Here is a 576716-nt window from a genome sequence, read left to right on the forward strand (position 1 = left end):
TTAGGGGACTTTAAGAAACCAGTCAAGAATGAAAATAGCTATTTTGGGATCAGGAAGATTGGATTAGGGACCTGGAAAGGGACTGTTGAGTGGCAGTCGGGGCTCATCTGAAGACAAACATAATACTGTAGCAGCACAGCTCTAGGGTGTGAATCCCCCCCGCCCCCGGCAGCCCAGATGTGATTGAAGAGGGCAGATGCGTGTAATGTTTCAAGATTTGGGGATTACAGAGTGGCCACTAAAAGTGGTGGCCTCAGAAGGTGAAGGAAAATGGAGTCGAGAGGGCTGGGAAGACAGTGGTTGAAGAGAGGACCTCGAGATCGAATCTGGTGAGGAAATTCAGTGAGAGACATGGCAAATTAACCGAGGCTTAGAAGACCGGGGTGCCATGTGGGAGGGACTGAGCTGCAGAGTTAGGAGGTTCATGTTTCTGAGGCACAGTGAGGCGGGGGGGCGATGAAAAGCCACAGAAATCAAGGTTGGAGTGTTTGCTGGAGTTCGTTGGAGTGTTCTTTCCGTAGATGCTAAAGTTCCCCAGGTGGCGGCACAAAAGGGAGGCAGAGAGGAAGTCTGTGATGTGGATGCTAAGTACTTGGTGAATGCTGGTGAGGACTCAAGGAAACCCAGGTTGGTAGATGCGACGGGTACACAATTTTCTGACACACCTCTTCCTGAGGCATAGAGTCTAGCTCCCTCGATTCCAGTCTGACCTGGCCTGTGACTGCTTTGACCCCTAGAGTGTGGTGAGTGTGCCCCTACTCCAGGAGTGAGGACAGAGGAAAAAGTCATGACCAACTCTTACCTTTATCATGACAGTGATTCTTAACTGGCTTGCCTGCTTCTACTGTTGTGCTTCTACCATTATTCTCATTCACATGCTCAGAATTACTCTTGACATCTCAGTCGGAACACGCCTCCTCTGCTCCCGCCTTTAGGATGCTCCATCTCACTCAGAGTTAGAAGCAAGAGTCTTTCGACTGACCTCCGAGATCCTGTGAAATCTGCTTCCCCGTTAGCGCTCCGCCTCACTGCTAACCTCTTCCCTTTGCTCATCCACAGCATCCCTAAGATGCCTCGAACTCGCCAGGCAGCCCCCCCTTTCAGGGGCTTTTGTACTTGTGGCTCCTTTAGTCTGAAAAGCTCTTCCTTCAGGTATCTGCATGGCTCACTCAAAAGGCACCTCTGTGAGGTCTTCTCTGAGCACCCCAGCATTTCAAGTCCTGTGTCTTTGCTTCATTTTTTTTAATTGCCCATGTCACTCACATAGCAGATGTGGCATTTGTCTTGCTCACTGTCTGTTTCCCTTATCCGAGTGTGAATTTCTCTTAAGGACAGGCATTTCTGATCTGTCATTCGCTGCTGTACCCTGGGTGCCTAAAACAGTATCCGGCGTATGGGAGGTGGGCGATAATCATGAAATAAGTAAATTTGCCAGACCTGTTCTAGGGCTCAAAAGATTATCTCCAGTCCAGTCCCAGGGATGTGGCATCAGTCTAGCCGATACTTGCCCTTGAAGGATTCTAAGGAGAGCTACAGGACTGTGGTTTGTAGAGTTCTGGCCTCTCTGTGAAGGGGGAGGAGAGGAAGCAGCTGTGAATCCAGGAAGCCCTAATCTATAGCTCTGCCCTCAGCCAGGTGCTTCTAGCTGCTTCTCGGTGCTGTGCAGACCCGCCTCCCGGCCACCAGGCACATCAACAAAAGCCCACAGGTAGAGAATCTGGGTCCTCGCCTTCTAAGCTCACGCTGTGCCTATCCGTCAATCCCTTTGTCTGGCTCCCTAAGCTTTCCTTTTAAAGAATTAGACTGTCTAGAATATGTTCAACAAAAGGCACGGGGCCCTAAACATTATGTAAAGAATCATCTTAAAGCTGAAAATTCTGTGAGATGCTTTGCACTCACCACATCAACTGCTGCTCTTCTCAGGTGAAAAGTGTGGCTCTAGCAGAGGCGCCTTCTTCCACTCACAGCAGCCCTTCCCCAGAGGTATCCGAAATGAGGCAGCTTCAACACTCCCCAGGAGTCTCACTCTGTTAACAGATTCGAGAACTAAAATAGCTCTATGTGTAGGCCCCCAAGACCAAGCCTCAGGCAGAGACCAGCCCAAAACTGGTAGGCTGCTATCGAATCTCTGGGGACAGGAAAGTGGGTCCTGCTGTGACAAAGACATACTGCAGGTTCCCAGTCCACATACCTCGGAGGGAGATGAGGATGCTGTTGGCAAGTGAGCCTTCTCATTGCCTGTGGTTCCCTTTGTGCCATTTCCACGTAGCTGTCCCCCCTCGTCCAGAATCAGACCGGAAGTAATGCTGGACGGATCGAGGCTAGATCTATGGTTTCTCTGGCACACCCGCTTCCCTAGCATCCAGGCTCCGAATGGTTTCTTCCTTTCCCCCGCCAGTAGCTTTCTCTTTTGAGTCTTCATAGGTAAAAGCTCCACTAAGGCCAAGGTCCAGTGCCCTGTAGCTAAGGGCTCACTGGGATGCCAGTTGAAATCTATGAGGGTATACACAAGAGCCACCATCTGGAGGGTGTAATGATTATTAGCTCGGGAATCTAGTCATCCCAGAGCCAGATCCAAAGGGACCACTCAGAGATAGTCAATCACAATCAACTGAAAAAGAATAGTCCGTGGAGATACTAAAAAGACCCAACACAACCATTAAAAACAAGCCAGAAACTTTAATCTTGTTTCAGAAAATGCTCTTTGAAATGCACTGCCTGCCTTCTGGAGGCTGAGGAGGACGAGGTGACAGGTCCATTTGTCTCATGGGCTAAGCTGTAAATAACCAACTCAAAGGCTCGGGGCTCCTCCGCATGTAGCCTAGAGAAGCAGACGGACTAAACATGGCCATTAGGTAATACGTTCCTGCTGTGATGCACCATGATGTGTCTGCACCGATGAGGGCAGTTATTACAGCCCGGCATGGAGAGAGACATCTGCTTTCAGAGGGACACACTATTCAAAGTCCCTTTCTCAGTAACCATGGAAAATTCTGACTCCTCTTGTTTACCCGGAGCAAGACATTTAAACCCATGCTTATTCCCCTCCCAAATCCATCTTTGATTTTGGCAAGGTAGAGGTGAGCAAAGAGTATTGGATTTTTATTGTTCTTTCTTTCTTTTTTTTTTTTTAAGATTTTATTTGAGAGAGTGAGAGTGAGAGAGTGAGCACGAGCAGGGGGAAGAGTAGAGAGAGAGGGAGAAGCAGACGCCCCGCCGAGCAAGGAGCCCGACACTGGGCTCAATCCCAGGACTCCAGGATCATGACCCCAACCGAAGGCAGATGCCCAACCAACTGATGCACCCAGGCGCCCCTAAAGGTAGAAACACATGATGGAATAATGTGTAACTGTCTTAAAGGTAAATAAATTAAATGACTAGTTACTCAACTAGATACAAACTAAATGGTATTACAGTGTACTGATGAGGATGAAACAGAGGGATTTTCATCCTTTAATCTCTTATGCAGGGTAAGTTAAATAATTAGATAACTGGGGCTCCTGGGTGGCTCAGTCGGTTGTGTCTGCCTTCGGCTCAGGTCATGATCCCAGGATCCTGGGATCGAGCCCCACATCGGGCTCCCTGCTCGGCGGGGAGCCTGCTTCTCCCTCTCCCACTCCCCCTGCTTGTGTTCCCTCTCTCGCTGTGTCTCTGTCAAATAAATAAATAAAATCTTACAAAAAATAATAATTAGATAACTGATAAGCATTCTCTTATTTTAAACACACCCATTCGCACGCACATCACTACATATTGTATTCATCTCAAAACATTTGCCTGTAAGCGCTGGTTTACTTAGTCAAATGGTTGTCCAAATAGAATCTCCCCTAAAGTTGTCAAAAGAGTCACGTTATTGCCTTAGTTCTAGGAACTCAAGCACTGAGATAAAAGCCACATCTGGATATTTGATGTATTTTATTTTTCACATTTGTCCTACTTGAGGTTAACACTACTTCATTGGACAGTTTAAAAATCATTCTGTAAACAAAATAAAAAACAGCAGCAAGAGTTAACATAAAAACACAATGCATCATAAAGGAACGTGTTGAAACGAACACTCTGAATAAGCAAAGAAAATGTGACCATGATGATGATTCAACAGGAGAGAAAACCTTCAACATCTGTAAAAGGCAAAACTGGAATAGTAATAAAATTTTAAAAAAAGCAAGAATCCAAAGTGCAGGTGCGCTAATCTTCTTTTCCACATCCATTCAGGAAATAGATAGAGCATACTATTCTTTTAATAAAGTGACAAGTTCTGCTTTAAAACATTCAGGTACGTTATCTTGCAGATTGTTTTTTTAAGTTTACATGATCTCTACTTTACATCGATTTAACTGGAAAGATGATCATAGGCAATACATGGCATAATTTCTTGATTCTATGTAGAGTATAGAAATGGTAAAGTTTGTTTTAGTTTTTGCTTTATTTGCAATGAGTAACAAGAAGCTGAAGATCCAGTATCAGAAGCATCAGTACTTTCACTCTTTCCAGAGGGGGGCGAAAAAGAAAATCCAGAGCCCTCTGTCTTCTTTGTTGCCATTTTCAGATTCTCTGTAACAAAAGACTGTTCATTTTCCCTGAATTCTGGTCAGCTGACTTAAATAATCAGAACAGTTTTCTAATGCAAAATCAGTCTGGTATTGGTCTGGATTGATCAAATAGAAGTGTTATTCTGGCCTATGTAAAAATCATTTACACGTTCATAATTGTTTAGAACCTCAGACGTTTCCTCCTTGAAAGGAAACATCTATTGAATAGGATTTTTGAATAGAGGACTTTTATGAAATGTATTTCAAATCTTAAAAAATATTTTGAATGCCCCCTAAGATGGTATAGGATTTGCCTCAGCTGACAGTTTCTTTTCCTTTTGGGAACATTCTTGTGTTCATGGCATTTCATTTTCCTTATGGGTCTAGTATCATTTAGAAAGCCCAAATACGAATGGCTGCTGCCTTATTTAGCGTTAAACAGCACTGTTTTTAAACCATGTATACAGCTCAACAGCAAGATTAAGAAGTTAAAATACACACATATCACGGACAGATTCATCTTTTTTTTTGGGGGGGGGAATTCACTGAATAAACTGTGTTCTGGGAAATCCCCCTCCCCCTAAGACAACGTACTGTACCTACATCGAGGTGTTTAAATATTTCTCCAACAGTTTTCATTGTATTATATTATGAAAACACTAGGCTTCAAGCCGGGTCCTAATAAATATTTAATTTAAAAGGGAGAAAGGAACCCCAACACAGAACATTTAAAAAACAAAAACAAAAACAAAACCCTTCCCCTCCCTCCCCAACCCATCCCCAGTGAAGGCGCAGGTGTCAGCCTGACATGGCGGAGATCTCATAGTCACTGACCGAGGTGAGGGGCTTGCCCATCATCCGGATGTTTTTTGCACTGGTGATCCTGGCCATCATGCACACGGGCTTGTCAAAGTACTTCACCAGGGCCGGCTCAGTCAGGAGGGAGGCCAAGAACTGCTCGAAGGTGATGGCCCAGTCCCGGTCCAGGCTGGTGCTCCGGGGCAGTGTTGCCGTGCCTTGACCGTTGCGCACCAAGACCGTGTCCTCCCCAATGTCCTCGCAGTGCAGCTTGTCCTCCTCGTGGGAGCCGGCGCTCAGCACCGAGTACGAGGACATGGAGCTGTCGTCCTTGGTGTCGTCATCGGAAATCAGCATGGAGGAGCAGGCCCCGTTGTCCCGGGGAGAGGAGTCCTCCAGCTTAATGTCTTCCATCTGCCCTCCCAGTGAGTGCTCCTCACCCTCTCCCGTCAAGCTGGCCGGCAGGGCCTCAACAGACTCCACCACGTAAGGCTGGCTGGGCCCTTTCTTGGGGAAGAGCATGCCTGGGATGCTGCCCCCGCTCCCACCCTCCTTTGCAGGCTGGGTGACAAAGAGCTTGCCGACTTCCCCAATCTCCAGCAGGAGGCTGGTCACCGCGGCCGTGGCGTGGTACAGCTCCTGCTCATTGGGGTCTTCGCTGAACATGTTGTACATTGTCTTACACAGCTCAATAAACTGCCCCTGAAAAGCGATTCGGAAAAACACAAAGGATGTGACCATTTCATGGGAAGCACAGAGGCAGGACTGAAGCGGGCTGGAAAGCTTTTTGATATTAGGGGGCACCTGGGTGGCTCAGTTGGTTAAGCGTCTGCCTTCGGCTCAGGTCGTGATCCCAGCGTCCTGGGATCGAGCCCCGAGTCGGGCTCCCTGCTCAGCGGGGAGCCTGCTTCTCCCTCTGCCTCTGCTGCTCCCCCTGCTCATGCTCTCTCTCTGTCTCTCCCTCTCTGTCAAATAAAATAAATAAAATCTTAAAAAAAAAATAAGGTTCCTGAAAGACCCTTGAAAAGTCCTAGATGTCGGATGGATTGACGTGTTGTTTAAAGTCTCTTTACTCATGTTTCCATTCTTTTTAACTTGAAATTTTTCCAACGTCCATAAACATAGAAAGAATGAAATAATAAACCTTCATGTACCGGTCACCAGGTCAAGAACGACTGTCAGACAGTTGCTCCACTAACTCTTTTATCCTCTGTTAAGCATCGTAAGGAAACCCCAGACCTCATCTCATTTCATGTCTCCACACTTCGGTATGCAGCCCGCGGTAAGGCTCCAATGCCCCCTCCCATGACACGTCTGCTGGTGTCCCTGGACTCCCCACCCACAGGATTTATCTGCTCTCCTGATAGGCAACTCAGCATTGGCATCCTGTGTTACAATTATTTATATTGTTTCATCTGCCTCGCGACATTTCAGCGTTTTAAGGAGAAAGTGTATTAGGTATCTTTATAGCCGAGCACAGAAATTTGCAGACAGCATGAGCTTGTCTTTTGAGTATCTGAGGGTATTTCTAATAACTGAAATGAGAATGCCTGTACCCTCAAAACTGATTATTTTGTGATTCACATTTTCTCTGCGGGGGTCACCTTCTCATGACTGAGCCTATTTTTGATGCACAGAAACATGCACAAAATAGATCCACACAGATCCCAATTAAAATACCGAGTTACCATTCTCTTTGAGGGGGACTTAACGCTACATCTTTCTGTGACTGGAAAACAGAGCTTCAAGGTTCGAAATGAATGAACTGAAATGTTAAACACTTACCTGATTCAATTTGGGTAAATCCTTTGCGTTCTTTGATTTAGATTTATTTTCTGGAGTCCAGAGTCTCAGATAATTACGATTTTCTTGAGAATTTGCCCTCTTCCCTAAAACCCAAGTGTCAAGCAATAAGTATTCAAAGGTCAAGAAACAAGGGTCCACCCCGCAGTAAGGTAAACATGCGGAGGAGAGCATCCTTACCTCTGTCGGGTTGGAGACTCACTGTGACAAAGCCATCATCTGCACCATGCTTCCTTCTGCTATCCAGCCCAACCACTGCCAAGAAAGAGAAGAAAAAGATTACAAGGTTATCCAACAAACCCACAGATTCAGCATTTGTGGTAGAAAACAGAAAAGCCTCTAGGTCAGGTTGCCTTATTCAGCAAAATAAAACAAAACCAAAACCAAAACCCAGTACATGGAGTTAATTTGAATTTGAAATAAATAACCAAGAACACTTTAGTAGAAGTGAGCCTTACAGAGCACATGGAATACACTCGTGCTAAAGAAATGATTTTTTTATTTATCTCAAACTCAGCTTTTACTAGGTGTTCCCTATTTTATCCGACAGCCCTATTTCTCGGTAATGGTTTCCCCCAGAATTATTTTTCACAAGTGGCGTTCAGTGTGGAATTAGGAATTAAAGGAATGATGTGATGTAGTCTTCCGTACTTAAAAAAATGGTGGTGATGGCCCAGTGAATGTCGATTTCCCTACCCTCTCTGTTACATCATCTTAACTTTGTATACACGAGCCTGGTTTTCTGTCAGGCCCTGCAAAAGATCAAGAACTTTTTAAAAAAGAAATTAAAATCGATGTTGATAAAAGGGAAACCAAAAAATCCTACAAAATTCCTCACATTCCTAATCTGGCATTTCAAAGATAGGACTTTCAAGGAAACCACTTATAACTGTTTTTCTTTTTCTTCTTAAAACGGGACATCACAGGGCACATAAGGACTTCAAAAAGGAGAGGTATATAACCCCCATTCCCATTCCATTTGTCAGCTGTCAGAATGCATTCTAGCACTTCTTCAATCAACCAAAAGATGGCTGGTTTGGGATATGGGACCTTCACTGAATTGAGCATCAGGTTAATCTCAGCAGGTTTTAAGACAGAGCGAGAACAATGTACTATATTGTCACCAAGAAGTTCTTCACCTCTTAATGTTGAAAGTGATTTAGGAAACCAGTAGATATTAAAAAATATTTAATATATGGTAAGTTTGTGCAATAGATATAATACAGCCATTTAAAAACCATGTTTCCAGAGACTGTTTCATGACATAGTAATATGCTCACTGGACTTTAAATGAAAAAAGTAGTCTACAAAACTATATAGGCAGTTTGATCCCAGGTTTATAATAGACATACATGTTATATGAATAAAAATGACAGAAAATATTTCAAGATACTGTTATCTTTGTATTATAAAATTTTAAGATTATCTTTAGCTTATTTTATATATTATATTTTTAGAATTTTAACACAAAGCAATAATAATTTTGGAGTTAGAAAAACATTTTTTAAAAAGTGACTTTGATCATTATTAAATGCTATTGGCATGTGAGCACTGCTGAAGCTTTCTGAAACAAGTGGATCCTTTTCTGAAATGAGTGTTTACTAAGAAAGATAGGGCTCACATTTTGCAGCCAAAATACTATTGCTAACAAAGCCAAGAATATCGTAGGACATGTGAAGACACTATGCTAAAAGCCTTCCTATATTATCTCATTAAATCCAATCTACACCCAAGAGGACAGCTACCATCTCCATTTTCCACAGAAGGAAACTGAGACTCAGAAATACCAGGACCTACCTGAGGTCACCTGGGTAACAATATACAGAACAGCAGAGTAGCATTCTGTCCACAGATCCTACCCTCAACTCGTATTGCCAATAATAAGACTGGATCCGATTCACCCCTTTCTACTCAATCATAATAACACAGTTTGATAATAAATGGTGACTACACTTATCGTGATGAGCACTGAGTAATGTACAGAATAAATCACGTTGTACAGCTGAAACTAAGATAACACTGTATGTTAATTATACTCCAATAATAATAATAAAAAGCTGGTCTAAACTCTGCTTATTTTGGAATGGCAAATTTAAGAGGCAAAAGGACCCAGGAGCAACCACATTTACTTTTGGACTTGGGTGAAATCATGAAGCTTCACTGATGATGGATGAGAAGGTAAATAACTCACTGCAGCAGCAAGCTGAGAGACGCTGCTTAAATTCATACGAGACAAAGAGGACATGACAATATATAAATTTGGAGATATATACAATGAGTTGAATCGCGTCTATGTAGATCTGACAACTACATAAAGCAGAAGTGAGCACATTTTTTTTTTTTTGTAAAGGGCCAGAGAGTAAATATTTTAGGCTTTGCAGGGCCATACTGTCTCTGTCTCAACTACTCAATTCTACCCCTGTAGGATGAAAGCAGCCAGAGGCAATATATAAATGAACAGCTTTAAAACTTTATTTCTAGGCACTGAAGTTTAAATTTCATATAATTTTCCCCTATCATGAATTATTATTCTACTTCTGATTTCTGGAAACCATTTAAAAATGTAAAAACCATTCCTAGTTCACAGGTTGTGCAAACAGACCGTGGGCCACATTTGGCCCACGGGCTGAAGTTTGCTGATGGCCGTTAACAGAGCAAAGACAGAAATAAGAGAACTCTTTCTGGCAGAAATGCCCTGATTTTGGATAGCAGCATAATAACAGGATGATGTCCTTAATGAGCCAGACTATAGCAGGGAGAGTGGAGTAAAATAAATAGCTCTTTGGGCCATGTTTTCCCTAAGCCAGGGGGACATGGTGTATATGGTCCCTTCAGTACCCTTCAAGTACCCACTCCCCAGTAGTTGGTTGCCCGACTTCAGAAATGTGAAAAGAAAGTAACATATTAGGCAACTGGGTTGGTATACTTCTCTGATTGACTGGCTTTGGAGGCAACTTTTTCCAATGACAGAGGGCTCTGTGGAAAAGAAATATAGTACCCCTGGCGAGGAAAGTCACTTACCATGTGTACATTCTGGGGTGATATCTTCAAAGAAGTATTGAGTTGCTTCAAAAGCAGAATCTGGCTCATCTTGATCAGAGGATGGCTCTAGAGAGAGGAGGAGAGGTAATTCTCAAATTGGCAGAGCGGTGACTCAGTGAAAGTGTGCTTTAATTGTTAAAGAAGTGACAAGGGGCAGGGTGAGAAGCTGAAGTTACAAAGGTGGAGTGGGGCACATCACCGGGGGCCCTGAACGCCTTATGGGGGGCGGGGAGCTCACTCCATTTTTCACTTCATCTTCCTTTTTAACAACCTCACACCACAGTGTCCCTTTACATCTTCCTTTTTTTAAGATTCTCCTAAATTCTGTGAAATGCTGCTTCACAAACCAAATTTTAGGAAACTGTATGCAATTAAAGATAATTCTCAAATCTATAGTTCTACCCTGTCTCTATCCTTAATGCTAATCCCTCATTTTTTTTTTTAAGTATTTGCTAGCTACATCCAAGCTACAGGCCAACCTTTTAAAATCTGAGCTCAAAACGTCTCCAACTTTCCCACTCGTTTCTGTGTTAAAACGACTCCTTCTAAACTCAAAATCTCAGGTTCCTACCCTCTCTTCTCTTTCACAACCCTTGTATCCCATGAGTTACCAAATACTATTCTCTCTCTTGCAGAAGTCTGCTCTTTTCTATTACAACTCCTACCTCAGACAGGAAAATGACCACAGAATCAAGCACATGATTCAGGAACCTACGTAGGTTAATTACTATTCCGTTCATCCTCAGTGACCGGTGAGTGATTCTAAATATCAAAAAAAGAGATTTCAAACCGGGTCCTGGTATAGATCCATGAGCTCCTCTGTGTAGCTCACTTACCGGGCAAGACGTGCATTTTGTACAGGAGCTTGAGTTTCTCTGTGAGGTCCCCGTGGCACGCAGCACCTAGAATCACATAAGTCCCAATGTGAATGTATTGTGTGTACTACTGACCCCTCTGGGCTTAGCATTCCCTTGAAAAGTCTACCTTTTGCAAATTGAAATCAAGACACTGGGTAACAGGTCTGGCCAGCACATATTTGGGCTAAGAGCTCTGGAACCAGGATGCCTGGTTTCAAATCCTTTGTACTTACTATATGCCCTTCAGAGAGTTAACCTCTCTGTACCTCAGTTTCCCCTATATAAGGACGGACGATAAATAGAAGATTCTACCAGTGGTCTTGACATCAGGATCAAAGGAATGTGTGAATTAAACATGCTAACATGTATAAAACGCTTAGAATAGTGCCTGGCACATAATAAAGGTGTTATTATTAAGAAAAATCATATGACTGGGTCTCAACACTCTAATGGAATTCAGAAATAATCTCATATGTTTGAGATTGCTTCCAATTACTCACTGTAAAAATCCCTTTTAGTTGTTTTTGGGGTCTCCTAAATGTTTCTTCAGTTTAATTCCTCCTAATCTACTGCCACTATATCACCATCACTTCAATCAAAAGAACTGTTACTTCTTTCTTTAAAGTCCATGTGTATTTCAGGAATCAGAAAATCCTCTGTAAATATCTTGCCTCAGAGCACCTAGTTGAAGATTAATCAGCTTTGGGAAAAGAGGAATCACAGAATCTGGGTTAGGAGGAACATCAGGGGTTGTCTTGTCCGATGTCCCCCTAAATGTAGGCATCTCCCCTCCTCCACAAAAGACAGGCAAAAGACAGGAGAGTCTAGCACCTGCTGGGACACTCAGGGACAGGGAGCTCGTCACCACCAGGGGCATTCTATTCCACCAATGTATTCTTTAAATTAATTGAAAGTTCTTCTGCAATTTTTTAGTCTTAGGATCCTTAACCTGCAATCTCAACTTCAGAAAGTCCAGGAAGCCCCTAAAATGTAAAATTTTGTCTCTATGTGGGTATGTCATTTTGTGGGGGAGAAAATGTCCATAGTCCTTATTAGATCTCCAAGAGTCCATGACTCAAAAAAAGGTTTAGAACTGCTTTTTTCCCCCCTTGTTCTACTCTTTAAAGCCAAACAGAATAGGTCTGTTGCCTCAATACAACGACCCTTCAGATTCTGAGGATAACACACCGGTCTCCCTCAAGCTTATCTTTTCAAGGCAAGTTTATCTATTTTCCACTTTCTCATGTGACATAGTTTGTATACCTTTCCCTACTTTTATGCACATCCACCTTACGTGTCACCTTGTCAATCAATATCTCTCTGGAGAGAGTTCCAGAAGCCTCTTGTCCACTTCAGAGAATAGTGGATATACTCTTGACTCCACTACTAATATACCCTGAGTCTGCATTCAATTTTTTATACTCTTTCACTGTGGAGTTTCATATTGACCACGTGGTTAACTAAACCTCAAGATGTTTGCACACCAACTAATACTTATCATGAAAATAATGACAGACATTTATTAATCATTTGCTTTGTGTTCAGTCCCATGCTATCTACTTAACATGCGTAGTTCATTTTTCTCTCACAATAATTCTATGAGATGGACATAAATATTAGCCGAATTTTACAGATGAGGAAAGTTGAGCTTATTGATGGTAAGTACTGTGTTCAAGGTCATAGGCTAGTAAGTGGCAAGCCCAGGATTTGGATTTAGATTTGTCTGACTCTAGATCCCATGCCTGAACCCACTATACCATATGTAAAAACCCTAACTAGGTTTTTTTTTTAAGATTTTTTATTTTTAAGTAATCTCTACACCCAACATGCAGTTCAAACTCACAACCCCGAGACCAAGAGTTACACACTCCACTGACTGAGCCAGCCAGGTGCCCCCCCCCCTTTTTTCCTTCTCATAATCATTTCTTAAAATTTAGGATTTCTGGTTTATCCTTACCAATTTGTTTTGCCAATCATTTCTTCATGGGGAATTTTTTTTTCAAATCTCATTTTTGTCATCCAACATTTTGGCTGTCTTTCTCAGCTTCATGTAGCCCACACATCTGGTGAGTAGGCCTCTTTTCTCTCTCCCTTTTTTTTTCCAGTTATAAAACTGCTAGGGTTGGCCTTTACTGAGTCAACTTCACATAGGAAGTCATTCTTTCAGATCCCTAATACTCAAAATACCAGACGTTAGACTTTAGTTGGAAAATTTGGTGAGCAATAGTGGGTTTTGTTTTGTTTTTTTCTTTCCCAGTTTTAATTTGGCCTCCTCTTTTTCCATGACTTCAGTTGCTGACTGAGTCCAGTAGAGGGGGATGAAGAGTAATTATAGTAACAATAATAACTAACCCTTTTTAAGTCAGGCATCCTTCCAGGAACTCTACTAGAAGTATTTCATTTAATCCTGACAGTAATTCATTTGCAAATGAAGAAATGATCAGAGATTAAATATCAAGCCCAAGGTACTAGAGAACTCTGTTGAAACTGATTCATTAACCATCCCACCTGGGGGGCAGTGTTCAGCCAGTCACCCAATCACCAACTTCTATATACTCCTACCTTTTCCATTTATAATGAGTTTTAGCTGTCAAATGACCAGCCGCATCATGACATCTATAACATATTTAGAGACTGCCTTTCAGCAACACGACTGGAAAAGGAGATACAGCTCATTCGTGGCTTCTGATAGTAATCTATTTCTAATTCCATATAGACCACCTGTTTATGAATTTCTAGAGGGAACTTTCGGGGGACTGACATTAAAATTACTGATCCGCCCCCCAAAAATTACTGATCCGTCTTTTCCAGAATTCTTTTTTTAGTGTTTAAAGCATGAACAGAATCTCTCTTTTCTGTCTGTCTCCATGACTATAATTCACCCACATAACTAACAGCTCTGAGCATCCTCCCAAGTATCTAGGGCAAGGCTTACTTTGCTCAAGAACTCGATTGCATTTTGAGAAGGCTAAATACTCTTTTCCAGTGTTTTCGCTATCCCAGACTGCAAGCTTCTTTCCTTTCTTGAAGATTTTAAAAGTATTTTCTTACTGGAGTCACTGAACTTAAGTAAATTAAATATTTATATTTATTTCTATCACTTTCTACATGCAGAACTGGTCTCTTTTTCCTCCTCCTTATCCATGTCAAAAGATAAGTTTTAAAAAAATCTCCTTTTGATAGCCACCAATCTGGTAATAAGTAGTTACCCTGGGGCAGAAAAGATTAGAAGAGGGTCAAAGGGGTCTTTAGCCCTGTTTGGACGGCTTCACTTTTTTTAAAAAGTGCAAGGTACTTATGTGTTACTTCTGTATTAAAAAGTTGATGGCTCCTCCTTCCCTAAAAACTATCCTGCTTGCCATCAGCATAGACTAGTGAGAAAAGGGTGAGCGATCAGGACAGACAGCCCTTGTTTGAATCCTGGGCCCAACAGGTACTGACTGCGCAGTTCAGTTCAGTAAGAGATTAAGTATTGACTCGCTAAAAACTAACGTCCCAGCAAGTTATTTAACTTTCAAAGCTTTCATCTCTTTAACTGAAAATGGGGATGATAATAGTAAGCAGGTGGGTAATAAAGCATAATAGTAACAGCACTAATTGTGCCCCTGGAATGCCTGGGTTCAAACTCTTTGTAGTTGTGCGCCTTAGGCAGATTAAATGTACATAAAGCATTAGGGCAGTGCCTGGAACAGAGTAAATGCTGTATAAATGGTAGTTATCATTATTATCCCCTCAAAAGGCTACTGTTTGGATTTAGCGATCAAGTACGAATTCTAAAGCATCTGAACAGCGTCTGCACTTAAAAAAGGCTAGTTCTGGGCGCCTGGGTGGCTCAGTTGGTTAAGCGACTGCCTTCAGCTCAGGTCATGATCCTGGAGTCCCGGGATCGAGTCCCATATCGGGCTCCCTGCTCAGCGGGGAGTCTGCTTCTCCCTCTGACCCTCTTCCCTCTCATGCTCTCTATCTCTCATTGTCTCTCTCTCAGAAAGATAAATAAAATCTTTAAAAAAAAAAAAAAAAGGCTAGTTCTGGGGATGCCTGCGTGGCTCAGTCAATTAAGTGGCTGCCTTCAGCTCAGGTCATGATCTCAGGGTCCAGGGATCGAGCCCCCGGGTGGGCTCCCTGCTCAGTGGGGAGCCTGATTCTCCCTCTCCCCCCTTGCTCGTGCTCTCTCTCTCGCTCTCAAATAAATAAAATCTTAAAAAAAAAAAAGGCTAGTTCTTCCATGTCCCCTACCCCCTTTAAACACATACATGAGTGCTTTATACAAATAATTTCTTCCTTCCTAAGAGCATCTCATTTATACCCCTTTGCCTTTTTAAAAACCATCAGCTTCCTGGGGCCTTTATACCTTCTAGTCATTTTTTTTTTATTATTTTGGTTTTTCACAAAGCTTTACTAGTCATTTTTCTTAAAGATTTAGAGCACTTTTTGGAATCATCGTTGGCTCTATACCTGACCTCTTCATCTTTCCTAGGGCATGTTGTTTTAAAGTACATGGCCATGGCCAAGGTCACAGAGTGGCACAATTAGAATCAACTTTTTTTTTTCCTTCTTCTCTCATTCTGGCAGCCTGACATAATGCCTGCTATGACCACAACCTCGTATCTGGCGGGCCAAGCTCTACACCCCTATAGCTTTTCTACTCAATTATAAACGGAACAAGAGTTCAAAAGAACATAGGGCAGTCCTGCTAACACAGAATCATGGTCAGTGAGGCTGACAGGCAGAAACCGCGTGCTCCTTGTTATATGGGGGCGCTCTTGCTCACGACGGACGGGCCTTCCTCCAAGCAAAATGGAGAGAAAAGACCTTCATTTAGACTGCAGAACTGTTGTGTGGTTTCTTCAGCCCTTTATTAAAAACATTATGAAATGTTTTTATATTCCTTTATACAATTTTATGAAATACAGTTTTTGTCAAAGAAAAACAATCCACCCAAATACTTCTTTTTCTCTTGTAAGCTTTCATAGTCTGTGGTTTCAGTGTTTATGTTGGCATTTTACTGTCTTGCAAATTCTCTGATAAGGTATTTTAACTAGGGCTGAGAACTAACCAATGTAGAAGGAAATGCTTTAATCATATAGTGTATCCATTCACTAAAAACAAATGTCACCAGCAGTTTGCAAACTTTAAAATGTGCTCCTCTGCCTTCTAAACCCAATCTTTGCGGGCAGTGCAGGGCTGGGGCCCTGACGGCAGCGCTGAGGACCACCAGGAGTGGGGCAGGTGTTACTGCCCCATCAGCCCCTCCAAGGCCATGCCATAACTGCACATGCTTACTTAGCCCAGAGACAAACTCTCGGAAGTTTATCAGAGAGTCTCCATTTTCATCTAATAACTGGAACAAGCGGGAGGCCAGCACTTCTGAGTGAGTTCCACAGGCCCAGGGAAAGAGGAGAGCAAACATCCCCTTGAACTGCTCAAAGTCAATGCGATACTGTTCAAGGTAAGGCAGGCTGGGGTCGTGCCGGTCCAGCGCATTGCTGCTCCCGCCCCAGTAGCAGCTGGTGAGATGCTCTGCCTGAAAAAGGAAAGCACGGGAGGATTATCGGGGATGCGACCAGGAAGAAAAGGGCCCTGCCTGACGTTAGGAAAAAGGCTTTCGGTCAACCCGTGTGCGTCTCCCAGGGTGCTGGTCTGCTCTCAGGGCTCCTTGTCTTCCTGTTGTTCTACACAGATCTCCACCCGACCACCCCACTAACTCCACGTGGACCACCTCTGCAGCTTACATCTGGTGTGAAAGGTCCAGTTCGATTCCTGGAGGCAGGTGAAGAAAGGGACCCTCCCCCCAACATCCCTGCCCGTACGCCTATGTTCTTCCCTCTCACACACACACTCACGAGAATTTAAAAAAATAAATCCCATGAAAATAAACAAAAATTTTTATTTAAAAAAATTAAATAGAACGTTAACCTGAAAAGGCTCTGTAATTTAAGCAATCTGACCATCTTGTTTTCTAGGTGAGGGTGAGAAAGCCCAGAGGCTGAGTGGCTCTCACAAGGTCGTCCAACCAGTTACTCAGAGCAGAAGCGTGATGACATTGGGAGTTTCTGAATTCCTAGTGTGGTGTCCCACTCACCCCCTGCCTCTCAGTGACTGAAATTACTTAAATATCATAGTCACAGTATTCAAGCTACAAACGTGTGGTCTTATTGCGCACATCTGAAAATAGCTTTAGAAAAATTATGAGTAGGAATCGCTATGGTAAGGAGACTAGAGATCTGGACGCAACAAAAAGCTTCCTGTTTGTCCTTGGAAACAAGGCAGCCTCTTATTCATGAAGTCATATTGATTCTGGTAGATATATGCATCCACTCTAGGAAGACCACAAAGATAAAACCCGTAATAGAAAAGCCCTGAAGGACACCCCTCCCCCGACATGTACAGTTAGCTCTGGATGCGTAGATGGGAGCAATGGGAGAGGTATGAAAAGCAGGACTTTATTTTCACTTTATTCCCTATTGTACCGTCTGAGTATTTCACGACAGTAACGTATAAATACTGCAACAGAAAAAAAGCACTTTCGAAACAGATCTTTCCCCCTTGCCTGGGAGTTGTGTGAAGGGGGAATTCGTCGTGTGTGTGGTACTTCAGTTTTGCTCTCACTTAGAAAGGAGCAAAGCCCAAATGTCTCTACCACAGTTGTTTACTGGGAATTACAGCTAATAAACTAAAAGAGAGAGGAGCGGGAGTAGGCAAGAGAGGAAGGAGAGGTGGGGAGCAGAGCCAAAGCCAGGTTTCTGCACTGCAGCCTCGGGAAAATGAAGGAAGCGGGTCAGAGTTCATCAGGGCTTTGGGACTGCATTCCTGGCTGCAGGGGTGAGGTTGGAGTGCAGGCTGTCAGAGGGAGGCAGGCGAGGCTGAGATCAGAAAGGCCGCAAGGATCTAGCGGGAAGGGATGCCCAGCAGCCCTCTGTGGGTGGGACGGTGTTGGTGATCCGCCCCTGGGAGGGGTCCTCTTTACCTGAGCTATGGATGAAGGTTGCCCAGAGCATTTTCTCCTAGCTAAAGCATTCAAGTTATTCTGGAACCAGGCTTGAATGTGGGTCCAGGTACTTTCATGGTGCTCCCAACCATCAGGAAAATACGAGCCTGTTCCTTGATAAGCTCCCATACTCCATCATGTGGGGACCAGGGACCCCGACAACCAAAAAGGATCAAAGGACTCATTTAGAGAGTTCAAGAGAAACTAGGGCAAAGGGGCCTTGAACTACATTTTCCATCAAACGTGCCTCAAGGTGGCAGCCTTTCCACATTTTTCCTCCAAGTTTAACTTTTTTATTATTATTATTTTTTTTAACTTGAGTATAGTTGACACACAATGTTACATTAATGTCCCATGTAGGCTTAGTGGTTTGACAAGTTTATGAGCTCCTTGGGAGAGGACTGCATCTTTCCTTTTATCTGCAGAAAACCCCCTGGAAATTGGCTTTTTAAAGGACTAAAGAGTCTGGCAGAGTGTCTGACACATACTGATGTCTCAACAAATGTTTGTTCAAGTGATTTAAAACCACTTAAAAGTGTTCAGAAGACTCAAAAGAGAGTCCATAAGGAAGTGTATTTTTTTTTTAATTTTTATTTATTTGACAGAGAGAGAGACAGCGAGAGAGGGAACACAAGCAGGGGGAGAGGGAGAGGCAGGCTTCCCGCGGAGCAGGGAGCCCAATGTGGGGCTCGATCCCAGGATCCTGGGATCATGACCTGAGCCAAAGGCAGACACTTAATGACTGAGCCACCCAGGCGCCCCCATAACTGAAGTTTTTATCTTGGGTTCCAGTTACCTTTTTATTTTTTTGAAGATTTTATTTATTTCTTTGACAGAGAGAGACACAGAGAGAGAGGGAACCCAAGCAGGGGGAGTGGCAGAGGGAGAAGCAGGCTTCCCGCGGAGCAGGGAGTCCGGTGCGGGGCTCGAACCCAGGACCCTGGGATCATGACCTGAGCCAAAGGCAGACGCTTAACGACTGAGCCACCCAGGCGCCCCCCACAGTTATCTCTTGAGTCTCCTTCCCAACCCTGACACCGAGTCTCAGATTCTTTCTTGGGGTGCTCCGTAGATTTGGGGAACTCCTGTTTGTCAACACAGTCTTAGGCAGGGCTTTGGAGTCTAAGAACAGCGTGCTTTCTTCAGGCATATTCTCAGGGTCCACAGGACACACCTGGTACCTGAAGGTGCGCTGACCAGAGAGCGCAGGGGTGCCCAGCTAAGAAGTCATGGCTTCAGCAATCTCTGCATCTGGGACTTCCGCACAACCAGCCTGGCCCTCCTTTCCCGGGTGTCCCTCAAAGGCGGCCTCCTCTTTCTAATATCAATGCCCTTCCTGTTAACTGTTCATGGTCTTGCTGCCTCCGGCTGCTATTCCCACTTCTGTTCACTTACCCAAAGCCCAGCTCTAACCCCCACATCACCCCGTGAAGCACATTTCTTCTGGTCCTCAGCATCCTTTTAAAATCTGATCTTAATTGGATCGTTGTATTTTTTTGTTTTGATCCAAGTTGGATCATTGTATTTTTCCTTTATGGAACCAAGAGGGACCCTTTCTTATGGATAACCAGCTTACATTGAGCAGTTAGTTACGGTATATGGATAAAATATGAATGGGCTGGCACACTATAAAGACTTCACCATCAAGTGCCAAATGGAGGCTGGTGGGGGAGGGGGTGGTGTCCACTCTGCTGGTCACGCTGCTGGGCTGCATGAAGGGCATCACTAACTAGCCGTGAAACCTCAACCTCTCTGCACCCGCATCAGAAACATGCAGAAATTATACTAGATGAATAACTGATCACTAATTTACCTATGTATTCAACACACACGTTCAGAGCACCTGCCAGGCAGAGACACTAGAGTAGGCCCCAGTGAAACAAGAAGAAATAAAATAGTGGTGGGGCGCCTGGGTGGTTCAGTCAGTTAAGCGTCTGCCTTTGGCTCGGGTCATGATCCCAGGGTCCTGGGATCGAGTCCCACATCGGGCTCCTTGCTCAGCAGGGGGCCTGCTTCTCCCTCTGTCCCTCCCCCTGCCTGTGCTCTCTCTCTCTCTTTCTCTGACAAATAAATACATAAAATCTTAAAAAAATAATAATAAAATAAAATAAAATAGTGGTGCTCTTCAGTAAGCAGCTAACACGCAAGTAGGAATATTAGCAAAAACATTCCCAGCTATCACATGCTCTGACTCTAAGATCTATTAGTATTCAACACAGATCTTTTTCTTGTATGCTTCCTGCTACCTCTGCAGTCCTCCAAATAGTCATGTTTAGCTCTGGCAGTAAAAGGCACTACAAACAAGAAGCTACCCAATTAGAAATCAGGATAAAATGGGTTATCAGCATAAAAGACATCTTTTAAAGGTTTTCTCCTGCTCATTACCACATCTTTGCCTATGAGGTTGATAATGACAGTTACGAGTATTTTTTTTTCTAGAAGAAAAAAATTCTACTTTGCTTTATTTACTAATAAAATGTTTTGTCATTCAGGACTAAGATTGGTATGGGCTGAATGATGGAATGAAAACCACAGAACTTTAACCAATCAGGCTTTTCCTTAGACAGCTGAACAGCTTTATGCTTACTCTAGCTACATATTTTTTTCAGTGTGCTCTAACATAGCTTAATATAGGAAAGCTCGAAGGGTGCTTTAATACAGCTTAATATAAAAATCACAATTTACAATAATTTCAGGCAGCACTTAAACTCAATTGCCATCATTCCAATGAGTATTATAAAGTAATACCCTTCTTTGTCAAGTCCAAGGAAACAGCTAAAATATTATACGGAGTGGAACAAAGCTAAAACATCGGCTTAAATGAGTAATAAAAATATGCTTATTTTTCATATTAAGCATTCCATTTTCATACTCTCAGCTCTACATATTTATGCATGTTGATCCTCATGCTGTCCCTTAACAGTTTAACAGAAAAACCTAGAACTGACTGAATCATTAAAGTGAACTCTTTTATTCCCCTGAATGTACATGGATTTACTTTGAAACTCACCTTGAAAAGAGCATAAAGTTCTTCTAGCTCATCAATGGTAAAGGAAGTTTCTGTCACAATTGTTCGGACCTATAAGAAGGTAGACAGAATGAATTTCACAATCTCAAAGACATTATATTGGGAAAGTTTCTGATTTTCTTCTTTTAAATCATCTCAGTCTGTCCAGCAGGAATTTATGGAGAAAGAAGGCCACTTGCTATTTTTCACAGGACTTACCACGTTCCGTTTTGTAGTATCCTCCAGTGTCTGGATCACCTTCAGTCTCTGTTTGAATCTCATCTGCTCAATCAAATCTGCCCGGATGGTTCCAAATTTCTAGAAAGGAGCAATAACAGTATTTCTGAGAAATCTGTTAAAGTACATAGTATCATGTATGCAAGATTTATGGAGACACAAGCCGGATACATAGAAGAAATTTCTTATGAAATGACAGACATCCTAGACTATGCCTTCATTTATTTTAAAAACAATTTAGCAACCATAAGTAAGTAACAGGGAATTCTCATGCTTCTTAACCACTGAACTAAATGTCAAAGTCAAATGAGTGTTGCTCAAATCAACAACAGTTTATAGGGAAGAAAAGGTTAAATAAGGCTATAAGGGCCATTTGTGTAAGAAAAAATGCTTCAAAGGAAGAATTTTCTTGACAAGAAGAAAGGAAGTATCTGAAGCTTACTATTAGCCTGGGAGGTCAGAAGAAACGTCTGTGTGAGGCTCCCTGTTCCTGTTCTCCAGCTCTATAGCATTTGTCCCGGTTCAGAAACCTACACTGTCTTTGGATGGCAGACACTGTGGGTTAGCTACCTTTCCAAACTCCAAAATGCCTCCTATTACCTGAATGTTTGTTGAATGAAACTTCAAAAGCCAAAGAAAGAATATATGAAGTTTTAGATCTCCTAGTGGTGCAAAAGAAAAACAAAGAAGTTCTGCTTAAAGCATGAAGCTTGAACCATGGAAGCAATGGCTGTCATGGATCAACACATTGAAAGGATAAAGAAAAAAAATGACAGATAATATCAAGTGTTGGCAAGGTTATGGTACAACCAAAACCCTCATATGTTGCTGCTCAGAGTATATCAATTGGTACAACCATTTGGGAAATCTGTCTGCAGTATCTACTAAATCTGAATAGATACATACACCTATGACACATAAATTCCTAAGTACCTTCCCCAAAAAGTATGTATGTTTTTACCCAAAGTCATACGCTAGAATATTCATAGTGCCACTATTAGCCAAAAGCAAGTAACCACTCAGATGCTAGTTAACAGTAGAGTGGATAAATAATTTGTGATATTATCACACAATAGATTACTACACAGCAATGAAAATGAACAATCTGGATAAATCTCACACTCATAATGCTAAGCAAAATAAACCAGAACCGAAAGAGCTCATTCCGTATGAATGGAATTATACATTTATGAATGGAGTTCAAAAGCAAACATAACCTATGGTTTTAAAAGTCAGGAGAGGGGCGCCTGGGTAGCTCAGATGGTTAAGCATCTGCCTTTGGCTCAGGTCGTGATCCCAGGGTCCTAGGACCGAGCCCCGCATCAGGCTCCCTGGTTGGTGGGCAGCCTGCTTCTCCCTCTCCCTCTGTTGTTCCCCCTGCTGTGCTCTCTCGCTGTCAAATAAATAAAATCTTAAAAAAAAAAAAAAGGAGAATTACTAACTTTGGATGGATGGACAGTGACAGGAAGGGGACACAAAGGGAATTTCTAGGGTGCTCATATTGATCTGGGTAACAGTTATAGGAGTATGTTAAACAGGGGGCCTAAACATTGTCTTTGTACGTCTGTACCACAGAATCCTACTCAAGAAATAGGGTAAAAAACAAAAACAAAAACCACCAAAACTGTTTTATACAAAATGACTAGGATTTATTTTTCACAGAAATTGTGATGAAGGAAAAAAGGCAAATCTCAAAAGAATGCATACTGCATATTTTGTTTATGTATTAATCATGATAACATTATTATAGAGAGGAAGAATAGATTAATGTTTGCCAGGGTTAGCAATAGGGTGAGGGAAGGGTGGGTGTGGCTATAAAGGGTAGTTTGAGAGTCTTGTGATGGTACACTTGAGGATCTTTACTGTGGTGGTAGTTATGCAAGGCTATGCATGTGACAAAACTTCATAGACACACACACACACACACACACACACACACACACACACAGAATGCATACGGAACTGGTGGAATCTGAATAAGCTTGTTTGGGATGTCAGCATTGGGTGGTGGTGGGGAACTGAACGAAAAGTGCACGTGACTTCTTTGTACCATTCTTTGTTACCTCCCTTTGAATCTATAATTATTTCTAAGTAAAAGAGTGGCTTTGAAGTTATGGTGTAACATTTTAGGACAGAACGTGATGGATCAATCTGAAAAGCGAGTGATAATCAGGGAGTTGAGAAATTACTGGTGAGTTTAAGACTTTATTGGTATAGAGAGAGAACACTGAGTTTTGGAAATTTTGAAATGAGGACTAGCATTATCTAGCCAAGTCAACTGTGAGACGTACCTAATGGCTGTCACACAGACTGGCAGTTGTCTTCCCAATCTGTTCTCCCTTCATGTATATAATTCAAAATTTCAGCGAGTACCCAGATGCTCAGCAAAAGATATTTCCAAGCTTCCCCTGTGGCTTGTTGTGGCCAGGTGACTAGATTCTGGCTAATAGGATGTGAGTAGAGATTTCACGAACAAGGGCTTATTAAAGGAGCAGAGCACACCCACCCTATCTCCTTCCTGTGGGGATATGACATTTCTTAAGAGTAGATAAGAAAAAGCCTGGGTCCTTAATGCCACTGGGCTCCACACCAGCCCTGAGCCACCTACGCGGACTGAAAGTGAAAGACACACAAATTTCTATCTTGTTTAACTCTGTTTTGGAGTCTCTTGTTACAACCGCCTGGTCTGCGTTCCAAGCAATACAAGATCTAACACTTATAAACTGCTCATTATGGTGCTTGGCGTAAGTTTATCTCTTTTGTTTTAGCTCCATTTAATCCCATCCTCTGGGTTCTCCTCATTCCTTGCTGGCTACTTCTTTTCTGTCTCCTCTGCACATCGTCCCCATCTCTAAACCCTGGGGAGCTCCAGGGTTTCGTCTTTAGACCTCTTCCCTCTATCAAAACCTACTCCCTAGGGATTCCCGGTCACTGCTCAGCCCCTCTCCTGTCCCCACCCTAGTAGAAACCACTACTATCTCTTACAATAGCCTCTAAACTGATCCTGCTTCCTCGAAGCATTGCACCTTTATTTTTCTCCCACAAGCAAGAATGCTCTGTCTTAAACCTATGGCCGATGACGCTACTTTGCTGAAAACTCCAGGCGCTTTACAGCGGGCCAAATTCTGAGTCTTCACTAAGGCCTAGCCTCCTACACGTGCTCCCTGCTCCAGCAGCTACCTCTCTGCTCACCTGCCACCACCCCTCTGTTCACTCCCCTCCAGTCACGGTGGCCTTTTGCTGCTCCTCAAACGTGTCATGCAGGCCCCCTCGCCAGCCAGGGCCTGGGCGCTGCCTGCCCCCTCGGCCTGGCATGTGCTTCTTGCTAAAACACATGGGCTGGGAGCGCCTGGGTGGCTCAGTCGTTAAGCGTCTGCCTTCCACTCGGGTCATGGTCCCAGGGTCCTGGGATCAAGCCCCGCATCGGGCTCCTTGCTCCACAGGAAGCCCGCTTCTCCCTCTCCCACTCCCCCTGCTTGTGTTCCCTCCCTCGCTGTGTCTCTGTCAAATAAATAAATAAAATCTTTAAAAAACAAAACAAAACAAAACAAAAAAACCACATGGGCTTGCTTCCCCATGTCATTTGTGTCCTGGCTAAATGTCACTTCACCAGAAAAACAGACCTGCAGAGAAAAGGCACATCCACTTTTACCTGCTGTGCTTCTTCTTGAATTTATCATTTTACCTTATACTTGGTTTTTACTTCTTATACCTATCTGCCCCCCCCCCCCCCCCCCGGCTGCCAGCCCAGCCCCGCTTACTAAATGAGCACAGAGGCTGTGTCCACTGGAGTGGAGGACAGTGCTGATTTAATAAGTGTACAACAAATACTTGCTGAATACGTTGAATCCCAATGATAATGCCAGGAAGAAAGCGCTTTCCTTCTCCCCATTTCAGAGACAAGCAATCAGAAGTTTAACAAAAACTATTGACTTGTCCAAGTCCACAGAGCTGGTAAAGTATTCATTGCAAAGTACATGCTAACAACAGAGAACTGGGTTTACTTCAAACTGGGCCACAGTATGCCTTTGATTAACGAGAAAACATTGGTTGTGACACAGAAGGAAACTAAATTTTTATCGCACCAATAACTGGCAGAGCCATTACAGGCCATGTCGTGGGCTCCTTACAGTAACCTTGTGAGTTGGTACTGTTACTTCTACTTTACAAATGGGAAAACCAAGGTTCACAGAAGTTAAATAAGTGACCCAGAGTTCCACAGGGGCTGAGCTGCTAGTCTGAGGCCCAGATACCAGCTCCGTAACTCCACGACCTACCATTCTATCCGACAATAAGTTCTTCCCTGTCTCTATGTAGATCAGAACATAGATTTTTGGAACTACACAAAATCTGATTCAAATTCACATACTTTGACTAATTAGCTGTTGTGACTCTACACAATTTAGTCGTGTCCTTTGAACCTCAGTTTATTTCTCTGTAAAATGAGACCCCCAAAACTGTCCTTGTACAACTGCTGTTAGAGATAGATATATTAATATAAAGCACCAATAATAGGGGCGCCTGGGTGGCTCAGTCGGTTAAGCGTTGGCTCAGGTCGTGATCCCAGGGTCCTGAGATCGAGTCCTACATTGGGCTCCCGGCTCCGCGGGAAGCCTGCTTTCCCTCTCCCTCTGTTGCTCCCCCTGCTTATGCTCTCACTCTCTCACAAATAAATAAATAAATAAATAAAATCTTTAAAAATAAAAAATAAATTAAAAAAATAAACTACCAATAATAGTAATCAATATTAAACATTGGCTTGATAATCTCTGCAGACTGCTAAAGAGAGAATTATTTCCCCCCCAAGTCTGACCTTCAAAGAGCCCTGTATATTGATATTTAATTAACTAGATCTAGTTGTTCCTCAACTAGAAATGGTTCCTCCTGTTTGCTAGGCAGGACCCTCTCTCTGGGACTGGCCACAGACAGAACACAATGGAAATACAATGACTCTTCCATCTGACGCAAACAGTCTCAACCTAAAACGAAACCATGGACTCCAAGTTCCTGACTAGCTATTTCCGGAGAATGTCTAAAGGAAAATGAGCAATGAGAATGACTGGGTCCCTCTCTCTCTCTCTCTCCCCTTCTCCCCCTTTCTCTCCCACCTTTTGCAGGGGCTCTGAAAGAAAAGAATGAAATGCTAAAAATAGGGCAAACAAAAGGTGCCTCAGTACATCCTGGAGCCAACATTTCTCATTACCTGAAACAAGGGCCTAGGTGTCATACTCTCTCCCAGGCACTACACATTTCAGCTCCATGAAAAGAAATAATTCACTAAGGTAACAATTCTTTTCCTAACAAATAGAATTTAGTGATGGGGTGAAGGAGCCTAAAATTATCTTATTTTTCTAAAATCTACCCTTCCTTAAATAATAAACAAAATAATCCACCTCATTTACATCTCTTCTCCCACTCAATTTTTATCTGAATGTTTCTATAGCCTCTTTCTAATTTTCCAATCTACCTTCTAATGTCTTTTACGAGCTGCGAGGCATTTTCAATGTCGGCAGAGCCTCCTTGTCTTGCTGCTCCGCCCCACTCCCCTGGGGTTGCCTACACCAGCTAACAACTAGGCATTCAGCCCTTCATTTTGTACCACTTCACCCCTCCTGTGGTCCAAATGTTCCCATTCTCGCCGTACGGACTTGGGACAAGGAGCAGGCGGCTCAGATAAAGGAATGATGTGCGGACCAGTTCGTCTCAAGTCCCCAGTTCACATTCCCTGGCCTCTCCCGCCCCCACCATCGTTCCCGGGTGGACAAAAGCTTTGTCCATGCTGGGCAGCCTCCCTGTGATTTCCTGCATCCCTCCAAGCTTTCCCTTCCGTGGCTGGGGAGACAGGGATGACGAAGAACAGACACAGATTTGAGAAAGAGGTCACAAGGCCAGTCTCCACCAAGTTCAATAGGCTCCTCCTTTCTAAATCCTCCAGAGAGGACTAGAAATATTCAAATGCTGCAGCTTAAAAAACAAAACAAAACAAACAAACAAACAAACAAACAAACAAACAGAAAACTTAGTTTAGGCCATAAGTCCCTGGAATGATCTGAACAAACCTGCCTACCACAGGGACATTTATTGAAATAAAAAGGCGGCATCACTTCTAAAATCCAAACTCTATAGCTTCTGTTTTTATAGAAGAGTATTTCATTGAAACTATGCTCGAAAGTGCCTCTTAAGTGTTTCTTAATTTGTGGGGTACTTATTTTCCTGGGATACAGAATGGGGTTCACTGTTGGCCAGAGGACTGAACACCATTCACACACAAGGGTCCTTTCTTTGGTCCAAAATCTCCAAGTGTCTAGGTGAGTGAGGCTCTCTGCTCTGGAAGCGTGGGGCAGGGTGAGAGGAGGAACAGATGGGTTGTGAGCCTCTGGACCTAGGAAAAAAACAGCATGAAGTTGTGGGAGGCTGGGACCAAGGGATGGGTGATAGATTCTCAAACAGCTGAAGGAGTACTTCCCGCAAACTCCCCCTGCCTTCGTCTGCGGTGGCGGCATCTGTCTGTCTCCTTCACTTATGTGTTGGGTGGGGTGGTGGTATTCAGGTGGAGGAGAGAAGAATGAGGAGGAAGATAAGAAGGGATCGGGATATGAAGTCAGTGTGAAGACTCTGCTTGTTGGAGTCGCATGTTTGCTGACTGGGTTGCCTCTCCAGGGTCCTCTGATTTTTAAAGAACTCTCAACTCGTGACAGTACTCATATCCATGCAACACCTTCATAACTCCTTGTCAGAAAGCAGGCCCTTATTTTATAACCAAATTTGTGCTCCTCAAGGTACTAACTCTTTCGAGATTTTTGCCTAGCAGAAAGGGCTAGAAAAGCCTCTGTCACACGAGAAGGTTGACAAAAAAACACTTCCGTCAGCTTCAATGTAAAATAGCCCATATGAACTGATTAATCATTAGCGAGCTTGAACATGTTAGTTAAAACGTAAGAAATAACGAGTAGCAGTAGAGACCAACAGACCTGGGATCTGAATCTCAGCTCCAACATACCGGGAAACCTTGGACAAGCTACTTAACCTCTCTTGAGTTCTACCATTTGTAACAGGGGCATAAAAACACAACCTGACCCTCAGTCTTTTGACATTGATTCTGATAGGACACAGAAAAGTCAAAGCACAATGCCCTATATCAATATATATTTACCTTGATTTTATTTTAAAAGTTGTGGAAATTACAAAGCAGCAGCCAGTAGGCTACAAAGACCATGGCATGTATCGTTTGGCATAGAGTGTATTTTGAAAACTAGGACAATTCAAATAAAATTAAGATCTCCAAGTTCTCTTGAAAAATCAGAGGTTCTGGCAACAGTGGCTCCTTATTTCCAGTGGGCAAAGAGACTGCCCCACCACCACACAGGCCGTTACCACCTAGGACCCCGAGGCCACCTTTCCCCACGCCTTCACCCCCTGCCCACTTGGTGTCTGCCTTGCATGCACAGTCACGTGAACTTGCCACCTGCTCTAGAGCATCTTCTTTAAAAAATACACCATTGGGGCACCTGGGTGGCTCAGTCAAGTGTCTGACTCTTGGTTTCGGCTCAGGTCATGATCTCAGGGTTGTGAGATCGAGCCCCGTATTGGGCTCTGCGCTGGCCATGGAGTCTGCTTAAGATTCTTGCTCTTCCTCTCCCTCTACCCCACAACCCTTCTCCCTCTCTAAAAACAAAACAAAACAAAACAAAACAAAACAAAACCCCAAAAAACCCACAACATAAAGTTTGGCCTCTATAAAGGAGACTTGCTTTTGACAGCTGGGCATTATGGAGAGGGTACAGTTTCATAGTCAGATATGGATGCAAGTCTCACATTCCACAGAAATTTCATGAAAACTGATGACCCTCAGCTTCCTTACCAGCAAAACAGGGGAAATTATTCCTACCTCTTTGGGCTGGGTAAGAAGTTTATGTGCTACACAGGGAAAGCAACTATTATACGGTAGCTGTTATTACTCCTAGTAATGTTGGCAAAAGGGGGAGGAAAAAAGCACATATCTAAAGATCAGGCAAAATGTACTAATGTTATAACTAAGGTCCCACAAACAACTGGTGATAACTAATTTAGGGGTCTACATTTCTTTTTTGAGGGATGGACAGTCTTTTAAGAATTAAACTTGGAAATCAAAGCTATGCTTTAGCAAAAAATGTCAAGCCCCAAATGTCTTCCTGTTAGAGGTAAAAAATGAAGGGTTTACAAGTAAAATAATACGCTGTCTAGAATTTGCTTGAAAATACTCCAGAAAAAAAAAAAAAAGTGACTTAGATGAAAGAGGTCAGAAAAATGTTGGTAACTGTTGGACTGTGTGATAGGTCATGGAAATGCATCAGGTTACCCTTTGGATTTCTACTGTGCTGGAAAACCTCAATACATGAAAGAACGAGAAAGAAAAATATTCACACCGAGGTGTTGGTAACATATCCCCAGGGCCGGGCATGATGCCTGGCATAAGACAGGCACTTATAACATCTTAAATAAAGATTTTTTTCAATAAATGGATAGACAAAGAGTGTTTCTTGTATCTCCCGGGTCTTTCCCCACTGATACAACTGTAGTATCTTCTTTGCTAGTCTATTCCTTCGGCTCTCCCCACTCCCAATTTATTGCACGGGGAGCAGAAATAATGTCCTTGAAGAAAAACTCCCCTCCGCTTCCAAAGGGCTGTTGAGTACCTTGCAAATCAATCAGTGGTTTCAAGACTCCCAACTAGCCAGCTTCTCCTGGACCAACCGACCTCACGTCCATATGTACACTTACAATTCCATCTCCGTTCTACCCAGACAAATCCCACTGGCTCTAGCTTTAATGCTAGAGAGCTACTTTTTAGCTGTGTGGCCTGGAAATAGCCACACCCTTCCCCTGCTTTTCTCAGATTCAACCCACTGGGTTGGGTTGTCTTGAACACGCAGAGATTCCGCGGTGGTCATGTGCCTGCTGTAAGGTTATTCATGTGCCCCTGTGCCTTTAAGGGTCATCTTGGTCTATGGACCAAACCCGAAGGCTGGGGCTTTGTCTTGTACCTCTTGTATAACTCTGCAAAACTGCAGAGCCTCACACACAGGGCGCACAGAGAACAACACTGTCTTTCAAACTGTCTGTATGATTCCTTCCAGTAGGGTCTTGGGAGAACTTAAAATGAGCAAGAATTTCTCCATGAGGCTTTTATGAATAAAGTTATCATCTCAGCAGGAGAAATTTGATCAATATCTAACCAACCTCCAGCCACCGGGGGAGTCCTGGATGAGACCTCAAAGCTGAATGTACTTTCAGTGTTTCTCCTACTTTTCTGTCTTCCTAGCTAAGCATCCTGAAGCACAGAAATAACTCTGTTGCACGCCTCAGAAGACTGGTGTCATGCCTTAGTTCAAACCAGGTTATAACCAACTTCTGCGACTACTGGCCCCATTCTGCATCTAGGGCAGGGATTCTCAACCCTCACCAGGCACTGGGACCAGCTGGGGAACCTTTAAAAAATACTTATTTCTTAGGCCTCATGCCAAAGACACAGATTTAATCGGTCTGGAATGGAACCTGGGAATTCACATTTTTTAAAAGGTTGACTTCGAAAAAAATTGTAAGTGATTTTAATGCACAGGTGAGACCGAGAAGCACCAATCTAATGGTCAGGACAGAAAAAAGGATTTGTGGTGGTCTCTTTAGGCTGAACTGTAAGGCACTGGGGAGCCACGGGAACGTTATGAGCAGCATGGTGACACGAAGTAGAGAAAACAAAAAAACCAGTCATTGTGCATCGAAAGACCAGGTGATACAGGCATTGGTATAAATAAAAGGGGTTGTCTATCCGGGCAGAGGAAGGAAACTGCGGCTGTATCCTGCGACAAGATGTCTGACAGCCAAAGGGCCACCATCAGGGATCAGCCAGACAGGATGTAAGTGGAAACCAGCCCTCGGTCTTGCCTCCATTCTATTCTCTTTCCCATTACAGATGGCTCACGTGCTGACCTCAGCATGTTGTTAGCTTATCTGCTGTCAAGAATAAAGCTGAGTTTCCACACACTAAGCTTTATGACTTTGGTCCAGAATTCTCTTAACAATAAAGGTTTCAGGGGATGCCTTCAGAAAAACAACCCACCACTATAATAATAACTATTGCATTTAATCACATGGGCTCTTTCTCTGGAAAAATAATCACCCAAAATTTCCAACAGAGTGTTATCCAAAAGTCCTGAGGCAATGATGTTTCTTTATTGCGTTGTGATAATAACCAGTTTTGGAGAGACTGAAGTGAAATAGCCATCCTTAATTTCCACTGGTGGAAATATAAATTGGGACAATCTTCATGGAAATTGGACACTGTGTGCTAGGAGCTTGGAAATAATGCATACTTTCTATCTAGTGCTATAGATCTATTCCTTAGAATGGACTCTAAGAACATAATCAGAGATGTGGTAATTGTGTACAAGTTTGTCACAGGATATAGAATATATATCATATATATAACATATATATAATCATACCACATAAGTTTGACATAAAATACTGAAAATTTAGAAGTAATCAAAATAAATTTGCAACAAAAGTGACCAGTTAAATAAATTTTGGTACTTCATTAAAGCAGAATATTAAGAATCTATTAAAATTATGACTTTCAAACTATGGAAAAAGCCCAGATGTCCATCAATAGATGAATGGATAACGAAGATGTGGTGTGTGTGTGTATACATTCACAGACACACACACACACACACGTACATACATATAATGGACTACTACTCAGCCATAAAGAAAGAAATCTTGCCATTTACAATGACGCGGATGGAACTAGAGGGTATTATCCTAAGCGAAGTAAGTCAATCAGAGAAAAACAATTATCATATGATCTCCCTCATATGTGGAATTTAAAAAACAAAACAGAGGATCAGAGGGGAAGAGAGGGAAAAATAAACAAGACAAAACCAGAGAGGGAGACAAGCCCTAAGAGACTCTTAATCACAGGACACAAACTAAGGGTTGCTGGGGGGTGGGGGTAACAGGCTCATGGACATTAAGGAGGGCACGTGATGTAATGAACACTGGGTGTTATATACAACTAATGAATCACTGAACTCTACCTCTGAAACTAAAAATACACTATATTTAATTGAATTTAAATTTTTAAAAAAGAAAAAATAATGGCTTTAAACAATATTTAATATATTAGAGAGTGCTCATGGTATATTTTAAGTTAAAAATAGGATGTTACAAAGCACTTTTTACTAGGGACTTAATTTTTTAAGTGTATTTTGCAAATACAAAAACATACTTGAGGGTAAATGCAGTTTACAGAATATAGTTTATTTTTCCCTCATATTTTTCCACTTTCTACATTTTTAAAAATAAACATTATTCATGATTCTAAAAGATACAAAAAATGTTTTGTTTTCAATACACATCGTCAATGAAAAGTTTTAAAAATAATAAATGATCAGTCTTGCCCCCTTTATGAGTGAAAGGACACACGTTTCTGAAAAGGTTTCTGGATCTATACCAATATTTTTTAAAGCACCAATTTTTTTATTCTCTTAAAGAGGCTTTTTCTGACCTCAGCTTGTCCCTCACTATTTCTCCCTTAATCCAGGCTGTTCCTAGTTGGAATGCTGACAACCACAGTCCTACAACTCCAAAACATCCGTGAGGGTGTAGTGTGCTCAGCAGAATATTCATGCTCTTTCTTACTGATCATTTCTATAAAAGGTGTCAGAGCCAAGGATCAGGAAATGAAGAAACCATTAAGGTATTATGGACACTTGAGTCCCCAGGGCTCCACAGACCATCAAATGCCACTGAGCACATAACACAGGCTCCTTCGCCCCTAGAAACTCCCTTAGTTCTACTCTGAGATTCAGCACTAGATCCAAGGTCATCGTGAACCAGAAGGCATCCTCCCCCACCTAGGCCAAGCAATTTTAGAGAAATACGAGGACTCTGGTTCTTCTCTAGAATGTCATGGACTGAAGAGACTTGGCTTGTTTTCTTCAGAGAAGACCTAAGTACTTGGCACGAGAACTGGAAGTGAATTGATGTGTACAGGTCAACCACCCCATGCCTGCTCGTGACAGCCCCTCCTCCTCAAGACGTCCAGAGTGGAATCCGAGCTGCTCCTTGATCCGGCTTCAGGGTGGGCATGGCAAAGGACGAGAAGGTCAGAGCTTGTCATGCATGCCATTTGCTCCATGGCCTGAGACCCAGTGGGAGTCCTAGGCCCCCGGCAGTTCCCATCTCCAGAGCTCAAGGCTGTCAGCTGGAAGGCAGCTGTTTGCTTTGGCAATTAGTTCTCCGAAGGTGCAAGGAAGCGGGTATACCCATAGTGAGCAATGGAAGTGGGTGCCACACATCCGGCAGAGTCCCCCCCAGCACACTCAGAGCACTGTAACACTCAGGCAGGAAACGAGACCCACCTCGTAAGACGTTCTGATGAGTCTGAAGATGTCTACCTCAGGGTAGGGCTCCACGTCATCACTGAGCAGGGAGTGGAGGTGAGGGATGGGAGGCAGTGTGCTGTCTTTATTGGTCACACTGTCTAAATACCTGGACCAAGAAATGAAACAGAAGTCACCGGAGGCTAATTTGGAATTCTCCCATTACAGTCCTCTACCCATGTTCTATAAACCCTGCATATGAAGATAAATCCTCAGCCACAGACAAAAGTGGGCATTATGATTACCATCAAGCCAATTAAGACTCATGAATCCAAGGAGAAAGATAGAAGGCAAGTTCAGAGAAGAAACCAGAGGTGGTTTACAGGAGGCTTAGGGGGCACCTCGGTGGCTCAGTCAGTTAAGCATCTGACTCGTGATTTTTGCTCAGGTCATGACCTCAGGGTCATGAGATCGAGCCCAGAGTCTCCACGTGGAGTCGGCTTGTCCCTCTCCCTCTGCTCCTCCCCCTGTTTGTGCACGCTCTCTCTCTCTCTCAAATAAATAAAAAAAATCTTTAAAAACAGTAACAACAACAACAAAGTGAGGCTTTGTCCATTACCTTCCCAAAACAGTCATGGCCTCCCCATCATCCTTGCAGCTCAACAGTTTGTCCACGTTTGCATCCAGCACAGCCAGGGCCAACTGGAATATCACCTTGATTCCTTCATAGAAGAAACAGTCCACGACCACAACTGCACTCTCAAAGGGCATCACGCTGAGAAACAGCGTGAGGAACCAAGACAGGGAGATGGTAGAAATCACGCCCAGGTCCTGCATGCAGTCGTACAGCTGGGGGACATAGTCTCGCGCTAGTTCCTCGAAGACACCCTGGTCCACCAGTGCACCTGCAGCAGGGGCGGGCACAAAAGGCCACAGGTGAACCCACTGCACCTTCTTACTGAGGAACCCCACCAATCGGCTTGGCTAAGATAACCCAGCTCATAATTGCTGCTGAGACAACTCGGCTCCTTTCTCATAACTGTTCTGCTGCTACCGTGTTACTAGTTACTATGTTACTAGACCAAGGTGTCAATATCCTGCGGTCAGCAGATTAGTTCTGGGTGCTTCTCTTTCTGGAGCTTTCCTGTCCTGCTTCCCTACCACAAAAGAGCAATAACACACAACCATAAGGGTTGTTGGAAAAGTCAGTTTAGAAAGTTTTCATGAGGGATGCCTGGGTGGCTCAGTAGTTAAGCATCTGCCTTCAGCTCAGGTCATGATCCCTGGGTCCTGGGATGAAGCCCCGCATCGGGCTCCCTGCTCAGCGGGAAGCCTGCTTCTCCCTCTCCCACTCCCCCTGCTTGTGTTCCCTCTCTCGATGTCTCTCTGTCAAAAAATAAATAAAATCTTAAAAAACAAAAAAGAAGAAGAAGAAAGTTTTCATGATATATCATACAACTCCATTTCTTGGCAAACATTACTTTTCTGGATGCATGTCCCCACATATGAGGGTTTTTTTTTGTTTTGTTTTTTTTTGTTGTTGTTGTTGTTTTGTTTTGTTTAATGTTTTTTAAACTTGAAACTATGCCAGAGGCCCCCGGCTAGCTTAGTCGGTAAAGCGTGAGACTGTTGATCTTGGGGTTGTAAGTTCGAGGCCCATGTTGAATGCAGAGATTACTTAAAAAAGAAAAAAAAAATCTAAAAAAAAAAAAAGCATTTCAGTTGTACATACACACTCATGATCAACTTACTGACATTTCTGGAGAATTTTTCCAGTGAATCAAATTAGTGTGAAAAGGTTTAGAAATGAAGAGCACAAGAGGGAAGCATAAAGCATACATTTTACTACTAGCAACAAAAAGCTTGTTCTGCTAAAATGAAATGTCTAACACTTGAGAGGATTATAAGGAGTAACACCAATAATTTGTTTAAATGCTTATAGCCATTTTGCAATGAAATCGGTTCTGAAAAATACTGCAGAAACTTAGTCTTGGACAAATTTTTGTTTTTTGGGGTGTTTTTTTTTTTTGCATACTTCTGCTGTCCATAGATTCCATGGGCTTCACGAAAACATTTTTTGTCAAATCTGACCAATGGTCGACATGTTTGGTGCCGTTCCCACATGCCGCAGAGTGACACCTACATTGAGTGTTTCCTACAATAATTTCTCTAACAGTGATACATGTATATTCCTTCAAGCTCCATGGGGCTCCTTTGTGTACAGCCCATGTTAACTCAAGCCCTCTCATTCCCATTTTGGGAAAGTGGAGTAGTCTGAAACTCTTTTGGTTAATGGTGACTGGAAATGCTGTTCTAGCCACTATCCTGGCTCTAGAAACATCTTTGTGACCAGACATGGGTTAAAATGTTAAGTACCCCCCACATACCAACAACTCTGGTGTTGTAGTAATCAGGAAGCATGCGCTCACACAGAGCTACTAGCAGCCAGAAAGCTTCCTCCTCTTTGGCATAAAGCAGCAGTACGGACGTGACAATATTCATGGCCTAAAGCAACGAAAAAGGGTGTCATCAAATATATTTTAAATACATCAGACACATGTTAACATAAGAAATTTTGTGAACCTGAAAAATTACTGCGTTAGTCTCACAGGGTCAGCAAACGTCTTAGCAGAAGGCCAGATAATAAATATCTAAAGGCTCTGAAAGCTACACACACATATTCTTCTAAGTTGTTTCTTTTTTTTTTTTTTTTTAAGAACCCTTTAAAAATGTCCAAACCTTGAGTCCTTGAGCCTGGAACTGTTAAGGGTCTTCAGGAACACCAATACTCACCAAGGACTGAGTCCCTGCACACAGGCAAGCCCTCATTCAAAAACTTTGCCCAAAGGCTATCTGACAAAGCTTTTAACCTGCTCAAGTCTCAGTGTTTCTAATCCTTAATTCACAAGACAAATATTTCCTTTTTAATCTTCCATAATGGTTTCTATAACCAAGTACACATGGCCTGAGGCTCTCCTCTGAGAAAAATAAAACCTTTCAAATTTGGAGTCCTCACACTATTTCCATCTGGATAAGGAAGGCAGAGATAAGTAACAGTAATTTAAATTCTAAAGTAACCCACTTTATTAAAAGATATGATCACTTAACTCATAACCACTCAAGGCTCCACTACTTTTAATAGTACTCTTAATTAAAAAGAGAAAGATCAAAAGATAAATATGAACTCTATAATTGTAGAGGCCAACTAATTCTTGTACTTCCTTTGACCTTCTACAAACCAGTAACTGTTCATCAGACTTCTACAATATAAATACTAAAAAAAAAAAAAAAAAAAAAAGGAATTTTGGCCTAATAGGCTTTTTCTTGTAAGTCACAATATTTGCCCAAGTAAAATTATTATTAAAATTCCACTTGAGAATTAACCTGCCAATTCTAGTACATGATCATGGTCACAGTTAGCTCCTCAGTCATTCAGTCAAGGTAAGTCTGTAATAGGCTCTGGACTAAGTATTGGGGAATGGGGTGGGAAAATACAGTGGTGACAAGTCCCACAGGACTTAAATGTTGATGTCAGAGAGACAGAATAAAGATGTAAAGGTTAATTAATCAATTTTGGGGGTGTATTTAAATGCTATCAAAAAGATAAAATAATGTGGTATAGGAAGACTTGTACTGTGTGTATGTGTAGAGGAATTAAGCCTGCTTTAGCATTTATCTATCTACCTACCTATCTTTCCATTTATCTACTTTTGTGTTAAGCAGTCATTTAGTAAAAATTATGCCATCTTTCTGGATCTGGGGGATGTTTGAGGTATTTGTCAACATATTAAAAGTTGTATTCCGTTGTGATTTCACTTTTTTTTTTTTTTTTGAGTATAGTTGACACAAGTTTATACATTATGCTACGTTTATCTCAAGTGTCCTGATAGATACATGGCTATTACAGTATCACTGACTACATTCCTTATGCTGTGTCTTTTATTCCCATCACTTACTGATTCCATTACTGGAAGCCTGTATTCCCCACAAAAATACGGAATGCTTCACATATTTGCATGTCATCCTTGTGCAGAGGTCATGCTAATCTTCTCTGTATTGTTCTAACTTTAGTATATGTGCTGCCGAAGCGAGCACAAGCCTGCTTTAACTTTTAGCTAGATGGTCGGGGAAGGCCTCTCTGAATATGTGGCCTTTAAGTCTAAAGTCACACCATCTTAGAGTTTTCCCAATTATGGTCAATGTACTAGTACAAGAGATAATTTTAGTTGGTATGGGGGCAACATTTTTTGAATATTGGATTAAGCATTTATTTTAATGGGTATTAAAATATAATCCTAGCATATAAAAGTTATAGTCTCAAGTATGTTCTTACTTAGGATGCAAAGTAGGAGCACTGTGGAACTTAGAAGCCAGAATTACAGGCCTGGTGCTCAGGCACGCTCTCTTTTACCTCGGGGAGGGATGAGGGGTCGCTCAGAGAGTAATCAGAAGTGACTTGAAGGTCACCAAGGTATGAGGTGGTGGATTCAGAAAGGGCATTCTTGTCTCCCAGCTCCTCTGCTCAGCGCTGTGGTCTCAACCCAGGGAGATTTTGCTCCCCAGGGGCTATTTGGCAATGTCTAAAGACAGTTTGGCTGTCACAACTAGGGAGTTCCACTAGCATTTCGTGGAGAGATGTTATTAAATGTGGCATTAAACAGGCATGTTATTAAACATCTACAAAGCACAGGACAACCCCAAACAAATAATTATCCAGCCCACAATGTCTATAGTGCCAAGGTCAAGAAACTTAGGTGCAGGGATGGTTCTGATAACCATTCTTCTGACTTACTGGTTAATAAACAAAAATAATAAAAAAAATCTAAACCAGCTGGGTCATTTACCTGGCAATATCCTATGTTAGGATTTCGAAAAGCATAAGCTGTTAAGACTCTCCTTAGAGCAGCAATGCCCATTTCATTCTGGAAAGCTGGGTGTTCTGGAAGGGAGCGGTGTAAATCCCTCTCAATCTCCTCTGTGGCCAGATTATACTTCCCCATGGACTTCTCCACTAGATCTTCGTAGTACCCAGGATGCGTGGCCTTCTCATTGATGGCACCTAGGAAACACCCAACAGATACAACATCCAAAGCGGCAGGCCCTGCTCTCGGTCTGCAAACACAGCTTACCAAGTGAGCCACCTGCGAAATAATGACAGCCCACACGTGAGGTGGGCTGTGGCAACTGTGGCCAGACTTGGTAAATTTACTTGCGGCCTGCTTCCCTCTTTCAACTCCACTGTAAGCCAAATTAGAGGTTTGCAAGCTAAAAATCTGTGTTTCCACAGAACTTCCACAGACGATCCTGGAGGGCCTACTTAGAGGAAGAGAAGGAAGGAACAAGAGTAAGCCAAAGCTTCCCCGTCTCAGCCCTCTCTCAACCAGAGCAGTTCTGCTGGTGTTTTATTGGGGTTCTCCTTAAGATTTCACTTGAAAAAGGGAGTTCTGCCTCCCAAAAGAAATTTGAAAACTGCTTGTGAAAGCATAAGCTTTGAAGAGTTCAAAGAGCCACACTGCAGAGTAGGAGGAGGTGTTAGAATGTATGCAAGGATTTTTAGAATTGCAGTGGGTGGTGTGGGCATTCTTCACAGAGAGCACCACTATGGCTGGGAGTTCCTCAGGTGCTGGGGATAAGGATGGAGAAATGGGTTGAGAATCACTGGTTTGAGATATTTGCATTTATGATTCCTGAAGACAGAAAACCCTGTATGTATGAAAGCATCTAAATCTAAATCTAATTAAAATAACTTATGTAATTATATATATACATACACACATCTATAAAACACGCATATATGTATACATATTACGCGCGCGCGCACACGCACACACACACACACACACACACACACACACACACACACACACTAAATGACAGGATAATATTTCACTGATTAGAAATTAGAACCCCTGGGCTGGCCTGGACCGTGTCAATGACAGTCACCCAGAAGAGACAGCCTCACCACTCAACATTTACCCAGGAAAAGGCAGTCTGGTTGACAGCAACCGAACACTGGCTTTTGCTTTGTTTCCAAGGGGGATCTGCAAAGTTATCTTTTACCATCTGGCCTGCACTTCACTGTGTACACCAAGCCAGGTCCTGGTAAAGTGGCCCTAAGAGTCACGGGGAGCAGGGCGGGAGCCAGGTGGGGCTCCCCTACCAGGAGCTGGGCTCTCCCCAGGGGTGAGCTGGCTTGCAACCTACCACACGCACCCTACCCCCAGTGAGCTGGGTGGAAATAGGAGCTGTGGGCCGCGCCACCCCCTGGCCTCACATTGTCCATCACCATTAAAGAAAATACGGAGTCCAGCTCTCTATGGGTCTCTGCAACAGTGCTATGTACTATCGTGCACTATTTCTTGGCTCTCACTTTGAGTTCCATTTTCATCCAAAATGGGGCTGTAAGTAACTTCTAATTTGAATGAGGATGAAAATGGAATTTTTCATTTACTACATCAGTGACCTGAATCAGTTTGTCCAGGTGCCTAGTTCAACAAACACAAGGAAGACAGAAGATGGACAGTAAGGCTCTTCTTGGGCTGAATTTGTAATCAGAGATCATTGGATTCAAATTTGGATTGCTAAATTAGGAGCTAAGGCTGGTCTACTTAAGGAAAATAAGCCACGTAAATGAGGATAGAACAAGCTAGTTTTACATGAAACAGACAAAGCCAAGTAATTTTCAGGATTCTGTCCCCCAACTGCTGAGATGTTAATATATCTTATTATGGGCAATTACCCTTTATATCTACTTTTAGAAAGAGCTTTGAGATTGTTTGTTTGTTTAAAATGCTTTCCTATAGGTATGGCAACTATTTTAATTTTAATGTCACTTTAATTTTAATGTCACTTTTAAAATAAAAGGTTTTGATAACAGCACTTGTGTTGGATCATTTTGGGTTCAAATAAAAATATTCAAGTAAGTTTATCTAAAATGATTACATTTCAGGCTTCTAACGAAGTAAAACAACTGATTTATAAAGACTGGTGACACCAAAAAAATGCCCTGGATGTTCCCGACAGAACAGACCCCTGGGATACACTGGGCACTTTAGGTGAGCAGGAAGGTGTGATTGGGCCTAGCCTGAAGAACCTCTGGTCTCCAGCAGGACTCAAAAGTGTGACCCCGCCGGGCTCTGTTGGGGCATGAGCCTGGCTGTGGACCAGCGAAGGTGGGCACATCTTTCCCACAGGTCCTTGACACAACCCCTTCTGCCCTTCCTGGCGTCTCCAGCTTGGAGTGGGTGATCTAGGCCTTCAGTTCTAGGGCACATGCTGGCCTCTCCTTCACATCTCCAAGCGATAACCAGGAAATTCAGGAGGTGGCAAAAACCAAGGATGAGGCTTTCTCATTCCTGTCTCTCCCTGCCTCAGTGACAGCTCTGAGCATGTGCCACACTTTAGCATTCTCAATGAGATGTATTCTCATCATGTGTTCTCATCAATGGACACAGGCAGGAAAAGGGGAAAAAAAAACACAAAACTTCCCAAATCACAAAGAATTATACTCTTTCCCTTAGGTTCTCTTTTCTCCAAAGTAGCGTTAGTGAGGGGATGGAAGAGGTTATGCGGATTTGGGGGGTGATGGCTTCAATATTTGGACAGTTGTATGTGTTCTGTGTTTTCACTGAGAGACTTCAACACTCTGGGGAGGAAAGGCAATTTAGTGCCAAACTGGAGGGCTGTATATTTTGAAAGAGCCCAGACACGCGATGGAAGGCGGAAGGGGAGTGCTGAGGTCCTGCATACTCCGGGGCCAGGGCCCCCAGCCCCAAGCCCGGCCATACCTGACAGCAGCAGCCAGAGCTCCCCCCGCATGCTCTCCGGTATGCCCTTCAACACCAGCTCTCGTGTTTTTTCTGTGCGGTACATGCAGATCCCTTGCCCATACTCAGCAAAGTGAATCTTCCAAGCTTGCTCCTTCAAAAACTCTTTGGCCTGAAAGGGATAATGAAACATTACTACATCCCAAAGTACTTCGAGGATGGAAAGGAGAAGTTGGATGGAAAGTGAGACTATCTCCCCTAGTGAACAGAGTGGTTATGTTCTGGACAAAACTCTTCAGAACAAAGAAGTCAGATTTTCTGGAGTGCTTCCCTCATTTGACACCTGAACCTAATTTAAAGGCTGTGGTTCTGCTTTGAAGCTTTCTGGACCAGAATGAGAATTCCACTTACCCGAAATGGGTCAGCAGAATGCAAATTATATTTATGGCTTTATGTCCACACCTCCAAGTGAAAGTGAGTTGATGTTTTTTAATTGTGGGCTGAGGAATTTTGTACTTACTTGTTGGCTGACTTAAACTTAACAGTTAAAAACAAGACAAAAAAAGTCACCCATACTCTGTATAACTCATCTCCCGTGAAGAAGCCATTCTAAAATCTTTTTTTTTCTAAGATTTTATTTATTTATTTGACAGAGAGAGACACAGCCAGAGAGGGAACACAAGCAGGGGAAGTGAGAGAGGGAGAAGCAGGCCTCCCGCCGAGCAAGGAGCCTGATGTGGGACTCGATCCCAGGACCCTGGGATCATGACCTGAGCCCAGGGCAGATGCTTAATGACTGAGCCACCCAGGCGTCCCCATTCTAAAATCTAATGAGAGATTTAGATAAAAATCTGCTTTGTTTATAGGAAAATATTTATTTACATAGATATTTATGAGTTTACTTTGATTAAAAACTATTTTTAAATGTTACTGTTCTAACACAGAAAATTTCAGGCAAGAGCAGGAGACACCCACCAATTTCGGGTTGAATTCCTCCGGAGACCGCCGCCGATACATGGTCATCAGGGTCTGTGTGGCTGTGGGAACGCTGTTGCCATTCAGGTTAAATTGGCGCTCTCCATCAGCATCGGAGCTCGTGCTTCTCTGGGGGCTGGAGGAGACGAGGCTGCTGGGCCGAGAATATACCTGCCGACGCACAGAGGAACTTGTTGAAAGAGTGTGAGCCGTAGAATCTACTTCTTCAGTGTCCTCTGTATAGACACCAACAACTACATCATGGTTCCCAACACGTTTCTTGCAATGTGAAAACACAGGAGGAAGGCAGCAAGCCAGCGCTTCGGCGGAGATTAGACAGGTGCGTGGGTCATAGACCATGAAGCTTCAATGCTCAAAACAGGTTTCCTTTTATTTTTGATGCATTTTTGCAACAAACTGGTTGGTGGTTAGTTTCTGGTTAGCATGCATGCAAAGCATGACATGGCTGAATCAACTGCTTATGGGACCGCCTCCTCATGCCCGCTCTAGTTTCTGATGCCCACATGAGCTTGGACCGGGTGGACAGGGGCAGGCATGTTCCTTGTGAGGTCACCATCCTTATATTTCAGCTGTCAGTAATTACTCTGTCACTTGAGCTGGTCACTTATTTTCCCAGGCTCTAATTTTCCTGGATGTTGGCCCAGGGCCTAATTCAAAAGGGACACAGTATGTATTTTATCATAATAAGGTCATCATCATGATGTTGCATCTCAGATTCGAGACTTTATTTAGTGACCTCGGTACATTGCCAACAATGTCGCTATATGGACCAGAGTTCCTTGTTGCGTAAACAGGACCAATTACTTAATAATTTCTTCAACTATGAAATAGGGTTAGGCCAGCTGATCTACAGGGCTCTGTCCAGCTCTGCAACCCCAAAGCCAACTCCATGAGATTTAAATGAGATGAGATATTGCTCTGGGCATCAGGGTAGGTGCCTTATCTTAGCAGAGCTTGAGGATCAAACAAAATGGACAAGGAGGGGACCACTCTCAGGCAGAGTACTAGGACGAATGCAAACACCCGCAGGGGATCCCACAGACCTCATCATCTGAACTGTTACAGCTGCCTGCAAACTCCTTGTCCGAGTATATCTTGGAGGTTGTCTGTTGCAGGAAATCTGAGATCCTCTGCACCAGAAAGTCTCTATCTTTCAAATTGGCAAATAGGAAGGTCATCCTGTTCCTGGTGCTGATGGATAAAGGACTGGGGAGTACGCTGGAGCTGTCTGCCTTTTCCACAATTGTCACCTGAAAAACACACGAAACAAAGAACATGACTTTCCAAGGATCACCCAACAGCAGCCTCCGAGCAGCACCAAACAAGGAGCGCAACACTTTTACATTGTGTAGGAACACCCATATCTTACTGAGGCAAGAATGAGATTCTCTGACTCTGTTCCGATATAAGAGCTAACAACTCAAACTGGAGCTCGTATCAGAAGCTGGAATGACGGTGCTGGTCTTTCTAAATCAGCAGTTCTACACTGGGAGTAATTTTGCTCCCCCGGAGACATCTAGCAACAATTAGAGGCGTTTCCGGTTGTCACGAGTGGAGGGTACCAGTGGCATCTAGCAGGTAGAAGCCAGGGATGCCGCTCACCAGCGTGCAATGCACAAGACAGCTGATTCCCGACAAAGTCTGGCCCACGATAACAACAGGGCCAAGGTTTAGAAAACTCCTTGTGAAGAAACTCCCTGGTTTTCATTAAAATTCCACAAGTCCTAAAGGAAAGGACTCCTCGTTGCTGCGTCATCCCTAAGAGACGGAAACAACCTGTGACACATGTGCCTTTTTACCAAGCGTAAGGTTGGGATGGTTTTCAAAACCTCACCCATCTTTCAAACAGCTCCTTCGAATTCCAGGGCTTTGCAACCCTCTCCTCTTACCACCTGAACGTTTTAAAGGCTCAATTCCAAACAGACATGACGGAAACAGCTTAAGGGCCACCCCATCTGCACTGGCGGACCGTGCACGTGGGTGTGCGCATGCGTGTGGTGACATAAATCTACCACATCAGGTAGGTAGACGAGCAGGAAAGAAGGACATTTGTTTTAGCTCTGAACTGAAGACACATTTGGGGCTTTATAATAGGATTTCCATCAACTGGAAACTAGGATAAATGCATAAAAATATTTTTCTTTAGCACAGTAGGAAAAAAAAACTCTCAAGGCAAGCCCTAGATAAATGGTTTACTTGCAGCAGCTCTGACTATATCCTTAAAGTTCAGTTTCTCTTCTCTTCATTTCCACCCACCTGTAAGCAGTCTGGACACATTCAACTTTAACCTCTTCATCAACATTTTCATATGAAATACAATGTCTCCAAAGCAGAATTTTAAAACCTTTTTCCCCTTCGAGGCTATGGAACCTGAAGGAGATGCCTGAAAAGCTGAATGGCCCCAAATCCAAAATGCGGACAATGGGATCCAAAGAGGGAAAACTGCAGGACCTGACTTCTGCTCTCATATTTTATCAGCACATATAGTTAGATATATGTTTCTATATATTTTTTAAAATTTTTTAAAAAAGATTTTATTTATTTGAGAGAGAGAGAGTGAGTGAGTGGGAGGCAGAGGGAGAGTCTTAGGGAGACTTCGCGCTGAGCTCAGAGCCTGACATGGGGCCTGAGCCCACGACCCCACGACCATGACCTGGGCCGAAACCAAGAGTTGGATGCTTAACCACCTGAGCCACCCATGTGCCCCTCTATATATACTTTTAAAGGAATCCCCTGAGGTACTTGGAGTTGTACATAAAAGTGTTTTTAAAAAAAAAAAAAAAGTTTTTTTCCTAATGCAAAAAAAGCTGAAGAAATGGGAAAAAAATTTCTTTATCATAAAAAGGATTTTCCCATGGCATTTAAAACATGCTAAACGATACCTATGTTTAAAAGACCTATAAAAACTCCTTTTCTCAAAACCATTTTTTTCTGATTCTTTTGGTCACCAAATGTCTCAGACCAAATGCCAAATGCCAAGGGAACTAAAGGTTCAAGCTCCACACCTAAAACCCATATAGCCATGTGGATCTTGAGGTCAAAGTGGAAAGTCCTTTAGCTAGATCATGAATACAGAAACAACCAGAAAGCTCCCATATAAAACATATGAATGCTCACATGCACCACAAAATATTTTTTGCTGACAAATTATTTCTGGTAGAATCCGATCCCATAAGCTTTGTGATACCAGCAAAGGGTAACAGCAACATTTGAGTATTCTAGTTTAATAAGACACATTTCACTACCAACTTGGGTTATAAAAATAGACTGGAATTTAATCAAAACTTGATGTTTAATATGTAATATTTGCTAGGTAATTTATGCTTTAAAAAAAGAGAGACTTCATCTATAATCTCTATCTAATGAGGAACCTGATGGGTTCACCTTATCTCCCTGCTTTGCTGCCTCAGGAATTTTTTCAAAATCTGTAGTAACATGATTCTGTGTCTATTTGATCTACCTTAAGTCTATCTGTGGTATATATGTTAACAATCTCCCGTCAGTATTTTAGCTGATTTATAAAAAATTAAATGAAACAATTCTAGTTGATATAATCCTAAAGTGGCCATTTCAATTAGGATGTAATGTTCCCATGGAGACTGCTGCTCATCAATCAGCTTAAGTCAGTTCTAAAAGGTACGCAGTTCATGGACGCACCCCTCTCTACTCAGAAAGACCCCATGTAAGAGGGGAGGGTGGTGGCCCATCGCTTTTCTGTCGTTAAGGTAACGTAAAGGTTGTAAAAATTACAGAGTCCTTTGCTTCTTCCATTCGTTGGGATTAGGGATCTATCATTCATATAGCTTGGAGATTCATCAGGTTAAAGGAAGGGCACTGCTGCCTTCTTTATAAAGTTGCAACCACCGGGGCGCCTGGGTGGCTCAGGCGTTAAGCGTCTGCCTTCGGCTCAGGTCATGTTCCCAGCGTCCTGGGATCGAGTCCTGCATCGGGCTCTCTGCTCCGCGGGAAGCCTGCTTCTCCCTCTCCCACTCCCCCTGCTTGTGTTCCCTCTCTGGCTGTGTCTCTCTCTGTTAAATAAATAAATAAAATCTTAAATAAAAAAAAGTTGCATCCACCAACCATAACATGCTTTATTTCTCGATTATACTACCTCAACTATTGTTCCTCCTCTCACTTACCCTGGAATATGACTGAATGATCGCTGCTCTACCAGCCGTTAGGGAAAGCCAGCAAGCCAAAGACGGGCTGAGAACATCAATCCCCGTTCTCTCAGTTGCCCTGAACTCCCACTATTGTACCGTACACTGCACTGAAAGGTGAGGAGAGGCAGCGGGACGTGGTAAACAGGGGAGCAGACATCTTGACCCCTCCCCACTCCTTATCTCCATTTGGATAAACAGAGTGATGATTCGCTCCGATTCACCAATGCACATCCTTAATCCTGGAATGGGTTGCCCTAGCTGTTGCAGGTAACTTGCTTTTGGGTCGTACTTGATGAAGAAATTTAGAAATGAAGAAAATTAAGTTTAGTAATAGTCTATGGCAAAGAAGGTACATTTGCTGGAAAAAGTTATGAAATCCATTCCAGAGCCAAATGTAAGTGATTGTCGAATTATCCCCCTCAGAACTCAACCCCACCACATATCACCTCAAACAGTGTTGTAACACCAGTTTGCTCATATTAAAATAGGACTAGATTTGTCAATTGCCTAACATTTTGCATTCTTTTTGATCCACCCACTCAGCTTCTAGGAATTTATAATTCATACTTTAAGGAAAATCATGCATATAATTGGAAGAAAACTAAAAACAATGCAAGGGTCCAACCACAGGTAACTGAATAAATTTTATAGATCCAGTTAATGGAATAATATGCAGTCATTAAAAATGATACTATCAAAGAGCATTTAATGATATGGGGGAAAGTTTAATATACACTCAGTGTTGAAGGAAGTAAACAAAAAATAAAAATTCCCTATGTTTTATATCTAAGTAACATAAATGACATAAACACAGTGAAGTATAGAAAAACCCTAGAAAGTTGTACAGCAGAATAACGGGGCTATCTTTGAGTGGCGGGACTAGGGATGAATTTTTTTTTTTTTTAAGATTTTATTTATTTAGGGCGCCTGGGTGGCTCAGTCGTTAAGCGTCTGCCTTCGGCTCAGGTCATGATCCCAGCATCTTGGGATCGAGCCCTGCTCGGGCTCCCTGCTCAGCGGGGAGTCTGCTTCTCCCTCTCCCTCTCCCCCTGCTTGTGTTCCCTCTCTCGCTGTGTCTCTCTGTCAAATAAATAAATAAAATCTTAAAAAAAAATCTGCTCATATAAATGATCTCTTTAAAAAAGAAAAGAAGGCAGAGGGCTACATGAATCCTCTACTCTAGGGAATAACAAAGGGTCAATCTTAATTACATAACCAAAGTTTCTAACCACCTTAACTTCTAGAAAAGGACAAGGGCAGGTTGAAAGTGGTTGCCGGGACTAGAAACCGTAAGACTTCTAGCCCCCAAGAGGTTAACCTGGAGCTCCTCCTCAACTCCGAACCTCAAGGCAAGGTCTCCACACAAGTACCAGAACCACCTAGCACCTTGGAGACAGGATAGAAGTCACCTCCTCCCCAAAAACAGTAAGAATGTGTAGAGAGTAAGAATGCACAATGTCTTCATTTTGCATGAGAAATCGGCCTGGGACTCTATTAAAATACAGATTCCAAAACTTGCAGAGATTCAAAAAATGTGGGGCAGGCTCAAGAATCTGCTGCTGTGGCCAGCAGCGTGGTGGTTCTATTGCTGGTAACTGGCAGACCAGGTCTAACACTTGGCCTTCCAATTCACAATCCAGACTGTTGCCTTGGGACCAAGCTGCTCCCAGGCTGTGAGCAAGTGTAATAACTACGTTTTCTAGTTTCTGTATTTGAGGCTCGGACATCCCGGGCCTTGCTGACCCTGGCAGGGCCACCCTCCCAGATTAGCCAACTCCAAGAGATAATAAAGGACTCACCTGGGAGCAGGCCATTCCTATGCAAACCAAGCATGCAGAACCCACCACATGGCCCTCACACTCAGGGTCAACTATCCTTGCTCTAGTCACCCCGGGGGTGGGGGGCAGATACCAGATAGCTAGGGACAGCCCCTATGCCCCAGAGCCTGCTGAAATTATTCCAACTAGCCCATCCAAAACCTGCTTCCCCTGCCTTGCCTGTTTCTTCACATAGAAATCACAATAAAGGCTCCTGCCCCAATTCCCGACTCCCTGTGCCTATGGACCAATCGTGGTGCTTCCCCAATGTGCCCCCATGGCCTCTCCCAGAAGCATGAGGAGTACAACAAGCTCTCCTTCCAGTGGCAGCCACTTCCTGATGTGTTGGCCTCACCACACCTGAATAATAGTAAAATCTCCATTTTAAAATTCTAAGCTGGAGGCGCCTGGGTGGCTCAGTCGGTTAAGCGTCTGCCTTCAGCTCAGCTCATGATCCCGGGGTCCTGTGATCGAGCCCCGCATCGGGCTCCCTGCTCAGCAGAGAGTCTGCTTCTCCCTCTCCTCCTGCCCCTCCCCACTGCTCATGCTCCCTCTCACACTCTCTCAAATAAATAAATAAAATCTTTAAAAGAAACCCCAAAACTCTAGGCTGCCTTTTCTAGGAAGAAAAGCTCTTTCAGGTCACCGAGAGCAATAAGAACACACAAAAGGGGGTGGCCGGGGACACCAAAGAATTATGAACATTCACCGATGGTTAAACACCAACTAAATGCTGGTAAAAACATCTGTGGTTCACACAGAAAAGTATTACAAAGGAAACTCTTAGAATATCCATTTTCACCTGACACCTACCTCACGGAGTGGGATGATGAGGCTACACAGGTTCTCCCCCTTGCTGGTAAAGCAGATGTAATTCGTGGACACAAACATCTGCCCCAAAATGTGCATTTTGTTGAATGGAGTCCAGAGGGTGCAATCTGTGTGGCCGTCTAGTTTTTCATCTTTGGGCAGCCGGAAAAGTGCACGGTATCTCTCACTCTTTGCCCTGGCGTCGAGATCGCTGGAAGGTAATAACAGCATCACCTCATGCAAGGGCAACGTTTCAATAGCGTCTAAAGGATGCAGCAGGGGAGGTCCCCCGGCCCATCTCTCTGTGCCTCCATCCTGTCAGACTCATCCCCACCTTCTTGGCTTTCTGTTGGAGCTAACTCCAACCTAGGACCCAGAAGCACAGTGTAATTATTTTAATATATTTAGGTCCCTTGGGCAGTCATTTTACAATCAGTATCTGTAAATGTTAAAGAATCTTAGGAAAACTAGGCCTGGCTGGGAAACCCACCCTTTTTCTAAAGGAATACAATAATTTCTAAAGAGATTATTACATTCACACTTCTCCAGAGCCACTTTGGAGGCCTTACCTCTTAAGAAAAATCTAATGAAAATGCAAACCAGACTCATGAATCTGGCTATCACTGTCTGCCCTAAAAAGACAATAAAATTGCCTGAAACCCAGGAACAACCCACCTCTTGGACAATGAGAGTTTCCAACCTCAGCTCGTTTTTTTGTTTTTTTTTTTTTCCTTTTTCCTGTTTATCAAGTCAGTTGCTCAAACCTCTCCTCTCAAGCTTCTATGCCACCTCAGCCCCTGGGTGGTCGAGTTTCTAGGAGCTCCCCCGCCACACCCATACCCTCCCTTTTACCTCCAACTTGCTTCCATTCTCACCCACTCTTACTTCCTTTCCATTTCAGAGGGAGAGGTATCGGCACACGCAAGCAACTTTTTCCATGCCCTATTAGATGTCATTTCTAAAATGACTGGTTTCCTGATAGCTTTAGCTCTGTGCTCCCTCCTTCTCTGCATCTACCTTCACCACAAACCCTTCCCCTATGCTATATTCAAATCTTCTACATTCTAAGAGCAATCCTTCCTTCTTTACTACTGAATTTCTTGAAAGAGCAGTCTACACTTGCCTATATCCCGTTCCTTGCCTTTCATTTGTGATTCAATGCACGGCACCAACACCATTCACCTTCAACTGCTCTACTGAAACACGCCTCAAATCACCAGACATCTTAATTGCAGTGATCTCTTGTCAGGTTCCAAATACCAGGGACTTCCAATTCCATATATGTTACCGCACCGATCTTCAATGCGATGCTCTGCAGACAACTCAACTCAACATGATCAAAACTGAGCTAGCACATCCCTTGGACATGCTCTCCCTCTCTCACTCCCCACCTCAGTTCCAGACAATTCCATGCATACACTCACACTTGAGAGCCTCACCTTTTTCCTCGCCCTCTCTCTAGCTCCAGTCCCACATGCAGAATTCCAGGCTTTCCTGCAGCCTCTCCTCATCACATGCCTTACCACTTTCTGGACATTGATGGACTGAATCCCCTCTGTGCTTTTCCCTTGTGATTCCCGCATCGTGTTATTCCCTCTGCCTGAACTCTCCATCCTACTGAATCTGTATGGGTAACTTCCACTACCTCTTGAGAATCCACTCCAAGCAGCGTCCCCTGAGGACCTTTCCCACCACCCTGCCCCATCTCCCCATAGCACCTGCCCATAGGCACCCCGCCCCTAGGACCAGAAGACTTCCCATCACTTTGTGTCACTCACTGACCTTTGAGTGCTTCAGACAGTCTTTTTCAGTTCTGCATCTATACCCAGAAAAGCGTTCAGAACCCTTGAAGTGGTTTAGAAAAAGTTACACTTCATAAAAGAATGTAAGGGTTTCTTGTTTCTAAAGTGTGTAAGACTCTGTCTCTGTCACCTACCGTTTCAGAGCTGACACTTTTTTAGGAGACTTCTTTTTCAGTTTGGGCAGGGATCTGTCCTGTTCAAATCCCTCATTGTCTAAGAGTTGCCTCATGGCTATGTTAGCGAGCTGCTCCATTAACTTGAAGGTCTCATTGATGTTGAGAAATACAGAGAAGAAATGTTCACTGGACCTCGTGCTCACTTTGATCACATCAGGCAGAAGCAGCGTGGCGTTCTTCTCAAGCTGTGTGATGTCCACCCACCGGATCACCAGCTTGGCTGAGCACAGGGAACAAGCTGGTGAGCACCTGGCTCCTTAAAATCCCCAAAGGATCCTTCAGTCTAACAACCCAGCCCCCAATCTTGCTGAACTCCTTGGAGTTTGCATGCCCCATATTTATTACTGTTTTGTTTGTTTCAGAGACAAATTCAGACCCCGTAAATTCTGAAGTCATCATTATTATGGATTAAAGTCCCATGTCAATGACACTTATGATAGCTTTGGAGAATCTTTATTACTTAATAACTTTTTTTTTTTTAAATAATGAAAATAATTGCCTTCACTTGTTAGGTAGTTAAAACAGTGTAGACCAAGTCATCACTACAGATCTATTTTTGGCATTTTGATGTGGTTTATGAGTTTGGGGCAAACCTCAGCAGACTTTCCCAAGCTTCCCTCTGAAATTCTAGACAACTCACCTTCCCTTCCCATAAGGAAAGAATAAAAGCAAAGGTGGTTAATACTGAGGTACATCCAACCCTGACGGGGGACCTTCCCCTTCCAGTAGCTGCAAGAGTAATAGTTGACGAGCTTCTCTTCCTCGGGCATCCCAAACAGCCTGTGGAATTTCACAATGGCTTCCTTAAACTTCTCCGTGTCATCATCTTCCTTCACATCATTGATCTTGTTATACTCTGCAATAATGCCCTAGAGCAAGGAGAAAACGAGGCACACGATGAATATTAATAAGACTAGGGCTGTTTGGGGGCACCTGGGTGGCTCAGTTGTTAAGCATATGCCTTCGGCTCAGGTCACGATCCCAAGGTCCTGGGATCGAGCCCCGCATTGGGCTCCCTGCTCGGCGGGAAGACTGCTTCTCCCTCCCCCACTCCCCCTGCTTGTGTTCCCTCTCTCGCTGTGTCTCTTTCAAATAAATAAATAAAATCTTTAAAAAAAAAAAAAACGGCTAGGGCTGCTTTTTTCTGCATGCTATAAATGCTGGAAAGGAAAAAAACGATTTCTAATGCTAAAATTTCTTTTTAATTGATACATTATTTTTCAAGGGCAGCCCCCCAATTCTAAGCCCATTACTGAGGAGCACATGTGTACTAAAAGATCTTCAAATAACAATATTGATATGATTATCTGTTTATTGCTGCTAATCATTTTAAGAAGTTCACTTAGAATGAAGCCCATGGTTTTTATTCCACAAATGAGGAGATGTAAAGATTTTGCAAATTCTACTGCTTTTCTTAGCTCATCATGATAAAGTCACCCCAAAGGTCAGTTTCTGCTTTTCTCAAGATTACTACTTCATTAAGAGAACAGAGATGGCTGGCTTTCATGGAGACCAGGAGAGATCCATTTGGAACCGAGGCTAATCCGGGGGTGAGCAGGCTTTGGCAGCGTGCTGCATTAGGGAAATTCAGACAACCACGAGGTGGCATGAGGGCAATGGACCTCTGGGTAGGGAGAAGCAGCCAGTTCAGAGGAAGGATGGAAAAACCTTTCCCAGTTGGCAAATACACCTACAGCCTATGTGACATTTCAAAATTATCAATGCCTTTAGAGTGGGATCAAATATATATATATATATATATATATGTAATGAATGAATAAATAAAACTGACCGAGTGGGAAACCACTAATAAGTAGTAGCAGTCGGGTTTCTAGGCAACCCCAATGGCCAATCAACTTAGAGTAAGCCTGGAGACCCTCAAGTGGGCTAATACCTGTTCCCCTGGACCACTAAGCAGGGCTCTGACCTAGTCAGAGTGAGGAGAATATTAGAAGGGAGTGATGTATAACAAAGCAAATGATACCCATGTTTTGAGTGAAAAAACATTCAAACTGCATTATCCCAGATCTACTAAATACCATGTTTCTAGAATGCTCATCCAAATTTAAAAAAACAAGATATTTCTTTTCTTTTTCTTTTTCTTTTTTTTATTTATTTGACAGAGAGACAGCGAGAGGGAGAACACAAGCAGGGGGAGTGGGAGAGGGAGAAGCAGGCTTCCCGCGGAGCAGGGAGCCCGATGTGGGGCTCCATCCCAGGACCCTGGGATCATGACCTGAGCCGAAGGCAGAAGCTTAACGACTGAGCCACCCAGGCACCCAAAAACAAGATATTTCTAATATGAGAGAATTTATGAGGATATGGAACTAAGAAACAACACTCTGGAACACGCCAGGGCCTAGTACATAATAACAGACCAGGCCTTGCCAACTAATTTCAACAGTAAAGTCCCCATAAGGTTCAACTCCCAACTTCCCCACCTTTAAGAAGGGAGAGGATCCAGAAATGCAGAACCTCTCCTTAGTTTGCTTGTAATTTCTTAGCCAGGTGGATAATGGAACAAAGGGATGGCACGTCTCCTTCCTTTATGTTCTACAGGTTCTACATAACATAAAATGGGTTATCCTGGTTCCAGACAACAGCTTTACCTAACTGAAAAATTACTACAATCCAAATATTTGGGATGCCCAATATAAATTTAAATACATAAACAACATTGACACAATTCACAAAAAGGAAAACTAACTTAGCTAACATGAAAAAATGTTATAATCAAAAGATAGAAAATTAAAACAGTAAGATCCCAACTTTTACCTATTAAATTTGGAAAATGATTTAAACAACCAGAATACTGAAAAGTGAGCAATGGTGTAATTGCACAGTGATTCTAATATACTGACAATCTCTACTAAGTTCCATGAAAAATGTGTAAACTAATTCAGTAATCAACGTTTTGTAATTTGTAATCTATCCCAAAGGAATGAAACAAAAACTATAGGAGAACTTATATGAACAAGTGTTCACTGTATTATATTACTGTTTGTGCCTGTCCGCACTGGTCTAGAAGCTAAGGGACTTCTAGAAAGAGAGGAATGGTAAGGTCAATAGTGGGATGTTTATTCCATTATTAAAATAACTAAAAATTATATAACAATACCAGTCAAGGAAACAAAGACATGATATAAAATTATATGCACAGTAAGACTACTATTATGATAAAATGCACTCCAGAAATCTAGAAAGAAACACACAAAATGTGATCTATGGGTTTGGATTATGGTTGCCTCTGTAGTTAATGATTACATTCATAATTTATAAAAGTTAATTAAATCTCAAAACAAATAAATTTGTTGGTTCCCTTCATTATTGGACAACTGGGAATGCTTAAAGCATTCATTTGCACATGAATGACATTCTTTCACACATAATTGCATTAATAGCAATTCCTTCCTCATAATTGGTTTCAGGGGAATTAAATGTGACATTTTTGGTATAATGAAAACAGTGAGAAGAATGGCTATTTGACATAATTGGTCCTTGTTTTATTTTCTGGGTTTTTTTTGTATGTTTGTTTTTGTTTTCCTCCTGGCTATTGTCACTTCTAAGCAATTTGTATCTATTGCCCAAAGACGGTACCATCTGAGGGAGGACTAGCAAAACCTAACTGGGGACCTCAGTAATGGCTCCTGCATGGGCACGAGGCCTCACGCCCATCCCCGCACGAGTCAGCTGCCCCCTGCAATACGGTCAAATGACGGTCAAATGAGGAACCTCACACTCTCTCCGTTTCCATCACTTCCCAGAAATTCAGCCATTACTTCCCAGAAATTCAGACACGTGACTCAGAAATGAAATGAAGAAGTTATAAAATCAGATGGGTTTTATCAATAAAACAACTCTCAGTTATTCCAGAACACTTTTTTTGTTTGGAAGCTCCTCCCAACTTCAAACTGACCCTGCCCAACATCTTCCCTGCTCCCATTTTTACCCTCTTCACTACCTGTCTAGTTTCTTTAATTCTGACCACGGAGTAAAAACTGAAATCAGCCATCCTGAAGCAGTGAAAAATATCCACCCTGAGGGGCAAAGGGTGGGAGAATGGGAGAGGCTGATATATGTGCTTTTGTGCTGCTCAGCCCTCCCTAATTTTATGTGGTCCAGTTAAAATCCAGTTCTCTCCCTCAAAAATATCAGACCCTAAAAACCAATGATATTCCACTTCTTTTTCTGATTATAAAACTACTACTTGTTCCTGTACAAGTTTAGTGAAAGAGAAGAAACTGACCATCCTGTGTAATTTTAATGAGAAGCGAACTATCAGATCACTTCCTAGAATTCTTCCTTAACCTGGGTGTAAAGAAAGGCTTTCTAATGATGACTAAAAATTTGGAAAGAATTTGTAATTTTGACTAAATAAAACATTTAAATGTTCCATGGCAAAAACTATCATGGGCAAAAGACAAAAAAAACTATCATGAGCAAAAGACAAAAGACATTTATCAAAAGACAAATGACAAACTTAAGGAAAATATCTATGATATATATCACCAGTAAAAGGCTAATGGCCTTTATATAAAAGAACTTTTAAGAATTAAAGAAAAATAAGACCAAAAGTCCCATAGAAAAATAAGTGAAAGACATGAGCAGAGAATCTAGAGAGATATAAAAATGGCCATTAAACATTTAAAAAGATGTTCAACTTCACTCATAAGTGAGATAAATGCAAATTAAAACACTAAAATATTTTCCCATCAGATTGGCAAAAACTCAAAAGCTTGATAATCTGCTTTCTTGGTGAAGTTGTGGGAAAACAGGCATTTCCATACACACCAGTGGGAATGTAAACTGGTACAACTCCTGTGCGTGTGTTGGCGGGGGGGGGGATTTGACAATATGAAGCAAAATGACACATGCATTTACCCCTTGATTTGGCAGTACCACTTCTACCAGTTTATCTTAAAGATAGATCCCCACAATACAAACACACACACACACACACACACACACACACAGCCATGTATATTATTATACGTATGAATTATAATTGTATGTACAATTATAATTGTATATTATGTTTGTGTGCGTGTGTGTGTGTGTGTGTGTATTTTTAATTGCAAAATATTGGAAACTACTTAAATGTCCAAGGGTAGAAGAGTGCTGAATTCTCTACAGTACATACCCACATAATATGCACCTATTAAAAAGAATCAGGCACTAAATGCAATGTGGGATCCTGGTTTGGATCATGGAATAAAAAAGGACATGAAGTGGAAAAACTGGTAAAATCCAAATAAAGTCTGTAGTTAACAATATATTTTTTTCTAAATATTTATTTATTGGGGCACCTGGGTGGCTCAGTTGGTTAAGTGTCTGTCTTCAGCTCAGGTCATGATCCCAGGGTCCTGGGATTGACCCCACATGAGGCTCCCTGCTCAGCAGGGAGCCTGCTTCTCCCTCTACCTGCTGCTCCTCCTGCTTGTGCTCTCTCTCTCTCTCTCTGACAAATAAATAAAATCTTAAAAAAAAACAAGATTATTTATTTGAGAGAGTGAGTGCATGTGCAAGAAAGGGTGAGCAGGGGGAGGGTCAGAGGGAGAGGGGGAGAATCTCAAGCAGACTCCACACTGAGTGTGGAGCTTGATGCGAGGCTCGATCTCATGACCCATGAGATCATGACCTGAGCCCAAACCAAGCATCAGATGCTTAATTGACTGAGCCACCCAGGTGCCCCTGTAGTTAACAATATTGCATTAATGTTCATTTCTTAGTTTTGATAAATATACTATGGATACAGAAGATGTTAGTATTAATGGGAGCTGAGTGATAGGGTCTATGGGAATTCTCTGACCTATCTTTTATAGTTCTTCTGTAAGTCTAAAAATTAATATTTCAAAAAAAACCAAACTACGAAAATGTTTTTTAAAAAACAAACACAACATGTGGATACTCTCTATGAACTGATATGAAGTATTACCCAAGAATTATTGAGTGAAAGGAGCAAATGCAGAGGAGCATAAGCACATGAAGACTTAGGTGTAAGAATCAGAGAAATATAAGAAAAATACACATATCTGCCACTTTTTACAAAAAGAAACACAGGAAGGATAGACCAGATAACAAGGAAGTTGGTTAACTACAAAAAGTTGGGGAGAACAGGGTAGCAAGGATGCAGAAGGGAGTAACACTTTGGGAAATTTAAGCTTTTGGAAGCATGCTATTATTTTCTGCATGTAAAAAATAAAATTAAACGAACAATGCAGCAAAGAAGAAAGGGCCTGAAACTGAAAGCAAACAGAAACAAAGGGCTGATTCCAGGACTGGGACAGAGAAATTACAAGATGAGTCTGGGACATGGGGACACCTGGGTGGCTCAATGGGTTAAGCGTCTGCCTTCGGCTCAGGTCATGATCCCAGGGTCCTGCGATGGAGCCCTGCATCCGGCTCTCCGCTCAGTGGAGAACCTGCTTCTCCCTCTCCCACTGCCTGCCATTCTGCCAACTTGTGCTCTCTCTATCTTTCTGTCAAATAAATAAATAAATAAAATCTTTAAAAAAAAAAAGAAAAAATTTCAAATTGTTTATTATTGGAAAAGGCAAAATTAGTCACTCTACAGTGGAGAACCCGGGTAGGTAACACCTTTCTGGGTTTCTATCACCCACGAGGGGAGATATCACGTGCCTCCAGAAATGATACTCTTAAAAGGATGTAAGATTACTTATGAAGTGCTCCACCTGGGCATGAATAATCAGAATCAAATCCTAGGAAACATCTGACAAAACCCAAGACGAAAAAATGTCCCATTAAAAAAAAATGTCATAGGGGCACGTGGGTGGCTCAGTCATTGGGCGTCTGCCTTCGGCTCGGGTCATGATCCCAGGCTCCTGGGATCGAGCCCCGCATTGGGCTCCCTGCTCCGCGGGAAGCCTGCTTCTCCCTCTCCTACTCCCCCTGCCTGTGTTCCCTCTCTCGCTCTCTTTCTCTCTCTCTCTCTGCCAAAAAATAAATAAAATCTTAAAAAAAAAACAACAAACATGAATGTCATAAAAGACAAAGAAAGGCTATAGAAACGTTCTAGATTGAAGGAGACAAGAGATGAAAACCAATTCAACTCCTTCCCAGACTGGATCCTGAGCTGGACTGAAAGGGAAAAAACACTAGACATTGGGTCAATTAACAAGATTGGAATATGTGCCAAATATTAAAGTATAATGTTAATGTTAAATTTATCGAAGGTGATAACCGCAGTGTTATTATTTAACAGAATATTCTTAGAAATACACACTGAAGTATATGGGGGAAATTCCACTCAAATAGAAAGTAAATGTGCACTCAAATGATAATGTAAATGGGGTAAAATGTTAACAATAGGAGAATATGCAAAAGGTCTACTACAGGCTCTTATTTTTTCAACTTTTCTGTAAGTTTGAAATTGTTTACAATTAAAAGTTAAAGCAAAACAAAACAAACGACCCACTACCTGTATTTTTCCTCTCACAAATGTGGTGATATCATTCTCATTTTCAAAGATGGAGAGTGTCTGCAGTAGATTCTGCTCAAGCCATTCCCAGTGTTCAGTGATTTCTTTTCTGGAACCGCCTGCATGAACAGTAAGATGATAAAAAAAATAATAAAATTTTGGGAATTTAAAAGATACTTCATCAGTATCACTAAAGGAGACCACTGTCCCAATAGCTCTGCCTTTAAATGTTTTCTCCCCTTCAGACAAGACACAGAAGACACCTAAAGATATGGAAACCCGAGAGTAATCACTGCATTACAGTCTCGTCTGATCAGGTGGGTTCAGAAATTTTCCTAGCTGTCTCCAGTTAGAAATGTTAGCAACATTTCTCCTACTCACGACTCTGGATTGGGACTTGAGCACAACCCTCCACTTGTGTCCCTCCTAGAACCTGCACTTCACAGGGTAACCTAGATCTTGTTAGGATACTAGGTTACAGTTGTTAAGTTGCAATGATTTGAGAGCTTTCTTATGCCCCTGGAGGTCTGATGTAACCACCTCCTATAATGGGCAAAAATGATCCTCACTCACTTCAATTATGAATGAGATGTGAAAAGGGATGATCGCTGGAGAAGAGCTGCCTGGCTCTTGCAAGCACAGCTGCCTTGAAATGTAATGGGATGAGGTCATCCTCACAGCCTCCGAGCAAGTCACTGCACTTCAGTCAGTGGTGAGAAGCATTAAGTCACCTCGCCTGGCAAGCTCCACACTGAAACCACCCCAGCCTTGTAGCATATGTAACGGGCACTACTCTCCGCTCACAACTGCAGGTGTCACACGGAGGCGTGCTGTCAGGATGTGGTTGTAAAGATATTGGGGTAAATTCCTTCCCCTTCCCCTTTTATTCTTGCTCTGGGATTGTTAAAGATCTTGCAGAAAACCATGTTTTATAAATCGTTTATATACATATAGACAAATCATATGCACTACTCATTCCAGAATTAAGGAAAGATTCTCTGATTCCACTGGTTCAACCTCCAGGCATCTCCTCAGATTTCCAAGCTTTGTTTTCCTTGATTTCTTAACAGTGTCTTTTCTTCTCTTTGTCCTCTGTCATCAGCAATTCAAGGTAAGTCAGAACCTCTCTCTGACTCCTGACAAAGAAGGGCGGGAGACACGAGTGTGTCTACAATGATACTCAGAACTGTAAGAGCGGGGCGCCTGGGTGGCTTAGGCGTTAAGCATCTGCCTTCGGCTCGGGTCATGGTCCCAGGGTCCTGGGATCGAGCCCCGCATCAGGCTCCCTGCTCGGCAGGAAGCCTGCTTCTCCCTCTCCCACTCCCCCTGCTTGTGTTCCCTCTCTCGCTGTGTCTGTCAAATAAAGAAATAAAATCTTAAAAAAAAAAAAGAACTGTGAGAGCAGAACTAAAATCTCCTTGAGGTGAGGTAGGCTTGAGGGGTTTCAGAAACACTGTTTAAGGAAAGGAAAAACAAAACCAAACCCAAGTTCATTTTCTTTTATTTTAAGACTAAACACCAAAACTGCCTACACGGAATACTGATGGAGAGGCTGAAAAGCAGATTTGTTAGTGGGGAGGCAGGCCTTCGAAAACACGAAAGAACAGATTGCAGCTCTTTTTGGGCATTACCCATGGTCCGCTTATTTGGGTAAAGGCAACTACGATGTCACGGAGAGAGCTAGAACTCAGGACACCTGGGTCCCCCTCCCTCTGCCACTAGCCAGTTGGGTGACTTTAGACAGTTTGTTTAATCTGTAAAATGGAGATGAATGAAACACACACACACAAACACACACAACAAACCCTTATCCATCTCAGAGCAATGCTATAAAAATCCCAAGGAATAATGTCCTCAGAGATAATTTGGAAAAGAGGAAATATTTTTCAGATGCAAAGAACAATGCCCATCTGAAATATTTAGGAGAATGAGTCATTTTGGAGTTTACCAGAGGGCTTTAAAATATTATACACTTTAAATTTTTAAATAGTTACTGGAAAATTTTTTTTTAAAAAGATTTGAGAGTGAGCAAGCAAGCGTGAACGGGGGTAGGGTAGAGGGAGAGGAAGAAGCAGACTCCTTGCCGAGCAGGGAGCCCGACTCCGGGCTCGATCCCAGGACCCCAAGATCATGACCTGAGCCAAAGGCAGACACTTAACCGACTGAGCCACCCATGTGCCCTGGTTGCTGGAAAAATTTCTGAAGTATACAATGCCCTTCCTTGTCTGTAAACAGGTCCCTACTATCACCAGCTGTGACTGGCTGTGATAGAGCCCTGTTAATGCCTACCATGAGCCCTTCACCATGGCCACCCGTGCTTGCTGGCCTCTCAGATGTGTGCACCTCAGGACAGAGGCACTCCTGGAGACCCACGGGACTGCTGAGCTTCTGCAGACCTGTCGGGCACAATTCTCAGCGTCTTCTGATCTTGTCTCCTGCCCCTGCCTATGCTGATTGCAGACGTGCCTTCCAGAGGCTGGTTTTCACATGGTCAGGCTACTGACTGCTATCTCACCATGCTCTGCCCTTGACCAGGTAGTCACTCGAGGTACTGGACTTTACAGTTCCTGTTACATTGGCTCTGGAATCCAACCTCAGCTCAACCTCACTAATCCTCAATTATCCTGGATAGAAAAGTCCATCAGCTACGAGACCTAACAGGTGTGCTTTCAGCTTTGCACATGTTGCCTTCAAAGTGTTCTTTCTGTACCTCTGAAACAAATAATACATTATATGTTAAAAAAAAAAAAGAAGAAGAAGATAGCAGGAGGGAAAGAATGAAGGGGGGGGAATTGGAGGGGGAGACGAACCATGAGAGACGATGGAAAACAAACTGAGGGTTCTAGAGGGGAGCAGGGTAGGGGATGGGTTAGCCTGGTGATGGGTATTAAAGAGGGCACGTTGTGCATGGAGCACTGGGTGTTATACGCAAACAATGAATCATGGAACACAACATCAAAAACTAATGATGTAATGTATGGTGATTAACATAACATAATAATAAAAAAAACAAAGTGTTCTTTCTGTCCATAGTCACGTAAGCACACCCACCCACCCACACACGCAGGGTAAAAATGGTGTATATGCACGCATATACTGATTCAACAAACATTTACTCATACTTCCAACTGTCGTGGATAGAATACAAAGACATTATGCCTAATTCCCAACTTTTTCTTTTAAATATATATTTTCGAAGATTTTATTTATTCATTTTCAAAGAGAGCAAGCACAGGGGGCAGAAGAGAGGAAGAGGAGAGCGTGGAGCCCGACACACAGGACCCCAAGATCATGGCCTAAGACAAAATCAATTGCACGTAACCAACTCTGCCACCAGGTGCCCCCCCATCTTCAAGTAGGCCAGCCGAGCACTCTTGTGCTAAATTTCAGATTTACTATAAACATTGTTTCCCCACCTCCTGCCTTCTCTGCTGTCCCAGGACCTGCTGTGTCCCACCCCAGTGCACTGTCCATCATTTCCATGATCTCTACCTCCTACCACCTAACACCATTTGCACCATTGGCTCTTCTCTCTACTTCTTGCTGCCCAGAATGTAAATCCCCACATTTCTATCTTCTGTTGCTACCACTGCCCCCTACTGATGCTGCTAATGCGGTTTCCATTCAGCTCTCCATCTCCTGTTGCTTCTCCCCATACTTCTGAGGGTCACATAAAAAGACTAGGCTTCTAGAGCTATCCTGAGCCACTCACTGCTCCCACATATAGGAAAGGAGCCGACACTGCATATCTCAACATCTTTAGGTCTTGCAACCCTTTCAGCGTACTCGGTGCCTTGGGCCTGCTTCTGTACTACCAAACCGGTTTTGGAGGTTTCTTCTGGCTCTATCTACATCTAAGATATCAAAGTTCCAGAAGACTGAACTCTAGATAAGGAAGGACTTTCTGTACCATTATATAAAACCATTATCACCATATTTGAGAAGAGAAAAAGACACAAATGCCATCAGCCAATGGTAGTTTCAGGAATTAACTATGGATACTTATCTATATCCAACAATACTTTCTAGGGCAAGTAATGAAATGTACCTTTTACGTTTATAGCTTACTATACAAAAACACCACATTCTCTGAACACTTTCCTAAATGTTCCAGGTTCTGGGGATTAGAAGTATGATCAATACCGACAAAGCAGAGCTGGATTCCCTGACCCAGCAGACAAGACAAATTCTGAAGATGCCAGTCTTGTAAAAATTATTTGTGAAATCAGGTGTCCATTTCTGTACACTTCTCACTCCAGACCAAAGAGTCCACATTACCTCTCAGAGATCACAGAGCAAAGGTCCTGCTGTTTGAGACCCACTGTTACTTTGCTGGACCACTCTTCAGGAATGAGCTAAACTCCAAAGGAAAAATGTTGGAATCCTAAATGTTCCTTATAAATAGCTCTTTCCTTTCTTAAGACACTAAATACAAGTGCTGCAATATTTAAGATCTTGGAAGTTTTCTTTGGTTATTTTTTAAGGTAAGGTAACATGGAGCTCTTGTGCTGTGAATAGGGACTGGTCTATTTACTCAGCAGTTTTTTGTTTTTTGGTTTTTTTTAAAGATTTTATTTATTTATTTGACAGAGAGAGATATAGCGAGAGAGGGAACACAAGCAGGGGAAGTAGGAGAGGGAGAAGCAGGTTTCCCGCTGAGCGAGGAGCCCAGTGTAGGGCTTGATCCCAGGACCCTGGAATCATGACCTGAGCCAAAGGCAGATACTTAACGACTGAGCCACCCAGGCGCCCCTACTCAGCAGTTTGAACAGAAGGTGTTAGATGCTCAAAACCAGAAAGGAAGGGCTTGGCTGTCCATTTTCTGGAAAGGCTTCATTTACAGAGATACAGCAGGAAAAAAAAACTGACCTGACTGTGCAATCAGCTGGCACAACAAAGAAAGCCAGTCTTGGGAAAGAGAATCCTCAAGAAAATCCAAGTTAATCCAGGTTAAAGCATTCTGCTGTGGTAAAAACTAGATCAACACTTGATGGGCTGGCTTAAGGTTACTTAGAAATTAATTTTAAAGAAAAATGGGAATCTTTTATCTTTCAGAGTGGTGGTTTTTGTTTTGTTTGTTTTGTTTTGAAGAATACTAGCCATGGGCCCTGTGCATATATCCAGGCAAAATCTGGACATTCTTTAAGATGATGAAAAATATAAAATCATCCTAGTCTAATTTCTCATCTAGCTTTAAATGTATCTTAAAGTACATAAAGCCTATTTGAAATGAAAAGGAAGAGGCATTAAGATGGAACCATGATTTGATTCTGTCATATCTGGCCTCTGAGGATTAAGAACAAAGGCTTACAGCCCTACTGATAGATAATCAGCAGATATTTCTTTGTGATGCATGATTACCTAGCTCCAAAACCTATACTTAAGGATGAATACCTACCATTTACATCGGCATGGATGGAACTGGAGGGGATTATGCTAAGGGAAATAAGTCAATCAGAGAAATACTGGTTTCACTCACATGTGGAATATAAGAAACAGTGCAGAGGATCATAGGGGAAGGGAGGGAAAACTGAATGGGAAGAAATCAGGGAGGGAGCCAAACCATGAGAAACTCTTGATTCTGAAAAACAAGCTGAGCGTTGCGGAAGAGGAGGTGGGTGTGGGGATGGGGCAACTGGGTGATGGGCATTAAGGAGGGTACATGATGTGATGAGCACTGGGTATCATATGCAACTGATGAGTTATTGAACATTACATCTGAAACTAATGATGTACTGTATGTTGGCTAATTTAATTTTTTTTTTAAAAAGATGTTATTTAGAAAAACAAAACAAAACAAAAACCCAAAAAACAAAACCTACTTAAGCACAGTAAGTATGACTAGCGGTTAGATTATCTGGAATAAGAAGAAGCCTGGTTATCAGGGAGACAATATCACATCACAGATCAGAACTCAGGCTTTGATGTCAAAAAAAGTACAGCTGGTTTCAAAAGTACACATACTGACTTTGTAATCATAGGTAAATTCATTTCTTTGTGCTTCAAATGCCTCATCTCTAATATGTAGGTAACAACACCTGCCACATTGGTTTGTGCTGGGGATTAAAGAAGATTATACACACATATGAAGTCCTGAGCACAGGTCTAGAATATACAAAGCACTAAATAAACAGTTACTTTTGCTATTACCATCGCAAGCAATAGACAAAGATCTCATCTTGACTTGCGATGCTGGAGGTATTTCTAACTTCTGATGTCAGGGCGCTAAAACATTGGCTGTTTAACCCTTGCCTGACTAACGTGCATTCAGCAGAAATCTCTCTGGCCATGGCATCATTATGTCTGGACTGCTAGGTGTACACATTACTGGAGTAAGGCGTGCATAGAACAACTCCTTGTGTAACTACTGTTAAGCTTCTTACATAACTGCTTAAATCTCTTATGGGCCATAACAATATGCTCATAGCTTTATAACCACTTTTGTTTTTAAGATTTTATTTATTTATTTGTCAGAGAGAGGGAACACAAGCAGGGGGAGCAGAGGCAGAGGGAGAAGCAGGTTCCCCGCTGAGTGGGGAGCCCAATGCAGGGCTTGATCCCAGAACCCTGGGATCATGACCTGAGCTGAAGGCACCCAGGTGTCCCGCTTTATAACCACTTTGAGAAAAGGGAAGCCCAGGTAACTCATCCAGCCTTGACTGTAAGATTCCTACAGTCCTGGATGTGGTTGATGTCCTTATTTTAATTTCACTTAAGTGCCAAGGTCTTTTCCCACTCTGATGGGGAGAAAGTAAATGGCTATCTTTCTGGAAGGCAATCAAGCTAGGGACACTAAAAGCCTTACAGATATGTATATTTTTGACTCAGCATATTTATTTCTATAAATTTGTCCTCAAGTGATAATTAAAGGAATGTGAAAAGATTTTTTTTTTCCAGAGGGTATTGATTAAGGTTGTTCAAAATGCAATTAACATTAGGGGAAAAAAGACTCATGTTTCCGATAATAGTGTATCAGATAAATTATGTTACACACACAATAAAATATCTACTCATTAAAACATGTCAGAAATATGTTTTACTGACATGGAAAGTCTATACATATATGTACATACACACATATATACGTGTGTGTGTGTGTGTGTGTGTGTGTGTGTGTGTGTGTGTATACAAAGTCTAAAAGGTGATTTGGAGGGGCCCCTGGGTTGCTCAGGTTTTGAGCAACTGACTGCTCTTGGTTTTGGTTCAGGTTGTAATCTCAGGGTCTTAAGATCAAGCCCCATGTAGGGCTTCGAACTCAGCGAGGAGTCTGCTAAAGTTTCTTTCTCCCTCTCCCTCTGCCACCCTCCATACTCGTATGTTCCTTCTCTCTTTCTCTAAAATAAATAAATAAATTTTTTAAAAAAATATAAAAATAAATAAAAGGTGATCTGGAGTGTGGTATTGTTTTTAAATTTTATTCTTTTTGCTTATCTTTATTTTCTAATTTTCTGCAATGAACATGTATTACTTAAAGAAAAAAACAAGTTTTTTTTTTAAGATTTATTTATTTATTCGAGAGAGAGAGAGAGCACAAGCAGGAGAGGCAGAGGGAGAGGAAAAGAGAATCCCAAGCAGACTCCCTGCTGAGCACAGAGCCTGACACAGGGCTAGACCCCACAACCCTGAGACCATGACCCAAGCCCAAATCAAGAGTTGGATGCCTGACCGCGCCACCCAGGCGCCCCACAAGTTGTTTTAAAAAGCTGCTGTGTTCCCAAAGATGCAAGAATAGTTTTTGAGATACCCAGACCAAGAAAGGATTATAAAATGCCAACTTGCACATTACATGTATTTCATGTGGATGGCAACTAAATTACCCCACATATTCTCTCTCTATTGTACAGAAATGGCAGAAGCAGAACCAACTAGCAATCTTTAATTAAACTCTGGGTCTTACCAGCTGCTGACTAAAAGAATGCTTAATCATAAAGGCCAGTATGGTGCTACTCAAAAAGTACTGGGCTAGGAAGAGGGAGACCTAAGAATTAGGTCTCAGCTCTGCACTAACTAGCTACAACTAGGATTGTGAACTTGGGCAACTCACCTTGCCTCCGCATCCTAGTAAAACAAAACCGTTAGGCAAGATGGTGGCTAAAATAGCTTTCAGTTCTGAAAACGAATGAGCATCTAGGCCCAGGTGAAATTCTGGGATGGTAAAGAAAAGAGAAACTAAATCAACAGGCAGCCAGATCAAGGCACCATGCAGGGCTGTGTCATCAGTGAAGTGCCCATCAAACACACATTTCCTTTATCAGTCCTGCTGAAAAGTGAGATCCAGAGGGAATTGTCATCATCTCCTTCTTTCTGCTTATTGCTCTTCTCAGTGGTCCCAGAGCTCCTCTTTAGACAACGTCCTTGGAGTTATCATCATTTTTATGTGTCTATATTCTCACTGAGGCTGTATAACCCTTCTTACTGTTAGAACCTTCTAGCTCTTCTAATGGGGAGAGCCAAACGGGTTGCCTTCTGCTGAAATCCACTGAAGGCCAAGGAGGGCAGAGGACTGGGCTCTCTCCTGCCTCTGGAGCACCAAGTACAAAACATCAGCTGCTGAGGGAAGACCTGTAGCTGTTTAGCTTCCTAATGAGAGCCTCAGATGAAAAATAGTCAACTGACTGCTGGGGAGAGGAGGAGACTGTCAGAATATAATGAGGTCAGCAAAGCTGGCTAGACAAATTCCTAGGGTACTGCTTCCTTTATGCTCTTAAGAGATGGCAAAAGGTGCAATTTACTGCATAAACCACTGAGCAAAATGCAATTCAGCAGGCTAGAATTGATGGCACAATGGAATATCAACCGAAGAGAAAGGTGGTCGGGATGCCTGGGTGGCTCAGGTGGTTAAGCGTCTGCCTTCGGCTCAGGTCATGATCCCAGGTTTCTGGTCTTCCTGCTTCTCCCTCTGCCTGCCACTCCCCTTGCTTGTGCTTACATGTGTTCTCTCTCTCTCAAAAAATTAAAAAAAAAACAAGAAAACAAAGAGAATGGTGGCTTCAATTTGGGTAGTAGTGAAAAGAAAGTCATTACTTAGGAATGTTTTTGGTTCCCTTTCCCAATTAAAGGTCTCAATGCCAAGGAAAAGTAAAAAAATCAAACCAATCTGGATACAACTGTTAGAAGATTAGAAGCAGGGGCCCCCGGGTGGCTCAGTCGGTTAAGCGTCTGCCTTCAGCTCAGGTCATGATCCCAGGGTCCTGGGATCGAGCCCCACATCAGGATCCCTGCTCAGCGGGGAGCTTGCTTCTCCCTCTCCCTCTGCCCCTCCCCTCTGCTCATGCCCCCTTCTCTCTCAAATAAATATTAAAAAAAAAAAAAAGATTAGAAGCAGCTTATGAAAATAATGTTTCACCAAATAACTCTTACTTTTTTTCCACTCTTCTTTCTGTATGGTTCATATTATTGCCAAGCGCCAGGTGACTGACGGCTACGTTGGGAGTAAGACTCAATGCAAAAGTCTCGTTGTGACTCAAGTCTAAGGCGAGTCACTGATGGTAGATGCTCCCTTGAATCCAACTTACATGTTGCAGATTCACGACGTGCATGGCGTACAGCAACGTTTTGCAATCCTATGGATTCTACAGGGCAGTGAGTTAGACTCACCTGGTTTTCTGCTGACACTTCTCTTACAGCAAAGATTCATGAAAAGTCAAGCAAATTAAAAAGCTCTTGACACACTGTCCCACCAAATACCAACTTTGTAGTTTTCAAAAAAAAAAAAAAACCCATTAAAATGACAAACCAAAAGGTCAGCATATCAGAGAAATCTGAAAGCTGGCAGCTTCCACTCTTAAAATCCTCTCCTGAAAGGGAGCCGGCAATTTGGGTTTTAAATGGGTGAATCAATAAGAAGGACTAATGGGTGAATGGGACTTTCACGCTGGATGTCACTTCTGTGGAGTCTTCCACAAGGAAATTCTGGAGGTATCTCTATGGGTAATCAATATATACAAAAGCTAAAACTGTTCTGGGCTTATTATAATGAGATCATGCAGTTGTGACAGGCGTTATTTACTGGGAAAATGAAAGTACATCTCTTTGTGGTATAAAGTATGCCATCAGCATGTCCTGCCTCTTGTTCCTTAATGTTGGTTTGGCAAATAATTCAGGAATAATTCAGCTTTGTAACTCTGGGCTCTTTCCTACACGAGCATTCACAAGAGCATCTGCTTCATAGAATGGCAAAGCCTCAGAAACTGAGAGGAGTAGTGATGTCAGGTCACAGGGAAAGAAAGAAAAGCTCAGGCCTGAGGGGGCAGGGAAAGAAGAGTCACAGAGGCACAAACCAGAAGCTCCCCTCAGTGTAAATGCACACTGCCTGGCAAGACCAGGCGCCTAGAATTGCTGTAAGGACAGAAAGGAGGGCTCTAAGGAGCTCCAGGCTCCAAAGGATCTCAAAAGCCTCCGGACACAAGTGGTAGGCAGGTTGGAAGGTGAGAGAGAATGTGTCAGAGTGTCCTTTCCACACCCTTGTTAAGTGGCTCTGCCAGCTTTCTAATTCCCTTTCTTTTTACTTCGTCACTTGCTGACTACAATGTCTGTTTTAACACATTCTAGAATGTTTGCCAACTAAATGTGACGCTTTCCCACTAACCACCTCAGGACACTTCCCCCTCAACAGCAGCTACTGGGCCCTTCCGCTGTGCATTCAATGATGGCTTAGAGGAGCCTGGATGGCCCGGTAAGCCTGTCTTCTTCGGGGTCCCAGCTTCCCTCTCCCTGTAGCCTTGATCTCCTTCTTCTCACTCCAATCCCCACCCTTCACTCCCAGGTGGTTTTCTCCACGCCCTGCACCCTGATGCCATGCCTTCATTCACCAGAATGCATAAATGACTAATATATTCCATCATTTCTCATGGGGCTGTTTGCATCTAAACCAGAATAACTCAAAAGGGATACAAGACTACAATGCTAGAATGTCAGGTACCATTAAATCCTTGAGGAAGCACTCCTAGGGCACCAGGGCCTTCTGGCAGCTGGAAATCACACCCAGATAACCTCTCCTACTGTGTAAAAGCCCAGCTGAGATTCTTGCATTTAGCTGGGCACCCTGCAATCACCTGGCACTGTGTGGTACTGGTTCACACTGGGTTATAATTGAATACTTACTTATGTTCTCAAGAGCAGAGACCGGATCTAATTATCATTATATCTTTAGAACCTAGCACAGCACTTCCTACTGAGTAGAGATCAATTTAAAGACTGAGCAAAGTCAACTGAAAGAGCTCCCAATGGCCAAAGCTAGAATGATTTGAGCAACAAAATAAAGTAGCACTGGACTCTCCAAAGTATAAAATCAATATGCATGATTCCATACTGATAAAAATAACTGAATAAATGAAAACTCCCCACTCCTTAAGGGTGGGCTGTGTATAGTGACTTCCAGAGAGTGAACAGCATGGAAAGGGGCAGAAAATAATAAGAGTGGAGAAACCCAAAAAATACTACTTCAGCTGGATGATTGAGGAAAACCTCATCAGTCATAAATTAACAATATGTACCCTTGCTTGACATAATCTGATAAAAATAGCACTTTATCTCTGTGATCTCCCTCAACAAAAATCCATCACCTTAGCCTAAACATGAGAAAAACACCAAATTGCAATAGAGGGAAATTCTACAATATACTTGACTAGTATCCTTCAAAACCAGAAGGGTCATCCAAAACAAGGAAAGCCTGAGAAACTTCCACAGCCAAGAGCCTAAGGACACATGACAACTAAATATAATATAGTATCCTGCATAGGGTCTTGGAACAGAAAAAGGACATTAGGTGAAATCTAAATAAACTATGGCTTTGGGCGCCGGGGTGGCTCAGTCGTTAAGCATCTGCCTTCGGCTCAGGTCATGATCCCAGGACCCTGGGATGGAGCCCCGCATCGGGCTCCCTGCTCAGCAGGAAGCCTGCTTCTCCCTCTCCCACACTCCCTGCTTGTGTTCCCTCTCTTGCTGTGTCTTTCTCCGTCAAATACATAAATAAGATCTTTTTAAAAAAATAAGATAAAGTAAACAAACTATGGCTTTTGTTTAGTAATAGTGTATCAAGCGGCACCTGGGTGGCTCAGATGGTTAAGCATCTGCCTTTGGCTCAGGTCATGATCCCAGGGTCCTGGGATTGAGCCCCAAGTCAGGCTCCCTACTTGGTGGGGAAACCGTTTCTCCCTCTCCCTCTGCTTGCTGCTCCCCCTGCTTGTGCTCTCTCTGTCAAATAAATAAATAAAATCTTAAAAAAAAACGTAACAGTGTATCAATATGGGTTCATTAACTAAAACAAATGTACCATACTAAGATGTTAATAATAAGGGAAACTATGTATGTGGAGGGCAGATGGGAGCTCTCTGAACTCTCTGATCTAAGACTGTTCTAAAAAATAAAGTCTATTAATAATTATAAAAAAAATCAAATGGAGGTAAAAAAATGAAAAAAAAATTAAGTGCTCAGTGCCCTTGCTTTTCCTATGGTTATTTGCAAAGCCACATGCAAACAAATAACTAAAAAAATCTTGGCCAGGGCGCCTGGGCGGCTCAGTCGTTAAGCATCTGCCTTCAGCTCAGGTCATGATCCCAGGGTCCTGGGATCGAGCCCCGCATCGGGCTCCCTGCTCCGCGGGAAGCCTGCTTCTCCCTCTCCTACTCCGCCTGCTTCTGTTCCCTCTCTCGCCGTCTCTCTCTGTCAAATAAATAAATAAAATCTTAAAAAAAAAAATCTTGGCCACTTTGGATTAAATTTTTTTTTTTTTTTTAAGATTTTACTTATTTATCTGACAGAGAGAGAGAGAGAGAGCACACAAGTAGGCAGAGCGGCAGGCAGACCTTCAGCTCAGGTCAGGACCCATGACCTGAGCCGAAGGCAGCCACTTAACTGACTACCACCCAGGAGCCCCTAGATTAAAAATTCTTGTGAGAGACCCCATAATGGCAGGGCTGCTGACCACCACTTTAAACACAGGATATTATTATAGATTATGATCAGGGAAAAAAAAAAATCCCTCCTCAAGTAGGAAGTACTGTGCTCAGATATGTAAGTATTGCTGAGTACACCTAAGTAGTCCCCATGTTCCTCTTCATTTCCCAGCTGCACATGGAGTTAAACTGGAGTCCCATGTGACTGGTTCTAGCCAACACAGTGTGAGTGGAAGTGGGGCGTGACACGTCTGGGCCCAGGGAGTTAAATGTGGGTGTGCCTCTATCTCCCATTTTTCCCTTCTAAGTCACCCTCCCATGGAGGCTTCGTGTCACTACAGCCGGAGAAGGCCACAGGATCCAAAGGAGACTTTGCCAGAGCGAGAGTGGGGTAGACAAAGGAGCCATTAAGATTTGGAGTTTACCTGCTGAAGTGGCTATGCTTAACTACCCTAAAATACCAAGTGATTGTATTCCCAAATAAAGGGTCCTTCCCTTCTGGCAGAAAGTTGTTACTCACCAGATTTCTCCGTATTTCTGAATATCGCTACTTACCACAGGCGATGGTCCAATAGACCAAAGAGTCTGGAGTCTGGTAAAGGATTCGGTAAGGAGCCACCCGGGCACTGGAGTCCAGCACAACATCAAGGGTACCCACGAGAAGGCCTGAGGGTGGAGAAGAGAGAAGAATGCTTAAGAGTTTCCCCAGTGCTTCCCCCAAATTCCCAGAGGCAGAGTCAACGCACCCTTTCTGTTGGACCTCCCAGCACTCTTCCCTTACAACCCTTCTCGACAGCCCCTCCCGTTGCACCCCACCTTGGCAAAGCTTCATCTTAAACAGTCTGATGCTGGCTCTACATTACTTGTTCCAACAACCTCCAAGAGAAACTGCCTAAGTTGGAAGGCAGTCTGCTGGTGTTAAAACTAATGGGAGGCTGACAAAGCTGGGAGCTGGGTCCCTGGCAGATGCCCGTACTTACAAATGCCTACTTAAAAGAAAAATAAGTAGGGTATTAAGCACTTATGTGTTGGTGTCTCTGTTTTATCTACATTATGCCCAATGTGCATTATTTCTTCCCCCCTTTCACCTGAGAAACAAATCCTTAATTTGAGTAACTTGTCCAGGCCGGGAAGCAGTCATGTCTATCTGAGTCAGTGTGCCAGGCTGGCCTACATATTATTTTAATCTGTCCCACTTTTCTTTGTATTGGAAAAGTTTAGGTCAGCTCAGCAAACATCAAGTAAGTACCTACTGTGGGCAAGGCAAACCCCGTGGGCACAAAACACAGTAAGACAGAGTCCTTAAGGTATGTATAATCTAGTAGGGGAGAAGGCAAAGCAGTGATTTTCACACTTGTCTAGGAGTGAACAAGGGCTGTGAAACAAGCATTTCCCCACCTCAGTGGCAGAGTCCTTTGGCATTTGTCACATCAGTCATTAAAACCAGAGATGGCTGCAGATGACTGCCCTCTACAATGATGCAATAACTAGGCTGAGGGTCAGGAAAGGCATTGGGGTAGCATACGGTGGCATTCTGTGGGACAGGAACCTCACTGATCTGTCCAGACCCCAGGGGGAAACTCGCCCATGTCATCCAAGTCCAGGAGGCCCGAACAGTCAGCAAATGAATTTACCCATTTATTCGTGAGAAATGCAAATACTCAGTGCACCGATGCTCACTTAAGAAGAGGCAGTGTCTTCTCTTTCCAGGAGTGCAACTCTATCTTATAACCACCATTCCTCCAACATCCCCCTCTCCTGGAAAGTGTGCCTTCTTTATCTATCCCAACCTGGGATTAAGCACCGGACATCTTCTTCATTGTTCTAAAATAACAGGGACACACAGACACACAAATTCCACGAAGTCAAATAAACTAGATCCCTTACTTGACAGGATGAATCCAAAAGATCCCCATAAAGTAAATGCCCATAATTATTCCAAAAGTCGGGTGGAAATTAGCACAGAGTGGGATTTGGACTCAGAAGAACCAATTAGGAACTCTGGATAGTTTTCATCTTAGGGCAAGACATCTTATTTTCAATGCCTCGGTTTTCTCAAGGATAAAATGGAAGACAATATCACAGTTACGAGATTGTTCTTGTAATAAGACTGAATGTAATGGGATTTAAGGGCAACGGGCTGCGTAGAGTAAGGGGTTAAGAAACCTGTCTGGAACTTGCCAAGACACTCCTTTATTTAATTTGACTTCTACTTAGATGGCATGTCTGTCAAAAATGGCTTTGGGATACTACTGATAAATGCTTGAGGCTGAGCGGGGGAGGCGAAAGGTCCCCAGGCTCCCTTGCTCTGCTCCTGCTAAAAACAAGCAGCATACTGGGAACCATGAAGCTCAGTGCCTGGCTCATAGGAGGATTTTCATGAAGTTCTGCTGAATCTGAACCACAAGTTCTTCTGAAACTGTCACCACTAGTGACAGTTTCCTGACGTGTTGTCTTATAACAATGTCTTAAGGTTTGGTTCCCACCGTATCACCATATGGAATACCTTGATGTGCATGCTACCAATGAAATTCACTTCCTTCTGCTCTGGCAACCTGGGGTCATAGAAAGAGCTGTATCGTTGAGTCACCTAGTGTTCAGACGAGCTCAGTTCTGGCTCTGACTCTGTTATAACCAGTTCTGTGGTGTGGACATGCCACTTCTCGTTGCTTTGACTGGCTCAGTTGTAAAGTGATCATAATAGCACTTGCCTTCCTGAACCAGGGTTATTAATCAAAAAGCCTACGGGAGGTTAACCATGGGCAAGTCCTACAGTTGTCCTTGGTCTTTGTCCAAGGACAGGAATTCATTTAGGTTCACTCCAAACCCACAGTGACCATAGCCGACCTGAACACACCAGGAAAAACAAACGTTCACTAAAGTGGAAATTAATTCATTTGTTTGATCTGGCCTGTATGAAATACATTAAAATCCCTGCGGCCTGTAGTTTTCCAAGGGGTAAATTTCCACGTAATGTCACACATGTATGCATTTTTGTTTTCTCTACTGTGGCGTGGATTTACTGCAAAGACCTCTCTAATTAATTTTCAATTATCTGCTGATGGAAGAGTATATTAACAGGAAGAGCAGAAAAGAGTGCGCCAGCTAAGCTGGAGTCCCTTCACTGTTAACTAGAAATACAAGTACATCATTCGTAACTGAGTGTTTGTAATACTTCACTCTTCTTGAATCAAAAGAAGAAACAAAATCCCCACAATACTGGAAATGGCGCATACATTGGTTCTAAGGAACACACACTACAGTCTGGGCTTAGGGAATTCAGTCAAGGATTAGCTTACATGGTTTAATGAGCCTCTAAAGGAGTGTCATCACAGATAAAGGTTCTTCAAGGGCAAGCACAGCTCACCGGGCAGAGCAGCCAACAGAAGTGGTCCCAGTTCTGGAATTCTTCAGTCCTGGCCCTGCCACTACCCCACTCTCACACCCAGCCTCCCTGAGCCTCAGTTTCCCCACCCTTAATGTCTCACTAGACTTGTATATTCTGTAACACACAGCAGGGAAGGCCCCTGAAAAGGTTCAACCTGATCCACTCATCTTGACCACCACAAAGGTCCCCAAGTGAAATCCACCTCCAACACCCATTATCTGATTTAACAAAATCTCCGGTGTCACTCAGGGACAAAGAAAACTGAGTTGTTTAAGGAAGACACCCCCCCCCACCCCCACCCGCCGCCACCTCTGCAGAGTGAGGGCTTCTGATGAGATACCAGCTCATCAACACTGAGTGTGCATTCACAACTTGGCACCACCACCTTCCACTAAGATTTAGATGAAAACGAACAGGTACATACATACCTACTCTAGGGTCCATGCTGAAATATTTTAAACTACAGACAGTATAGCATTGTAATACTCACATGAGGTGCACGTACAGTTAGAAAACTGTTGTGAAAATTCTTTGAAAACTTAAGGTACGAGATATTCAGACAGAAAGTAATACTGTCAATCGAGGTACGCAGGTGGCCAGCCAAATCAATAACTACACTCTTCCACATTAACCCAGACTCACCCTTTCCCTTTGTAACACTGAGCAGAATCCTCCCTCGGTTTGCAATGTTGTGCTTATCCCCCTTCCCACCGCCTTAAATGACAAACTCCTAATTGTTTAATACCTCTCTTTCTATCCCTCCTCCCCTCCAAGTTCTGCTTCTGTAGTACCTATTGAATTTATTTAAAATTACTTGTACATTTTGCCTCATTCCACATCTCCTCCTCTTTCCAGAAGGCCTCTTATGGCGGAGGCTGACTCTTTCCGACTCCTAGGTCCTGCCCTTTGCTTGGAGCACAGTAAGCCCTGACCACACGTTTGATCAATGGATGAGTTCCCTAGTTTTTGAAAACCTACATAAGTTATCACTGTGCTGCCTAAACGCTATGGATACAAAGAATCAAGACTCTGGGAGAGGGAAAATATTCCTCCTTTAGGCTCTATCCACACAGAATCCTGCAAGATGGGAAATCTGAGCCGGAGAATCCAATCCCCCCACCAACACACCCCCCCAAAGAAAAAAACCAACCCAGCCGTCAAGATCTTCTTAGAAGTTTTATTACTCATAACTCTGAAATGGCTGTCAAAATACTGAACCTCTTATTTCCCACACGAAGCGCTGTTTTAGCAGCTGCTCTGGTCAGCTATTTCTGGTGTTAAACAATCTTTGATTGCCTGAGATAACGGAGTCAAATTATGGCCCTCAAAATAACTCTTCCCCACATCTACCTATGGTATTAGTTCGGAGGCATCATGTAACGTAAACATGCTGTTTTCAAGGAGATTCAGAAAACACTACAAAATTGGTATGTTTAGGCTTCCCATCTGCCTGTGGGCACTGGAGGGTGTGACACACAGAGTCATCACTTGCTCGGCTCCCGTGTCAGGAGAGTGTGGACATGTAGGAATGTGCCCGTGACAATGATCAATCACCTACTGACGATCTTGGAATTACTTAATGTCAAAGCGGACAAGGTCCTGAAGCTCATTTGGCCTTTCTCTGCCCCCTTGGCCATGCAGCCAGTCAGAGGTCTACAATGACCATGGAAGCGAAAGGTCAAGGGCATGGGCAATAAAAGTCCCTCCTCAGAGAATGCCACGGATGCCCTAAGCACTACTGTTCAAGGACATATTGCAAAACCACAGAAGAGTATAGGAAATTACAAATACATGCACCACTACTCTGACTTTCAACATCTGGCCTCATCTGCCTTTTTTTTTTCTTTAAACAAAGCAAATGTAACACACATAGCAAAGGTCCCTTTAATGTCTCCTCAATTCTATTTCCCTCTCTCCATTGACCACTGTCAGCTTGCTTTGTATTCTCCCCAACCAGGTCCTTAAACTTTTATCGCCCCACGTGTATGTACATGAATGCACACTTTACACTGCTGTGCACTTTAAAATTTGCATTAATGATAATGAGTAGATACTGTTTGGCAACCTGTTTTCACCCAATAAAATGATTATAAAATTTACCCAGGTTAGACTTGTAAATTTGATTCACTCATTTTAAATGCTATATAATATCCACTGTATAAATATAAGTTACTCTTTTTCCTAATAAAGGACATTTGGGTTTATCTCCAATTTTTTTCTTGTAATAGGCACTGCAATCATTTTCTTTGTATATGATGTTTTAAGCGTGTGAAAACATTTTAGAATGGAACTGTCATAGGGTAAGTGCATCTTTAAACCTCATCAGACATTACAAAATTGCTTTCCAAAGTGATTGTGCCAACTTACTCTTACCAGGAAAGCCAGACAATATGTTTCTCTACAATGGTCCAAACACTTAGTATTATCAGTGTTTGGTTTTTTATTTTCACCAATCTCAAGGGTGAGAGATAATATCCATTTGTTATTTTTGTTTTTTAAGTAAGCTCTACACCCAACACTGGCGCTTGAACTCACAACTCTGAGATCAAGAATTACATGCTCTACCAAGTGAGCAAGCCAGGTGCCCCTCCATTTGTTGTTTAAATTTGCATTTTTCTAATTATTAATGAGTTTGAGTATCTTTTCCTGTTTATTATTTACTCAGGTTTTCCATTCTGTGAGCTATTTGCCTTTCCCACTGAACTGACTTGTGCTGGAGATCCAGTTCAGAGATTCGGAGTTTACCATTTAGAGGCTTCCACGAATATATACCCCGATCAATTCATTTCACCAAATACCCACTGATCTCCCTAAAGCCAGACAGGCAGTGTACTTGGACTTACTTCTTTATATATATTCTATATAAATGGAGGAATTTGGGACCAGTATCTGCAAACCCCTCTGCATTGCTCCCATGGGAAGTTTCTGTAGGTCACGGGCTCTCACCTTCTCCTACCTGCTGCTCCCAAGTTGTTACTGGTACATCCCTTGCAAGTCTTAGCACTGACTAAGATCACATGGTCTTAGGCAGAAAGTAATTAAACAGTAACACCCAGAAGCAACTGCTGACAGCATTATAACCTCCAGCCACACCATAGTTTTTATACTGCTCTTAATGACTCTTGTTTGTAGTTTCTTCCCACCAGTCTGTGAGCTCCTGGAGGGCAGGCACAGCCTTGTTTTACCTTGGAATTCCCAAAGCCTATGGTAAGTCCCGCAAGTTACGCTGAATATTTATCAATTGGGCCACAAAGTTTCCACTTTGATGGACATTAGGGGGAAACCAATAATTATTTTCAAACCTTATTCAGCTACCATAGTACCTAATAAGTTCTAGCAAGTTGACCTTAAATAATTAAAATTGTCTAAGAATCATTCAATGAATGGAGACCAATACTTGAGAAAAGGTTGGAAAAATCCCACTTCAGAGAGTGCAAGATAATACAGATCAAACTCACATCTAAACTTTGTACCCTGGGAGATCAACTTCTCTAATTTCGGAAGTAATTTGTCACTTTTTAATGAATATCGAGATTTATCTGGAATTAAGATGGATCAAAAAAAGAGATATTTAGGGAAAACACGAGCCTTTCTATTCTACTTTTGGGAACTAGTCCAGAGATGGGCAGCTGTTGCCAAAAAAGCACAAAATTACCCCAAAGTTTAACCAGTTGAAACTCTTGCACCCACACACAGATTGGTAAACAATTCATTTGCATACCATACTGGCCAAGGGACCAGGTGAGAGATTAGGAAAACCATCCTGTGTGCCCAGCAGTGAAGGGGAATGCTGGAATTGCCAGGTGAGGGGTCAGCTCCAGAGCTATAAACGCACCCGAGTTCACAGTGTCCCCATGATTGATGTGAAGGTACACACAGGCTACTGTAGCCCAGCTACAGTATCTCTGAGAGAGGCCATGTCTGTTCTCTGGGGAAGAAGCTGAGGAACGTAGGTGTATTGGGGGAAATGCCTGGGGCTGGAGATGGGGGCAATGAGCTTTCTCAGTTTCACAACCCCAAAGAGTCTAACAACCTTTCTCAAGTAGGGGTCGTACTGGCTAAAAGGGAGAGACCAATCCCAATACTGGGATTCTTCCCTGCTCCGCGGGGAGCCTGCTTCTCCCGCTCCCACTCCCCCTATTTGTGTTCCATCTCTTGCTGTGTCTCTCTCTGTCAAATAAATAAATAAAATCTTAAAAAGAAAGGAGAAGTAGATGACCCTCTTTCTGATTTGGGGTTAGGTCAACAGTAGCCTCACGCTACCGCACAACGCCTACGTCATCCATTTCACTTCATCTCACCGTGTAGACAACTTCTCATCTCACATTATCACAGGGAGAAGGTGAGTGAGTACAAGAGAGGGAGATATTTCAAGTGAGAGAGACCACATTTGCATAACTTTCTTACAGTATATTGTTATAATTGTTCTATTTTATTAGTAGTAATAGTTGCTACTCTCTTGCTGTGCCTAATTTATAAATTAAACTTTATCACCGGTATGTATGTACAGGAAAAACACAGTATACATGGGGTCCAGTGCTACCCACAGTACCAGGCATCCACGGGGGGTTAGAACGTATCCCCACAGACAAGGGAAAACTACGGCACACAGAAAGTGAGGGCTCAAAAGGAGAGAAAGAAGCCATGACTTTCATATTTTCCACCACAGAAGATAAAGCACACAGGCGGGTTTATACCTAAAGTAATTGCAGAAAACTGAAATCTGAAGAGCATCTCCTCAGCAGAGCCTTTGTCATACAGCCAATTAGTATGTGCTGCTCTAATCAACCAAGCACCCTTGAAGGCCCAGTCTTCCAGGAGCTGCTCCATTTCACCCTGTAAGCCAGTCTCTTAAAGTCACACGCACCTCCTCCTACAAAAACGGAGGGCAGTTGCAATTGATTTTTCCTTCTCTTTGGGGCCGTGTCTGAGAAGGAATCATTAAAATAGTTTACCACCTTACCTAACACCCTGGTTAGGACCAGCTACAATTTGCAGGGCCCAGGGCAAAAAGAAAATGCAAGGCCCCTTGCTCAAAAATTCTTAAGTTCAAGACAACTAGTAGAACATTCAACCAAGCCAGGACCCCTTTCAAATGCGGGTTCCTGTGCTACAGCACAAGGCCACATCCCCAAGAGGCTGTCACTGACCCCAGCGCTGCAGTGGTGATTTCATCCCCACAGACAAGCTTGTTGTTCTCAGACTTTTATCAGGGATTCAAGTTTGCTCTGATAGAGACCAGTGAGGACAATGAACTGAATTCATTCAAAAAACACTCTAGGCTCCTGTGTGTGCTCAATCTGCAAACAAGCCCTGAACCCAGAAAGAGGAAGGTAGACGCACTTTTGTTACATGGACTGATGCTTCCATATATGCAGCAGGAAGGTGTACTCGTTCTAATCTTGACTATAGAGGCAGGTTTGAAAACCTGAAATGATGGCTCAGGGCTGGCCAAGGTCAGCCTGCAGAATGAAGATGAAGGAACCTTTCTGGTGCTGGTGGGAGTAGCTCCTCACTGTAAAGCCCACCGTTTCTAAGAGATAAGCCACATCCACCACCTCAGGGAAACCTGGGCATGATGGCCCTCGTATACCTTCTACCAGGTGGGCCCACATTTGTAGGAGCCACTCACTCAGTCCTAAGAACATTGCCAACCCTCCTAATTCATGTAACCCCTTCTCCACAATGAATCAGTATCATGAAATAGAAGCAATCATGAATTTTAAATTACATTTAGGTAATGACCTAGTACGTCTAAGTAAGTTACAATACATTTATGCAATGATAGACATTTAAATCATGCCCGTGGGGCGCCTGGGTGGTTCAGTGAGTTAAGCGTTGGACTTCAGTCCAGGTCATGATCTCAGGGTCCTGGGACCCAGGCCTGCACCCCGCTCCCTGCTCAGCGGGGAGTCTGCTTCTCCCTTTCCCTCTGCCCCTCTCACCCCTACTCGTGCACACGCGCACTCTCTCTCAAATAAATAAATAAAATCTTTAAAAAATAAAAAATAAAAAATAAAATCATGCCCTCAAATGATTATTTAATGTCACGATGAAGCATATCTAGCATGTTACGTGAAGAAAAGAGCACAAAACTTAAAATTTTTGTTCCCTATGATTCCAATCAAAATATAATATTACTATATTATAAACTAAAATACATGATTTTTAAAGACTATAAAATTAACATATTGGTGGGTAAAATAATTTTACTTTTATCTGTATTGTTCTGTATTTCTAAAAGTTTTCCAAATGTACATTCAATATTTTTCTGATGCAAAAAAATTGCTTTGTTATCTCAATTACTTCCGACCTTCTACTTTGGGCTTTTTTTAGTTAAAGAGAGGTAATAGCCTTAAGCAAGTAAATGGTCACTGTGTTTATAATAAAGCTGCTACTTCATTCAAGATAGTCACAGGTTAGGGATGCCTGGGTGGCTCAGTCGTTAAGCGTCTGCCTTCAGCTCAGGTCATGATCCCAGGGTCCTGGGATCCAGCCCCGCATCGGGCTCCCTGCTCTGCGGGAAGCCTGCTTCTCCCTCTCCCACTCCCCCTGCTTGTGTTCCCTCTCTTGCTGTGTCTCTCTCTGTCAAATAAATAAATAAAACCTTAAAAAAAAAAAAGATAGTCACAGGTTAGTCATCTTGTTGCTAGAATGCAATCCCACAGGTCAATATCTCAAAGAGTGGCATCCTCAAAAACACACTCTGATGGAGAGGGGCCTGCCTTTTATCTTTTCGAAATTTGTTTAAAGTTCATTTTTTCCCTCTAGTATACGAAGTGCATCAATACCATAAACTGATACATATTCAATCACACAGCACCAAATTACTTAACTCAATTGTAGGGACTACATATTTAAACAACTAGCTTAAGTCAGGAAGTTTATATTCCCCAAATAAAAACTACAAACATTGGGGCGCCTGGGTGGCTCAGTCAGTTAGGCGTCTGCCTTCGGCTCAGGTCATGATCCCAGGGTCCTGAAACTGAGCCCCGAGTCGGGCTCCCTGCTTGGCAGGGAGTCTGCTTCTCCCTCTGCTACTCCCCCTGCTTGTGCTCTCTCCTACTTCCAGATAAATAAAATCTTTAAAAACAAATAAATAAATAATAAAAACTACAAACTACAAACATTAAATGGATGAAATTCGTTTTGCTACTTTTATTACTGAGTCTTCATTATAATGGTAAATACCCACGGCGCTGCCTTTGCCTACATGTAAGTGAGGCAAAGAAAGATGCTATGTGCTTGTATCTACATAGGAAATGTCCAGGAAGGATGTACATTAAACTGTTAATAACGGTTACTTCTGGGAAATGACATTGATCTGGGGAGACACACCACTGGGAAGAAGTCAGACTCTTTTGACTATCAGAACCGTATTTTTATTTTTATTTTTTTTTTAAGATTTTATTTATTTGAGAGAGAGAGAATGAGAGATAGAGAGCACAAGAGGGAAGAGGGTCAGAGGGAGAAGCAGACTCCCCGCTGAGCTGGGAGCCCAATGTGGGACTCGATCCCGGGACTCCAGGATCATGACCTGAGCCAAAGGCAGTCGCTTAACCAACTGAGCTACCCAGGCGCCCAGAACCGTATTTTTAAAAGTAATTTTTATGCTGTTGGAACTATGTAAAACCAGACGCGTGTGGCAAGTATTATAATAAAATAATAACCCAAGAACTAGTAAAGGAAAAAATATCATAATGAATATATCCTGCTCTAAGACTTTATAAAAGATGAAACTCTGTAACCAATCAGCTCTGGTATTCTCTGTGCCAGGATGTGGCTACCAGAAACATGTCACCCACCTTCGGCTCGCCATGACTGGGGACGGAGAGCAGGACTGCCACGCTGGACCAGACAAGGCTGCCCTTCACCAGGGACTATGGTTGAGGCTAACACACAGGGCTCAGAGGTGACCTGGGGTGAAAGATGAGGCAGGCCAGTCACACCCTCTTCCGGGGAATTTGAGCTGAGAAATGGTAAGTGAAAAGTCAAATAGCTACAGAAGCAGATGAAAGGATTTCAAGGCAAGGGAATGTAGCACACAAGCCAGATGACCGGGAAGCAGAAACACTGAGGTAAAGGAAAGCTAGAAAGCAGAGATCAAGAAAGCCAGCCGTGGGCAAAAAGAGAAGGGGACAGAAATGGAGAGGGCAGACAAGCACACGCACACGATCCCCAGGAGCCGGCAGGGGAGGAGGGAGCAGAGGGGCCACTTCCCCACTGCTGCCTGGCTCTCTGTCAGCTTTCCAAGCCCGGTTCCAGTCCCTGTGCATCCTGGCTACAAGCACCAGGCACTAGAGCCCTGAGTTCCTTGCAACCCAAAGCGCCCAACCGAAAACCCTAACTAACCCCGTTGGCTCATCTAAGATGAACTGAGTAAACATTCCCTTCTGTACGGCAGGAAGGCTAGTGTTATATAACCAAGTATCAGGGCATTAATAGCAGTTTAATAATACGCTTTCCAGCCTTGCATCCCAATATTCCAGAACAGACAAAAATAGCAGCTACAGAACTGTAATTAAAACAGCCATGCTATTTACAGGGGAGATACAGCAGCCCAGCTTGAGCACTGGGAATTCTGACTCTATCACCTGCAAGGCATGCACCTCCACTTGCACTGCCCCTTCAGAAGAATTCCAGCTTGGGGCGCCTGGGTGGCTCAGTCGGTTGGGCCGCCAACTCTTGGTCTCAGCTCCTGTCATGATCTTGGGGTTCCTGGGACGAAGCCCTACGTCTTTATCTTCCGGCTTTCTGCTCAGCGGGGCATTGGCTTGAGGATTCTCTCTGCCCCTCTCCCCTGCTAGCATGTGCACACTCCCTCTCTCAAATAAATAAGATAGATTGATATCTAAATAGATAGAAGAACTCCAGTTCTAGCTCAGCCTTACTGCACCTGGATAAGGTTAAGGGGACACATTCAGTTTGTGATACATCAAGTGAGAGCAACCTTCACCTAAGGTCCAGAGAAAACTTCAAAGAGAAAAGTGAGCAGGGAAGACCTGAAAATAAAGAGGCTATCATGGTACCAATGACTGCAAGGAAGCTTCCCAAATATGGTTTCACTTTGCAAAGCCAGGTCTAGAGCAGCAAGTAACGCCTTTATTTTGTCAAGTTGTTCATCATAATATTATGCGTTTTGCAATCTATGTAAATGACCTGCATATGCAGACGAGTCCCTTATGGAATACAGGAGATCCAATTGAGATTTCCTAAGAAATAGTTCAGGTATGGCCTAGAAATAGCCTATTTGGAAAAATATTGATAATGGATGGAAAAGGGGATCACTGACAATTACAAAAGCAGTATACTGAGGTGGGGAGGATTCCGTTGCAGTGATTTTAAGCTGTTTCCAAGAAACTGTTCTTTTCTCATGTGATAAACGGTATCATGACACAAGAGACACAGAGCAGTATGATACCCAGCAACATCACCACCTCATACATCCTCAAATAAGAGACTGAAGAACAAAGATGAAAGGTGAGGGAATTTTCTTTGTTTTTTTTTAAGATTTTATTTATTTGACAGAGAGAGAGAGAGAGCACAAGCAGGGGGAGCTGAAGGCAGAAGGAGAGGGAGAAGCAGATTCCTCACTGAGCAGCAAGCCAGACGTGGGACTGGTCCCAGGACCCCGAGGTCATGACCTGAGCTGAAGGCAGGCACTTAACCAACTGAGCCACCCAGGCGCCCTGGAAATTATTTTTCATATTATTGTTTCACTAATGAATAGGGAAATTAAAGTAATAAAGGTATTATTATGTTTCTTTCACACTGGATTGTATCTTTTACACCCAATTCCTTAATTTGTAAGCAAAAGTGACATATGTACACATACATGTATGTACATATATAGTATACACACATATTCTAATACATTACGCTCATTGAAAGCATGCTCATTTAAACTGAGTTTAGAGTAGGGTGGGCTCTGAAAGACCCCTCAAAGTTTGGTTTCGATCTTTGGATTTAATGAAACCCAATGATAAGTACCGTCAAGCTTTTTAAAAAGATAATCACATGAAAGAATTCGTTTTATGACAGTGTTTCTCAACCAATATGCTCTCTGAATAAACATAAAAATTTCATTCTCTCCCTCAGATTGTTATGCCACCCTAAACATCATTCTGCAGAGAATCACCTTAGGACAGAAGAGTTTTGCCCCAACTTTCCTTTCTGTCATTTGTTTGAGAGAGAGAGAGAAATAGAAATAGAGAGGGATGGGGCGCCTGGGTGGCTCAGTCGTTAAGCGTCTGCCTTCGGCTCAGGTCATGATCCCAGAGTCCGGGGATTGAGCCCCGCATTGGGCTCCCTGCTCAGCGGGAAGCCTGCCTCTCCCTCTCCCGCTCCCCCTGCTTGTGTTACTGCTCTCGCTATCTCTCTCTGTCAAATAAGTAAAATCTTTTAAGAAAAAAGAAAGAAATAGAGAAGGATAGAGAAAAGGCCTGTTTTTTTAAAAAAAATTATCAGTTATAAAATAATGTTTTTTAAAAAATTTTATTTTAGAGAGAGAAAGAGAACACAAGTGGGGGGAGGGGCAGAAGGAGAGGGAGAGGCAGAGAATCTCAAGCAGACTCCCTGCTGAGCATGGAGCCAGACACGGGGCTCAATCTCATGACCCTGAGATCATGACCTGAGCCGAAATCAAGTCAGACGCTTAACCGACTGAGCCACCCAGGCGCCCCTAATCTAACAATATTGAAGAACTGCACCAGCCTTCCTGTTCATAGTTACTACATAAAGGATTCAAGAATGCCAGTGACTGGGGCGCCTGGGTGGCTCAGTCAGTTAAGCATGACCTTCGGCTCGGGTCATGATCCCAGGGTCCTGGGATCGAGTCCCACGTCGGGCTTCCTGCTCAGCGGGAGGCCTGCTTCTCCCTCTCCCTCTGCTTGTGCTCTCTGTCAAATAAATAAGTAAAATCTTAAAAAAAAAAAAAAAGAATGCCAGTGATTGTTCCTTGATGTCGAATTCACTATCCCTTATCTTTTTAGACATGACTCCCCCTTTGTGCCCATTATGACAGTTGATGGCTACCAAATTCACTTCCCAACAGCATGTCCGCTGGACCCGCTGATGGCAGGGACAGGGACGATTCTGGGCACAGAAAGCTGAGGTAAATGCTCTGCTGAGGAGGCTCGGGCACAGTGAGGCACCACATCCCAGCACTCCCTGGCTTCAAAACTTGTCCTTCATGGCTGGAGGGCCAGGGCCTCTGAAATCTAGAACACTGATTAGGAAAACAGATTATTCCCACAGCTCAGTCACATCGTGAAGATCATGCACTCGGGAGAGGCAAATGTTCCCTGCACTCACAGTTTCCCCTGGGAGCTCTACAGTGCAATCTATGAGCGACAGGAAAGCAGGACCCTGGGCTCCCAGCTGCCCACCCCTTAATTCTGTCTGCTAGGCCACGAGATGGTGACAAGTGTTTGTTGTTGCTGTTGTTTGTCTGTTGCATTTTCAGTTTTATTGAATAGAGAGAAAGGCCATTCTCGAGGGTTTTTGTGGAAGACAAACCATGCCACTCAAGTTTGGTTTTGAAAGCACTGGAGAGGCACATGGATTCCTCAGCCCTTGGTGGAGCTGAGCGGGGTCTTCCCCTGTGTGCTCACACTACCATTTGCAAAGTGTGCTGTGATGTGAAAATCGGTGGAAAGCTCTGTTAGACAAAACAAAGCACAACAAGCCTTCAGGTCGCAGTACATTACACTACAGAATTTCTACACATTTAATCTCAGTGCACACGCACATCATTCAATTGAGTTAACAGTATGTAGTTGTCCCATACTTTGCCTATAAAGTGGTACTAAACATGCTTTAGTTTACTTAAATGCAATATATGTATTGTTCTTCTTTTATAACAAACAAAAATAGGGGTGCCTGGGTGGCTCAGTTGGTTAAGTGTCCAACTCTTGATCTCGGCTCAGGTCACGATCTCAGGGTCATGAGATGGAGCCCAGCATCGGGCTCTGTGCTCAGGGGGGAGTCTGCTTGAGATTCTCTCCCTTTCCCCCACACTCCCCCTGGCTCATGCTCTCTCTCTCAAACAAATAAATAAATAAAATTTTTTAAAAAGAAAAAAATACACCTAAATTTGTATAGTGGGAGGTGACTCATGTGACATTTTGCCTGATCTTTGTTTCTCTTTATGCTAGTTCCTTGGAAATTCTTATTAGGATCAAAAAAGTCTCCCCCTAAGTGCTGGGATCTCTGATTCCTTTCTTCAGTCTTCTGAAGGGACCCTGAGGAAGTGAGCCAGGGCCACCCCATACAACGGGTGCCCAAGTCTCAGGCCTCCTGCCCCCTAGCCAGAGAGTCTAATGGACAGACAACCACTGACTGAACACCTTCCCAAGGGCGAGCCAAATGATTAAGAAATTACTAACATGCCTACTTCAAATTATTTTCAAAAACATCACCAGGAAAACCCCTTAGAAAAACTCAGCTCTGGGGCGCCTGGGTGGCTCAGTCGTTAAGCGTCTGCCTTCGGTTCAGGACATGATCCCAGAGTCCTGGGATCAAGCCCCGCATTAGGCTCCCTGCTCCGCGGGAAGCCTGCTTCTCCCTCTCCCACTCCCCCTGCTTGTGTTCCCTCTCTTGCTGTGCCTCTCTCTGTCAAATAAATAAATAAAATCTTTAAAAAAAAATTAAAAAAACAACAACAACAAAAAGAAAAACTCAGCTCCTTTAACTTAAACCTGGGAGAGTACCCAGGAATCCAAGGGAAACATTTAGATGTTTGCACTGGCCTACTTCCTTGATGTAATAGGAACGTTTCTAACATGGCAAGACCCACGCCATGTCATGCAAAGTAATCACAGACAGTGGATTTAGGTTCCCACTTCCCCACTTAGGAGCCATGTGGCTTCAGACAAATCACTTAGCCTCTCTGAGCCATAGTTTCCTGCCACTAAGTAGGGGATAATTTATCTTCTCTGTCTGTCTCCCAGGGCTGTTGGGAAAATCAGATGACATGTAGAATATCTTCCCTGTGTAATGTATCTAGATTTTTTTTAATAATATTTAATTTTAGAGCAAGAGAGAAGCTTTAGGTTGTACATTTCCATCTTCTTGTATTACAGAGAAGGAGACTGAGCATTAGATGAAAAAGTGCTTGCCAAGGTTATGTTTTGAATCTTACTAAGTAGTCACCATGGTTATTACTGTCTAGAAAAGGTGGAGGAATAAATATGGTCTCAGTCCTGGAGATGTGTGTTTTCATCCTCATCCAAATGAAACAGAAACTGAGCACCTGTGAAGAGGACACTTTGTTGGGCATATAATCTATCTCTGCTCCCTTGGAGGAAAACAGGATCTGGCTGGGAAGACAGAGGTAGCTCGTGCAGACAAGAACTATTAAAATGACAATTCGCTCAGTTAGTTCAAGGACACATATAAGAGATGCCATGGGGCAGACTGCCCAGGGCTGGGGTTCTCATGCAACAGACAGTTTTGAACAGTGTCCTGGAGCTGGGCTTTGATAGAAGGTAATACTTAAAAGTACGGAGATAAAACCTGCTAAGAAAGTAGATCTTAAAAGTTTACACCACAAGAAAAAAAAATGTTCTTGTAACTATGTATGGTGAAGATGTTAACTTGACTTATTGCGGTGATCACTTTGTAATATATACAAATATTGGGTCATTATGTTGTACAGCTGAAACTAATATAACGTTATATGTCAATTAAACCTCAAATATATAAATAAACACATACATTCTTAAATACATAAATAGCTAGCATGGAGAATCTAAGTGGAATCCCAGTTTGACTACATCCTAGGGTCAGGATGGAGCAAGGCATACAATTTATAAAAACCACAATTTCTTCACCCAGACAGGGCTGCAGTAAGGATTAAAGGGTGTGATGTGTAAGAAACATTTACACAGCGCTGGGCACTTTCTAAGTGTTCAATAATAGGACCTACTGCGGTTGCTGAAGTGTGGCAAAGGTAGCCCAGCCAAGAGGGAAGGTATGGGGCATGCTTGGGGAGTGACCACGAGGTTTGGAAGAGAGACCAGATTGTGACTGGGCAGCCCTGTGATACACTGTTTGGACTTTATTCTACCCATGACAGTTTCTGGGCTGGAGCTACATAGGTAGTTCAGAAATCCCTCTGATGGCACTGTGTAGTAGTTGGGAAAGGGGGAACGGAAGCCAGAAGACAAATTAGGAAACTTTTTATGAGGAGGAGATTTATTGAGCCCCTCCTTTTATACCAAGAACTTTCCTTATACAGAAGCACCTCTTTGATCCTTGTGAACCCCCAGCAAGTCCTTATCCCCATTTCACAGATGAGGCAATAGAGGCTCAGAGAGATTAAGAGATGAAGCCAAGATCTGTTAACTGACCACGTTGAGTCCACAGTTGTGGTTGATAAGGGCCACGGACTGCAGGTGCAGCCAGGGAAACTGAATACCGCCGCTTCATTACTTGGACGGTAATATTGGCCACCGCAGGGAAGGGAAGGTGGTAAATTCTCTGCTATTTTTATTTCCATTGGGGCAAGGCTTCTTAATCCACTCTTTCTCAGTGGCTGCGGTGGCGGGGGGGGGGGGGAGGGGGGACGGGACACAAACAGACTGGCCTTTGAAGAGCTGGTTTCCAAGGTGACCCAAAAGCTTCTACCACTAGGAGCAGGTCCAACCCTCACAAGTTCAGTGTTTTGTGCTTATTTTCCAGAAGGGAAGATGGACCCTTGTAGCTGGGCCCACAGACCAGATCCTCGTGTGTGCACCCAGAGGGGAGCCACTGTGGTCCCAGCAGCAAACACAGCTCCTTTCCTGGTTCCTAGAAGGTGCTTTTCTGTCTGGGATAAATATCCTCACTGTAACTCAGCCAGTCTTCAAAGGAAGTTTCCATAATTACCCTGGCACCTAACAACAGGTAACTAGACCCAAAGGGAGATCCTTAGGGTCTGGGGAACAGAATCCACATTTCCATTAGAAGCCTGTTTATACTCTGGTTGGAGAAATGAAATGAAAATTGTTATAGATGCCAAGCAGACGTATATTATTATTCCAATGGACCCCTGAAACCACCACCAGATATCACCAATAACAGCTAACGGTGGTGACCATATCCTAGCTGCTGTCCTTATCACTTTATATGTACTTTCTAATTTAATCCTCACAATATCCTATGTCATATGTATATATGTATATATTTTTTGAAAGATTTTATTTATTTATTTGTCAGAGAGAGAGAGAGTACAAGCAGAAGGAGCGGCAGGCAGAGGGAGAAGCAGACTCCCTGCTGAGCAGGGAGACCGATGTGGGACTTGATCCCACGACCCTGGGTCATGACCTGAGCCGAAGGCAGACTCTGAACTGACTAAGCCACCCAAGCACCCCAATATATATATAGTCATCCCTATTTGATGAATGAGAACACGAGGGCTCAGAGAAGTGGAGCAACTTGCCCAGTGGCATGTAGCTTAGGAGGCAGGTCCCGTCACCGGGCCCAGGGCAGAAGGATTCCAAAGCCTGTGATGGTTCACTGTATCAGCTTCTAGAATCATTTCTTTAAGGGAGTGGAGGATGCTCATAAGGAAGTAATAAAAATAAAAAGAGTAATAATAAGAACTTTCTAGTTTCCAGAAAATTCAACCTTATTTCAGTCCTCATGTACTTCAGATCCTATAGCGTCCTTACCATTTTGATGATTTTCTTAACTGACAATCTATAGAAACTGTGGTATTCTCCTCAACCTCCACTTGTGGAACTGTCAGAAATTCTCATATATAAAGATGATTCACAGTCAAGACGAAATACTCAGAACAGGATTGTCTTGGAAACTGTGAGTCAGCTTAGAGTACTGGTTAGCCTGTTACTGATCCTGATTTAGCCTCCTGCCTGTGAGCCTGCAGTGGTCCTTCATCTCTCTCTCCATCTTCCTAAATCCCAGAATGGCCGAAGGCGGAACACTGGTACTTGCCTATCAGCAATGTTTTGTGACAAGGAGTACTTGAGGAACCCCCATCTTCCTGCTGGTCCTGTTACTAACAAAGTCATTTTGACCCTGTTACTAACAAAGTCATTTTGACCCACTGTCTAGAATTATTCTCCAGTGGCTGAATGGCTGTCTTGGTGTCTTGCCCAGCATCCCCATTCCCCAGCACACAGTCTTCCTACTTGCTAACACCTGCTCATCTCTGCCTATGTCTTAACCAACTGCCTTTTGCTGAGACTTTTTCAGAAACGTGCCTAGCCTCAGTGTGTCTAAGTGTCTAGCTCCATTCTCCCAGGGCCGGCTTGTCCCATCACCAACCCAGGATTTAACCCTCCCCTGCCTGGATTCCCACAGGCCTGGAACCTGTTTTTTAATCAATGGAAGTAATAACTGGTGCTGAATCCACAGAAGTAGGGACCTTTGGTGGATGAGAAAAAGTTTACTCAAGCCAAGCTTCAATAATCAGAATAGCTCCAAATGACACGAAATCAAAGAAATGTTACATTACCTGGGCATATGAACCAATTATTGTCTGCCAAAGTGATCACCACATATGCCATGAAGAACAGGTATTTGGTCATTTGAGAAGTTCCACTGATCATTTTTCACCTCCACTCATTTCCCATAAAAAACATAAGCCCTCAGAAATCAAGGAACGGTTGCCACGTATACTGCACCAAGTGTGTTTACTGAAATCCTTTCCATTAACCTTTCCACCTGGTTCTTCAAAGACATAGATTACTGTCATAATAAAGCCAAGGCCATACATATTTTTACTCAGTCTGAATTTAGGTCAGAGATCTAAACATGCCCCGAAAAGATCATTCATTTATCAATTCAATCATTCATTCATCCACCAAACATTTACACAGTGACTTATCAGATGTCTGGCATGAGGCCAAGTCATGGCAATGCTATGTTGATCTTAACTAAACCCGAGGTTAGTGGCGATTAACTAATTTGGTAAATAACATAAGCTAGATCACCCTATGATTCTGGCCTAACATTAATTCCCAAAAGTAATACCATTCTGGGGCGCCTGGGTGGCTCAGTCGGTTAAGCGCCTGCCTTCGGCTCACGTCATGATCCCAGGATTCTGGGATCGAGTCCCGCATCAGGCTCCTTGCTCAAAGGAGAGCCTGCGTCTCCCTCTCCCTCTGCCCCACCCCCTGCTTGTGCCCTCTTGCTGTCAAATAAATAAAATCTTTTTTTAAAAAAATTACAAAAAAAAAGTAATACCATTCTCAACCTTTCACTCTTCAGCTATTATTAAAACAATTAAACCACTATTTTCTGTTCCATGTTACCGTTGCTTATTTGGTGTTTTTTTCCCCCCATATTACTTTGAAAAGACTCTCATCACCATTTTGTCTGAAATGTCATTCTCATCCCCTCCAAGGTGTGCCTCGGATTTTCCCTCTTCTTTCCTTCTCAGAGCATTGCATTTTGCCAGTAATTCTCCTCCCTGTCCATTGAATTATGGCTAATTACTCTTCGGGCTTTCTCTTACCGTCTTTCATGCCTCCCCTCATCCTGCTTTTCTGCCCCTTCTTTATTTCTTTCAACTTCCTTTGGGAGTGGGTGAGCTTTTCATTTTTTCTTCGACCATCAAATTATATTGCATGATGGAAAGCACAGTATCTACTCATTAGAGTCCTTTCAAATGAGAAAGGCCTTATTGTGTCTGAGTGATTATGGCGTCTGGAATTACAAACTCTTAATAACTCCTAGTAATTACCCCTTATATGCTGTGCATTCACTCTCAGCTTCTCAAGACCCTGGGTGGCTGACATAAATAAAAGGGTATCCATCTACCACAACTTAATCATTATGGCCTTCCTTCAAGGACTTACTATGAAGAAGGTATCACCAACAAACCCGGCAACAAACTAACCGATTTATATCATTACTTCCCAGTCTTTGACAGCTTCCTTCCAACTTGGATAGGCGTTTAGAATTACTGAAATGAGAACATTTTAACATATAGGCTCTATTAAATGTCAAATTTAATGATCAAAAATGCTGCTTTTCGGGGGCGCCTGGGTGGCTCAGGTCGGTTAAACATCCGACTCTTGATTTTGGCTCAGATCAGGATCTCAGAGTTGTGAGATCCAGCCCTGTGTTAGGCTACGCGCTGGGCGGGGAGCCTGCTTAGGATTCTCTCTCCCTCTGTCCCTCCCCACCCCCCTAAAAAAACCAACAACGACACTGCTTTTCAACCGCATTGGCAGCATTACTTTATGAATAAATTTAAGATAACAAAAGTCACAAAAATAGCAAGCGATGGTATATTTGTGAAATGAGACCAAACGGGCCTGATTAATGCAAGGTCACTGTGCAGTTTCCAGGGTCAGCTGGCCATTTCTGCTCTACCTTTCTCTCTTATCACTCCCTCAAAAAGTGCTAAGGAAAAAAAAACAGGACACAGGCTAAGGCCAGAGTTGGTCTATTTCTGGTTTGAGAGGCGACTAAAACATCCTCATCCAGCTTCAGCTCCCTGAAGCTCTGCAATAGATTAAGGAATGAGGTAGGAAGTACCACAGGAGCTCCAATGTCACATGGCTATGATGTAGCCCAGAAGGGCAACCTCATCAGCACTGCTGAGTACACGTTTTTGAAGGATTTTTTTCAAAATTCCCTTTGAATTTGGAGTAGGAAGGTTTTCTATGATTCACAATCCAGAAACTGCTTTTTTTAAACCCCCAAATTTCTACATGCCAAAAATACCCTAAGTTAAGTCAAAAGACAGACAGGGAAAAAAGATGCAACTCAGATCAGACAAAAGGCTCACATCCTTAATATATAAATAGCTCCTAAATATTGCTAAAAAAAAGAGCAGCCACCCAATAGAAAGGGAGCAAAGAACAAGAACAAGACAATTTACAGAAGGGGAAAGAGAAACAGCTTATAAATATATGGAAAATGTTCAATATCACTTATAGGAGAAATGCAAATTAAAAACATACTGAAATACTATTTTCACTTATCAGAATGGGAAGAATCCAAAGTTTGATAACACATTCTCTTTATAGCCAGTCTGGGAAAAAGGGCACTCCTCACATATTGCTTGGGAGAGTGGAACTCAGTAAAATCTCACGGAGGGTGATTTGGCAACATGTATCAAAATTCCAAATGCAAGTACCCAATGGCCCAGCAATTTCATTTCTTGGTATTTATCCTACAGATATGTTTCACTTGGCTAAGTAACATTTACACGGTTATTTATTGCAGCATTAATTTTACAGTAAATGTTTGAAAACATAGGGGAGAAGTTAAATAAATGATGGATTTGCCATATAGTGGAATAATAGGCAGCCATAAAAAAAGAAAAAAGAATGGTGGCATTCTCTGTCCTGAAAGAGGAAGATATACTATTCACTGAAAGAGTAAGTTGCAGAAAAGCCTTTCTGTACAAGAAGTTCAGGGAAGGGTGGGCTAAAGCTATATACTGGTGTTTGCTTGTATGTGTAAAAAAGGATCTGGGGAAGGGGCATCTGGGTGGCTCAGCTGGTTAAGCGTCTGCCTTTGGCCCAGGTCATGATCCCAGGGTCCTGGGATCGAGCCCCGCATCAGGCTCCCTACTTGGTGGGGAGCCTGCTTCTCCCTCTCCCTCTGCTTGTGCTCTCTGCCAAACAAATAAATAAAATCTTAAAAAAAAAAAAAGGATCTGGGGAAGATACACAAAAAATGAATATAGTGGTCACCAAGAGGGAGGAACGGGGCTGAGAGAGAGTGCAGTGTATACCTTTTAATATCTTTGGGTCTTTGAATCATGGAAAGGTTATTATTATTCAAAACTTATTTAAATTTTTTTTTAAGATTTTATTTATTTATTCATGAGAGACAGAGAGAGAGAGAGAGAGAGAGAAGCAGAGGGAGAAGCAGAGGGAGAAGCAGACTCCCCACTGAGCAGGGAGCCCGATGCGGGACTCGATCCCAGGACTCCAGGATCATGACCTGAGCCGAAGGCAGTCGCTTAACCAACTGAGCCACCCAGGCGCCCCCAAAACTTATTTAAATTTTAAGAAGTGTCTTCCTGACTGTTGAAGATGTTCTTCCCTGAGAACATTAATAAATCATTAACCTCAAGAATTAGAGGATACCTGAGGGAAAGATCCTAAGGGTCATCACTTGCAGTCTCTTGTCTTGTATAGAGCTTCCCAAACATGAATTATGGACCTTAAAGGTGAAAACGTTCTCACAACCCCCACCCACAGTAGTACCTTTCCTTGAAATGGCATTACTTACATACACACAAGCACAGAACCAAGTATAAACTTTTTATGCTCAAAGCTCATTTGCAATTCTAAAACCAAAATGTATGGGGCGCCTGAGTGGCTCTGTCAGTTAAGCGTCTGTCTTCGACTCAGGTCATGATCCCAGGGTCCTGGGATCGAGCCCCGCATCGGGCTCCTTGCTCGGCGGGAAGCCTGCTTCTCCCTCTCCCACTGCCCCTGCTTGTGTTCCCTCTCTCGCTGTGTCTCTCTCTGTCAAATAAATAAATAAAATCTTAAAAAAAAAAAAAAGTCTCTCTAAACTAAACTTTAATAAATAAATAAAACCAAAATGCATTTTCAAATTAAATACAGAATTATAGAACCAAGAAAAATCTCAAATAACCGCATTATAATTGAAAGATGAGGTTTATCTGTTTGAACTACACTGTCCCTTGGAGCAGGAATCCTGTAGAGGTTCTCTGGGATTCAGTATATTGCATTACCTTTGGTTATGCAGTACAGTGATTCTACCACCATCTTCCTCTATTCACATTCAGGAAACGTTTGTGTAGTGTGTTGTGAAATCATCAGACCTTCCTCTGGCCAAATGCATCTTTGATGTATTCACCTCCTCTGTCACTTTCTCAATGGCTGAAAACAGCTGATATGGAAGTATCAGACATAAAGCCAAGCGCTACCTGAACACTGAAATTGGTATCATTCATAGAATGGTCACTCCAATAACCCAGGATAAACTTGTATTAAGATTATTTTATTCATATTACTAATTTTTAACATCAGTATATCAGGACATAGAATGTCGCCATTCTTTTCTTTTTTATGTCTGCCTATCATTTCATTATATGGCAAATCTATCATGTATTTATTTTTTTTAAAGATTTTATTTATTTATTTGACAGAGATAGAGACAGGGAGAGAACACAAGCATGGGGAGTGGGGGAGGGAGAAGCAGGCCTCCCGGGGAGCAGGGAGCCCAATGTGGGGCTCGATCCCAGGACCCGGAGATCATGACTGAGCCGAAGGCAGACGCTCAATGACTGAGCCACCCAGCCGCCCCTCTATCATGTATTTAACCACTCCCCTAAGAACAGACAATTACGGTGTTTTCAAACACTTACTATAAAACTAATGCTTCATAAAAATTATGACAAGAACTCAGGCTGAGAGTGAACCCAGACCCTAGGATGCAGAACACAACTGTAATCAGTTACTATGTTTGAGAGATGGTGCTTCTACTCATTGCCCCAGTTGAAGACTCTGCCCTGGTTTTCAAGCTTCTGAGGGGTCAAGTCTGGCCCCTGAGTCTGCCATCACCTTCAATGCCCTCTTTGGGTCACTGCCCACAGCTGTGGAATAGCCTGGTCCCATTCCTGTGCCTACTTCCAGGTTTTCAAACCCTAGCCCGGGGCAGAGTCTCAAACCACCTGTGGGCTAGGATAAGGGTGTGGATGATCCCCATGACATAATACCCATTTCGTACAAATAACAAATCTCCATAGAGGGCACATGCATTTCAATCTGCATTTCAAAGTCTCTCTCATTAAGTCTTTTTTTTTTTAAAGGTTTTATTTATTTATTTGGCAGAGAGATACAGAGAGAGAACAAGTAGGCAGCGAGGCAGGCAGAGGGAGAGGGAGAAGCAGGCTCCCCGTGGAGCAGGGAGCCCGACGCAGGGCTAGATCCCAGGACCCTGGGATTATGACCTGAGCCCAAGGCAGCCGCTTAACCGACTGAGCCACCCAGGTGCCCCTCTCTCATTAAGTCTTAATCAAAACCAAGAAACTAATTTCAGCATGAAACATCTGTGCAGATTCTTGCTGAATCCAGTCTCTCAAGCGTAGGGATGATGTCATATATTTTTGCATCCTCAGTGCCCAACAGGTGGTAAACACCTAATATCTGTTTGATGGATGAGTGAGTCAATGGATGAATAAATGAATGAATGAATGATGAATCAGCAGAGAGTAAAAAAAGGGAAAAGGCACAAAAGAGCTCATCCAACCATACTATGTGCTGGCAGACTCTACTTGAGACATTAGCTGGCCTCTCCTTTATATCTCTAACATCTCTTTGATTACACAGAAGCAGTATTACCCTTTCCTAATTAAAATCTTTCTCCAATTATAGTATTCTTTATTATATTTTTCTGATAGACTATGGTTTTTAGAGTTTTCACGTCCATTTATTTGTAAAGCATTTGCAGATATATTACAGAGAGTCAGTCTGACATTTGGCCCTCACCAAGACTAAAACTAAAAGGAGTAGATTCTACTGGACCTAAGTTAATAAAGAATGTAATGTGGTAAACACTTTTCCATCAAATGGTACAGTGATTATAAAGGTCACTGGCTACATACTTCAGGCGCATTCTTTTGATACCACGTTCAATATCAGTCAGGAATGTTGGTCACAATCCAATCTAAGAAGGAAAGGAAACAATTTTCTCTCAAGCTTAAGCAGCTTCTGAGCTATGTGAAGGTCTTCATTTACTTATTTATTTTACTTCAAATGGTAGAGAAGTTAACTGTTCTGCCAAAGCTTTCGATTAAGTTAGCCACTTTAGAAAAGGTGGAAATCTACTTCCTTTGATGAAAATGTAGGCAAATGTAATACAAATAAATGGAAGTATGTATTGCCATCCTGGGGTCCATACCAGATTCTTCTGGCACTGCTTTGTTCCCCTTTGTATCTTTCTCCTTTTTGGGTTTTCTCTGTGTCACAGTCCTCATTCACCATAGCTATGGAAGTGCTGTTAACCGGTTGCCCCATCTCTCTGTTGACATTTCAGGTTTCACATGATAACACAGTGAAGCCATCTCAGTGGATTTCAGAGTGTGAAGCCCTCATAAAAGTAATGGGGGTAAAGGTGTACATCAGCTAATCTGCTTTCCCTAAGACGTTAGGGATGCACATGGTTTGAACAAATCCCTAGTTTTAATGAGATTTAACTACCGCTAGAAGACTCCGATGATGTGGATAGGAGATTGCATTCAACCATATTCCCCAAGTTCAACTTGTCCACCGCAACAGCCAAGAACCCACTGAAGGCACCAGGGGAGGTGGTAACTTCTGTTCTATTGAAGAAGCCCTACTTTCCTTCCTCTTGGTTTTCCCAAAGTAGAATAAAAAACAATGATGCAACAGGATTTTCTCCCTTACCATGTTCCTTTGTAAAAATCTCCCTTTTGAGCAATTATTTCATTTGGGATTTGAGCAAGCACTCTATTTTGGAGGGATATCATCACTGACTTGTCCAGACATTTTTGTTGTGACCTCTACAGGGGCAGAGATTATGTCTTTCCCCGCATAGACTCCTGGCTACTTTAGACAGAAAAAACCTTCACCTGCTTGGTCTCTTCCCATAACTTCATAGAGCTTCACCCTTTAGTCCCACTCTTCCTGGAGGCACTAAAAGGCTTTGTTTGAGTGCTCAGTCCTTGACATAAATAACAAGGCTGCTTGGGTCTATCATGAGCAGCTCTCCCTCATCAGACCACTCTGACAATCAACACCTCTCCAACAGCCTGGTGTGTGCCAGCTGGCCACTCTGAGGACCAGGGCACCTGGTCAGGAAGAAGGCCTCCACCCTAAGCTGTTGGAATCAGGGGAAATCAAACATCAGATACCCTGACAAATGACGGATCTGATGGCACTGTCTACCTGAGACATCCACAAGAAACAGAACATGTATCTGCTTGCACACCAAAGCCACCAACACACAATGGTAAGGAGCTGAGCACCACAGGTAGCAAATGTGAATGATGGGTCCTTTCCACCCCATAATGGAGAACACTGCAGATAGGCCTTCTTACTGCCAGAACAATCACTGTCCCCCTCAACAGGCTTTGAACTGCTATTCTAAACAATCAGTCAGGGGCACCTGGGTGGCTCAGATGGTTGGGCGTCTGCCTTTGACTCAGGTCATGATCTCCAGGTCCTGGGATCAAGCCCCATGTCAGGCTCCTGGCTCAGTCCGGAGTCTGCTTCCCCCTCTCCCTCTTCCCACTGCTTGTGCTCTCTCTCTCAGATGAATAAATAGAATCTTTTAAAAAATAATCAGTAAAACACTACTTACCTGTCTTCAACTAATTCAAGTCAAATGAGTTAAATGATACCTATCCATTATCCAAAGATGGTCAGCCACATTGTTACCCACACCGTGGGGCCATTTAAACTTGCTCTTGAGGTTCCAGAAACGCAAGGGGGGAAGGAGGTAAGCTGCCAAGTGTTTCAGCAGGTGGGCTCAAGGCAGCCTGCCTGGGTTCATACACCACTAGCTCAAGCACTTACTGGCTGAGTGACCTTAGGCTCAGTCTCCTCCACCCAAAGGCGGGGATAATGGTGTTACTTTTGAGGGTTCTGTTAGTCAAAGGAGAGCGCCAGACTCTTAGTAAGTATTCAACTGGTATTACATATCATTATTATTAGGATCACTAATTATTTTTTTTATTTTTTATTTATTTATTTGAGAGCGAGAGAGAATGAGAGATAGAAAGCACGAGAGGGAAGAGGGTCAGAGGGAGAAGCAGACTCCCCGCTGAGCAGGGAGCCCGATGTGGGACTCGATCCCGGGACTCCAGGATCATGACCTGAGCCGAAGGCAGTCGCTTAACCAACTGAGCCACCCAGGCGCCCAGGATCACTAATTATTATGAGGAGTCTCACTGCCCAAATCCAGACACTGTCTTCTGACTAACCCATTTAAAAAACAAACAAAAAACAACAACAAAAAAAAACACAAGACTTTGAAATCACCAGAAGATTGATTCACAAAAGGGTAAATGGTTTGCAAGCTGGTGCCTGTCTCATGGAAGAATACCCAGTCTAAAACCCGTGCAACCTCACAGTAAAACGAAACTAAGCTAAACATCTGCAAAGCACCTCATCGCATCCAGACTCATAATTCATCTGATCTTAGTGAAAATCCTGAGGAGCGGTTATCTTTCTCACTTTATACCTGTATGAAAAAACTGAAACTGGTAACACTGGGACTCAAAGCCCAATTTCTTTCTTTTTTTATTTTTTTAAAGATTTTATTTATTTGACAGAGAGAGCACAAACAGAAGGAGAGAGAGTGAGAAGCAGGCTCCCTGCTGAGAAAGGAGCCACATGTGGGACTCAATCCCAGGACCCTGGGATCATGACCCGGGCCAAAGGCAGCTGCTTAACCAACTGAGCCACCCACGCGTCCCAGCCCAATTTATTTCTTATTCCAAATCCTCTTCTCTTTCCGCTACACCACGAAGTGGAAATGTTTCTTAACTGGTGCTTTGGACCTCAAGGCTGAAGCCAGTAAGAAGCATGGCTACTTGGAGCCTCCACTTCTTTCCAGTAATGGAAACCACCTAACAGAAGGAGTGGAGTGCCATGGGTAAACGTCCCCACTCTCACGGCCCATTCTGTAACTCCTCTTCATCAGAGCCATGACTTACTGAGCTCTTGCTAGGTTCCGAGTGTTGTCCTCAACACTTGCCATTTGCCCGATATCACACCAGTCTGGAAGTGAGAAGTAGATTTCAAACTCAAGTACTGGGCTGTTTTAGGTCTCGGAGCAATGTATGCACTGCAAAAAGTACCTGAGTCAGAGGGATGGGTGGTGGGTGGTGCTGAAATGTAGCTCCAGCTCCATGGGGGTGGGGACTGTGCCTTCCCAACGACACAGCCCAGAAGGGACAACTTGTTCTAAGTGCACAAGGCCCTGTGCAGGACCTGCTCAGTAAGCAGCTCAAAGCCATGCTCTTAAACACAAGTCTATACCCTTAAACACTACACCACTGTCCCTATGGGGAGAACCCGTTGAAAATGTAAACTCAAAAGAGCACTGATGAATGAATGAATAATGCATAATAAGTAATGGATTCTAAGTTATTAAAGGGGAGTGGCATTTAGAGGCATGGGGTAGATTATACCTTAATCTTCGCTGTCCTAGACAGCAAGTCTCCATGGACAGTTGCTTATCCTTGTCAGACACCTGCCATAGGCCTTGTTTGGAAAGAAAACCAAACACTAACAGGTATCGTTGTACAGCTACAAATATATTCAATTTTGCAAATGTGTTCTGCCTTAATAGGTAGATACTAACGTAAGATGTCTCAAGTACAAGAAGACCTTTGGGAAATCAGAACACCTTTCCCAATTAGGACACTGTTATTGTTTATTCATCCAAGTTCTAAACAAAACATTGCTCAGTTCCCATCTCATCTCATTAAGTGTTTATGGCATTAATTGAAATAAAATCTGGTCTTGGTCAGCTTGCATCAGCCACACACCACCACCAGTTAGAAGCGGTTTCAATATAGAACTCAAGTCTTTCCAGAGCTGTTTATACCACAGGATGTAACACTCCACCGAGCCCCAGAATTCCCTCACTGTTACCAGGAAACCAGGTTTTCTATGTATGGAAAGTGTGATTATTAGAAGCAGTTAACACTGTGGGGCTAATTTCAAAGCTGTTGAATAAACAGCAAGGAATGAACATTCCTACTGATACATTCCAACCAACAGCATCTATTTGTAAATTGTAGTAATAGGCATCATGGTGAAACTGTCCAATACAATTGCCAGTGTTAAGTAACAGCTAGCTCAGGAAGGCAGGGACTCGCCAACTCTGCCCTGGTACCATCACTCCTGATGGTCTCCCCGACACTGGGATGAAGGCCAGTTTCCACTTACCACCTTGCACTCAAAAAAACTACAATCATTGTTCATAGTATAGTATAGTATAGTATTTCTATAACCATAAACTACATCTCTAGTAAAGCTGGAAAAACAAACAAACCAAAACAGGCTGAGAGGACTATATGTGTCAAAATATTTGGGAAAAGGTATTTCTTTGTGCAATAAAGAATATTCCTGGGGCGCCTGGGTGGCTCAGTTGGTTAAGCGTCTGCCTTCGGCTCAGGTCATGACCCCGGAGTCCCGGGATCGAGTCCCGCATTGGGTTCCAGCCCTGCATTGGGCTCCCTGCTCCGTGGGAAGCCTGCTTCTCCCTCCCCCACTCCCCCTGCTTGTGTTCCCTCTCTCGCTGTCTCTCTCTCTCTGTCAAATAAATAAATAAAATCTTAAAAAAAAGAATATTCCTAAGTGTTTAACATTTTAAAAAACTGACCTTTACTATAGAGACAATATCCCTCTTCCTTCCAATCTCTCCTTCCTCGCTCCCCTTCCAAAATCATTATTTGAGTTTAAAATGCCAGGAGTTATTAAACATCCAGGTACTAATCCCTCCTTTATTTAGCTGGTGTCAAGATCAGACTTGCCCTGAGGAAAACAAGAAAAAGTCTTCCCAGAGAAATTTTGCTTTCTGAGAGATGTTTTCTAGATCCTTCAGGGTTTTGGGGGAGGGAGGGACTGTGAGTCTTTCTTAATGCCCAGATCTTCATTTTCCCTGTTAAATTTCAGCAAACAACCCAACAACTTTAAACTAAACAACATTAAGTTCTTACTATGTGTGTTTACACACTCATTTCTTCCTGACTGTACCTGGGAGCCTGGTAAGCTGGACAAAGGGCCGCCCAAGAACAGGTAGGCAGGCTTCCTCCCCACTTCCTCCTTTGATTGTCCCAGAATGAAATCATAACAAGGTACACGAAACTGTTTGACTGTGTGTGATGTAAAAATAATGCATGATCTACTCCCAAAGAAAGAAGCAAGTCAGTCAGTTTCACTTGGATTTATACAGAACCTGACAATTTGCCATCCCAGATAGTTACTGAAACCAAACACTTTTCTTTTCCTTTCTCTTCTCTTCTTTCCTCCCCTTCCTTTCTTTCCTTCCTTTTTTCTAATGAATGTCTGTCCGCTCCTGTGGGCAAGTTTGTCTTATTTACGCACTGTTTTCACTTGGTGCTTGCTGCCACCGAGCTGACTGGCCGCCCAGTGGGTTCCGGATCCAGTCACTGCGGCTGTTCCTGATTTGGCTGAGTGGATGGAGGATTCTTTGGAAATACAAAATCCTGGTATCATTCCAGCCTCCAAAGCACTTTCAGTATCTCATTTGATCCTCCCAGTGAACGTGTCAGGTGGTTAGGGGGACCATCCCCCTTTTCAGATGGAAAAGAAGTTAAGAATGGTGGTCACACATTTAAGAGACAGCATTGCTGGGTCTCCTTCCATTCTAGAAACCCCTTTAAGAGAGCAACCCCCAAAAATGTTTAAACTCTTTCACAACAAACATAATTTACAATGAAAAATAAATACAGAATTTCTTTTTGTCAAACTCTTTCTCTCTGCCATAAACAATCTCAAATAGCAACAAATATTCTCTTTGACATTTACATTCTATTTGAAGGGCATCTCCAAGGCCCTTTCAGAGATGACTATCCCCATTTACCAGTGAGCTTTTTGTTTTTTTGTGTGTGTGTTTTTTTAAGATTTTATTTATTTATTTGACAGAGACAGCGAGAGAGAGAACACAAGCAGGGGGAGCGGGAGAGGGAGAAGCAGCCTTCCCGCTGAGCAGGGAGCCCGATGCAGGGCTCGATCCCAGGACCCTGGGATCATGACCTGAGCCGAAGGCAGAGGCTTAACGACTGAGCCACCCAGGCGCCCCCCAGTGAGCTTTTTGAAAATACTCTCTCTCCCATTCTGTATAAGAATTCTGGATCCTTTAAGACAAAGATCTACCTGGTAAATAAGAACAAGAAAAAGAAAGTATTCAGCTAAGGACTGTAAAAATCTGTGTGCTCTTCTAAACTTTAAAAATGTGGGTTACAGGGCGCCTGGGTGGCTCAGTCGTTGGGCATCTGCCTTCGGCTCGGGTCGTGATCCCAGGGTGCTGGGATCCAAGCCCCATGTCGGGCTCCCTGCTCAGCAGGAGGCCTGCTTCTTCCTCTCCCACTCCCCCTGCTTGTGTTTCCTCTCTCGCTGTCTCTCTCTCTGTCAAATAATAAATAAATAAAATCTTTAAAAAAAAAAAGTTATAAGCACAATAGAAACAGAAACCCGCAGGTGGCTTTTTTTTTTTTTTAAAGATTTTATTTATTTGAGAGAGAGAGAGCTTGAGAGGAGGTAGGGTCAGAGGGAGAAGCTGACTCCCCACTGAGCAGGGAGCCCGATGCGGGACTCGATCCTGGGACTCCAGGATCATGACCTGAGCCGAAGGCAGTCACTTAACCACCTGAGCCACCCAGGCTCCCCCGCAAGTGGCTTTTAAAAGCACACGTGCTGAAGTTTAGTACAGCTGTTCATCCAAAGGTATATACAGTCCCAGTAACAAACTGAAAGGTCCACAAAAGGCAAAAGATCAAGGAGGTATCCTCTGCTGCCCGGAAGTTTCTATTGGCACTAAGAAAGGGGAGACAGATCACAACACATCTAATATTTCTACCCGGGGTGCAACCTACATTACTAAAGTTGTGAAAAAGTCCTAGGGTGTTTGCGTGGTCAAACACATCCTGAAATTGGCATCATATGGACAAAACTAGCAGGACTCCAAAAAAGAACAGCCCACACATCTACGAATCTTTTCAAAAACAAAATGACAGGAGGCCTTTATGAAGACTCCATGGAATCTGCCATGAAGATGGGGTTGTCAGATGAGAGGGAAACTGGCTCTTACCAGGGAGAGAGCGAGGAAGAAGGGGACAGTGGGCTCTCAGACAGACGGGTAAGAACAGATAAATAGTTAAAGTCACAGGGCAGGTGGCACCCTCTTCCTAAAGATCACAGGTCACACTCGGGCAGTCATCTCGGGCCAGCACCGAGCAACAAGAGGTGGTCCAGCTGCAAAACAGAGAATAGGAAGAAAGAGAAGCCTGCAGTTCTTATCCTGAGGATTAGCCTTCCGGCAGCTAAGTGGAGTGCAGTGCGTGCTCTGTAATGATTAGCCATGCCATCTGCTTGGATCGGCACAATGACAGCCCGATAGCTGACCTGAAGAGAGCAAAAGGGAAACGTCAACTCACTGGTCTGTTACTGTAGACTCCATTCCTCCGTCCACTTGCCCATAGAAAAGGAGAATTAGCATGGGAGAAACGGGGGAGTTACCTGTTAGAGTTGTGTGCTCTACATTACAGAGCATCCCAAGGAGGGCTGCCTGCGAAGGGCATCTGTAGGGAAGAGCCAGCTCCCTCCCCTCTCCCCCTACACACACACACACACACACACACACACACACACACACACACACACACACACACACACACACACACACGCAGGCACGTGCGCGCAGGGCTTTCCCCACCCTAAGAAACCAAGAACTGTAGTTGAACAGTCTCACATCTGGCTATCAAGCTAAGAGTAAAAGAAGCACCAGCATTTTTATCACTGTATTCAAAGACAGTGATGTTATTACTATTGTTTCAACAATACAGAGCAACAGAATTACCCGGAAATGGATAAGCCTTCTTACAATCCATAGTAATCCTGGTAGAAGCAACAGCAATAAATTCCTGAGAATTGCTTCGGTGGAAAATTCAGCATTGAGAAAGGGAAGACTCCAGGGTATTAGCTCTTCATTTATTTGATTCACAGTCCCCTTTCAGTAGCTCATGAAAGTGGCGGAGCCTCAGTTCTAGAAAAATACACGCTCATAGTGAATTCCCTAAGTCTTGTGCATGATTTCAAGCCATTCAAGGACCTCCTGAAATCCCCACCAGCTTAAGTATTTCTAAAAGAAAAAAAGGTCTGAGGAGTACGATCCCATAAAAAAATCATTATTTTTATATCCACGGAAAAAAGTAGAGAAAATCTTTATGACATCTGACATACATTACACTACTAAAAAATCAATACTGTATGTCAAGTTTACATTTTTCCTCCTTGGTGGCCATAAATTCTTTGAGATTGACCTCATTCACAATGAGCATGGATACTGGTCTTCTTTGTGGAATATTCATACAAACAGGCCTTTCCCTTGTCTGTCCTCCACCCAGAGAGTCAATGCTTCTTGACTGGAATGGCTCCATACTATGGTCCCAAAGACAGCTTGCTAGAAAACTGGAAATGGGAAAAGTTTAGAAACCCTTTTAGGAAAATCCAGAGATGGTGTTCGGATTTCCACCCTGGTGGTCAGAGTCACGTAAGGGTCGCCCATGACAGCCACTGGTCAATGACATCACAACCCAGGAAAAGGAGCAGCCTTGCTCTGCCTGTTCTTCATTTCCTACGACTGGGGCTCACTTTGCCCCAGTTTCTTTCCAAGTGCTTCTTCCTCTCTCCTTTTTCATCTCCCTTTTCCCTTTCCAAATTCAATCAAACTCAAGTACAAATCCAAGCTCTGTCTGTTAGTAGCAGGGCCTCCTCAAGTACCTTACTTCTCGAAGCATTCAGTTTCCTCATCTATAATAGAGGGAACATTTAACCTACAGGGTTGCTCTGAAAATCAAATTTGTGACATATCATAAGTTGAACCATAGAGGCTTTCTGCAAATGTTAGCTCCTCTGCCTTTATACTTTATGACATTTATAAAATTAATAAAAAATATACACTATCAAGTGTTAAACAAAAAATAGGACCACAATAACAATGCTTTGAAATTTAGCTTTCGATCACATAGATTGAAATCTTATTACAAAGATGCTTTTAGAAACAGTGTATTTTCTATTATTTACTATAGCAATTGATATGTAAATGTTATAAAATGCCATAATTTCTTCCTTTTATGCTTTAATGAAAGAGTCCAAATATAGGTCTGTTAAGTCTTGCTTATTTTTATTAAAGACTACCTTGATTCCTAGGTTAACACAGATTTAAAAGACCGGTACTACTGAGGGGCGCCTGGGTGGCCCAGTTGATTAAGCATCTGCCTTCGGCTCAGGTCTTAATCCCAGGGTCCTGGGATCGAGCCCTGCATGGGGCTCCCTGCTCAGCGGGGAGCCTGCTTCTCTCTCTCTCTCTCTGCAATAAATAAATGAAATCTTAAAAAAAAAAAAGATTGGTACTACTGAAATGTAAATAGTTTGCCTTATTAAGAAGTATTACATGCAGGTAATCTAGGGGATCAACAGAGTTCACTTCTTTGTTGTTCAGAGTGTAAACAGAGATAGAGTCCTTAATGTTGTGCTTGACCTTCCCTCTGGCAAGGACTTGCCCAGCAAGCCTTAGAATAATGCAGCTGAGAGGGGGAATGTTTCACAGACCTCACCTCTCAGACTAGACAAAGTTACCTGCTCAGCTTTGTGCTCCTAGGATCCACAGAGAAAGTAAGAGTTGATTCATCTAAATGCCAGTTTCTAATCCAGGTCTCCAGAGGAGTTAGAAGAACCTTAATGGAACTCTAGAATGGATCGCAGCTCTCCTGAAAGGACGTGTAAATAACCTAAGAGCAAAAGCGTGAAAGGAGACTGGAAGAAAGCTAGAAGCCAGTGGCAACTTTAGAACACCTTTAAAAATGACTGCCCTATCCTCGGAGCTCTCTAGAACATACATCTGAAGGGAAAGGAAAACAAAGAAATGGGGAAAGTGGGTTAACGACTTCATCATTCTCTGGTTTAACTACTAGAATCCCTGTTTCTAAATTACAAACTCCTGATGGACTAATTAACCATTTATACATATAGAGAGAAAAGGTAGCCCCTCTCTGCCTCCTACCCCAGTCTTCTTCTTAGAAGTCCCACTTGCCATGGTCAGAGAGAATCATTTGTACAAGGAGAGGAGGGAAGAAAGACAGAGGAGAGAAGCAGGAGAGTGAGAGAGAGTAATAGGTTTCCTGGCAGTTTTCAAAAAGTACCTGTCCTGGAAGGGAAGGGGGAGAGGGAGGGAGGAAGGGAAAAAAGGGAGGTATGTAGAAACAATTTTAAAGTTGCTGATCAAAAATCACCTTTAAAAAAAATTACCATCTTCCAAAAACCCTGAAAATGACAGCTTTTTTAAGTTGCCTATCAGGCAGTTTTCCATTTGCTTTAACAGCACTCTCTGAAAAACGCAAGGTTTCTGTAAACTGGAGACTTCCACGGCTCACACACTGGTGTGAATTAATTAGAAGTCAGCTGCCTCCAAACACCTTCCCTGGATCATCTGCAAGGGTAGAACAATGATGGGCCATTATCTGTGAATGGCTCTTTATGTTTCCTGTACTTTACATAACTTAACTCATAAAATCTTCACAACAGTCGCTAAAGGATTATTAAGCCATTTCACTTAAGGAAATCAAGCTCAGCAAGGAAGAGAAACTTCCCAAATGCTATCTCTTGGTAATAGATGGGGCTGGGATTTGATTCCGAAGGTCTCCTTACTAAGGGAAGGACTGGAAAAGACCAGAGCCCTGTGATGCAACTACTGAACACAAAGTTGTGCAAAGAGCAATCCTGGTGGTTTTCCAACTTGCCTGTGGCATTCCTTACACTCCGCTGTGCCCTGAAGCGCACACGGGCTTTAGCCTCCAACACCCAGAACTCAAGGTGGTACCTACCAGAGCTGTTGGCATAAGCTGCCCAGTTCCAAATGACAAAGTCCTGATTTGTACACAACTACAAAACGGGTTTTGTGTAGGCTTTTGTGCAGCTGTGGGAACCATCCCACAACTGAGAACCTTATCTCTTCATAAAGTGGGAACCCTATGCATGACAGCAAAGCAGAAAGTATACGCAGTGTCCCTGAACAGGAGGTCAGCCCCAACCCCTCAAATTTATGAAAGGAATCTTGGAGTAAATATTCCCCTCCCTCCTTTTTAGAAGTTCATGTATTTATTTATTTAAGTAATCTCTACCCCCAATGTGGGACTTGAACTCACCACCCCGAGATCAAGAGTCACACACTCCCCGGACTGAGCCAGCCAGGCACCCCTACCCCCCTACTTTTTGAGACCAGTTTACAAAAACCCGGAAGACATCAAAAGCCATCTCAAATCCTACACAAATTATAAGCAGTCACTCTTCAGCTTCTTTGTAGAATAAGGTAAAGTCTCAAGACAAATTAGAATGGGTGATTAAATCATTCCGTGGACGAAATTCTCTTAAAGTTCATAACAACAACAACAAAGTTCATAATAACAAGCAGAGGGGGAAGAATTCATGGAACAAGCAAGCAACACCTGCTTTTATCTAATCATGCTCCTTGCTAGTAGAACTTGCTTATTATGTATTATGAGCCAACTGCATACACAGCTGTAGAGGGCTGCCCATCCCAACACAGAATCACCCATAATGACATTAAGGAACTAACACAAATTTTACTTGCTTTTATATATAATCCACAAAGAAAAACTTTTACTGCTATGTGCAACTAGAAGCAACTTTGCTGATACAGTACTTACAGATTAGCAAGATGAAAGCATTTACCCTAAAAGCAGGCACCTGTTAACTGGTGAGAGCTTTAAGAGCATTGCTGTGTTATTTCTCTCACCACTGGGAGTTCTTCACGAAGGGGAGGAAACATTTTCCTTGACTCTCTTAGGATCCCTAGCTGGGTCTGAAAATTAAACTGACGAAGATAACAGGAGAAAAACATACAAATTTTACTGAATTTGTACATGTACAAGGGAGCCTTCACAAGAGAATAAAGAAACAAAGACGTGGCCAGAGCAGGAAGCTTTTATACCTTTTAGTCAAAGAACTATACTTCGTGAAAGATTGACAGGACACAAGGGTTTGGGCTAGGAGTAATCCAACTAGAGCTAGATGGTCGTCATCTTCCTTAACTAGGAAGATAAGGGTTAGTTTAACCAGGTTTGTTTACAGATTCCTCTGGTGCCTCTCTGGGCTAATAAGAATCTGTCTCCAGGAGAAGGGGAATTTATGTCCTGCCTTGAGGCAGAAAAGTGAGAGCTTTTTCATGTTTACTGCTTCTTAATTGCTTACAGATCAACGTAATTCCTACGTGAAAGGGACATGTTTTTAGGTGACAGCTTGGTTTTCTTTATCAGTAAGCAAATGGGGCATTTCCCTAGTTGTGAAGGTCTCCATGTGATTCAAAAAGTCCAATTCCTGGACAGTCCAGTGCTGAATCTCCGATGGAAACAATCTGAGAGACTTAGTCTTCGCTAGTGTCATCATCTCCATGCCTATGTTCTCAGTTCTCCCAAATTTATTAATACAGGTTTGATCGCTATGTTAGTAATGAATGGCTCAGCAAGAGAATCTTGCCTTTTCCTTCTTGTATATCTTTATAAAGTTCAGCATTCATTAATAGCTGGTACTCAAACACATTTTTTTTAAAAGATTTTATTTATTTATTTGACAGAGAAAGACACAGCGAGAGAGGGAACACAAGCAGGGGGAGTGTGAGAGGGAGAAGCAGGCTCCCCGCCAAGCAGGGAGCCTGATGCGGGGCTCGATCCCAGGACCCTGGGATCATGACCTGAGCCGAAGGCAGACGCTTAACGACTGAGCCACCCAGGCGCCCCCTCAAACGCATTTCTGACAGAACTGGTAACAGCAAATATTATACTTTTGATTTGCGTAATGAGAAATTGTTTTGATCTCTTGGTGACATCCTCTAACTTGAAGCACCTATGTTCTAATTCACGTGGCATCCATGGAGCTCCTGAAATTGCATGTAGATTCTGGGGGTGTTTTCATTTTTCTGGAGATAGAGTCAATAGTTTTTATTAGATTCTCAAGGAGGATAGTAAAGAAAATGTTAGTCCACACCATTATAATTAGTCTTGTAAAGAAAAGTAAATACAAAATCTAATAGGCCTTTAACTTATTAGCTGTGACCCAGGGCAAGTCACACAACCTAACACTTTACTTTCTTTTTCTATAAAATGGGGTAATAGTAACATCCACCCTACACAAGATAATTTGCTACTAAGGACAACTATACAAAAGGGATAAAATATACTTTAAAATATCAAAGAACTAAAAAAAGAGAAATTACTTCACTTAGGAAAGAGAGCAGCTCAAAGAGAAGAGCCCTACATATGGGACAGCTATTATTTTGGGAGGCATTTGCCTCTTCTAGAAGGGGCTGCTGAGTGGCGGAAAGTCTGGATGTGCTTTTAACAGAATCAGAGATGGGGAAGACAAGGATGGGACTCAGTGCCACCAAGGAGGTAGAGAAAACAATGATGCTTCCCTCTCTTTGCTTTGCGACCTGTTAAGACCTACAACCTAATCATAAGTGTGAATCTTAAGTAGACAAAATCACCTTGGTTAGAGCTCAGTTTTGAAATATATCAATACCTAAAACTAAAGTGATTTTGTTTTGCTTTGTTTTAAAGATTTTATTTATTTGACAGAGAGAGACACAGCGAGAGAGAGAAGGAACACAACAAGCAGGGGGCAGTGGGAGAGGGAGAAGCAGGCTTCCCACGGAGCAGGGAGCCCGATGCGGGGCTCGATCCCAGGACCCTGGGATCATGACCTGAGCCGAAGGCAGACGCTTAACTGACCGAGCTACCCAGGCGCCCCTAAAACTAAAGTGATTTTGATTTGCAAGTGGCAGGAAAAAAAATTCTCTCTTGTATCAATCATCTTCTACTTCAGATTACTTCTGCAAAGTAGAAGTACAATGTCCAGCACACAATCCAAAGTAGCCAGGCATACAGGAAGACATAACAGCATGAATGAAAACTGGGAGAAACAAGAGACAACAGAACAAACCTACATGGGCTTTGGGATATGGAAGAGAACAGAGACTGTAAAATAACCATGCAAGCCATGCTCAAGATAGATTTTTCTTTTTAAGACTTATTTATTTTAGAGAGAGAGAAAGAACTAGGAGACGAGCAGAAGGAAAGGGAGAGACTCTCAAGGGCTCAATCTCACGACCCTGAGATCATGACCTGAGCTGAACCAAGTCAGAGGCTCAACTGACTGAGCCACCCAGGCGCCCCCAAGATAGAGTTTTTTTTAAATACTGAGAGTTTTGATAGGTAACTGGAATTTATAAAAATAAGCCAAATGGGAATTTTAGAATTTAAAAAGTAATTCAGAATGGGTACGCTTAACAGACTAAATACAGTTAAAGAGATGGTAAATTAAAACATATTATCAAAAGAAAATAACCGAGATAAAGCAAGTAAAAATCAGAAGGTAACAGACATAGAAGACACAATGAAAAGATCTAGTATACACGTAATGGGTGCGCCAGAAAGAAAGATGAAAAGAATGAGGGAAAAGCAGGATTTGAAGAGACAGTGGATGAGTTTACAAAACCAATGAAAGAAGTCCTACTACACCAAGCAGGATTTTTAAAAATCCACAAATAGCTGGGTCATAATAAAACTGCAGAAAACCCTGAGGGTTGCTGGGGGGTGGGGGGAACTAGGTGATGGGCATTATTAAGGAAGGCACATGATGTGATGAGCACTGGGTGTTACATGCCAACTGATGAATCACCGAACTCTACCTCTGAAACTAATAATACACTATATGTTAATTCATTGAATTTAAGTAAAAAAAAAAAAAAAAAAAAAAAAAAACTACAGAAAACCGGGGTGCCTGGGTGGCTCAGTCATTAAGTGTCTGCCTTCGGCTCAGGTCATGGTCCCAGGGTCCTGGGATCGAGCCCCGTGGGCTCCCCGCTCCGCGGGAAGCCTGCTTCTCCCTCTCCCACTCCCCATGTTTGTGTTCCCTCTCTCACTGTGTCTTTCTCTGTCAAATAAATAAAATCTTAAAAAAAAAAAAAAGAAAAACTGCAGAAAGCCAAAATCAAAGAGAAAACCTTAAAGGCAGCTGGAGAAAAAGGCATATTACCTACAAAGGAATAATAATTCAGAGTGACAGTTTAGTCCTCAAAAAAAAACAAAAGTAAATCATTAGACAACAGAACAATATCTTAACCCTACTTACAAAAAAATTAACTGCCAACCATTCAAAACAGCAATATCCTTCAAGAACAAAAGCAGAATGAATACATTTTCAGACATAAAAAACAAAATTTCTCAGCAGCAGGCTCTAAGGGAAACAGAAAAGGCCTTTTTTTTCAGACAATAGAAAAACGGTTCCAAAAAAAGCACAGAAATGGAAAAAAATACAACAAAAACTATAAACATGTGGAAATGTAACTGAATACAGACTGAAAAATAGTAGTAATTATATGTTTTCATGTTGAAACATATAAGAATTAAAATATACTAAAACAATGGTATACAAGTTGGGGGTGGGGGGGTGGTTAATGGAGTTAAAGTATTCCAAGGTCCTTATCTGAGAAAAAATTAAAGTACCAATTTTAAAAAATTAAATAAAATGAAAATACCAATGAACAATATACTTTGATAAATTAAGAATGCATTATAATCTCCAGAGTAACCACTAAAAGAATAGTGAAATGAATATAAAATTTCTAGCTAATAGAGGCTTGAAAATGTAATCATTAAAAAAAAAAAAAATCCCACAGCCTACCAAAAGGCAAGAAAAATAAAAAATAGAGCAGATAGGAAAAAAAAAAAGAGAAAGCACTTAATAAGTAGAGTTAAACCCAAGTCACATGTACATTGACTAAATAATCCAATTAGGAGGCAAAAATTTTCAAGCTGGATTAGGAAAAAAAAATCAACTCTGTTAAATATAAAAGACACATCTAAAATATCACTGTACAGGGGCGCCTGGGTGGCTCAGTCGTTAAGCATCTGCCTTCGGCTCAGGTCGTGATCCCAGGGTCCTGGTATCGAGCCCCACATCGGGCTCCCTGCTCCGCGGGAAGCCTGCTTCTCCCTCTCCCACTCCCACTGCTTGTGTTCCTTCTCTCGCTGTGTCTCTGTCAAATAAATAAATAAAATCTTTAAAAAATAAATAAAAATAAAAAATATCACTGTACATCCTACCGATATTAAAAATGAGATTATTAACAAATTTATGCCAATATTTGAAAATCTAGATGAAAAAGATAAATCCTAGAAATAGCTTATAAAACTGACAATAAAAGAAAATTTTAAATTATTTGAAGAGTTGTCATACCATTCAACAAACCCATGAATAAAAGTTCAAGGCTAGACTTCCTCACCAGTGAATTTTGCCGAACATGTCAGGATGAAATAATACTGCTATCACACCAACTCTTCTAGAAAACTAAACAGAGTGAGCTCTCTCCAACTTACTTTTTTTTTAAGATTTATTTATTTATTTGAGAGAGAGAGAGAGGAGAGCATGGGGAAAGGGGGGGAGGGAGAGGGAGAGAGTCTCAAGCTAACTCTGCTGGGTGCCAAGCCCCAGGAGGGGCTGGATCTCACTACCAGACATCATGACCTGAGCTGAAACGAAGAGTCGGATGCTTAACCAACTGCGCCACCTAGGGCGCCCCTCTCCTACTTAATTTTTAAGGCCAGTATAATCTTGATACCAAATTTCACAATGTTATGAAAAAGAAAAAGTACAATTCAATCCTACTAATTTATAAGGATGCAAAATTCCTAAATAAAAGATTAGCAAGGGGGGAGCCTAGATATAAGGTCAATATAAAAAAAACAACAACTATACGTCTAGAAGTCAGCAAAAAAATGATTAGAAAATGCAATTTTAGAGAGAATTTCTTTTTTTAAGTAGGCTCCACACCCAGCGTGGAGCCCAACATGGGGCTTGAACTCACACCCCTGAGATCAAGACCTGAGCTAAGATCAAGAATCAGAAGCCCAATCAACTGAGCCACCCAGGCATCCTAGGTATTTATTTCCTTTTTCTAAGGATTTTATGTATTTATTCGAGAGAGAGTAGGGGAAGGAGCAAAGGGAAATGGACAAGCAGACTGGGCGCTGAGCACAGAGCCTGACTCGGGGCTGGATCCCATGGCCCTGAGATCATGACCTGGGGTGAAACCAAAAGTCAACGCTCAACTGACTGAGCAACCCCCACCTCCAGGTACCCTAGAAAATGAAATTTTAGTAGAGTGAAAAAACATGAAATATCTAGGAACAAATCTAATAAAAATATGTAAGCCCTCTACACAGAGAACTATGAAACATCACTGAGAGAAATTTTAACAGAACTAAATAGAGGAACATACTATGTTCATGGACCAGAAGACTTGATATTATAAAGGTATCAATTTTGCCCAAATTTATTTATAGACTCGATGCAATTGCAATCAAAATCCCAACAGTTTAAGTCTTTGTTGCTGCTGTGGTTTTGCTTTGTTTTGTTTTGGTGGAACTTTAATAAGTTGACTCTAAAATGCCATGTAAATGTAAAAGACAAAGCTAAGAAATTCTTAAAGAACAAAAAACAAGATAAGAATACTTGATCAAAGGGGCGCCTGGGTGGCTCAGTTAAGCGTCTGCCTTCAGCTCAGATCATGATCCCAGGGTTCTGGGATCGAGCCCCACATCGGGCTCCCTGCTCCGCGGGGTCCTGCTTCTCCCTCCTTCACTCCCCCTGCTTGTGTTCCCTCTCTCGCTGTGTCTTTCTCTGTGAAATAAAATCTTTTAATTAAAAAAAAAAAAAAAAGGAATAGGCTAGAGTGCCCTAACAAGTCAACTGTCATATATCTGGGCACTTGACATATGACCAAGGTAGCCTTGGTCATACAGAGCAGTGACAACAGATTTACCAATAAATCATGGTGGGGCAACTGGATGTCCACACAAATTTTTTAAAAATAAAACTTGACCCTTATCTCACACAATATGCAAAAATTAATTCCCAGTGATTTGTAAATTTAAGTTTAGGTGTTAAACTGAAAAGTTTCTAGAAGATAACAGGTTTATAACCTCAATCTAGAAAAAGACTTATTGAACAGGACACAATAAAACACTACCCGTAAAGGAAATGGAAGCCATAAAGAATTCAGACATGAAAATTAAACGAAAAATCACTCTCTCCTTAAGAGACTAAACACGCAGGCAAGCAACAGAATGAAGATTATGCCATACATATAACCAACTATGAACTCACCTCCAGAATATATTGAAAAAAAAAAAACCAATAATCAGTAAGAAAAAGACAAATGATCCAATTGAAAAGTGGGCAAAAGACTCGAACAAGCATGTCAGAATATCTCAAATGGCCAATTAACATGAAAAAGGTGCTCAACCTCATTAGTCAGGAAAAAGCAAATAAACTCCACAATGTGGTATTACTATAAAACCACCAGAATGGTTAAAATTACAAAGACTGATGATGTTGGCAAGGGTATGGAGCAAGGGAAATTCCCATACATTGCTGGTGGGAGTATACTGGTACAACTACTCTGGAAAACAGTTTGGTATTACCTGCTAAAGCTGATGATACACATAACCTATGAGCTAGTAATTCCTCTCTGCACCAGTGCACTCATTAAACGGACGACGACGACGATGATGATGATGATGATGATGATGATATGAAAGAAAGGGTAACCAACATCACGTTTCTCTCCTTTTGATTAGGACTGATCATTCTGTTTGTTCCCACCTCCCAGATCCATCCCTAGGAGGCTGATCCCTAGGGACTAGAGCACCAGGACATCCTGTCCAGCTGGCTTCTCTTGGGTCCCACAGATGAAAGACAGTGGCAGAAGCCGACAGGGTAGGAGGAGAGAAGCCGGGCATGTCCTCTCCACTTCCTTTTTGCTGTACTCTGAGTTTCTAGGGGACCCTGCTTCTCCGGAGGCCCAAGCTCCTCCTGCCTGGCTCCAGCTCACAAGGCTTCCAGAAGCATCATTCCTGTCTCCTAGGGTGGTAACAGCCTCCGCCGCTGGGCCTTTCACTGGTTCGGGTAACCCTGCCTCCATCTTTCTAAGTTGTCTTTTCACCAACTCTCTTCATTTGAACTAGGTTTGGTTCTGTTTTCTGCTGGGACCCCGTGGAGTGGCAATTTTATATTAATTTATATGATTATTTTATCAACACTTGTCTTCTCCACAAGGCTGTGAGTTTCATGACACTGGCACTTCAGACACTGCCAACAAATATTTGTTAAATGATTCAGTAAGTTAATGAAAGCACATTAAGTTAAGGAACTCACATCAGGATCAAAATATACTATACATAGTTCAAGGATTTCTAAAACGTTCCTGCTGTATTTAATGTGGCACCAATCTATCAGAGCAGACATTTTTCCTCTTTTAGTTGAAAAAAGGCCTTTGTTGGCAGGAATATTTTTACTTGTGATAATAATTTCAAGATACAACTTTACCTTTCTGAAGTAAGTTATCAATAATGAGATTCCAGGTGGACTGTGGTTAGTTACAGCTCTGAGTCAGTAGGAACATAATAAAAATATTAACTAGGAAAACAAGGCTCTGCAACTCTGAATTTTTCATAACCTATTGCATATGACTCTAGAAAAGAAATACTACTTAGTAGTTACACAGCGTAGGATGGTTAACTCCAGGCAGGAAATGTTCTTTGTTAATACAATAAACTACCTATTTACCTTGTTGTTTTAGGCTTAAAGAAGGACAACCTGGGCTGATCCCAGTATTAGATATGCAAGCTACGGATTAGTGTATATCGTTAGACAACTTCTACAAAATGAACTGGAAAATTCTGATTCTAGGCCACTAATCAGAATTGCAGAACAGGGTCTGGAGCGCTGCATATTGCCTTCTCTTTTATGGCAGAAAAAGTGTAGAATAATCAGGTTGGCTATAAGTGATATGATATACTAGCCAAGATCCTTTAAACCCATATATGCCATAAAACATATTTTTATTTATTTGAATTTTAATCTTGAGAAAATTAGTCTGTAAACTATAATCATGACTACATATGCACCTTATCAAAAATTTTTAGTTCATAGCACAGCATTTTGAAAGCTAGCATGTAAGCTCCCAGAGGGTGATACAGTTTGGACTCTACAGAGGTCAAAGTTCATCTCTTTTCTGCAGTCTCTTTCCTGGTTAAACCTCTCCTATTTCTTCTGCTAACTTCTGGACTGTAAAAAGTATCCCAGTTCTCTTCATTCTAACCACCATGGAGAGGGGAAGGTCCAATTTCTCTAGTATGGTATGAGTTCAAGATTATTTTGTAATCTCCCAGCAAGCAAACAAGTTAGTTAAGAACGAAGACCTTTCTAATATGGCACTACTTGGGCTATGGGTCTGATTTTACAATCCTTAAATGATAGGGCATGGTTTTACTAGTAGTTACATTATTAATAATACCTTGTGAGGGGGTTCGGCTAAGTGATTGAGTTAAAATAGTTAAAATGCAGTTACACTGCTAATTCTTTTTACAACCAGATAACTTGCTTTCTTATGTCTAATTAGGTTGCAACAACAACAATAAAAATCCTTTTTCATTCTCTTCAATCATAACTAATATAGGAAATGACCACACCAGCCTCTTACTGATCGCTTCCCTGGAAACAAAAGAGCATTTTATACCTGATCCTGCCATGATCAGCAAACAGAATGAAGTAAAAATTAACCGTCCTCTACTTCTCTCGCCCATATACAAAGCGATATTTTTTAAGAGGGATGGGGAAGGGAGGGGGGTTAGGGAGAAGTACTGCATTCAATTCATAAGGGCTGCTTCCCCCCCATCTCCATTTTCATCAACATCACCCACTTAGGGGGTGCCCGGTACTCGAAGGGCCCCCTAGCCTGACAGGGTAAGAGAAGAATCATCTCTTTCAAAGACTGAAAAATCACGACTCCCGATACCTTCCACGCACCCCAGTGGGGGCGGGCCGCCCAGCCCCGGGGGACCGGGCGGCGTCCCGGGTGCCCGCAGCCGAGGGCCGCGGGCGGCGCCGCAGCGCTCCCGGACCCTCCCGCACCGACTGGCCGCAGGTCCTTACCCGCTAGTCCGCCGCCGCCGCCTCCATCGCCCGCGTGCCCCTTCCTACGCTGCAGGATGAAGTAGGGGTTGGCCCTCTCGGTGATCCACAGCGCGTTAGCCAGCAGCACCTCTTCGGGGTTCACCCACATGTTCCCGGGCGCCGCGAGCGGACACACAATGGGGCCGCGGGTCGGGTCCTGCACACACCGGCGCGCACAGGCGCGCACTCCCGGGCACACGCGCGCCCTCCCGCCTGCTAGGTGCGGCGGCGGAGAGCGACTTCACCAGCCGGCCGCCCGCGGCGCCCGGGCCACAACAAAGCCCCCGCGGGAGGCCGGGGAGGACGGCGAGGACACGGGCGCGGCGAGCAGCATCCTCCCGGCGGCGGCGCCGCCCCCCGCGAGCCCAGGCCCGCCGCCCCGCAGCTCGGCTCCGGCCCACGGCGGCGCGAGGAGCGGGCGGAGGGGGAAGTGGTGGCGCTCAGTCCCGCGATCCGGGGCCGCGGCGAGCAGGGCTGCGGGCGACAGGAGCGCACGCTGCCCCGCGGCGAGGGCCGAGCTGGGCTGGGGCGCGGCTGCTCCCGCAGCACCTAGCCGAGCTCCGGGCCGCCTCCGTCTCTAGCCGCTCCGCGCGCTCGAGGTCACCGCGCGGTAACACTCCCCGCCGGGGCCACTGGCACACGCAGCGAAGCCCAGCTCGCTGCTGGAAGGGCGCTCCGGACGCTGCGAATGAATGACGCGAGCGCGGCTCACTGGGAACGGGCCCGGGTGACACCAGTTTCCGCGGACGCGGGTCCTCCGCGGGTTCCCAGCGCCGAGCCCAGCTGCTGCGGCCGTCTTTGGGGCAACCTTCTGGGCACCGTGGGCCAAGCACTCGGCCCCACGCCCATTTCAGCAGAGAAGACGCTGCCAGCCTCCGTGCGTGCGTGTGTGTGTGTGTGTGTGTGTGTGTGTGTGTGTGTGCGCGCGCGCGCGCTGTGTGTTTATGGTTGACGCTCTGTAAGCTAGCGCCACCCCTCTTCCCAGGAAATAAGTGTTTCAAGGTTCCAGACAAGCAGCTAGATACCCGGTCGGAAGTGGACGCAGCCAATGGTTGTCCATGTTTTTGTTTCCTGCACCCCTAGGGCAAGTCATGCGCTAAACTTGTCACCGCCTATAAGCCCTCCCCCTCTCCATTGCATTGTAATTAAAGTGGCCCAGCTAAGTGCATTACATCACTTCTTTCCTTGACCTGTGGGGCATGAGCAATAGCGAAGTTGGAAGCAGCCCAAGAGCTTAGGCCAACTAATTCACACTACCACTGTTCCTATTTCAGGCATTTGGAGCTGCGAGGACTGGGCACAGCAGAATTCAGGGATTTATTCACACTTAATAAATGGATTTAAAAAAAATTTTTTTTTAATCATTGAGATTAGAGACACAAAGGCCAGCTTTATCCCTAAACGGTTTTGCATTCCCCCAGTACTTCAAGCCTCTTGGGATCACAGCCGATCTACCTATATATCTGATGACCTTTTTTCACCTGGGAGATCTGCAGACAGCCAGATCAGCAAAAAGAGGCTCTACTTCCCAGATGATGGGAATTTATCTAGCTCTGCTTTGTTGTGGAAGTTGGACATCCTAGAGACTTCCTTTCCAAACAAGAAAAGCAAACCATTCCCAAAGCAAATGAGACTTTCTTGTGTGCACTTAAGCATTTTTGCTTCTGTAGCTCTCATCTGTACTGTTGAATCCCTTCAAATGGCAAAGTGAATGCATCCCAGCCATTTTAATGAGACTGCTGCCTCTGTGCCTGTTGGTTTCTGCTCAGTGAGCTCTCAAGGAAAATGGAAGTTTCTCCCTTATCACATTGACTGAGCTTCTGCCTCTTTAGGAAACAGTTTAGACCTCTAGGCATTTGTGGAAACTTCACATATTTAACACAGACTCAAAAATGTCATTTGGCATCTTTGGCCATAGCACAGTGCCTTTAGTCATAGACTCTATTGCAAGTCAAGCACAATAAACATTAAGACTGCAAATCATACATATGTAAAAATTTAATAATATATTTATATAGCTGAATATTTCTTAAGGCTTCCATGAATACTCCTTCATTTTTTTTTGTAATTAACATTTTTTAAAACTCCATTAAGTATCTTCATATTGTCTTTTTTTTTAAGATTTTATTATTGAGGACACCTGGGTGGCTCAGTTGGTTAGGTGACTGCCTTCAGCTCAGATCACGATCCTGGGGTCCTGGGATCGAGTCCCACATCAGGGTCTCCCTGCTCAGCGGGAAGCCTGCTTCTCCCTCTCCCTCTGCCTGCTGCTCCCCCTGCTTGTGCTCTCTGTCAAATAAATAAAAATCTTTAAAAAGAAAAGATTTTATTATTTGTTGGGGGGGGCACAGAGGGAGAATGAGAGGGAGAAGCGGACTCCCAGCTGAGCAGAGAGCCAGACGTGGGCCTCCATCCCAGGAACCTGAGATCATGACCCCAGCAATAGGGTGTCGCTTAACTGCCTGGGCCACCCAGGCTCCCCCCACCTTCATAATGTCTTTTAGAGTGTCCTTATCATACTGCTCAAAGTCGTGATGTGATTTTAGCTTAGCATTTTTTATCTATTGGTACCAAAATGCTATTTATGTCTAATTCATGTGTTCATTCACTCACCCTTACATTCAAGGCGTATTTTTTTTTTAAGATTTTATTTATTTGACAGAGAGAAACCCAGCGAGAGAGGGAACACAAGCAGGTGGAGTGGGAGAGGGTGAAGGAGGCTTCCCGCTGAGTGGGGAGCCCGATGCGGGGCTCGATCCCAGGATCCTGGGACCATGACCTGAGCCGAAGGCAGACGCTTAACCACTGAGCCACGCAGGCACCCCAACAATGCGTAGTTACTGAATACCTAATATGCTCTAGGCCCTGGGGATAACAAGTGAACAAACCATATAAAAATCTTTGCCTTGGTCGCCGCCGCCTCCCGCCCGGGTTCCCTCAGCCCAGCCCCGTCCAGCCCAGTTCCTGGGAGGATGAAGTTCATGTATAAAGAGGAGCATCCGTTCGAGAAACGCCGCTCTGAAGGCGAGAAGATCTGAAAGAAATACCTGGACCGGGTTCGGGTGATAATAGAAAAGGCTCCCGAAGCTCGGATAGGCGACCTGGACAAAAAGAAATATCTGGTGCCTTCTGATCTCACAGTTGGTCTGTTCTACTTCTTGATCCGGAAGTGAAATCATCTCCGAGCTGAGGATGCCTTGTTTTTCTTTGTCAACAATGTCATTCCACCCACCAGTGCCACAATGGGTCAGCTATACCAGGAACACCATGAAGAAGACTCCTTTCTATACATCGCCTACAGTGATGGAAGTGTCTACGGTCTGTGAAGCTGCTCCCCCTGAGATGGGGGGTCCCGTTCTACAAAGAGAGAGGTGCCCCCCACTTCCTTGACCTACTCCTCCTTGGGGCTCAACCACCACCTCCCTTCTTCAGGACCTACACTTCCTAATGTTTGAGGCTCTCTTCCAGCCCCTCTTAGCAGGAGGGCTTATGGGGAAGGTGACCTCTTGGACTTCTCCTTTCTCCCCTTTCTCCCCTTTCTCTTACCACCTTTCCCACTCTGCTTTAGACTTCCGGATTGTCAATCTGTCACATCCAGCGATTGTTTGGTTTCTGCTCCCTTTCTAACTGCCCAAGGGACTCAGAACCCCAACATTCCCTTCCTTTCAAAACCTTCTTTTTTGGGGGTAGATGGAAGGGACTGAAATTGTGGGGAGAAGGTAGGAGGCACATCAATAAAGAGGAAACCACCAAGCTGAACTGGAAAAAAAAATCTTTGCCTTAATGAAGATTAAATGTAAAATTAATAATAAAAACCAAAACAAATTTACAAAAATTTGCTTTGAGAACAAGATTGGATGCCAAGAGGAAAGAAAAAATTTGAAGTCCTTAGCTTTTTTCTAGATTTTTGTAAGAGTTAGAGCATAATCTTTCCAGGAAATCAGGGTTTCCATTATTACAATGAATTGTGTTAACCTGTAGGAGAAGGCACTGCAAAGAATCAGAGAAGCTACAAGGAACTTAGGGCAGCTTGCGGGTCTCATACTGCCAACCACTCACTTACTAAAGTGCAGCTTTGTTAAAAAAAAAAAAAAAAGACAATCAAATATACCTGAACTAGAAATAAGGCAAAGAGAACCTAATTAATCCAACCAGTTCCACAGTGAGATAGGTATTTTTTTTTTTTTTGAGACAGGTATTTTTAGCTTTCAATTCAATTCATGGTTTTAAACCCAAGGATTGTCTCAAGCCACTTAAAGAAGAAAAGCATGTAACAGATGCCTAGATAAAGTAGGGGTAAATGACCTCAGTCTCTGTGTCTCACTCTGTGTCTCCCCTCTCCCACTAGAAAGCATCAACTCAGATAGGGTTTTGGTGCCCCCACCTCCACCCCTTGGAGCAACCAATGGGTTTACTGCTTAGTGGGCAGCTCTAACTGAAACAAAATTGTGTGTCTTTGGCAATTCTGATTCCCCCCCCATTCCTACAGTGTTTCTACTTTTTCTGCTTTTCACCTTCACAGGGGTGTATTTTCTTCCCTTTCCTCACCCCTCTCCAAATAAGTCTTTATTTTGCCTTTTAGGGATTTGCCCCACCCTTGGAAATGCTGCGGAGTCTTGGGCACTTTATTTCTGCCCACACCCTCTCGCCTCTCTGCATCGGCAGCCTCAAGAGTGGGCAAGTCAGTAGAAAATTCAGGTCTAGTCTAAGCAGAGAAAATTCACCCAGCAGAATAAGGTACTAATGCTCCCCTGGGAGAAACCAACTCCTCCCCTAGACTTCTAGCTGAAGGTAACATGTTAATAGGAACCATTTTTTTTAAGTGTCCACATTTTCCTTGTCCAACCTGGAAGGGCAGGAGCTATGGTAGAACATTTGGAATGTCTAGTGTCCAGTGAGGTAGAAGGAGAAAGGTTTACCAGTTGGAGTAAAGAAGTGTGGTATTGCTTCAAAGATCCAAGACTTTATAGTAGCTTTGATATCTGAAGAGACCTTCACAGTGGGTGTGAGTTGCTAATCCAGCTGGAAAAACTAGATCAACCAGTCACCACAAAGTCTACTCTGCAAGTAATAGAGCTAATTGATGATACAGAAGCAACAGTTTGGTTCTTTCAGCTTTAAGCGGCTGAACAGATCCGTAGCCAAGACCATCCTTACATGTAGTACGTATTGAGGGGAAAGATCCTTCAAAATAGATCTGTAATCGTACTGCCCTGCCTCTGTTCAGTGAATCAGTCCACCTTTTGAATTCTAAGATGCTCTGGAAATAAAAAATGAATAAAACATTATTTTCTTCCATGTTGGAGAACTGTGCCCAGGATGACCTCTGTCAAATGCTGTGTTTCTGGAATCAAGAAAGAAGACAGCAAGTCTTTAGGGGGAAAAAATGAAGCAAGGTATTTCACCGATTTGTTTTTTGATTAACTGTCATTAAAGAGGGCAAGTTTTTTTTTTAAAGATTTTATTTATTTATTTGACACAGAGAGAGAGAGCGACAGCTAAAGAGGGAACACAAGCAGGGGAAGTGGGAGAGGAAGAAGGAGGGTTCCCGCGGAGCAGGGAGCTCGATCATGCGGGGCTTGATCCCTGGACCCTGGGATCATGACCTGAGCCCATGATTCCATGAGCCCATGAGCTGAAGGCAGACACTTAACGACGGAGCCATCCAGGCGCCCCTAAAAAGGGTAAGTTTTAATGGTTGGGAAAGATAAGGTCAAGAGCTTATACCATAGGGAAGGGAGGCACTTTGCCTACTTCAAAATTCTCCATTGCAAATTCCCTGAGGGCCGAGACTGTGAAAAGATCATTGTTATAACCCTGGGCATAGCACCTTCACCTCCGAAAATGCCCAACAAGGAGGTGCATACTTTGGCTGATGAATTTCAAATTTAAGAAAGGTTTTGAGATTTAAGAAGGAAAAGAAACCCTGATTACAGTTACATTCAGCTCCCCAGATTATGTACAAGGAAACTAAAGCTTAGAAAAAGGAAGGGGCTTGACTCAGGTCACTTAGGTAATTAGTAGCAGAATAAGAAGTTGGTTTTTTTACTTAGGAGACTCTTATCGCCCCAAATCATTTTTTGTTGTTGCTTTTAAGATTTTATTTGACAGAGAGAGACACAGCGAGAGAGGGAACACGAGCAGGGGGAGTGGGAGAGGGAGAAGCAGGCTTTCCGCCGAGCAGGGAGCCCGATGCGGGGCTCGATCCCAGGGCCCTGGGACCATGACCCCAGCCGAAGGCAGACGCCCAACGACTGAGCCACCCAGGTGCCCCTCTCCCAACTATCTTAATGTTAATGCCTTGCTAGAGGAGAAAAACAACCTTGACAATGGCAAGGCCTCTAGTATCTTTGTACGTCCTCTTTAGCATATGAAAGTTCTTTTGAAAGCTCCCTTTTTCCTTACCTCCCCCAAGCCCATAGTGTATCATCAGCCACCCCTCACAACCCCGGGGCAGCAGCTCTTTCTACCCACGGGTCCTGTCCCCGTGCTTGAATAAAATCACCTTTTTGCACCAAAGACGGCTCAGGAATCCCTTCTTGCTCATCGGCTTCGAACCCCAATAACGTCTTTCCTACATCAGGCAAGCCTGAACAACAGAGGTCTACTAGATAACCTACTGACAATTTGCTTTTTAATGACTAAATCCTCTTGACTGTAATTTTCTATTGCATAAATATAACATACTTTGTTTTGTTTTCTGCTAAAACCTAGTGGTGTGACCCTTTTGATAATTAGGGTCAAAGATCTTTTAATTTACCAGAGGGAGGAAGGAAAGAAGGAGGGAAGGAGAGAAGGGAGGGAGGGAGGGAAGAAGGAAGGAAGGAAGAATTTTTTGAGGACTCATATGGACTGTACTAGTACCAGAAACCTTCAGGAAGCTCTGGGAGCAGCCTCTCAGCCTCTAGCACGCGCCTGCTCTCTCCCTCTCTCCCTCCTTCTGAATCTCTGCTTTTCACACACTTGCTTTAGTATCTTTCCTCCACTGACCAGCCTCCTTTCCTTACCCATAGTTTCTGTTCCTCATAATTTGAGCATGTGCGTGACTCATGAAAGCTTCGGTTCCATTTTTTGTCATTGCTTTCAAGCTATAGCTCTCACCATGAACTAAAAATTTTAGGTATTTTATAGCTATAATTCATGAAAGGGGAATTGATTGGCTCACCTTATCTTTTTGTCCAAGGACCAGGTTGTTGCCCAGCCTATGAGTGGCTGTCATTTGGTCAGATTACCAAGACATGGCAGCCATGTATGTATGCTTATTGTGTGCAACTGATACTTCACAAAGTCTCACTATAAGTTCATTTTTTATTAAAAAATTCGTCATTTTGAGAATTGACCAATTACTTGGCCTTCAAATACTCCACTAGCTGGGAAATGCCTGACATCTCTCCTGTTTTGCATAAGCCAATCAGCCATATCAACAAAGGCAGACTCTCTTTCTGGTCTATAGCTGTGGGCTCCAATTATCCATGATCGTAAAATAACCTCCTCATTTCTTTTAAGGATGAAGTTTTTGTGTTTGTTTGTTTGTTTGTTTGTTTGTTTCCCCCACAGTCATGCTGTTCTTTTGCTGGTAACTAATTTGTCTATTTTCTTGCTAGTTAAAAACATGCAAAAACCCCACCATCAACAGGATTTTTTTGACATGTGCATTTTTTAAACACTTGAAGGTAGGTAAGTAGATCGGGACATTGATATTAAGGTAATAATAGTGTTTCTTCTGAATTGCACGGTGCCTATAAACCTAATAAGTAGGTTTTTCTTTTTTTAAATAGAAGAATACAACTTTTTTCCTCTGAGGATAAGAACTAATGTTTTTATTGATCTTTTTGAAATAAAGTACTTTGATTTAATATGACAACTCAGCTGTCTTTTTATTAAACTGACGTTCTTAGTAGAGAAATACTATATTCTATCTCGAATCTCAAATCTTTAAAACATTTTTACGTTTGATTAAATGATTTAAATGAGCAATATCTAGGCATCCATTCTAACACAAAATAACGTATCACTCAAACTCCCTTCATTATTAACTATATTTAAACCCTTTATCTCTTAATTTCCAGCCTCTCAGAGCTTTAGATTACAGATTATAAAACAATATAATCTGAAGTTTGCAAATCTTTGAAAAACTGTAAGTATGCGATATTATGGGAGGAAAAAAAAAACCCCAAAATGTATTCTCTGCACCAAGGGAGAAATAGTTCAGATCACATAATTCCTAAAGGATAAGCATGAGAGTTGACTGTTGAGCTACCTTTATCAGAATTGGGGAAAAGGCAAAAAATAACTCACCCTTTATTTATTCCCAGGGCTCTTAACACTCTCATTAGGCATTTATCACTGAGATTTTTTTTTTTTTTCAGAATGTATTGCCCTTCAGTGATGTCTTTGATTTCTTCTATAAAATACAGACCTAAATAGGCATTTTCATCATAAAATTGTACTGGTGAGAAATTTGCTTTTTTTCTTTTTTGTCACTTGTGATCCTCTTATAGGCTGTGAAATGCAATCTTCCATAAAAAGGGATGTGTTAAATCACACTGATTTCTATTCCAATGAAAATTACAGTTTGCTTTTAATGGGAGTGACTCAGTCAATCAAATTGGAAGCTTAGACATTCTGTCCCCAAATGAAACTTTAAAACATAATTCCTTCTCTCTTCCTTTATACAGAGCCAACCCTCACTCACCTAAAAAGCACTAAGTGGGAGGCACATATTTAAAGTACAAAATATATACCTTTTGAATGCATCCTTGTCTACAAACTATGGCCCTTGGATTTTTAAGATTTTTTTTTTTTATTTGAGAGAGAGAGAATGAGAGATAGAGAGCACGAGAGAGGGAAGAGGGTCAGAGGGAGAAGCAGACTCCCTGCCGAGCAGGGAGCCCGATGCGGGACTTGATGCGGGACTCCATCCAGGGACTCCAGGATCATGACCTGAGCCGAAGGCAGTTGCTTAACCAGCTGAGCCACCTAGGCGCCCCTGGCCGGCCCTTGGATTTTAACATGAAGTCTCAACTAAAAAGCCTTTTGAAAGAAATGAGAAAATCTATCTCAGATGTGCCAATAGAAAATCACAGAATTATAGATAAAGACAGCTAGTTGGTGGTTGGGAATGAAACAGTGTGATATTAGAGATTACATTTGATTAAGTCCATGCTATAAAAATATTTTTATGGCTACAGTGGGATCCCACGGTAGGTGCAATTTTGAGATAACATGGCTTTGCATCTGTACTTGAAAGATTTCTTTGATGCTTGCCTGCTCCATATGCAGAATTAAAGGGAGGATGGAACAGCGATTATGGCCTCTTTCCCTCAGAGTGGGCAAGGACAGGGTGGAGGAAAAGCGGTCTCTTTATGCTCCACTTCTATCTATATGGGTAGAGTAGACCCTGAAAAGATTGTGATAATATAGGCAAAGTTCAGTTGAATACCCCAGCATCTTGCTCAAACTTAAAAGGGAAACACAGCCAATGTGAGTGATTCTAAATGTTCCCCTTTAGAAGAGACGCAGGATTCCTATGTAAAATGTGTGGTGAACTCTCCTCTGCTGTTTCCTGAACAGAAGGGTCATCTACTAGCACAGCTGGTTCACAGTGTTTTGATGAATCTGTCATATTTTGAAAAGGGATGGCTTCTAGAACCTCACTGGACAGCTAAAAATATCGGCGTTTAATGCCATTTTCATCGTTTTTTTCCCCTAGCCTATTTGTTATGATAGGTTCTTCTCGTTAAATGTGGTTTTGCCAACATCGTACTTTTATGGGAATCGATGTCTCTCCTTGCTGAGGGGTTACTAGCCAAAGAGACTCAAGGTGAACATTTGTCTTTCTGGTTACTCGTTACCTGAGCATTCTTCCTCCTCTCAGGGAAGTCCCCCAAATGGCCACTGGGCTTTCTCAGCCGGGACCAACTTGGGTCCCACTTGGCTCCTTGGCATTGGTGACCACCCAGGTGTAGTTGGATCCACACCCAGCCCTGGAGTCAGCCACACCACGTCCTTCTAATAAGACTTCCTTTCTCCCAGTCACGGGAACCCCTCCCAGGCCTGCTGATAATGTTTATTTCTTACTAGTGTCCAAGTGGCGGGGGAAGAATGGGAAGACAGAAATTTTTGGACCCCTGTCTGCCTCTGGGAGGTCTGCCTTCTCACCACAGACACAACACAAGTCCACTTCCTATTACACCTGCTTCAGCATGATGGGGGGTATGTTAGTGAGGGGGTAGAGAGAGCAGAGTGGGGGTGTCTTCTTACTGAGGCATGTAGTCTCACTGGAAGAGGCCCCAGTTCTTTCTGTTGTGTCTTAAACTTGCAGCAGGAGCTCTGCTGTTACACTACCTGGGATTCAACTGGGGAGACCATGGGGCCAAGACAATGTGTGTATTGGGGGGGATAGTTAGACACACATCCTGCATATTACAATATTACATGGTTAATATTTATTGCGCATGAACTATGTGCCAAGGCCATATATATTAGTGCATTTAATCCTCATAGCAACTCTCTGAGGGAGGAACTGAGTAAACTATTATCGAACTCCCTGTTATGAATGAGGAAACCAAATTACAAAAAGTAAAGTAACTTGTGGTGCCTGGTTGGCTCAGTCGGTTAAGCGTGTGCCTTTGGTTCAGGTCATGATCCCAGGGTCCTGGGATCGAGCTCCTGGCTCAGCAGGGAGCTTGCTTCTCCCTCTCCCTCTGCCTCTCCCCCTGCTTGTGCTCGCTCTCTCTCTCTCAAGTAAATTAAAAAAAAAAAAAAAAATCTTAAAAAAAAAAAAGTAAAGTAACTTGACCAAAGTCATGCAACTAGGAAGTGGTAGAGTCAAAATTCAAAACCAAACTGCCTAAATCCAGCCTGTGCTCTTACTCATATTCCTTTTCTCTATAAATATTGTCTATTATTACTATTATTTTATATTTATATTATTTGTCTCAATATGATTATCTCAATAAACTTTTTTAGGTCATGAAATTATTCTCAGGTCGTCTTCGCTGTAAGAGGGAGTTTTAAGTGCTTTGAATGCAGATAGGCAAACGAGACTGTACAAAAACGGACATGTCGGCGAGGATGTGATGGGCTACTCTCTTCAAGGCTTTTGGCGGGGAACTGTTGAATACAGCTAAAAATCCTGTGTAGACTTTGGTTTTCAGTTCTTTCCTTCATTTTTTCATTTACATTTCCAGTAAGAAACTTGGGCTCCATGTTTTCATTTGTCTGCCTTTTCTACCATTTGAAAGTGATAAGATTTGTGTATCTTCAGTGGTTCTCAAATCTTAGTGTGTCAGAACCACCAGAACGCTTGTTAAAAGAGACTGGTGGACCCCTGCTCCAGAATTTCCGATTCGGTAGGTCTGACCGAGACCTGAGAATGTGCATTCCCAACGAATTTCCTGGTGATGTTGATGGTGTTGATCCAGGGGCCACCCTTCTGGGAAACACTGGTATAGATCAAAAACAGGTACTTCAGTGGGCAGCGATTTCTTTCAGACAAGCCATGGATTTACTTAAATAGATCTGTAAGATCTAGGTATCAGGGCTTCAGCTCTGGATTAATATTTTCCTTGACCCCAGACTCTAACTTGTAAAATGATCTGAACTCATCTCTCAGTTTTATATTGGGCCCCAGATTACCCTTGTGATCCTGTATTTACTGTTGGACGTGACTTAAACCAACACGTGACCGCACTAACTGTTGGCGGGTACCTCCCGGACGCCTAGCACTCTGCTGGATGCTGGGGGTGCATGTTGAAGAAAAGCAAACATTATTACACCCACAAGAAGCTTATAGCAGGTAAGATTCAAATATTAATCAACAAGTAAAATTCAGTTCTACTGTGATAAGTATTAAGAGGAAGAAGGCCATGTGTTCTGTGATCTTAAAGTCGAGGATTTCACTAAATCATGGTCGTCAGCATCCCCTGGGGGATAAAACTGAAGGATCAGAAAAACCCAGTAACCCCACTTAAAGATATTTCAAATGATGTCTATTTCAAACGGTAAGTAACATTAAATACAAAGTAATTTTAGCAAGAGGAGAAATGTTCCCAAAACCCAAGAGGGCCCCTATGGTTTTTTTTTTTTTTTTTAAGATTTTATTTATTTGAGAGAGAGAGAAAGCACAGAGGGAGAGTGAGAAGCAGACTCCCCGCTGAGCAGGGACCCCAGTGCTGGACTGGATCCGAGGACCCTGGGATCATGACCTGAGCCGAAGGCAGACATTTAACCAACTGAGCCACCCAAGTGCCCAGCCCCCGTGGATTGTTGAATGGACTAGAATGTGTGGTATTTTGGTAAACTACACATCCCCTGACACTTCTGTACCTCAGAGTGCCAAATCAAGTTTTAAAACATCACATGAATCTAGTAAGAATTGATCAGAGTTTATTTCTCACTTATCCGGGGGATCCACTTGTGCTATGGAGAATATCTAGAGTTGGGAAAATGCTCATACTCTCAGGTTTTTTAGAAGAGTTTATTAGTGCAAATTGTTCTTAGTACTTTCTTCCTGCTCTGAGGGAAAATGGAAAATAAAAAGCTAACAGACCTTTGACTCATGTGAGCAAAACTGGTGTGATCCTCTGGAGCAGTCCAATTCTGTTCGAGGTGCCAATGAAGACACTGAACATTTTCTCAAGAAAATAATCTTCCCAGGGTGCCTGGGTGGCTCAGTCATTAGCGTCTGCCTTTGGTTCAGGCCCTGATCCCAGGATCCTGGGATTGAGCCCCACATCGGGCTCCCTGCTTGGTAGGAAGCCTGCTTCTTCCTCTCCCACTCCCCCTGCTTGTGTTCCCTCTCTCGCTGTGTCTTTCTCTGTCAAAGAAGTAAATAAAATCCTAAGAAAAAAGAAAAGAAAAGAAAAAAGCAAAGAAAAGAAAAGAAAAGAAATCTTCCCTCCCCAAGGCTTATTCAAGAAAATGAAGCACATTTCCTAGGGTGTGGGAGCGAAATACAGCCCTTAATTTTTATTTCTTTTCTCTTCTCTTCCTAGAAACCGAGAAGAATCTGAAAAGTTGAGTCACAACACTTCCCATGGCAGTGGGTTGGAAGAGGAAGAGTCCCAGGGGCATGAGTAGTAGCAGAGGGAAGGCCTGTTTGCTCAGCAGATCATGCGACTTCTTTGGAGACCCAGCATTCCAAGATCATTCCCTAGGTCAAGTTCAGGAGGAAGTTAGTCATATGGCATTTAGGCATATGGAGGTTGTTTAGGAAAGAACTTTGGTAATGACATCACAGCGAAGTAGAGCCTGGCAGCCAACCTAAATGCCTCTAGCTGTCTCTGAAAGTTGACAGAATGTCTGCACTTGGCAATTTCTATAAAATAAATATAAAATATCTAAAAATACAAATATTTTTGAAGCATAATCTAATTTCTAAGAATTTATTTTACACATACATATGTGCCAAAGATGAACATACATCTATTTTATTGTGATATTATTTGTATCAAAGCACAAAGATTGAAAAACCCTAAATGTCCTTTCAACAGAAGACAGGTTATATAAATTGTGCTATATTCTTATAAATGGCATAAATCACAACTGTTGAAATATGAAATCTGTCTACCTGTAGGTATACTCTGAAATGAGTTTATATGAAATACTGATAAGTAAAAAAAGCAAGATTCAGGACAGTATATGTCAAATGTTCTAGTTTATATAAAAAGAGGGGTTATCTCTATTTATTTGTCTACATTCTAGTCTATTAATAGTGATATTTTCCAGTCGTTTCCTCTGGAAAAGGAGGACTCTAGCAGTGAGGGTCTAGAATGAGAAGAAGAATTTAAATGTCCCCAAATCCCATGTGTATTATATGAACATTTGTTTCTTACACAATTTTTTAAAAAAGCTTTTTGTTTGTGTTTGTTTGTTTCAGAAAGAAGGACCTGACTGTATGGATACCCAGTCTACTCCAGCATGGGTCAAGCTCTTTGAATTCTGCAAGGCAGAGGTTACATCAAATGTATTGATAACCCTATTGTATTAGTCTGCTCAGGCGGCCATACCAAATATCACAGACTTGGTGGCTTCAACAACAGAAATTTATTTTATCATGGTTCTGGAAGCCCAAAGTCCAAATCAGGGTAGCAGCAGGTTTGGTTTCTGGTGAGATCTCTCTCCTTGGTTTGTGGGCAGCTGTCTTCTCGCTATGTACTCACATGGTCTCTGTGCATGAGTAGAGAGAGCGGTATCTCTCATGTCTCTTCCTCTTCTTATGAGGACACCACTCCTACGGATCCGGGTCCTAACTTTTATGTCTTCCCTTAATTATCTCCTTAAAGGCCCTATCTCCAAATACAGTCACATTGGAGGTAAGGGCTTCAACATATGAATCTTGGAGGGACACAGTTCAGCCCGTTAACACCTGGTAAGTGTTTTAGAATATCTACATATTTTCAAATCAGCCTGGCCTTTCACACTTCCAAGGGCCCTCATTTGTGCTCCTTGTAGCACTAATAGAAGCAGGTGAGGAGGTAAGAACTAGAGCAAGAGATTGCTGGGGAAAAAGTAGGTCATTAACTCTGAAGCTGATATTGTTTGTGGCCTCCATGTTCTATTAGCACCACACCCCCTTCTCCTGTCATCTTGGGTCCAAAAATAATCAAATGGGACATATGATCAGAAACCACCTCTGATTTCACTGTTTCTAGAACCGTAAGATTATCTACAACAAAGCAATTGATAAAATAAAGCAGTGTCCTGAAAGAGTCCATTGTCTCAATTTTTTTTTGAGTGAAATGTCTTTTCTCCTCTTTGAATCTTAATGGGCTTAGGTGAATTGTTAAGCATACAATTTGAATGTAATGACTGAGGCCTTTGGCATTTTCCATGTGAATGTCCTTGGTTTTATCAGAGTGGTCAAGCCTGTGAACCATATTGCATTGGAAGTGATCTTGTTCCATATGATAATATACAAAGGCTCTGGGGGAGAAAATGTGATTGTCGAAGCTGACCATGTGTCTGCTGATAGAGCTTTCTGAAGCCTGGTAAGGACACTCAGCATGTATAAGACATCCACGGAGGTGAAAGCTGAGGAAATAGAGAGGTCACAGGGAGAGTCAGAGGCCCCATGGTAACTCAGATGAGCACTTGTTGGCCCTTAGAAGCCTTTAGTGGTTCGCCACAGCTTTCCAAAGGAAGTCTCAGCCTAGTCTGTCTGGGAAGGCACTCATCTCCCAGTCAGCCTCATTCCCCACATTCCCACCTCACACTTCATGCTGTGGCAATAAGGAGCTGGTTGCTGACATCTTACTTGCGTCATGCTGACTCCAGATTTTTTGCCTCTACTCAAGCTGTTTGTCCAGCCTGAAGTTCCCTTTCTTCATGACTTTGCTTTGATAATTCTACCTCATCTTATTTTTTTTTTTAAGATTTTATTTATTTATTTGACAGAGAGAGACACAGCGAGAGAGGGAACACAAGCAGGGGGAGTGGGAGAGGGAGAAGCGGGCTTCCCGCCGAGCAGGGAGCCCGATGCGGGGCTCGATCCCAGGGCCCTGGGACCATGACCTGAGCCGAAGGCAGACGCTTAACCACTGAGCCACCCAGGCGCCCCTCTACCTCATCTTTCAACATTCAGCAGAACAGTCATTACCTCCAGGAAACCTCTTTTAGATCCATGGGCTAAGAATCCCTCTTCTGTGTTTCCTCAGCTCTGACCCCCTACTATCACTCTTTCTCTCTGTCTTTTTCTCTCGATTTCTCCTCTGTCTCTCATAATTGACTTTTGTACCCTAACCAGTTGGCACAGTACTTGGCACACAGGTATTTTTAAAAAATGCATTTTGATGTTATATGCAAACAATGACTCATGGAACACTACATCAAAAACTAATGATGTATGGTGATTAACATAACATAATTAAAAAATGCCTTTTGAACTGTTCAGTTCAAATTTAATAATTCGCCTGCCATGTCTGATATCTGTTCACAGCGCCCAGAACTTTGGTAGTTGGAGAAGACTGGACTTGGGACTAGAGGTGGACTCTCTACATACGATATTATTACCCTCTCGGGGTTTAGGGACAAAGGTGCCTGCCTGCTTGCCTGTCTGTTTGCTTTCTGGAAGTACAACCGGAGGACCGCTGTACGTAGGAGCAAGAAGAATACAGCCTGGAAGCAAGAGCTCTTGGCCCCAGGAGCTGGGTTAATGCTCACTCCTTCATCCATTTATTGCAGCCTTACCTTCAGGCAGGCCTGGTACTACATGCAGGAAACAAGACACAGACCGGGCTCTCCTGGAATTCACAATCTCGTTTGGTTGATAGCTGTATCAACAAACACTGCCAATTCTTCTCTTCAGGCATTTAAGATTTACTGTTTTTATCTGAAGGCACATAATAAGCAGTGATTTGTCTTTCTGCTGAAGCCAAGTGTCAGAGAAAATGAACTCTTAGCTACCGACTGAGCATAACCAACAACCCAACATCTAAGCCTACGTTGCCTATAATCGTCAGTGTTCTTCTCTCAAAACTGAGATTGCAATATGTCCCCGAGGGTAGTAAATTTAAAATTTTATTATACTGAATTTTATGAAGAAAATACATTTTATCATAATTTCTGAGAATTTGGACACTTGCAGAAGAGATTTGGAACTTGTCCCTGTAATTACTGTGCATTGTGGTAAGTACATATTTAATATCTTTTTTTAAGATTTTATTTATTTATTTGACAGAGAAAGACACAGTGAGAGAAGGAACACAAGCAGAGGGAGTGGGAAAGGGAGACGCAGGCTTCCCATGGAGCAGGAAGCCCAATGCAGGGCTGGATCCCAGGACCCTGGGACCATGACCTGAGCCGGCAGACGCCTAACAACAGAGCCACGCAGGCGCCCCATATATATTTAATATCTTAAGCCTGTTTCTTTGGGAAGAGGTAGACAGGTAGTAGAGGTTTTATAAGGAAAGTAACAAATAAAGCAAAGATTCCATGTTCAGCATGAGAAGCATTTTCTCAGTTTTGTCCAAAAAGCTCAGACTCCTAACAAGACTTAGTAATGCAAATACTGGCTTCAGAAGAGGAGACTTTTTCTCCCCTGAGTGTGATAAGGGCTAGTTCTGAAATCTGGGGCGCACCTTCTTTCAAGAAATGCAGTCTTAACTCTAGAGAAGAAAAAATGTAACCCAAGCTGACTATTCCAGTGGGCTCTGGTCCCTGGAAAGCTCCATGATGCAGCTGGTGGGGGGAGCAAAAACAGGCCAGTTGGCAGCCAGGGCTAAAGGTGATGAAATCAAGGGAAAGAAACCTGGATCAAGCCTCCAGGTCCTTCCTCTGTTTGAAATGGTTTCCCTGCACAAGGGCAGATTTCAAAGGCATGCCCAACTTTAAGCAAAGCAGGTATATGAGAATATCGTATTTAAAGAAAGCATAGATAAGAGCACTGCTTTGCACCCTACAAAAAATGCTGTTTGACCTGTACCATGTGAGCATAATGAAAATACTTTGTTTTGAATGTTTCAACTAGGCAATTTTTGAGTTTATAGCAAATTGAATGTTGAGTTTGAATTGTGCGAATTTGGAAAATCTTATGTAAATTGTGGAGTTAGATTTCTTTCCCTGACAAATGTAATTTTGTGTATAGCAGGCATTTTTCATCATTTGCAACATTTTTAGTGTTTGAGAACTGGAATACTTGCATATTTTGTTAAAGAATAAGAAAAAGCAGTACCAACTTTGGTAAATTCTACTCTTTATAATTAAATCAGTCAGAATTGTTTTCCCTCTAGAACATCCTGTAAACTTGAATAGCACTGAGTTCAGTCTAATATGGTCTCCTGGCTTAGAAAAAATTTCATTGTGTTCAATGGAATCTAAAGGTTTGACTGATCTAATGAAATATAGTCCTGGTAATCAGATCCCATAAATAATTCAAATAGTAAATCTGCTTTTCTTTTTAAAAATTAATACTTCATAAAATGAGATTTTATTCCTAAAACTGAATAGAATCAATTTGGTGACTTTTAACAAAGCTTCAAGTGTACATGTTAACCAAACCCCATATTTACCCAGAAAATATGTCAACAACTTATGGAAGGAGATTTTTTGTGAATGAGATTATCTTTTTCAAACATTTTTGAGTTTGCGTGTGGATCAGCTATTTTGACGGATAAAGTCATTCTGTTAATCTAACACCAAATTGATTCAAATAAATAACTGGCTTGATTGAGTTGGCTTAAAATATTTGGCCAAACTGACTTCTTGTTTTGGTATTTGGTAGTGACGACTAAAGAAGTTCATTAACTAAACCAGCAATTTTTAAAGGCTCTATGAAATATCAGTCCCTTTCTAGGCTCCATGGAGCACTTCTCATCAACCAGGAAATCGGTCAACCTGACCAGCAGTTTTAGAACATTTCAGATGTTTATTCAGCTAGCAAACCATGACGAGTTTTCCTATTTTCTCGCACTGATACGAAGAAAACAAATAACTCTTTACTGAGATGTTCTCTTCCATCTCTAACACAATGTATTCTATTTCTGAAGAGATGTTAATTCATGTTAAAATGAATTAACAGGGTAAAAGGGTACATTCAGTATTCAAGTGGACAGATACACTGTAGAATGGTACACAGAATCCTGAGGATTAATTATAGTTAAGAATCCAAGAAGTATTTACTGAGCCTTAAGCATAATAGGTGTAAAAGGTAAGACATAATGTCTGTACCTTTAGTTTCAGTTCAATAGAGGGAATTAAAATAAGCATACCAATGGGATGGAGGCCACAGGCCAAAGCACAGCAAAAGGACATTTAGAAATTTAAGGTATGACTTCGGCCGTGTTAACTTAAGCTATGATTTTGTTCTCTTACATCTAAAATTGGCCAATAATACCAAATTTACATTGCTGCAAGATTTCAAAGAAAATGCATACATGAGAGAACTTTTGTAGTTGAGGCCTACACAACCTTCCTATCATATATGTGCCACATACACGTGTCAGTATCATACATATATGCATACTACATGTATGCATATCTATATGTCATATGATGTATAAAAAAGGGAAATAGAATACGATGGGATTTCAAAGGCACTGGTATCTGGAGAATTTATAAGACCTCCGTTCCACCCCCCCTCCTCCTCACTGAATGGATGGTCAAATTCTTTCACTGTTGTAACTGCGGTGGAATACAATTAGGAATGAAAGCGTGTTTCCAGGACCCTAATAGGAATTCTATCATTGTCAACCCAGTTTCCCTGTCCATGGAAGATTCTTCTTGCTAGACCAAAAGCAAAATCCATCCACATAGTAAATTATTGAGGAAGTAGGGAAGATGAAAGAGGAAAATGACAAACGTCCACTTGGAAGGTGGACATTTTCTTCTGAAAAGGGGCTTAAGCACATGTCTGTGCTGCAGCAGACATGGGGGAGAAAAAAGTGAATAAGAGAAGTTGGGAGTTTCAGGAAGTGGTGCTGTGGATAATGTGTTTGGATTTCTTTTACGGTCCTACAAGATATTTCAGCAACGGATGCAATTTATTTTTCATTACCTTTGCTTTTTAGACTGTGTTTCATAAACGTAATACCAATATTGAGCCACATGGGTTTGAATATGTTCAATATTAAAAGTATTTCATAGGTTTTTACCACGTGCTGGGCCAGTATAACATCTGTGTATGCAAAAATCAGCAAGAAAGCCTCCACTTTCAAGAGGTCAAAGGGTGTATAATACAGATGGGTGTATGTGCAATGAGTGAAACCAAGCGTTTGGGTGCTAACGTGTAGCAGATAAAAGGTTTTACATTAGATGTATGTTCTTAAAATATGGCACAAGGGGTGTTCAAGAGTACTGGGGATGGTGCACACCAGGAAGATCATTACAACTCCAGAGATGTTTCCCAGCCAACCTAGGGAGGTGGCAATGGAAGATGAGAGACAAGAGTGGTGAAGAATGAAACCATGTGCTATTTTTCTCCTGGAGACTCTGAGCTGCTAAAAATTTTCTGCGGATCTATTTAAGGTTCGATTCACAATGTAGATAAGCCAAGAAGGCCAGAGTGATTTCCTCATGATTTTAAAGATGACTCCAGCACACAGAGAAAATCAGAGGACAGAGTCAGGTGGTAGTCTTCCTCAATATATGGAGTACAAGATTTCTTAAGGAGGAAAAACTAGAAGTGTGCTATTACATTGCTAAATGCTTATTAGGTCGTTACTAACTTCCTTCATCACTGAAACCTGAATGCTCGTGCTTGCTGTAGATGCTGTCATTTCACAATGAAATGTGCAATGTGTCTAACATAGCTGTGAGCATGTGAGTAATCTAAGCCTTCTGTTTGACACGAGGCAGATGATGCATCATGACTAACGAGGCATACATTCCATCCTGGTAGTTCTAATACAGCGAAGCAAGGAGGAAGGGGGGATGAAGCCAAATACACGATACATTTTTTTTTTTTTAATTGCGCCTTCTATTTCAGGTACTTTCTGGCGTCCCTGTGAGCACGAGAAAGGAAGTATTAGGTGGAACTTGAATCAGGCTTCTCCTTTCAAAGTTGGTCATTAGCTTCAGTAAGAGTGTTTCTGTGCCGTGGTCCATCCCTCAGTGAGCAGGAGGGAGACGGGGGAGAAGAGCACAAAGCACATTTCCGGAGCGCCATTTTGTGCCAGGCGCGGGGGGGGGGGGGGGGGGGGGGGGGGGGGGGGCGGGGGGGCGGGGCGCGCGCTTCCCCGGTGACGTCACTGACTGGGATGGCGGGACAGGCAGTGTGAGGAATGGCCTCCAGGAGCCGGCTCCCTGGCTGCGGTCCTGGCTCAGCCACCTACTCCTGTGACTTTGGGCAAGTTATCTACTGTTCTGGCAACTGATACTCCTTTATGCTATAGTAGGCAGGTGGCAAGGGTTTTGTTTGTTTGTTTGTTTATTGAACCTCTCTTGAGCCCTATACAGCGTGCTTCGAGCTGTGCTTGGCACCTAGGGCAAGTTTCGTTAAGTGTCAGCTGTTAGGGTAATTAGGTGAAATGGCAGCGATCCTGTTTGTGAAGTACATTTGCTGCTGGGCCTTGAGTAACCAAGAGAGGGAACGGTATCTTGTTTTTAGGACACCGATCTGAGGCCAGTCACTGTGCAGCACAGGCAGGTATTTGTATGTGGATATTTAGGGCCACGCAAGCACTCTTTGGTCCTTCTCCCCTCCATCAGGGCATGTGTTCCTCTTTCATTTCCCCTTTGGGCTCAGGTGGGGAGGGGTGGGGAGGGGTGGAAGGGGAGGGGAGGGAGGCCACGGCCGCGTGATGTTTCTGAAGAACAAATCGAGGCTGCAGTAATGGGTGTTACAGAGTTTCTCCTCTTCCAGAGCCAGCCCAGCTCGTCTGCCACTTTGAGGATCCGAAGAGTGAGGTCTTTGGCTTGGCAGCCCCCCAAAGCCAATGAGCTGCTAAAGACCCGTCACTGGGGCTGCGCCTCCCCTTGTCTGTTTTGATGTGGCTGCCTGTTTCTTTCCTCAGCCCACCCCTTCTCCAGGGCTGACCTCCAGCCTGTTGTGCTATAGGCTTGGCCTGGCCACAAGGAACATTCTCCAAATGGAGCATGAATGATCTTGAGAACAAAACGGCAACATCATTTGAATGGTTTCCACGCATCTCCTCTGGGGATGTTTGAGCATGTCCTAAGTGACCTGGATGGTTAAAAATATAGCGTTCCGTGTGCCCTAGCCAACTAGAGTTAGGTGTTCATTGAGATTGCCATGGGAATCTGGTTTGAATTGTGAAGGGGCCTGTTGAAGGCCAACTAGTATACAGAAGGTGTATTCCCAGGTGTAGAGCGTGACTGGTATCAGTTCCTTTCTAAAAACATTTTCTGTTTCCAGTGTGAAAATAGATAAACAAAAATTTTAAATGAGCTGATAAGGATCATCAGAGTGCATGCAAAAGTTAAAGAATAATCACCCAATAAGTTAAACCATAAATAATATTTAAGATTAATAGTATTTTCTGACTTCAAAATTAGCTTAATATCCGATAAATGTAAAAGTAGTAAAATAAAATCATGTAAAATAAGGTGAGATTATTCTCTAAAAATCAGAAAACAAATAGGAAGGATTAAACTAAATGGCTTCTGAACACTGCTGGCAATGGCTAGTTTGTTTCCGGTAGGCTGGTACTCTGGAGGGGTTAGAACTTGAGGCCGGGTCGGGAACTGGCCCTTCCCTCTGTCTCAGTGTTCCTGTTCTGCTTTTCCTACTCACCCTCCTACAGCAGGCAGGAGGCATTTGGGGAGCATTACCTTGACATGGACGCAGGGTGGGACAGGAGAGGGATCCTCTGTTCTATATGAACAGCTGCTGCAGAGGAAGCCCCTGGTGCCCCTTCTCCTTGCACCAGGCTAGTGGAGATGACAGAGAGAGAAAGAGAGGGAAAGGCAGAGAAAGAGAGAGACTGAGGGGGGGAGGGAGGAAGAGGGAGAGAGAGCGAGGTAATAGGCATGATATTTTCCCTGGGCTAAGGCTGTGGCATGTGCTTGCAGCTCAGGTGGATGCTCTGTCCTCCCCCACCCCCCCCACCCCCCCCGCCGCCACTTCTCTGTGCGCTCCAGGGACCTCAACCAGCAAGGTTGGTAGGTCTTAGGAAAAACTTACTTCAGTTGCTTCCTCTGGCATTTGCAGAAGCTCCATTAACAGCTCTCGTACCTTTGGCATTGAGGCAACTGCCAATCATACTTGGAAAAGACAAAATTATCAGTGTGTCAAGGTGAAAAAAGAAATGGACTTGTATTTACAGCACTCCCCCCCCCCACCCTACCCCATCCTACAGAGGATCGTTTGCTTGTTCCTTTGCTCCCAGGCTTTTGCAATACTGAGTGGTGATGTCAAACTGAAGGAGCCCAGGTAGAGGAAAGACCCCTCTAGGGGCGCCTGGGTGGCTCAGTGGGTTATACATCTGCCTTCGGCTTGGGTCATGGTCCCGGGGTCCCGAGATCGAGTTCCGCATTGGGCTTGCCCCGGGAGCCTGCTTCTCCCTCTCCATCCCTGCTCCCCCTGCTCATGAGCTCTCTCTCTCTGTCAAGTAAATAAATAAAATCTTAAAAAAGAAAAAAAGACTCCTCTCTGTAGGAGAAGGCACAGGAAGGAAAATTCAGGAAGAAGGAAGGGGTAGGGGGAAATAAAGAAACAAGTCAAATATGAGAGTTTTAGACCGCCGTGCGTGGTGATGTCCTATCCCTCCCCTGATGGCTGTGTCCCAGTGACTCTTGGTCAACACATCCTGTATCATTTTCCTTTACATTTTTTTTAAATGTTTTTTTTTAAGATTTTATTTATTTATTTGAGAGAGAGAGAATGAGAGATAGAGAGCACGAGAGGGAAGAGGGTCAGAGGGAGAAGCAGACTCCCCACTGAGCAGGGAGCCCGATGTGGGACTCGATCTCGGGACTCCGGTATCATGACCTGAGCCGAAGGCAGTCGCTTAACCGACTGAGCCACCCAGGTGCCCTCCTTTACATTTTGAAAAAAAAAAAAAGTTAAATCTGTTATTTTAAACATTTAAAAATAACTGTTCAACGTGTTTACTATGCACCAAGTATAAAGTGGTTTAAAGATAATTTCATCATAATAACCCTATGAGGTGCGCACAGTTACTTTTCCTACTTTATTATTGAGGGAACAAGGACACAAAGAAGATAAATAGCTCAAGGTCATGTGGGCAGAAAGTGATAAATCTGAGCCTCAAATTCACAGTCTGGCCCCTAAGTTTGTGCTCTTAGCCATTGAATTCCGCTTCTCTTCCTTTTTTACACTGGATTTTTATTAAACATATAAAAATGAATATAGGCTCCACACTAAAGAAATTGAATTATAAATAAGCCAAACCATCCCTGAACCACTCCCTGTCTTCAAATTTTTTATTCTTTTCCTCCTTAGAGGTAATCAGATTCTTCTAGATCTTTTATCTCCTATATATTTGTATGTATGCATGTGTACGTGTGTATATATATACACATATACCCACATACATACACATATGTACACATGCAGTTGTAGAAAATACATAATATTGTTTGTGTATTTTTTTAATTTTGTTTTATTCAGCACTGTATCTTGGAATTCCTAGGTCTACATATATTACTGTTGCATTAAATAAAATTGTTGGGGGATGTCTGGGTGGATCATTTGGTGAAGCATCCCACTCTCTTTTTTTTAAGATTATTTATTTATTTGACAGAGAGAGAGAGACAGGAGAGAAGGAACACAAGCAGGGGGAGCGGGAGAGGGAGAAGCAGGCTTCCCGCTGAGCGGGGAGCCCGATGTGGGGCTCGATCCCAGGACCCTGGGATCATGACCTGAGCCGAAGGCGGACGCTTAACAACTGAACCACCCAGGAGCCCCAAGCATCCTACTCTTGATCTCAGCTCAGATCTTGATATCAGGGTTGTGAGTTCAAGCCCTTCGTTGGGCTCCATGCTGGCCGAGGAGCCTACTTAAAAATACTAAAAAAAAAGAAAAGAAGAAGAAAAGCAATTGCTTCACTAACAAAAACAATAACTTTCTTCAGTCACCCCTGTTCCAGGCCTGACCTTCAGACTATTATGATATAGATTTGGCCTGACTACATAGAAAAATCTTCCTGGACAGCCCAGGAAGGTAAGTCATCAAGGCTAGAGGCTACCTAAAAGAGATATTAAAAATGCACCAAAACACTATCACAATGCACCTGGAAGTGAAGCTCTGAGCCAAGGGAGCTTCCTTTAAGGTAGACACAGGAAGTAGAACTTCTCACAAGCCCAGACCTATGCAAAGATGGGGATATACCTCTCAAGGCAAGAAGGGAGGATGTGGGCACTGATAGCATTTGTTTATTTGATGGGACTGAAAAGACTCTGGCCTGTGTGCAACAGTTTATCTGAGCACTTCTGTCTTTCTTCTAGAAAGTTATTAATGCTATTTCCACTCTTCTAGCTTTTTTTGCCTAGGAAAAACTGTGTATGATCCAACATAGCTCCGTCGTCATACTGACATCATTACCCTAGTTATCAATCACGGAAGAGCTAATGTATGTTATAAAAACGTATGCTGTAGCTGAACAGATTATTGCTCACTTGCTTTCAAAAGCGTTGATGCCAGTGATACACCCCCAAGCAGTTCACCTTGTGCAATTTAGATTTATGTTACTTTTGGACACATCACCCACTGTGACAGGCTCAAGTGGACCTGATATAAGCAGGTAACTATAGCAACAGGATGATTTATTCTTCATGTTCTCTCAAAATGATGAAACTTAATTCCTTTGGGGCATGAGATTGATTTAGAGGTTTTCTCTTAAATTTCTCACCTTTTTTTTTGGTTAAAATTTTCTCTTATTCCTAGGGCACCTGGCTGGCTCAGTTGGTAGAGCATGAGACTCTTGATCTTGGGGTTGTGGGTTCGAGCTCCATGTTGGGTGTAGAGATTACTTAAAAATAAAATCTTAAAAAAAAATTTCTCTTACTCCCTTCCAAACTGAAGATCAGTTTCTTTGACAGAAAAGATGAAACAAAGTAAGAATTGAATATTCCTGCCTTCTCTTGTGACATTGAGTTTATTTTGCTAGTGACGATCTTGATTTATAATAAGATAGTATATACTGCAAAAAATAGAAAAACATTCAAAATGTCTAATTTCTTTTTTCAAGAAAAGATAGAAAGAGCAATGCAAGGAGGAAATAATTATCAGCATATTGCTAGGGATGGAGAATATTAATGTATTACAGAGTATGGCAAAGACCATTAGTTATTCCTCAGTGCTATGGGTTGAAGTGTGTCTACCCCCAAATTCATATGTGGGAGTCTTGATCTCCAGGGCCTCAGAATGTGACCTTATATGGAGATAAGGTCTTTACAGAGATAATCAAGTTAAAATGAGGTCATTAGAGTGGGTCCTAATGTAATAGGACTGATGTGCTTAGGAAAAGGGGGAAATTTGGGCATGGAGACAAGCATAGAGGGAAGATGATATGAAGACACAGAGGGAGGAGACAGCCATCTATAAGTCAAGGAGAGAGACCTGGAACAGAGCCTCCCCTCACAGCCCTAGGAAGGAGCCAAACTGGCTGTCACCGTGATTTTGGACTTCCAGCCTCCAGAGCTGTGAGACAGTAAGTTTTTGTTTTTTAAGTCATGTGGTTTGTGGTACTTTGTTATGGCAGCCCTAGCAAGTGAATGCCCTCAGTCATCAGTTCCAGTGGTGACCTCCAATGAACCATGCCTCCCAGTATCTGTGCCCTTATCATTCTACTCCCCTGGAATCTGTGCTGGGCCTGTGGCTTGTTGTAACCCACGGAAGGCAACTGAAGTGATGCTGGCCCAGCTCTGGGCCAGAGCCCTGGAGAGGCCTAGCACTTAAAATGTTGCACTTTGGGGAGGCCTGAGTGGCCATTTAAGGAGCTGGTTACTCTGCTGGAGAGACCACATGGAAAGGCCTTGTAGAAAGGGAGAGATCTTGAATCTACACGGAGAGGGAAAGTTCCAGCTGTCCATGCTTGTCAGCTGAAGCCAGCCTTCCTGCTACCCCTGCCAGAGTGCCACAGAGGTGAGTAAGCCATCTTGGACATTATAGTTGTGGCCGCTGTCTGACTGCTATTACACGGGAGATCAGCAGAAGAACCACCCGTGCGATTTAGGGTTGTGAGTGATTTAAAAAAAAAAAAAAAGTTATGTCTTAAGCCACTGAGTATTGGAGTAGTTTTGTTACATAGCAATAGGTAATTGAAATAATCCCTTATTTTACAGCAACAGAACCTCCAATAGACCAAGTATTGGCCAATGGGATGTGGGGAGAAATAGCATGTCCTACTTCTAGAACGTGTCCTTAAACCCCTTTCCTCTAACCTGCTCTCTGGAATGTGGACATGCTGTCCATCTCAGAAAATGAGTGAGTGATATCCTAGAGATCGCTGAGCACCAAGATAGCCTGGGCTCCTGTCAGGCCAGCTCTAAACTGTTACATGAGAGAGAAATAAACTCTTTGTTGACTGTTATTCGGGCTTCACTTACAGCAACTAAACCCATATCCTAATTAATACGTAAGGAATAATTTATTGATGAAAACATTTTACAGTCTTGTCCTGAGAAAGTTTCTCAGCTTTTCCAGTCTTTTCCTCAGGAGGCTGTTTCTCCACACTGCAGTGAATTAGGACATTGAATGAAAGAAGGAAATAAAATACAGGATAATAACGTGGGATCATACATGCATCTGTATGGTGACTTTCTTTAGATGTGATCCTTATAATATTAATTCAATGTACTTAGTTCATAGTTCCGTGAAAGGTGAAATGAAATGGGGTCACTTACATCAAGGGGTTTTAAAATGGAGCCAGGAGGCCACTAGGAGATGGGTCATATGCATGTTCTCACTGGTAGAACCATGAACTTTTGAACTGGGCCAAAACACAAATATTCCAAGGACTCAACCTGAACACCAGCAACTTGCTACAGTAAGAGATTTTGCTTAGGGGTGCCTGGGTGGCTCAGTTGGTTAAGCGACTGCCTTCAGCTCAGGTCATGATCCTGGAGTCCCAGGATCGAGTCCCGCATCGGGCTCCCTACTCAGCAGGGAATCTGCTTCTCCCTCTGACCCTCCCCCCTCTCATGTGCTCTCTCTCTCAAATAAATAAATAAAATCTTTAAAAAAAAAGAGAGAGATTTTGCTTAGTGATTTAGCCTTGGCAACCAATTATATTTAGCCAACATTAGCTTTCTGCCACCAATACCAATCAAAAATTCTTCATAAACAATGTATACAAGCATTTCCTTTCTCTTTAAAAACCCCTGACTTTTGTACCTATTGGGACACTATCTAGGTTGCTACCCAAATTTATGTACCCTGAATTGCAATTCTTTGAGCTCAAATAAATGTTCTTGCTTAATTTTTGTTCCCTGACAATTTTAGGTTGACAGTTCCTAGGACACCTCAGAAAGAGTTTGGAAGATGGTAGAACAGGTCCATCTTCTATCTAGAGGTTTGCAATGCACATGAATCTTTTAAAATTCTGCAGTACCTAGATGTGTTCCACTCAACGAGAATCCCATGGAACTCCCTTAGGGAAACAGTGATCCAGAAGGGACTAGATTGGTTTGTGTTGACACTGTGTATATTTTCGTGAGGATAAAAACTGGAATCTGAGTCTCACACACACACACACACACACACACACACACACACACACACACAAATCCATGCAGGACTGAGTTGTGTTATTCGGAAGGTTTACTGGAAAACCTGCTGCTTTTCCTTTCAATAGCTCTTTGATTTTTATCTTCAGACTGGGGTTACTTTAAGAACCCAACAGGCAACTTGAAAGTCTTTCTTCCCAGCCTCTGGTCTCTTCCATAGGTCAGATGCCTCTTCCTCCACCACAATAGCCCCAGGGAGATCTTTTCCCTTTTCTTCCCTAGTGTGTTTCTCCTTCCTTGCTTTCTTTACCCAGAGTTTGTTTTGAATGGAGTTCTTGCTCATGTCTTTCTTACCAAATCTTGGCCTCAGGCTAACTCCAGTCCTGGCTTCCGGTGCCTTAGCCTGGGCAGTACCACCGTTCTTCAGCTTATGAAAGGAATTTGATACTCAGCAAGTCTTTTTAGCTGTGAGAAGGAAGGAGCCACCAAAGGAATTAAAACTGTCTATGAGAAACACTGCCGAACCTCCAGAGTCGTCCACTAGGTCTTTGGATCACTGTTTGGGTTAACTCAGGGACACTGGGGCTGCCCTGTCTGAACTAAGCTCAGTTCACGAAGAGACTCGAACAAACACTGGCATGGTATCTAGCAGCTCAAGGCCGCATCCCTAGGATGGCTGTAGCTCCCCTTAGGATGCCTGCCTGCTTGAGAAAGCTCAGTGCTGCCCGGCGAATTCACCATTTGCTCCAGCCCAAACTGGTAAAAGGCAGACAGGCCACTGATTTCTCTCATACAGCAGTGACTTTAGAAAACTTTAATTATAAATCCTTTCTCTGACCCTTTGAGCCATAAATCTTCTACCACCTAGAACTGTCTTTCAAGGACCCAAGAGCTATCTGAAATGCAAACTTTGAAGGGGATAATGTCACTCTCTGTTGTGGTCTGGTGCTCACCCTCCTCAAACTTAATATCATCGCCTTTTGTCATAGACATAGGAGAAGTGTGTTTCTTCTCTGGATAAGCACCATTCAGCAAACCTGGAGGTTCTAATCACATGCACCAACTTCCTTTACAATGCTCAGTACCTTTCCTTTAGCACCTCCCAGCCTTTAAAAGGTCTCCTGCCTTTCATTTATCAGCCACGTTGAGTTCAGTTCATGCCAGGCTTTTTTTCTATTGCAATAGTTATTGTTGGATTAGATCTACCCTTACTGCTTTAACTAGAGTCTAGCTTTGTTTACCCTCGACAGTCAGAGCGTTGTTTGCCTTCTCCTGACCTCTGCATGCTCTTGACTTGTTCTCATTCCTCCCTCATTTTCATTTCTTTTTTACGAATACTGAAAGTGCAATGGTTGGACCCTCCTGACAAAAGACCAAACCTTGTTCACAATGAAGCACAGTAGAGGATGTGTGTAGCCCTGTGGCTAGGTGATAGTCATTAGCATATTATCTGATTTCTTTATGAAAGATGGACTCAACTGTTGGGTAAGACTTAATAAAAACTCATTTTCTCTGGGCTCTTTTCTTTCTCCTTTCCTCAACCTTTTCTGTTCTTCCTGCTTATCCTTTCTGCATCAGGGCATACCCAGAATATTACATTGGGTTGTTTTTTTTTTTTTTTTAAAGATTTTATTTATTTATTTGTCAGGGAGAGAGAAAGAGAGCTCAAGCAGGGGGAAGGGGGAGTGGCAGGCAGAGGGAGAATCAGGCTCCCCGCTGAGCAAGGAGCCCGATATGGGGCTTGATCCCAGGACCCTGGGATCATGACCTGAGCTGAAGACAGACACTTAACCGACTGTGCCACCCAGGCATCCTTACATTGGCGGTTTTCAATTATATTTGATGTACGAACTAAAATGCCAACCTTTTGAGCTCTAACTGTCACCTTTCCATGGCAGCTCAGGAGAACCAAAGGAAAGGTCAGGGTAGGAACTTCCAGGGACACTGCTCCACTTGTGATTCTGGGTGGAAGCTCATATTGGTTGAGGCCAGAGGTGACTGGGTTCCTTGCTGAGTGCTTCATGAGAACCAGTGTGGGAGTGGGATGACTTGACTGCATGTCTTGCCAGCCCTGGTGTGGCCCTTTGTGGAAGCGACAGCCGGTGTGACCACTAAGAAGCTGGAGGACTTAGGTGAATATCCAGCCACCCATCTGTAATTCAAATTCATGACTGTGGATCTTCTGGACTTCCCTGTCCATGCTAACGTGCCTTATGTGGCTGTGGTTGTTAAGGACAAGCTACCAGAAAGGCATTTTTGGCAGCCGGACCAGTGAAACCGGGACTGAGGAGTAAAACACCAATGACAAAACCCAAACTTCCAGGTGGACATTCTTCATCCCCAAACCATAAGAACCTCCAGGAATTTATGTAAGACATTAAAAAAAAAAAGCGTAAACACCCAGTAAATATTAACTATGCTGCAGGCACTGTGCTAAACACTTTATAAACATTATCTCATTTAATCCTCTCGAGCTCCTCGGTGGGTCGGTTCCATTACTACCTCTATGAAGAAAATGTAACTGAGAGGAGATAAGTGATTCGCTAAAGGTCAAACTCCTAATAAGTGGCTGAGCAAGGACTGGAACTCATGATCTGTCTCTACCTCTGATTTCACATCCTTACCACGTGATCTCTTGGTCACACCACTGGGCTTCTGGCTCTTGCTGCAAAAGCCAAGCACATTCTGCTTTGACACCGAACACATGCTGCTCCCTTGACCCGCCTGGACTCCCCTGCCCTCAGGTAACACACGGGCTTCTCACTCCTTCCACCCAGGTCTCTGTTGAATAGTACCTCTTTAAGTCTCCTTTAACTCTCCTATCTACAATGTTATCTCCCCCCTTGTCAATCTTATCTCCAAATCCTGCCTTATTTTTCCCTCTAGCAATTATTTTTTTCAGCCTGGACCACTGACCTGAAGTATAGGCTGTGATGACCAATTGCCAACTTGACATCTCCACTTGGCTGTCTATCAGTCTCCTCAAACTCACTGGAGCCATATCCAAAAGTGAGCTCCCTCCCACCTTCCCCCCAATCTGCTATCCTCCTCATTTCAATGAATGGCAACTCTATTCTTCTAATCCCCAAGGGCAAAACCTTTTAGTCACTTTTCAGGTCTTTCCTTTCCTCACGCCTCCTACCCAATCTGTCAGCAAATCCTGTTCTCTACCTTCAAGGTAAATCCTGGCTCCAACCACCTCTCATCACCTCTAGGCAGCCTCCTGGCCTAATCCCCATTGCTTCCCACCCAGATTAGTGTAATAATCTCTTTACTGAGCTCGGTGCTTCTGGATTTTTCTTCTCTGGATAAGCACCATTCAACAAACCCGGAGGTTCTAGTCACATGGACCAATTCCCTTTACAACGCTCTAGGTCCTTTCAGTTTGTTTTCCACACAGCAGCCAAAACAATCCTCTTAAAAAATTAGTCAGACTATATCTCTTGCTTTTCTCTCTTAAAAGAGATTTCACAGTTTTATGCTTATCTTCTATGCTAATGGTTATCAAACCTAGTATTTCAAGTTCCACACATGAGTTTTCAAACAGCTGCTGTGAGGAGGCCTGGTCCTTGAGAACGAAGTAAAAAACTCATGCCAGGTGTCAGCACAGAAGGGCACTGCCAGTAAAGGTTGGTTCCTTGTCTCTTCTCAGGACAAAGGAAAGGTACACATCAGTTCAGCTTTCAGCTGGGGTACAGATGGAGGAGGCAGGGAGCGAGGAGTGGGGTGGTTCTGTGACCAGCTGAACAGCGCCATTTTGTTTTATGGCCGCTCTGTAGGCTTCCCCTCGTTTGCATCAACCTTCAAGACACGGAACTAAAAATCTGTCTCCTGCCACCTCACTCCCCGTCAAGTGCTTCTACTTCCTGTTCACTGTAAGAACAGGTGCTCTTCCTCTCTGGAAAGGATTCTCAGCTGAGGGAGCCACACATGCATTTTTTGGACATGTCCTTTTTGAATGTTTCAGTGGAAGGAGACTTCCAGGCACTCCCCTGGCTAGCTCTGTGATGCATGTCACATCCCTTTTTTTCTTTTGGCAAAAATGGGTTTCTCATCTGGTAGAATGGGTACATTATTTGCTCTGTCTAGTAGTGTGTGTTTCAAATGAGATAATAGGATGCAATAGTAGTTTGAAGATATTAGATGTGTATAGTTTTCATTTCTAATACACTGAAAGTATTATATAATAAAATAGAAAAGAAGTTGCTGGAAACTGGGGGTGGGGGAAACAGGGAGAAGGTTGTAAAGGGGGACAAACTTTCAGCTATCCAATGAATAAGGTCTAATGTAAAGCATGGTATCTATAGTTGGATAATACTGTTATTGTATAATTGAAGTTTGCTGAGAGAGTAGAACTTAAAAGTTTTCACCAAGAAAAGAAAAAGGTAAGCATGTGAGGAGATGCACGTGTTAACATGTTAAGTAACTGCATGGGATGAATCCTTTCACGATGTATACATGTATCAAATCACCACTTTACACTTTAAATATCTTATAATTTTATGTCATTATGCTTCAGTAAAGCTGGAATTTTAAAAATAAAATAAGAAAATACAGCCCTTACAATCTTTTTTTTAAAGATTTTATTTATTTATTTGAGAGAGAGCAAGGGTGTGTGAGCACCAGCAGAGGGAGAGGGAGAAGCAGACTCCCTGCTGAGCAGGGAGTCTTAAGTGGGCTTCAATCCCAGGACCCTGGCATCATGGCCTGAGCCGAAGGCAGACACCACCCAGGCACCCTAGCACTTAAAATCTATTAAATCCTTCTACAGTAGTTATCCAGGCCGATCTCAAGAAACAGAAGTGCTCGCCTCCCGGAGTAACAAGTTGCATTGTTCCTCTCCACCTTGACCCCTCCCAAGAGCATTTAATGAAATTTGAGACTTTTCCCCAAGATTTCTAGGACCTTTATAGAGAAAAAGAGTAGATGTTTTTCCAACCTGAGACCTGTTCTGAACTTTTTTTTTTGATAGCTCAATAATGCTTCCATTAACTTTTTAAAGTTTTGTGCTTGTGCGGCGCCTGGATGGCTCAGTCATTAAGCATCTGCCTTCAGCTGGGGTCATGATCCCAGGGTCCTGGGATTGAGCCCCCAGGCTCCTTGCTTGGTGAGCCTGCTTCTCCCTCTCCCTCTGCTGCTCCCCCTGCTTGTACTCTCTCTCTCTCTCTGTCAAATAAATAAATAAATAAAATCTTTAAATAAATAAATAAAGTTTTGTGCTGTTATTGGTAAGATGTAATAAAATATAATACAACCTTTTGAAAATATTTAACTTAACGAAAATACCATGTATTAGTTTTCTTTGGCTGCTCTAACAAACTGCCATAAATTTGGTGGTTTAGAACATCACACATTTATTCTCTTGCAGTTCCGGAGCCCGGAAGTTCAAAATCAGTTTCTCTGGGCTAAAGTGATGATGTTGTAGGCCTGTGCTGTCTCCGGAGCTTCTAGGGGAGAAACTGTTTCCTGGCCTTTTCCAGCATCTGGTGGCTGCTGGCATCTCTTGGCTCATGGCCCCTTCCTCTCTCTGCAAAGCCATCCGTTTAGCATCTTCCAGTCTCCCTCTGTTTCTCTCATCCTCACACCTCTTCCTTTCTCTTCTGTGACCAAGCTCCTCTGCTGCCTCTTAGAAGGACACTTGTGATTGCATTTAGGGCCACCTGGATAATCCACGATACTCTCCCCATCACAAGATCCTTAATTTAATCCCATCTACAAAGACCCCTTTTCCTTGTAAGAGACTATTCGAAGACTCCAGGGATTATGACCCGGGTATCCTTGGGGTCATCATTCAGCCCACCACTGGAAAGACACTATTATTTTTAAAAATAAAAGTTCAAAAGATATTTTGCTAAATAATAATAGTAATAGTAACAATAATAGTACAGTGTATTCTATGTGCCGGACACTGTTTTAAGCATATTGGTGTGTGTGTGTGTGTGTGTGTGTGTGTGTGTGCACGCGTGCACACGTGTGTAATCATTTGTTTCTCATTTTGAGGATTTTTGGCTCAGGTCTGTTTAGGAAATGCAAGAGACCCTTTGACCCACCTACATCACCCACTTCGATTTTGTACTGGTAAAATAATTTAGTTATTTCAGTAATAGGAATGAAAAGTTATTATTAAAGAAATTTGCAGGGAAAAGAGAGGTAGAAGGATTGTCAACTCATTTGTGTTTCCAATAGGAGTACAATCATTTAAACTTGAAATGCACTGTATATCTATCTTAAAGTATGATTACTGGAAAGTTATAAGCCCCCAAAATATTGTCAATGCAACAGCTTAACAATACATGAGTTAAGGGGCTCTGGGTGGCTCAGTCAGTTAAGCGGCTGCCTTTGGCTCAGGTCATGATCCCAGGCTCCTGGGATGGAGTCCTGCGTCGGGCTCCCTGCTCGGCGGGAAGCCTGCTTCTCCCTCTCCCTGTGCCTACCGTTCTGCCTACTTGTGCTCTCTATCTCTCTGTCAAAAAAAAAAAAAAAATCTTTGGTGCGCCTAGGTGGCTCAGTCGTTGGGCGTCTGCCTTTGGCTCAGGTCATGGTCCCAGGGTCCTGGGATCGAGCCCCGCATTGGGCTCCCTGCTCAGCGGGAAGCCTGCTTCTCCCTCTCCCACTCCCCCTGCCTGTGTTCCCTCTCTGGCTGTGTCTCTCTGTGTCAAATAATAAAAAATCTTAAAAAAAAAATACATGAGTTAATTAGACAAGCAATGCTAAACTATGTGGATAGCAAGGAAGCTAAACTAATGGGAATTGATGGCTAAAAGAACAAAAAGAGCCACAGTAGAAAATATAACCATCTCAGACTAACACTGACGACAAGATGTGCGTCCTGAGAACAGCAGGAATCCCATCCCACACCTGTGGGGGTGCACGGGCAGTAGGAACCTCGATAAAGAGCATTGCCTAGCAACCAGTCTACTGAATTACAGTCTTTAGTAAACCACAGAATATGATAATTTTCACTACCAACACTGACTTTTATTAATTCTCAGAGGCTTACTGTAATTAGCAAGTCCTGATAATAATGATGATGAAACTTCCACATTTGAGCCTTTACTCTGCGGAAAGCACTGAGCTAAATACTTTAGTGCTTTAATTTCTTAATCTTGTATGGATAGGAATTATAAATCTGAGGCATGGTGAAATTAGGTAACTTGCTCTGTTACACAGCCAAAAAGCAGTGGAAATAGGGGAGGATCCCAGGCAGCCCTTAAGAATAAAAGTCAAAGGCTATGGAATAGTTTGGACCACTCTTTGAGAATCATTGTTTTAAACATGTAGACCACTGCTTCTTCCAGGGTTGATATATATAACTATAAGCACTTTTATAACTTCTACTCAAGCCACCTTAGGATTAGATTATTGTTCCCATGTACCTATGGAGTTCCTCCGTGAAATTGTCAGCTCCTAGAGATCAGAGAACCCATCTTGTTCTTTTGTTTTCTATGGCCCTAGAGAAATGTCTAGCACATCTTAATGTCTCAAAGTATGTTAACACTCTTCCTTTAACCGTTTTATGTGGTAGAGCTGACCACTATATTTTACTTCTCTGCTGGTCTCCACATATTATTTTAGTAAATATGTATCCAACCCTAGCCTCAGTCATGGGGTAGCATGGTGATAAACTTATGTGTGATGCTCCGCTCCAGGAGTTTGCATCCAGTGGGGGAGAGAGGTGTTGAAGGAGCCATTAAAATGATACAAGAAGAGATCACATCTGACCATGCTGTAAAGGTGCTATTTCTAAAGGAAGGTCAGGGAAGGACTTAAGGGCAAGTATTTAAGGGAGGCCAGTGTTTAAGGTTGAGAGCTGAAAGCTGAGGGGTGGTAAGTCAGGTTAGAAGAGGAAGGGGGTGGTGGGGAGGACAGAGAGAGTGTCCTAGGTAGAGGGATGGTGTGTTGAAAGGTGCAGAGATAAGAAGCATGAAGCACTTGAGGGCCGAAAACAACTTCAAGTTCTTGAGCCTGTAAGACAAGAGGGGAAAAAGGCCACCAAGAGGCTGGGGGATTAGGTGTGGGCCGGCTCTGAGAGGGCCATGTTATGGATTTTTATCCCAAGGCACTGGGAAAACACTGGACAGTTTTAAACAATGTTAGTGTCTTGCTAGGATTTACATCCATAATGATTTCATTTATTGTGGCGCAGAGAATGGCTTGTAAGAAGTAAAACAGAAGGCAGGGAGACCAGTTAGAGGTTATTTTAGGGGTCCAGGTGACAGAGGATGGAGATGGCAGGGATGGAAAGAAGCTTCAGAAACAAATGCCTGGCCAACTGAGCAGATCAACCAAGTTCCTAATTAAAGTTTTAGAAAAAAACCTTCTCCAACTTAATCACTAATCTCATCTTCTGTGATCTTTGGGAGGGTAGAGTATGTGGCTTAGTATTGTTGTGATTCTTTGTTTTTTGTATTTTTTTTAAGATTTGTTTTATTTATTAATTTGAGAGAGAGAGAGATAGGAAGCACAAGCAGGGGGAGGGGCAGAGGGAGAGCGGCTCAAGCAGACATAGCACTGAGTGCGTAACTCAATGTGGGGCTTGACACGGGGCTCAATCTCACGACCCTGAGATCATGACCTGAACCAAATCAAAAGTCAGATGCTTTTTTTTTTTAAAGATTTTATTTTTTTATTTGAGAGAGAGAGAATGAGAGATAGAGAGCACGAGAGGGAAGAGGGTCAGAGGGAGAAGCAGACTCCCTGCCGAGCAGGGAGCCCGATGCGGGACTCGATCCCGTGACTCCAGGATCGTGACCTGAGCCGAAGGCAGTCGCTTAACCAACTGAGCCACCCAGGCGCCCTCAAAAGTCAGATGCTTAACCCACTGAGCCACCCAGGCACCCCAGTTTTGTTGTGATTCTAAACTCCATGCTGAAGGTCAAGAGAGTAGTGTCAGCTCCACAGTGAGGATGAATTGGGCCATGGTGGTTAAGTGGTTCACCATGGTGGGGGAGTGGGGGACAACTGAGGGGCCAGCGGCTAGACGTGGTAGTTTTCAGCCAGAGCTGTGCATCTGAACCACCCGTGGAGCCCAGGGCCCCATTCCAGATCTACTGATTCACACCTTCCAGATGTGCTTTTAATGCCCTTCAGTTAAGAACTTGGTGTCTAGGGCGGGAAGAACTGAGGGCCTGAGTAGGGTTTTTTAGAGAAGAGTGATGTGGGAATTACTAAGGAGGTATAATTTCCAGGACTTGGCAACCAGTTGGATGCGACACAAAAAGCAGAGAAAGAAGGTTTTATAGACAAAGGATTCTGTGATTGTCCTTTAGGGCCTTTATGACCTGGGATTTTGTGAGAAGTGGATAAAATCACCCATGTGGGCACAGGTTGGATTTCAGCCCCCCATCAGCCCCTTTGCTGGGGGTTTTCCCCTCCTCACATCAGTCCCATACGGCAGCACTGGTTTCCCACCTGGAAACTGGAGGCCTAGGCTGCGTGGGAGGTGGGCAGGTGAACAAAGAGGTGGGTAGGTTTGGGGGCGCCTGGGTGGCTCAGTTGGTTAAGCCACTGCCTTCGGCTCAGGTCATGATCCTGGAGTTCCAGGATCGAGTCCCGCATCGGGCTCCCTGCTGAGCAGGGAGTCTGCTTCTCCCTCTGACCCTCCCCCCTCTCGTGCTCTCTCTCTTTCATTCTCTCTCTCAAATAAATAAATAAAATCTTTAAAAAAAAAAGAGGTGGGTAGGTTTGGTTTGGATCAAGGTGTGTTTGATAGGTAGTAGGATATCCACCCATCTGCAGGTATTAGAGCAGGTAAGTGGACATGGGGTCTGCTGCTTTTTTAAGACCAAGGGTGGAGCTGAGAGCTATTAGTAGAGTGGCAAAGGCCAAAGGCAGGACATTGGCTGGTATTGCCAAAGGGATGGTTACATATAAAGCAGAGTTCCCTATTACTTACATGTAAGTGGTGGCAGTAAAATTAAATTCAGTGGGAATGAACAACCACTTAGATACTAACCAATACTAGCACAGAATTCTCTCCCTAAAACTAAAAGGTTGTTTTCCTGAAACTTGTCTTACACAATAGCAAGAAATGCTATGTTTGGGTCATTTAATTAATGCCTTAGGGAGAAAATTGGACAGAGTAGCCAACCTTGTAGGAACTTACAAGTTTACACATGTTGTAAACTCAAACAATGGAGTGCATAATAACTAAATAGACCATCAGTGACATTACCCAGGGCCCAAGTTAAAGGGCACTGGACAATTCCTTGCCATGTACTGACTGCTGCTTGCGAGATGCTTTTCAGGATTTCTCCCCCATTTACCTGAAATGGTTAGAAGTTCACTTTGCATCATTGCAGGTTATGTTTATTTGCATTTTAAGATACGTTTATTTTTTTTCTGTATCTGGTTTCCTGCTCAAGTGTCCAGCCCTTTCCGATTTGGAGTTGTTCTCTCCTCCTTCCTAGAATAACTCAGATGTTTGTGAAGGAACATTTGCATAACTGAGTAGGTTATTTCTCAAAGCAGAGCTTTGCAGCCTGGCTCTGTCAGTTCCTCTTAGAGGTTTCAGTTCTCCAAGCCGAGCACAGCTTGTAATAAAAATCAACACTCACTGGACGTCTCTGCACACTTGGTGTGGGGCTCGGCGTTTTACCCTAACAGTAATGCTGTGAAGGGAGTATTATTATCACCATTCAGAAATGGGGAAACTAACCCATAGCCTAAAAATTTTGGTCAAGGTAATCTCACCAGTCGGTGGTAGACAGAGATTTGAATTCAGGTTCAGCTGACTCTAAAGCCATAAACAGTTTTTTAAAATTATGATTGTGGGCATATAATATCCATATAATATAATATGTTATACATAACATAAATTTACCATATTAAGCATTTTTAAGTATACGGTTTAGTGGTATTGGGGACATACACACTCTTGTGGGACCATCCTCCCCCCATCCACCTCCAGAACCTTTTCATCTTCCCAAACTAAAACTCTGTACCCACCAGACAGTAACTCCCAACCCCCCTCCCCCCACCCCCAGAAACCACCATTCTACTTTCTGTCTCCCTGAATTTGGTGATTCTAGTTACCTAACATAAGTAGAGCCATACATTATTTGTCCTTTTGTACCTGGCTTATTTCACTCAGCATCATGTTTGCAAACTTTACCTAGGTCGTGGCCTGCATCAGGATTTCCTTCCTTTTAATGGTTGAATAATATTCCACCGTGTGTATTATACCGCGTTTGCTGATGGGCATTTGGGTTGTTTGTACCGTCTGGTTATTGTAAATAATGTTGCTGTGAACCCTGTCCCTGCTTTCAACTTAAGGTCCTTAATCTTAAGTGTTGCTCCACGTAGCAGCAAGATCGCGGCTGAGAGACCAGGGTTGAGGAGCATGCAGTTTCCTTTATATAATTCAGAACAACACATCTCCGACATGGCAGAGAGGAAAGGAAAGAGTACAGGAGCTTTGTTACCCTCCCAACAACTTCCCAGCGGAACAGGGACCACTATTGTCCACCTGATGGTACCTGGAATCAGTCATGAAACACAAGTCACAGCTCCTCTTTTCACAGTAAAAAAAACCAAAACAAACCACCCCCACATTCTCACCATGGAATGGAAAAATGCCTTCTTCTTCTTCTTCTTCTTCTTCTTCTTCTTCTTTTTTTTTTTTTAAAGAAAAACCCTGCTCTTTGGTGTAATTTATATGATTGTGCATTTCAACCCCACCCCCACCTGCCTGGTTCTCTCCCTGTCTATCTGTGGGCACTCTGGCTCATGCTGATATTTGCATAGATCTGTTTCACCTGGGAAGACACATTTCTCACTCTCCTTTGGTCATTTTCTATCTTGACAGAGCAGGAATGGCTTATTTCTTGGTAATTATTTAGAAAAATGTGAAAAAGAAACTTTCTCTCCTGATTCTCCTTGGTAATCTCTCAGTGCCAAACCTCTTGAGCATCCCCTGTCTGTTCTCTCTCCCAAGTCCCCCACATCCCCTTCTTGATGCCGCTGGTTCAGGAGGGTCCCCGGAAGAAGCTGAACAGGAATCACCGGTGTGTCAGGGATTGGTGAGCCCCCAGGGTTCCAGGGGAAAGACTCACCTGCACTTTGCTCCTGCCGCAGCTCCCGAAGCTGCCCTTCGGCTCCCTCCGGCACTGCTGCCTGCCCCACCTCACTGCTCTCTGCCCAGCACTCAGCTCCACTCTGATGCTCTGTCATAGGAATGACGAAAGTCCACAGGGATGTGCACCTAAATTCTTATGCTTGGGGGAAAGGGATACAGAGCTAAATCGGAGCCCTAGATGTTTCTAGCTCCTGTCTGCCTGCAAGGAGGTAGCTGTCCCCTATTCAGAAGGACAGGGCCAAGAAAAGCGGTGTCCAAAATCACAAACTGAACTGAGGGAGAACCAGGGAGTGAAGTTGGTAGACTAGCAAAAAAGAACATGAGGCAAATTTTAGATCGGGGGTCAGAGTTCGAAACCAGGAGATGGAAGAATCCTGTAGGGAAGGTTACATGATAAAGGGAACTTGAGCTGTGGTCCTTCCTTTTGAGGCCCAAGCTGTGGCCTAAGGGTCAGGCACAGAGTCCATAATATTCCTCCTAGAGTTCTGAAGGGCAGGTGGGAGGAACTACAGTGATATACCTGAAGGTCTCCCCTGTGGTAGTGGCAATCTGCCCTTTAAGGCTAAACTGGCATGAAGAGAAAAACCATCTCAGAAGGGTGGGTATTTTTTATTCAGTCACTTTTTTTTTTTTTTTAAGAGAGTTCAAGCAGGGTGAGAGGGGCAGAAGGAAGGAGAGAGAGAGAATCTTAAGCAGACTCCATGCTGAGTGCAGATCCTGATGTGGGGCTCGATCTCACAACCCTGAGATCATGACCTGAGCCGAGATCATGACCTGAGCCGAAATCAAGAGTCAGGTGCTTAACTAACTTAGCCACCCAGGCTCCCAGCTTTTTTTTTTTTACGTTTATTTAAGTAATCTTTACACCCAACGTGGGGCTCAAACTCATGACCCTGAGACCAAGAATCACATGCTCTTCGACTGAGCCAGCCAGGCACCCCTGGTCACTTTCTGTTCTTAAGGAGAATTTCTACCATAGTCCAGCTTCATGTATTTATGCAGTAGGAAATCCACTTTTTGGTATTAGGATCAATGTTCCCTCTGAATTTTTTAGGCTGCAGGTGGAATACCTTGTTAGGGGATTCACAGAATAGGAAATTGGAATTCATGGGAATAGATATTAATTTTGAAGTTGAGTACAGTTTAAAGTGGGCTTCCCCAAGGCTTTGGCTCCCTGGCAGTTAGGTACTTAAAAGTTCTTGCCATCAACCCGCCTCCTCCCTCCCCAACCAAGCAAAGTTTCTCTGGTTCTTCTCCACACAGTCAAGCCCAACTCGTTGTTCCAGACACAGCTCGGTGCCAACTCTTCCAAGAAAGCAACCTGGGCTGCTGCAGCCCCAGGGACTTCTCCCCTCCTTCCACCACACTGCCGCATGACCTGTGGTCTCTCCCGCACGAACGCATTTTCGTGACTGAGACCTGGGAGACAGCATGCCTTCAGAGGGATCCTTTTGCTTTCTGTATTCTGGAAGGTTAAGTGTTGTCCCTTGAGAAGAAGGTTCACTTGAGGGAAGCAGGTTCCTTGTATTGTGCTCTCCATAGGTAGGTCCAACCCAGTGCTGGGGCCCACACTGGTTCTCAGAAATGACGTGCTGACTCGAGCATCAGGAAATCAGGGACAAAGGGCCTTTCTTGTCACAGTTCAGCACCATGGTTTTGCAGAACCATTCAAAGGAAGGACAGCATGCTGGCTCAGCAGACCTTGTTTTCCTCGCTTTCAGTTAGTTCCTTCAGTGGTGATTTCCTAAACATCATAACCAGAGAGGGACACTGGGAATGGTGAAGTGTGGGTATATTAGGTTTTTACAGAAAAACAGAGCCAACAGAAAGAACAACAGTGAGAGGCGGGGGGTCAATTTTAAAGAATAGGTTCAGGCGATTGCGGGGGCTTGGGTAGGCTGGCAGAAGCATAGCAGTCTCAGTCCAAAGGCAGTCTGCTAGCAGAATTCCTTCTTACTTGGGGGACGTCAGTCTTTGTCCTATTAAGGCTTTCAACTGATCTGATGAGGCCCACCCACATAATACAGGGTAATCTACTTTACTCAAAGTCTACGAATTTAAATTTTTTTAAAAAGATTTTATTTATTTATTTGACAGAGAGAGAGAGAGAGACAGTGAGAGAGGGAACACAAGGGGGGAAGTGGGAGAGGGAGAAGCAGGCTTCCCGCCGAGCAGGGAGCCCGATGTGGGGCTCAATGTGGGGCTCGATCCCAGGACCCTGGGATCATGACCTGAGCTGAAGGCAGACGCTTAACGACTGAGCCACCCAGGCACCCCTACGAATTTAAATTTTAACCTCATCCAAAAAAACACCCTCACAGAAACATCCAGCATGTTTAACCAAATAGGGGACTTGCCCTGCCTGCTGGATTGACTAGCAACTAGAGGCTTTATTTCCTAGTGAGACTAGAAAACAAACAATTTGCTAAATGGGAAAAGGTCAAAAGGGAGAAGCGCCATGCAGATCCAGGCTGCCGATCTGCACAGGAAAGGGAACAGATGGGAAAACCTCCCGGTGGCAACTTAAGGCACCTCTCTCTGGGAGGCCAGAGGCAGCTGTTGAGGGCTCCTGAGAGACCCCAGTGCGCCCCCAGACCCAGCTGGGGGTATCCTCTGTGGACCTGCTGCTGCCCCCTGGCCCCCTCCCGGGCCCTCCTTCGCTCTGGGCCTCCAGCCTGAGCCGCAGGCCTGAACACAGAGAGTGCCCCGCACTCTGGAGAGCCCCAGCTGTCTTCTGGGCGAGCAGATCTTCTCTCTTTCTCCTCCGGGGAACACTTGTACGCTTCTTCACGGTGCTGCGCCACCGCCACCTCCAGCATGAGGTTTGTGCTGACGCTTCCGCCTCCATGAATTTCTCCTCCTCTGTGACGCTGCTCTGTGCTTGCTCTGAGCAGCAGTGCCTGGCGTCCCCAGGGGCGCTCGATGATCTGTATGACTGTCGTAACCAAATACCACACACTGGGGGGCTTACACAGCACATACAAGCTTTCTCACAATTCTGAGGGCTAGAAGCCCAAGATCAAGGTGTCATCAGGGGTGGTTTCTTCTGCGGCTTCTCTCCTTGGCTTATGATCATCTTCTCCCTGTGTCTTCGCATCGTCTTCCCTCTGTACATGTCTATGTGTAAATTCCCTCTTCTTCTTTTTTTCAATAGTTTTGAAAAATATTTGATTTATTTGAGAGAGAGAGCACAAGTGGGGGTGAGGGCAGAAGGAGAGGGAGAAGCAGGCTTCCCGCTGAGCAGGGAGCCGGGTGCAGGGCTCGATCCCAGGATCCCGGGATCATGGTCTGAGCCAAAGGCAGACGCTAAACCGACTGAGCCACCCAGGTGTCCTAAATTTCCTCTTCTTATAAGGACATTAGTCATATTGGATTAGGGTCCACCCTTAGGGTCTCCTCTTAATTTAATCATCTCTTTGATCACACATCTCCCAAGTCGCCTACCTCCCAAGCAAGGTCTCACATTTGAAGGACCGGAGATTAGGACTTCAACATATGAATTTGAGGGGGCACACGATTCAGCACATAATAGTGTCTTTGGGCGAGCTGCTCAAGAGCTCAGTTTTTTCACTTGCCCAGTGGGGATCATAGGAATGGCTGTCCCACAGTGCTTTCGTAAAGCTGAAATGAGTTGATGTGAGTAAAGGAATTAGCATAGAGCCTGACAAATAATCATTATTCAATACATGACAGTTGCTTTAATAATACTACTTACCAATTATTGCTATTTATTACATGTCTTATTTAATAATTTAAAAATATTTTTTAGGGTGCCTGGCTGGCTCAGTCAGGGGAGCATGCAGCTCTTGATCTCAGGGTTGTGAATTCGAGCCCCACATTGGGTGTAGAGATTACTTAAAAATAAAATCTTTAAACAATGTACATTTTTAAGAGTTTAACACTTAGAATTGTTCTTATTATAATAAGAATTAATAATGACAACACCAAGTTAAAGTTGTGGGCTTTGAAGTTATGCAGACGTGGATTCCCGGCTCTAGCAGCTGCTTGATCAGTGGCAAGTTATGCAATCTGCTTGTCTGTGTCTTGTTTTTTGTTTTGTTTTTTTTTTAAAGTAGGCACCAGACCTAGCATGGAGCCCAACGCGGGGCTCCATCTCACGACCCTGAGATCAAGACCTGAGCTGAAATCAAGAGCTGGACACTTAACCAACTGAGCCAACCAGGCGCCCCCGTGTCTCAGTGTTTTGATCTGTAAAGTGGAGATATGAAACCACTACGTCACAGAACTATGTAAAGACTTACTGAGCTGATGTATAGGAAACACATATTAACCATCCAATAAATGGTAGCTCCATCAGTTAGGTTAAAAACTACCCCAGATGCTGAAAACACAGTGCGGAAAGAAGAGAGAGCCTTACTTCTCCTTCAGGTAACAGTGAGCCAGCCAGACTGAGAAGGAAGGCAGCGCTCTGCAGTGCAAGGTCGGCAGCATGCTACGTCCCTTCCCTGTTGTTCTCTGCTGTCCCAGGGTGTCATCCTCATCTGCACAGTCAAAGTGGGGTTTGCTGCAGGGTCCCTGTTACAGCCAGTGGGTGGGAGAAAGAGAAAATCTAGGATAAATGACCTTCCTTTAAGCAAGTGACACACATAGAACTTTTCTCATCTGTGCTGAGAACTTGATCACATGGCCATCGCTAACTCTCAGGGAAGCTGAGAGATACAGTCTCTAGCTTGGCAGCCTGTGCTGAGCCAGAATTAGTCTGTTATCGTGGAAGGAGGAAAGAATGGGTTTGGTTGGAGGAGGGGGGCGTCGCGATAAAAGGAGTCTGTAGCAGTAGCTTCTGTATTATTCCTGTGTGGCTTAAAAACAACACTAGCGTGCCTTCATTATCTTCCCCCTGTAATTACTCTAGATGGTCCTTGAATGCAGGGATGTCGCCTACCACTTCAGTTCCTGTCATTACATCTCAAGAGCCAAGCCATAGACCCAACTGTGCTAGTCGTTTGCACAAAGACTTGGATTTGGTTATATGCGTCAAGCAACACAGTACTACTGGTTAGACCTCAAAATCAAGTATCCCTTAATTTTTGAAAATGATATCTTCACATTATGTTGTCTAGAAAGTAAATAACATTTTTCTAGTTTATTTCCATTACAAACTCTTAGAGGTATTTCTGAAAGAAGAAACCAGTCTGATTAGCAAAGAAAAAGAAGGGCCCATGCAGTGCTTTGGAAAACAATGTGATGTGAAAACAATGAATTCCTTGATTGAGAACAAGTAAGATTTTAAAAACTGATATTTGATATAAAATGTTTTTAAAATAGTTCAGCAGTCACATGTACCAAGTAGCCTCACCTGTCCCTTGCATGGTGTTGGTATTTCCCCTTACGTTTATGTGTCATTGTTTCCGCCTATGTCTCTGACCACAGTTTGTCAGTTTCTTTCTTTTTTTTTTTTTTAAGATTTTGCTTATTTATTTGACAGAGAGACACACAGTGAGAGAACACAAGCGGGGGGAGTGGGAGAGGGAGAAGCGGGCTTCCCGCTGAGCAGGGAGCCCCATGCGGGGCTCAATCCCAGGACCCTTGGATCATGACCTGAGCCGAAGGCAGATGCCTAACGACTGAGCCACCCAGGCGCCACCAGTTTGTCAGTTTCTTGAGCTGTTATTTTTCTGTACGCCCCCACCAACACGTTTCTGTAGTCACCAAGATTTTGCCATTCATCCTCTCCTTTTCTTTTTCTTTTTTTTTTTAAGATTTCATTTATTTATTTGACAGAGAGAGACACAGCGAGAGAGGGGACACAAGCAGGGGGAGAGGGAGAGGGAGAGGGAGAAGCAGGCTTCCCGCCGAGCAGGACCCTTGAGCCGAAGGCAGACGCTTAATGACTGAGCCACCCAGGCGCCACTCTCTTTTCTTTTCTTTCTTTTTTTTTTTTTTTTTAAGATTTTACTTATTTACTTGAAAGAGAGCAAAAGTGAGAGAGAGAGCACAGAGGGAGAAGAGGAAGCAGACTCCCTGCGGAGCAGGGAGCCCGATGCGGTACTCGATCCCAGGACCCTGAGATCATAACCTGAGCCGAAGGCAGATGCTTAACCGACTGAGCCACCCCGGCGCCCATCCTCTCCTTTTCTTACTCTACTCTTTTCAGGTGGTCCTATTCATTCTAATACATCTTTTATATGCAGACTCATGTTTTGTATTGAATTCCAACTTGAAATTTCCAAGGGCCTGACGCCGGCCCCTGAATGTCCCATAGCTAGCCCCAGCACCACCTGCTGAAGTTGAGCTTGTCATCTGGCCTGTCCGTCTGCTCCTTCTGTGTTATCCACCTGGAAGTAGGAACATTACCAACCCCTCTAGACGCCAAGCTAGAAAGTCTGGACTTACCCTTCCTTACTTCTACCCTTTGCCCTTCTCCTAGTCCCCTCCCTAGAATCTAACCTGACAGTGACCAGTTCTTCTGGAAGGTGGTAGAGTCAGCATTTCCCTGGGCAGCAGATGGCTTCCACAGAGGCTCGCTGCTGGTGATGAGCAGCATGAGGACATGATGATGAAGCACTTGACAAATATCTGGTGAATGACGAAGGCAGCTTCTGTTACACACTGGCAGTATCCTTTGGCTATCTGGATATGATGGCATGACTATAAGGCCAATGAGATGTTTCCCCACATGGGAGCCTGCTTCTCTCTCTCCCTCTGTCCCTCTCCCCTGCTTGTGCTCTCTCTCTCTCAAATAAATAAAATCTTAACTTTTTTTTTCTCACATCATACAAAGCATTATTCTAATGCTAAGGAGATTTGCTTGGCTTGGACACTGTGGCTTTGCAGAACTTAATATTTTTGATTGGGGAAAGGGATGGAACTGGAATTCGTTTTAGCTAAATGCATGTGAAGAACTGTTTTCAGAACATCGGTGGACTGTGACTTTTTTGGAAATGGTTTGGACTTTAGCACCAGGAGAAGAAAATTTGGAAGAAAATCCTACAAATAATGGAAATCTGACACCTATGCTGGGATTGTCCTGGTTTTGCCAGAACCCAGGCTAGCACTTCCTCTACTACTCACCGCAGCCTCGGGTAACCCAGCCTCTGCCATCAGGCTGCTGCCGGAATGGACCAGATTTGGGATGCTGGTGAGGAAGGAGTGACTAAGTATTTACAATTGTCACTCAGTGAAAGCTTTAGTGAAACTCAAAGCTTCATTAGAGTGAGCTGATTATGGAGCAATGGTGGACGCAAGACCCGGAGGTAGCTGGTCAGAAGATGTGAGCAAGAGATCAGGATAGGACTAAGGGGGTGAGAAATTGGAGACAGGACTGGCTCTCCTCGAGAGTTTCTCCTACTAATCTCCTGGACTTGTGCCTCAGTCTCGTGTGGGAGAGAGAATGAGCAGAAATGTAAAGGATGGTTTTCATACACGGGTCACTGCTTTGCACTGGGAACCAAGGGCAAGTCTCGTCTGGAATCATGGTGACAGAGGGTAGCGCAGGAAGGACAGGCCCCACTTCAGTAGAACTGTTCTGAAGCAGATCGGTGCAGGCTCAGTGTGATTTTGATGGCCAACCCCGGGCGGTAGAGGAAATGCATCCTCATTTGGCTTTGCCAGCAAAATTGTGGAAGAGAGCCAGAGCAGAAAAAAAGGAAATAACAAATGTCCCGGAGTGGTAGAAAGTATTTGCCTGGGGGAGGGGTTCTCTCCCTGGCCCAGCATAGCTTGAGTAGGGGAGCAGAAGGCCCCACCCAAGGGGGTGAAAGTGAACCAGATAAATGTGTTATATCAAATCACCCAAAAGCTCCCAAAAGTCTCCCAAATACCCATCAACTCATGCCAAATCCCAAGTCGTGACATCACTAAAGAGACCGCTTGCTGTTTTTTTTTCCAATTTAATTCGGAGGCTTGGAGATTTCATTTGACACAATCCTCTTAGATATCAACAAAGCTTCTGCATGCCACTGTAAATTTGCTCTTCCACAAAAAGTCTGCAAAGATGCATCTTGTTTTTCTAGTGGATTTCTTCCAAAGAAAGGTATTAAAAGACGAACTTCAGATTTTCAGGATTCCACTGTGTGTGTGTGAAGGACGTCTTCACACCTTGAAAGCAGCTAGGTGTATTTTGTGTACGTATCTGCTATCATCTGGGCTTCTCAGGGATCACTTGTCAGGAATTTCTAATTATCCTTTCTTGCTGTTACTAATAATTGCACATTTTTGCAATGCTCTTAAGCTCGCAGAGCACATTGCCCTAACACCTGAATGCATTTTCTTTTCATAAGAAGATATGGACCACATTTTGTGGATGAGGAAACTAAGACTTGAATATCTTCCTCAAGGACTAGCTGCTAACGGGACAGATGCTGTCTGTCTGCAGGTTTCCTGGTGTTAAACCTTTATTCTCTTATCTGTGCAGAGGGACATTGTACTACTAGTAAATGTTATTCACAAATCATTTCTCAAATGTAATTTTATCCAGACCTGATCAACCAAGTTGTTAAGCTGGAAAAAAAATAAGAATTCCCTCCCTCGGATATAACTGAGAAAACAGATCAAAATATACCCAGCAGGAAGAAAGAACATGCTAAGAAAACTGAGGCTGTACTTTTGGTGTCTGTTTCTCAGATGGAAGTGGTACTGTTGTGTGGTACTTACTGCTCTTAGGGCACTGGTGTCCCATAGAGAGGACACGGCACGGGGCTGGCTCTCTCCTTCCATGAACTAGCTGTCTTCTGTTGTGTCTGTCCTCATCTGCAAGCTGGGGATGGCGCAAGGAAGTCCATCCTCCCTGCTGCTAACACAGCACGCCTGCAGCTGTTAAACCTATACGCTGTCACCCTGTAAAACACCACAAGGCCAAGTGTGTGTGGCCCACTCCTCCCCCTGGGTCACCCCCAAAACTCTGCCTTGTCTGATTCCTCTTCCCTTTCAACACCAATTGTGGTGTTTACTTTAATGAGATAGCCCTCCTCTGAAAATGTTAGCGGTAGCCCCATGGGTTCATCTTCCCCATTGAGGCAAGAACATGTTGCATGTTCCTCCTAGAATATATTGTCTTTCAAAAACCCACTTGACTTCCATGTTGTTAAGGTGAGAGCTCCTATGATTGGTGTGGATGAAAGTGTTGGAAACTGTGGCGCCTTGTCACTGATCACTTCTGGACTCTGGCAAGCTAACTTCTCCCTGGCTATTTTTGGGGCCATGACTCACCGTCAGTTCAGTAATAGAGAACTCCTTAAGGGCCAATAGCAAGGCACAGAGTGGAGCAGGACAATCTCCTCCCGGTTGGGTGGTAACCAAAAATAATTCGAGCCATTGCTAAGCAAGGCCAGGTGCACTCTTGCTGTCTAGATTTCAGTATCAACTGTGCTCTTTCCGTGTCTAACATCTAAAAGCAGGGGCAATGTATGAAAAATGCACATTTGTTTACTAGTTAGAGCGCCTTTTGTTTTTCTGACTGTGGTTGGCTCGGTTCCTCTAATTCGGTTCCGGTTTGTGTGCGCATGCCTCACAGTGAGCTGGAGGTTGGACCGTGCAGGGGTCTCCCCGGTGGGTTTGGCCTCATGGGTGGCCTCCCCCCGGGGCTTGGCTTCACACTGGAGCTGCTGCCCACTTATTTAAGAGGGGCTGATCCCTTCCCATGAAGCTGGAGCTATAGAGAGCCACATTCAGATGCAGGAATCAGGGGTCTTCTAATCACTTTCCTTACATTAGTAACGTCTTTACATTCCTATCTGAAATATATGTGACAAAACCCTTTCAAGCTGCAAAATCTTTTGGATCTCCATAAGAATCCTGTTACCAGCAAGGAGGATTATCCAGAGTTCACAAATAGAAGAACTAAGGACCCTAGACGTAAATAATAAGATCAGTAAGAATAAAGGTGATTTCTTGCTACCATTTATTGAGCACCTACTCTGTGCCAGGCATGGGAGTAGCTGTTCTACTCACATTGTCACTCATTTGGTATCAACCCTGCTAGGTACATCCTGAGCCCCGTTTCACAAAGAATCTGGTGCTCTGGTGCTCAGTTAGGTTGTTACTTGCCTCAGGCTACATAGAAAGCACCACAAAGCTGGCTGTAAAGCTAGGATCCTCTGGTCGTAAAGCTAGGATCCTCTGGTCCCAAATCCCAGGGTCTCTCCACCATGTCATACTTAAATGATTTGCTCAAGGAACTGAAGTATTCCCACTGTAAATGTAATTTGCTTTCCATTGCATCGAGATATGCCTATTTTTTTAAAAAAAGATTTTATTTATTCATTTGAGATAGAGACAGAGAGAGAGCACAAGCAGGGGGAGAGGGAGAAGCAGGCTCCCCGCTGAGCCGAGAGCTGGACGCGGGACTCGATCATGACCTGAGCCGAAGGCAGACACTTAACCATCTGAGCCACCTGGGTGCCCCGAGATATGTCCATTTTAAAATTCACCCTTGATCGGTATTCCTTTCCATATTCCCTTTCTCACACTCCTGGATTCCCTTACCTAAGAGTGTCTGATAAAAAAACCCACCAAGTCCTAAGACGGCTCGCTAGCACCTCAGGTTATAGTCCATTCTCTCAAGTCATGACATTCTCAAAATGAAAGTGAGTTTAATTACCTTTTTTAGAAAAAGGAAATACTTATCAGAAACAAGGAAATGACATGATGAAATATTATTATCCCAGGCAGGGGTTTTGGAACAGATGCACTACCATTACTATTAGCGAGGGCTCTTTCGTTGTAATGACAGCAAATCAACTCAAAATGTTTGTAGCAAAACGACACTTACTAGTTCAGGTTCCTGAAAGGTCTTGGGTAGATCCTAAGGAACAACTACATGCAGGGCTCTGTCTTTTTCCACTTCTCACCTCTGTTTTCCTCTGTTATCTTCCTTCTCAGTCAGGCTCTCTCTGAGGGCTCGTGTATTATTTTGCTCGGGCTGCCATAACAAAGTGCCACAGACTCATTTCAAACAGCAGACACTTATTTTCTCACAATTCTGGAGGCTAGAAGTCCAAGATCAGGGTTAGTTCCTTCTGGGGACTAGGAGGGAAGGACCTGTTCCAGACTTCTGCTCTGTGCAAGGGCAGTCCGTTGAGGGAACAGCATGAAGAAAGTCATTGAGTCATGGAAAAGTGTGGTATATTTGAGAAACAACCCACAGTCCAGTGCAGTTGGGGCACAGCGTACGTTGAGAAATTTCTTTCTCCCGATTTTGTCGTAGCCTGAGAGGACAACTCCAGTCTTGTTTCTGCTGGATTTGGATCCATAGTTCGTTGGATTATTATCTACAGTTCTTCTTTTGTTTGTTTTATGTAGTTCTTGGTCCTCATATACCATATGAAAGTGGCTTTCACGGGCCCGAGACTTCTCCAGTTCTAGGGAGAAGCAGAGAGTTTAAAAAGAGGAACAGAGAAAAATGAGGAGCTTGTGTGTGGGTCTAATTCCTTCTGAAAGGAGAAAGCAAGTCTAAGTTTGGATGTCTTAGGGTTACCTTGAAATTTTGCTGTGCAAAATTAATTAATGCAATTGTTTTAGCCAAGTCTAAAGGTGATCAGTATCTTCAACTTCCTCTGAAATAAATCTACATTGTTGACTATTTTAACTTTGATCATTCCCCTCCCAATTTACATGACTTTATTGTCATTTTATAGTCAATTTAGTGAGGTCTGTAGGTAGTAAACTCTCTCAGTATTCATTCATTCATTCATTCACTTATTTAGAAAGCATCTTTATTTAGCCTACAGACTAAGGACCAGGAGAAGATGCTCAAATACAGGTTGTCTCCCAGCTTGCTTAGTCTCTGATATTTTTCATCCGGTCTCTCAATACTTCCTTATTCTCTTTTACTAACTGTTTACCTGAGACTATTCTAAGTGCCTATATTCTCCTGTGCCAAACCTGCTTTTGATGTAACACTTAATTTAAGACTGTCTTGCAAATTTCTCAGAGAATTGTACCTTTCCTTAAGGAATGCACTCAAGAGATTGTGTATACAGGGTTGTAAAAGTTGATTTGTAAATGGTGAGGCCAAGTGAAAAATTAGTTCATATAAGCCATAATCTAGACTTCACTACTGGCCTATCATTTTCAAAAATAAACTTTTTATCTGGGAATAGTTTTAGATTACATACAAATTGCAAAGATGATACGGTAAGTTCTTGTATGCTCCCACCAGATTCAGTTTCCTCTAATGTTAGCATCCTGCATTACCCAGATCCATTTATCAGAACTGAGAAACCTACATTGGTATGTTGCTATGAACTAAACTTCACACTTTATTCAGATTTCCTTAGCTTTTCCACTAATGCCCTTTTTCTGTTCTAGTCTCCCACTGAGGATATCATATTATGTTCAATCATCATGTCTCCTTAGTCTCCTCTGGTTTGTGACAGTTTCTCAAAGACTGATTGTGACCGGGGTACCTGGGTGGCTCAGTTGGTTAAGCGTCTGACTCTGATTTCAGCTGGGTTCATGATCTCAGGGTTGTGGGATTCAGCCCCATGAGCAGCTCTGTGCTCAGGAGGGAGCCTGCTGGAGATTCCTTCTCTCCCTCTCTCTCTGCCCCTCATCCTGCTCTCTCTCAAATATATAAATAAATATATCTTAAAAAACAAAACAAAACAAAAAGGGGCTGATTGTGATCATTCTTGAAGAGTACCAGTCCGGCATTTTGTAGAATGTTCCTCAATTTGTCAGACAAATTTGTAACAAATGATTAGAATGGGTTTATAGGTTTGGGGGAAGACCACCACAGAGGTGAATTACCTTTCTTACTATATCATATCAGGAGGTATGTTGGTTTATCATTTTAGAGAATCTATTTATTCTCTTAAAACCTTTAGCTTTTACTTGTCTTCACCCAATATATCATATGTAAATCTTTCCTTCTGATTTGGCTCTGTACAATCTAACTACAAAAATTCTCTAATTTCCCCCACACTTCTCGACAATTTTTTTCTTTAATCCTGCTCTTCCCTCAAGCTACATATGTCCCTTTTCATCCTTCCCTCTCTTCCCCTCTCTCTCTCTGCCACATCTTTATCCGCCTTCAGAACATCAGTTCACTCCCTAATTTATTTGTCACTTTGGACTGAGCCCCTTCCTGGCTTCTGATTTATTCTCCAATGATCTATAATGACCATCAGATCTCATGAAGGAGTAAGAGAAATCAGGAAATGAGGCTGAGAAAGATTAGAAAAGAGAGTGTGACATCATGGCAAAAGCATAGCATATAGGCCAAGAGAGTTGAGTCGGAAAGGCAGCTTTTTCGTTTGCCACTTTGTTCTTTATATGCACCCCACTCCCTGTCCAGGAGGAATCATCATCATCTTCTTCTTCTTTTTTTTTTTTAAAGACATATTTATTCAGCGTCATGATCAGACTATTACATTTAGCAATCAACAGCATGGGTGGGGAAAAAAAAATCTACATTAAAACCCTTTGTTGGAATGCTTTACACTTTCCACAGAACAGAAACTAAAATAACCTGTTTTGTTTTTTTTTAAGATTTTTATTTATTTAGTGAGAGAGAGAGAGAGAGAGAATGGTAGAGAGCATGAGAGGGAGGAAGGTCAGAGGGAGAAGCAGACTCCCTGCTGAGCAGGGAGCCCGATGCAGGACTCGATCCTGGGATTCCAGGATCATGACCTGAGCCGAAGGCAGTTGCTTAACCAACTGAGCCACCCAGGCACCCTAAAATAACCTCTTTTACAACTAGTCACAAATACAGTCCTCGAGTTTTTTGCCCATACACATGAGTATTGTCTAAAACATGTCTTCTTTGCAGCAGCTAGGCCCTGCCACCACTGTGCTTGGCCGAGTTCACAAATCTGTTGTAACCTGTGGCTTCCCTGTCACTTCTCTGGCTCTCCGCTCCTGCTAAGCTTTGTTTCCTGGCAGTAATTAAAACCTTCTGCCACTGCCATAGCTCCTGCTGCTGCTGGAACCACCATAGCCACCTTGGTTCCGTGGTTTGGCAAAGTATTGGCCTCCACCACCATAGGGGCCAGAGCTTCTGCCTCTAAAATTTCCTCCTCTCATGGGTCCAAAATTTGAGGATTGATTGTTGTAATGGCCAAAATCATTACAGCTTCCGCCACCTCCAAAGCTGCTTCCATCATGACCAAGTCCGTTATAGCGATCCCCACGGCCACCATATCCACCACCACCTCGACTGCCACCAGAGCCACCTCGACCACTGAAGTTCCCTCCACGACCAAAGTTGTCATTCCCACCAAAACCACCTCCACGACCACCACCAAAGTTTCCAGAACCACTTCGACCTCTTTGGCTGGATGAAGCACTAGCCATCTCCTGCTTAGATAGGGCTTTCCTTACCTCACAGTTGTGGCCATTCACAGTATGGTATTTTTGAATGACAATCTTGTCTACAGAGTCATGGTCATCAAATGTTACAAAAGCAAAACCTCTCTTTTTGCCACTGCCTCGGTCAGTCATGATCTCGATCACTTCAATTTTCCCAGACTGTTCAAAATAATCTCTTAGATGATGTTCTTCAGTGTCTTCTTTAATGCCACCCACACAAATCTTTTTCACAGTTAAGTGGGCACCAGGTCTTTGAGAATCTTCTCTTGAGACAGCCCTCTTTGGTTCCACAACTCTTCTGTCCACCTTGTGTGGCCTTGCGTTCATGGCTGCATCCACCTCCTCCACAGTGGCATACGTGACAAACCCAAAGCCTCTGGAGCGCTTGGTGTTTTGATCTCTCATTACCACACATCCGTAAGTGTTCCCATTGCTCAAAATGGCTCCTCAGACTCTCATCAGTTGTTTCCAAGCTCAAACCTCTGATGAAGAGCTTCTGTAGCTGTTCAGGCTCTTTAGGAAACTCTGACTTAGACATGACCGCAGTGGGAGGGGAGACTTTTTTTTTTTAGATTTTATTTATTTATTTGACAGAGAGAGACACAGCGAGAGCAGGAACACAAGCAGGGGGAGTGGGAGAGGGAGAAGCAGGTCTCCTGCTGAGCAAGGAGCCTGATGCGGGACTCGATCCCAGGACCCTGGGATCATCACCTGAGCCGAAGGCAGACGCTCAACAACTGAGCCACCCAGGCGCCCCGGGAGGGGAGACTTTAACGATGCTTACTCAGTGGCGTCCACAGGCAGAAAGCCAGGTGGAACCATCATCTTCTGTAAGAGACTATACAGTTTCAAATTCCATGCCATTGCACGCGGCCCCATCCTCATTTGCCTGAGATGCTCTTCTCTCCCTCCCTGCCCATCCTTTCTGGGATCCAAGAATCTGGTAAACTTCCAACTAATCCTTCCAGAGATCTAATGTCTGGCATGACATTAGATTATAACTATAATTAACAATACTGTACTGCATACTTAAAATTTGCTAAAAGGGGATCTAGCTGAAGCATTCTCACCATACAAACAAGTGGAAACTATGTGAAGTGACAGATATGCTAATTAGCTTGATTATGGTAATCATTTCACAATGTCTACATATATCAAAATATCCCATTGTATACCTTAAAAATATACAATTTTTATTTGCCAAATATACCACAATAAGGCTAGAAAAAAAAAATCAATTTTTGAGTATTTTTTAGGCCCTCTGGAAGAGTTCATCATTCCCATCTTTGAGTTATCGAGTATTCTGTGCATACCTCTTTATGGTCTCTAATATATTGGATCGCAAGGTCTATTGATCTATTTATTGTTTATTTAATGTATTAAACTGTTCTGGGTTCTCTGAGGACACTAACTATGTCTTATATAGGTTTCCTTTGTACTGATCACAGGTGCATATTTGACACTTAAAATTTTTACTGAATGACTAGATCAGTTAATATTTAATGTTGGGTAAGTATCATCCTTAGGCTAATTGTAAAGATCAGATGAGACAGTTGTGGAAGCACCCAGTAAAGTGTAAAGAGCTATGAAAATTGATGTCATTATAATCTGCCATCACCTATTTCTTATTCCTGTGAACCCCCCTAGACCCCAAATATTTTGTTTTTATCACTCATGTGCCACTCACCATATTTTGTTTTGAGGGTAGATCATGTGTATTAGTTATCTACTGCTGCATAACAAATAATCCCCAAACTCAGTGGCTTAAAATAACAAACATTTATCCTATCACAGTTTCTTTCTTTTTTTTTTTTATTTAAGATTTCATTTATTTATTTGACAGAGAGAGAGACAGAGAGAAAGCACAAGCGGGGGAGTGGCAGGCAGTGGGAGAGGGAGAAGCAGGTTCTCCGCTGAGCGAGGAGCCTGATGTGTGGCTTGATCCCAGGATCCTGGGATCATGACCTGAGCTGAGCCAAAGGCAGATGCTTAACTGACTGAGCCACCCAGGCTCTCCCCTATCATAGTTTCTGAAAGTCAAGAAGCCAGGCACAGCTTAGCTGAGTCCTCCATGTCAGGGCTTCTCAGAGACTGCAGTCAAGGTGTTGCTGGGGCCCTGGTCTTCTCAAAGCTCAACTATAAAAAGCATCTGCTTCGAAGCTCACTCACTTGGAGGGGGGCAACCTCAAGTCTTTGCAGGCAATTGTTGGTCAGAGACATCCTTTCCTTGCCACATAGACCTCTCCGTGGGGCCATACACAACATGGCAGGTTGCTTCTCCCAAAGCAAGGGCTAGAGAGAGAGAAAGAGAGAGTGAGAGATGGTGAGCAGACTGAAGTTACAGTCTTTTTGTAATGTAATCTTGCAAGTGATACCCCATCCCTTTTGCCATATTGTATTTGTTTAGCGATGAGGCAGTCACTAGATCCCACCCACACTTAAAGGACAGGCTTACATAGGGCATGACTATCAGAAGGCAGGGATCATTAGGACCATCCTAGAGGCTGCCTACTACCACACACGACCTAACTTCCATCACTCTAGGACCTAGTCCTGGCTAACATAAAATAGGTAGTCCTGGCTAACATAAAATAGGTAGTCCTGGCTAACATAAAATAGGTAGTTCATAAGTTGATTTAAAGAGAACAAAACTGTCAGGGCGCCTGGGTGGCTCAGTCGTTAAGCGTCTGCCTTCGGCTCGGGTCATGATTCCAGGGTCCTGGGATCGAGCCCCGCATCGGGCTCCCTGCTCAGCGGGAAGCCTGCTTCTCCCTCTGCCTCTCACCCTGCCTGTGTTCCCTCTCTCGCTGTGTCTCTGTCAAATAAATAAATAAAATCTTAAAAAAAAAAGAGAGAGAGAACAAAGCTATGGACACCCCCCGAGATAAAACAGCTGCTGTCACCAGGAGAAATGTTCCCAGAACTCCTGCTGAGCACAGCAGGGGGGTGAGGGTCAGTTCAGGAAATCAGCACAACCTATTTGAAGCATTGCTCCAATGTCCTTCAGCACTGTGTCTCGAACTCTGCATAATTTATAAGTAGCAGGTAATCATTTAGTCATTCACTCAATAAAGATTAATCGAGTGATTTCTATGTGCCAGGCTCTAGAAATCCAGTGGTAAAGAAAAGGAAGTCCCTGCTCAAGCCTGCACTGTAGTGATTATTTTCCCTTTGGGCTTGACTTAGTTTTTGGGAAAAGAAGCCAGACTTGATCGCACACCGACTGCTCTGTTGTGAAGGTCCCGGGAGGAATATCTGAAAAGGTATCAACTCCTAGTGGGAGGGCTGCTACTTTCCTAACTCCCTCAGCTTCTTCAAGTCTTTGCTCACCTATTTAATAAGGCTTGTCCTGACCATCCTATTTAATGGCGCGGACAGACCCTTCCACATCCACTCCCAATTCCCCCTGACCCTCTCCTACTTTCTTTTTGTCCACATCACTTAATATCTTCCAACATCATTTACTTATTACCTTTGTTCCCTAGTGTCCCCCGCCCCTGTTTGAATCTAAGTCCCACAAGTGTGGGGATCTTTATTTTCTCTCTGCTATAGCACCAAAGCCTAGAACTGTGCTGGGCACCTAGTTGGTGCTCCATAAACATTTGCTGAAGAAATGAACGGAGTCCCTCCAGGTCAGGCTTCCTTTCTAGGCCCCACTTTGTAGTTTGGGAAATTTTTCATGAAGGAAGAGAGATGCAAAGAGAGCGAGTGATGCTCTTAGAGGCAGCTATTGACTCCACGGAAGGAAATTAAGTTTCATCTGTTCATGGGGCTAAGAGATGGGATGTGATTAGTAAGTGCCAAATTGGTGGCTGATGGATGTGTGGCCATCGCTTTCTCCTGCTCGCTCTTACGTGCTGTCCATCCCCCAGCCGTCTGGCTCAGGGAGAGTGTGCACGCAGGCTGAGCGGGTGGAGGAATGAGAGCCTGGGGCTGCCTGGGTATCTGGAATGACTTGTGTCTAAGTGGAACCGAATTGGCACCCCGACCCTTCATCCCCCAAACGCTGGGGAACTGTACTCACCAATCAGTTCAGAAAGCTTAATGCTGCCATTTTTCCAGGCCTTACAGATAATGGGAAGTGATTATGGGAAGTGAAGCTACTTTGGCTGAGCTCCCCTTTTTAGTTGAACTTCGTTCTCACTTCTGTCCTCCTCGCTGTGCTCTTCAGGCATGACGGCTTTGAATTAAGCAAAATCCTTTAGCTAATCCCTTAACATTTTTCCGATGGGTGGGGAGAAGTTTTACTTCGGTTTTGAACGAAGTTCGCATACACACACCCAGAGGGGGATGAGAAGCAGATCTCTGCTTCTCTCCTGTGGCAGCTTTAATCCACATGGAGTCCACCACAGAAGGAAGGAAGGAGTCATCTGCTCTTGTTGCCCCATCCCCTCCCTTGTCTGCCGACCCTTGAAGTCTCACTTCTGCTTCTTCCTTCTCTGGCCTATGTTGTCATTCATTTATTTCAGTTCATCTGGTTTTCCCTCAGAAGTGGTGTCAAGTCACAAGCAGACAATAAAGGAATGAAGGAAAAGGGATGTGGAGGTCCAGATTTGCTGTCAGTATGATTAACATCCCTTAGCAGGATTCTACGTATTTCTTTCCCTTCTCTAGAAATCCCCGCCCCTTTTTACCTTTTTTCTTATAGAACAGGACGTGGTCCAAAAATGAGGCAGACATGTGTCCACCCACCAGAAGAGGGTGAAAATGGAGAACGTCCCTTCCTGTCGTATAAATTTGAATGGGGAAATAAAATCTGTAACTCTGGTGGGTAGGAGTTCTCTTTAGGGGGCCAGAAGTGCTAGGAGAAGATACTAATGATGATACATAATTGTAAGTTTAAGAGTCTGTAAGATCTAGTGCACTGGAGACTCAATATTAGTTTCAATTTTTTAATTGATATTTGTTTTTATACTTTAAGGTGAAGTATGTTCATTAATATACACTGAATAATTGAATTAACATACATTGAAGAAAAACACAGAAGGAGAGAGAGTACAAAATTAAAATCATATGTATTATCCATCGCTTGAAGATAACGAATATTATTAACATTTCGTCATACTTCCCTGCAGTCTTTTTTTAAATGATTGTAACTATCATGATTACATAATTATAACTATATAGTTCCTATTATTCTGTATCCTCTTGTCTTCTCATAGCATGAAACATTTTTCCTTTTTTATTATTTTTATAAACTCCCCATGAACATTTTTCTCAAGGGCTGCAAAACAGTCCAGGAAGCACATGGGGCGTAGTTTAACCCAATCGCCAAATCTGAACTAGGAATGAGCATACTCTTTCTATAAAGGGCCAGCCAGTAAATGTTTTTGGTTTGTGAGACATGTATCTCTTCACAACTACTCAGCACTGCGAGAATAGTACAAAGGCAGCCACAAGACACTGAGTTCCAACAGAACTTTACGAAAACAAGCCATAGGCCACGTCGGGCCCACGGGCCATCATTTACGGACCCTATTCTAAGCTATTATGTCATGTTCATGCTTGTTATTTTAGGTTCTGTAATGAACGCTGTGCTTCCTCAACCAGGCTCACCTCCTTAGAAAACATCAGAAGTAAAACCGAAGTGAAGATCAAAGTCTTTGAAAAATTTTAAGGCTCTCCACATTGCCAGATTTCTTCCTCTAATGACACAGCCGTCAGCAGTGGGGGATACTGCCAATTTTGTCACATTTTTTTTCAGTATTTATTTTACTCATTTCATTCAAAGGCATGTTTAGAAGATAAATTGCTAAGTGGGGGAAAAGGAGGCTAAAAATAAAGTGTGAGGGAAAATGTAAAACTTACAGTGAATAAAGAAATCTGTCATTTTGATGGGCAAAAATATGAAATGTCATTATTGTTTTAAACTGCACTGCCTGGAGGCTGAGCAATCTTCCATGTTTGCTATTCTGTGGCATTTCCTCTTTTATGACATGTCTGCTTATGTCTTTGCTCACTTCGAATCCAATGCATTAGCTGCTCCATCTATGTTGAAGAAGTTTTAAAGGAGACCTCTAGAACTACCTAAGGACATCTCAAGAGGAATGTTTAAATACATTTTGGAATATAGTTAACAATGGCATTTTTATGTGGCCATTGCCAATGTTTTGTTTGTTTCCTTGTTCTTTTAGAACCGAGTGAACGGAATTTAGTGGCCTATCTGCCTCCGTTCACAGCAATCTGTAATCATACATCCATGTAAAGCCACTTCTTTATCTTTTTACTTTCCCTCTTCATTGCTCGTTTCCTGTGGCAGCTGTAACAAATGAGCACAAACTTAGTGGCTTAAAACAACAGGAATTGATTCTATCCTGGTTCCGGAGGCTGGAAGTCCGAAATCAATATCACTGGGTGGGAATCAAGATGCTGTCGGGCCACAATCTCTCTAGAGGCTTTATGGAGCCTTTTCCAGCCTCTGGTGGTTCTTGGCATTCCTTGGCTGTGGCCACATCACTCCAATCTTCAACATCAGCAGTTTCAAATCTCTTTCTGCTCCATCTTCATATCACCCTCTCTTTGTGTGTGTCAAATCTCCCTCCGCCTCCTTTTCTAAAGACACTTGTAATTGGACTGAGGGCCCACCCAGATCGTCCAGGTTACTCTCCCCAGCCCAAGATCCTTAATTGAATCACATTTGCAAAGCCCCTTCTTTCAACTTTCCTTGCTTAGTTCAGCAGTTCCACATATTTCATGCATTTTCTTCCCCTCTACCTTCCAAACATGTATTTCTATATTTCTATATTTCTAGCCTCAAGAAATGTGCCATGTGCTTGTTTATATCTTTTAATATTTTAATTTTTTAAACATAAATGGTATTGTGCCATAAAAACTTTTCTGTTTCTTATTTTCCTTTCAGCATTATATTATATTTTTGAAATCTCTCTGGGATGTGACTGTAGCTTTCATTCTTGTTTGGCTGCTACGTGTTTTTTTTTTTTTTTACATTTTTTCTTAGCCAAACGCACATCCCTCTACCTGTGGATGCACGGATGCTCTCTGATTCCAGTTCAGCTATACATTTTTTATACCATTACCTTGTTTGGTTTCACAAACATATGCTTGGCTTTTATAATAATATGAGCCAATGGTCACCGAGGGTTTACAACGTGCTGGGCATTGCACAAAGCACATTTTAAACCTTGTCCCATTTATCACGTCTAACAGGACTGTTAGACAGCTTTGTCACTTTCACCTTTAAACTTATCAGGGAACCGAGCCACAGAACGGCCAAGCAACTGGGCCAAGGTCATACAGCCAAGTGAGTGGGAATATAGTGTGAAAAAAGCAATCCCTATGCCCAAGGAATTCCAGGTCAAATGAAGGAGGACTATACGCATCTTGAAAGTTCATGGCAGGGGCGCCTGGGTGGCTCAGTTGGTTAAGCGACTGCCTTCGGCTCAGGTCATGATCCTGGAGTCCCAGGATCGAGTCCCACATCGGGCTCCCTGCTCAGCAGGGAGTCTGCTTCTCCCTCTGACCCTCTTCCCTCTCGTCCTATCTCTCATTCTCTCTCTCTCAAATAAATAAATAAAGTCTTTAAAAAAAAAAAAGAAAGTTCATGGCAGTGTAGGGGTGTGTGAGTGTAGGGGTGTGTGAGAGTGCTTTCCACACACACACACACACACACACACACACACACACTCACACACAGGAGATTTCTTGGATGGGGCTGTGCCCATGAACTTGTTCCCCTCCTGGCAGGCACAATCTGGCTGGAGGTCTGGGATTCCCATTCCTTGCTCTCGTTGTTTCGGCCTCTCTGCCTTGACTCTCTATTCTTTGCTCTGAACACAAAGCATCAAAACAATGGCCCAGATCTATGCATTGTAAGCCCCAAACAGCTCTCAAAATCATTTCTTAATTTTTCCCCAATGTATATTTCTTTTCTTCGTGGTTTTAAAAATGTAATATATTCAGTGCTTATTCTGTCCAGACATTGTTCTAAACCCACAAATATTAACTCAAGGTTTTGTTCAACTCAGTGAGGTAGGTGGTATTATTATTTCCCCTATTTTCAGGACAAAGAAACAAAAGCACAGAGAGGTTAAGTAAGTTGCCTGAGGTCACATAAGTGTACTTCACAGGCGTTGGGGTTTAATCCTGGCAGTCTATAGATATGAAGCTTTCAACTGCTATGGATGCTGCCTTCCTCCCCTCTGTTCTCTCTTAATCTTTCTCCTTATTCCTTCCCTCTTTTCCTTTCTTCCTTTCAATTAGCAAATTTCTGTGTTATACTAAGGATATATCAGTGAATAAAGCAGTTGCCCTTACCAGCAAACAAACAAACAAAACTGACATTTATGATTAATTAAGGAAACTTCAGGGTGCCGTGACTTGTTCTTGCTTGAGCAAACCTTAGTGTTTTTAAAATGAACTCCATTGTAGAACCCACCACATTCTTTTTGGAACTCTTCTGGAAGTATTTGCATACAGATCTTACCTGTCTTCACATGGGCCAAATTCCAAGAAGTGCTGTTTTTTTTTCTTCTATGCTCAGTACTATGGGCACAGTGAGTATGTTACGGAAGCTGGACTGGCTCGCCCCACGGAAGAAACAAGCGGCACCCAGAGATCTTGGAGGATAGGAGGTTTATTTGACGCCTGCGGGCTCAGAGGAGTGGTCGCCAAAGGCCTGAGCCCTGAGCACAAACACAGGGGGCAATTTATACACTTCTACTTCTGCATACCGGGCACTTTAGGCGCATGTGCGAAGCGGGGCAGGGAGAAGGACCTGGATTGGTGTGCGCGGGAAGCAGAGCAGGGAGAAGAACCCAGAAGAGCCCCCGGGCAAGGACTGGGACTCTCTCGCTGGCTCGGTCGGCCATCTTAGGACACAGATTTTCCTTATCAAATATACCAAATAAGTATGAGCTGGATCAACGGATTGATGGAGTAGCTTCAGTCAGTGCAAAACCTGTTTATTGGTGGCTGGCTATCCTCAGGTTCTCAGGTCGGGGATGGGCCTGGCCAACGGCTGAGTCAGCATCTGGCTCATTGATCTGGGGGAGGCAGGGGCCTCCATCCTCCAAGTCCAGCAAGAATCTATAGACACATTTGAGCAAGGCAAGGAATTCACTACCAGATTTACATAAGGAAGAAAGGGCTATCTGAGATACTGTTCACTGCTCTGGATACTCTTACATTTTGGGCTTCTTTTAGGATTTTATGAGTCCTTTGGCACATAAAGCGGGTTAGGCTAAGCTCTGAGAGAATCTGCAATGAGCAGCACACATTGTTTTAAATCCTGCAAAGCTGGCTGGGGCTCAGAAATTATAGTAATTAGCAACATGGCAATAATTTAGTTTCTAGAAGGAAGGAAGCCCTCTTTTTAAAAAAGATTTATTTATTTATTTATTTACTTACTTACTTATTTAAGAGAGAGAGAGCACACAGAAAGGCAGAGGGAGAAGGAGACTCCCCGCTGAGCAGGGAGCCGGATGCAAGACTCGATCTCAGGACCTGAGTTGAAGGCAGATGCTTAACCGACTGAGTCACCCAGGCACCCCAGTAAGCCCTCTTAATGCCAGAAAAATAAAGTCAAAACAAAGTTCTCTGTGTGTGTGTAGTACTGCCTTCTAAAATCGGGGGAAACTGCTCACATGGCATCAGTGTGCAATGGATGAGAGGCAGACTGAGAGATGTCTTTGAATTTAAAAATGCATGTTTGTGCCTTTCAAGTCTGAAGCCAGGCCTGCCTGAGCCTTGTAGCTGCTCTCCTCTGTCCAGCTGCCTTCTCCTGTGTCACTGTGGCGGGGGGTAGCTGCCATTCCCTGAGGCCTTGGAAGTGTGGCCAGTCTTGGTCTGCTTCCATCATAATGAAGATTCTCTGCAGGCAAGTTCTGGAAAGCTTCAATTTCCTTCTTCTAGTAAACAGCTTATGATTCGGTGCTTTGATGTACATAGGAGACAATCTGTGTGTCAGTTGCATAGAGTCTGTGGAAAGGAAAAAAAGCTAGTAGAAAGTGTTTATACTTCCATGTGACATTGACCTAACTGGGTCCAGAAAATAACAAATCTTCCAGGAAGAAGAGAGTGCTTTCTACTTCAAAGGAAGTCATCAGACCTGCCTCCGAGTGCGTCCACCTCAGCCTGGGAAACTGTCACAGTCTCTAAAAGTGCACTTGTCCTGGCCTAAGGCCAGAGACCTGGGATTCAGGGTTCCTGAACACCAGAAAGGATGGCTCATCCTTTCTCTTCTTTTCTCCACTCTCAGCCTCTTACCGAAAAACTTTAGGATAGCAGATTCTGTCCATAAAGACCTCAGCTGGTGAGGGACCTCAGAATTCCATGGGGTTCCAAATGGAGTTTACATTTCATTCACAAAGCATCATTCATTAACATATATGTAAAGCCAGCAAGGTCATGTATCATTACAATTCTTTGTTTTTCCTCCTAGTTTCCAAGAACTTCTTACTCATCTTGTGCTTCATTGTCCAGGAGAGAGCCTGGCAGAAGTCATGCCTTCATTGGCTTTTTGTTTAATGAGTAAATCAATAAGAAATGCTTTGTTTAATAAATGGATATGTCTTTGATATATTTGCTGAATATAAAAAGTCTGAAAGTTCATGGAAAAAAGAAACACAACAAAACAGCAACTCGTCAGTGTATAGAAATCTCTAACACAGTATTTTCTTCCGGAGGTAACTACTAGTAGGTTTGAGGTTTATAACCGCAGAGTATGCCTCACAGAAAGAAACAAGAAAGGAAGGAAGAAAGAAAGAATGTGATATAAGTTTTTTTCTTTAACATCCTTTTCTTATATGATGTATTGGGCATATTTTCAAGTCAGTACATACGGAATTTGTGAAAAGGAAAAAAAGCTTGTAGAAAATGTTTATATTGCCACATGACATTGACCTGTGACCAGAAAATAACAAATCTTCCCGGAAGATTTTCTTAGTACCTTTGTAAAACTTTGTATGTATATTGCATAATGAAATTAACAAAATCACTATTGTTGGACTCTAGATTGTCTCCAGTTCCTATAATGATAAATAATGTTGTAATGAACACCCTTGTTGGTAAACACATTTTTCCACACTTGTCTGGTTATCTTCTTAGAATAAACTCTGGAAGTAGAGTTGTGAGATCAAGGGTATATATTCAAATTTTTGATATTTTCAGATCACCCTCCAGATAATCTGAAAACTAATTCTATTTTTAACACTTCAAAAATTAATACTGGCCATTACTAATAAGTAATAAGTTTACTGAAATAATAATTTTAACTCCATTAAAGATTTCTGTCAAGGTGTTTCCCCATATCCTCATTAATGCTGGACATTTTCAGTCTTAGGACTTTGCCATGATAATAGATCCCATTGTTTTGCTTTACACTCCCATCATTGTTTATGAGACTAAGCATATTTTCATGTTAATCTTTAGCACTGTTTTCTTCCTTGACTTTCTTGTTTTATCTTTCATACATTTCAAATTTCTGGATTGTTCCTTTAAAAAGACCTTGACATCGGGCACCTGGGTGGCTCGGTTGAGCGACTGCCTTCGGCTCAGGTCATGATCCTGGAGTCCCGGGATCGAGTCCCGCATCGGGCTCCCTGCTCAGCAGGGAGTCTGCTTCTCCCTCTGACCCTCCCCCCTCTCATGCTCTCTCTCTCTCTATCTCATTCTCTCTCAAATAAATAAATAAAATCTTTAAAAAAAATAAAAAAAATAAAAAGACCTTGACATCATATTTTTACCTAAGGAGCTCAAGGCTGACTGAATTTTTGTAAGAGGTCTCTGTGAGGGATGCCTGGGTGGCTCAGTCGGTTAAGCATCTCAGGTCACGGTCCCAGGGTCCTGGGATTGAGTCCCACATCAGTCTCCTTGCTCAGCCAGGAATCTGCTTCTCCCTCTGCCACTCTCTCTCTTTCTCTCTGACAAATAAATAAATAAAATCCTTTTTTTTTTTTTCTTTTAAAGAGGTCTCTGTGAGGGAGATTTGATTTCCCAGGATGGGGTTGCTTGTAGCAGCAAAGTAGACTGAGGCATCATGGTGGGGGATGGACGTAAATATTGTTAGCATCTTTCTGAGGGTTGAGATCTAAATCTATGGATGTCACAGTATTCAGCTTTTGATCCAGTAATTCCAAATTCTAGCAAATTTATCTAAGGAAAAAGGAAAGGAGACAAGCATTTATATTTAAGGACGTTCATCCTCAGTCATTTATAAAAAAATGCATGATTTGAAACAGCTCAACCATCTAAAATAGGCAAAGAATTAAGAAAATGTGGTACAGTTATTACCATGACTTTAGTAATGTGACTGGCCGAGGTTAAGAGATATATAGAATCCAATCATATGAGCTAAGTAACAGTAAGAATTGTGGCCTAGACAGACAAGAAGAATGTACACATCATTCAGGGTAAAATCAGGTGATGAATGGAGGGAGAATTGAATCCAGGCGAGTGGTCAAGAGGTAGAGAGATCTAGAAGAGAGGGGTGCATTTCCATCTACTCAAAGCAGGAGGCAGTAATAAGCACAGTATGAGCTCACCGCAGGGCTGTAGACCGTACAGGAGAGAGTCCCGGTTGTGACAGTGACTATGAACGGAGCTGGGCACAGTCATCAGAGACCCTGGTGGGTTTGCCTGCATGTCTCCAGCCCTAGATCTGGCATCCCTGTCCGAACTTTCTGGCTGATAGAGAGCAATCTCTACTTGCAGGTGTTGTCCTCTGCTTCCTCCAGCCATGGTAACTCCAGCAGAGTCTGCCTTGAGGTTTACCAAATTTAAGTCATTCATCGTAGTATCTGTCAGCTTTGGGTCTGTCATAATTCGCATATTCATACCCCAAACACCCATTCTGGATTCCACCTCATACTCCCCTTCTCCACCTCCTATCTCTCTGCTTCCGAAAGGTAATCCTTTAAGTAAGTACAAAATTCCATTTGTTATCAACTGCTGCATAACAAAACTATCCCAAAACTTAGCGGCTTACATTAATAACATTGTTTTGCTCACAAGTCTGCAACTTGGCAAGGTTGGCAAGACCGCTCATCTCTCCCTGCTGGGCAGCTTGAAGACTGAGCTGGATTCCGCTGAAATCTTACTCACTGTGATGTCTGATGCCTGGGCTGGGAAGATAAGAACAGCTGGGAGTTAGGTCATTTGGGGCTCCCTGAGCATTGGCCTCTATCCCTAGATCGTCTCTCCACATGACAGCTTCTAGATAGCCCACTTCTATATAGATCAGCTCAGGCTTCCAAGTCACATGTCCCTAAAGAGAAAGGCCTGCAGAAGCTGTATTGCCTTTTATGATCTAGTCTTGGAAGTCATGTAACATCACTTCCAATGCATCCAATCAGTGGAAGTATGTTCAGAGGTCCCAGAGTCAAATGTCCCATTGTAAATAACACTGTGGGATGGGAGACATGGTGGTGTGGCCATCTTTGGAAAACACACTCTATTACAAAAGATAAGATAGGTTCATGGACTGGCTGGCATCTTAATGTTTTATTTTAAATTATCCCTATGTATGCCAAAGAGTGAAATGCGTTAGAAGGAGTTCCTTTCACTAAAAAATGTAGGAGTACTTTGACCACCGCATTTTGACATGTGGTCTTCTTAGATGGCCACCAAAGAGCAGATGAAGTGGGATTGTTCGCTAAGGGAGATTTTAGGCGGAGGGCTTTATGGGGACTTTTCCTCGACCCTGAATGTTTGAGAAAGATGTTGCTGTGCTATAATTGGTTTCTGTTATTTAGGAAGCTATCATATGTCTTTTCCACTTATTTTCTGATATCTGGCTGTAGTTTGTGAATCTCTTTAAGTGCTCTTAAATCCTTTCTGGAACAACACATACTATACATGATAGACAAAATAACAGACATGTCTCCCCAGTCTGCTGGAACAGAGCTCCTCACAAACTCACGTTGGATACGTGATGAGAAGGAAAAATAAATTTTTGCTGTGTTGAGCTACCGAAATTTTAGGGATGTTTGTTATTCAACACAGACTAGTCTATCCTGACCAAAACGGGGCTATATCCTATATCTTATACATCTCAGATCTTCTGTGGTTTTGTTCTCTTTCTCAGTATAAAATGTTTCATTTTGTTTTTTTAAATAGTTTTCATAATAGTTTCTTTTATGATATTAATAAGTACTAATTTTCTTTTGGTAATTTTTGCCTGATAAATATTTCTTTTACTCTTGTTTTTTCTTTTACTCTTGATTATCAACCTTTATGTATTAAATTTGTATCTCTTGAAAATAACATAGCACTAGATTTGAGGACTTTCAACTTTAATTTGTACTTATTGTAATTACTGATAAATGTGGATTTGTTTTTGCTCTCCTCTCATTATGCTTTCGCTTTGCTTCTAACTTTTATTTTCTGCTTTCTGTTGGATCAAGTTTTCTCCGTTCAGTTTTTCCTTCTGCATCGGTGAAAGTTATATGATTTTCATTCTATGCCCCTAGGGGTTATCCTTGACTTATTAATGCATATATCAACTTTTTCTGCCCTTATAAATTCTGCACTTCCCTTTGGGGCAGATTGTATTTCCCAAGGATCACCACAATGTTATCTCCCATTGCATCAAGAATTGGAGTCTTTTTCTCCACCACCTTGAATCTGGGTAGGAAGGCTCTATGATAACTTTGACCAATAGAATATGGCAGAAGTGACACACATGCCTGTCCCAGGTGTAGCTCTTACTGGTCTAAGAGCTTCTGTTCCTGTCTCCTCGAAGCCAGCCACCATGGAAGTGTAACTAGCCCGAGACCATTAATCCGTGAGAAGACCTGGCTGTGTGGAGAGGCCCTGGAGGAGGGGACATAGTGTGCAGCCAGAGCGCAAGGTGCATCGAGGCACCGAGAAGTAAGGGAAGGAAGCATCTGAAGTGGAGACTCTAGCCCTAGCCACTTCAGGAAATGGCGCATGGATCAGAGACAAAGCCCCCAGCTGAGCTTCTCCTGAGGTCCTATCCCAGAGAATCCTGAGTAAGATAAAAGGACTCTTTTTAAGGGTGCTGAATTTTGAGGAAGTTTATTACACAATAGACACGCGGGGCATTCTCCCACTCCATTGTTGATGCCCTAGGGAATTTTAGTTCCAGGCTTTATTTAAAACTTCTTAAAAATGAGCACTTTTTAAAGACAGTAAGTTTTACCAATTTATTAAATTTAACCTTTTTATTCTGAGATGACTGTAGACTCACGTGGTGATTATATCGATAGATCCTGTGTGTCCTTTGCCCAGTTTTCCTCGATAACTTCTTGCAAAGCTAGAGTACAAAGTATAACCAGGAAATTGTCATTGATACAGTCAAGATACAGAACAATTCCATCACCATTAGGATCACCTGTGCTGCCTTTTTATAGCTGTACCCATCTCCTCATTTAATCCGCGGAAACCACCCACTTCTTATCCATGTTTATTTTTGTCATTTCCAGAATGTTACATAAATGGAATCATTCAATATATAAGCTGACTTTGGGCTTGGCTTTTTTCACTCAACATCGTTCTCTGGAGATTCATCCAAGGTGTTGTATGTCTCAATTGCTCGTTTGTTTTTCTGGCTCAGTGGTCTTCCATGGTGTGCGAATGCCACGGTTGGCTTAGCCATTCATGCACTGAAGGGCAACTAGACGGTTCCCAGTTTTTGGCTATCTGGTAAACAGCTTCTATGAACCTTTATGTATAGGTTTGTGTGTGTGAACATGTCTTTATTTCTCTGGGAGACATGCTCAGGAATGTAATTGCTGGTTCGTAGGACAGCTACATGTTTCCGTTTTTAAGAAACTGTCAAACTGTTTTTCAGAGTGGATGTGTCATTTTACATTCCCACCAACAATGTGTGAATGATTCAGTTTCTCTACATCCTCACCATCATTTGTTGTACTGTTATTTTTTTTTTTAATTTTAGTCATTCTCAAAGGTATGTAGGCATACCCCACTGTGGTTTTAATTTGCATTTCCTCAGTGGTTAATGATGTTGAACATCTTTTCATGTGCTTATCTGCCCTCTGTCTATCTTCTTCAACAAAATGTCTCTGCATGTCTTTGCCTGTGTTTAATTGGAATGTTTACTTTTTTCTTGTTGAGTTTTGAGAGTTATCTATACTAATATTTTGTCAAGGACTTTTGCATTTGTATTGATCAGGGAGATTGATCTGTACTTTTCTTTTTTGGATTCTCTTTGTCTGGTTTTGGTATCAGAGTGATACTGGCTAAAGAAAATGCACTGGCAGATGTTCTGTTCTGATGGGGAAGAGACTGTATACAATTGGTGGTAATTCTTCTTTAAGTGGTTTGTAGAAATTTCTGTGAAATCCTCTTGGTCTAGAAATTTCTTTTATGGGAACGTTTTTTTTATTTACAGATTCAATTTTCTTAATAAATACAGGGTTATTCAAATGACTTATTTTGTGTTGGCTGAGTTGTGGTAGCTTGTGTTTGTTGAGAAATTGGTTCATTTCATCTAAGTTGTCAGATTTATGTGTGTACAGCTGTTGGTAGTGTTCCCTTATTAGGCTTTAGATATCCGGAGGATCCGTAGTGATAGTCTTTGTTCGTTCTTAATATCGGTAATTCATGTCTTCTCTCTTCTTTCTTTGTCAATCTTGCTAGAGATTTGCCAGTTTTTTTTTTTTTTTGATCTTTTCAAAGAACCAGGTCTTTGCTTCTTTGATTTTCTCTATTCTTTTTCTCTTTCCAATGTCATTATTTTTGTTTTAATTTTTATTATTTCCTTCCTTCTGCATGCTTTTGGTTAATTTTACTCTTCTTTGGGTTTTGAGGTGAAGACCTCGATTATTGATTTGAAACTTTTTCTCTTCTCTAATGTATGCATGTAGCACTATAAATTTATCTTGCTTTGGATTCACTGGGCTTCTTGACTCTGTGGAACAGTGTTTTTCATCAGTTCTGAAATTTTAACTATTCTGAATTTTAACAGTTCTGAATAATTTTAGCAGTTCTGAAATTTCAAATGCTGCTTTGGCACGATTTCTCTTTTTACCTGCTAAGACTTTAATTAAGCATGTGCAGTCTTCTTTATTCTTTATGTCTCTTACCTTTTCTTCTGCACCAGCAAACTGACACTCCATCCTTCATTGTGGATAGTTTTATTTTTTTTTTTCTAGTTCATTTATTTTTTGTCTGTGTCAAATCTGCTGTTAAACCCATCTGTTAAGTTTTAAATTTTGGTGATTTTATTTCTTATATCTCAAAGTTCCATCTGATCCTTTAAAAATCTGTTTTATACTTCAAATTATAAAATGATGACTCTCTTGATAGTTTCTCCTTTTCTTCAGATGTTAATTGTTAAACAAAAGTTTAAACATAGTGAATTTATAAATTCCAAGATTTGAAGTCTTTGTAAAACTATGATAGTCTATAGACCATAGTCTATATTTCTGTAGTCCATAATTTCCACTGGCTATCCCTTCTTTATGTATCTGGTTATCTTTGACTTAATCTTGAATTTAAAAAATGTATTGGATAAGTTATCTGAGGTCTAATAGAAATTTGGATTTTTCCAGAAAGAATTTACATTTGATTCCAGGTGCTTGGAGGTACCACTACTTTAAGACAACTCCAAATCAAATTCAAGACTTGAAACTTCCTAAAAAATAAAGGAGATGGAGAAGAGTTTAACTGACTGCAATTTTGTGCCAGGACTGGTGTGTATAAGGGTGCAGCCCTTTGTAGTCTAGAATATTATGGGGTGAATTCCTATTAGACTTTATTTTATGTCATCTCTGGGTTTGACTTCTTTCTTTCAATTTCCAGAAGGCCAGCAAAACAAAAACCCAAAATATTTAGGATGGATAAATGCTCTGAGAGTGAAAGAAGCTTTTATCTTTACTTGTACCTCTGGGATCCTGATTTTCCTTCATTGTAGTCTTAGTAAATCCTTACTACTACCATGTCAGTTCTTTGATTCTTTGATTCTTGATATATATATATGTGTGTATATATATATATATATGATCAATAAATGTTTGTTTTTTATTTTTATCCCATTTAAAAAGTGAGCTTTTGCCAGGAGCATTGGTCTGAATAACTTAACTCAGCATTTCAGAAAACAGGATGGGCTTTGTTAAGAGAGTAAATGTCATAGAATTTACACATTGTGGGCAAAGGTACTCCCTTTTATTGTTTTTCTCTCTGGCTTCACTTCCTCTGAGGTCAGCAGGAATTGGTTTTCATTTCATCAGACGTAGTAAATTCTGAAATCCAAGTGTTGTTTTTCTGAGACTATTGTGTGTGTGGTATGGGATAAATGAATAATTAATAGATACTGTCATTCTATCATTTCTTGCGTCCTTGAGATTCAGATTTCTCATCATAAAGGAGATGCATACATATATAATAGAAAAGTAATTAAAAAATCTGGTGGTACTGAACTTGAATCGGAATTGTCAATATAGGGCGCCTGGGTGGCTCAGTCGTTTAAGCGGCTGCCTTAGGCTCAGGTCATGATGCCAGGGTCCTGGGATGGAGCCCCTTGTTGGCTCCCTGCTCAGTGGGGAGTCTGCTTCTCCCTCATCCCTCTGCACTTCCCCCGCCCCTGCTTGTGCTCTCTCTCTCTCTCAAATAAATAAATAAAATCTTAAAAAAAAAGAATTGTCAATATAAAGTCAAGAGGTATTTTTTTTTCTTTCCTCCCCTTCCTCCTCCTTCCCCTTCGCCTTTTTAATATATATATCACTGAAGGGGCATGGAAACAATAACCAAGCCTGTAGCAAAAACCCAAACAAACAAAAAACAAACAAAAAACGCAAGCCAGTAGCAATGAGCATTGCTCAGTGCCCAGATTGTTTCTTGACATATTATTTCTTAGGTATAGGCTGATTCCATGTTTGGGTAGAAAATATACACAATGATTCTGGAAAATTATTATACCAGATCGTGAGGAAGCTCTCAAAGACTAGTAATTACCATGTAAAAAGGACTTAGAAATCAACACAAAGAGAGCAATTTAAGCTTCCCAGAGCAAAGTCTAAGTGAAAGGAGTATTCTAATTTGTGTAGTCCAGTTTAATACAATCTTGCACTGGGCTTAGCTTTCCCTGGCATTCAGTATCATTTCTCACTAGGACCTTGCCCTGCTAAGGAGAGGCTACACGGAGTCAGGAGCTGAGTTTTACAGGTTCCTTGCTCTAATAATAATACTCAGCCTGAATCAATGCACAGAGGTGCAAACCTGGTCCGTGTCAGCGCAAGCCTTCTGGGAGAATTCTCTAGAAAATGTGCCCCTCTGATACCCTGTCTCAAATATGACAAAATTTGTGTTTGATGTCATCTTATCTCTTATTCTTTTCTATTTTTTTCTCCATATCTTGTAGCTAAGTGCTTTTCTTGCTACATTATTTTCCCCAACTTTCTCAAATAGCCTTGTATATAATACTTGAATATTACTAGTTTTTATTCCTGAGTGCAATGTGTTTTTCTTTTTGGAAGAAAAAATTAAAATAGGTAGCAATGAGCTAGACAGCTGTCAAGAACCTAGTTGTTCCTTCAATCATTTATTCTACAAATATATATTGACAACCTGCTCTAGGCCAGGTCCTATGCTGGGCACTGGGATACATGGGGAATCAAAACACAAGCCCTAGGGGCGCCTGGGTGGCTCAGCCGTTAAGTGTCTGCCTTCAGCTCAGGTCATGATCCCAGGGTCCTGGCATCAAGCCCAGCATCGGGCTCCTCCCTGCTTGTGTTCCCTCTCTCGCTGTGTCTCTTTTTGTCAAATAAATAAATAAAATCTTAAAAAAAACCAACCAACCAACAAACAAAAAAACCGCGAACCCTAACCCCAAGGAAGCTGCGGCCCACAGAGGAGACTCGATCTCAATCTAACAATCACATAAGTGAATTATTACTGCAAACTGTCGTTTAGGGCTATGTTTAGCCCATGGAGCAGACCCATCATTAGAACTATGAAGGCAAAGTACAAAGTGCTATCTATGTACGCCTTTAACGGGGATGTCCAACCTAGGGGTGAGAGAAGGTTTCTCCAAGGAAAAGCTTTTGAGCTGCGATCCCAAGGATAAGTAGGCAGTAACTAGAAGGAGGGGAGAGGGGTTGGAGCCCAGGGAATGAGTGAAGGAGTGATACAAGATAATTCTAGAGATGTTTTCAGGCACTAGCTCAACAGACTTAGATCATGTTCAGAATTTTGTACTGTACTTGGACTTAATAGAAATGGGAGCGTATTAAAGGATTTTAATTGGGTCACTGTGTGTGTGTGTGTGTGCGCGCTGCTGTGTTTAGATGAAGAATTAAGTGCATGAGCTATTTCGTGAAATGCTACATGGAATAATACAATTGTGGTCAACAATGAGTAGATGATACTCTAAGAACATTCTTCCCACATTACAGGAAAACATATCTGGTCAAGGACAGGGCATTTCTAATTTTGTCTTTTCTAGCCAGCTTTTCGTGGAGGGATACTATGGTTTCAGTAATACGTAGGCCTAAGGGCTCGGTTTTCTGGTAAAATCCCTATTCTCCCCTCTGTGAAACACCTCTACCCCAACCATGTTGGTTTCTATTGCCTAGTCCCCCTTTCCTGCCCTACAAGTATTACTGGAGAAGATTTCGGGATGCTTACTCTTCCTCAGTTACCTGACAAACTCTTCACAGTGGAATCCACCTGCCTCTAGGCTCTAAGTGCCGCGGTGTCTTTTCCATTTGATGGGCATCAGAGCCCCCTACTGGGAGAAACACAGCTCAACTACATAAATACCCACACAAACGGGGCGCCTGGGCGGCTCAGTCGTTAAGCGTCTGCCTTCGGCTCAGGTCATGGTCCCGGGATTCTGGGATCGAGCCCCGCATCGGGCTCCCTGCTCGGCGGGAAGCCCGCTTCTCCCTCTCCCACTCCCCCTGCTTGTGTTCCCGCCCTCGCTGTGTCTCTCTCTGTCAAATAAAAAAAAAAAATTTTTTTTTCTTTTCTTAAAAGAAACTTTAAACAAAAATTACCGACACAAAGGGCAAGAGTCCTGTAACCTTTGGTGCATTTGTGTGTGCGTGCTTTACCCATCGGATGTTAAATGTAATTACTGCGCACCAGCTAAGAAACCTACGCGTTACCTCTGCAATAACCCTGATATATAATTGTAAATAATTAGCTTCTCATTTGGCATATTTTCCAGTTACTCTGGGTTGAAGAGTCATTGTAACAATGAATACGCATCGCAAATTTTATAGTCCTAAAAATCTGGAATTGATGTGAAGAAACAATTCAGTCCAGTCTCCCGCTTTACGAAAAAGACATCTAACATCTTTAGGTTGCGGAGTTCTTTGTTCTCTTCCTAAAATTTCCCAGGAAGGATACTCCACGGTATCATCAAAGACCGAGTTCTGTGTTTTTAGTGATCCAGTGATTTCTTATATTTGATAAAAATATCTCTTAAGGGCGCCTGGGTGGCTCAGTTGGTTAAGCGACTGCCTTCGGCTCAGGTCAGGATCCTGGAGTCCCGGGATCGAGTCCCGCGGCGGGCTCCCTGCTCGGCAGGGGGGTCTGCTTCTCCCTCTGACCCTCTGCCCTCTCATGTGCTCTCTGTCTCTCATTCTCTCTCTCTCTCAAATAAATAAGTAAAATCTTTAAAAAAATATCTTTTAAAACAAACTTATTTTAGAATAGCTTTATACTTGCAGAAAAGTTACAAGGATAGTATAGAGAGGTCCTGGATGTCCTTCACCTCGTTTCCCCTACTGTGAACATCTGACATTACCATGGCACATTGGTTACAGTTAAGGCGTCCACACTGGTATAGTACTAGGAACTGACCTTCAGTCTTTATTTGGATTTCACTAGTTTTCTTTGAACGTCCTTTTTCTGCTCCATGATCCCATCCTGGACACCTCATTACATTCCATTGTCACCTCTCCTTCGGCACCTCTGGATAGTTTCTGTGACTTTGCTTTTGACAATCTTGATGGTGTTGAGGAGTTACTGGTCATATATTCAGTTAGAATGCCCTTCCATGTGGATCTGTCTGATGTTTTTCTCATGGTTACGATTGGGTTATGGGTTTGGGAAGGAAGACTGCAGAGGTAAAGTAACACTCCCATCACATCATATCTAGGAACACACTATCAACATGACTCACTGCTGTCGAGGTTAGCTGTGATCGCCTGGCTGAGGTGGTGTCTGATGGATTTTTCCACTGCAAAGCTATTTTATTTTATATATATATATATTTAAAGATTTTATTTATTTATTTGAGAGAGAGAGAGAGAGCACAAACAGGGGAAGGAGCAGAGGGAGAGGGAGAAGCAGAACCCCCACTGAGCAGGGAGCCTGATGCGGGGCTCAATCCCAGGACCCTGAGATTATGACCTGAGCTGAAGGCAGACGCTTAATGGACTGAGCCACCCAGGTGCCCCATTATTTTATTTTTTTAATTTAAGTTTCTTTCCTTTTATTTTATAGAGAAACTTGTCAGCTTTCCTTTCAGAAGAGGGAAGGCGGTATAAGTCGGTGGTGAAGGATTGCTTTTAGGAGCCAGAGAGATCTGGGTTTGCCACTCATCCTCTATGTGATCTTGGGCAAGTTCCTTCCTAAGCTTTACTATTAGAATTTGTAGGATGGGAATAACAACAGTACTTTCCTCAACTGTTATGTCGAGGGTCAAAGGACACGAGGCACATAAAGCCCTTACCGACAAGCTAATGCACCAAGGAACTCTTACACTCAAATGCTTGCCATGATTACTAACGTGAATATGACAGCGATGATCATGAGCATTGTGTATTCACTTTAAAGTCCCTGCTGAGTTTATTCTTCAGTCCATAGCAGCAATTCCTCAGCATGCAATGCGTTCCATTAGTATGCCAGGTTGGACTTGGGGCCTTTGGGCTGAGGCTGAGCCTGGCTAGTTCATTTGGTCATGGGTTTAACAATCTTCACTGAGCTCCTCCTGGATCCTGAGGATACAGCTTTGAACCAACAGATACAAGGTGGCCATAGCCCGGCAGTCAGGTGAGTATGTTCAGACAGAAGGACATGGGAGCTCTAGGCAGGGTTAGATCAGGTGGGACCCTGCGCATCAAGTGTAAGGAGAAGCCTTGACTACCCCTTCCCTATCTGCAAGTCAGAGAGTCTGAAGCAGTAAAGCATTTTAGGGATGAAATTCACTCTTCTCCAAGTCCATCGTCATAAGATCAGAATAGCCCAACCAGACTAATGACTTCACCTATTCCCCCCTTCCCATCTCGCTTTTGGGAACTCTGGGCTTCAAATGACTAGAAAGGTGTTTTCAACCTCAGGATACGTTAATATCAACTGGGGGACTCAACTGCACACGTATTTTATATCCTGTACCTGATACTTCCCATTGGCCAATCTTTCTGAGTCTGCCTCTGCACTCTCTTCCTTACTATGGCATGTTTTCTCATATATTTTGAGATTTGTGATTGGGACTGTATGGTCTTTTCCCGACCCGGGTTCAGAGTACTCCTCCAGTGAGGATATGAGTTCATGAGTTTGAGTCTACCAAACAGTGTAACTATCAATCTGGAACCACTTTACACTAAATCTGTGCCTTAGGTATTCAGGTCACACTGGTGGTTGGATTTGGGTCCAGAGCTCACGAGAAGGCTTATTTGTGGTTAGGGCATCTGAGAACAAGAGGTGGGATCAGGGGACTTATCTTTTCTACACTTTATCTAGAACCAATGCTACCAGTTATGAACATGTGTTTTTATAGTTTATTGACCAAGGTTTTCCTAGTTTATCTACCACTGTGGGTGTTGGTTTTGTGCCAGAGTCTCTGATTCTGACCCTGGACTTTGTCCCTATTCCTGGCAGGAGCACCATAAAGCCTTCCTTTGGCCAGTTTTTGTATCACCTTTGAACTAAGGGCAGTTTTTACATTTTTAAAGTGTTAAAAAGCAGTAAGGAAGGAAAGTTACAGAGACCACATGTGGCCCACAAAGCCTGAAGTATTTATTATCTGGCCCTTTACGAAAAAAAAAATTTGTGGATCCTTAGACAACCAAAGATCAGCATATGTCCCCAGGGCAAACTCCATTTCTGATGTTCTTTTTACCCTCTGGGTAGAACATTCTTTTGGTCTCTAGTTTCCAAGAATCTCTCTTACTTTACCACCAGCTTAGCTATTCATCTTAAAGGATATTTCTAATATCAGATCCTCATATTTTTAAGTGTTCTGTAGTTTAGGGGGTTTCTTGGACCTCTATTTCCCCATAATATATGGAAAAGAACTCCTCCCTCTATCCTTCCTGTAAAGCAAATCTCAGTGCTATAGCAGAGGCTAGAACAAGGGCAGGCTGTTTGTGAGGCAGTTCTGGAAAGCACAAAATAATAATTTTATTTTGAAGGAGCGCGTCTAGAAAGTAATGACTCACATTGGGATCTTGCGGCAGTGAGCTTCTTGCACAGCTAAAATTAGACTGCGCTCACTGGGGACCCGCGCGGGCGGTGGTGGGTTTCGCATGGGTAGGCGAGTTGTGGGGGTGTGCACGTGTCCCTGCACACGTCCCCCTGGGGTTGTATCCATCCTATTCTGTTTCCAGATTAGAACTGCTTCTGATCGGGGAATGTTTCTCGACTACACAGTAACCTCCCTGTTGATATACTGAAGTCCAACTTCCAGTTCTTGCTTTTTCATTCCCGAGATTTTTGAGTAGTCTGGAGTTGCCTCCCCATTAATGGAAGGAACATGGTACAGCCGGGAGAACTCTGGCAACTCAGGAACCCCAGGTTCTTAGCCCTCACTCCGGTCCTCATTAACATTCTCCCTTTTTCTCCTCCTCCTGGTTTCAAACAAAAGAAATAAAAAAGCGGGGAAGAGAAAGTGATGAGGCAGATGGACCACGTTCAGTTTTCCCCGTCGTACAGGGAGAGCTGTGTGTTCTCAGACATCAGCCCAGGCCCAGCCTGATGGGATCTTAGTTTCAGGTCTACCTCTATTGTATTCTCAGGTTGTGTAATTAACTTCTCGGCTCCCACATTTATTTACAGATCCTGATGCCATTTTCGAAAGCTCTGAATGATGTAGGTAATTTTATTTAGAGGTTTGAAACCCTTGGCTCCCACTAGATCTACCACCTCAGTAGCCGCTGTGTTGGACGTACAGCTTTCATAGCAGCCAAACGTGGCTGCCTGCCCACGAAGGCTGGCCCTGGCTTCCCCCCTGAGGATTCGGTAAATGATCCTTAAGAACAAAGAAGGCAGGAACATTAGGGGGATGCATGCAGGGGGTGCTTAGGTTAAGGGGGTCTTGACTATGATCAGACCTTCTGGATGTTCCCACGGGGAGAGGATGGCAATGTCTTCCACGACAAAAAGGTCTGAGGGGCCTGGGGAGTCGAATTTTTACCTCCCAGTGTGTCCGCTGCTTGGAGACTCAGGGAGGCGCCCGCTCTGTGCAAGGTGCTGTGGACCGCAAATCAATGAAGGGACATCTGCTCACCAGAAGCTGAGGGCCCCCTGGTCTTTGATGGCATCACTGTTCCTTATTCTCACAGCCAAGGACAAAGAATCACAGAGACCTGAGGGAAACTATACCAATGAATGTGATGGAATAAGAGGTAGACTGGTTTTCTGTCCTTGGATCACTAAGGATGACGGCACAATTATTCTAAAATGTCTCATAAATAGGAGACCTCTCTCAGTCATCTGAATTTCACACCAGTGGACGCTTATCTCTTCTATGTATAGTAAGTATCACAGAGTAAAATTAATTCACATTCTTCCCCACCATCCCTGTCCCCCAATCTGGTGCAAAGTATTGCTCAACCAAGGCAAAGAGATGAGAAGAGACATCATCACTGGTTTTGAAGGAATTACGAGACCTAGGTAAGATTTATTTGAGAGAGAGAGAGCACAAGTAGGAGGAGCAGAGGGAGAGGGAGAGAGAATCTTAAGCAAACTCTGCACTGAGTGCAGAACCGGAAGTGGGGCTCAATCTCATGACCCTGAGATCATGACCTGAGTGGAAACCAAGAGTCGAAGGCTCAACCAACTGAGCCACCCAGGTGCCCCCATTTTTTATACTTTTTATTTTTTAAAAAATATTTTATTTATTTGTATGTGTGTGAGAGAGAGCACAAGCAGGGGGAGCGGCGGGCAGAGGGAGAAGCAGGCAACCTGCTGAGCAGGGAGCCCGATGTGGGACTCGATCCCAGGACCCTGGGATCATGACCTGAGCCGAAGGCAGACGCTTAACCGACTCAGCCACCCTGGCGTCCCTTTTTGTACTTTTTAAATAATGGCTTAGCGCCTTGTACCCCAAACATAGGTATTAATAGACTTAAGAATAAGGGGTAAAGCTGGCCCAGCTGGCTTACTACAAAGCTCTGAGGAGTTTTACATTTCCCATTCTCCAGAGGACGGATATGCCGCATGACTTCTCAAAAAAAAAAGCCGGCAAAGTGGAGTGTCTTGGAGGGCAGGGCCTCTATTTCCCCGGGAGAAGCGACAGTAAGCCACGGAGCCGTCTGGTGCTCCCTGGCATGTGGGTGGCTCTGAGCAGCGCCCAGTGGCCTGCTTCCGTGGACAGCTCCTCTCCGGTGAAGCAGGCCCCAGGCTGCCGGTGCCACCTTCCCGAGAGCTAGAGCAGGGGCAGGAGAGGCGGTGGCCTGTGGGGTGCACGAGACAGAAAGGTAGGAGACAAGGTCTGGCAGCCTTTTTCTAGTTTGAACACCAACATGTTTCACATAAGTGGCCTTGTGCCGTGCAGTTTTGAAAATGACGACCTTTGAAAAAGATGATTGTCACCAATCAGCTTAAGGAAAGCTGAGTTACGTACAATTAAATGGGCAACTCAATAAAAAGCCTTCTTGAAAGTTTTTAATAGCTTCTAATGTATTCTATGAAACCTTATTCCAACTGAGCTGACCTCGGCACTCTGTGTTGTAATGTCTAACAGATCCCGGAATAAGTCCCACAGAATCCATTGTCCAGTTTGTGAAACCCTGGTCCAGCAGGAGGAGGGTGGAAGTTGAAGAGATGGTTTCTAGATCCTGGGTCATAGCCCCCACCCCCCCGCCACCGAGCCACACACACAGGTGTCAGCTTCATGACTGATAATAGGTGTCTGGGAAGGTTAAAATTGCAGTAACGAAAGCATAAACAAAGTTTGAATTGCCTTTGCCTAGGTGGCTCAGTCGTTAAGCGTCTGCCTTCGGCTCAGGTCATGATCCCAGGGTCCTGGGTTCGAGCCCCGCATCGGGCTCCCTGCTTGGCGGGAAGCCTGCTTCTCCCTCTCCCACTGCCCCTGCTTGTGTTCCCTCTCTCGCTGTGTCTCTCTGTCAAATAAATAAATAAAATCTTTAAAAAAATAAATAAATTGCCTTCTGAGGTGGCACAATCTTTACTGTCACTAACAATTCCCTTAGCCTATCTTCCTACCTACAAATTAGGCCAGGACTGGCGTCTAGAGCAAAGCCTGCCTTCAGGGCACGAATGGTTTCCTGGCTATGGACACAGCAGTTGGCCATTTCGGTAGGAAGGAGCTCCAGGAGGCCACAGTGCTCAACACAGTTCAACTTTTGCCGGCAGACTCTGGCAGATTCATCTGGACCACCATGTGTAAGATCTGCAGACTGGCCAGAAAGACCGCATGGGGAAGCAAGGTAAAATTCTATTTGTGACATCGTTCATTTTACAATAAAATCACACACATTTATGTTTAGGAAGAAGAAAATGAATCCATTGGGTTTTTTTCTTGCTAGCTGGGAAATACTAGACCTGCGAGAATCCGCAGCTCCTGGACGGGTGCCTGGCCAGGTGGAGGGCTTCGGTCCCTGGCCGAACTGCAGTGGGCATGTCTAACTCTGCTTGCTCCTCCGGGGGAAGTGTCAGCAATCTCAGATGGGCCAGACAGAGGGTCAAAGGCACACCAAGGGACCTGGCGGTTTTGGGTAGGTGATAACAGCAAATAGGGGTACCTCTCTCCTTTTTTAACCTTCCTTTCTGACCCCCACCCCCCCAGGCTGGCAGCTTCCATATTTTTTATTTCCTTAGCATACCATTGTTAATTCCAAGGAATTGCTGTCAAAAATCCTTTAGAAAAGTATAAGTAAATATAAAAAAAGACCTTGCCACCCCAGCCCATCTGGTGGTCCCCGCTTAGGGCACCCTGCCCAAGACGGCATGGACAATAATGCTCAGTGCCCACGGAACAGCATCTCAGGCTAATTCAGCTGCTATTCTTCTTCTGAGTTGCTTAAAATCTTTTTTTTTTTTAAATAAAGATTTTATTTATTTGAGAGAGAACGTGCACAAGCAGGGGGAGTGGAAGACAGAGGGAGAGGCAGGCTCCCCGCTGAGCAGGGAGCCCGATGTGGGGCTCCATCCCAGGACCCTGGGACCATGACCTGAGCTGAAAGCAGACGCTCAACCGACTGAGCCACTCAGGCACCCCTGCTCAAAATTTTCTAATCACTTCACTTAGAGCAACAGAGCTAAAAGGAGGTCAGGTGCCTGGCACCAGAGAGAACTAAAAGTTATTAAAATCTCTCATTTTAATGTTTTTAAAACATAATCATGATTTAATGATAAATACCAATGTATTAAAATCCATAGTGCCGCCTCTGGAACTCAAGAGGAGCCAACGTGGTTAGGAAATATGGATGACACGAACACAGGCATCTGGTTCCATTTTATTAAAAAACAAAACCAAACAAAATTTTGCAACGAAATTTCCTGGAATTCACAATCCTCTTCAAATCTTTAAAGTTGCATTTTTTTTTTTACCAGTACATAAGAACACGATTGCACTTATTTACATTATAGTCTTCTATATAACAAAAATAGCCATGTTGTACGGTTGAGTGTTTCCAACTATCATCCTTAACATTTCTTCACTAGCCCAGTATGAGACAGACTGTTTATGCTCTCCAAACACATAGATAATAGAATAAAGCAAAATAAAAGTCCATGTCTCCTAATAGAAGACAAATCCCTTTAAGGACAGTTTTTTAAACTTCTGTGTATTTCAAGAGAGATATAAAGTGCTCTGGAAGGAGTAAGGTGGGTGCCTGAGGTGGGGAAAAAGGAAGGAGAAAGAGATTTACACCACCCTCCCCCCACCCCCTCCAAAAAACCCCCCAAACCAACTATACCGCCTTCACCAATCATTTAAATATACCTGTGACTTTGTACAGAAGATGATGTTTTGGTAAAAAAGCTACATAATCCGCTACTAAATTTCTCGGCAATGAAGAGCTAACCAAGGTCCAAATTAAAAGCTATCCATGCAAACGTCATCAGGGGTCATATTTGTGATTTTTGAGTCATGTGGCAAATAAATCCAGGAAGCTGTCCCATGATCTGAATGTGGAGGCTGGGTAATAGCATGATGGCACCACCGTGTGTATGATCTGCAGACTGGCCAAAGTAAAATTCTACCTGTGACATCATTTGTTTTACGATAAAAGCACAAAAATTCATGTATAAGGAGGAAAAATAAATCCACTGGATTTTTTTGCCGCTAGCAGGTTAATACTAGAGATTGATTTATGGTGCCAATTCTGAATATTGTATAATAGTAAATTCTTTGTAGCACATTTTTTTTTTTTTTTTGGTGCAAATAACAATGTTATATACAAAGGGGTTAAAAGAAGTCGGTTTTTTTCTTTTCACATTATTGAAAGGGCAATTGCTGGTCATGGTCTGCAGTCTATAAAATTGGGTATCACATATACACTGCTTGGGAGGCTCCCCTGGAAACTAGAATAATCATCCTCCCAGCTCATGAATATTTTAAAGAACAAGTCCCATCATTTTTCAGGATGAATGGAATGTAACTTTTCACAAGTACAAAATTACTTCAAGTTTTCTAAATATAAGGGACATCCCACTATAAAAATAACAGCCCCTCCCAACCCTCCCCCACCCCCTACATCTCTTTCTAATTATAAAATGGTACAACCATTTCAGATTACTAATGTGAGAGCAGGAAGTAAATACATTATTATGTACATGTACAAAACACGTCAGTATTTCACACCATTTACATTCATATGAAAGAAGTCTGTTTATTGATCTTCCTTTGTGATATGACAAGAAGAGAGTTGAGATAAGTTACCAAACACTCAGGCCCTTGCCTTCGAACTCCGCACAAACACTCCAGCCAGAGGCATCTTCTTTGCCAACAGAACTAAGGATAAGCTTTGACATTTTGCAGAAGAAAGGGCTGCGGACAGTCAGATCTTCTGTGGGGCTCCCCTTCAACTTTCCCGAGCTTGTGACATTCCTTCCTCTTTTGATAAACGTGGACCAAATTATCAACTACTGAATAAAAACTGTATAACGAAAGGCAAATAACTGGTCCTTGAGGAAATGGTGACCCTCGTCAAATTAACTGGCTGAAAGAATAATGGCGATTAGTCCAGCAGAGGGCGCCCTGCCCCTTGCAATAACAGCCTACAGACCAGTAAGTACCACAGATGCCAACATAAAGTCCTTACGCGGGCAATCCTCCTTCAACTGCTCCGCTGTGTATTCGTGCAGGCAACAGTTTGGTATTTTCTTCAAAAGCGTGGGATACACTCTAATTAAGAAGCTCTCCTACATGAAAATTCTTTGGCTATTTAAAATCTTCACATTCTCAGAACAGTAATTCCGAGTACGATAAAGCGCTAGTTTTGTCTAAAATTTTTTGAGGGAAAAAGGAGACGAAAACACCAGACTTTAAAGATGGTGTGGTACTAAGGCCACGATACTTTTTTTTTTCTTCTGGATTTAGTAAGGGCAGTCACCAGCCTGCAAGAGAAAACCCCCTAAGGTTTCACAGTTTCGTCTGACTAGGCAACCCATCTTCACTTTTATTTACGAGAACATTAGGAGAAAATTAAACGAGTCAATGGAAGAACATGTGTCCATCTGGATGGTGATCGGTCTTTGGTTTGCATAGCACACATGGTCCTCACATTTTCCTGCTTCTCCGAGCCTTTCAATTCAGTAAGGATGACAAGACCACAGACATTCTGCCAAGCAGTGATTCTGGGTACCTTGGGTGGAGCTTCCTTCTTCACAGTTCTCCCTTGCTCCGTACAGACCTGCAGACCCCTTAAGAGACTATGTTCTTGCCTTATCATTATCATCAACAAACATTTCTCAGGTGGCTATGGAGTGAATGGCTCTGTAGTAAGTGCAAAAGTAGCACAGGGATGAAAAGGTTTTTGATCGCTGAGATTCCTGAAAAAGCCACTTGACTGAGGCAGGCGTAGTTCACAGGGTGTTAAAGAGATATGTGAGTGACCTCATCGGGTTCTTTGCATAACAAGCAGGTTTTGTCATTAAAGGGCTTGATAATTAGGGACCTACATCTAGGATCCGGAATCACCTGTTTAGTTTTGGGATAATTTCGTGTCATTACAGGGGGTCAAAGTGTAAGCGCGGCTACCAATCTATGGTGTTTGTTTTGTTTTGTTTTGTTTTTTGTTTTAACAAATTACTGTTCCTATTACAAAGGGCCTGGAGCTGTGAGATGGGGAGAGCAGGCAAAGAGAAGAGGTAAGTGATGCTGAGAAACTCATTCCTGTTTCTCAGAATTAATTTATCTTTCAGGCAATCCCAAACTTCTTTGCAACCATGAGTGTTAAACTCCTTAAACACACACATACACACCCCAAAACACCGGGTCAGCTCTAAACCTAGGGGATGAGCATTTATTTGGGAAGAGTGCCCATGTTCATATCCGGCCATCCTCTTTCTCACTTCCTGCAGGCTAGTATTCTCACCTCCTTTTGACTGCCATCATCAATTTACACGTCAGTGACACACAGCACTGTGCAAGGCACCTGTGTCCCTCACCTGAGGAGAATGGTTTCTTTGTGTCTCTTTTTCAATCTTAAGGAAGAAATGGCCTCTCAGATCCCTTACAAAGAGGAAGTTCTTGTGCTAAGAAGCTGAGTTATGAAGCATGAGTGGACATCGGATACAGTCTGGCCCATTCATTTTTCTAAGAAGTCCTAATCTCAGGGACCTCTGGTGAACTAGGAAGGTCACAAATGCTCAAGGTAGAAGATAACAGATCTCGACAGCATTCTGGAATTGTGACTTTCACATTATTTGCCTAGGAGACTTTTCTGGCAAGGAAGCCTGAAAAAAAGGCAATAGCTATAATGGTCTGTGATTAAATTCGTGCTAGGAGAAGTGAAAACATGGCTAACTCCATTATGGAGGAAGTTAATTTGCCTTTAGACTAAACTGGTTTTCCTCATCAGAAGTGCAAATATAGACATTGCCACACAATAAAAACAAGAAAAACACCAACACCAGTAACAGTAATCACAATAAATGGTAATCACAATAATGTTAAGTCTATAGATCCAAAGCCACCAAGGTTTTTTTGTCCTGAAAGATGGGAAAAGAATGTGTGTAGGTGTGTGTACAGAAAGAGACAGGCAGTCCGAGAAGGCCACACACACACACACACACACACACAGAGGAGAGAGAGAGAAAAGGGAAAGAAATCTAAGAGCATATAAAAAATGCTACTGGAAATTGCTGTGGGGGCCCCAGACCACAGAGGGCTGGGTCCTCGCTCCACAGAGGATGTGACTCTGTATCTCAGATTTTCTGAGTTTTGATTTAATGAGATTTCTTTGTTTTCAGTCAAGGTGATGCATTCAGTGGATAACTAAATGCCACTTATTTTTTAATGCTCTGCAAGAATTTTCAGCAAACCACAACTCATAAATAAGAAAGAACCCCATGTTAGGCTATCTATCATCATTTTTGGTTCTGAAGGTGTGGTAGCCGCAAGGATGTCGGCACTGTCTGAAGTAGCCATTGGGCATTGTGGTTTCTGACATAACCAAACCCAGACCTGTGAATGTCCAAAACGAGGGAAATGCTGAAAAAAAACTTTGGACAGGGATTTGCCTCCACGGTTACCATCGTGACTAGGTGATGCCAGAGATAGGTAGGTGCTTTTGCCACTATTCTTTTTTTAGAATTTTTTTTTTTAAGTAATCTCTACATCCAATGTGGGGCTTGAACTCACACCCCCAAGATCAAGAGTCGCATGCTCTACCGACTGAGCCAGCCAGGCGCCCCTCCACTATTCACTTTCTGCCTTCTTCTAACTCCCCTTCTTCCTTCCTAGGTGATGGAGTTAACATTTCAGGGGTAACTAAGCCCTGGAGACTAAATCAACATTTAGCTGCTGTATTCATGATCAGGGCTCAGTTCTTCTCAAAGGGATCAGCCACACGGAAGAGGCAATTCCTAGAGGTGACTCTCAGTTCTTCTGAGGGAAAGGAAATGCTCTCTTTCTTGCCCACAGCCTTTGGGTGAGAGAGGATGCTGACTTCTGAGTTGAGAGCTGGCGGTTGTCGGCTGTCCTGATTCATCCAATAGGGCTGGGCAGTCACATCCCCAAAGACTTCTTCTCAATGAGGCCACTCAAGAGTCGTGTATTTGGAGTCAGTACGTAACTTCCCACTTTCCCCCCTCAAATCCCCAGGGGGCACTGGCACCAGGAAAAGGCCTTCTGCCAGCCCGGAAGCAGGAGAACTAAGGGTTGAGGTGAAGTTGGATGGAATTCTTTTTGGTTCCTGAGTGCCACATACCAGTCTAAGGGTTTGTCTTAGAAGTGAGGGAGATAATTTTGTTTCAGCACCAAATCAACATGGTTTGTATGACTTTTTTAAAAAAACAACTGGTCAGCGAAGTAACGGTAACAGTAATGGACATCAATGTATGGTTAGAAAGGTCAGGCAGAAATTTCAAAAAGAATGGGGGCCTGAATATTTACCCATTACAAAATAAACAGATCTTTGGGCCTCTCATTAGGCAACTTGGGTGGAGTCTAGTTCTCTCTGGAGGTAATTAGGTTTTAACTTTTTTTTTTTTCTTCTTTGCAAGGGTCAGGGGATCTTGTGAGAATACTGGAGCAGCTCTGGACCTGCGCTGTCCAGCTGGAAGCCACGGGTCACATGTGGCTGTTGAGACAGAGCTGGAGATGTAGCTTGTCCAAAGTGAGGCATGCTGGGAGCTTAAACACACGATGGGTTTAGAGGACTTAGTACAAAAAAGAATGTAAAATATTTCACTTATACTTTTTACATGTTGAAACAAAAAGATTAAATATATTATTAAAATTATTTTGAACTGTTCCTTTTTACTTTTTAAAATGTAGCCAGTAGAAAATGTAAAATTTACATGGGTGACTTGCATTATATTTCCATCGGATAGTGCTGGTCTGGACACTCATTATAGGAAAATGCGCATCTGTAAATATGCATAAAGTTTGCATATACTTTTAGAGGGTTCCCAGCTCAGAATTTCCTCTTTGGGAGGTGGGGGGAAGGTGGTGAAGAAGGTTATGGGAGAAGGTTTTCATTTCTTTTAAACCCTTCTATGCTGGTTAAACTTTTTTTTTTTTTTTTTTTTTTTTTTTTAACCACCAAAGCCAGAGGAAAATCCTCTGGAAAAAAACCTTTGGTAAATGGAGAGCCTCCTAGGCTCAAGGGTTTTGTAGCTGAACCTCCTTGGGGTAAAGTCATAGGCTTCAGAGGCGTACATAGGCAACTGATTCTTGATTTACCTGGTCACTGGCAGGAAGAGACAACACTCATCAAATGGACAACTATGCAATCCAAAAGGCATTTTCTCTCCTGGGTATGGAATACAGTTTGTATTTCTTTTGCTGTTGGATTATCTTTCTAATTCCACTTGACCTAAGTTAATACCCAAATGTGCTTCGGGTAGAGCGGACTGAAGGAGCACATGGTGTAACCCACGCTGACCAAGAACAAGAAACCCCTTGAGATGAAGAATCCCACACCGAGGTATCCGGAGATTACAAACCCTGTGACTAACAGTGGTTTTAAAACAAGGCAAAACAAAACCACTCCTACTTGGACTTCAACTTTGCATCATGTCGATATTCATTCTCAGCAACATAGGAGTACCGAATCCCAAAAGCCATCAGTGTATGTTTCGTGTCGAGGAACTGCCTCCCTAAGGTATGAAGTCAGCTATATGTCATCGCCATCTGCCAAAACATGGATACCCCCCACCGCTCATTAGCAGTCTTAAGGCCAGAAGGAGCTTTGGCCGTCATCTTGTGAAACTTCTTCATTTCACAGGTGAGGGAGAAGGGAGATGAGGCCCAGCAAACATGTGGCTCATGCCCAGGACTCCTGCCCCCCCTTGCCTGCCTTCGCACACTGACACTGGGTTTCATTACAGGAAGTGCGAGACTTCCAGAGAGAGGTGACATTTCTGAAGGTGGTAATCATTTTCCTTGCCTTGCTGCCTACTTAGAAAGCATCAAATAGGAAACCATTAAAGATGGTGAAAAAAGAGCAACCAGTAGTCTGACATCCACTGCATGTTTCAGCAGGGCAGTGGGGATTTACGACACAGCCCCACTCGGTTTTTGGATGAGTATTAGTGTAATGAGGTGGAAAAGCCTCGTCCAAGATGTAAATACCTCAGTGAGAAAAGCTCTCCTTCTTAGTAACCCACGCAGTTGCATCGCCTTCTTACAGAGGATGAGGTGGTCCCTGATTGTCCAGGGAAACCGTTCACCACCTTAGTCATCTCTGCATCTGCACAGTCTAAATGTATTACAAAACTGCCCACTGAAAAAATAGCACATCTCTATCATAGTTACAAAAAAAGAATAAAAACATAAGTAGTTTAAAAATGCCAGTGGGTTTCGGTATCGACTGGATGCCTCTTTTCCTCTCCCTCTTCGTCTCTCTCCGTCAGGAGAAACTTGGTTAGCAAATTCCCATGCTGTACTTTTTAGATCAAGTGGTTTATCAAATCAAACGTCCCTCCTCACTTGGTATTTAGATGTACTCGGGGAGCCCCGGGAAGCAAGCTGCTAAGGATTCCCCTAAACCCTCCGTTGAGGTCTGGTGAGGTTTAACAGAAGTGTGCTGGGATTAAGGTAAAACCCTGGCGATCCCTTAGCCCCCACTGTGTTGGACACTGGGCTCCCAGAGGATTGGGTCTCTTCTGAAGCCTCCATTGCCTGCAGAAGCCACCTGTGGAGGGAACAAAAGACTGTTCTAGCCTCGGGGAGACCAAGATCACAGACATTTTTGCTTTGGGGAAGAATATGTGGTATCTGGTCTTAAGACTGGGCTTGCAGTCCCGGCTGCAAGCCCTATAGTCAGTCATGAAGAACAGCGCTACAGCCCTGGAGGGGGCTTCGGAGTTTGGAACTTCAAAGTCTTTAAGATCCAGGCAAAAATGAAGCTTCCTTCTCACGTCACGTGGGCCATTAACAGAGCGAGGCAAGTGGGAACCAGCGTGATGTGGCTGCAAATGATTAGTAGCCTCAGCGGATTCAGAGCTTAGTGTTGGGGTCTCTGGCAGCTAGGATCTTTAAGATCCACTGAAAAGAATTTAGATTCTTAAGGAAAGCTGGCCTTAGACACTTTCAGGGTGCTGAGGCACTTCCCAAAGCCATGCACACTTCATGCTGAGAGGTCAAGGCCATTCATCTCAGAGATGGCGTGTACAAACTGATCATAGCAGGAACTGGTGCTTCGAAACAGAGCTCTCTACAAAAGCTGGAGTCAACCAAAGGGGTGGACATCACGTAAACTGCACACAGTCTTTAAAAAGAAACTGCCAAAGAAATCAAACCACATTCCCCAAACAACAAAACAAGACCTGGAAGAAAAGGAAATAAAACTGAGAAGCCCTAAACGTGTCCTGTCTGTTTTAGGAGCTTCTGAAGTGTGTGTGTCTACAAGGACATGGGAGGGAAAATCAGCTTTCGACTTCCCAGCTGCCAAGGCCATGGACTGTTGTACAGATGGAGAGATGGCTTCCTGATTAATGTGACTTTGGATATTGCTTTCATTACCATTCTTGAGCTGAGCGCCGTGGAGTTACCAAGCGGTTCTGGAGGTGTGTGTAGCCGGTCTAATTCTTGAGGTTCTCCTCCCTTCCTTCCCCTTGGGTCCTACCATCCCTTTGTTCTATAGTCACCGTTTCAAGATTTGACCTCTTCGCAGTCTTGGTCAGTGGAAAGGTCTACATCAGACAGTCCAACTTCCATTGCCATAATCAGCGAGATGTCAGAATCACTGCTTACAGCTGGTTCCTGCTCGCCTGGGAGGAGAAAGCAAAGTTCATGGTGAACACTGAACGATGTTTTTGGAGGCTGGTTATTTTAATACAATTGTCTTTAGGAACATTTCTTTGATGGCCGAGAGAAGGTATTAGAAAAATTGGCTATTTTGTAAAACACAAAAACACAAAAAACAAAACCAAAAACTAGGTAGAGCCTCATCTCACACGATAGCCCAAAATAAGTTCTAAATAGGTCAAAAAGTTAAATGTAAAGAAGAAACTAATACAGCTAGAAGAAGATATAGCTTATAAGTATATATCTAAGTAGGAAAATATCTAATATATCAAAGTAGGGCAAGAAACTATGTGGAAAAGCAGTTGAGCAATTCACAGAACAGATTGATAAATGTGCATAAAATTCAAAAAATATTAAAAACATGAAAAATAAGATTAAAAGGCATATATCAAACTTGAAATATTTGTGAACATTTCATAAAGGGCTGGATTTTCAACATATAGCTTTGAAATCAGTATGAAAAACTAAAGAGAAAAGTGGGCACAGGTTGCTATTATAGAGCAATACAATATAAATGACCAATAAACTATAAGGTAAAAATGAGCTACTTTTTTTTTTTAATAAAACTTCTCTCTTGAAGAAACAGCATTACACTAAGGCAGGTACTTCAATATACTGCATATAGGACTGTGACATTTTCACTCAGTAATTTCATTTCCAGAGTGTATCATAGAGAAATAGCCATGCAGAAATACTCACTGAAGCATTATTTGTAGCAGCAAAACATCTCAAGTAACAAAGTCCAACAATATAGAATACCTGAGGGAAGTGTGTTACTTCTAGAGCACAATCTTCTTGCTGTACCAACTAAAGTAACATTTCCAAAGAACTTGTAGTTACATAAGAAAATGCTCACAGTATTCTTCTAAGTGAAAACTGAAGTGTTCAAAGCTTTATATGTAGTGAGGCTTACAGAGAAAGTTAACAAGAAGCAAGAGAAAGTTAACTAGAAGCAAGGAAGCCAAAAATGCTAGTAGGACTTGTCTCAAGTTTTGGGATTTACGTTCATTTTCTTTAAAAAAATTTTTTTTCAGTTTTACTTTACTTTACTCATTCATTCTGCAATGAACAAATATCATTCATTCACTCAAGACATAGTGAGTCCCCACTATGTACAAAGGACTGGGCTGGATGCGAGGCAAGACAATTCCTGTCTTCAAGGAGCTTCCTGTCTAGGAGGCAGGCACACCGTGAGACAGGCCATCACAGCACAATGGGACATGCATGATGCTGGAAGATGCAGCTGGTGTTACAGGAGCAGGTAAAGAGGGCTATGTGACCGACTACCGAGCAGAAGGCTTCCCATCGGGTGTAACATCTACACTGAGTCCTCAAGGAGAACTCGCATTCTAGCCAGATGATTAAGAAGGAAGCATCTCTTAAACACTAGCAACAGCATGTATGGATAGATATGTCTAAGCATGAGAGGGAGTCTTGTACAGATGGACATTAGATCATATTTAAATATGACTGGAATGCAAGGTCAAGCTAGGGACTCTGAAGGGAGACTGGGGTGCTCAGCTGCATAAAAGGCAGCTTTAAAACCAAAAGACCTTGCGTGTCCCATTATCCTGTTGACGAAACACACGATTAGAAGACCGGCAAAATGTCGAAGTACTGAAGAAACTGGTGGTTATGATACTTTTGCTCTTATAATCACCGATATAATTTATTTCATGTTGAGGTACAGTTAAAGAGTTAAAGAGAATATGAGTTTTATGAAAGATGTAAATTCTTTTAATTTAAATTCAGTTTACTTAACATATAGTGTATTATTAGTTTCAGAGATAATTTAGCGATTCATCAGTTGCATATAACACCCAGTGCTCATTACATCAAGTGCCCTCCTTAATGCCCACCATCCTGTTACCCCATCCCCCACCTCCCCTTCAGTGACCCTGTTTGTTTCCTACAAGTAAGAGTCTCTTATGGTTTATCTCCCTGTTTTCATCTTTTTTTCCCCCTGTCTGCTATGTTCATCTGTTTTGTTTCTTAAGTTCGACATTTGAGTGAAATCATAAAATTGTCTTTTACTGACTGACTTATTTCGCTCAGCATAACACCCTCTAGTTCCATCCACATCATTGTGAATGGCAAGATCTCATTCCTTTTGATGGCTGCATACTATTCCATTGTGTGTGTGTGTGTGTGTGTGTGTGTGTGTGTGTGTGTGTGTGTGTGTATACACCACATCTTCTTTATCCATTCACCTGTCAATGGACATCTGGGCTCCTTCCACAGTTTGGCTATTGTGGACATTGCTGCTATAAACATTGGGGTGCAGGTGCCCCTTCGAATCACTATGTTGTATTCCTTGGATAAATACCCAGTAGTGCAATTGCTGGGTCATGGGGTAGCTCTATTTTTAACTTTTTTTTTAAAAGATTTTATTTATTTATTTGACAGAGAGAGACACAGCGAGAGCAGGAACACAAGCAGGGGGAGTGGGAGAGGGAGAAGCAGGCTTCCTGCCGAGCAGGGAGCCCGATGCGGGGATCGATCCCAGGACTCTGGGATCATGACCTGAGCCGAAGGCAGATGCTCAACGACTGAGCCACCCAAGGTGCCCCTATTTTTAACTTTTTGAGGAACCTCCATACTGTCTTCCAGAGTGGATGTACCAGCTTGCCTTCCCACCGACGGTGTAAGAAAGTTCCCCTTTCTTCACATCCTTGCTAACATCTGTTGTTTCCTGAGTTGTTAATTTTAGCCGTTCTGACCGGTGTGAGGTAGTATCTCGTGGTTTGGATTTGTATTTCCCTGATGCTGAGTGATTTGATTGAGCATTTTCTCATGTGAAAAGACAGTGAATTCTTAAGATGTTTAAAAGGAAACAAACAGAACTAACACAGAGTTATGGCCTTAAGAATCAGCTTTAGAGAAATGGGCTGTTTCACAGGGCTTGATCCAACCTAAAGACTCAGCTCTACTAGGTTTCCTAGGCCCATAAATGCATGAGGTTCACAGAAACAGATCAATGGCTAGAATGAGACTTTGGAAGCAGCTCTCAGCAGATAGAGGTATTTAGTATTTGAAAATGGGGGCACTCCAGGGGCGCCTGAGTGGCTCAGCCATTAAGCCTCTGCCTTCGGCTCAGGTCATGGTCCCAGGGTCCTGGGATCGAGCCCCGCATCGGGCTCCCTGCTCCGCGGGAAGCCTGCTTCTCCCTCTCCCACTCCCCCTGCTTGTGTTCCTTCTCTCACTGTGTCTCTCTGTCAAATAAATAAATAAAATCTTTAAAAAAACAAAAACAAAAACAAAACTATTGAAAATGGGGGCATTCCACAAAAAAATAAAACTAGTCATTTAGAAAAAAAGGCAAAATTGGATCCCGGCCCCACACTTCCCAACAAAATACATGCTAGGCTGGCGAATGCCTGTATCTACACCTGTATTTATAACTACATCTGTACCACATCTATGTCTGTACCTGTCCCTATTGCCCGTTTTTAATTGTGCGCGTGCACTTCCTCCGCTCCAGAGCCATCTGGCACTTTCGGTCTCTGACTTCTGGGGAATTCTTTTTGCAAATTGGGATGGTTCTCTTTTCCCTCATGGCTGCTTTGCATTTGTTTTCTCCGCAGGGCCCTGGCTATGCTCAGCACCACTCCAGAGAAAGCCTTCACTTTGGAGTCGGAGTAAGCAGTGTCCCCTAGATTGGGACAGTGCACAACCTGCACAGCGGGACACAGGAGCTCGCTCTGTTTCTCAGATCCATGAAGTCCTTGGCCCTTTATCCATTTTTTTCCAGCTGCTCAGATCTTGTTATTGTCTTTTTACCTTCTCCCTGGCCATGTTGGTCTACACCTTACAAAATCCCTTTGCTATAGTTTATGTGGGGTTTTAGGAGAGGCTGGAAGGAGTTTCATATGTTCAGTCTACTTGTTTCATTCAGCACTCTCCTAAAGCATCACTTTTACAAGGAGAAATAGATATAATTAAAATTATATTCATGAGAACTGGGAACCCATTTTACTTCATGAGACTGTATTCTAGTCTCAGCTATAGTAACTACACATGTTACTTTGTCTAAGTCACTCTGTCCTCTAGGGCTAAAGTTTCCTTGTCTATAAAATGAGTTTGGACTGGATATCTCAGAGTCCTTTCCAGTTGTTACAGTTTGTACCTGTTATATGTTGATGTCACCCTAGCACAGTGTCTCCTACACGCTGCTCTCTCAATGAATATTTACTAGAATTCCCACTGAGGAACAAAGTTATAAGCCTTTCTTTTTGCACAACCCTCCAAATTACTATTTTTTCTTGAAAGCAGTCTTTTCTTAATAAAAAAAGGTCTGTTTGTTGTATATTTAATACAAGTATATACCAAATGGGAGAATTCACTATTTGAGGTATAGTGAAAGCTGAATTATTCTTATTCCTGGAGATAAAAAAATGAGGGTTATATTATAGAGAGATAATCTCTTTTTTTTTTTCCACAATGGTTCATGAACTAATTCAGCTCATGAGCAGCCCAAATTTTCAGCTCACGATTATACTGTCAGTCAACCAAGGAACTCATCATGGAGTGGTTCTATGACTTTCACAAATATCTAGTTAGAAAAAAAAAACAAAGGCAGCCCAGATGAAGGGCTGATTAGTCAGAATTCTATAAAGACAGCTCCATGTACCTGCAGTGGCAGCTTCTCACCTTCACTCCTGGCTTTTCAAGCCACCAGCCTCAGCAGATTTCATGGACTCATTCTCACTGTGGTGTTTTCTAAATTGGACCTTGTGAGTCGAAAGAAAGGAAGGCCATGGGGATCTGATGGAACTATGGCTGCTAAATTCATGAGGCTATTTTGGAAACTGACCATCCCGCACAGCTCCAGGCAAAGATGAATTCGAATCAATGAAACCAGATAGTTGCCAAAAAGTGGTTCAATTTTTATGACGTAGCATTGCATCAAGCATAGCATCTAATCATTTTCCATTTCAAAACTTAAAAAAAAATGATCTGAAGACATTTGAAGTTATTTTTTTACTCTGTCCTGTGTTTTTAATTGAACTTAGTTTGTTCCATAATCTTAAAAAGCAGGGCTTTATCTTTTAATTAGGCAGATGTTTTACTTTGAGGCCACAATAATACAAATGAAACCCACTGTCACTAAAACATTTAGAAGGTTCCCTGTAGGTGGTACTAATTGGGGAGTGTAAAGTAGCTATTAACAATATAAATGTTCACTGAATGTTACCTCCTTCCCTGCAAAAGCTGATATAAAAGGAATGCAGAAATAACAATGGGCTTTACTGAGTCCTCACAACAACCCTTTGATGTAGGTATCTTGATTCCTGTTCTACAGATGGAAAAAAAATACTTGCAGTCCATTGGATGCGGTAGTATTATACCTGACATACTTTCTTCTCTTGGTTTTCATGCATTATAAAGACATGGAGAGAACTGAAACAGAGAGTGATAGGATCGACTTAATATTTTAAAAGATCACTCTTGCTGTTAAGTGAAGAACAGATCAGTAGGACAAAGGGTGGAGGGAATCTGGGGGGAACCATTGCAGCCAAACAGATGAAATGTGATGATGGCTTGGTACGGCAGCAGGGATGGAGCTAAGGGGACACACTGAAGAAATATTTTAGAAGAAGGATATACAGAAAGGTGATGGGCTGGGCAAGGGCAGCAAGAGAGGAGAAAGTAGAGGATAACCCCCACATTTCTTGAGCAATACAGGTACCATTTACTGGGCAGGAGGAACTGGAAGATGAACCAGTGTGGAGAGATCAAGAGTTCAGTTGTGGGCACCTTAGGTGGCTCAGTCGTTAAGCGTCTGCTTTCGGCTCAGGTCATGATCCTGGGGTCCTGGGATGGAGCCCCGCGTCGGGCTCCCTGCTCAGCGGGAAGCCTGCTTCTCCCTCTCCCACTCCCTCTGCTTGTGTTTCTGCTCTCGCTGTGTCTCTCTGTCAAATAAATAAATAAATAAATCTTAAAAAAAAAAAAAGAGCTCAGTTGTGCGTGCGCCATGTTTGAGAGGCCTGTGAGACACGCAAAGGGAGATGTGGGGTCGGCAGCTAGATACTGGAGTCCGGAGGACAATACATGAAGTGAGAGGCTTCAGCAGTTTGAAACCAGGAGAGTAGATGAGGTGTTTTCAGCAAAAGATTATAGAGAAAACACCAGGGGCAGAGCTCCCCAGAACACCAAAACCTACTGCCAAAGACTCAAACTCATGCCGCCAACGCGATTTGTCTGGCCTGCACCATGTTTTCTTTTAAAGTATGAATTAGTTACCAATATTTAAATGTCAGGATATTTTACATACAAATTTAATTTGAAATTTGTCTTGGAAAAAGAAATATCTGGCAATATATGCCCAATTCCCTGGATGAAATCATTGAGGGGAACAGAGTAAGGGCTGCCCCGAGTAGCTCAAGGCAAAGAGGCTCTGGGTCCCCACAGCTGTCCAACAGTCTGCTGCCCTGGTTTTCATGGTACTTGGCCCGTGTAGATAATATAAACTGAAACCTCATATTTAGGGGGAGGGTAGAAGAACACCAGAGGAGGGCAAGCCCCAAAAGAGCCTGAAAATGGCCACAGAATACTGTGCCATTGATTCATTTCCTTCTTTTCTTTTAAACATAATCAGTTTTACCTTCTTTATAGGCACTGACTCACAATTAACAATCCATAGCCAAGGAAACGAAGTACTGTGAGTACTACTGATCTGGCTGGGTGGGTTTTAAGGCTAATCCTGTCATCTAACTCAGAGTCTTGAGTGTCTTTATCACAGCATTAACGGGCATCTGATGAGATGGTGGGCAGAAAATACTCCATTTTAAATGGAGCTTTGTAACCTATTTTCTTGACCCATTAACTACTGCTTTCGTACATTTCCACACTTAATTGTAAGTAAAATCCAGCAGTAGCCTAAGTGTGGTTAACCAAAAATGTCTTAGTGTTGGGATTTATTCCATTTAATCCATAAATTATTAATATCTTTGGTTTATCTCTTTCTTAATATATAAAAAAATTACCTAAAGACTCACAGTTTCCCTTTGTGAAATGGGCATTGCAGTTGTAGTTCTGCTGTGGTATGAAGTGTGCCTGGATGACCAAGTTCCCTCCTGAGAATAGAAGACCCTGAGATCTGCCTCATCCGGCGTTGGGCATAGCTGGCTCATCCCTGCCTCAAGCCCATGCCCTTGTCAACGTTCCCATTTCAGAATCCCACCATACTCCTTCAGAAATAGGCACTTGGCAGATGTCTGTAGCATTGAAATTGAACTGAAGTTCCTCTCTGGCCATGCAGGGCTCAAGTTTTGTTATTTTATTAGCTAATAACAATCTTAATGCTTATTGAGTACTTAGTACATGCCCGGGATTACACTAAGTATTTAAACAGATTGTCTAATTTAATATTCAAAATCAACCTATGATATAGTATTATTTCTATTTTCAGGCAATAAAACTAAAGCTCAGAAAGGTTAAAAACCTCCTGAGCTTACACTACAAGTAAGACTTGGAAGTAGAATTTGAACCTAGATCTGACTCCGGGGTCCATGAACTTGACCATATCTATACTTTAGAGGTGAGATTCTTAACCTGAGGATTAGTGGACTTGCAGGGGCATCGAGGTACCTAAAATTCCATACATGCTTATATGCTTATATGCATATATACATTTTTCTGGTAAGAGGATTGCTTTCACTAGATTCTTGCAGAACCACAAAAAGGCTAATAAGAACCATTCACTGAAGAGATTTCGCATCCTGGGTGACTTGGAGGACACACTGCTATATGCAGTAAGAGTGGTTTGCCTTTCTTTTTAAATGTATATTTTGTTTAACATTTCACTGACTGTTCTATTAACTTGATATGACACTTTTCATATGAAGTCACAGCTTTCCTACTTAATTGTTTCTTTATGATGGTTATTCAAAGCTAAAGCAGAAAATTATCCCTCCCAGAATGAGCTTTGATATTTACTGCCTGTCTTCCGAAAGAAGGCATAGAGCAGTAGCAGGCTGGAGTAAGTCCTCCTCTGTTAAGAATTAACAAACACTGCCCTCAGAGTAAGTGTTCTCTGTGCTCAGAGAAAATAAGGTGGTGATGAATATAATCCCCCAGGTGTCCTGATTCTCCAGGAGGTCTGGTGTTACATGCTGGGAGCTGCTCTGCATCACATAAAAGCTTATTTTTTCCCATGTACTTGAAAAATAAGGTTTCAGAGAAAAATGGCACCCTTCCGTCCACTGCTATCAATGTTTATCTTCTTGAAAATAAGACATCATTTACAATCACCCCTGTATGATGCAAGGGCACCATAGGAGGAGGGCTCAACCAGACTGGCCGGCTTACAACATTATCTTTTCAGCTCTTCCCAGAAGTGAGGTTTCTTGGGGCTGGGGAACTGCTTACGTCCTCCCTGTCATAATCTTAGTGGGTAAGTTAATCCGACTTCAAATGCAGAGTGTTTTCAATAAAGAAACATGTTCCTTTTGCATGGATTCCTTGCCTTATCTCTCTTGCCTAACAAGAATTTCTGAGGAGATAAACTTCTGATTTGGTTTAAATTTTCCCTCTCAGGAGGGGCTTCTGTTGTGAGAATGGTAGGCCTGAGGGCCACTTTCCTCAGAGGCTGGGCAATAATATTAATAACAACAGCTTGAATGTATTGTCTCCTTCCTAAATGCCTCACAGTGACATTCTGAAGTAGGTGCACAATGACTGCTACACATTTTACAGGTGAAGCCAACTTGTCCAAAATCAAGTGCACAGAAAGGGGGCAGAAATGGAATCCCCACCCGAGCCCGTGATATTGACAACTATGCCATTCTGGAACGGCAGAGCTGCCAGATTTTTATGTGATGGCTAAGCTGTTCTTACAGACAACACTTGGCCACCTTTGGGAACTAAGCATCCCAGGGCTACAATATAAGTTTATCCATCTGGCTAAGTGACTTCTAAATTGTTCAGATACAATCAGCGCTTTTGCCTTTTTAAGATCTTGCTCCATAAGGATAAATATATCCATGTTGAGATCAAATCAGAAAAATTCTTCCCTCTCAGATGGGAAGGTTTAAAGCATTATTTTCTTTTTTAAAGATTTTATTTATTTATTTGACAGGGAGAGATGGCGAGAGAGGGAACACAAGCAGAGTGAGTGGGAGAGAGAAGCAGGCTTCCTGCCAAGCAGGGAGCCCGATGCGGGGCTCGATCCCAGGACCCTGGGACCATGACGTGAGCCGAAGGCAGACGCTTAATGGCTGAGCCACCCAGGTGCCCCTAAAGCATTATTTTTATGTGGACTTGGTGAAGAAGAATTCCCAGGAAGCATAAGCTTTGTATATAAATACAAAGTAAGATCACATCATTATGATTTCACTTTGCTTTTATCTCATCATCATTGGTTTTCTTTCCTTGTGACACTTCACCCAGGAGCGAAATTATTTCGTCCACTTGCTCAAACTCTTACGAATTTCTTTTTTTTTTTTTAAGATTTTATTTATTTATTTGAGAGAGAGAATGAGAGACAGAGAGAGAGAGAGAGCACATGAGAGGGGGGAGGGTCAGAGGGAGAAGCAGACTCCCTGCTGAGCAGGGAGCCCGATGCGGGACTCGATCCCAGGACTCCAGGATCATGACCTGAGCCGAAGGCAGTCGCTTAACCAACTGAGCCACCCAGGCGCCCACTCTTACGGATTTCATTAACAGTTCGTTCATTGAGTAATTCCTCACTAAGTGCCAAAAGAAGGGACAATGTGACTTTTGCGATACTTTTATATTAGTTTGTGCAGGAAGGGATGTAAAACCTAGTGAACATTTATTAACATTATTAATAGCTATTTTACAATCCCCAATTAGTACTACTTACAGAAAACCTTAAGCATTAAGTGCAGTAGCTGATATAAGGAAGGCTCTCGATAAATGTGAATATAATTGGAATGAAAAGAAGTAAAAAAAAGAAGTAAAAAAAAGTAGCTGATATAAGGAAGGCTCTCGATAAATGTGAATATAATTGGAATGAAAAGAAGTAAAAAAAAAGTAAAAAAAAGTAAAAAAAAGAAGTAAAAAAAGAAGTAAAAAAAAGATCTATCTCTAGATAGATCTAGAGAGATAGGCAAATATACAGACTTACCCATTTTTACAATTGTATAAAATTATCTATAGACTTCATTTATTCATTCATTAATTTATTTAATCACTCTTTTATTCAATGGGTATTTACCGAACACTTCATTAGGTAGGCACCCAACACTGGAGAAGAGCTGTGGAGGAAATAAAGATGAACTAAAACAGACTCTACCTTTAAGTTGAATTTGATCGAGTAAAAGAGATCAGACTACCTACATAAGTTTAATCCAAGGTGATATATGCTAAAGGTGGGTGGTACAAATAAAATGCTCAAGAAACAGAGGGGTGGGGAGAATTTTGCCTCCTACTGGGTAACCAAAGGGGTTCATGACGTAGGTCACAGGTAAACCAGTGGTGAGACCTAACTGGTACTGGGAAGTATGGGGAGGACGGAAAATGGCATTCCTTTCAGGGGAACCAGCATGACTAGGTGTGATCAGAGCATATGTCAAGCCATGTGGACTGGACTGTAGCTTCGGATATGGACAATGACGAGCTACGTGCCAGAAGTAGCGCCCCTCCTGCCCTCTCCTGGTTCATGGGGAGCTAGAAGGCTGGGCACTGCATTTCCCAGACTCCTTTGCCAGCTGGCTTACGTCAGGTTCTGCCAAGGAGATTGGAAGGCAGGAGGAGGAGGGAAGCTCCCACACTTCTGGTTCGGGTTGTGGGTTCCAGAAGTGTTGGGAGTGGTTTCAACAGAATCAGAGTGGGGAGGGATGTGAGTTCCTAGTTAGCCTCAATGCTGGTGGCTTCCCCAGCAGAAGCAAGACAGCTCTGACAACATCAGAATAGTGGATGCACACTCAGGAACTCTCGGTAACACCACTGGATAAACTTTTATTTATATTTTTTGTAAATCAACTTAATTGAAGCATAATTCACCTGCAATAAATTGCATCTGTTCCAAGTGTATAATTTGGGGCACCTGGCTGGCTCAGTCAGTACAGCATGTGACTCTGGATGGATCTCAGGGTCATGAGTTTGAGCCCCATGTTATACGTGGAGCCTATTTGAAATAAAAAAAATAGTGTATAGTTTGATGAGCTTTGATGGATGTATATATCTGTGCAACCACCATTATGATTCTGAGGGTGTTTTAAAATAGTGAACACTTCTATTGCCTCCCAAAGTTTTCCCATGCCCCTTTTATAGTCAATCCTTCCTTCTGTTACTGGCTCCAGGTGACATTGGATGTTTTTTTTTAAAGTAACTTTTTATCAGATTTTTAAAAAAGATTTTATTTATTTATTTGACAGAGAAAGAGACAGCGAGAGAGGGAACACAAGCAGGGGGAGTGGGAGAGGGAGAAGCAGGCTTCCTGCTGAGCAGGGAGCCCGATGCGAGGCTCAATTCCAAGACCCTGGGATCGTGACCTGAGCCAAAGGCATACACTTAACGACTGAGCCACCCAAGAGCCCCTATCAGATTTTTTCAACATTGGTATAATTGACATTTAGGGGTGGATAATTCCTTTTTGTGTGTGTGTGGGGGGTTGTCCTGTGAATTGTACGATGTTTAGCAGCACCTCGATCTTTACCCAGTGAATGCCAGTAGTACCACCCTCTCCCCAGCTTGACAACCAAAACATCTTCAGACATTGCCAAATATCACTTGAGGCAAAATCACTCCCAGCGAAGAATCATGGCTCTAGTTTAAGGTGCATTTTCTATAATGTCATTTTATAGCATGCACTCTCTGGTGTCGGGTTTCTTTCACTCAGCACACTCATTTTGAGATCTGTCCATGATGTTGCATGTATCAATATATTATTTCTTTTTGTTGCTGGATAGTATTCCATTGGATGGATGTATCAGTTTGCTTATCTATTCACAAGCTGACCAACATTGAATTATTTCCAGTGTTTGGCTATTGTGAATCAAGCTGCTATGAACATTTGCGTGAAAGTCTTTTTGAGGGCATACAATTTAAAAAAAAATTTATTTAAACTCAATTAGCCAACATATAGTACATCATTAGTTTAAGATGTAGTGTTCAGTGATTCATCAGTTGCATATAACACCCAGTGCTCATCACATCACATGCCCTCCTTAAAGTCCATCACCCAGTTACCCCAGCCCCTCATCATCCACCCCTCCAGCAGCCCTTTTTGTTTCCTTTAGTTAGGAGTCTCTCATGGTTTTTCTCCCTCCCTGATGACTTCCTATTCAGTATTCCCTCCCTTCCCCTATGATTCTCTGTGCTGTTTCTTATATTCCACATATGAGTGAAAGAGGGCATAAATTTTCATTTCTCTTCAGTAAATACCTAGAAGTGCATTGCTGGGTCCATATGGTAGGTATATGTAAACGATATAAAAAACGGCCAAACTGTGTGTGTGTGCGTGTGAAAAGACTCATTAAATTCACTCTCAAAACAATTTTCAAATATATAGTACCATATTGTCAACTATATGTACATTGTTGTGCAACAGATCCCCAGAACCCGCTTCCTCTAGACCTTCCCACCCTCTTTTTCTTTCTTTTTTTTTTAAGATTTTATTTATTTATTTGAGAGAGAGAGAGCACAAGCAGGAGAGAGGGGCAGAGGAAAAAGGAGAAACAAACATCCTGCTGAGCAGGGAGCCTGATGTGGGGCTGCACCCCAGGACCTTGAGATTGTGAATGGAGCCAAAGTCAGACATTTAACTGACTGAGCCACCCAGGCGCCCCTTCTCTCCCTCTTTCTAAAAATAAATAAATCTTTTTTAAAAATGCCATTGGGATCTTGATAGGGATTGCACTGGACCTGCAGATTACTTTGGGTAGTATGAACATTTTACCATATTAAAAGTCTTCTAGTCATGACTATGGGATATTTTCCCATTTATTTGTGTCTTTTAAATCTCTTTGGGAAGTATTTTTGTTTGTTTGTTTTAGAAAGGGAGTAAGGGGGCAGGCAGAGGGAGAGAGAGAATTTTAAGCAGGCTCCATGCCCAGCACAGAACCTGACACAGGGCTCGATCTTACAACCCTGAGATCATGACCTGAGCTGGAATCAAGAGTCAGATGCTTAACTGACCGAGCTACCGGGTGCCCCCTTTTGGCAATGTTTTATAGTTTTTAGTATACAAGTCTTTCATCTCCTTAGTTACCTTTATTTCTAAATATTTTATTCTTTCTGGTGTTACTGTAAATTAGATTATTTTCTTAATTTCCTTTTCAGGTTGAAATTCATTAAGCAATTGTTTTTGTGTGTTGATTTTGTATTCTGCAACTTTGCTGAATTCATTTATTAGTGCCAACAGGGATTTTTTTTTTTATTGAATCTTTGGAATTTTCTACATATTAGATTATGTCATTTTCAAACATAGATATCTGACCTTTTTCCTTCCAATGTGGATGCTTTCTGTTTTTTTCTTGCTTAACTGCTCTGACTAGGACTTCCGGTACTTTGTCAAATAGAAGTGGCGAGGGAAAGCATCCTTGCCTTGTTCCTGATCTTAGAGAGAAAGCTTTTAGTTTTTCACTGCTGAGTACGACATTTGCTGTGGGCTTTTCATATGTGACTTTTAATACACTGAGGTAATTTCCTTCTATTTCTAGTTTGTTGAGCGTTTTTATTGCAAAAGTGTGTAGAATTCTATCAGATGCTTTTTCCGCATCAAGATGATCCTGTTATTTTTATCCTTTGTGCTATTAATGTGGTGAATCACATGTTGGGATCTATGATCCATTTTAGGTTAATTTTTTTAAAAGATTTTATTTATACTTTGACAGAGAGATAGACAGTGAGGGGGGAACACAAGTATGGGGGGAGTGGGAGAGGCAGAAGCAGGCTTCCTGCTGAGCAGGGAGCCCGATGCGGGGCTCAATCCTGGGACCCTGGGATCATGACCTGAGCCGAAGGCAGATGCCCAACGACTGAGCCACCCAGGTGCCCCATTTTATGTTAATTTTATGTATGGTGCAAGGTAAAGCTTGGAGTTCATTTTTACCCAAGATTTTTTGTGATCAATTTCTTATATTAAATTCCCCTCTTTTTAAATACCAAGAGTGATTCCCATTTTCCTGACTGGTCTCACTGATTACAGTGATGAGGTTGGAAGGATAGGCTGTACGAAAATGAACAGGAATTTGAATACCAGGCTAACATGTCATGAACTTTTTTTTTTAACATCCATGGGTTTTATTACGTGGTGCATAAGAAGTACTTGCTTAGATAAACTGCTGAAAAATAAAGTCTCAGTTTCTCTCTCACAATAATAATATAATTTTTTTTGTAGACTGTAACGAGATTTGGTACATTTATGTATAGATACACATATGCACGTGCGCGTGCGCACGCGCACACACACACAGTGTTTTGTGTCACTGCGTCTGATATGTGCTATGCCAGATGATGCACTGCTATTATTGTATTTAATAAATTTACTCAGAACCTACTTTAGTCCTTTGCCATGAAGACTTGCCTGCTTCCTTCTTTGCCCATTAATGTGCTGGAAGACAATGGTCACCCTCTCTTTCCCTGTCACTACCCTACCGTTTCTGTAACGTTCTATTTCCTCAGTGTTATTGGATGTAGGCTGATGCATCAACATTTCATCAAGAGCTCATTCGCCCTGTGACAGCCTCATCCCTCCTGCTTGTAAAAGTGTCACCCTGTCACAAGATAGCCTAACACAAGAGTCAGAGGAAACTAGAGAACAGGGCTCTGAGGGAAACACAAAGTCTAGTTTAAAGGTCAAGCTGCAGAACATAGCAAAGTCGGAAATCTTTCACTTCGCTCTGGAAGGGATTGGGGAAGGCAGAAGTAGGGACATGTGTACTTTCCTACTTCTGTAAGAAGTACCTTTCTGAAAGGAAGAAGCATTTTAAAGAGGGACTCTGCTGAAATATAAGTCCTTAAGAAGAGCATAAGCAAACTGTAAGGTAATAAATAGTTCAGTGCTAGAGAGTAGACATTGCCAAGAGCACATTTGGGTCTCTGTATGCAGGCGTCATTTTACATCAATCTGTTCTACCACCACCAGCAATTTAAAGTTTTTTTTTATTAAGATTTTATTTATTTATTTGACAGAGAGAGAGATAGTGAGAGCAAGAACACAAGCAGGGGGAGTGGGAGAGGGAGAAGAAGGCTTCCCACTGAGTAGGGAGCCCGATGCGGGGCTCGATCCCAGGACCCTGGGATCATGACCTGAGCCGAAGGCAGAAACTTAACAACTGAGCCACCCAGGCGCCCCTCAATTTAAAGTTTTTACTATGGTTGTCATTTCTGACCATTCTGACCATCTGCCCCATAAAGTACGTGGAGAAGCTTGCTTTATAAAACTTCAAGACTGCAAGTCATTTGTTTAGAGAAACCCCTGGTTGCCTCTACCTCCTCCAACAAATATAGCATAATTCACCTGGTGTAAGAGTAGGTTATGGTGTGAGAATAGGTTATGACCGGGTGTTTTGGGGCAGGAGGGGAGGACTCTACGCGGTGACACAAATAAGCCCTCAAAAACTGTTAGATTCATCTTAGCTAAAGAAAAGAGGCCTGATGTTTTGACCCAGGCCATGAGTTGATAGCCCAAAAATAAATTACCCAAATTCACAGTAATTGGGATGGATGTGCCTTCCTGGAAAACCTAATGGATTCTATCTAGAGCACATAATAGCAAGAGCAGTGGTCCAGTCATACTTTATAAGATCATAACCTAACCCATTCCTCTGGCTCACAGAATGCAATTTCTAGCTCCTTGTATTTAGGGCAGAAACCAGAATTTTAATCAATATTTGGCCATGCAATGGGAATTCCTTGCCATGAGTTTAGGGTAAAAATAAAGGAGATGCAAATGATGTAATGTGATATAATGATTTATTAGAAAGATATATTTGATTATTCAGATGACCAAAATCTATTTCTCAGATATATTTGATCTTCACCCACAGTTTCTGAAAACACTTCAGAGCCATAAAGGTGAAATTGGTGTCCTGTTATTAATGAAGGTGGCTTCTGAACCTCATCCAAGGCAGGAGGTCCAACCATGTGATTAGAGAGTTGGAACGTTCAGTCCCACCCCGACCTCCAGGGAGAGGAGAAGGGCTGGAGGGTTGAATCAGCCGATGACTTAGTCATGACTATGTAATGAAGTCTTCATAAAGACCCAAGAGGACACCCTTTTTGGACCCCTTTTTTCTAAGAGCTTCCACACTTGGAGAACCAGAATGCTTCAGAGCCAGGTGCTAAGCTCCATGAGGATAGAGGCTCCTTTGTTTGGGACCTTGCCATAGGTATCTCTTCCTCTGGTTGTTCATTCATATCCCTTAATAAACTTTATCATATCCTTTAATAAACTGGTAAATATAAGTGTTTCCCTGAGTTCTATGAGCTGTTTAGCAAATTTTTAAATTTTTAAAAAAGACTTATTTATTTGAGAGAGAGAGAGAGGGAGAGGGAGAGCGCGCACGCACACAAGCAGGAGGGGCAGAGGGAGAGAGAATCTCAAGCAGACTTTGCGCTGAGTGCAGAGCCAGACGTGGGGCTTCATCTCACAACCCCGAGATCAGGACCTGAGCTGAAACCAAGAGTTGGATGCTTCACCAACTATGCCACCCAGGTAACCCCTGTTCTAGCAAATTAATTGAACCTGAGGAGGAGGTTGTTGGAACAAAAAATCTGTAGCTGGTCAGTCAGGAGCACAAGGAAGAAGCCTGGGCTTGTGACTGGCATCTGAAGTGGTGTTGGGGTGGGGGTGAAGTCCTATGGGACTGAAGCCTTAACCTGGGGAATCTGATGCTATCTCCACATAGATGGGGTCACAATCGAGTTAAACCCTCGGACATGCAGCTGGTGTCTCAGAATTGTTTGGTGCTGCTATGTGTGGAATTTCCACCCCCCCCCCCAAACTGGAATTGGATCAGGGAACATTAGAGAGGCAAGCTGATCAACCTGGGAAGGGAGCATGATGGGAAAAGGGAATGAAGTCGGGGTGGGGGGGGGCAGTGGATAGTAAGCCGAGTCAGACATTTGCCCTCCACTCTGCCCGTTGGGGAGAGAAACCACTGCTCTTCTACTCTCTTGGGTCTCCTTTGTTTCATAACCAAGCAGATAAAGCCAGAAGAGCCTTAGAGTTTACTTATCACTCATTCAATCAAATCAGATAATGGATAGAAAACATTTAGCCTAGTTTCTGGTTCAGAGAAACTCTTAATAAAATGTACGTTTTGACGGTGGTACTATAAAGCTGGAGCTGCTATTCATGTTGTTTGCAGGTAGATGAACCTGTCTCACCCACTTCTAAGTGAGGAGGCAGACAAGGAACCCACAGTCGTGTGCTGGTTGAATGGTACAATGCTTAGTATTATGTCAGTGTTGAGATCAGGTGTTCTAACTTCCCTTTTTTTTTTTTTTTTTAAGGTTTTTATTTATTTGTCAGAGAGAGGGAGAGAGAGCACACACACAAGCACGGGGAGCGGCAGAGGGAGAAGCCGGCCTCCCCGCCGAGCAGGGAGCCGGATGCGGGGCTCGATCCCAGGACGCTGGGATCATGCCCTGAGCCGAAGGCAGACGCTTAACGACTGAGCCACCCAGGCATCCCGTGTTCTAACTTCTTAAACAGCTCTTTCCAACTGTTTATTTCCCCTTTACAAGCACATTCTCAAACTTAAGAAAGCCATCCTCCCTTTTGATAAACATACAAATCTTATCCCTCCCCATGAAAGTTTTGATACCTTCAACACCCCCCCGACCCATCACTTTGCCCTGGAGAATCACTGCTATTTTTCTTGAATCCCCACCAGGCAGGAAAATTCTGTTGAACTTTGAAGTGAGTATTTAAAAAAATGATAGAATTAAATCATTACTTTATGGGATATTTTTCTAGATTCACTATCCCTTACCACTAATCCTTGGTTAAAAGGTTGAAATCCCTAAATGCTTTATCTGGGTTTGGTACCTCTTTAAAAATCTCATGGTACCTTGAAGCAGATTTTCTTGGTGGGGGTAAGGGGGATGGGGACAGACACTAAAAAAAAGTTACAAAAGTGCAGGGAGTAACACAGTAACCTAAGCTGTGTCCCCATCACCAAGCACTGATACTTAGTGATTTTCAGGTGTCTGTCCAGTGTTGCCTCCCAGAGCAGCTGTCCTCGTCTGTATGACCTAATAGCTCCTAACCCCTCTCTAATGCCTGACCTGGCCTTATTTTAATTTTTGATAGTCCTATCTTAATATTCTATTCTATTCATTATGTTCTGTCTTGTTCAATACAATGTAATCCCTATGAGGTCAGAGACCGCATCACCACAAGATTCCCCAGCACAAAAAGAAGGGTCTGAGTTATACCAGGCTGTGAATGAATATTCATTTTTTAAGTCATGTTATATTTCAGTAAAAGTGCAAATAACAAAATCACGTTTGTTCCCTTTGTACCTCATTTCTAGTTTTATACTCCCAGCTAAGCAACCACTAATACAACCTGACATGAGTCTGTACAGTACATTTTATACAAATGTGTGTGTGTGTGTGTGTGCGCGCGCATGCATCTATGCAGGTAAGAAATAAATCTATGAACAAATTAAATGCTATTCTGTGTAAGCATTAAATTTTTTACACAAATGAAAGCTTGCTGTATATGTTATTTTTCAACTTATTTTTTTCTTAATCTTGTTTTTCAGATTTAATCATATTCTGTATTTAATTCTTTTTTTAAATCCTGTTAAAGGGGCACCTGGGCGGCTCAATCGGTTAAGCCTCTGCCTTTGGCTCAGGTCATGATCCCAGGACCCTGGGATCGAGTCCCACATCGGGCTCCTTACTCCGCGGGAAGCCTGCTTCTCCCTCTCCCTCTGCTTGCATTTCTGCCTACTTGGGATCTCTCTCTCTCTCTCTAATAAAATAAAACCTTTAAAAAAATGCTGTTAAAGAGTCCATCTAAAAATATGCTATATTTTATTTGTCTTTCTAAAATGGAAAATATTTAGATTATTTATAATTTTTTTTAAAAGATTTTATTTATTTATTTGACAGAGAGAGACACAGCGAGAGAGGGAACACGAGCAGGGGCAGTGGGAGAGGGAGAAGCAGGCTTCCCGCGGAGCAGGGAGCCCGACGCGGGGCTCGATCCCAGGACCCTGGGATCATGACCTGAGCCGAAGGCAGACGCTTAACGACTGAGCCACCCAGGCGCCCCTAGATTATTTATAATTTCTATCTTAACAATTTTTCCTTGTATGTATCTTCTAGCACATTCTCCATTAAATGTTAGTTTCCTTTTCCTTTCCTTCTTTTCAGAGTAAGAATACATGATCACTTTCTTCTCTAGGGAAGGGGCATTTTAAGGAGTTTTATATAGCTCCGAGGTGCTATCATTTCTTTTGGCTTCCAGAAAATAAACGTTAGAAGAATAAAAGAAATGAAGAAGTGTAAATGACCACTTTTAATTGCTGGCCCCAAAAAAGACTGATTATAATAGCTGGTCACCTGCCCATATCTATCACTGTATTCCGTGATTATGACAAGGGTCAATGAGGATGGAAGGTGAGGGTGGGTAACAGCCCTGGTAGAAAATGGTAGATTTGGCCCAGAACCGTTCTAACACGCTTTTTCACAATTATAACCATTATTGTTCTGTCATCATCATCATCATCATTCATTATTTGCTTTCGTTTATAATGTTCTGGCAAAGATTTGAGTTCGTTTGAAAGCAGGCTGCCTGAATCTCAGAAAGGCTAAGTTACTCTCTCCTGAAATGCCAGTAACTGACTGAGCTAGGACTTGACCTCGGCTCTCCTGTTCTTGCCTGGGTGGTTTTTATGGTGCTTTGTGCTTTGTTAGCAGTCGTAAGGGGTCTATTGTGGGAGGAACCTGGGGCGCTGAGTGTGGTGCATGAGGACGGTGATGATGATGGAGGTGATGACAGTAACTGGCACAAGGAGAGCCCAGAATGTTCTTTCCACACCCATCCTCCCCCCGCCTCAGCATTTAGTGTAGCAATATTCAGAGGCAGATGACTAGTTAATAGGGTAATGGCTCTTTGTTTAAACCATTTGTTAAACCCTCTCATTTACTTTACTAATCTGATCTTCATTTCCTTTGCTCATCTGATCTTTATTTCCTGCAAAGCCAAAACAAAACAAAACAAGCACCTAGTAGCTACAATGAACTTCATCAAATGCCTCTTCCTGAGATGGTACAGGAGGGAGGGAGGTAGACCAGTACTTCACTAGACTCTGTGCCGGGTACTTTTAATTTTTCATTAGCCCCCACAAAACCAAACAGTTTAAGTTTACCTCTACACTACATTTGAATTGTCCTACATTTGCACTGGGTTTGAAAATGGGTTTTGCTAGTAAAAACCCAAATAAAAAGAAGGGTGTGGCCAATTCTAGCCTTCTACACAATGGCAGTTTGCATCCTGCTGACTTGGTCTCTAGTAAGTGGGGCAGGGACTCTTGAGTGATTTTTCTTCTTGACTCCTGCAGGTCCCTTCCCACTGCGAAGGGTGTGGCCATAGGTCAGAGGGCAGGATTGCCCGCCATGATGCCTCCACCCCTTTTCTGCAGAGTTCCTGTAATCCACAATATCCCTGACACCTGATTAACAGCACTGCCTTATTTCATTATTTAAATATTCCATCCATGCATGTATTTTTCTCTTAACTAGAGCAGACTGCTAGCTCTCAGAGGGCAGGGGTTTATTTCACATAGACATGGCCAAACCTCCATTCCCAATGCTATATAAATAAATGAAATATAATGGTTGCCACCTGCATACATTACATAAAAGAATGGGAAGATCTGAATAAATCATGTTGGTTTTAAAAAGGCTAAAAACATTGGGGAGGGAGGCTCCCACTCTTCTTCTTTTTTTTTTAAGTAGGCTCCATGCCCAGCGTGGAGTCCAGCTTGGGAGTTGAACTCATGGCTCTAAGATCAAGCCCTGAGCTGAGATCAAGAGCTGGGCGCTTGGGGCGCCTGGGTGGCTCAGTCGGTTAAGCGTGTGACTTTGGCTCAGGTCATGGTCCTGGGGTTCTGGGATCGAGCCCCACATCGGGCTCCCTGCTCAGAGGGGAGCCTGCTTCTCCCTCTGCCCTTCCTGCTGCTTGTGCTCTCTCTCTCCGTCAGATAAATAAATAAAATCTTAAAAAAAAAAAAAAGCTGGACGCTTAATCAACTGAGACACCCAGGCAACCCCTGGCCATCTTTCTAATAAATATTCCCAAGTTTTCATTGATAAGAATTACAACTATGGATCAAATTTTAAAAACCATTGAGACTATGCCCAACCGACTGAGCCACCCAGGTGCCCCAAGACTCCTACCCTTCTAATTTCAATGCTGCATGGAGAACGTCACATTAGGGCATCAAGCAGGCCCACAGAATAATCTAAGAAAAACAAATCTAGACTACACGGTACGTGAGGTAAGTGTCTCATTAATTTATACGGGCCAGGAATCTTACTCCTGCTCTTCTCAGCCCCTTCACCTTAGTAGGTATCTTCTAAGAATATTTTCTAGTTTCTCGTTTCTCTTTTAATGGTTTCAGAGTTGTGCTCAGCACCCCTCTGAGAAGAAGAGCCGCCTATGTGGAATTCTATCTCTGTGGCTGACGTGAGTGGGGGCATGCCTAAGCCAGCTGTTCTGCCAGAGGCTTGTTAAACTTAAAAATGAAGAGATGAGAACTCAAAAGGTACCATTTCTAGATGGACCATCATGGAGGTGAACATATCTATGATAAACACAGAACTAGGAAAATGACTTAAAACCCAGCAATTTTCTAATATCAAGGATGGGAAATCGAAAACAGAGGCATTTCATCCTAATATCCTTGAATATGTGTTCAAAAGACCAAATCCCCTGAACGAGCCCATCGGGAGTTTGTGGAATTTAATGTGGGGGTTAAGGTCTTAGCATTTCTTGCACCAGCCCGAGAGTGATCATTCATTCCCCCTTTCTCTGTAAACTAATGAAAGCTACATAAATCCCTTATGTAGACAAAGCCTTTAGCATATCTGGCAAATGAGACCTATTTAGAAAAAAAAAATAGCACTTGGCAAAGTAACTTGTACTTTGTACACATCTGTTTTATATCTGTCAGAATCTAAATTTCTTCAGGGGAGGGGCAATTTCATCCTAGTTCAAAACACACATTAATAAACATTATTCCAAATCACTGACATTGTTGGCAAAGTGGCTTTGTTTAACTGATGAAAAGGACTTCTAGATTAACTTCTGGTGAGGTCCACTAGATATTTTCAGAGTACTTTAAAATGTCTTTTTCCCCAGTTATACTTAGTATCTTTTTTGATCCTTGCATTACAGAGAGTCATTTCAACATGGGGCCTATGTGCATTCTGAATTTTGATTTTTTTTTTTTTTTAAGGATCATGCTCCTGCTATTTGGAGAGATTACTGATGTCTACAACAAGTTTCTCTGCCCGCTTCACCCCATTTTTTTAACCCCATGTTGGCCTAAATATACGTCCAGGACAGAGCTCCTGCCTAACCCCCCTTGACTGCTGCATGTTGTGTTTATCATTTTGCCAATGTTCCCCAGTAGCACATAATGAATGAACATTTTGAACTTGTATTTCTTTTTTTTTTTTTTAAAGATTTTATTTATTTATTTGAGAGAGAGAATGCGAGAGAGAGAGAGAGCATGAGAGGGGAGAGGGTCAGAGGGAGAAGCAGACTCCCTGCCGAGCAGGGAGCCCGATGCGGGACTCGATCCCGGGACTCCAGGATCATGACCTGAGCCGAAGGCAGTCGCTTAACCAACTGAGCCACCCAGGCGCCCTGAACTTGTATTTCTGAAGGGTCTGTAGACACAAGCATAGACAGTGTCCCAAATAAGTGCTCTATTGCTGGGTAGATCTTACCATTTGGTCTTCAATGTTTTTGTTTTTTTTTTTTTCCTGCTTGCAAATAATTTATGTGACTTTGCCACAGAAAAACAGCTGTCTCACACTATTACCACAGTCTCCTGCAACATGGGATGCTTTGCCAATGATGGTAAATAATGGCACAGGGTGGTTAAAAAAAATCCATAAATCCCCAAATCACATATAACCCACTCATCTGGTGCTGAGCTGAGTTTCCACGGATACCAAGGGACTGTCTTCAATATTGGGGACTCACAGAGAGACCAAACTGCCTCACTCCCCCAGGATCTGCAAGACTAGAAAAAAGTAGCAAGGGTCCTTGAGAGCTGTCCCTTTGCAGACCCTGTTCATTAACCGACTGGAGACTGAGGCCCAGGCTACCTTCACTTTCCTTACACTCCCCTAAGCGAAAAATCTCCTGGAGACGGGGTAGGAGAGGCAGCATGAAAGCTGCCTGAGATTTCTGAGACTAAATATTTTTCCCTCAAAACTTTGTAATTCCAGCATCAGAGGTGAGTATATTTTTCCATTTTACAGCTGCATTTTTAGAGATAAGAGTTTCTATAAGAGGGGGATGCATATTGAGGCACTGAAAGAATCCTAGAAATAGAAGATGAGCATACCATAAGCAGAGGCATGCATCAATGTAAAGGCAAAGTCCCAACAGTAAGACTCAGAGGATAAAAACATATTCGACTTTAAGAAATAAGCTGTGTACATAATGAGAGTAACGTCATGGTTCCAAAATTCCATAACTGTTTATGTTCATCAAGGCAAAAAAATTTGAAAAGAAAGAGTTCCTACCATTACTACCTCCTTCCAAGTACAGTTGACCCTTGAACAATACAGGGATGGGGCGCTGACCCCCACGCAGTCAAAAATCTGAGGATAACTTGTGACTGCCTCCAAACTCAACTACAAATAGCCTACTGTTGACCGGAAGCCTTACTGAGAATACAAACAGTTGATTAATATACATGTTGTGTGTTATAAGTATTATATGCTGTATTCTTACAATAAAGGTAGAGAAAGGAAATGTTATTGAAAAATTAAGAGAAAATACATTTATAGTAATGTACTGTATTCATTGAAAAATATCTGCATGTAAGTAGACCCATGCAACTCAAACCCATGTCATTCAAGGGTCAACTGTATTAAGCTCCCCAAACATTTTTTTTAAAGATTTATTTATTTATTTATTTGAGAGAGAGAGAGAGAGAGAGAGAGAGAATGAGAGATAGAAAGCACGAGAAGGAAGAGGGTCAGAGGGAGAAGCAGACTCCCCACCGAGCAGGAAGCCCGACGTGGGACTCGATCCCGGGACTCCAGGATCATGACCTGAGCCGAAGGCAGTCGCTTAACCAACTGAGCCACCCAGGCGCCCTCCCCAAACATATTTCTACACTATGTCTTGGACAGAAGATAATAATGTTGCTTAGCCGTTACTAATTAGTGCTATGCTGCAGATCTTAGCTGCCATAAATCCAAAGGAACTATAAAATGTAACCTTGTTGCCTTATCCTTTTTCAGCAGTTAATTTTATGACACTAAAGACCTCTTTCCTCAATAAAGTTATATAGTTGAGAAAACCAATTGTGATTTTTTCCAAATTCATCTTTTGCTCTACTGGATCAAGGACTTTCTTTAGTATCTCAGAATTGTTGCAAGTATTTTCTCTACAGAAAGCACTTCCTTTTACCAGGAGGTGATTCCAGAGTTACCGCTTATGCTCAAAATGTAAGTGAATGCCTATAACGCAGTGTGTTGGTCACATATCAGGTCTAAGAAACAATGAGCAAAGAAATAATTATTTTAATAATTAAAAGGCAGTGGTCGCTGCCTCATATAGCAATGTTGGCTGTCAGGATTAAATCTCCATCAAGATCGCAAACAAGGCAGGATTGAATAAAAATATACTTAGATTTTCTATTGGTTTTCTTTTGGGATTGGGATCAGTGTCACAGGGACCAGTGGGTATGGGTAGACTGTGGGAATTTATGGCCCAAGGACCAATCACACAAAATGGCACCAAAGTGTGTTCAGCTGGGAAATTTTCAAGGCTGAGTCAATAAGAAAGAGGTGACGTTAGTTGGGTTGAAGAGAATGTTCCAACTCTAGTGCCCCTGAATAAAATTAATATCAGAGTAGATAGAAACGAAATGTAAACGGATCGTAGGGGTAGGGCAACACGGGATGTGTGAGTCGCCCCATGTCTGTCCTCCCTGGGCAGGCATCCTGGGATAGCAGCACTAGTCTTCAGACTCTGGTTTTAGAAAGAATCACCCAAGAAGCCTGATAATAATTCCACTACTGGGTATTTGCCCGAAGAAAATGAAAACACTAATTTGAAAAGATACACGCACCCATATGGTTCTGGTAACATTATTTACAATAGTCAAGATACGGAAGCAACCTAAGTATCCACCGATAGACAAATGGATAAGAAAGATGTGGTGAATATATATACACACACACACATACACACAGTGGAGTATTATGCAGCCATAAAAAGGATGAGATTGTGCCATCCATGACAACATAGATGGACCTTGAGGGTATTATGCTAAGTGAAATAAGTCAGGCTGAGAAACACAAAACCAAATGCATGAAACAAAAAGCAGAATTGGACCTATAAATACAGAGAACAGACTGATGGTTTGGCACAGTGGGGGGAGGTGAGTGGGAGGGTGGACAAAATGGGTGAAGGGGAGGGGGAGATAAGGCTTCCAGTTATGGAATGAGTAAGTCACGGGAGTAAAAGGCACAGCATAAGGACTACAGTCAATGATACTGTAACAGCTTCTACGGTGACAGACGGCAGCCCCACTTGCGGTGAGCACAGCATAATGTACAAACTTGTCAAATCACGATGCTGTACACCTGAAACGAATGTGACATTATTTGCCAACTATACTCAAATAAAAAAAATAAAATTAAAAAAAGAATGACAGTTCTAAGCCCAGCCTTGAATATTGTGATTTGGTAGATCTGGGGTGGGACCAGGGGTCTCTTTGCAATTACAGACCAGGTGGATGCTCAGAGCACAACTGAGCAACTCCAGTGTCTCCCCTTTGGGGAGAGTAAGAGAGCTCTCAGCCCAGCCTGCCATTTACTCAAGGTGTGACTTCTGATGAGGTTCCTGCACCACTCTCACGTCAGCTTCTTACATGTACGAGAGTGATAATAATTGTGGTTAAACAAAATACCCTAAAATTTCTCTGCAAGGCCCTTGGCACATGGTAAATGCTTCTAATACCTGTGTTCCCTCTCTCTCTTCCACTTTAGACAATAAGAAAGAATATATATATATTTAAGATTTTATTTATTTGACAGAGAGAGACACAGCGAGAGAGGGAACACAAACAGAGGGAGTGGGAGAGGGAGAAGCAGGCTTCCCGCTGAGCAGGGAGCCCGACGTGGGGCTCGATCCCAGGACCCTGGGACCATGACCTGAGACGAAGGCAGACGCCTAATGACTGAGCCACCCAGGCGCCCCAAGAAAGAACATTTTTAAATGCTTTTATGGACCAGACCCTCTTCCAAGGAGTTTTGATTACATTTAATCCCATGAGGCGGGTGTTCTTACTACTTCTGTTTCACAGGTGAGGGAACGGAGCCACAGAGATGTTGAGCAATTTACCCAAAGCTGGACCTTGACTTAGCTCTACTACCTAGAGCGTACATTATTTACAGGGGTACAAATCAGGGACACGGAACTTGAAAACCTCGCTGCTGTCTAGTAAAGACCCGGCCTTCACTTCCCAGCACCCTGACCACTTGGTCATGTTCTCCAATGCCTCCCCAGCTGACGATGACACTTGCACTCAGAGGGGGACACAGGCCCACACAACTGTAACTTGGCTGTAAGCGTGTCCTTCTTTTTGTAGGGCACAGGGGCTAGGAGTACACTATCTAAAACTAAGGACTGCCTTACTTACAGGGGTCCATTTCCTTTTTCCAGACATTAGAGAGCATAAAGTCCATTAAAGAAAGAATGATACATATATTTGTTTGGGATACTGTTCCCTCTCTGACAAGCAAAAGTGGAACCACAGTTTCATGTTCAGCAGTCATAAATTGAGAGTCAGGACCAGAAACTTCACTGATTCCTGCTGAGACGCAGTGAACTACGGTGACATAGAGTTGAGGGTACTGAGTCACGCACATATATGTGTGCAGACAGGTGTGTATGCCATATAAAAGTAAGATGCGTACGTGCGCGTGCACGCGTGTGTGTTCTTGGCATCCATCCGGGCACGCATGTGCATGCTCTGCATATGATACGAAACGGATATTAAACTTTGCTTTCCAAATCCAATTTTCTCATGAGCTCCTTATTTAAACAACAGTTGCAGTATTATTTTGGTGTTATGTTTCCTTAAAAAATTCATTCCATTGTCCCTGTTGTACAGCAAGAACGTAAGTGCAGCCAACACTCTCTTGTGCTGACAGCTCTGATTAAGGCATAAGTCTTTATTTATGTAAATGATGCTTGACCAACTTTTTTTTTTGAATAAACTTTATAAGCCCACTAATGGTTTCTCCCTGCTGGGAACGGTAGTTGAACCAGTGAGAGTATTAACTGTGTCCGCGGCTGCCTGATAGGCACACTCACAGTCGCACTGCAGGATTTTACCAGTGCTGTTATTTTAATGGGACCTAATAGGACAATTCCAAACTGTGATTGTCCCTTAGACATCTGTGCCGATGAGGGAATCCCTGTTTGCCCTGAAACTGTCCCTAAATTTGTGATGACAAAGCCGGGGTGAGCTGCAGAGGACACGCTTTGCACTGAGGGGCTGTCAGGACTCAGGGCTAGCCAGTTAGCACCATAAAGGGAATGAGGCCCAGGATCACTGCTGCTTCCAAGGCTTTCAAGTTGCAAATGCAGATTTGTATGTAAAACCTGGCCGCATTTAAATGCTAGCTACTAACTAAAGCATCGTCAGAAGCATTCTCAGGCCCAAGCTCAACTCATCTGCTGGCAAGAGGAGTCACACGTGACAACAGTTTGCTACCTCTGCCCACAATAATTCCTGGGAATCCCTAGAAATCTATTTCCTAGTGGTTTTGGATGATGAGCCAAGGCCCCGGGGATTGGCGGTGGTGGTGTGTGAGTGCACGTGCACACGGTGTGTGTGTGCACATGTGTGCATGTGTGCATACACCTGTGTGCAGGGAATCTTACTTGATCCCCACCCTGGTGTGTGCTCTCTCGGAAGCCTCTGGAGTGAGCAGGATGGAGAGTCTTCCCACCGTCCCGGCATACTGACTTGCCCAGACCAGTAGAATGTGACCTAATTGATCACACCACAGCTGGGGAGGAGAGTTTGGCTAACTCACTTAGCTACCATGCATTTTCTTCTCTCTAGAAGTTTCCCTGTAAGTTACCCCCAAAGGGGGGGAAGCACGGTGAGGACCACCCCAGAAAAAAAACAGTGAGTTAGATATTTCTGTATCTTCAAGGTCTCCTAGTGGATTTTCTATGTGGGGGCGTGGCACCCATTTGCCGAAAACTCAAGAGGTTTCTATAATGGGTACTTCCGAAATTTTTGTTCTAAACTGTTTCCCAGACTGAGGAAATCTGAGATTACTAGTTTATCCACGGATCATTCAATCTGCAGGGCTGTCTGCTCAAAACACTCTCTAAGGTTATTTGTAGGGCTGCAGTCTGCTGAGTACCATACAGAGCCGTGTGCAGAAAGACCTAATTATGACTTTCTAGGAACTGACACTAATGGGTTGTTGATTGATTGATGGGCTGCCTCGTGATGATCCTGATAACCTGAGCGGTTTCTCTACAAATGGTGTTAGAAGGACAATCATTATTTTATATGAGATCATGGTCATAACGCTTGCAGTTTATAACTCAGTAGTACTCAGATGATCAATTAGCAAAAAAGAGCATGCAGTTCTGGCTCAGGATGTAAAGTAATTCTGGGAATTGAAGAAGAGCAAGGTAACGTCCGTTTTCCTCTCTGTGGGCACAAACAGTTCAGGATACAACCTCCAGCTGTAGGGCCTTGGAGTCTATTCGAGAAAGGTGCTCTGCAGATATTTTTATGATATGAGGACATTCCAGTTGCACTAACAGGGACCTGCAATGTGTCTATCGGGACGGGTAGGGAGAGGCAACATGCCAGGCGCTGAGCCGGCAGCTGCATATACATCGATTCATTTCGTCCTCACAAGGGGTGGTGAGGTGGACTTTACTGGAACAATTTTAAAGGAAATTAAGGCCCAAGGATGTGAAACTGAGTTGGCCACAAGCTACCAGCTCAGTGGGCAGCCAGGATCCGAGCCCAGATATGCCTGATGCCAAAGTCATCTGGTTTCCCCCCAGCCTGGATTCTCTCTCAGTAGGGTTATCTTCACTCATTGCAGGCGAATGTAAAATAGTAAGAGTAGTGCCAATGGTATCATGCAAAAAGGGAAGAGTTTCCTTTAAGCTGTACCAGCATCGGGGCCCTTGGTCTGTGTCATGTCCACGGCCTCTGCAGAAAGTGCTGTGCTGTGAGGTGGGAGAGCCTTTCTCCACTCCCCCCACTCCGCTGTTGTTTCTGCCGCTTTGGCTTGCTGCCTGCTGCCTTCAACCCCCCACTTCGGCTGTGTAGTCCAATATCAATAATGATAAATAATAAATCATCCATCCATTTCCATGAGGCATTAGTCTCCCTCCTTCCTTGTGGTGGGGGACGAGTGTAGCATTTGTGCCCCTGTCACATGGGGGTAGAGTCACAGAGTCATCCCAGAGGAACTGGCTATAGGGAAGCTTGTCCGCTGGTGCCTGGGCCCAGCTTGAGGATCCTTGGAAGAATATATATCTATTTTCTTTTCGTTAGCAGACAAAATACAAAAGCATATCACAACGCAGCCTCTTCTTCTAACTACTGCTAGTGTTGAGTTCTTTAAAATTCTTTAGCATATTCTTTATGCCTGAAACTGTGCTGGATTTTGGGACGTGAAGGCGAAAAGCCACAGTCTGTACCTTTTAAGGTCCGATAAATTCAGTGGGGTGACAGATGCTTTCTTAAGAAATTGTAACAGAGAAAATTGCTTGGAAGAAGAGAATTCTAAAAGAAGCACCAGATTCTATTCTGCTTGGAGTAGCAGAGAAGGCATCTCAGCGAACACAGCAGATGAGGTGTTCCTGAAGGATACACATGACTTGGCAGGTGAGGGAGAAGTGTCGGGGGCAGTGTGCCTGGAACCACGAGTGGCTTGGAAATGCTCTGTGTCAAGTACCAGGTGGGAGTGGTGGTTAAAAACCAGAAAGAGATACGCTGCTGCCAAATGCTTCCTGATTTGTTTAGATTTGCCAGCTAGAGATTTTAACCGGTAGGTGATACAAATGTTTTGAGCAAAACAGTGACAAGATCAGAATTCTGTAGATGATTCTCCAGGAAGCAGGGTGAGGACACACTGGGTGGGGGTGGGGGGGTCGAGGCTAGGGACAGAGAGTGGCAGCTGCAGGGAAAACGGAGGTAAGAGAAAATAAGGTCTTAAGTTACGGTAGTGGCAGAGGGAAACGGCCCATGGGCAGATGTTTAAAAAGGCAGACTGAACATCCGGTGACTTACAACAGAGGGGAATAGAGTGGAAAGAACACAGGTAATCCCAATTTACTGGCTTGAGCACTAGGAAGTAATTTCATTTTAAAAACTGTGGTCACTAATTTATCTAATAAACCTATACAGTCATATATTACAAATATAACAAAATGTAGCACGCAAAAAAGAAAACAGTCTTAAAAGTTTTGCACCGTGCACATTTGCTGAAGCAAAGTATGCCATGCAAGGCCAGAGTTTTCACTGTAGTAAAAAACACATTTTGGGCAGGGGGGATGCTGATAAAAAATGTATATGGAATTAGTGAATTCAGTCTTCAATGGTATGTCAAATGACCCTTTTGTTTTTCCTTTCAAACTTTTTAAACTTTTAAATCAATTTTTTTTCATGCCAAGAACATAGTTTAACAAGACAAAAAGCATTTTATCTTTTCACCATTGTTTGGGAATTGTTGCTCTGATATATTTTTTAATATCTGAGCATTCTTCTCATTCTCTGAAAATTCCTATTTCTCACAGTATCTGTTTCAACAGCATCTCCTGCAAGATTAGCTCCTCTGTAAGGACACAAATTATAGCTTATGGAATTCTCTTTGTTTTAATTTGCTGTGGTCTCTCTTTCTCAGATTTAGTGCCTTCTCATAACTGTCTAGCCAACCTTGCTCTCCACTCCGATTTACCAAGAAGGCATTCTGATTAAGCGTGCATGGGTGGGGCTTGCAACTGAGAAGGGACCTTGTTATGGGCCTAAGAACACCAGCAGGTGGCTTAGGATGGAGAAAGGGATCTGGGGGTCCTAAATGTTCTTTACATGGTCTATCACCAGATCTTTCGAGCACCATTCCTTACCCTGGCCTTCCTGGGCATCTGGTGCCCTACATCTTGAGGCTCCCCAGGGTGATGAATGCTCAACTGCTCGTTTCTTATCAGCATCTTCCTTAGGAGGCACTTATTAGATTTCATCTTTCTCCACTTTGCTAAGTGAATTTCCACTCATCTGTCACCCAAAATTTGTTGGCCTATTATCTATTGTAATCTTTTCTCTGTTCTTAGTGTCAATTTAGGTTTTTATTTTTTATAAACCCTTTCGTGGGACTTTGTTAGGTAGCAGAGATAAACCCGTGGGTTCAATCTTTCATGTGTAGGCAGAAACCTCAAGTTGATTCTAGATGGTTCCTTCACCAAGAAGACCAGTCTTGATGCCCTCAAGTTTCAACCACTTCCTATGGGCATGCTTTAACTAGATTTTTAACTATGTACTATTATTAGTCTGAAACAAGTGAGCTTTCCTGGTATTTCTCTGCAGGGAACCAGTGTAACTCCTGTGGTCCAGTATTGGAAAGACAATTTGGCCAGGGAAGGAACTCAATTTAGCACCTCTGTTTCGGTTTTTCCTTTTGGGATCTATATGATCATATCTATATGACTGCTTCAGTTTTTCCTTTTGGGATCTATATGATCATATCTATATGACTGCTTCCTTCTCCTGCCCAAGAACATTATGAAGACAGAATAAGATACTGTGGGTGAATAATGCTTTGAGACCTTAGGAAGAATGGCTATTTGCTGGATTAAAAGAATTCCCTTCTGCCAGGAGAGAGCAAGCCTCCACTCCTTGAAAGAGGATATTAAGATTTCTTACTCCTACTGCTTTAATAACGGATTAACATTAATTATTAAATTAAGTGTTCTTTACAAAACACGTTTCTGCCTCATAATTTCTAATAGAGAGGAAAACCTAATTTTTAGCACTCAACTTGTTAACCAATTAAACTAAATCCTTAATAAAACAGCTGGTGCTTAAATATTTTAGTGACAAATAAAACAGAGTCTAGTTCTAAAATATTTAGGTGAACTGGAGCTATTTTTAGGTGATTATCCGTTATTTCCATTAAAATTACACGAGGGACACACGAATGGAGTCACACCGTGTAGCCTGCCCTGGAATGGGGGTCCACTGAGAGGTTTTCTTCCTCAGTTTGGGACCAACAGCTCTGAATGTGGTACTTCTGCCTCAGCACCCTCATTTGTTAAATGGAAATAATACCACTTCCAAAAGATGTCACAGGGCTTTTTTTTTTTAAAACTACTTCCCTGAGAAGAGAAAATGGGACATATGTGGTATCTGCTATAAAAATAAAAAGCATTATAAATACACAAAAATCATATGTATAGTGGCTGGAACTAAACACCAAACTGTGTATTCATATACATATCAATACCTAAACACAGACTTCACACCAACACCCCTATCTATTGAAGAAATTTAATGCTTTTTTTGAAGTACTGTTTCCCATTGCCTAACATCAATATTAAAGCAGAATTGAGAGTTGCTCCACATAATATTTTGGTTAATGTGACGTGCCATCAAAACTACCATTTTAAAAATCACCACTAAAGGCTCGATAAGAGTCAGGTGAGTAGTGCTTAAGAGCTTCTGTGAGCAGATGGTTGTCACCTTCTGGGTTCAGGGTGCACTGTGTGGTGGGTTCCTAGGGGCTCCAGCAGTGTTCCAGCCATCTGCACCCAATTGTCTTTCCAACCACTCATCTGACTCAAAGATGGGCAGATGCGGCATCTCCTAAGACCTCTTACAGTCTCAGAGAATGTGGCAGTGGGGAGACAGCCGGGGGCACAGTTCCTTGCTAGTTGGCTTAGTGGCACTAGAAGGGTAGCAAGAAGAGCTGGTAGGTGAGAATGCAAGATCTTGACTGAGCCTTTTCCAGTGGGACTTGGAAGTGTGCCAAGAGGGAGTCCAACTTTAATCACAGAGTTATGGAACTGGAAATGATTTTAGAAATCATCTGCTAGGGGTGCCTGGGTGGCTTAGCCGGTTAAGCATTCAACTTTTGATTTGGCTCAGGTTGTGATCTCATGGGTCATAGGACCGAGCCCCATGTCCAGCTCTGGGGTGTCTGCTTGAGGATTCTGCCTGCCCCTCCCCCTACTTGCACACACACTCTCTCTCTTCAATAAATAAATCTTTTTTTAAAGATTTTTATTTATTGGAGAGAGAAAGTGAGAGAGAGAGAGATCACGAGCAGGGGGGAGGGGTAGAGGGAAAAGCAGACTCTCTGCTGAGCAGGGACCCAGACTCAGGACTTGATCCCAGGACCCTGGGATCATGACCTGAGCTGAAGGCAGACGCTTAACTGACTGAGCCACCCAGGTGCCCTAAAATAAATAAACCTTAAAAAAAAAAAATCATCTGCTAGTACAAGTGCCTTATTTGACAAGTGAGGAAATGAAAGTGCAGAGAGGCAAAGTGACTTGTCCAAGGTCACATAGCTAATTGGAGGCCAAATCAAGACTAAGGCCCAAATTTCCTGGCTTAAGCTAGTGGTATTTCTCTTATATCATCTTACCTCAAGTAGCTCCAGTAATGTCCTGGTAGTTGCATATTTTTTTCTCCTGTACCACTGAATTTCATTTCTGAAATATTTTGACTTTTAGTACCCTGAGACTGAATTTTCAGAGCTAATTCTTATGTCATTCAAAAGGCATTCAGCTGTTCCCGCTTTCTTAATCTTTGAATAATGGAATTTCCTCATGACACGCTTTAGAACTGAAATGCAAAGAGAAACGTTATCCTATTTGCCGTCTGTGCTACTCAAATATTGAAAAAGTGCTGACCTGTCAATTGTGTTTCCTGCCATCAGCTGCCTCCTCCCGCTGAGATCCATGTTCAGTGTGACAATGTCTGGCAAAATGCAGGTCTGCTCAACAGCCCTTTCCCTAGCCCACTCTTGGAACAGCTGCTGAGCTGTGACACTTACCCAGAGCCAGACAGCCCTGGGAGAAATTCATCAAACTGGAGATGGTGCTTTCAATGAGTATCTGAGACAATCTCCCGGAAATGGATGGATTTGCTCTGCTGGCTGAGTTACTTTGTTTCAGGAAGACAGGTTTCTCCCGTGTGGATGGTGTGTGTCATGCCCAGGCTGAGTGCTCCAAGGGGCAATATATCTGTGGTCTAAACTGATTAATTCTCTCACAGGCTGTTTGTAAATCTACAGGTCCTCGATACTTCCTGTCAGAGGCACCAGATGCACAGGACAGGAAAACCCTGGCAGCCGGGTCCCGAGTGGGCTTTCTTGGATTGGCAAACGTTTTTAATCAAGGAGAAAATTTTTTTTTAACAATTTTTAAAAAGATTTTATTTATTTGAGAGAGAGCGAGTGAGAGAGAGAATGAGCAGGGGGAGCAGCAGAGGGAGAGGGAGAAACCGGCTCCCCACTGAACCGGGAGACCGATGTGGGACTCGATCCCAGGATGCTGGGATCATGACCTGAGCTGAAGGCAGACGCTCAACCGACTGAGCCACCCAGGCGCCCCAAGGAGAAATGTTATCGTGGAATATCTGGTGGCTTGTGGATTGGACAGTTGCCATGTGGGTCACTTGATGATCAAGGCATGTGCTTATCACAAAGATCTTTCCTCTTCAGAACAACTGTCTCTCTGCCGAAGCTCTCACTGAGCTGGTGAGTTGGACGGCTCAGAATCAAGGGGGTGATGTTGCTCCAGGAGCCTGGCACGTGATGAGACATGGTGATGACTGTGGGGAGCAGTATCACAATCTGCAAATGCTTTATTCTGTACAGAAGTAGTCCACCTGTGGCTTAACTATTTCCTGAAGGAGCGATGACAGTGGGGTCTAAACTCCTAAATGGTTGACTGATTCTGCTGTCTGCCACAGTGGAATAGTCCCATAAATCAAAACCATCATCTTTCCGGGGCTAATGTGAATCTTATGGGCACCAAGGGAGATCATTTTCATTGCTGGTTCCAGCCAGCATATTTACCCAGAGTCAAGGGTAGCTACTTTGCCATTTCAGGCTTTGATGCAAGTCACAAAAGCAGACGTGGCTACTCACTCTTGTCATCTCTCATAAACAATGGAATGCTTCACTTAGATGTGTTTATTTCTGGATGCACCAGTATATTTTGCAGTCACATAAAACCTGGAAATTGCTGCTTTGCAAATATAGCAGAGCGTAGTTGCACATTTGAAACAGAAATGTGATGCTCATGCCAACCCTCCCTTTTTTCTCTCAGTTGTCTCAACTCAGAGGTTCAAAACTGGGTTCCCTGGAAAATCCTGAATGTACAGTCAGTCTGTCTTGTTTTCACATTTAGGCTGTGGTCAGAGCAAGGCTAGGGGCATTTAAAACTTCTGAACATAGATGTCCTGAGTGCTTCACCAATTGCTCCTTAAATAGTAAACAAAGAACTCAAAAAAAAAAAAAAAATGAGTGAATGTCACCTCTGGCCTAATTTTAAGAGAATCTGTCTTTAGGAATGAAGAATCCTCAGAGAAGCTTATACTGAGTCCCTCAAATCAGAGAAAGCGAATCATGCCAGAGACTATACACGAGTCTCTGAATGAACTTTCTGGAAGTTTTTCCCATAATTAGGATGGAGAATGTGTCTCTGGAGAGCTCCTGCGGATTGCAGGGGGAGCTGTTGGCGGCTTTTTTTCTATAGATGGCGTTTTTTCTTGGGCTGTTTCAGCTGTGTCTTAGCAATTATTTTTGTCTAATGAATGCATTTTGAAGAGTATGAGCATGTTTTTTGTTTTTTGTTTTTTTTTTCCCAAAAAGGCTGACCTATCTCTAGGTTCTTTCCAAAGAGACCATAGTTTAGTTGCCCTCTGAGCTAAGAATATGGTCCCTCCAGTAAAGATCATCAGGATGTTCAGAAACTAGTTCTTTGTCTCTCTCGTGGGACCCTTCCTGACTGTTTCTACTGAAGAGGTGTGGACAGCCTCTCCCACCTCTACCCACCGCTCTGCTCCCCATCCCACTGCTGGATGTATAATGGACATGAAGGGAAATCTATTCTATGATTCTTGACTGCGTCACCCGTTTTGAGACAATGAAGAAGAGAGAGAAGGAGAGGAAGGTAGAGAAACTGGTAAAGAGATTGTCTGAGGAGAGACTACGGTGCTGCTAAATCCTACCCCTCTAGCAAAAGGGGTGCGGGGGGGGACTACCTCCCACACCCAAGCCCAGTGAGGGGTTACTATCAGGGCACCCTGGAGGGGATTCTGAACTGTGTTCTTGTAGGTGGGACTCAGAGAGAACTGACTTCAGTCTTTGCAAGGCTAAAGCAGACTGTGGACACAGGTGTCTTTCCTGCCCGGAGGGTAGAGAGAGGAGGCAGATGGCCTCTATGAGGTCAGAGGTCAGACACCGCTACTGGTCGAGACAGGAGTGTCAGGGCAGGTGATGTGTGAGGGTCCAGAGCTGGCCTGGGCTCAGCTTGGGCCCTATCCAAAAGGGCCTAGACGGTAAGGGCACTTGAGCAGACAGCAGCTGGGAATGGACTGTGTGCATGCACTGGGGCGGCAGGGGTCCCTACAAGTAAGCGAGGGAGCCACCTGTCTTGAGGCATGGGAATTACAAGAAAAAGGACCCTGCAAAAAATCTGTGTTTGGGACCTGAAGGGACTTCGAGAACTGTCAGTTACCTAGGAGGAAGCAGAAAATTCCTAGGCCTGCTGGAATTTTCACCCAGGGGAGGAGAATATTATACCCACTCAGTACATTTCACGTGACACTGAGGCAAAAATAGAGGTGCATTTTAAACACATCACACATCATATTTGCTGAATACACTGGCTGCACTGTGCTTCCCCCAAGGATAAGAGTTGATAGAAAGTTAGCGAAGGAAGTCTCCCAGAGGAATCCCACACCACATTTCATTTCAACTGGCTGAGTACATAATCATTCATGCGTACCACTTAACTTCTGTGAGATCTGAAGACCAGGTCTCCCAGACACACACCTTCTGGCACGTACTCAAGAAGGTACAGGGGCGGCTTGGAGGTGTCTTGATTTGACCCATTTCCATGTCTCTTTCTAGCTCCTGGCTCCTTCCACCCCTCCCACCCTCCACTCTCCACCCTGTGGGCTGAATGCTTGCTTCTTCTAGTCGGAGGCAGAAGGAGTGGCAAGTGGGTATAACTGAGAGACAGTGCTAAAGAGCCGGGTAGTGCAGTGACTTCATAAAGCAAATGGGCAGCTTCCTTGCGAAGGTTTCAGACCCCCCTGAGCGGATGTGGAGTGGCAGTGAATGTTTCTGCGGAGGAGTAATAGAGTCTTCTCCTTTTGTGTCTTTTTCTAGCTCTTGTCTGGAGTCTGCCAACACACAGAACTGTTTGTTTAGCTGTGTTTTTCTTTGATCCTTAGGAACTTTTTTTCCTGGCTGAAGCAAATCCAAAAACTTGCAGCCTGGGCCTGGGGAGTCAGAAGGCAATGTCTGGGGTGCAATTAGGCATGCCCGCAGGTAAAGACTGGTGAGGGACATCCGTGCGTTCAGGCACATGTCCCCTTGCACTAAGGTGCAGGAGAAACAGGTGTCATTTGGGACTGCCATGTGAGGTTGTCAAAGGCAGAATATCAGAAACAGTCAAGATAATGCATATGAGCACGTCTTCCTCCCAAATGTCAGACTTGCAACAAGTTTGGGTTTCCTTTGCTGTATAAACACTTTTCTTTTATTCCCTTTCCCGAGAACTGGAGATGATCCTTTAATGCCAGATTTTTCCATCTTCACTCTAAAGGCAATCTGTTCTACACTCCCCCCTTGAGTGCTGAAATGACTTCTACATGCATCTGATCGACAACACACCAACACCATTTGCCAGACAGGAGGAGCAGAGGTAGGGATGAGCATGCAAGGAGGGACGACACACATTTTTGATCTTTCTGAGATTTAGAAAAAATGGGGAAAAGGAATAAATAAATGAAAGAAGGGAGCAAGCTACTGTGTTAATTTCCTCCCCTTGTTCATCCTCGGAGCATAGCGTAGCTAAGCATGGGGCTCTGGAGCCAGACAGAGAGTCTTTGAATTCCAATTCCACCTGTCACTAGCTAGGACCTTGAGCCAGTTACTTTAATCTCTCTGTGCGTCCATTTCTGCATCAGTAAAATGACAATAAAGATAACATTTCCCTCATAGGGCTTACAAAGGGGGCCAGTGCACAAGTGGTGTGATGTATTTGATAGCTACAGTTATTTCCTCATTATCTAGTAATTTCCTGGGTCTCTAGAGATGTGAGATGGGAAAGGATAACGTGAAGAAAAGTTAGGTCCAACCTCTACTGGGTTATTTATTTGTGATTCGCAGCAATATTGTATGCCAGGTACACTTAATTTTCCATCCACGTTATTTTTAGACAGCATTTGAGCTGGTTCTAACAGCGTTGATGAGAATTTGAATCTTTTCACCCATTTATTCACACATCTGTTTGTTCATTTGTGGATTAGTTATTTGAGTTAGGGTACTAGGCAATTTACAAACTTGTATACGGCAAAGGATTTTCTCCTTAAGGAATCTATAGCCATTTGGTTAGGGATATAAGCAATACCTAATCAGAATGACTGGGTTTGGAATATTCTGTTAGATCCCAATAAATAAAACTAATCAGAAATAAATGGGCTAGGAACAACAGTTTGAGAATAAACTCAGTTTCTGTACTAAGAGACTGATCTCTCTAGCCATATTCCTGTATACCATCCCCATCTTCCGATTACAGAGGTGGCCTCAGACCTCTCTTATTTCCTCAAAGTTCCCAATATCTTCCTCTACAATGACCTGGCATTTTTCCTTCTGTTGATCAGGAGCACCCTGCTTCAAGATTAGATTGGACACATCTACTGAATGCCTGCCATGGCCTAAATACCCTGAGTCTATTTTAGGCAAAAACGGTTTCGAGATTACGAAGTATATCGGTGCAGACCATGATCCCATATTTAATTTTTGGATGTATTTTAGCCCACAAGTGATGCCTTTCCATTTGGCATCTGGGTTTTATGGAGATGTGTGAAGTACGTATCAACTTTCAAGAATAAGGACTCTCACAGAGGACACATTTTCTCTTGAAAATGAAATAATATTTTATGGCAAGGAAAATGATCCATATTTGATTGGGTTCTTCTTATGGGCTTGAGAAAAACTAAGCCTTCAGTGTTTTTGAACAGAAGTTTATCGGGCCTTCCGATATACTTCACTGAGACAGTGAGCAGTGAAATGTCCGATGGGAAGCAAAGATGTCAAGAAATGGAAAAATTACGGGACAGCCTTTGGACTCTGAAAAGGGAACTTATCGTCTGATCTACATCAACCACTTACTCTTCTGGGCCACGACTGTCTCATGCCAAAAATTAGAAGTTTATCAGGGTATAGACGAAATTACTTTTAAGGTTCTTCTATCCTCAAAATGACTAGGATTCTAGGTCTATGCTTTTTGGTATGGGGGCCACTAGCCACATGCAGCTCCTCAGCCCCTGCAGTGCGGCTAGTTCAAACTGACATGTGCTGTAAATGTAAAACACACACCAGATTTTGAGGCGTTAATACAAAAGAAGGAATGCAAAATATTTTTAGTATATTGGGTTAAATAAAATAGATCATTAAAATGAACTTAACCTATGTTTTTTACTGTGACTACAGAAAATTTCAAATGACATATGTGACTTACATTACATTAATACTGGACAGCACCACCCTAGGCTTTCAAAACAAAGGGATCGGAATTCGTCTTTAAGGACTTCAAATGTCTAAAGGTCATTGTTTCAATGCTGAGGTCATTAATGCCTCTAAAAGTCAAGTTTTCAAAGTCAAAATTCTTACCCACCCAAAACTAATAAACGGTGCGGGGGCAGATATTTGCCACCAAGTTCCTCTTGAAGTTACTTTTTTTTTTTTTAAAGATTTTATTTATTTGACAGACACAGAGAGAGAGAGAGAGAGAGAGAGAGAGAGAGAGAGAGAGACACACAGTGAGAGAGGGAACATAAGCAGGGGGAGTGGGAGAGGGAAAAGCCAGCTCCCCGCTGAGCAGAGAGCCCGATGTGGGACTCCATGCCAGGACCCTGGGATCATGACCTGAGCCGAAGGCAGACACTTAACGACTGAGCCACCCAGGCGCACCTTGAAGTTACTTTCTGTTGAGGACCTAGAGAAGTTCTACAGTTATAATATTCCACATTCAACACCTATGGTAATGTCTCAATTATCCCATAAGAGATTATCAGGAAATAGACCAAAACGTTAAGAGTGATGATTTCCAGGTGGGGTACTGAGTGATTTTTGCATTCTTTTTTATTCTTCATGTTTCAGTCTTTCAACAGTAAGGTCTATTAGTTTCTTCATCAGAAAAAAGCCTATCTTTACATTTCAGCCTGAATAATTTTTACAAATTCTACAAATATCGCAAATATGTAAAAAAGAGACCAATTTCAAAGGAAAAAGCCCCAAAGGCTTTAATCTGCTTTTCTCCTTTTCCAAATTTTCTATAGTGAATAGGTTACTTCCATCAAGAGAACTAATACACCTTATTTTAACATCTCAATATCCATCCACCCTTTAAACCTTAAACCGAAGTTCATTTGCATGCTGGTTTTCTTAGAACTCCCAAAGCTTTTCTCTCTCCTGTATAAGACTAAAGAGCAAATGCTTTAGCTTTTAGCTTCAATCTTGAATGTTAACACAGCTATTTCATATTTTTATAACTACCATCAACTAGAGTTGGGGTTAGAGTATATGCAGAGGATGGGGAAGAAATCCGAAGATAGTTTAATATGTCACCGCGTACGGGGGTATGGGTCGGACTGTAAAAACACCCACCTAAAGGAATACCATTTACATCTGAGACCTGCAGCAACAGGGGAGCGCACCCTCCTGCACGCAGCCCAGGCCACCTTGTACAGCCATGCGCACACTCTCTCTCTCTCTCACACACACACACACACACACACACTCACACTCACACTCACACAGAATGAGCAGGGTTGTGCCCTAGCCCAGTCCTGCTAAGCATCCCCTGCAGTTGCCTTCTTCACTTGCTCTTCACCACACCAGAGCCAGCGCCCTACCCACTTCAGGTACCACGTGGTATGACATGCTCTCGTGTGTGGGCAGGCAAGATGCACAGCCAGGTCTGCTGTCTGCCCTGCTGGCTTTGGAAAGCGCCGGGCTTCTAAAGGCCTTGCTGGGTACAACTGTTTAGCCTGGCAGTGTTATATACTCAGTTCACTTGTTTTCTTCTTGAGGAAAAGTGTCTTTTTCTAAGTCCTATGTGGACTATGGTGCTACTAAGCAGAGCAGAACTTACTGTTAGTAGTAAAGATGACTTCTCCTTCCTGCGGGGTGGGGTCTGTATCCAGGACCACCTGCAAGGCTCCCACCGTCCGGACAGCAGGGTCCAGAGTCACTGAACTTTCATTTACAGTCGTGTCACTCGCGCCTGTGATCTGGTTGGTGGGTGGGCCTCCCAGAGATCCCTCGAAGTCGGTGGGCAAGTCATCCATGCAGTCGGCGTTGGGCTGATATGAACAGAAAGGGATCTGCCCTTAGTGTCTGTCATCAAGTTAGAGATGAAATGTTTATAGCTAAGTCTTTTGTCTCAATGGAAAACCAAGTTCTTTACTGTCTTCCTCCTGAATCACTTAAAAAAATTTTCCATTATAGTTTCTGTAATTAACATAAAACAGCTTCTAAAATTTCCTTTTCAAGGGTTCCATTCACATCTAGATATAACATTTTAATTCCGGGAGAAGCAAGATACATATATTAATATAATACTTGGGGGGGGGACATGGCATTTATTTATAATGATACCCCTTCCTTATATATAGTGTTTGCTCCTCATACAGGAAGTAGCTGACAGCAGATAATTAGCCCCAAAGACCCATGCATTGTTTGCAAACGCACTGATGACATGAGAGTAGGGATGGGACAGACTCTGACTCATGGTGAGCTGTTTAGTAGAGATAAACACAAAAGCACAGGGTGAGGCTATTTTTGTTGTGGTGGTTATTTTTGTTGTGGTGGTTAAACATGAGCCAAAGCCAGCTGTAAAAAATAACCTATTTACTTAACATGCAAATTGATCATGCATTTGTCAAGTCCTCTAAATGAAAATTTTAGAATCCTAAAACTAGATGGTGATGCCATCTAGTTTAACGATCCACTCATCGCAAGACTTCCCCTCCCTCCAGGCCCTTATCCTCAAATCTCTGACAGCCTCACTTGAATAACATAAAAATGGGGAGCTCTCTGCTTTGCAAGGGAGCCTGTGTTGGCTAGCTCTGTTAGATTATTCTATCATTGGGCAAAATCTTACCCTTTGCAAGTTTTTCTCTTTGGTCTTAGTTCTGCCGTTTGAAATTATATTGAATATATTTATATGTCTTCCGCAAACAGCTTTTAAAATGTCAGTTGTTATGCCTCCAAAATTATTTTAAAAAGATGGTGTTGCAGAGATACGGTCTTGAGAAATCTTAAGAACAGCTATGAATTAAAGTTTTTTTTTGCTTGATCTAACCATCAACATTGCCTTGAGTGATGGTAATTACGTGGTTTTGCACTCTCAATGGGTGCAGATCAGGGCAGGTAGGATCAGGTGAGGAAAATTCTGGATTGGCACTGATTGAATTAACATCACAATGACTACACGGAGCTCAAAGTTCGCCCAAAGGGAAAATCTGTAACTCATGGACTCACTGGGGGCACAAAGCAAGAAACCCAAAGCAGGGGCAGCGGCGGGGGGGGGGGGGGGGGGGGGGCTCTCGTCCTCACTTTCCACTCTTAACCCAGTCTCCCGAACTCCACACTTGTGTTTCCAGCAGTCAGTTGGAAATGTCCATCAGTCTCATAAAAAAGCACAAATTCAGCTCATTTCTTCTTTTTCTGTATTTTCTCTTTGTTTCACCTTCTTCATCTCTATTGGAAGTGAGCCAATTCATTGAAACTCAAGTTATCAAAAGTCAGTTCACTGAATGACCAACCCACCATATTTACTAAACTTAGAGATCGTTAACATTGGACATGAGCAGGTATGTTACGAATTTTCTCTCATTACTAGCCTCCCTATTTCCTTACAGTTTCTTCCCTGGTACATTCCATTCTCTAGTTTCTCACCAGAGCACTCTTTAAAAAAAAAAAACAACAAAAAAAGTGGGGCCCTGAGTGACTCAGTTGGTTAAGCCTCTGTCTTCGGCTCAGGTCATGATCCTGGAGTCCTGGGATCGAGTCCCAGAATCGAGTCCCACGTTGGGCTCCCTGCTTAGCGGGGAATTGGCTTCTCCCTCTGACCCTCCCCCCTTTCATGCTTTCTCTCTCTCAAATAGATAAATAAAATGTTAAAAAAAAAAAACAAAAAAAGATATGTTCTTCTTTTCTCTTAATGAATTATAACCTCCTTAGTGGGGCAAAACAAGGTCCCTACACTCTCACCCCAGCCAGCTTTTCTGGCCTCACCTCAGCCTTTGGAAAACACAGACCCTATATTCGCTATCTCAGTGCTTCAGCTTATGCTGTTCCTCTGCTCAGCCCCAGTCACCCCCACCCCCTTTCTTATCCGCAGGTCTCCAACTAACTGTGGTGAATTTCTAACCATCCTTCAATTCCCGGGCCAAATGTCACCTTTTCTTTTTTTTTTTTTTAAAGATTTTATTTATTTGACAGAGAGAGAGAGAGAGAGAGAGAGAGAGAGGGAGAGCACACAAGCAGGGGGAGCAACAGAGGGAGAAGCAGGCTCCCCACAGAGCAGGGGGAGCCCGATGTGGGACTCGATCCCAGGACCCTGCGATCATGACCTGAGCTGAAGGCAGTCGCTCAACCAACTGAGCCACCCAGTGCCCCCCAAATGTCACCTTTTCTAAGTAGTGTTCCCTCCCAGGTAGCATCTTTGATACTGTGACACTGTAGGCATTTTTCTCTCTGTTATGGTTTATTTGTAATTATGCTTGTCTTTGTCTCACTCTACTAGTCCACAAGCTTTCTTTCCCCCCAGTTTTGTTCAGATATAATCGACATGTAACACTGTGGTAGTTTAGACAACAGGTTGATTTGATACACACATATATACTGGAAAATGATTAACACATAAGTTTAGTCAATCTCCATTACCCCATATAGTTACAAGTTTGTTCCTGTGATGAGAAATTTTAAGATCTACTCTCTCAGCAACTTTCAAATATACAATATAGGATTGTTACCATGCTGTGCCTTATATCCCCAGGATTTATTTATCTTATAATTTGACCACCTTCACCCACTTCACCCCCACCACAACCCCCAGCCTCTGGCAACCACCAGTCTGTTCTCTGTTTCTATGAGCTCAGTTTTTAGATTCCACATATAAATGAGACACGAGCTTTTTAAAGTGAAGTCACTACATTATATTGATCTTAAATTCCAAGCCCTCATACAGTGTCTGTCAATTACTAGGTGCTCAGTAAATATCAATTTGAATATTTTTTAAAAAAGATTTTATTTATTTATTTGACAGAGAAAAAGACACAGCGAGAGAGGGAACACGAGCAGGGGGAGTGGGAGAGGGAGAAGCGGGCTTCCCGCCGAGCAGGGAGCCCGATGCGGGGCTCGACGCTGGGACCCCGGGATCATGACCTGAGCCGAAGGCAGACGCTTAACGACTGAGCCACCCAGGCGCCCCTCAATTTGAATATTTTATCTGAGTTTCAGTTTACTACTATGAGAAGCTGGGAATGTTAGTATTTGCCCTAGATCAATGAAGGGAGGATTTGAGAAAATGTTTTTAAAAAACTGTCAAGTTCTGTGCGGAGGTAAGGTATGCTATTCAAGGGTAGCAGAATATGCCACCCCAAAGTGTGCTGCTGGCATAACGATTATTTTGAGTTAAACACAGTCGAGGAGAAGCAGAAAAAGACATGTTATCTGCCTTCCTCCCATCTGCCTAAAAGTAGGGCATAAATTTGTAAAGGTGGCCTCCCTCATTGTACCAGGAAGAGAACATTCTTATTAACAGAGTCTGGGAGCTGACGCCAAAATGGATCTGTAATAACACATCTTACTACCATGCCCTTATCTGCCATTAGTTTCCCTCATATATGTACTTTCCCACAATTTGCTGCCCTAGAAACTCAAGGTCCTTTTCCTTTGTCTTGTCGCTTCTCTAGAAATTTGTTCTTTTGTGAAGATGCTCTGTATGTCCAAGTTCTGACCACCCCTTTGAGTTACTCATCCCTACACACTCCCATGTGCATGGGCAATGCACATGTGAATAAATGTCTCGTTGCTTTAGTAATCTTTGGCCAGTCTCATTTCCAGGACCCCAGTCAGAGAACCTAGGAGGGTAGAAGGGGAAAAACATGTTTTTTTCTTCCCCTACAGTATATAAAAACACTTAAAAGCAAAACCAATTGTGTGTGGGGTGTCAGGAAAGAAAAGATTTCATGATGAGAATACCGTGCTGGTTGGTCTTTCATCCCTAAGCATCTGAATGCAGTCACAGATGCAATAACAACTGACTTATTTTTCAAAATGTTGACTTTGCTTGTTGATATCGTTCCTTTGTTTTATCTCTTTTCTTTTTTTTAAAAAAAGTTATTAATTTCAAGGCAGAGTATTCTCTTTTACTTTGTGGACTAGTAGGAACAGTATTATATCTTTAACAGGAGGGAAAGACAGAAAGAGCTAATTAGCTCAATGAGACGGTTAATGGTGGCACACATGAATAATTTGGCTTCGGTATAACATTTAATAGACCACAACTTAGAGAAACTCCCAATTTATATCCACTCTACGTGGCTCATCAAATAAAAGAATATTTTGAAAGAAATCTAATTTATAGACCTCTAAGAGAAATGTTTAGCAGAGATGTCAAATACCATCTGCAAGTGAATACGGCATAGGTACTCAAATTCAGGTGAGCATGGGGAAACTCCTCAAATAAACCAATCTCTAAATAGTCAGGAAGTTGGGAATACCCCAGCGACGTTGGATTTCTGTTCAATAACCATCATGCTATTCGCACCAGGACAACAGTGATAGGAGAAGGTGTTTGCTTCAGCTTCCAGCTTTCAACTTACATGGATTTGCCTTAGAGCACAAGGGCACACAAGGATGCTCAGTTAAAGACAACCAAAACCAAAACCAAAACCGAGCCAAGAAAACCTTCCACCTGTATCTGGACAATTTAGTTGACCAAGATTACAACCGAGGCCTTGGTGAGCGGGCAGTGTTCAAAGGAGGACCAGAGTGAATTTCATAAATATGATTCTGTGACTGGCAGCCTTCAGACTCTGAAGTTCAACAATGCCACTGACGTTTATTGAGAACTTGGCGTATGAAAGGGAAACAGAGGTAAGCACCGACAGGCACTAATTGTTAGAGACTGACAAGCTCTTTTCAATTTTCCTTAAGAATGGAATACAAGGAATTTAGAAAAATTATAAAACAATCTCTGTAAGCAGCATACAAAGGCTTTCAGTTAGCTATAGGAAGTATTTACTAATTGAGAAGGCTGTGAGCTTGTCCAGTGACATGGAAAGTTATATGAACGCCAAAAAAAAAATCACCTTTTTGGTATAGTTTAGGCATGGTGCTACCTAATGGTGAAATATGGAGTGGAACAACATCCCAAATTCCTCCCAGATCCAGACTTCAGTATCATCCTCTAGAACAAAACCAGAAAAGCCTTGGGGAGGCAAGAGTGTAGTCAGTTGCCTTGCTACTTCCTGAGAAGTAGCACACATGCCTTCTTCTTCCTGGAAGATGTTCTGTTCTCCGGGTCGAGCTCAGGTACGTGTCATGTTCCCGTTCAGCTGGCCTTTATGAATCCTTGGTCAAATCCCAAAGATGCTACCCATGTTTATTTTTCTGGAAGTCAAGTGTGCTAAGTAAAATCCTATCTTCTATACTTGGTGGGCATGGAACCATGAACAAAATGCCCAACTGCTAAAAGTGAAAATGCTATTAATTTTGGAAATAAGCCCAAAGGCCACCCAATAATTCTGTTTTTTAAAACAGTATCTGTATTCTCAACTCATTCTCAATAGCTCCTGGAGAAGTCATACGTCCTCTGGAAAAGTCTGAAGTCAAATGTTATTTATTTATTTATTTTTAAAAAAGATTTTATTTATTTGAGAGAGAGAATGAGAGAGAGAGAGAGCACATGAGAGGGGGGAGGGTCAGAGGGAGAAGCAGACTCCCTGCTGAGCAGGGAGCCCAATGTGGGACTTGATCCTGGGATGACTCCAGGATCATGACCTGAGCCGAAGGCAGTCACTTAACCAACTGAGCCACCCAGGCGCCCTCAAATGTTATTTAGTACAAAATTTAACTACCAGGGGTGGTTTGATTTCACTGTCCTGACCAAGAAGCACTGGGATTGATATTCAGGAGCTTCGAGAATATCCTGAGGAACAGGAACTGGGTCGAAAAATGTGACTGTCTACCTTTCATTGTAAGTATTCTAAAGACGTTGGAGACTAAAGACAACACACACATATGCAGGTACACACGTACCTACATGTCCCCCCACCCCCGTATGAATCAGTTGCAGCCAGAAATGTGAAAAGTGCACACCCTGAGTTCAATTTTCTAAGCTCCCAATATCTGGTAGAGAGGTTGGGTTCTTACTAATAATTTCATGTTCACTGTAATTGATTTTCACCTTGAATGCATTATGCATTTACAACTCTGGTCTGAAAATTTAATGCTTTGCCTTTATAAAATCTAGCTCAAAGCGACAGTCACATGAGCTGATCTGTGTTTGGTGTATCAACCATGAAAAACAGCATACAGCTGGCGTGGATGCAGCTGGTACAGGGTAGAAAATTCAGTCAATGCATGACCTCAGAATGCTTCAGGTGTGCCCTCTCCAACAGAGCCACTCTGATAGTCCCAGGATAATTAGCCCTTTGGCATGAAAGGAAACCTTTGCTATCTGGTCCTTTCTTCTTCAGTGGTATCTTGGGACCATTAACATTCTCTTTATTCTCTGCCATTAGTAGGGAGAAGTGACAACAGAGAGGCTGCAGCAGAGTGAAGGGGACAGGGAGGAGGCTGCGCTCTGCATCCTGTTTGTCTAGCTGGTTTTAGACAGTGCCCGTGTTTTTCTCACTTCTCTGCGCAGCCCTCGGATTTGGTGGCCTGGCTTGCTTCCTGCCCTCCCCGCAGCAGCTGGTTTCTCACCAACCACCAGCTTGTGGGCTTCGCGTTAATATGGTCCTGGGAAAGTCCTTCCCTGGAGCAGTGAGCCAGCCAGCTGGCGGGGTTCACTTTGCAATGGGGGAGAGACGGAATTTTATAAACACATAACTGAAGGCACCAGGCGGGATGGCAGTGCTAGAATTAAGGGGCTCTGGCTCTGCTTGCCTGTTCACTCGAGGTCTCTGTGGAGACCTGAGTTGAGGAGGGGCTCTGGGCCAGATTCCCAGTGGCTGGCTTTGCCTCCCCTTGTTGAGAAGAGTTTCTTTCCCGGGAAAGCTAGGCGTAAGGCAGCCTCAGCAAGCGTGGCATGCAGATGTCCTTGCAGACAGCGCAGGAGAAATGTACAGGAGGCGAGCAATGGGCAACTGGGCCATCCAGTCTCTGCTATGGCCTGCCTGCGCTCACACCCTGGAACCCAGATGAGAAGCTTACAAGCTGCAGAAGCAGCATCTCGGGTCACAGGCATGAATGTGGTGAGAGGGTTGTGATGTTCCCCGGCTGAAAGTGAGAGGAGAAATGTTTTCGGACATGGGCGTTCTCTCGGGGGCCTCATCGGATGACACCCCTGCTGTGCAGGTGAAGGGTCAGAGAAAATCCACGTGTGCTGTTTTCTCCCTGCTTTGGGAGTAATGCAGAAAGACACACATTATGATGCTGTAGGCTGGGCTGTGCTTACCGGGATCCCTAGGGCTTTAAGAATGTTCATCTTGCACATGGGACAGGTGCGATGGTCTAGAAGCCAGGGGTCAACACAGGACTTGTGGAAAAGATGCCTGCAATGAGAACCATACATCTTAGAGTGGCGGTAACTGCAGAGAACAACCTAGTCCACCACAGCCCAGAGACTTGTCCAAGGTCACTCGACTGCTCAGAGACAGAGCCAAGACTCAAACCTCCATCTCCTAGCTCCTGGGCCAGTGAGCTTCCTCTTATACCCTGTGCTGATACAGTCACACTTTGTCTGGATCCCAGGACTGTCCTCTGTGATTCACAACTGAGTCTTCCAAGTTTCAGAAAACATAGAGAATGTAGACACAGAGAGATTATTCTCTTTCTCAATAGGAAGAACACTTAGCAGGAAAGAATGTAAGTGGGGAGGCCTGCACAGACCTTTGAGGATATAACTCGAGAGAGACTACTTGCAAATAAATCCAAAGCTTCTTTCCCCCAGTCAGAAGACAACTGCAAAATAAAGGCCTGCTTCCATTAATATTTGGGTGCTCACACAGAAGGGCGGAAGCGCTCCTGGAAGCATTTAACGACACAGATGCCATTCTACGTTGTGATGACCGCTGGCTGCCGAAGCAGAAGCCAGAGTGAATGGCCCTGTACCCTTTACTGTGTGTACAGCTGACGTGCTCAACGCCCCTGCCGCTCTTGTGCGCCGGGCCCGCGAGCCTTCCCTGCGCCAGGAGAAGTGGGGCGCTCAGGAGGGGCAGGAGGGGGCCCTCCTAACTGACCTTTCACTCAATGTGGCTCTCAGGGGCCCAAGAGATCATCAGGGGCTGCTGGAGTCAGAAGCTTTTCTTCTCACTTGCAAGACTCCCGACCATAGGCAGAAGCAGACAGAACTTCCTGCCTGGGGCAAGAAGAGAGGGAAGGGTTGGCCTGAAGTATGAGGGCTTCGCAGGACATCCCGTCCATGCCTGACCTTGTCCTCAGTGCGGCACTACTCCTGGAATACGTTTACTCTCTGTCTCTCACCTTTGCCTTCTTTTGTTCTAACAGTTCCAACCGTTTTCTTTGTGATAGGGGGCTTTCAGCTCAGATGCTTCAGAGGGACCCCTAAATCAGGGAAGAGGGCGGGAAGGGCCAGCTTTTATTTTTTTTTAAATTTTTTAATTTAAAAAAATTTTTTAAAGATTTTATTTATTTGACAGAGGGAGACACAGCGAGAGAGGGAATACAAGCAGGGGGAGTGGGAGAGGGAGAAGCAGGCTTCCCGCCGAGCAGGGAGCCCGATGCGGGGCTCGATCCCAGGACCCTGGGATCATGACCTGAGCCAAAGGCAGACGCTTAATGACTGAGCCACCCAGGCGCCCAAGGGCCAGCTTTAAATGGAAATTGAGGAGAAACCCACGTGCTGAGGCTGGGGTTAGCCGTATGCATGCTGGATCGGATTAGACTGGCAACTGGAACAGGAGAGTAGAGTAGCAACCTGCACGTGTCATCATGTTCCCATATGATCGTCTGGAATGCCTGCAGATTTATTCCTTGGAAGCTACATATCACACTCATTCGTTCGTCTCTCCATACATTCATCTAACAAGTAATCAACGCCAAGGATCGGGCTCAACACTGGGAATCAGCATGGTAGCGATTTGGCTCCTTCCCTTCGGGAGTGCAATAGGAGGAGCAGATGTTAAAAAAATAACAGAAATAGACGACTTAATGACAACAGTGCTAAGTACCACATTAGAAGAACACGGAGTTTGGGGAGGCGTCTAACTGGGAGATTTATCTCGTTTCGGTACTCAGGGAAGATCTTTCTGATAAAGTCCCAAAGCGAACACTCGAGGGCCACATGGATGGATGTTCATTATCCACATGAAAGGGAGTAGAGAAGGAGGGTGTTCTGGGCAGAATGATCGACTGGCACCAGAGCCCTGAGCTGGGCACTGACAGAAGTGAGGGGGGCACTAAAGTGGGATGAAGCCACCCTGCCCGCCCCCCCCCCCCCCCCCCCCACAAAGCAGTACGGACCTCCCTACGTTCAGGCTCTGCATTCAGGGAGCAAGCTCTAAATCCAAACCTGCTCACCAAATGGCGTTCCTCCGGGGAAAAATGTCGAACATCATGATCCTTCTGACTGTTCTGGGGAGGCAGCCTCTGCTGGGTCTCCCGCACACGTGCTGGTGTCAGAATAACAGGAGGGCAGTCGGCAGCTGTCTGAGCTTCAGTAAGTCTCTTACTATCCCCAAGCCTCAGGTACCCCATTTGTAAGCTGGAGATACACCTACTCATGCAGAGAGGTCTTCTCAGAGTCTCCAAGCCACAAAAGCTGGTAATTGTTCTCGAACACCCCAGGTCATTCCTCTCTGTGCTGGTCATTCTGACGTCTCTGTGATGGTAAGTTTTGTGGGTCACCTTAGCTAGGCTATAGAGCCCAGGCATTCAATCAAACCCTAATCTAGCGGAATGTCATAGATCTGGTTAACATCTACAATCAGTTGACTTTAAATAAAGGAGATTATTCTAAACAATCTAGGTGGGCCTTATCCAATCAGGTAAAGGCCATAAGAACAAAACTGAGTTTTCCTGAGGAAGCAGAAGTTCTGCCTCCAGTTGGCAGCATCAGATTCTGCTCGAGTTCCTGGCCTGTAGGCCTGCCCTACAGATTCCTGACTTGCCCGCCCTATAATCACATAGCCAATTTCTTGAAAAATCAATGGCTTGAAACCTCTCTCTCATATACTATCTATCTATATATATATAGATAGATAGATCTATAAATATATATAATATATACAAATATATATACATATGATATATAATATGGTGGGATACAGTGGGATTCTTTGGAGAACACTGACCAATATATCCTCCAATGAGAATATAAGGTCCATGAGAGCAAAATCCTCCTTTGCCTAATCACTGTTGTATCCCCAGCCTCTAGAATAGTTCCTGGCACAAAGGTGATGCTCAAGAAATATTTGCTATATGATCGGATACTTATCCAAAGACCCAGTACTCTTCACTGCCTGCGCACGGTCATCAAGCCACGTGGCCTTCTCCAAGCTAAATCTCTCTTTTTTTTTTAAAGATTTTATTTATTTATTCATGAGAGACAGAGGGGCGGGGAGAGAGAGAGAGAGAGAGAGAGAGAGAAGCAGAGAGAGAAGCAGGCTCCCAAGGAGCAGGGAGTCCGATGCGGGACTCGATCCCAGGACCCTGGGATCATGACCTGAGCCGAAGGCCGACGCTTAACCATCTGAGCCGCCCAGGCGCCCCCAAGCTAAATCTCTTCCACATGCTCTGCTTCACTTCTATTCTCAATGCTTCTCCCTCAGGCCTAATCTTGTTAATGGTCTTTATTATTAAAATAACATCTCAACTGCTCTCCACGCCACCAGCTTTTCCTGTTCTTTTCATCCCACTCATTCTTGCCAGATTTATCTTCCGAAAATACAGTACTAGTTGCGTCACCCCCTTGTTCCGTTCTGTTCTGTGCTAGGAGCTGGGTACAAAGATGAATGAGACAAGGTCCCTCCACCAACGCAGGAGCATAGTGCTTCAGTGGGTCCCTGTGAACTGCAAAAGAAAGGCCCCTGAAGAGCCACACTCCTGGATGCACTGCTTTCTGGCTATTTGGTCTTGGGTAAGTCTTAACATTTCTGAGACTCAGTTGCTCACCTGTGAAATATTCTTCAAAGTATGGAGTTTGCAAGCGAATGAGTCCATGTGTATGTGTGTGTGTGTATGTGTGTGTGTGTGTTGGGGCAGGGGGATAAATAATGACCACAAAGCTTAAAACATAACTCATGGCCCTTCTTAACTGCAAGCTACCATTAATATTATTAATACCACTGTACTGCATCTTGTTTTTAGATGCTGTGTTATTACTCTGATTGCTACTCTTTAGAATATACTTTTAACAGTTTAACAAGTAAAGGCAAATTTAAAAAAAATCAAAGGGAGGGGGCACCTGGGTGGCTCAGTTGGTTGGGCGTCTGCCTTTGGTTCAGGTCATGATCCCAAGGTCCTGGGATCAAGCCCCGCATCGGGCTCCCTGCTCAGTGGGAGTCTGCTTCTCCCTTTCCTTCCCGCTCATTCTCTCTCTCGCGACCTCTCTCTCTCTCAAATAAATAAATAAAATCTTTAAAAAAAAAATGAAAGGGAGAACTAGGGCAAAAACTACAAGTGCTAAAGTGACACACTGGGCGAACATGCTGATTATTAACTAACATTCATTTATTTCTAGCACCATATTTCTTGTGTGGACCATCAAATATGAAGACTATATCTTTATAATTGGGATTCCAAAGCAATTTTTCCCTCCCCAGTGGAAAGAAAAATAAAAGTTACTAGACTAAATAAATAAACAAAGAGATAGGGAAAGAATCCGGCCTTTAGTGAGATGGACTCAGTGGTTGAGTAAACATCTCTACAACAAAGTCAATCTCAACTCCTCCTGTTTGTACGATTCACAGCACAGCACTGTTCCTTCCCATGTTTTAACAAAGGCCACGCGAGCAAGTCCATACTGAGGAACAATGCGACAAGACATTCTATCTCTTAACAATCCTGGCAAGCTGGAAATACAATGGAGGATTGACCAAAACTCTGCTCCCTCTTCAGTCATCCAAGGGAAGCAAACGTTTAAGAAAAAGTTCTTCAAACACCTGACAAAAGATGATGCTGACAACTGCATAATGATGCTGAGCTGATTATGAGTAATAAGTCCTCACTTTTTTTTTAGCAGTAATGACCCCGCTAAGCTTGTTCCCCGCATTTATTAATTCTTGCTTTCTGTTGTCCTTTTGCCTGTATGTGTAATACTCTCTCCAATTAAATGGCATTTTTTTTTCTGCATCTGGAGGAAGAATGGAGCCCTTCTGGCCTATCTCATTCATTTTTGTAGGTTTTGTCAGACTGTGTCACCCTGACATTGACATTAAAATTCTGTGTCTTTCCTTTTTAGCACCAATACAAGCCGTTTCATTCCCCTCAGCGAAATGGTTATCAAAGAACATGAGTCACTTGGGGACCCAGGCAACATTAACTATTTAAATAGGATATATCTAGCGCTTCTATGGGTAGTCAGGATATTTCTTCAGCACCTCAGAATCTCATCTGTAAAGTTGTCGAAGTCAGAGTTTTTAAATTAATAAACACTAATTTAATTTAATTAATAAATATCTACTGGTTAATGAATGCCTACGATGTACCAGGCATGTTATATACATTATTAATTCATAACAGCTCTCTGAGGTAGAAATTATCATTCCCTTTTTACGGAGGAGTAAGCTGAAGCTCATCAAAGTAAGTTCAATTATCCAAAGAGCTAGTAAGCTGCTGAGCTAGGGCTCAAACCCAGTCTTATTGTCAGTGGTTTTACCTAATTCTGCATTCCACCATCCTCCTTCCCCTACTGACATGGGTGGGGGGTTGGGGTCGGGGGGAGGAATTCAAATTGTTATTCTTTCCCAAATTATTATTTTTTTTATTTTTTATTTTTTAAAACATTTTATTTATTTATTTGACAGAGAGACACAGTGAGAGAGGAAACACAAGTGGGGGGAGTGGGAGAGGGAGAAGCAGGCTTCCCGCTGAGCAGGGAGCCCGATGCAGGGCTCGATCCCAGGACCCCGGGATCATGACCTGAGCCAAAGGCAGTCGCTTAACCGACAGGGCCACCCAGGTGCCCCCCCCAAATTATTTTTGTGGTTCAGTTTCAAGAAGGCAGTATCTTAGTTACAGGGGTTGGGGATCAGGTAAAACCAAATGGAAAAGTGATCTGCCTTAAGCGTATTCACTTGGCTACAGAGGAAAAAGCTGTCAAACATTGGCCTTATCAGGACTATACTTAGATACTAGTTTGCTTGGTTTATTTGGGAAGAGCATAACACTGGCTTCTACATGCTTTGTACTCTCCCATTCTCCACTGCTCAACAGATCTGATAAATGTTGAGTTGTCAAGCTCTATCACCTTTCCATAAGATTTTCATATTTGAATTATGAAGTACCAGAGAAGGTCATACCCAACTTTTTTTCAGGGCTCTTCTTGACATGCTCTGGTTTCCCTTTCTTGCTTTAACTTTCTAAAATACAAACATGATATCACTCTGCAGACTTGAAATGCTTCAGCTGCTCCCCACCACCTCCCTACAGCACAAAGTCAAGATGCATGAACACAGGGCACACAGAAGCCTCACCCAATCTGGCACCTGTCACATCTTCTGTTATGCCCCCACATTTACCCCACACTTTCACCATAACTCTGGATGTCCTTCTCATTTTTCCCCACCTGGTGTGTCAAATCTTGCTCATATTTCAAGTCATAGCTCAGATATCCCTTCTCTTTTCTGAACATCCCATCCCTTTTCTCGAAACTCTGCCAAGGAGAGTTAGTTTTTGTTCCTTTTTGCCCTATTGTGTTTTCCAACATACGCTGCAGTGGCTGAGTATGCATTCTGAATTTCAGAGTTTGACCACCACTCCTTAGCTTTGTGACCTTGAGTAAGTAATTTAACTTGCCTGTGTTTCAGTTTTCTCTTTCGTTTTTTATGAGAATATCCTTTAATTGGTGCAACAACCCTCTAAAATGATATTGTTTGTGATAGTCCTTCAGAGGGCTGTTATTACAATCAAAGGACAAAGCACATAAAGAAGAACAAATGAAGCCCAAAGCCCCAAGTTAGCAGACCAAAGGAAATAACAAAGATTAGAGCAGAAATAAATGAAATAGAGACTAAAAGGTTAATGAAGAAGATAAATGAAATTAAGAGCTGGTCTTTGAAAAGATAAACAAAATTGACAAGTCTTTAGCTGGACTCACCAAGAAAAACAGGGAGAGGACTGAAAATGAGAAATGAAAGAAATGTTACAACTGATATCACAGAAATACAAAGGCTCATAAGAAACCACTATGAACAATTTCATGCCAACAAATTGGGCAACCCGGAAGAAATGGACACATTTTCAGAAACAAACAATCTACAAGAGTGAATAATGATGAAGTAGGAAATCTGAACAGACTGATTACCAGTAAGGAGATTGAATCAGTAATAAAAAATTTCCCAACAAATAAAAGTCCAAGACCAGATGGCTTCATTGGTGCAATGTACCAAGCATTCAAAGAAAAATTAATACCAATCCTTCTTAAAATCTCTCAGAAAACAGAAAAGGAAGAAACTCTCCCGCACTCATTTTATAAGGTCAGCACTGCCCTGATACCAAAACTAAAGAAGGCCACCACAAAAAAAACATATAAACCAAAAACCCCTAATGAACATAGATGCCAAAATCCTCAACAAAGTGTTAGAAGAGCAAATTCAATAATACATAGCACACACCACAATCAAGTGGGATTTATTCCAAGGATACAAGGATGGTTCAACACCCACAAATCAGTATGTTATACCCCATTATCAAAATGAAGGATATAAATCTTATGATCATCTCAAGGGATGCAGAAAAAGCATCTGACAAAATTCAACATCCATTTATGATAAAAACTCTCAACAAAGAAGGTACAGAGGAAAGGTACCTCAACATAATAAAGACCAGATATGACAAACCCACAGCTAACATTATACTCAACAGTGAAAAGCTGACAGCATTTCCTCTAAGATCAGGAAAAAGACAAGGATGCCCACTCTTACCACTTTTATTTGACACAGTATTGAAGTCCTAGACAGAACGGTTAGGCAAGAAAAATGATGGCATCGAAAGTGGAAAGGACGAAGTAAAACCATCACTCTTTGCAGGTGACATGATATTATATACAGAAAAATCCTAAAGACTCCATCAAAAACTGTTAGAATAAATGAATTCGGTAAAGTCGCAGGACACAAAACCAATACACAAAAATCAGTTGCATTTCTATATACTAATAGTGAACTGTTAGAAAGAGAAATTAAGAAAACAATCCCATTTATAATTGCATCAAAAATTACCTAGGATTAAATTTAATCAAGGAGGTGAAAAACCTGTACACTGAAAATTATAAGACATGGTGACAGTAACTGAAGACACAAATAAACAGAAAGATATTCTGTGCTCATAGATTGGAAGAATTCAATATTGTTAAAAACCATACTACCCAAAGTAATCTACAGATTCAATACAACCCCTATCAAAATTCCATCGTCAATTTTCAAAGAGATGGAATAACCCCCAAATTTATATGGATTCACAGACACAAAACCCGAAATAGCCAAAGCAATCTTGAAAAAGAACAAAGCTGGAAGCGGCAGGCTCTCTGATTTCAAATTATATTACGAAGCTATAATAATTGAAACAGTATGGTATTGGCATAAAAAACAGACACACATAGATCAGCGGAACAAAATAGCCCAGACATAAACCCATGCAGATATGGTTAATTAATTTATGACAAAGAAGAGAAGAATACACAATGGGAAAAGCGCAGCCTCTGCAATAAATGGTGTTAGGAAAACTGGACAGCCAAAGAATGAGAAGTATACCTCTAGCTTACACCACACACAAAAATTAACTCAAAATGGATTAAAGACTTAAACATAAAACCTGAAGCCATAAACTCCTATATATAAGAAAACACAGGCAGTAAGCTCCTTGACATAGGGCTTGGCAATGATTTTTTGAATCTGACACCAAAGGCAAAAGCAACAAAAGCAAAAATAAACAAGTAGGAAAAAATAAACAAGTAAGATGACATCAAACTAAAAAAAGCTTCTGCAGAACAAGGGAAACCTCAACAAAATAAAAAGGCAACCTACTGAATGGGAGAAGATATTTGCAAGTCATGTATCTGATAAGGGCCTAATAACCAAAATAGATAAAGAATTCATACAACCTGATAGCAAAACATAATCCAATGAAAACATGGGCTGAAGATCTGAATAGACATTTTTCTAAAGAAGACATACAGATGCCCAACAAATACACGAAACTGATCATTAGAGATATCCAAATTGAAACCACAATGAGACATCACCTCACACCTGTTAGATGGCTTTTTTCAAAAATACAAGATGTAGCAAGTGTTGGAGAGGATGTGGAGAAAAGGGAATCAGCATGCACTGTTGGTGGACATGTAGACTGCTGCAGCCAGTGTGGAAGACAGTATGGAGGTTCATCAAAAGATTAAAAATAGAATTATTGTATGATCTAAGAATTCCACTTCTGGGTATTTATCTGAAGAAAACAAGAACATGAACTCAAAAAGATATCTGCCCCTCCATATTCCTTGCAACATTATTTATAATAGCCAAGATATGGGAACAACCTAAGTGTCCATCAACGGACGAATGGATAAAGAAATGTGTACACACACACACTCTCTCTCTCTCACACACAATGGGATATATTACTCAGCCATAAAAAGAATGGAATCTCACCATTTGCAAAAACATAGATGAACACGGAGGGTATTAGACTAAGTTAAATAAGTCAGAGAAAGACAAATACTTTATGATCTCTCTTGTACGTGAAGTCTAAAAACAAAGACAACAACAACAACAACAAAAGTAAGACAAGCTCATAGATGCAGAGAAGAGACTGCTAGTTGCTGGTGGTGGTGGGAAAATGGGTGAGGAGGTTAAAAGGTAAAAAGAAAGAAAGGAAAAAAGATAAAGAGTTTTGGTACTGCTTAGCTAACACCATTCCAACGAACTGAAAACCACTGATTACATGTTGATCTTATATCCAGATATCTTAAAATTGTTTTATTTGTTCTAATACATTTTCACAAATGTATAATTACTGTTGATGAAAGAATATTCCTTGCTGATATTTTTGTCCAAACTGAATTTAAGACTTCAGATAAATGTCTTAAAACACTTGCAAAAGTGGGGTTCCCGGGTGGCTCAGTCAGTTAAGCATTGGACTCTTGGTTTCGGCTCAGGTCACGATCTCAGGGTCGTGAGATTGAGTCCTGTTTCAGGCTCCACACTCAGCATAGAGTCTACTGGAGATTCTCTCCCTCTTCCTCTGCCACTTCTCCTCTCCCTTCCCTGCTTACACTTGTGTGTTCTCTCTCTCAACTAAATGAATAAATAAAATCTTAAAAAAATACTTGCAAAAATGTTTACTAACTAAAATCAGAAAAATGGAAATTAAAATGAGATTTTTTTGTGTGTGGATAATTTGCATTTATTTTTAGATTTGACAATGGCTCATGCTGGCAATGGGGTAAACACTCTCATATACTTTTGGTGGGAACATAAATTGGTCTAACCTTTTGTGAGAGCAATATGGCAGACTGCACCAATATCGAAATGCATGAGTCATTTTAATCCCACAAAAAAGGAATCTGGTTTAGACTTAGGTCTTTAAACTGAGAAGAAATTTAAGTTGTAAAAGAAAAAAGGACGAAAAATATAAAATATTTAGAATACTACCTGGCACATTAGAAGCTAAAGTACCATGGCTTGTTTTGTTTTGTTTTTAAGAGAGGGAAGGGGTGAGGAGCAGAGGGAAAGAGAGAATCTTAAGCAGGCTCCACGCCCAGAGTGGAGCCCAACACAGGGCTCAATCTCACGACCCTGAGATCATGACCTGAGCAGAAATCAAGAGTCAGATGCTTAACGAACTGAGCCACCCAAGCGACCCCCCCCTTTTAATCATTTATTTACATAGGTGAAATTAAAAGTATTTTAACAACTGGTGCACTATGGACACTAGCGGATCAGAATGGATGCCAGCTCTAAACAATGAGCACAGCCCTACAGGCTCAGTATTCACCCTGCTTTCCTATTTATGTCCCAAGTGAGTTTGAGACACACTGGGAGGGCAGAGTCAAAGTATTTCTATCTCCAAAACCTAGTAGTGCACCTGGAATAGGATATACTTTCAGTATTGTGTGCTGAAAAAACGAATTCCGAGAGTCCATTTTCCCCAAGTCATGATTTAATTAACAACAATTTAGTTCTTATTCCTTGCAAGTGAGCTTTCCATGGTAGAGCTTACTCAGGAAGCACTTTCCTTAATTTTTATGGATTCTAAAATATAAAACAATTCTGCCTTCTTCTGGGGGTCAGTGGCTCCCAACAAGAACATTAGGGGCATTGATGGGCCTATGCTCTGCCTAGGCTGCCTGGTAGACATCACACAGAACCATTCCTTCTATGCAAATCTCATTTTGGGAACATCGATTTATGGATCTGAGCACAAGCATTACCAGGTTAGAATGATCAAAATGGCAGTGAGGATGGCCCTTACAGAATGTCGACTGAGCCCAGAGAGTGTCATGGGTGTTGCATGGGAGAAATGTATTCTATTCCTCCCCAGAGGACAAGAGATATCTAAATTGCTCTCATTGATTTTCTTACAGGATTCCATTTGTCTAGCTGCTCCTAAATTCAGGTGAACTAATGAGAACTTCACCAGACTCTTGACTGTCACAGCTTTGAAAGACACATGGAAATCACTGGCTTTCTTTCGTGCATCATCTTTGGCCCAAAGGCCATACCTGTGGTCCAGTAACTAGCAACCCAGGCATTCAATGTATCATGGGATTTCTCTGCATTTTCTACTGTGCTATATTATGCAAACCAGTAGGTTATTTCCATCCCTGTTAGTGAAAATAGAACTTTGTTGACATAGCAGCACTTTAGTATGGTATGGAAGGTGGATTTCTTAGCTATACATGAGAAAATCTGGAAGAGTATTTCTGTATATTGTTAAAGAGATTTCAAAGCTGATACCAGAACTTACTACACGGAACGTTGAGTTCTGAGAAGAAGGAATATCAACACAGAATAACAAATTCATTAGTGTATAATAGTTACACAGTACTACTTTATACAGAACATTGTGCTAGGCATTGGGGCTGCAAAGATGAGTCAGACATGCATCCTGTTGGTGAGGTGTTTTTAATAAAGAAGTGACAGGCTGATAGGAAGGTGCACAGTCCACACTGTGTAGAGGTTAAAAGCTCAAGCTTGGGGGTGGGGTAGAACAAGTTCCATTTTTGACACATGTTGGCTGACAGTCCTGAGATAACCCTTAACCTCTCTAAGCCTTAGTTTCTTTGGTAATGAGGATACCAATACCTATCTGAGGCACTCATTAATACAATTCATCCAGTATGCTACCTCTGCATCTTTCAAGCACATGGGGTGGTTACAGGCTCTCCTCTTGGTAGCTATGGCTACGTGACTAATTCTGGCCAGTAAGACAAAAAAAGAAATAACAGATTTCACTTCAGGCCTGTCGAAATTTACAATGTTCCCAATGGTAACTGCTTTGCCACCTGACAGCCACGAGCACACACTCTTTGCTGATGCACAAATAAACACAAAACATTAAAAATCTCTGTTGTGTTAAGCCGCTGAGAGTTGGGGGTTCTTGGTGTTGTTGGTGCTGCAGCAAAACCTAGCCTATCCTGGGTAGTAAAATACCTCACCAGGTTGCTGTAAGGATTAAATACTTGTTTGTTAAGTGCTTGGCTAGTAAGTGTTCAGTGGCCAGTGATGCCATTAACTATATTAAGTGATGTTAGTACAACATATAAAGTGATGGGTCATAAAGAGATACAAATAAAAGTATCACAGAATTCAAGGAAGGGAGCAGTTACTTTGTGAGGAAATTAGGAAGCTGTAGGATGGGAAGAACTTTCAAGTGTGGAGCCTGGAAGCAAGAATCTAAGGGGAAGGAATTTATATAAGTAAAGACAGAGCAGCAGTAACATGAGATGTATGAGAAACTCAATCGGGTTGAAAACCAGACTATTTAAAAAGTACGAATAGGGCACCTGGGTGGCTCAGTCGTTAAGTGTCTGCCTTTGGCTCAGGTCATGATCCCAGGGTCCTGGGATCGAGCCCCGCATCGGGCTCCCTGATCTGTGGGGAGCCTGCTTCTCCCTCTCTCTCTCTTTCTCAAATAAATAAACTCTTAAAAAAAATAAAAAATAAAAAGTAAGAACAGGAACTAAAGCTGGAAAGGATGGCTCCAAGTCAGCATTTTGAAATAACCTAGATGGACTGAGTAGCCGAGAGGTATGAACAATGAGGAAAATAATCACAGAGCTGAGCTAGATTTCCCTCACTCCTTGTGATGATGGGCTTCTCGTCATCAAGTTATTTCCTTCCACAGTGTCTCATTTTCCTATGTCTCCTACACAGAAAGTCCTCACAGTGGTGACAATATGGTTTTGGGACGTGGTGTGGATCAGGCCAGTTGAGCAGACACCAGCCCCTCCCGACTGTAACCCTAGCCAACTGGCCCAGTGCTTCATTGGGCGGGGGGGGGGGGGGGGGGGGGGGGGGGGGGGGGGGAGGGGTGGTGGGGGGGGGTGGTGGGGGTGGTGGTGGGCGTGGTGACTGTGCTATTGGGATTGGTTCCGACCAACTATGAGAAACTGCATTTCCCTGATTCCCCCTATTTAGGTTATGGAAACACTGTTTAAAAGAAAAAAGAAGAAAAGGAAAAGGAAAAAAAGAGCTATTACACAGAACAAGCAGTAACCATATTCTAGCTATTGTTTAAAAACATAATTGCTTTGTTTTGGCAAGCTAATATGCTATGCTAGCAGTTTTACCTGATGGAAGGAAAGAAAAGAACGCAGTGAAGTACATTACTGCTCCCCTCATGAGCACCAGCACTACCTTCCTATGAAAAAGGCTGGCCTGTTTTCAGGGCCACAAAACCAAGCTTGGAATCACTGTGGAGAAAGGTAAAACCCTTAAAGCTAGCCTCGATTCAATTCGTTTCCCTTGGGGTGCTCAGACATTTGGCTTAGAGTGAGATGGGGGTTTCTGAGGCCGACTTAGGCAAAACCGTCTTCCCAGAGCTGAGGGTTGGGTAGAGCACCCTTGCGAGGTGGGGTGAGGGCAGGGGCCAGCTTTACCCTGGAAAGAACACTTGCGCCGGAAGTCAGAGAACCTGGCTTTGCTTTGGGCCCTGTGACCAGCCTCTCTGAGTTAAAGGTTTCTTTTAGTAAAATAAAGGGGCATTAATGGTACCCGCTCTACCTCTGTTAGAGGCTGCTGTGGGATATAAATTAGACATTATACGTAAAAGAGCTTTATATGTAAACAGCAGAGTGCTTTTCAAAGTTAAAGTTTTGTAACAAACAGCCACTTAATTTCACCTAGTTGTCCACAGCATTAGGTTTAAATAGCCTTAAAGAAAACCCAACAAAAGTATTATTTTTTATTTTTTCCAACAAAACTTTAAATCCTAAGGAACTGTATCAGATCCTCTGGCAACTAAAGTCTATTTCTTTTTTAGCTACAATGGAAGAAATGGATCCTTTGGGAATGCAAGTTACAAGGGACTTGCAGAAAACCTCATTCTATAGGTCTCTCATTCCTTTAGGTTCTGGTAGAGGACAACTCTCTGCTTCAAACTTGACCCTGGTCTAATTATATCGTTTGGCTGGGGCAGCAAATCTGGTTGGCATTCATTCCGTGTGTCTAGTTGATTAATCTAACTGGGGATCAGGACATTCGAAGTCAGAATGCCATATTTAACAAGGTTATTACAGTTCAAGACTTCTTTCCTAAGGCGGCATCTGCTCTGTTGAAAATACAACAGAAAATAACTCATCAGACATCATTTATCAGCACTGCCATTTCCTTTCATGTTTCCTTCCTTTAATCCCTTAGATTAAGTGATAACTAATTGTTGGCAGTGTACACATGTAAACCCAAAGGAATCAAAGAAAAAATTACTAGAAAACACCATCAACAAACTTTGAATTTAAATTTTATGTAATTCTGACTAAGGTACAAAGTGAACTGCTTTTTTAAAAAGTCCACAACCTAGCTTCTTTGGTGCTTAAAACATTTTTTTCCCCATTATTTGAAATGAAGGTATAATACACAGTAAATTGCATAGATCTTAAGAAAGCTGGATGGTTTACTGAGTAGCTATATATTTACGTACAAATATCCAGATGGATATACACTGTTTCCATCACCCCCAGACAGTTCTCTCCTCCCCTTACCAGTCAATACCTACTCCTTGCCATGAAACCACCATTATGACTTCGGTCACCACAGGTTAGCTTTGCCTGTGACTGAATTTCATATAAATGGAATCATAAAGTATGTATTAATTTTTGCCTGGCTTCTTTTGCTCACCACGATGTTTTCAGATTTAACTGTGCTTTGATATACATCAATAGCTTGTTTCTTTTTATGGCGGAGTAATATTCCATTGCATGTATGTACCAAACTGATCCATAGATTTTCCTGTTGTTAGACATTTGGGTTGTTTTCATTTTTTTTGCCCATTATGAATAAACATGCTATGACCATTCTTGTACAAGTCTTTCTGTGAACGTATGCATTCATTTTCTCGGAGACAGATCCAAGAGTGGAATTGCCTAGGTTAGAGGGTAGTATGCGTTTAACTTCAGTAGAAACTGTCAAACAAATTTCCAAAGCAACTGTGCCATTTTGAACTCCCACCACACTATATAACTTTTAATTTGGCAGAGTATGTAAAATTATTTTCCTGAAAGTTCCTGAAACTAAAAAAATGAGTTTTTTAAATAATAGTTTTCATACACAGTGACTATTGAGTAAGATGCTTTATACCAACATAAATTTTAGGTAAATTTGAAAAATACAGTTCATTAATTGGTCAGTTATTTCTTGACAGGGAAGCATTAGAGAGATAAACTAAAGGATAAAAATGTATAAATTTTATAAAGTACTTTTTTCTGTTACTCAAAAGGCATTATAAAAACAAAATAAAAATACTTAAATGAGAAAAAAAATGAGAAATACTACTTACTAAAAATATAAAAATATTAAAAATAGTTACTATCATATTTTACCAATTCTAGGCCATACCATTTCTTCCCCCCCCACCCAATTCTAACATCTCTGAAATTAGGAAGCATCTTATAGACAATGACAATTTATATCATCATGTAGATATGATTTACGACTTAGTCAATAGTAGTGGACTAAGTACAAAGTACCATCAAAGACATGGGAACCCAAACTAAGCACTCTCTTTATATTTGGCTATCAGATGAGAAAGATCCTTAAACCATGCTACCTCATGGTTCCAAAACATAAGCACACTCTCATCCCGCTAGTGGGGAGTAAATCATTACCACCTTTTCGGAAAGCAGTCAGGTAAAACTTATCACTTCTGACCGAGTAAATTCACTGTTAGGAATGTATCTTAAGGGATAAATACAGAAAAAATATAAACCGTTAAGGTCATGATTTTGTAATGATGAAAACTAGAAGCAATTTATTTGCTGGACAGTAGGGGACAGTTAAATAAGCTCTAATAATGGACTATATTATGCAACCACTAAAGTATTTTAAAATAATAATAATAATAGTGTCTTTTTTATTTTATTTATTTATTTATTTATTTATTTTTTAAAGATTTTATTTATTTATTTGAGAGAGACTGAGAGATAGAGAGCACGAGAGGGAAGAGGGTCAGAGGGAGAAGCAGACTCCCCGCTGAGCAGGGAGCCTGATGTGGGACTCGATCCCGGGACTCCAGGATCATGACCTGAGCCGAAGGCAGTCGCTTAACCAACTGAGCCACCCAGGCGCCCATGTCTTTTTTATTTTAAAGATTTATTTATTTGAGAGAGAGAGAGAGAGAGAACATGAGCGGGAGGGAGAGGGAGAGAGAACCTGAAGCAGACTGTGCACTGAGCGTGGAGCCCCACATGGGGACTCGATCTCATGACTCTGATATCACGACCTGAACCAAAACCAAGAGCGAAACACTTAACTGACTGTGCCACCCAGGTGTCCCTTAAAATAATTTCTAAAGTTACAGGAAAATGCTTACTTTGTAATGTCAAATAAGAAAGTAGAATAAAAATTGTATGAATGGGCTGACTCTACAATGTTTAGCAATATACATGTGATGCTTATGTCTATGCATTAGAGAAAATTAATCTACCAATATTAATAATGATTATTTCTGGGTGGTGAGATTAGATTTGTTTCCTTCTTTATACTTCTATTTTCAAAATATCCCACAATTAGCAATAAAACCTTGAAGTTATTTTTAAAATCACATCTATAAAGAAACAGCTGTGAAAATGATGACCAATAATCTAGTTTGCATAACATGGGCATGAAAGGATAAGTCAAACCTCATGAAAATCAGCCAACACTCATCGCTCTTTTAAAAAATAAGGAACTTGGAAAAAAATCTGCTCCTAATCAAGCATATGTAACAGGCATGGCAGGGTAAAGTCAGGATAGACCATTTCTGCCTGGCTAGGCAGCACCCATTTGTTTTCCACTTCATGAGTTCTAGGACTCATAGTCAGAATCCTGATCACATCACAGAGCTTTATTTTATTTATTTATTTATTTGTTTGTTTTTTTACTCATAAACAGTTTGGAATTTTCAGTCCACACAGACATTCAGTTCATTTGACTCATCTTACAATCAGATTGGTCCCTGGGGTTAAAACTCTTAAGGGGCTAGTATCTATTTTTAGTACTTTCAGTAAAACTTGATTGATTTTTAAAGTTTTCAGATATTAAAATGATGTTCATTTTTATATGAGATTATAACTCGTTTTTATGTTATATGGTTTATTATGATCATGTGATGTCTGAATGAGAGACCGTTTGCCCCCCTAAAAAGGGAAGTTCACAGACGAATATTAGGATTGAACTGTGATACTGCCTTGTGTTGTCATGAAAGGATCCAAGACCTGAATCTCCCGTCAGTTTCAGGAGAAGCAGGGGAGGCTATGAACTGCCCAGATGGGTTTGTTTGGAAGCTTCCAACAAAAATAAGGAAATTCTCTGAGACATAGTGGACAGTTTTCCAGGGAGGCCCATGGGATGCAAGCCACTGTTAGCGGCTGACACCTCCATTAGCTCAGTACATCTTATTAATTTGCTTTTAAGGAGTCTGGGACTTGCCAGGCAAGTCAGTCTGGAAGTCATAGGATACAAGCTTGTTCAGAAATCTTTACAAATGGATCCCTCTACTGTTTGCCATGTACTTTATACTAGATGTCTCCCAGAGCTGCTTCTCTTGTAGAGGAAAATGTCACCTGTCCTAGAGCACAGGAGTTAAAGGACTGTAATATTTGAGGAGTCAATAATTAGGTCCATGTTAAACATATCTACCAGTTACATTAACTGAGAAAGGAAAGCAGCTGGCTGTCTAATTGGTTAGATGGACAGGGATGGTGCATGAACACCTTGTCAACTGTAGACATCTGTAACAGGCCTTTCAAAGAATTCATCAAAACTCGTAGGACAAATTTCAGCATTGACTTTGTAACAGCTCTCAAAAACATTCCTTTTCCAAATCTCCAGGCCTAACCCTTTTAGGTTCTGTCTGACTCAGATATTGAAATGTCACCAGAAATTCCTTTGTAAGTTAGGGTACCTATTGCCCCAATCTGCACATTTAAGCTTCATTTGTCCTTCACTATAAATTTGTTCTATACTCTAACAGTAACCATGTCTTCTTTTTTGATTTGTAATTTGGCATATTATTGTGTTTAAATCTCCATTTCAACTCTTTCAAACCAAATGCTGTTGTGCTCTGATCTTTGTAAAAGTGTAGATTTATGTTAAAAAAAAAAAAAGGACAGTATAATATATTCTATGTTCCCTACTACTAAAGAGAGCTCTTAAACTGATACAATTGAAATTCAGTCTCATTCCTAAAATGGAGAGAAGAGAGAGAGGCTGGGCAGCGTGGCCCTTACCAACAATTATCTATCCAAGATGGAACTTTGCCTAAATGACCAAGTTATGGGCATGTTCTGGGACCAGTAACTCAGAAGAAAGTCTTAAAAAGATAAGCCAAAGCGGGTCCTCAAAGTTTGGGGTTTTTTTTGGTTGTTGTTTTTGGTTTTTGAGTGATAAAATCTGTTTCAGTGCTTGAAATCTGTTTCTTCTGTTACAGTTTTTGAATGTTACTGTTTTTGAATAACTACGCTACTTGCTGGATTTTTTTTCTATTGTTTAGGATCAGAATGGAAAGATATGGGCATGTTTTATTTTGTTTTTTTTAAAGATTTTATTTATTTATTTGACCTAGAGAGAGACACAGCAAGAGAGGGAAACACAAGCAGGGGGAGTGGGAGAGGGAGAAGCAGGCTTCCCACAAAGCAGGGAGCCCGATGTGGGGCTTGATCCCAGGGCCCTGGGACCATGACCTGAGCCCAAGGCAGACGCCCAACGACTGAGCCACCCAGGCGCTCTGGGCATGTTTTAGATATAAACAAATACAGATGCATCCATCAGTCACCAGCTGATATGGGCAGCCATTTTCAACTCCTCCAAATGCTGTCTCATGCTGTGTTTACTTCCCAAATCTCTCCTGACTAGATCCACCTCTCTACATTCCCAGTGCCAACACTGCAGTTCAGGCCTTCAGCATTTCTTATCTTGACTTTGCAACAGTGTCCTAACTGGCCCCCAGACTCCTGTCAGATCCTTCTGAGCTATATTCCGCATGGTGCCGGCGGCATGCTATGTATACAGCAAATGCCAAACCCCGCAGCAGGCCCCCCAGCTCCTGGCTATAACCCAGGTGGGCATTTCAGGTCCTATATGATCTGGGCCTGCCCACCTCTATACCATTATCCCTGGCTTGTGCACTACACTCTGTCGATTCCAGGTTACCGTTAGTTATTGTTGCTTGAGATAGTCCCACCTCTGACTAATTGGAAAACTCCTTCGGTACAGCTTTATGGAAAACATTTAGGCAATCTGAATTCATAACCTCAGAAACAAGAAAATAATCTGAAATGTGACCTCAGGTCTACATACATAGCTATTTATCACAGCATTATTTACAACAGCAAAAAATCTGTATGTGCAGGGAGCAGGTTAAATGTCCAAAAATAAATAAAGCATGGCATATGAGATATATGAATTGAAAATGATGTCGACCATGTTTTAAAAATATGGAAAATGCTTATCCTAGAAACGACTTAAAGTGACTTAGGAGATGCAGATATCCAAAAAGGTGCCATAGACAGGTCTGAGAGGAGAATGCCTTCCATGACCCCTTCATCAGGGTTCACCTCTTCTCTGGCAGCCCAGTGTGTTAGATCGATCAGGCTTTGCTAGGATAACAAATTAAACCCCAAATCTCTGTGACTTGCCCAATAAACGTTTATTCCTCACACAAATTTGTATGTAGTTTAGCTGACTCCGGAGCAGCTGTCTTCCATGTGGTGACTCAGGGACCCAGGCTGTTTCCCGCCCATGGTTCCATCCACTCAGCATGGGTCTCTGGCTGCTGGGGCAGAGGAAGCGTGAGCTGGAGGGGCTTTCCTCTGCCTTCGAGTGTACTCTGAGGGCTGCAATCAGTGCTATGGCCCTCCTGTGAGCAAGAGGCTGAGTAACATGGGGGTTCATATCGCTATCTGGAGTACAGTTACTGTCTCTGCCACAGGGAAGGTAAAGATGCCTACCACTGAAAAGTCCCCTAAAACTGGACTGCCCTTTCCCATTGTTACATAATTATGGTACCTCTTAGTATGTTTGGATTATTTTTTTTTTAAATAAAGGGATAAGCGCTGTTAATTTTAAAAAGTATCATAAAAGCAAAAGAAGAAATTAAAACAAGAATGGAGACATAGAGAGGGATAGATTGGTTGGGTGATGGACACTGGGGAGGGTATGTGCTATGGTGAGCGCTGTGAATTGTGTAAGACTGATGAATCACAGAACTGTACCCCTGAAACAAATAATACATTATATGTTAATAAAAAAAAAAAGAATGGAGACATAAAACAGGGCTGAAGCTAAAAAAATCCCTTTTGGCTAGGGGCGGGCGACAGATTTGGCTCTCGACTTTCCATCAACAAACATAGAAAAAAATCTGGACGGTATCATAATTCAGTACTCACAGTATAAAAACATTCCCTTGCTGGGAAGAAATGTGGTTATGCTGTACATGAACTGCTCTGGCAAGCCCCCATGAAGAAGTCACAGCATAAAATCCTAATAAGAGACACAATGGCAAGTTTCTGAAGATTGCTTCTTACAGCAATCCCTGATAAAAGTGATGGCAATGGCACCAGCTAACTCAACTCTCCTGGAAGGGGCTAATATGCACTAGGGCATGATTTCCAGTTGTCTGTGAACCTACCTTCTTACAGAGGTACCTTGTAGAGAAAGAGAAGGACTGAATTCTATTTCAATTATCTTCCCAAAGAAAAGGTTTTTAAAAGTCACACTTGATATACTTAATGAGTTTAAAGTTGTACTTGCTGAAAAAGTACCTGGAGTCCAGCTCATCTAGCTGGATAATTAAAAATAGGCTTATCAGAATGAATAATTAAGGGGCAGGAGTTGAAGCAGGAAGATTAGCGAGAAAGCTGCTGCAGAAAGCCAGCGAGAATTGATGGTGGTACTGATGTTAGCGGTGGTAATAGGAGCAGGGAGAGTTCTTCTAATCATAAGAGTAACATCATATTAGTATTGCAGTAATAGCAACAAGAATAATAATACCAGAAATATGTAGAATTATCATTCTTTGTTAGGTTTTGAATTGCTTATGTAAAAACCAATTTTCAGTTAGCCAGCTTAAATTAGATGCTTAAATCAAAATCTAAGTTTCTTCACTGACATTTTCTTTTTAATAAAAGTCAAGGCTAAATTAAAAACACAACACATACACACAAAACCTCCAGACTAGGGGAATGGGGAGTTAGTGTTTAATGCTCACTGAGTTTTACTTTGAGAAAATGAAGTTCTGGAGAGGGACAGTGGTGGTGGTTGTAGAACAATGTGAATGTACTTCATGCCACTGAACTGTAAACTTAAAAATGGTTAAAAGGTCAATTTTATGTTATGTATATCTTACCAAAGCTGGTGGCATCATGATTCCAGACTTCCACCTCTATTACAAAGCTGTAATCATCAAGAGAGCATGGTACTGACATAAAAACAGACATATAGATCAATGGAACAGAATAGAGAACCCAGAAATGGACCCTCAACTCAATGGTCAACTAATCTTCGACAAAGCAGGAAAGAATGTCCAATGGAAAAAAGACAGTCTCTTCAACAAATGGTGTTGGGAAAACTGGACAGCAACATGCAGAAGAATGAAACTGGACCACTTTCTTACACCATACACAAAAATAAATTCAAAATGGATGAAAGACCTTCTTGTGAGGACAGGAAACCATCACAATCCTAGAGAAGAACATAGGCAGCAACCTCTGTGACTTCGGCTGCAGCATCTTCTTGCTGGACGTGTCTCCAAAGGCAAGAGAAACAAAAGCAAAAATGAACTGTTGGGACTTCATCAAGATTAAAAGCTTTTGCACAGCAAAGGAAACAGTCGACAAAACCAAAAATCAACCGACAGAATGGGAGAAGATATTTGCAAATGCCTTATAAAGGGCGAGCATCCAAGACTTATAAAGAACTTATCAAACTCAACACCTAAAGAACAAATAATCCAATCAAGAGATGGGAAGAAGACATGAACAGACATTTCTGCAGAGAAGACATACAAATGGCCAACAGACACATGAAAAAATGCTCAACATTACTCAGCATCCGGGAAATACAAATCAAGACTACAATAAGCTACCACCTCACACCAGTCAGAATGGAATGGCTAAAACTAACAAGTCAGGAAATGACAGATATTGGTGAGGATGTCGAGAAAGGGGAACCCTCCTACACTGTTGGTGGGAATGCAAGCTGGCACAGCCACTCTGGAAAACAGTATGGAGGTTCCTCAAAAAGCTGAAAATAGAGCTACCCTACAACCCAGCAATTGCACTACTGGGTATCTACCCCAAAGATACAGATGTATTGAAATGAAGGAGAACCTGCACCCCAATGTTTACACCAGCAATGTCCATAATAGCCAAACTATGGAAAGAACCCAGATGTCCATCGACAGGTGAATGGATAAAGAAGACACACACACACACACACACACACACACACACAATGGGCTACTACTCAACCATCAAAAAAATGAAATCTTGCCATTTGCAATGACGCGGATGGAACTAGAGGGTAATATGCTAAGCGAAATAAGTCAACTGGAGAAAGACAATTATCGTATGATCTCACTCATATGTGGAATTTAAGAAACAAAACAGAGGATCATAGGGGAAGAGAGAAAAAATAAAACAAGATGAAACCAGAGAAGGAGACAAACCATAAGAGAGTCTTAATCATAGGAAACAAATTGATGGTTGCTGGAGGGGAGGGGGCGGGGGAGAATGGGGTAACTGGGTGATAGACATTAAGGAGGGCACGTGATGTAATGAGCACTGGGTATTGTATAAGACTGATGAATCCCTGACCTCTACCTCTGAAACCAGTAATACATTATATGTTAGTTAATTGAATTTTAAAAAAGAATGTGTAAAAGCCAATTTTTAGTTAGCCAGCCTAAATTAGATGCTTAAATCAAAATCTAAGTTTCTTCATTGACATTTTCTTTTTAATAAAAGTCAAGGCTAAATTAAAAACAACACGCGCACACACACACACACACACACACACACACACACACACACAAAACCTCCAGACTAGGGGAATGGGGAGTTAGTGTTTAATGCTCACAGAGTTTTACTTTGAGAAAATGTAGTTCTGGAGAAGGATATTGGTGGTGGTTGTACAACAATGTGAACGTACCTCACGCCGCTGAATTGTAAACTTAAAAATGGTTAAAAAGGTCAATTTTATGTTATGTATATTTTACCACCCTTCCCCTTCCCCCTCCAGAATCATCTAAGTGAACAGATAACCTTGCTCAGGACAAAACAGACATCCTGTCGTGAAGAATGAGGAACCTGACAAGCCCTGGACCGACAGACCACTCACTGACCTTGACTCAGAGGCTGCTGCTCAGAGTGGCCATGGCCATCGCTCGCCTTCAAACATTGGAAGCTGGCTTGAAGCTCCAACACTAAACAGTACGAGTGCAATGCGTCCCAGCCAGAACTATTTCAGAATAGGTGTTACTAGTTGCTTCTTTATCCAAACACTACCCCCTGCTCTAAAACATAAAATACAAAGACCTCAGTCAAAGTACAGGCAGTTGTCACAATGCCTCCTACAGGGTCCTCCAGGAAACACTGTTTACAAAATGTAGCTCCAGGTGGGAATCTGTCCTATGGGAACTTTGTTTAGGAGCAAGGTAAAAGTGGGGGCACATCTACGGAAGGTAATAACTTGAGTTTTAGAAGATTTTATTTGCAATCCAACTGTAATGACAGGAAGCCAGCAGGGCATACTGCCTCCGGGGCCACTTCCACACACCCAGATGATACTGACATCAGTTGTATATGAAACATTGCTTTTGTCTGTCTTCTCTAGTGGGGTGGGATGCTGAAAGTTGAACAGCACAACAATTACTTAATATTACTTATTAAGTAATAAGCTAAAGGGAGCCAGGACACATTCCTGTTTAACCTCAGTAGAAAATTCTGCCTGGCTTGCGAAAATGTCCTGACTCCTGAGGAGCAGGTTCTACACAAGCACCAACGTCCCAGGGGCTTTGGTTGGTTTATTTAACTTAGACCTTGATCAGCATCTGCCTATGGACTCAGAGGCCAAAGGAAGCTCAAGATGCACCACTAATAATCTAGAACCATTTCTAACATAGTTCTAGAATATGAAGTGAAAAGAGCAGGATAATAAATGATGTTGACAGTAGTATCTCAAACTTACAAAAACAAGTATAGCAAATAAAAACAAGGAAATATACAAAAATATGAGCTGTAGTTATCCGCATGGGGGAGTTAGGTAGATAATTACATATTTATCCATCATACAAATTTTCTATAATGAGGATGCAATTGGCAAAGCAAACCATTGTTAGAATATGAAGATGTCCTTTCTTCTGGGGAGCCTTTCTTGTGCCTGGGATCGCTTCCTCCAGTTTTTAAAAATCCATTTTCTATTGTTGTTGCGCATCTCACTCTGTGTTGTGATTCCTTATTTAAATTCCCATCTCTCCCACACCAGACTGATTGCCTTTAGAGCAGGGATCAGGCCATTTATCTTTTCAACTCTGGTACTTCTTACTATTCCTGGCACAGAGTTGCTACAAAATAAATGTTTGTTGTTGCAAATGAAGCATTTAGTTAGTAAAACCTTTATGACAAGGGTCTGCTTGTTACCAAGATTTAAAATTCTTCCTACATCATAGAAGAGTTCCCAAAGTCAAAGGAAAAGACAGTAGTAGAAACTAATATCCTCCTAAATTAGTGATAATTCTGTAGGGATCAATCCGAGAAAGGAAAGAATTTTACAGGCACCTAGGGTATGGATGCATACATTGCCTATTTTTTTTTTTTTTAAATGGCAAACAAAGACTTTTGCCCTGCCCACGGAGGTCATATTCTTTCTGAGCAGGAGTGTTTGAAACTGGGTAGGTAAATAGATTGACATGAGTAACCACTGAAGAACAGTAGAATCACCATAGGATAAAAGCTCTGGAAAAATCTGAGAGCTCAACTTATTCTCTGGACAAGGAAGACGGTACAATTTCAATTATATGCTTCATTAAAATATCTTCTGTAGCTAAAAATGATAATCACAAGTATAAGCTTGACTCACAAAACCAGCCCTAAAATACACTATAATGTAGATTTCGGCATATATATGCTCTAAGCAAAAACCAAAGTTCTTTGGACAATAACCCAGTGGAGTATTAGGATCAAACCCAAACCACAAAAGTTAGAGCTGTCTGACCCTGAGGTGCTTTGCGTGCTGCTGCAGCTGCGCACGTCCGGCTGGCCCCACGCATGGGGAGCCTCCCCGGCCTGCGCTGGAGAAGGCCCCTAGGGGAGGCAGAGCAAGAGGGAAAGGGTAAGTGTGTTTGCGCATGACTTAACTTTAGTAATCGCCATGATGACAAAGGAAGAGGGGAAATCATTTATTAATTCATCCTAATTTGTGCAACGGTTTCTAAAAGAGGCAAACAAGAGAATGATTCTGAAAAAAATCACGGTACAAGAATATCCCGGAGCGATTTGGAGACACCCGAAGTGGCCACAATGGAGAAGTGATACACCCAGCGGGTGAGGAGTTAGAAGGCCACAGAAAACAGTATAAAAGAAGGAAGACAAAAACGGGATCATTTTTTTTGAAATGGTTTCTACTCCAAGGAGATGCAAAAAATTCTGTGGGTGAGTCAGCCTGGAAATAATGAGAAAGACAGTCTACAAAGTTCATAGGAGCTAGGGCTTAATAATACCCCAGAAGAAATTACGTAGCAAAAAATAAATGCCAGTGCATTTGTTTGATAACATCCATTAGTGCAAACTGTCTGGCAGAAACAAGCAACAGGCATAAAAATATCTTGATTTTAAAGTCAGCATGGAAAAAAAATGGATGAGCTCTTCAAAGAGTAAGTATCGATAGGGCTCATCTAAGATCAAATAACAAATAACTCTAAGTTGTGCTTGGTGATTCTCAATATATTTTGTTATTTAAAGCCAGGTCTACACAATAAGGAAATAAAAGCAGATAGACAGCAAGAAGCTTGAAGCAAAAAGTATCAAGAAATGAGCCGAGAACCAAATAATAATGTAAAAAGGGAAGAGTTTTAGGTCACACTGAACTGGCTTAGGGCAAGGGCTAGTATAAATAAAATTAAAGTTCCTGAAGTTTTTTTTTTTTTTTTTAATATTAAAAAGCTATTTCCTTGGTTAATATTTCCAAAAATTATACTGTAAGAGTTCTGGAATAATACATCATGACAATCTAAACACTGCTAAAGCAATGTAATTTATCATAATTAAGAACTGAAACCAGCCAAATGTTGCACAACAGGGGCATGGTAAATCAAATTGTGGCACATCTATCACTTGGATATTATGCAGCTTCTAGTAATTCAATGCAGTAACATGGAATAGACTCATGACAGAGCCCCAAATGAATAAGTTATTTTATACAGTACGCATTATGGAGCTAAAGTAATGCTATATATAGTTTTAAAAACAGATTTTCTTAATTACGTTTAGATTCTCAGGAAAAAGTTGCAATTCAACTTAAATTTGCTTTGGATATTTTTTATTAGTAGTACCCTCACAGGGCTCTAAACAGTCTCTAGGAAAGCAGGTTCCTTGCTTTTAACTATGAGGGTTAATAAAACCCTTAGTAAAATATTGCAGAGATAACAGACGCTACCCTGAGAGGCTCTCTGTGGCTCACACACTGCCCGCCATTCTTTGCCAGGTTTCTAGAAGTCACCAAGTAAATACCAAGCGTAATGTCTAAAGAAATAATTTATATATTCCCTCAAAGGAAGAAAACCACCAAGTCTTGATGTATCCCAATTTATGATTTTGTCTTAGAGCTAGTCAAGCATCTAGAACCTAAGGAAAGTGAATCCCAGTTGAAGGCTTTGGCTGGGGCCAGCACAGTGCACTTTCCCCAGGGCCCTTTCCTGATGATCCTTTTGCCTAAAAGCATTTCAAGAAAGATCCATCCCCCTTGGGAGTTTCTGCATCTATTCACGTATCTTGTCCTTTTTTGACACTTGTCATTTTGTGTTTATTAAACTAATTCCTCTACAAGCATATTTTATTTCTTATTTTTAAGAAATAGTTCTTAAAGGTGCATTGCTTTATATCTTTGTGTATTTTATCTACTTTATTAAGTACCCTTGGGAATTTTTTAAAAGATTTTATTTACTTATTTTAGGGAGGGAGGGGGAGAGGGAGAGAGAAACCCAAGCAGAAGCCACGCTGAGCGTGGAGCCCGACCCTGAGATCAGACCTGAGCCAAAACCAAGCATTGGGTGCCTAACCAACTGAGCCACCCAGGTGCCCCTTAAGAATTTTTAAAGCTCATCTTTCTGAGTGAAGAACCTTTCTTCAAGGGATAATTTTTTATTTTTAGGATACTTCACAGATGCAACACTAAAAAAAAAGGTTTTCAATTATAGGAAGACAACTTTTATGCAACTTTAAAATATCTGATTTTATTGAAGTATTTAAACTTATTTAATTTTAACTATATTAAAAAACTCAAATACCTTAATGGTAAATTTCAGTTAGGGAGAAAGATTAGGGTTATATGAAAATCACTTGGGAAGTGTTTCCAACTACACATGTTGGCATCCTCCCCTAGATTCTAGAAATTTTGGGGTGACTGTCACATTTCCTTCCTGCTGATAAAAAAATAAACACCACCTCCTCCCCCAGAAAAAAAAAACACAAAGGAAATGGAATTTGCTTTGGGCTTCCCATTCACTCCTGACCCTATTCTGGCTGTTGATCTCTTCATGATTATTCACAACATATAAATTTTTTCTTTTAGAGAGGGAGAAAGAGAGGGGGGTGAGGGGCAGAGGGAGAGGGAGAGAAATAATTTTTTTTTTTAAGATTTTTATTTATTTATTTGACAGAGAGACACAGCGAGAGAGGGAACACAAGCAGAGGGTGTGAGAGAGGGAGAAGTAGGCTTCCAGCTGAGCAGGGAGCCTGATGCAGGGCTCGATCCCAGGACCTGGGATCATGACCCGAGCTGAAGGCAGATGCTTAATGACTGAGCCACCCAGGCACCCCGGGAGAGAAAGAATCTTAAGCAGATTCCACACCCCCAACACGGAGCCCAACTCGGGGCTCAGTCTCACACCGGAGATCATGAACTGAGCCGAAATTAAGAGTCAGACGTTTAACCCACTGAACCACCCAGGAGCCCCAATTCATGATATAATTTTATCAGTTCATTAATTAAGTTAAAACAGCACTTGTGAAGAACTGAATGTGAATATCATAATTTTGTTGTTAAAGAAAACTCATACTTGGAGTCACATCATCAAAATCCCTATCATGAGGTTCTAGTTCATAGCAGTATGCTTCCTTTGGTACAAAAAGACCAGAAAAATATTTATTTCACAAGAAAACATGTTTTCAAGGAGAAAGGTTACACAAAAAGAGCAAGCTTTTTGATTGTTTGCCATCTAAACCCAGAAATGTTTGGGCAGATTGACCTTGCAGGGGTAGGCCAAGAGGCCAAGCAGGTCTGAGCCAGTGAAGCCAGCAGGCACTCTCCACACACACCCCATTCAAAAGCAGGTGGCCCAGTGACTCACCGGCAGGGCAAGATCCGCACAACATCATTGGGCTTGTACCCTTCAATGCAAACTGCACAGTTATCAAAATCGGGTTCTGTCTCCTGCAACAGAGAAAGTACAGGTGAGTTGACTTGGGTGACTTCAACTCTTGTGTAAATCCGCAAACAAGCAAGGAGAGCTTGCCTGGAGCAAGGCTTTCAATCGTCTACGTGCCAGTTTTCTTAATCAATAATTGACTGTATTTGGGCCCATTTTCCATTCCTTCCAATCTCCACTTTTTGTTTCTGGGTTCCACTGCAAGTGTTTTCGTGAGGGAACAATTTTTTAATGTATTGGTACTAATAATGCTATTTATTATGCTTGTGAGAAAGCAATTTTTAAATATACCATTACTAGGAATGCTGTTTATTATAACTAGAGGTGACATCAAAATCTCAAGGATGAGAAAAACCATTTATGGAGAATTGTCGGAATGATACTTAATCTATCAATTCCTTGGGAATCTTATGTATACAACTCTAGAACAATGGTTTAACTTTTTATTCAATCTCTTTCAATACCCCAAAATATATTCCTTATGTGGTAGTCCCTGTTCTTTTATATTCTGTTGAGGGGAAAAAAGTAATGAAAAATATACTTTAAATTTGTAATGCTTTTTAATTTAAAAAAAATTTATTTGACAGAGAGAGAGAGAGAGACAGAGAGAGACAGAGAGAGAGAGGGAACACAAGCAGGGGGAGTGGGAGAGGGAGAAGCAGGCTTCCCGCTGAGCAGGGAGCCCGATGCGGGGCTTGATTCCAGGACCCTGGGATCATGACCTGATCCGAAGGCAGACGCTTAACGACTGAGCCACCCAGGCGCCCCAATTTAGTAATGCTTTTAAATGAATTTCATCTTATTAAGCTCAATAGTATTTTTATATAGTTGAAAAACAGCAGCTCATAGTGAAACAAATCAAGTATCCGGACTAGAAACAACACCTGGTATACGTGTAGACTTGTGAATCCCTTACAATGCCCCAAGGAGCCCCAAGTACATGTACCACAATCCACTGCTCTAATATTTCTTCTGGGGAGAAGAAGACCTTTAGAGGTCTGCAGGCCTTGGACTGCATTGCTTCACTGTTCTTTCTCAAGATATGCTTCTGCTTCTGATATGGTTATAGCAGCATTATTTACAGTAGCCAAGATAGGGAAGCAGCCCAAGTGTCCACTGATAGATGAATGGATAAGGAAGATGTGGCATATATACATATAAAGAAATTTTATATATATATGTGCATATATATATATAAAATGGAATATTACGCAGCCATAAAACAATGAAATCTTGACATTTGCAATAGCATGGATGGATCTACAGAATATAATGCTAAATGAAATAAGCCAGTCAGAGAAAAACAAATACTATATGATTTCACTCATACGTGGAATTTAAGAAACAAATGAACAAAGGAAACAAACAAAAAAAACCAGCCTCTTAAACACAGAGAACTAATTGGTGCTTGCCAGAGAGGAAGCGGCGGGGGGGTGGTGGTGGTGGGGGGGTGGTGGTGGTGGGGGGGTGGGGGGTGGGGGTGGGGAGGTGGGGGGTGGGGTGGGGGGTGGGGTGGGGGTGGTGAAACAGATAAAGGGGATTAGGAATACACTTATCCTGACGAGTACTGAGGAATGTGTGGAATTGTTGAGTCATTATGTTGTACACTTGAAACTAATATAACACTCTATATTAATTATAGCTGAATTAAAAAAAAGATAGGCTTTGCTCTTGGCTTTCAGTCCTCATTCTCCAGCAAAGGAACCTGCTGTAATGACTTTGGGGTTGTAGATGCCAGATTTCAGAGGGACTGAATATACTCTGTGTATTTACTGCAATTATCAGTGGAGGACATCACGCAACATATAACACTTTCCTCCTTGCAAGGATTTATGGAAAAATTTTCTCAAATCGTAATACTAGGAGCAACCATTTTGTTTTCACCTTGTGGACACTGGGATGAGGTAATTAGATACTGTTTGAATATTTCTTCCTCCTTTGCATTGGCTGCTAGAAAGCCCCAACCTAAGTCTGGGATCCATTTTTGTGACACATTTCAGGTAATGTACTTACGTACAAATTTTATCCTAGCTTCATCTATTTTTCCTATACTTACTTTTCAATTTCTTACATTTTCTTTCCAACTACTTTGCTGTCCTACTGTATGCATTTTATAAATTGTTTTAGATTATATTTAATAAAGATGGGTATAATAACAGACACAGGCGAGCTATCTTCATGTATTCCCCTTCTCCCTTCCTTCCCTCTCTTCTGCCCTGGCTGCCAGAAAAGTCAGGAACTTTTTTGAATAGTCCCTCACCAAAAAGAAAAGAGGCTCCTGTTACCTTGTCACCCTTCTTGATGGTTCTGACCTGGAGCTTGCTGATAGCTTTCTTTGCTGCATCTCCCAGTCGGCGCTAAAAAAAAAACCAAAAGCTGCTTGTTAGTAATAAAAATGTGTAATTCTTGACTTTGTTTCTGATGGCATTTAACAAACTGGGGGCAGCTATCTCTGAAATCATGCACAAGTGGCATGAATGTTAAGGACAATGGCTGGAAGAGATGGGGTGGTGGTATCTGTACAAAGTGGAGCTAGTAATTGAGGTCTATTAAAGCGCTGTCATCGAGAGAAGCTCTTCATGCCCAATGTTGAGCAAGTGGCAAATGGCCTGGAAAAACCCTGCCCTACAGTGACTCCAGCACAGGTTACATTTATGCAGACTGGCACACACACACACACACACAGAAGTTTAGTAATTTGCCACTCTAGCCATTTAATTTGTGACAAGGAGATAGCCAGTCTGGAGCAGTTGGAATAAATTTCATGTTCTCTTTTTCACAATCAGGGTTTACTGTTTACTGTTTGCAGATTTCTTTCCATATGGAATTTTAAGGAATTTCCTTTGCTTTTATAGACCTAGCATAGGTTTATATATTTCATCTGTACTATCCTATCCCATCACATTCTTCCATGCCAATTTCACCTCCTCTGTGTATGTTTAAGTGTGGGTGTGCCTATAGGAAAATACATAAAACATACATGTTCAGCTTAGCAAATAATTATAAAGCAAACACCTGTGTAACTACTGTCACTCATGTCAAATAATATATTAGCACTCCTTTAAAAGTTTTTTTTTTGATAGAAAAAGTTGCTATCCTAATGAGCCCTGCAATCATGTGATTATAGGGCAGGCAGGAAGAAGGGGAGCGGGGGAGGGTGGTGAATTAAATTTTAATCTGTCAAGATTTGCTTGTGTGCTTCTGAGTTTCCTACATGTAGCAGCTCCTTCTCAGGTTTGTGTACTACGACCCTGTAATAGACACGTATTTGCAGCAGTGAAACATATTTGAAGGCTATGATAAATGAGACAAACATTTACACGGAATAATCACTTCCTTTCACTAATTTTGTTCCTTTTAGGAACAACACTCAAGCTTCTTTCTTTTCTTTAAAATTGTGAACATATCCTAGTGAACGGTTAACATATTCTGCATACCATGCTAAAACTTTATATGCAATATCACCTTTATTCTTACAACCCCGTGAGAAAAGAAAATACTATTTTATAGAATGAACTGAGACTTACAGAGCTTAAGTAAATCGTCTATCATAATCAGCGAATGGTCAGTCAGAATCTGAATAAAATTAAGTCTGACTTGAAAGCCAGAGCTAAACCACCACTGTAATTATTCACTAAACCGCCCCATCAACAAACTGGCCAGTCATCCAACCAACCAACATCCTCCCGGTCAGCCAGCCAGCAATCAACTGACATTTGGCCAACCAGCCAACCAACCAGTATCTACCAAGCTAGCCAGCCAACCTACCAATCACTGAGCAGCCAAGCAACACCTGGCCAGCCAGCTAACCAGTTAACCAGCCATTCAGCCAGCCAAGCAACTAACCAACCCAAATCTATTAAGTATTTATCATATGGCACTTCCTCGAGCATATTACAGTTAAAGTAAATAAGTAGAAGAGAGGTGTTCTCCTTGTCAATTCATTTTCTTTTTGATATTGTCATTAGTTTCTAAAATGATTACTGGCAATTTTAACAGAAAAGTAAGTTTGGTTCTGACCCAAAAGGAGACCTACATACACTTGAGATTTATGCAGAAGTCCATGAGAAGCTAGCAGACTAAGGTTGCAGGAAAAAACACGGAGAGTCTGTAATGATAAATACCATGGTGGCGGGTGGACATTGAGGGAGAGGGAAAAACACGGAGATGAAACTAAAAAAGGATGGAACTCTCTGTCCTCTCCTCTTCCTCTAATTCCTCCGTGATCATCCTTTGATCTAAACTCAGGCCACTTCTTCAGGGAGCTCTTCCCCCACGTCTCCCAAGAGGGAAGATCCTTCTAGTCCATACCTTATGGCACCTGGTCCCTCTGCTTCATAGCACTGTCATAACATTTACAATTTGATATTTGTTTTGATGATCAATCTCTGTTAAATTTCCTTCATGTAAACTCCCTGAGGGCCAGACTGTGTTTATTTTTGCTTCTCATTGTGTCCCAGCACCTAGAATAAAGCTGCCTTTGATAACTGACAATTAATCATTCCACACGTATTTTGGATCACGTATTTTGTCCCAGGCATAGCTCTGGGTTATGGAAAGAATGGTGGTGAAAGGAGGCGTCTGGCTGGCTCAGTCGGCAGAGCATGCAACTCTTGATCTCAGGGTTGTGAATTTGAGCCCCATGTTGGGGATAAGAGAATACTTAAAAATTTTTTTTAAATCTTTTAAGAAAAAGGGTAGTGGAAAAAACCCACATAAATTCCTGTTCTTTTAGCTTACAATCTAGTGGCAAAGCCATAAATGGTTGGTGAGTGAATAAAATTTTAAACCAAAAGAGTTTTTTTAAAGCATGGAAAACCATCTATGAGATTTAGCCAGTTAACGGGAAAATTAATGGACAAACTATAAGCAATATAGGTGGTGAGGTAAGCAAATCTGTGATCTTGGCCTTGGCAAAACCAGTCAGTCTCAACCAAGAGTTGGGTTTCATTGAAGAAGCCTGGAGCAGGAATTAAAAGGAATAGAGAAAGGGCTACTGGGAGTAAGTTACCAGGAATTAAGTGCAACAAACCTGCAAAACATTACGTTTAGAATAAGAAATCTGGACCCAGATAAACACATGTTGATTGTTTTTCAGTCAAGAGCTCAGGTATTTTTGCAACTGTGTTTATTTTTTTTTATGATTTTATTTATTTATTGGACAGAGAGTGAGTGAGAGGGAGAGGGAGAGAGAGAGAGAGAGAGAGAGAGCACAGGCAGGGGGAGCATCAGGCAGAGGGAGAGGGAGAAGCAGGCTCCCCTTTGAGCAGGGAGCCCGATGCAGGACTCAATCCCAGGCCCCTGGGATCATGACCTGAGCCAAAGGCAGACGCTTAACTGACTGAGCCACCCAGGTGTCCTGCAATTGTGTTTAATTATATAATATCTGTCCCCAACAGAATCACTTCAACTGTTTTTTATTTTCAAAGACAAAGCAGAGCAATTAAGTGGCAAATATTATTTTCAAACAATGGTCACAGAGTATACTCAAAGGAAGATCAACATTTCTAAAGGAGTGAACCAGAAATTATTTTTTCAAAGTTTAATTTTATCTAAAACATTTCTTTAAAAAATTTTTCATAAATTTTTACTGAAATTCAAAACATAATTAAGTATAGTTTTTTTTAAGTGTAAGTCTACTAATGAAGAGAATGGAATTGTTTTTGGTGGGAATAACATTTCCTTTAACTGGGGTTCAGAGTTAGTGTTTCCTATTATCAGAATCACCTGCTGATCTGTAATGAGGTTTTATGTACTGTACTGATTACACTGTTTTCTATTCATTATTCTGTGTGATAGACAATACAAGGGAAAAATAATGAAACATAAGGCATAACCCCTGTTCTCATGGGATTTACAATCTATTTGTAAAATTACCATTGCAGTGGGAGAGCAACCTTGATAAATATAGTATAGCATTACTGCTTTAGGAGAGAGATGAAACAGTTTGCTAAAACTGCCTAAAATAATTTTTAGGACAACTTATATAGTTCTGAAGGAGGATATGGATAAAAAAAGTGAAGCTAGGCACGTCCTTAATTTTATTAGAAAATCGGTAGTGTGGCTTATACTAACTTACACTTTCAATATTCATTTTCTTTTTCATGTGACTATCTCTTAGTATTGTTACTTCATTATATAATAGCTATTTTTTTTTTGACACAACCCAAGAGGAATGTCACTTTTTAAAAAAGTTTTTATTTTAGGCACCGGTGCTCATCACAGCAAGTGCACTCTTTAATTTCTATCACCTACTTCACCCATCCTCTTAACCTCCCCTCTGGTAACCATCTGTTTGTTCTCTCGTTTTTTTCCCTTTGCTCATTTTGTTTCTTAAGTTCCACATACGAGTGAAATCATATGGTATCTGTCTTTATCTGACTGATTTATTTCACTGAGCATAATACTCTCTAGCTCCATCAGTGTCGTTGCAAATGGCAAGATTTCCTTTTTTAGGGCTAAATAAATTTCCATTGCATCTATACACCACATCTTCTTTATCCATTCATCTATCCACGGACACTTGGGCTGCTTCCATATCTTGGCTACTGTATATAATGCTGCTATAAACACAGGGTGCATGTATCTCTTTGAATTAGTGTTTTTGTATTCTTTGGAGAAATATCTAGCAGTGTGATTCCTGGAGCGTAGGGTAGTTCTATTTTTAACTTTTTGGAAACCTCCATACTCCAAACTTCCACAGTGGCTGCACCAAGTTTGCATTCCCACAAACTTTACAAGAGGGTTCCTTTTTTCCCACATTCTCACCAACATCTGTTGTTTTTTGTGTTTTTGATTTTAGCCATTCCAACAGATGTGAGGCAGTATCTCATTGTAGTTTTGATTTGCGTTTCCCTGATGATCAGTGATGATGAGCATTTTTTTCATGTGTCTGGTGGCCATCCGGATGTCTTCTTTAGAGAATGTCTGTTCATGTTTCCTGCCCATTTTTAAGCTGAATTGTTTTTTGGGTGTTGAGTTTTATAAGTTCTTTATATATTTTCGATACTAACCCTTTATCAGATATGTCATTTGCAAGAATCTTCTCCCATTCCATAGGTTGCCTTTTAGTTTCATTGACTGTTTCCTCTGCTGTGCAAAAGCTTTTTATTTTCATGTAGTTCCAATAGTTTATTTTTGCTTTTTGCTTCCCTTGCCTCAGGGGACCTATCTAGAGGAAAGTTGCCAAGGCTGATGTCAGAGAAGTTCCTGCCTGTGCTCTCTTCTAGGATTTTTATGTTTTCAGGTCTCACAGTAGGTCTTTAATTCATCTTTATCTTTGTGGATGGTGTAAGAAAGTGGTCCAGTTTCATTCTTTCGCATGTTGCTGTCCAGTTTTCCCAACACCATTTGTTGAATAGACGGTCTTCTTCTCATTGGATATTCTTTCTTGCCTTGTCAAAAATTAATTGATCATATAATTGTGGGAGTGTACTTCTGGGTTTTCTGTTCTACTCCATTGATCTATGTGTCTATGTTTGTGCCAGTACCATACTGTTTTGATGACCACAGCTTTGTAATATAACTAAAAGCCTGGAATTGTGATGCTTCCAGTTTTGCTTTTCATTTTCAAGGTTGCTTTGGCTATTCAGGGTCTTTCATGGTTTCATACAAATTTAGGGATTATTTGTTTTAGCTCTGTAGAAAATGCTGTTGGCATTTTGAAAGGGATTGCTTTGAATGTGTAGATTGCTTTGGGTAGTATAAACATTTTAACAATATTTGTTCTTCCAATCCATCAGCATGGAACGTCTTTCCATTTCTTTGTGTTGTCTTCAGTTTCCTTCATCAGTCTTTCACAGTTTTGAGCATACAGGTCTTTCACCACTTTGGTTAGGTTTATTCCTAGTTATCTTATGATTTTTGGTGCAATTGTATATGGGATTGTTTCCTTAATTTCTTTCTGTTACTTCATTATTGCTGTACAGAAATGGAACAGATTTCTATAGATTGACCTTGTATCCTGTGACTTTACTGAATTCATTTATCAGTTCTAGCAGTTTTTTGGTGGAGTCTTTTGGCTTTTCTATATATAGTATCATGTCATCTGCAAATAGTGAAAGTTTTACTTGTTTCTTACTGAATTGGATGCCTTTTATTTCTTTTTGTTGTCTGATTGCTGTGGCTAGGACTTCCAGTGCTACGTTGAATAAAAGTGGTGAGGGTGGGCATCCTTGTCTTGTTCCTGACCTTAAGGGAAAGGCTCTCAGTTTTCCCCATTGAGGATGATGATGTGTGTTTTTCATATATGGCCTTTATTATATTGAGGTATGTTCCCTCTAGACCCACTTTGTTAGCATTTTTATCATGAATTGATTTTGTACTTTGTCAAATGCCTCTTCTGCTTATTGAAATGATATGATTCTTATTCTTTCTCCTATTGATGTGATGTATCACATTGATTGATTTGTGAATACTGAATCACACTTGCATCCTGAGAATAAATTCCACTTGATTATGGGGAATGATTTTTTAAATGTATTGTTGGATTCAGTTTGCTAGTATTTTGTTGAGGATTTTTGCATCTATGTTCATCAGAGATATTTGCCTGTAGTTCTTTTTTGTGTGTGTGTGTGGTGTCTTTGGTTTTGGTATCAGGGTAATGCTGACTTCATAAAATGAATTTAAGAGTTCTCCTTCCTTTTCTATTTTTTTGGAATAGTTTAAGAAGAATAGGTATTAACTTTTCTTTAAATGTTTGGTAGAATTCAGATGTGAAGCCATCTGGTCCTGGACTTTCATTTTTGGGGGAATTTTTTGATTACTGATTCAATTTCTTTGCTGATAATTGGTCTGTTCAAATTTTCTATTTCTTTCTGCTTCATTGACGTTAAATGATGTCCAATTTGTTGGCATATAGTTTTTCATAATACTGTCTTATAATTATATTTCTGTGTTTGTTGTTATTTCCCCTCTCTCATTTGTGATTTTATTTATTTGGATCCTTTCTCTTTTTTTCCTGATAAGTCTTGCTAGAGGTTTATCAGTTTTATTGATTTTTTCAAAGAACAAGCTCCTGGTTTCATTGATCTCTTCTACTGTTTTTCTAGTTTTTATATTATTTATTTCTGCTCTAATCTTTATTATTTCCTTCCTTCTTCTGGCTTTAGGTTTTGTTTTTCTTTTTCTTTCGTCTTTTTTTTTTAATGATTTATTTTAGAGAGAGAGTGAGAGAGCACGAGTGAGGGAAGGGGCAGAGGGAGAGAATTTTCAAGCAGACTCCCAGCTTAGCGCGGAGCCCAGTGTGGGGCTTGATCTTACGACCCATGAGATCATGACCTGAGCCAAAATCAAGAGTCAGATGCTTAACCAACTGAGCCACCCGGGTGCCTCTGTTTTTTTTTTTTTTTTCTAGCTCCTTCAGGTGTAAGGTTAGGTTGTTTGAGACTTTTCTTGCTTCTCCTTCCCTCTTATAATGGCTTTTGCTGTGTCTCAGAGGTTTTGAACTGTTGTGTTTTCATTTTCATTTGTTTTCCAATATACTTTTGTCTTTTTTTTCCCCTAGTTGATCCATTCATTGTTTAGTAGCATGTTAATTAACCTCCATGTATTTGTGATCTTTCCAGATTTTTTCTTATGGTTGACTTCCAGCTTCGTAGGGCTCTTACCAGAAAAGATGCATGGTATGACTTTGATCTTTTTGGATTTGTTGAGGCTTGTTTTGTGGCCTAATATGTGATCTATTCTGGAGTACGTTCCATGCACACTTGAAAAGAATGTGTATTCTGTTTCAGGATGGAATGTCCTGGATATATCTGTGAAATTCATCTGTTCCTGTGTGTTATTCAAAACCATGGTTTCCGTGTTGATTTTCTGTTTAGATGATCTGTCCATTGATGTAAGTGGGGTGTTAAAGTCCCCTACATTTATTATATTATTGATTAGTTCATGTTTGTTATTAACTGTTTCATGTATTGGGTGGTCCTATGTTGGGTGCATAAATATCACAATTGTTATATCTTCTTGTTGGATTGTCCATTATTATAGTGTCCTTTGTCTCCTGTTACAGTCTTTAAAGTCTGTTTTGTCTAATATAAGTATTGCTACTCCAGTTTTTTATTGACAACCATTTGCATGATAAATGTTTCTCCATCCCCTCACTTTCAATCTTCAGGTGTCTTTGGGTCTGAAATGAGTCTCTTGTAGGCAGCATATAGATAAGGTCTTGCTTTTTTATATATTCTGTAACCCTATGTCTTTTGATTGGAGTGCTTAGTCCATTTACATTCAAAGTAATTATTGATAGATATGTATTTATTGCCATTTTATTTCTTGTTTTGCAGTTGTTTCTGAAGATTTTCTCTGATCCCTTCTTGTCTTTCTTTCATGGTTTTCTGGTTTTCTTTAGTGATATATTTGGATTCCTTTCCCTTTATTATTTGCATATTTATTAGTTTTGATTTGTGGTTACCGTAAGGTTTGTATATGACATCCTCTGCATAAAGCAGTCTATATGAAATTTGATGGCTGTTTAAGTTTGAACCCATTCTTTTCTGTTCCCCATGTTTTAGGTACATGGTGTCATATTTTTCATCCTTTTATTTTGTGAGTTCCTTGACTGATTTGCTTACAGAAATATTCATTTTTTAGTGCTTCTGTGTTTCCTACCTTCAGACTGTTATTTTGGGTCTTTCCTTTCCGCTCAAAAAGTCCCCTTTAATATTTCTTGCAGAGCTGATTTTGTGGTCATGGTCTCCTTTAGTTTTTGTTTGTCTGGGAAACCCTTTATCTCTCTTTCTATTCTGAATGATAGACTTGCCGGATAGAATATTCTTGGCTGCAGGTTTTTTGCATTCAGCACTTTGAATATATCATGCCGCTCCTTTCTGGCTTGGAAAGTTTCTGCTGAAAAATACCCTGATAGCCTTATAGGGTTTCCTTTGTATGTAATTGTCTTCTTTTCTCTTGCTGCTTTTACTATTTTTTCTCCACCACTATATTTTGCCATTTAAATTACTGTGTGTCTTGGTGTGGACCTCCCTGGGTTGCTTTTGTTAGGAGATCTCTGTTTCCTTCCCCAGATTAGGGAAGTTTTTAGCTATTGTTTCTTCCTAAATTCTCTACCCCCTTTTCTCTCCTTTTTCTGGTACTTCTATAATATGAATGTTATTACATTTGATGGAATCACTGAGTTCCCTAAATCTATTTTTGTTTTGCATAATTCTTTTTTCACTCTTTTGTTCCGCCTGATTACTTTCTATTACTTTGTCTTCTGGGTCATTAATTTGTTCCTCTGCTTCTTCCAGCCTGCTGTTCATTCCATAAAGCAGGTTTCTCATTTTGTTTATTGAGCCCTTTATCTCTGCTATTTCTTATCCCTGTATTAATGGTCTCACTGATGTCCTCCACTCTTTGCTCAAGTCCAGTGAGTGTCCTTATGATCACTGCTTTAAATTCTCCATCAGGCATGTTACTTATATCCACTTCACTTAGATCTCCAGCCATGGCCTTGTCCTGTTCTAGCATTTGGGACAAATTCCTCTGTTTTCCCATTTTACCTAAGTCTCTGTGCCTTTTTCTGTGTTAGGGAAGTCAGCTCTGTCTCCTATTCTTGAGGGTAATAGCTTCATGAAGAAGAGGTCCTGTAGTGCCCTGTAGTGTGGTGCCCCACTCCCCAGGGCCTGGTGCTGCCGGGAGTACCTCCTGCGTCTGCTGTGTGTGCTCTGCTGTCGTGGCCTGGCCTCTTTATCCTTCGGTCCAGGTGTCTGCAGAGGCTCTCGCTGCCTGTTGTGGGCAGCATTTGGTTCCTGGCCTGAATGTGCTCTGGTCTGCTTGTGAAATGGGACCTGTCACTGCTGCCCCCAGAACCAAGGCCTCACAGAACTCCCAGTTTGGGAGACATGGCGCTGGCAGGAGTTTGGAGCAGTCTTCTGGGGGAGGAGGCCTGATGCACTGAGGCAAGCATGACGCAGAAGGGCAGTTCTACCAGGGCACAGGGAGGTGGGGCTTGGTGTAAGCAAGTTAGGGAGCCAGTGCCTGTGTTGCACCGCTACCTGCAGGTGGCCATTATTTATGCTGCGGGGCAGGGGAGGGAAATGGTGCCTGCCAGTTTCTTTGTTCCCGAAGGGCCCTCTCCTTGAACCTGCCTTTCTGGGACATGCTCCGAGATGAACACCTAACCTCCCCAAGGCGTGCCCTGGGCCCTCCTCAGATCGCTGTTTCCACGCTATATGTCCATAGGCTGTTGGCCCTGTCTTTTCTCCAAGCGTGGCCCCAAGTCCTCCCAGCTCTCCCAGAGCCAAGCATGCTGACCTTTGAAACTCCAGGCTTTAAGCCCCGCTGGTTGCAAGAACTCATGAAATTCGGGCCCTCTTGCTTTCCAAGCCAATTGCTTCAGAGATTCATTTTCCCCGTGAGCTCCTGTGTGTTAGTCTGTCTCTTCCCTTCTCCTTGACCATGGCTCCCTCCCCACCATGGTGGTCGCAGTCCATTTCTCTCCCAAACTGTGTCTCCACACTTCTTACCGTCTTTGATATGGCCTCTTCTCTACCTTTAGTTGTGGAGTTTGTTCTGCCAGTCTTTAGATCGATTTCTGGGGTATTTAAGATGATCTCATAGTTATCTAATTTTAATTATGGGACGAGGCAAGCCTAAGTCCTCCTACTCTGCTGCCATCTTCCCCTCCAGTCCTCTATTTAAAACAATTTTTTAGCAAATGAAATGTGCTCTTCTTAAATGTGAGCATGCAAGGTAAATTCAAAGACTGCTTTAAATTTTGGCCATGCATTTAACTTTACTTTTGGCTATATCTGAATAAAGATGAGGTGTCTTTTAAAAAACATCCCCTTTCTCCCTTTCAGAAAAAGCCATTTCCGTACCCTTTTAAAAGAAAATGCAAGCTGCCTTTATTTAAGGGGAAAAAAAGTGTCTTTTCAGGAAATGTAAAGCAGGTGGACATTAAGGTGTCAGGGATTATGGCTAACAGCAGAGGTAATGGTTAAGGAATCAGACAAATCCCATTTTTGGCATTCTGGTGGCTGAGGGCTGATGAGGTTAAGGAGTTCAGTGGAGGATAAAGTCATTTGGGAGTTCCCAAATTAGCGGAATTGACAGACGGAGAAATGAGAGTAAAAAGGGAAATAATCAAGTCCTTTTCAACATCTTCAAGGTTCTATGAGGCCTTCTTCCCTGGAAGCCCCAAGATATCAAGTGATTCACAAAGGTAGGAAAACATGTTTTCTATAATTATTCTGAAAAATGGTATAATGGCATTCCTTTTCCTTTCTTTTTCCTGTGGAGTTCCTTGCGTCAAACCTCATTCCATATGTTATTGAGAGACAATACACATATACCTCTTTTGAGGAAGAAAAGGATAGCATTTTGGCAGAGGCTGATGGAGGCTATGAAAGTCTGCCCCGCCAGTGGAGGAACAGATGCTCCTGATTCCTGGAGAATACATAAGAAATCAAACTCTGAGATATATATATGAAAATTATGCAACCATGTAGTGCTAGATTTTTTTCTGTAGGAGTTCTAGATTAACAAAATAAAGACAAAACATCATAAAGTTTTAAAAATGTTATGGCCATTTGCATGTAGTAAAATTTTGTAGTATGTGCCTGTCTCTGTTTCTTTCTAGGTGACATGAAAATCACACACAGAAATATTGACTTCTGAATTTAAAAATAATTGTCCTACTTTCAGTGGCTGTCAGACTAGTATTTTTGGATTTCCAAAATATAAACTATAAGAGATAATGAGTAAAACATCAACATTCCTAATAAACTGGCCCAAACAAGGTAGTTGCTTTTGTAATTGGTTCTTTCTGTCTTGTGTTTCTTAACTGTACCAAGTATAAATGAGACCTAGGGGCCATACCTACATTTGTACAGGTCTGTTTCAGGCAGGGTTCCTCCCCCATTACCAGGGCGCTCCTATGGATTTTCTCTAACACAGCTGGACCCAATCACACCATTCACTAAAGATTGTCAGGAGTGGGACCATCTTGGTAATTAGATTTACCCACCAGTGTGATTGGAACAGGTATAAGAAAATATTTACCAGGATTACTGGTTCCTTGACAACAGTGAAGATAAACAGCTATATGGAAAATAAATACTGAACTATTTATTAACAGAACAAAGTCCTACACAGCCAGCAACAAAGATGGTAAACAACATACTCCAATCAACCCAAAACTTATAGTTATCTCCTAGATATTTAAGAAACTGAGAAAAATAAGATACTTTCTTCTTGTTCCCCTCTGTGTGTAACACCGAAATGCAGTGAGGTTGATAAAAGAAAAAAAAAAAAAAACAACTAGGAATAAGGATGCCAAAGCATAGCATCAAAATCAAGTTTATGTTTTTCTATTTCACTTGACTGGATAATTCTGTATTATATCTGCTCCTTTTACCTGACAGCTTTATTTTATAATCATGATTATTATCATTACCACCAAGTAGAAAAATAACTAGCTTCTCTTATGTTCTAGGCGAAGGAAAGGCACTGTAAGCATAAACAGGAGTTGGTCCCAATTGTCTGGAACCTCACATGGCCACAGGTGACTCACAAGCTTCCTCCCTTGTTTTAATACATAATAATAATTCTTCCAGGCCTGGTTGATACGACAGAAATCTTTGCACAGCTAGTCCAGTTTCTATGATGTAAGGCACTGCTCCATAAATCTAGAAAAATGGATAAAGAATTAGACTATTCTGACAGCCATGGTGACCTAATGGAACGGTGTTTTAAGGCATACAACATGAAGTAAAAACATCAGGGTTATGTTTTTGTGGGAGGTTGTTGTAGAAGAGAAGGCAATGGCTTGGAAGTTAGAAGATTCGATTTTTAGTCCTATTTCTGTCACTCACTGTGTGACTTTTCAGGTCACTTAAACATCATGGGCCTTAGTTTCCCTTATTAGTAAAAGGATGTATGTAAAATAATGTCATTTTCAGCTTTACCAGCTTAGGAATTTATCCATGCAGAACTGAACTGGGGACCAAAGAACCTTTCAGATCTGCATTACCTTAAAAAAAAAGCAAATCCATGGCTAATTACTTCAGTGAATCCTTCATGGATAAAACAAAGACTCTGACTTTCTGGGCTCCCACCCCCCACTCTGCCCCGAGGGCTCCACATTTTCTCCAGATCAATGTCAGGGACCATTTTGGTCCTTTTTCTTTAGGGGACAGAAGCATCTCTGCCTGGAGACCTTCTCCTCCCTGGTGGCTGACACTCAGCATATTCCCTTCCCTTTTGCTCTCCTTGTAAAATTCAAATTTGTTTTGCATTCCATTACTTTTCTTGTTCTAACATAGCTTCAGCACTGATACGTGCAAATGCAATCAAAGGGACCTGGGCCATGTATATGCAAATAACAGGAAAAGGTATTTTCATCTTGAAAAAGGTAACTCTTTCAAGAAAACGTGTTTGAATGTCACTACCAGGCCTCACATAAAATGAGACAGGTCTGGTTTCCTTGGATTAGCCTCAAAGGCAATATTGCTTGTGAAAAACAACAAGAACCTTGCTTAGTTTCTCTTATCTGCCTGTATTTGAAAGAGCCGCCATCTACTGGGAGTCCTGTGGTTTCAGGCCACAGACCCGGTCTTTGTGTCCCAGATGGGCTGCCCCAGTGGACAGTGAGACACTGTGCCAGAGCATCACCAGAAGGCAGGCTCACCTGCCACAACCATGGCGGGAATGCTGCTTGCTGATTCTGCTTTGCCATCCTGTGGGTTTCTACAAGCAGGGTAAAAATTAGTACATGGCAGCAAAAATGGCACCATGAGGGACACATGGCATCTTAACCTCCTGGTGGGGAGGGGGAGACAGCCCATACTGCACAGTGGTGTTCAGGATCAGGAGTCTGTTAAGGATCCAGCCCTCCCACCTCAGAGTTCAAGAAGTTACAAGATGGGAGGTCATTAGATGGGTAGAATGGAGATGAATCCTTAGTATCCTCTGTGAAGCCCGCTGAGGTAGAGAATCTTAAACTACAGTAGAAAGGACTTAATCAATCCTTACTTCTTTTTTTTTTAAGATTTTATTTATTTATTTGAGAGAGAGAGAGTGAGAGAGAGAGCACATGAGAGGGGGGAGGGTCAGAGGGAGAAGCAGACTCCCTGCTGAGCAGGGAGCCCGACGCGGGACTCGATCCCGGGACTTCAGGATCATGACCGGAGCCGAAGGCAGTTGCTTAACCAACTGAGCCACCCAGGCGCCCTCAATCCTGACTTCTAATGCCAAAAAGGACCAACGTTCAAATAGTAGAAAGGTGAGGAGTCCTTCCGTTTACTGCTACGATGGAGGTGGGGCTGGCAACCTCCCTGTGGGTCAAGTCTCCTCAGTATCTCAGTACTGTGGAGGTCGTTTGGTCTTGTGGAAACTACTCTTGACTTGAAATCACCAACCTCGTTGCATCTCCATGAAAAGAAAAAATCACTTGGGATGCCTGAGTGGCTCAGTCAGTTAAGCATCTGCATTCACCTCAGGTCATGATCCCAGGGTCCTGGGATCGAGTCCCGGTTCAGGGAGCCTGCTTCTCCCTCTCCCTCTGCCTGCCACTCCCCCTGCTTGTGCTCTCTCTCTCTCTAATAAATAAAATCTTAAAAAAATCATTTAACATTTCTCTCTCTCAAATTCATTATGCCTAATATCCCTTTAAGTTCTAAAAACTATGATTCTGGGGTCAGGTGGTCAGCATTCTCAACTGCATGAGTAGAATCATGGCCAGGTGTCTTCTTCCTCCCAATTCCTACAATTGTACTTTCTCCTCCACAGCCTTTTGGGAATGGGGGTTCACAGGGTGAGAGGTGTCCAGGCTATGCATTGAGAAGCCCACCCTGCTGCCATCAGTGGGCTATTTTCTTAAAGTACTCATCCAGGGGCATCATGAAGACTTGTGAAGAGAGAAAGAGAATGTGTCACAGTATTTAGAAGTCACCCCGATGTGTGTCAAATGGCCGCTAAAATGTTTTTCCTAATCATTATAGGACCTTTCTATCTCTGAAAAGTAGGTTGTGGCTTGCATCTTCCCTTCTCACACCATCCTGGTGCCTTTACCAGTGGCCTGCTTCCTTCCACAGGTGAGTCCTTTCCTCAGCCCCCTTCCCTCAGCTTCCTCTCCTGGCCTGGCTTTCTTTGCTCTGGCTAGCTTAGCCATTGTTCCTATCTTTATTGTTGAGATCTGGTTCCTGACTTCCAATGCTTCTGTGCACTTCCTACACTGGATTGTCCTCCTGCCTCATGGTCCTGCTCTGCCCAAGATCTTGATTCTACTTTGCTCCAAGATCACAGTTAGACTCAAACCCTATTTACTTATTATTATTATTATTATTATTATTATTTGGTTTCAATAACAGAAATTTATTGTGTCAAAGTTTTGGAGGCTAGAAGTCCAAGATCAAGGGGTCGTGGGGTTGGTTCCTTCTGAGGGCGGTGAGGGAGAATTTGTTTCATGCTTCTTGCCTAGCTTCTAGTGCTTTGCTGGCGATCCTTGGCATTCCTTGGCTTGTATATGTATCGTCTCATCTCTGCCTTTATCTGCATACAGCATTCCTGTGTGCATGTCTGTGTCCAAATTTCCCCCTTTTATAAAGAAACCAGTCATATTGGATCAGGATCCCAACCTACTCCAAAATGACCTCATCTTAAATAATGATGCCTGCAATAACCCATTTCCAAATAAGGCCACATTCTGAGGTACTCAGGGTCAGGACTTCAACATATGAATTTTCAAGGGGACATGATACAACCCATAACACCATGCAATGGACTAATACTCAGCCATAAAAAGAAAGAGAGAGCTCTTTATGAAATGGCATGGGAAAATCTCTAAGATGTAAAAAACATAACACTCCAAATTATCATATGCTATACTTTGCATAAGAAAGGATGAAAAGGACATGCACATATTTGTGTACATTCAAAAAAATATCGTTGAATGCACCAGAAATCACTACCGTGGGTATCTGGGTTTCTGGAGAAGAAGGGTGGGAAGGAGAATTTTTAGTGCATAACTTTTTTATACTCCTTGCATTTTGAACCATGAGAACATACTGTTTACTCAAAAATTATATTTAAGCATAATAGAGCAAATTCAATCAGATGGCTAAACCATCCTCAGGAAGGATTATACCAATTTATGAAGCCCCCAACCGTAAGTACAGAGCCCTCTACACACTTGCCTTCCCAGGACTGATTTTTAGCAGGTTTGTTTTTTCCTAAATTTACAGGCAAAATAAAATCATATCTGATTGTTTAATGTGCTTACCCTTACAGTGGTCTCCTCCAAACACCACCTGCCCTCCTTAGATCAAGTATTATCTTAACATCTTTTGTGGAGCTTTTGTTCATCGCAAGAACACATTCTCTATCAAAGAAAGTCACCTTTTGCATTTGCCATAAATGTTGGTAATGTTTTTAATGTCAGTGAGTTCCTTTCACACATGGGAGATTTAAATGGATGTGTAAAATCTGTGTGTGGCAGGTGCAGTGTTGAGCTGCCAGAGAGACAGGGGTGAACCTGGAGAAATGTGAACTATCAGCGGTTCTGAGGGATTTCTCACAGTCCCTGGAAAAAGGTCTAAAAGGAACAGCAGGCTTCCCATCATCCTCATTTTCGGGTTCTGTGCAAGAGGGGAGATGTCTTTTTTCCAGAAGTCCTGAATACAGTTACATCTACAGTGATAATCAACAATAGTGAGCACTTTTCTGGTGCTTATTCTGTGAGCCAGAGAAGAATGGCTTCTCCAGGCAGAGACCAGGAGGTGCCAAAGACATTCTCAGGACAGAGCATTTCAAAGATGTTAAAGATCCCAGCTTTAAAACTGCCAAGCTGTGTGTCCTTGGGCAATTGCTGACCTTCTCTGTTTCCTCACCTAGAGAGTGGGGGGATACAGTGCCTTCATCATAGAGTTGTTAAGAAGCAGTATATGTATATCTAGATTTACAGATCAGAACAAACTCTATTTGCTTTTAAGTGGTCCCAGCTCCTGATAGATAACCCAGATTTGACAGTGCCCTAGATCCTCACCTAAACTGCCTGGGAGAGTCACATTTATGTCTGGGTTTATGTCTGATTATGCAACAGAGCATTCTGGGATTCATCAGAGATGAGGCTCCAGTGGGTTGGAATGTGACATTATGAAAAGCAGTCTGCTTGAGGTCCTCTGTGTGCTCTGTGATGACCTGCGTCCTAACCCATACGGGCTGCTTCGACAGCCGCTTACACGTCACAGGGCTTGTTCAGAAATGGGAATCAGGAGTCTGGCCACCTCCTTCAGTTCTGCGGAAACAATTAGTCACTGGACTCAGGCACACATAGGCCGGTGGACAGACCAGGGTCCTCAAAGGATGCTGGCCTGAAAGAGGACAGGGCTGTACAAAAGACAAGCATCACAAGTGAAGAAGGTCCTTGCAGACCCGTGGACCCTGAGCAGAGGAGCAGTGGATCCAGATGGAGCATGAGGCTGTGGTTGGTCTCTTCAAACCAGCCTCCTCGCTTACCTCCCTGCTTTGGGTGCCTGCATGCATGGGAAAGTGAAGTGGTGAGGCAAGGAGGGAATGGTTTTAAATAGTGATGTGAACTGGAGAGAAAATAAAACAAATATATAAAATAATATGCTAGAGGGAGAGAGAGTGGGGCCTGGGGCCACATTAGTGTATATCAAACTGTCTTCAGATCTCTTCTCCTGGATGCTTACTCTCCAGGGCAGTTGCTCCTGTCCTGGCCATTTAAACGGCATCTATGTTCTGATGGTTCCCATACTTCTATCTCCAGCTCTTCTTCTCTCCTGACATCCAGACTTGCATGTCAAAATACTTGGCATCTGTGTTAGGTATCTGGTAGATAGAATAGGCTTCTTAAATGTAACATCTCCAAACTCGAATTCGGAGTTCCCAGCCCCTCAGGATCTCTTCTCCTGTCTTTCCCATTGCAGCTCATGCCGTGAAAACTGACCTAATTGCATCCTTGAATTTTTCTCTTTCTCATACACATATGGTAAACCTATAATTTATTATCCAAACGATCACTCTTGAGAGCAAAATGGGGAGTTATTAATAATTAGGTTGGTACAACAGGTATAAACTAGGATATAGTCTATATAGTCTACATTTAACCCACAGGATTTTAAAATACTGTCCTAATCGGATTCCTTTTGACTTCTCGTTTATTCTGGTCCAAATCCATCACCTGTCATCTGACTGCTGGACTAGCCTCTGAGTGGGTTTCTATCTGTTTTCATGTGTATTGCCTGTTGATACCACTACAATGCAAGCTATGTAAAGGCAGAGTCCTTGTATATGTAACAAATGTGGAAAACAACTTTTCTTATATCTAGCACAGAAACTTCTGGAAGACTTGAAAGGGAAGTGTTAAGAGTTGCTGCCTGTCGAAGATTAGTTGACCATAGAGTTGAGGGTCCATTTCTGGGCTCTCTATTCTGTTCCATTGATCTATGTGTCTGTTTTTGTGCCAGTACCATACTGTCTTGATGATGACAGCTTATACACAAACAATGAATCATGGAACACTACATCAAAAACTAATGATGTAATGTATGGTGATTAACATAACATAAGAAAAAAAAAAGAGTTGCTGCCTGTGAGGAGAGCTGCAGGAAGGGAGACTGATAAAGGGAGTCTGAGGTGGGAAGAAATTTACTTTTAAATATACACTCTTTTATTTGCTTTAAAAAAAAAAACCTGTGTGCATACACTATTATTGTTAATTAAAAACTACTGCTACATGGGAAATTATCCCCCAAGAAAGTCAGATTCTTTCTCTGTAGTCTATTTATATGCCTTCCTTTTCCCATAACTCTGGAGAAAAGATGGAAAAAAGATCCCATTTTGTTTCAAACTGTGTCATCTTAGCTAAAAACCCGTATCTAGATTTAGGTCTTTGTGAGTTATAGAACTGAGCTATTTAAATTTGGGGGGGGATACCATTTTCTAAAAATTGCCTTATCTATTAAAGGTGATCCAGCTAACAACTGTCTAATACGTCACACATATTTTCTCATTTGATACCTTTTGGATGGGGCTGACACATGATCAGTCTCACTTTACACGTGAGGAAGGATAGAAGAGAAAGGCAAAGGACCTAACCTGTGCAAACTCACACAACCAGGAATCACCAGAGCACAGACTGGAATCCAGACCTGTCTAACTCCAAAGCTGGTATCTGTGACAATTATCTTGCACTAGATTTATCTTGGTGTAACTGCAGTAGGAAATGTGGCACACCAGCCAACTCTCTCCACTTTCAGTTGTACCCTTACTCTCCATGTCACCACCTAAAAGACCCTGGGGTGTGAGGCTACTAACGTAACCATGGGAAACTGCAGTGAAATGATCTTCTCCAGGTACAGTAAGACATGAGGGCTAGTGATCATGTAAGATGATGGTGACTTTCCTTCAACTGTGATCTGCACAGAGCCAAGCAGAGATTGGAGAGCTTGCCTGCCTAATTCCAGTTCAGTCTCTCTTGCACATACCTGAATGGTTGGATGCTGCACCAGTGCAACATTAAGGCTTTCGATATTCCATTTTAGGCTGTGAGCCTACTTCTAACCTGAGAGTCAATCTTTCTGAAGGGCCAGTAATGCTTTAATAAAAATAAATGACTTAAAAAAATGACTTAAGTTAACCTGAGGCTTATTATCGCGATAGCCTGCCCAGCTGAAGCTCTCTATTGAATGGAATGGAGCACTTTCCATCAAAGGAGAAATTTTTTTCTAAAGGAAATTATATGTTCTTATTCCACCCATCAAAGGGCCGAAGTACAGTGCCTATTTTGATCAGGAAACAGTGCTAACTTTTAACATGATCCCAATTCACTGAGTGACCCTGAGGGTAACATCTTGCAATTTGAGGAAAGTTAATAAAATGGGAGCAGAGTAAAAACTGAAACCCTATGAACCACTCCCCTACCATCCGCTTCCAATTAGCTTTTCACATAAATCACTGCGTATGCATATGCCTAGAGACATGCAAACTCGATCTGCCTGCACAGAGTGAACTGATGACTGAAATAAGTAATCAACTAATAAATTCAAGCTTAAAACTTCATGCTTGACTCAATTGCCTTATGATGACTTGGAACTATCTATAGACTCAAAAATACAGGGTTACCATTTTTATTTATCAATATCAAATTAGCTAGGTATCCTAGCAATAGCTGATTTATATATGTGTAGTTTCTTTATATATATATAAACTTTAGCAACCAGTGAAACTGAACATATTAGTTCTGTATTTTCACTGCCTTGTGTCTGCTGGTAGTAAGTGTTCACTTAAATCCCAGAATATTCAATAAAAGTGGTAATGTGGATTTGTAAGTAGTCATCAAGGAATCTACATTGGGTACTATTCATTGAAAGCTTAAAAAGTGATTAGCATCATGTTCAGAGACTTTGAAAAATAATATACATTAACTCATATAATTTTTACTATAACCATAAGAGGAAGGTATATTCGCATTAAGTTCAGAAAACCAAAGCATGAAGAGATTAAGTAATTTGCCTATGTTTGGTAAGTGGTGGAATTGGACTACTACATCACCACTAAAAATCATGTTTTAAAGATTTTTAATGACAGGGGAAAATACTCAGCAATTAATTAAAAAATAGAACACAAAACTTACATGTGTATTTGTGTCTCATACATAGACACATATGCAATGACAGTTTACAGAATATATATTTAGGTGGTTACAAAACCTAAAAAGTAAGATACTCAATTGTTAACTATTCCATAGGGGTAATGGGTGATTTGTCTTCTCTTTTAGTATTTTTATTTTTGAATGCCAAAATTTATTAGACTGAGCATGTATCATTGAGAATCAGAAAATAAGCAGTAACAAATGTTTTTAGAAATTGTTCCAGAAGCTATAGCAAATTTAAACAAACCAATTGCCATAAAATAGGAAAAATCAAAGAGTCGTCCTCTTAAACAACAACTAGGACTTCACTGGCTTGCAGAAAGTTTGTACTAATGCTTTAAGAATCAGCTAATTCCAGTCCTATTTAAAATGCTCTTGAGCTGGGCTGTCCAATAGAACTTTCCATGATGATGGCCACCAAATGGCAGTACATATATAGGACATTCGAAATGTAGGTAGTGTAACTGAGAAACAGAATTTTAAATTTTATTTTATTACAACTAATTTAAATTTGAATGGTTACACATGGCTAGTGGCTATCATGTTGGACATTGCAGACTACAAAAAAATGGAGGAAAATTTGCAAATTCCTTAAAAAAGCCAATATAACTGTTACCTGAACATGATAAAAATGTAAACTATGGATGAATTTCACATATGAATATCAGGGTAAAAAAAATACAAATACAATGTAGCATGTGTTAGAAAAATAGTATGTATGGAAGATTTAGGATGGTCTAATATTGAGAAATTCATTAATATAATACACTTCTATTAGCAGATCAAGAGAAAAAACTCAGACCACAGCTGTTGAAAAGGCATTTGTTAAAATTAAGCCTCCATTCCTGATTAAAAACTTTGAATGAAATAAGACTAACCCTCATTTACATAACACAAGAAAATAATGTATTTTGACCTAGAAAACTATATGGGAAAATAATAAAATGGAAAAATGGTAAAAAAAATCCCATTAAACTCAGGATGTTCCCATTAAATGTTTAATGAAGAGGAATATATATGTAGGTTTAAAATTATATTTAAACCTATATATATATATATATATATATAGGTTAATATAGGTTAAATTATATTTAAACCTATATATATACATATATATATATAGGTTTAAAATTTTGAAAGAAGTAAATTATCACTAACTGTGCATATTATTAATGTAATCCTGATAAACTAATATAAAAACAATCACAAATACTTCAGTGTAGTGGTTAAGAGCATGGACTCTAAAGCCCTGCTCTTGGTTCAATCACTGGCTCTATTAATAACTAGCTGTGTAACACTGAGCAACCTACTTAATTCTTTGTTTCCTCCATAAAATGGGGACAATAAAATCCTATCAAAGGGTTTTAAGACTGTTAAGTATTCAAACATACACAGAACTCTTAGAACATGCCTGCATATAATCCTAGTTAGTATTACCATTAGTATTAAGGTAATACTAAGGCATGTTATAATCATTACAAAATTATTACAAATTATAAATAAACTATAAAATATGTAAATTATAATAATGTACAAAATAAAAATACAAAAATCAAAATCCTTCCTATATGAAAAGGAATATTTCATTTATAATAGCAACACAATTATTAAATACTTAGGAATAAACATAAAAAGTGTGCATGATTAAATAAGAATATTTAAAAATGTTAGTAGGGGACAAAAAGAATTGTTGAATAAAGGGCAAACATATACTAAGTAAAATTCAACAACATAAGGTTATAAATTATTCTATAAACTTAAAAAACAGATAAAAGTGATTCTAAATTTATATAAAAATAGATGTAAAAAGTGAAGGTAGAGCAATAAAGGAAGATTAGTAGGAACAGATATGAGACAATATCATACTGCCAAAGTACTCAAAATAATATGTACTGGAGTATGAATAGATTATGGTACAGTTTCAAGGGCAGAGAAACAGAACCAAATACATACGGATATTTATTTATTTATTTTCTTAAAGAGTTTTATTTATTTGAGAGAGAGAGCAAGCGAGCGAGAGATTGAGAGAATGAATGTGGGGAGGGGCAGAGGGAGAATCAGACTCCCTGCAGAGCAGGGAGCCCAATGTGGGACTCGATCCCAGGACCCTGGGATCATGACCTGAGCTGAAGGCAGATGCTTAACGCCTGAGCCACCCAGGCACCCTACATATGGGTATTTAGTATATGCTGAACGGGGATACTGCATATGGGGGGGGATGATTAATTATTGAATAAATACCAGTTATAAAATCTGGTAGGTAGGCCATCTCAAATAAAATAATGTCGGCTCTCCAGTTGATTTTTTACACTGAGATAAATTCTCTGTAGATTAATGACTTAATCATAAAAGTGAAATAAAAAGTAGTGGATGGAAATATGAGAGAATGTTTTCCTACAGTCTTGGCCTGTAGACGATCTTATTATACAAAACTCAGGAGCTATATAAAAAGATAAATTCAGTTATGTAAAACCCCCAAATCTCTGCATGGCAAAGAGCACCATAGATAAATCAAAGGCAATGACAAATTGGGAAGATAAATTAAATCTTATGTCGGTTAACTCCTTTGACTAATAGTCTTCTCTTCAATTTCTTTCACTTAACATATCAGTAAGAAAATGACCAGCAACTCAACTGAAAAGTGGTCAAATAATATAAGCAGGTACCTGAGAAAAAAATTCATTTTTTCTATTTTACTTGAAAAGATGTCCAACATTATTTGTGAGAAGAAGAATATGATACCACTTTTAACATCAAATTGCATGCAACAAAAAGCTCTAACATTCTTTTGCTAAGGATGTGGGAAAACAGTATTATTAGTAATTTAGTAATTACTGTCCTTACACTGTATAAGTAGTATCATACTAATGTTATTTACATTAGTATAAATAGTATCAGTATATCATCAGTTAATGTAAAAATTAATTCAACCTTTTTGGCAGACTTTGGGCAGTATCTATCATAGTTTAATATACACATTACTTATATGTATATATTAAATATACCTAATTAAATTAATAATTTGCAGATATTATTTATTATAAATATCATATTTATATATATTTATAAATACATATTATATTCATATTTACATGTAAAATATATAAATACATAAAATTAATAATTAAATTAATATATTAATTTATTATATATTACACATATATTTGATATATACATATATACATACATTTATATGTATATATTAAATATATCTATATTTAATACACACACACACACACACACACACACACCATTGCTCTACCTATTAAACTTCCAGAATTTACCTTAGAGGTATACTCACAAATGTGCTCAGTATCACATGTACATTTTTTTGGTTTTTTTTTTTTTGTAAGAGAAAACATGTTGGTAAGAGAAACTGGTTTAATAAATGTGAAATATGGAGGAAATGAAATGTTATATGTCATTAAAAATGAGAAGGCAGCTTGGATTGAGTGTGGAGATGAATATTCCAAGAAGTGAGAAATAAGGGTACAGAGTTAAGAGTGCTATGATTTGTTTAAAAATGTGTGTTTGTAAGCACATAAAATATCCATGGAAGAGGAGATATTCCAGGAAGATGGCTGGATAACTGAGAGACAGACACAGGAAGGCAATTACTTTTAACTGCACACCATTTTATACCTTGTGCATTTTATACCATATGTATATATTATCTGTTCCAAAATTAATTGCTTTTTAAAACAGCTTTTATTTCTTATCTCCTTTTCTTCTTCCATTCACCAGAAAATCCTGGCTCTTCCCACACAATGTTGCCACATTAGCACAGTCTCAGCTCACTCCCCTTTCTCCCTTTATTATGTGCCTAAATAAATAACTGTCCACAAAATGAGCAATAGGAATGTGGGACAAAGCACCTCATATCACAGAACAATACTAGTAAAACATCAAAACATGTGTATTTGGAAAAGAGCTGAAAAACTAAAACAACTAAACACTGTTACAATGTTTATCTTGGGTGGGAGGTTAACAGGTAATTTTGGTTTTATCTTGGTATTTTCTGTGATTGCCAAAGTTTATATATATATATATATTACTTTTTTAAAAGATTTTATTTATTTATTTGACAGAGAGAGAGACTGAGCAAGAGAGCACAAGCTCTCTCTGGGGGGGGTGCAGAGGCAGAGGGAGAAGCAGGCTCCCCACCGAGCAGGGAGCCCAATGTGGGATTCGATCCCAGGACCCCGGGATCATGACCTGAGCCAAAGGCAGATGCTTAACTGACTGAGCCACACAGGCGCCCCAATATGTATTACTTTTATAATCATTTTTAATTTTTAAAAAAACTTTTTGCTACTCACCTGGTTCCTGTCCCTGGCATTTGCATATCGAAACCTCTGGATATAATAAAAGACGAGCCATGCGAGGGATATGATCATCAGGACGATGAAAGAGATGGAGACAAACACAACCGAAGTGCGGCTCACGTATTTCTGCAAGTTCCGGGTTCCAATGGTGATGTACATGGTCACTGTGATGTTCCTTTCCAGCAGGCTTACTATCTCCTTTCCTTTTGGCTCAGGAATCATTATTGCCACAATGTCTTCTACACCTGTTGTGATAGGGGCAAGGAGGGGTAACAAGGATAAGGGAGAAGAGAGAGAGGCAGAAAGTCATAGTGAAATGTCTAGACAAAGTGAGGCATAGCCAAATAATGACCCTACTTTTGACAATTCTATGCCAGACCTAATAGCCAGCTCTAATTCTAAGATAGAACAGCCAGAAACTGAGTCAAATGCTCAACCTCCTTCAGCTACCTTGTATATGAGAAAAGAACCTAAATTGAATTCATGACCCTTCCCACCTAGCAGTTTACATTTCTCTGGGGCACTTCACAGACCCCCAAGGAGGGCAAGTGGCACCTTCTACCCCCTGGGAGAAGCATAAGATGCCCAATTCTGTGCCGCCCATCTGCGAACCCTCCTTCCCCCTCACGACACTAGGAATCCTCAAATACAGATCTCTATCATTTCTAAGGCAATTTTCTCCTACATTGAGTACCCAAAGTAACGCCAAATGGGTTTCTTGACAGGCTCTAATGATTTGTAAACATTAATATCATAGGCCTCAGAACTATTTCCTGCTTATTTTATCTAGTTCAATGCAAACAGCTTGGGTCTCCTCATACTCAGCAAAGAGAGAAGATGGAGACTGCACAATTTCAAAATTGTTTTACTTCAGCTTTCAAATATTCCTACCCCCATGCCCATTATTGGACAGTATGCAGCCAAAGTAGAAATTTTGGGGGGGTCTGAGTTACCTTGGGTCATTGTCCCCATCCTTTATGACACCATGGGAGGCACAGCCTCTACAGGGACTCTTTAGTAAGGGTATGATACCAGCTCCAAAATGACCAACTCAATATGCCACCGTGGCTGATACTTGAACTAGAATATAGATTTCAGTTTCACCCGGGTAGGTCCTCTGGTTCTCACCCCAATTCATGCCCACAAAGCTCTTCGTGAGCCCTACTTCCATATGGAAATAGCCCATCACCTGGGGTCACTGCAAATCAAAGGGAGCAAATTTGCAATTAGGATGTTGCAGATTCAAGGCAAAATTAAACATGGCTATAGCTGCTTCAGGCTGGCCTCATTCATGTGCTGAGCTCAGTCAGCTGGATGGAACTACCAGATTACATTTGCTCAGAGTGCTGCAAGCTCGTAGACGCTACTTAGGGCTTTCACTTGACCTTGATCTCTATGCAAGTTTTCAATCCTAAATTCCTTGCTAGTATTTCACTGAATAAAAATACTTGAAAAGCTAACTACATACCAAGGTATCTGTGTGCGCTACATCAGTTACATATTTTTAAAAATTCCTAAAACTTTTGTATTGGCCCAACTGTAAAATCACAAAGCCATAGAGTATTTAGATTTGGCTGTTATTCCTGGAATTACTGAAACTGATGGCTTGAATTTCAATTTTGCAGAATTTCCTGACAATTCTGATGCTCCTTCTCTTTTCATGTTTACTTTGGCTAATGGCTGCTTGTGGTCTGAGGTTTTTCTTGAGGGATTAAGGCTACTGACAGGTTTTGTCTCTACAGAAATATGATCTTCTGTGTATACTAGACTAATATGGCCCGGGGAGGCTCATCCCAGGGCTGTAGCTATTTTGTAGGTCTTTAAGTAGTGGTAGAATAATAATTTTTCATTTAATTTACTTCTTTATTTATATTTTTAAAGCATGTCTATTCAGGACTCTAAATTAGATTTCTGAGTATGGGATCTTGGGATTATTTATGAGACTTTGTTTGCTCAGACTTGCACACATTCTATACTTTTCATTCCTAGTTCAGTCCTTTTTATTTTATTATTTATTTTTATTGAAGTATGGTGGACATCCAGTGCTGTTATTAGTTTCAGATGTACAACACAGTGATCCGACGATTCAATTCTATACATGATGCTATGACCACCATGATAGGTTTTTACATTTTTTAGTAGTCAAATTTTATTAATATATTCCTTTATGGCTTCCGGTTTTGATTCTCTGCTTAGAAAGCTCTTCTCCACTCAAGATGATAGGAAGACTCATCGAAAATCGCTTCCCAAAACACGGTTTTATGTTTTACATTAAATCTTAACCCAAATGTGATTTAGTAACAGAACAATATTTATTGAGCTCTTACAATGTGACAGAGAGGAGACAAACAGGATGCAGTTTATCTTTCCCCTAAATTCTCAGATCTACTTTTGGACTTTGTTTTACAGTAAGGCTGACCTTTCTTTTGCTGAACCCGTTGCAGGCTGCTTTAGTTGTACAGCTTTTAACATCTTTATTCTCGGGCGGCCTAACTCTGCCTTCGCTAATTCTCCTCCATACAGTTTTCCTTCTCTCTGCTTATCCGTAAAAGACCACAGAGCCTAACAGTGAAAAGTCAAACCCCAGCTCAGCATTTTAAAAACAGGCAACCAGGGGCACCTGGGTGGCTCACTGGGTTAAGCGTCTGACTTTGGCTCAGGTCATGAACTCAGAGTCCTGGGATCGAGCCCCGTGTCCAGTGCTGCGCTCAGTGGGGAGTTTGCTTGTCCCTCTGCCCCTCCTCCTGCTCATGCTCTCCCTCTCTCAAATAAACAAAGAAAATCTTTATTTTTTAAATTTAAATTCAATTAGCCAACATGTAGTACATCATTAGTTTTTGATGTAGTGTTCAATGATTCATTAGTTGCATATAACAAAAAAATAAATAAAAATAGGCAAATTTTGGATATCCACAAAGTTTTAAATCACTCGTCATCTATTTTTAGGGACCTGAGAAAACACTTTCTGTTCCTGTAGGGTAAAGTATAATTAACTATTTTAAAGCATTTAAATTTAATTGATTAGTTAACACTCCCCATGTTGTTCATACTACTGGTGTACCTTCACCATAGAAAACAGCCACTTGGAAGGAGAAACAGTGAAAGTGGCAGTTGAGCAGTTCTATTCATCTAGACCTCAAATGTATTCATCTTTCTAGTGCTGATGATGGTTAAAAAAAAAAAAAAGATGGGATTCTTGGATATTTCTCCATGTGCTTTAGGCTATGGATTACCGTGAGTGGTAAAAAGGGTATGCATTTATCCCAACAGAAAGAGTCATTAAGAATTTAGGTACTTAGGTTATGCAAAACCAGCACAGTGAAGTGAATCTGGATGAATTATCTGATCAGTCTTATCAATGCACAAAATCCAGGGCAAAAGCTACCACAGGGTCTCATATGTTCAAACAAGGCATGTGCACCAAGGTGAGTGATCAGATAACTCCCTGATCTTTGCTTCAGTTTGAAATGTGCAGCCATAGTGTCAGGCTTCTTCTCCCCAGGTAAATGGTAGTGTAATTGCTTCTGCGGGTGTGTGGGAGGGAGGGAGAGAGAGAAGCAGGGGTGAGGAGGGGGAGAACGCATTGAAAGCCTGAGTGATCTCAGAGTTACATGCTGCCCTGCGTATCTCATCTAGGACACACAGGAGGCTCTGAGACTCAGGGGAAGAGAAGTTAGCAGGTAGCCAATTTTGTGGGGGTAAAATCTATAGAGGCTCTGCCTGCTATTTGGGAAATTCTGTGTTTACTGTGATTCCTAGTCACTCTAATATTGAGTGCTTCTCTTGCAAAATTATGTCAGCCGACCATTTATTTTCCTCCCAAAGGCACTTTATACTTCTGAGTGATCGCTATTATATAATTATGGTATATTCTGGAAAAGCTCCTCAGCCACGCAAGACAATGTGTACCCAGCGCACGTATGACCTAGCGGCCAAACAGCAGGAGCTCTCTGTATTTTTAGCGCTCCCTTTCCCAGGAGAGAGCTCAGTTGCCATTATCTAATTTGGTATATGCAGATAGTAAAGGATCATGACAAAAGTGCAGGAAGCTAAAAAAATGTTTAATAGCCAGAAAATCCTTGACTTGTAAATTCAAAACCAGGTTGTTTAAACACGGCATTAAGACAATGTCTAGGACACCAACAGAGTGTTAGACATTTTACAGAGCATCAGCCCCGTTCCTCCCTGTGCAGCTCGGAGGGTGGTAACATCTCTCCCAGGTTCATGTGATAAAAAATTCTTTTTCAGTTCTCTGTATCCTCTACAGAGGGCCTTTTAGAATTTAGGCAATAATAAGAAAAGGCTGCGGTATTCCTTTTGGAGATATTTTCTATTTATTTACTGAATATCTTTTTTTTATAGTCAGCTTCTGATTATCATCTGTTCTTGTGACATAATGTAAACTGATCTTAAAAACTGCAAAGTATCATATAAATGTAAAAAAAGCTTTTAATAAACACAGATGTAAAAATCATAAAGCATTCACAAACAGAATCTAAAAATACGGTGCAAGAATCTTCATGACCAAGTGGAATTTATTTAAGGAATGTGAGGGTGATTTAACATTAGAAAATACATTAATGCTTTTTAATACATTAACGAAGGAAAGGAACAAAGCATGTGATCATCTTGTGTAGCTAGCTGTCCTTCAATATCTCGTCTCTTTCTCACCTCTAAGTGTGTTAGCTAGGCACAGGCTGACCAGGAAGAGTGTTAATCCCTTGACTCCCCTGCAGCTGTAGATGTGGCCATGTGATTAGTATTTGGCCTCTGAGATGTGAATGGGGATGATGTTTGCCACTCCGGGGTCTTATCCACAAAGGACTGAGTATGTGTTCCCCAGATTGTCTCCCCCTTTCCCTGACTTCAGCTAGAGAGATGTGGAACAGCAAGCTTCCTAGACAAGGAAGCCACACGTTGAGGATGGCACCCATTCTTGATTCTTATTAAGAATAGTATAAGGAAATGTCCTTAATGTGATAAGGATCTTCCAGAAGAAGCACATTAAATGGAGGACACATCAGAAGTTCTCCAATTCAAATCGTGAATAAGACCAGGAGGAGCCAACATTTAAAGTAGAAGTGGTATCTGGCACAAAGAGACATAGAAACTAGAGTGTAAGTACTGGAAATGAAGAGTGTAAGCTGTCATTATTTCAGGAAATCACATGACCATCTAGAAAAGCCAGGATAATTTAGCTTTTGAAATTAGAAGAACATTCAGTAAATACAAGATTCAAAATCCACATCACAAATGAAGAGCTTTCTATATACCAGTAATATCTAACCAGAAAATGTAATGGAAAAAATGATCTACACATAATAGCAGCAGAAGTTAAAAATATCTAAGCACACATCTAAATACACACTAGCCCCATATGAAGAAAACCTCAAAGTAAAGTTTCTTTGAAAGACATCAAAAAAAAATTTTTTTTAAAGATTTTATTTATTTATTTGACAGAGAGAGAGATAGCGAGAGCAGGAACACAAGCAGGGGGAGTGGGAGAGGGAGAAGCAGGCTCCCCGCAGAGCAGGGAGCCCGATGCGGGACTCGATCCCAGGACCCTGGGATCATGACCTGAGCCGAAGGCAGACGCTTAACGACTGAGCCACCCAGGCGCTCAAGACATCAAAAATTTCTGAAGCAGATTTCAACTTAATCCAGGGTTATTTAGTATTAGTATTATATACTTAGTTTCCAAACACGTGATTTTTAAAGTTATCCGTGTAATTATTATTTTATTATTTCATTATGGTCAAGGAACATAGGCTCTTGCTATCGTTCCTTAATCATCTAATACATTTTTGGGGGATAAATGTTCCATTTGTATCCAGAAACATTGTATTCAAAGCTATTCTTTGTTTGGTATATCTATATATCTCATTGATTAAGTTTATTAATCACATTCAGATTTTCCGTATCTGCTTATTTTTGTCTACTTGATTGCCTGAAAAGGGTGTATTAAAATGTCTCCTACGACTGTTGCTGTTTTCCCTCTGAAGTTCTGTCAGTTGCTGCTCGTTATTTTGAGTTTCTATGGTGAACTGCATATATGCACTCATGATGGTTCTGTCTGCTTACACTATTGTTGCTTGGGACCGGTCTGAGGTCATCAAGATTCTTGTTCTTTGTAAGTGGTCTGTTCTTCCTCTCTGTAACCTTTTGAAGTTATATTTGAGAATAGTCTTGGATGCTTTTAAATGTTACTGTGTCTATTTATGGGTATTCATCAGTTAGTCTGGTAGCACACTAGTGCCCCCTTAGCCGTGGTTTCGATTAACCTGCAGTTGACTGCAGTCCAGAAGCCCACGATCTCCCTGACGTATCATCAGAAGGCCCATGGTAGCCTAACACTACATCACAATGCCTACGTCATTCACCACACTTCATCTCATCAGGCAGGCATTTTATCATCTCACACTGTCATAAGAAGAAGGGGGAGTACAGTACAATAAGGTATTTTGAGAGAGAGACCATGTTCACATACATTCTATTATGGTATAGTGTTATAATTTTATTTTATTATTAGTTACTGTTGTTACTCTTTTATTGTGCCCAATTTCTAAATTAAGCTTTATTATAGTTATGTGTAGGAAAAAACATACATAGTGTATATAGGGTTTGGTACTATTCACAGTCTTGTATCCCCTGGGGGTCCTGGAATGTTCTCCTGCAGATAAGGGGGAATTACTATACACGAACACTTTCAATCTGAGGTATTTCATTTTCTTTATGTCTAAAACATCTGTCTTCATACTTTATTCAAATATTTCCTTCAATATTTTTTCTCTCCTGCGATTCCTATTATCCTCTTGATGGCATTCATTCTGTTAGCTATATTTTTATACTTTCCCCCCTCATTTAAAAAAAAAAACTTTTTATTTTGAAATGATTCTAGACTAATATTGGCAAAAGTAGGGCACAGAGGTCCCATGAACGCATCTCCCAACTTCCCCCAATGGTGGCATGTCACATATTACAGTGCATTATCAAAACAGGAAATTGGCTGGCACAGTATAATTCACCAGATTACAGGACTTAGGCTTCACCAGTTTGGGCATGTGCAGAGTTTTAAAAGGTCTTTGTGTAAAATTCCAAGATACTTTATCACACATGTGGAGTCATTCTTATCACGACCACAATTAAAATATTGAAATATTCCATCATCAAAAAGAACTGCCTCCCCCTCTCCTTTCCCTTCCCTAACCTCTGACGTCCACTTACCTATTCTCCATCTCTAGAATTTTATCATTTCTAGAATGTTATATAAATGGAATCATACAGTATGTAACACTTTGATATTCGCTTCTTTTTTTTTTTTTTAACTCAGCATAGTGCCCTTAACATTGATCCAAGCTGTTGCATGTATCAGTAATTCATTCCTTTTTACCGATGAATGGTATTCTATGGTACGGAATATTTAACCACAGGTTAACTATTCACCGATTGTTGGACATATGGGTTATTTCCAGTTTGGGACTATTAAGAATAAAGCTGCTATAACCATTAGTTCACAAGTGTTTGTGTGAACGTAAGTTTTCATTTCTTTGGGATGAATGCCGAGGAGTGCGATTGTTAGGTTGTACGGTAGCTGCATGTTTAGTTTTTTAAAATAAATTGCCAAATTGCTTTCCAGAGTGGCTGTATCATTTTACACTCCCACTGGTAATGTGTGAGTGATCCAGTTTCTTAGCATCCTTGCCAGTACTTGGAATTACCACTAATTATTTTATTTTTTTATTTTAGCCCTTCTAACTGGTATATAGTGGTATTTTCACTGTGTCTTTTATAATTTTTAAAGAGAAATTATAATCTGATTATAATCTGTTCTGGCAGACTGTGGAAGTCTCTCAAGCTCCTCTTCCAGCTCATGAATTTGTCTTTAGCTGTATCCATTCTGTATTTTATCTCATTTATTGTGGTCTTTATTTAAACTGTTGAATTTTTCATACAAAATGTTTCCTTTAAAAAAAAACAACAACAAAAAACTTCCGGCTTCTTTTTTTCTTTGAGTAACTTCCACTGAATAGAAGCTTCTCTTACTTAATATTTGTGGTCCATCTTTTCACTCTTTCTCAGCTGGTATCTGCTCACTCTGTACTTTCTTTAATAATGGTGGTACTCCTCAGATAGCTCATTATCTCTGCCTGTGAGTTCCTATTTCCCTGGTGCGATCAGCTACTCTGTCCACTCATGTTTTCTGTGGGAAAACCTGAGGCAGAGCTCCTCGTTCTGTTCCTCCAGGAGATTAAGGAGAGGCATGGATAAGCTCAGGTGGCCCCAAGGACAAGCAGTGCCTCCTCCCATTAGGCAGGCTCTCCACAAAACTGCGGACTGCTCGCCCCCCTCGCAGGGGCCCCATCCCCTTGGCCTGAGGCACCGCTGAAGTTCAGGCCTAGTCAGGAATTATCTCCCAGGTCCCTGGAGCTCTGCACATGATCTGATCCAACTCCATTTCCCATCTGCAGCCTGCTTCTCAAACCTCCCTCTACGACTCTCAGAAACTTGAGTCTCTCGTCAACAAAGCGCCCGGTAGCTAGCTTCCATCTCTTCTTAGGATGATTTCTTTGCTTCTTTGCTTTGATTGATCTGGCTGCCTTAGAAGGACACTAGTTTCTCTGCGCTCTGATTAAGGGGAAAGGTAGTTTTAATTTTTCTTTATTTTTATTAAACCATGCCCCACATACCTCAGAGCCAGAAGACAGCGTGGTGTCCGTGCTCCGTTACTCCCGGTACGGAGTTTGTCTTTGAGACAAACTTTGAATGCCGCTTGTCTTTGAGATTCTCTCCACCCGCGTTTCCAACCCCGTCTCTCATCTCCTTGCCTACCAATCTCCTATTCATCTATCACCCCCTTTAGCTCCTGGCTCATAACATTCATCCTCCTTGGGCTGGCATTTTAGTATTCACACGGATGAGCCGCCCACTACTCTGGCCTGTCGGTTGTTTGCTCTTCTCTTCTCCATCCATCTTCCTTTTCTTCTAGTCCTTCTCAAGACACACATTCTTACCCTGTACCTTGTCACTGCTAGGAAACTGCACCACCTCTGAAATCCCAATGTCAAAGATGTCACTTTCCCAATGCCCCTGCCTCTTCTAACTCCCTTTGCACAGGTACCTCCCCACCCATGACCACCCCCCTCCTCCACTTTTCTTACTGCCCATCAGCCCTCTCCTGGCTTCATTTCTGTCCTTACCCATCTATCCTAATCGCAGCATAGGTCACAGGGTCCATCGCTGCCAGAAATCCTCTAAAAATACCCTTAGCTCCCTTGCTCATCTATTTCTCCACAGAACGTGCCCTACAAGATGTGCTTCTCTAGGCCTCCACTTTATCACATGAACACTGCTCCGAGAAAAATCTCACGAGTCATCTGTTTTCACTTCAAATTTACGATCCCTTTCCACAAATGAACACCTAACACTGCCTATCCTGTTCGGTTCTGGACCCACTCTCCCTTTGTCCAAATGATGACCTCAGATCTTTACATCTCTCCTCAAATCTCCTGTGCCTCTTCCCACCCACATTCTCAGTTAGTGACCTTACTGCAGGAGTCCCTGAGAAAAAAATACCCACCAGAGGGAAATTTCCTGTCCTGTTATTAAATGAGGTAATTCGCCGTGAAGCACTTAAGCACAAGGCCTGCCAAATAAAAACCAAGATATAGATGTCACGTTTTTTTAGAATCATTACGGTTTTACCACTGCCAAATACACAAATGGGGCCGCCCCACCCCATCCTCTTCTTAGCACAATGCAGGACATGTCCCCTCTGCCACAAAGGCCTAATCCTGTAAGTGCAACTGTGCCCAACCAGTGACATCACAGTCAGGTGTGGGCAGGGCACACAAGACTTTTACTTGAGGTAAGAGGAAAGCAAATGCCCTCTTTTCCTGCTGATCTTAAACAGGAACATCTGGGAGGCTAAGCTGTGGCAGTCATCTTAGCACCACAAGGGGACTAGACTAGGGATAGAGCTGGCACAGATGGAGGAGAGCCAAAAAATCAGGGCAGAAATAATCTGATGACATGATCTGAGCCTTGATCAAGCCATACCTGAAGTCAGAATGCCTTTGGACTTCACAGTTATCTTGCTAAAGACAGTTTGGGTTGGGTTTCTGCCCTTTGCTTCCATATGACATAACCAGGTAGTTACCCCCCAAAATGTGTGTCTGTGCAAAAGAATCCAGGTCTTCTGAATCCCAAGCCACTGTCACTGAACCTCATTATATTTCCATGTAATTTCTTAGGTGGCCTATAATTTTACTTTATCTGAATTCACATTAACATTCACCCTTAGTGTTTTCATCTGTGTACATATCAGAAAAGAATGTCCATATGAAGTGTAATTATTACTGTCTGCCTTGCACATATGATTCCAAGGCCATCCTAGGCCATGAATGAGTGCTTATTCCAAATGGCCCCAGTGTGTTATTAGCTCTTCTACTCCAGAGAGAGGTTAGCGCTATCCTGAACCATGTACCCTTCCTGAAACCCATGTGTGACTGACTACACTTGTTGGGGATGGGAAGGACGTTTTCTGGAATACAGTCTTAGACTGAACTATAAAAATAGTTTTCAGGGGAAAAAACAAATTCACAGTAGGACTAATTAAGGACTGTGAAATTTATCATTTGGGAACCAAGGGGACATCTTGTAGTGTAAATTAATAGATATGATTCCTCCAGAAGTCCCTCAAGCTCAAAATATTAAAGGTTCATCTGAGTTGTTGGCTAAAAACAGGGTGATCTGTGCTCCCCCAGTGCTTTGCTGAAAACCTGAAATATGTCAAATGCTGGATGTTACTGAAGTACATTTTAATTATGCACCAGATCCTTTAAGTGGAGATTTTTCATTACAGTCAGGCAGATGCTCAATAACAACCAATTTTCATGAAGTCAAAAAATGTTTAAAGGAGATGCTAACAATAGCCAATTTTATTTTCTTTGGAATGGCTCTAGTAACTTAACGACGGATGTCATTTCCTCAGCTACACTTGAGATGATCAATGACTCACACTTCTTAAAAAATTTATATTTTTTCCTGATTTACAAGTGTGTAGAATTTTCTATGAATTTGTGATAACTGTAGGGGGAGTGATGAATATAATATAAGGCATTTTATTTATAGCCCCACCCGTAGCATTTTCTTTGAACATTTTCAGTAAATCAGACTCAAAAATAACTTACTTCCAGTTTTTGTGAGAATTTTAAATGACTAAATGGTATCATAGAGCCCAGGCTGAAATAACGCAAATCATAGAGTACTAAATTGATCTGTACAATAATTGTTTTTTTTAAATTTTTTATTGTTATGTTAATCACCATATATTACATCATTTGTTTTGGTGTAGTGTTCCATGATTCATTGTTTGTTCATAACACCCAGTGCTCCATGCAGAACGTGCCCTCCTCAATACCCATCACCAGGCTAACCCATCCCCCCACTCTCCTCCCCTCTAGAACCCTCAGTTTGTTTTTCAGAGTCCATCATCTCTCCTGGTTCGTCTTCCCCTCTGACTTACTCCCCTCTTCATTCTTCCTCTCCTGCTATCTTCTTCTTTTTCTTTTTTCTTAAAATATGTTGCGTTATTTGTTTCAGAAGTACAGATCTGTGATTCAAAGTCTTGCACAATTCACAGCGCTCACCGTAGCACAAGCCCTCCCCAATGTCTATCACCCAGCCACCTCATCCCTCCCACCCCCCACCACTCCAGCAACCCTCAGTTTGTTTCCTGAGATTAAGAATTCCTCTTATCAGTGAGGTCATATGATACATGTCTTTCTCTGATTGACTTATTTCACTAAGCATAACACCCTCCAGTTCCATCCACGTCGTTGCAAATGGCAAGATCTCATTCCTTTTGATGGCTGCATAATATTCCATTGTGTATATATACCACTTCTTCTTTATCCATTCATCTGTTGATGGACATCTTGGCTCTTTCCACAGTTTGGCTATTGTGGACATTGCTGCTATAAACATTGGGGTGCACGTACCCCTTCGGGTCCCTACATTTATATCTTTGGGGTAAATACCCAGTAGTGCAATTGCTGGATCGAATGGTAGCTCTAATTTCAACTGTTTGAGGAACCTCCATACTGTTTTCCCGAGGGGTTGCACCAGCTTGCATTACCACCAATAGTGTAGGAGGGTTCCCCTTTCTCCACATCCCCGCCAACATCTGTCGTTCCCTGACTTGTTAATTTTAGCCATTCTGACGGGTGTGAGGTGGTATCTCATTGAGGTTTTGATTTGGATTTCCCTGATGCCGAGTGATGTTGAGCACTTTTTCATGTGCCTGTTGGCCATTTGGATGTCTTCTTTGGAAAAATGTCTGTTCATGTTTTCTGCCCATTTCTTGATTGGATTATTTGTTCTTTGGGTGTTGAGTTTGATAAGTTCTTTATAGATTTTGGATACTAGCCCTTTATCTGATATGTCATTTGCAAATATTTTCTCCCATTCTGTCGGTTGCCTTTTGGTTTTGTGGACTGTTTCTTTTGCTGTGCAAAAGCTTTTTATCTTGATGAAATCCCAATAGTTCATTTTTGCCCTGGCTTCCCGTGCCTTTGGTGATGTTTCTAGGAAGAAGTTGCTGCGGCTGAGGTCGAAGAGGTTGCTACCTGTGTTCTCCTTTAAGATTTTGATGGACTCCTGTCTCACATTTAGGTCTTTCAACCATTTGGAGTCTATTTTTGTGTGTGGTGTAAGGAAATGGTCCAGTTTCATTCTTCTGCATGTGGCTGTCCAATTTTCCCAACACCATTTGTTGAAGAGACTGTCTTTTTTCCACTGGACATTCTTTCCTGCTTTGTCAAAGATAAGTTGACCATAGAGTTGAGGGTCCATTTCTGGGCTCTCGATTCTGTTCCATTGATCTATGTGTCTGTTTTTGTGCCAGTACCATACTGTCTTGATGATGACAGCTTTGTAATAGAGCTGGAAGTCCGGAATTGTGATGCCGCCAGCTTTGCTTTTCTTTTTCAATATTCCTGTGGCTATTCGGGGTCTCTTCTGGTTCCATACAAATTTTAGGATTATTTGTTCCATTTCTTTGAAAAAAGTGGATGGTATTTTGATGGGGATTGCATTGAATGTGTAGATTGCTCTAGGTAGCATTGACATCTTCACAATGTTGGTTCTCCCAATCCATGAGCATGGAACGTTTTTCCATTTCTTTGTGTCTTCTTCAATTTCTTTCCTGAGTATTTTATAGTTTTCTGAGTACAGATCCTTTGCCTCTTTGGTTAAATTTATTCCTAGGTATCTTATGGTTTTGGGTGCAATTGTGAATGGGATCGACTCCTTGATTTGTCTCTCTTCTGTCTTGTTGTTGATGTATAGGAATGCCACTGATTTCTGTGCATTGATTTTATAGCCTGCTACTTGACTGAATTCCTGTATGAGTTCTAGCAGTTTTGGGGTGGAGTCTTTTGGGTTTTCCACATAAAGTATCATATCATCTGCAAAGAGTGAGAGTTTGACTTCCTCTTTGCCGATTTGGATGCCTTTGATTTCTTTTTGTTGTCTGATTGCTGTGGCTAGGACTTCTAATACTATGTTGAATAGCAGTGGTGAGAGTGGACATCCCTGCCGCGTTCCTGACCTTAGGGGAAAAGCTCTCAGCTTTTCCCCATTGAGAATGATATTCGCTGTAGGTTTTTCGTAGATGGCTTTTATGATATTGAGGTATGTACCCTCTATCCCTATACTCTGAAGAGTTTTGATCAAGAAAGGATGCTGTACTTTGTCAAATGCTTTTTCTGCATCTATTGAGAGGATCATATGATTCTTGTTCTTTCTTTTGTTAATGTATTGTATCACGTTGATTGATTTGCGGATGTTGAACCAACCTTGCAGCCCAGGGATAAATCCCACTTGGTCGTGGTGAATAATCCTTTTAATGTACTGTTGGATCCTATTGGCTAGTATTTTGGTGAGAATTTTTGCATCCATGTTCATCAAGGATATTGGTCTGTAATTCTCCTTTTTGGTGGGGTCTTTGTCTGGTTTGGGGATCAAGGTAATGGTGGCCTCATAAAATGAGTTTGGAAGTTTTCCTTCCATTTCTATTTTTTGGAACAGTTTCAGGAGAATAGGTATTAATTCTTCTTGAAATGTCTGATAGAATTCCCCTGGGAAGCCATCTGGCCCTGGGCTTTTGTTTCTTGGGAGATTTTTGATCACTGCTTCAATTTCCTTAGTGGTTATAGGTCTGTTCAGGTTTTCTATTTCTTCCTGGTTCAGTTTTGGTAGTTGATACATCTCTAGGAATGCACCCATTTCTTCCAGGTTATCTAATTTGCAGGCATAGAGTTGCTCATAATATGTTCTTAGAATTGTTTGTATTTCTTTGGTGTTGGTTGTGATCTCTCCTCTTTCATTCATGATTTTGTTGATTTGGGTCATTTCTCTTTTCTTTTTGATCAGTCTGGCCAGGGGTTTATCAATCTTGTTAATTCTTTCAAAGAACCAGCTTCTAGTTTCGTTGATCTGTTCTACTGTTCTTTTGGTTTCTATTTCATTGATTTCTGCTCTGATCTTTATTATTTCTCTTCTCCTGCTGGGTTTAGGCTTTATTTGCTGTTCTTTCTCCAGCTCCTTTAGGTGTAGGGTTGTACAATAATTGTTTTTATTAGAGCAGATAATCTTGCTTAAAGAACCTTCTGCTTATATATAAAATGTTTTAAATTCTAATTTTATTTTTTTAATTTTATTTTTTTTAAAGATTTTATTTAGTTATTTGACAGAGAAAGACACAGCGAGAGAGGGAACACAAGTAGGGGGAGTGGGAGAGAGAGAAGCAGGCTCCTGGCTGAGCAGGGAGCCCGATGCGGGGCTCGATCCCAGGACCCTGGGATCAGGACCTGAGCCAAAGGCAGACACTTAATGACTGAGCCACCCAGGCGCCCCTTAAATTCTAATTTTAGCTTGGATAAAAACCAATATACATATAAGTCTCATTAAAGAGCAAACTGATGGAATCACAGGATAGGAGATGATGACAGACCAAAATTCTGCAGCATTTCTCCCTTCCTAATAATCTAAGAGATGAAATTAAATAGCAGAATCATTCACCATAACTTCTAGCTGGGTGACCCTGGAAGGTTTACAAAATCTTTAAGCTTTAGATTCATGATCTCCAAAACTCGAATAGTAAACCTACCTAGTCCAAAGGGGTGGGTGAGGATTAAATGAAATAATGCACAAAAAGAACCCCAAAATAGTGGTTGCTCAATAAATAGAAGTTACTATCACCAACATCATCTATCAAATAATTTAAAACATTCCCGACATGGTAAAACTTGCACTGACACCACAGGAGATAGGGCAGGGGTGGGAAGGAGCACACCAAACTTGGCTTCCAACCTATACCCCCTGAATACCATGGGGACCCGTCCAAACAGCTGTGGGCCATGAGGCCCATGCTGAGCGAGTTGCCATTTCTGCAACATGAAGGGTTATCTTTTCACCTCCCATTGATCAATAAAAGGAAACTCTGAGGTAGATAATCAGGAAAGTAATCTTCAAGGGAAAAAAATGAACATAACTGGGTTAGCAATTAATGGCCTAAATGGTATTGCTGTTAAGGTAGTGAAAACTAAAAATTGTGTAACTTCTAGTTCAAAACCAGTCACATAATCAAAGAATACATGGATTTATGTTTTGTTTTGCTTTGAACTACTGGGAAAAATCACATTATTCCCCAGTAGACTATTTTTAACAATGCATGGCCAAGAACTTTGAATTACAACGAAAAAACCCCACAATGTCAAGGTGCTAAGGAGCTTCTAGATATCTGTGGCACACTATTATGCGCCAATGCATAGAACAGGGAAATATGCATGACACATTTCTTCTCACAATTCTTGCTTAATTGGCAGAAGTGGCCTGGAATTCCCAGTTCACTGCAGAATTATTAAATGCCTCATTCCTTGATTTATCTCGATGTTCCTTTTTAGTAATCTCCAAAGTTGTCTTTAGTAGTCTTTGACAACTAAAAGTGAGAACTCTCTCTATTAAAAGTCCATATTGGAAAATCCCTTCTTAAGAGCAATTAAAGTTTACTATTTCGGTTTCTAAGAGGAAGCTGGGAATCCCCACATAGTTTTCCCTATAGTAAGATGACACAGCCTATAAATTCAACAAATAATGCTAAGGTCAGCTGAAAGGCTAACTATTAATAAGTACAGTGGGAAAATACAGCAAAAGTGGGACAGAACTTGATGATAAACCTTGGTGGGTAGCAAACGGGCTTCTCAAGGATCAGAGCTCAAACTCCAAAGAAGTAGAAAACATGCACAACCCCTGGCCAGACCCACAAATTCTAGCAACTAGTTGTGATAAACATCTGTATGAAATACTTTCAGATTAATATGTAAATAGATAAAGTCTATAAGCCTCCTTGGTCTTTATGTCTCCATTAATAAATATCAGGGCAAGGGGAACAAGGCACATTTTATTAGGATCTCAGGTCTAGGAAGGGGAGAAGGGCTGGGCAGTTGCACATGTATTTTGAAGAAGCTCCACAGATCTGAAATATACCTCCCTGTCCTTTGGTCAATACATTCTACACTATAGGTTAAGGAGTGTCTATCACAGATGCTGTCCATTATCCCCTGCAAATCCCCTAGCCCATACTATTTTAGTGCACATTGTCCTGATTTTCAACTGCCAACTCCTGCATTTCTTTGCCTGAATGGCTGCCCTTGCTTACCAGATATCACTCAGACTGTGTGTAGTCCAGAGAAAGGAGGAACCGCCAACACCAGAGAGTAGTCTTGAACTAATGACTGAGGAAGCTGGCGTATAAGTACCTCAGCTCCCTCCTCCCTGTATCTGTAGAACCCTGTGGCACATTGCCACAAATTTTCCCAGAGCTCTCCAGTGGGATTAAGCTTTAGGGACTCTCAGTGGTAACTTGCCGAATAACACATCCCTTACTGGCTCCTCGCTCCTCTCCTTCCCTGTCACATGTCTCCATTTCCAAGTAGGTGTTTCTTGGAATCACCTCTCAAATAAATGGCTTGTACTTGAATTCTTATTTTAGGTCTGCTTCTGGGAAAACCTAAAGACTGTGCCAAAACTTATTTCTCTTTTTTTAAATTGTTTTTTAAACGATTTTTTTTTAAATCGTTCCCTGATGCCCTAAATACTAGCTATCTTGGCTTGTGCCTTAGCGATACACAGTGCTTCATAAGTATTACTCTTTAATAGGTATACAAATGGCAAGAAAACATCAAAAGCAAAAGTGTGAACTCCTCCCCACTAATTTTTTTACTAAAGAATTATTAAGCAGAAGTAGCTTTCATACCTTCTCATGTCCACTTGCCCTAAAGATAGTTTAGTCACATACCTGAAAACTACTTGTTCAAACCACCTATCTGAAGAGAGAATCAAGTATTCTTCTCTCCATCTCTGCCCATAGGGGAGAAGTATATTCTTTGGACACTGAGCATTCACAGAAATTACTGAACATATCAGTCCTTCTATCACATTCACTGAAATTAACGAACATTCTGGAGGGCTCGCTAATACGGTAACCACCAGACACATGGTGCTACTGAGTACTTGAGATGTAGCAAATATGACTGAGGGATCGAACTTTCAATTTTAGTTAATTTAAATTTTAATTCAAAGCCATTACTCAGTTAAATTATTGGAAAACTCTTAAACATTTTTGAAACAAGTTGGGTATGAGAATCTACTTTTCTAAAATACAAATTTTATAAAATTTAAATACAGATCAAGAATGTCTGATAGAAATTTAGGATCTATATTGAGATATGAAGTGTAAAATATGCACTGGAATTTGAAGAAACAGTATGAAAAAATGTCATTAGTAACTAATATTTGATAATAATTAGTAATATTTTATATTGATCAAATGTTGAAGAGATAATATCTTGGTTACATAAAATATCTTACATTTAATTTGTTTTTTTTTTTAAATGTGACCACAAGAAAGTTAAATTACAAATGCAGCTCACATTACACTTCTATTGGACAGCACTGTTCAGCCATCCTCTGCGCAACTTTCATTTGCTAGCCTACTGGGTAAAATCATTGCTGTATAAAACGATTAAGACAAGAAAATACTACTCCCTCTTCTTAAGGAGTTGACATTTTAAAAGAAATGTCACAAGTTCCAACATAATATTGAAGCCAAATGTTAAAGCAAAATAAAAAGTAAAGGCATATAAAACTTTCTCATGGGAAGTAGCTGTTCTCTTATGCAAATAGATTACTGATATTAAAGTAAATTATAGAAAGTGATGTAAGGAACAGTGTTATCCTAAGAGCCTACAAAGCTTGCTCTGCCTGAACAATAAAGTAAATGTTCTGCCAATGTTAGCTTTCTAGATGTAAATGGAATAACAGCATTGGGCACTTAGGTCTTAGAACTGGTCTAATCATCTACTCTGACATCATCTTCTTTATTTTACAGGTTAGGTGACTTGTTTAAGGTTAGAAATCATTTTGTTCTTTCCCAAAGGAAAAAAACCCATTAATTCTCAAATATAATTTATGTTCCTATTAGTGAAAAAATTTCCATCATTGCAAAGCTCATATGTTAAAAACAAGTGGTTCTCAGATGTATCAACTCTTCTACTTACCCTCATATTTCCTCCCATGTTTCTAAATAATGTGTTTATACTAGTATTTCTTGGATTATCACTTCTGGATATTTCCTACTGACACCCTGCCATGTAGATGGCAGCCTACCTACATCCTTATCTAATCCCTCACGGGACAAATCAGTGATATTCAATGCAAACACTGCTCAGTACAACAGACCCAGGTAGTATACGACAATTTTGCACCTTTTCTTTGCTTTTCCGAAAGTGTGTCATTACATCATTCTTTCATTCACCTGGTTTTCCATATTTCCACTTATCTTTTTCCCCAAATGGTGCTGTCTCTGAATATGCTTACAATGCCATTTTCTATATTCTTCACATACACTAGATTCATTTGTCTTTTCAGCTGGGACACTTCTCTGTTGGAACCCACTATTCTCCTGCTCCAAGATGACCAGTTGCCTTGAAGCCCAATGCGCAGTTGTCATCCGGGGGCTTGTCTTGCAAGGCAATCTAGTGATGGGAAAAGTTTACTTCCCGAGTCAACTTTAAAACTAGCTTTCATTTGTGTTCGCAGACATACATTAAACAACAGCAAAACACTTCCATCAACGCCACAAACACTGTATGCTCAAGATATTGAGTTGAAGCATTCTGGTTGCCCCTCCAGCAAATGCTATCAAAGCCACGGGCGTTTATCCTCATTGCCGCCCAAACCTGGAGAACACAGGTGTGGGTGTCAGTCAACAATATTTCCCGGATTCCTTTCAGTTAAACTCCTAACTACTTAGCTCACCATCGTTGGAAAACAGAATCAAGAGACTTTTATGACCAGGTAATGTGGATCCAGGTGGAATGTAAAGTCGGGGCTTCATTACTGTGTGGTGGTGATGAAGGCATTCTGGCTCCTGCTTATCTGATCTGCTTATCCAAAGAAAGCACCAATTTTAAGCTCACCACCGAAAAGATCTCCAGATGTGGCCAGAGCTATGAAAAGCTGTTGCAGAACCACAGAGTTCTACCTCTGGGAATCACCGAGAGACCACCTGTCAAGTCTAAACTCCATATTTTGCAAAAGAGAAAACTGAGGCCTACAGTTTTACCCAAGATAAAAAAGGGGTTGGCAGAATCTTGTAAGTAGGCTTCTAAAAACACTTAAAAGTGGGGTGCCTGGATGGCGCAGCTGGTTAAGCATCTGACTCCTGATTTTGGCTTAGGTCAAGATCTCAGGGTTGTGAGAGTGAGCCCCATGTTGGGCTCTGTGCTCTGAGGATTCTGTCTCTCTCCCTTTCCCTCTGCTCCTCCCCCCATACGTGCGTATGCGCACACATTCTCTCTCTCAAATAATTAATAAATATTAAAAAAAAATCTAGAAAGATAAAAGTAACTGGTTGCTAACAGATAAATTATGGTCTTACAGATGGATGCTGTTATTTTGCACAAGCTAAGCTTCCTGGAAGAAGCAAGATCACTTAAATATTTATATTGATAACTTTAACTCCTGGGCATTTATACTGTAATACTACAACAACTAAATGTGTAAACTGAAGCACCAAATCACAATCTTTCTACCTTGTTTTTCTTTCCTTTTTTTTTTCTTTAACCACATGAAATACTAATCTTGAGGACTTATTATTTACCACCTGGCTCTGGAAAGTACTTGAAGCAAATTATAACTTACTGCTAATGGTTAGTCTGGTTCTAGAAAGACCCAGCTAGTTGCAGGTTGCTGAAGACAGAATTAAGAGCATTTTCACTTCTTGTCCAGAGACAGCCTTGCTAAAGTCCTTAGACATGGGCCTGAAGTCGTGGACTTATTTGTGTAAAGAGAAAGCAGCCAGTAATAAGTCAAGAACTAATGAATAAAATGAAACAGAAGTATTCTCCTTTGTTTTGCACCTGGTTTTTAGCATCTACTCAAATTTTCCAAATTATAGTGAGGTCACTCTAGACAACCCTGCTAATGCACAGTAATTTTATCATTTATATTCATTGGCTTACACATGCCCACGACAGCATTCTCAACACCAAGGAGCTAAAGGCCTCTTCTGACACCTATCACCCACCTCCCATATGCTGCCATCACAGCCAATGCAGAGTGTTCATTATACGGTCCTGTTTCCTTTTCCTTATTCTAGAAATTACTACTTGTTTTCTTCATTGTAAACAACTGAAGTGAAACAAAATGATAGTTTTCACCACGTTAACAACTTTCATCAGGAAAAATCATTTGCAGATATTAGTTTCTAGAGCCTTAGAACCATTCCAACGGATTACAGCTGTGAAAGTTCATTTTCTCACTAGAAACATACTACTCTGAATGTCAAGATTTCAAACTTAAGTAAGATTCTAATGAAGGCAAAATACAGTTACATGTTTGGGTTGCTGAGCAACTGATAAAGCATCTTTCCAAAGCTGAAGCAAATAAACTTATTCTAACTGAAATTTAAGAAAAATAGTTCATAGGGAAATAGCATTAACTAAAGGATAAATTCAAAGAGCAAAGGAAAGCATGGTTGATTTTTCCCAGTGTAATGACAGAAAAGTTATACCAAATGTGGAGATCCTGAAATCCTGTTAATATTCTTACCTTAAGACAGTCCAAATGTTAATGAGGTCATTCAAGAGCTAAAATCCTTAGAATAATCTAAAATGTCTTCTCAAAATACATACAATAATAGTAAAAATGGTTTGTTTCTAGGAGGAAGGGCTTTTATTGATAATATGAAAAACTCTTTAAGTTCTCAAATTCCTTGTCCCAAAGGAACGTGCAGCAATGATTCCAACTTGAATTCTCTTTCTTTAAAATTTTAGTATACTTGGGTATACTTTTATGTCCCTTATTCTCAGCTTCCAGAATTTCCATCTGAGTACATAGGAATTTTCAGACAACATGCTTGGGATAACGACAAAGAGCTAACCAGGCCCTAGGGAAAACAAGGAAGACAAAGCAGAAGGCAGAGCTGTACCTCTGGGCAGGTGTGGAGACATAGAGCAGGTGGCTGTGTGGTCAGCAGGGCCTGGGCCTTGCACCTGTGGCTGGTGGCAAGGGAGGAGCTCAGTCTGTACCAAAGCAGCCTAGGGAAAAGGCCAGAGCATGCTCCACCTTTGACTTTGTGAGTGAAGCTTTCCTTGACAAGACTCTCTGACCCTCATGGGGAGGAGGTGCTCAAAAAGACCTATTTCGAAGGGTGAGCTGGGGGTGTTAATAAGCAATCCTCCTTCCCCACCCCAGGGGACAGCTGTGAAAGTTGGGGTCAGTCCTATGTGAAGAAGGGGTCTGCTTTTTGTTGGGGAAAAGATCTGGGATTGGGGGGCAGTTTCCTCCTGCATAGGAGTTGAGGAATGCCCTTGGAGCAGAGCAGCAAGGAACATCAATCTTCCTCCTCAGGATCCACAAGAGGTGGAGAGGATGCTCCCAGAAGTGATGCATCTTGCCAGAGGATGTCCAAATCAGTCGTGATGGGTGTATCAGTTTCCTATTGTTGCTGTGACAGATCACCATGAACATAGTGGTTTAAAGCATACTAATTTATCCTCTTTAGAGTTGGAGATTGGAAATCTGAAATGGGTGTCAGTGAGCTAACAGTAAGGTGTCAGCAGAGCTGTGCTCCTTCTGGAGACTCCAGGGGACATTCTGTTTCCTTGGCTTTGTCAGCTTCTAGAGGCGGCTCGCATTCCCTGGCTTGTGGCCCCATCACCCCCACCTCTGTTTCATTTGACAAACCTCTTCCTCTCTGATCCTTGTGCCTCCTTAGCGCAAGATCCTTAACTTAATCGCATTTGCAAAATCCCTTTTGCCACACAAGACAACATATTCCCAGACTCTGGAGATGAGAACATGGACATCTCTGGAGTGGGGGCATTGTTTTGCCTATCACAGTGACGTTGGCAGGAGGACATACTTCTGGAGGGGGCCTACTCCAGAAGTATGTGACAGGAGCCAGATCTTCCCCAGTCATAGTGAAGGTCCCTGATTTTCCCAGGTGTTTACATGGCTTAGAGAATATTGTTTATGATTTTCCCCTTCATCCTACTCAGATAGACTGACTTCAGCCAGGAGTTGATTTCAATAGACATTAAAGGTATTATTTCTCAAAGTTGAGAAGGATAGTTATTCCACCTTTCCTCTCCTCCCTGCCTATTAGCTCTCAACCCCCACCACACCACCCCAAATTCCAGCACAGTGGCAGGCATTCAGCAGTGAGCAAGATCTTGGGGTGAGAATTCCAAGGAAGGCAGTGACACACACTCACTGGAAAACACTGGCCAGGAAGGATGACAGGCCTGGTCCATTTTGGTATGAAAAAAAGTTGCATGTGCGGGTGTTGTTGGCATAACAGTGATAATTTGCCTCCTAGGGCCAGAAATGGCTGCCACCAGCATCTGAGAATGTAAGAGCTTTCTAAGTAATTACCCACTCCACCCCTGCTCCCTCTAGACCTTCACAAGCCACATGGAGAGATGCATGCTTCTAGTCCCTCCAAGAGAACCACTCGTGGAAAGGATAAAAACAAGAGCTAGCAGATTAGCCATGTTTGGAATGGAAATCCAAGGTCATGCCTACTCCCAAACAGCCAAATCCGGAAAGATTTTAAACAGGGTTAAGCTGCAGCCAGATTAACATCTCCCTACAGGAGGAGTTACCAGGTTGTCTGGAAGGCCGAGACCCAAACGATCTGACAGGAAGGGCTATTCTAGGATGCAGCTGATCTGTGTATCAGACCAAGGGTGCAAGTTGAAGGCATGAATAAAACTCATCAGGAGTTTATAAAAATATAGGTACAGGTTGTGGAGCTGTTGCTCTAACATGCATGTATGTGCACACACACACACACACACTCCGCTGCCTATTTAACCAGCCCTAATCAAACCAAAGTCGACAGTAATACTGAATGAGAGACCTTTGAGAGACCTTATATGTGAGGCTTGGTCACACAACAAAAACCGCATTTAAAAGGCATCAAGACCAAAAATACAGCCCTAGTGAGGAAATCCACGCTATGAAAAAATGAAAAAAAGTTTTCTGTATTCCCCAAAGACTGGCAACACTGAAGGACAGAAAGATTTATTTGCCAGGCACACTAGAGTAGACGGTAGGGTAGATTCTTCACTCATGGCTGTCACCCATCTGGTTTTCACTTGGATCATCTAGATGCAAGTTTATGTTCAATCAACCGACAAGTCTTTACTGGGTGCTCACACTACCTGTTCAGAGACAGTATGAGTTAGTGGAAAGTAAACCTGATTTGGAACAGTTATAACGGGTTTAAAGTCCGCTTTAACATTTCACAGCTGTGTGACTTGGCCATTTAAGTCCACTGTGTCTCAGTTCCTTCACCTCTATGATGAAATAACAACAATAATTTATATATGTTATTATATAATGTATATTTATATATACAAAGGTATATTTATATAATATAATTTTTAATTATATACAATTATATAAATATATATAAATGTATAATATACATATATATTTATATAATAATGTATATTTATATAATATACATTATTATAATTAGATTTTAATAATTAATTTACTAAACCTAAGAATTTATTATTATTACTACTTTGGCTACTTCAAAAGGCTGAAGAAAGAATAAAGTGAAAGTTTTTATCCTATTAAATGTTATAAAATTTATATGCTACTATTATAGAGCAAAGTAAATTTTGGTTTCCAGTTACAGAATCTAGTTGAAATGAGATACCCACAAGAAATATTTAAAGAGAAGAACTGTCTTTAGCAAAGTGTGAGAGAGTCCTGTAGTCAATGAGATTTCCTGATTCCATGTACTTATATAGAGGTTCATTGTAGTATAGCCCAAGAATAAAAGTGAGAAAAATATTTGTCAGATAAAACTTCAAAGGGGTGTCTGGGTGGCTCAGTCAGTTAAATGTCTGACTCTTGGTTTCAGCTCAGATCATGATCTCAGGGTCGTGAGATCAAGGCCCGTGTCAGGCTCCATACTCAGCATGAAGTCGGCTTGAGATTCTCTCTCTCACTCTCTCTCTCTGTCCCTCCCCCACTCACGTTCACTCTCTCTCCCCACCCAAAATAAATAAAAGCTTTAAAAAAAGAAAAAGAGGGGCGCCTAGGTGGCTCAGTCAGTTGAGCATCTGCCTTTGGCTCGGGTCATGATGCCAGGGTCCTGGGATCGAGCCCCACATCAGGCTCCCTGCTCAGCGGGGAGTCTGCTTCACCCTCTCCCTCTGTTGCTCCCCCTGCTTGTGCTCTCTCTCTCTCTCGCTCTCTCTCAGATAAATAAATAAATAAATAAAATCTTTAAAAAGAAAAAACATCAAGGAGAAAACCTTGAACTGGAGATAATGAGGTAGAAAGAACATTCCAGAATGTGAGATTTGTGAGCCAACAGAGATTGGTGTGAAGTAAACCTATAGTTTCCCAGCCTCCAGGAAACTCCATCACATTTCAGACCCATGTAAGATCCTCTCCTACAAACCATGATGGAGAACAATGGGACAGTCTCCACCAAAACATGAAACGTACATACCTTTTAATGTAGTACTTTCACTTTTAGGAACTTACCCGATAGATGTATATGTATATACATTTATGAATAATATTTAGAAAGATATTCACTCAGCCTAGTTTATATACTTGATAGAAACAGAATTTAAAATCTAAAAATATACTCAAACAGGCCATCAATAGGAGACTGTGGTACAACCACATTGAAATATTTCACAGACTCTATAAAACATAAAATATATAATAGTTCCATTTGCACGGATTTTGAACAATTGTCAAGATTTATTGTTCGGTGAAAAAAGTAAAGTCTAGGGGCGCCTGGGTGGCTCAGTCGTTAAGCGTCTGCCTTCGGCTCAGGTCATGATGCCAGGGTCCCGGGATCGAGCCCCGCATCGGGTTCCCTGCTGAGCAGGGAGCCTGCCTCTCCCTCTCCCACTTCCCCTGCTTGTGTTCCCCCCTCACGCTGTCTCTGTCAAATAAATAAATAAAATCTTAAAAAAAAAGTAAAGTCTAGTACCGTGTGTGCAATATGCTACCATTTGTGGAAAAAGAAAAAGACCATGCACAGTTTGTGTGCCAATGTACAGACTGCCTGTATAAAGGTAGTCACTACTAACAGGTTATGATAGAGGAGCGAGAGGGGAGACATACCATTCCCCCCCTTTTTTAAGATTTTATTTATTTATTTGTCAGAGAGGGGGGAAGAGAGAGAGAGCACAAACAGGGGGAGGGAGGAAGTAGGGTCACTGCTGAGCAGGGAGCCCGATGCGGGGCTCGATCCCAGGACCCTGAGATCATGACCTGAGCTGAAGGCAGACGCTTAACTGATTGAGCCACCCAGGTGTCCCCATACCATTCCCTTTTGAATTCCATATGATACTCATGTGTTATCTATTCCTAAATTACTTTAGAAGTATGATCTAGTGGCTCAGTGTTTTCAGAGACTACAGATAAATTGGCACACTATGATTTCAATTTAGGAAGCCCTGATACACAGTGTTCCCTGAAGAACCTCTATTTAAATTGCTTCCAGGTAGCAATTTGCTTCCTCCAAATAAAGTGGTCCAACACGAGGTCTAGTCCACTCCCCTGTGGACCTTAGTGATTATAGACTAAATAAGACTGGACATCCAGACTGCTATACACTGATTTGTGCCCCCCTCCCCGCCAATACATATATTGAAGCCTTCACCCCCAATGTGACTGTGTTTAGAGACAGAGCCCCTAAGAAGATAATGAAGCTTAAATGAGCTTATAATGGTGGGACCCTAAACCTATAGGATCGGTGTCCTTCTAAGAAGAGGGACAGACAGCAGAGCTCCCTCCTTCCACCATGCGAAGACACTGCCAGAAGGCAGGGAGAGATGTCTTACCAGAAACCAACCCTAATGGCACCTTGATCTTGGACTCAGAGCCTCCAGAACTGTGAGAAAATGAATTTCTGTTGCTTAAGCCACCCTGTCTGTGGTGCTTTGCTATGGTTGCCTGAGCTGACCAAGACAGGTGCCATCACGGACTCCAGCACCGTTAAGCCTCTGCTTGCAGTCCTCCAGCCGGAGGTGAGCTGAGCTCAAGCCCTGCCTGCAATGCCTGGTCTGCAGGGGAGCAGTGCTGAGACACTGTAACATGCTACTAGGCAAAACTGAAAGAATGTGAGCCAGCAGCCCAGGTCCTGGTTCCAGGGCTGCCCCTGGACTTGACCTTTAACTATCAGCCTCTGCGATGTTTGTCTCAAGAATCTCTAAGTTACTTCCAGCTTGTGGATTCCAAGATCTATGACACACAGACGGCAAAATATGCCACTGCCAAGAGTCAAGCTCACTTCCCAAAATAGTGCAGTTTCATATTTGTGAGAGAGAAATAGCAGCCTGTAGCCTAGGAGTTCCCAATCAGAGCAGATCTAGTTTAGATCTTGAAGCCTCCCAAAGCTGAGTACTGCTGTCGCAGACACAATCTTCCTCTCGCTCTGCGTTGCTGGCGTTCTCGAGGTAGGAAAGGCAGGGCATGTTTACTCTGAGAACTGGCTACTCCAGAAATCCATCTTCCAGAAAACTTGACACTCGGAAAAAAAAAAAAAAAGGGCAGTGAGGTGTATTCCATCCCACAACGGGCAAAACTCTGACAATTCCTATTGTTATATCAAAGTAAGAGAGGAGGTGTTAAGCCAGCAACTAAAATACACATTGCTCGGGGATCCTTCATACCAAGAGGGAAGGGACTTAGCTGACTGGCTGATCCAATACTTGAAAGAGAAAGAACCAGGAGACGCTCGTGGTTGACACTCAACCTCATATCATAATGAAAGAGCAGTATCAGGAAGCCTAGGTGAAGCACTGATGCTTTTTTTTTTTCCCAGTCTAAGGTCTGAATACTTATTATCAAGGGTATGCATGATGTAGCAACACCTAGGAACAGAAATCCTTATTGGTTTGGGCATGGAATAATGTCTTGGAAAAGTCTATTAAGTTCAAGACGAATGTAACTGCTTATATGGATTTAAAAATTGTGACCTTGGGATGCCTGGGTGGTTCAGTCGGTTAAGCATCTGCCTTCGGCTCAGGTCATGATCCCGGGGTCCTGGGATCGAGTCCCGTGGCAGGCTCCCTGCTCAGCAGGAGCCTGCTTCTCCCTCTGCCTGCCGCTCCCCATGCCCATGCTCTCTCTCTGACAAATAAATAAATAAAATCTTTAAAAAAAATTGTGACCTTGTACTTGCCACACATTTAGCTCAAGACAGAGGTAATGGGACTTGCTAAAAATTTGGCCCTCCACCCACAAATGAGTTGTTGCCTAAAACACTGTATTTCAACATGGATTTTGTTTGGAATGCCTCATAAATGTTGACCCCCTGAGAAAGGCATCCTTATTCAAAAGTTATCTCAACTTGCTAGAATTACAAATGGTACCAAGTAAGTATAAGAACAAAGAACCTTTTCAGCTGAGTTTTTTCAAGTCTTCTGTCATAATGACTACCAGAATGACTCACTGAGTATTAATTTATCTGTGCCCTTTCAAAAATGGCTACACAAAAAAAGAAATAAATTAGCCTAACTTTACTTATAACTGAGTAATTATTTTGGAAAAATGTGTGAGACAACCCATTAAGATAAAAGGCCATATCTATTTATATATATATCCCCATATCTGTATTTGATCAGGTTTATCAAAAACTTTCAAGAGATTATATTCCTACCATGCCTATGGTTGTAAAATTCAACCTATCTTTAAAAGTCTAATTGAAAACCCCTCCAAATGAACTGTGTGTCATTCCATCACAGCCTCTCCTTCTGAGTCTCTTTCTCTGTTTTCTCTCGATACTATTTTATTTATACTTCTCTTGTGGATCATCTTTGATCTTCCTACATTTTCCCAGTTCTTTCTCATCCTTGTAATAGTCTCTCTTCATTTGTCTCATCTATTCCTTTCTCTCCTGTCTTTTTTCAGTGATTATTCAATAGAGATCTGTGTTTTTTATTCTCAGTTGTAAGGAAGATGAAAGGAGGGGTGCCTGGGTGGCTCAGGCGGTTAAGCGTCTGCCTTCGGCTTAGGTCAGGGTCCTGGGATGGAGCCCCTCATCGGGCTCCTTGCTCCACAGGGAGCCTACTTCTCCCTCTACCTGCCACTCCCCCTGCTTGTGCTCTCTCAATCTGTCTCTCTCTCTCCCATCAAATAAATAAATAAAATCTTAAAAAAAAGATGAAAGGAATACATTTATATAATCTCCTAGGAAGATTAAAAATAAAACCAAATTTAATGGTTTTTCTCATTTTCATTTTATGATCTTTAAGTAATTTGTTTCTGTTTTTTTTTGTTTTTTGTTTTTTTTTACAGAATATATTTTCCTACCTCTGGTGTAAAACAACGTCCAAAATAGTTGAATAGGTATTTATATTAAATTTAAGCAAGAGAGTGCATACATTTAATGGAGTCCACAAATAGAGAGTTAGAGAGATTAAAGAGTATTCTTTTCTTATTGGAAAGGACTTTCTTGGAAAATCAGGAGGTTTTAAAGGCACATAAAAATTCTACAGATAATATCAATAAATTGAAATCTATTTGGATCTGTTAAATAGCTTATATGTGCTTTTTCTCCAAAAGAATTTTAAGCAGTCTACACAAATACTTTTTCTTTAAATTTACTCACTTTATCTTTTACTTTCATACTAATGAATAACATTTGTGAAATAATGGATTTGATGTGATTGCTACGTGTGTATATATGTATCCTATGTGTATATATCTATCAGTAATATTGATCCACACATCACTTAGTCATTTCGTGGTTGGAGTTCCCATTTTAGTTTGAGGAAATTTAACGTCTCAATTCTGCTTAGAGAAAGCAAATACTTTTATTGCGGATTACTACACAGCTAAAGCAGCACTATTTGAAGAGTTACAGTTTTGAGTATTAGCAAATCTTTTTACCAGGGTGTTCCCTGAACTTTGTAATTGTCAAAGTCACATGCACGACACAGTCTTCACTGCATTTGATTAAGCGCACATGAGGACAGGTTATCGGACTCCACCCAGAGTTCTAGCAACAGCCTCTCGTTCTAAGAACAGATCCATGACGTCAGCCCTCAGTCTAACTCACTCTCCCGCCTCCTTCCTTTCCCCACTATCTTAAACCATGCCACACTGAATGGTTAAGAGCTTGGGTCAGGATGATGTGGTTATATAAACACCCACTATTTGTCTTATGGAAATGCCTCCCCTGTGAGTTACTCAGTATGTTTCTCAGCTCAGAGAATGCATCTCTGCTCTAGGTTTGCACGGAAAAGAATACCATTGAGCCGAATCCCACTGACAAATTGCTAAACTGTTAAGCAGGACTGCGGCATGCGCCACGTGACAGCACTCTGATTTGAACGGGGTGGCTGACAGCTTATAACCCAGCCAGACATAGAGGGGTGGGGGAAGAGTGGCAGCAGAAGGCAGGCTGGGCAAAGAGACCGGGCTCCCTGCTCTGGTTCCAGCTCTGTCACCCTGAGTAACTCACCTTCTCGCCAAGCCACCATTTTCTCAATGAGGAAGTCAGCTTTTTTTTCAAAGGCCTCTTCGAGTTCTGATTTTTAAGCTCCTCATGGATCGCTCTTTAAATTCCAGAAGGGAAAGAACATTACCCCTGGTATTCACTACTGATACACTGAATGCCTACAGCACTGACATACTAGGTGCTTAAAAGATACTGGTTGAAAGAATGAACCAAGGGGCAAGTTTACCACCACACTCTCAAGTGGATGTCATTCATTTAGGAGAATCAGATTCTTTCTGCCCTGGGGAAAGAGATTTTCTTGAGCAGACACAAAATTACATATTACTTATTTGGCCAAGTATGGAAGGTAAAAATAAACAATTAGGAAAGGACTGAACTTTGAGAAGGAGAGAAAGGGCCATGGGAATATTTTTAGAGAGCAAACACATTTTGCAAAATAGTACCACAATGGGTGCTCACTTTGAAGATTAATTTATGCCACAAAAGAGAACATGTACCATAGAGTATAATTCAAGAGACTTTGGAGCAGAATCTAGGATGCACCCCTGTTATTGGACTACCACCTTTGCAAACTACCAGGACCTGTCCCCTTAAGTCTAAGGGGACTGATGGCATAGGGAGTGAGAGAAAGAAGGCAACTGCCTTGTCCTCTCTTTTCTCTCGCCTTTCCCACTGCCTTGTTCTACTTCAGTAGTATCCGCCATACTGCAATTCCCACCGGTCCCTCGATCCCCAACATTCACACGTACCCTGGCTCTTCTCACCACAGCATCAGGAATCCCAGTGAAGGGGAGGAAGGCCATGGGACATCTGCTGAGCATGTGTGAGAAAGAGGGATGCTGCAAGAGTAAATGTTCTTCTATTCTACAAGGGGGGAGTCCTGAGAAGACTACAGGGTGGGAGTAACAGGCAGCTCAAACACTAGAGCCTTTGGAAAGAAGGAAACTCATCCTACCAGGTTCTCTGTGAGATTACGTAGCCTGCACAGCTAAGGATTTTAGCCCCACTCTTGCCCAGCCCTCTGTTTCTATTCTGTTCCCCTTCTCGGGCTTTCCTCACCCTTACTTTCTTCTTCTCCAGCTCTGAGTGAGCCCTCGTCTAAGACCACCAGAAAACCACTAGCTGCTTCCATAGCATAATATCCTTCAGATAAAGGAAGCCCACCAAGATCAGGGGAGGAAGGAGTGGAAGTAGCGGGCTTGCGTACCAGAAACCAATTAGGATTCTGAATTCAGCATCTCAAAGACACATTATATGTGCCCCTGCAGTGGTTCTGTATGGTTTTCAGTTCATCCGTTCAACAGCATTCAACCAATATCTACTAAGCATTTCCAACATGCCACCCTAGGCTCTGGGGCTATAATGATGGCGAACAATAAAAACAACAAATATATGTTGCCTACTTTCATGGGCTGAAAGTTTAGTGGAAAAGACATGAATGAAAAAAAGTATCTCCACCCATAAACATACAATTACAAACCAAAAAGTATCTCCACCCATAAACATACAATTACAAATAACCATCATAAAGAAAAGAAATTAAATTCTCTGGAATGTTCTACAAGGAGCCTGAGATAGAGTTAGTAGTCAGGAAAGGCTTTCGGGAGGATTGACACTAAAGCTGAGCTCTGACAAATGAGTAGGAGATTTCTCAGCAGAGGCAGGGGCGAGAGCAGAAGGAAAATGATGAGGCAGGAAATTATAACCCCCTTGAACTTGAAAGTCTACAATTTTCTACATTATTCAGATGAGGCTAATAGAATTTTATGTCTGAAAACTTTCTAAAAGGCCATTAGTGAGATACTCTTGAAAGGTAAGAGGTTACAGACCCAGGGGAGTATGGAGACAGGATTCTGATCACTGACCCCTGTGTCATCAATTCTGTCTTATAATAACCTTTTTTTTCTATGAACTACAAAATTGTCCTTGCTAGGTTATTTTTTTTAAGGAAGCTGTCTTTGAGACATGTGGACTTCAAAAGTTATTGCCTTGTTATATAACCATTTATCTTAGTTGTCAGAAGAAATTGCTTTCTACCTGGTATTTAACAGAAGAGCTTCAAAACTCTGCTCCCTACTCTTCCGCCTTCAGGTCCGAATGAATCAATAAATCAGCGACTCCAGTAGATGACTTCCTTTTTTTAAAAAAAAATGAAAGCTCAAGTCAGAGGTTTTTGCCGCAACAAATAGCACAAGCAAAAACCCTGTGGCAAGAAAGAGCACAGAATGTTCAAAGAGTATTGGAGAAAAATGAGTAGATTAGGAGGTAAAATCGACAGGGCTTGTAGGGATATGAGGGAAGGCTGATGCCAAGGATGGCCCTGAGATTTCTGACCTACACATCTGGACAGATGGTGGAGCCACTCTTTGACTTGGGGGCGGGGTGGTTAGACATGGCCAAAATCCAAATTTTAGAGGGAAGACATGTTTTTATGGACATGCTGAGTCTGAGGTGACTTTGAGCAATACAAATAGAGATGCTGTTCGATGGATCTGTGAAAAAGTTCAGAAGGAGAGAAGCCGTCAGACTATAGATGGTACCTGACGCATGGATGGGGACAAGGTTGAGCAGGCAGGAGGTACAGAGAGAAAAGAGAAGGCAGACTGAAATCAAGTGCTGAGCAAAGGAAAAGGAGCCTGCCAAAGAGTCAGAAAAGAAGTACCCAAGAGACAGGAGATAACCTGCCATGATCAGTGCTGCAATTATGCCTGGTAAGAGAGGAAGTATTTTCTCAGATATTAGAATTCTAGGATAAGTAGGTTTCTTTAAGGAGGTATGAGAGCCTAAGCACTGTGCAAGATACTTACACTGGAAAATTTCCCCTGAACTGTAGGTAAAATCTATGAGAAATGAGGTCATACCAAAATGGATGTTGACCAGCCCACCTTACAAATTTTGGAACACAATCCATTTGCAACTTACGTACATCATGTACTATGACAGAAGGACACATTTTATTTTAGTTACATCTCAAATATTTTGAGTGAACAGAGTATTTTTTCTAATAGCACTTTATTCCTGGAATTTTGCTGTCATTTGAATATCTATTTCTAAGAACTAGAATGAAGAGTAAGGAAGACTGAGACATAGCTACATTTCTCCACTCTTTGTGAATCTTATTTTTGTCTTTCTCAATTCTGTAGTTTCCTGTAAGTTAATCAGACCCTGCCTTCTGTGTGGCGGCAGGAAGACCTGACCAACATGATCTCTGGCGAAAATGATGTCTGGCAGCATTGAGGTAAGGAAGGGAACACAGCTAAAACCAGAGACAGATGTCAAGTTCCTTTGTGTTTAATCCTCTTGATAATACATGATTGGACGGGACATGGTTGACTGATGCTTGTTTTAGTTGATATTTGGATATTTGAGGCTGTGGTTCTACTAATATCCTTATCGACTTCCCAGAAACAAGGAGGTACATGGATGAAGCATGGGCTCTGGAGTCCCAGTTTTGAGGTTTATTGACACCCAAAAGTCTATATAAATAGCATGCTACTCCTAAATAGTAAGATGTGCTTTGGATAATTTTTTTTTTGCAATTGTGTTACATCCATATTTTTGAGATTTAGACTTAACACTTGAGAGTTGAAACAGAGGAGAAAAAAACAGGTTTAGATAGTTCTTCCCTTAAAGCAAAATGGATACGTATATACTTGAGTTTATACTGTATTGAGAACAGTGTTGTTCTAAAATATAGGAGTTTGTAAGAAAACCACAAATGTCTGAGGGAGTTAATTCTTCATGGGAGAAAAGAGTTCTTTGTACTACACTAGCTGCTAAAAGGCATTCCAAAGTTTGCAACCTTTGCTTGTTCTACCTTTTATTACTTTTTGATTTTTAGTATAAAATATTAATTTCCAAAGGTTGGAAAGGAATTGAGGCATGAATCAATCCCCACCTCTTCTTTAATAGTCTATCTGCCGAACAGCCCACACACCTGAGATACAGAAGAGCTGGAAGGCAGCCCGGGCTCATCCTCGTTTCAAGATAACAGACTTACTGAAAGTTTAGCTTATCCACACAGGGGAATGCTGTACTGGTAGTGACAGTCTTCTACAAAGACTCTGAGAAGATACTCCTCCTGGAAAATAAAAGGCCACCGGGCAGAAATTTGGGGGACCCAAGTTCATATCTGGGTTCTGCCCTTACTAACTATGTGACTTTGGCCTACTGAGTAAATGTCTCTGAAACTCATCTTATTCCTAACTATAGTTAAGTGGACTGCATAAACAACCTTTCAAATTTCACCCAGTTCTATAATCACATTTTTCTTGTGTTTCAGTTGATTTTTGGCAACCTTAGTGCTCCTAATCATCTTGGGTACTTGAAAGGCCATCTGATTTGTTCTTTGTGTAAATTTTCTTATTTTAAAAAATAACTCTGGGGCACCTGGGTGGCTCAGTTGGTTAAGCGACTGCCTTCAGCTCAGGTCATGGTCCTGGAGTCCCTGGATCGAGTCCCGCATCGGGCTCCCTGCTCGGCAGGGAGTCTGCTTCTCCTTCTGACCCTCCCCCCACCCCATGTGCTCTCTCTCTCAAATAAATAAGTAAAATCTTAAAAAAAAATAACTGGATTTTGAATTAGAATTCCTCAACTGTTTCAACAAAATAAAGACTTAAAGGTTTTATTTGACCAAAGGCAGATTCCAACATTGATATGGTTCCCACTCCTTGGTGTGATTAATAAAATTAACAGAAGTGAACTTTGTTTATATATCTTTCCACCTAGGGCTTAAAAAGTATAATGTGAGATAAAACTCAGGTGGGAATGTGAAAACACCCTTTCCATTAAGGTGCCAGAGAGTTTAGCATTAACTCAGTAGGTTTGGCATAAACTCAGGCCTGGCTAATTCCAAATCCCATCTTCTTTCCAATAGACCAGTTTGACCTCAGGAGAGCTAGTTAAAGACTGGAAATTCCTTGAATTTTTAAAGGGAACACGGCATTCTATTACCTTTGTACCCCCATTTCTCAGCTCAAAGCCTTGCATACAGTAGGTGCTCAGTGATTAATTTGGGAAGACTAGAAGGGAGATTTCCATTGCCGAGGTCCTAGACTGAGGTCATTTAATTTGTGGACTGGTATCATGGATCAATTACAACTCTGCTTTTATCTCATAGAGAAAATCTCATAGACCAAATTGACTACATTTTCATCTTGGCACTTAGAATGTCTGATGTTTGGCTGCAGAGCCCTCAGGATTTGTGTGTGTGTGTGTGTGTGTGTGTGTGCGCGCACGCATGTGCCTGGCTGATCCCAGAGAGATATATATTCACCATCTCCATTCCTACATCCAAGCAGTAGGTATCCTACAAGAAGGAGTCTCCAAGTTTTTGTAGACCTAAGTACAGTTCTATTTGCTCAAGGGAAGAGAGTGAAGGTTGTAAGTGAAGTGAAAACCCTGAGTAATGAAGCTTATGAGTAAGAAGAGGGAGGTGATGCAGTTCCAGGCCTCCAACACAAATTCCAGCAGTGCTCAGCAAGCATGGTGGATCTGAGATGTACTCAAAGATCCTTACCCACTAAGTAGGCACTTCTATTATAAGATGAATATACTTTCTCTGTGGCCATCTGCCTTGGAGTTTCAGATCCTTGAATTAGCACATAATTAAAGAAGGAAATTTCAATATGTATCTGAAAATTCCATTATCAGGGGAACCTGGATGGCTCAGTCGGTTAAGCATCGGACTCTTGATTTTGGCTAAGGTCGTGATCTTGGGATCAAGCCCTGCCTCTGGGATTCTCTCTCTCTCTCTCTCCCTCTGCCCCACCCCCTACCCCATGCAAGAGTGCAGGCACTCTCTCTCTTTAAAAAAAAAAAAAGAAAGAAAGAAAAAGAGAAAAAAAGTCTATTAGCATCATAAAATTTTTTAAAAAATAATGTTATCCTCCTTTGTACATTGTCTAAGTCATTTGTTACTTTTTAATAGGGTTGGCTGTTTTTTTCCTTGATTGGTATGAGTTTTTTTATTTTAAATATTAAGTCTTTTTTATTAAGTATGTGGATTGTGAATGTCCTCTACTGTGTGGTTGCCTTTTCAATCTCTTAGTAAGACCCCATTATGCATACACATTCTTTTTTTTTTCTTTAAATTCAGTTGAATTAACATATACTACAAAATCTCTGTTCCTTTCGGGCTCTTTCTCCACTCAAAAGATTCCCTTTAATATTTCTTGCAGGGCTGGTTTAGTGTTCACAGATTCCTTTGTTTTTTGTTTGTCCTGGAAACTCTTTATCTCTCCTTCTATTCTGAATAACATCCTTGCTGGATAAAGTACTCCTGGCTGCATATTTTCCCCATTTATCACATTGAATACATCACGCCTGTCCGTTCTGGCCTGCCAGGTCTCTATGGACAGGTCTGCTGCCAGCCTTATGTGACTACCCATGTAGGTTAAGGACCTCTCATCCTGAGCCGCTTTCAGGATTTTCTCTTTATCTTTGAAATTTGCAAGCTTCACTATAATATGTCCAGGTACTGACCTATTTTTGATTTTGAGGGGGGTTTTCTGTGCCTCCTGGACTTGAATGCCTGTTTCCTTCCCCAAATTAGGGAAGTTCTCAGCTATAATTTATGAACACACATTCTTAATATAATGAAATCTAGTTTATCAACCTTATTAATGGTTAGTGCTCTTATTTCCAATTTAGGAAATCTTTGTGTATGTCAAAGTTATAAAGATATTCACCTATGCTTTCTTCTAAAAGTTTTATTGTTTTAGCTGTGATCTATCAATGTTTTTTTATACAGTGTGAGGGAGGGTTCAAAGATCCTTTTCCACATGGGATATCTAATTGATCTAGCACCATTTATTTAAAAGATCGTCCTCTCTCCTCTGTATTGCAATGGAAACTGTTCAAATAAAGTGATCTTATGTTTTGGTTTGACTCTGGACTCTCTTATGGCCCTGTTCTATTTGTCTATCCCTGCACCAATACCACACTGTCTTACTGTGACTTTATTATAAGTCCAGATATCTGCTAGCATAAATCCCCCACTTTGCTCTTCTTCAATATTGCCTTGGGCATCATAGCCCCTTCGTATTTCGTATAAATATAACATTACTTCCTCAATTTACATACATATACATATATGCATGACCTGTTTCAGATTTTGAGTTTTGCAATATTTATAAACCTATTTTGAGAGAATTATCATCATTAATTGGAGAGAAATTAGAACAATAGAATACCACTGCATATCTAAGAAAAATGGCTGAAATTTACAATAATTTTAAAAACCTGACTATGCAGGTGGGGGGGATGGGTTAGCCCGGTGATGGGTATTAAGGAGGGTACATATTGAATGAAGCACTGGGTGTAATACGCAAACAATAAATCATGGAACACTACATCAAAAACTAATGATGTAATGTATGGTGACTAACATAACATAATAAAATAAAATAAAAAAAAAAAAACCCTGATAATGCCAAATGCTGCCAAGGATATGGAACAACTGGAATTCTCTTACATGTCCAGCATGAAACAAACTGAACCAGTCACTTTGGAAAAATATTTGACAATACCTACCAGGGCTAAAAACATATGCTTATTCTTCACCCAGTGACTGCACTCCAATCTTTCATGCTATTCCGTATCTGGTGCCCCTTTCTTTGTTTTGTGTGTGGAACACCTTTCTCTCTAGAGTGTGTGGTTTAAAGCACAAGTTCTAGAGTCAGATTGCTTGCCTGTGAATTGTAGCTCCACCTTCCCTGGTGAGGTGACTGTGGATGAGTGACTTACCCTCGTGTATCTCATGTGGACAAAATGATTAGTGTGTTTACATATTGTTTATGATTTTCATCTGCAACATGGTGGAGGGAGTGGAGAGTACTTACCCCCTCCTAAGGTTGTTGTCCTGAGGGGACTAAATGATACAATCCACACAGGAACAGTGCCTGGCAACCAGTAAGAGCTCAATAAACATTAGCTGTGATTATTATTTTCTAGCTATGGTAATGCTACTTTTCAATGCCTACTAAGTCCAAATGGCACCTCCTCCATGCACTTTTTTTTCAAGAGGAGGAGGAAGGAAATATTAATTCTGACAGACATGGGTTCCTCTCCCTCTCTCCTCACTGTATTTTCATCTTTTTTCATTCTTCATATATTTGGCTTTGATTGCGGATTGCCCTCCTGGTGTTTGCCCCTCCAGACTGTGAGCATCCCCAAGAGAGAAATCTCTGCTCACCTGAGCGTCTCTCTAGATCTCTGCCTGGTGCTGGGCACTTAAACGTTCAATAGATGTTGGTTACATTGCATCAAATCCAATCAGGAAGAGAGACTGCTAGGTGCCTTTGAGTAATAACATTACTGGATGTGTTTGCTTTCCAAGAAGCTTGCCATTTGGAATTGTGCTTAAACAAACAGTTGAGCTAAAAGGACCCAGTTTTTTAGTGACCTAAGAGTAAGGCCATGAGCAGTTATACTAAGATCCAGGAGAGTGGCTTCAACACTGGCATGGAAACGCTTGGACTGAGTAGAACATGTGGCTGGGGTAAAATCTGCCTTTATTATGAAAATGTGAAGTTGATAAAGAATGTTTCCAATTATGATCTGGAAACCAGAAACTGCCTTAAGGGATATTAAGATACATGCAGTTTAATTTTTTTTAAGATTTTATTTGAGAGAGAGAGAGAGAGCATGCATGCGTGAGCGGGAGCAAGGGGAGGGGCAGAGGGAGAGGGAGAGACTGTCAGGCAGGCTCCCCACAACACAGGGCTCGATCTCACGACCCTGAGATCATGACCTGAGCTGAAATCAAGAGTCAGATGCTTAAGTGACTGAGCCACCCAGGTGCCCCTAAGATACCTGCAGTTTTAAAAGAGAACTGGATTTTCATACACTGGGCTCAGTCTTCAGTTTGGCTGGAAAGCCTTGGACTTTAAATCCTGCAGTTTTTTTGCTTTTTGTTTTTAACTTAAAGTCAATTAACATATAGTGTATTGTTAGTTTCAGAGGTAGAGGTCAGTGATTCATCAGTCTTATATAACACCCAGTTCTCACTACATCACGTGCCCTCCTTAATGCCCATCACCTAGTTGCCCCATCCCCTCCAGCAATCCTCAGTTTGTTTCCTATGATTAAGAGTCTCTTATGGGGCGCCTGGGTGGCTCAGATGGTTAAGCGTCTGCCTTCGGCTCAGGTCATGATCCCAGGGTCCTGGGATCGAGTCCCGCGTCGGGCTCCCTGCTCCTTGGGAGCCTGCTTCTCCCTCTGCTTCTCTCTCTCTCTCCCTCTGTCTCTCATGAATAAATAAATAAAATCTTTAAAAAAAAAAAAAAAGAGTCTCTTATGGTTTATCTCCCTATATGACTTTGTCTTGTTTTATTTTTCCCTCCCTTCCCCTATGCTCCTCTGTTTTGTTTCTTAAATACCGCATGAGTGAGACCATGTGATAATTGTCTTTCTCTGATGGACTGATTTCACTTAGCATAATACCAGTTTTGCTCACTCAGATTAACTCTAAAGGTCAATCTGTGCTAAAGGCTTTGACTTTGCATTGAGAATTATTTATAAAAATCCCTGAAGTGAAAGAAGTTCTACCTCAGGGCACCTGGGTGGCTCAGTTGATTAGGTGTCCAACTCTTGATTTTGGCTCAGATCATGATCTTGGGCTCATGGGATGGGGCCGTGTCATGGGCTCTGCACTCAGCATGGAGTCCACTTGGGATACTCTTTCTCCCTCTGCCCCTCTGCTCATGCACTCTCTTTTCTCTTTCTTTAAAAAAAAAAAAAAAAAAAGGTCTATCTCTAGTGCTGCCCACTTTGAAGATCCCCAGGCAAGAATACAAATAGGGGCCCATAGGATATGTATAAGTATTTACTAGATAAACATTAAGGTAATGAACTGCTACACAAAATACATCTATCCTCCCACCTTCATAAAGACCTGGAAGCCATGATCAAATTGAGAACTCCTGGGCTCCTCATACTTCCAGTGGCACCTGTCGGCACAGGGCTTCCCTTCGCTTCCCAGCCCCAGCTGTCTCTGATCTTGACGGGCTTCCTGAACAGGTGTGGACAGCCCAGCCCATGTGTCCAAGTTCCAGCCACACCTGCCCACAAAGAGCTGCTCTTTTGGCTCCAGAGACAGCATAGTCTACCTTCTGGAAGATGGACCTAAGAAAAAGGGCTGTTGGACGCTGGAAAGTAGTTCTGGGGTCCTGGGCTTCCTAGTGTGGTGTGGCCCCTCCCCTGCTTTGTGGAGAGGGTATGGCTGGAAGAAAACCAAAACAAGGTTTTCTAAAGTACGGGGTCCTCCCACTTGGGTCTAAGGGTAATACCAAAGCTACTTAAATAATATGCATAATCATAGAATGTTTTTATCTCAGAGTACTCTCAAACCCTTATTTCCATGAAATATTGGCATTCCTAATCACCAATATTATAGTACTCAACAAAATTCTGGTGTTACTCTCTTCTCCCCAACAATGAAAAGCCTTAAACTTGAAAGAATTTGTTGTATTAATAAAACATAAGTAGTCACCAAAGAGCAAGCTATTTTACTTGGGCTTTTTTCCCCACCATAACTCTGAAAGCCATGGACTTTGTGCCACTTCTACCTCATTCAGACTAATCTGAAAGAAAAAGAGAAAACTGAGGATTTGCTTTAAAACCACATCATAGGGCACCTGGGTGGCTCAGTAGGTTAAGTGTCTGCCTTCGGCTCAGGTCATGATCCCAGGGTCCTGGGATCAAGTTCCGAATCGGACTCCTTGCTCAGCAGGGAGCCTGCTTCTCCCTCTGCTTGTGCTCTCTCCCTTCCTGTCTCTCTCTGCCAAAGAAATAAATATCTTTAAAAAAAATAAAATAAAACCACATCATAACAGGCCATCATGGCCAATGGTGGGAGGATGGGTTGTTATTAGTAAAGGCTCATCAGAAACTCTCTTCCCTACCCATTTAAATGGAATGGTCTGCGCGCACTCCGTATTTTGCTTCTCAGAAACACAGATGTTAGAACATCGGATTTATTTACTTACTTGTTCTGAGAAAAACCAAAGCTATAACATACCATCCTAGATATCCCCCTGTCCGGACATGCCTAAATAACTAAAAAATAAGCTTTGAAGTCAAATAGATTGGATTCCCATTTTAGCTCTGTCATGTTATTACTGTGTGACACAGACCCAGGCAACGCCATGAGGACCACAAGTTGTAAGGATTAAATGGAGTCATTTATGTAAAAGGCCTTGGCACGCTGCCGAGACACTCCGTTGAACGTCTGTTATCTTCTTTCCTCACTATTTTTCACTGCATTCAACTCAAATTTTCAAATCATCACAAAAGTAGATCAATCATGATAAATTTGAATATACGTGACTTCCATTCACTCAGTAGTGACCAATTCTGTATTAGGACATATGATACTAAATTTCAGATTCACATGCACAAAAACCTCCTCAGAGTGAAAGGAACTTTGGAAGCTTATCAAAGGATGTACTTGGTGGTTCTGAAGAACAAAGAACGTTCTTGATATTAAATTGAGCTCCATGATTTCATATTCTCAGGTTATAGCTGCATTCCCATTAACCTCGTTCCTTTTTTTGCACATAGCTACTCTTTTTAGAAATTACTTTTTCACGAATCACTGCCAGTCATATCAGAGTTATTGTGAAGTAAGGGATCTTTTCTTTCAAAAATCCACATGCGAATCCTAACATGGGACCCTACAAAGAACTAGGAAAGCTCCTGAGGCGGCTGCTTCTTGGGGAAAACTGCCTGGAAGCTGCCTGCAAGCAAGCTCTGAGGCCTGCCCATCCCGGGCAGCTAGTCCTGACCTGGTGGGGGAGCTTCTGGTCCTGACCTGGCAGGTTCACCAAAGAACTGGCTGAAAAGCTGCAGGAATTCAGTGTCCACATCCCTACATGTAACGTCTGGGTATCAATGGGTAACTAAACTGGCTTTCTGCCCTCTCTCCTCTTGCACTGTAATATCACAGTATTTTGAGTTTGTGTGCATGCACCATTTCAGCAAAATGTAAAGATTCACAGGAAAAATGGAGACTATGTATACATACATACATACATATATACATATATATAGGAAAAGGTGTTACAGCTTTTTCTTTTTATATGTAAACGATGCCCTACTTCTTTATTAAATAACATAAACAACCTAAAACTGCCTGTCACAAACATACCAATGTTACATTTAAAGGAAATTGTGTGGGGACAGGTAAATTTCTGTTATTTTTGTCTGCAAACAATTCACAGCAACACCTAACTGAGGCACTGCAGCATTACTCCCTGCTAAGCACCGTAGTACAAACTCCAGGGGGGAGGGGAACAATTTTTTTTTAATTTTTATGTTAATCACCATACATTACATCATTAGTTTTTGATGCACAATTTTTTTTTTAAAGCAATGGAAGTCCTTGCTGTTTGCAGCATACTACGCTCAACATTTAAAACATTGCTAAGAGCACATGAAAAATGTCACAATGGGGTCAAGAGTTTCTGCGTTCTCTTTCACTGAAAGTGAATCCTGGGGAGTCGGAGTGACTGCTGAGCTGTGACGGCTGATGGGAATCCACTGGGTTGTTGGTCACGCAGATGCATTCAAAACACATACAGAAGGGCGCCTGGGTGGCTCAGTTGGTTAAGCGACTGCCTTCAGCTCAGGTCATGATCCTGGAGTCCCTGGATCGAGTCTGCTTCTCCCTCTGACCCCCTTCCCTCTTGTGCTCTCTATCTCTCATTCTCTCTCTCTCAAATAAATAAATAAAATCTTAAAACAACAACAACAACAAAAAAAACCACGTACAGAAGCAAATCACCAGGACAATAAGGAACCCGCATGTGCCTTCCCATTGGGAGAAAAGTTTATTTTTTCCCAATAAATCTAAGGATGATGTTAAGAAGAGGCTTTGATAGTGTAAATGCTTTGTTGAGCTAACTCCCCAATTTTTTAAAAATGATGTAATTTCAGAAGGAGAATACAGTGGATCTTCAAAGACAAACCTCGTGGAAGTGGTTGCCAGAAGCAAGAATGATGAGAGTGAGAGACGAGAGCAATCTACAAACTCTGCTTACGCTCTGCTCTTCCTCCTCCTAAAGACAGCCTTTGTGAATGACCCCTGTGCAACACCTTCTTACCTTCCCAGCCCATGTCTCTCCCTCCCCACTCACTGAGGGACACACTGTAAGTACTGCGGGCCTGCCCACAGCTCCCAGGGCTGCCCTTCCACTTCCAGGCAGGCCTGTTGCTCCCACTTGTCTCCTCCTAGTCCTCGAAAATCCAGCTCCGTTACTCTTGCAATACCTGTTTCTGTACCTCCTCCTTTCTTGGGAGAACAGGTCAGACTCTCTCCTTGGACATTTGATGTCATATGCTGTCCCCTGCCTCGAGGCATTACAGGGTCTTTGTATCCGTATGTGGATTTAAATCGTTAATTTGACTTAGAGGAGGCAATACGGAGGAGTGCTTAAGCACTTGGTCTCTGACGATGGACCTGTTGGCTTTGAGTCCTAGCTCCAACATTTTCACACACTGAGTAACTTTAGGCAAGTCACTTAACTTCTCTGTGCTTCAGTTTTCTCATCACAACAGGGAGAATAACATCACCTAACTCAGTAGTGTTGTTGTGCGGAATAAAGGAGTTAACACATATAAAAGTACTTAGAATAAAGCCAGCCACAGAGTAAATACGGAATGGCTATTAGTTATTATTTTGGCATCAATAGCATCTTTGGATAGGAGGCATTTCGTCCGCCATCTTCTGCCTCTAAACCTTTGCTGGCTCATCCAGTCTCTGATACCTCACCATTTCCACCACCGTAAGGGGGATCTTGTGCCCCCGCTGTGTATCTTAGGCCTCTGACTCCCATTTCAATGGTCAATATGCCTCCCAGAAGACGGAGAGGTAAAGAAAGGGAAGAAATACTGCGCACTGTCACGTGCTAGCCCTGGGCTAGGTGCGTTCATACTCCTTACCTCACCTCCTTTTCATGACTCCTAGGAACCTGAAGGCCACCACCGGCCTTTCTCTGAATCTTGACTGAAAACAAACCATCTGTAAAAAGACGTCTTTGAGACAGCTGCGGAAATTCCGGGGGATGCTGTGTGCTCGAGAATACTAAGGATTGTTTCATTTTCTTAAGGGCAATAATCTCATGGTGGTTCTATAGGTCTCAAAATGCACTTATTAGCCTGCTTCTCCCTCTCCTCCCAGCTCAGGGCTCTCTCTTTCAAATAAACAAACACAATCTTAAAAAAAGAAGGAATCTCATCTGCAAGTGAGGAAACTGGGGGCCCCTGGAGGTTACATACCCTGCCTAAAGGTCATAAAGTCAGTATCAAAAGTCCTTTTGGGTTGATGCCAATTGCATCCCCAAGAGAGGCTCTCCTAAGCTGTTGATGCTGTCTTCTTCAAAATGTCTGTACCTACAGGCACGTGCTTGGTTTTCACTCTAGGCTCTGAGGAAGTTTCCTTTTTCTCCAATGATCAGCCTACAGAGAAATACCTGTTTAATTCTGGTCCTCTTTCTTTCAACACTGTTAATGTGACCTCTCCACTGGTCACCCCCCTTCTGTCAAGGTCTCCCTATTGTAAAACGGCCTTTTGGTGACCATCTCATCCCTCAATCCATGGCTTTGTGCTTGCATCCTTCCCCGCCAACATCCCTGACGCCTGTTTGCTCAGCCTTTACAATGTGTTTCCCGTCCCCACCACTCGAAACAACGGGCTTCTCAAAGGTTGAGAACACAACCTAATTTCCACATCATTTGGATATTTCTCAGTTTTCACCCTGCTCAGTATCTCTGCAGCTGGCTGACAATCCACTTCTGCTGGAATCTCTCTGTGCTGCTTTTCCTATCCCTGGCTTGTCTTGCTTCTCCTCTTCATCTTAGAAATCATCTAGTTGATCTCTTCATCCCACATGTGGGACACTAAGGGAAAAAAGTCGACATATGTAGACATGCTTAACAATAGGAATGCCAAGTATAGTATCGATGAGGGATACAAGCAGAAAACTATTCATCTTTAGTCCAGAAGGCTGACCTATAACCTGCATAGCTCTGAGCTGGTTGCTACATTCTTTTTTTTTTTTTTTTTTTTTAGATTTTATTTACTTATTCATGAGAGACAGAGAGAGAGAGAGAGAGAGGGAAGCAGAGGGAGAAGCAGGCTCCCCGCTGAGCAGGGAGCCCGATGTGGGACTCGATCCCAGGACCCTGGGATCGTGACCTGAGCCAAAGGCAGACGTTTAACCATCTGATCCACCCAGGCGCCCTGGTTGCTACATTCTTAAAGGGTCTCACGACTGCCTGTATATCTTACCAATAGTTCATATTGAACTGAATGATAAGCACCAGAGAAATTTTGTGAAAGTAGCTACTTTTTTAAAGATTTATTTATTTATTTATTAGAGAGCAGAAGCAGGGGGAGAGGGAGAAGCAGACTCCCCACTGAGCAAGGAGCCCAACACGAGGCTCGATCCCTGGACCCTGGGATCATGACCTGAGCCAAAGGCAGACGCTCAACCGACTGAGCCACCCAGGTGCCCCATGAAAGTAGTTTTATGTGTAGAAATTCGAAGAAATATTTAGGATCGATACTCCCTGCACATGTCCTCCCCCTTGAGCACTAAGCATATAATGACCAGCTGCATTTAGCAAACATGCAGCTCTTTCCACCCACGGGTCCTGTCCCCGTGCTACTTAAATAAATTTACGAAGCTGTACCATACAACATCTCGAGAATTCTTTCTCGACCGTTGCGTTCCATGACCATGCAACAGTATGATCTAGTTCTGCATTCCATTTGCTTGCTGGACATCTCCACATGATTGTTATTCAAGCCCCCGGGACTTAAAATACCTCAACTGGAATTTATCATCTTTCTCCGAAACCAGCTTCTTTTCCCAACACTCCTCCTTCTGCGAAGGGCAATGCTATTATTTTAGTCAAGAAGGCTTAAAATCTTGGAATCATCTTAGGCTTTTTTTCCTAATAGGATTTATTTTTTAGAGCAGTTTTAGGCTCACAGCAAAACTGAGTGGAAAGTGCAGAGAATTCACACATTCGCTCTCCCTACACCCCCCAGCCTCCTCCAACATCAACACCCCCCACCACAGCGGTACCTTTGGTAACAACAGACAAACCTCCGCGGATACATCATAATCACCCAAAGTCCACAAGTCCACAGTTCACATTACAGCTCCCCCTTGGTGTGGTACATTCTACAGGTTTGGACAAATATATGAGGAATGACATGTAGCAATCACCACGGTATCCTACAGAGTAGTTTCACTGCCCTCAAAAATTCTCTGTGCTCTGCCTGCCTATTCATCCTCCCTTTCTCTAAACCCTTGGCAACCACTGATCTTTTTACTGTCTCAATAGTTTTAGTTTTTTGCCTTTTCCAGAATATCATAGAGTTGGAATCATACAATGTGGCACCTTTTCAGATGGGCTTCATCACTTAGCAATATGCACTTAAATTTCCTTCATGCCTTTTCGTGGCTTGATAGCACATTTCTTGTTAGTGCTGAATAATATCACACTGTCTGGATGGACCATGGTTTATTTATCCATTCACTGACTGAAGGACATCTTGCTTGCTTCCAAGTTTGGGCAACTATGAATAAAGCTATTACAAACATCTGTGTGCAGATTTTAGGCTCTTTTTTTAATCCTCCCTAAACCTCACATCCAATAATAACAATTTGTATAATGTTGAGGGCCTACATACACTTAAAATGTACTCTCTCATTTGCTATAGGCATTTGAATTTCCTAACTACAAATAGGGACTATGCTCAAGATGAGAAGGACTCATCAAAGGCCATGTAGCCTTAGCAGACGTGGAAGCAGAGATAGAAGGAGCAAGGATGTGAGCCTCAGCTTTTCTCCTTTAAACACCAATCTAGTCCCTCCAAGCTGCCAAGTCCTAAGTTCTGTGTCTTGAATCCACCCTTTCCTTTTCATGCCCACTGTGGTCAGAAAGGATGCTCTTGCATGAACTCACAATGCTCCTCTTTGGTTACACTTTTCTTGGTCTAATAAGCCTTCTTAACTTCTCCCCCTTAACCACTTTACACAGTGTCTAAATACACCACACCATCTCCTCCCTGCTTGTGAAGCCTCATTGTCTCCTTGTTGCCTCCTGAATAAAGTACAGTGTCTCGCCCTGGCTCTCAGAGCCCCACAGCCCGGGTGGCCCCACTCCCTCCAGTCCCTGCACATTTTCTGTATAATAAATAGTCAGTCACACCCCTGACCTTACTCACCTTCCTCTAAGTCTTTGCTACTCTAAGGTTTCTGTGCCCTGGCCCCTCCCTATCATCTCAAGGCTGGTTGCTGCACATGGGTTCCAGAGGCAGGTGGTGCAGAGACGGGGGAGCCCAGAAAGGGTTCCCAGCTGTCTTCTGCCTGCCAGCGTAATCACGAAAGGATATGGAGAAGAAAAGATGTGCAAGTCACTTCCCCAGCATTCTGCATTTGTACTCATGCATACATCTTTTTTAAAGTGGCAAAACTGGGACGCCTGGGTGACTCGGTTGGTTAAGCGTCTGCCTTCAGCTCAGGTCAAGACCTCAGGGTCCTGGGATTGAGTCCCGCATTGCATTTGGGCTCCCTGCTCAGCGGGGAGCCTCTTTCTCCCTCTGCCTGCCGCTCCCCCTGCTTGTGCTCACTCTCTCTCTCTCTGACAAATAAATAAAACCTTAAGAAAAAACCTTAAAAAAGTGGCAAAACTGCCACTAAGACTAGTGACCCCATTATTTGTTGACTCAAAGAAATAAAATGGAAAGGGTAGTAAAGTCACTGAAATGTTGCACATGTCTTTTTCCTAGGGGTTGTCCTAGTAACGTAACACTGCTGGGTTTTTTCCTCCTATTTGTCTCCGGAGTTACAAAAAAAGTCCTTTGAAGGCAACCTAACAGCAAAGAAATATATAATAAAATAACTTTACACAAATCATATTAGGAGACATACACTACAATGAATAAAAGGAGTTCAGGATTTCCTAAAACATAATTTCTGGCTCTGTATAAGCCACATTAATATTTTAATCTTGTTTACAAAAAGACACAAATTCTTGGATCTCAGAATGTAAATAAAATCAATGGTCTAGAATGAAAAGATCCATGTCAAATGGGAAATAGCTTGTAATCATCAAGAAAATAATTTAGGTATTTGTGGCTGATGCCTTTCTAGTTCCTCTGTAATTGATTTAACATGATTTTTTTCCAGGTATGAAAAAGACACTTCACTACTGTGCTTTATAATAGTCTTTGACGGAGAGACTATATTTACTTCTTATTAGATGAAGAAAATCATCAATCATATCACTTTCAATGTAGTAGAAATTTTATGGTAAGAAAAATCTCAGAACAAGATACAGTATTCTAAGATAACTCCTCAAGTGAACGGTGTTGGGGATTAGAAATATATACTCAATTTTCATCATCATTACCATCACACCTCTCCCTCTCCCCATCTTCCATATTCACCAGCATCTGTTTATGAACTGAGTATGTAAATATCTGCCATCTGAAAATGCATATGAAAACCTTTTCACATTTCCAAGTCTGATAAGAGCAAATGATTCTTTCATGTGTCTTTAATGTTAACCAATTCAAATGGTTTTCTGAACAACAGGTATGTCAATTACAGAAAGTTCAGTAGCAAGGTTATTGATTTGGTCCTTGATGGACCCTCTCAAGTTGATAGACAGCTTTAAATACATAAATGGCAATTGACTTTCTCTGGACTTATTTCACTTAGCATAATCTCCTCCATTTCCATCCATGTTGATACAAAATTTGGTTATTCATCCTTTCTGATGGCTGAGTAATATTCCATTGTATATATGGACCACATCTTCTTTATCCATTCGTCTGTTGAAGGGCATCTCGGCTCACAGAGCACTGGGTGTTATATGCAAACATTGAATCATGGAACACTACATCAAGAACTAATGATCTACTGTATGGTGACTAACATAACATAATAAAAAATACATAAAAGGGATAGTTTGGCATTTTATGGTTAGGCTCTACATTCAGCTTGTAAGGCAAAATGAGCCTGGCAAACTCCTTGAATTACCCATAAAGTACAATATAAAGGGTTGGTTTGTGTAGACCGTACCACCTGCTTGGCAACTTCATCACTTTAACTCTAGACCCTTCATCATTCAGGGCGCCTGGGTGGCTCAGTTGGTTAAGCGACTGCCTTCAGCTCACGTCATGATCCTGGAGTCCCTGGATCGAGTCCCGCATCGGGCTCCCTGCTCAGTAGGGGGTCTGCTTCTCCCTCTGACCCTCCCCCCTCTCATGTGCTCTCTCTCTCTCTCTCTCAAATAAATAAATAAAATCTTTAAAAAAAATAGACCCTTCATTATTCAGCTTATTTATCCACAAAACACTCTTTTCTCTTTGGTCACTGGAGATTTTTTTTTGGCTTGTTGCTTTGTTTTCATTATGTCTTATTGGTCAGTGGCAAGACAAATTTCTTAAAATCTTTCATACATACATTTTGTAGGCTTCTCTGTGTTAAGCATGACTGCTCCATTGCCTACAGGGTACCCCGCCCCCAACTATTTGGTCAGTGGGAATATTTAAGGATATGTTTTTCTTCTTTCCCCTCCCCAAGCTCCCAGTAAGTAAGAGTTTCATCTGGGTAAGCTATAAGCACATGTGACGTAACTCCACGTTCTGAGGTAAAGCCATTGGCACAAGGGCATTAGCCTGAGGGCCAAAATGGGGGCTGGGATCTAGCATAATCTCAGCCATCTGAGCCTTGTGGCCATGGAGCGCCTGCTCAGAGAAGTTTTGGAGTTCTCCCAGAGGTAACTTCCTCAATGCCCTGGTTCTAGAAAACACTCCTTCTTTGGTATGTTTATAATGCCACTTCCTCCTGCCTTAGGGACCAAGAGGTTTGTGGGAGTCTTCACCCCAGTCCTTCTCAACAGTCAGGAGTAGACGGCAAACCCTACAAACCACGGCCAACCATACAATTCCCACCTACTCAGCTCAGCTGGACAACTGCAGTCAGGCCAAAGCTAGAGCGTGGGTCATTTCGTGATGTGGTTTCTTTTCAGAAGTTCCTCATGATCTCAGCTGTTTCATTTGATTAGATTATGGAGGAAGATCCAGGGAGGGTTGAGGAGGAGATTCTGGCTAGACTAGACCCTGCACACTGGCCATGAAAACAGACACACACTGTGGCTCGGCTGTACCAAATGATAAAACACGTCTTCACCCTCGCAAGGTTGTCTGAGTGCTCCAGCAAAGCACTGCTATCTTGCTCACAAACACTCCCGACTGACATCAGAATCTAAGGGGTATAAAGGTAACGGAAGAAAAGAAACATGAATCACCAAACGTGGCCCTCCGCTTGGTTTTTCAGACTTTTAAGTCTGGCTAACAATGGAGATAAATGGACAAATTCCTTGCCCGTGAACTGGAACACTAAACATATGGATGGAATCAGGAGGACATTTGATAAAAGTTACAGATAATTCCACTTCAAAGACATCCGTGCTTTCCATTTTCAAATGCTTTAATCATTTGGCCCCTATGCCTGTGTCTGCAACACAGGCCGCTGGGGGAACAGATGTGTCCCATCGCTACCGGGAAAAGCCCCACACGTGGGAATCAGGCTATCAGCGACACTCTGCACCAGAGCCCATCTGCCCCTGGTGCTCCACACCAACAGCTCATGCAGAGCAGAAACTATCAGTGAAATAAACTTTTGTGGCAGAACTCAAAAGGGAAAATATGAGACCTTGGCTGAGCTGCATAGCTTGCTAACAAATCCCTCTGCAACCAGTGAACAACAGAATTTGGACTGCAACTCATGCTCCGCTCTGCCTCTGAGCAGAGTCCGAGGACAGCAGCTGCAGTGGCTACCACCGGAGGCCCAGCACATGTGCGAAGACACTGGTGCCGATTTAAGAGAATAAGGGGCAACAAGAAAGAAAGCCTTCTTTACAGGGGCCGAAATGGTCTCCGGGGACAGCTGGCTGGTACACAGTCTGGAACCCAGGCTTATGATCCTTTGCACCTGGGACAACAGCTCTCCGGGAGAATCTTTCACGAGGTTACTCCCCGACTCCCACCCCCACTTAGAAACAGAGCATATGGACTCTGTTGGAGGGGTTACTGTAGAAATATATAGAGTGACAAAGGCAAAACATGGCAAAACACCCTTAAGAATGTCACATTACCGGCTAAATGGCTACGTACAGATGGGAATGAGCGGATGATGCCACCTTTGGAAACTGGTTGGCTGACTTTGCCAGTGACAGCTCATTTCTCAACCTAAAGGTAAAATACCATTCAGTGACCGAGAAAGTTTAAAAATCCCAGGATGAAACAAAGACTTGGTGTTTGGTGTTTTCTGAATTCTAGGACCCTTCTTTCATTCCATGTACCCAAGGAATGAATGAATGAAAGCTGATTTAGGGAAGTAGGTTGGCTAAAATGTTAGAGCAAAAGTAAGGATCAAATTGAGAAAGTTTTTAATTGTATTTTTGAGATTCCTTTCCTCAAGTGCTATATCGTGTCAAAACTTTCCTATAGCACCTAAATAAAGCATGACAAAACCATGGAAGACTATTACTGAAGACAGGTGTGTTTTTCTACTCAAGTGACTGTCAAGTGACTGTCAAAAGAATTTATCCAAATTCATTTTCTCCAACTACCTTCCATCTAAATTTGCTACACTACAATGAACTATATTTTATTCTCTCACCTCACACTCCCTCAGCTGTGAGAATCTGGTCCGTGATAGATCCGTCATGGGGAAGTGTTTGCACATAGAGTAAGTCGCATCATTTATGTACCAAGTTTAGGAATAAAGAGAGACAATTTGAGTGTACTAAGTGCCTTCTTTTATTCAATCAGTATTTATTGTGTACCTATAAGGTACTCTAGTGCTGACCAACAGAAATCGGGGAGTCATTTAAATGAAACTTAAATTTTTCTAGTAGCCATACTCTTTTAAAAAAATAAAATTTTAATATTTATCCAATTATCAAAAATATCATTTCAATATACTGTCAACATAAAAATTGAGATACTTTACATTTTTTATCTTTTTAATTATAATTCAATTAGCCAACATATGGTACATCATTAGTTTCAGAGGTAGAGTTCAGTGATTCGTCAGTTGCGTATAACACCCAGGGCTCATCACATCACGTGCCCTCCTTAATGCCCATCACCCAGTTACCCCATCCCCCCACCTCCCTCCCTCCAGCAATCCTCAGTTTGTTTCCTATAGTTAAGAGTCTCTCATAGTTTTGTCTTCCTCTCTGATTTTTTCCTTTTCAGTTTTCCCTCCCTTCCCCTGTGATCCTCTGTACCTCTATATTCTTTTTTATTCCAAGTCTTCGAAATCTAGTTTGCATTTTATACCTTCAGGGTCTCATTTCACCATCCACACTCAAGTCCTCAACAGCCCTCTAGAGCTAGTGGCTCCCAAGTTGGACAGCATATTTCTAGACAATTTGTGCTTTCCTGCCTGTCTTACTTAATTGCTTTGTTCTCTCTGCCTGAATGATTTTATGCTTCATCCATACAGCCACTTATTCAACATGTATTAAACCTTGATTATGGGAACACAGCAGAATAATTAACCTGTAAGCCCACCTCTTACAAAACCCTAAGATATTTTTGCTATAACAAATATTCTTTGAAATAAATAGCTAGGAATTATAGGAAAATAAGGAAAATTTGAACCAAAAACTAGACAGGGGTGGAAGTGGTAACTGGGCTGCCAACGGGTTGGTCCTAGGCATCTGAGAAGTCAGTCTTCCATATAATGCAAGTGAGGCTTGGCAGATGCTTGAGACATGAGTTAGAGTTGAAATCTATCTCTAACAATGGGACCACAGAATGGTATTCCCACAGTAAAACAGGAAAAAAGTCGTCCCTCAATCATAGAGGAGGAAGACAGGAATAAATGGAAAAGAAATCTCTTAAAATTTATGTCTATGGATCTCTCCCCCACTTAGGCTTGAGGTTCAAATTTAAACTGATGTGTATTTTCCAGTAACTCCCAGAACTACTACCGGGTGCTTGGCAGAAGCAAACACAAAACATCTCATGGGGCATATACCCCATCCCAGGGCACACCAGATCATAACTGGTTAAGCTCACGATATATGTAAAATCAAATGAGAAAACAACACATCCTGGGCAAGAGTTAGCTGGTCCAACAAAGAGCAGGATTAGACCACTCTCAAGAAATTCTGATAACAGAAATATCAGAGAGAACTTGTAAGATAAATATACTCACAGTATTAAAGTCATAAAAGGAGGCAGCAAAAACATAACAAATGTCATGAAAAAATAGCAGGCAGATTAAACCAAATAAATTATACTTGAAATGAATATTGCCATTCGATTAAAAAAAAAACCTTGTATTTGGGTTAAATACTGACTCCTGATTTCGTTTGAAGAGAGGGTTAATGAACTGGAAGAAAATGATTTATAACTCTGTAACTGGAGTTAAGAATTATGTTGAAATAAGGATATTTTTAGGCAAAGGTTTAGTTTACCAGAGAGACCCATGTTTTAAAAAGGTAGTAAAATATATTGTTTAATCAATCATTTAGAATAGGAATAATAACAATAGAATAATTTGGAAGAGATAAGAAAAAGTAGATATAAAAACAGTCATAGAGGTGGGAGATGACTGGTCTTCTAAGAATACGATGTTTATTGGCTTTATACTTTGTATATACATTTAAAAATTTTAAGGGTAAAATTAAAAAATTGAAATACTTTTTTTTAAAAAATCTTTTAAACACGGAGAGAGGAAAGAGGAGATAAAGTAAACCCAATCACAACATTATAGATTAGGTGCTGTATGAGACACTGGAATCCCCAGAATGAATAATCAAAGAAAAAAAAATTTAGCTGATAAGAAACATAAGCAAATATTTATGATACACTGAGAAAAGACACAAAGTGAGAGTATGTTGGAAGAAATTATCTAGTCTGCATAGAGCAATTATGAAAGAATTAGTGAGGTTCCTAGAGTAGCCCTACTGAGCAGCCCCAACAGAAATATGAGACACACGTCAAGCGGGTCAGTCGTCGCATGTGGCTAATGGTAATCACACTGGCTGAGATCGCAAGCTTCCAGAGCGGCAGCTTCCAACTTAATGTTCTGTGTATCCGTGTGCTCAAGGACATTTAGGTGGGGTGTACAATATATCTTCTGTGTTCAAATGAGTTTGGTAAATTCCAGGGTGAACAAAATTAGTCTAAGCCGCAGAGCTTCTCAGAGCCTTTAATATGTATATACCCCCAAGAGGGAATGTGGTATAGACAATGTTTCACAAATGTATTTGCTCACGTAGTACCTTCTGTCTAGTGATAATGTCTGATAATGTCTCCCAGAGAAATCTGCTGTGGAATATCACTAAGAAACTCTGATTTCAGTCATATGGAAAACTCAAAGGAATTGGCAAGATGTAAAGCTGGAAACACAGGCAAATGTCAGATCAGAATCTTACTTAATAGGCTAAGAAGTTCAGATCCTGAAATAAGCGATATGAAGCTTTGAAGACACTGGAGCAGAAGAATTAGGAGTAATGCCTCTGAGTTTCAAATGTGGCCATATTAAGCTAACGTGTTATGGCTGTCATTACCTATACCAGAGTTGAGAGGGGGTCCTTACGTGACTTCACGAGGGATATGGTCAGATGCTTTCCCCCAGTTAAACACAGGCAAGGCTAACCTCTTTCTTGTCAATTGATCACACAATCATTCCTCTTCAGGGGGCCTGCTAACTGAGATGAGAGGAGGAAAAAAAAAATCCCCAAATTGAAATGAATCCAGGTCACAGAGAGGTTCTCCCTGATTGTGGAACCAGTTTAGTTCAAAAGGAATTACACCATGCTCATAAGTCATAATAAATAACAATATTCTCTGGAGTACATGACTGATAATTAGGATTGGGGCACTCAGTGTTAGACAACTTCACTTTTTCTGAAAAATGTTTTTTTTTTTAATAGATCCTATAGCCACATTATTCAAATTACACCCATGCACACATGCACCCTCTCATACAATGAAAAGCTTCTGTTCTGCTCTTCGGCCTAGCTTCCATCACCTATGTAGCAGAAACTGGATAGCTGGTGTCTGAACCTGATTCTGCTTTGTCTCGGAACACAGCTAGACTACACTTCCCAGCCCCTCTTGTAACTAGATACACCATGGGATCGAATCTCAGTCATGGGCATATCCCATCACTTCCCCGTCTGGCCCATAACAAACTCCTCCATTCATCCTCCCTCTTTTCCCATCTGCTGGCTGAATGTCAACACCTACAGCAACCTTGGAAGCCAAGTAAAGAAGGTGAGGCCTCTATCAACTTTAGATCCTGGGTGACAGAGGACAGAGCTCTCCTCCCTGCCCCCACTGTATAGTCCATGTGGATATATTCCAATTGCTGTAACCAGTCTCTCATTCATGGATTTGGAGTAGACATTGATTTTTTTTTTTAAGATTTATTTATTTGAGAGAGAGAGAGGAAGGAGCAGCGGGGGAGGGGCGAGCAGAGCCCAAGGTAGGGCTTGATCCCAGGACCCTGAGATCATGACCTGAGCCAAAACCAAGAGTAGGATGCCCAACCCACTGAGCCACCCAGGCGCCCCTAGACACCGATTTTTAACCCTCCCTGTGCTAGTGTTCTTAAAGATCATTAATGAGCTTAGAATATTTTTTTGTCCAATCCTGCTTGATTAAGATGTATATATAGTACAGAGTAAATCTGACAGAAACTTTAAAAGCTGGAATATAACAGATGATGAACTGCAAGGCTGAGAATACTCTGTTACTGATAAACACACTGTTGAAATCTCACTTTGCATACTGAGTACAGTGTTGGGACAAGCTGAAACCCAAAATCCCCTCCGTAGAATTAATCATGTTACTGCGTAGAGCACCAGACAACTGCTCCATTCAAATATTACTGATGTCATATGAAAAAAGGCTGATGGGTTCACATTTGGCATTCATTAAGAGGTAGTGGCTGGAATTAGTCAGAATCCTTGATGATTAATCTTTGATATGCATGGCCACAAATGTTGTACAGTCACTTAGCCAGATGTTTCTTATGGATCCTGCTAAAGGACTGGAGCATGTCTCAGAAACCATTTGCTTAGTCATTTAACTAGAGTGTTTGCTTTTGCCAACAGCTTGACAGTTTAAAAAAGAATAAAAGCCTGTTCCCCACTGGAAAATTCTGGAATTTTGCCATAATCATTACATACAGTGCTCTTAGGAAATTCCAGCTTTATGGCTCTTTAGACAAATGGAATATAATTTTACTGTCAGCAGAGAACACTAAAAAACAAAGTAATAAAAGAAAGCAACAATGTAGCACCATGTTCTTTAACAACTTTCTTTAAAATTAAATATTGATTATAATTTAGCCATTTATTTTCAAACAAGAAGTGCAGAGTATTTGAGGCTTTGGACTTTAGTGTTGGTGTTGGGCTTATGATGGAAATGAAGTGCTTCTTAAATTCAAAACACTATAAAATTCCCAAAGGTAATCTTGACACTTCAATTTATTTCATGTCTCTCAATAATGAAAATACCATTTCAAATAAAAAAAAAAAAAAACCCTTGTCAGTAAAGCTCATATCCTAAATACCCAATTATTTAGTGTGCTTTCTTTGATATGATGACATTAATTTAGTAAAGATTCAACACTGGCAATTAAAAATAACATTAATATTCACCCAAACCAACATCATTTATTAAGATCTGCCACCACCATTAGTGATTATTTGCTTTCTCTGTGAGTACTTGGGAAGCATCCGATTCTAAGAATGGATGCCCTAGATATTTTCACAGCTATTCTTACAATCACCCAAGAGCTAGCTGCATTTTAATGGAGAAGATGACTATATATAACTTGTGAACACACTGATAGTCCCTGAGATGAAAGGTTCTGCAGAAACCAGAGAACGCACATATTTCCTTAAAAAAAAAAAAAAAGGTAAACATTTTCCCTGGATTCTATCCTGGTTACTTAGTATGTCATTCCTTTGAAGATTTATAGAAACAGGCTCCATCCCCATGTAATGCCAAGTAGCCTTGAGATCATCCCTACTGATACAGCTTATATTTTCTTAGGTACCATGGAAGAGGCTACACAATACAAACTAGACATCCTACTTCACAAACTCAGGGTCAGGCATACCAGACGTAGGGCGACAGTCTCTCTGCACCTCCCCCTTCAACCTTTGTTCAGTTTATGGAGACCTTAAATCAGAGTACCCTACTATACACACTAGTACAGTCACAACAATATGCGAAGTTTTTTTTTTTTAATTAACGCTTTAGTATATAGAAAAGTATCAAAATATTGCCCTTACTATTGTTAGTAATTTGATGGAAGTTGGATAACCTTAATGCGGAACTGGACCCCATGATCAGTCCTTATCTGGGTAGGAGAAATTCCTGGCTATACATCAGCAGACCAGCCAAAGAGAATTCCTGCACAAACTATGGCATCATAAGTTAAATTAAAGCCAGTCTTATCGATCAATAGAGTGAAAAGGCAAACTAGGGAATGGGAGAAAATACTTGCAAAATCATATATCTGATAAGGAGTTAATATCCAGAATAAAGAACTACAACTCAAGAACAAAAAACCTCAATAACCCAATTAAAAAAATGGACACAGAACCTGAATAAACATTTCTCCAAAGATGGTACAGAAATAGCTAACAAGCATAACGAAAAGATGCTTCACATCACCAATCATTAGAGAAATGCAAATCAAAACCCACAATGTGTGATCATCTCATATCCACTAGGATGGCTACTATAAAAATAAAGGAAGGAAAGAAGGAAGGGAGGGAGGGAGGGAATGGAAGAGAGAGAGAGAGAGAAAAAAAAAGAAAAAGAATGCAAGCAAGAAAGAAAAAGAAAACAGAAAGTAACAAGTGTTGCTGAGCATGTGGAGAAATTGGAACCCTTGTGCACTGATGGTGGGAATGTAAAATGGTACAGTTGCTTTGGAAAACAGAGTGGCCGAATCTTAAGAAATTAAAAATAGAATTGTCAAATGATCCAATAATCCTACTTCCGGGTATATACCCCAAAGAACTGAAGGCAGGATCTCAAAGAGATATTTGCATACCATATTCATAGCAGTATTATTCACGACGGCCAGGAGGTGGAAGCAACCCAAGTAAGTATCCATGAGGAAGAGATGAATATGATACACAACATACAATGGAACACTATTCATTCTCAAAAAGGAAGAAAATCCTGCACCTACTACAACATGGATGAATCCTGAGGACCTTATGCGACATGAAATCAGCCAGTCCCAAAAAGACAAATAGTGTGTAATTTCACTTCTATGAGGTATAGGACATAGGAGAATGGTAGTTGCAAGCAGCCAGGAGGGGGATGGGAGAGTGGGGAGTTACTATTTCACCGGTATGGAGTTTCAGTTTTGCAAGATGAAAAAGTTCTAGAGATCTGGGCACAACAATGTATATATTTATTGCTACTAAACTGTACACTTAAAAATGGTGAAGTTGGTAAATTGCATGTTGTTTACCACAATTAAAAACTACAAAAACAAAACAAAACCCTTTGGGCCAGTCTAAGAAACCATAGTCATGAAAACTCCACTAGAATCCTGTGGTTCCCTCAAAGGCAGTGCTAGTTGCTTTTCAGCTGATCAAAGCTACTTTCAGGTAATCAAAGTACCTTTTACTTTCGCCAGCTCTTGCCAATTTAACCCAAATAGCCACAGTTCCAGCATGTTTTCATAACTCTGTGAGTTTTTTTGTTAGGCATTCTTCCTTGCAAAGCTCAGTGAATAATAAAGGGACACAACTGATATTAGCTAAGAGAGCAGAGCTTAAAAGTTCACACACACACACACACACACACACACAAAATAACTAAATGGGAAGAATCCTCCCACAATTTATATGTGTCATTAAATCACTACAGCATACATTTTAAATATCTTACAATTTTGTATGTCAATTATACATCAATAAAGCTGAAATTTTTAAAAAAAAGGACATAACAGAAAATACTGAATCCAAATCAGATGTCCACACTGGCTCTGGAGAATGGAGAAATTGGCCCTCGCCCATCTGTTCTGAGCCCTCTGGGTGTGAGCCACAATGCAAAGGCTCCAAATCCAAGCTGCTTTCCGCAGCCTCTTCACAGCCTACAAGGCAACGCACGTGGGAGTCCTCCCCACAGTCTCCTCTGAGAAGAATGCCATGGAATGTTTAGTGAATAAATGAAGAGGACACAACAGAAGTGAATTACACATTTACTACCTATGGGGAAACATATATGTATCGCTAAGTGCCAAGTGAGAAAATAAATCGAAATCCCACAGAATGGCACTATTAGTTCAGGAGATGATGCTGGTGACAGAACATGGCATAGCGAGGCAGTGACCCTCATTCGTCACTCAAGGCTCTGTCCCTGCTCTGATCGAAGCTCCTTCGTAAGAGTGTTGTGAGTCTAAGTACACGTGATCCTTGTAATGAGGCACACACGGCAGGAGGTAGTATGCAACTGAACCTTCAGAGCCAAACAAAGATAAACATTATAAAGAAAAATAGAAATTGATATAGGGATATAAAATTAAAATTTAAATATAAAATAGATACAAATAAGTATGAAAACAATGTAGTTGGTCTGTACTAAGGAAAGAATTTAAGGTATTTTAATAGTGTCACTTAATTTACCACGCATTCTTCTGTGTCTGTTTACATGCAAAACACTGTACCAAACACTGGGCCAGGCCAGGGGCACAGGGAAAGCTAAACGACACAACACAACGAGGTTTTCAAAGCAAGAGCTTCATCTTTGGGTCATGTGTGAAGATGTCTTAATAGGTCTAGGAAGCATGCGAACCGGGAGAGGGGTCGAAAGCCAAGAGGGCGTTTTAGGACTAAGAGAGTGTCATAAAGCTGTAAAAGTACATAAAGGGAAGTATATATGGAGAATACTAAAGATCTATGGCAAAAGCCTAAGGAACAAGAACGAATACAGTATCCCTTCCCACTGTAGCAATATTTTACTGTAAATTTTGCGTGTGGGGATGTGCTTGTCTTGTTCATTGCTGTGCTTTATAGGGTTCTGGCACAGAACAGGTGCTTGAAAAGATCTGTTGAATGAAATCAACAAAAAATGAAGCTAGACAGACAGCTGTGGAGCCAGATTATGACTGCCCTTGAGTATCAGGCATTTTTTAAATAGCATAAAGCACATAACCTAAGATTTACTATCTTAACCATTTCTAAGTGTACAATTCAGTAGTGGGAAGTATCCTTACATTGTTGGGTGGCATCTCTAGAACTTTTTCATTTTGTAAAACTGAAACTCTATCCCCTTGAACAACAACTCAGTATTTGGATTTTGTTTTGTGGGCAATAATACATTTCTGAAAGTTTCTAGAAAGACTCCTACATTTTGGGGAGTAACCTGTAAGTAATGCTAAGTAATGTTAAGGGTGTGTTTGACTATCAGTAGGTTACACGAAGGGGGTTAGTGAATCTCTATTGTGTACCGGCCACGTTTTGTATTTCCGTTTTTGTAAGGAAAAACCCAATTGCAAAATATTTGTTGGAAATGATATGTAAATTTATCTGAAAAATATTGATAATGCTTACTCATAACATTTAAAAAAATAAATTATTTAAAATAATAACCTAATACCAAACAGCACAGCTCAAGATAGATTACAATTAAGAATATGTTTATGTACCTGAAGGCCATTAGCTCTCAAGTGCTGTAAGTCATGGACTGCTGGTTTGAGGATTTCCAACAAGCACTCTATTCCCCACCAGTGAGTCCCACGCTGTCACCTTTCCCTGCTCCTGGCTTTGACCCAGTATTTAGCACAGACTCATAGCCTTTCATTTATTTCCTGCATGCTATTCTTTAACAGGATATGATAAGAAACATACATGGTGGTGGGTTGCAGAAAGTTATGAACTGGTTGGCTGTCTTTAATTTATTCTAATAAATACAGTATTCTGTTTCTTTGAAAAATGTGACTTTTCCACTTAAGATTTTGTTTTGTTTTGTTTTTAGTACGTAAGATTACTTTTGCTTATCATTTTTCTACTAAATCACCCCTCAGCTTTTTAGAAAGCATAAAATGTAGCATTTATAAATTTACTGCATATCACTCATACAACCAATATCAACCACCCGATTTTAAGTCAACATGTCATCATTTAAAAGACTTAAGAAACCAATGAATAATGTGTAGGGGGGAAACTTTAATGTAAGGATAAGCTAGTAACAAGAGAAATCAATTTCATTAAGAGAATCTGGAAGAAGACAGAAAACACAAATATAATCTGATGAGAACATTAGACCTGCATTTTCTTCTGAAGGACATGAAATAGTTCAATAAGTTTTGGAATTTCCAAGTTACTTTGAAGTCATTTTAGTCCCAGTTTCCCAATAAAATAATATAATTTATTTTCGGTTTTCATCATGTAAACAGAAGCCTGAACCATTTTTGCAATAAACCGTTGGATCAAAAAAAGGCATTTTTCCCAAGATAGAAAGTTAAGGAGCTCAGTGCCAAGGACTAAATTATTTCCAGCTGTAAAAGTTGATTTTACTTTTCCTGGAAAAGCCAGTGTTAGTTGAATTCAATGCCATTTTTTTGTGATATTTAAGAAAAGACAATCAGTGCAAGATTAACGATGTAAATCAGTTAGTGGTCATCGTGTACACTTACAGAATTAACACAGTCATAAAAAAAAATTTAAGTTTCTACCTAGATATATCTATGCTAGAGGAATTTACATGTTAAAACGGCCAACACGCCATCACATATGCTAACATGCTGAAGTATAATTATTCACTAAGTACTTACAGTTCATAGACTTTAAATTGTATACAAAATAATTATAACACATTCAGAGAAGGGAGACTCTTTTGAACCCCTCCACCCTGAGAAATCTGGGACATTAGGTTAGTCCCCCATGGCGCTCCAGGTGAAGAGACTACCTGGCCAATTTTCAGGTTCCAGAATAAAAACTCCCCCCAAAACAGGGAAGACAAAGACTTCCCTCAATCTCTGGGAAAAATGCTGGAAACAGTTGGGGTACATGTTATATATACTCTGGGGGTACTCCTTAGAACATGACCTTCATTGGTACAACTTAATTATCTTCCACCTTGTCCGGAGGACTTTGTCTAAGAAATAAGGCTGAAAAATTAACAGAGCTGGCAATTTCTTTTGATGCTAAGGTCTGAGTTTTCGTGCGTCCTCCAAATTCACATGTTGGAACACAAAGGCCCAATGTGATGGCACTAGGAGGTGAGGTCTTTGGGAGGGGGTTGTTAGGTCATGACGGTAGAGCCCTCAAGGCTGGGATTAGCGAAGAGAGACCCCACAGAGCTCCTTAGCTACTTCTACCAAGTGAGGATACAGGACAAGTCCGCAACCCAGAAGAGGGCTCTCACCCTGCCAAGACGGCACCCTGATCTCCAGCCTCCAGAGCTGGGAGAACTAAATCTCTGTTGTTCATAAATAACCCAGTCTGTGGTATTTTGTTACAGCAGCCCAAACAAACTGACATTTGGGGACCTAATAATACTTAAAAAAAAAAAAAAAATCTTTCTCATTTTGATGGTAATTAAGAGCAGTGACTTGGATCAGTAAGAAATGGCAAGAGGCATCTGGAGAAGCCGTGACGTTGGCCACAGAGCAGAGAGAAGTGTGGAAGTCACTTCTAATCACTACAGGATGAGGACCTCAAACGAGGCCCCCCTAATGCCTGAGAAGGGAGAACAAGACCAGAGGCAAGACACGGGCAATACAGCGGGGACAGAACAGCCAGGCCCTTGGGGAGAAGGTGGGCACCCCTGAGGGGAGAGGGTGTTGCCTAAAGGTCTAACGTGGATGACAGATTCAGGAGGTTGAGGTCTCCCATAATTGGTATCCAAGCATACCCACGACACTGTCTACCCTTGGGAAGGATGTAAAAGCCCAAGCTGTGTCTACGTCGTAGGTGGGGAATAAAGTGTAGAAGTAATAGTTTCAGAAAACAAAGTAGAGGCCCTTGGAAAAAACCACGGCACTTCTCCTGCTTGTGGTTGGGAACAGGTATTGGAGGAAGACGTAGGAATCTTAAGAGTCTCTTTAGTGAAAAGCAGGTGGAATTCAAACATGGAACACAACATTCTAGACACTGGTATGGAGTAAGAGATCATTTGAGACCCGTTTAACCAGTTAAAATTAGTGGACAATTTGCTTCAGCAGTGGGGAGAGAGACTAAGAGGAGAAGACGAGAAAAAGATAGGGCCGGGGGAGGGGAGAGGCGGAGCGTATGTAGAGTATACAGATTCATTTCAATAAAATACGCCCTTTGGGGAATTAGGTTATGCCAAGAGTGTACTGTCAAAAGAATGTATTGTAAATAAATTCTTTGAAATAGCTCCTAAAATCTGCAGAGATGGAACTAATAAATGCTTCTGACTTTCCCTTTTATGTATAACTTTTCTGGGTCAAGATAAAACAAATGCAAAATAAATCTCTGCCTAAAAGGTAGAGTGACTATATAATTTATTGTCCAAGTCAAGGCAATTCTGAGAGTAAAAGGGGAAGCCATTAATAATTCTACCAGAACAACAGGCATAAACTGGGATGGTCCTAGGCAAACTGCGGAGACCTCCTGAGTGTTAAATAATACTTGTATTAGTGGCTTACTACCTACGAACAGCCAGCCCTGGGGGTGGGGTGGGCACAGAAGTACTTTAAGTACTCAAATCTAAATGTCCAACAAAGACTGTCAGTAGAGGCACACATATTATACACATCTATATACTCAGAATTTCAAATGTCTACAGAACAGAGTATCATGGTTTATAAAATTCAACTATGTTTCAATATTATAAAATTCACGGTAAATTTTGATTATTACGTATTTTCTCAATCGATGGGTCCTAAAAATACCATCCACCTTATGTGCCTGAGAAAACTTCTAACTTCTACAAGTGTTGGTACTTACTTTTTAAGTCACTGTTATCCAACGTATTTGCCAAACTGTTTGGTAAATGTTGGCTATTATTATAAATAATGATTTATTTAAAAAAATGAATTGAGCACGTGCTATGTAGTACTAAGCCTACAGCTAAAAATCTAAATGTGGCTGCTATCACTGAGAAGCTGAGAGCTCACTTAGGGAGACAGATACTCAAACAAATAATTATACCTACTGTGATAAGTGCTCTAATATAGGTACACGCAAGTGCTATGGGTGTCTTATCTAAATAGGTAAATCACAACATACTATGGCAAAGGCCACGCTGACGTATAAACAATGTGCTCTGAGGTCAGGGCGGGTGGAGGATCAATGTGGAGCGGTAAAAAAACCAAAAAGGCATGAGGGTGGAGGGATCATGCATGAAGAGGGAATAATCAAAGCATATCATGCAAACAAAAGATGGCACAGGAGTTACATGCAGAAATAACATCCTCACTTAAGCCTAAATTACAAGAAAATTAGACCTCTCACCTTAATACAGAGCTGTACCTGGCTAAAAGTTCCCAGCTGTCAAGACTTTGACCAGGAACAGAATTTTTCAAATATATTTCTTCTGTGGGCCATTTTGTCTAAAAAATGCTCCATGGATTACCTTTGCTGGTCACTGGGAAGAAAAATTAGGAGAAGAACCCCCACACACATTGGAATTAATGGGAAGTATACTACTACTTTTTTTTAAAAAGCATTTTATTTATTTATTTGAGAGGGAGAGAGAAAGCACGAGTGGGGAAGGAGCAGAGGGAGAGGGAGAAGCAGACTCCCTGCTGAGCAGGGCCCGATTCTGGGACTCTAGGGTCATACCAAAGGCACATGCCCAACCGAACGTGCCACCCAGGCACCCCAGTATACTACTACTTTTGAAAAGATGCCAATATGACATTTGCTCTGAGGCAAATATAAGGTCAGAAAACATAAAATAAATGAAGAAAGTTTTCAAATGTACATTTTTATATAAATGAATACTGTAAGTAATACATGTGATAAGGCCTTGAACCATGAGCAGAGCCACCATGAACTAGATCTAAAAAACCCGTTAGCAAGTGAATCATCCGAGGAAATGAGAAAATGTAAGCTCTAACTTATTTTCAAAGAATGCTTCATGAAACTGTATTTTGATAACTAAAGAATCATAATTGTAGGTCTCAATGGGGCCAGTAGAAAGATAGCTACTTTCTCTATGGAGAGTTAATGATTCAAGAATATGGAATCATCAATAAAAATTAAGCATGTATTTATTGAACATGTTCTGGCCATTGATATTTGCAGCTCATCTGCCTACAACAAAACGGGGGGGGGGGGAAACTATAGAACTCAACTTCTAGTGACTCAGAGAAATTCTATTAGTGTGTTGAAGGAAACATTTTGCATTTGGAGACTGTCAGTCTTACTGCATAAAATGTGAGCCTCATTTTATCTAGAGAATTAGATTGCTGAAGGCAAACAAAATTTAAAATCAACAAGATTAAATAAAGCCCAAGTCAACACCTCCAGGTCTCTTTACTTTGCCATTAAATACCTCTGACATTATTATGAAAGAACAAACTATTCCAAAGTTCTGAGGCATTTGAAAAAGTAGGTACTTTCTAAAATTTAACAAGTTTAATTCGAGTTAGTTCTCTTTCCCTGAGGCTCTATGCAAGATGAGGTGAGCCTGAAAAAAAAATGCAATTTGGCTTCATTACTGCACACGAAATTTTTCACTGTGTCCTAAAGAAGACAAATCCTAAAATTGCTAGGAAGACAAAAGATACTAGCAGTTGCCACCAGTACCAAACAGAAAAACAAATCCCATCATATAAAAATTGAACTCTAAAAATCAGAGCTAACTGGTAATTGCTTTTCTTTTTTTAAAGTATTTATTTGTCAGACAGAGACACAGCGAGAGAGGGAACACAAGCAGGGGGAGTGGGAGAGGGAGAAGCAGGCTTCCCGCAGAGCAGGGAGCCTGATGCGGGGCTCAATCCCAGGACGCTGGGATCATGACCTGAGCCAAAGGCAGATGCTTAACTGACTGAGCCACCCAGGCGCCCCCTAACGGTAATTCCTATTGGAGGTATGATTCTTATCTCCTACACCGACATTCTACTTCATTTTCTGATATTCATATATTCATTCTCCTTCTCACCCCGGCCCCTCCATGTTGGGGGTGGTAGTGGTGGTATCTGTCCATTCTTCCTGTTTTTTTTTTTTTTTTTAAGATTTTATTTATTTTTGAGAGAGAGTCGTGTGTACAAGCAGGGGAAGCAGCAGGCAGAGGGAAAGGGAGAAGCAGGCTCCCTGTGGGGCTCGATCCCAGGACCCCGGGATCATGACCCGAGCTGAAGGCAGACGGTTAACCGTCTGAGCCCCCCAGGGGCCCCCGTCCTTTCTTCCTCATGGCGACACCAAATGCACATACTTAAAGCCCCCTTGGAGAATTTTTTGAAGTTCTTGAACCTTGTCTTAAGAATACTTTTCCAGGTAAACCAAGAGAAGAATTAAACATTTCAGGGAAAATTTGGTAGAGTTGTAGGACAATCTTTTTTCAAATTCAAAATATGTTTCAGTGATCAAGTCATTTGAGGGATATGCTTTGACTTATTTTTTAGTGGAAAATATAATCTGAGTATCAAGTATATAGAAATACATAGAAAAATATTGAAATAGAACTTCTTTGTGGGTGTGAGTCTATAAATAAATAACAGACTTATTTGGAAAGGAAAACTGGAGATCCTCCCAAGAGATAAGTAGGTAATTAGCAAAGAGGAGAGTGTAGGTTTTAAGATCTATAGAACATGGTGTGTTTGTGAAGGAGAGGACAAGCCATGCAGAGAATTGACCTCTGAGTCTCTCTGATAAAGGCAAGACACCAGTCTGTCATAGCAAAGAGTTTCTGGAAGGAGTTTAACTATTGATATAGCAATGGGTCACTGTTTCTGTAGGCCAAAATAAAACATTTACTCCTACAAAATGGCTGGGCAAAAGCATTTGTTCCAAAATGCTCAGTAGTATTAGAAAGAGGGCCAATTCTAGGCCACACCCTGTCAACTTCACATGATGCATGAGTTTTAACATCTTTTCTAGAGAAGGTCTATTCAGGGAGACTAAAAATACAGAAATACGTTCTTGTTATAAATATGTTCTTGGCATCTGAGTCAAGTTTGGATTTCTATTCTCTTGATTTGTGAATGAGACTAGCCATGGGAATGTATGCATAATGAAGTCATTTAGGAAGAAGGAAAATAGGAGGTTGGTCTAAGGGGAAAGGAAGCCACTTTCACAAGGATGACTGAACAGGTCAGTGGTTGGATGGCTCCATTACCAGCCAATTTATGAATCTACAGAATGTAATGGTTTGATTGGTAATCACTTCTTTCTGTATTATGGAAGTGGGTCAGAGAGGTTGCTCTACAAGCGAAAGTATACACAGAAATAAAAATAATACTCGGGGGGCACCTGGGTCGCTCAATGTCCAACTCTTGGTTTCGGCTCAGGTTATGATCTCAGGGTCATGAGATCGAGCCCGTGTCAGGCTCTTCTCTCAGCATGGAGTCTGCTTGTCCCTTTCCGTCTGCTCCCCCTGCATCCCCTCGCACACACACTCACTCTCCTGCTCTCTCTCAAATAAATAAAATCTTAAAAAAATAATAACACTCAGAGGATCCATGGACCACAACTTATTTCAGACTCCAAAATAATCTCCCTGCCCCCAATACACATGTAACAGTGTTAGCCTTATCTGGGAGGATCAAGGAGAATCCAAAGCAACTAACACTTAGGAAGTCCTTAGGTTGTTTATATTTTCTCATTTAACCCTCAGAACATCCTCACAGGGTATATAGCAAAGTTGAGGTGAACGTACTCTACTGATATCTATCAAAACTTCCTTCTTTTCTTTATGTAAATTAAGTATACGTATGCAAATTAGCCACACATATATCGCATGTTCAAGGTGATATATCAAACACATAAGAGAGGATGTCTTTTCGAAGGGGGAAGGAGTGTACATACATACATTCGCAAAATGCCTTTTTTAATTTTAAAAAATATTTTAATAAAATCATATTCTTCTAGCAACATGTATAATCACAATCTTTACTACTTTGCAGCCCATAGGCAGAACTGAGTTTGGTGGCACTTCCTAGAAGTAAATTCTATAGGTGAGCACTAACCAAATGTTGATCTGCGTAAAGGAACTCTGGCTCTATATCCAAATCCTGGTAATGGAGAAGAAATTCACCGATGTTGTGTAACCTAATCATTAACATATGAAAAATGGATACATAAAATTTCAGTGGCCGTTCTCGTTCTCTTCATGTCCTATACTAAATATTTGCATAAGAGGATTGACAGTTGAAAGAGATAAAGGAAAAAATCTTGTCTTGGACTGGAAAATACTCTTTTAGCATCCAGATGTAGAGGATAAAAGAACCTTAAAGCCATCTAGACTCAGATAAGAAGCATCCCTCAACTAATTCAAATTCAGCCTATCTAAAACCTAACGTTTAAAGACCAATCCTAGGGGCGCCTAGGTGGCTCAGGAGGTTGAACTTCTCTGACTCTTGATTTTGGTTCAGGTCATGATCTCAGAGTGGGGATCAAGCCCCATGTCAGGTTCCCCTCTGAGCAGAGAGTCAGCTTGAGATTCTCTCTCCCTCCCTCTCCCTTTGCCCCTTTCCCTAGCTCGCACATGCACACTAGCGTGCATGCCCTCTCAGATAAATAAACCTAAAAAAAAAAAAAAAAAGCCAATCCTCACATGTTTTGGGGATATTTTCAAATAGAGGCAAGTTGTGAACACTGAAGCAAAACACAAGCACACGCTGTGCTCAGACGAGCCTAGGATGGTCTGAACCAGACTTCAAAACTTGGAAAAACGTTGTACATCTTACTGGAGCATCTTGTGATATTTGTTTTGGTTTGGGAATGGGAGTAACCTGGTAATATATTAATATATCTATTTATAGCTATTGTTTATGGAACATTTACCACATACCAGGGCAGTGAATAAGTATTTTACAAGCATTATCTCTTAATTATCATAATAACCCTATCAAGTACAGCCCAATAGAATTTTCATTTCATAGATAAGAAAACTGGCAGTCTTGAGAGGTTAAGAAACTTATACAAAAGCATTTGGCTAAAAAGTGTTAGTTCTAGGAAAGCAAGCCATGTTCTGAATCATTAAACTCTACTGAAATTTCCCAGATCAATGTACAAGAATACACAACAGTTTTACATCAAAATTGGAGACTTCACAGAAACCTCTAGTTAAATTGAGGGTCACACCACCCTTCACTCTCTTAACTTATACATGTGTGTGTCAAAGAAGTCTGATGTGTGCTGCCAAAATCATTCTCTTGAATAGAACACACTCTAAGTTAAACTCTGTGAACATTTATTAGGGTCCTACTCATTCAAAGCACTTTGCGTTGGATTCTTGGTTATAAACTTCTATAAGACAGGTCCCTGATTTCAAGCATTTATGCTGATGTAGTAACCTACAAAGTTTACTAACCCATTTTTATTTACAAACACATCCTTATCAAGTCTTATGGTCACTTTAAGATAAATAGACCCAATTAAGGGTTCCTCCCTTCTTGAAGTATAAATATATTTGCAATGTATTTTATATGAAACTGAAGTTCAGCGATAGCATATTTCTTTGTCAAGGTCTCCACACGAAAGGCCAAATTGAAATAAATTACAAATGTAAAAGAAAAATAACTTAATAGGAGAGCCAAAGGGTCTAATTATATAGAGGGAAATATAGGCAATGGATAGAAATGGGAACATTTTAAACTTACAGAAATTCCAGAATGAATTATGATCCAAAGATGGGATTCAGCACAACAGGCCAAATGATGTCAAAATATCATTCTGGTATAACAGTTGATGAAGTTTTGTCTCTCTTGTAACCTCGGATGAGGACTAGTGGAATTGTATTTCTACAGAGCTTTCAGATTTTGTCCTACCTAAATATACCAACACTAAAGACACTAACACTCCTCTTTAAATAGAATGCATTCTTCTGTTACTCACATTCGTGACTGGACTAGAGTACATTCTTTGGTTGCCAAAGCTTGAGACGAGTTATATAAACTTGTTATTGGAGCATTCTAGGAAATATACAACCAGAAGCCTGGGAGGAAGTTGCAGAGTAGACTTTGCTTTCATACAACTGCTATTTACTGACACCCACCAGGGCCAAAATTGAAGTTCACACTTCATGAGTCATTGGTTCCATATCTTTGGAAGCACGGTGTATGAAGAATTCTTTTCAAACTGGATTGCTTCCTCAGCTTCTGAACATCTGTGTTGCTCTGTTCCCATGACCAGTTTTATTTATTTATTTATTTATTTATTTAGCCAGCTGAAGATTAATTCAAATAAAGGCAACTCAACATGCTCAGTTTTCTCCACGTTTCTTCCATTGGTGAAGGAAGTATTGCCAGATAAGTCATGTGGCCTGACAATCACTGGACCTAGTAAGAGGAGGTATGTCTGTCATTCCTTAGAAACAGATGTAAGGATAAAAGGAGAGTGCTTGCTTGGTTCACGTTGTTTGCTGTACATTTTTGGATCACTTCATTTTCTCTGCCTTTTAAATCTTAACATTTACCTTAGACACCAATAAAACAAAATGACCTCTCCCCACCCCCCACCGAAAGGAACAGCACTCAAACTCAGTTTTGAAGTCCAGTCCAGACCTTCCCAGCTCATGGGAGTGTGTGTGCATGCCTGCGCATATGTGCGCGTGCATGCATGTGTGTGCTTGCCTGCTTTCATATTTCACAGCTTGCCTACGTCTACAAAAAAAGTTTAAAAACCATGTGTGAGGAATTGGCTTTTAAGTTTTGCTAGCTGTTACCTATGTGAAAATGCTGTGACAGTATTCTGCACGTGCCAAGTGCCATTAACCTTTCCTGCTGAAAATTCTGACCCCTCACTGAACATACCCCCCCACCCCCCAGCTGTCCGCTGTCAACAGGATTTCCATTCGTAGCCCAGAAGGGCAGAGGCTGGTCCTGATCAAGGATATGAGCTTGTGCAACTCTGAACATGTTCCCAAAACTGATCAAAGGCTGATACATACACACACATAGTGACTCACAGGATACATTTTTCATCAAAAATAAATTCAAGGAATACATCAATGGATACTGGTTGTAAATCTGTTAACCCTGAAGAACAGAAAATGGAGTCCAAATAAAAAAATTTTTTAATGCCCCCTCACAAAAAATCAAATTAAAGTTAACATGGACAACAGAAACTTCATACAGTTGACTCTGTTCTTGAATCATATGCACAGGATGGTTTTCCAGGGATCATAGTTCAGAAACAACAAAAGCCTTGTAACAGCATAGGGTGATAAAGGGTCTCCTCCACGCTTGTTTGGTCAAAGTACTCTCCTTCTGTTAAAATTTTTTATTATCTTTCATTGAGGAATTTACTGTTGCATGTATTTCTACAGGATGTCATTTTTTCCCCTTGAGGTGATCAAAGCAGTCACCTGTAATGAAGAGTGACACAGGCAGCTCCTGCTGCTGATAAAGAAATGAACCAGAAGAGAATACAAAAATGAAAGTACGGTGCTTGAGAAACACATCTGTGAGTATGCTACCACGGTAGCATGGTGAAGATCAGGAAAAATCCACAGGAAGAGAGGTAGTGCCCCACTTTCATTAGCCTCCTTAAAGACCGAGATCTACTCTGCACCCTATCTTCACTTTCATGAACACTCTCAGCATATCATCTAAAGCCACATTTTATATTCCATGGAAAACAAAAATCTTGAATGAAATGAAATACTGCTTGCTGTAACACACCATCACCCAGCTGGGAATTACAGAGTAATTCACAGCAGAACTGCTACATAGTAAGCTAACTGCTATAAGCACAATGAAGTGCAAAGTCTCCATTTAGCTATGTTCTGAAAGAATGTAACCAATATAATGTTACCCATCAAAGGACCACGGGGAACAAAGGCCACAAAGACCACCCATCCTGGCAGGCAGCATCTGGGATGGGTCAGAAGTGTATACAAGTGAGAAAGAATTGGCTGTTGCAATTATATGAAAAAGAATAAGAAGGAATCTCTCTTAATAGCTTCTTTTGTTATATATTGCTTTGTGGAAGCTACCTAGATATACCAAGATGACTGAAACCACAGAATTCTTATTTCTCATCCCCTTCTGATAAAATCTAAGAACAAGGGTTAGCAGTAATCCACTTTCAAAATAAGAACAGCAGTTGGCCTGATATTCAGCCACAGACTGGGCTGTCTCCTATGCCATGTGATAGATATTAGGAAATACTGTTAACATCAATTGTGCCTCAACAAAGCGATGAAAGACACCTTAGAAAAATGCGGCAAAGGGAAAAATAAGGAGAAGCTAGGTATTTCAAAGGTTTATATTTTGCTAATAGTGAAGAAGGAATTATAAAATAGTCTATTAATGAATACTGATAGTGATAACAATTGAAAAATGTAGCCAACTCAAGGATAAGGACGATAGTTTTTTTTCTTAAGTCTTAAGATATAGGATCTAGAAAGAAAAAAAAGTGGTATTCCCAAGAAGAAAATGGTAAAAATAAGAGCTATAAAGACAACAAAATTTAGATTAAAAAGCTTAATGGAAGAGGAAAAGAATTCACAACAGCTATAACAAGGGTTAATTTTTTTTAAGTTTTTTTTTTTTTTTAAAGATTTTACTTATTTATTTGACAGAGGGAGACACAGTGAGAGAGGGAACACAAGCAGGGGGAGTGGGAGAGGGAGAAGTAGGCTTCCCGCGGAGCAGGGAGCCCGATGTGGGGCTCGATCCCAGGACCCCGGGATCATGACCTGAGCCAAAGGCAGACGCTTAACAACTGAGCCACCCAGGTGCCCCAACAAGTGTTAATTTCTAAGTAAGATAAAAAACGTTTAATAATGTTTTTTAAAATTAAGACATTTAAAAGCATTTTTTAAGTAAGGCCACCCTCACAACCCCAGTGATAAATGGATGAGAGATTCAGAAATTTAATTTAAAGAGGGAATGTAGAAAGTAAAAACCAACAACAAAAAACCCGAACACAGAAACATTGCTAATAATTTTTTTTAAAGATTTTATTTATTTATTTGACAGAGAGAGAGACACACAGAGAGAGAGAGAGCACAAGCAGGGGGAGTAGGAGAGGGAAAAGCAGGCTTCCCAAGACCTTGTGATCATGACCTGAGCCGAAGACAGACACTTAATGACTGTGCCACCCAGGTGTCCCAGAAACATTGCTAATAATTAAAGAAATACAAATGAAAGGAATTACATCAGCATATATTCCAGAAAAACTTTTTTTTTTTAAATAATAAAAGTCCTGGGATTTGGACTGGGAAAAATAATTCATTCATTACTGACATTAAAAATAGCACATATATGGAGAGTGGTTTACCAGTGAGAAAACAACACGTATGTTTGGTGACTCCACTGTTGTAAATTTATCTATCGATATAATTTTTTAAATGTGTATAATGCTTACAATAAAAACTTTAAACAATTTAAATGCCCTCTAATAGAGGAGTCAAGTTTATTGGAGTGTATTGATGTAACTGAATCTGCCATCACTAAAAGGATAAATCTGATACAGAAATGCGTATTCTCTTAAATTCATTAAGAGAAACATAGAACTATATATGTAAATATACACACATATATATGAATACATATGAAGTACATAACTTTTAATTATGAACATTGAATATTATACTGCCACTAAAAAGGTAAATTAATATAGAGAAGTATATATAAAATATTGAGGAAAATAGAAATATACATACATACATATATACATTTACATAGGCATACATCTATTCCAATGATATAAATATGTTCAAGTGTGAAACAAAATTCAGAAGGGAGCACAAAAATGAAACGATTTTGAGGTGTTTGAGATTTTTATTATGGGTGAATATTTTTCTAATTACAATTTTTTCCCTTTTTGATTTCCCCTTAATTTTATAAAGTAGATTTGAGAGGAAACTACTCTTAAAACCTGGAGAAAGGTACTTTCCAGTTGACATATTCGAGATTATAAGAAACCCAAAAGAAATTATGAGTTTACAGACCCAGATTTCTCAGAAAGGGAATTAGATGAGTTTGTAACTTTACTAAAGGTCGCTGGTATTTGATTTGTATAAGAATCCCTCTCCTTGGGGCACCTGGGTGGTTCAGTCAGTTAAGTGGCTTTCTTCACCTGGGGTTGTGATCCCAGGGTCCTGGGATTGAGCTCCACATCAGGCTCCCTGCTCAAAGGGGAGCCTGCTTCTCCCTCTCCCACTCCCCCTGCTTGTGCTTGCTCTCTCCCCATCCCTCTGTCAAAAAAAAAAAAAAAAAAGGATCCCTCTCGAGAAAATATTCAAGAAAAAAGCCTCAGTCCTTACAATTTCCCTTTCTCTTTAGAAATATGGGACTCTAAAATTGGTGAGTGTAGCACTTAACTGGTGGTATGCAGAAGTAATATCTACCCAAAGAGACATTTCTTCTGACTGGCAATGAGCAAAATTATGTGTGTACAATACATAATTACATAGATATACATACTATACATACACACAAATTACACATTCATACACACACATACAGAGAGTGACAATCTTTTAAGTTACACAAGCATTGGTAGATAACTGAGTGTGTCTTAGGAACAGCTTTCCTAAAAGCAGCAGAGCCCCAAGTTCATTCCTCTCTGTGCTCTGGCCACACGGGCTATGTATGGGTGGTTGGTTTCTTGACCATTGGAACATACTTTGCCTTAGGATCTTTGACCTTGCTGTTTTTTTCCACCTAACCAACACTATTTTCCCACATATTCATAGGCTCAGTCAGAGGTTACAAGCAAAATATTCAACAACTGGGACACTTCTGTGAAGCAAACAATTAGTCCTGACATTTGACCATTTGACTGAAGGATGCTGGATATAGAATTTGTAAGACTGTACATATGTCTCCCCACTGGGTACAGACTTGGTGCTTCCTTCAGATCTGGGCTCAAATGTTACCTCTTCAAGGAGGTATTCTCTGACACCCCTATCTAAAATAGCATGCCTAGGGATGCTTGACTGGCTCAGTTGGTTGGGCGGCTGCCTTCGGCTTGCTTCATGATCCCGGGGTCCTGGGATCAAGCCCCGCATTGGGCTTCCTGCTCAGCGGAGAGCCTGCTTCTCCCTCTCCCACTCCCCCTGCTTGTGTTCCCTCTCTTGCTGCATCTGTCAAATAAATAAAATCTTAAAAAAAAATAAATCAAAGAGCATGCCTGTCATTATCTCATGACTTTTTTTTTTTTTTTTGCCTGTAGCATTTATTATTACCTAACCACACATATTTATCTGTCAAACTTTTTATTCCTCCCTAGCATGTAAGTTCCAATAGCAGGGACCTTGCCCACTCTTTCCAAGGTTGCCTCTGACCTCCACTTGCTCAGTCTAATGGTCCCTGGTCAGAATTGGTCTGAATTCTTATTTTTGACTTATCATTGGCAGTCATTCACTCTTGTTTGAACCCTTTTCCCCCTAAGTTCTAGAACATCAAAAAAAGAGTGCCTAATTTTCCTTCTGTTTTCCTGGCTGTTCCTCCATCTCCCTGACCTCTAAGGGTTGGCTAGAATGCTTCTGGGCTCCATCCCTTGGGGTTCTCAGCTAGAGTCACAGCTCTAAAGAACACCTATATGCTGATGACTCCCAAATTCCTATCTTCAGCCTGAACCTCTCTCCTGAGCTCAGACGCATTTACCCAATTACCTGTTAAGACATCCGAGGGAGATGTCACAGGCAGGCATCTCAAATTTAACTTGTCTCGGACAAACTCCTTGCTCACCACACCCCACTCCCCCAAACATGCCCCCCCCCCCCAAATACTCTCTAGCTCAGTAAATATTCATTTTCCCAGTTGGTGACCAAACACCTTAATCTCATGTTTGATGCTACTCTTTTCCTCATGCCCCACATCCGGTCTGTTAACAAAATGTGTTCATTCATCCTTCAAACCATATCTGGAATCTTATCACTTCTCACTCTGGTCTGAGCCAGCATCATCTCTTACATGGATTATTGTAAAAGCCTCTTAACCGCTCTACTTCTTTCCTGGCTCTTTTCAATTTATAACAGCACCAGAGTCAGGATGATCTCATTAAATGTAAGTCAGATCATGGCATTTCCTTACTCGAAAACCTCCAATGGCTTCCATGTCACCTAGTACCATTATGACCAGAAGGCTCATTATGACCTGGGCCCTTATAACCTCTCTGACCTCATCTGTCATAGCTCTCTCCTTCATGCTACTCCAGCCACACTGGGCTCCCCTCTCTGCCTCAAACAAGTCAGAAATGCTGCTGTCTCAAGGCTTTTGTACTTCTTTCTTCTGCCTGGAATGCTGTTTCCCAAATATGCACCGGGATGGCTCCTTTCCATTACCCAAAGTCACTTCCTTATTGAAGTCTTAGCCAGCCAGCACTTACTATTCTCGTGATCAGTGTTCCACTGAAAATAAACACTTAGATTCTTCCCACTTAAAACTACTGAAGTTTCTGAGTCTATCATTTCCTGATTGGTGCTCAATGCAGATCATGATTCTGAAAGCTATACAAATAGACGAGGATAAAGAAGCAGGGCGTATGCTCTTGTCAGTAAAACTAGAATGAGGAACCAGAGTAAATGTGCAGGGTAAAAGTCAACTTAAGGACATGCACCCAAAATCATAAAATGAGCAAACAGGTATTAGCAAAATCCTAGGTAAAGCTGAGAACCTTAAGGCAAGGGGGCTATGTGAGGTGATGGATTATAAGGCAGGACAAGGTGTGACTATACTGGAATTAAAATAAAACAAAACAAAAAACAAGGCAGGGCAGGATATGGGATGAGGCCCCACTGAGTAGTTTCCTCAGGAAAATGAGCATTTAGACGGGTTTCAAAACAGGACATGAGAGGATATTTAAATTGGTAACTATATGGGAAAGAAAACTGATTAGGAAGTTTAGAAAGATACCATGGAAGTCATCCAAATGTTCGAGAAGCCCACATGTTAGATATGTTTTCCTGGCTGGAGTAGAGCTCTGGAAAGGGAAGGGCCTGGGGCATTTGGTTATGAGGGGTGGTCACAAGATGAGATTAATCTGTCAACAGTGATAAAAACGAAAAAGAAAATAAGTAATCCAGTCTCATTTCCTCTGCTAACACTGCCTCTTCAAAATGCTCTCTCCAAAGGATGATCTGTTTAAAATGTCCCTTTAGGGGCACCTGGGCGGCTCAGTTGGTTAAGCGCCTGCCTTCCGCACAGGTCATGATCTCGGGGTCCTGGGATGGAGCCAGCTATCTGGCGCCCTGCTCGGTGGGGAGTCTGTTCTCCCTCTGCCCCTCCCCCTTGCTCGTGCTTACTGTCTCTAATAGATAAATTCTTTAAAAATAAAAAATAAAAAATGTCCCGTTAACATCACACTGAAAGCCAGATTTCACCAGGGAGTATGAAAACTCTGTGCACTTGGTCTGTGAGTCAAATTGAGATGTCCTACGTTTATCTATACGTTTTCTCTTTACGCCTTTCAAAAATTGCACATTTGCTGTAAAACCACATAATGACGTTTAAGGGAAATATTTCAAATGAACAAAATTACTTTTAATTCCCAAAGCTAACACAATTCTTTTCATTTTTATATCTTCTTGTCTAATCTGTGTGCATAAGTCTACGGATTTGTCAAGTTATCACTGTATATTCAATCCCATTACCTATTTTGTTAACTTACCATGAACATTTACCAATTGTCCCCTAGGTTTCTACAATCATTATGACTGAAATGTCTGCATAATAGTTCAATCAAGTTGATACCCTCTAATTTAAGAAAATATTGGGCATTTAAATGATGCCCATTCTTTTCTATCACAGAAAATGCTACAATATGCATCATTTTGCATAAGGTTTTTATTTGTTTTTTTGTGTTTAATGCTGTTGGACAATTTCCCCAGGATAAATTCAAAAGAGAAGAATGACTGGGCCAAAAGGTACATACACTTTTATTTCCCTTTAATCTACATATATTAGGATGAGCATGATGGATCAACAAGCTATGATAAAGCATCATGAACTTTGGATGCATAACCAAAGACATTTAGCCTGGAGCGTGATTTATACCACCTTACACTTCAGGTCTAAAGATGCTCCATGACCTCATAAAGGTCTGAACATACTAGAAACTGAATGTTTAACAGAATACAACTGAATGTCAAGACATGTCTTTTTCCCCCCTAACTCCCCCTACAAAGTTAATGTGCTGAGAGTAAAGACATAAGCAGCCACCTTCTCTCTTTGGATAAACTGTCCAAGAGTGATAGTGAATCCGCAAGCCTCAAAATCTAATAAACAAGAATTATCCAATACTGAGAAATATGAGTAAGGCATAGCTCTCAACTATATTGGGCACTAATATAATAAAAGGATGAGGTGAGTAAGTGCACAGATTGAATTGAAACCATAAATCAGTCAGAGCACCAGAAAAACTGTTAAAGCAAATGTGATAATGAAGAATAAAATCAAGGTTAAAAAACCTGTGCCATTTTATAAAACACTATTACTTTAAAATACAGGTGAAAAAGAAATGTCAGTGATACTATTATTGAAGAGCACAATTAACATCAAACAACTTCGGTCCTAGTTTTCGGTTGAGCAATTGGTAATAAGTGGTTTGGAAGCAGTAGCGGCGTGTTGTAATAAAGATGGAGGGCCTTAGGAATAATTACTAAACCTAGCTTCATGCAGGCGGTGTGCAATGAAGATTGGTTAGTTTTCTGGTTAATCTCATCAGGATAAAAGAACCAATTCTGGGAGTTGGTCAACATTCATTTGACCATCCGGGATAATAAAATACTCAGGTAACACAATCAGCTGTGGTTCAGGACACGTTTCTTGGTTTTATCTCAAACTACTTTTAAGGGAAGTTATCATCAAAGGTTATATAATGTTATAGAATTCCACTTCCAGAAGGGTAGGTTAGATGCGCTGAAGGGTCTTCTCAAATATAGGACAACTAGCATTTAAATGTTTCATTGCAGCTCTGAACTCACTGTAAGTAAGAGAAATTTCCAAGGTGAAAATAAACAAAAGCTATCTAGGGGCCTGAAAAAGTAGTGTTTTCCTGAGCAAATGCTGTTGTCAGTGCTATGGGAAGAGACTGGGATATGAGGTAGCACCAAGGTGACCGAGGTAAGCCAGAGAGTCCTTGATGAGCCTGAGATGCTGAGCAGGAGCTAGAGTGGTCTTAAGTCAAAAGTCTGATGACAAACGCAAACAGTCTTTGGAGAAAAGTAACCTTAACTTAGACCTTCTAGTTTTTCAGTTTAACATCAACTAAATCTGAACTCCATCATAGCAAGAGTCAGCAGGAATATCAAACGACTGAGTTAGACAACAAGGACCTCATATACTGGGATAAAACATAGCTATGGAAGGTTTAAGAACATTTTAAAAATTACATCACAAAAATAAGCAATAGGAAGTAACAAAAAATTAGGAGATTGAAAAACAGAATCTTGGGAAAAAAGATAACTAGTGAAATAAAAATATTCTGTTCATGGTTTAATCCAGGGTATAACAGGAAAGATACTCATCACCATTTACAATCTGGGCCCAACATATCCTTTCATTGTATTTTTAAGTCACTTTAGTAAATAATCTACAGAAAAGAGATAACAGTATTCAATACACCCATATGATAGTTTCAGAGAGAATATGTTTTATACTATTAAAAATTAGTAAATTTTGTTTATCAAAAGACCTCTTAGAAATAATGAGTCATGAGTTATCAATTCTTAAAAATAGTTAAAATTGCCCATAAAACAAACTCAAATGATAAAACTGGGTACAATGGGCACTGAGGATTAAGCAACCATTTAAAAACAGCTGAAGACAGAATTAAACAGAATGATGAATCAGAAGAAATTACCCACAATGTAGCACACAGACCTGGAGACAGAAATATGCAAAAGAGGCACAGAGATACGGAGGACAGAGAATGAGACAGTCTAACATATAAGGAGAGTCTCAAAGGAGAAACTAAATTGTCAAATCACTATGTTGTACACCTGAAACTAATGTAATGCTGTATGTTGACTATATTTCAATTAAAATATATATATATATATTTAATGAGCACCTGGGTGGCTCAGTCGGTTAAGCGACAGACTCTTGATTTCAAGCTCAGGTCATGATCTCAAGGTCGTGAAATCGAGCCCCACATCAAGCTCCATGCTGGGTGTGGAACCTGCTTAAGATTCTCTCCCTCTCCCTCTGTTCCCCAACCCCCACTCACACTCTCTCAAAAAAAATTTTTTTTTTAATTTAAAAAAAGAAGAAACTACACTGAAGAGATGCAACAGTTCAAGGTCTGAGGATTTTCTATAACTGATTAAAAAAAAAAAACAAATACAGGAAGTACACTTTTTTAAATGACCCAAGAATTCACACTTCAAGAACTGTTTTACTCATGTACCCCATGTGCCGACGCACATTTTAAAGAAAACATTGCATCTTAGGTCAGCAGTTATTGAATGCCTATGTGTCAGGAACTGGTCCAGCACTAACTTACCAGAGCAGTGCATTATAATTAAGGTGTTCCTCTCTTCATACAATGTAATGGTTGACCAGAAAGTCTGCATAAATTATTTTTATTGAGTCCTACTTCAGAGGTAGTGTAGTATACGTTGCTATTTTGAAATATCCTATTACATAGCTCTTGATAAAGAGAGGACTCTTTCTATAAAATACTAAGAAACTATAATTATTCACATACATTTTCTAGCAACAAGATTTAAATACCTATCTGTGAAAGTAGCTATTTTTATAATTGTTGCTAACATGGACCTCAAAATAATACCTGAACACCTGCCCAGGTCCTTAAAATAGAAGGGTGTGGGCTGGCAAAAAGGGAGGTGGCTGAGCAGTCAGCACTGATAATCTTTGCCAGATCTTCCAAGGTCTTTTTATACTTCAAAGCGTCTTAGATTGCTCCTCTTTCCTGTTCTCTGAGACTTTTGTAGCACATTTTAAAAACATGCAACAGAATGAGGAACAAATAACCTTTGCATTCCTTTTCTCCCCTATAAGGAATCCACAGCTCTTTCCTTAGGATAGCCAGAAAAAAGCCTCTCATTCTCCTCAGCCTCCCCCATTTTCCCCATCAGAGATCCCAGGACTCAGGATGAGGGTGGAGAACCAGGGTTTCTTAGGGCTTCTTGGCCTGCTTTCCCCTTACTCCTCACATATCCCTGCATGCCTTTGATGATCATACTACACAGGGTTTGAGGAAAGAAGAAAATCTACCTACAAAAAATCCATAACTGCATTTGTAAAGAATTATGCATGATTCACAATAGTGTAATTGCTTCAAAATGAAGAGTTGAGCTCAGTCTTGACTATTCAAACATGAGCTGTGTGCTCTCGGGAAAGTTATTTAACCTGTGTTTCAGTTCCCTTATCTATAAAATGAGAATAAAAATAGTACCTATCACATAGGGGTTTTGTGAAGTGTAAAGGATACACCTTTAGGGTCCACTGTATCCAATTTTAGCTTTTGAGATTCATTTTGAAACAGTATTTAGTGCCTGCATATGGTAGGCAATCAAATGTTATTTTTTAAATGTATTTATATAAGAAATATTTTACCTAAACTTATCTGTATAATTATGTATTATAATTTTCAAATAATTGAAATAGTCTCGAAGGAGAGAACTGAAGAGGTTCACAGTGGTTACTTCTGAGGAGTTTAGGCTTGATTCCTTCCTCCCATTATTTATCTAAATGGATTTTACTTGTCTGCAATTAATATGTATTACCAATACACTTGAAAAATCATTAAAAACCATAAATAATTAAAACATTTTAGTCTTCCCTAACTATAAAGATGTTGAAAAAATATTTTATCTCTTTATGTGATTAACCTATCTTAACTTTTATAAACATATTTAACTTTCTGAGATACTCTATGAAAAGTTATCCTCTTGAAAGACACTATTATTACAAAAAGACAATATAATTTCTTTGGCTAACATGTGTTTGCTCATATCAATGCAAAAGTTTCCAAAATCCTTCTTGGTTCTAAAGAAACGGTAATTTAATTATATTCCTTAACTTTCAATACATCTGATGGTGTTGTAGTTATGTTATCAGAACATTAACATCAAAAAAGTACATTGTGGGGGCGTCTGGGTGGCTCAGTTGGTTAAGCGACTGCCTTCGGCTCAGGTCATGATCCTGGAGTCCCAGGATCAAGTCCCGCATCGGGCTCCCTGCTCGGCAGGGAGTCTGCTTCTCCCTCTGACCCTCTTCCCTCTCGTGCTCTCTATCTCTCATTCTCTCTCTCTCAAATAAATAAATAAAATCTTTAAAAAAAAAAAAAAAGTACATTGTGTGGCAATGTGAAATTTGCAGGGTTTTTTTTTTTTTTAAGATATTATTTATTTGAGATAGAGAGCTACTCCACAAGCCAGGGGGAGGGGCAGAGGGAGAGGGACAAGCAGACTCCAAGCTGAGCAGGGACCCCAGTGTGGGGCTTGATCCCAGGACTCTGGGATCATGACCTGAGCTGAAGGCAGATGCTTAACCGACTGAGCCACCCAGGCACCCGAGTTTAATTCTATACGTGAAAGAAACCAACATATCACAACCACTGATGTGATCAGGCAAGGGGTGGAGGGAAAAGTCCAGTTAGATGCTCTGAGAGCTAAAGTGGGTTAATTTGAAAATAGGAGATTAGCTATCTCAACCATTCTGATTCCCCAGTTGGGTGTTTCTAGTCATTCATACATGACAATGGTGCAGAAGCAACTAATTATAGTTGCTAATCAAGAGTAACAAGGGGACAGATGATTGAAAACAGGAAATTACCAAAGAATCACTTTTTGGTTTTAAAAATTTGTTTTATTTATTTGAGAGAGCGAGCATGAGCGGGGGTTGTGGTGGAGGAGCAGAGGGAGAAGCAGACCTCCCCCTGAGCAGGAAGCCCTACATGGGGCTCAATCCTAGGACTCCAGGATCATGACCTGAGCTGAAGGCAGAAGCTGAACTAAGACACCCAGACGCCCCTCTTTTTGGTTTTAGAATGAAGGTGTGATTTTATTTTCATAATTCTGGGAACAAGCAGCTCAGCAATGTACAGAGAAACTGAAAGAAGTTGGTGAGTATTCAATTTCTTCTTTTAAAACCATCAAACAATTCACGTTAAGGTAATTGAGAACATCACGCTTTATTTGGTTTCTATGTATGAGCTTTGATCATCAGAAAAGAACTCTAAAGAATGGTCTGCTTGATCAATATGTCTCTGGTCCTTTAAAACACGGTACTCGCCACACGAGTCCTACTGGATCGTTGGTGAGCGCTGCAGCAGCCCCCCACCTCTGCCCTTCAGACACATCCTTTCCTGCCCACCTGCCCCGCTGGCCTCCCCGTGACTTCCTGGGTCCTGAAGAAACACCTCTACTACATGCATCAGCAGTCCCTTTGCCAGAGCCCCCATATGCTGGTAACTGCCCTCCTCTGCTTCCCACACGGCAGGCAAACCTGGGCAAGAGCTCGAGACTCCACTCTCGACATCCTGAGCCACCCAAAGAACCAAAACCCTTTTGCTCTGCAAGGGGTGAGGGTGAAGTCTAAACTTCACTATGTAGGAGACAACTCCATATGATTTTCTTGTAATTAAACACAACATCACTTGCCCTTTAATAAAATTGAAATAAACAATAGGATGTCACTCTGGCTGTGATCCCATGAGCTACCCAATAAAACAAATCTGTGCACAAAATAGAGTATATATTATCAATAAGCTGTCTACACAATTTGTATTCTGATCTTGATGTACTAAATACATGTATCCGAATTAAGATGACTATCTTTCATTTTTCTCTATATAGAGGAGATGTATTCCCAATGGAAACTTTGAATTACAGGCTTCTTATTATAAAATTACTATATGTTCATTGTAAAGGTTAGGGAAATACACAAAGGAGGAAGAAAGGTAGAATTGGAGGAAGAAGAAGGGAAGGTAGGGGGAAGAGACCCTTAATCTCACCATCCAGGGAACAATATTGTGAATATTTTGGTGGCTTTCTCAAATTGAGAATACAACCTCTGATTTTTTGTCTGCCCTTTCCCACAGAATGTACTGCAAACACATTTCACTCAATACATAATCACTGGCATCATGTTTGCCAGCTGCACAGTACTCCATTCTGTTGGGCAGTTCCATGCCGCGGGATGAAGGGCAAGGGTCTGGAGTCACGTTGTCCTGTGTCTCAATCCAGCTTCTGCAGGTTACTAGTAATGTCTCTAAATGGTCCTATGCTTCAATGTCCTCATCCTTAAAGTGGGGGGAAAAACAAACTACTACACTGCCCAGGACTGTGGTGAAGATTAAATACAATGCTGTAGACAACTTATTTAGCATGGTGTCTGGGGTAGAGTAACATACTTAAACGTTGACCAGTAGGTTTTCCCAGCTGATAGTCACCTGCACAGCTAGACTGTGGGAGCCTCTTGAAGGCAGCAACTATGTCTTTATTGACTTTGAGAGTGTTAATGACTGAATGAAGGGCTGGCTGGCTGGCGGATGTGTTAACTGGCAGGAGCCCAGGGAAGTTTTAGACAACAAAAGGATGTCATTAAACATCTGGAGACTATGATCTAGCTCCCCGCAGAACCCAGTGAGTCTGATCATATAGGTTTCTTTACAAAGCTCTGAGAGCAACAAGAGACATTCCGTTCCAACCCCGCATCGCATGGTTGGTTCTTCCACTCTAGACCCACATCATCTTCCTTTCCCTGGAAAGCCTGTTCTGCAGCCCCTGTCCCTTCTTGGTGGTCCGCTGGCTCCCTGGAATCTTCCTGGCCACCAACAACACAGCTGGGGTGCATACATTTAGCCAGATCTTTAATTCCTTAGCCTCCTCACCTATCTCCTATGATCCTTGGATCCTTTCCAGATACAAATTTCAATGACTGGGGTTTTGCATCATTTCCACAAAGTCTAAATTTAAAAAAATATTGTTGACTGGTCAATCATCAAATGGAAATTTCTCTTGCTGATTTGTTTTCAACCACTGAGTCATATAGTTTTTTTTTTTTTTTAAGATTTTATTTATTTATTTGACAGAGGGAGAATGAGGGATAGAGAGCATGAGAGAGAGGAGGGTCAGAGGGAGAGGCAGACTCCCTGCTGAGCAGGGAGCCTGATGTGGGACTCGATCCCGGGACTCCAGGATCATGACCTGAGCCGAAGGCAGTTGCTTAACCGACTGAGCCACCCAGGCGCCCCGAGTCATATAGTTTTTTAATCTAACAAAACATGTGCTTTCACCAGAAGTTTAATGGTTTTACCCCGAGGCCCAATTTTCCTGCATTTCTCTTTAGAACTCATTCCGGTTGCAATTTTGTTTTTTACAATATCTTTTTTCTAACATTATGAAAGTGTTTATTGAATGCCATCTATTATTAAGAATTCTCATCGAGGGGTGCCTGGGTGGCTCAGTCGGTTAAGAATGTGACTCCTGATCTCAACTCAGGTCTTGATCTCAGCGTCGTGAGTGCAAGCCCCATATTGGGCTCCACATTGGGCATGGAGCCTACTTAAAAATAAAAAATAAAAGGAATTCTGGTTGAAATTTTAGCTTCAGCTATATATGCAAAGTGAGATAAAAAGTTAAGATAATTTACCCAAAAATCTAACTGCAGATTCTGGCTATGTTGGGGAAGTTCACAATTAAAAAATTCATCTTTTATTTGTGCACTCATACCTCAGAATAAAATAGACAACTTTAACAGTGTTTAGTGCTCATGTGTCTGGTTTCTAATATTCTCAGTCAATTCTTTTAGTTTTCAGAGAATTATCAGGTTAAAATTAGAATTCACAACAAAATGTGATTTTTACTTAATAGTATAAAACTGAATATTTAGTTTGCTATGCAAAGAGGTAGGTCTGTCTTCCAAATGAGTTACATGATTGTAAGATAAAAAAAAAAAAAATCTGGGGCGCCAGGGTGGCTCAGTGGGTTAAGTGTCTGCCTTCGGCTCAGGTCATGATCCAGAATCCTGGGACTGAGTCCAGCTCCGGGCTCCCTGCTCAGCAAGGAGCCTACTTCTCCCTCTCCTTTTGCAGCTGCCCCTGCTTGTGCTCTCTCACTCTCGATCTGTCAAATAAATAAATAAAATCTGTTGGAGTTAAAAAAAAAAAAAGAATCTGGACTTAATAAAAAAATATTTTATTGAAGCTTTCATACCCTTCACACATTACTTCTAAATAGCTTAGATTGCAATGTTTTACTGCAAAAAACATTCATCTTCATGACTGAGAAGGCTGGCTATAAAACACTACCAAGTAAAATCTATTTTATCTTAGGAGATTCTGTGCAATAAGGATTACTATAGATAATTGTCAAATATGTAATAAATAGCAATCAAATATGAAATTAAACACAAATTCAAGAGTAATATAAACAGGAGGGGTATGGTGGTTTTGGTCCTACATTGTATCATCTTAAATTACATCAAGATATGAGAAATCCAAAGGGGGAAAAAAAAATGATGCTTCACATCCCCTGTCCTGTGCTGCTACAGCTTGGATGTACATTCACATAAGATCCCATGAGATATTGGACTAAATTTCCATCTTTATGACTGCAGGGAGTTTTCATTATTTTTTCCATAACATTTCAGAAAATAAATTTTGAGCTATTGAGCTATTTGTTCACACCCTGGGGATAAATAAAGTATATTCTTAATGAAAAGGATGCTTCGAAAAAGGAAATTAACTAACACTAAATGTTACCAAATATTTATATGATAGCAACAGAAATAATTCTTGAAAATCATCAGACTAGTGTTACGCACTATTTAAGTATGACCCACAATAAACAAAATGTAGTATGGCTTTTCTAAAAGATGAAATGAACACAGCACACATTAGTGAGAAAATGCCACTGAACTCAATGTCAAAGAAACAGGACTTAGAGAAAATTACAGCATATCAAAGAAAAATGTCAATAAATTACCATCACTTCAAAGGAACACTGGTAAATTTAGGCTCATTCTGCCTAAAGAGCACAGTGGCAACTACACATGAAAAACTTTAAGAAATAATATTTATAAAAGAAATAACACAAAGTATTGTATCATACTTTGAATGAGTCATTAGTAAATTTACTTATTATCGCATATTCCACCTACTCACGAAAGGATCTGAATTAAGCAGGCTCTACCTCAATTGGTATAAACTAAATTTCAAAAGTAAGGGAAATGCCTCCCCAAAGTATATAGATTTTAAAAATCTAATGAAGTATTTAAGCAAAAGGAATCAACCAAGATAATAGTTGCATAATTGTTATAAATACATTTCTCAAAAAATTTGTAGCTATCTTTTGATTTCTTAAGATTTGAAGATTTGGAAGACTTATTTTTATACTAGAGTAGAAAAACAAGCTTTTAAAAAAATTTTTAAAAGAAAATGAAATATATTACGTCCAATGTAAAGTAAGACATGAAAGGAAGGAAAAACTATAGTAAAATCTATTTCTTAAATGCATAAAATGAGGAGTTTTCCTTTTGGATTTTAATGTAAAATTGCTATTAAGTGTCCTTGTATCATAAAAGAAATACACGCATACATGCGCGTGCACACACACACACTAGCAGCAAGTATGGAAGGTATACATATGTATAAAGCACCTGGACTGAGAAATCATTCGTAACAATAGGCTTAGAAGCCTCACCTCTGGACATGGCATCCAGCCAACTGACCTTCATCCTAGCCATTCTTTAGATAGTGATTCTACTATATAGGCAATTTTGTATTCTGCATCCCCCCCCCCAGGTAACATTTGTTGGCTTTTTTTAATGATTGCAAAGATAATTTTAATGATTCATGTTCATAAATTTATGCAAATATTTCATTAAATGAATCATTAGCAAATTAATTTATTTCTAGCCTATCCTACCTACTGTAATTTATGTAGATGCTACCTACCTCAGTTGATATAAACCAAATTTCAAAGCTGAAGAAATTGCCTGCTCAAAGGACATGGACTTTGAATTCTACGAAAGCATGAAAGGCTCACTTAATCATCTTCCTCTCTGTCCTTACAGCTGTATAGGTTGTGTTCAAGTTTTTATTTTTTAATAAGTAAATGCAGACAAATACCTTTGTGTGTAAAGCGAAGTTATTTTCTTATTATAGGGTCTCAAAAGTTAAATTAGGAGGACAGTTTGATTTTTTAAGATTTTATTTATTTATTTATTTATTTATTTGACAGAGAGAGAGGGAACACAGCAGAGGGAGTAGGAGAGAGAGAAGCAGGCTTCCCACTGAGCAGGGAGCCCGATGCGGGGCTGGATCCCAGGACTCTGGGATCATGACCTGAGCCCAAGGCAGATGCCCAACCGACTGAGCCACCCAGGTGCCCCGACCGTTTGATTTTTAAAGTTCTTATTAAAAATAAGCAAATTGCTTTTCTGAAAGATTGTGCTACCTACATTTCTAGCAGTCACAGGTAAAAGTGCTGGTTTGAGGCTGAAACTGAGTTTATTATTTATTTGTTTTTAGGCTGACATTGTTTTTAGTTCTTCAAGAGGAACCTGATAAAACTGGTCTGTGAGTAAAAACAAACTGATTACTTAGAACACACTATGTACAGGCTATCATGCTAGATTCTAAAGATACAAAAATAAATACAGCATTCTTCCCTTTGTAGATTTTACACTCATAATTTAGAATGTGTGTGCCTATATGTATATGTGTCCCTGTGTGTGTGCATGTCTATCTGTTTGTGATGGTTGGGGGGGTTTGTAATTCCAAAAACTGAGTAACCAACAGTCATACACCCTTCATTTTAGTTCAAGGTTTTCGTCTTAGCCTTTCCTGTTCTTTGAACTAGAAGAACAAAATGTCCCAAGCAGCTGACTGGTGGCTCCATAAACTGACTTAATCTAAGTTAAAAAACAGACTCCCCTGATTGAACCAATCAAGTTCAACATTTCTTTTTATTCTTTTTAAAGTTCTACTTAATAGCCATAAAGCATATTGAACATTTGCTGTACATCAGATGCTAAATACTCAGCATATCTTAACTAATATGATGCTGGCAACAACCCTATGAGTTAAGAAATACTAATTCCCTCATTCAACATCTGAGAAACCAAGGGCACACAGCTAGTAAGTGGCGGAAGTGGGATCTGAACTTTTGTGAACTAGGTTAAGAAAATATCCACTACTCCACCTACTATATGTATAGGTGTTTGAAAATCTTACTCATTATTGGCTATGTAGTTTGTATTTTGGCCTAAAGGTTGTGAATACTTGGAGGTCAAAGGTTAGGACTAGAATGTGTGTACATGGCTTCCCTCCATTAAAAAAAAGATTATTAGTTACATTTCCAATATAGTCATATTTAAAAAACTAATAACAAAATAAAAGGCAAACTATGGCTTTATAAAATGCAAGTTTAATAGCCTGGCAATTCTTAAATAAATTCTATGTTTACTACAAGGCTCAACGTTTCCAGATCAACTTGTTTCTCTCGTTTCAGCAATAAACCTGGGCTGGGTTACTGCTAGCTAAGGTGTGGGGTAGCCACAGACTTGGGCTCTGTAATGTCAGAGGTAGAGGCAGGAAGGAAAGTGACAGAAATAATCATAAAGGAATTCCTTGAGATTGACATCTGAATGTTTCTGACTCTTCTCAAAACAGGAAAAAACTATTCAAAAATATTTAAAACAGTAAGTCAATCAGAGAAAGACAACTATCGCGTGGTCTCACTCATATGTGGAATTTAAGAAACAAAATAGAGAAGCATAGGGGAAGGGAGGGAAAAATAAAAGAAGATGAAATCAGAGGGGGAGACAAACCATAAGAGACTCTTAATCATAGGAAACAAACTGAAGGTTGCTGGAGGGGAGGGGTGGGGGGATGGGGTGACTGGGTGATGGACATTAAGGAGGGCACATGATGTGATGAGCCCTGGGTGTTATATACAACTAATGAATCACCAAATTCTACCCCTGAAACTAATAATACACTATATGTTAATTGAATTTAAATTTTTAAAAAGGGTTGCTAAGAGAGGAAATCTTAATTCTCAACACACGCAAAAAATTTGTTGACTACGTATGGTGACAGATGGTAACTAGACTTACTGTGGTGATTATTTTGCAATATATAAAAATATCAAATTGTTATGTTGTATACCTGAAATTAACATGTCAATTATAGGGGTGCCTGGGTGGCTCAGTGGGTTAAGCGTCTGCCTTTGGCTCAGGTCATGATCCCCAAATCCTGGGACTGAGTCCCTCATCAGGCTCCCTGCTCAGTGGAGAGCCTGCTTCTCCCTCTCCCTTGGCTGCTCCCCCTGCTTGTGCTCCCTCTCTGTCAAATCTAATATATATGTCAATTATATCTCAATTAAAAAAAGGAAGAAAAAAAATATTTGAAACAGAAACAGTTCCTACAATTACCTACAGAAAACCCTCATTTGTAATATATTTCAACTTTCCTATACCAGCTTCTAACTGCTTAATAACACTTAAGAGAGGCCTCCTAACAAAAGGCAAATATTAAAAGGCAATGAATTAGGCAGAATGCTTTAAGAAGAAGGTCATTATAATTTATTCTTCGAAGATAAACTGGACTCAGCAGTTTAATAATAACATTTCTACTTAGGAGGTCAAACATTGGAAAAACTGGCCTTGACATCCTCCAGACAACTAGGGTAGGAGATCAATGGTCACCTCTCTTTCAAACTCCCATCTCCTTCGACTTGTAAGCCCTCCATCCAGCCACACAAAGCCATCCATCTTGATTATGATCCCCCAAGTAGAGACAGTGTACGGCTAGCACATCCATCTTTACCTTGATGTTGAAATCGGTCCTCTATCTTTCTACACTCACCTCTGAAAAAGGCTTTTTTTCCCCTGAAGCTGTTCTTGCTAAAATAACACTCTGCAGGCATTCTCTAGGCATGGGTAGCTTCCTCAACTCAGTCTTTTCGTTGGGATTATCTTCTAAACCCTTTTCAGTGCTATTTGATTCATCTGATCGAAGTGTGTTCAATTTGGAAAGAGATGAATCAGCATGAACTTCCTCCTCCTGCTGTTAAATTATTCCTCCTTATGACCCTTCTCCTCTGGATGCAGGAACAGTAGAACAAGGTGCAATTGTTAAAAGCTATCATTTGTTCAGTATATATGTAAAAAAAAATTATTTTGTTCCTTAGTAATTTTAGCACTGTACTAATTATACTTTAAATTTCATTAGAGTATATCTCTGTAATGTGTGAGGTCAGTTTATTCTTTGCAAAAATATTAATGTTTCCTTTCCATAGAGAAGCTCTCAAAAGTGATTACTGCACTGTCAACAAATGAGCAAACAGCAATTCAGATACTGACGCCTAATCCAAAAACAGGATACCAATGCCTCGTTTACGTCACTTTTTAGTGTACACTTCCCAAATACTTTATAGACACAAATAAAACATGTCTTAATACTAAAGCAGTTTACCGTATCCAGAATTCACAATAAACAAAACAAATCCACAATAAACTTTAAGTGTTCCTGTTCTACATTTTTCTAAGCAGTTACAGCACCTTAGTAAGCATCCTGCTATGACAATTTATGAAACTAAAAGATCTTTGTAATATTAGATCTGCCTGATGTATTTTTACAATTTTTTTTGCAAAGATTCCCCCCAAAACACTGAAGACATACAAGCCACAAAACAGAAATAATGTAAAATACTTGGTTGACCACTAACGTAAATTAGTATCAAGGCTGAACTATTATCACTGAGTACTACAATGTACAACATATATTTTTAAATAACTTCAGATTAATTGTTTGCAAGTAGATCAAGGCTTGCCTAATTCAGTTTTTATGTGGAATTGCTTTAATAACAGGTAAATAACCTGTTAGAATATTATTTGCTTATTTGTAAAAAAATGAATACAGACTGATCAAGGTTGTCTAAAAAATTTAGTCTTTTGCAAAAGTGTGAAATCATCCTTAAAGTATTAGCATTCTAAGTCAAATTTTTTTCAGAGAGAAAACAGGTCAGCCCCATCAGAAATACCAAAAATAGATGAGATTTATTGTAGCTCCAGTAAATTCCAAATAGATCAGCTGTACTGTAACCTGGCAACTCACTGTAAGAGCTCTTATTTCTTGGATTCATCAAGAAAAGTCTGTGGCTGGCTATGTCCATATGGTAGAAACAGTCTATCACGTAAGAATCAGAAGTTCTAGGCTAAGCATTAGTGCCTGTCTTGATACAATCAAAACCAGACACAGGGTACTTTGATTAAATTCAGGGCATATTATCTCCCTAATAGTGAGGAAAAAAAAATTCCTTGGTCTTATTGACCTAGATTGATTTTCTTGATCTGTCAATAACACTGTGTAATTATTTGGTTATTTTCCAAACAAATTGACTATAACTTACTAAAAGGTGATCTTTTAGAGCTTTCAGCTTTGATTCCCATTTTTATGTTCAGAGAGGATAATTTCTCAAAGGATTTTTACGCTAAGATGGAAAAGTCTCAAAAAGTCTCAAAACCCCAGAGAAAAAGCCAATAAAAGAGTTTTTCATTTAAGGATACAGGTAATAATCAAGGATCTCTATGGAAAAATTCACATATGAAATATATTTTTCGATCTCTAGGGTAGAGTCAAGATTCTTCTTAGTGAACTAAACTGGCTTCTGTCACTCAAATTATATGGCAAGTTTTAGCACTGGGGGATCGAGCAAACGAAAACAAATGTCTCCCAGGTTATTACTAATACATTTTGTCTTTTAAAAAATTTAAAAAGTGGGTAGCATTTTCAATGTAATTCTAAGAAGCTGGAGACCTCACATGCTTTTACATTATAGACAAGAAAAAAAAGGAAAAATAAAAAGGAAGAAAATAAAGGAAGGCAATGAGAGAGGAAGTAAGGGAGGGAGGTTAGGAAGGAAATTTACTGCTGGAAAAAGGGCATTTTTGGCCTACAGTTGAATTAATTTACTAATTAATTTTTTAGATTTTTATTTATTTATTTGAGACAGAGAGTGAGAGACAGAGTGAGAGCGCAGGGGGCAGAGGGAGAAGTTAAGAAGCAGACTCCCTGCTGAGCAGGGAGCCTGATGCAGGGCTCGATCCCGGACCTGAGCTGAAGGCAGACACCCAACGACTGAGCCACCCAGGCATCCCTTGGATTAATTTAAAATAAGGGACACATCTCAGTTGGAATTTCTGAGTGCAGTAACATTCTCCTACAAAAAGACAGCATCCTATGGTTCTTGAAAAGACACGTGTTAAGAGATAGGGGTATTTTCATGGGTAACCGTGAACCACCTACACATTTTTAGGAAATACAGAGGTTTCAATCGAATCGAAAGCAATCATGGTGGGAGCTCTTGTTCTTTCCGAATAAAGGCCATTCACCACTACTAAAATCTGACAACACCGCAGTTGTCAACACCACACGGTCCCAAAGATGGAAAGGTATCATGTCAGAGCTGTCACTGTTGAGTCTTGGCAACACTTATGTTTTTCCTTCCAGGAGAAAAAAAAAGAAATCAAACACAAATGAGAGATCTGCCATTTCCAGCCACGTCTAGGGCACTGCTCTTCAAACCTCGATGTGCGTTCGAACTGCCTCGGCACCTGGTTAAAATCCAGCTTCTGATTCCGTATGTTGGGGTCCTGAGATGGTGCATGACCGTGAAGCGGCAGCTGCAGCCAAACACACTAGAAGCAGAAGGACGCTGGGGCAGCAGGAGGAGACCTTCTCCACCCAAGGCCTTGCAACAGGCACTGCTGCAACAGGTAAAGTGTTTTCTATTTTGAAAGGGACTGAAAAATGGGCTTTACATTATGAAAGGACGGCATTTTTTTTGCTACCCACTGACCACTTCTGATAAACTGAGTTTTAACGAACCTCGATCGTGGCTGAAGGTCTCCGCAGAGTCACTGCAGGTGGCCATACGTTAATAGAGACAGACTAAGTGCACAATGATGTTTGTGTCTGTAGCACGCTGTGGTTCGGATTTCAGTGGGACCAAAAGCAAAGGAAGATTCACGTATGCAGTTAAAGTTTATCTTTGGGAGCACCTGGGTGGCTCAAGTCAGTTAAGTGTCCGACTCTCGGTCTCAGCTCAGGTCCTGATCTCAGGGTTGTGAGTTAATTAATTAATTAAAATAATTAACTGATAAAAAATAAAGTTTATCTTTGCTAAGTTGCCTTTATCAAACATTCTATCTAGTATCAAGTGATAGGACATCTGTACCTCAAGCAGTGTATAAAAAAGGCAACCACAAATGTAATTACATTTTAGAACAGCTTTTGTAGAAACAATTGTAAACTAAATTATAAAATAGATATGAAAAGTGAACATTTAATCTACCATCCCTGTCCAAAGCTGTTACCAGTTCCCAGTCTCATTTTTACTCGATGCACCTCTATAACCCACGAGCAAGATGAGCACCATATCCCGGTCTGGCCCCCTTTTGCATTAGCTGCATCACCTCCAAGAATCACAGCTTGAGAACCAAGAGAGCTTCAATATTTAAAACCAATTATTTTGGATTCAAGCAAGGTGGATGTCATCATCACAGAGGACTATCCCACACAGGGTCCATTACCTATGATTCCTTGGGAATCCGGGCACCATGACGGTCATGGTCCTGCTGTCTGCCCAGCGGTGATGTTCGTCACAGCTACTGTGGCAGAGCTAAGCAGGGCATGGTACCAGTAGGAGGGAAGAGCCACAGCAACCAGGAAGCAGAGACAGCCTCGGCGAGTGAGAGAAAAGGCCCCTCCATGGCCACAGCCAGTCCTTGTCAGCTTCCTAGGTAGGGTCATGGAAAGCAGCAGTGACCACCCAGAGACAAGACCACAAAGGGGCAAGCCTGACATCTGATAGGGCAGCACCCCCTTTGCTGGCCTCCTTAACCTTTGCTTCCAATTGAACACAAAGGTCTCACATAGGCCTCATACTGGAGGTAAAATGTCAGGGGAGCAACGCTTACCTGGTATCTGAGATTGTTGTGCCTCAGTTTCTTAGTTTTTACAATAGCAATAATGCTTCCCCACCCCCCGTTCATGGGGGATGCAGAATAAAATGAGATGTGAAGAGAAAAGACTTCGGTCCAAGTTATTCATTATTAATTGCTACTCACAATACTTAAACAGTTTTTAAAATTTATCACCTGGATTGCTACATGGATCTAAGTAGCCAACTAAAATATGGTACTTGGTGAAAAAACCTAGGGAAAATGGCAGGCTGGTTTTTTTGTTTGTTTGTTTTTTAAGATTTTATTTATTTGAGGGGCGCCTGGGTGGCTCAGTCGTTAAGCGTCTGCCTTCGGCTCGGGTCATGATCCCAGGGTCCTGGGATGGAGCCCCACATCGGGCTCCCTGTTCAGCGGGAAGCCTGCTTCTCCCTCTCCCACTCCTCCTGCCTGTGTTCCCTCTCTCGCTCTGTCAAATAAATAAATAAAATCTTTAAAAAAAGAGAAGTATTTTATGTGAGAAAGAGAGCAAGCCAGCAGGGGGAGGAGCAGAGGGAGAGGACACGCCGAACATGGAGCATGACACAGGGCTCGATCTCACAACCCTGGGATCATGACCTGAGCCAAAATCCAGAGTCAGACTCTCAACTGACTGAGCCACCAGCCACCACTAGAGTTTTTTAATTTAAATTCCATGCAATTATTTTTTGTTTGACCAGTCAGGCCTGGTGACATCTCTACAATCTTAGCTTCACATTAGACCAGAAATGCTGGTAAAATTGTAACGATACAGCAGATGAATAGGGTTGTCCAGCCTAAAAGAGGGTGTGGAAAAAGGGCTAGGGCCTGCGTGGGGCCTGACGAGAGTGTTCAGCTCAGGCAGCTACAGCACCAAGCAGGAAAGCAGGATAGGGTGAAGATTCTGGAAGTGGAGGGCTGGGGCTGGGATTCTCCCCGTCCTGGACTTCTGGGGCAAGCAGAAGAATCTGGTAGTTTGAAGGCAGTGAAGGAAGGCATAACCAATGCATAGGGACCAGAGTATAATTCAGTGTAATTACTGATTTTGACTTTTGAGAATACATTATTTTTAAAATAATACATAGTGAATAGAATCTACTAGAAAGTGGTTGATATTAAGTAATATCCTGCAAGCACAGAGCTGGGTTTTGGCACCATGCAAATCACAAACACAATGGCTGGCATGCAAGTCTGGCCTAGCAAGTTGTGTAGCATGACCACAGACTTTTAATAAGAGAAGGCAGGTGTGGCCAGCAACTGGAAAAAGGGGAATCCTGACAGTAAGAATGTGAACAGGTAAGTCTCCAGGGTTAATCTGGGCAGAGGCCTTGATGCCAGTACCAGTCGGGGTCATGTCTGAAAAACAGAAACCACTCTATTTCAAACAAAGGAAACTGGTTTACAAGGAAAAGATGAAAAGCAAAAAGGAGAGGTTGAAGCAACTTAGAGATTAGGGTCAGTAGGAAGTTCTACCACTCCTGGGACTAGAGGGGTAAAAAAAAAAAAAAAAAAAAAAGAAATAGCTACTCCAGCCAGAGGCTGGGACTGGCCAGTAGGATCTGGACCAAAAGGTGAGGCTGCTCAGTGGAGCAGAGCCACGGAACAGACAACATCACTCCAGAGATGCCACCTAAAGCAGAAGGAGAGAGAAACATCCAGGCTCCTCCTCTCCCCCAGTCTTCTATCATTGTCTCCCATTGCCAAACCTTCCCAGAAACCAGCTGGCAAGGAAAACTGGACTGTTCCCCAGGATATAAGGAAGGGCAGGGAATGAATGGTTTTGAGAGCAAACTGGCAGACAACAGAGACTTGTCCAGTTAGTTATCCTCAGGCACTGACCTCATGCACACCAAACAACCTTCCAAATACCATTCGTTGAGCGAACATAGACTATTCATTCACTAACCAACACAAGAGGTATTCTATTCCCCTAAATTTCTGACTAAAAATTTGGAATTTCTCTGTTTTAAATATAGTCTGCTATGAGTTTTGTTAGTGCAATTCAATCTCCCTGAATGAAAATCAGTATCTGGGTCCTAGGACCTAATCTAGACCAAAATTGCCCAACTAAGGGAAGCCTTGGTTCCAGACGGCTGACTCTAGAGTTCACGGTGGGCAGACTTCTTTAGGAGAGTCAGAAGGTAAATATTAAACTTTGTGGGCCATATGATCTACAGCAACTACAAACTGTCCCTGACTTACTGGTGGTTTGACTTAAATTTTTTGACTTTCCAATGGTGCAAAAGCAATAGGCATTCAACAGAAACTGTACTTAGAATTTTGATCTTTTTCTGCACTGGTGATATTTGGTATGATCCTCTCTCGTGAGGCTGGGCAACAGGAGTGAGCCACAGCTCCCAGTCAGCCACACAATCATGAGGGTAAACCACCGATACACTCACAACTGTTCTGTTTTCACTTTCAGCAGAGTATTCAAAAAATTACATGAGATACTCAATACTCTACTATAAAGCAGGCTTTGTGTTAGAGGATTTTGCCCAACTATAAGCTAATGTAAGTGTTCTGAGCACATTTAAGGCCAGCAAGGCTAAGCTAACATGTTCAGTAGGTTAGGTGTAGTAAATAAATTTTTGACTTACGATGTTTTCAACTTACAGTGGATTTATCAGAATGTAACCCCATTGTCCGCTGAGGAAGATCTGTACTCAACTTTGTACTATAGAGAGAGGGCAGCTCTAGACAATATCTAAATAAATAGGTGTGGCTGCATTCCAATAAAACTTTATTTTCAATACCAGGGAGTGAGACAGATTGGGTCTCAGGCAGGGCCCATACTCTTCGGACCTCTGGTCTAGACCAAGGCTAACCAAGTAAAGGAAGCCCATCTTGAAGTAACTCTCAAAACAAAGCAATTTGAGGATAGGCTTGATGTCCATTACTGTTTACTATTTGGAATGATACCCTTTAATCTCAGTCCCATATAAGGTTTAAAATTTTACTATATTTTTCCCTGAACTGCTTTTTATTATAAATCACTTGAACATTTTTAGTTTTATTTTGCCTCTAATGCAATTTTATATTCATGACTTTCGACTTACTGCTTTTCTATATAATTTGAGTTGCATCTAATTAAAATAGGACTTCAAAGAATTTTCCATTGGACTTTTCAAAATATTTTCATTCCTACCACTCAGAAAAATCTGTCACTCCTTCTTACTTTGCCTTATGTGAAGTTTGGTGGGAAAACCTCTAGCATAAGACATTTTCTTTTAAAAAAATATTTTTCTGGATCTGATTGAAAAATGATGACACTACCCAGTCAGTTGCTTCCGTAAAAATGAAGACGTAACATCTATCAAGAGATTACATATCTTTTATAAAATTTCAAATACAAACCACTCTTTAAAGATCTCTTTTGAAGTTTTCTAAATCTGACAAAGTAAGCTGACATGCATAGGTTAAATCATTTCCAGTCCTTGTGAATTTTGTTCTAATGCCTTTCACTGTTTGCCATTTGCTTCAAATTCATTTCTCCTTTCTACCAGCTTTTAGTTAGGCCTACTTCCCATTTCTATATTAAAACTGCTTTTTTAAAATAAAATTACAGACAACTCTATCAGTGATCAAATTTCTTCTCATTTTCTTTTCCCTTGACCTAGAGTATCAGATCAGCTGTGGATTCTAAAATACATGAGCATCTGATTTTGATTTAATCAGTCATTTAGGATTTGTCTCCCCGTCTTCACAGTATGTGCTTTTCTATCAAGGCTTCAACTGCACTCTTTAGTCTTCATTTATTCTTCCTCCCGCAAAATTTAGCATCTTCACATGTGTGGACCCTGATTCTCCGTTCCTGACCTCCCTTCACACCACCAACTTTGAAACCTTTCTTTTGTCAAATTGGCACAACTGGCTCTCTTGAGATCTTTACTTGTAAGTCTCGGATTAAAAAGAAAAATAGCTTGCCCATAAAACACAAATAGCATTCACAAGAAGATATGTAACACTCAACAAAATTATTTTTAAGTTCTGCTTATATTTAAATACTTATGACATTCACTTTCCTTCCCTTGATCAAAATGATCCCATCTGGAAGACGACAGCTCTAATTCTATCACCACTCCAGCCACCTGATGTCAGTGGAAATGCCGTTTTGCCTCCAAACCCCAGAATACAGGTCTAACAAGTATAGGGTGAGAAGCAGCAGCCTTGGGCCTTGGAAAAGTTGCCTGATCTAGGGGCTGTACAGTTTTTTTGTTTTTTTTTTTTAAGATTTTATTTGAGACAGAGAGACACACACAGAGAAAGAGAGAGAGAGAGAGAGAGAGAGAGAGAGAGAGAAGGTGCATGAGCAGGGGGAGTGGCAGGCAGAGGGAGAAGCAGTCCCCCTGCTGAGCAGGGAGCCTGACTCAGGGCTCCATCCCAGGACCCTGGGATCACAACCTGAGCCTAAGGCAGACACTTAACCTACTAAGCCCCCCAGGCACCTCAGGCTGTATATTCTTTAACTGATCTACTTCCTTCTGACTAAATTGGTTAAGAAGAGACCAAAAAAGGGGGATGGAAGCCAAAGAGTTATGCCCATTCAAAATGAGAAAGGACCCAAGAGAAATGAACACACATGTCCACACAACCACCTGCACATGAATGTTTACAACAACCTTATTTATAATTACCTCATCCCACATGTCCTCAGTGGATGAATGAAGACACAAACTGTGGCACACCTATACACAAGAATACTACCAGGAGCAAACTATGGTTACATACAACAGGGATAAATCTCAAATGCGTTATGTTCAATAGAAGAGGCCAGACACAAAAAGCTACATACCATATGATCCCATTCGTATGGCATCAAAGGCAAAACCACAGACACAGAACAAAGCTGTAGTTGTCAGGGGATGGAGGTCGGGGAGGATTTTACTACAAAAGGGCAGCACAAGAGAATTTTGGGGACTGACAGAATTGCTCTGTGTCTTGACTGTGGTGGTGGTACATGGATCTTACCAAAACTCATACGAATGAAAAAAAAAGGTGAATTAAAAAAAAAAGTCCAATCTTCTCTTAAAAATAAACACAAAGGGGCGCCAGGGTGGCTCGGTCGGTTAAGCGTCTACCTTTGGCTCAGGTCGTGATCCTGGTGTCCTGGGATTGAGCCCCGCATCGGGTTCCCTACTCAACGGGGAGCCTGCTTCTCCCTCTCCCTCTGCCCCCCTGCTCGTGCTCTCACTCTCGCAAATGAATAAATAAGATCTTTTAAAAAAATTTTAAAAAAATAAACAGAAAAAGAGGGGACAACCTTCTGGCTGTGGAAGCAAGAACAGAGCCCATGAAAACAAAATTCCACTATTGTTTAGTTAGTAACTTGGGGAAGATTATGGCTTCTTTTCTTAAGTTCCCCTCTCCCCAGGCTGGTGTTCTTAGTGCCTGTCAGAATTCTGCACTTGCAGAGAGGTTCCACTTGTCCTGGCCCCATGCCTTGATGAAGACAAACCAGCAGTCCATCGTGGCTAGAGACCTGGCCAGGAATGGGCTCTGCTTGGAGCTCTGTCCCGCTTCTCTGACTACCAAGGTTAAGTTGTTTCTCTAATCTAAATGGTAGTCTTGGTTTTTCTTTCAGTAGTTTTAAAACAAAGAACCAGCAGTTGTTGCCGGCATCAACCTCTGAGATTTTAGTCAGTAAAAAAATGAACCCTTTTTTTTCTTGAAACCTAAGCATCCCAAGGGAAGCACAATAGTCTGGTTTCAATTTTTCATAAAATGTGATCATGTTCTGAAACAGAGAAAGCTGCACAAATGGCATACAACGATTCTCTGAGAATTTATTCTGTCCTGAGGTGAGACTCCTTGCAAGATGCCTGTACTTGACCATTCCCTGGGTCACTGGGTATGACAGGGTTGCCTGAGGCCAGCATGGACGTCAAGGAGTAAAAGGAACAGGTGACCATTGTCTCCTCCCTGAAATCTCAGAATTAAAATCTCAAAAGACTCTGTCGGATTCTTGACAAGGTACTTGGAAAGGAGAGCCTACATTTTCTAAGCTTCACTGCTTTGCAAGGGAAACAATTTTATCCTATTCCATATTAAACTATTACTGGGCTTGCTTTCAAAAGCAGTGAAGATTGTGTCTATAAATAGTTTTAAAAGGAGTTTGAGATTAAAGATAGGTTCATAAAAAGTCTCTTCCATTTCAAATGCAAAATATCTCAGCACAACCCACAGTGATGGCACCGGGTTAGATAGTACTAGTTAATGAAGTTATTTAGTTTCATCATCTTTATCAGTCTGTCAGGTTCTAATAGAGACAATCTGTTAATAGATGTGCCAAATTCATTGTAACAGTGATAAGGAGTATTGAGCCACAGAGATACATTCTTCATGCAGAGACTCCTTGGAGAGGGCAACTCTTGGCTAAAAATGTTGGCTTTCTGCTCTCCCCAGCCCCAGCTTATTTGAATTCAGCACACCCTATTGTGTTTTCAATGATCAAATTAAGCTTTTTTTTTTTTTTAATTCTGAAAAACATTAGGCCACTAAAACTCCCAAGAAAGCCAAAAGGCTGCTTTGGTTTTTTTTCCCTTTTTTATTTTCACTTTTCATATTCATTCTTTGAATAGTGTATGGTGATCAATTTTCACGTTGTTTGAAGAGTGCATAGTATCAATTACTAGAGTCAGACTGCCTGGGCCCAAACACCAGTTCTACCACTTAATAGCCACATGACCTTACGCCAGATACTTAACCTCTCTATGCTTCAATTTCCTGTGAAAATTAGGATGGTGAGTAATAGTACTTATCATGCAGATCCTTAAGAGTTAATATATGTAAAGTGCTTAGAACAGTGCCTGCCACCTAGTAAGTACTATAAGGGTATAATTAGCTGTTGTTACTAGCTATTGTTGTCATTAGCTCAATCTGGAGAGCACCATATACAGCAAGTGGAGAGAGAATGATGGGTGGGGGGGCCTCAGACAGACATGACTTTAAATCCTACCACGTATTAGCTTAATGTCTTCCGTTTCCTCATCAGTAAAATGGGGTTAATAATGCCTCCTAACACAACTCTTATAATCAGATTTAATACCTGGTATTTAGCTAGTATCCTGCTCCTATGTGGTAGTAGTCAGAACTGTAGGCTCTGCACCAGACAGCCTGTGAGACTTTGGACAAATTTCTAGCCTCCCTGAGGTTCTGTTCCTTAGAAGTAAACGTTAATAAAAGCAATTTTGAGTTCACAGCATTGCTGTGATGATTATATGAAATAAGGCATATACAGCATAGTTAGGACTTCATATACATTGTTTAAAATTATAAGACAGGGCACCTGGGTGCCTCAGTTGGTTAAGCGACTGCCTTCGGCTCAGGTCATGATCTTGGAGTCCCGGGATCGAGTCCCACATTGGGCTCCCTGCTCAGCGGGGAGTCTGCTTCTCCCTCTGACCCTCCCCCCTCTCATGCTCTCTCTCTCTCAAATAAAATCTTTAAAAAAAATTATAAGACAGATGGTCCTTAGTGTATATCATAAAGGAAACTGGAAAAATATTCCTAATTCAAAAAAGTATATTTAGGTAATATTTTAAATTAAAAAGTGAGAAGGTACTTCTCACTTCTCTCTTAAAAAACTCTTCTTCCCAGGGAAACCAGAAGAGTCAGCGGTAAACAGGAAGATTAACCTGCAGCTGCCCATTAAATCTCTCCATAATCTGTCATGAAATCTCACTGCCCTCCTTTCAGTAATCTCTGAAATCTGTCCTTTACGCTCTCCCTCCACTATTAAGTTATCAGCCCATCTACTACTATTTTGTTTTTGCTGCAAAAGACAAATCTAGAACAAAACTTTCTCTGGTTCGTCATCAAATTTAAACTGCCTGGCCACTTAATGTTAACTTCACCCAATCCAGTACTAGCTGCTGTTATCAACTTAAATCTTTTCTCATTGTCAAAATGTGGCACTGTGACCCCTTAAAACATGTCATCTAATTTCTTAATTAGCTTCATTTGGTATTCCTTACTTATCTCAAATATGTCCTCTTTCACAGCATCTCCCAAGAGAAGTTCTCTTCTGTGAAATGCCAGCTACTTATCTTGCATCTTTTTTCTCCCCCTTTCGGTCTCTAAACAAACTATTTGTGTGAGAAAGGGCAAGGGGAAAATGTGTCAGCTGTTACAATCTAAGCTTAGCTCTGTGGAGAGCCACAGAATTAGTCCTCAGGACAAGCTGAGACCAGAATACAGGTCTTCAACACTATCAGCCCTGAGGGTACAGACAGCCCTTAGACTGAAACGTCTCTAACGCTCAAATTCCAGAAAGGAAGGTGTAGAGAACAAAATGGAGTCTCTCTTGTCAAGCAGGGGCCCTGTGTCATGCAATGACGTAAGCAGTTTAGGTACCGCAGCTAGGAGATATCGCCGGACCCACGTCAGCTGACTCCCCAGAACTGATAATGAGCAGAGCCAGAGGAGGTCTGCAGAGACCCAAAATGGATTCAGTCCCTTTAAAAAGGGGAGGATTTGGGCAGCAAACTGTCAGACTCTTCAGACCCGACCCCTCTATGTCTGACCACTTAAAAAAAGACAACTGCCCTGAAGAGTCTGCCTGATGGATCTTGGAACCGAAACGAGATCCTTCTCTGCTGGAACATTTGAAGCAGTTAAGTGCGGAGAGCTGACCCTGATTAGCCCCGAGGCCTTATCTCAACTGCTCGCCCGCAGGCGGACTTCGCCTTTGGTTTGTTAACTTCCTACACCCTTCTGTTATCTTGTTTGTCATGTGATTTGTCTTCTGTCCTGCTCTGTGTGCTGTGTAAGAAGCCAAGCTTAATCCCATGGTGAAACGTCATTGAGTTTGGAATCCTGAGCCTGCTTTATCATTGTGATGTAACTTTGCTTAATGACTGAATGAAGCTGACACTGTGGAAAGACAACTCGTGTGTGTGCACCTTCCTAGCGTGCTCATGACAGAAGGCCAGGCTAAGGACATGTCAGCATTTGGAAAACTATTTTGTTTGTAAACAATGCTATCAGTCATTAAAACAAATGGCATTTAGATGTTAGATGAGTGGCTACTTTGAACTAGGTTAATTTTCTCTACCTTCTTCTGGTGTTTTCTCTGAGCTCCTTCTCCATCTGCCCAGCAGCTGACTCAAAGAGATGCAGAAATGGGCTTCTTATGTCTATTGATAAGAGCAGGAAATAAATGAGACAAAAGGAAACCCACACTGCCCAAAATGGACTGTTGCTTCAATGGGACAGAGACAACACCACAGGACCATCAACCAAATCCTTCTTAGCATGGGCGGGATTTTGTGTGCATGAAGCTAATTTAGCAACTTCAGATTTATGAAATTTCCCTAGTAAAAGTTAATTTTTTTAAAAGATTTTTTTATTTGACAGAGAGACAGCAAGAGAGGGAACACAAGCAGGGGGAGTGGGAGAGGGAGAAGCAGGCTTCCCGCTGAGCAGGGAGCCCGATGTGGGGCTCGATCCCGGGACACTGGGACCATGACCTGAGCCGAAGGCAGACACTTAACGACTGAGCCACCCAGGCGCCCCAAAAGTTAAATTTTTATCTTCCAAAATTGGGAGGGAACACCCACAACCCTGAATACCACCTAAAAGCATCATGAGGAAAAATAAGCAAAGACAAAAAGAGGTCTGTAGGGTGCAAGACCTTTTAGAATAATCATAGTTGAATTATTCTTCTATATATGTGTATGTATGCATGCGAGAAAATGTATCTATCCATCTATATTTAGGGAGAGAAAAGAGATTAATAGTTTTCTAAAACCGATTGTTCCCTTAGGGATAGGCAACTTTCATGTGTGTTCAAAGAACCACTTAAATGGAGTCCTCCACTAGTGTTTGCGCATGTGCCCATTCAAGAACAGTGGAATAAAACACACCTTGCGTTTTCTTTTCGTTTTCTACTCCCTGCAGAGAATTCTATTTAAGTTTCAAAACCGTGAACTGTTTTATTTGTGCCCCAGGGTCGTCAGAGATTTATGGTCACTCTGCATTCAGCCCTATTTCACTGTCAAAGTATAATCATGTGTTTGTACCAAAGAAAGTAAATGCCATTTGCTTCCCAAAAGCATGCTTCAGGTTAATGGCTCAGGGCCGACACACGGGTGGAGGCACCTCTGCACAGGATAATTTGAGCTCCGAGTTCCTCTGTTATTCTCAACTCTTCAGAGAAAAGGGACTGAAATAATACAAAGTAATTATTGACCATATTCCCTGAAGGCTTTTTAAAAAAAGCTTAAAAGCAATGTATACAGTTGGGGGATTAAATAGAGATTCGCACGTCACTGCTGCACTGCTGTACACCTTATGGGCCACATTTCCTGGAAACCATGTAACTTTTAAAACAATGCACAGGGTAATTGAGGGATTCAATACAATTCCTGCTCAGCTGCCATTCGCACCATTACTGGTTCTTCCAGCATTCTCTGGTTGTTCTGGTCTTTATGTCCTGAGATGAATGATTTGGCAGCAGCTCTCCTTGTGTTCCCGATCTTGACTTTCTACCTCCTTGCCTCTGCCTTTCTAACTCAGTGCAGAAAGGAAAAAGGTGCCTAATAGGGGAAGGTGTCAGGAACCCTCAACTAATTTTTAAGTAGAATGTTAGCTACATTTGCAAGTATCATGCTCAGAATGGTTTCCTTCCACTTTCAGATGAAGAATCTTCATGTTAAAGCAATAGGTACAACAGTGAGTCTGAAAAAAAAAATTACAGTAATATACCACTTCCCCTGTCTCCAAAGCTTTTTAGACCCTCTGTAGGTATTATCATATAGTCCAATGATAAGCTTACCCAATGCTTTCTGATTTTTAAGATGTCCTGCAGTAAAAGGCATGCTCCTAGCAAACAATCAGAATGGTTCATGAACGATGGTAAATCCAACACCAGTACTATACAATTCCACCTCATACCATAGGGTGATTTCTCAACAACCCAAAAAACACAGAAAAAGAACCAGTTCTTTTGAATTTGTAGAATAAGTGAAATCCTTAGATACTGACTTACCATAAGCAAGAAAAACATCAATAACCATACTCAAAAAAAAAACTAATCAAATGACTTAGTGAAATTGCTTTGTGCTCAAGATCACAATCTTGATCCTAAGTTATGCTCTTCTTTTTTTACTCTGGCTTAGAACTATTAACAGATTTAATTTACACATTGGTGTCGGTTTTAGTGAGGAATTTTGGCTTGGCCTTGCCTGAAGTTACAGGAGGTGTTGAACCAAACTGAGACACGGCATCATAAAAGACATGCAAGGTGCATAAAGGGGATGGTGAGGACCCCAGTCAGTAGGAAACCAATGTCACAGGAGAGAGCCTGGTTATACATCTCCATTTGTCCCTTCTTTTTTGCCCAAAGACAGAGACCCTGAGAAAGGGTGCAAAGTGGTTTGTGGAGTGCTTTCTCCCCCAGTGTGACAGAATGTGGACACATAATTCACATGTATATGTGCCCAGTTGCACAGTACAAATCTCTTACATGACTCATCTTTCTAGGCATTTATGAAAGTTGTGAAAGCAACTGAGTAAAGCTTTACTGAAATACACATAAATAAAGACTGAGCAAAGATTATAAAATATGCTCTTTGGAAGCATAGTGGAAAATCAAGGTAAGAGATTCAGTAAGTGCCCCATCCCCACCTCTGCACAAATGGACCTAATTTCTCTCTCTTAACCAGTGCCATTTGGTACAGGTAAGACTGCCCCTAATTTGAATCATATTTAAGTAGAATGCACCCATTTCGTTCGGAGGCCTGAATCAGAAACACATGACAAAAAAAAAATGACAGCTCAGCAACTCCTGAATGTTTACCATTTCAATGACTTCAGTTTAGCAGATAATGGTTTCCAGGACCTGAAGTACTATCACCCTGTCCTAAATAATTGAAGAGTATTATCTTATCATTCCTCTGGGTTTGTAGCAGTGCTATATATTCTGAAATATTTGTTCATGCTATATCTCTGAAAGACAAAAAAATCCAGGTTATAACTTTTCTCCAGGAAACAAAACCAAATAAGGAGTGTTAGCTTTAAGAGAGAGAACTTGCAAATAGATTAATTTACCACAAAGCTAAATACCAGGGATCCAGCATTTTGAAAATAATCCCAGTGCCTATTTTAATTATAACTAAGTCTCTTAAATTTGCCAACTATGAAAACACAACAGACCTTAAAAATAACAGAGAAGCACTTGTAGTACAGAGGTGGCACGGACCAGAGTGCAGGCTCAGGAATAAGCCTGAAGAACAGAGAGGTGAAATAACTGGTTGAAATGAAGATTACTTTTGGCAAAGTTGGGGTTGGACAATGCAGTAGACCATATTTTACAAATATGCCATCATAATACCTCCCATCCCATACGTTCTTCTCAGGATGCAACCCTGTTACTCCTCCCATTGAGAGAGGGGGTCTATGGCCCCTCACCTCGAACCAAGCTGGGCAGAGCTTTAGGACTCCCTCCACCCAAAGAGCATGATAGGTGCTCTGCAACTTCTGAAGCTAGATCCTAAGAAGGCCTTGCTCTCTTGTCATACTCACTCTTGGGGCCTGCCACCATGCTGTGAGAAATGCTGAACTAGTCCAGGTGGATGCCCCAAACGCGGAGCCATATTGCAGGTGCTCCGGTTAACACCACAGGGGAGGGCTTCACAGAGTCCACATCGACTGCCAAACACGAGGAAAGACGATGCCAGACCACTCCATCATCGAGTCGCCTCCAGCGTTGGAGTCCTCTCAGCCGAGAGCCCAGACACGGGGGAAGGGAGACAAGCCACTGCCTCTGTGCTCTATCCAAGTTCCTGACCCACAGAATCTGTGAGTATGAGTGGTGGCTTTATGCCACTTGAGTTCTGGGGTGCTTGGTTACAACTGGAACAGACACCAACCGTGAGGCAAGTATTAGAACTTTTAGTTATGTAAATTTAGTTTACACAAAAAAAGGAATTATGGATGTTATTTGGGTAGAGCTACAGAGGTAATACATCTGCAAAGAACAGAGAAAAACCGAAGCACAAATGAGCATACATGGACTGGAGCCTGTGCTGAGTAGAAGAGCAGGATATACACTGGGCAGGTGGGCATATGACCCATGGTTCCTGAGGACAGGCTTGGCTTCTAAGAGTATTGGCCATCTTGACTTCTCTCAGCAAGGCAAGCCCTGTCAACAAAACTGAAAGCTGTAACCCTTAGGGAAACAACAGGCCCGTGCCTGCTGGAAATGGGCAATAAACCGAGGGACAAAAACCAGAACCACAGGACTTAGAGCTAGAAGGGCCCTTTGAGGCCATTGAATGCAAACCTCTCGGTTTACAAATGAAGCCCTTTGAGTGAGAATCTCTCAAGACCTTTTACCTCCCCCACTAAAGTTAGGGCGAGGCAGAAACCTCTCCAGCAGGGCTCCCCCGATTTTCATTCATTCACCCATGCATATTTTTCAACATCCTACAAAGACATAAGAAGTGCTAAGTGCCAGATTTTTGCAAAGTAGTTTGCATAAAAGATTACAGACTAAATTACAGTTCATAGTGATGTAAAACCCATTGTGCGGTAGGAAACGCTGATGTTATAAAATGCAGTGAGCACAAAATGGACTTATTCTGGACTGGAAGCACAGTGACAAAAAACCCTGCAAAATAACAAAAATAAGGACAACCATAATTCCAAATTTTATTTTTTTTAAAAGACTTTATTTATTTGACAAAGAGACAGCAAGAGAGGGAACACAAGCAGGGGAAGTGGGAGAGGGAGAAGCAGGCTTCCCGCGGAGCAGGGAGCCCGACTTGGGCCTCGATCCCAGGACCCTGGGATCATGACCTGAGCTGATTCTTAACAACTGAGCCACCCAGGCGCCCCATAATACCAACTTTTTAAAAATTTTTGAAAAATAGAAATCTTTACTGAATTCATTCTGAGAGGTAGCAAAGAGGTAACTATACTCTATAACTCCCCCTGCCCAGGCCCCTGCCAAATTTCTAAAAATCCTCTTCTGACCTTGGAATGGACTGAATAGTGGCTCCTAAAAAGATATGTCCAAGTCCTACCCCTGGAACCAGTGAATGTGACCTTATTTGGAAAAGGGCCTTTGCAGATGTAATTAAGGATCTTGAGATGACAAATGTTCTTCTAAGAGAAAAGTAGAAGAAAGTGGGGACTCGTGCACATAAGGGAGAAGACGGAGCCAAGGCAGGATTCTCCCCTGGAGCCTTCAAAGGGAACATGGTCCTCTTGACACCTCGATTTCAGACCTGCAGCCCTCGTAATTCTGAGACAATGAATTCCTCTTCAAGCCACCCAGTTGTGATAATTCATTCTAGCAGCCCTAGGAGACCAATCCAGCCCCTTTCTCTCCAAAGGCCCATTAACTCATCACAAATGCTCACCACAAATCTCTTCTTTTTCTTCCCCAAACTCCAGCCAGTCTGGGTCTCTTCCTTTGTCCTCAATTCCTTTCCACTTTTCCAAATAGGTCCTTTTCTCCAGGAGGTCGATGTCCTCTCTGTAAACTTAGTAAATGTGTCAAATTTTCTGTATTCTTTGAATTATCTTGCTTGATCTATTATTTCTCACGAAGGTATGCTAAAATTGACAAGTGTGGAGTTCTAAAGGTTTCCTAGTGAGTCCACTGCGTTTTATGTGGAATCTATAGTGTAGGTACGGCACAAATTAAGGCTTATAATATCTCCTTGGTAGAGTCTTATTAGTAATAAATACTATTTCTTTATCCCTATCCATGCTTTTGCCTTAATTCCTATTTTATTCAATGATCACTATCATTAAGGCCAGCTTGCTTTAATAAGGGTGTGTGTGCAAAAGAAGTATATTGGCATTAATTTAATTGGTACGATTGATGAACTACACACAAATATACTTACCAGTTTAGTAAGTAAAAGGATATATACTTGTGTAAACTACCAAGTCAGATGCATATGGTTTATAGTACCTAGGTAATATCAATGCACCGCTTTCGATGTCCCACTAAAACACAGAATAACTCCTATAGATACTGAAGAGCGTTCTCTGCAGTAGGCAACCCCAGCGAACACCCTTCTCCACCCTGGAGTGCAAAAAGAAACTACTACTATGTATTTCAAATAAAATAGACCCATCCTTGTTACAATAATGAAGCCAACGGCTCATGTGAATAGGGCATGACTACGGAGTGTGCACTTTGGAAAACCTCCCTGTGACCCTTTCCCTACATTGCATAGTTTTTCTACTGTCCTTTTTATGCCTACTTTTCCCTCTCCCTATTTATCTACTCCTTCCTTCACCCTATTCTAAGAGGCTAATTATCTATTTCTACCTTAAAAATTGTATTTCTTCTTTCCATCTCCCTTGCTCTGTTTCCCCAACTGTTTCAACTTCAATGCTAGGAAAACAATATTTTTGCTTTGAAGTATTGGTTGTACAGTGGCTAATAAATGATGTTTTACAGTCCCAGCTCTTAATTTAAAAAAATCAGCCACACTTTTAAATGTTTCTTTTTAAATATGCACAACATACTATTTTTTCTTTCATATATCCCTTAATTTTTTTTATTGTGGGTCAGTGACCCTTCACTTGAGAAAAAGTTCCTTTTCCAACACTTACTAGGTGGACTGCAAGAATGTCTCTGTGATGACAGCAGTTACAGCTTTTTTTTTTTTTTAAGATTTTAAGATTTATTTCCTTGTCAGAGAGAGAGCGTGCACAAGCAGGGGGATTAATAGTATTAATAAAAATATTAATAAAAAAGATTTTATTTATTTGACAGAGAGGGAGAGAGAGTGTGAGAATACAAACAGGGGGAGCAGCAGGCAGAGGGAGGGAGAAGCAGGCTCCCCGCCAAGCAAGGAGCCTGATACGGGGCTCAATCCCAGGACCCTGGGACCATGACCTGAGCCGAAGGCAGATGCTTAACCAACTGAGCCACCCAGGCGCCCCTAGGCACTTACATCTTTTATGACAATTGCTCCACAGATAGTTTTTATCAACAGGAGAAAGCATATGCCCACAGGATTAATTCTGAATTCCTCAGGCTGGTCACCCAGGACTTCCTCCAGTGGATCCCAGCAATGGCGGGCAGTGCCCCTCCCCTGGGGAGTAGTGTGGTTCAGAGATAGGAGGCTGGACCCCAGAGCCCACTGGGGCAGGTCGGCCGATCAACTCTGCCCCTTACTCATTGATAACTGTGGGCAAAGGATTTAAACTTTCTGAGGCTCCATTTATTCTCAGATACCCTGGGATATCAAAAACCACTTTTCAAAGGATTGTAAGGATCAAACATGTTACCTAACATCCAAAGTGGCTGGGACACAGGCATCTGTCCCACTGGCGTACAGACTGTGCCCTGAAACTCATCTGAGCAATCCAGCCTCCTGGTTTCCACTTTTCCTTCCATGAGAGGAAAAGGGAGGATCAGACAAAAGCACCAGGTTATCAGAATGATCACAATTTAAGAAGACTTAAAGTCAACTTGAAAGAGAAGCTCGGGGGCAGGGGGGCGCCTGGGTGGCTCAGTCGGTTGAGCATCTGCCTTCGGCTCAGGTTGTGATCCCAGGGTCCTGGGATGGAGCCCCATGTCAGGCTCCCACCTGCTTCTCCCGCTCCTCCCTGCTCATGCTCTCTTCTTGCTATCTCTGTCTCTCTCAAATAAATATTTTAAAAAAAGAGACAGAAGCTGGGCTTGAAAGAATGAACTGTTTGTATTGTTAATATCAGAATGTTAGTCTGACATCTTAAACTACTACTCTTTCTTGCTTTATAATTACTGATAAAACTTGAGAAATTTGCTTCAGAGAGGCTGCAAAAAAACAAAAAAAATAAAACAATTAAATGGGAAATTCAACATCTTTTTGTTCCATATTGGTTACCTGTGAATTCTGGCAGTTCTAAGGGGATCAAGAATTGCTATATCACCTCAGATATAAAAGGTACAGAAACACCTTGCTTTTCTTTTACACGCACGCACGCAGGCACGCACGCACGCAGGCAGAGAGGAGGAGGGGAAGGAGGAGGAGGAGAGGGAGAGGAAGAACGAGGGGGAGAAAAAGAATATGACCATACACATCCTTACTAGGCTTTTATTACCAGTCACCAGTAAAATACGCTTACGTGTCCAGAATCAATTTTTTTACCATCCAGGGAAAAAACTTTTCCAACGACATGTTCCATAATTGTCCGAGATAAAAGGGAGAAACCAGATCTCAGATCCCAGTATTTTACATTATGGCTAACAAAGTCTCTGTGACGCAGTCAGTTGAATTCTCTCGTTGCTCCAGCCTCTCTGTAGACTGTTCTCCAGAAAGGCAACGTCCAGTGAGGTGTTACGAAGCCTGCAGGCGCTTGGAAACGCAAAGGAAGAAAAACGGGTTGCTACTTCTCTTGCTGCCTGATTTGGATCCCAGAACCCTCCAAGATGAATAAATCTGAAGTACTGGACGGGGCGGGGGGTGTAAGTGGTTAATGAGTTCTGCCATCAGGGGATTTGGTGAGCTCTATTTCTAGGAATATATAAAATTGGACAAGCGGTCCCAGCAGGACTATAGCTACCATACCATCCAGAAGAGGCAAAACCCACAGACCCAGGGACGGTGCCTGTGAGAGTCTTTAACCTTAGTTAAGGGCCTGGGTGCATGCTGCTGAGAGGGCACTGAAGAGGGATCTTGGATTCTGAGCCAACTGGAGGCAGGGACGGGAGTAAGAAAGTGGGAAGAAACAGCTCTAAGAGGAAGAGAAAACTGGCTGACAACTTATGGTTTATGGCAAGAAAACAAAAGTGATCAGGGGGACCGTCTAACTTTCTAATAACTCCCTGCATCTCTGACCTAATTTTACCAGCACCAGGCCTACTGGGGAGATGTCCCCCCACCCAAATGCATGATAGGGGCATCCTGTAACCATGGACGAAGGAGCAGAAGACCATGGAGTGCGCCCCCTCCACCAGCAGTAGATACAATCTCTTTTGTTTTTCCCTAATCTTGAGATACTTGCTACATGTACTTGTGTATACACCTGAAGGTATGTACAGCATCATATCAGAGTTCTCTTCTCTGCCCTTAGTGTTTTTAGGCAGTAATCTATATTGCTTACAGGTACATGGATGCCACTGTAATCAAATTTATAGATGACAAATAGCTAGGAGACAAGGACACTAGTTGTCCCCAATTATCTTCCTATAATATACACTGATCTTGGGGCACCTGAGTGGCTCCGTTGTTAAGCGTCTGCCTTGGGTTCGTGTCATGATCCCAGGGTCCTGGGATCGAGCCCTGCATCGGGCTCCCTGCTTAGCGGGAAGCCCGCTTCTCCCTCTCGCGTTCCTCCTGCTTGTGTTCCTTCACTGTGAATAAAGTCAGCATATCCCAGCCTCCTTTGAAGGTTGATGCTAAGTGACAGTGTTAATATGTGATTTCCAAGTGGTCCCAAAGGGCAGCCAGGACAGTCCTAGAACATTTGTTGAAGCTGGTGAAGCTACAATACTAAGAGAAGCTTAGCTCCCGAAGAATCATGAAGGTGCTAGAATAACCCTGGATAGTACAAATTCACATTTCATTTCCATGAGGGGGAAGCTTCTGCCTGGTTGAAGCCCATTTTATTTTAGATTTTCTGTTATTTGCAGCTGCATCTTTTTTTTTTAGATTTTATTTATTTACTTGAGAGAGAGAGAGAGAGAGCGAGCATGAGAGTGGGGGAGGGTCAGAGGGAGAAGCAGACTCCCTGCTGAGCAGGAGCCCGATGTGGGACTCGATCCCGGAACTCCAGGATCATGACCTGAGCCGAAGGCAGTCACTTAACCAACTGAGCCACCCAGGCGCCCAGCAGCTACATCTATTCTTGATGGATAACTCCATCAGGATATAAAAAGGCATCAAATTTTAACTAGCCAAAAAAAAAATGGGTTGATCTAATTCAATAAAATTTAATGGGATAAATGGAAAAAATGACTTCTACATTTATGGATGCAGAACACCAATTATATAAAGATAGGATAGGGAAACATGTCTTAGCAGCATCCTTAAAAAGCAATTTTAGAGGCTCATGACCCTGGTACAAGACAATAGTGATCGATATCAGCCCAAAGAGGCAATATGGCCTTAAGGTACATACACAAAAACCTAATACTTCGATGCTGAGTTCATGACCTCAGATAACGACAGGGTAAGTGAAGGAAGCGGGGCAGAAAGGCAATGAACTGGCAAACATGGGCGCTGTCTTTAGACAGAGCCACCACTCAGCTCCCAGTGATGGCTGCTTTTTAGAAGGGCCCGGGGTTGCCAGATTTTGAATTTTTTCCCCAGAGAAGTTAGAAATGTGGATTGCTATGTGGCACCTCCATTTGCCCTCAACAGTGGTTATCAATTTAAAAATTTTAAATAAAACTACACACGCCCCCCAAAGCCATACCCTTCTGGGGAGGCATGCTGGCTGCTTGTTTTCTGGCAACATCTCGGATGACAGAGGTCAGTCCCACTCTACCCAACTCAGGGGAGTCCACCCCTGGAAGAGTGCATTTTCCTGGGCACTGGCGTTAAGGAGAAACAGCGAGAAGGAATAGTGGTAAATGGGAGACGGTATTAGGGGTCTGGCTTCCAGAGCCAGTGAGACCGGGGTCAGAATCCCAGCTCCACTCCTTCCCAGGAAGGTGGCCTGGGGCAACCTCCTTGGCCCCTGTACATCCAGCTTCCCTATCTGTAAAATGGGAGATAATCATAAGACCCACGACTCACCCCCATTAGGACTGACATGAAGGTTAAAAGCGCTAACGCGTTCAAAGAGCTAAAGCCATGGGTGATGCATTTTAAGCTAAGCGGAAAGCGAGAAACCTTGAAAATATGTTTAGAGAACTGCAGAAACTTGAGATTTTCCCTCAGATCAGAAAAAGATCAACTGGCAACATATTTGTCTTAAAATGTGTGACTATGCGGGGGTGGCTTAGCCAGCCTTATTGATGAGGTCCTAGGACAGGCGTGGAAAGAAACCGCCAATGAATGGAAATGGAAACATATTTGGATCTGGGAAAAGAAACAAAAGTAGAATTTGCTGTTTCCAAATGCAATCCGGTAGGCCTCCTTTCCCTGGAGGAAATGAATTAAACCTAAGTTAACCACTGGGTAGATAGAGCAGGGGGTAGTGCAAATATTGAACTAGAGTGTGTACAGGAATCAGATAAACGAGATGACCTTCAGGTCCTCCAAGGCTGTCTCTTCCGTGATGCTCTTGCACAGAAGCAGATACATTCAATTCCTCAGATGTCCTTTAAGACAGACTGCTAATTCATACGGAACTTGCTACCAGCACACAAAGGGACAAAGACAAGCCAGGAATTCAGACATGCCCAAAAGGAATCACCGCCAAACACTCCGCTGTGTCAGCACACAGACATATACACACTACACTATTCACGGCCAAGATTCCTGAGGGCCATCTCAGTAGGGAGACGGACTTAAGTCAAGGCTAGGGTGATGGTAAAACCTCGATTTTTTTTTTTTTTTGGTTGGCATCCAAAAAAGGGAAACAAATGTGACCTCTTAAGGTCATTGGTGCTCATTACTTTTTTTCTTTAGAGCCCTTGGTATCAGGTACCTGAAATGTTCAGAGTTATTAAAAAGAATGCCATACATTTCTGGAGTACTCAATGATTTATGATTACACGCAAAGAGACACATTATCTTCTTCTTCTTCTTATACTACATCATAAGGCAGGTCAAGCAGAGATTTCCATTTTTCAGACGAGAAAATTGGGCCCTGGATGGTATATAAGTGAGTAAGTGACAATGCAGGGTCATTCAATTCCAAATTCCATCTTCTTCCCATTGTGCCATATTGTATTTTTAAAGGGTCAAATGACATTTTTTTTTTCCTTTTGAGAAGTACACATATTGTACACAGATAAATTTAAAAAGGGCTGGTTTATCCACTCCTATACTACATGGGAAAGAAACTCATTCCAGCACAAAATACCTCAACATATTGGGTAAAATATTTAAAATATCTCTTGTAAAAGAAATGTGTTGGAGAAAAAAGCCAGAAATAAAAAGAAGGCATGATGCCACACAGGTAGATCAGCACTCACGGTCCACTGTGCTGAGGGCCATCTACTGCTCCTCTCTGGCTTGGAGCTAGACTTTAAAAACCACACCTGTGGGAGAAAGAGGACAAATGCTCGGGCTCAGGAGCATGAGAGAATGAAAAGGAAGACTCAAGTAAAGCTGGAGCCCCTGAAGGGCAGCCCTGACATGAACTAGAAACAAACAAAACAACCTTCCCTGTAGGATGGTCTTCTGTTTGGGCCTTGGATCTCTGTGTGATAAAGACAAAATATCTCTCAGGGCACCTGGGTAGCTCAGTCGGTTAAGCATCCGACTCTTGATTTCGGCTCAGGTCATGATCTCAGGGTTGTGAGATCAAGTCTGGCATCCGGCTCCGTACTCCACATGGAGTCCGCTTCTCTCCCTCTTCCTCGGCATCCCCCTCCCCTACAACGAGCTCTCTCTCAAAAAAAAAAAATCTTAAAAAATTTTATTTCCCTTGGACAATTCTCCCTCCTAAACACACTCTACACAGGTAGGACCCGATTCACCCTCCTGGGTGACTTATAACATCTCATCCTCCGAATTGTTTTAAAGTGGCCTTGGGTTAGTGCACTGAGGCTCTTGGCAGAAGCAAATCCAGTGTCTCTCAGAAGAACTCTATAAACACATGCCTCAAAAAAATTCTCATGGACAAAGCTCCAAGGAACTTAAACTCATAATCAAATTCAATATACAAATAAAAATAAAAGCCTCTATGAGTGAAACAGAAAACAAAGTACAGAAGCAGGCATGCAAAGCCTGCAGGTGCTAACAGAGTATAAAACGGGTTTATTATTTTTAAGGGAATAAAAGAGATTGAAAATATGAAAGATCAAGAGACTATAAAAACTGAGATTTGAACAAGAACAGAAAGCACACTTGCCAAAATGAAAAATATAACAAAGTTCATGCTCAGGTTCAGCAGAGGATTACAGACACAGTGGAAAAGACAGACCATCAGTGAGCTAGGAGACAAAGCTGAAAGGTCCCATAGAATGCAGAGAAGAAGAAAATGTAAAAAGAAGTTCAGAGACATGCAAGATAAAATAAAAACATTCAACATGCATTTATTTGGAGTGTCAGAAACACGTAGATGTGTAGAGAGGCAGTGTTTTAGGATCATAACTAAGGCTTTCCTACATCTCACAGTGAAACTGAAGAATACCCAACACACATGGAAGATACTGAAAGCAGCCAGAGAGAAAAGACAAAATACAAAAAAATAGTGACTAGTAACTATTAGTCAATTCCCCAATAGCAACAATAGAAGATAAAAGACAATGGAATATTATCTTTAAAATGCTAGAAGAAAGTTCCTTTCAATACAGAATATGACCAGAGGTCGGCAAAATTTCTGGAAAGGGCCAAATAGTAAATATTTTAGGTTTTGTAGGCCCATGTCTTTGTCCCATATTCTTTTTAATCTACACTGTAAAAATGCAAAAGCCATGCTTGGCATGGGGCTGAACAAAGACAAGGCCTCACACCAGATGTGGCTCAAGAGGCTGCAGTTTGCCAACCCCTGGAAGAGACAAAATTATCTGTGGAAAAGGAAACAAAGACATTACCCATAGGCTCTCAGTAAGAAAACTTCAAAAGGATGTACTTTAGGAAGATGCAAAATGACCCCAAAATGTCAGAGATGCAAGAAGAAAGGAGTCAAACATTGGTAAACACCCGTGAAAATCCAGGTAAACACTGGATAGGTTTTTCACTATATACGGAACATGCTGTAAAAGTCTACAGGACTAAAACACTAGAAAATGGGCTTCTACATAAGACCTGGAAAGGGTGCCGCTCCCACTTAACAGTGAGAAAAAGAACAGAAGAAACCACAAACTTTAACTTTACGTGACCCCATTGGAGAGCTGAGGGCACAGGGCACCCGGGGAGAATGGGTTCCAATGAGGGACAGCCCCCAACCCCCGGAAGGAGAGCAGGCAGGTATGCACTGGTTCACCTGGCTGGGGCACCCACCATGGTAGGCTAAAATGACCTCAGCTACCGTTTTAAGGAATTGCTGGAGGCCAAGTGTGGGCTGACATGTTGGTCTGGAAAAGCTGGGGACTCCAAACTCAGAGGGTTTGCAGTCAGTTGTAAATTCTTTTCCATGAGCCTCCAATGAGTTCTCCCCAAGAAGGAGGAGAGGGCTCCTCCTCAGTACAGCTATGGAGGAAGGGATCAGGTGCTTCTAAAAAGCACAGAATCCATTCCTCACCCAGACCCTTCTCTCATACGGAAAAAAAAACTTAATTAAGAAAAAGGAACAACCCAAATGTGTATCAACAAAAGAACTGACAAAATTGATCAACTGTGGCATATTCATGTAATGCAGTATCCTACGCATACTTAAAAATGGATGAATCTCCAAAACATAGTTCTAAGGGAAAAATCAGATTCAAAATGATTCCATTTATGTAAAATTAACTTTTTTGACAAAGTCGTATGTGTATATAAATTTCATGTTGATAATATACATGCACACATTTTTATAGAGTGTCTAAGTAAAACAAAAATATGTATTTATTTCTAGGGCTGCATGTCTAAGAATTAAAGCAAAGGAATGATTTGAGAACTTCAGGTTAGTGGCTGCCTCTGGTCAGGAGAGAGGCATGCAATCCTGGAGGGGTGCTCAGGGGCTTCTAACGTGCTGATTATGAAGAATCTAGTTAGTATACTGAGTGCTGGGAGTACATTTTATTTGTAGTTAGCTTTTTTTTAAGATTTTATTTATTTGACAGAGAGAGAGAGAGAGACAGTGAGAGAAGGAACACAAGCAGGGGGAGTGGGAGATGGAGAAGCAAGCCTCCCGCCGGGCAGGGAGCCCAATGTGGGGCTCGATCCCAGGACCCCGGGATCATGACCTGAGCCGAAGGCAGACGCTTAATAACTGAGCCACGTGGGCGCCCCTGTAGATAGCATTAATTTTACGTATATGTTACATACATTCTTATGCATACATGATCTATTTTGTAATTAAAAGTTCTGTGCAGATATGCATATAACAGTTAACAGTCGTTGCCTGTGATGGGGGGGAGGGTTAACCAGCCACGTTTACTTCTTGCTCAATGTGCTTCTGTTTCTGGATTTGTTTCTGGTGTTTTAGTAACACAAGGAGTAGTGTGTATTCATACTTTACGGTTTTCAAAGAAAAAAAAACACTAAAGATAATTTTTGGCTTCTGAAACAATGAATACCACTCATTTTAGGAAGGTTCTTTTCTGCTACACAGTAAAAATACCTCGAAAGGATGAACATGAGGTTTGTACAGCTTTCATTTTTCTAAGCTGCAAAAAGCCATGTAATAAGTTTAAAAACAAGGATACCATACATAATGATACTTTAAAGTCTTCTTTGCCATATTTGTTCACTTCAGGAAAAGTGGCATTTAAGTTTACTGGGATCAAATAATCCTTTTATTTTTATTCCAGACAAGGTAGTGTGGCGATTTACAAGACTGCTTACTCCTTTACACAGACAAGAGATCTCGAAGTCCTGATCAGCCAAGTGGAGAAAGAACTCTGAATGCTCGGCTGAAATTCCAAGAAACTTTAAGAATCATCAGTGTTGTATTTCTTTTATCCCTAAGTGACTTCAAAATTCCTTTGTTTGATGAACAATGACCAATAACCAAAGTGAGAAGAACTTTATGTGGGACTTAAAGCTCTCGAATGCTCTTTCTGGGTCTAGAAATCTTTTGGGCTTCATTTAAATGCAGCCATGTCCTCAGCAACTGGAAAATGTGATGCAATTAGACTCTCTTCACGAGGCTTTATCAGAACAGCAGCCTGAATACAAAAGCATCGTTTGCCAAAGCAGACCCTAATCTGCAGAATTGTGTTGCTTGGGAATCTTTCACTTCTCCCTAAATAGAATGGGAGTTCCACAGACCAAGGGACCTGGTTGTGTACATCTCAGTACTGCCAGAGCCTAGTTCAGTGCCAGGAACACTCCACGTACCGATAATGGGTTGTTGGGTGCGTTTGCTTGCTTTACAGCTCAGAAAATTAATTTCTTTTAGCCATCCATATAGTTCACCAACCTTTCTTTTGTGCCAACTCTGAGCCAACATAATAGTAGATATTGAAATTACAAATATAATTGACATGCTTTTATGCCTTTAGGGGATTAAATCTACAGCAGTTTGGAAATACACCAGCAACAATGTGGGTAAAAGTCACAAACACAATGTCAAATGAAAGATGCTAGACAGGAAAGGGTACGTTCTGTATGAGTCTGTTCATATAAAGTTCAAAAACAGGCAAAACGGATCTTTGGAGTCTGACGTGGTCACCCTTGAGAAGATTAGTGCCTGGAAAGAAGGGGGGACGAGGGGCATGAGGTTAGGGTTTTGTTTCTTAAGCTAGGTGTCATCACTTTTTGAAAAGCCATCAAGCAGTACATTTATGATGTGGGTACTTTTATATATGTTCTACTTTAATAAGTATAATTATTTTATATATATATATAAACTATGTAAACTAGACATAGTTTATATATATACACCCACACTTTAAGTAGTTCACTTTTTAAAAAAGAACACTTTTTGAAAGCGTATGGCTTGAAGTGGGTTTCTCTTTACTATCCATGTGGTTCAACACATTCTCAACACTTTCCTAATCTTGTTCTAACTCAAATGCCACTCCCTGCAGAAAGTCTCCACTGAGCTCGAATAAGTTCTTCCCTCCTTGGACCTGCCACAGAGTTTTTGTTCATGCATTCGCCTTTACTTTCCTTAACTCTAGGCATTGTGTTAAAATGTGAAACAATCTTCAACTTACACCACCTATCACAGTGCTCCGGATATATTAGGTATTCAAAATCCTTAAGCAAATAAACATTTAACATTCTATTCCTTGACCTGCTCCACCTGGCCCCTTCCTGTGTTTGGAAGTGCTCTTTGATCTGTCCTTTTATTCAGCGGAACACATACTGCCTTCTGTGGGAACCTACTCTAAATGTGAGGTCAAAAAATCTGAAACACTTTCTACTGATGGCTTAGACACATTCAAAAGAAAATAGCATTGTTCTTTCATTCTAATGATGAATGTAATATAAAAATTTCAAAACAAAAATGTAAAAGTTACCAATAATTTACCATATACTTTGTCTCAGAACTTGATCTTCACACCGATAACACCATACACATCTTTTCATGTCCGCAAATAAAGTTCTCACTCAAGTTCATCACATTCTGGAACGGTGGCTGGGCATCATGGCAGCATGCCGAGAACACGGATCTTTGCTTAACCAACTCCCCATTTATGAACATCTGGGCTACTACAAAATTTTTACTTTTAAAAACAATGAATGTCTTTATAAAAATTGTCCACAGTAATGACGTAAGAGTAAATTCCTAGAGGTTTATTTTCCAGGTTAAAAGTATGCACACCACAAAGGATTGTTTAGGGTACACGTTGTCAAATGGGAAGCCTGCAACAGTGCATGTTTCTACAATAGCAAATTCCACATTTCACGGATTGTTTTCACCATGTAACACGTTTGAAATCAGAATGCGCCTTGGAGTTCAGGGCCTGTCGCAATCACTGCTGTCAGGGGGCCGCTGGACATGGCTAACGCTGCCCGAGTCACACTCCTGCAATGTCTCAGCCGGAAAACTACCTAGAGACCATTTCAGGAAGAGCTAGCAGTGTGGACTACCGTCTGAAAACACTCTGAAAACTTCTTTAAGAAAGTGGAGGTGCTGAATCTTACAGACTGTCAGTGGCTTGGAAAAAAAAATCCAAGCAGAGCCTTCTTTTACAAAATGCCACATGCTCAAAGCTCTTGATGGCACAGATAACACACGGTAAAAGACGTGGATGTTGATGCTCTAAGCTAAGAAGAGATGCAGAAGTGTTGCACTCGTTGCAAACAAGTTCTCGAAAATAACCAGTTAAACCATTTGGCTTATATTTTCTCTTTATGTATGCAAAGGAGTAACTTATGGTTCAACTCTATATCTAAATATGTAAAAGATTATTTTACAATAATTATTTTTTTAAAGATTTTATTTGAGAGAGAAAGCAAGAGAGCACAAGTGTTGGGGGAGGGGCAGAGGGGGAGGGAGAAGCAGACTCCCCGCTGAGCAGGGAGCCCGATGTGGAACTCGATCCCAGGACTCTGGGATCATGACCTGAGCCCAAGGCAGATGCTTAACCAACTGAGCCAGCCAGGCGCCCCTCTCGTACAATAATTATAAAACAAAATTCTAAATAACATTGTACAATAGCTTACTTGATGGCATTTTTAAAAATTCTTATAATATATGAGATAATATTGGGCTTTAACACTGACAACTTAAGTTCCACAAAAGGGAATTCAGTATCCTGAGTTTTGTCTAGTACTAGGTATTGTGCTTTTTCTTAATCTTTGCCAATTTTATATTAAAATGACCCAACATTTTAATGTGTATATTTTTTTTTGAAAGATTTTATTTTAGAGAGAGATAGTGCAAGTGTAGGGGAGACAGAGGGGAGAGGGAGAGAGAGAATCCTAAGCTGACTGCATGCTGAGCGCGGAGCCGGACCTGGGGCTTGATCTCACGACCCTGAGATCATGACCTGAGCTGAAATCAAGAGTCAGACACTTAACCAACTGAGCCACCCAAGGTGCCCCAAGGTGTATATATCTTTGATTACTAATGAGGATGGGCCTTTCCCCCTCATTCTGACCATTTATAGTCCCTGTGTAAACTGCCTGTTTTTATATTTTTTGCACATTTTCCTACTGAGATGTTTATTTCCAATTACTTTTTTATTTTTTTAGAGAGAAAGTGCATGTGTGTGTGCACAGGCAAGGGGAGGGGGAGAGAGAGAGAATCCTTAAGCAGACTCTCTGCTGAGCACAGACCCTGCCACAGGGCTCGATCTCAGGATCTTGAGATCATGACCTAAGCCAAAATCAAGAGTCGGTTACTTAATCAAATGAGCCATCCAGGTGCCCCTGATTACTTTTTTGTGGCAGTTCTTTATAAATTAAGAATATTAAACCTTTGTTTGACCTATGCCATGCAAACATTTTTCTCAGTTTATCATTTTAACTTCCTTAATGGTCTTTTTTTTTGCACAATTCAGAGACCCATTCAAGTAGTGAGAGATGCCAGCCAATTTCAGATTTGATCAAATTTTATCAATCTTCTTCAGACACCTCCCTCAGGAAAATTCCCCATAGACAGGAGGAAACCACACACATATAAATGTCACACAACTAGAAATAACTCCAATTAGCATCAGCATACACTGAAAATTATATGACTAGAGACCTACATCCAATTCCCATCTTTGGTCACATTTTCCCCTCAGAAAATGACATGAGAGGTCTTTCCAGACCAGCATTCATTTTGGGTTTTCAGTTTGGGTGACTTCACAGCTGTTCAGTGATAATACTGTGATCAGCAAAGGTTGTACAGAGGCGGTTTGATGAGAACTAGCTTCTGACGGCCACTCCTCGGGACCACTCAGAGAGAGAAGTTTGATCTGAGTTTCCCTTCCTCATTTCACAAGGACTGGGTTGACTTAAAAGTCAAGCTTAGAAACCTCAAAAAGTTTTATTAGACTTCTGAGCCACTCACCTCAGCCAGCACAGACTGGCTTTAAAAGCACATTGAATTATTTTTCCAGTTGGTTTGTTGTTGTTTTTTTTTAACCAATCACAGAGACAGGGTTCTTTCAGCACTGCCTTTAAAAATCTATTCTGTAATGACCTAACTCTACCAGGAGTTTTGTTTCTGAAATGCAGCCTTTGGAGGATCCTTCTCCTTCCTACTGTCCACATATCTCATTATTTTTGCCCCTCAGAGTTATAGTGAAAATTAATCCTAAGATTTTATTATTTATAGCTTTCAGAGAATTTTGTATGACAATCACAAGGCTGGTATAAAAGGGTAAAATCAATACTACTTCCAAGGAGCTAACACCAGAATTACTCTAAAAACAGGAAACATCTCTGATTGGGGCAGGAGATGAAAGAAGAGCAGAGCATCCACTGCTTCCAAAGCTTCAGGGAAGAGGGTAAAACTGGTCCACAACAAACTGGGAGAGAAATGGATGCTTCTGGAGTCGGCAGCTGTTGAAGAAAGAGTGAGGAGCCAGGGAGGAGACAGGAACCAGGAAGGAGAAACTTCTGGTGAGTTATTCTCAAAATCTTGCACACCCACCATGGGAACTCTACTCCAACCTTGTCTTACACCCATCATGAAGAGAAGTCTATTGAGAAATCACATGAGCACGCAGAAGGGCTAGGAAGGATTATTTTGACTTCTGAGGTAATATCTATTCCAGGGGAACAGATGGAAAAATCAGGGACCAAAGATGCCAGTTTGAACACAGGGTTATACCGGGAAGTGACTCCACATGACGATAAAGAACAGGATGTGTCACTTATCCACAAAGTTGAAAAAAACTTTCAAGAACAAGAATATAAAAAATGCAGTATTGAACTATACAGTATGTGATGTGATCCCTCAGATTTCCAGTAAAATCTGGTACACTAAAACATGATGGAGGTTTGTGTGCATGTGTTCTGTTTCAGTGTGTGTGTGGGGGGGGGTCTTTGTCTTGGGGAGGCATGGTAGAGTGAGAGACTGAAACCTAATGAGGTTTGGATCAATGTGGTGTAAAACAGACATCAGAAAAAATCTCATGATAACCATGAAAATATAAGCTCCCTGGAAAGCTCAAAAAAATCTCAGGGAAGGATTTCAACTTTTATAAGACATAGAATGAAGATTTAAATCAACACAAAGTAGATCTCACGGAACAAAGGGTCCCCAACTGACATCTGGATTTTACTTCTTTACCCAAATGCCATTTACATAACTTTATAGTATGCTAATTATGTTCCAGTCTTTACAGGCATCTTCAAGTTCTTTCAAAATCTTTCCTAAGGAAGGCAGTAATTTCCGGAAAGAATTAAATATATAATTTTCTCTTGCAAGAACAGGATGAGAGGTTTTCATCTCTACTTGGAGAGAATTCTGGAATGGATTCCAGAATCTTTTCACTAATGGAAAGGAGTAATATCTTTTCTTCCATCGAGTCCAAAGTGATAAACCCAAATACCACATATCTACTACGTAATGGTATCAGGGATGTTCAGACCTTCGTATCACAAACTGATGCCATACAATGCAAAGGCCACACAGGGACATGATTTTACCATTTTGACATTTACCAGCCTCACCGATACCTGATCTGGGAGTCCTCTGCTTGAGGGTACAGCAAGAGGATGCACGCTGGGGAAACAGATTTAGGGTAAGTTTTCAAGCACATCTACAAAAGGTCTTTTCTTCAAACCATTTCTCTATCAACACTATATTGACACTGTTAAATATCTATTAGGGATTGTACTGCTTAGTTCACCCTTCTAAAAACAATTACAGTGGCCAAAAGACACAGAACATAAGAAACAAGAAGAAATAAGGAAACATATTCCTTATAAGGAATTATTAACAATTTATTAATAAATTATAAATAGTATAAGGAATTATTATTATTTCTTGTAAGGAATAAGGAATAAGAAACAATAAGCCATACATGAGATAGCTGTTCTCTGATCCTTTCCTTCCTCCTAAAGATCATGAACGCCTTTTAGCACAAATACCTGGCCATTTAGCCACCTTCTACCTGCCCTGACAACACCAGAGAGCAGTGGGAGGTTGGCCGTTGGCCGTTTCCATATTAAAAGAGAAGTAGATAATGTCACATTCACCCGTGGTTGGGAAATTCCTACATAAGCGGTGTTCACAAACAGGAATCACCCTATCCAGAAACCACTCCGTGGTGGTCCTGCTTTCCTGGCTCAGCTGGACATCAATCCAGTGACTGTCACTTCAGGTGAGCCTGCCATGGCTCAGAGGTCTGCTGGTAATCCAGGAGGAAGGGCCCTTTAACTTCCCAATTTATAAAGCCATGGTTGAGAAAATTTATCTTACACCACAGAATGAACTGTACACCATTCACTATGCAGTTGTCTTACAAAATAACTGAATAATCAAGGTAAAAATAAGAACTAGAGAAATAGAGTGGGGTTCTGGTATCACTGCAGTGTCTCATTAGCTATTACTAAAGCATAACCTGGAGAGATTGGGGGGGCGCCAGGGTTCTGAGGGTCCACAGGCTTTTTCCCAAATTCTCATCAAATACTCATTCGCTGCCATTCTCAGACACTTTCAAAATGAAGATACTAACCGTGTACTCTTTATCTCCTTGTCCTCTAGGATTTGGAGATTAAAGTATAGAGCCTTTCTGGACTATACAGCCTCCTCCACCAACTGCACTCCTGTTGCTAGAGAGATTCTGGATCTCATTTGCTAGTTCACAAGAGCTAAAATCGCTGGAGACCCTTCTCCAATGTGAACACACAGCCCTCTGCCTCTGATAAAAGCTATAAACACCTCTGCACAGTCGAGGGAGAGTGTTAAGAGATCTTCCTGGCTTTTGTTCAGGGAAGACTCGACTCTGAGTTGTGAAGACTCTTCTTTACCCAGAAGCCCTTCTGTGCAAGCTTCTATTAGTAAACATCTTCGCAGGAGCAGATATCAGCCTGCTCCCAAACTACTCGGTACAGGGGTGAATACACAGGGTCATAATACTTGGCACTGTAAGTAAGCATTCTTAGAGAGTGGAGAAAAAAATATGGTGAATCAGTGAGATATTATCTAAGACCTTAGCTTTTAAACCCTTTGTGACCTCACACACATACATGGGTATGTAATAAAAAGTTCTGCAAAACATCTACCCATACACGTGCAGTGAACTATAATTATTTTTCGCTTCGGTTTAATCTGAGTGTTGTATAACCTTCTAAATTTATTGTTTGAATTGCAGTTAGAAAAAAATAGTACAAAAGGTTAATGAGACAGGTGGAAATATAATTAAATTGGCCTATTTATAGAAAAATCTCAGAAACACCAGTGTGAAAATTTTAGATGTCAAGTTCTGTTCCCTTAGGTATCAGGATGATTTGATTTACACAAAATTCCAAGCACAAAGGCCTGGGGACATCCATTTAGCTTTTATTACATGACAAGGCAATAAGACTGCAGGGGGAAGTAAGTAGTGTTTTACTCCAAATCTGAATAAACCCATAATAATTTAACAAGTTTACACCGCAATAGGGAAATAATGGAGACTGTGCTCTAATCAGGAATGGTAAAGAGAAGCACATGGTGATGAAGTCTGGGGCCAAAGGAGGAAGGGTCAAGTTTTCTTGGTTTAAGCACATCACCTAACTGGTTCAACCCTGAAGCTTGGTGGAGTGTTCTGGAGTGTTCGGCAGCTACTGCTTTGAGCACAAGAAAACAGATTCTTGCACTGTAGGAGGTCAGAGGTCACTAGTAAAGATCCAAAAAACTATTTGCTCATCCTTATTATGTGGGTTCCAAGCAAAACCACAAGAACGATCTTCCCAACTGTTTTTGATGTCATCACTGGGCAAAATTCTCAGTGCAGAAACCTTGGTCTTCTATATATTTTGAATCATCTCTAATAAAGCCAAGGGCAATCAGAGCTGAGTAGCAACTCAGCAGAAGAGCTATGAAAGGTTTCCATTCTTTAAGGGGGAAAAGAGTTAATTAGAAGACTGCAAGTTTCCAGTGACTAGATTTTACCTTAGAGCTCTTTATACCTTAAGAATGATGCATTCAAGCTTGAGCAAAACATTGCTTCCCCCCTCTGAGGAGGGAACAAATGATACTCTGGATAATATCAGTAATAGTTTGATGATTCCATTCAGTACCTTAAATCCAAACTGGGTTGGACTGGTTGCAGACAGAAGGAGCCCAAATTGTCAATCTATTTTTGTAAGGAAAAAAAAATGCTTGCCAAAATGCCAGTGTTTACCATGGCCTAAACAATGATTATTCAAATAATGAATTATCTTTGAATGTTTATATCTTTTAAGTTTGGAAAGGCTGTCTAAATTGAAATCATTCTAGTAGGGCCCAAATAGAAACTTGGGCACTTCGAGCACCATCATGGTAACTCTCTCTCACACCATCCCCCAACCCAAACCTTTCTACTTCAATGCAATTCCAGACCTTATTTATCCTCATCATGATTGGCATGTAAATATTAATATGATGGTATTTTACCCTCATTTTTATAATCCCAATCCTGTAAGCTTATTGTTTGCAAGGTTAAATTAGAGTCTTCTGAATTCTATATATTCCATACAACCCAACCATTAACACATTTTTTTTCCTGGAGATTTAAATGCCAGGATTAGCAATGTAATACCAAATTCACACCCATAAAAAGGAATAGCCCTCTGGTAATGATTTTGTAAATTAAATCATTTCTCCAGATCGGCCTATTTACCTAATATTATTTGCCCTTGGGCAAATCTGGGTGGGGAAAAAAAACCTCCCAAATTAAGGGCGAGCATATTAGCTGGATAGGACTTTTGATATCATCTAGTCCGAGTATATCATCATAAATCAAATCCAATAGCGTCAGCCCCTTGATCTCTTCACATCTGACATTGTTATATACCACTTTGCTGAAATTCACTCATTCCTAGGTTCCCATAATTTTAGTCATTTTGGCTTCTTTCTAACTAAAAAGTTCCTTTCCACTACCAGTCTCCAAAATGCTGTCCCCTGCCCCCAGGCTTTATCTTCCCCTTCCATCTTCATTATTTCAAATGTCAGGATTATATTAGTGACACCAACATCAGTGTGCAGCATCAAAAGTCTCAAATGCAACACGCCCAACACCGAATCCACATTTTCCTTTTAAACCTTTTTCTTGTATTCCCTTTATGTCATTCCCAAAATGTCATTTTTTAGTCTACTTGCATAGTCAGACACCAATTTCTAGAAATTTCTGAAATCTCTAGACCATTATCAGCCTTATAATTAACATCCCCTAAAACCAATGTCTCCTATACACACTCTTCAGTACACCTAGCACAATTAGTTTACAAAGCAGAGCTCTGACAAGGTATGCTTAAAAACCTTTAGTGATTTCCCGTCCCCTACGAAAGAAAATGTCCAATCTCCGCAGCATCCTTCCCATCTCAAACTAGCTTTTAGTTTCCTCCCACCATAAGACCATCTACTTGTCACTCTGGTCCATTCACCTTCTCTCAACAATCAAATAAATGGTTTCCTTTGCTTAAAGTGCTCCCATCTTTACTTTGCTCACAGTTCTCCTTATTTTTTTTTTTAAGATTTTTTTATTCATTTGAGAGAGAGAGAATGAGAGATAGAGAGCACGAGAGGGAAGAGGGTCAGAGGGAGAAGCAGACTCCCTGCCGAGCAGGGAGCCCGATGCGGGACTCGATCCCGGGACTCCAGGATCATGACCTGAGCCGAAGGCAGTCGCTTAACCAACTGAGCCACCCAGGCGCCCTTCTCCTTATTTTAAAATGTCACCTTCTCTATAAAACCTCCAGCAAATCTCCAGGCCACTTAATCATTCCTGGGTGTTCCTCTAATACTCTATTCACACTAATAATATCACACATCGACTCCACCCTTCTTGTCAGAGGGTAACCTGCTTCAGGAAAAAAGTGTTATAATGCTCTTTGTAAGATTTAATACACCCACATATAGTAGGTGTTCAATTAACAACTGCTAAGTAGGGTGCCTGGGTGGCTTAGTTGGTTAAGCGACTGCCTTCGGCTCAGGTCATCATCCTGGAGTCCCACATCGGGCTCCCTGCTCAGCAGGGAGTCTGCTTCTCCCTCTGACCTTCCTCCCTCTCATGCTCTCTACCATTCTCTCTCTCTCTCAATAAATAAAAAGCTTTAAAAAAAAAAAAACCCCTGCTAAGTAAATATGTCAACACAGTGAAAAATGCTTTTAAATTAAGATGTGAATTTGAGTCCTAGTTTGGCTAGAACTCAAACTCCGTGACCTTCAAGCTAATAGCTAATACTGTAAGCTAATAGTATCTCTTCCATCTATGAAGTATTATTGTAGGAACCAATGAAATCAGGTAGAAGTATTATGTTAAATACAAATATATGAAGTATGATCCAAGAGTATAATCGTTTAATGTTTGTTCACCTGAAGTATACCAAAGGTTAAGAGATTCTACAGCCAATGCCCAAATTGGGGATGAATATCAATGCAGTGAATAGGTATTTTATCTAAGCATTCAGTGTTCCTAGAAATCCAAGGTGACAATTTAATGCAATCCGTGCAGCCTTATGATATCAAGTATTAGCATGTAGAAGCACTATATAACATAGATGTGAATCGTAGCACATATTACTTTGCTTTCTTACTAGCAAATGCTATTACGGTGATTATATGTATAAACGCTTTATATAAATTAACCCATTTAATTCTTATAAAAACTTCATGAAATAGGCCTGTTATTCCCATTTTATATACAAGGAAACTGAACCAGGGAGGTTAACTCATATCAGGTAGCAAAGCTATTATGAGGCAGAACTGGGATCTCTGTCTATGCAGACTGGGTCTAGCCTGGCTCTAACCAGTAAGCCATGCAGCCTATCTAAAAAATGATGTGACAGGCCAGCACAATGCCTGACCCACAGTAAATCCTTGAAAATGTTCGTTTCCTTCTGAACATAATGGCGCTCAAGTGATGGCGACACGTGCGAATGGTCATGAGGCCTGCCTGCTACAGCATCTGATAAGCTTCCCATGCTATATGGGCTCCATGGAAAGGAGATCTTGTCTGTATCTTGTATTACCCTCCTTACTACATGAACAGAATTTCCAGGAATACTAGAAAAGCTCAAACCATTTTAACTAGCTCTTAATTCATCCATGCAAATAGGGATGTCTTTTGTTCTTTTGTGGAATGATTAAAATGTCATTACCCTGAGCCGAGGCAAAGAGAGAGAGGTCAACCACTTTTGTTCTTTCAGCTATTCTGGGGGTCTTTTGACACATCCCAACACATCAATTACACTTTCCATTACAGGCAGCATGACGGTTCACACTGTATTAACTGGTATCAGTTCTCCCTCCCCTCCCACCAAGTTGTTCCAGTTCTTTCTTGAGCATACCACTCAGGGAGGAAGGCTGGGAGGAACGCATCTCTGCAGTGCTCTGGGCCCGTGCCTGCTTCAGACCTGGGGAGCACATCTTGATTATAAGCACCGGGGCACACCAGTCTGCAGAGCCCTTCCGGCCGGGCTAATCTTTACATGCTCTAGTTGGTACCAGAAAGCTTTTGTCTTGAGAATATTTTTCTAGTTTAATACTGGTTTGTTTTTTAAGATTTTATTTAGTTATTTGACAGAGACACAGAGCTGGAACACAAGCAGGGGGAGCGGCAGAGGGAGAGGGAGAAGCAGGCTTCCCGCGGATGCAGGGATCAATCCCAGGACCCTGGGATCATGACCTGAGCTGAAGGCAGACGCTTAACGACTGAGCCACTCAGGCGCCCCTGGTTTTTTTGTTTTTTGTTTTTAATAAATTCCATGTCTTTTCTTAGATTATGTACTCGTGCATTATCAGTATTTTATGGTCCTATGTTTAATCATTTAAAAGGTCCTACACTAAGTGCTTTACACTCATGCTCATAAAATTCTCACAACAAACTGATGACATAGTAGCTCAATTCTATGAAGATTTTTTTTTTTTTTACATTTTAACATCTCTGAAATCAGGATGCTTCTTATAATCAATACCATGTCAAAGTTATGATTTTTTTTCCTCAGTGTACATAAGATATTCTTACATCTTAAAATCAGTGGTATTTTAGATCCAACAAAATTTGCTAAGTACCATATTGATTGCTATTTTAAAGTTGAACACAGGGAGGCTCAACATGTTGTTAAGTACCCTATTGATTGCTATTTTAAAGTTGAACACAGGGAGGCTCAACATCATTCAACATGCAACATTCCTTGCATTTACATAGCAAGCTAAGTAAACATATTTGCATGTCAATAGAAGGAACTTTCATTTATCTTCTTTTTAACAGTTCCTTGCAGCCCAAAGACAGGGAATCCATCCCATAATATGTGCCCGCATCTCAGGCTCTGGAGTTTCACTGGTGCTCAAGTCCCAATTCTGCCACCAAATGAGTGTGATTTGGGGCATGTTGCTTAAACTTAATAACCTCATCTGTAGTCAAAATAATCTAACCCCAGAGGGTTTCTGAGAGGATTAAGTGAGATAACCTATGTAAAAGCTCATAGCACAATGAGAGATACATAGTGGTCAACAAGTGGCAGTGATACTTTCATAAAATAAGGGGAAAAAAAGGGAATTAATTAGGTCTGCTTTGCTCTTTACCCCCAGCCCAATTACAAATAATATAATACCATTGCCATGCCTCTTTGTTCCTATCATATATTAAGACATTTTGTGGGCACCTGGGTGGCTCAGTCGGTTAAACATCTGCCTTTAGCTCAGGTCATGATCTCAGGGTCCTGGGATCAAGTCCCATGTCAGCTCTCTGCTTAGCGTTGAGCCTGCTTTTCTCCCTCTCCTTCTGCCTGCCACTCCCCCTGCTTGTGTTCGTTCGTTCTCTCTGTCAAATAAATAAAATCTTAAAAAAAAACATTTTGTATGGTAAAAATTCTACTTCTGAACCTGAAGATGTCTACTGCCCATGCTAGCACTCTACAGTCATTTCAGTTCTGTACAACATCCTGAGTAACATCCTGCTTTGTAGAAGGTCCTGTCCTTTGTACGAGGTAGTACAAAGGGATCCAGGGTATAGAGGGAATGACTCTGCCCTCAGGTCACTCCAAATCTAATGATGGGGATACGCAAACATAAGATTCATGGTAAAATATGGCAAATACTTTAAAACAAGCACAAAAGGTCTGAGAACATGGAAGGAAGAGTTCACATCTAGAAGGGAGCACAAGGAAATGCCTCAGAAAAGAGGAAGCATTTAAGACAGGCCTTGAGGGCAAGACAATAGATGGCAGATCCTAGGAACAGAAATGCATAAACAAAAATAAATCGGCTAATTTTTTTTTTTTTTTTTTTTTTACCTATGATGGAACAGACTGTAACAGAGTAACCCTCACAATTAACAGAAGATTTAAAAAAAAATAGCAATTTAAGATGAGAAGAATCAAGGCAACGAGGACATGAGGGGCTAAGAGCCTAGAAAAAAGGAAAATACACAGAGGGGAGCCGTACATTTGCTGCCTCCCCAACTGCCGCCACCCCCAGGGAATTTGTGAAGTGGGATCTCAAATCATAGTGACCAAACAGAAAGCAGCATCCTGGGGCTTACTGCAATCTTACAAGTTGGGGTGAAACAAACAAGAGTTCAAGGCTACCTAAGTTGGCAGGACACGTAAGACCTTGGACACGTAACACCACATAAAAAGGAACCAGAGTACTGAGAACATTCTGCACACAATTTCCTCCTAGGCCTCTGATGACACCTGAGCTGCACATTATCAATGGAAGATGCTTTCAAACCATTCAGAAAGCAACTGTTCAGAGGCTACAAAGCCAATCAGCTATATTGGCAATCTCAGTAGCAGAGGGCAAAATCTGCTCCTCTGGATGCACCGAGGTTGGAGGGGGGTAGTCATTTGGTAAGTAACCTGAAGGGCCATGCCCTAGGAGTGAGGAGGACAGAAATTAACCAGTGTTCATCACACAACCTGTGATGTACATAAGTTATCAGGCCCAAAATGCCAATAGTGCCAAGGTAGAGAATTCTAATCCCGAGGAAGTGGTCCCTAAACCTGTCCCAGATACCATCCAAGGGAGTATCCCTCCCAACTACACTTCTCCCCTGCTAGGTAGTCTCCAGTAAGGCAAACTCTTGGGGCTTCATGGTTTTCCCTGATAAAATAAAATGACTAGGGGCGGCTCAGTCGGTTAAGCATCTGCCTTCGGCTCAGGTCATGATCTCAGGGTCCTGGGATCAAGTCTCGAATGGGCTCCTAGCTCAGTGGGGAGCCTGCTTCTCCCTATGCCAGTGCCCCTGTTTGTGTATGCACGCTCTGTCAAGTAAATAAAATCTTTAGAAAAAATGACTAATTCGTATTTTTGGTGAATAAAATGATCAAAACTGATGATCTCTGAAATCTTTCAGTAAAAGTCTCTTTCTATTTTGTGGTTGAATAAGTAATATAAGTAATACCTGGGTAATTTTGGTAATATAGACGAAAAAAATTACAAATCCACTGACCGACAGGCAGATATAAGGTCACGCTACAAGGGCCTTTTTGGCCTACTTGCACCCGGGGAGATTTGGGAACAGGTAAAACGATGTACATATGTAAAGAAAATAAATTCTCAGGAGTATTCTAATAAGAATCTTACAAGTAGAATATACTAGGAATGTTAAAATAAGCAACAGAAGAACACTAAAAATAGAGAAGTGAATTACTGAGCATGAAGAACCACAAACCCAATTAAAGAAAATCTTATTTAAAATCAAGGGTGTAGCAATTTAATGAGCAAGCAAAACTGTTCTGGGATTACATGCATCAGACATCATCCAAGTCCAATTAAAATTCTAAGCTATATACTATATATACACACACCTATTTTTAAATTCCCATAATGACAGTAACGGTGTCATTCTTTTATTTTGACCCAGAAATATTTTTCTGGCAAATGGGGTTTGACAGTGGTTTGCAATGTTAAGAGTAATTACAAACTTAGGAAAATCACAGTAGGATAAATTTGAAGGGAATGATTTACTTATAAAGCGAGAAATAACATTCAGTGGTAGAAATTCGCAGAGACCCTTTTACTTTAATAGCATTAGTAGACAAAAGCCTGATGCAATTCTCTAAGAACACCATCGTTTTTAACTGATGGGAATAAATCACTCGAACTAGAACTATTCTTTAAGCCACAATTTATAGACAAGGACTGTAATATACCAAAGACATGACCATATCCACAGGGGACAAAGTTTGACTTGTGGAACAATTAAATCCATAGTAATTTATACCTCATACTTCAGTAAGAAATATTTCTTGTGCAACGAAGGAATTACATTGCTGCAGATATGCAATAAATTTAACAATGGCAGACTAAGTTTCTCAATTCTTACAGGAAACAATGTTTCTATACAGCTTATTATCTGTAAGGAAATTTTTCCCCTCATAAAAAAGTACACTGAAACAAAAATTAGTAAAAAGTCAAAGAAAGCCTGCACGCCTCACAATATACTTGACATTTATAAAGATCTGGATTAAAATACCAGCTTTGCTTCTGTCCATCTGTGCCTTCGGGCAAGTTTCCAACTCACAGGGTCTGCGAAAGAAGTATGAAAGACACCTAACACAGTGCCTAGAGCCTTATGTGTTCACGAGCATGCACTCTCTTCCTTCTAATATTTATTCAGTCCAACCAAGATTTGCGGAGTTCTTCTAATGAACAAGGTGGCAGATTTAATATATAAGCCTGGAGCCAGAAGAGGTGATTTGCTGAAAGAATGTCTGGGCTTATTAATAAAAGGAGAATTTCCCTCAGTGGTCTTCCGTGGGAAGAGAAGACGGGGCATGTGAAGAGCACAGTGGCTATTTAGTGCCTATTAGTTTCTACATTTACATTATTTATTATATACATGCCCCTCCCACCCCGAGAGTGGCTGCTGATGGGCTCCCCCCTATCATCTGGTCATCTCACCTGAAGCTTTTGTCAGAGCTCCTGCTCCGCGGGCCCTAATCCCTGGGGAACCGGTGTTGGGCCTGTTGAATGGCCCTAAACTCATGAATAGCAAGGCATAGTCGGGCTGTGTCCATCACTGCATTGCTAGAAGGCAAGGCATGGGCAGGTAGAGAGGGTTATGTCACACCTTCTTGCCTTTGAACCCTTCTGCCCTGTCACCTTGGCCACTGAACCCCAGTTTTGGATGATCCTGTTTCCTTGAGTCTCAGGTTTTTCTTAGCCTGGAGTATAGTTCAATAGCAGCAAACACCGTACACTTACAGAACACTTGCGACGTGGGGTTGAGGTAGTAGCTTCTTCAAACTGCCTATTAGCTACAGAAAGGAAGCATGTCTTCTTCGCCAGAAATTTCCATTCCTTGAAAAAGATGGATGGAGGGCGCCTGGGTGGCTTAGTCGGTTAAGCGTCTGCCTTCGGCTCAGGTCATGATCCCAGGGTCCTGGGATCGAGCCCCGCATTGGGCTCCCTGCTCGGTGGAGAGCCTGCTTCTCCCTCTGCCTCTCTGTCTCTGTCTCTCATGAATAAATAAATAAAATCTTAAAAAAAAGAAAAAGATGGATGGAATCTGGGGCTGAGACTCACCCAGAAGCACATGACAGTGGAATGAGTACTGACAGTGACAACCCCCCCACCTCCCACCAATCAGCCCCCCTGTGTGACAACACATCTTTTTTTAGAAATATGGTGGTTACCAAATAGGCCAAGCAAGGAAATGGCCTATTTCAGGGTTACTCTTCCTTTGAAAAAGGATGCCTCATTTCAGTAAGCAAATCAATTAAGGGCCAGAGTTTGAGCTGTTGTTTTCTTATTCAAATTATTCTGATGGTAAAAGTGATAAAATGCAAACAGGAAACAGAATATATTTGCATGAGTCAATGAACTGCAATTGTTTTAACAGTGACAGCAAGCACTGTGTTCCAATATCCTAACCTACTCAAATTTCATTTTAATGTCAAAATATCACTTACTCTGAAATGCACAAAATGTACCTTAGTAATTATGTGCCACCTTTTCAAAGATTAAATATAAAAATAATGAGCAGGCTCATGGTTATGCTATGGTTCAAAAATGCTTCTAAGGTTCTATTTAGCTTCACTAAGGAAAATGGCTTTTTTTTCCTTTTACCTACAATGTATTTTTCAAAATAGGACTAAATAAAACACAAAGTGTTCTTGAGTAATAAGCTAAGATATACTTAATATAGTATCTCCCTAAAAAAGGGAGAAAATTGGTTAGTATCAGACAGCAGTAAACCAAATTACAAGAGTCATTTCGTTTTACCAAAGAGATGACTTTCTAATTTAAAAGAATCAAGTTTTAATTAGGGGTATATGGTTTTTCAAGATAGTCATAAAGGTCAACAGGATGAAAGATACTAAAGACTTTTTAATGTACAGAACTTGGATTGTATGTAATAAAGCATCACTGCATGTTTTTTTTTTTTTTTTCTGAGCATGGCCCCAAGAGAGGGACACTTAACCTCTCCTGTGCAGGCTTAGTGTGTGCAAGGTGAGCCTCATAAGATGATTACTTCCTTTAAATGCTTGGTATAAAGGCCAGGTACCTCCCACCAGGTGAACGGCATCAAGATGAGTCATGATTCACCATATTAATATTACCGCAGATTGGGAATCATTCAAGAAACCCGTGCTAGGTACCAGGACAAGGGGCTGGGAGGCATAAAGCACCTGCACTCAGAAAGCTCACAGTCTAGCAGAAGAGAATTCATCTCAATAAAATAGAGAATGCGTTTCATATAATCAATGCATTTATGAAAGGAAAGAACAAAGTAATGATGCAACGTGTTTTCTATAGAAATAAACTCAAATTGACAGGGATAATATCACCTAATTGCTTCAAACTCTGCATATAGTTAAGAGCTAAAAAGTAAAGGCATGCAAATACATAAGAAATTAAATACATTCTAGAGAAAACTTCAATGCTGCAACCAACAGTTGCTTTAACAAATTCCTTACTCAGATTTAAAAGAAAACTTGAGATTTCTCTCATTGCCCAAAAGGTCACAATTTGGCATATCTCACCAATCATTTGTCATTTGCTATTTCCTTCATTGGAGAAATCTTGACATCCTTTTCCCTGCACCCCATTAACTTTAGATTCTTCTGGAATGAAGTAGTGTGTACACAGAGAGACAAATTCATAAACTATACAGTAGGGTTTACCATCAACCTATAACCTTTCCTTGCGGTAACACTCGGGTCTCCTTGAAGTATGAAGTCTACCAGATGCCCAACTCCGAGTAAAAACATCCAGGCAGCACTACGCCCAGCTACTTCTTTCAGATCTCTTGCTGTATTTCATAACAGCTGACTCCAAAGGACATTTCTATTCCATTACCTGTAAAAAAAAAGACCCTTGCAGACCTCCAAAGCAAAGGAGCCATGCAAAACTCTGGAGGAAACCTGCAAAAAACTGAGCATGGTGACTGGTAACGCTCCCTGCCCACTTGAATGCTTAACTCCCATGATTCTAGAGCCACCATATTGTACTTTACTGAAAGGTATTCCCCTCAAGGTACAGGTGACATAAGAGCAAGTGGAATTGAAAAAAAAAAAGTTGGTTAAATAAGGGGGAAACAGATAAACATCTACCAGATATTCCTGTTTGGGAGTCATTCTCACACATTTCAGAAGTGTAATGAGATGATTTGCTGTATAAATACATAATTCTATCAGAAAAGCTGGAGGAAAGAGCATTCCAAAGGCCCTGAGGTGGCAGCAAGTTGGGCATATCTGAGGACCAGCAAGAGGGGCTGGGAAAGACGGAGGGAGGGGAAACATGGCTGGAAAAGAGGCTTGGACAGGAGGCAGGGGCCAAGCCGGGCCAGGCCCTGGGGGTGAAAGCAAGAACTTGGACTTGGTTCCAAGTATGATACGCAGATCCCGAGAGATCTGAGCCAGGGAGTGATGTCCTTTGATTTTTGAAACTTCATTCTGTCTGCAGCATGGGGACCAGATGATAGGGAGCAGGAGGGGAAGGTGGACATCAGCCAGGAGTGACAGCGGTCCAGGCAGGGATCATGATGGCTGGGAATCAGCTGGTCAGATTGTAGTCCGAGTCCAAATATACTTCTTTTGACAATAATGAGTTAACATTAAATGCTCACAGTTGCCCCTTTCCTGCGTTGCGTGAGTCCACAACAGTTCTGATGGATAACACATGAGGCTCATTCACAGGTGAAGACGTAGGTTAATCACTTGCTTCCTGAGCTTCCAATCCTCTCTGCCTTGCAAGACTCTTGGCAGCTCCTCTTCCACTATGCTCAAATCCTAGAGTCCTCCCATCACTCTCAGCAACCAGAGAACTTCAAGTTTCTATCTCCATACCTATGGTGCTTTAGGTCTCCCTAGGCAAGTGACTCTGTCAGAGTCCAGGCCCAGGCCAACCGGGTACCAGAATTTTTTTTTTTTTTTTTTTTTTTTACACCACCATCACCACCGTATGCAGCCTCCCGACTGGGTAATGACAACCATGAGGTGCCAAATGTGGTTATTTCTTACTCAGTAAAAATACCATGGCAATCTCTACCTCTTATGCCAGAAGCCTACAATCAAGATAACGAACATTTAGCACATCACTGAAATTTCACCCAACTTAATTAAAATGTCTAATCTTTTCTGACTCATTATACTCTTTTTGATTGTTACAGAAGTTTGTGTGCTTTCCTGTACTTGCTGTGTTTGCCATCTGTTTGTGTTCCTGCTGGTCTCCAAAATCTGGTTATTATTAGTGAATCACTACCTCATGTCTTGAAATAATACTTATTGTACACATCCTCATAGTTTTAATTATAATCCTGAAATTTAAAAAATTCTCATGTAGAATTCAGATACTATCGAAGGAAAAAAACAGTATTTCTTTAAGTTATTAAGAACTATGGAATGTAAGAACTCAAGGAGGCCTTTAGATTCACCCAGTATGGTGGTTATCAACCACAGCTGCACATTAGAATCATCTGGAGAGTGCTCTGCCCACCAGACTAATTACATCAGAATCTCTGCATGTGGAATCTGGGCACCTGTAATTTTTAAACTCCCCAGATGAGTGTAATGTGCAGCCAGAGTGGAGAATCACTGCTCTAAACCATGACCCCCTCCAGGAGCCTCCTGCTCATCACTTTCAAATGGAAGAAAATGAGACCCAGAGCGGGGAAGTCACTTGCCAATGGTAAAGCCAATTTGAGGTAGAACCACAACTGAAACCTGCATTTCCTAACACACTGTTCAATTTGCATTTAACATCTCCAAGATTTAGATGAATGCAAGGGAACAGAGGGGGTTCCACCAATTGCAGTCCTAATGATTCTATTACCCAGGCTTCATTCCTTCTGATTCGCCACCTTCTGTGTCTTGCCCCAACTGCCAGACTGGTCTAGCTTGGAGCAAAGTCATGCAGAAAAGCTATGCTAGGCCCCCACGGCAGCACTCATAACTGACAGACGTATTCTTTCTCCTTCAGTGGAGCCATCCTAGAGAGTGAGCATACCTCTGAAGACTTCACTAAGTGGGTTACCAAAACCCTGCTCTACAGTTACCCATGAAAAACCTCTAATGAGTCCCATATTGAGGAACTTGACTGAAGTAATCATGGATGTGCACCCATTTTTAGGTAAATAAGGATGTTTACATTAGCACTGTTTATGTAGGGTAAAAGTGGGATCATCACAGAAATATCATGGAAACAAATTTCAAAATGTACCCTTCAATTTAAAAGAACTAGAAAACATATGCAATATATTCCCAATTTGGTAAAAGTAAATAATGTATCCACATTATGAAAAAAAAAGATTTGAGTGGTTGGGTTATAAGACGGTTTTTATTATCTTCCCTCTTTTTAAATGTTCCATATTTTCAATTTTTTTTTTAAGATTTTATTTATTTGAGACAGCAAGGGAGAGAGAGCACAAGCAGGGGGAGTGGGAGAGGGCGAAGCAGACTCCCCGCTCAGCGTGGAGCCCAACGCAGGGCTCGATCCCAGGACCCCGAGATCATGACCTGAGCTGAAGGCAGACGCTCAACAACTGAGCCACCCAGGTGCCCCTTAAGTTTTTCTATAAAGCATGTCTCTCTCATTTAAAACGAGAAAAATATATATTTTCTAAAGCAGCAAGACAATAAACACGTCCAGAACTCTATTTGGTTACAACTTGTTTTTGATACCCTTCTGCTTATGTCTTTTTCGCTTCAGACCAAGGACATGAATGAACCAGGCACTTACTTCCTGCCACATTCTACAGGGGGAATAAACATTTTAACAGGAGACTCTAATTAGAATCTCCCTGACTTCACTTATGTAAGTCAAAAGCTAAGAAAAATTTTAGTGTCACAGAATATTTTTTCATGACATTAGAAACATATTAACTTGGCCTCTTTCTAGTCTCCCGGTTATTTAACAGATCTTAATATTTCCTGAGCACTTTCCATGCACTAGGGACTCCTAGGCTTTGGGAATTTTATGATGAACAAAAAGTGTCTAAAGCCTGTTTCTTGTGGCTCTTATATGGGGGCGGGGGAAGACAGACAAGAAAACACGTTAATGAGAAGTAAAATGAAGCAGGGGAGGGGTTGGGAGTGCTGGGGATAGTGAGTGGGGGAGGGATGCTGCTATTTTAAATAGAGGAGCTGGGGAGTGCCTTAGTGGTGAGGTCACTCACTTTAGAGAAGGGACCTGACAGAGGCAGCCAGTCCTGTGGGTATCTGGGACGAAGAGCATTTCAAGCAGCTTTTTACATAGTTCACACATATTTCTGGTAAATAAAGGGGAAAACCTCTTTCCTGTTCCACTGTTCTTTGGGACATTTGAAATCACATTCCTGATGGAGGTTTAGTCAGTTCACAGCTACAGAACAGCCTGAAGAATACCTTCTGTGGAAAGTGAGGACCAGAAAAGAGAAAAATTGTAGGGGGAAAAAAAAAAAGGGATTTGTGCAGGTCAACACTTAGAAAAATGTCCAATCTTTGCCTTTTCAATAGTGTTTTAGTGAACTATGTAAAAAAAAAACTATGGAGAGGTTGAATTGGTTAAAAAACAAAACATTGCTTGGATCTTACCTAAAATATGTACTAATTATAGATTTTGACCTGGAAAGGACATGAATGAGCCATACATTTAACACAAAATTATTTCTAATCTTTAACCTTTATTAAATGCATGAACATATACTTCATACAAAAAAGGCTGACAATCTATGCATAAGCTTTAATTTTATGACAAATGATTATTTCTACTGAAAAGTGTTTCTACACATATATTAAAGAAAAATTTTTAAGATACTTACAGAATCAATTTATTACCAATGCTTTTGAAGTAAAAGAACTTTCCTCTCATATAGAAAAAAGAACTAGAAACAATTTTATCTCAATCTGTAAAACACACTTCTCTTAAGTTAAACTGCCAAGGGATTAATCCTTTATAGAGTTTAAAATAAAAGATGACATTATACCTATAGACAAGGTTTCCATGGGACAAAACCACTGTAATTGCAGCTTCATAAAGAACAATCATGCGGCACAAGGCGGCTTTTTTTTTTTTTTTCCCCCTCTCAGGCTTTTATATTACCAGCAAAATCCTCAAAAGTGGAGATATTCTGAATAGGATTTGAGTTCCATTTTAACTCAAATTTACCATCTCTCAATTTACATAATCAAATACAGGGAATTCCTGCATCACCTCACTCAGCAGTAAGGGAAGATGGCCTCTAGAGTGTATACAACATGGAGCATCTCCTCTAGGGATAAGCCGAAGACTTTCAGGGGCTGTTAAAATATTAAATTCTTTATATACTAAGTTTTATGTCCAGAAATGCAACGATAATGGTTATGCTCCTTTTCAAAAATGGAGCCTGGTTTCTAGACAAATTAATGTTGCATCAAGAAGCACAATCGCTCCTTTTTGAGAAACTAGAAGTTCTAAAGTCCCAGGTTCTTTCTAAATCTTTCCAGATTTCCTAGTCATAAAATTCCTTCCTTTTTGAGAAGCCTGGGGATCTTTAAGAACAGAGCCAGCAGGAGAGAGGAGGATGGAATGCTTACTGAAGATTGGAAGGTAGACAGGATTCTTCCAAATCCCCCAGACATGTATTTCTATGACCCGAACTGAGTAAACAAGGCATACGGTTTCTTGAAATGCCCAGGCCATATTAAGTTACACTGCCAGGAATGTTATCTAATACTGACACTGCATTATGGCTTTTAATAACAGAGTCTGGAATTCCTGGCTATCGGAGGTCTGTCTGCCATTAGAGAGACAGGTGAAGAAGCAGTTCCGTGCCACAAAAATAAGTACATAAACACTAAGTGCGGAGGGTGAGATTGTTTGGCCTGGGAGGTTAAGAACAAGCGTAAATGATATTTTCCTCTTAAGACACATACAGAAAAGCAAAGTGGAAACTGAGGCTCTTAAGTGTTTCTTAAATATCCAAATGATAGAAAATCACGGGTGCTCAGGCTTCAGAAGACCCTTAAGGTATCAGCCAATGGAACCCTGTGCACGACTCCTACATTCAGCAATTCCACAACAACCCCGTTCAATTTCAATCTGAACACGAGAAAGCTTCATCTACCCCAGGAAGCCTCTCCCCCTCATACAGTTCTATCCCTGTGAACATTTCCCTTTACTAAAAGAAGTCTGCTTTCTAGAACTTCTCTTCACTAACCCTGGTTTGACTCCGTAAAGCGGAGGACCCAAATACACTGGCTTTGGGGTTGAGGCAGGGGCATAAAGGAGTGGCACAGGCCAGAAGTGATAGGGACTAGGGCCAACTGAAGAGCACACTGCCCATATCAACGGCTAGCCACTGTTCTGCTCCAGACGGCTGCTGCCATGTGGGACACAGGTCCCTGTCGTCACTTTTTGTGATGAAGTAGAGCCAGAAATCTGAATTTTAGTAGAACTATCTTGATTTCTGAATGTATAAGGAATAAATTATGGAGTTCAAACAACTCTTAGTGATCAACTAACCCAAACCTTTTATAGAGAGAGAAAATGGAGATCCAGAATAGAAAAAGTGACTGACCCAAAGCCAGTTAATCAGAGGCATGCCTGAAGGCAGAGAGCCCTAAACATGAGGCCCCATCTCTTCCAGCACAAAAATGCAGCCTGTGAGTCAACAGTGCAACCAGCCTATAGACTTGTTAAAGTATTCTGAACTAAACAGCAGCTTTAGCTAACTTCCTGTTATCCATTAAGTCATCACAGCCCACGTCTAGTTTTTATAGCATCCTTCCAAGTTGTGAGAATATGAAGCAGTAGTTATAAGCAAAGGCTCTAGAGATACACTACTCAGGTTTGCAAGCCTGGTTCCACCACTTGCCACCCACAGGGCACCTCTCCTGTCCAGGCTTCAGTTCCTTGGTCTGTGAAACGGGGATAACAGTACCCACCTGAGTGTTGCTGGGATAATTAAATGAGCTAATACGCATAAGGTGCTTACAATACGCCTGACAGGGTAAACACTCCACGGCCAACATTATTACTTCCCAGAGAGAGAACTACAATATGCTAAAGAAGAGTGTTAATATAAACATACTAATTAAAGCAAAACCACACATGTCCTAGAAAGGTAGGAGTCCTGAAAAAAAATTATAGCAGCTAGTTCCTTTATAAGGGTTAAGGCAAAGGTAGACTTTAGAAATTAAAATAGCGGCAACAAATGTAGCATGAACCCATAAACTCTTAGCACCCACCAAAACAAGAAAGTGTCAATAAGCTTCCTGTTTTCTCCTCCAACCTTGGTCAAGTCCTAATAGACAAAGGATACACTCCTCCATCCTGGGCTCCTCCTCACCAAGCTGAGCTTATTCTCTAAACAATTCAACCATCTCTTCCCTTCTGTCATCTCTAAGGACTATTAGGGACCAAGTCCCTCAAAAGTTCTTCCATTCAGCTAGACATTTAGTCTTCTCATTTCCCTTTCACTATACACTAGCAATAGACAAAGAGAGCAAATACCTTCTTTAAAAAAAAATGTATCCTTCAATGTCACAATCCAGTCACAAACTGTCTCCACACACTCAGATCTACCATGTATATCATGCAGGTCCCTGCTAGGAGACTTCAATTTAAGCCAAGAGAAAAAGCACATACACAACAGGAGAATCCTCAAATGTTCACCACCCTTCAGAGGGAGCCGGAATACCCGGGCTCAAATCACAGAAGCCACAAACAGAAATTAACACTACCGCTCTGGTCTTCAAAGCAGGAGAGGGGAAATAAAGCGACCTTTCCCAGGGCCTCAGTGCACCCTAAGGGTCTGATGATCCAGTTTAAGGCTCTGTGTACCACTGTGTACAATGCTTATAAGGGTTACATTTATTGACTGCTAGGTGCCGGCTACTGTACATGCACTGACTCATTTAATTACCATACCAACCAAGGTAGAGGGAAACTGAAGCCCCTGAGGTGTGCAGTCACTTGCTGAAAGGACAGTGAGAGGGGCACCAGGGTGGCTCAGTCGTTTAAGTGTCTGCCTTGGGCTCAGGTCACGATCCCAGTGTCTCGAGATCCAGCCCCGCAGCAGGCTCCCTGCTCAGCCAGGAGCCTGTTTCTCCCTCTCCCTTTGCCCCTCTCCCTCCCCCTGCTTGGGCATGTGTGCTTTGTCAAATGAATAAAATCTTTAAAAAAAGATACACAGTAAGAAAGCAGGAGAGCAAGGACACAAACCCAAGCGGGTGGCTCTAGAGGTTACACTAATTAACCACTTCCCAAAATTGCCACTACAGATTTCTGATAGGACTTTCCTCAGACTGTATCCTAAGAAAGTTCACAGGCATCTGACCAGCTCCGAGGAGATAAGTAGGGTCTCAGGGCCTTTACCTTGCCCCTGACAGTTCACTTCTGGGACTCTCACTGGCAGAAGCAACATTCCCACGTAGCTTTTACTCAAGGAAAACTTAGGCAGAGGCTCTCTAAAGCACAAAGCCGGCACTTCCCCATATCCTTTTATAGGGGACATGTAAAATCTGTAGTCCAGGTGCTTTAACTGGAAGGGGTAGATTTTTCTCTATTAATCTCTCTTCTGGTCAGACAAAAAAATGTATGAGCTCAAAGTCCAGGAAAAGACAAGTGATGGCTAGCTAGCAAGGAGAAAAGGAGCAAAATGAAAAGCGGAAAAAAAGAAAATCAAGAGTATGTTAAAAACTACTAGTCCCCAGGGAAATGCAGCTTAAAACCACAATGAAGATACCACTCTTAAACAGTTTGGCCAAAGTAAAAAATATAAGTGTTAATGAGGATATAGAGAAAATGGAACCCCCATATAGTGCTGGTGGGAGTGTGAAATGATGCAGTTGCTTTGGAAAACAATCAGGCAGTTCCTCAAAAGGTTGTGAAAGGACCCAGACATTCCACTTCTATGTATATAACCGAGACATGTCCACACACAAACTTGGACACAAACGTTCGTAGCAGAGTATTATTCATAAAAAGCGGAAGTTACCTAGATGCCTATTAATTGATGAATAAATGAAATGTGGTATACCCGTACAAAATATTTGCAACAAAAAGGAATGCGGTAGGGATACATGCTATAGCACTGATAGTGAAAGAAGCAAGGTCACATAAAACCGCATATTACATGGTTCCATTTATAGATCTTCCTCAGCTTACAATGGCGTTACATCCCTATAAACCCATTATAAGTTGAAAATGCACTTAGTACACCTAACCTATGATCATAGCTCAGACTAGCCTCCCTTAAACACGTTCAGAACAATTGGTCCACAGTTGGGCAAAATCATCTAACGCAAAGCCTATTCTATAATAACGTATTGAAGATCTCATTTTTTTTTTTAAGATTTTTATTTATTTGACAGAGACACAGCAAGAGAGGGGACACAAGCAGGGGGAGTGGAAGACGGAGAAGCAGGCTTCCCGTCAAACAGGGAGCCCGATGCGGGGGTCGATCCCAGGACCCTGGGATTATGACCTGAGCCCAAGGAAGACGCTTAACGACTGAGCCACCCAGGCGCCCCGAAGATCTCATGTAATTTACTGAATGCTGCACTGAACGTAAAACAGAATGGCTATGTGGGTAAAGAATGGTTGTTAAGTGTATCAGTTGTTTATCCTCCTGAGTGGCTGGGAGCTTCAGGGGGCTGCGGCTGCCGGGCATTACAGAGGATCAAGCTGCATATTGCTAGTCCAGGAAAAGATCAAAAATCAAAATCCCAAGTACAGTTTTCTACTTTATATGTATCACTTTTCCACCATCATAAAGTCAAACCATCATAACTCTAACTCAGGAAACCATCTGTAAATGAAGTATCCAGAATAGGCAAATATGCAGAAAGTAGATTAGTCATTGCCTAGAGCTAGGGGGTTGGGGAGGAATGAGGAGTAACCGCTAAGGCACAGAGGGTTTCTTTTTGGAATTAGTGGTGAGGGTTGTACAATTCTCAGTATAGTAAGAGCCGTTAATTTGCATACTTAAGTGTGTGACTTGTGAATTCTCTCTCCATAAAGCAGTCATTTTTTAAAAGATTTTTAAAAACTGGTTACCAAGTAAAACTACTAGTGTACTCCAGGAGAATCCGTGTCTTTGTGAATGAGAGACTGTAATTGCAGAAGTGGTAGAAACCCAAAATCATTTCAGCAAGAAAAAAAAAAAAATCAGAAAGTCTATATGGAAAGGGGAAGGGGAACCGATTTGTTTAACTGAATTTCAAGGTGGTGGGTGTGTTGGGGTCATATCACCCCAAATGCATAGATATTATACGATGGGTTACATAACTAAATTCTGACGTACTCACCTGAAAGCTCTCAGTTCCAAAAATAAAGGATTTAGAGAGGTGAGATTTAAAAACAAGAAAAACAGGCAAAGGCTGATATTAGTTAGCTTTTTGGAGACTCTAAAAGTTTACAAATGTAAGGATCCTCTGGCATGTTGCACCCCATGTTCACAAAATAAGAATATGGATTTGAGCCCAAAATATACACCATTTCCTAAGATGAATTTAGAAATCGGACTTAACTAGAAAAAGTAGAGCCTTTAAGTTCTGGAGCTGAGGGTAAGACATGAACAGTGAGATCAGTGCTGGGATCTCAGTGTTTGAAATTTGGAAGAAATATTTAGAAGTGAAGGGTCTGCCAAGGTACCCAGTCATGGATCTCCTTAATAATGAGCCTGTAGCAGAAATCAATGCAAACTCTAAAGTGAATACAGAGTCCTAAGGGGGCAATATGTCAAATGATAATATGGAAGTTTCCTGGCCATTAGCTGACACCACGTTAACACATTTTCGGAAACAGAATAGAGAATTTCATTTACATTTTTTAGCTTTTAACTTTCAAACTATTACCAAACTGTTTACTCCCACTCTGTCTTAAGCATCATTTGTATGGAAAATCAGCCTACAGCTTTTTTTAAGAACAGGCAAGTCATTAATTGATCCAATGTGTTGGCAGTTCTGGAGAACCTTTTTAGACAGGAACAAGTGATGCCTTTCTGTTCAAAGAAGCCAGGTTTAACATTTCACGCATATGCACAGAGAAACATTTAAGGAATCCTGCAAATTAGCCAACAATCCTCTTGGAATTTACAGAACCAAAAAAACCCTTCACAACCCCTCAGGTCAGAGTTTAGATATTAAATGTTTAAAGATACTTTACATGACCTAAAGTCCTCCTCCATAGTCCTCCAAATCCTTGAATATCAAAGTTTAAGTAGTGCTCCTAGGACTCAATGTTGGGGTACAATCTTTTCCCCTACAAAACTGCTGAGCTCCAAGAAAATATATCAAGTGCTCCTAAATGCTGTATCATAGCTTTTCTAAGTGAACTGCCTCTCTTAATTAAGGGACTGCATTTTTCTGGCCTATGTGTTAAAAGCACTGAACTTTCCCCATTTCACCTGTTTGTGTTAAGCTTGACAGGTTCCTTGTTGAAGGCAGCTGGTGTTGATTACCAGAGGCAGACCAATGCTATACCTCATTAACAGGTGATAACAGCTCTCAGAAGGAAAACTTGTCCCGAAGAATGCACCCCCCAACAATACAGCCAAAGCTTGGTGTTTCATTTCAGTAGCATCACTGTTTATTAAAACCTAGCTTTTAAAGAAAATGACATTTTTGATCAGGCAACTCCGGTAAGAAAATGCATCTGTCATTTCTCTCCACCCCCCCCCCCTCCGCCCCCTTATGGATGCCACAGCCTCAACCCAGGAACCCCTCTGGGGAAGGAGGGCCCAACTCAAGGAGGCCTGTCTGCTGAAAGTAGCTGGTTATGCTGAGAAGCCTGGATAGGTTTTTTTGTTTTATTTCTACCGCGAAAGCAGTGGTATGTCAGGCCTACGGATAATATGAGTTTCAGGGCAGTAATGTATTTCTAGCCCTGGCACCCCTCAACCATTAAGAAAAGCTTATTCTTTCTACGCTGAAGTCGCCTCATTCTCGCCAAAAAGAAAGCCTTCAGCATAATCTCCCAATTAGGCAAAGGATAACGCAATACTGGAAAAGTAGGCATAACTTTATGGCCACCATGATCTTTTTGGCTGGTGGAGGATTATTTACCATCGTGCCTGCATGTCATCTTCTCCGAATGACAGAGCACAGGACTTTTATTATTTACGACGTGCGTCAAGCCAGCGGGGGAGGGGGGGCGAGCAAGGCTTTTAATCTCCCACGAAGGGCTGAAACCTGACTTGAAGGAGCAAGTTAGCGGTGGTGAGCCGCCAGCACCAGTAACCCTACCCGCCTCCTGACACACAAACGCCTGCATCAGGAGTGTACCTGATGCACACACTAGTGCTGAGCTATCAGATGTACCGGTTCCAAACAGGTGCGGAGCCGGTCAATAAATACGCAATATACGAGCCCTGCTCCCAAACTTCACCTTCCAGATCCTCCTCGGAAAAGTTGGCCCACCTCGGCGAACCCACGTCGCGGCGGCGCTACGCTAATCGGAACACACACTCTGGTACCCCCCTTTCCCCTGCTTTGTAAACCCCCCGAAGTAACGCGAAGCAAAACTTAATAGGTCCAGAGAACAGAGACGCGTCTTCCGCGCAGACTTCCCAGAAAGGAGCTAGGAGGCAGGCGCTGGATCCTTCTCGGCGCCTACATCCCTTGGGGCTCCCCCTCTCCCGCGCCCGCCGCGCACCCGGCCGGGGCGCTTACCTGCATGGGACATGGTGATAGTCTCGTTGGTGTTGGAGCCCACGTTGAAGATGACCACCGCAGAGGCGTTCTGGAGGAACGCGTTCCGGATCTTATCCCTGTACGTGCAGTTGCCCTTGGGGATGAGGGCTATCCAGTTCTTGCCGTGGGCCGGGGCGGCGAACTTGGTGTTGGGGTCGCAGGCTAGGCGGTCGTGGGCCGAGCTGGCCATGACCACCTCCCCGCGGGCGTCCTGCTTGGGCGAGTGCTCCCCGTAGCGCCCGCACTCAGTCTTCTCGGTGTGCAGCTCGGTGCCGCCGCCGCCCGCCACTCCGGGCCCGGGGTCCGGCGCGGGCTCCGCGTAGGTGATGTTCACGAAGGCGGTGTACCATTCCTCCTTCTCAGCCACGGTGAAGTCCAGGCAGAGCAGATGCACGAAACAAAAGGAAAGCAGCCATGTTGAGAGAGCCAGACTGCGGCACGCTTGGATGAGAGACCTTGCCATCTTTATCCGCCGGGGCCCCCTTCCCGCCCCCCGCGCCCTCCCCCCACCCCGTCCCTCCTCCCCAGCCCCGGCCAACCCCGGGCCGGCGGCTTCTCCTTCTCCTCCCGTTCACTCCGGGGACCCGCGGGCCCGCGGCCGGGACGCGCAGTCGCCGCGGGGGCCGGATTCCGAGCGAGGGGATGGCGCCGGCCCCTTCCCCTTTCAGCTGGAGCGTGGCGGTTGCATTTCGCTTCAGCGGCCCTGGAGGGGCGCGGGCGGAGGAGGCGCTTGGGCTTGCGGAGGAGTCCAGCGGCCGAGTGTCCGGCTCCTTGGCGCGGCTTCTGCTTCTCTCATAGGGGTGGCAGGGGCCCCAGGAGCGTTCGGGGTGGCGGCTCCGCGCGCTCTGGCCCCGGCGGGGGCGGGCGCGGCTGCTCAAAGCCGGGGGTGCCGCCGAGGGTGTCCCGGCCGCCGCCGCCGCCGCCGCCGCCGCCGGGCGCTTCGGCGAGCGGATCCGGCTGCTGGCGAGGCGGCAGCTTCTGCGGCGCGCGGGCTCCCTCGCGCTGGGGACGCTGCGCTCCTCTCTTCGCCGGATGGCCGCACCAGGGACACACTTGCCGGAGGAGGGGACGGCTCGGGGCCCGAGGGAGAGAGCGGCCAGAGGGGAGTACGAAGTCTGTGTATGTCCGTATATGTTTGTGTGTGTGTATAATGTGTGCGTGCAAGGAGGAGCTTAGTGTGATGTCAAAGATTCTGGGCTCCGCTTGCCACGCTCTCTCGGCCTTTCTTGATGGGCGACAGCGACACCTGGCGGGTCTCAAATTCAACCCCGTCTCGGACTTGGTCCAGGTCGGGGGGGGGGGGGGGCAAAAGGGGAAGCGACCCCTAGACCTATGCGTGCAGGAACAACTTCCTTCGCCTTAAATATAGCGAAACGAGCGTGCCTCTCGTAAACAACCTTATCCTGTGCAGGAGAACTGCAGTGAGCTCCCTAATTACCCACCCTAGGGCCAAAGGCTGTGGCAAATTGGTAGCGAGGGCCTTCCAACACCACACCTGGAGTATCTAGGGCAGTGACGATCAAATTTAAGTGTGTATAAGCATCACGTGGAGCGGGGGATGTTAAAGCTCAGACTGATGGGCCCTGCCACAGAATTTCTGCTACATCTGGGTTAGGGCTCCAGAACATACCTAACAAGGTCCCAGATGATGCCCATGCTACTGGCCTAGGGACCACTCTGTTTGAGGGAGTATAGGTATGGGTTTCTTTCCTCCCATCTGGAAGCAAACGTGTGACATTTGTTTTCTTACAAAATGGTGTTTCCATATAAGAAAAGAAACCGAGGGAGCTATTTCTCCACTGTGTTTATTCCGGTTGTCATGACTGGTAGTGTCAACAGGCAAGGGAGGTTTCTTTGTATTATGGTTTATAGTGTGTTCTCCGGGTAGATAGAGATCAAACTAGTCAGAGAGTACAGCCCCTTCAAGTAGTGTTCTTCAAACTGACAGCACAGTCCCTTACCATTTAAAGGTTTGCATGCTTGTTATACTTTACACGCACTGTTCCCTTGGCTTGAGATACCTGCCCTATAAAATCTCTTAAGATAATTCGAGTGATGGTTCTCAATCACTCACATTGAACTTCCCACCTGTCAGTCTTTCAGAGAACCCAGGACTCAATGATGAACAAAAGTCCACCTTTTCCCTAAGACCTTAATATGTTTGCAGCTTTCTGTTAATGACAGCCCCCCAGCACAACCTCTCTTTTTCCAGCAGCAGTGCAAGCAGCTGGTGGCTGTTTGGGGGAGAGCGAGGAGCCCCAGCTATACCCAGATTAGAAGCAGGCACAGGAAGAACTGCTTAGAAGAATTCGTCTCTATGGTATTTGATGTGCTGGTTTTGTGTGTTTTCCTAACTTACTCATTTTAGAAAATAGGCTTCTAGGCAATTGGGACAGTGCTTTTTATAGTACCTCATGCCAAAGAGGCAGACATGGAGACTGCCTGGCTGTTGGTCCCTGAATCACCAGAGATCTGAGGGAAGAGTCCATTGGCTGAAAACTCCTAGCTAGGTTCTGTACAGATGCCTTAGCAAATGAAGGTGGTTCCCCAAACCTCTCTATCTCTTAGCAATTTTTCTCCAGCCACAACACTTGGGGAATCTGTGTCATTAAGAATGTATGATTACCCGGGTGCCTGGGTGGTTCAGTTGGTTAAGCATCTGCCTTCAGCTCAGGTCATGATCCTGGGGTCGAGCCCCATGTCGGCGGGGCCGGGGGGGGGGGGTCCCTGCTCAGCAGGGAGTCTGCTTGTCCCTCTCCCTGTGCCCCTACCCCCGCTTGTGCTCTCTATCTCTTTCAAATAAGTAAGTAAAATCTTTTTTAAAAATAATGCATGACTACCGCTTATCCTTTCTTTCTCTTAGAAAAGTTAGAGGTTAAAGAAATGACCGGGTCGAGGAGGCAGCATCCTGGCTGGGAATTGATTAATTACAGGGACATTGGGCAAATAAGTAAAATATTGAATATAATGGGAGCTAGGTTTCTTAGTGTTGGAAAAAATTTACAAATATGGAAAGAAAGAAAGCTCTGAAGAACTCCAGAGGTGTTGGATTAGTTTAAAAATGGGTGTGAAATCACACACACATATATACCATACTCTTTTTATTCAGAGGCTGGAAACAATGGACACATCAAGTGGCAAAAAGTTCTTGGTTTCTAAGTCCCATCCTCCAGTAAAAGAAACCAGGGAAAATCCACAGTAAGCTTGGAATCTTTTATAGCACGGTACTCAAAGCATTATGGCCAACATGCCAAAAGGACACATGAGCCAGCTGGATGGAGCTCCCACTGACCAAACTGGAACAATTCGAGTGTAAAAATAAATAATGATAGTAACTGATTACAACCTGTTGGCTAAAACAGGAATCCATGACTCTGAGCTAATATAAATGAAATAGTGATAGAATAAATAAATGGAGAAGGGACAGCTCTTCCTGATGGCAGAATTTGAACTAATAAGATCGATGAAAATAGAAAGTCACTATTCAGCAGTGTTGATTAATTCAGTCAGGAGTCAGTGGATGCTAAGGCTGGTGGGTGGATGTTTGATGTACAGCAGGATGTACAGTTGGCCTGGTCTTGAAGTACCTCCTGAAAATGCTTATTGATTACAAGGGGGGAAATAGTGGATGTATTGAAGAGAACCCTGGAAGACACCCAATTGACCAGGGGAACAAGATGAGCATCACCGGTAGTGGAGTGAGTCACATCACATGCCTCATGTGATGTGCTGACAAGAACACGGCATCATCTCTGTGACATTTCTTGCCAAGAATGCCTGGCCCAAATCTGGACATGGGGAAACACTGGGTAGACCCAAGGTGAGAGGCAATCTATAAAATGAAAGGTTTGTATTCTTTAAAACTCTTAAGCTCGTGAGAGACAGAAAGACAGAAGAACTAATCAATCCAAATCGAAGGAGACTCAAGAGCCATGACAATTCAATGCAACAAATGATCCTAGTTTGGCTCCTGGACCAGAACGGAAAAATATAACAGTTGGCCAAAATTGAATGCAATCTGTGGATTGGATGGTAATGTCTTCCCAGTGCTGGTTACCTGGTTTGAATGTGTATATTGTAGCTATGAGAATAAGGTTCTTTTTTTTTTTTTTTTTTGCGCTTAAATGCACATTCTTTATTTTTTCTCTAAATTTTTTATTGTTATGTTAATCACCATACATTACACATCATTAGTTTTTGATGTAGTGTTCCATGATTCATGGTTTGCATATAACACCCAGTGCTCCATGCAGAACGTGCCCTCTTTAATACCCATCACCAGGCTAACCCATCCCCCCACCCCCCTCCCCTCTAGAACCCTCAGTTTGTTTCTCAGAGTCCATAGTCTCTCATGGTTCGTCTCTCCCTCCGATTTGAGAAGAAGGTTCTTGTGGGAGGATATGCTCTGAAGTATCAAGAAGTGATGAAGCATTCTGTCTGCAACTTGCTCTTACATGGTTCAAATAAAAAGTGATGATAATTTGTCTATAAGATCTTGGTTTCCACTATTGCAGAGAAGCTGGAACCCAATTCATGATAAAATAAAAAGTCAGAAGTCGACTTTGGAGGGGGGAGTGGTTAATAAATCTGTTTCCAGTTCTGTGCTAATGGTTCTCTTCCTTTCCAGGAGCAGTACTTGACCCACTGAGCTGGATGTCCGCTAGGGAATAGGGCAGGTAAGGATTTTGCTCTTGTGGAGTTTACATTCTGGGCTGGAAGAAACACATTCTTTTATGTTTTAGATCACATCAAGTAATAACAAGTGCTAGTGAAGAAAATGGCAGAGTGAGAAAGGGTGCCCTATTTCATCTAAGGTGCTATTTTACATCAAGGTCAGTGGCTTTGATTCCATGGCCTTTGTATAGAATCCTCCCAGTATGGGATCTGTGTGTATATTTGGGGGACTGGTTGTACCTGGAAGAGGGAAGCATGAATACAACGGCCCTGAGGTGAGACTGTATTTGCTGTGCTCGAAGAAGAGCAAGGAGACCACTAAGGTTGGAGAGGAGCGAGAGAAAGAGAAAAAAGCCCAGAGAGCCAGGTGGCCCATCATACCGTCTTGGAGTCCAAGGTAAGAACACCTTGGATTTTATTCTGAGTGGGAGGAAAAGCCTTTGGAGAGTTTTGAGCAGGGAAATGACATAGTCTGACATATTTTAAGAGGTTTATTCTGGCTGTATTGGTGCAAGAATGAGAGCAAAGAGAACAAGCAGGCGTTAATAATAATAATTCAGGACGCAGCAGATTGTGACCTGTGCTAGAAAGGTGGCAGTCAACAAGGGGAAAAGTGATTAGATCCTTAATATATTTTGAAGATGGAATAAACAGTATTCTCTAGTGCATTTAAAATGTAGGCTGATAGGGCGTCTAGGTGGCTGAGTCGGTTAAGTGTCTGATTCTTGATTTCTGCTCAGGTCATGATCTTGGGGTCATGGGATGGAGCCCTGCATTGGGCTCCACGTTCAGTGGGGGGTCCACTTGGGATTCTCTCTCTCTCTCCCCCTCTGCACCTGCCCCCTTCTCTCAAATAAATAAATCTTAAAAAAATAAAAACAAAATAAATACAGTGTGAATAAAAGAGAGGATTTCAGAAGGACTCTAAAGTTTGGAGCCAAAGCAACTGGCAGAATGGAGTTGTCATTTTCTGAGATGAGAAAAGTCAGAGGAGCTGGTTGAGGTCAGAATCAAGAGTTTTGAATAGGAGGTTCGAGGTGCCTAGAGATATCCGAATGGCAATTTCGTATAATTCGCTTCAGCACAGACTCCCAGAAGGAAGATGGCTGGATCAAAGCACATGAACGGTTTTCAAGTTATTGACACATGCAGGATGGCTAAACTGCTTTTCTAAAGGTTGGCCTCCCTTGATATCCCATGTCCTGGAGTAAAGTGAGCTCCCTAAGTTTTGAAATATCACCAGAAGACAGCTTAGTGGTGAGTCCCAACTGGAAGGGGGACTCTCTCCACCAGCCAAGCAGCCCAGGCCAAATAGAATTTATAAGTTTCTCCAGGGCTCTTTAGTGGAGGAAGATATTCTTGTTTTCATAAAGGGTAGAGATAGATCTGACTTAAATGCATGAAACATGCATGTGTCTGAGTCAGAAACAAAGAGCAACCCCAGGAGAGAATGCCAGAGCCCCGTTTCTCCAAATGTCAGCCAATAGGACTTTCCTTATGGAGCTCTCTGCCTCGACACTGCTTTTGCATCTTGCCATTAATGGGCACTGCTTGTTCAAAAGGAATTCCACCATAGACTTAAAAAAAAAACAAAAAAACTTGTTTTAAGTAATCTCCACACCCAATGCAGGACTCAAAGTCACAACCCCGAGATTAAGAGTTACATGCTCTAACAACTGAGCCAGCTGGGTGCCCCTCTCCTGCAGACTTTTAAAAAATGAATGTAAACATTTTAAATACAATTCCTCCTACATGTACATATTTTAATGATCTAATAGAGTGTAATGTGGAGAAGTTTCAATATACAGGGTTTGATCTATATTGTATTTTTCATTTTACATTGATTGTAATTTTTAAAAATCGATGCCCATTTAATTTTTCAGCATAGGTCCTTTTTTCACAGTGAGTTCCTAAATAACTATCCCCATGACTGACAGGAAGGGAAATCCTTCAAAACATGACTGTGAAGGGGGAAGAATCCTCAAAATACAATAAGGGATGCGCAGGCCCGTATGTGTAAGGACTGGCATTATTTTTTTTAATTGATTTCCTATGGAGAAACAGCCTATGGTATTTAGTTTCATATGGTCTGTCCTAAAGATATTTTCCTCTTGCCCATCTTCCATATTTGTTTGGAGAGGAAGCACAATGCGCTGGCTTGGAGGAATGAGGGCTTTGATGCCAGGCGAACCAGGATTAAAGCCTCAGTCCTGCCCGCGGGGCTGATTCCACCTTGCTGAGACACAGTTTTCTCTTTGCACCTGGAGTGATTACACCTCCTCCCAGGACTGTTGGAAGATTCTCCAGGGCAACGAATGTTGGGCACACAGAAGAGTGAGAGAGACTCCAAAGACAGGTCAGGACAAGAAGAATAGGAGGGAAGAGAATCTAGAAAATTTAGTGTCCAGAAAAATTTAGAGACAGTCAGTTTATTCATTTATGTGTATGCGGTCACCTAACTTGTGTTAGTTCCTGTGCTGGATGCTAAGAGGTAGAGGACCTCTTTCAAGGAGTTCAGAATCTGTTTTTTTGGGACAGACGTTATCATTCAAGGGGACTGTGAAAGTAGAATGCAGTAGCTTTTAACCGGATATATAAGAAGGATTCAGTGAGAGCAAAAAGAATTCTACACGGAAATGACAAAATGCAGGGAAAATTGAACCACGTTGATTCTGTATCACATTTAGCAGAGATTACTGAGGACTGGGACTAGTCCTGCTTATATTCCAAGCATCTGCTAAAATGTCTAATGATATAGTAAGCATCAATACATGTGTTGAATAATAAATAGTAATGAAGAGTTTCAACTTTCTGTTTTTTAGAGGGCGGGGAAGGGCAGAGGGAGAGGGAGAGGGAGAGAGAGAATCTTAAGCAGGCTCCACACCCAGCAGAGCCCAACCCCAGGGCTCTATCTAACAACCCTGAGATCATGACCTCAGTCGAAATCAAGTCAGATGCCTAACCGACTGAGCCACCCAGGTGCCCCAAGAGTTGCAACTTTTGAGCACTTAATATATATGCAGGCACTATTTCTTCTAAGCACTTTACATAGCTGGTCTTGTTTAATTCTTGGATGACTTTATGAGGTAGGTATCATAGGTCGCATTACATAAATGAGGAAACAGAAACTCAAAGAAGCAGAGTAACCTGCCTGAGGACATGCAGCTAGGAACTGCAGGAGTGGGGATTTGATCACCAGAAGTCTGTCTCCAGGCTCTGGGCTTAAGAGCGAAATACTACCACATTGATATCCTCTTTGCCTTAGGTATTCACCATCTTGTTCATTAACTTGACTCCATCTTATAATTCCACTTCTTTCACCTCTGGTTAATTTCTTTGTTCACTGAGTCAGGCTGTGTTCACTTTTACCTCCATCCATAGGCAATTTACCATGCCACTGGTGGGGGGTTGTCCTGCTTCTCTGTAGCCAAGTACTGGCTACACAGGCAGAGCGGAAGAACTTCCGGCATCCAACAATCCCCGTAATTTACTGACTGACTGACTGACTGACTGACTGACTGACTGACTGACTGACTGACCGATCGATCTATCTATCTATCTATCTATCTATCTATCTATCTATCTATCTATCTATCTATCTTAGAGTGAGAGACAGATTGAGCGTGCTAGCATGGGGAAGAGCAGAGGGAGATGGACAAGCAGACTCTGCACTGAGCACAAGCCAGACTAGGGGCTCTATTGAAGGACCTGGAGATTACCACCTGAGCCAAACCAAGAGTTGGAGGCTCCATTGATTGAGCCACCCAAGTGCCCCACCCCCACCGACCCCATCCCACCCCCGCCCCAACTTCTGCTGCAAATGCTAGCTACAGATGGAAATGGAAGGTTATAGAAAGTTTTCTTAGAGAGTGTGCAGAAAAGTAACAATATTCTTTTTTTGGTTCTTTGTTCCCTTACCAATTTCTCAAATTTCAGAACAATTGCATACTTTGCTAAAAATAACTTTTTTTTTTTTTTGCTCCTTTGAATTATCAAATGAGCTCCTCTTAGTTCAGTCTTTGATACAATTTTGACTTTTAATTTGGGCTTCTTTATCCTTCTCATTAACCAGAACCTTTCCAAACAATTTTATGGCATGAAATGTTTTGAGTGACTAGAAATGGAAAGTCAGCCTAGAAAAATTCACTTGGAACTTCAGCCAAAACCAACAGAAAACTTTTCCACCACAATACATCTGTTTCTTTTTACTTTTTCATATTATTTTTTTCATATGATTATTCGTTGTTGTTTTTTTTTTTTCTAAGTGATTATGTTTCATTGGGGACATTTTAAAAAACTGGATTCTTTTCTTCTCCATGCTTTTAAAGATCATTTTATCCTCTTTCACCAGAAAGCTGGGATGGGAGAGGATGTATCTACAGGCCAAGACACTCAGAGGATTGCATGCTGACTGACCATAACAGCTGTTAGACACAAGCAGCTTTCAACTATACTTTGTTAGAATTCTCAAAGGGGAGAGAATCCAGACCCTTTCCTGTCCTTACCATTTGGCTGCCATTTGGAAGGATGCTTTTATAGTTTCCCTTTTAGGATGAAGCCCATTGCCATGGGGCGGGTGAATAGCTATCAGCACAATTGGGGGAGAAGGCCTCAGGCCTTAAGGGCACAGGTGTCAGGGTTTTAATCCCAGCTCCATGCCTAATTTGCTATGTAGGTCAAGACTGCAGGACTACGAATCACTCATTTGGGCATACTTGCCTTTTGATACTAATTCCTAAACATCCATTGAGCTGTAGTCACACGGACCCGTCCCAAGACTACAGCATTAATATATTTCCACTGACTAATTCTCTCACCGCATGGTAAGGTCACTGAGTAGGAACAAGAGATAGAAAATAACATTTGTGTGTTTTGCCCCATCAGCCAGGCTCTCTGCTAGTTGTCATCTAAGTCATCCAGGCTGAATTCTTGCCACAGTGCTGCCAGTGACTAACATGGGAGCCGAGACAGCCCCTCCCGATTCTCTTTTGTCTTCTGTAAAATGAGGGTGTCAGTTGCTGTGAATTTCATGATTCTCTCAATCAGGTCACATACAAGCATGTATTTCCTTTCCTGTTATTGTTGCTTTTAGGCTTGACTCTGTTAATGTCTCCTAATGGATCCCAAGAACAAACTTGGAATTTCTAGCTATTCAATACTCTTGACAGAAGAACAGACCTCCTGTCTTTGGACATGCTTTCCTCTTTGAGTAGGATGGGAATGAAACTTTGAGAAAGGCGATACCTAGCATATCCAGCCAGTTCATCCCATTACACCATGGAGAGCCCTGGGGTGACAGGAGTTAAGGAGAATTCCCACTCATATCTATTATTATCCTTTATTATCGCGAATCTCACTAAATTTAGCACCCAAGAGCAGGAATTAAAATATTCTTGTGTTGGTTACACTTTTCTTTCTACTCCTTTTAATTGTTTTAGTTTTCTCTTTTAATTGGCTTACTTTTTATTATATTTGATTTCATAAATCTATACCTATTGTTTTTCTGGACTAGGCACTGGCTTAATTACTGTTCTTGAGTGCTAAGTTGAGTCAAAATTTCCTAATAGGGCATAAAAGGAAACATTGGATTAAGAAGTTTTTTGTTTATTTAAAAAAAAATAAAGACAATTTGTCCTTAGACACAAAGTAAATATTAACTGCTAACTGCTATAACTTACTATTACTTCTGCTATTACTTCTGCTTATGAGGCATTAAATGAGGATCCTAAGGGTGTAATGAACTATAGTGGGAACTATTCCTGTGCTATTAAAGCAAATAGTTGGCAAGGACTTACTACTAGATGGAAAATAAAAATATACATTCATACACATATATATGTGTGTTTTTTTGGTGCATATCTAACTTTCTCACCAACTGTAGGAGTGGTCTTGGTGATTTTTAAAAATTTAAATTCGGATATAGAAATTTGATCATACCTAGTAAGAGTGTAAAATTTTCAGACTTTGACTGACTTTACCCTTAATTTTTAATTCTCAATTCACATCCTCAGATTTCTTGGTGATGATGGCTGCGGGAAAGAGGGCATTCAAATCACCTCATTTAGGTCCAGAACGCAACCCCTGGAGTAAATCAATATTCTCAACCCTGGCTACACCCTGGAATCACCTAGGAAGGTTTTTTGTTTTGCTTTTGTTTTTGTATAATAGCTACAGAAATTTGGATTCAGTTGACCTGAGGTGGGGCTCTGATGATGGTAATTTTAAAAGCAACCCAGGCTGAGAACCATGGGTAATTTGGATAATTAAAAAAAAAAGAAAGAAAGAAAAAAGAAAAGTGAGGATTTAAAATAATAATGGGTAATAACTGTTACACCTCAACTCCCACACTGGTCAGTGTTCATAATTAGCTAAATAATTTCCTAAACTTTACCTAAGTTAGGTGTGTTGTATCAGTTTTTAAGTGACAAATAAAACTGTATGGAATTTAAATAGTTTATGAAATACTATTAAGGTGACAAAAAGAAAGTAAACAGTGGCCTGTGAAGCAATAAATACAATTTCAGTTAGAAATATTTTCATTTAAAACGAATAAGGTGAAACTAAGAAAAATATGCAAAGTGTATAATATTATGAAGTCTAGCTTAATATGAGGCAGGCAATAGAGAAACATAAAGCTATTACAAAGACAATTTTATTTTTTATTTGTTTTTTTTAAGATTTTATTTATTTATTTGAGAGAGAGAGAATGAGAGACAGAGAGCACGAGAGGGAGGAGGGTCAGAGGGAGAAGCAGACTCCCTGCTGAGCAGGGAGCCCAATGCGGGACTCGATTCCGGGACTCCAGGATCATGACCTGAGCCGAAGGCAGTTGCTTAACCAACTGAGCCACGCAGGCGTCCTACAAAGACAATTTTAAAATAAAGGAACTCAACAGACTATATGGCTAAAATCATTTCCCATTAATACGAGTGTGTGTGTTCTTGTGAATAGTATAGTTGACCATTTATCACAGAATAACTTCTGTGAGCTGGCCAATGATTTACAGCCTATTTCAACTCTTGCTATATTTGGCATGGCTACACTAAATTGAATAATCTTTAAAACCGGGTATTACAACAAGAAAAAGAAAACCTCATTATCTGGTATATAGACAAAAAAAGGAAAGACAGAAATCATATCATCTCTTCACCCAAAATAAAGTCTCTCGTGGGTCAAGGCCTATTTGGATGCCTGTATATTATGGGAGATCCAATGCTCAGGTTCTACCATGGATCAAGTTCCCAATTTTCATATCTTGTGGAGATTCTGAGGAGTCAGGTTGTGTCCCAGGGTATCATTGTGTCAGGACGGATGTAGCAGCCACCATGAGCTGCCTGGGGTTCAGACATTTTCATTGTCCAGCTGCCTCCCACCTACTGCGCATTGGGACAGAACCAGCCTCTTGCTGGTCCCTTTTCCTGATACATCAGAAAGAAGAACTTAACTTTACTGGTTAAATCTTTCTAGGATTCGGGAAGAGGACGTGTTCTAACCAAGAATTGGATTTACTACTTTGTATTACTTAGGGATACACATTTAATGAGTCACAAACAGGGTTGGTCCACTTGACGGAGTCAGAGCAACTTTCAATTCACATCACACCGTGAATCTTAATAATAGAGCCTTTGACTCTATTTTCCTGGGGAGGAAAACGTCTGCAGGTGAAACATTCCTTGTAGAGATTGAAACCTTCTTCAACACTTTTTATTCTCACCTCTATTATTATATGATCATGAAAGAATAATTGTTTGCCTAATTAAAAAATGTTCACCATGTCAGTCAGAGAATTTTAATTTTGTTGTTTAGGAGAAGGGGTCAGCTTGTGAGTATGATCACATAATATGAATCAACATCCTTAAAGTATAGGTTAGGCCATTTTCTCATTTCTGAATGAGGAACTGCCTGCTGGGAGTCCCTAGGAATGATATATAACAACTGTAATTACCAGTGATCTGGTTCACAGAAAAACTTGTTGAGCATGTAATTCAAGGGTAAAAATATCAACATTTGGGATGAGACTGCACACAGCTCCTTTCAAAGTTGCAAAACTTGGAGCATTTTTAGATACGAAACTTACCAAATAGCCCTGTTGGCATCCATTCTATAGGTCCTGTATTTCACACAAGGCAAGTTTCTTACCTGCATCAAGAGAACTATACAATCTGTTGGAGGTTTAAGGAATCTATAAATAACACCCACTTTCTACTCCCAAGATTAGAACAAATTGAGAGGTAGATTAGGATTCAGACGGGTGGAGGCAATATATTAGCTTTATTACTGGTAAAATCTCTTTAGAGAATGTGACTGTATTTGTTATAAGTAATGCTGTTTTGTCAACAAACCAATCTTAAAATCTTAATAGCTTAATACAATAGAAGTTTGTTTCTTGCTCATGTGAAATCCAATAAGGATGTTCCTGTTTGGTAGGGGCGCTTCCCCATATGGTCATTCAGCAATCTTCTGTCATGTGGGTCCAGCATCCCCTAGGGATTTGGAGCATTTTTCTGAAGACTCTATATATCTAGCCAATAGACTGGGAAGAGAGAGTGTGAAAGATTACACAGGAGTTTTTATGAGCCATTAGTGGAAGGGGCACACATCAGTTCAGCTCACATTGGGTTGCCTTAGTCATGTGGCCTGACCTAACACTGAGGAGGACCGGGAACATTGGGAATTTAGTCTACGTCCAAAAGGTAGAAGAAATGGATTTTGGTGAAAACATAGCGGTCTTGGCCAATATAATGAGATCTCAGGCAAGTGGGCCTGCTAAGATTTCCTCCCGGAATTAAGGAGGCTCATCCCTGAAGAACAATGGAACATCCCTGCAGTGCAGCCTCTGCCTCACTGAGGCTCATAGCATGGCTGACAGAGAGGCTCAGAGCACACCCTCTCTGTAGGCAGATTCCAGAGAGTGGGGAGGAAAGGGTGGATTGAACAATACTAATTTTTATTTCCCATCTCACTGGTCAGAGAAAGGGGGAAGAGAGAATCCTGGAGTGCTAGTCCAGGAAAATGATGCCCCTTGGAAATAGTCTTTATTCTATTCTACCCTGGCCCCCCTGACAAGCTGCCTGAGTAAAACAGAAGACGTGTGGTGTCAGTCCTTTGCTCAAAAGCCTCCAGTGGTAGTCCATCCCACTCCGGGGGTGGGGGCGATGGCGGAAAAGAAGGTGTTTAGAATGGCTTATGTGGCCCTCCAGGAACTGGCTGCCCCAGTCAACATCCCTATATCCCAGTCCCCACTGTACCTTAACATCCTCTTGGCTCACTCTGCTGTAGCCGCTCTGGTCTCCTTGCTGTTCCTTGTGGATGCCTCTCACCGCAGGGTCTCCTCACTGGCTCTTCCCTCTGGAAAGCTGTGCTCCAGAGGTATCCATGTGGCTCACCGCTTCACCTTCTCCAAACTTGTTCAAATCTTTGTTTGCCTGATCACTTCATTATGAATGGACCCACTTCCTTTCCTGCTCTTCCCCCACCTCCACAACGGATCTCCATTTAACGTAATAAACAGTTGATTTTGTTTAGGGTCTTTTTCCTCTCTTTCTTTTCCCCCTCGCTCCACTGGAATTTAAATTATAAGAAGGCAGGGATTTTCATCTACATTCTTTACTGCTGTAACTCTGGGACCAGGATTAGTTCCTGAGATGTAGTACACACTGACAAAACAATTCTGGAATGAATGAATGGATTAGGTATATTAAGTTAATTTGTTGTTTTTTATTTTATTTTATTTTTTCATTTTTTAAAAAGAATTTATTTGAGAGAGACAGAGATAGGGAGAGAGCACAGGAATGGGAAGAAGAGGGAGAAGCAGGCTCCCCACTGAGCACAGAGCTGGACTTGGGACTCGATCCTAGGACCCTGGGATCATGACATAGCTGAAGGCAGTTGATTAACAGACTGAGCCACCCAGGTGCCACAATTTGTTGTTTTTTATAGTTGTTAAAGAATTGTAAGAATGACTCAGATTCCAACTAGGTTGATAATAATCTGGAAGAATCAGAGAGTTGCAGTAATATTTGATTTGGGAGGAAACTTAAGTAATATCTAATCTAACATTTTACCTAAAAATAGAACAAGTCCAGTATTATGGGAATGGTTTTGTTTGTTTTAAATTTTTCTGTGGTTCCTTGTCTGCCAAGTTTTCAAGATTTTATGGGCAGGGAAATGATTTTTTTAATCTTCATCACATTTGTATTTACAAATAATTTGAAATTCCCTGAGAAAGCCAATGTGTTGCTGTGATAAAATAAAATTCTTCACGAAAATTTCCTTATTATACCAGCTTCACATTTCATTCAGAAATGAAAAGCTGTTCTAATGGATTTAACAGATAGATATTGTTGGGAAAAATTCTTGGAAAAAAGCATGATGTCAGTCTGCCATGTGCCCTTTTACAAATCTTTCATTTATGTCCAAAGAAATATGTAGTTTAGTAACAGTGATAAAATTGTCATTTACTCAGTTTTAAGAATGGCTTTTAGACAATCTATTAATCCCTCTCAAGCAATTTGGGAAGTGTTGCTATGAATCATTAGAAACACATGAAGGTTTGAACTGTGAAGTTTTATTAGAGAATTCTATTATGTCACAGGGACTCTTCAGTGGGTAACACAGTGCCAGGATGAAATTCACTTAGGAATTCAGTTCTATTGCCTATGTCACCGGAGGGTGGATTAAACAGCCACACTGAAATTTTGTCTAGTTCTATGAAAAGAAAACATGAGAATTCTTTTCCAAAGTTAGTAAGTTTTAAGATGAACAGAGCTAAATAATTAGTCTATGAGGGAATTGTCTGTCCTCTTGAAAAAATGAATATGGAATATCTGAATATTATTTCAGTCTGTGACATGACTTTGTTACTTTAATATAAAACATTGCAAATCACAGAGTGCCATCCATTTTTTTTACTATTTATTTTGTTATTTGTATGTATAAAATGAAGGTAAAATTTATTCACAGGCATTGCCCTCTCTTTTGCTGAAGTAGATAATGGATCTCACTCTGAATTGCATAATAAGGTCTTCCCAACCCTTCTATTTGTTTTATCCTCATTTTTAGGACCAAGTTTCAATTTTATCCTGCCCCGCAAGATGTTTGAGACACACTAACCACTTTTGGGGGGGGATAAAAGAGGGAAGTTCAACCAATATTTTTATTGTTGGGATAAACGTCACTTCATGCTGTCTGTATATGTAACATCTCGTGATGAGAAACCCTTCAAATTAACCTGTGAAAACAATTCTAGGCTGTGTTTTTGAAGAACCAAAAGCGTGTCCCCAGGAATCATTCATAATATCTTAATTATACACTCTGCTTACAATATACATAATTATATTCTTTTTTTTCCCTGCCTTAAGCTGAGAAAGGTTTTTAATTCTTACGAGTGCTGGGGTCTCCTGTTATTAAAAATGTCAGGGCACTGTCTGGAGAAGTTGGTGGGGACGGGGAGTCAATGCAGTGTTATGGGCTGAGTTGTGTGGCCCCACCCCCATCCCAATTCATATATTGGACCCTTAACTTCCGGTACCTAAGAATGTGACTGTGTTTAGAGAAAGGGTCTTTTTTCTTTTTTCTTTTTCCTTTAGAGAGAGAGTTGGGGGAAATGGGGGTGGCACAGAAGGGGCAGAGAGAGAGAGAATCTTAAGCAGGCTCCACACTGAGTGCAGAGCCGGTCATGGGGCTCCATCTCACTACCCTGAGATCATGACCTGAGCTGAAATCAAGTGTCAGATGCTTAACTGACTGAGCTACCCAGGCGCCCCTTTTTAAAGAGGTAATTCAGTTAAAATGAGGTCATTAGGGTGGGCCCTAATGCAACTGACTGGAGTCCTCATAAGAAGAGGAAATTTGGACACAGCTACAGAGGGAAGACCATGTAAAGACACAGGAAGAAGATGATCGCCCATAAGCCAAGGAGTACTCAGAGGAAGCCACCGCTGCTGACACCTTGATCTTGGACTTCTAGACCCCAGAACTGTGAGACAATAACTTCCATTGTTGAAAGCCTCCCAGTCCCTGGTACTTTGTTCTGGCAGCTTTCACCAAGTAATGCATAATAAAGCAATAAAGGTAAAACATCTTCAGTTGAGCATTCACCTATCCAAGGAAAAAGAAGATAGTGGGATAGTAGATTAAGAACAGTCCAGAGGGATGTTGGATCTCCATTACCCATTTTTCTATTTATTTCCCAACTGGATTGTGGTGCTGCTTGGAGCAGAGACGTTATCTAATTTGCCTTTGTCCTCTGCACAACAGTGGGTTCTCCTCCATCCCTCATGAAAAGATCAATAGTTAGCTGGGGGAGGTGTGTGGCAATGACACCCCATGTGTGTGGGTGTGGGGTTAAGAGATCAGCCTCTGGAGCGAGACTGCCTAAGGTTGAATTTCAGATCTGCCACTTATCAGTCGTCTGCTCTTGGGCAAGTTTCTTTATCTCTCTATGCCTCTGTTTCCTTGTGAGTAAAACAGATAACGACCCGCCTCATCAGTTTGCTGTAGTAAATGAGCACACGCATGTGAAAACACCTAGAATGGTCCTGGGCACAGAAAAGGCACCCAGGAAATCTCTGCCATTAAATTAGTCATTTCAAGTACGTCTAGAGAATGTGGAACGGGCAGTTCTGTCTTCCTGGTTGACATATAGCAGGATTCTGGGTCTGGTGATCCTGCTCTCAGTTCTTTGGTCAAATTCCAACTTTCATCCTTCCCAGTAAGCAGCCAAACCTTCCCCACTCGGGGAGAGGAGCTGGCTTTTAGAAAGCTAAAAAGGAACTTTGCAGGCTGCATAATAAAGAGCAAGGTCATTCTGCCCTTCCTCAGCCTGCCTTTAGCTCAGCACTGTCCTGTTGGTAGGGTTGCTAAGACAAGCAGTTTTCACCACTTACTGGCAATGACTGTTCAGATCAGAAGGCTAAATACTCGGGGGATTGGGGACAGGTTGAGGGGAGTCAGAGAACACACATACTGACAGATAAGTAAAGGCCAAAATCTCTGCCTTGCTTGACCTCCTTGCAATCCTGGTATATATCTAGAGAGATTGACTATGCCCACGTGCAGCAGAAAACTCAAGCAGTGGTACTTAAAAGGCAGACTGCAGACTTGAGTTCATAGGGGACATAAATTAACAGATGAATTTAATTTGGGGAAAGCTTGTTTTAGAAAGTGAGCTCTTGGTAAGGTTTGATGGGTGAAAGAATATAAATTGGTAAAGACAAGGAATAGAAAAAAAACCATTATTAAACGAGAACCTATGTTTCAGATGCAATATCTCATTGGATCCTCTCAATAAGCCTAAAGGAGGGTAGAGCTACCTCCATGCCTGGCACATGGTGACAGGAGATTAAGAAATACATGCCTGTTCACAAAAATAAATGCTGAGGGATGGCATCCTTTGTCCTACTCAGATATGTGACCGACCTCCTTCATAAAGGTTTTTTGTCTCTTCTGAACGCCTATTGTTCCGCTAATATGAGAATTACAGTATGCAGTATATGTGCTTGTAACTCTCTGAGCATACTCTATGGGTGATTAAAAGAAAGGAACCTAGGGCACCTGGGTGGCTCAATTGGTTAAGCATCTACCTTTGGCTCAGGTCATGATCCCAGGGTCCTGGGATCAGGTCCCATGTCAGGCTCCATGCTCAGTGGGAGCCAGCTTGTCTCTCTCCTTTGCCCCTCTCCCCTGCTCATGTGCATGCACGTGCTTTCTCTCTCTTTCTCTCAAATAAATAAATAAAATAAAATAGAGAGAGAGAGAGAGAGAAAGAAAGGAACCCATCAAGATCCAGGCATTTCCAAGCCTCGGGGGCCCCGAGTGGCAATACTTTGTGGAATATGTATGGATGCCTTCAGCTGCCAGTAATGTAATTCCCAACTGAAAATGGCTTCAGAACAATGGCATCCGGAGGTGGAGGTTCAAGGTTGGCTAAGTCCACGGTGTGATACTGTCATCAAGGACTCAGGTGCTTTCTGCCTCTCTGCTCTGCCACCTTCAGGTGGCATCATGTCTCTGCTCATAGTCACAGACAGCTGCAGAAATTCAGGTGTCACACGCAAACACAACATCCCCTCAAAAATGGGGCTGGGTACTTCTGATAAATAGCAAGAAAAATCTTTCCTTGCATGGCCACGCATGCCATTGCCCCCAAGAAGACTTGGGTTGGGTCATATAACCAATGGCAAAATGCAGTCACTGTGAAAGAGAGTAGAAAGATGACTGACTTAGCCGCTAGGGATTCATAGCACATAGGAGGGTGAGCCCCAGAAGAAAACTAGAGCTCTGTCAGGAAGGGAGACTAGGCAAGGAAATGGCAACCAATGATGTCCACCTCTGAATTCACCACAGTCTAGCAGGACTTCATGTTTCTTTTTTCCAGTCCATTTGGAGTTGACTTCATATTTTAGCCTTCAGAAGGCAATCCATTTCTATTCCTGGGCCTGAACTGCTCTGCTGCCCATTCCTATATTGATCCCACGTATCTCAATTTTATTGGCATGTTTAAAAAACTCTAAGGAAGGAGCCATGCATTGTAATAACATGGCCACCTCCTATTTGCAGTGCATGTTGTAGTCTAAAGAAGGCTCCTTCCTGTAGTCACGGTTATTCACAACAGTGCCGCAAAAAGACCAAGGCTCAGGTAAGTCACAGGTGTCTTGTCCAGGGTTAGAACAGTTTTTAGGTTGTTGCATTTGCTCTCTGGCTCAGGTCTTCTGACTCCTTCCCCAGTGCCTCCCTCCAGCACAGAGAACAGTGTGACAATGGAATAAGCATTCAGCACATATTTGTTAAATAAATGGATTCACATTCAAAATTTGCAAAAGTGTTGAGATGCCTGGGTGGCTCAGTCGGTTAAGCCCCAACTCTTGATCTCAACTCAGGTCTTGATCTCTGGGTTGTGAGTTCAAACCCTGCATTGGGCTCCACGCAGGGCATGGAACCTACTTTAAAAAAATCTGGAAAAGTGTGCATGTCATTTAAATAATTTGTTTTTGGAGAGTTTGAGACAATATAAAGCATATAACAAGACTGCCACTGGAGGTCGCTATTATTTCACAAAAGGAGAATTTGTTCTCTGTCAGGAACAGCCTGCTCCTTTTAAAACGCCAAGTGAAATGGATGATGGTGGTTGTTACATAATGTTGTCTGACTTCCCAAGGCTTTTGGAATAGAAAGCTCATGCTTGGTGTATTTAGTGTTAACATTTACCAAACATTCTGCTGACTGCCATAGCTAATTTTTTTCTGTGGCATTTCCCCTAATTTATAATTACCATTTCTTTTTCTACAAAGTAAAAATGGTGGGGTTATTCTGTTCATAGAAAATTTTCTTTTCTCAAAGTTGGTTTTCCCTCCTTGTTCTATTCCCGAGGAAGAGCCATCTATATTTCCCGTGGGTATAATTCGAACAGTTAGAACTTAAATCCTCTTTTCACTTGGGCCATCCTTGCAATTCATTCACAGATATCTGGCCTCATCATTAGCTCTTCATTCCTTCTTCCTAAGTTTGCATTCCTGCTTTGAGGGCCTGTGTTCCCGAACGGCATTTCCAAAATCCGAGTTCTTCAGAATTTGTAAGGCATGCAACATGCCACAAAAAGGAGGGTTCTTCAGTCAAGTCAGATGGGGAAATGCTGCAAAAGAGTCCCGTTTGCAGCTGCAGAACCTCATTAGCAAGTTAAATGAGAAATTCAGCTGCAAAGAAATAGTTGGTATTGCTTTAACAATGTTTCCAATTTTTTTTTTTTTTTTTGAGCAGAGGTCAGCGAACTTCTGTAAAACACCAGATAAGGAAATGTTTTAGCCTTTGTGTGTCATCCAGGGTCTCTGTTGGAACTTCTCGAATCCGCCACAGTGGCGACAGAGGCCGGGGCTGCGTGCAGATAGATGAACGATGGTGGCTATGCTCCCATACAACTTTCTTTATAGATCCCGACACTAGATCCTATAATTTGCACATGTCATGAAATATTACTGACACATTGATTTTTCTCCCCCACCATTTAAAAATCTAGAAACTTGCAGCTGTGTGCGTTTTGTACGGAGCCTGTGATGTGCGCGAGACTTGGCCGACGAGCCCAGTTGCTGACCCTTGCTTTAGACCACAAGCCTTCTCTCCTTACTTTTTCAGTTTTCGTGTGGCATTTATTAAGACTGAAGGGGCTGTAAGAATCCGATTTGGGAAAGAGTGGTATCTAACTCTTGTGCATTTGTTTTTTTAATCTACCAGCCTGCTTGCTTACTTGGGATATTTTTTTTAAAGATTTTATTTATTTATTTGAGAGAGAGTGAGTGAATGAGACAGAGAGAGAGAGAGAGAGAGAGAGAGAGCGCACAAGTCGGGGGAGGGGCAGAGGGTGAGAGAGAAGAAGGCTCCCTGAGCAGGGAGCCCAATGTGGGGCTTGATCCCAGGACCCTGAGATCATGACCTGAGCGGAAGGCAGACGCTTAACTGACTGAGCCACCCAGGTGCCCCTGCTTGTTTTCAATCTTTAATGTTGTAAACAGTGTTGTAATCCATGAGTTACATTCCTCGATCTCTTTTTAGATATATTGCTTCCTTAAAGAAATGACCCAGGACATATATGGGGACAATTGAGGTACCTATACGCAAGTCAAGAAAAGCTATGATTTTGCCTCAATTTCTGGACAGGTGACATTCTGCCCTCTGCTAAGAAAGTAATTAATAGTGATCTGGGCATTGACACGAAAGGAGAGTAGGAAAGACAAAATTATCCAGACTCCATCCTTCTAGTCATTTATTCCGGAAGCTTTTGGTAGGGAAGATAAATGTAAGGGCAGAAAGACAGAAAAGGATTTGATCACAAATTACTCCAGTAAAGCTGTAACACAGTGGGGAAAATAACATTAATCCCAGGAACAGTTTTAGTTTTTTGAACTATGCCTTGGAAATTAATAGAAAAACAGGTGTAGTAAAAGAACATGACCTTCTAGAAGGCACTTAGAGAAATGTCTGGTCAAAGCAGATCAAGATAACTTTAAAACGTGAGTAGGAAAAAGTAGATATCCTATCTTTGGGGGCATCAAGGTGGCAGACAATGTGGGGGTGGCTTTGATGGCAGTGTCAGGGATCCTAAGGCCTCTCAAGGTTTTTGAGTCTTTAGCCTTGGAAAATTGTTCCAACTCTTTCTTATTTCTGATTCATTTACTTGACATTTCAGACACAAACACCAAGTGTTGGTTTTTAACTCCCAAACTACTTTCATCTGTTACGATCTGCAGCATTGGATAAAATTTTGCAACAATCCTTGGCTAAGTAGCTTCCTTGTTTCCAAATGTTCTTTAGCTATGATTCTGGAAGCTGGGTTCCAGATCAGCAGCATTAGCATCATCTGGCCTCTTGTTGGTGACCATGCAAATTGTCAGGTCTTCCCTAGACCTGGGGTGCTGGTCCAGCGATCTGGGTTTTCATAAACCCTCCAGGTTATCCTGACATAGGCTAGGCTTTGAAAAAAGCCACTGTTTGACAGCCACGAGACAGAACATACTAGAAGATAGGGAAAGAGAAGCTGAAAGCTATCATGGATTATTTGGCTAAGGCAAAAACAACAGTTAAAGAATAGGAATCGAAAGGAAGCCTGCTGGGAAGAAATGACGAGGAATTAGAAATCTGCATTTTAGGGGAGATGCTGGTGGTATCCTGATGGATCTTATCCCAAGTGTCATAAAATTGTATAAATCCCAAAGTATATACCTTTGTGTAAGATATCTTTGCAAAGAAAAATAAGAATAATTGTAAAACTTTACGAGTAGTCTAAAAATGTATCACCTCCTGAAAAAACATAAAAGAATAAAATTAACTTCTCAACACATATTTCTTTGGCAATTTTGTAATGGTTATAATTTGGTAAAGAATCAGAGTAATTCATATAGGAAGGAAAAACAAAACACTCCCAGTGGGCGCCTGGGTGGCTCAGTTGATTAAGCGACTGCCTCCGGCTCAGGTCATGATCCTGGAGTCCCAGGATCAAGTCCCGCGTCAGGCTCCCTGCTGAGCGGGGAGTCTGCTTCTCCCTCTGACCTCTTCCCTCTCGTGCTCTCTCTCTCTCATTCTCTCTCTCTCAAATAATCTTAAAAAAAAAAAAATAAAAAACAAAACACTCCCAGAATGAGTAGCAGGAAAAGATCCAAGAATCACAATAAAAAGATTAATGTTTAAACACATTTTTTTCCCTGTCTGCATTTCAAGGTCTTCAACAGGCTGTTTTCTCTTTTCTCAGGTCTTCCGATTTTATTTTGTTTATTTATTTTTGTATTGAAGTATAATTGACATAGGATATCCTATTAGTTTCGGTGTACATTATAGTGATTCAATGTTCTTATACATTATGGGATAACCCCGCAATATGTCTAGTTACCATCTGTCACCTTCCACGGTTATTGCAAGATTATTGACTACAGTCCCTAAGCTGTACATCGCATCCCCGTGACTTATTTTCTAGCTGGAAGTTTGTACCTCTTGATCCCCGTCTCCTGTTTTGCCCAGCCCCCAATGCCTCCTCTCTGGAAACTGACAGTTTGTTTCCTGCATCTGTGTCTCTTTCTGTTTTGTGTTGTACGTTCGGACGTTCGTTTGTTTCGTGTTTTTTAGAGTCCACATTTTAAAGGAGCGAGTCTGACATGGGATTCATGACAGGGCTAGAGTGAGCACGAAGACCTTTTGGAGTAAATTTCCCCCTACACTCAGCAATATTCTCCTCTTCCTTTGAGTGATCTCTTCACATTCGGATCCACTTTAAGTTATTATATCTAACTCTGTTTGGTATTCTACTCATTTTCACCTTTCAGGTCTAGCCTTTGTTTTGTTGCAATATTTGCCATTTATTTCCTTTTGACACGTAGAAAGGTAATTATAGTTCTATACTTCTACAAGGACTATTTAGCTTATCATATGAGTCATTTAACATGTTTTCCTAATCTCTGTGACCTCACTTCCTAAAACTGCATGATTCTACAATTTCCCATTTGTGCCGTGGTTCTTAAATCCCAAGAAGAAAAAAAGGAGATGAATGAACTTGTTAAGAGAAGCATTTCAGAAATAAGAATCCCAACATTAATATTTATTTTGCACTAAACTAAACATGAATCTAGATTTAGGGATGGTTCACTGCTCATATAATTAAGCTAATGTTACAGAACTTGTGGAATCATGAGTCTGCAAATGAAAAGAAATGGAGATACTAAATCAAATCTAGAGTTAATGAGCCTTTTCAGGCTTCATCGTGTTAAACAATATATTCCATTATTATAAATATTTGTAACAGTTATACATCAGATGATATACAATACACTGATAAACACACTTTAGACCAAGTAGCCTGTAATTTCACAGTTATTTTGAGGAACTTTATCATATAGATGACATTTACTCCATGTCCTGTGGCATGTGTCATGATTTTTTACTGTGACATGAATCACCATATAATGCTTGGATGGCTGCAAGTTGCCTCTAGATTATCAAAGCTGTCAAAATCCATTTTTTACACAACAGATTGAAAAAATAATAAAAAGTAACTCCTTTAATTCACACTTATTATTTCCATTATTGTGATATAACTCCTCCTCTGCTTAAGAAAGTGAAATCTATAAAGATTTTTTTTTGTCTCTGCAAAGAAGAGTCTATTATCAAAGCAGTCAAAAATGACTCTGATTACTTTTCCTAAGATAAGGTCATAACTTTTATTTGGATTTTCAAAATCCATTAGAGTGGAAGGCTTGGGTAGGCTTCCATACAGGGATACTAAAACAATCAGTAAATAATCTCATTTTGGAAATGGCCACAAGAATCACCTCATTTTATGTCAACTGGCTTCTGAGTGTCCCAGAAAATAGTCACTCTTGTTAGCACCTGACTGTTGTGAGTAGGGGTGTCAGAAGGACAGTAGTGCCTCCATTCTGACTCCCTCCCCCAGTTGGATAAGTTTGTGTCCAAGATATGAAGCATCAAGGCCGATTTTTAGAACATAGCACTTATTAATTAATGTATATGATGTACCAAGCACTGTGTTAGAAGCTGAGAATACGAAGGAGAATAAGATCTGATCCTTCTTTAAGAAAGCAACAGTTTTGTGGAGGAGGCAAAAATGCACAACTGTAATTCTGATACAGTTATGTAAATGTTAGGGAAAGTACATACACAGTTTGTTTAGGAAGCAAGGAGCAAGCTTTCAACACAAGGCTAGAATGACTGGCTTGCAAGAGGGAGGCTTACAGGAGGAAGACCCCTTCCCTCCAGTGTATTCAGCATGGTGCTAGCACTGTGTAGCAGAACCAGGACTCAGTCCTGGATCTTCTTGTGCTTCCCAGTGTTCTTTGTGCTAACAAAGATGCTTCTTGGGAGACAGTATTATTCTTTATGGTGGTCTACATGGGGATTGACCCATACAGTGGATTCTCCTTGGTGAATTCAGGAAAACGTTTTTGATGACAGAAGTGGGGATTCTCACTGCTTGCCTGTGAGTAAGCAGGGAATGGGAGAATTGAATCTGCTCTTCTCTCAATTCTTCTCTTTCCATGCGCCTGTCAGGGCTGCTTTGAGACCTTCTCTGAGCACAGGGGTGGATGCTGACTTTGAGGCTCTACTCCACCTTAAGCTTTTTTTTTTTTTTTTTAAGATTTATTTATTTATTTTAGACAGAGAGGGAGAGAGACACAGAGAGCGTGGGGGTGGGGGGAAGGAGCAGAGGGAGAGAATCTCAAGCAGGCTCCCTACTGAGTGTGGAGCCTGATGCGGGGCTCGATCTCACAACCCTGAGATCATGACCTGAGCTGAAACCAAGAGTCAGACACTCAACTGACTAAGCCATCCAGGTGCCCCTCCTTAAATCAAACTTATTAAAATGTATCCATATCCCACATTAAGTACAATTTACATACAACCATGAAGCAACTGGACTGAATTGCAGTTGACTAGTTGACATCAAGTTTTATTTTGTAGATATTTAATGAAACAGTGTTAAGTTTTCCCCCATATTTTGGAATAATTCTCTTCAGGTCTCAGACGTATCCCCATGCCCCTGGGGAAGCTCGTTGCTGGTAGGTATTGTGCCTGCCATACCAAGGTACCTCTTTTCCTGTGATCATCTAGCCCTGCTTAGAATGAGCTAAAATACTTAAATTATATTTTCATTATATGCTCTTTAGTATACATTGTATAATAATGTACACATTATTTTATAGCTATATATACGATCAATGCTTTAATTAGCCATTGCCACAATAATGTTCTCTAGCCAAGAACCACAAAATCTCCGTGGTATCCAACAGTAGGCTTTCATTCTTTTCTCATCAGTTTGCCGATGGGCTCTGTTCAACACACTTCTCTCATCTCTGTCCTGGGCCCATGAGCAAGCCGTGCTATAGCATGTGCTTCTCGTGATGAAGGCAGAGGTGTGAAAGGGCACGTGTAAACTTATGGGATCTCTTGGGACCCAGACTTGGAACTGGCACAGTCCCTTCTGTCTATATTTCATTAGCCAAAGCAAGTCACAAAAGTGAGAGGGCAAATAAATATACTCTCTCCATATCGAGACTGTGGCAAGAGTGTGGATGGGAATAGAGGGAGAAAATTGGGGCCAATAATTGAATCTACTAAGTCACCCCCAACCCATGCAATGTCTGCTCTGCTCTTTGAGTGATCAAAAGTATTTGGAAGATATAATGTATTCACCAATTGACCTTAAAACCCATACCTGTATGAGATGTGACCCAACTGTACCTCCACTAGCTGGTGAGTCATGTGCCCATGAGGCCAAGTCGCTTAGGTGAACTGGCAGGGTTGGAGCTACTTTCCTCTATGCCCAGGATCATCACACTCATTTGGGCATGAATTGTACTGTGGTCAAAGCTGGATTTAAGAAAATCAGGATATTTATTTTATTTTTTTAATTAAATTTTTTAAGATTTTATTTATTTATTTGAGAGAAAGAGAATGAGAGATAGAGAGCACGAGAGGGAAGAGGGTCAGAGGGAGAAGCGGACTCCCTGCTAAGCAAGGGGCCCGATGTGGGACTCGATCCCGGGACTCCAGGATCATGACCTGAGCCGAAGGCAGTCGCTTAACCAACTGAGCCACCCAGGCGCCCCTATTTATTTTATTTTAAAGTAAAATGTTACCCAGGGCATGGTTTCCAAGAAAAAGTTCCCTCTACCAACTCATTGCCTTGAGACAATCAATGACTACTCTCTCTCTACCACATATTAGTTTTTTTGTCCATAATGGCCCTGTGTCCTTTATAAGGCTTTCCCTTATCTTATCAGCCAATCCTTGATGCTTTGATCCGTTATTGCCTGTTACTTTCAGTGATGGCTTACACATTGGCTTTGGACTGGGTACCTTTTATACATGTTTGATTATGTGTTTATTTATTTTCATTACAAATACACGTATGTTTATTGTAAAAAAATTAAATACATAAATAAGCAAAAAGAGTCATGTGCCGAGTGCTTTATAAATACCATTTCAAATATTCTCCACAACTGTGCAAGATGGTTCTTGTTTGGCCCATTTGACAGAAGAGAAAACTGAGGAGCAGTAAGATCAAGGAATTTGCCTAAGCTGACAAGGCTGGTAAGTGGCTGTCTGGATCTTTCGACTCTGTAGCCAGTGCCTCACCATCATGCCATGTTATATAGCGCTCACACCCTGCATGCAATTCTTCTACTTGGAGCTCCATGCTGTCTTTGTTTTATTTCTTGAAACCTTCAGTTAATACAAATAATAAATGCAGTCTCAGTATAAACATGTAAACAATGTGGAAATATTTAGAGTAAAAAGTGAAAGTTCACTGTCAAAATCCTCAAATCTCATTCCATTTCCCTCCTAGGAGACAGCTACTGTTGTCACTTTGGTGTGAATTTTCCCTGGCCTTTTCTTATGATTTTATGTTTTGTGGGTGTGTCTCTACATGTGTATGGGTGTGTGTGTGTGTGTGTGTGTGTGTGTGTGTGTGTGTGTGTACTTTACAGAAAAGGGTCATATTCTACCTAGTCTTCTACAATGTGCATTTCTTACCTAACATTCAGTTTTAGAGACTTGTGTGTGGCAGAGTGCTAGTTGACTCTAATATCCATTTCCCCCTTCTTCAATAATAGAAGGATTATTACCTGGGCATATGCTGCCCAGAATAAAGTGGCATTTTCTACCCATCCTGGCAGCGAGGTGTGGCCACCTGACTAACTTGTGGGCACCAGGGTGTATATGGGAGTGTTGAGACAACTCCTAGTTCTCTTCTTTTACTTATTTATTTATTTATTTATTTATTTATTTATTTATTTATTTATTTATTTATTTAAGAGAGAATGAGAGATAGAGAGCATGAGAGGGGGGAGGGTCAGAGGGAGAAGCAGACTCCCTGCTGAGCAGGGAGCCCGATGCGGGACTCGATCCCGGGACTCCGGGATCATGACCTGAGCCGAAGGCAGTCGCTTAACCAACTTTGGGCCCCTCCTTCTCTGTCCCTTTTTCCATCCTGGTGTCTGCAATGCAGATGACACCGTCCTGAGCCATAGTGTTGGGACCAAGCACAACAGAGCAATAAGGCAATAAGATACAGAAGTCCGTGTGTCAACCCCATGGAGCGCCATACCAGTTCTGATCCTCCTGTCTTTGCTTAAAACAGAAATATATCTCTATTTTGTTAAAGCCATTGTTATTTTGAGCTCTTCTGTTCTTTGCACCTAGTCTTAATCCTAGAATCGTGAGTTGTAGCGAGCCGCTGAACCAGAGCATGTGCCTTGGTGGAAGTGATTAGGTGGTGGATGGCAAGGAATCAAATATTATTGGCTAGGAAGCTCCTGATCCTTATTTAGTCCAATGGTCCCTATTGTGTCTTGAAAGGCAGATCATAAGCTGACAGAGGCTGTAGGGTTAGGGGAAAGGAAGAGAAACTGGAGAATGTTGATGGCTTGCCTTTCTGTCTTCTGCGTGCAGCGAAGTCCCACTTGAGAGAGATGAGCCCAGGTCAGAGAGATCCAGCAGGGAAGCTGGAAGAGAACACAGCTCCACTAAGGACAGCATTTCTGCCTGGAATCTGCAATCTAAGTTGTCTCATTGGCTACCTGGGACCATCTATGGAAGGAGAACAATGTTGTACACCCACATGGAGAAGTTCTAAGCAATGACTCTGGAATAGCCACAGCAGGAGGTAAAAGCCCCAAGTCCTCTCAATCTAGCTAAGAGCTTTCTGATGGAAGCCAGCCTCTGGGGGCGGGGGTGGGGGGGTGGGGTGAGGCGCAAAAGATCCAGGTTAAGCTGATTATTTTCCAAATCGATTGTTTCAGAAGGTGACTGTCAGAAGGCCTCAAGGTGGCCAAAATCAAACTGAGAAAAGGGAATGGGCAGAATACTGACGGTGGGAACCAAAGCAGTCATTTTAGGCATTCTAGGTCAGTCTGAAGCCAGAGTGCCGGGATTAAGCCTCTCAGCCGTGCAACCTTGGAAAACCGCTTCATCTCTCCACTCAACACAAACTGATTGAGCTCCTATTATTTTGCCAGGCACCTTCGTGGGCTGGGGACAACATGATTGTTGTGGGTCTTGAGTTCTAGTGAGAGGAGAGAGAGAGTTATCCAGTAAACAAATAAATGAACATGGTAATTGCAGGGAGTGGAAAGTGGTAAGAAGCTGATGAGGCTGACAGAGAGAGTATTACCAGTGCCTATCACATCCCAGGAAAAATTCAGATTCTACGTTATTTCTAAAATCCTTCTGTGTTACTCACTGGAGGGGTTTAAGGGGACCTTATACATGCATTACAACTCTGTTTCCCATTTGAACTCAGAACCACATGAGAGATAAAGCAAAGGAGTCAGGGTGATCCCACTCAGAGGACAGACCTATTACCAAGAAAAGCTAAATTCGAGTCCATGGCTTGGTCTGTGACAAAAACGACTTTGGAATATGGAACCTCAGAATTAGACTAACTTTCCCATCCAGCCATTGGGATGGGAAAGTTACAAAGAAATGACAGTTTACTCAGTTTAATGATAAAGCCCAAAGCAGGTAAAAATCTGATGAAAAAGAACCTTCACCATACTAGACGATAGTATCTTCAAGGATATATATACTATACTTTTAGTATCTTCAAGGAATATAATTCATCAATATTTCCTTGTTTTTTATCTTGATAACAAGCAAAATAGCCCATTCAGTGCCTTGCATGCGCAGCATTTTATGTCACTAGCACAAAGCTTTTTTAAAAAAATTTTAAATACTAACTTTTTTTTAAAAGAATTTTATTTATTTATTTGAGAGAGAACAAGCAGTGGGGAGGGGCAAAAGGAGAGAGAGAGAGAGAGAAGCAGACTCCCCGCTGAGCAGGAAGCCCAATGTGGAGATTCGGGGCTCCATCCCAGGACCCTGGGATCATGACCTGAGCTGAAAGCAGACGTTTAATCGACTGAGGAACCCAGGTGCCCCTCACTAGCACAGAGCTTTTAAGTCTCTCAAGTGTTCTCTACTAAACATGTTCGTATCTACTGGTTTTATAAGTCAAGGATTAATAAAAAGTACAAGGTATAAAAAGTTTAATTCTCCAGTGTCATCAATAACAATCTACAGTTACATACAGAACTGGGAATCTAGCAGAAGGGTTAGCATCCTGGACTTAGCTTGTGTATAATTGTATGAAAAGGAAGATGACTTTGAAATGTTTCTAATTCCCTCCAATGAGCCCACTATAGGGATAGAAAAGTCTAGTCTTGGCTCTTTGCTGCTCCATTCTGATACATCCTAAAACCCAGTCCATGTTCCTACTGAGGATCATAGGGTCTGACAGCCTGCCAGCATTATAGATGAGGTCCGGTGGTGTGGAAATGTCATCCTCATCTCCCCTGTTCCTTTTCTCTCGTGATACAGCCTTGAATGTACATTAACATCAGGGCAGAAACGATGGCACAGGGCATTTCATTGTCCAGGAATGCCAAACTTTCCTAGGAAGCTGATTTTTCTTTAAGAGAATTTCCACAATCTCGATGCATGCACTGACATTCTCTTTCCTGGGTGTGTTATTTCTCACGCTCAGTTCTTGTTCTTTTTTTCTCTGACATTATAGAAGAAAATTAATGGAACAGAATAAATTAGAAGCCTCCGTGCTTTATCATCTTAACTGTTCAGCAAATCTAATTGATACTTTGGGGAGATCAGGAAGTGCTTGCTGATGACTCCTTTAGAACAAATGGGCTTTTTGGGGTGTCTGAGTGGCTCAGTGGTTAAGCGTCTGCCTTCGGCTCAGGTCATGGTCCCAGGGTCCTGGGATCAAGCTCCGCATCAGGCTCCCTGCTCCATGGGAAGCCTGCTTCTCCCTCTCCCACTCCCCCTGCTTGTGTTCCCTCTCTTGCTGTGTCTCTCTCTGTCAAAAAAGAAATAAAATCTTAAAAAAAAAAGTGTTAGAACAAAGGGCTTTTTATTTGTTTGTTTTTGTTTACTTTTATGTTCTATTTACCATAACACACTGTTACGTTGCTGTAGAAATAATAAATACAATAGGAAATGTGATAATTAAAGTCTTGGGGAGACATGACAGTTTTACCCTTTTCAAATTAAACTGCAGTGTTTTGTCCCCAAATTATCTATAGAACTGACAAACCTGGTCATTTGGTTAAAAGTGAGTAAGTAGGTTTTATTAAAATTTCTAGAATATTTATAACACTGAAAAGAAGTACTTAGGAAGGTTAAAGAAATTCTCTTTTCAGAGGTGTCTGAAATAGGATTTCTTTATTTGGGGAGGAGGATTAGGGCTGAACCTTAGAGCAAGTATTTTCTCAGTGTCTGTTGCAACCTGTGTGTGTGTGTGTGTGTGTGAGAGAGAGAGAGAGAGAGAATAAGCACATGCATGTACACACTGTTTTTTCAAGAGCTGAATTAACAGTGCTAGCTTATTGGAGGATTTCTAACTAATTTGAGGTCCTAACCTGTATCAAGGTTAAAAATGATAATTTTCTAAATGAGTAGTGAAAGAATAATCTTTGTGCTTCAGATTTAAAGAAGTTAATTTTCTCTTAAATTCTCTATTTTTTCCACATGAGAGATGTGTCAGAAAGAACAAGTTCTGGAGAAATTTTAGGGCTAAAAAGAGGAGGCCACTTCTCAATTGCTCAAAGTTATCAGCTGAGAGGTCTCCTGGTCATTCATTTACTGTCTTTAGCTTCAAGAGGTTGAGTTCCATGGGGCCGACAGGGGGAGGATGGTGCAGATATTAAGGGACCCGAGGTACAGCCAAAGCTTTGAACTTGTACTCTTGAGGGCCAGGACAGGTCTGATTCCTGTGGATGCTAGTTTAGGTTCTTCAACTGCTTCTTAATGCCAATGCGCCTTAATATTTTTCAGATTCAATTATGTATTTTTGCTAAGTATTCCCTGTTGTATTTGCTGTTGAATATTCCCACCTGGAATGCAGGCCCCACTCTTCCTCTGACTAACACCATTTTTCAAGTCCAAGCTTACTGCCACCATCTCTAGGAAATCTTATTTGACTTCTAAATCAGGATCCTGTTTTATAGCGCAGGGGATCCTAGGGGAAGGGAGGGAAAACTGAATGGGAAGTCATCAGGGAGGGAGAAAAACCATAAGAGACTCTTAACTATAGGAAACAAACCGAGGGTTGCTGGAGGGGAGGTGGGTGGAGGGAGGGGGTAACTGGGTGATGGGCATGAAGGAGGGCACGTGATGTGATGAGCACTGGATGTTACACTCAACTGATGAATCATTGAACAGTACGTCTGAAACTAATGATGTACTATATGTTGGCTAATTGAATTTATAAAAAAGAGGGATCCTGTTTTATTTTTCTCTCTCAGTACCCTGTTCCTTTCCTTTAGAGTAATATATGTATAGAAATACATGTACAGGAAGATAATTTGTAATTATTTATTAAGATCTCTTACTTGCTAACAGTTTCTCCCCTACATTTGACTGTATGCTCTAACAGGACGGGAATCCTATCTGGACAGTCCAGCACCAGACAGTTAAGAGCCAGGCGGGATTTCCTGAGTGAATCAGTACGTATTGCCTCACTTTTTCAGAGTGGAGTTTGAGTCTGTCTTTATTAAGTAATCTTCAGTTGGCATTGTTCCTTACCAGTTCAGGTTAAGAATTGTGTGGTTGTGTGTTGCCAAGGGGATTAATATTGAAAGGAGTTCAACAGCGATTTGTTTTGTAAAGAAAGAAGTTATATGACTGTATAAATATTCCATATTCTCTTAAAGGTTGTGTTTATTTTCTCACAAATACTCCCTTGTTTACAGGGTTTCGCTGCGAGGGCAATGTCCTTCCTTAAGTGCTGAAACGCCACTCGTATTTCAGGAAAGGACACGTTCACCTCCCACCGCCCCCACAGCACAGTTGAACAGGATTTGGGAAGATTCGTTTCTTTTTTGCTTGTGGGTGGCCACAGGCACTGACTGTGTCCTCATAACCTCTAGATGCACGATTGCTGTCAGGCCAGAGCCCAGGGACTGCTCCTCAGTCCCCATGCCACACAGAGCCGCAGGGGAAAGATGAGGCCGATTAATGAGTACTAATTACTCTTGAGCCGGAAGATCTCCTTTTAGTATGACAAAATAGAATAAAATCCACCACACAGTTTGCTCAACCTGTCAGAAAGGTGGGGCTCCACCATCCAGATGCATGCACCAACACTCTTCCCTGGGAAACCAAACACAGCTGAATAGACAAAGCAACATACCCTGACTGGCTCTGCTTACCTCTGGTGACCATCCAATTTGTCTTTCCCCTGTTATTCATAAGGATCTCAATAATTCAGTATCCATTTAGAATGCCGTGTGCTCTAAAGAACATGCCATCTGAGTGACGGTTGTTTAAACAAGAGGAGGTATTTGTCCCCTAACAGGAGATCTGGATGTTGGTGCTTGCTGATGTTTGCTCAGTGGCTCACAAAGTCAGGACTCTGGGTTAGTGTCTCTGATTCTTATGTCTGTCAGAGGAAGGATGCAGCTCCCAGCAGCCTCTGCTCACACATCCAGGTTCACAGGCAGGCAGCAGAGGCAGCTAGTGGCAAAGGTTTACTGCTCACCCCCATCTCTCTTCACCAGGAGATAGAAACCTTCCTCAGAAGCTTCCCAGCTTCCTTTCTCCCCCCTCCCCCTTACACTTTGTGGTCCAGAACTAGGTTACATGGCCGCTCCAGCTGGAAAAAAATGAGTAATGAGTTGTCCAACCCTTATTGTAGGTAATGGAAAATGGAGAAGGGGCTTGGAAATGGTTTTTGAATAGAGAAGAAGAGTCTGTAGGGGGTCCTAACCTGGGACCCTGCTCAGCCCTTTGCAGTCTTATTTATTATCGGACCAGATCTGCGCTCTTGGTGGTGACATTCTTATACCTTAAGATGTTCCTCCTTCTCTGTTTGGTGCCACACCTCCCATCTGACCTTTCCTTAAAAAAAATATTTGGCACTGAATCAGCAAATCACACATTTATATGGTAGATTAAGCGTATCAGAGGAACATGTAGTATTTAGAAAATTTTTTTTAAATGTTTTTCTCCCCCCTCCCCCAACTAGGGTATTATTTTCCGCTTTCTATGGGCTTTTCTCAGGTAATTGCAATTCCTAGAGTAAAAAATATAGGTGTTGACACCAGATTCCAGTTTATTTTTTTAGTTCAGTATACAAATGAAGTGAGATCAGTAATTTTATCATTTGGGATGCATGATGCATAGAAGCATTACCCTGAACTTCACTACTTTATTATTTTTTGAAAAAGTAATGTGAGATAGATGCTCTCCTCACCCCCAGCCTTTCTAAAGTACACAGTTTAATCAAAATCTGTCCATGCTAGAGATGTTATCACATACTAGTATTCCCACTCAATTGCAGCCTCTTGGGTTTAATCATCACAAAATTATTAGCACAAAATCTCTCGCTGAATTTCTTCTACCTGTGGTATCTTAAGTCACTGGGTGCCCCTGGGGGCAAGTGGATTCACATTTCATTTCACCAAGAATGGAAAATAAAAATGGACAAATGTTCTTGGTAATTGTTGATAGTTCAGTATGTAATGCTATAAAGTTACCTAATGTGCTACCTTTTCACCTGAAAGAAAACAAAAATAGAATCTGTAAAATCTTTCTATAATTGTGATTACTTACAAAAATTGACCTGAACTATTCAGTTTTTTTTCATCTGTATGTATTTAATAATAAATGAATTCTGCAAGCTGAATAATTTTTTTTGAAATTCATTTATTTGATAGTCTTGATTTGACCCCTTTGAAAATACTCTGCAGCTCTGCTTTTTGTTTGCCTCTTTGATTGGGCATGGGCAATCACTCATGCATAGAAATTCTTACTGACTCACTCAATGACACTTTCTCTTTTGCATACAAATGTTCTCTCTAATTTTTTTTTTTGCTGTCATCAAATGTCCATGCGACATGATCTACAAATATGAAGACTGTGCTCATCAGAGTTCAGTGTTTAAATAAAATATATAGAGAATTAATCTGACACATATTTAATGATGTGTATAATTGTTATTGTGCTGCATGGCAATTTGGCATAAATGGTAAGCTACTCATGTCATAGCAATTGAGAATATGTTTATACAGACAGACTCAGCATTTTTATAATCTGTAGTGGGAAGAATATGAAAGTGGGGGCAGTGAGAATGGAAATGTAGTTTGTGGAAAGCTTCTCCCCTATGATATAACCATATGAAGATTGAAGAACTGTTTTCTCCCAGTTCTTTTTTTTTATAGAGAGAGCTCATGAGTGGGTTGGGGGATGGGCAGAGGGAGAGAGAGAGAGAGAGAGAGAGAGAGAGAAAATCTTAAGCAGGCTTCAAGTCCAGTGTGGAGACCAACATGAGGCTCAATCTCATGATCTTGAGATCATGGTCTGAGCAGAAATCAAAGGATGCTTAACTGACTGAGCCACCCAGGGGCCTCTCTTTTCTCCCAGTTCTATCAGATACTAAGGAAAGGTACCTAGCCTCTCAGGGTCTCTCCTATATTGGTTTTCCCAGGATTTAGATGGACTAGCATGTCAATTTACACCGGGGCTTCTTAAGCATGTAAATGTGGATATCCCATGGGGATTATTTTGGAAAGAAAAGAAACCGATTAAAGGACTAAAATATCCAACAACTCTCAATAAAACAAGTAGGAAAGGAAGTGTTTTCCACATATCATTATCTTGGCAAAAGAACTCTTGGGCAATGGCCCTTTGTGCTCATGGGTGGAGAAGATACAGTTTGCGTCCTTATCTTGAAAGGCCTTTGTATAACCAGTTGGGGTGTGGAAAACACTTCACAAGCCTAGGTAATCATGGTGGTAGATCTCCTAATTACTCATTTTTTCAGTATGGTAGGCAAAATTCTAAACTTAAACTTGTCAATTAAAGTGATTGCAGTGCCTTCTAATTTTAAGCATTCTCATTTCATGTATGTATTTAGTCAATTTGAAGTATAGCTCCACCAGAAACATTTCATCATCCCATCCCTGTTCACCTACTTTCCAAGTTGGCATCTTGGTTCCACTGAGAACTTACTGCCTTTCTGCATTCTCGTGGTGATAAAAGGGAGATCCATGCATCGACCTCTGGTCCCTCACTGGTCTTCGCTGTGAAAGGGTTGACCTGGGCTCCTCTCTGGCTGGGACTGGTTCCATTACTGACCATTCTGCTGGTGTTTGCTGCAGATGTGTGGCTGTGATACACCATGCTTGTATCTCTCTTACTTGTTCTGAGCCTCAGGTACTCCCTGGCTGACACAGCCTCACTGACTCCCTCTGAACCCCTTCCATTTGTCTCTGGTTTGGATGTTCCATCTCAACCGTTTGCCCTTGTAGGTCCAATAGCAGAACCTCTGGTTCTAACTCAACATTTATCCACGTCTTCCCCTATCTCCAAAAGGCATGTGGAAACTTCTGGGTCTCATCCTCCCTGAGAACTTTGCTAGATCACCAGATGCTAGTGAATTTCTTTTGGTATGTCTACATTGCTGAAAAGATGCAAGGCACTCTCCTTCCAAAATCCTAGATGTGAAGAAAAGCACTGCTCCCTTCCATCAGTGTTTCCATAGACTTCTTTATCACATTTCTGCCAACCTAGAAAAAGCCTGAAGAGACAGATTTAGACGCACATATCTCATCCCTGCTTCTCCTCCCTCAAGATTCCTTCTTTATGACAATCCCTTTTTGGTAGAAGAAGCTTATTTTTATTTATCCTTCCTATTCTTCCAGGAACACCCTGAGTACATTTGGGCCAGGAAGGGAGGGCTTTGTGCTCCCTAATTCGTCAGCCATAATGGAGGATGGGAAGCGGTAGACAAAGACAGGTTGGCCAATAAGTCTAAACTGGAGGGTATTTTAAAAATAGTACACCCAATTACAATGCCCGCATGATAAAAATTCCCCAATCTCAGGAGATATTTCCTCCTATTTAAGGGGTCACTTCTTCCTTTTCCCAAAGGGCAAGAGCTAAATTTCTGCCTTGAATTTACTTTCTGACTCGCCTTAGCCCCCAGGTCCTCTGAGGATGGCTGAGTAAACCTGGAGACTGGTGTGCTCCTGTATTTGGCGACACATTTTAGATCCAAGAAAGCTAGAGATTTCCAATACAGGCCATTCAGAGGCGCAGGCCAGGCGTGCAGGTGGAGCCTCCCTTGAGCAAAGGTAAGTCTCAGGTGATCTCGATTAGCTAGGGATGAGTTGTTTCCTCTATTTAAAGATAGCAGGCTATATGAGATGCCACATCCAAACCCAAATTCACCTCCATGTTCTCTTTGGCCGTGGCTCTGTGACCCAGAAGGGAAAAAAGGTGATAGCTGAGGTCATGTCTTAAGACCAGAATACCTTTGCTTTCTATCTTTGTGAATTTCTCAAATCAAACTTTGCTTCGTGTCTATCAGCTATGGTGATGCTTTCTGGCCTAAATATACATCTGGAGTCTGATCTCTTTCCCAAGGCATAATTTTTGAAATATGCCCTGGGCCTGAGTTGCTGGCATAAGGCTTCACCCTGCTGAATGAGGCTCAGTCATTTCAAAGAGAAATAGTCTTATTTTCCTTTTCCCCACCCCTTCCTTTCTTTAATCTGCTAATTGTCTAGAGTTGCATCTATAAATAATTTTTATTCATTGCCTTGGCATCAAGATTATTCAACTCTCAAATTCTCATCTGGGTGTTTGTTACCTGTCAGCAGCAAAGATATTGTACTTCTCACAGGTTCTTAACGATCCCAGATGGGCTTCTTTGTGCAGCAAACTTGCAGATTTGTTTCCTTTGATGTAGAAAGAAAATGGAGTTTATTTAATTTGTTGGTAAGTGGTCTGCTTCCCCTCATAAGCCTGAATTTTGTGCTATGCAATCATTCAAACAGCCCTTTTAGATAATACTCCATATCTTTCTGTAAAAAATGCACATTTCCTCCTATTTCCACCTAGCTCCTGTCCAAGAGAGCATCTGTGTGATTGGAGGGGTGGTATAGCTTGATGATGGAGGGGAGACAGCATGCTTGGATCTGTATGGTGCTTTATAAAAAGAAACACAACACTTATAATACACACACATATAACACTTTATATAATATACTGAGATACAATCTCTCTCTGTCCATACCCCCGCCCACTCATACAATGCTTTATGCTGTTTATGAAGCTCTTAAAGAACATCTTAGCAAGGGCTGTTCCATGGCCCTGGGCCCGCTGAGGGCTGATGGTGCCATCTCTGGGTGCTCTCCAGTTTGCGCTCCAGAGGCCGAAGGCCAATGTATCCCGGCCGGTTTTCTTACCCTTGGTCAGGCCTAGCCATCTTTCCTGAGGCTTTGGCCCCACCTTCGTTCTCCCTGGCTTTGTAGACAACCCTGCTTCCATTGGCTCCCATTCCCTATCCCCAGATCCCTATGAACCAGATGGAGCCTGAATTGGGCTGTTTCTTCTTTTTTTGGTCCAGATTTCCTCAAAATCACCACTGCTTCCTGTCCCACGGCAGCTGCGATCTGAGTCCTAAATACTCAGGGCTTGGTTTGCTGAAGGATTTAGAAAATACTAACTCCCTTCAAGTCCATTGCCTTACTGCAAAAACCCTATTTTGAATATTAGAAAATGAAAATTAATTCTTTAATTTTCTCTATTCCTAATGTAATAACCTTGATGTCCTCTCTCCACTTGCAGCAAGCAGTGTGCACCTCCAGTCAGCTAGAGGGCTAGGGAGCTGTGTACACAGAAATGCCGGAGAGGAAAACAGGCTAATATTCGTAAGGTTATTACTTAAGTGCACCGAGTGAACACAGTGAATAAAATGGAACGATCTCTGCTTCTTGGAGCTATAGCCTGGTGAGAGAGACAGATATTATACAAATAAGCATATAATGCTAGTTTATGGGCAGTGGTTTGAAGGAAAACAACTGGTAGGAGAGAAAAAGCCTGGGGTTGACAGTGGTAGGAGGCAGAAGTTAGACTGGGGCGTCAGGGAAGGCCCCTGGAGAAAAGCAACAGAGGCCTGAGGCTGAGGAGATGTTGGTCAGGTACCATGCAGAGGGGAAAGCGCTCCAGGTGGAGGGAGCAACATGAGGGATGGCTCTAAGGGGAGAGGCATGAGAGAAAGCCAGCAATTGCTTCCTTCCCATCTCCCTCAGCCCAGAAGCCAAAGTCCTCCTATCACCTACAACACTCTGCCATGTATCAATTACCCCATTACCCAAACCAGTGCTATGGTCTCCCTTCATCTCTCGGACCTCATCTACCTCTCCTTTCCTCTTCATTCCCTCTGGAGTAGCCACACTTACCCCTTGCTGTACATCAGGCACACCAGGCAAGTTCCTACCTCGAGGCCTTTGCACTTGCCATTTTCTCTAGCTGAAAGCTCTTCTGCCAGGCAGTGGCAGGGAATCACTTCTCGTGTTCCCCCAGCTTTTACTCAAAAGGCAACCTGTCCGTAACACTTGCCTTGGTCACCTTATCTAAAAATGTCAGTTCCTCCTGCTCTGACATTTTATGTCACTCTTTCCTGCTTTTATTTTTCTTCTCATTATCTAATGAACCATATGTTTTATCCAGCTGTCTTATCGATTGTCTTTCCCCCATGAAATGTAACGTAAGCTGTGAGGGTAGGGATTTTTGTCAGTTTTATTCGCTATTGTATCTTAGCAATTAGAATAGTGCCTGGCACATAGTAAGCATTCAATAAATGTTTGTTGAATGAATAAACGGGTGGTTGACACATCTGTTCATTTTCGATGCACTTTTGGTTTGTTTTCTTCCATGCCTCATGGAGTTTGCTCTGCCCTCAGTCCCTGTAGCCTCTTAGGATCCTCTTAACCAAGTCTGTCTCATCTCAGTCTCTTTGCTATATCTAGATTCCCTGACAACCTGACCCCTGCATTTTTAGCTGGTGTTCCTTCCTTCACACCTTGAATGATTATTTGTGGAGCACCTACTATGTACCAGGCACTGTCCTGGGCACTGGAGGTGTGGTGACCAGGAAGACAATATCCCTGCCTCCATAGAGGTTAGATTTTAAGCAAAAATTTCCCCCCAGAGATTCTGTCTTGTTACATAAGCATCCGTCTGACTCTCTTCTGCCTCCACCTGCCAGAGAACTGCAGTAGCAGTGGGTAGCCTGGCAAGGAGCACCACTGTCCAAGTCACCAGATGTGGCAGAATGGAGCAGGGTGTGGGAGTGAGAAATGAGAGGTGGGCCTGTCTGATGCAAATCCTGCAGAGGGGTACGGAGATGCCTGGGCAAGTAACCCTTGCGAGAGTTATCTGGCTGGGAGGCAGCGGTGAAATCGAGTCCCTCGTTGTGGGTAAATACAAACTGGCCATCCAATGTCCCATGACTGTTAAACTTCCTCATCACATGACAAGGACGATCCTTTTATTCTAAATTTGTTCTTAGATAAATTAGCATGGCCACTGAGGAAGAATGGCTACATCTGTGTAGGCCGTAAAAAGCAATGGAGCGCCGTCATTCCGATTCCCACAAGCGCATGGTTTTACAAAGGTTGATTGTTCACATTTGGACATGCCATTTGAAACACACATATTGTACACTCCAGACCGCACGCTTCCAACGTGGCAAATGCCTATAGAAAGTTAACCGGAAAATCTGACAGGTCCCCACAGCTGCCACTAATGCCTTTGTAAAGGGGGCTTGATGTATTGCAATAATTACAATGAAAGAAATTGGAAATAGAGTATTATACACGTTGAAAATATTAAAAAATAGCTTAAAGTTTCCTGGGGAGAATCAATTTTTATTGGCATATTACAGCCGATAAAAAAAGCCTAAGAAACATATATATGGTATTTAGTTATTTAGACACTACATTCTAATGAATGTACAGTGTTTTCATACAAAAAATGAATCTTAATAGCTAATATCATTTTCACATTTTAGGTTGGACCACAGAAAATTCTTATTTCATGAATGCCAGGTGTTTTTTTTTTTTTTAGTAATAATGTCAAATTTTAGTATAATTATAAATAGAGATTCACAGACCATTTTTAGGCCTGATTTTATAAAAGACTGCTACCACACTACCTATTATAGTATTATAATTGTGAGCCCCTTCAGGTAGGGACAGAATCCTATTCATGCTTCTTTATTCTCAGATGGTTCTAGAACACCAAGGAGAGCCCCACATGCAGGAGGTATTCAGTATGGGTTGAACTGATCAAAGAGATGGCATATAAACCGGTTGGCTTTGAGAAACACAATTCACATGGAAGGTAGCAAGAAGCAAGGATTTTGGAGCAAGACTGCCTGAGTTCAAAACCCAAGTCTGCTACTTGACCCTGTGGGGGCCTCAGGGCCGTGCTTTATAAAATGAGGATAACAGCAGTAACTCCCTCACAGGGTGGTGGTGAGGATTGCATGAGTTACTTAAAACATGTGAAGGCATTTAGAATGATGCCTGGCACGTGGGAAAGGCAATATACTATTAGCTACTAGTAGGTAAGATAAGCACACATACTCAAAAAGAAAATATAAAATAGAGCATTAATAAATGTTTTTCTACCCTCCCCTTCTGCAGGTCTCCTTTCCGGACCTTTCTGGACACATGCACATTGGCAGACACATAAACCCCTTCATGAAAATGAAGAGAAGAGGTTCCTTCACAGGCTACCAGGAACACTAATTTGGAGGGGAGCAGGGATCTGGCTGTAGCGTCTGCCCCTTTAAATGAACCCAGCCTGCCCTTCTAAACCTGAGCTGAGATTCTGTAAAAGGTCCCTGCAAGGCCTCTAAGCTCTATCCCTGGATAAACTCCAAGTCATTTTCCATCTGCCAGTAGTGCTAATCCTTGATCTTGGCATGATTAGATAATCTTTTCAGATATTAATTTATGTAGCTTTCTTCCTGCATCTTTTTCTTTACAATGCCCCTGACAATTTTGCTCTCTCTTTCTCCTCTGCCCCCATTCAAGCTGACCTTTGACTCGGCTCTGCTTGCTTCAGTAACTGGTGGAGGTGGAGGCGAAGTTAGAGGATGTGGTTAGGATTGAAAGCACTAGTAGTCTACAAAGCGTCCTGACTTTCTTTGCAAAATCTAAGCACATCTGATAACTAGAGGGTCCATAAAGTTGGTAGAAATGTTAAGTGAATTTGTGGGGGTAGAACTGTCTAGAAGAAACTTAAGGGGAGAATGATTTCCTGCAATTTTTTGAGGTTCTATTGGATTGTGATAGGGTTTGCAATCTGACTGTTTTACCAGTAAAAGAGATCTGAACATTATTCCCTGCCAAAATTTCAAACCTGTGATGTGACTCCAGGATTGGCTGCACGGTACACGGGGAATCTGGGACCACAGACACCTCGCTAAAGATTTCCACATGCAAAGCTCAGATTGGAAGTGATAAAGGGCTGGCAGTCAGAAGACATGAGGACAAAGATTATGGGATTCTCTAAGTAGTCTATGTGGACAGTAGACCAAAATTCAGGGTGCCCTTTCCCTATGTCTTGGTGATGGAGAAAGCTCCGGAACAGTAGCAAAATGCCTATGGGTAGAGAAACCCCAAGAAATGACACGTACAGTTTCCTGTCTGGAGGAGTGGGCCTCAAAATAGAAATTATTTTGATGAATACAAAATAAAGAAGTGCAATGGTTTGGGCAGGAGTTTTTTTTTATCTCGTAGCAATCCTTCTCTTTCTTCTGCTAACAGAACCTTGACCCCACTGGAGGGCATTTACATCCCCCCATTTGGGGAGATGCGGTGCAAATCTTCCTATAGCAGAGAGGGGAGGGCACAGACCCAGATTAGATCTATCAGACTCCCCTCTTTTAGGACTTTGCTTCGTCAGAGGAGGGATCCAAGCACCAAAGCACTGTTGGGTCGGTCCCATTTAGCGGTAATTGGTTCCTGCTCTGCACATCCACAGCTGCTCAGCTTCTGCCCTCTGCAAGACCCACTCTTCACATCTGCCTTGATTCTGAGAACTGCTTCGTACACTTCCACAACATTCCTCATCAGTTGAGAAGATTTTGTGTAGAAATGATTGGTTTATCAGAAAGGTTAGAAAGAATTGGCATTTTTTGTTACGACTTCTAAAACTAACAGTTCCGGAACTGTTCGACTGTCCTACTGTACGTAGCTTTGGATTGAGGAACCGGTGATGAATTGCAGTCATAGTTGTCCTAGGCTTTTTGCCAAGATATGCATTTTGGCATTTTCTTCAGCTTTGCACCCTGACCCTTCTAGTAAGAGGTGACCCATCTTTCCGCTTTCTCAGCCCAAGTGATGGAGTCCTTCCACTCCCCTCCTCCCAGAATCTGCTTCACAGGGAGGAGGACCAGGGAGAGGGCTGGCTCCTCCAAAATCTCCTGACCAATTAAAAGATGATCCGTCATCTCCACTATGTCCCCAAATGAATTTTGTTTCATTAGTATCCAGTTTTCAAAACATTAGCATGAACCTATTTTGCTCTGATCAGTGGCTGACATCAAGAGCTGGATTAAGTTTTGTTCCAGAGACAAAGTGTTTTAATAATTTTTCTTTTACCCTTTTGTGTCATTTCCTTTTATCTGAGTTGCAACTTTTGTTTACTATACAAATGCCATGCTAAAATTTTTATTTTATGAAAAAGTATTCATCTCAAAATATTAGTGAATTCACAATTGCAATCCAGTTTTGGATGTTATTTGTTTTTTGCCAAAATTTAATTTGAATATATATCAGCGTTGGTTTGAGTCATTTATCATAATAAATTTAATTTTGTATCTGTTAGATATATATTTTCTTGATTTTTGTGTGTTTCCATTTCTCTCCTTTTCTGCAGTTTTATCATCTTAATATTTCAATACATAATTTAAGAAAAGACAAAGAATAAAATATACTCGATATATTAATTTAAAAAATTTTTATAACATTTTGTATTTGCAACTTATATTGTAGCACAACCCATTTTCAGAATAATAAAGTTAATCTAAAATTTCTTGTATTTTTCTCTCTAAATATACCTTTATCAAATCTTTTAGAATTTATATTTGTATTTGAATTTGCATAAGTTAAGTGACCAAATATTAAGAAATAGTCAAAACAAGCAGAGTGCCCAACACACAGTAAATGCTTAATTAATTATTTATTGAATAAGTGAACAATACAATTTGATTTGATTTTTTTATTCATTACAAACTATCTTACAGGGTATTAAACTACACTTCTTCATCTGTCCCTTTTCATATATCATGAGGGATTAACTCATAGGTTTATCAGTTATGTCTGTTTCCACCGTGTTCATACAGAAATGTTCTCCGCTCACCTGAAGTGTTCACATGAGGTGAGATCCATTCATTACATAAAGTTTTGTTGAGCATCTATAATGTGTTGGGCTTCGGGCTTGCACAGAAATTCGGTGCATCATCCCTTACCTCCAGGAGTTTGAAGGAAAGAGTAAACAGATAATAAGAGCAAAATGTGGCAAGTGTGGTCAGTGGTATATTCAGAGGGTCATGAACAAGTGGAAATAGATGTACGTCTGTAAGGCATCTGGGGGTCAGGAAGGGATTCGCAGAGGATGAGCTCAGAAATTTCAAATCTGTGTTAAAAAAATCAATAAAAATTTCCTTGCTCTGTTTGGTGCTAAGAACATCCCAAGCATACTCTCTACCTTCAAAAGAAATTTTATCAGATAAGGCTAAAGTAGAGCAATTAGGTAGCTTTTTTTTTTTTTTTAACAATCATCATATTTTTAGTGAGGAAAATAACAAGATTAAAACATACAAAAGTATATGAGGAGAATTATATGGTATTAAATGTGTCCCTAGAATCAGAGGAAAAGAACAGCTGGTAAATTTAAGAAAGATTTTAACTGGAAAAGATTACACATGTGAGCAATAGTCCATTCACCTTAAGAAAAACAATACACACCCACAAACTTCCATCTTCAGGTTTTCAATAGTGGTTTTTTTGTACGACCATTAGACTAACCTCCCCCACAAAATTCAACCAACCATCATAAAAATTAAGTTGTGGACAGGTCCACCTGGCTATATTCCATGTTTACTCTTAGACGCTTTTCCAGCCAATGAGGGTAAAATTCATGGTGCACACAGCAAGAATAAAAAGAGAATCACTTCCCTTCACACAGAAGGAACCCCTCATCTTGAGCATCTTTCTGCGCTTCGCAGTGTGAGGTGTCTCAGTGCTTGCGGGCACTCTTCAGCCCCATAACTGTGAAGGTAGCAGCCATCAGTTTCTCATAAACCAGGAACGTGAGAGCAGCAGTGAGGACTGTCTGTAGCAATTTGGCTTCAAGGCCTTTGTAGAGTCCCATGATTCCAAAACGCTTTACTCATTGGTGAAGAAGATAGAGAACATTCCGAAGACTCCCCAATGTTCTGTTTTCTGGGTTTAGTCTTTGACGTCCAAACCTCAGAATTGACCATACCTTCTGCATAGGATAAGTGACGGTGGTAGCAATCGCTTTGGATATTGCACCAATGATGAACACATCCAAAGAAGAAAGCTTCACTCATTTCTTTAGAAGCTGCCTTTTTAAACCTTCATAGAAAATGAACTGGATGGCAGGATTGAAGACCAACAGCAAGGAAGGAAATGTGCCATTCCATAAAGCCAAGATTCCTTCATCTCGAATGATCTGGTGAAAAGCATCAATAATACCTTTGTAGTTGGTTGGTACAATGTCTTCATTCCTAAATTTTGCCCCTTGCAGCTTCAGTCTGGTGTTTACCACCCAGAGTGGAGTTGTTAGCAACACATTCACCACTCTTGCAACAAATCCAACTACTAGATCTTTTCCAGTAGTGGAATGTTGACCTTTGACCCAGACTGCTTTGAGACTATTAAAAGTGTAGAAATAGACAAAATTGGAGCAGCAGAGACTGGAGATAACTGGAAACCACCCTCCATATGGTGCCAGAAGGCCTTCTTCCGTAATGATCTCGAGGAGCACCATGTGTGTAGTTTCGGACTTTTCTTTTCTCATCAACTTGAAGTCGCAGTCGAGCTGTATCCAAGGGAAAAAATACTGTCATTGCTGTCACACTTCCCACGGCTCCAGCCACAGCGTGGACCAGGCTTTCGTAGGACAGCACGGAGGCCATTGCTACGGCTCCCCACAGACCTAGCAACACTTTTCTCTCAGGTCGCAGCTAGCGGAGAGGAAAGAAGTGCCAGAGCCCGGGGCGTGAGCCCAGCAATTAGGTAGCTTAACGAAAGTAGGGTTTTACAACACCAAAAGCATAATCTATAAAAGTAAAAGGAGATAAATTAGACTTCATCATAATTAAAAAGTTTTTCTGTGCAAAAGAGAATGAAAGACAAGTTGCAGACTGGGAGAAAATACTTGCAAGTCACATATCTTACAGAGATTCTCATGTCCAGAGATACAGGGAACTTTCAAAATTCAAAAATAAGGAAAGAAATATCCTGTGGGGAGCGCCTGGCTCACTCATTTGGTTAAGTGTTGGACTTTTTTTTTAAATTTATAATTAAAATAATAATCTTTTTTATTATGTTACGTTAGTCACCATGCAGTACATCATTAGTTTTTGATGTAGTGTTCCATGATTCATTGCATATAACACCCAGTGCTCCAAGCAATACGCCGTCCTTAATACCCATCACCAGGTTAAGTGTTGGACTCTTGATCTTAGTTCAGATCTTGATCTCAGCTTAGGTCTTGATCTCAGGGTCATGCGTTCAAGCCCTACATTGTGGTCCAGCACTGGATTGGAACCTACTTAAAATAAAGAGGAAAGAAGAGAGATGAAAAGAAAAGAAACAAAACATCCCAATAAAAAAAACATGGGCAAAGGATTTGAGCAGCTACTTCACCAAAGAAGAAATATGGATGGCAAATAAACACATGAAAAGATATTCAACATCATTATTTATTTAGAGAAATGCAAATTAAAACTCAATGGGGATATACCACTCCATAACCATTAGGATGGCTAATACCACCCACCTTCACCCTGCCAACAACACCAAGTGCTTGTGAGGATACAGAGCAATTAGAACTTTTATACACTGCTGGTGGGATTACAACATTTTATAACCACTCTGGAAAACAATTTGTCAGTTTCTCATGCAGTCAAACATACTTAACATATGACCCAGCAATCTACTTTTTAGCCAATAGAGTAAGAACTTATATTTACATAAAAGCTTTTACATGAAAGTTTATAGAATTGATTATTAATTGCCAAAAACTGTAGACTATTCAAATGTCCTTCCACCCACGAATGGATAAACCAACTGTGATACCTTCCTATAATGGGTCACTACTCAGCAACGGAAACACACTACTAATATACTCAATAATGTGGAGGAATCTCAAGTGCACTTTACTAATCGAAAGAAGTCAGCCCCAAAAGGACACAAAATGTATACTTTCATTTATATGACATGCTAGAAATACAAAACTTTTGGGACAGAGGGTAATAAATCAATGGTTGCCAGGGGTTGGGATTGGTGGATAGTTGACTACAAAAGAAAAGCATGAATGGAATTTTCAGGATGATGGAATGGTTCTATTCCATGATTGTGGTGGTAAATATGATTATGTTTTCGTCAAAGCCATAAATTGTACCCCACAAAGAATGAATTTTACTATATATAAATTTAAAAAAATGAAAAAAGCAGGGTTCTTACTTTCTAGTCTCTTGCTCAAAACTATGAATAAGGAGATAAAAATAAATTCAACTTTTAGTATAATGCCTTCAGTTCTATTCAGTCTATTCAGAGTACAGACTATTCAGTTATATAGGTGTACACATAGATCTTGATACTCAAAGTGCTAAATCTATAGATGTATATCAACTATTTCAAGCATAAAAGGATGCACAGAGAAAATTAATTTAGAAACCATGAATTTCTGATAAGGCTGTTATGTAAAAATCCATAAAAATATAGTAAAGGTAACCTGTGTAAAGGTACAAGGGCACCATCAAGAAATATCTATGAATAGTGAGAGAGCAAATCTTGGCATTTGGTTTTACGGGAGCACTTTTGTTTTTAGTTCTGGCTTACCCCTGCCCATGAAATTGTTGAAAAAGAAGAGGGACCTAAAAGTTCTGGCACTGTGTCCATTGGGAACTCTCAACAAATCAGATATATCAAGTATTTTAGTGGCTCTACTAGTCAGGACTCAACAGGGGGCAAACTACAGGGACCTAACCTCAACTGGATTAAATAGAAGGATAGTTTACTGGCCCACAGAACCCAGAAGATGAAAGAAAAAGGTATAGAAAATGGGAATACCACAAAAGGGACAGATTATCACACCAAACTCACATGAATTTGACACTTTATGAAGCTTTACCAATAATTTCAAAGATACAAATAATTGCGATGCACAGATGAAGCAGGGAAATATTTGGGACCCCCTCCCCCCCACCCTCCTCCCAGTGCAGGGTTACACATCTTTTGTTATCACATCTGGATGCACTCTGGCCCCGATTACATATGAGTCCTAATGCATGAGGAAATATTATTCACACAAAAGAATGTTGTTTGATTTAGGAATGTTTTGTACCCCAATAGTTACACAGCTTGCATGAGATTTTCTGGGGAGTCATGCCCCATAAACTTATGGATTCCAGATTTGCTTACTATAAGCGATTCCACATAGACCGGGAACATCCTTCTCAAGATATTACAGTAGATGAAGATTCTCCTCCTTGTAAATATTACTGGAGTGTTTTCGAGAAGGTCAGTCATTCAGGTGTTTACAAGGACATTTGACCAGATCGCCTTTCTCATTTCTTCTCTGGAGATGCCACTGCCTCAATGCCTGCCTGAAAGCGAGAGGATGGGTACAGCCCTGCTCTTATTTTCTTCTTAAAACCAAAACCTTGAACACTTCATAAGTTAGGGACTCAACCTCATTAAGATTTTTTCTTTTTCTCTTCCTCATTTTCTGTCTTCCTCAGTATCTGCTTGGCTCATTTTGCAGATAGATTCTCTCCTTATATTCTGGAAGATGGCCGCCATCTCTAACAAAGATGTTAGAGACCCCAGTAGAAAGAGTTGTTTTGATTGTTTGTTTCACTCAGAATCCCAGGGAACACCTTGATGGTCCCTGTTTGGGCATCTCACTGTTAGGGAATTTAAGTCCTGGATCAAGTGGAATCAGGGGAGCATGTCCTGTTATTTACGAAGAGATGTGAGAAAATTTCCTGTGTAGATAAAAATAATAGCCCACTAAACTGTCTGAATCGTTTTTGTCTTAAACACAGCCAGAGTTTAGTCAGAATCATAGTATTTTAATAATAAATATGCTCTTCAAGATATTTTTGTTCATGTTTATTAGGCGTGATTTTAAAGTAAAAGTTTTGTTTAGGTGGCTCATTCAGTTAAGCATCCAACTTGTGATTTCAGGTCATGATCTCATGGGTCATGGGATCAAGCCCCACATCTAGCTCCATGCTCAGCAGGGAGTCTGCTTGAAATTCTGTCCCTCCGCTCCTCTCCCCTCTTGCACTCTCTCAAATAAATAAATAAATCTTAAAAAAACAACTTAAAAAATAAAGTAAAACTTTTGTTTAAAATATCACAGAAATTCATATCAAATGATTATTTTTCAAATTAGTTTTTTGGGGGGTTATTTAAAACATCCTGCAAATACGTAAAAGACTTTTGGAATTTTTAAAAAAGATTTATGTTTATTCTAGAAGGAAAGAGAGTGTAGCAGGGGTTGGGGCAGAAGGAGAGGGAGAAAGAGAATCTCAAGCAGACTCCCTGATGAGCACAGAGCTCAACTGGGGCTAAATCCCACTACCCTGAGATCACAACCTGAGCTGAAATCAAGAGTTCAGCCAAAATCGAGAGTTGGACACCCAACTGTCTGAACCACCCAGATGCCCCAGATATTTGGAATTTTTTATGAAAATGATTTCAAAATCAGTTTATGATGTACACAGAGAATTATTCTCCTTACTTTATAACAACATATTAAATTTTATTGTCTGCAGTCAAATGTTTTATCATTAGCATTTGTCTTAGGAGAAAACTCTAGAAGTTATTAAGTGTACAGTAACAGAAAAATATTTTCATAAGTCCTTAGGGGTCAGACCACTTCCAAATTAACAAACAATATTTCACTCTGCCAACTGTAAACTATTCCATAAAATGGAATGGCTGTAGAGAATATAGTGGCAATAAATCCTTAAAACAAGAGTCTGCTGTTTGGCATACATTTAAAAATAGAGTTCATGTTTTCTTTGGTGTATGTGCTGCTTAAGCGAGCACGAGTTGTTTTCTTTGGAAAAGCCAAAGGATTTATTTCCAATTTTGTTTCATAATATACCTTTTGATTATATGACCACTCAGTTGAATGTGTCTTCAGCAGTTTTTGTTTGTTTGTTTGTTTGTTTGTTTTATTAAAAAGGATCATGGCACATTGATGCCGACAAAAATATGTGATCATAATGAAAAGTGTGGACTCTGATCATTCTGTGTGATTGACTGAGACCTAATTACGTCCTAGTCACCATTTCTTCTGACGCCAGCCCTTGGATCAACAAGGATCCCTTCTGTCTAATTTACTTCAGACCCAAAGGCACCAGGTCCGGAAAGGTTATTCTCAGCCCTCCTGAAACTTTCAAGGTCTTTTCTTTGTACCTTTGCAAGTTAGCTTGGGAGCACCTTCAGGGAAGATTTTGTTTTGTATGTTTTGTTTTTGCTTTTGCCAACAGTGCTGCTGGGGTCTGAGGTGGATAGAGAAAAGGCTGATTGAAAGGACAGCTGTGGCTCTGAGCCGGTCAACAGCCACACGGTCACATGACCACACGGCCACAAGTCAGCTCAGGTCTTCCGGGAGTCTAATCACGAGAGGAACAGACACATGCTCTCCCCAAACACGGTGAAGAAAAAAAGAGCTCTTCTCTAGCCGTTCTCAGAGGGGTAACATTTCTGTTAAGAATTTTGGAAGGAGGAGTGGGGCTTGGTAGGGGGCAGGGGAGAGTAGGGAGAGAACTCCAAGCCAAGGTGATACCATGGAAAACGTAAACGTTCGGGAACTGAACGCAGTTTGTGAACGAATTTGGACTTCACTCTGTGACCCTTGAGGTCCATTTGAAATAGAGAAGCCATCTGAGCAGGGTGCACTTCGGAAGCCTGGGTCTTGCTGCCGCTAGAGGCCGGATGCAGGCAGATGGGATTGGAAGCGGGGACTCTACCCGCCAGGAATCTCCCCGATGAGAGCAGGTGAAAGCCCTGGGTTGTATACGCAGGAGCAGTGAGGAGGGGAAAAGGGAGGTGACACGTAGGATCTATTACTGACAACTTATGATTTATTGGACGTGAGGGCTGAAAGGGGGGTGACCTTCCTGCAGAACCCAGAATGATCTCTGTAAAAAGTAATTATGATCAGCTATTCATCTTGTTTAAAATGTCTTCGTTAGCTTTCTGTTTCTAGACAAAAAGACAAAATTCCTTATCTATTCACTTTTGCATCTTTAGTACTTAATACATGGTAGACACTTAATAAATACAAATATTCTCCATCCCATCTCCTCCCTGTTCTATGAATACGTGCCATTTAAATTGATCTATATTCTCCCCTGAAGGTAGAGAGAGATTTTAAGGGAAATAAACTGAGGTTACTGAAATCGTTCTTGGGACTCATAGTGACAAACTTGACACTCATCTTGTCCAAATAAGATAACTGAGGTGGAATTCTCAATAAACTTTAAATTGTAATAGAAATATAAAGATTATGATTATGTTCTTTTTGCACATTATATACTTGCTGAGGTCGTCAGTCTTTGGTAGAATATTAATACATGTTTTTAGGGTCAGATATATGAATGTTCTAATCTCAGTGTAACCACAAGCTAAGACCATTTATTATATTAAAGGACCTTTTTCATATAAGCAAAACCCAGGGGTATTTTTGAGTGTAGAACTCTGGCAAGGCCATCTGATATATTCCTATAAATGAATGCCTTAAGGTCTTTTCTGAACATAGTTAACCCATTTGGGATAAACATTCTTATAATGATCTTACATCAAATAAATATTGACATGCTTTTAAGGTCACTTGACACAGGGCTAGAATGTTAACCAGAGGCTAAATTTGATGTATTTTTTCTTTAACAGTAAGTGGAATTAAAATTCACTGCATTTATTGTATAATATAAATTTCAAGTATTAAGAAATCATTTTGACTTTTCTGTAGTCCCTGCCATACCCTAGGTGACTAGTAAAGGTATACAGGCTATTCACTTACAATGCTTATAAAATGTTTTTCATATCCCATTGTTTCTTATAATGCTCTGAGACCAAAAGATCTGAGATGATAAAACAGAAATTTCTTTCAAGTTCTTATTTATCTCTGCATATTTCATTTTTTTTCCTTTCTGGACTATGCTTCATAGGTAATAAAGGAAACAAAAACAATGAGAATTGGGCCTGGGAGGACAAAATTAGAGGAAAAATAGTTTCTATTATTGAGAAAGATGATGAATTTATAAAGGGAGGACAAAAGGTTCAGTCATTCTTCTAATGAGTATTTTTGTTCCACATCAAAGCACAAATATGTTTCAGGGTTTATGTGTGAGGGGGTGTCCTGATGATGAGAAATATTTCTTCTTGGGAGCCAAATAGCAGGGAATATATTTCATACCACGGTAAAGCTAGACACATATTTGGTTTATTGGTCGAGAAAATTGGTGATGTCCTCACATCCCACAGATTGACCTCTTAATTTCTCGGCCCCAAGGAGCAACTCCAAATTCCCCCATTACCTCAGATCAGGCTTTTGACAAAAACTGATTTTAAGAAATTACTGTGTTTTCCAATTTTGGCTACTTTCAGGGTATGTGTGTGCTGGAAGGGAGGCTGCTCAATTAAAAAGAATGAATGTGTAATTGCTGGAGAAAGGAAGAAGCCGGGTCTTGAATCTTAATTTTTAAAAATGAAATCTTTAAAGCGATACCTTTATAAGTGGATGCACTCTTTTTTCCAAGTCCGTTCATAATCACTCTTGGAGTTCTTGCTCTCGAAAGTCCCCTGGGGTCTGCTTTGTTACTGTTACTCTCCTACGTCAGTAGTTCCTTTCCATCTCTCCCTGTCTTACTCCTACCTATAAAGGAGTGTCTCGAAACCCAAATACCAAGCTAAAGAAGATTGCTTCCATCAAGGCAGATCATAAAGTTTCATGTGATAATGTCAAGAGGAGCAACTATAACAAAGAACATTCAGAGTATTAGATAGTGAGGCAGGCAGGCAGAATACCCCTCCCTACCCCAAGAGGTGATCATACCCTAATCCCAGGAACCTGTGAATATGTGATGTGACCTGGTGAAGGGGGCTTTGCAGGTCTAATTAAAGATAAATTGAGCTAAGGAGTTTATCCTGGATGATCTGGGTGGGTGTAGCAGAGAATTTTCTCTGGTTGGAATCAGAGAGATAGAGAAGTTAGGAAGATGAGAAACGTGGGAAAGACAACTCCTTAAGTCTGTCATTAGAGAAAGTCATGTGGAACGCATGAGGGTGAACATGGGCAATCTCAAGGTGTAGACACCAGCCCCCCCACCCCACCATGATGGCCAGCATGGACCGGAGGACCTTAGTCCTAAGCCACAAGGAACTGAAGTAAGCCAACAAGCCGAATACACTTGAGAAAGTTTCTTCCCCACAGCCTCTACCAAGAAACACAACCCTGCTGAGATTCTAATTTTGGCCTGGTGAAACACTAAGCACAGTGCCCACTTAACCCCACCTAGACTTCAGACCTACAGAAGCTGTAAGATTTTTTAAAAATGTGTTGTTTTAAGTAACTAAGTTGTGGTAATTTGTTATGGCAGCAAGTAACTAACATACAGGGATATAGATTTTAATAGAATCTTTAGTTCTATTACTACTGTTAAAGTTTTGACAGTGAAGGGGGGGTACTAAAACCGATTTAGAATAGCTTTTCCCAAAATGTACCCTCTTTTATCAGGCAGGGTTCAGTCAGAACAAGGGAAACCACTGCAGCTGTTTCCAGCAGGAAGGCTATTGAGCATTTTAAAAGCAAAAACCAAAAAACAAAAACATGGTCGAGGGAGCGAAAGTGAGGAAAACCATGTCTCATGAAATATGGAAATTGAAGGAACCACAAGAACCCGTCGCTGATGATCTCATTTATCTGTGGCACCGAAATGAGCACTTCTCAGAAGAATGACTGACAGGGGTTGGCGAGACTTCATTTCTATTGTTTGCTACAGCTCTATGCCTTGCTCTGCTGGAGGAATAATAATGGCTTTTGCCTCTTGAAAGCAGAAGCTTTCAAACCTCACGTGACTGCCTCTCGCTGGTGGAATCTAACAGAAGCCAGGCTTCTACTCTTGCAATCCAGAGAAGAGCACAAAAGGAAAATGACTCTGAATGGCAGGCACATTGCCGTATTTCATTGTTTCCATTGCATCAATACCACCTGTAGGAAAAGAAAGGCGGGCGGGAAGAGGAAAGGAGCACCGTCCACCAAAGCACTTAATGATATAAGATTCAGATGCTTACAAAGTGCTTGCAAGCTTCCTTGAAGCTTCATTTTATCTGGATGAATGCCTTCCCCTCCAGACCTCAGGGTATTTTTCCTGTACTCACACAACATAGAATCATGGGCTATTAGAGATCATTTACTTCAATTTTCTCCTTTTACATAAAAGGAATAAGAAGGCTGTAGAGTTTGCTGAAAAGTCCATGTCAAGAGTGCTAGTTAATGACTAAACAGGGTCAGGGTCTTTTGAAGTCTTTCTAGTCTCTCAACTTATGTCATGGTCCATGAAGTGTCTGGGATTTTACCCAACTTACAGACTAAGAGAAGAGCGTGTTACTGTGGATGTTGGCAGAAGACACAAGACTCTCGGGTCAGAGACCAAAGACTTTAGTATTCACGGCACCGCAGGGGTCAGAATGTAAGTATGGTCATCATATTGATTCCTCTTGACTCTCAAATCTCATAAAAGTGATGCTGAGGGGCCACATGGATGCTATGCACATAGCAGTTTTGCATCATAGCCAAAGAATACTGGGCTTGAGGAGTTTAATGCCTTCTTTAGCATGTGGAAGCAAGTCTGCTCATTGTCCAGTGAAACATGTTACTTCAATCCTCAAGGTTGCTCATTGCAAACATAACTCCGAGAAATGGCCCTGCTAAAGGGCCTTGCATTCTTGGCACACCAGAAAAAAATGCACAGCTGAGGGTCCATTGCCTCCTCTCCACTCAGTAGGAAGTACTGAGAGGATACACAAGCAATTATTCACACTTATGATTTAAAATACATTATATTTGCAACATGCAAAAAATATGTATATATATATGTAAGCACTATTTCTGAAATTATCCATGATTCTGTATATTATTATAATTTGTTCATTTTCACTACCATAAAACATCGCATTGAGTGAGTATGTAACAATTTACAGATCTGTTCTCCTGTTGATAAGCATTTGAGCTGATCTGCAATATTTTGCTATTATGCCACAATTAATATTTTTGCATACATTTCCTGGTACATATGTGCAGAAGTTTCTTTAGAGTATTTGATTAGGTGTGAAATTACCTGATTATTAATGAGGCTAGAAATAACTGCATACATTTATTCACAGTTTGTGTTTTCCTGTCTGTGAATTCCCAGTTCATATCTTTTACCCACTTTTCTATTGGGTCACTTGTCTTTTTAAATTTATTTTTAAGAGTTCATGATTTCATCCCTGGTCCATGGTTACCACAAAATCTCTTAGCAATAGAAAGGAACATTCTTACTCTGCCCCCTGCTGCCAATTTTTTTTAAAGATTATCTATTAAAACCTATAATTTCAAACATCATTTTAATGGCAATATGATAAAAGCATTATCTTTAAAATCAGAAACCAGATAAGAAGCTTCTGTCATGGCTTCCATTTAACATCGTAATGGACGTTCTCCCCAGCTCACTAAGGCAAGAAAAGGAAATAAAAGATATAAGGTGCTGGAATGGTAGAAAGAAAAAGGTCACTGATCATAGGTTATGTAATTATCTTATAAAAGCCAAAATTATTCACAGAAAAGTTATTAGACATGGCCAGAGAATTTATAGGTTGTATGGGTATGTTTAGAATCACGAATGAGGAGTGAAATGTTTTTCTACAAATAATGAGATGACAATGTACTTTTTTGTCTTTAAGCAGTTAATGGGGTGAATCATTTCTATATTTTGTGTGTGCGTGTGTGACCATTAGGCCACTTCTGTGTGTATTTGTCTTCTATTGTGATCTCATGCTTGGTTGATTTTAATCTGTGGACAACCTGGAGGCCTAAATTGGCAGTTCTTTCCTCCAGTTAGTATTTTATGTTTGCTTCTTGTTGAAGTTGGGGACACCACTGACCATTTCAGCTGCCTTCAAGAACCCAGGACAGAACCTGAGACTGTGATCCGAGCTCCTTGAACTTGTTGCTGGCAAGAGACTGAGTTTCACGTGTGCTGTGCCGATGCTGGTTTTGGCCCTGAGACAAACACCCCTTCCATATTAGTTTACTTTTTAACACCCTACTTGCAGTTCCAGCTTTTGTTTTGTAGGGGAAGTGTGGTGTTTATGTTGGAGATTTCCCTTACTTCCCATGAGCTCAACAATACATTCAAAATTATGCTGCATGAGGGATCTAGCTGTTTTGTATTGAAAGGGATTTTTAAATAACATTGTTTTCCATGTTGAAACCATTCCATCCCACTTTTATTTTTTTTTCCAATCCATCCTTATAGTTTTCTAATTTCCTGTCTTGTGGAATATCAAATATCAAGTTGTGGCTAAAACTGCTAGTTTCCTACTTAATATCTATTATCCGTTTTTTCTCTTAATAACTGAACCTCAATTTTATTTCAGGTTGCAATATGTCCAGATGAAAAAATTGCTGGGCATTCTGGCAGCTAGGCATGTTCATGTTATTCACTTCTGGTCAATTATCCAAATCCAGAGTCATTTGGTTGGGCTTTCAGGAAAGCCACTGACAGGGGTTGGCTCAGCTGTTATGGGTCCTTTTGTCTTTTTCCCCCCGTCTTCAATTTTTCTGCCTAACCTGTTCCTTGATGGCGATTACCCTTGAGAGCTTGGCCAAAAGAATCCCAAAGACTTTGGCAGTAAAGTTCTTCAGACACCGTATCAGTTCTGGACTTCCTGTAACAGGAAAGGAAAAAAAAATACCTATCTTGTTGAATTTACTATTATTTGAGTTTTCAGTTACATGCAGCTGAATACAGTTCCCAAATGATATATTTCATATCTAATTTTGATGTAATTTTTAATTGTTGTCTTAACATCTTTAAGTAGCAGACTTTTCAAAAAAATCATGGTAACAAATCACATTTTTTATAGATGTTTGGTAATTTAAAGTGTTTTGGTTTATCATGCTTAATTATGGAGGCAGCTAGAGAGTAGATGTATCTATGCTTGATATTTCAAGAAATCCTTAACTGAAGTTATAATTTGATCTTAGTCAAAGAAAAATGAAACTATAATTTAAGTCAATACTATCTGATGTTAGATATCTATTATGATTAACATGCTGTCCACTCTTAGTTGGGAAATCATCTGATTCCGTTATTATAATGTCTTGTTATTTCCTCCAGGTATTTAACTTACTGTACTTCAGCTTTGATCATAGGGAGTCTGTTTTAAAGGCCTTGAAGGTTATCTATACATTGTTCTTTCACTAATTCCCAAGTAGAGAAGTAATAGAATCAAGTATCCTTTTAGCTATTTTCATTTATTTTAATGTATCAATTTTTTTTTGGACATGTGGTAACTATTGTCATTCAGATGACTGTACTGGATAAAAGTCACATTCTATGTTCAAAGTTAACAGTAGTTGACTTCTCTGGCCTGGAAGATAGGAGTTTCACTTTGCTGTACAATCTTTATTGCCAATATTTTAATTAATTTTTTAAAAGTTTATTCCATTTGAAACTCCCCACTCAGGCAGAGTCGTAATCATGATCATTCTTAAAGTGAAGGGAAGAAATCAGTAGGAAACTAGGAAAAAAAGTGAATGCTTTGCCCATTTTGAGTTGAGTCTTTATATTATAACCTGTGACTACCTTGTCAGATTTTTTTGTTGTTTTCTTTTCCCCTTTATTTATGTTTATTTATTTAATTCCTGTGCAATTAATGTACAGTATTATATTAATATTAGTTTCAGTTGTACAGTATAGTGATTTGACAATTCTATGCATTACTCAGCGCTCATCATGATAAATGTACTCTTAATCCCCTTCACCTGTTTCACCCATCCCCCCCACCTCTCCTTTGATAACCACCAGTTTGTTCTCTATAGTTAAGGGTCTGTTTTTTTAATCTCTCTTTCTCCTTGTTCATTTGTTTTGTTTCTTAAATTCCATATATGAGTGAAATCATATGGTATTTGTCTTTTTCTGAATTGCTTTACTGCACTTAGCATTATACTCTGTAGATACATCCATGTTGCAAATGGCAAGATTTCATTCTTTCTTATGGCTGAGTAGTATTCCTGTGTGTGTGTGTGTGTGTGTGTGTGTGTGTGTGTGTGTGTGTGTGTGTGTGTGTGTATACCACCTCTTCCTTACCCAGTCATCTATCAATGGATGTGGGGCTGCTTCCATGTTTTAGCTATTGCAAATAATGCTGCAATAGACATAGGGGTGCATATATCTTTTTGGATTAGCATTTGCATATTCTTTGGACTACCCTATCTGACTTAAATGTCTCACGTCAGTGCTCCCAGAGTCCCAACTGCTACAAAGACAATATTTTACTGAAAACTCTGGATCACCCTGTAGGGACCACTGGAGGCCTGTTGTCTAAGGCAGCATGGGACAGGACTAATGGATGAGCTGGGGCTAAATAATGAGCAGGGGCTGTGGGTCCCTTAGAGCCAGGTAGCCAAGGAAGAAGGAACTTCATACTACCTCTCATGTGCCGGTCACTGCGATGTGAGTTTCACACCGAGCATGCACTTAATCCCTTCCAGTTTGCCTGTGTGTAACAAAGGGGCTTTGTTACTGCAGACCAGGGATGTCATAACTTGTGAATGTTCTGGAGCCTCTAACCTCCTTGTGTTTGCTATCTTTATTTCACTATAGAATACAGTGGAGAAAGTCTTAAAATCAAACTAACAAATGCTTGAATGTGGGCTTGTCGTTAGGAATTCTCTTGTGGTGCTTTTTATTTTTATTTTTTTCCCACTCTACTAAGAGACAAACGTGACACAGGGAATTACCCCTATCACCTTCTTCTGTGTGACAAGAGGTTTTTTTTTTTTTTTAACCTTGTTTGCACTCAAGGTGTTGTCGTTTGTAGGTCCCAGCTTTATGTCAGAGTCTTTATACAACATCCTACTCTTAGGCCATAGGGCTTGTCTCAGTGCACATGGTACTCTCTAGCATCCAAGTTCTAGGTCACTGGGTTTTCAGATGGTCTCAGCCAAATGTCACCTCAGAAGCTTGCATACTGTTTGGATTCCCACTTTCTTGCTCCTCTGAGTTCCCATGAACTTCTACTTCTACTACTTTACTGTCACTTTAGCCACACCCTGGAAAAAATGGTTTTTGTTTTTGTTTGCTTTTGTTTTGTTTTATTCATAATTTTGTGTGCTCTGTTCTTAGAGAGTTTCTCCAGACATCTTGCCAGACATAGATATCTTGACCTTATTGAGAGAATGAGCTTGACAGATAATTTGGAGGTCATACTACTCAGGCTTAATTATAAGAGTGATGGTTAGGAGAGATGAGAGTGTTTGGGTTGACTCTCAGATTTCGGGCTTAAACAGTTGGATTGGTGCCCTGCGTTCACTGAGTTAGGACTCTAAGAAGGAGGTATCAGTTTTTGTGGAAAGATGGTGAATTCAATTTTGAACGGGTATCATTTGTTATGACTGATACAACTAATTTACAGCTTTCTTATTTATAAAGTGGAGATAATATCTGCCTTATGACAGAGTTTTTATGGGTATTAAATATAATAATGAATGTGAAAATCTTAATAAACTGTAAAGGGCTATACAGGCATCAGATACTTAGAAACCCTGCCTCTCTCCACAAAGCTAACTGGTCAGATAAAGGAGATACTTAGAGCCTCCCGTATAAAAAAAATTGGGCCAGTGGATAATAGGGTGTGATAACCAGTGAAAAAAGGAGAAATGAGTTGCTAACTCATTCGGAACACTCTAAGTCTTCCCCAAAACACACAAACCATTTATTATTAGCCTAACTAAAGAATGCGATGCTTTAAAAGAACTGAGAGGGAATTGGTCAGGCAATTATTTTGTGAACCACCATTTTTTGCCTTCTGATTCTTAATGATAGTGAAATACACAAAAGGACGACATTAGTTGTCTGGATTTGGAAAGTGATTTTCTGAGCTTGAAAATGTATTTTTGTTTGCAGAATTAAAATTAAAGGAAGCCAAACTGAAAAACCTTCAATGGGTAGGGTAAGAACTCTAGTGGTTCGGAGGTCCCCAAACTATCTACCCCAGCACACTTGTATGCTGCAAAGGAGTTGTAAGTGTGCCTTAACCTGGGCCCTTGAGTTGGGGCCAGAAACAAAAAAAGTCTTTCTACTTCTAGAAACAATGAGTATAAGAGGTATCATTATGAAAATGCAAAGAATATTTCTTTCAGGAAGATAAATGAATAGAGATTTTACCTTTGCACTAAAAAGAGGTGGGGGGAGGTAGAGTGAAGTCACACACACGCAAAAAAAAAGTAAAGGGAAGGAAAAAGTCTTCTCTACCCATCAAGGTCTTCCAGCTTGAGAATCTTCCAGCTTTAAGAATTAAATTTACATAAGACAGATTAATAGGAGAAAAAGCTAAAGCTTTATTACGTGTCCATGGATGCCCAATTATGAAACTGAGACCTAAAGAAATGACCAAGGCACTTATATTTTTTAGACAAGACACACTAGATCTTCAAGGAATTGACACAGCAGAGAAAACTTAACTTTGGGAGCTTTGATTAGTAAGGAATTCTAGACAGAATTTGGGCTGGGATAGTAAATTAGAAATTAGTAAATTAGCAAGAAGTAACAAGGGTTGTTTATAAAGCCTTCTCTGCTAAATTTCCCATCTCTGGTGGTAAGGATTTCTCTTTACCCCCTAGTACAGGGAGGTTACCTTTTACAAGGTAGTTTTTTCCTCCTGCTCTTAGTGAGACAGAGGAGGGTCTGGGGGTCCCTGCATAGGCAGTCTCTTAAGTAACTTTTATTTAAAATAATCAATATGCCAAAGTGGCCTATTTTGGGGCTGCCTGCCCTTAGCCCCTACAGGAGTTACTTCTGGCAACAAATACACCTGTCCTGTTTACCCTTGTGTGCTCTTAAGTATTGCTTTCTATTTATGCCACAGCAAGGAAATGTTTGGGAAGAATTGCTGTAGATGGCTTCTTTTAAAATTTTCATCCAGATTTTCTGCCGCTATTTTTAATTGGTATTCCTTTAAAACACTTGTAACAAAACATTGCATGTATATGGCATGAATCATAAATTTACAGATTGATGACTATTCACAGTTGGAACGTAGTGGTAAATAGAATATTTCCAGTACTCCCATTTATGACCCTTTCCAGTCACTACCTTTTCCTGAAGGCATTAAAAAGAAACAACAGGCCCCGAATGAAGTCACTTATGTTATGTCCCAAGATGACTTAATAACCTAACCTAACTGTAGTTTCAGCCACTCCCAGGAGCGGAGTTTTAAATCAATCTGTCTGGAAGCTTCCCCCCTCCCCCCAAGGTGACCTTGCCTGAAACAATCCTCTCTTTTGCTAGTAACTTCCTTGTCCATCCATTTCTGCCTATAAAAGCCTCCCATTTTGTATGACTCCTCGGAGCACCCTTCTGTTTGTTAGCTGGAAGCTGCCATATTCATGAATCATTGAATAAACCTGATCTGATCTCTATATTTACTCAGTTGAATTTTTGTTCTGTGAAAAAGGTAACCACTATACAGACTTCTAACCACATGAGTTTAGACTATTCTTTATATAAACAGAATTATAGTGTAATTCCTTTTTCATTGCTGGCTTCTTTTTCTTTGCTAGCTTCATTTGCTAGTACAGCTAGTACTCCCTTCAGGATCTGCCCCCAGCCTCCCTCCCAAAATTATTTTTGTGAGATTTATCCATATTGTTATGTGAAGTTGTAGTTTGTTCACTTTTTTCTAGAGATTTTATTTGTTTATTTGAGAGACAGAGCGCATGAGTGGGGGAGGGGGTGGTTTGGTGAGGAGAAGGAGAGGGAGAAGCAGACTCCCTGCTGAGCAGGGAGCCCCATGGGGGCTCGATCTGAGGACCCTAAGATCAGGACGAGTCCCAGGCAGATGCTTAACTGACTGAGCCACCCAGGCGCCCCTAGTTCATCCATTCTTGTTAGTGTACAGTATTTTGTTGTATGAATAAGTCATGATTCATTTATCCATTATGCTGTTGAAAGACAATTGGGTGTTTTTCTAGTTTTAGGGTTAATTACAAATAGTGCTGCAATAAACACCCTTATTTTAGTATTTAATAAATACAGATATGCACTTAATATATGATGTTAAATAATTTACAAAGAGGTAGTCTAAATTCACACTCTCCCAAACTGAATGAGAGTTCTGGTTGCTCCACAATTTTTTTTTTTTTTTTTAGAATTTTCTTTTTTCCTTTTTAAACTAGACCCTATGCCCAGTGTGGAGCCCAACATGGAGCTTGAAGTCATGACTCTGAGATCAAGACCTGAACTGAGATCAAGAGTCATACACTTAACCAACTGAGCCACCCAGGCTCCCCCTGTTGCTCCACATTTTTATCTACACTTGGTGTTGTCAGTCTTTTTAATTTGAGTCATTCTGGTAAATGTGGTATTGTTACCAGAAACTGGTCTTTCCTCTTGGTGGGTGTTGAGCCAAAAGACACAACCAAGCCAAAGAATAGGAAAAGGAAGGGTTTTATTTGCAACAAGTAAAGGAGAACAATAGGAATATTTCTCAAAGTTGTGTCTCCTCGAACAACAAAATTAGGGAAGTTTTAAACTAACGGTACATATGTATTCACGAAGGGGCTTGCCCAGTGGGGAATTCAGCATGAAATCGGGGCAAAAGTAATCTTAAGGTGACAGAATCCAGGTCGAAGTCACAACAGCCTAGTCAGCAAGGGTCAGCATTAATTTTCTGGCTTTAGTTGGTCCGGAACCTGAGTGCTCAGAGGGCTTTAGATCCTGGAAAGAGAACTCAAGAATGTGCATCAAGTCAATCTTTACTTTTGAAGCAGCACTGAAAGTTGTACTGATAAGAGTAGGCAGGTAGCAGATAGGAGCAGGGAACAAGTGCTTTCCAATGGATAAAAGGCCTGAGGCCCAGGGCACCTGGCTGGCTTAGTTGGTAGAGCATGTGACTCTTGATCCTGGGGCAGTAGGTTTGAGCCCCACGTGGCTGTAGAGATTACTTAAAAATAAAATTAAATAAAAAAAGGTTGAGGCCAAGTTCCAAACAGCCTGGACAGACCCCAGGGGATGCATATGCATTCTCCCCTATGGCCACTGCCCTACAGTAACCTATAGCTTTATTATACATTTATATTGTGATTTTAATGTCTCCCCTCCCCCAGGGAATGGCTGCCATGACAGTTTCTTTCTTTCTTTTTTTTTTTTTAAAGATTTTTATTTATTTATTCATGAGAGACAGAGAGAGAGAGAGAGGCAGAGGGAGAAGCAGGCTCCCAAGGAGCAGGGAGCCCAACACAGGACTTGATCCCAGGACTCCAGGATCATGACCTGAGCCGAAGGCAGACGCTTAACCATCTGAGCCACCCAGGCGCCCGCCATGACAGTTTCTGACAAGGGACATATAAGGCCAAAAACTCTCCACCACAACCGGTAGGGGGAGTCCTTTATTTAGATGATTGGCCGCAACCTTACACACTGCCCTAGCTATGACCTGTCCAAACAGTGAAAGAAGACTGACACAGGGTTCAGCTGCCACCTCCGGCCTGCCCACTCTCCCATCTCAAGAGTGTACTTTCGTTCAAACTGCTATTAAACTCTTGCTTGCTGACCGTTGAATCACAGACCTGTACCTCTGAAACAAATAATACATTATATGTTAAAAAAAAAGAATATACTAGGAAGGGAAAAATGAAGGGGGGGAAATTGGAGGGGGAGACGAACCATAGTCATGGACTCTGAGAAACAAACTGAGGGTTCTAGAGGGGAGGGGGTGGGGGGATGGGTTAGCCTGGTGATGGGTATTAAAGAGGGCACGTTCTACATGGAGCACTGGGTGTTATACGCAAACAATGAATCATGGAACACTATGTCAAAAACTAATGATGTAAAGTATGGTGATTACATAACATAATAATAAAAAAAAACCCAAAAAACTCTTGCTTGCTTAAGAGTTTGGCCCTGAATTCTTTCTTGGCCGAACTCAAGAACCAAGGCCAGGGAATGGGACTGACCATTGCCCTTACCACTGATTTATTGTCCCTGGTGTGATTAGGCTTTCTGGACCTGATGCTGGCTGTTGGCTCTTACATTCTCTTGTTCCTTTAAAATTATTACCTACTGGGGACTTTCCTTCTGCAACTTCAACATTTCGCAGGAAGTTCTGCAAGACGTGCTTTGGGCAGGTAGTGCCAGTCAGGGGCCTAAAATGACTTTTCCTATGTCTCATCTTTCTTTTTCCAGGGACCCCTAACTGTTTCTGCTTACAGTATTACTTACGTTTTTTGACTATTAGTATTGTTCCGACGAAAGGATTGCTAATGCCTCACATCCATCTGTTCCCTTTTTCTCACCAGAGATAATCAGAATCTGAAGTTAATATCATTTCTGTGGATGTTTTGATACTTTTACTAAGTATATATTCCTCCATAAATAATGTATACAATTGTTTTTTTGTTTGTTTTTTTTTCAATTTTATTAATATTTCAATTAGATTTCTCTTTAACATAATGTTTTGGGATGACCCATGTTGATGCTTATAGATTAAGTTCCATGAATTTTAATTACTATATAAACAGCATATAATTTATTGCTTTCCCTAATAAAAGATAGGTAGTTTAAATTTTTTTGCTATTAAAATTGCTATTAAAACCTGCTACAGGTTTAACAATTTATGCTACCACCAGAATTGCTTGAAATCTGCTTCTCCACCTTTCCTCAATTTTTAGAATTGCCAGGATCTTTAATTTTGGTCCATCTGATGGGTGTGAAATGGTATTCCATTGTGATATTGTTTTAGATATTTAGATATGCTATTTAGATCTCCTCTTCTATAAAATCTCCTGTTTATATCTTTTGCCTATAATTCTTCTGGGTTGTTTGTGGTATTTTTTCTTTTTTTTTTCACTGAATGGTGGTTCTTAATTTATTCTACATACAAATCTTTTGTTAGTTACATGGGTGCCAAACTTATTTCTTTAATTTTTGGTTTGCCTTTTCACTTTGGTGACTTTATTCGTGCTGAAATTTTAATCTTTAATTTAGTTACATCCATTATTAATTTTCTTTAATTTTTTGCATCTTATTTAAGAAATCATATATACCTCAATATCATAAAGGCTTTCTCCTACACTTACAAGAGTTTTACATTTTTTGCTTTGTATATCTAGGTCTTTAATCCACCTGGAATTTATTTGTATGTACACTGTTAAATAGGGATCTAATTTGGCTTCCTCCACATGCATAGCCAATAGTCTCCACCCCATTTATTGAATAATACACTTCTCACTGATACTAATGAAACCTATATCATTTATCAAGTATCCAAATATATGTGAGTCTCTATCTGGGATTTCTGTTCAGTAACATTTGTCTAGTTTTCAACATCTGACTCTATACAACACTGTTTTAATGACTAGAGCTTTATAATAATAAAGGTATCCTTCTTTTGCTGGTATTTAAAATGGTTTGGGATGTTCATGGTTCTTTACTCATCCATATGAATTTTAGGATCACTTAATCAAATTCCATGAAAAAGTCCCTGTCAGGATTTGATTTGAATTGCATTGAATTTATTTTTATTTTTTATTTTTTTAGATTTATTTATTTTATTTTATTTATTTATTTTATTTTTATTTATTTATTTGACAGGGAGAGAGACAGAGAGAGAGCACAAGCAGGGGGAGCAACAGAGGGAGAGAGAGAGAAGCAGGTTCTCAGCTGAGCAGGGAGCCCAATGCAGGGCTCGATCCCAGGACCCTGGGATCATGACCTGAGCTGAAGGCAGATGTCCAATGGACTGAGCCACCCAGGTGCCCCTAGATTTATTTATGCTAGAGAGAAAGTGAGAGAGAGAGAATGCTTGTGAGCATGGGGAGGGGCAGACAGAGAGGGAGAGAGAGAATCCTCAAGCAGACTTTCCGCTGAGCAGGAAGCCCAACTCAGGGCTCCATATCGGGACCCTGAGATCATGACCTGAACCAAAATCAAGAGTGGGATGCTTAACCGACTAGCCACCCAGGCTCTGAATTGCACTGAATTTAGACAGTTTCAGTTCCTTGTAGTTTTCATATCCAAAATTGTTTATTACAGTTCTGTTGTTTTGTACAGATGTTTTAGATTTACCCTGTATGTTAAATGAATTGATTACACACTATTGCTTTTTGCATCCCCCTCCTTTCTGAATTCCATTTTTATCTTCCTGAAGTAGACTCTTTGGAATTCTTTCCATGAGGGTCTTCAAATGGTAAAGATTCTTTGTCTTTGTCTGAATATTTCTTTATTTTGCCATCATCACTTTTTGTAGTGAATATTGGGAGGCACCACCCATAGTTCTCTTCAGAAACGAAGGACTTATTTCCTGAGCTGCCGGGAGTTCAGTAAGCTAACAAATTTGAGTTGTTGGCCCTCTTCAGTAGTAGTCTAGCCCAGGGTTATAATTGTTTTCCCTGCCAGCTCATATCTAATGACAGTCACAGGCATATAACGGCTGAGCCCACTTGCCTCAAGTCTGAAGGGACATCCCAGATTCAAAGTTGAGGTCTTCACTGAGACTATGGTATAGGCCAACTCTTTCCTCTGTCCAGTCCGGCTACCGTCCATTCCTCAGTTGCTGTTCCTAAAACATTCCCCCATGAACTCTCTATACTTATCCCTGACTCGGAGTATGCCTCCAGAGAAACCAATCTAAGATAATTGATGTTAGGGATGATTCAAGAAAGTTGAAGCTAATACGAGATTTTGACTTGAATCATTGGCCACCTGACTATCAGTAAGGACCTTCTCATTGCTGATAAATATAGGACAGACATACCTTAGCACAAGGTAACAGAGTAATAGGTAAAACTTTCATCATTAGTGAACCTGGATGTATTCTAATGAAAGATAATATACTAGTGGGTACATTTAAGAAATATGAGGGAAACTCTCATCTTAAGTACAGAGGAATTGGCTGTTGCTAAGCAAAATTGATTCTTTGGAAAAAGCCAAACACTGAGATGGTTAATGGCTATTAAAAATCTAAGAGTAAAATTCACAAAGCTTCGTTGGTAGCAAATAAAGAGGCTTTTATCTTCTGCAGTGGGAGGGCAGAAAAAGCTGAGGAACAGGCCCAGCACTAAATCATAAGTATGGCAGAGCTCCAAAGGAGATTAACAACCATGCAGCTCAGCTAGGTCGGCTATGCCAAGGTCAGAATGCTGGATCGTAAAGAAAGAAACTCTGATGCAGTGGGCTGGGTTGTGACACCCGAAAATCTTGAATTCCCAGATTCTCCTGAACCCTCTGTTTCTGAACATGGTCCATATTCCTGATTAATGGGTAGTGTCCCTACCACACATACCTTGCTTAAATACCATGCAGAGGCTTCTCCTCATAGTACAACTAGTACTCCCTTCAGGAACTGTCCCCAGCCTCTCTCCCAGGGGAAGAGAGAGAGAGAGAGAGAGAGAGAGAGAGAGAGAGGTGGGGGGAAGGGCAGAGGGAGAGAGGGACTCTTAAGCAGGCTCCACATCCAGCCAGATGCTGGGCTTCGTCTCACAACCTTGAGATCATGACCTGAGCCAAAATAAAGAGTCACACGCTTAACTGACTGAGCCACCCAGGCATCCCCTGGCACAATTATTATAATCACCGGCAAGGGCAGAGTGGCAGCAAGGGAAAGCACTTTGATCCTCAGAAGATCAGGAGATGGATAAAAGAATATAGTGTCCCTAGGAGCAAAATGGATCCCCAGGCAGCAAACAAGGATTCTGCTCAGTGCGTACCATCAAAATAAATCAAGGGAGTGCATGAGCAGGAGCCTGAGAACAATACTCTAATAATGAGTCATGATTCTTTGCTCAGGTTTGAAGTCTGAGCCAGTTTTGGGATCTGGCAACAATTGACAGCAAAAAGACCAGATTCCCAGGAGGAAGACCCTGAAACCTCATAATGGGGTACACTGTAATAGTTCCCCCAGTCCTTTCCCAGATGGTTCCTTACAATTTCCCTGGCTAACTGTATGTTGGGAAAATGAGAACATAAAAAAAAATTCTCAGTGTAATGGCACATATAGGAATTTACCTGCCTTCTATCAAGCTTTACATTAAAGAAATTTGCTAGATTGTAAAATAGGGCCACTCTTGTATGTTTCTGGTTTGGGAAAATACAACATTTCTTGAAAAATATTTATACTAAGATGTAAGAGATATATTACTTTTGATGAATTAATAAATTTTCTCTCTTTTAATTTTTTGTGTGGTAAATATTGATAGATATAGCCCACATAAACAAAGGTTGTTAGAGTCTTCAATTGTTAAGAGTTTTGGAGGGGTCTCAAGACCAAAAGGTTTAAGAATTGCTGCAACAGACAATGCCACAAGCCAAACCATCTGTGTAATCTTGGGGGCAAGTTTCACAGTCTCTCTGCTTGTTTCCTCATGTGTAAACTTAGGAGTTAGTACTATATATGTAAAGCAATTAGAATGTCAGCAACAAACAATGAAATATGATCATTACTGATATTCTATTTTCTCTGTGAAATATAATATCTGCTAAAATTGGTGGGAAAAGTGATGGAAAGTTGAGGAAAGGGGAGAAGACTGAATAAAACCATGTGGATAATGGGAATGATAGATCTGATTAGGAAAATATAGGAGGATTGAAGGCAATTTCGAGAGCCTTGTGGAGGTTAGTAACTTTGTATTTAGAGTAAAATCATGGTTGTATAAGTTTTTTTCCCCTTAACAACACTAAGTCCAGTGTAGAACAGAAAAGGCAAGCTGTTGAATTAATAGGATAGGGAATGTTCTAGTTGGTTTGATGAGAAAGAAAAAAAGGCAAATTGTGATTGATGTGATGAACTGCGTTTGATCAACTGGAGAAAAAGGGGAGGGAAGAAAACAGAGAGATAATCGATAGGGAGAAAACAGAAGAGTTAAAAGATGTGAAGTCTTCCTTAGGAGGGAAAATTGAGTGAGAGAGTTGGTAAAGTAGGATGTTAGACAGTTTGTCTTAATTTTGGATTTCAGTGGTTAAGTAGATGAGACCCGGCGTGTGGTCACGAGAGTGGACGGCTGTAGTGGAGTGGAGGTGATGACTACTGGACATGAAACCAAGAACCCAAGAGAATGGGTTTGGATGTTAGGGTGATTCTGGGGGATGGCAGAAGTTGGAAGTCAGGTTCCAAAGTTTCTCACCAATAAGGAGTGGGTAAAAAAAAGCAACAACGAAGGAAAAAAAGTGGCATGGCTATATAGAAAGGAAGACTAATTATCTGAGTGAGGTACAGGGGAACAAGGGGACTGACCCGTACCTCCTCATCAAGAGATGAAGGAAGAGCGCAAAAATGAGCACCTTTCGCTTCATAGATGTTTAAAGCAAGTTGTCTTTGTAAGGGAGAGGATGTTAGGTTTCAATTAAGGACAAGGCAGAACACACACTAGAGGCCCAGAATATGGGAGAATTTGTTCACAAAAGAATGGAGTTCATAGTTTGCACAGCAAACATGAAAAATAGGATGTGAGGCACAAACGATGTAAGCAGCAGAAAGTTTCCAAAGAATTAGGCAAGAATTTAGTCAGTTAATGCAGTATCAGGTTTGTGATTCATTTCCCTCTTCCTTTAGGTTTCTCCTTTTCTGAAAAAAAAATAAAATTGACCGGGCCTTCCTGTCCCTGTCTTTCTGTTCTATTTTTGTTATTCCCTCCTCTGTCAAATCACCCATCCAGGTGTGGGAGTCCCGCCCCCCGCGGGAGTGGGCGGGATCGGGGCGGGGCAAACAGTAGTGGGCGGGCCCCTTCCTGTCGACGTGCTGTCGTAAGGACGCTGCTGACGTAAGAGGACATCCGGTCCGGCTTCTAGTGTCGGAAATTGGCTTTGCCCACCGTTCTTCGGTTCTAGTAGCTCTTTCCCTGGAGTCGTGGCCCGCAAGTTGGAGTTGCTGCTGCCGCGGGCAGGTCTCACGTTCTTCCCTGCCCCTCTGCCCCCGGAGTGAGCCCGGCCTCCCCGCAAGGGTGAGCGAGGTCGGCCCGGAGCGCGCGTGAGGGAGGGTGTCCCTCGGGCGGGTGATGGTTGTCAGTTCCCCCAACCGCGTGGCACCGCCGCTGTCGCCTCTGGACGCCCCCCCCTCACCCCGCTGGGTCCTCCGATTGCAGGCTTTTCCTCCAAAGCCGCGCTGACCCTGTGCCTTTTTCCTCATTTGATGACAGGCCACGTCTTAAGTCGAAGCGTTGCTGGAGAAGGGCTTAAACCCATATAAGGCGTGAAAAAATTCACTCTTTTAAGTTTCCAAACCAAATGGAGAAAAAAATCGAGGCTCAGCCGGAGCCGATTCATCTCTGGGGGACGCAAAAATTCACCGGGATGATCACCCCGGATTGTTTTCTGAGTTCCTTTGGCAGGGGACTACACAATTTTTTTCACCCTGTAGAATTTGGTCGTTTTGAATACTGAAAGTGATCTCGTGGGCTTGTACGTTACTTAGCTGACCACCTACTAAACCTCCTGGCCTGATTTGTCTATATTTTTAAGTCGCAGCTTCCCGCCCCTTGGCTTTTGCTTGGACATTTTAACATAAGAGTTGAAACCCAAAGTAGGAAAACTTAGTAAGACGAGCTAGCTGGTGCGTGATTTCGCCCTGTGGTAATAGGGCCTTTTAAATGAGAAATGTGAATTCCTTCAAAGTGTGGTTTCTTGGAATTCTCTTCATGTATCATGGACGTGTTTTGGTTTCTTTGAAGACAGTGTTCGTGCCTTCAGGGAGATTGTGTCACAGTCACCAGTGAAACTTAATCCGGTCCTTGGAAGTTTAGAATTTGTAGATCTTGAATAGGGCCTCGACGTAAATCTGTATTTTTTAGGAATTTCTACAGTTGGTTTTTGAGAATCACTCTTAGAAAAGACTTAAAAAAGTATGTGTTTTGAAGAATGTTAAGAAACTTGAGATTCATATTGTGAAGCAAGTACATAATAGGCCCATTTATCAGTGTGTCTCTTCCTTTATTGACTGCTTAATATATGCCAGGCAGGGCGGGGAGGTAAACATTGTCAAGAAAGACAGGGCTGAAATCCTCCAGGAACTTGTAGTGTGCAGACTGGATGAATAGCCAAATGAAAACGTGTTATTTAGTAAAAATCTTGTTTTTCTAAATGTGGTAGTTCTTTCAACTAAGTGATGAAAGATGAAAGCCCGTTTTAAAGTCCTTATTTATACAGGGCTTTACATACATACTCATATATAATACATACTCTTAAACATAAATTTGAACTCTGTTAAAATTATATGCTCACTTACATGTAGAGAAGAGCAGCTTCCAGAGTCAAAGCAACTACAGTACCTTTAATATCTTTTCAGAGGGGGTTGGCTCTGTAGTTAATGTTGTCATTTGACTTTACTTGTTAGATGTTTTGTTTAGATATTACACAGGAGAAATAAGACTTTTTATACTTCAAATCTTAACGTCAAGTTGAATGTATAGCTCAAAAAATGATATAAACTGAGTAAATAATATACTTTTAAACTATTGTTAATGATATATGCCTAATTTTTAAAAAAATTTAGTACAGAGTAACTTTTGTTTTTTATTTTTGTTTTTTTTAAAGATTTATTTGAGAGAGCAGGAGCCTAAGCAGGGGGAGGGGCAGAGGGACAGAGAATCTTCAAGCAGACTCCCCACTGAGAATGGAACCCCAAGGCGGAGTTGGGGGGGGTGGGGGCTTGATTCCAGTACCCAGCCACCTAGGCACCCCATGTACAGAGTAATTTTTAAAGAATACTTAACATGAGAGAAACTTTTTCTCTTTTTTCTCACTGGGAAAAGAAAACGTGTGGCTTCTAGGATAAATTGTTTTGATGTTTACATTTTTTAGAATTGTTTGGTAGTGCAAATAAGTGCCTTATTTTAAAAGTTATCTATTTTGTTTGGGGTAATGTATATTTAATATTTCATAAAGGCTTAAAATGTGCTTACCAGTCAAAATGACAGGTTTGAGTTTAAAATTTAATGAGTAAAAACACTTCATTCTACTATTTCTTGGTTTATTTACAAAAGCAAATGCAACCAGGCAATTGTATCTTCTCTCTTTTCTTGTGCAGAAAGTGGGGTAAAATGCCTAAAAAAAAGACTGGTGCGAGGAAGAAGGCAGAGAACCGCCGGGAACGTGAAAAACAGCTCAGAGCATCAAGAAGCACCATAGATTTAGCTAAACACCCATGCAATGCGTCAATGGTAACAGCTTTTTTGGATACCTGTTGGTGGTTGAAAAGCGGTATAATACTTATCTGAAAAATGCCTGAATAAAATTTTAGTGAATACAGTGTTGCTGCATATATTTTACTGAATTTCAAATCTGTGGTAGAGGCATGTCCATTGTTTTCATTAATGCGGAGTAGCAATGATTTTGTTTGATTTTATGTTATTTATAAACCTTATTATTACCTTGGCTGCTGTTAGTTGATAGGAAACAAGAATACATACTAGGGATTGTGTGATGTTTTCCAGCTTCTCTAACCTTATACGCATAATTTGTCCTATTAGTTGGAGCCTTTTCGTTATTTCTCTTAGCAGTTCTTAACTCATTTGATTTCTCTTTTCTAAACTTTTCACTTTTCTTGACCTCTCTTGTGGCTAACTGTCCTGTTACCTTCTTTTCCTGTGCTCAGTGGGTTAGTCCTGATCATTTCTGGGCTTGTTTGGTCAAAGTGTGAAAAAAACAAGATTATCATGTGATTATAACCCCTCTCCTTTTTTTGGCCGTGTTTCTCTGAGTTGTCCCATATTTTCCCATTTCCAGTCCTCTCTACTTTTTCTATTCCTGCTACTCCTCTTTCTTCTTCTTCTTTTGTTTCACCTAAAGATCATATGAAATGCTTAATGGGACTTAATTCCCTGAATGTTTCTTTTGCATCTATTTTGTGCCAGGTCCTATTTTAGGCACTGTGGGGTGTACAAAAATGAATGACAGTCCTTGTTTTGACAAGTTGATAGATCAGTTGTCTTGTGTATTTCTTAAGATTTGTTTGTTTATAAGTGACCAATCCAACTTAAGTAACTTTAGGGAGAAAAAGAGTTTACTATTTCTGTATTACCTCTGTTTCTGTTTACTACATTTACTAGCATGTAGTTGCGAAGGGCAAGGATGTAGCAGGGACGCGGGACTTAGACAACTGGAACCTGGAACGACCTTGTAGGGCCATCTTTTGCTTGGGTTTCTTTTTCCTTATTAGTTCCATTTTCTCAGATTGTCTTACCCCATTTGTTTGGGTTTGTAGGTACTGGTAGCTTGTGTGTCTCACATCCCATAATGTTGTCGGAGAGGGAAAGAAGATAGCCCTGCTAGAGTTTATGGCTGGCGTGGGGGGCGGTGGGAGGGACCAGGGTTACATAACACAGATAGGACAGATGGTAGAGACTCCCTTCAGGGTAATTTCTAGGGAAGAGGGTTATGGGACAGACAAAAGAATTGACTCACATACATAAATACACATAATGAAGACTAGAATTTAGTAAGTGTTGTAATAAATGGACAGTTAAGACTAAGGTACATTTGGGCAAAGCAGGGATAAACTTGAGTGCGTGGATGGGGTACAGTTCACAGAGGAGGTGGGTTCATCACCAAAACTTTCAACAGGTAAAGATTGTAAGGATAGACTTTTCAAGGAAAATTATTAGAATAGTAAGGCATGGAAAGAATATAAGACCTATTTCATGAATGGCTGAACAAATAGTGACTTTAAGCTAAAGTCAGCAAGGTTTGAAAGTGGTTAGGGACCAGATTGTTGAGAACTTTTAGTACCATGTTTAAGATTCTAGATTTTCTGCAAGCTTCATCATATTGTGTTCTCTACCATTTCTTGTGTCCATTCTGTAATATTTGTCTGATTAAAAAGCAAGATCAACAACAACAACAACAAAAAAACACAACCCCAAAACAAACCATTGCTGTATTTATATAGCCTCTTGTGGAAATGCTACTCCTTTCTTTGGTGTGGTAGGTACGGGAACATACCTTTGTTATTAAAGTATGTATAGATGCTTGTATATGTGGGTGAAGTTGGAGGCTTTGGGGAAGTGTTACTTAAATTTTAAAATGAAAAACGGTATTCTTTATAATGCAGGTAAATTTGGAGTTTTCAATCAGAAAATTAATGTTATGTTTTTACATTTTACAGGAATGTGACAAGTGTCAGAGGTAAACTTTTATTTATTTCTTTTTCTATCTATATGTAATAATATAGATCCTCTCACCTTTTATTTGATATTGACTGTATTTTAAAATTTTATTTCACATGACAAGGCGGCAGAAGAATAGAGCGTTTTGCTATTTTTGCAATTCTGTACAGAAGTTACCAATTTGTGCACAGTGTGGTAAGTATATGATAACTGAGGACTTAAACCTTTTCTTTCATCAGCCATTTGTTTTGCAGTTAATCAGTTTGACTGATTTGTCATTTTTTATAGTACAGTTAGACCTTACCATTAATGAAATAACAAATTGTTATTTGGTCTGTCTAACACTGTCAAGTCTTGATTTTGTCTCTTTGATGTAATGTTGAAAAATAATTAAGGTACAGTTTAGATATAGGTTACCACCATGTTGTAAACATTAAAAGATCAGATTTCACACTGATAACATTTGGTGATCTGAATTTTTAGTTATACTAACTTTGTCTTGTTGATATCTGTTTGTATACTTTTCTAAGTTTTGATTCCTGCTGATATAGCCCACAGTCTCTTTGACCATTGAGAATAAATTTATTCCACATTTACTGATGCCAGTTTTTTCTGTTTGGCACTTAGCATGTGATTCTTGAATTTCCTCATATGTTTTCCCAAGTGATTGCAATAGAGTTCCTAAGCTACGTATTCAGTTCCCGGGTATTTATTCAGAGTAAACGATTATTCAAAGTAAACTAAATGGTAAAACTAAACGGTAGTTCACAGAACAACAAGATTGGTGTTTTCCAAATAGCCTTCCACAGAATACTTGAGCTATTAATAGGTATTTTTTTCTTTCTTTTCTTTTCTTTTTTTTGGGGGGGGTGGTGGAAAGGGAGAGACAGAAGGAGGGGCAAAGGGAGAGGGAGAGAGAATCCCAAGCATGCTCCATGCCCGGTGCAGAGCCTAATGCAGGGCTCGATCTCGCAACAGTGAGATCAGGACCTGAGCCGAACAGGCATCTCTTAATAGGTATTTCTTAAAATAATGCATACACTTGAGAAATGCTGCCTGTTTCATTCCTGCCTTTCTGTCTGGGAAATTTCTGTTACATATTTGTATGTTAAAGGTTCTGAAGACCTCCAGTAAAGAAACCTAATTAATTTTGTTCACACCAGATTTACTCCCCAAACTTTTATTTGAACAAATATTCCCTTTGGTTATGGGATGATGGTCTCAGGTGGAACACAGTTTGGGATATACTCACATAAATGTGTTTATGTATAATAACATTGCAGAAAGTTGAGAAAGTTTAGGGCTATATCCCTGAATATTTCTAGCGTAGTTCTAGTTTTCAAAGAGGCCATCTTTTGAGGTTTATCAGCTCAGGTCTTGCTCTCAGGGTCATGAGTTCAAGCCCGGCATTAAGCAGGCCCAGTATGGAGCCTGCTTAAAAAAAAAAAAAAATACTGGCCTAGAGAGACTACTTGTCTGCCAGTTTTTATAGCCTTATTTTATAAAAGACGAATATAGAATGAGAAAGTAGAGGGGCTCCTGGGTGGCTCAGTCAGTTAAGTATCTGGTGACATAGGCTCAGGTCATGATCTCAGGGTCCTGGGATCCAGCCCTGCGTTGGGCTCCCTGCTGGGCGAGATGGGGTGGTCTGCTTTTCCCTGTCCCTCTGTCCCTCCCCCAGCTTGTGCGCTCGCGTGCGTGCTCTCTCTCTCTGTCTCAAATAAGTGAAATATTTAAAAAAAAAGAATGAGAAAATAGATTAGGAAGATTGAGTTCTTACTAGGACCATCCCATATTTTCACTGTTGGCTGGGCTTCAGTTATATAGTGCTGTGTACATGGATTTATTTCCTACTTACTGATTCTTATACTTAGACATGAAACAGTTGGGTGGCTGCTGTCTCATTTCCAGTCTTTCTTCCCATTTCCTGTTGTCCTAGCTTTGTTCCTCAGATAATCAAGATAATGGAAAATTGTGCATCTTCTGTGTGTTTCATTTTCTACTTTGCAGAGTCTGAGATGGGTGATTAATATGTCACCTTAATTTTGACATAGTATATGATGAGTGAATTTCCTGATAGTGTTTCACGTTGGTAATTTGCTGCTAGATCAGAGCTTTTGTGGCTATATTGTGATTTTTAGCTCTAGCACTATATTCCTGTTTTTTCCATTCACTCGGGCACTATTTCAAAATGCTTTGGGGAGAATGTTTATTTGGGGGAAAAAGAACTAGGTAAGTTACATTATCATTGTTTGGTTTGGTTTGAGATGTTCTGTGGAAAGAAATAAGCAATAACTTCAAACCAGGCTGTTTTTATTGTGACTTATAAACTGTAAAATTCATTTTAAAGCATAGCTTTTTAAAATCTGTATTAATTCATCTGAAAATTCACAAGATTTTAAACTGCTCTGATGATTGTTAGATTACACCTGTAACTTGCAATTTCTGATTTTAGTACAAACAATAATTAACATATAATTTTATTGTGCAATACATTTTTATAGATTTACTAGTAAATTCCTAATCTTAAAAGATCTGATTCAGGTTAGATGTCTGTTATATCAGTCTTTTTTTTTTTTTTTAGTAATATGAGCAGTAAACTGATTTCTATCCATTTTCAAGTTATTTCTATAGGAATTGAGGCTAGATAAAAAGTGGCATTAGTGAATACTTACATGTACTACTTTGCAAGACTAATAATGCAAATTGTCTCTTTACAGGGAAAACGAAGTGCATGATGAAGTCTTCAGACTGTGTCATAAAGCATGCTGGTGTGTATAGTACTGGCCTTGCAATGGTGGTAAGTTTCTTGTCTTCGTTTCTTAGACGAGCAGGTTTCCAAGGATAAGAAAAGTTTCTGGCCAGTGGTTATTTTTTCTAAATAGCACTGTTTTGTCCTTGATTCAGTCAGTCTGGAGTTTTCTGGATTATCTGTGCATATTCTTTGTATGATTTTCCTATATTATCCACTTATTTTTGATTGCTTCCTTTTTTTCTCATTGGAAGACATACAAGAAATGGAAACTTATTCAAAGTTGACTTAAAAATTCATTTGTCAGTGGTACCTTTCTAAAGTATCTTAATCGGACTTCATAGAATGTCACTTACTGTACTGAAAGCCCTGCTTAAGCAAGGTTCAAACTTTTGGTTAAAAAGCAGCCTAGTTTCAAAAGAACCTAGTATTAGTAGCTTTTTTATAGCTTTACATTTCAAAAAAGAATACATATTTAACATAGACTTAAGCATAATTTCCTCATTACATGTAGAATTTTCTAAGGAAATTCATTGTTTTAAATACAGGCATACCTCAGAGATATTGTAGGTTGGTTACAGACAGTTGTAATAAAGCAAATATTGCAATAGAACAAGTCAAAATTAATTTTTTGGTTTTCCAGTGCATGTAAAGGTTTATGTTTACAGTATTTACTATACTGTAGTCTATTTAATGTGTAATAGCATTAATCTAAAAACATTTTAAATACTTTAATTTTTAAAATATTGCTATAAAATGCTAACCATGATCTGATCGTTCAGTGAGTCGTAATCTTTTGCTGGTGGAAAGTCTTCCTCTGAAGTTCTTGGCCGCTGATCAGGGTGGTGGTTACTAAAGGTTGGGGTGGCTGTTGCAATTTCTTAAAATAACGATTTCTCCATAGCATGTCATGCTATTTGATAGCATTTTACCCACAGGAGAACTTCTTTCAAAATTGAAGTCAGTCCTGTCAAACCCTGCTGGTGCTTTATAAGCCAAGTTTATGAAATATTCTCAATCCTTTCAACATTCTTTGCAGCATCTTCACCAGGAGTAGATTCCATCTCAAGAAATCACTTTCTTTGTTCATTCATAAGAAGCAGCTCCTCATCTGTTTTATCATGAGGTCGCAGCAATTCAGTCCCATCTTCAGGCTCCACATTTTTATTCTTTCGGTATTTCCACCACATTTGCAGTTAACTTTCTCCACTGAAGTCTCGAACCCCTCAAAGCTATCCATGACAGTTGGAATCAATTCTTCCTAACTGCTGTTAATGTTGATATTTTGATCTGTTCCCATGAATCAGTAATGTTCTTAAAGGCATCTAGGATCGTGAATCCTTTCCAGGTTTTCAATTTACTTTGCCCCCAGATCCATTAGATGAATCACCGTCTATGGCAGCTATAACCTTATGAAATATATTTCTAAATAAAAAGACTTGAAAGTCAAAATGACTTGTTGATGCAGGGGTTGCAGAATGGATGCTGTGTTAGCAATCATGAAAACATTAATTTAATTGTATCTCCCCATCAGAGCTCTTGAGTACCAGCTGCATTTTGAAAAGAATCCTTTTTCTGAGCAGTAGGTCTCAACAGTGGGCGTAAAGTGTTCAGTAAACCGTGTTGTAAATAGATATGCTGTCATCCAGGCTTTCTTGTCCCATTTCTTAGGGAGCACAGGCAGAGTAGATTTAGCATAATTTTTAAGGGCCCCAGGTTTTTCAGAATGGTAGGTTGGTATTAATTTTAGCCTAAAGTTACCGACCAGCTCTGTTAGCCCCTAACAGGAGAGTCAGCCTGTCCTTTGAAGCTTTGAAGCCAGGCACTAACTTCTCTTCTCTAGCTATGAAAGTCCTAGATGGCATCTTCAAATTTAAGGCTATTTTGTCAACACTGAAAATCTGTGGCATAGTGTAGCCACCTTCATGAATTATCTTAGCTGGATCTTCTGGATGACTTGCTGTAGCTTCTGTATCAGCGCTTTCTGCTTCACCTTGCATTTTGATGTTTTGGAGACGGCTTCTTTCCTTAAGCCTCATGACCCAACCTCTGCCAGCTTCCAACTTTTCTTCTGCAGCTTCCTCACCTCTCTCAGTTTTCATAGACCTGAAGAGAGGGCCTCTGAATTAGGCTTTGGCTTTGGAGAGTGTTGTGGCTGATTTGATCTTCTATCCAGACCACTCAGACTTTCTCCATATCAACAATAAGGCTGTTTTGCTTTTTTATCATTTGTGTGTTCATTGGAATAGCACTGTTAGTTTCCTTCAAGAGCTTTTTTTTTGCATTCACAACTTGGCTGAGTATTTGGCACAAGAGGCTTACTTTTGGCCTGTCTCAGCTTTCAGCCTGCCTTCCTTATGAAGCTTAATCATTTCTAGCTTTAGATTTAAAAGTGAGAAATGTACAGCTCTTTTACTTGAACACTTAAGAGGCCATTGTAGGGTTATCAGTTGGCCTAATGTCAATATTGTTGTGTCTCAGGGAATAGGGAAGCCCGAGGAGAGGGAGAGAGGTGGTTGGTAGAACAGTCAGAATACATATAACATTTACCAATTAAATTTGCCATCTTTCATGGGCATGGTTTGTGCACCATGATAATAGTAATATCATAGATCACGGATCACAGATCACCATAACAAATATAATGATAATAAAACAGTTCGAAATGTTGTGAGAATTATCGAAATGTGATGCAGAGACATGAAGTGAGCAAATTCTGTTGGAAAAATGGCACCAATGATTGCAGGGTAATCACATACCTTCAATTTATAAAAAATACACTAGCTATGAAGTGCAGTAAAATGAAGCACAACAAAATGAGGTATGCTGTAATAAAAAGAGTTGTGCGATGCATTTTGCTGTCTTTTTCACTAAAAAATCTCTTTAACCAATTTTACTGTATTCTGTTGTGTGGTTTACTTATTTTTTTTTTAAAGATTTATTTATTTATTTGAGAGAGGAGGCGGTACAAAGGGAGAAGGAGAGAGAAACCCAAGCAGACTTCACACTGAGTGCGGAGCCCGACGTGGGGTCAATCTCACAACCCTGAGATCACAACCTGAGCCGAAACCAAGAGTTGGATGCTTTAAAGACTGTGCCACCCAGGCTCCCCTCTGTTGTGTGATTTTATGCTCAGGTCCAAATTTCATTCCGTGAGGAAAGTAATAGTACCTCTGTGTCAAGCAGATATTTTATTTATAGCAACTTCCCAAGAACATAATTTTCTGTCATGAAGCACATCTTTATATGATCTATTTCATGTGTGCATATCTTACAAAAGCAAGAAACTAGACTTACTCATCAGTATCTTGTGAATTCCTCTTCATTTTAAATACAGGATTGTCCTTGTTATCTTTATTCATAAATCAATGTAATCTTCCTTGGTAGCTTGCTTATGTCCAGATTTATCAAATGCTTTTTAAAAAATTCACTAAGTTGTATGAATATGAGTGATCTCTTATATAAAACATTTCAGTAGACTCATGTATCATTAGCTGTAAATTCTAGAAAAGTAATTTTTTGGGAATCTTCTATTTGCCTGTTGAAATTCCCTCTCTCTTCCCTCTTCCCCACCCTGCTTTGCCCTGGGAACCTGACCTGTGTGTATGGACTAGATCAATGGCTTTCTTACCTTCTGGCTTCCCTTTGGCTTCAGCCAATGGAAGACCCTGGCAGGACAACCTGTAGATGGGAGGACAGTACAATCTGGGTGTTTATTCTCTCAGATCTCTCTACCAGGTTATCCTAGTTTGGAAATGAATTGGCCACAGTTCCTCTCTATATGGCCCGGTAATCCTCTCTCAAGGTTCTGGTAACTTTCTCCACTCCCCTTGTTTCAGGCTCAGAGGTGGTAACTGCATCATCCCTTATGTTTTTTCTAAGCCTTTCCCTGTCCTTTGTAAATCATCTCTTGTAAACTCTCCAGGATTACTCAGTTTAGTGTGTCATCTTTTTGTTGTTAGAAACTTGAATGTTCCAAGAGATGTGTTGGAGGATTTGCTATCCACAGTGATAATCCATTTTTACAGCTGCAAAAACACCCTTTCTATTTGTTCTTTACTACTTCTGTTACAGAGTCTTGAATACTAGAACACTGAATTGAGATTCGGAACACCATGGTTTAAATCCTAGCTGTACTGTAATGTAGCTCTGGGATTTGGATTTAAGGCTTGGGCCCATATTTGTCACCTGTAAAGGAAAGACCTTCTAGTCCCATTTTCTTTTTTTTTTTTTAATTTTATTTATTTATTTGTCAGAGAGAGAGAGCATGCACAAGTAGGGGGAGTGGCAGGCAGAGGGAGAAGCAGCCTCCCCGCTGAGCAAGGAGCCCGATGTGGGACTCGATCCCGGGACCCTGAGATCATGACCTCAGCCAAGGCAGATGCTTAACTGACTGAGCCACCCAGGCGTCCGTAGTCCCATTTTCTTAAGATTCTTTCTAGCCATTAATATTCTATTAATTTCTAGCCATTAACATTCTACAATGACATTTATAGATGTCATTGTGTCATTGAAAGGTATAGTCTTTCTATCTTATGTATCTTGATGTAAAATTGGAGAGTCTTATCTTGGTATTTAATTCTGTATATTTTATTTTAATTTTTTGCCACAAAGAAATGTAATGATTCAAAGCACAAGTCACCTTAACAGAAAAAAGATGCTGACAGAAGTTTAATATTTTTTCTCAGTTATTCTAGAAAGCTATGTGAATTATTTTTATTTTTTATTTTTTTTAAAGATTTTATTTATTGATTTGACAGACAGAGACAGTGGGAGAGGGAACACAAGCAGGGGGAGTGGGAGAGGGAGAAGCAGGCTTCCTGCCGAGCAGGGAGCCCGACGTGGGGCTCGATCCCAGGACCTTGGGACCATGACCCGAGCCGAAGGCAGATGCTTAACCAACTGAGCCACCCAGGTGCCCCAGCTATGTGAATTATTTTATAAATGATTCAGGAAGGAATTTTCTTAAGTGAGAAATATTTCCTTTTTTTTTGTTGGAAGATGGAATATATATTTATTATAAATCACAGTATCACACAGGTGCACAACATGATTTGATATTTGTGTATATTGCAAAATCACCACAATAAGTCTAGTTAACATCTCTCACCTCACATAGTTACAGTTTTTTTCTTGTGATGAGAACTTTTAAGATCTACTAAGAGAGTACTCTTAGCAACTTTCAAATAAATAATACAGTGTTATTGACTACAGTCTCCATGCTATACACTACATCCCCATGACTTATTTAATATGTAACTGGAAGTTTGTGCCTTTTTTTTTATTATTATGTTCAATTAGAAGTCAGAATTATTTCTAATTGAAAAAATTCAGTTTAGTTACTTTAATTGTTATAGATAAGAATGCTGAAATGTGGACTCTGGACACCATTCAAATTAGAATTCAGTTTGAAGGCAACACTTTTAGCTCCGTGACTTACTTTAATGATTAATATTAGGGTTAAGTGTATAGTTTCCCCCTTCTTTTCCTTTTGATTTATGGCCAGGTTTTTTATATTGTAAATAGCTGTTGGTGAAGTAGTTTGATTTTCAGAGAACCCTCTTTTTTAATTTTGGCTTAAACAAAATTTTTTTTTAACGAAGCCTCCCACTATCGCTGAGGGTTGATAAATTGCTAAATGTATACAATTTTGATGGTTGCCCTTGGCTAAACAGTGGTTGCAGCCAGGCAAGTGACAAAGATGTTTTGTGTTCCTTGGTTTCAGGGTGCTATATGTGACTTCTGTGAAGCCTGGGTTTGCCATGGTAGGAAATGTCTTAGTACCCATGCCTGTGCCTGCCCTCTTACTGACGCTGAGTGTGTGGAGTGCGAGCGAGGTGTCTGGGACCACGGTGAGTAATGACCTGCAGGTGGTGAACCTGAATGTATTAAGTAAAGGCTGACTTTGAAACACTCGGGATGCTCTTTTTATAGGAGTAGCCAGGGGATTGTGGGAGTCCACTTTTTTATGGTTCAGTTTGGCAGTTTTCATTGTAGCCTTTACCAGAACAAAAACTACTGTGTCATTTTGGGGTAATTCTGAAGTAAATCGCTTGACTTCTTTAAATTGATATTTATGGCTTCTTTAAATTGAAATTTATCATATTTACATTTGTGGGTTTTGTTTTTTAATCCAATAGGAGGCAGAATATTCAGTTGTTCTTTTTGTCATAACTTTCTCTGTGAAGATGATCAATTTGAACATCAAGCCAGCTGCCAGGTTTTAGAGGCGGAAACATTCAAATGTAAGTTTTCATAAATTAGATGTCCTGTATACCCAGGATTCTTAATAGTATTAAGTGTTAGACTCAAAAAAGAATCTAGTTTTTTATGCAGCCTCCTGTGGACTATAATTCAACTTAATATCTATTTTCCATTTCTAAAAAAAATTCAGAACCACATAGTCTGTTTTTTTCAATAGGGATGCCACTGGCATTTTGGTTGGGTCAGTTCTTTGTTATGTGGGATTGATTATAGGACTGTAGCCTTCCTGGTCCTGAGTACTAAGTATCATTTTCATCTCCAAGTTATTGTAACAACTCCCACCCCTACCCGCCGCCCCCCCCAAACCCATACACATTTCCAAATGCCTTCAAGTAAGTGATATGTAATACTACCCCTGGTTTGTTCCTGCTAGTTGGTTTCTGTGATTGTTAGACAAGAGTATGCATCAGAAACACCTGTGGAAGTTTTTTAAAAGTACAGCCACCCAGGCCTCATCCCTGAGATTCTTTGAAGTCTGTGGTAGGTTGCAGGCCTATGTATTTTACCCACACACATAATTGTCATTTATCTTTCAGTTTGAGAATCAGTGTTACTGGTTCTCAATGGTATTATCTTTACAGATAGATTCCATTTTATTTCCGCATTATTTTTGATTCTCAAAAGCTCAAAATTTAGAGTCAAACATTACTTAAATTCTACCTCCTGGTTATGTGATTTTGGGCAAATCACCAAATCTTTCTAAAGCTGAGTTTCCTTATATATTAAAAGAAGATGCTAATTTCTTTTTCAAAGAGTTAATTAAAATGAGAATCCATATAAAGTGTTATTATGGTACCTTTTACTTAGAAAGCCCTTATTAAATATCATTATAGAAAAGGCTGAAATTCCCCAGATACTCACTTGCTTGAATTTGGTTTTTCTTTTGATACAAAATGCTAATCTCTAAATTCTCTTATAAATTTAAAGTTGATAAATTGTCAATTTTAATATATGCATAATTGCATATATATGTAATTCTTACAATATTCCTGTAGAAATTCTCAAAGGTTAAAGAACATCTCAAAGTAGATAGCATTTTTGAGCCATTTTTAGGCTTCTGCAAAATCTGTAATATAAAAATTGAATTACTTTATTTGGGCCTGAGAACTTGAAGTGTTTTGTAGCATTTGACCCCAAAGACAGGCAACTGTGAGTGATAAGACTATAATTTCATCAGGAAGTTTTAGTGATTCAGTAAAAGGCAAAGGAAAAATACAAAAGCAGAATAGTTGACAGGATTTTAAGATAAATCTATCATCATGTCTTTGATACTTCATATTAAGGTTATGCTCATTGCAGGTTCCTAGGTGTCTTTGGTTTACTGTAGTTTATCTTCTTTACTTTTTTTCATTGCTTTAGTTTTTTCTTGCCATTCTTCCTTTGCCAGTTGCCGTTCAATGCTTGTTTTTTCTGAAATATTCTCCTAATCATACCCATAGGCCACAAAGATATAGCTTGTTTCCACCCCCTTCATTGGTCATATCTCATCATTTATAGGTTTGACCTTACTTGGGAATTGAGAGATATAGAAATTCTTTAAAGTACTTATTTACCTGCATTATCAGTGGGAAAGATGTTTTAAGAAAACACAAAACCAATATGTTGACTCTGCCTCTATTTTTTTAAATAATTAAAATGGCTCTGGGACTTCTAATTTAAAATGGCTTGTTATCGGGAGGCTTTGACGCATCCCAGCCTGCCCTCTTTTAAAATACTCAGAAGACATAGAAATAGATTTAAAATGGAAACCATTCCCCAGTTTAAAACTAGGAAAGTCAAACTATTTATTTATTTATTAAGATATTTATTTCTTTTTTGACAGAGAGACACAGTGAGAGAGGGAACACAAGCAGGGGGAGTGGGAGAGGGAGAAGCAGCCTTCCCGCCGAGTAGGGAGCCCGATGTGGGGCTCGATCCCAGGACCCGGGGATCATGACCTGAGCCGAAGGCAGACGCTTAACGACTGAGCCACCCAGGCGCCCCGTCAAACTATTTTTAGAATCTGGGAGAAATGCATTGTTTATATAAGTCCAAAATTGTAACTCTTGGGGAGAGAAATAACTGGGCAGTGAACCGGAGGGCATATGTGTTGGCTTGAAGGTAATCAGGGAGAGAAGAATGGCAGGATCATGTTCCATCCTAGGTGGAGTTCCCGGAAGGTAAGGATGAGGGTAAAATAGACAAAATTAATTTCTTGGGATCATGTCTTTGTGGCATGTAGAAGACTCAAGTAGTGGGGGTGGGAAAAGATTCTATATCAGAAATTCCTGGGCTCCTTAGTGGCTCAGTCAGTTAAGCGTCTGCCTTCTGCTCAGGTCATGATCCCAGGGTCCTGGAATGGAGCTCCAGGTGGGGCTCCCTGCTCCGCGGGAAGCCTGCTTCTCCCTCTGCCTGCTGCTTTTCCTACTTGTGATCGCTCTTACTCTCTGTCAAAAATAAATAAATATTTAAAAAAAAATGCCTGGTGTACACTGGGAGTTTGGGTTGGGAGCTTTGTACGTTCAGTATGTGTTCTGGCTATGTATTTGAAAGAGATTTATAACATTTTGGTTAAATATATCCTTTTTCTTTTTCTTTTTTGACTGAATGAAGAAGGAACCAAAAAACTCCCTGGGCATATCTTCAGGTGGAAATGATTGAGATTTCAGATTTTTGTCCCTACAGACTGAATGAAATAATATGGTTATTATTGGAGTACTTTGGTATACTTATATATGCCTAATATAGTTAACCCTTGAACAATATGAGGGTTAGGGGCACCAACCCTCTGCACAGTTGAAAATCTGCATATAACTTCTAACTCCCCAAAAACTTAACTGCTAATAGCCTCCTGTTGACCAGAAGCCTTACTGATAACATAAATGGTTGATTAACACATATTTTATATGTACTATATGATATATTCTTACAATAGAGTAAGCTAGAGAAAGTAAAACGTTACTACGGAAATCATAAGGCAGAGAAGATACATTTAAAGCACTGCACTGTATTTATTGAAATAAATCTGCACATAAGCAGACTTGCATAGTTCAAACCCATGTTGTTTAAGGGTCAACTGTATATAGTAAGTACTCAGTTGATTTTTTAACTTTTATTATTAACACATAGGACAAATAATACATATCCAACTGAATTATTGGCATTACTGTGGAAGAAAGCAGAATACTTGGACAGAAGCAATAATAATACATATAATTGAGAGCATCATTTCTGAGTGTAAAAAAAATACTTGCCTGTTCACATAAAAGAGGCTACCCATGAACCAGGCAAAATTAAGTAAAAGAATTCCCAAATTAGAAACATCTGGTCAAATATTTGCATTACAATGACAGGCTTCCTTTTACTTGTTTTCCTTTTTATTTTTTCAAGACCTCTAAGTGAATTGAAAGTTACTAGTTTATATTCAGGCTTTATTAGTGTAAGGCTTAGTTTATTTTCTCTTTCTATACCTCTGGTACTTATTTTTTTCTTCCATTTCTGGCACAGTCAATATGTGCCAGACATTCTGGCTTTTCTAATATATTTGCACTTAAGTTTAGGTTTTTCCTCAGTAATTATAGGTAATGACCAAAATTGACATGGCTTACTGACTAAAATAGTAATAAAATATTTTGGGATTTTTCCCATCTTTTCCTGCCCACTTGAATATTATTTTCTCTTCATAACCACCCTTTCTACCTGAAGTATTCCATTCCCTTGTCAGAAGTTATGCAAAAAGTGGCAATAGCCTGCATCATCAGGAGAGATTATATATTAATGGAGAAAATTATTCTTTTTAAGATTTATTTATTTTTTAAAGATATTTATTTACTTGAGAGAGAGAGTGAGAGAGCATGAGCAGGGGGAGGGGCAGAGGGAGAAGCAGACTCCCTGCTGAGCAGGGAGCTTGATGTGGGTCTCCATTCCAGGACCTCGGGATCATACCTGAGCTGAAGGCAGATGCTTAAGTGACTGAGTCACCCAGGCGTTCCTCTTTTTGAGATTTAAGCATTATGTGATAAAGGGAAGAACTTCAGCCAGTGTCATGGAAAAAAGGCTGTCTCACCGTTTCAGTTTTCTCAATATAATTAATGAAGTTTGCCATCTCCTAGATCGGGAGAAATGGAAGGAGATTGGAGAGTAATTAGTGTCATACTAGCGAAAGAATGCTGGGTGTGTGCACTTTGTTTCTTTCCTTCTGGCTGGGGATTCCATCTCATTTTATGTGCCCTCTAGGTTATATTATGAGACCAAAAAAAATGTTAATAATTGATCTAAGTACATCAAGTATAAATCTGTAGAAAATAGTGGTTTCGTTCCAAGTTTGAATCTGGACATTATGTATTTTTGCCCATAGGTGTTTCATGCAATCGACTTGGTCAGCATTCCTGTCTCCGTTGTAAGGTATACTTGTTTGTTTGTTATTTTTAGATTTGGTTTTTAATCCCAGTACTCCTCCACCTTGGATTATTTATAGCTATAATTAATCTACAGGGGTCTTTAAACATTATGTAGTTTACTTCTTCTATTTTGGAGATGGTGAAATTGAATTGAGAAAGCTGAATGACTTTCCAAAGGTCATCCAGTTGGCTTATCTTAGAGTTGACACTAATGCACATGTCTCCTGAATCTTGGCTCAGTGTTTTTACACCTTACGTTTATGGAGAATATTCTGACCAAAATGTTGAGAGTATATTTTAATTAACATCAAAATTCACTTGCTTCGGAGAGTTTGAGTAAAGTAAAGATTTCCATAATGTTCTATTTCCTTAGATCTTATCTCCAGCATTTCTGTTTGTCAAAGATCACTAAACAGGTGCAGCGAATTCACTTCCTGTCAGAAACATTTCTCCGGTTCTTCTGGTCCTAACCCTATCTCTTGTTTCTCTCTCAGATCTGCCCCAGTTTGGCCAAATGGCTTTCAGGTGTTGTCTATGCTGTTTCCTCTGCCTTAGATCTCTCTTCCAATTTTGCTTATCCTCATATATTTATGAATGAATCAGTGTGCCTACACTGTTCATATCCTGTGTATAGTTTCTGCTTTATGTTAGGTCATAGTTCAAAGAGTTCTGGCAAAGACCATTTCCCTTAAGAAATTTAAATCAGGAGTGTGACCAGTCCCAACAAAAGTCTTAATCTCTACCCTAACAAAACTGCGTCTAAATCTCCAGGAAATATTGAATAATTTTGTATATTTTTTTGAATTATTTATTTACTTGCTTATTTTTACTTCTCCTATGTAGGCTTGTTTCTGTGATGATCATACAAGGAGCAAAGTGTTTAAGCAAGAAAAAGGAAAACAGCCTCCCTGCCCCAAATGTGGACATGAAACTCAGGAAACTAAGGATCTCAGCATGTCAAGTAAGGCTCTTCTTAAAATACCAATGGAGTGATTTTGCTTTCTTGCTTAGATAAGATTTATCTCTTTTTTTTCTCTTTCTATTTTTGTTTGTGCCTCCTCTTCGTATTTGAAAAGATGAATGTGTTGTCTTAAGCAGATGGAATTTTACAGCCTTGGAAAATTTGTGGGTGAAGTGTCTCAGTTTAACTTAAGAAATACACCATCATTCACTTTGATATTTGGCATTTGACTCAGTTAATGACATAGTGAATACTGAAATTTAAGACCAAAAAGTGATTTTTCTGCCTTTGCTGAAGCTTTCCTTGTTAAATAATTGAGTAGCTATAAATCTTTTAATATTCTAGTGCTGGTAATCTTCAGTGCTTGGAAGTTGGAATTCATTCTGAAGCTTTTTGTAGGTGTGTGGTATTTGAGTAGCTATGCTTATTATGTAATATATCACTACTATAGGAAATTGTTTTGTGGTTTTTATATAACTTCACTATGAAGGAGTAAGACTACTACAAACATGCTTGTAGTAACGCAGCTTACAATTTTGTTAAAGAGAATTTGACTCTTTACCAAACGTAGCAGAATGGAACCATAATTCTAAATGACCCTGACAGTACTTTTGTTTAATCAAAGATGTAGTTGTACAATGAGGTGAGACTGATGATTTTGCTGATTTTTTGCACTAAACCGTATTGCCACTTAGGCAGAAGAAATGAAGGGCTTTGTCTTGTTGGACACCAGAATTACAGAGTAGTTCTCTTAAGAAAAATGTGTAGTGACATGAATTCAACAGTTCTGTGATTTAAAAATAAAATTTTAATCCATCAAATGAAGAGCATTTCAGTTTTTAACACGCCTTATTTGAATTCTGTTTGGAGAATGCTATTGTTCTTATTTTGTTTTCCAACTTTTTCTAGATTTAGCGAAATGACACTGTTGTCTTTATTATTTGCTATATATGGTATGTATATAGAGTGAGTAGGATAGAACCGATTGTTGTTACTAAGGTCTCCTTTCTTTCCAGTTAAGTATTAAGTCAGGAAATTAGGAAAATGGGAGTAAGAAAAAGCCAATCAAGTTCGTAGAATTTTGTATATTATAGAGAAAAGTGAAGATGTAAAGAATCGGAACAAAGTGTCATGTACATATCTGTCTTTTGCAGCACGCTCCCTGAAATTTGGCAGGCAGACTGGAGGTGAAGAGGGAGATGGAGCTTCTGGGTATGACACCTATTGGAAGAACCTTTCTTCTGATAAGTATGGTGATAGCAGCTACCATGATGAAGAGGAAGATGAAGATGAAGCAGAGGATGATGAAGAGGAAGAAGATGAAGTGGGAAAGGATTCAGATGCTGAGTCATCCGATTTATTTACTAATTTGAATTTAGGAAGGACCTATGCCAGTGGCTATGCCCACTATGAGGAACAAGACAACTAGGAGAACGGCTTGCCCATGGGTGACCGTGTCTGAGAGGAGCCGGAATATGTGTGCTTGATGAATTGGGTGTGGATGTTCGGAAGTACTGTCACTTAGCCTTGTGCAAAAGACTAGTCACACTCACGGGGGCAAGGAGTAGGGCATAGCATTTTTATAGGAACTGATAATCAGGCTTATAGCATAAGAAAAATGAGTTCCAAATGTAAGATGTTTATTGATCCAAGCCATTGAAGCGTCGTGGATTGGAGTTTTACTGATTTCAGTAATCATAGGTTATGCCGATTAGATACATACACAGGATGAAAGAATAGGATGGTAATATATTTGATGGAAATTAAATTGCTGTTTTTATTAAAAAACACTGCTTATATTCATTCTGATTTTGTAAGATGGTAATGGGTAAAACCAATTATTGTATTTTTCCTTGTAGGTCCACAGGAGGAGAGTCAGATTTTCAGTAAATATTCATGTTATCTTAAGTAGTCATGATATGTATGTTTTAGCAGTTACTCATTGATTTTTTTTCCTCACGGTATGTGCCCTGAATAGTACCTGTTATGAATGCCTAAACGTATAGACAAAGGTGACTACGTAGCTAGTTTTCAGAGACACGGAGACAGTATTATTACACAGATGCATTATGCATTCGTCTTTGAATAAATCTAGTATTTCACTTATGTACTTTTGCTATTTAATTTCTTGTTCTCAACTTTTTAAACTTATTTTGGAAAGCATTTCCAATATTTTTTTTATAAACTGCTTCATTTTTCATCTACTATGCAAAATAGGTAACAGATTAGTGGTGTGGTAGACGCAGACTTATGCGGCTGGGGTCCGTCACTCGTGGTAGGTGGAGAACAGGCAGTTGTGGGCGCAGGTTCCGGTTGTACACCTTGCACTGGCGGTGGATTGGGGTGGTGTGCTAGAGAGGAATGTGTTAGTGCACCGGCTGGCATTTGAGAAGGATGGAGAATATTGTAGCTGTGAGGATAAAAGGGTTCATTGCTATTGCTAGGCCATTCGTATTCTATAGAAACATAATGAACAGCTGAGGGCAATAATGGGCCGTGAGAAGCCAGGTGTGAAAGCCAGAGGGCCTCTGGATGCACAGGAACTAGTTTTCATCTCTTGCAGCAGGATGGCTGAGAAAGCTGAGGCCCAAGCACAGGACTTAATAGTCTGTATGGATAGACTTCAAAGACAGTTGCCAATCAAGGCAGGTCTGTTATGTAGCGGTCAGGGCACTTTTTGAGAAAATTCAGGATCCTGACAAGTGAGGTGGAGGCATCTGAATGGATGCTACCGAAGATGTTTACTCCGCAGACTCCCGAGCTTTCTGGGCCTGCAGTCGCAGCCCACCCCTCCCTGGTAAGGGCAGACACTCCTGCCCTGCCTCCAAGCTGGGTGACAATGCAGAGCTCTCTCCCCAGGCGACAAGTCCCCCTTTTAGGACTTGTCCTATCTCCAGGCTACTAGGGTTTGAATTAGGATTAAATAACTATAATTTGGGTTAAGGACAACTCAGCTGGAGAGGTGCTGGGCCTGCAGAGAAGAACAGAGTCTACCCCAAAGGAGCTGCAAGAATTGGCCAGTGTGGACTGGGAGGAGCTGGAGGAGTACATGAGACCAGAATCAGGGTGAAGATCAAGAGAGTCAGATCATAAACTAGGGGAGAATTTAATAGCACCCACATTGGGTCCTTGGGTTGCAGGATAAGAGCTATCTTAAATTAATAGGATTTAGCACCCTGGTTGGGATCCTGGGAGAGGGTATGAACTCACTCTACCAGGATGGTTCCTAGAAGCATGGAAAAAGCAATGGCTAATTCTGAGCAAAGTTGAAATGCAAGCATATTATTGTGGCAGAGTGTGGAGGAAAGGATTAAAAGTTGAAGGAAGTGGATATGCTGGAATGGATAGATGGGCTCCGACATACCAAAGTGGGTGTAGTTACCACCACAACAAAATGTCACTGTGAGCAACAGATGAATGCATCCTTGCTTTATGAGGCAGGTCAAACCAGCTGTCCTAGAAAGACCAGTGGTTCATTCTCAGTGGAATAGACACGCATTCTGGGAATGGGTTTGCCCTTCCTTCTGCAGGGCCTCATCCAACATCATCAGTACCTGAGAGCTTACGGAGTATTCAGTACTGAGATGAGACACCACCTAACATGATGTCAGGTCGGGGGATCATCTTTCAAGCACAGGAGGGGTCGGAATAGGTCTGTAACCATGGGACCAAGGGTATCACATACTCTGCCACCTAGAAATTTCTTCCCTGGGGATATGTTGTCATGGTGTGCTGAAGACACACTGAGACAGCAGCTCAGAGGCAATACTCTGCAAGGACTTTATATCATCCTTCAAGTTACAGATACTCACTGAATCAAAGGTACTTCTATTCCACTGTGTTCCCAATAGACGATCCATGTGTGGTGGGTTTGGATAGTGTACCATTTTTGGCTTTTTATGTCCAGAGACCAAGAGGCGAGAAGAGATCGACTTGGGCAGAGATAAGTGACTCTTTTCATCAGGAGGATGTAGGGCTGTTTTTACATAATGGTGACAGGAATATGAGTGGAATTGGGTTTTCTAGGTGTTCCTTTGCCCACTTGTGACCGTAAATGGACATGGCGAACCACCTCAGCCTATGAAGGGCCTGATGACTAGATCCCTGGGGGGATGAGGATCTGGGTTAAGCCACTGAGACAAGCAGAGGTAATAGTAGGCAGGCAGCCCCTAGGGTTTGTTCTGCTGCACGGCTGCCTTGGCTGGATCAAGCCCTCCCCAGAGCAAAGCATGCATGCATCTGACGCCTGAGCAACTGGTTTGGCTATTTTGGCTCAATCTGGCCCAACTATGACAAAGAGCTATTAAGCTAGTATCTCTGTACAGAATCTGGGAGCTGACACTTAACGTGGGGCAGATACATTTTTCTCCTCTTCGTTTTGGTCATGGTTTGGCAAACTCTTTGCTGGGATATTGTAACCATGCGTGTGAGGGCGACCTTTATGAGTCACCTACAAGCTTCTGCTCATGCAGAATGTATTACTCCATTTCAGAACGCGAGTAGCCCATACAGCATGCACACCTGTGCTTTACAGGATGCTCCTGGTTACTTATTTTCCTAATGGGGACAACTCAAAGGATGAAACAATATATTAAATCCTTAATCATATTTTGTGGAATCAGTACAATGGCAAATTAGACATATTGGAGCATTTTAAAATAAGGAATCAGAGTTAAAACAGAGTGTTTCTGATCATCTTTGTGGGAAGGCAAAATAATATGCTAACTGCAATATGCTAATTTTCCTGAATTGCATTGAGAAGCCTAGCCACAAGTCTGTCCAGACTGAATTCTTTCTCCTCCACTCAGGACATCTGCGGGGTTCCTTCTGGGTCTCCTTCCCTGTGCAGTGACTTGTAAACTCGCTTAAGGCAGTAAGTTGGGGCAATTGTAAAGCTCATCTTGTTTGTTTCTTATCTCTTAGGGATCACCATCCCCTTCATTCCTTGGTGTCCTGTGTCTTAAAAACTGTTTCATGTATTTGGTCCTCCCTGCTGCCCCCCCGCCCCCGTTTTTCCTGGTGAGAGAGTAAATCTGGGTTTTGCTACCCCAGTTGAGCCGACGTGCAGTAACTAATTCTGCAGAGCTGTTTCTTCTTTGACATATTATTTTCCATCCCTGTTTAAGGATTCTTAATATTCATATTCTTAGTATTTTTAATCTGCCAAGGAAAGGAGGGATGACCAAAATCTAGGTGTAGTAGTGTATCCATTCCCAACTCTGTTGGCTTAGTTGTATTAGTAATCTTGCCTTAAAAAAATCTTGTCGGTGGTCTTCCATCTGTAAAATAAGAATAATTCTTACTACTAACTTTACATTTAGGTGGTATCAGTTATAAAAATTACATTCATTGCAGGTTTCATGTAAGGCCATGTTTTTATTTGTCAGGAGAAATCATGGCAACGAGTGATCTTTGTTGTTGTTGTTTTCTTTTTTCTCCTCAGAGATCATTTTAACGTGAAAAACTCAGCAGAGATTTTGCCTTCACAAATAGTTTAACATGAGTCCTCCAGCATCTTTCCCTTTTACATAAGGGAAAATATTTTGGCCTCATCTAGTAGAAACAGACTGTGTGGTTAAATGAGAGGTGTGTGGTCAGGTCCCCGGTTATAGTTTGAGGTGATTCTTGAACACAGGCTTCACACAATGTGACCAATGATCCTACTCTCAAGCACCCTTCATACTACCCTTATCCTAAAGCCAGAGTTCCCGATCTCTGATTTTGAATTAAGAAAAAAAAAAAAAAAAGGCTGTTAACCTAAATTAAGTTTTAATAAACAGAACTAATAACAGAAACATCCCTAACTAGATTCTGGAGAGGAAGCAAGAAACCACCGAGAGCCAAAGAGAAAAACATTATCCCTTTAGGACTTTATTTTGGGCTTTCACACCCATAGGACCACGTGGAACCAGATACAGATGTATAAGGTAGATAAATATGTAATAATTAGCCATTAGATCAAGTTACACGTGCAGTCTTCTGTATTAATGATTACACTCTTTTTTAGGAAACACAATTATTAAGTCATTGTCCGATCTCTCAATTTCCTGGAGACAATGCTTCTGGGGAAAATTTCAAAGAACATTTCTCTACAACGTAGCTCCATCATTGCTGAGTATCATTGTACCAAAACAATTGATGGGATTCTCCTTCACCCAAGGCTTTAAATGTGAGTTTATTCCCTATCCACCCATACTCACACGCACATTACCAAGTAGTGTTTACCTAAGGTTTCCAAGTATCTCAGTGGGCATTTATACTTGCCGGTCTAGTACAGGATCTGAATACCCTGAACTTAGTTGTCAAGAGCTATGTATGTTGTTAAGGCTAACACTAGGAAACTGTGTTTAGAATCTGTCAATTACCAAGATCCCCCAAATAATTTTTTACTCTGAGCCTGATTTTCTTAAAAAGCATATATAGTAAATATCCATCATAAAACTATTAGAAAATATCTGAAATGCCATTAGATTTGATGGGGCCATTCAGTCAAGAAAATATAAAAACCGTAAGATAAGCTAGCTGTCTTAAAACTACACTCCAAAAAAAAAAAAAAAAAAAAAAGACGACTACACTGGGAGTTGTTTCGTAAATTTCATTGTCTTCAAATGCTTTTGTGGTTTATGGTGATGTGTCACATATTAGTTCCTTGCAGCCTTTTTCATTTTGATCTTCGTTTGGATAACTGGGTTTTCAGGGGTGTGGATCACGGTTGTATAATTCTATTGCTATTTTCTATTTCTATTGCTATTTTATAGCAATACAACGCCTCAAAAAGAAAAAGAGGATGGGGCGCCTGGGTGGCTCAGGTGGTTCAGCGTCTGCCTTCGGCTCAGGTCATGATCCCGGGGTCCTGGGATCGAGTCCCGCATCAGGCTCCCTGCTCAGCGGGAAGCCTGCTTCTCCCTCTCCTTCTACTCTTCCCCCCTGCTCGTGATATCTCTCTCTCTCAAATAAATAAAATCTTAAAATCTTAAAAAAAAAAAAAGCAGAGGGTGGAAAGCAGGAAGTCCTCCACAACATTAGCACATCTTCCGCAAGTGTTTACATTCGTGAAACTTAAAACTGACTCATGGAATGCTCTACTCTTTGGAATTCTGTACCAGGCCACTATACAAAGAAATGCTAAATCATTGCTATTGGCAGTCAGCATGGCTGTTATATTTGGTTTCTGGAGTTCTTTATTCAGTACTGCCAAGAGCTTTTTTAGACTAAGGACTAAGTCATTAATGAAATCTCAAAAGGAACTCGTTCTAAATATTGGAGAAGTAAGATTTCATTACTTAAGAATTTCCCTGGGCTGATAATGTGTGAGAATCACACTTGAGTGAATATAAGACAGTGTGCAGAGAGAGAAGAAATGCTCTGTGACTGGTTTTCATCTTTGAGACTTGCACAGCCCTGAGAATGTAATTGTGGACTCCCAAGAGTCCATGGGATCTCCAAGTTGGAGGGCATAGCTCTCTTTGTCCAAAACCTATGAGCTAAGCACAGATATGAAAGACAGTAAAAGGGCGCCTGGGTGGCTCAGTCGGTTTAAGCGACTGCCTTCGGCTCAGGTCATGATCCTGGAGTCCCGGGATCGAGTCCCACGTCGGGCTCCCTGCTCGGCAGGGAGTCTGCTTCTCCCTCTGACCCTCTTCCCTCTCGTGCTCTCTATCTCTCATTCTCTCTCTCAAATAAATAAATAAAATCTTTAAAAAAAATAAATAAAAGACAGTAAAAATAGCAACAGACTCTTTAAATAGCTCATGCACTGTACAGAGAAAAATAGTTCTACATAGTTGATGCCAGAAATGACTACCATATAGTAGAATCAAAATTATAATTATGCTGAGTGCACACACACGTTGCTATTTGAAAATGGGAGATTTATATGTTACCTGTATAGTGTGATAACTTTATAAGTTCATATATTACGTATTATACAAAGTTAGTATAAAGGGTTCTTTGTTTACTTGATTCTAATCTTTGATAACAAGTTTTTCTTCACCTCTGGGAGAAGAAAAGTGTTTTAGAAACACAGGGAAAGCAGGGTTCACATAGTCCATGTGGTTTTGACCTTTAAGGATGTGGTGTAACTGTCATCTAAGCCCGTGGGTGCACAATGTACCAGATGAGCTCATAGAATTATCCTGCTTTGGTGATGGGATCTGTGTTTTTAAAAAGAAATGTACTTAATGCCACTAGACAATCACTAAAAAATAGTGTTAATGAAGCTTTATTGTCCTGGAAACTCTTTTTGTTGGATAAGAGAAAAGTTTAAAGAAAAGATTTTTTTTTTCCTCTAGAATTTCAGTCTAGTATGCTGCCCAGGGCTCTCAACCCAGCTTTGAACTTGAGTCTAAAGAAAACGTTTGATCTTCTTTGTCTTTCAACTTGACAAAATGTCCTTCTTTGAAATCCCCGTTTTGTTTTATGTGTGCTTGTCAGTGTGTTTTAGAAATGAAAAGCTCTTGGGGGTAAGGTATGAGTCTTTTTTGTTTAACCTTTGAACGTCCTCCTAAGTGCCTACTCCACTAGGTTGGCGTTTCAAAAATATTGCTCATTAAAATGCTATTCTTCCTACAGTGGTTTGGAAGTGATAGTAAGTAGTAGGTGTTGGATTTAGCTTCTTCACTTAGAGGCTTTTAAAAACAAAAACATTTCATTCCGTTCAACAAATAGTCTTGAGGCCCTTCTGCATGGCAATAATTAATGTGCATTGAAAGATGAACTCACATATCCTATAATATGATCAAGTTGTGTGGTTGATACATCAGAAACATAAAAAGCGATTCATGGATTAAAAAAAAAAATTATTCTCTTACTGGGACGAGAAAACCTAACTTGTTGCCAAATGATGTTACTCGGTGAAATGACCAAGCCATACCAGATTCTAGCCCTATAATAGCTACCCCTCATTGAATGAAACAAATATACAGAGAAAAAAGGAAAGTTATACCTTATTAATCAGGTGGGGATTTTGCTTTAATTCTGTGCAGAACCCTAGTGACCTAGGCTGAACCCCTTGACAAATTCTTTCCTAAGCACTACCAGTCTGAGATGCCCACTCAGTGTCTCATTTCCATGAAAGTAGGTGTGTGGACAGGGCGGGGCGGGTGAAGAAAAGCCAAAATAGGAACCAAATGGTCATAATAGAGAACAATAAAGGAAAGAAATATCATTTATTAAAATGTGTCCCAGGAGTCTACATAGAATAACAAGGATTTCCCAGTCCTTGTTGTAAATGATCTTCTCCAACTAAAGGATTAACTTTTAGTAGGAAGCCTCTGATGTTGCCTTCATTTTTTGGAAATAAAGTAGAAGTATGACTGTTCTGATCTGAGATCAAACAACTCGTCCATCAGCTTTCTGCCTTGGCAGGAAACCTATTCCAGCTGAAAACTCACCATTAGAAGGAATGTATTAGCTGCTAAGATAGCCATTAATAAGCAAGGATATAATCATGTGTAGTTCAAGTAAATCCATTTGCATAACACTTTAGACTACCTCTTGAATAATAAGGCATTCACTGATAAAATCAGAGATTTTTTTTTTTTTTCTCCCTGGCATTTGTCAGTTACTCACTTTTCATTTTAAAAAAGGCCCTTATTTTGGCTGGCCTTCCGAGAATTTCTGACTCCTCAGCTTGCTGATGTTTTTTAATGCCAGAGTGCAACACTGCCAATGACCTTCATTTATATTTCAACCATGAGCTAAATCTAGAAAAAGACATCAGAGCACAGTGCTATGTTAGCAGACTCCATCATAGAGACATCGTTTTAAGGATAACTGAAGAGTTGTTCTTAATGCTACGGGAAAATCAGGAAAACTAACATGACTGCGGCAGGCAGTGAGAAAGACCTGCTACCCACGAGAAGAGGAAGAATTGGATCCCCCAGGGCTCCCTGGTCCAGTAAGGGGGCTGCTGGGGGAACCTTAAAGCCTATGGCAGAAAACAGTTGGTGGAGTGGCAGCCACACACGCAGCTTTTAGCAGTGGGAGCAAATACTCCAAAGAGAATATTAGAGTCTGTGATGTCACCTCCCTTATCCCTTCTTCATGCCAGGCTGGCGTTTACCCTTCCCTTGTGCCCATTTCTCAGAGACTCCTTTGAAAGAGTGTACCGGTGATCACCAATGCTGCCCCCAAGGATCAGCTCTCTGTGTCCTTAGCCTATCTTCATTATTTTACACTGATGGCTACTGTCATTTTCCTCAAACATTTGTCCTTTGGTTTCCACCATATCACGCTCCTCCAGTTTACCTCTTGCCTCCCTGACCGTCCCTTCCCCACTCCCCATTCCTGGTCATTGCTCCCCAGTGAGAAGATCAAAAGAAAAAGTATTGAAAATTTATTTTAGCAACTGAAAATACACACTTTGAGGGATATAGATGAACTAGCTAAATATATGCCTACTTGTTAATTTGATTGCCCATATTAACAATCACACATTACTAGAATAATATATGAATGGAGAGATATTAATTTTTCCATTCTCACATTTCAGGAAACAATTCTATGCAAAATCTTCACTTGTGTCTTTCAATGTCAGTCTCTGTTTTCAGTAGAGCCACTTTCAAGTCCTTGCATATAGTTTCCCTGAATACATCCATTTAAGATTTAGCCCTTTTGGAATTTTGCACGAGCAGAGGGGGAGGGGCAGAGGGAGAAGCAGGCTTTCTGCTTAGCAGAGAGCCTGATGCGAGGCTCAGTCCCAGGACCCTGGATCATGACCTGAGCTGAAGGCAGATGCTTAACTGACTAAGCCGCGCAGGTGCCCTTCAGTGCATATTTTTAAAAGAATAAACATTCAGAATATAATCCAGGTCTCAAGATGTCTATCGACAACCTCTGTTGCATATTCCTTAGGTACTTCATCATTTAATCCCATAATTGCTTTCTCCCGTGGCCCTTGTGATAAAGACCATCAATCACCTGTCAATGCAATTTTTTTTAATGCCCTCATAGATTAAGGGGCCCAGAAAAGATTATTCAGAGGCTACATTTTCTTAATATTTTATTTTTGATCTAGTCTACACATTTAATTATTATATTTATTAATATGGCAATTTTAAACATGTTTGTTTTAACCATTTATTTACATTTCTTTAAGTATTCCAAACTACATTTAAATATATTAAATTTCTTTTAAACGTACTTCATCTGACTAACAAACAAAACCTTCCCAAGTACTTAATAAATTCTTCTAAGTCTAGAAAATAAAATTCACACATAAGCTTAATTAAGATTCCACATTCTTGGGGCGCCTGGGTGGCTCAGTCGGTTAAGTGTCTGCTTTCAGCTCAGGTCATGATCCCAGCGTCCTGAGATGGAGTGCCGCTTCGGGCTCCCTGCTCCACGGGGAGCCTGCTTCTCCCTCTCCCTCTGGTGCTCCCCCTGCTTCTGCTCTCTTTCTCAGTCACATAAATAAGTAAAATCTTAAAGAAAAAAAGAAAAAGATTCCACATTCTTGTAAACATTCCAGTATTATTTATGAAACTAGTAAAATTGTAATGTAAAACCCCAAATCGACGTCAACTATCATTTACACATTTTTATTAGACTTAAAAAATTAATCAAAAAAGGAAAATTCCCTTAAGCCTAAAATATCTAATATGCACTGATTTTTTTCCTTCACCCAAAAATGTTAATATTACATGTAGATTTTATTTACTTCATAATTTTGATACTTAAGTCAACTCTTCCCAGGGCTGAGAATATAATTATGTAGTGACATACAATTTTGAGGTTACCACCCCAAGGGATTTTCAGGGTTCACTTCTCAGCCGGCTGAGGTTGCATACCAATAAGCAGTCTGGGCTGGAAGTGAGGTCTGACACTGCAAATGTGCAAGGTGAACTTTCGTTTTTTTATGCCACCACCTGTCAGTCCAAGCCTTTGAGGGGTGATGTTAATGCCCTCCAGATGGGGCAGGCTTGACTTCTCTTCCTTGGACTCACTTACACATTACGTAGTTCTCACATGTGATGAATTTGCAACCCCTTCTCAACATTTGCAGCTCATTTTCCTTTCTGAATAAATCGGATTGTTTCTTTCTTTGCCTTCTAAAGTATTTAATTGTCATCTGATTAGATCCTGCATCTATTTTAAATATTTTTTTCTCACTCTCCTTCTATAATTCCAAGGTCACGTTAATATCACCCCAAGGCAGAAACATGAAAATAAGCCTGCCTTTTCATCCACCTTCCCCATATCACCTCTCTTGATTTTATCATTGGTCTCAAATTTATTCCCTCCTTCTCATTCTCACTGCCATTGCCTTAGTTCAGGTTGTGATTTTTTTCCCTCTCTGGGACTCTTGTTCTTCTCCACAGCTATTCAGCCCCGCTTAGCATTCCACACATTTATCAAAGCGATTTTTCTTAAATGCAAATCTGCTCATATCATTATGCTTAAAATCTTTTCATAGCTGTAGGTAACCTTCAGGATGAGGTTTAAACTTCTTAGCATGGCATTTTCATCCATCCATTTATCTTCCACCCATTCTCTATCCATCAAACTGATAGTACCTACTCGCTGCTGGGTGTTCCATTTTCTCTCTCCTATTTCTATCTGTAAAACCTTGTTTATCCTTAAATTTTTTCATTCCCCTACTCTCCCTACTCCCCTGTCTTCGGGTAGATTGACCTATTTCCGGTTCCTCAAATATGCGACGATCTCTCATATCTTGGTTTTCCTCCAGAAGTTCCTTCTGTCCAGAATTCCTCTCCTTCCGCAGCCACTGGACTATATTGGACTCATTTCTCAAAGTTTAACTCAAGCATCACTTTCTCTAAGATGTCTTCCATGACTTGATTCCTTATTTGGGATTAGTTACAATTTTTCTAAGCTTCCATGTACCCTTATGCATATACATATATATATTAGCATTAATTACAGTGTTGTAATTCATGATTTTGTTGTCTCTTCAAATTCACAGAGTTTTTATCTCTACATCTCTAGTGCATAGAACAAATTAGGCATTCTAAAAACTTTTAAAATAGGTGAATAAATAAATAAGTGAGTGAGTGAATAAAAGATGCCCATCTTTCAAGATATGTTTGGCCACCAAGCCTCTCCTAGGGATTATCTTTAACTGTTGCTTGACAGTTCAAAAAGTTCATCTTCAGCTACGGCGTCAAGTTGGGCCTCAATCTCTCACTCAAAGAAGCAATATATAGTCTGCAAAATCCTGAGGGAAAACTTGTATTTCTTTTCTTTCTTTCTTTTTTCTTAAAGATTTATGTATGTATGTATGTATGTATGTATGTATTTATGTATTTATGTATTTATGTATTTATTTGACAGCGAGAGAGGGAACACAAGCAGGGGGAGTGGGAGAGGGAGAAGCAGGCTCTCCGCTGAGCAGGGGACCCGATGAAGGGCTCGATCCTGGGACTCTGGGATCATGACCCGAGCCAAAGGCAGAGGCTTAACGACTTAGCCACCCAGGCACCCCTCTTTTTTTTTGAAAATTTTATTTTTAAGTAATCTCTACACCCAATGTGGGGCTGGAACTCACAGCCCTGAGATCAAGAGTCACACGCTCCACTGATGGAAGCAGCCAGGCACCCGAAAACTTGTATTTCTTGATAGCATTTAACACAAGGACCAAAAGTAGGAGACTTTCTTCTTTATCATTCATATGCATTCAAAAGGCCTTAAAAAAAAAAAAACGTTAAAAAAATACAACATAGATTTAGAAAACCACACAAATATGTGGATTGATGGATTATTGTAAATCAAACAACTATGTCAAGAAGTACAATTTTTCTAGTCACCCCAGAAAACCCTTCCATGTATTCCATCCTAATCACAATTTGCTCCCACCCCCAAAAGTAGGTAATCATTTAGGTAATCACTTATGTTTTAAGAAGTAATTTTGTTATCCCAACATGCATACCTAGATACTGTATTCTAGCTTTGTCCATTTTTTTTTTTAACTTTGTTATATCTTTTAAATGTCTTTTCATCCCTAGGGTCCTCTTCTACCCTTTTTATTTGCTGGTAACTTATCTGTTGAAGAAGTAAGGCCATGTGACCTGTAGAGTTTCATACCATCTGGGTTTTTCTGATTTCATATTCTCGGTGAGGCTTTCTGTATTTTTGTGTCTTTGATGTTTCCTGAAATTGGCAGCTGGATCCAAAGGCTTGATCAGACTCATATTTGATCTCTTTGGCAAGACTGTAGGTGGCTTCATGTTCTTTCACCAAGAAACACATATTTTTGGTGGCCTTTCTTATGGACATGTCAGCAACGATTGATACACATGGCCTAGATCCATTAACTTACTAGATGTTGCAATTCTTTTTTTTTTCTTTTTTTATTTACTGAAATAGTTTGATGAAGAGACATTTTCCCTCCTTTACAACAGGCTATCCAGTGGTACAGTTCATGTAAGAAATACATAATAAATGCTTGATTCTTTCCCTTCATTTTCTAGTTTTCAAAACAAATAGTTGATTTCTTGTTAAGCTTTGAAACCTACCAATTAATTTTTTTTTTAAATATCATTGTGAACTTTTGGATTTAAACATGTTACAGGTTTTAATCTATGCATTACTTATTCTTGTTGAAGCTCAACAAGAAACCTTTGTTTCTTTGTTTCAAACCTTTGGCCAGCAGGGACCACTTCAGTTTGGCTCCCAAGTTGTTTGGATATGGCCCTCATTTTCTTTGATAGCTTTCTTGCCATGTGGAATGATAGAATGTTCCAGGCTTCTCTAGCACATTTCCTGCCTTGCATCTAAAATACCTCCTTCTACTGAGAAGTGATATTTCGGAACCACAATTTAGGTGCTAGAGATGCTTATTGCTACTGGAATGGTCACTGTTTCTGGTAAAAAGAGCCAAGTTCTAAGAGCACTCAGTTTGTTATCCCAAGTGGATAGGGTTAGAGGGATTGGGATAAACTGCTGTCCTCTACCCTAAATTACTTTAGCTAACTGAGCATTGGTTGGAAATTTGCACCTTATTTTTTTTTTTTAAGATTTTATTTATTTGACAGAGAAAGACACAGCGAGAGAGGGAAGGAACATAACAAGCAGGGGCAGTGGGAGAGGGAGAAGCAGGCTTCCCGCTGAGCAGGGAGCCCGATGTGGGGCTCGATCCCAGGACTCTGGGACCATGACCCGAGCCGAAGCAGACGCTCAACGACTGAGCCACCCAGGCGCTCCTGCACCTCATTTTTGTCTACTTTTAAAATATGAATGCATTTAGTAACACCATGTCCCAGACGTCTGTTTGCACCGTCATTACCAACCTGTGCAGCTCAGAGGCTATCAAGTTGAGAGTGAATTTAATGAATAACATAGCCCAGGGTTAACTCAGAAGCTATCTTATAACTTGCAGAGCTGTGCTCTTGAGTAAATTTTTTCTGGAAGCCTCAGGGCAATGCTTCTTCAACAAGAACCCTAATAGAAATTTGAATTAAGCAAACATACATAGTGCAAGGGGAACAAGTGTTTAGCTTATCACTTCATGAATACAAGCAAACATGACAGAATGAACAATTCTTGCCATAATTGTTTCACCATTAGTATGGTTTTTACTAAATAAATCTGCTTTAAAGAAATCAAATTTCTCATTTGGAAGAAACTTAACTTCTCATTTCTTACACAACTGTTATGTCCTTGAGGCAAATACAAATATCCAAATGAGAATCCTTTTTTTTTTTTTTTTTTTGGCAATAGCCCGTACATTGACTTGAGTCCTGTTGATTCTCAATTAGATGTTGAGATTAGTTGTTGAACGAGTACTAACAGCTATGATTTATTAAGTCCCTACTAAGTGCTGCCTATTTTATACATGTTTTGTTTTGTGTTGGTTTGTTTCTGTTATTCTCACAGGAACCCTGAAATATAGGTAGTCATTTTTCCCTTTTGTGGATTAGGAAATGGAGGGGCACCTGGGTGGCTCAGTTGGTTAAGCATCAGACTCTTGATCTCAGCTCAGGTCTTGATCTCAGGGTCATGAATTCAAGCCCCGCATTGGGTTCCATGATGGGTGTGGAGCCTACTTAAAAAAAATGGAGGATGGTGTATTTGAAGAAACACAGCTAGCAATTTTGGATCTGAGAATTCATTTTAGGGCTCTTTGCTTTCAGAGTCCTGTTTTTATCTACTTTACCACACAGCTAGCCAGGCTTTGACCTCACAAACAGAAGAAATTGCATCTCCTTTCATGAGTAAAACACGAATGGTCTTTGTAGATAATTCGTTATTAATGTCTCTTCTACCTCCTTGGTACCACTGATAGGAATAAAAAAAATAGTTGTAACATTTCAACAAATTATGAGAGGAATAGATCTTAATATTCTAAGTGGCTAATAACTTCAAATTAAAAATGGTTCACAAACATTATCAGGTAGACAGTTGTGCATCTGCTAAATACTGGGCACTGTGGGAGATACTCAGAAAAAGGCATGTCGCCTGCTCTTTAAAGACACCATAACCTAATGACGAAATAGATGTGTCATGAATAACACAAGGTGTTTCCTTGCTGTCAGAAACTTCAGGGAAAAATTGCTGTGTGCAGGCTGTCTGCCTGGATTAAAAAGATGTCTAGGCTGGCACGGATGGGAGGGGGAGGAGTGGGCGGCCGGTGAGGGATTTTGACAGGCTAGACATGGGTGATTTGAGGCTGGGATAAGACTGTGAGCGAAGGAGCAAGGTCTCTCATTGGGAGGAATGAGCCATTTAGAGAGCTGAGAGAGGCCCTGGTCTTAGGGTCACACCAGGGAGGAAAACGGTCGCAATGACAGGTGCCCGAGCCTGCACTGCACCCTTTATTGTCGCCACTTCTCAAATTTTGGACTCTTGCTCCAACTCACTCTCAGCAAATAAACTTGATCAACTTTAAAGAGAAAAAGCAGTCTTAGATTTTAGTATGAAATGAACAAACCCACCCGTATATGTACTCCTTGGCTCCTCCTTTTTCTCAGGGAAATAGAAAAGGTGTCTCTTCTAAGACTTATTCCTCTGCCTGCTTTAAATGCAATTTCCTCCCCTCCCCACCCCCAATTCTTGCACCTCTTTTCTCTCTCTTCCTGTCAACCTCCCTCTCTCAGCTGGATTCTTCTCAGCCCAATTCTTCCCTATTTACACATTCCCAATAAAAATGAAAGCTTCACTAGATTCTTGATCCCTGTCCAGCTCCACCCCATCCCTCCTGCTCTGCCCTTCATAACCAGATTACTGGAAATAGCTGTCTATAAGTCTGCCTTGATGTCCTCTCATCTCTGGCTTCCTCAAGCGTCTCTCCACTGAAGTGACTCTCCCTGAGATCACCAATGACTTCATTGTTCCTAAGCCCTGTTGAGGATTTTCATTCCCATCTGTACTAGTCAAAGTAGTTAATGCAGACTTGCACAATGGACAGACCCCTAAGTATCAGTGACATAACATAGTAAAATGTTCCTTTCTTGACCATGTACACTCTGATGCTGGTCAGATGGCCCCTTCCATCCAGTAGCTATGCCATATGGAATATATAACTGCTCTAATTATTTACTGCTGCTTAACAAACTACTCAAAATTTAGTGGCTTAAAACAATGTCAATATTCATTTGTTCATGGGTCTGCAATTTGGACAGGGATTTATAGATATAGTTTTTCTCTGTCCACTCAGCATCTGCTGGAGTAGCTCCAAGGCCAAGGACTAGGGCCATCCAGAAATATACTCCCTCACATGTCTGGAGGTTGGTGCTGGCTGTAGCTGGGACCTCACGGGCGCTGTTGCTGGAATGTGGTCTTCCCACCTGGTTGCTGGGCTTCCTCACTGCCTGATGTCTTGGCAGGCATGACAGGAAAATGCAAGGTGGAGGTGAATGCTCTTTCCTGACCCACTGCTGGAAGTTATGCCGCATCACTGAGGCTGGCTAGCACACCACTGACTTGACTCCTTAGCAGCATTGATGCATTAACTCTGTTTCTTTATGAAACTTTCTCTTTCCTTCTTCTTTATGACCTACATTCTCCCAGCTCTACTTTTATATTTTCGTTCTTAGGGCAAAATCCCAAATCCAGGATATGGTCTGGCCCCATATACTTTTCCGCTCTTCTCTTGAACCATGTTCTCTGTCTCTCTCTCTCTCTCTCTCTTTTTTTTTTTAAGATTTATTTATTTATTTTAGAGAGAGAGAGAGAGAGAGAGAGGAGGGGAGAAAGAATCCCAACCAGACTGAGCTGAGCTAAACATGGAGCCCCAAATGGGGCTCGATCTTAGGACCCTGAGATCATGACCTGAGCTGAAATCAAGAGTTGGATTCTTAACTGGCTGAGTCACCCAGGTGATCCTCTTTTGGTTTTTCTGTTCCAGCCCCATGAGCTGTATTTAGTTTTTTATCTAGGCCACATCCCTCACACACTGGGGCCTCTTCCCTAGCTGTTTCCTCTTCCTGAAATGCTTTCCTTAGCTCTTGTGTGTCTTCTACAGGTAGCTTCTCTTGCCCTTCAAAATTAGTTCAATCTATCTATTATATACCCTCTAATACAAGCATATATATCTGCCTTCAAAGCATCCATGTCAGTTCCCTTATTTACATTGGTCTTCATCTCTACAATATACGCTCAATGAAAGGGACCTACCTGTTTTGCTTACCAAATTATCCCTACTGTCTACTTAGCACAGTGCCTGGCACATAATAAATATTTGTTGAATAAATGAATATGCCACTCAGCCTAAGAATCTCGGGAGGCAAGAAATGTAGTCCAAGTTTTATTGATAGTTCTTAAGTTTGGAAATGTGTATGTGTGTGCTGGCATGCCCATGTGTGTATGTGTGTGTCCAGCATCCTGATATTTACCACGCAGGGTTGGATATGCTCACCATCCTGCAGTGAACGGAACAGTATAATACAATAAAGAATTACCCAACACCGTATACAAATAGAGCCCCTCCCCTGCTTTGAGAAATCATAAATCAGTGGTTTGACTAACCTTCTTAGCTAACCTTCTGTATTAGAACAAGCAAATATTAAAACCTGGCAGAGATAAAGGGAGGTGCCTTAGCTGAGTCTCTTCACCCAATCTTCTCTGTTCTGTGGAATGCCAACTTCCTGGGGCTCCACTTAGGAGTATGAATATAGTAGGAAGTTGTGGCTGCTTACAGACCGTGGAGACCTGTGTACCTCCAGCAAGTAAACCCACCAGGACTCTGAAGTTCAATTGAGTTGCCTTTATGTGCTGGCAAGGGGACAAGTTCACTGCTCCAAGGGTCAGTGCTATACCTCTGAGTGTAGCACAAAGTGAGCAACTGACATATTAGCTCTCTTAAATTGGGTTATTGTGACTGAAATGGCAGAACAGACAGGATAAAAACTTGTCATGATCAGAAAGCTTGTGGAAGAACTTGAATGCATATGACTAAGTGAGAGAAGCTAATCTGAATAGGCTACATACTGTTTGACTCCAACTATATGACGTTTTGAAAAAGGCAAAACTATGGAGATAGTAAAAAGATGAATGGTTGCCAGGGGTGCAGAGGCAGATGAATGGGCAGAGCACAGAGGATTTTTAGGGCAGTGGAAATATTTTGTATGGTCTGTATGATATTATAATGATGGATTTATGTCATTATACATTTATCCAAACACACTGAGTGTATGACATCAAGGGTGGTACCCTTGGGTAACCTATGGACTTTGGATGATCATAATGGGTCAGTGAAGATTCATCCTTGGTAACAAATATACTACTCTGGTGAGTGATGTTGACAATGGGGGAGGCTATGCATGTGTGGGGGGTAGGGTGTATATGGGAAAAACTCTGCCTTTCTTTCAATTTTGATGTAAATCTAAAATGGCTCTTAAAAAAAAGAGTCTTTTTTTTTAAAAAACTCTAATGACATTATCAATTGTAATGGGATGACATTAAGTACTGGCTGAGTATTTTTCCTACCCCTAGGAGTTAATTCTGAGGATTACTGTGGAGATAGTGACTGTGTTCATTATCTCTTGCTGCAGAACAAATTGCCCCAAAACTAGTGGCTTAAAACTATAAATATTTACTATCTCTCAGTTTCTGTAACTCAGGAATTCCAGAGTGGCTCTGGATGCTTACAGACCGAGTATTCCTCAGGAATTTGCAGTCAGATGTCATTTGGGGCTGCAGTCATCTGATAACTTGACTGGGGTGGAAGATCCACATTAAAGATGTCTCACTTATGTGGCCAGCAAGTTGGTGCTGACTGTGGGTGAGAGGCCTCACTTCCCTTCCACATGGGCCGCCCACAGGACTCCTTGAGTGTCTTCTGGATTTCTCCTAAGCTAACACTCCAAGAGACCAAAGGAGAAGTATTCAATGATCACACAGGTTCCTTGATTCGATGCAGGAGAAGGCTTCACACAAAGGTATAAATAACAAGTGATAAGGATCATCAAGGATATCTCCGAGGTTGGTTACCATGGTAACTTATCCAATTCTTCAAGGTTGAGTTGGAGAGCTCTGATTTTTGGCATAGGAATCCTAATTGCCTGAGGTTCTGCACTAGAGTCCACGATGGTCTGATGACTTTGGAAATAAGAGGGAAAACGGGAGCGGGATAGACAGGTTTGTGGCCCTCCAGCTCCCAGAACTTGTGAATAAATTAATTCGCAAGGCAAAAGTGATTTTGCAATATAATTAACTTAAGGATCTTGAGATGGGGAGGGTGTCCTGGATTACCCAGGTGGGCTCATTGTAGTCACAAAAGTCATGCACAACAGAGGCAGGAGAGACAGAGGGCATATGGCAACAGAAGCTTAGGTTTCAGTGATTCATGGCCATGAGGCAAAGAATATAGGCAGCCTCTGAGAGCCTGGAAAAACCTGGATTCATCCCTAGAAACTTCAGAAAGAGCACAGCCTGGCTGACACTTTGATTTTAGTGCCATAAGACCCGCTTCAGAATTTGACCTCTAGAACTGTAAGATATCACATTTGTTTTGCTGTAAGCTCTGTTTGTGGTAATTATGTTACAGCAACAATAGGAAGTAATGCAGGGAGTGAGAAGGAGGAGACCTTTTTGGGGAGAAAGTGGGGTGTGCTTTTCCTTTTTTTTTTTTTTAAGATTTTATTTATTTACTTGACAGAGAGAGCACAAGCAGGGGGAACGGCAGGCAGAGGGAGAAGCAGACTCCCCGCTGAGCAAGGAGTCCAATGTGGGTCTCGATCCCAGGACCCTGAGATCATGACCTGAGCTGAAAGCAAAAGCTTAACCAACTGAACAACCTGGGCGCCCCGGGGTGTGCTTTTCAACTTGTTCCTCCTCTGAAAGTCACAAGGCTGTCCTTGGTAAACTCTGTGTGAAGAGGAGTAAACATTTTCCACCATTGATAGGATGTTTTGCTGAGGTTCCAGGCTTGTGGTCTTGCTCTGCCACTCCCAGAGCCTGAGGAAAAAAATATTGGGGAAGGAAGCTTGGTAGCACAGCAAAGCTGAAAGGGGAGAGAGCACCCTCCTGAGTCCCTTGTTCCCAGGGTCAGAAACAGCAGAGCTGTCGGAGCACAAAGGCCCTGAGGCAGGGAAGCAGGGGCTACATAGGACCAGAAGCGGCCTGCTGTTGACATCAGCTGCCCTGCGGGAGCCAAAGGTGGTAATCGAGTCTCACAAGGGACTTCCGGTTCCTAGGAGAGCTCCTTGAGATTAGGCTGGGCCCTAACAACAGATTTGCAACTTCAAAATGGAGAGGGTGACATCTTTGTAACCAAATTGAGACTGCCTTAATTGCTAAAAATGACTACAAAATTATGGAACCACACTGAGCTGCTCAGAAGGTTAGCCCACTGAGAGTGGGCTTCCACTGAGCTGACTTGGTGCACGTTCCTGGCACATTGAAATATATTTGGCATCCACCTCAGTAGGTACAGATGCTTCAACCAAGCTCATTATAGAACCATTCTTCTTATACTGAATAACATCATGGCAGGGCAGGCAATGATAACCATCCAATTAAAGATACACTGTGGGTGTTGGAGGCTAAATTTTCTGCATTAATGAATATTCTTAAGTCTCAGTTGTGCTGCGTCTCTCTTGACCGGAGTTGTGAGCCCTAGGTAAATTATAGGGCTGTGTGTGCCGCCCCTGGATCATGGGAATGATTGCAAAGCATGGAGCACTATAGTGAGCTGCTAATGACTGTTATCATCCTGGTTAAATCAGGAAGGAAGTGGAGGAAAATGAGCATCCAAATGTTGCTTGTTGAAAAAATAACTGTTGTGGCAGAAGATGTGCAAAAGACAAATGACAAGTTCAAGAGTAGGAGGAAGTGAGGTTTGATTTGAATGTCTCTTTGGGATACTTGTTTTAAAATATTCAGATGTTTATATAGGTGGAATTGAGAGAGAGTTCTCAGAATTTAGCAATCAACCCATTTCCCTGTTATTCTTTAAAAACTGCAAAAAGTGTGAGATTTAAAGTTTTTCTATGATGTCTCCTGTAAAGCAGAGCCTTTAAAATTATATATAATGTTTGATTTTTAGCAACAAATCGCAAACACCAGATTAATCAGAGCTTTCATGTTTTATGCATCCTTTTTTTAAAAAAAAAATGTGGGTAA

The 576716-nt window shown here is 41.4% G+C and overlaps 3 protein-coding genes, 2 long non-coding RNA genes, 1 other non-coding gene and 2 pseudogenes across 10 annotated transcripts; 3 read left to right on the forward strand and 5 right to left on the reverse strand.

The window, feature by feature from the left end:
- Window positions 1–3873: 3873 nt before the first annotated feature.
- On the reverse strand, window positions 3874–118759 carry TBC1D9 (TBC1 domain family member 9). 3 transcript variants are annotated; one of them, XM_027598309.2, is made up of 21 exons: window positions 118609–118759; window positions 72046–72156; window positions 58595–58713; window positions 51797–52025; window positions 51115–51376; window positions 49182–49389; window positions 43432–43638; window positions 42368–42538; window positions 41414–41564; window positions 38471–38685; window positions 36014–36131; window positions 34246–34531; window positions 33666–33795; window positions 21247–21345; window positions 21031–21099; window positions 16316–16556; window positions 11012–11077; window positions 10155–10241; window positions 7314–7388; window positions 7116–7219; window positions 3874–6032 (listed from the first exon to the last, which is right to left on the reverse strand). In XM_027598309.2, the coding sequence occupies exons 1-21, from the start codon at window positions 118736–118738 to the stop codon at window positions 5331–5333; spliced, it is 3780 nt and encodes a 1259-aa protein (XP_027454110.1). In that variant the 5' UTR covers window positions 118739–118759; the 3' UTR covers window positions 3874–5330. The 3 variants fall into 3 exon arrangements, 2 of the variants coding, with proteins under 2 accessions (XP_027454110.1, XP_027454112.1); XM_027598311.2 differs by lacking the exon at window positions 118609–118759 and adding an exon at window positions 73171–73282; XR_003520688.2 differs by lacking the exon at window positions 16316–16556 and having other exon boundaries at window positions 5997–6032.
- LOC113926035 lies at window positions 37615–37721 on the reverse strand. The gene has a single exon (XR_003521122.1). It is a non-coding gene; the product is annotated as a U6 spliceosomal RNA (small nuclear RNA).
- A 2842-nt stretch (window positions 118760–121601) lies between the features above and the next one.
- LOC113925276 lies at window positions 121602–121955 on the forward strand (annotated as a pseudogene).
- A 23059-nt stretch (window positions 121956–145014) lies between these two features.
- On the forward strand, window positions 145015–204509 carry LOC113924841. The gene is made up of 3 exons (XR_003520826.2): window positions 145015–145135; window positions 200549–200622; window positions 204467–204509. It is a non-coding gene; the product is annotated as an uncharacterized LOC113924841 (long non-coding RNA).
- LOC113924842 lies at window positions 159669–169794 on the reverse strand. The gene is made up of 3 exons (XR_003520827.1): window positions 169524–169794; window positions 163173–163330; window positions 159669–160538 (listed from the first exon to the last, which is right to left on the reverse strand). It is a non-coding gene; the product is annotated as an uncharacterized LOC113924842 (long non-coding RNA).
- On the reverse strand, window positions 175145–465669 carry RNF150 (ring finger protein 150). Of its 3 annotated transcripts, none has more exons than XM_027599127.1 (8): window positions 465140–465669; window positions 315222–315472; window positions 290573–290644; window positions 288210–288292; window positions 259234–259330; window positions 251692–251902; window positions 209957–210079; window positions 175145–175354 (listed from the first exon to the last, which is right to left on the reverse strand). In XM_027599127.1, exons 1-7 carry the CDS (start codon window positions 465621–465623, stop codon window positions 209961–209963), a joined length of 1317 nt encoding a protein of 438 aa, XP_027454928.1. In that variant the 5' UTR covers window positions 465624–465669; the 3' UTR covers window positions 175145–175354; window positions 209957–209960. The 3 variants fall into 3 exon arrangements, with proteins under 3 accessions (XP_027454928.1, XP_027454927.1, XP_027454926.1); XM_027599126.2 differs by lacking the exon at window positions 175145–175354 and adding an exon at window positions 208894–209001; XM_027599125.2 differs by lacking the exon at window positions 175145–175354 and having other exon boundaries at window positions 209928–210079; window positions 465140–465667.
- A 44776-nt stretch (window positions 465670–510445) lies between these two features.
- LOC113925265 lies at window positions 510446–511370 on the reverse strand (annotated as a pseudogene).
- A 24121-nt stretch (window positions 511371–535491) lies between these two features.
- Window positions 535492–556299, forward strand: ZNF330 (zinc finger protein 330). Its single transcript, XM_027599733.1, has 10 exons — window positions 535492–535681; window positions 537763–537895; window positions 539839–539858; window positions 539964–540034; window positions 542560–542639; window positions 548317–548443; window positions 548732–548836; window positions 553192–553238; window positions 554078–554195; window positions 555350–556299. The coding sequence occupies exons 2-10, from the start codon at window positions 537776–537778 to the stop codon at window positions 555622–555624; spliced, it is 963 nt and encodes a 320-aa protein (XP_027455534.1). The 5' UTR covers window positions 535492–535681; window positions 537763–537775; the 3' UTR covers window positions 555625–556299.
- Window positions 556300–576716: the final 20417 nt, after the last annotated feature.

This window comes from Zalophus californianus, chromosome 2 (genome assembly GCF_009762305.2).
Source record: "Zalophus californianus isolate mZalCal1 chromosome 2, mZalCal1.pri.v2, whole genome shotgun sequence".
In the NCBI taxonomy this organism is placed as follows: Eukaryota; Metazoa; Chordata; class Mammalia; order Carnivora; family Otariidae; genus Zalophus; species Zalophus californianus.

What these genes read in the sequence shown, in the direction of transcription:
- TBC1D9 (XM_027598309.2), bottom strand. Translation starts at nt 118,738, where the DNA reads ATGTGGGTGAACCCCGAAGAGGTGCTGCTGGCTAACGCGCTGTGGATC. An exon ending in AAAGTGTCAGCTCTGAAACG is followed by an intron (nt 49,390 to 51,114) that starts GTAGGTGACAGA and finishes ATTACCTTCCAG; the next exon opens with CGATCTCGACGCCAGGGCAA. An exon ending in GAGTCTCCAACCCGACAGAG is followed by an intron (nt 7,220 to 7,313) that starts GTAAGGATGCTC and finishes CTTGGGTTTTAG; the next exon opens with GGAAGAGGGCAAATTCTCAA.
- RNF150 (XM_027599127.1), bottom strand. Translation starts at nt 465,623, where the DNA reads ATGGCAAGGTCTCTCATCCAAGCGTGCCGCAGTCTGGCTCTCTCAACA. An exon ending in TATCACCATGTCCCATGCAG is followed by an intron (nt 315,473 to 465,139) that starts GTAAGCGCCCCG and finishes CTATCACAACAG; the next exon opens with GTGTAGAAGACATTGTGGCA. An exon ending in CCATCAAGAAGGGTGACAAG is followed by an intron (nt 288,293 to 290,572) that starts GTAACAGGAGCC and finishes TCTCTGTTGCAG; the next exon opens with GAGACAGAACCCGATTTTGA.
- ZNF330 (XM_027599733.1), top strand. Translation starts at nt 537,776, where the DNA reads ATGCCTAAAAAAAAGACTGGTGCGAGGAAGAAGGCAGAGAACCGCCGG. An exon ending in GTACTGGCCTTGCAATGGTG is followed by an intron (nt 542,640 to 548,316) that starts GTAAGTTTCTTG and finishes CCTTGGTTTCAG; the next exon opens with GGTGCTATATGTGACTTCTG. An exon ending in AGAGGCGGAAACATTCAAAT is followed by an intron (nt 548,837 to 553,191) that starts GTAAGTTTTCAT and finishes TTTTGCCCATAG; the next exon opens with GTGTTTCATGCAATCGACTT.